At 48.4% G+C, this 567,009-nt stretch overlaps 9 protein-coding genes and 2 long non-coding RNA genes across 19 annotated transcripts; 3 read left to right on the top strand and 8 right to left on the bottom strand.

The window, feature by feature from the left end:
* Positions 1-12,518: 12,518 nt before the first annotated feature.
* Tnnt2 (troponin T2, cardiac type) lies at positions 12,519-28,241 on the bottom strand. Of its 2 annotated transcripts, XM_085841397.1 has the most exons (16): positions 28,116-28,241; positions 23,674-23,721; positions 22,788-22,798; positions 22,677-22,688; positions 20,972-21,001; positions 19,113-19,202; positions 18,812-18,847; positions 18,007-18,040; positions 16,994-17,057; positions 16,668-16,784; positions 15,882-15,959; positions 15,318-15,428; positions 13,958-14,067; positions 13,339-13,429; positions 13,045-13,085; positions 12,519-12,753 (listed from the first exon to the last, which is right to left on the bottom strand). In XM_085841397.1, exons 1-16 carry the CDS (start codon positions 28,187-28,189, stop codon positions 12,708-12,710), a joined length of 993 nt encoding a protein of 330 aa, XP_085697523.1. In that variant the 5' UTR covers positions 28,190-28,241; the 3' UTR covers positions 12,519-12,707. The 2 variants fall into 2 exon arrangements, with proteins under 2 accessions (XP_085697523.1, XP_029334061.2); XM_029478201.2 differs by lacking the exons at positions 20,972-21,001; positions 22,677-22,688; positions 22,788-22,798; positions 23,674-23,721; positions 28,116-28,241 and having other exon boundaries at positions 16,994-17,054.
* Positions 28,242-31,559: 3,318 nt separating this feature from the next.
* Lad1 (ladinin 1) lies at positions 31,560-45,985 on the bottom strand. The gene is made up of 10 exons (XM_021162673.2): positions 45,596-45,985; positions 38,774-38,911; positions 36,585-37,467; positions 35,849-35,953; positions 34,770-34,813; positions 33,544-33,616; positions 33,296-33,433; positions 32,905-32,991; positions 32,568-32,642; positions 31,560-32,197 (listed from the first exon to the last, which is right to left on the bottom strand). Exons 1-10 carry the CDS (start codon positions 45,631-45,633, stop codon positions 32,192-32,194), a joined length of 1,587 nt encoding a protein of 528 aa, XP_021018332.1. The 5' UTR covers positions 45,634-45,985; the 3' UTR covers positions 31,560-32,191.
* Positions 45,986-53,793: 7,808 nt separating this feature from the next.
* Tnni1 (troponin I1, slow skeletal type) lies at positions 53,794-59,698 on the bottom strand. The gene is made up of 6 exons (XM_029479692.2): positions 59,636-59,698; positions 59,096-59,227; positions 57,154-57,243; positions 55,930-56,106; positions 55,006-55,115; positions 53,794-54,129 (listed from the first exon to the last, which is right to left on the bottom strand). Exons 1-5 carry the CDS (start codon positions 59,642-59,644, stop codon positions 55,008-55,010), a joined length of 516 nt encoding a protein of 171 aa, XP_029335552.2. The 5' UTR covers positions 59,645-59,698; the 3' UTR covers positions 53,794-54,129; positions 55,006-55,007.
* A 2,414-nt stretch (positions 59,699-62,112) lies between these two features.
* LOC147006125 (uncharacterized) lies at positions 62,113-65,456 on the bottom strand. The gene is made up of 3 exons (XR_015045204.1): positions 65,409-65,456; positions 64,867-64,914; positions 62,113-62,142 (listed from the first exon to the last, which is right to left on the bottom strand). It is a non-coding gene; the product is annotated as an uncharacterized LOC147006125 (long non-coding RNA).
* Positions 65,457-97,274: 31,818 nt separating this feature from the next.
* Positions 97,275-100,289, bottom strand: Phlda3 (pleckstrin homology like domain family A member 3). Its single transcript, XM_021168365.3, has 2 exons — positions 99,503-100,289; positions 97,275-97,924 (listed from the first exon to the last, which is right to left on the bottom strand). Exon 1 carries the CDS (start codon positions 99,946-99,948, stop codon positions 99,571-99,573), a length of 378 nt encoding a protein of 125 aa, XP_021024024.1. The 5' UTR covers positions 99,949-100,289; the 3' UTR covers positions 97,275-97,924; positions 99,503-99,570.
* Positions 100,290-114,444: 14,155 nt separating this feature from the next.
* Csrp1 (cysteine and glycine rich protein 1) lies at positions 114,445-147,411 on the bottom strand. 2 transcript variants are annotated; one of them, XM_029480667.2, is made up of 6 exons: positions 147,048-147,411; positions 126,961-127,073; positions 121,410-121,578; positions 119,958-120,087; positions 116,026-116,119; positions 114,445-115,595 (listed from the first exon to the last, which is right to left on the bottom strand). In XM_029480667.2, the coding sequence occupies exons 2-6, from the start codon at positions 127,070-127,072 to the stop codon at positions 115,519-115,521; spliced, it is 582 nt and encodes a 193-aa protein (XP_029336527.1). In that variant the 5' UTR covers position 127,073; positions 147,048-147,411; the 3' UTR covers positions 114,445-115,518. The 2 variants fall into 2 exon arrangements, with proteins under 2 accessions (XP_029336527.1, XP_021025032.1); XM_021169373.3 differs by lacking the exon at positions 147,048-147,411 and adding an exon at positions 137,891-138,020.
* A 44,793-nt stretch (positions 147,412-192,204) lies between these two features.
* On the top strand, positions 192,205-444,234 carry Nav1 (neuron navigator 1). 3 transcript variants are annotated; one of them, XM_029480839.2, is made up of 32 exons: positions 192,205-192,404; positions 272,125-272,870; positions 277,404-277,507; positions 294,344-295,144; positions 342,461-342,563; positions 346,977-347,342; positions 406,525-406,663; positions 406,971-407,268; positions 408,251-408,944; positions 409,360-409,794; positions 410,344-410,385; positions 411,501-411,649; positions 413,275-413,445; positions 414,525-414,577; positions 415,345-415,368; positions 415,482-415,559; positions 419,017-419,100; positions 419,336-419,447; positions 423,030-423,151; positions 426,472-426,668; positions 426,919-427,111; positions 427,200-427,368; positions 427,668-427,765; positions 428,564-428,659; positions 428,887-429,046; positions 429,580-429,815; positions 431,057-431,211; positions 431,358-431,429; positions 431,908-432,104; positions 432,931-433,049; positions 438,288-438,485; positions 440,475-444,234. In XM_029480839.2, the coding sequence occupies exons 2-32, from the start codon at positions 272,158-272,160 to the stop codon at positions 440,568-440,570; spliced, it is 6,474 nt and encodes a 2,157-aa protein (XP_029336699.1). In that variant the 5' UTR covers positions 192,205-192,404; positions 272,125-272,157; the 3' UTR covers positions 440,571-444,234. The 3 variants fall into 3 exon arrangements, with proteins under 3 accessions (XP_029336699.1, XP_029336899.1, XP_021025813.1); XM_029481039.2 differs by lacking the exon at positions 415,345-415,368; XM_021170154.3 differs by lacking the exons at positions 192,205-192,404; positions 272,125-272,870; positions 277,404-277,507; ... (1 more) ...; positions 342,461-342,563; positions 346,977-347,342 and adding an exon at positions 369,097-369,290.
* Positions 348,892-369,068, bottom strand: LOC110300105 (uncharacterized). Its single transcript, XR_015047821.1, has 5 exons — positions 368,952-369,068; positions 364,302-364,423; positions 358,616-358,771; positions 351,856-352,250; positions 348,892-349,351 (listed from the first exon to the last, which is right to left on the bottom strand). It is a non-coding gene; the product is annotated as an uncharacterized LOC110300105 (long non-coding RNA).
* A 7,582-nt stretch (positions 444,235-451,816) lies between the features above and the next one.
* On the top strand, positions 451,817-502,256 carry Ipo9 (importin 9). 4 transcript variants are annotated; one of them, XM_085841367.1, is made up of 25 exons: positions 451,841-452,014; positions 456,231-456,341; positions 463,020-463,081; positions 463,293-463,379; positions 463,935-464,136; positions 474,356-474,444; positions 475,737-475,823; positions 476,698-476,817; positions 476,910-477,010; positions 477,194-477,252; positions 477,955-478,106; positions 479,823-479,921; positions 480,719-480,825; positions 481,741-481,880; positions 484,161-484,320; positions 489,602-489,828; positions 492,718-492,866; positions 493,689-493,817; positions 494,734-495,009; positions 495,648-495,814; positions 497,150-497,283; positions 497,823-497,945; positions 498,308-498,412; positions 498,629-498,705; positions 499,155-502,256. In XM_085841367.1, the coding sequence occupies exons 5-25, from the start codon at positions 464,076-464,078 to the stop codon at positions 499,263-499,265; spliced, it is 2,673 nt and encodes an 890-aa protein (XP_085697493.1). In that variant the 5' UTR covers positions 451,841-452,014; positions 456,231-456,341; positions 463,020-463,081; positions 463,293-463,379; positions 463,935-464,075; the 3' UTR covers positions 499,266-502,256. The 4 variants fall into 4 exon arrangements, with proteins under 4 accessions (XP_085697489.1, XP_085697492.1, XP_085697493.1 ...); XM_085841365.1 differs by having other exon boundaries at positions 451,862-452,014; positions 456,231-456,348; XM_085841363.1 differs by lacking the exon at positions 456,231-456,341 and having other exon boundaries at positions 451,817-452,014.
* Positions 502,257-509,547: 7,291 nt separating this feature from the next.
* Shisa4 (shisa family member 4) lies at positions 509,548-513,280 on the top strand. 2 transcript variants are annotated; one of them, XM_021172544.3, is made up of 6 exons: positions 509,548-509,621; positions 509,830-509,934; positions 510,282-510,453; positions 511,482-511,615; positions 512,378-512,545; positions 512,746-513,280. In XM_021172544.3, the coding sequence occupies exons 2-6, from the start codon at positions 509,862-509,864 to the stop codon at positions 512,790-512,792; spliced, it is 594 nt and encodes a 197-aa protein (XP_021028203.1). In that variant the 5' UTR covers positions 509,548-509,621; positions 509,830-509,861; the 3' UTR covers positions 512,793-513,280. The 2 variants fall into 2 exon arrangements, with proteins under 2 accessions (XP_021028203.1, XP_085697487.1); XM_085841361.1 differs by lacking the exon at positions 509,548-509,621 and having other exon boundaries at positions 509,637-509,934.
* A 4,107-nt stretch (positions 513,281-517,387) lies between these two features.
* On the bottom strand, positions 517,388-563,778 carry Lmod1 (leiomodin 1). The gene is made up of 3 exons (XM_021169492.2): positions 563,328-563,778; positions 523,747-525,249; positions 517,388-518,795 (listed from the first exon to the last, which is right to left on the bottom strand). The coding sequence occupies exons 1-3, from the start codon at positions 563,586-563,588 to the stop codon at positions 518,769-518,771; spliced, it is 1,791 nt and encodes a 596-aa protein (XP_021025151.1). The 5' UTR covers positions 563,589-563,778; the 3' UTR covers positions 517,388-518,768.
* Between the last annotated feature and the right edge of the window lie 3,231 nt (positions 563,779-567,009).

The raw sequence follows: 567,009 nt of genomic DNA, 5'->3' as shown, positions 1-567,009 counted from the left end.
AATAACTTCCTTGCTACCAAAATAAGGGGAGTTCCCAAGGTCCCTCAGTGCTGCCAGATTATGTCAATGCCTTATGATCTCAGAGTGTCAGTCCTGGGTCTCCTGTCGCCACAGATCCCAGGATCCCCAGAATGTCTGCAGACCCCAGACTTTGGCCCCATCTCACTGGCTAGGGAGAGAAATGCTCTCAGTGTTGCGTTCCTGCAGGTTCCCAGAACCTCCCTGGCCCAGCCTCCTCAACCAAGCTGCTAGTGGCGGGAGGTGGTGGTTCCAGAAGCCATGAGTCAGGCTACCAGAACCAACCCTGCCAGTTCCACCTCACATCCAACCACAAAGTCAGCAAAAGCCAGTCCAGGGGTTGGCTAGAAATCCCTGTCACTACATACTTTCCAGGTGGGCAAGGCAAATGGAATTTCCCCCGTGTGAACCGCACTCCTTCGGGATGGACCACACCTTCCTTCCCAATGGCCATCAGTCCATAGAAGCAGTCTTATCTCCTGCAGCAAAGACTCCAATGTCAACACAGGCTGGAGTACTCCTCGGAATGCAGAACAGTTGAGATTCAAAATAAAAGTAGAACCATCCAGAGCAAGAGAAATGGAGATGTGTGTGTGTGTGTGTGTGTGTGTGTGTGTGTGTGTGTGTGTGTGTGTGTGTGCTTGACCTCCCTCAGATACTATCAACCCTCCTGGGAGATGAGTGCAAGTGCAAGGGTCTGTCAGAGTTCAAAACACCTCCAACAAGAACCTTAGCCATTGGTGTGTGGGCGTGGGAGTAAAGGAATTAAAGTGTCCTGATGTCATTGGCACAGGCTCAGGGATGCTCAGTGACCAGGTCAACATTTTGGAAGCTCTGAACAATGAGGGAAGTCATTTTCTTCACTTGAGATTTTCAGAAACTTTAATGTCCTGAGATATTGTCAGGGCAGATAATGTCAAAAGAGAGACAACACACAGCCTTCCCATGAGCCTCTGCAGAACACTTTTTAACAGAACACTGGCCAAAGAGCCAGTTTGGGCTACAACCTCGGGCTGTTTAAGCTTGCATGTGGAGAGAGGTTTCATATCCTAAACCAAAGCCTCTGGAACATACCATGGCAAATCAGGACACAACAAGGGACCTGCCTCTGCTAAGACTGTGTCAGAGGGAGGCCCTGTAAGAGGGCTCTCGGCATGTCCAGCCCTTTGCCGGCCACGTACACAAGCTCATATAGGAGTAGGCTTTGAATGTCAGGCACACAGCCTTCTCTGTTATGTATGGAATTTGAAATGCTGTCTCCTCTATCACCGGTCCTTCGGTACCATCTAACACATGTCCCCAGACTCTGTGTTTTCAGGGATTAAAACTCTCACCAAACCATCATCAGAGGACCACCCTTTGAATAGCAAGCTCCTAGTCAATCCCCGAGGGCTTCCTGGAGTGGCAGGCTGATTTGAGGGAGTGATGTGGGTAGGAAAGGCAGAAGTAGTTAGAGTTAGGGCTACAGGGTGATGTGAAAGGGACCTGGGTTCAGGTAGCTGAGATGTCAAGAAAGCCAGGGTCTTGTGGAGACCTAGACTTTACAGTCAGGGCTAGAGTGTGAGACACATGGAATGGCTGGAAAATGGACACCAACATTCGGTAATTGGTAAGGTCTCTCATGGGCCCACCCTGGGACAGACAGTGCTGAAACAGGGACTGGAGTCTATTGCCAGGGGCAGCGCTGACTCCTTTGACTGGACTCTCGGTTCCTCTCCTCCGAAGAAACCAACACCCTCCTGTTGGGAGACGGGAGTGTCATCAACGCCTAACTTTTACCTCCTGTAGCTGGTTGGCCACACACAGCAGGAGGCGAGGCAGAGCAGCTGACTCACCCCTGCAGAACTATCTTCCCATGACCTGTAAGTCCCAGCCTGGGTAAGGGGGAGGAGGGGAGGAGCAGTCTAGCCACAGACACCCTAGGGCTCCAGCAGGGTGGGAGGGGATGGGGACCTAAACTGTGGGAAGCTACAGGAAGTGTGTGGGACGAGGGAGCACTACCCCGTAGGAAGACCAGAGGAGGCCAGAGGACACACTCCGTCCCACGGGATCCCAAAGATCCCGGCGAATGTTCACATGCTTCCACCGTGTGCTGTTGTGAGCACTGATATTTACACAAGCTCATTTAATCCCCACAAGAGCCTGGTGAGGTCATTCCTACTATCATTGCCATTGTGTGGAGGAAGAAACCCAGACATAGTAACGCTGCCAAAGCCACTCAACAGATATGTGGGGGAGGAGGCACTGAACCCAGGAAGCCTGGTGCCATGGCTGTGCCTTTAATGACTCTCCAGAAGAAGCTGGTTCTGTGCTACACGTGATTTCTCCTCTCCTGCTCCCCTCCCCTTGGTCAAGTGAGCAGAATGCAGGGCAGGTTGTTGCTGGCCAGGCCAGAGCATCCTAGCTTCAGGAATGACAGTCACCCCAACCTCTCCCTTATGATAACCTCTGCGCTAAGCTCCCTTCCTGATGAAGTTGACCTGGCTTCATTCTCCTAGATGGACTTCCTCAGACATCCAGCTGCTCCCACCTGGGGGCCCCAAATCTGTTCCCCTTTCAGAGTTACAAGGCTCTCTGTCTTTTCTAGAACACTGGGTGTATGCAACCTGTTCAACAGGAGGCCCGGACTCTGAAAGAAAGTTATTCAGCATTCCTCACACCCAGCAAGTCGTCCCTGAGTGTCACCAAGTGAAACCTTGTGCTTACGGAACAAATCCAAGCTCTGGTTGTGCTTGCAGTCGAGAGGAAAGATGCTGTGGATACAAGATGAGCTAGGAGAAACTACAGCATGCAAGATGGGAGAAAAATGGCTCTGAGAAGAGCGCGAAAGGAACAGACTGACTGACGGAGAAACACCTGCAGAGCGAGCTTAGATGGCCAGGCATCACCTCCCTGTGACGCTGGGAAGACCCGAAGAAGGTGGAGCTGGCCATGCTGTGTCTCATCTGCCTTCCCTGTAGTGTTCACTCTCTGGGGGACCTCGCCCTGCTGGCCTGTGGGGTCTGTCACAGCTTCCAATCCCCAACTGTCAGCTGTAGGTCCTACATAGGTCACACTTGGGTTGTTAAGGCTCCCTGATCCATCTGAAACTTGTTCTGAAGTTGCAATTCAGTGTTTCTCTTCCTCCTCTGACTAGCGTGGACTAGATTGGGGGAGGGGGGTGTCAGGTTGAGCAGAGAGGAGGCTAGGCACTTCCATGTCTGCTGCCAGGATGGGGAAGGGCAGAAGCCTTGGGTTTGTGGCTGTCTTACTGCTACCCCAGTGTAGTGTACTCCAGGTTTCTTTGACTTCGTGCTAGATTCAGAGGGAGCTGGGGTGGATGGGTGGAGGGGCACATAATGTTGTCCAGAGGTCGATACTAAGTGCCAGTCTCATACAGTAGCTTCAGAGACTGGAGAGTCTCCCACCAGCTCCCCAGATCTCAGCCGTGGGCCAATACTGTGTTGTACCCATCGTCTTCCAGAGAGGTACCATGTCACACTGCCTGGTCTCTTTCAGCTCTCCAAAGTCAACCCCTCCTAATTGCTTTCTCCCGCCCTGAGAGCAAGGGTGGGTTCTTGGGGCCTCTGGAGGTAAGAGAGACTCAGCAAGTTGTCCCAGGGCCCCGACCCCACTATGGCCTCCACAAGTCTATAGGGCATCAGGAAAGGTTTCACTGCTGGGCCATGAGAGAGGCACATCTCCCCTAACAGGACAGGTCCATTCTGTTTCTGTCCAACTCCATCATCTGGCTCTACAGGGGACCCAGAGCCTATCCTAGTCCCAGGTCCAAGCCACACACTGTGGTTGTAGTTTGCTTGCCCAGACCATGAGCAATAGTCACACTCTAGAACTATTTGACAGGAAATTGGAACTTCTGGATACCTCAAGAGTGGCCTAGGACAGTATTATTAGGAGGGAAACCTGCTATCCCTAAGTACACTGCTATCCCTAAGTACACTGCTATCCCTAAGTACACTGCTATCCCTAAGTACACTGCTATCCCTAAGTACACTGCTATCCCTAAGTACACTGCTATCCAGATGGTTTTGGGTTGTTGTTGTTGTTGTTGTTTTGGTGTGAAAGGAAGGAAGAAGGAAGGAAGGAAGGAAGGAAGGAAGGAAGGAAGGAAGGAAGGAGAAAGAAAGAAAGAAAGAAAGAAAGGAAGGAAGGAAGGAAGGAAGGAAGGAAGGAAGGAAGGAAGGAAGGAAGAAAGAAAGAAAGAAAGAAAGAAAGAAAGAAAGAAAGAAAGAAAGAAAGAAGAAAGAGAGAAAGAAAGAAAGAAAGAAAGAAAGAAAGAAAGAAAGAAAGAAAGAAAGAAAGAAAGAAAGAAAGAAAGGAAGGAAGGAAGGAAGGAAGGAAGGAAGGAAGGAAGAAAGAAAGAAAGAAAGAAAGAAAGAAAGAAAGAAAGAAAGAAAGAAAGAAAGAAAGAAAGAAAGAAGAAAGAAAGAAAGAAAGAAAGAAAGAAAGAAAGAAAGAAGAAAGAAAGAAAGAAAGAAAGAAAGAAAGAAAGAAAGAAAGAAAGAAAGAAAGAAAGAAAGAAGAAAGAAAGAAAGAGAAAAGAAAGAAGTCAAGCAGGCAAGGCAATCAGGAAGGAAGGAAGGAAGGAAGGAAGGAAGGAAGGAAGGAAGGAAGGAAGGAAGGAAGGAAAAACTTAATTGTATGTTTTTTTCTCCTAAGTAGAGAAACTTAGGGCTCACTAGCAGCCACTCTAGCCCACTTGGTTGGTGAGTTCTAGGCCAGTGAGAGGCTGTGTCTCAGAAAGCAAGGTGAACAGCACTGCTGGACAATTTCTGAGGCCCCAGCTGCCCAGCAGAAGGGTGGTGTTATAAGGAACAGCATGAAGGAGGGAAGAGGAGGGGAGGGGAGGGGTGAAACACACTTCTTCCTTGATTCTGTGGGCTTTATTTTAACTCTCTCCAACCCATCTCCTCTCTCACTCCACTCCCTGCCCACATCACTGACTTGTTCAGTCTCCCTGTGTCCCTTCTGGCCCTTCTCTAACCAAGGTGATTTTTTTTAAGCATAAGTCAGGCTAACCTCGCTGCACACATCTGTAATTCCAGTACTCAGGAGGCTAAGGCAGGAGGATTGTGGGGTGTTGGAGACCACCATGAACTACTGGTGAGGCTAATTTCTAGATAGATAGAAGATAATAGATAGACAGACAGAGACAGACATATAAACCAGTATGTTTCATTCTAGCTAAAAAACTCTCAATAACTATCCATGATGTCCTTCCCCAGGATTTACAAAGACTGACATGATCCTGGCCTGGCCTGGCCTGGCCTGGTCTCTTCTCCCATGCTTTCTGGACTCTTCTCAGTAGCTTGACCACATACATTCCCTGCCATTCTTTCTGCTGAAAATGTCCTCTCCACTCTCTTCCTATGGCTAGCTGCTGACAATCCTGAGAACCAAACCCAATGAAGGGCTCTGCAAGGAAGCTTGTCTGTCAAACCTTCAGCTAAATCACATCCACACTGAGTATTCTCCCTTTCTCTGGGTTCTTCTTCACATTTTGAAACAGAGGCACACACAGGTATAACTACATATAAATTGTTTATAGCATCTCCTTCTAGCTTTCACTGGTGTAGTGTCTGCTCATTAGCTCTCTCCCCTGGTTTATGAAGGTAGAGTTCAGTCTTGGTCTGCTCCCATGGTAATCTCATCACCAGACAGTAGCTGGCATAGGGATGTGCTCAATAAATGTGTGTGTGGGAACCTAACTCAGGTCCTCTACAAGGGCAGCAAGTGCTCTTAATCACTGAGCCACCTCTCCAGGGCTGCTCTGCACCCATTCTGCTCTTTTTTTTTTTTTTTTTGCTTGTTTGTTTTGAGACAACATCTCTCTATGTATTCCTAGTTATCATAGAACTTGCTCTGTAGACCAAGCCTGCCTCTGCCTCCTGAGTGCTGATATTAAAGGTGCATGTCATCATGCCTGGCCACGTGACCTTTTAAGAGAAACATTCTTCTAAAGCAAGAACACCTTTAGACAGAGTGAGAGGCTGTTGTTGTCTACAAATGCAGTGGATCATGCCTATCGCTTTCCTGGGACACACGCAGTCTGTGAGCTACAAGATGGAAATGTTTGTTATATAAAAAAGCTACCACTTTGATTTATTACAGGACCTGACAACTGCAAAAGATAATGTCTGTTTTACCATACATTCCAATCATGTTAATATTTGATGTCCACCAATCAAGTTCTATACCAGCTGCCTACTGTGAGAATAACTTCCATAGTCACTCTATCTGTTTGGTGAGGCCTGGGGATCTATGAATGAGCTAGGGCTCTGGTGGCAAGAAAGGTCGAGTCTATGTAAGAAGAAGAGGGACTTACCAGCCACAACTAAGTGAGAAAAGGACTTTAATTCATAAGCCGTAGCCTGACTGACAACAGTGTTAACATCTGACTGGCCAGAGAGTGACCAAGGTTTCCAACTGAGAGATTTGTACCACCATTTCACACAAAATTTTCCTATTACAAGGATTGATGTGCATGTATTTTGCTTTGCACAATCAGAAATCATTCAAATAGCTGTTGGCTAGAATACAAAGTATCCTCTTGAAAATATATGTTTCTTTGTCCCCATCAGATATATAGAAAATGTGTCGTGCAAATAATTAAAATCATAATAAAAATGATCCTATCTGCAATCATTATAAAACTAATCCCTGCCCTATGTGACACAGGATGAGTCAGTCACCCAGCCTCTCTGGGGCTCAATTCCCCTGTGTGTAAAATGGGTTTATTTATGTAGGACCTAACTTTGTGTGCTATTGTAATTAGAGTTTACATAACACACAGTGCCTGGCACACTACAGACACCCAATCCATGGGGAATAACATTATTTATTAGGATTATCCATAGCTCATAGCTATCCCCTGTGCCTCAGGGGAATTCAACAGTCACTCCCTCATTCCTTATGTGGGCCAAAGTCACCAGACTAAAGGGTCCCTTGAGTCAAATTCTCAAGGAAAAACACTTTTGTTCATTCCCCAAAAATGTTCATCCCAGTTGCCGGCCTCTTTGGGGAGTTGGCAGGGCATGGTGGGTGGGAAGTGGATGAGGTGAGAGGATTCATCCTGCACAGACCTTCACACCTGCCACTCTGTTCTGCTGGCCCAGCACAAACTCAGCAGGTCTCAGTCTGGGAACCTCCCCACCCCTCCGCCTGCCCACTGCTTTCCTTAAGAGCAGCCCTGCCTGGCCCAGGTTCTACGTTGCCCAGGCCTGACTTTTCAGAGGAAACTACTTTGAGATTGGCATGAGTTTAAGGTGTGGCTGCTGCGGTCCTGGCCAGGGCTGAATGTGGAGCCACAGGGTGGAGTAGGGGCGGGGCGGGGTGGGACGACAAATACACACCCACTCCCCAGGGCCTGGGTGCTTTGCACAAGTGTGGAAACATTTTTCTCCTGAGTCTTCAATTGAGAGCAATTTAAATTCCTGTCACTGTTGGGGTGGAGGCTGAGAACCTGGGGTGAGCTGGTGGGTGGAGCTAGGGAGGGAGGCTTGAGCAGGGCACCCGAAGCTGACTTCAGGGAATCACAGCGTGGAAAAGTCCTCGGTGGGAAGAATCTGAGGTCTCTCCAGGGGAACCATAAAGGAAGCACTAAAGATATGGCCAGAGAAACAGGGACTGACCACAGCCTAGAGAGATGGGCAGAGTGAGCTTGGGAAGGAGAAACAGTGGGGTTAAGAAGAGCATTGCAGAGGCAAGAGAGAGTAAAAAGGGGTAAAGAGAGCTACAAGGTGACTCGGCAAGGAAAGGTTCTTGAGCCAAGTTTGAAGACCAGAGATGAATCCCTGGAACCCTCACAGTAGAAGAGAATTGACTTCTGCAAGCTGTTCTCTGATATCCACACATCTTCACACACTTGCACGCGCGCACACACACATATACACACACACACACTGTAATTTTTTAAAAATGTTTTAAAAGAATGGGGGAGGGGGAGGCTGACCCCTTCTTACTAGAAAGTAAGATGACAGGCCTAAACAGTGACTCCGTGATCCACAAACCCTTCAGTAAGCCAAGACGTAGGAATGAGCTATAATGGGCCCTGCCCCACCCACCCACCTACTACCTGGCTGAGTCTGTGCATTCTGTGACTCCTGAGCTCCCTCTTCAGTCTGGCCTCCCTCGCTGAACCACACCACCACCACCACCACCACCACCACCACCACCACCCAACCCCCCCTCCTCCCCCGGCTGCCATCAGGTCCAGGGTAGGGAATTCAGGAGAGAGGCAATGGAAGCTTAGTCCCTTGACTGAGCTCTGCATCCTGACCCAGGTCTACCCCCAAGCTAGTTCACAGGAGTATACAACTCTGGCCCAGGCGCTACATTTAGGGAGGCTTGGGTGCTCCTCAACCTGCAAGGCCCATGTGCAGAGAGGGCGTGAACTGACCTGGATGGGTGGCAGCATCCCCTCTCCTCCCCCCTACCCCATCTCCCTCCTGGTAGGATTACCAGGCAGGCTGAACTTTCCCAGAGAGGTCACATTCTGCAGGGCAAGTGCCAGTGGCTGTTCTGTAGATACCTGGAGTCCAGCTTGCTTTCCCCTCCAATCTCAGCTATCCCCAACTCCAAGTGAAACCTTTCAGAGGGCTTGACTCTGAACCCCAACCTGAGCACCATCCCCCACCAGGATGGACCCAAGAAAGCTGAGATTTTTGTCTCATCCTTCCCAGAAACTGCTCCACACTCAGATGTAGAACCCTACCTAAAAGCAAGCTCAGCTGGGGACAAGCTTGACCTTGTACCTGAGCAGCAAGGACTGCCCAGTTCCGCTTCCACAGTCTGGCCAGGGAGGAAACTCCCAGGTGCGACAAAACAGTCGTAAGCTGATTTCTCCAAACCTTGAGCCCCCCAGAGAGACTGACCGCGTTTGATAACCAGAACAGCAGCAGCAGTGGCTAAGGCTGACTGTGCCGCAATCACCCCTAACTACTCCACAGATGATTGCAGTCAACCCTCATAGCCACCCCCGCCCCCCCGTAGATAGGGAAACTCTGGAACAGAAACAGCAAGAACTCGCCCAAAGTTCCCTTCCCAGAGTCAGGACTTGGCAAAACCAGGATTTGACAAGTTCTAGGTCCAGAGCATGGGTCTGCAGCTTCAAGAGTTGACCTCAAGGTAAGTGGAGCCCAGGAGACACCAGTTCTTAGTTGTCTCGCCTCTAAAGTGAGCACAGTAGGCAGGGGCTCTGCCCAAGACATAAGGTTGTCTGGGAGCAAATCTGTTCGCAAGATGGAGCAAGGGACCTACTACCCCAACCCAGGACCACGCGGGCCATGTGAGCAGACACAGGGCACTGAACTCCTTGAAGTAAGAGGTCAGGAGTCCATAGTAGATTGAGATGGGAACTTAGGGAGGTAGAGAGGTTTGTTCCCAGGGATGTACAAGAAAGATATGCATGCAAAATTCGGGGTGTCAAGTGTACATCCCCCCATCCCCATCTTCCTGGCTTCCCCCCGCCCCAACCCTTAAGGAGACCCAGTCCAGTCTTGGCCATCCTTGCACCTCTGGTGTTAGACCCAGTTCCATGATGAACACAAGAGCAACATATGGAATGGATAAAACAAGGGTGTATGCTTGTGCTTGGAGATCTGAGTGTTTCGGAGTACACATCCATGGTCCCCCTGTTCCTTAGGGATAGCAGGGGTAATGTGAAAGGCCACCTGGCCTCAATGCATACCCTTGTCTCTTGAACTTAGAAGGGCTTCCTTCACTGGCTCTGACACTCTCTTGCGCTATCTCCTCCATGAGTGAGATGGAACAGGGCTATCTCCTTTAGAGCTACATATTAGTGAATGCTTCATGATTCATAAAGACCATGGACATCAGGTCTCTAGATTAGAGCCAGAATTCAGTTTAGTCTGTTACGTTCCACTTGATGACTGTTCAGGCCTCCATGGGGGCCAGGAACTGGGCACATGTGAGATCCTGCCTGTAAGATAAACCTAGAGGACGTTATGCCAGCTAAATAAGCCAGGCACAGGCACACATGCTGTTAAGGTCTCACTTAGATATAGAGCCAAGAAGACTGGAGCTAACAGAAGCAGAGGATAGGGAAACTGGGAGACTGGGGCAGAGGGCAGAGGGCAGATAAGTTCTTAGGCCCTGCCAGTTAATAATAATGTATAATAATAATTATATCAGTCCTCCGTTTGTTTGGTTGGTTAGTTGGTTGGTTGGTTGGTTGGTTGGTTGGTTGGTTGGTTGGTTGGTTGGTTGGTTTGGTTTATCGAGACAGGGTTTCTCTGTGTAACCCTGGCTGTCCTGGAACTCACTCTGTAGACCAGACTGACCTTGAACTCAGAAATCCACCTGCCTCTGCCTCCCAAGTGCTGGGATTAAAGGCGAGTGCCACCACTGCCCAGCCAGTCCTCCATTTTTTGTTTGTTTGTTTGTTTTTTGTTTTTTTTTTTTTTGAGGGAAGACCTTTCCTACCTAAAACCAAGGCCCTACCTATATATGTGATGGTTTTCCTACACGTGCTGAAGTTTCAGTTATAAATTTGGCACAGCAAAAGGCTAGCAAAGTAAGTAATAATAAAATAGGACCATAATACTAATATGTAGGAATAAAAAGTTATTTGGATGTCCCCCATTCTCTTTTGCCCCTCCCTCCACCTTTTTGAACTACTTGTGTTTACACTTCCTGGTGACTGATGATAATAACGGAAAGAAAACTGTGGACTGGAGTTGGGGTGTGGGAACTACTACAGATAAAAGCCCACGACAAATATCCTCACTACAAAGAAATGGTGAGCATTTAAGGAAAAACAAACAAACAAACAAACAAAACAAACAAAAAACTTCCCAACACCCAGATAACCTTAAGAGAAAAGATATGGTTTTGGGGATGGGGAAAGTTCAGAGCAAGGGAACAGGCTGCCTCCTGCTTCTAAGACTTGTAAACCCTCCCGCCCTCCATACATACACAGATCTCTCAGTGATTTCCCCTTCTTCCCACTCGGGCTCACTAGATACACCTTCCTCCAAAAGCACTCCTGCCTGCCATGGCCACGGGAGGCCCTATCTGCTCCTCTGATACCCATCGCAGCCTCTTTGTGACCCACAGAGTCCAGCATATAGTCAGAGCTCAGGACATAGCTACTGAGGGATAGATGCGATATGGTTTGGATGTGAAATACAGCCCCACCCTCACCCCCATGGCTCCACCCCACTTGCACACCAGCCTGTGTGTTTGAACACTTCATCCTCCAATGACGAGGTTGTGGAACCTTCTGGATGTGGGGCCTAACTGGCAGTCATGAGGCCCTGGAGGTGGGACTTGAGGATTATAGGGTCCACTCCACCACTGGTCCAGGCTGTCTGCACTTCCTGATCCACAAAGACATGAAAGAGCTAGCAGCCTCACGCTCTTCTCTGTGGTGGACTATGCCCTCTGTTGTTTAAACTGTGAGCCAGAATGAACCCTTTCTTTCTTAAGTTGCTTCTGCCTGGTATTTTGTTACAGCAAACAAGAATAGTAACTAATAGAGACGGATGAACAAGCAAAGCCATGACCACAGGCTGAGCCCCTAGGGCCCTATAGTTTCCATGCCTGTGTCGTTAATGTCTGTTATGGGCTCCTAGCTCAAGATAAATAGCTCAGTACAGTGGCCAGGGAGCAGGGCAAGTGATTCCTGTAGGTGATTCCTGTAGGAATAGATCCATCTAACAGTGTGCACTAGAAGGCCTAAGTTGGGCTTAAGTTGGGCTCAGTGCAATTAGAGGTGAGTCTACTTTGCCTCAGAGATCACGGGCAAAGTTCTGAGGCAAAACTCACAGGCTGATGGATAGCAAAGAAAAAAACGGGAGAAGGGATTCCAGCAGGGAGGCCTGAGGAAGGCCGGGTGGTACAGGAGAACCTTCCCGCTCGGAGGATTGTCCTAGGGAGCTGATGAACCAGGTGCTTTGCCACCCCTGGTGGGTCCTCTTTCCTGCTCAGAAACTATGCCACCATGCTATCCTTTCCACTCTGAGATCTTTAAGACATGCAGATCATGGGAAAGGGGAAACTGAGGCACTCAAGCTAGGCCAAGTCCCTTGGCAGCTCTAGCCTGAACAGCTGCCCAATGAAACCAGCCTTCCTTCCTCCCTCAAGGGCTCCCTGCCCCCTCAGACAGTGGGCTCTTAGTGCCCAGGCCAGGAGGAAAAAGAAAACAGCAACCATTCAAAGAGGCTCCATTGTTCACCAGCAAATGACTCACGCGGGAACGCTCCCTCCCTGTGTGACAGCCCTCTTCCCCAGCATGCTATTCCTGGTGACTCTCACAGGCTAAAACATAAACCCTACCCACTGCCCGCTGCCCGCACCTCCCTCCTGTTCTCAGAATGTATGCACGATACTCGGCCATCGGCTTCTCTCCAGCTGGGGGGAGTGGGGAAGAAGACCAGACTGGCATAAGTTCCTCCGAGCTGGACAGATACAAGGGTCTTGATTCCCTGTGACACTGGGGGGGCGGGGGGGGGGGCGGGTGAGAAACACTATTCCATACGTGCAGTGCGCTGGCTTTTTATTCCTGGCATAGTGTGGGCATAGGGGTCAGGCAGAGTACTGGCTTCTAGCTAAGCCAGCTCCCACTTTCCAAATAGGAGTCTGCATTGGGTGCCCAGGAGGACCCAGAGCTGGGATGCATGGGGCAAGGACACAGGCAGGGGGCACAGCTTTGACGAGAACAGTTTCATCTATTTCCAACGCCCGGTGACTTTGGCCTTCCCACGAGTTTTGGAGCTGCAGGAGAAACAGGAACCCATCAGATGGGAGGATGGGGTAGCAGTTCTCAATGGGACAGCGGGCAGGGGAGGGGAGATAAGGGTTGAGATGAGCATTCCTGAGCAGGGGTGGAATATGACAACCACCTTGGACCCCCTAACCCACCCTGCACTGGGTGCTGTGCTCAAGGCTGAAAGAAGGAAGCTGTGACTCAAAGAGAGGAGAAAGCTGGGGTCAGAACCCTGACAACAGGATGGGGAGAGGGGAGGTGGGATGCATTGTGCTAAGAGAAGGGCCAGAGACACTCACACTTTCTGGTTGTCGTTGATCCGGTTTCGCAGAACGTTGATCTGGGGGCGGGAGAGGGGAAGCAGGAAAGATAAATGATAAAGTTGGGGCTCATTCAAGGAGGCCTGGGAGGAGGAAGGGGGTTCAGTGTCGAAGCAAGGGTACAAACAGGGTGGAGGGAAGTACCAGAACACTGTTGGAGACGGACCAGTGCATGGATTGCATGGGGACAGGGAAAAGGGGCCTGAGAGTCAGCGGTAGCAGGGACTAGGTCAAACCAGGAGCACGGCAGGACAGGCCCAGTGAACAGCTCACTTCATATTTCTGCTGCTTGAACTTTTCCTGCAGGTCGAACTTCTCAGCCTCCAGGTTGTGAATACTCTGCCACAGCTCCTTGGCCTTCTCTCTGCAGGAGCCACAATGGAAGCGAGGTGAGGAACAATGAAGACAGGTCTGGAGTGGCCTTGGCTGGCTTTCACCCTGGCCCTAACTCAGCCTTCACGGGCCCCAGCCTGTCCTTGCACAGTTAGGTCTGCAAAGGGTGCCCACCTCCAGCCTGTGCTCTGGACCTGACCATTCTGGAATTCTGGCTCCTAGCTTCTGTGCCCAGGGTTCAGGGACAGACACCAAGGGCTGCCACAACAGAGAGCTGGGAGTTGAGGAGAAGCCCTCAGAGCATCTAGATCTGCTTTTCCACCTCCCGTGTGGATGTGGCCAAGCAGGAGCTCAGGTAAGAAAAGGGCCTGCTCAGTTCTCTTTTCCCTGTCGCCAAAGTTCACAGGGAGGCCTGACCTGCTGAGGCCTGGTGCCAGCACTAGTTACTGAGCCTTGGCAAATGTGTGAGGGAGTGCCTCCCTCTGGCGGTTTACAGTGAGAAGTGCCTTCCATCTCACTCAGGAAGAGTGCCAGGGGCCACCCAACCAACTGTCCCCACCTCAGTTGGTCTTCATTCAGGTGGTCGATAGCCAGTGCCTTCCTCCTCTCTGCCAGAACCTTCTTCTTCTTCTCTCTCTCTGTCTGTCTCTTCCCACTCTTCCGCTCTGTCTGAAGGGGATGGTGAGCAGGGACACTTGGTTAGAGATGATTCCTCCCTGTCCCCTGACCCTCCCAAGACCCTGGGGAGTAGGGCCAGATCTGCAGAAAACTGGGTTCCTCTCCTATTGCTTTAGCAGCATGACACACCATTAGCTTCTGGATCCCTGGCCCCCGAGAAAATGAGGCAGGGGCAAGGAAGGGGCCTAGGTGCCTTACCAGACCCTTCCAGACTCCCTCCTCCCACAACTCCTCCTCGAACAAGGTGTGCTCCCCTCCCAGGGGGCTCTCTAAAGCTACAGTGAGGAGGAAGAGGACTGGAGGTTTGTACCCACCTGAGCTTGCTAAACCAGGAAACCATGAGAGAAAGACCCAGAGAGAAAGACCAAGACCGCCACAGAGATACGGAGAGAAGCAGGGTGAGAGACAGGAAGACAGTAAGGAGAAAGTGATTCACTGCTCAGCAGAGACTACCTGCTATGCCAAGCATAGGTCTGGGGCTTAGGACAGTGTGGTTTGGATTGCGTTTGCCTGGCATGGTCACTGCTAGCACAGAGACACACCAGCAGAAGTAGGGACTTAGGATATCTAAAACAAAATATTCTGATGCCTCCATGCATACAAAAAAAAAATTAGGCTTGGCTGGGCATGGCAGCCCATGCCTTTATCCCAGCACTCAGGAGACAGAGGTTAAATGGATCTCTGTGAGTTTGAGGCAAGTCTCATCTACATAGTGAGTTCCAGGACAGCCAGGGCTATACAGTGAGACCCTGTCTCAAAAAAAAAAAAAAAAAAGTAGAAAGAAATCAATCAGAGCTCAGCCTTGAAAAGGAGATATCTAGTAGGCGTGAGGAACTGACTGGCCACAAGCAAAACACCCAACATCTGTGCAGCACACTCTTTTTATGTTTTTCGTGTTAGCTCATCTGTCTCTTGGAAGCTACAGGGCAAGCAGTGAAAAAAAGGGCCACGTGAAAAAAAGGAGGTTATTGCAGGCCAGAGCATGGACTCCAGGACCCAAGATTCTCCCAGTTGTCCCTTCGGGGAGCCAGAATTTGGAGACATATTAGTGTTCTAACCGTCACACACAGCAGAGCCCTCCTACTGAAGCCATGGTCAGGCTGATAGACAGCTCAGGGGCTAGGCATGAGCAGACCTTAGACTTCAGCCACAGCGGTTGGGAATTTCTTCATGGATCCAAGCAAAGGTGGCCTTGAGGATACACTGGGGTGTCCTGGTGCCTGATGCTGCTTTGCACCTACCTTCTGGATGTACCCTCCAAAGTGCATCATGTTGGACAGAGCCTTCTTCTTCCGGGCCTCATCCTCAGCCTTCCTCCTGTTCTCCTCCTCCTCACGCCGGGCCCTCTCTTCCTGTTGTCATGGAGATGGAATGAATAGATCAATGGCAAGGGTGGGGGATGGAGAGGGTATTCCTTACAAATGAGATCAGCTCTCTTCCCACCGGACAAGGAGCTCTTTGAGGTACCTTCTGGCACAAGATGGGCATGCTGAAGTCTATTGAATGGATAGATGAATTGTTGTATGAATGAGTTAATGAAGCCTTGATTCATGTCTATAAAATCCCACCATGCCCTCAGGCTGAGAGGCCCTCAGTCTCCATGTAGCCTACACTAGGGAAGGGATGGGGGCTAGAGGGTCTTAAAATCATGGACACGAGACCCTGGCCTGTCTGTCCTGTTCATTGGTATGATGTCAACACTGGGTCAATGACCTAGATTTATGTGATGTGATAAATGCTGCCACTTGAACCAATGTCTGTGAAGAGAGATGGGAGGGCTCAGTGGCCGGGCTAGGGTCACTCACAGCCAGGCGGTTCTGCCTTTCCTTCTCCCGCTCATTGCGAATACGCTGCTGCTCGGCCCGCTCTGCCCGACGCTTTTCCTAGGGAGAAAGGTAGACACTCCTATGTGTGCCCATGAGCAATGGTAGGAATCCAGTACAGGAATCCAGAGGTAGTCCCTCCTCCAAATGCTGTGCTCAGCCTGCCCCATGGGTGCAGATGGAAGTGGCCCATCGCAGATGGGACCTCCAGAAGAGTATCCTGTCTAGGTAAGGACAGCCACCTGAAAGCCCACTAGAGGCTGTCTCAACTTTGTGGGAAATGGCAAGTGATTTCTCTTGTCTCCCTCAAAGGCTATATTCATATTCTGGCCCCAGCCCCAGCCCCAGCCCTGGCAGCTCCTCTGCACTCAGAGATTTATGACTGGCATGCACAGTTGAGAAAAATAGGTGGCTAGGTGCAGAAAAACAAGGAATCAAATAATCTCTTCTCAGAATGGAATTCTGAGTATCATCTAGGATTCCACAAGCTGATCCCATGCTCCCTACGTTAGTGAGGCAGCTCTGACTGATGGGGTCAGGAACAGGGAGAGCACAGACATTTGACTCATCTGTGGTCCATAGCCAGTAGTGCCTGGTTAGGCTCCGCGAGAGCCAGAACTTATCAGGTTCAGTTCCTGTTGGCAAGGAGCACCCACAGTGACAGGCAGGTGGCAGGGGCCCAAGCAGAGCAGTGTCCAACAGGTTGGCAGCTTGAGGCGGGCTGCAGGGGAAGGAGGACAGGGCAAACTGTGACAGAGTGGCACATACGATCCTGTCTTTGAGAGAAATCAGCTCCTCTTCCTCCTTCTTCCTGTTCTCGAAGTGAGCCTCGATCAAAGTCTGTAGCTCATTCAGGTCCTTCTCCACGCGCTTCCTGTGGATGTCCTGAGGGGAGAGCCTGCCTGAGAGCCCACCACGCCCATGAAATGGGTGGGCTCAATGCAAAAGGTACTGGCTTGGCTTAGCGCCTGAACCTGAACCATCCTGCCAACAACGGCCTGCTTGCAGCCCACAAGATCAGGAACTCTGTCACTTGTATGAAAGCTCTGGTCACCACCCCAGCCTGGCTCGCTCCACCCAGAGCCACCACTCACATCAAAGTCCACTCTCTCTCCATCGGGGATCTTGGGTGGCACCAAGTTGGGCATGAAGAGCCTGCTGCAGAGAGGAATGGAGAGTCAGGGGTCACCAGAGCAACTGGGGACATGAGGGACTATGCGTTCCTGGAGCCTCTGGGGACTTTATCCAGCAGGAATGTTCACCTCTGTCATAATGTCCACACCAATGTCTACCTCACTTGCTCAGACATTCACCGAGGTAATTTCATATCTGTCCTCTCACTAGATCCCTGAAGGGGGCAGTGCTGACCTCCATTAGAAAAACCAAGGCTTAAAACTACACAGATAGAAAACATAAGGGCGGAGCTAAGATGGCGTCCCTAGGTGGATCTCTGATCCTTGATTTCCTCATATGCTCGTGGGCCTTTAGCTAAAAGAAGATGCTCCAGGATACACAAAGCAGCCAGCACAGGGGACTAACAGAGCTATGATCGGCATGGGCCACTGAAGGCCAGTAGGGTCCTAAAGCGCCATCTGCTGGCAGGATAAACACTGCCAAGAAGGAAATGCTCCCTGTCCCGATGGCCCCACTCACAGCCACCAGATGTGGTTCCAGGTATGAGATAAAGCTGCCCTGCTCTGTCCTTTTGCAGTTCCCTGAAGCTGTCGTGCCTAGGACATAACATAATTTCACTGCTTGGCTCCCTGAAGTTTACATCGCTTCTCTCCTCGGTCCCACCCCAACAAAGAGGAAAGTCATCCTGTGGAATAGATAATGTGTCTGTCCAAGGCCATGACTAGCCCTTCCCCACTCTGTAGATGAATGTACCTCTCTGTCCATATTAGTATAAATAATTGGTAGTGATGTCAAGGCGACGTTCAGCTCCCATTCCTCCCTTGGTGTAATTCAACCTGTTCAACTTCCGGTGGAAGTCTGAGCCAACCACAGCGCCTGCGCATGCGCACATGCACTCCTGTCGCTTCCTGGTCACCCTCCCTCACCGGCCTCTGCCTTCAGGGCCTTACCATAATAGGTGCATTCCACTCACCTGGGTTTGGGTTTGGTGTCCTCTACTGGACCTTCTGGAGGAGAGAGACGGAGGTATGGGGTCAGAAAGCCTGAGTACTGCCAGCTCCACCCTGAGCTGGGCACCTATGGGCCTCTGTCTCCCCATCTGCTCAGGGAGTCTCTCCCAGGTCTAGTAAATCTGGACTTCCATAATCACCAACAAGCATGAAGGTGACCTGGATGTGAGGTCGCAGAGAATGACTGGCTGTGTTTATAGGCCCAGGACACTCGCCTGTTCTGGGTTAGGAAGATTGCTTCTCAGATTTTGTAGTAATGCACAGTCCTATGGGAAGGTCACCTAGAACCCCTCTCAGGCCTGCCCAATGTTTTGTACCTTGGACTTTCTGGTGGCCACAGAGCCAAGGGAGTTAGTGGGCATAATTCCAAGGCCTGGTTGGCTGTCCCTCTGCCTTAGGTGTGACTGGAAACAACTGACAGAGGCTGCAGACTAACAGGGACCATGATGCCACAGTATGGACCATGCATGTCTTGGAAGTCGTTCCTCCAAACATCAATCCTCACTGGCATTGCCTGGGTACCAGGAGTGTCAGGTGTGACTGTTACTTCTGAGAGCAGGGGCTAGACACCGGGTCTCTCTCCTATTGGACACTAAGGCTACTTCTCTGAGATGAAGACAAAGGTTTTGAGTCCCCCCAAGCCCTGCAAGTACCACCAAATTCTACCTTCCAACCCTTTCCTGTACAACCTCTGGTTGCACAGGAATCCCTGGGCACAGTTTCACCCAAGGCTACTATGAGGAGTTCTCGTGTGCCAGCATCACTTACCTTCAGCATCTTTGGCTTCTTCATCAGGACCAACCTCTAAACAAAACATGATCAATCAACAGAGGTCCTGTTCCAACTCAGATTCCCCCAAGAGCATTCCCCATGGTCAGGCAGGCTATCCTGCTGGCTCGTAGGGTCAACCACAAAAGAAGCTCTGGATTGACCATCATCACCCAGAAAGCAGACTGCTGCATCCCCCGAGCCCAGACAGGGATCTCAGGCACACAAGCTAGCAAGCACCTGTTGGACGACTTCTTAAGACACTACCCCTAGCCCCTCATCCCCTCACCCTGGGCTGTACCTTCTGCGTTGGCCTCCTCTGTCTCAGCCTCACCCTCAGGCTCAGGTTCAGCCCCACCAGCCTCCTCCTCCTCCACTGCCTCCTCTTGCTCTGGAGAAGTAAAAAAGACACCATGAACAACCGAGCCTCTCTCTCAACGTGCAGATAGCACCCCCAGAACAGAGATCACATCGGGCAGGGTGGAACAGAGCCAGTAACATCCAGGTTCACATGATATGGGAGCCACAGACCCAAATGACAGAAGGAATGCTGTTTGGCTCCTGGTTCAAACTGGAGCACAAAGCCACGCCCAGCCCAGGACTAGTTCTGCAAGCAAAGATTCCTATAACCTCTCACCCACTCATCTACACTCTCGTCCATGCCTCAACACCCCCCCCCAAGTAAGTCAGTGCCCCAGAGTTCCCTGTCTGCTCCTTTGCAGGAAAAGCGAAACCCAACAGAAGGGTCCCATCTGACTGGTAAGTACCCGTCAATTTGCCTCCCTGAGAGTTTGGAAATCTGAGCTGGGTCTTCCCTAGTGTAGAAACACTTTATATACATAGATAATATATAATGGTGTGGCGGTGGGAAACACCAGTGACGGAGGACATCAAGATTCACAGCTGGGGACTAGTTGGGGTGAAGTTCTGTCTAGCCTCTTTCTGTCCAGTTTAGCACTAGCTTCCCCCATGTCCTTCCTGGTGACAGAAATCCATCGTCTTCCCCAACTGTTCACCCCAGAGGTGCTGGCATCACAGGACAGGTCCTGACTAAACTGAGGTGCTAGGGAAAGTCCATTGTGAATCCGGTGTCTCTTCAAGTCCTTCTTCCAAACCCAGCAGAGGTTGTGCGGGCGGATGAAATGTCCAATAGTTAGAGAGATGTGCTACCCAGAAGGTTGCCAGCAGTTTCTATTTTCATCATTTGCTTGACAGGATGTGGATGGACCCCGCCTCTCCCAACATTCTGAAGGGACAGACAGATTAGGGAGACAGGATGCCATCCAGACCATGACTCAGCTTGGCGGAAGTGCTTGTAACATTCAGTGATTGATAGACTGACAAGTGGTGGCCCCTTGGCAGAGGGAGAAGAAAACACCTCAGGACAGAAAGAACCATCAGAGGAGAGAGGGCCTCCACCCCCAACTGCCTCATCGTCTCTGCCCTCCTTTCTTAGGACTGGGTCCCCACTGAAGTCCTGGGGTACCTCTTCTTTCATCCCTCCAGGAGGTTTGTCAGGTAGCATAAGAGTAGAGGAAGGTGGCCAGCTATGGGGTCCACCCTTAGGCCACCACTTCTCCCATTAACCTTAAGTTTCATCTTTCTGTGCCACGTGCCATGTGCCCAGTGGTCATTTAGAAGCCCAAGGAACAGGTCACACTTAGGGCCTCCCTGGACATCACTGTAGGAAAACCAGTCCTAAAATTAAGCCCCATTCTGTCTCTCCTCGCCTCCTGTTAGCCCCAGAAGCAAGCCCAGCCTCACCCCACCTCTCAGCAGAACACATCTGAAAGCTGACATCATGTCCTTTCTGCTCTGGCTATTTCTAGACTTTTCTGATACTCTTCAATGACTCTGTCCCCAGAGCCCTACCTTGCCTTAGGCAAAACAGGGAAGGTCCCCACATGAACACTGACATGAGCAGTGGAGCAGCTGGGGTTTGTTCCTGCCACAGGAATCCTTCTGTGACCATATGTGGAGCAGGTGGGAAGACAGGATAGCCCAGATCCTTCCCACTTCCCTCCCAGAAGGAAAAGAGGGAATGGGTGAGGGGTCCTAGGGTCCTGGCCCTCTGAAGTTGTTGGTCTCCCTAGCCTAAGCCCAGAGCCCAGGAGGAGCAGGAAAGCAGGGACAAGCACGGGACAGGGAAAGCTGTACTACCGTCCTCCTCTTCTTCGCTCCAGTCTTCCTCTTCCGGGTGCAGGAGGTGGCGGTGGCGACAGCAAAGGGAGCAAGCAGAACAGGTTAGTGTGCGGTGCAAAGCCTGGCAGCAGCGCAGACCACAACCAGCTCAGAGTTAGGCCTGAACTCTGATTCACAAGTCAACATTCAAGCAATAGGGCAGCCTCACTCCTCGTGACATTGCCTGAGCCTCAAGGACCATCGCCTGCCAACCACTACTGAGGATGGAGCATCTTAGCATGCCTGGCAACTGAAAGCATTGAGAGAGAAGCGCCCCAGCTACAGGCCCTGGCTTCTCTCTCACTGAAATGGCAGACCCCAGTATCAGGGAGAATAGGAAAAGATTTGACTCCCCCTCCAAGTTCCCCCACATTCCTGCTCTGAGTTTTTGGACTGTCCCACAGAACATCTACCGATTCCCAGAATCAGGGGTAGGAAAGTCCCACTGGGGGCCATACTAAGGGAGCTGGCATGGGCTGTTGGAAGGCCTGGGCTCATAATCTGAGGAGCCTGACCACTTCCCCGTTGTTCGTGATGCAAATCTCTGGTTAAGGAATTGCTTAACAGCGATGGGAAGACCCTTTCCCCTAGAAACAAGACTCGTAGGATTATCTGTCCTATCAGTTTCGGCCACTCATCTGGACCTTTCCCTTCTGAGCCAGAGGGGCTGCCTCAGGCCATTCAGGGCAAGCAAGGTAACTTGCAAAAGCTGTAAGGGCTTCAATGAGATGTTCTTTAGCTCCCAGAAAGATCCAACTGTGTGTAGTAGCCAGGCTGGAGGTTACAAATCTGACTCAAGTCTGTTTGTCAAACCCTACCACCCAGACCCTCCTGCCATTTGCAGGGAAAACCTCCAAGGTAAAAGAACCCCAGCAGGCAGGGTCCCTGCTACAGAGGAGGATACAGGCAGCTGAGCTCTTGATCCAAAATACATTTCTGAAGCTGGACATGGTGGCTCATGGCTCATGCCTAATAGCCCAGCACTGAAACTGAGGCAGGAGGATTGAAAAGCCATGGTTTGGAGATTTAGCTCAGTGGTATGAATGCTAGATGGACCAGGGTGAGCGATCTTTCTAATGGCTCCTGAAAACCAGACATGGCATTTGTGGGCATTTTCTGCTCCTGCCTCTTGTGTGGCCACATAACTCAGGACAGGCTTAAAGAAGCAAGAGGCTCCCCATTTTAACCAGAAGGCGTGAAAAATGGGGAGGTACAGTGCCTGGATCTTCAAAGACCCATTTCCTTCTGTCCATATATGATATGCTTTTGCCAAACCACTGAAAGCCAGGCTCCAGCTTGCCAGTGGTGAAGAAGCCAGGAGTCACAGGGACATTGTGGATTGTGGCCTGGAAGAACAGGTGGAAGGGGAGAGAGAGAGAGAGAGAGAGAGAAGAGCCCACGCCAAGGAGGGTGGCATGTCATCATATCCTAGAGCAGGGGACAGCAAGATGGAACTTAGCCAGGTTGCAATAAAGCTTCATGTCCTGATTAACGTAGCACTTTCAGATTCAGAATCACATTTGAGAAAACAGTAAATGGGATGTTCTTGGACCAGTTCATGCATTGTGGTTATATGTTTGTTTAATGGTGCTTATCTTTTCTAATTTTTAAGACAAACTGTTTTCCCAGAAACACTGGCCTCCTGATACTCCTCTCTGGCTCCCCACCTGCCCAAGGAACATACCTTCCACAGCTTCTGCTCATAAGAGAAGGCCAGGGCAAAAGAGAAGAGAGAGTGAGTCAGATTCCAGCCAGACTGTCCTGCATCTGTGTGGATATCCCCTTGAGCTCTTACCTTCCTGTTCCCTAGATATGAAAGAAGATGCTGTCAGTACCAAAGCACTACACACACACACACACACACACACACACACACACACCTCCACACAATGACCTTTCCCTGAAGCCAGCCAGCCCCCTTTTCTTGTTCAAAAGGCATCTGTTTTCTGCCCCTGCCCTGCAAAGGCAGCCTGGCTCACCCTTCTCAGCCAGCACTATCTGCCACTGTCCCCAGCAAACTTCTATGTCAACAACCTTGGGGTCCAGCATTCCTGCCAGTTCTCCCTCTCACCTCACCTCTAAGCTCTCCCAGGCAGTTCTCCTTTCTAGGAAGCTCTTCTTTGCCAAGTCTCTCTCCAAATGCTGTCAAGTGAGGCCTACCTTCTCCACACTTCTGCCTCCCCAAGTTCCTGTGCCACATCTGCATGTTCCATGCCTTTGCTAAGTCCTTCGTGGTTCCTATCTCAGCAGCTCCAAGGGAAAGAAGGCTCTGTGGGAATCTGTGTGACCTCCCTGAGGACACCTCTCTATGGAATACTTGTTGTGTCACCTTTGGCTTCTCCAGAACAGGCCCATAGACAGGCACTGTGGGGTGACCTGAGACCTCCAGGGAGCTGTTGAACTGTTGGCAGTTTCAACAGCCCCAGAGTCTCAGTTTGCCTCCTGGCGGCCAGCGCAGCAGTAAAGTAAGACCCTGTTGGCCCTGGAACTGAGTCGTGTATTCCCAAAGTCCCCAGCCTGAGGTCTGCTAATCAGAGCTACAGAGATAGGAAGGAAGGGAAGAAATCCCATCCCCCATCCTGCAAACAGGCACGGCCACTCCTTCCAGCATGAGAGCTGCGGATGGCTCACGGGTGGGTGTGAGGGGACAACACAGGAGACAGGATGCTCTCAATACTTACTCCTCGTACTCCTCCACCACTTCCTCGGTGTCAGACATCCTCTCGGCTCTCCCTCCAGAAAGAGAAAAACGTCACTGCAGGTGAGAAGATATAGCTGCCTCCCACAGGAGCCCTCTCCACCTAGCTAGACTCCACTGTGTGACTAGTGGGAAGCTAGTTTCTTCCTCTGCAAGGAAGCAATCGTGACACCTGAACCACACAGCAAGGCAGCCAACTGGTGTTCCCCAGTTCCCTGCCCCCGAGCAGGCATGCCACCCTGGATTTCATATGTTTCTGTTTGTAATCCTCAAAGAAATGTTAGTCATTGTTTCTGCACTTCCCAGGGGAGCAGAGTGTCCTAGTGAACAGCACCCCATTTCTGCCCTCACTGGACATTTTCATCCTGGCACAGAGCTCCCCTGGGAAACTGGTGGCAGGAACTGGAGCCCTGCACAGCATTGGAAATCAACCATTAAAAGAGATAAATGACTGTTAGATTTTCTCAAGCTACTGCCCTCATGAGAAAAGCCAACTGTACCGGTCATACGCAGGATGCCTCCAGCTGTGCGACTGGTTCCTTTGATAGCTTTCTTGAAATGGGGAGATTATAAAGATGGAGAGCAAGTCATTGGGACTCTCACAAGAGAAGTGGAAATGGTAATAAAAATATACACAAGGGGTCCTTATTGGCCTTTTAAAAACGTATTTGTGCAGCGACAGTGTACTTATGTGTAATAAATAAATAAATCTTTTTAAAATGTGTGTGTGTGTGTGTGTGTGTGTGTGTGTGTGTTCACACACATGAATGTTATAGAACATGTGTGGAGGTCGGAGGACAGCTGATTTTCGCCTTCCAGCTTGTAGGTCCCAGAGATCGAACTCGGGTTGTCAGGTTTGGTGGCAAGTGTTCTTACCACTGAGCCATCTCACAGGTTCCCTTGTGGGTCTTGGCTATAGGGATGATCACATGAATATATTTGGGTTAAAACTGTATAGAATTCAACCCAAACACCACACAAGTGATGCAGGGGGTGGGGTGGTCTGGGAGTGCATATAAACTGAATCAGTCACTATACACTGTGTGTATTACATTATATAATTTTGATGTTGCACTATGTAATGTTGTATTATTATTGTCTAGGGAATGCAAGACAACAGGGCACAAGAAACATTTTCTGTAATCTTTTTTTTTTTAGATTATTTTTTTAAATTTGTATTATGTGTGTCTGTGTGAGTATGTGTGCACATGAGTTCAGGTGCATTCAGAAGAGGACTTCAGAGCCCCTAAAGCTGGAGTTACAGGTGACTGTGAGCCACCTGACCTGGATGCTGGGACCCTACTTTGGATCCTTAAGTATGTGTTCTTAGTTGCTGAGCCACCTCTCCGGCCCTTTTGTATTAGAACTGCATAATAGTCCACAGAATCTCAATAAAGATTCCAACTTTAGGGTTTCCCTGGGAAACCGGTGGAGATGTTCCTTTAACTGTGGCAGGAACAGCAGTGGCTTCAGGCTCCCTTCTGTTAGCTGCTGAGGTGCTGGTGTGTTTGCCGCACAGAGGAACCTCCTCGGTTCGGTTCTCTCTAATGATGGAGTGCAGACATGCCCGCTAAGGGACCCTGTGAGGATCCAGCAGATATGAATGAGCGGATGCTTAGACATGGCCAAGTGTAGTTGTATGAACTCTGTAGTCACAAGAAGCCATGGGGAGAGGTGGAAAGAGTAAGGTCTCGGTATGAGATTCATCTGTCTTTGAATGCTGCCTCCCTAGTGTCCTTGACTATGACATTGGAAAGGTCATGTTTTCCCAGAACATAATTCCCTTTGGGAAATATCTCCTCCCCTGTGGTGTATGCAACAGAATGTCAAGATTAGAGATAGTGCTGTAGCCAGACCTGGTGTACAAACTCACCCCGTTTTATTATAACCCAAGTCCTGAAGGCATCTCAGTGCCTAGCCCAAAGACACTAGCACATTGACTGAAATGTTGACAACGCCCCTTGTTCTTTGCAATATAATCTTCCTGACAAAAAAAGGGGGCAGGGGGTGGGGTATAAGCCCACAGTGTGACAAACTCAAGATCGGTAGAAGCAACGTGATTGACAGGACCACCCTTGTGTCTTTCTCTTGTGTCCTGCTTCCTGCCCACACTGAAGCCATCCCCTGTAGTCTGACCCACATTTCCAGTACAGAAGGCTGGGATATGGATGGTCCTGCCCTTGCCTTCTCCAGCTTCCCACATATATCCCAATGCAGAGAAGAGGGTTGAGACCCCAGGTACACATCTACAGACATCCATGAGATGCAACGCACTGCTAGTTACACTGATGGGCAGCAGGAGGCCGCCCTTGACTCGGACAGGTGTCCAGGAAGCCGGGAGTTCCCAGATGCTCTAAGTAGAGACTGCCTCAGACTCAGAACTCACTGCGGCTTGGGGCTGGTCCAGGCCTGCTCAGCTGGAAACAAGCAAAGCAAGTCCTCACATTGCTCCCTCCGCTGGAGTAGGACAGAGACTGTGGGGAGGGGCCCTGCTCAAGTGGAACTCCGGACAGCAGCCCCACGCAACATGTCACCCTGACCTGCCCCCATCCTCCATATTTAGATAGTGAAAAGGGGGGTGCCAAATGTGTGAGGTGTCTTAACAGTGGGTGGAGCTGTGTTCTAGTGAGAAGATTTGGATACCAAATGACCTCCACGTAGACCTCGGGATGAGCACGGCCACTCCTGAGTCCAGGAGTCTGGTAGTGTAGACTCACCTTGTCCAGATCCCAGGGGGAGCTCTCAGAACCTGTGAGGAGGAGCCCATTGCCTGGGATGGGGATGAGGGGAATGTTCTGGAAGGGGGAGGTGTGTGGCTGCCCCCGGGCTTCTCTCCTGCCCTCCCACAAGCTTAGAATCACTGGGGCAGATGAGAAGAAGTGGGAACACCAGGAAATGCATCCCAAAAGAGCACTGAGAGCACTAAGAAGTGCTCCCACAGAGGACTACACCTAAGCCAGGTGAATTAAGGGGATGCTGAACCTGAGGGCTACCAAATAGGAGGAGATGGGGGAGCTGGAGGGGTAACTAGGAGCATGTCCCCAGGGCCTTGCACTTTCACCACCTTCTTACCACCCGACCACCCTCACAACAAGCCACAGGGGTCACCTTTCGTGGGCAATAAAGAAAAACAGCAGAAGCCAGAAGACGACTCTTTGGGGGATCAAAAGGTCTGAGTTTTAAGCCCAGCTTTTACTGTGTGGTCTTAAGCTGGTCACTTAAGCTCTCTGAAGCTTTAATCATTTTACCTATAAAAGAGCTTAGCTTCAGATTCTGGCCTTGCCATGTCTGAGGACCACAGGCTCTGTCCCTCAGCCCGTGTCCACAGCATTAAGCTGGGATCTTCCTAAAACTCCAGCTGTTAGCCCATGAGCTGAGGTAGAAGGGAAAAGGGAGGGGCAAAGGCAACTTGATCCCCTCAGATTCTTCTGCTCAGAGAAAAGGACTTGTCCTGTGAGAAGAGGGGCAGAGGAGCAATCCTAGAGGTCAGGTGGCTTCCCAGCCAGACTCCCTGTGGAATGTGCTGGAAATGTCTTACACTCGAAGCAATTACGTCCTGAACAATCCCTCACTATCCCAGAAGTCAGAAAAGCAACCTACAATGTGAAGGCTCTGAACAAGAGCCATCCCTAAGGGCAGGTTGGAGTGAAGCAAGGGCCACACTGGCAGGGACATAGTGGGTCCCAGGGAAACCTTTCCAATGTTGACAAGCTTAGCCCGCCTCTCCTGGGAACGGATATGGACTCCTCTGCACCCCCCACCTCTGGCCCCCCAGTACTAGCCACCCTAGACCTCCTCCAGGAGTGGAATCCCACCCGCTCCCAGAAGCCCAGTGGAGATGGGACATCTCCTTGGAAGAGCGTCACCAGGTCCACCTGCCTCTGGACATTTCTCCTTTCTCAGTGCTTCTAGGATAGCATCTTTGTTCCTGGACATGAGAGCTAGACTCCTACAGCTAATATAGCTACGGTCTTACCCTGCTCTCTGGGCCTCTAGAAAAAAAAGGATTGGGTAGTCCTTAACCTAAATCTGAGAAATCCAACTGGTTACAGTTCTGTTGTATTTAATGGCCCAGCAATGCTCTAGGCTACTCTACTCATAAATAAAATAAGGTCTTGGGAGGGAAAGCAATCTAGTCAAGACTTTGAAACCACAGAGTATCTTCAGGGTCAGATCGGGACCTCCATCTCACTTCCCGTCGAGAATGCAAGCACTCCCCCTCCCCAGCACTCAGGTTAGAGTCCGTCCTGGAAACAGCCACTCAGAACGTGGAGCTAGGTGTCATCCTCTCTAGAAAGGGCCATGGATTTCCTGGTAACCACTCAGGGTGGACACAAGCAAAAGACTAAGGAGAGATATCAGGACCAAATCCCTCATGTTCTCCCACTGACCTCTGTCCCTTCCTAAAGCTTCCCCTTGTCTTACCTCTGAACAGGGACTGCACACAGGTCTTGAGGTATCTGTTCAGCCTCAGCAGGGACTGGCTGAGGGCAGGGCATGGGGAGAGCTTTAAGCAGGCATGTGGGCTGGGGCCTTGTGAGCCAAGCCCCGAGGAGGGAGGAATGTGCAGCAGGAGATGGGGGGGGGGACGACACAATGGGGGGTGTTGGCTGCTATTTTGGCAGGTGCCCGGCACAGGGCTAAAAGAACAAGTACCCCACACCATATAAGCTCATGTGGTCCTCCAGCTGCTCAGATAAAGCTATTTAAAACCAGAGCAGATATGCAGGGAACAGGCTTGTAACATAAACCAGCTGTCCCTCTTGAGAATCCCGATAAAGCAGATGCCAGGAGCCCAGGCCCAGAAGGGCAAGCTGGGAGCAGAGTTGAGGGCAGAAGTCAACCTCAGAGACACTTCATGAGCCTCTGAGCCAGGCCCTAGAGAACAAAGGACAAGAACTCTGTTGGAAATGAGGCTGGGGGTAAAGATGTCCTCTGGGCTGCTGGCTGCTTCTCATGAGCTAAATGGCCTCTGCAGGCCTTGGTGAGGGTATCTAGTCTTCTCCATGAGCCCCAAGGCCACACACTATGTCATCCTCACAGAAGTAGCCTCCAGTGGCTGGAGGAAGTTACCCAAGAATGACCACTTGCCTTAGTCTGGCGGTAAGAGTGTGGTAGACAGGATTACTGGAATTCTCCCCAGGCTTAGAAACTGTGGTCATGGCGAGCTGCTGTGTCTGGCTTGCCCACTCGATCAAAAGATCCATAAGATCAGGGCCAAGTTTGTACTGCAGCTTGAACATTTATGTCCACCAGCCCACACAGAGTGACTGGCATAAGGTGGGGCTCAGGGAGTGATGAAAACTAAAAGGAAACTAAGTTAGGGGGCAGCTGGCTCTCTCCATTCCAGTCTTCTCAGCAGGTCCCAGCAGAATCTGAAGGACCTGTACTACCACCAACCAGGCCCAACTTTCCAGGCGCCCCAAGCCCTGAGATCCCTTGACCCTTCCAGACACTGTTAGATTCTGTCTCTCGTTCACACCGAGTAAACCAGACTCGTCCAGACCCTGCCATCTCTTCTTTCCTGGTCTCCTTTAGTTCCATCACTTCAGAGGGACAGGGCACACTCTATTCCTAAGTCCTTGTAAGGATCCTCTGCCCACAAGATGTCCACACTACCAGCCACTCACCCACCATTCCGCTGACCCGGTTCCCTTCCCATGGTCCCTAGCAGCCTCTGAGCCCAGTGACTTTGATCCCTAGCCCCAGGCTTATCCTGAGACATCTGTGTCTCCATGCTGCCAGGAGGTCGGCAGCAGGACAGGCAGAGCCACAGGCAGAGGGTGGGGATGGGGGGGGATGGGGGTAATAACATCCCATGAAAGGGAGGGCTCAGGAAATCTGGGGGGGGGGGGCTTGGGAAAGGGAGGGAGAAGATTCAGAGGGATGATGGGTGCAGAAGCCAGACTGACCTCATAAAGAGCCAGACAGAATGCTTCCCCTTCCCACCCTAGCCCACCAAAGCCCCACCCAGCTTTTGCATTGTATCTCAGTCTAGAATCTCCGGGAATGTACAAGTTATTTTCCCTAAATCCTCCCGGAACTTAAACTACTTTCCAAGAGAGCTGATAACCTTTCAAACAGGCCATAGCCAGATTCATGGATGCCTGAAAGAGGAATCTGGATATCTATCCACACAGAGCACCCTCCTCCTAGAAAACCAATGGGTTCTGAGCATCTTAGGTGTGGGACTTCATCCAGACAGCCACTTCTTGGCAGCCACACTGGTGCATAGCAAGATGACTCCAGAAGCAATTAGAGGTCTGGTCGTTACAAAGAACCAGGCCTAGGCAGATAGGCAGACAATCAGAAGTGTGGTGATCTGAAGAAGCACACGGGCTGGTGCACACTGGATACCCACACGATGACAGGCAGGATGTCCCCAGGCCACGGCAGCAGCAGAGTAGGGAGGTAGAGCAGAGTGCCTCCAGGGGGCACTCAAATGTCACCTCCTACACACACACACACACACACACACACACACACACACACACACATACACATACTTGTTCATCAGCTGTCTCCAGAGCGAAGCAGGAGGCAGAAGCAGCTGTGGAATGCAGCTGCCCCAGCACTCCCACCACCAACTGTCTGCCCATAGTGGGCACCCCATAGAGGGGATGCAAACAGAGCTCACACCACTTCAAGCCTGCACCTGATGAGCAGCCCCTCTGCTCTCTTGGGGAACATCATGAGCCTCTCCTAAAAGTCTGTAGGACAGCTTCACTTGCCAAGGAGCCTCCCAAAATTGGCATCATGAACCCCCAAAGCCCTTTGAGGTCACCTGCCTGAACTTTTGGAAATCAGAGAAGGGAAGGACCTGGGGTCCCAATCAAGGTTCTCAGCCCAACCAGAGTAGTTACGCCCTCCACTGCCTGGGTGGCACATAGCTACCTTCCCTGCCCCGCCCAGGTTTACATCAACACTCAATTGCAGATAAAGTCCTTCTCAGGACACACAGGATGTTCCAGGCAGGTCTTCAGGGCCCATTCCCTCCACCTCGGCCCAGCAAAAAGATGAGATCAGCTGCAGGAGGCTCTCAGAGGTAAGCCAGGCCTGGATGCTGAAGTGTGAGCACCCGCAGAGTCTGAGGACCTCTGTCCCCTGGACTATAGGGCCTAAGACAAAGGGCCTTCACCCAGGACAAAAAGACAGGAGGGACTGGCTGCTTCTGCTCCATAAACTAGGGGAGCAGGCACCCAGGGTTACACTTACTAGCCACGACTGAGAGACTGGGATGCCCCAGGCAAGTGGGTCTGAGCAGCCTTCACCCATTCTCTCTCAAGGCTGTTCTAGGCGAATCAGAGCAATCGATTGGGAATAAGAGCTGGAATGGCTTAAGACTGTAACCTCCTTCAGACTCTGGCCATAACAGAGTTGCAGGGTTTGTTGTGCATTTTTGAGTGGCTCAGCGTTCTACAAGCACACATGGGACCATGGTACTGAGGACTGGGAGGAGGAAGACTGGGGAGAATAGTATGGAAGGGAGGTTATGTGAAATTCTGCGCTCTTAAATGATTTTTATTTCATGTGTGCCTTGCTTGCATGTATAACTACACACCATGTGTATATGCAGTGCCTACAAATTCCCTAAAAGTGGGGTTTCAGACATTTATAAGCCAATGTATAGGTGCTGGGAATTGAGCCTACGTCCCCTGAAGAGCAGCCAGCGTTCTTATCTGCTGAGCCATCTCTCCCAACACCAGGTATGCACAATTAAGTCACAAAGCTAGGATCTTAAAATGAGAAGAGATGGGAATGAGGGAAGGGTTTCTTCTTCCAGCGAAGCCAACGCTCCCTCACTCCCTGCAGCTGACTCGGAAGGAACGCAAAACCTGTGAGAACAAAGCCATCGACATTACCAGACACTTACACCTGAGACTGAATGAGTTTATCAGATCCTTCCTGGGAAAGGTTTTTCTGGCTGAGAGTAAGGCATGTGGTAGACGAAAAGGCACCGCGTTCCCGATCAGGGCAGCAGGAGGGTGGGGAACACAGTGCAAGCAGTGGGGTGTAGCACATGGGCAGCCTGGCGACTCCTTTCCAGTCTGGCTTGAACAAGCCTCCGGGAGCGGTAAATAGGTCTAGCACTCAGTGTGGAGATATCACAGGCACGCCAAGTGCCTGCTGGGAGCAGGCTAGACATGTAACTCTGCAGTTGGCAAAAGAACCCAGCTTGATGGTGGGGGTGAGCAGGAGAAAGGGACACGGACACTCCATGGCTGACGGGCCAGGGCTGTGCTCTGGCACTTTCTGGGTTCAGGATACATTGTACCTTCAGCGGGACAAGAAAGTTCCAGAGAACACCTGCCCACAGTCTGGGCTGGAGAGGGGCTGAAGGAGTGGCAGTCATGTTCCTGGCCCCTGAAGACCCTGACCAGACTGATCCAGAGGCAGGAAGGGAATGGGGTCTGCAAGAGTCAGGGGTTCTGCAGGAGAGGGGCCAGCATGATGAAGGGCCCTTGGGATGCAGGTTTTCAGGTCGGTCCTGACAGGACTTGTCACACCTGTGGGACAAAGGCCAATTAGAACAAGGAAAGGGAGTTGCTAGCGCTAAGGGAGGTGGGGGCACCTCTGGATAAGAAGGCACACCTTTGGACAACCAAGCCTTTGCCCACACTGGGTAAGGTACCCGAAACCTAATGTTTAGATGGGGGACCCAAGCTACCGCTCAGCCAAGACAGTGCAGGGGCTCTCATCATTCTCAGGGGTTGGTCATCCAAGAACACAGGGACAGACAGAACCCGGACACTCAGACCACACAACTCCAAACTGCAACCCACTTAAGAGTAATCACTTGGACAGGTTTGGGGGCCTTCCACTGTATCTCAGGGCCAGTCTCCACCCCCTCTCCCCCCCCCGCCCCACCCCACTCACCTCCACATCCAGGGATGTGGACGGCTTGCTTCCCCATTGAGCCCTCTTGGTGACTGATGCCTCTTTCCGTACCTCCTGATTAGGGCATCAGAGTAAAAAGCAGGAACTCAGACAGGAGTAAAGAGGAACTTGAGTCCCCCACGTGTCCCCTACTCCAGATGCCTCTGTTTTTCCTGAAAGGAAGGGGACCCAGACTCTCTCCTCTGTGCAGCTGTCACCCACAGATTATGTCCTTACCCCACAGCCCCTGCTACCAGCTCCACTTTTGAAATGACCCATCGCCGCTGAGCCTATCCCTCCTCTGACCTTCTTGTAAGAAACATGTGGGCGAGGATACCTGAGAACCGTGGTCTCCCGAATCCTGGGTCTTGCTGATCCACAGGTTAAGTCTTGATGTCACGACCCCTGACAGACGCAGATTCTCCTAGAATGAAAATGTCTACCTTTAGGGTTCAGAGTCCCTGACCACAGTAAGGCTCTTCCAAAGACCCTAGAATGGGGACAAGATTCTGTCCACCACAGTGTCACTTGGTACAAGTTATGTGTGCCTAGGATAGGCCCCACCCTAGGGAGTTCTGCACCCAGTTAAGGAGACACAATCTCAGAAAACGCAAATGCCAAATCAAGGGCCTACCAGCATTGACAGACAACACTGTTTCTAACCTTGCCAAGGGTTAGGCCCAGGCTTCAAAGATGTCAGAGCCCGGCAGCTGGGATCCGGCCCTCACCTTTCGGATGGAGGTTGGTTCTGTGCGGTTCTGGCCTGACAGCTCCTTCTCAAAGAGGTGGCGCTTGCTGGCTACACCGGCAGGTGTGACAAGGACTTCAGTACGGGAGGAGCCTGGAGACCTGACGGATTCTGACCTCTGCCAAATCAGAGATGCAAGGGCTGAGCTGGGACCATGAGGTTCGTAAACAATGCCCTCTACCCTGGCGGGGGCTCCCACCCTCCCTCACAGATAGCCTCTGCTCCTACCTGGATGGCTGTGTGGTATCTCTCCAGTTTCTCCCCTAGCTTGACGGTGCTAGCTGGCAGCCTCACGCTGGCACTGTAGGAAGGGAAGACAGTAAAACAAACCAAGGAGGCCAGAGTGAAATTCTGCAGGGTGGCCAGGCCTGTCTCTGGGGCTTGAAGAACCCACCCCTGGCACCCCACCATGCTGGCGCCCCATCACGCTCGCTGGCAAAGAGGGAGGACAGAAAGCAACGAGGATGCCTTCGCTGCTGCAGGGTGGAATGCACTGACTCGGGCAGGGAGGAAGTCCACAGACTCCAGGAACCTTCTCACCTCTGAGGAACAGCCTTCCTGCCTGATCCAGCATCCCAGGATCAGAAGTGCTTCCCACTGTTTCCTTCCTTCCTCCCTTCCCCTCTCACACCCTGTCACCTCCACTAAAAACACCTCAGCTCTCACAGGCTGGCTGGTCATAACTGCTCCTATGATCCCACTCTTGGTTCACACCGCTCGCTGTCCCTGCATCTGCCTGCTAGGGTGGCTATGTGTTCAATGGTCTCAAATGAGTGTCTTGTCATTGTTCTCCTCTTGTTCCACTCCCAACCCCAGCCCCAGCCCTGGGAACACGAGCTCTTACTAAAGGTTTAGTAGGCAGGGGATACAGCCGAGGTGGACGGAACGTGTAACGCCCGCACTACATTTTAGAACTTTTTTTGTGTTTGTCTGTGTTCCCCTACTCCCACACCCTCACACAGTGTACCATCCTCCCTCTGCTTGCCTCAGAGTGACAAAGCAAGGGTACTTACTAAACATGCAGGTTCCTGGGCCCCACTCTAGGCCTGCCACAGCTGAGTCATTTTTGTCTTTGTCTTAATCATAGCTTCCCTTCTGGAACGTTCTCTCACCCTTCCCCACTCCAACGTCAAGAGCAAAGCTTCCTCCTCCCTCTTCAGAGCCCCATCAAAACTATGTCTCCTCCAAGCATGGGAAGGGTCATGGGACAGATACTTGACTCCCTGACATAGCACACAAAGCTGTGGTGACAAATCCCTCCCAGTGCCATTTCACCCAACCCCAGGGCCTCTTGTCAATCCTGTCCCCCTGACAGATTTAGAGCCACGAGCAAAACCTTCATCTTCCTTCATGTGTCTTATGGCCCAGCCTGACACAATGATGACAGGTGGAAAAAATATATATATATACACACGTGACCAGACAAAAGCAAGCAAGGCCTCCAGGCAGCTCACCTGCGGGTTAAGGGTGTTTCTGAGTTGTCTTTCCTGGGGCTCATCTGAAATAAGAAGGTAAGGTTAGTAAGTGAGGGTCTCAGGAAGTCGATGTCCCCTCTCCCGTGAGGCATCTAGCTCTCAGGATGCATCTAATTTCTGAGAATCAGCCCCCACCTCAAAGTACCCAGCCTTCATTAAAAATCTTATCTGAAAGCACCTGCCTTCACCCTCCAGGGGGGTCCAAAGCCCCGTTTCAGCCTCCAAGGTACCAGCCTTGCCAAGGTACCTACTACAACCTGTATTCCTATCTACCTCATCAGGGACCTTGAGCCTTGGGAGTACTGGTTAACCTCAGTCCTACCAGCTCTTTCCCAGAGCCTAGCACGCATCAAGGGCACAAGGCACATTCAATCAATGGAGGAACAGATGACCCAGAAAACAAAAGCATTGAGACAGACCAGATGAAACTCTCCAATTTCATCACACCACAGCAAGGCAGGGGCAGAGAACACTGGAGAGAAACCTGCTGCTCTCTGCCCTGCCCCTACCTCCCAAGGAAGGACAGTGACTGATGAAGACACAAGAGGGTTGTGACAGGCCAATCTGGTCTGGCAAGTGCATCTTCCTGCAGTCCTGATCTTATCCACTAGGTGGGGCTGCTCACATTCATTTACACACACACACACACACACACACACACACACACACACACACACACACCAGTTTTCTACATCTTCAACCTGCTCTCTTTATTTAAAATGACTTCTCGCCGGGCGTGGTGGCGCACGCCTTTAATCCCAGCACTCGGGAGGCAGAGGCAGGCGGATTTCTGAGTTCGAGGCCAGCCTGGTCTACAAAGTGAGTTCCAGGACAGCCAGAGCTATAAAGAGAAACCCTGTCTCGAAAAACAAAAAACAAAAAAAAAAAAAAAAAAAAAAAGACTTCTCTTGTTTGGGCATCCATAACTCAAAGCTCCTCTCCATCCAGTCTCTAAAGAGACCCTTCCTATTGTCTAACATAGAGCTCTTGCTTTATGGGTACTGGTTTCCTTTGCGTGTTCTGCAGCTGATTGGTGACTAGGGTCCCCTGGCTCTTACCCGGAAGGAGATGGTCCTGGGGCTGGAGCGTTTGAGGGAACTGCTGTAGGTGAGCAGGGTGGGTGAAGGTGTGTCTGCATCTTCATCCTTGCTGGGAATTTTCACCTGAGTGGAGCAAAGGTGTCAGACGAGAGCTCATCTTCCTCAATTGTAGGGTGCTCCCAGGCCCAAGAAGCCCCCAAACCCAAACTTCCAGGGGGGACCTCAGGTGGTCTGGCTCATCCCAGAAGCTACACATGGAAGAAGAGAGTCAATCAGACTGCCTATACCCCCCCCCCTCTCTCTCTGCCATGCAATGCTATATAGTCTCACGTAGCCTGGCCACCAGGCAGAGCTTTAGTTTTGGAAGGATCCGAGGCAGCCTAAGAGTTTGCTCTGTAGCCTAAAGCGCCTATACTTAATGGGTGCTGGTTTCCCTGGAAGGCTCTTTAGAAAACAGGAGACTAGGCTACCCTGACTCTGAGCAGAAGCAAATGGCTTGGGAGCTGGAGTCTAGGACCTGGTTTGAGAACCCAGGTGTTCCCAGCACATGGCCCCTTGCAGGTCCAATAATCTGCCCCTGACTCAGTGTCCTATTCTGACAGGAGTGAGGAATAATAAAGAGTGAAGAAACCACCAAGACCAGCTCAAAAATGGGAGGAGAGGAGGACACGAGGGAGCCAGAGGCCACAAGGGCTGGACTGCAGTAAGGTCTGCTAGGGAGGGCAAGAGAGAGACAGAACGGAACAATGCCAACCTGGAGTGTGATGGGTGGGAAGCGAGAGGCTTTGGTCGGCGGGGCTGGTGTGCTCTGCTCTGCAGAAGAAGGTGGGCTCTTCTCAGGGAGGGCCCTTCCCCTGGGCTCCCTCGTGTTGGCCTGGCTTCCCCCAGTGGTCTGGGGCTGCTCTGACACTGCTGCCTTCTTTGGCATCAGCTTTGCCTCTGAGACTAGTGACTTCTCAAAGATGGATGCTTTCTCCGACACCAGCTTCCTCTCCTGCATCTTCTCTGAGACGATGGCTTTTTCTAGAACTGGAGGGGACCTTCTCTCTGGTGCTGCCGTCTTCAGAGACATAAGCGTCTTCTCAGGGACCGGTGACTTCTCTGTCACACTTGTTTTTTCTGGAACCAACTTCTCTGGGCTATGTCTTTTCTCAGTCAGAGACGCTTTCTCTGTGGCTGTCCCCTTCTCTGAGGGGCAGGCTTTCTCCGAAACCAGTCTTTTGGCAGGCACTGGGGTCTTCTCTGAGACAGGCGTTTTCTCAGAGACCAAGGTCTTCTGCTGAGCCACCGTCTCCTCTGGAAGCCTCTTTTCTCCTTCCGAAAGCTCTCTGCTCTTTAGGCGTTCTTCGTCCTGGGCCCAAGGGCCTCTCTGCTCCCGACTCAGTCTCCGGCGAGGCAGGGCCTCCACTTTCTTCTTAGGCACAAGGGGCTGTGACGAGGTCTGCTCAGGGCCCAGGCTGTCTCTTTCCTCCTCTGCCTCTAGCCTCTCCTGTACAGGTGCCTGGACAACCTCTACCACCTGCCGCCTCTGTCTCCGCTCCTTTCTGGTCCTAAGGATGGCCTGGAAGTCTTCATCTTCATCTTTGGAGGCTGGGGGCGACGGCTTAGAGACCTCTGCTTCCTCCACACTGGGCAGCCTGAATCAAAAGACACGGGGAAAGAAGGTAGATAGAATCAGGTGACATCAGGAGCGAGGGTGACCCTGAGTACAGCTGACTCAGTGAGACCTCCAGGCCTCCCAACTGCTCCCTCTCCCTCCCCATCAATATTTTTAAAATAATCATTTCTATGTAGTCTACGTGCACAGTGTCACTTAAACAAAGCACCCTGGGCTCTTAAAACAAACAAAAACAAAAAATAAAATCACAGAGAACAGTGAACTGTTCAACCACAGTCGCCAACACTGATCAAGCAACTGAATAATAGGTTCTAGGCCTGGGGCAACACTGGCCGGGAGGGCTCAAAGGAGTTAGCATAGTTCCTGTCCATCAGAGCCTAGAGGTTGCCGTGGGAGCTAACTGGTGGGGAGCTAAAGGAAAACCCAAGGCTTCCGAGATACCATTCCATCACCCTGCCTGTCACACGGGGATGTCTGGAACACAGTGAGGGCAGTGGGTTTGGGTTAGCCCAGGAGACACAGCCTGATCTTTCTTCGTTGGGGGGTTGGGGGGGGGAAGAGCAATATAAACAAAACAAACAAACAAAAACCCCTTTGTAAAACTCTGAGGCAATGCTCTCCATGTAGAGGAGTCTGTCTGTCTGTCTGTGCCTCCTGTCCCAGCTTCTCATGCGATCTCAGGTGCATCTGCTCACTGTCTGAGCCTTTCAATTCTGTAAACTGAGCTTGTTGGGCAGCTCCTGGGATGAGCAAAGTCCTAACATGTGGGCAGCATTCAGTAACTCCCCAGCCCGGCTCTTCCTTCCCCTCATCATCCCCAAACCTAGCTGTCACGACCTGCCGACCTGCCCCGTTTTGCTCCCCTCAGAGTCGGGAGGATTAGAGTATAGGGAGGTAGCCTGTATAAGGGAAGTTTGACAAACATGGATGAGCACTGTGGCCACACTCACTAGATCCAGGACCTCAATGCATTAGCGTGCTTCCCTGAGTCTCCCCTAATGTAAAGCATGATTAACAGTGGCCTCTCAGACATCGTGAGGACTTAAGGGAGCTGCATCGTAAAATGTCAGCAGAGTAGGGCTCACGGAGAGGTTCACCAAACAGCATCCGGGAGTGTGTCAAGGGTAGGGACTGTGCTTGGGCTGAGAACGGGTCTGGAGATGATGAGGAATTTGAAGTTCATCTTCCCACCATCAGCCTTATCCCAGGACCAAATCCTTAGCAGGTCAAACTGTTTTCACAGAGTCTTCCTGGGACAGCTAAGACCCCATCCACTTCCACTCAGAACAATGAAGTGATGTTCAGAACCCAACCCAACCAAGTACCTCTCCACAGATCTCTGAGCTCCATTCTGGGTGAGTTTTGTAGATTCATCATCTGTGGTTGAACTCAGGTTGCGGTGCCTCCGCCTGCGTTCCCGCTCCTGTTCCTCTTCATCCTCCAAAGTCCGCTGTCGGGCAAGGCTAGGAGAAGGAGGAAGGGTCAACACAACCCAGAGCCAGGTGAACACCTTCTCCAGCCAGACTTGGAGAAGACTTCTTGCCTGGAGGCAGCCCTGCTGCCAGTGGCCCTGGGGCATTCCAGTGCAGGTAACTGGGACAGAGATGGGTTATACTTGTGAATGCACACCAGATTTCAGAGACCCAGGATGAAGAAGAGAAATGCAAAGTTTCTCATTGAAACAGTGTAACTGTCTGTGAGGGTCTGTGCCTGTACTAACAGGCAGCTAGAAGGCTGGAGCCTAGGAACAGAAGGCTACCCTGTGCTACATAGTGAGAGTCTAGGAAGGAAAGAAGGAAGGAAGGAAGGAAGGAAGGAAGGAAGGAAGGAAGGAAGGAAGGGAGGGAGGGAGGGAGGGAGGGAGGGAGGGAGGGAGGGGGGAGGGAGGGAGGGAGGGAGGGAGGGAGGGAGGGAGGGAGGGAGGGAGGGGGGAGGGAGGGAGGAAGGAAGGAGGGAGGGAGGGAAGGAAGAAGGAAGGAAAGAAAGAAAGAAAGAAAGAAAGAAAGAAAGAAAGAAAGAAAGAAAGAAAAGAAAAGAAAAGAAAGATTGTACATTGATTCCATGTTTAAAAGATCACTTTTGAATCTATTAAAGCAAATGAGACATATTATATAATTTTTCCCTTTTATTTCTTTAATGTGGCTACTGGACAATTCAACTTTTCCATGCAGCTCCTGTCTACACAGGAGGGATCTTGTTAGCTCAGAGTTTCTCCCAGTGGGCTGCACTGACATTTTAGCCAGCTAATTCCTTGTGAATAGCTGCCCTGAACTATAAATACTGAATGGCCCCCCTTAGGTGCCATAGCAGCAGCCCCCTCCCTGTTGTGACAAGCAAACACACTACCCAGAATTATCAAATAGTGCCTTGGAGTCACAGTACCCTTGGCTGAGAACCCCGTGTGTGCTGAGTTTGACTGTGGCAAGAGAACAACTCTGGATGACGGGGGGGTGGGGGTTGGGGGGTGGGGGGTGAGGCAGGAGGAAAGTGGCCGTGACAATGCCCTTTCTCTTCTTACTCCCCCACAGACAATAACTGAGGAGTTCCCTCACAGTTGCTCATCCCACACAAAAATCCTTAGCCTCTGATGGTTGGGTAAGGGTAGACTCCCAGATCCAATGGAGAGAGATCCACAGTAGACTTTTCCTTCTCAGGGCCTCTCTCAACTTTTAAAGCTGTCTCCTACTTGCCTGGAGCAGCAAGGAGGATTCCACATACTATACGCATGCTTTCTTCTCCTGTGACCTTGAATTTGTGGGACTGACTAGACACTTTCAGGCAGTCACACAACTTCCCACTAATCCAGTCACCCAGTCACCCAGCCACCCAGCCACCCAGCCACCCAGCAATCCAATCAGCACCGGCCCTTCTCACCATCTTTATCCCCCTTGCCTTCCAAGACCCAGCTTCCCTCCACCCATCAAAACACATAACCACTCAACAGCTCTAAGAAAGGCAGCCCTAGTCTGTAACCAAGTTTGGGTATTAAGGGAAGTAGGTGTGGGCATATTCCTTTCTCTTGGAATTCTGTCCTTGAAGAGGCAATTCGTTAAAGGCACGCTGTGTTGGCTTGCGGCTGAAGAAGGAAATAGAGACAAAACGTTCCTCAAAGGGAACCTTACCTATACATCTGTTACAATAAGGCTGGACTTAAGGTATAGTTCACTAGCCATACTTAACTATTACACTTATGAGGTTTCTCCGAAAGGGGATAACAGGCTTTTTAAAGTGGCTTAGTCAGTTATGTTTTTTAAAAATTGCTTCTGAGTGTCCACCAGAGATGGAAATCAAAACCCTAGGAGGAAGATGGCCACCACTGTCATTGTAATTAATTCCTACACACTATCACAAAACTCACAATTTGTATGCAACTGAATTGCATCTAAAATGCATGGGTGGGACTCTGGTGTCTGCAAGGCAGCTCGGGGACCTGGTTCCTAGTCACCTTGCTTTTGGGCAAGTCACTTCCTGCACCTCTTCACTGCTGAAGAAGAGGATTGCTTTCCCAGGCTAAGCCTCACGTCTGTACAGCCAACATTCTCTAAACAAAGGCTTTCTGAGGCCCTACAGGCTGGGCATGATTTTGGAGCTAAAATACAGCAGGAAGAAACTAACATATCTCTCTTCATGGAGGCTAGGGGGCTCACACAATAAACAAGGAAACAAACCCAGGGCCCAGTCCATAGGAGAGAAAAGCTTGGGTGTATAGACTTTGTTCAAGAGGTGGAGCCAATGGTGTCATATCTGGTGGCACAGGGTCCCAGGAGGGAGTTATGAGTGCAAAGCCCTGGTGTAAGAGCTAGATGCTCAAAGGAAGATGGTAGGCTAGAGGCAGCCTGCAGAGGAACTACTCAGGGTAGTAAGGACAGAGCAGCGGGGACCTCTGGTATATCACATGGTGACCAAAAGAGCCAGTCAGAGCCCCTGAAGGCAATCTACCCCTTTCTATGTAGGAAAGAGTGTGTCTGCTCATCACCCCCAAGGGAAGGAGCTACCTTAGAAGAGAACCTTCTGGAATATCCCAATTCAACCAGTTATGATGGCCACATCAATTCCCCTGGACATCTCAGTCACAATTGTATTCCACCTCAATGCAAATGAAAGGGGACCAGGGATCTTAAACAGGACTCCCCTGGGCCTTCACATGAGCCCTGTGATCCCTGGATATTTTACAGACCGCTCCTTTATTCACCTCCCACACCGTGAACCTACAGTCTCTTAGCCAGGTCTGATGCCCCACCTCCTCTGCCAACTTCTGCTGGCTTGCAAATGAGGACGCAGCTCCTTCTCCCACTCTGCCTGCTCCCTGCCCCCGTCCTAGACTGGGAATAACGTCTACCCTCCCGAGGGGGCCCATGTCCAGAAGAGACTGAACACTGCCCAGCCCACACCCAGCAGGGCTAGGCCGGAGCTTCCAGGATCCCTTGACCATGAGCAACGCTGTTCTCAGCTGCTGCTCACTGCCCTTGGGGAAGCAAGGATTTTGTTTGCCCTCCACTGGGGCCCTAAGTGCAGTGCCATCAGCCTGACCAGGACTCCTCAAACATGACTTATGACCAGGCTGGGTGAGAGCTGGCAACAGAAGTCAGGGCCAGCAGTCAGTGTGTCCAAGACCCCAACAGTCAAGAAAGGCACTGTGATCACCAACCACTACTGCTCAGAAATTAATGCCTGACACCCAGCAAAACGTGTGTCCTCTCATCATCGCACCCTGGGGGGAGAATGTTATCTCTCATAATCAAAGATTATTGGCCTCTAAAGGGAGAAATGCACCGACGTGGAGGAGGAGGAAGGACAAAGGTCGGTTCCTTAGCAGGTGCAATTGCTGAAATCCCAGTAATAAATCAATTATTGGCGGCCTAGAACGGGGCTGGGAATTCAAATATGGTGAAAAACAAATCAAAAAGTAAAAAAACGAAGGTGAATGGTATGGGTGAGCACTAACGCGTCGGTACTTACTACAGCACCAGAGGCTGCTCTAAATGCTTCACAAATACCGCTGATGTTCATCCGTTCAAGGCTCTGAGCAAGGTGGTGCTACCCAACCGGAGGCTTTGAGGAGTTCACGAAGCACAGCTACAGAAAAGAAGGAGCCAAGACCTCTCATCTGTGTCCTCCTCTCTAGCCCAGACACCAAGGGCCAGAAAAGAAATGCCTCCGTGTCCTGGTTAGGGCCTGAGTGCTGGCCCTAAACCAGAGGATGACAGCTGAGCATTCAGAAGGAAGCAGGGAGCTCCCCTCAGCAGGAACAAAGGGGCAGCCAAGCTCAGGGTACAGCTGGGAGGACAGAGATTTAGGGAAAGCCGGTGACCATGGAGCCCTAGCGCCAAGACCTATGTGGATCCCGCAGGCCCTAACACAGCCTGGGGACTTGGCAGGTGACACTGCAGCCCAGCCAAGCAGCTCAGGACTCACACCCCTCCACACCCTTTTCCCCATCTCCCAGCCTTCACTGGGGGACACACTTCCCTCTGCCTCCAGGTGAGGCTGCTGTTCCTCCCCATTCCTGATTCACCAACTCCACCCTTTCTCTTGGATGACTAAAGACATAACTGCCCTGTTACACTTAAGAATAGAACCCATTTCCCCTAGTGGTCACAAAGAAGCCTGTGACAGGGCAGATGAGAGCCCAGCTGCTCTGATTTAAGCAGCTAGAGGGACCTTAAGATGCCCCAGCAGCATTTAGTGGGTCCTGGGGTTCAAAGAGCCGGGCATGGGGAAGGGGGGAACAGCGGGAGGACCCTGGGTGTGGCTGTGACTTTGGGCCAGTCTAGTTTGCGAGCAGGCAGGCCTCCGGCTTCCCTTCCACACACTGAGGAACTTTGGTGAGTGGTCTGAAGTCCCTTCTGCACCAGACTGTCTAGAGAAAGGTATCGGGAGAATGCAGAGAAGCATGGGGCGTGCGGGAGCTGTTTAAGGGCCAGGCAAGGAAATTATTAACCAGTGGCCACTTAGTCCCATGGCTCTGAGATCCTCCCCTCACCCCCCACAGACAGGCTGGCATATCCTCGCTGGTCACCAGGTCAGCACATGGACAAAAGGACAAGGCCAAGCAAGGCAAGCAGCTCACCGCTGCCCCAACCCAGGCCTGCAGCTTCTGAACCTCATGGCCGAGGACAGAGAGTGCAGGCTCACCCTACCTCTGCCTTGGCTGTAGTTGAGGCCACCTTTGTCACGCCCTCAGCACAGGCCTCCCTCCGTAAGCCTGGAAGGCCTGGTTGATGGTGACTCACAGTCCTTTCCTATGGCCCGCTGAGGTTTGTTGCTCACTGAGAGAACGGAGCAGGAGCCGTCCTACGTTCCAGGTGCCTCATCAGGGAGTCTGTTGGCAGCAGCTGCAGCTGCCCACGGGCTTCCATGAAGGCTGGGACTGGGCAGGGAGGCCAGACTGGGTCCTACGGTAGCAGGACTGGTTCTGCAGGGCTTCACTACCACTTAGCCTGGACATCCCATGGGAACTTGGCCCCACCCCTGCAGCCATGCGAATCTATGCCCAATGGAGCAGGGGGCAAACTACCATCAGATCTGGTTCCCATTAAAAGTCCTAGTCCTCCCAGACGATCCCCTACACACACACACACACACACAGACACACACACACCTACAGAAAGTAGGATCTGTTTTGTATTTTTAACAGTACACAGAGCTAACGTCTTCAGCAACCATTTAGAAGGAGCATCCTTGAAGCAGACTCAGCTGCCCGGGGACATCTCATTTCTACACAGGCCACAAACATGCTGCCCCACACAGAGGTCACACACACAACACGTATCTGAGCATGCATTCGTAGGCATGGCTGTGTTCACACCCAGAGACAAAGGCGCTCCCGCACCAACCCCGTGCACACTGACCCACAGAGTCCAAGGCCTTGCCCCCGCACCAGCTCCACCCTCGGCGCATACCTTCCCTAGGGTGTGTCTGACCTCTGAGGCAGCGTGGGCTCCCTTTCCAGAGCATTGGTTCTCACCCTCCTTGGAGCCTATCCTTCCCCTTCTCTGGATACTATGGCCCTCTCTGCACTGAGGCTGAGGTGAGGGACAGCCATACTTCAGAGCAGTGTCCTAAGGCTCTGAGGAGGAAGTCTTCAAACCAAAGGATGAACTGTGACAGACTGTGACTGAAAGACTCTGATGCCCTCAGGGAGGTGCTGAGGGGCAGCAGCTCTCAGTGTGAGAGATGCCTTGATAGGAGGTGGTACCCATACTGGGCTGCACCTGCAGTCGTAGCTCCGACCCCACAAAAGACCTGAAGACCGAAAGCCCACTTGAGAGAAGCCAAGAGGCCAATTTTACCCTGACTGGAACCTGAGGAATAGAAAGGACAGGGCTCTGGCCGGAGCCTCTGTTACCTTTAGGACAAAGGATGCCTTCCCAGTTAGGGACTCTGTGAGGAATTGGAAGAACGGATGCTCATTCCAACACTTCTGGAGAGGGAGGGGCAGCTCCAAAAGAACCACAAAGAGAGGGGCGGCCTCCTAGATACTGACCCCTCCTAGGCTTCTCTGACCCTGATAGGCTGTCCAGCAGGCAGAAATGGCAAAGATATTCTCTGACCCATTGAGATTCACAAACACAGATTGTAGCGCAGACAAGGATAACATCTTACCTCCAAGTGGCATAGATACCACTCCAAATGTTGTGCTCAGAATTTGAGCCTCTCTTTGGGATGGGGTGGGGGTGCTACTTTCTCTGATTCTATTCACACACTCGGGTTCTGTTGACTCCATAAGGTGGGGCTAAAGGATACTTCCCAGATCCACTCTAAAACTCTTAACAGAGGCGCAGAGGCTGAGGGTCCGCTCAAGAATAAGTGTTGGGATAACTCCTGAACTTTCCCAGCCCCCTAAAACGTTCCCTTGCCCTCACAGACAGTAGCACCCGGGGCTGTCCAGGCTGCGGAAAAGCCTTACCCTAAACGTACTGGTTAAGACCTAAGGGGGACAGGAAGCTGAGAAGGAGCAAGGAGACCACTCGCTCTGTCACCTAGGGCGACCAGAGTTTGGTCTCAATTCTATCCCCACCGAAAAGCAACAAGACCAGTGTCTCACTTCGTCCGGAGAGCAGGCCTGTGTCCAGGAGAGGAGATCCGAAGGGGCGCAACTGCCACCCCCCAGCCTCGGGCCACCTGGCCCCGGTGGCTGCACTCACCTGGACAGCGCAGACCAGTCCTTTCTGCTGACCGACATGCTGCCGAGCCCCACGGCCGCCGCGTGCCGAGCTCCCTGCTCTGCCGCTCACCTGCGGCCCCTCCCCGCGCCAGGTAGGGTCACATGGCCGCTTATCTCAGCCCCGCTCGGCCCCGCGCCGCCGCGCTCCCATTCGCCGGCCCCGGGAGCGGCCTCTGAGGTGTGGGCGTCCCAGACAAAGCCGCGCAGATCGCCGCTGGGGCGGGTCTCCCGCGCGGCCGCACTGCGGGACGGTCGCACCGAGCTGCGGGCTGCACCCAAGCCGGGGCTAGCGCGGGGCTGCTCTGCTGCCCCGGGCGAGGGCGGGAGACTTCCTGCTCAGAACCAGTTGGACCAGCTCGGCGCCGGCCCGCGTCTTCCCTAGGAGTCGCGGTCCAGAGTGCCAGGGAGTCGGGAAGGGGGGCGGAACCCAAAGATCGGGGTCAGGCTGAGCTCGCTGCCTGGAAATCGACTTAGCCGGCAGAAACCCAAGAGCTGGAAGGCAGGGAGAAAAGTTAGATCAGGTACCGTAGTCTTGGGTGTAGAGTGCCTGCAACGGTGAAGAAGTAAGGGGCTCCTAGAAAACACCCCGGGGGTCAGAAACTACCTGAAAGACTCGGCTTAGATAAGCAGACACTGCGTAAGAAAACCAGCCCCTCCTCAAAGGAGCTGAGACTCAAGCCCGCCAAAATAGAGTGGACACCGCTATGAAAAACCATATGCGCCAAAAGCACGGTCCTTGTTCCTTGATACCCCACAGGTGTATAACTGTGCCGTGGGAAGAGGGCCCATACGTAACTGAGATTAATACTGCAATAACCTGAGGCAACTCGGACACCACCCATGGGAACCCGTGGGAACCCGTGGGCGAGCGCAGCACCAACTGTTTTCCACTCGGGAACCTACCTCCTTACTGAATGTGTAAGGTCAGGTACCTAGATGGGGAATTTTATTTTCCTTGAAAGATCAGAAATGGAATCAATAGCTGCTGCTGGCACTGTTCAGAGAAGGCTGGGGTGCTGCCCAGCACACAGGATGGGATGTCAGAGTCTGACATGATTGCCTCTCGAGATCTACCTGCCTCTGCCTCCTGAAGGCTGAGGATGCTGGAATTAAAGGCAGGAGCCACCACTTCCGCGCTGGACGGGCTATTTTTGAAATCTACAAAGGAAACGAAGAAGGGGATGGGGGAGGAGTGCGTAATCAAAGGTGACACTGAACAGGAGGTGGGGTTAGCAAGAGCTTTGGAAAGCTGAACTGTGGGCCCAGAAGTGATTCACATACCTCTGCCTGATGTGAGAGGGACTGGGATTCAGAACAAGGATTCCAGAGTCAGGGATTCAGGCCAAGGGACAAGGATTCCAGAGGTCTTAGGGAGGAAGTTGACCAGAGACCAACAGAGGGTTTCTTGACATTTGGACCTTATGATTCTCCATTTGGGGAGCTGTCTCCATATGGTCAAGCCATCAACTGCATTCAACACCCATTTGAATTAAAGGTCTTAGAAAAAGCTGTCCAATAGTTCATTGGATGTTGGTGTGGGAGCTCAGGGAGACTTGGCACCGTGCGCCCCGTAGCCCAAGGACAGGGGTTGAGTGGGAAAGAGGAGGGAGGGAGTTTCAATAACATGGGGTTGGAATCTGTATCCATGTCCTGGCTTCCAAGCATTGAAAGCGAATCTCGCCTCAGAGTCGCCTCAACACTTTGCTGGGCACAGGTGTGCTCAGTAGCAGTTTGGATCAGTAGCAGTTTGAAGGATCACACAATTTTGGGAAGGACATCCATCCTGTTGAAGGTGACATTGGGAGTCTGGGTCATGGAAAGCTGATATCCAGGGGGTTCTAGGCATCCAGGACCCCTGGTATCCAGGTCTCTGGTATCAGGAAAACAAAAACAAAAACACAGACAAACAAACAAACCAATGAGGGATGGGGCCTCCACACTTCTCAGAGTGGCAGGTGGCATGTGAAGGGTACGGCTGTCAGCGCTGACAACGTTCTTGTTCTTGTTCTCCAGCAATTGTATTCCTGAATAGCAAACCTAGTAGATGTGGACATCAGAAGCGGGGCCCACGAACCTGCTAGGAAGGAGAAGCCTGGGGAGGAAGGGAGGGAGGGAAGATGGCACCCTCACCCTTTCACCACTTCTTGGCAGTGAAAATGGACACGCTGCAGATCTTTGAGCCAGTGTTGGAAGAGAAAAGGCAAAAACGCATGCATTTATATAAAGCTGGGAGGAAGGTGTGAGTCTCAGCAACAACATACAGATAAGGAATTCAAAACCATGTAGAAATGTACACAGAGAGCCAGAGAATTCTACAGCAGTCTCCTCCTTATCCTCACAGGATAAGGCTTCTAGGAAATGCCTGAAATCACAGATAATACCAGCCCTGCATGGGATGGTTTTCCTATGCATGCTTAAGATAAAGCTTAATTTATAACGTAGACCCAGTACCCATAGCTAAGAATACAGGGATGACTGTGGCAATCAATGATAGCATGCATGTTCAACACTCATAAATCCCTGCATTCAATCACTTGCACAGAAAGCAAACAAGCAAACAAAGCCTCATGAATAGAGCAAGTGAGGAGGTCTATGCCTATGCTCCCTGGACTTGGGAGACTGAGGCAGAAGGGTTGCCAAGGACTAGAGGCCAGCCTAAACTACATAGTGAGTTCCAGGCTAACCCAAAATACAGGGGGAAAGGGGAGGTGGAGACATAACCATACACTGTGATACAATTGCCAGCTACAGGACATTTGTGCTTTGGGGCCATTGAGAAAATGGGAACAACTTAAAGACAAGAACTGTGATACCAGACAGCCTATCTGGGGACAGAGATGGCCAAGTGGCTATTACACAGAAGCAGACATGGATACACAGGACAAAAGATGATTTGGGTCCTCAGTAGGATGGCACAGGAGTTAGTTACATTACTCAAAAGAGCATGTGCCTTTAAATGGATGAGTTACTTGTTCTGGGATTTTTTTTCCCATTTAGCATCTTTGGGTCAGAGTTGACTACAGATAACTGAGATTGCAGAAAGCCAAATCTTGGAGAAGGGAGACTCTCATGAACACAATATTGAAGACCATGTTTATTCACCTTTATGGAGGAGAGTGCAGCATGATGGTGGGTTTCAAAGTATTTCACGATATCCTAGTTCTGAAAATAAATGATTGGGAGCCGAGGGTGTAGTTCAGTGACTGAGAGCTTGCATGCATACCCAAGGGTTTAAGCTACAGCACCATAAAGATATAAACTCTCCATACATGGGTGCTTACTTTATAATTCTTTATTTACATCTATGTTTAAATGTGATAGTCATACTTCCTTCAAGGAAAACCCACCGAGGCAAAGCCTGTTGTGACTGGGAAGTTCCTGGCCAAGGGGAAAGGCCTTTTGTCATTTCCCAGGCAAAGGTCACCCCTCTTCTTCCCTCTCTTGAGGTTCTAAGGCAACCCACAACAGACAGGTAGGCTCTGGAATCCCCCCAAACACAAGACTCATATGGCATCTTTTCCACGGAGGCTAGAATGGAAATCTGGGGGATCCCCAGTCCTAACCAGCTATCCTGGACACCCTGACATTTCAGTTCTGGCCCCACTTTCTATCTCCACTGATCAGCTGCTGACCTTTGGCACTGTTGGAGAAAAGGGCAGGGGAGGAGAAAAAAAAAACAACAGAAGCAATAATGCCCACATCCTGAGGACCCCAGGCCAGTGGTCCCCTGGCTTTTTGTTTTTACAATTAGCAATATTTCTTAAATATCCTTAAAATCTGAATATTGAGGTGGTGTTGCCACTGTCTTAATTTGTGACATAAGAACATTGGAAGCCAGTATGCCTACAACCATTGCATCAGCTCAGACTATGTGGAGACCTTGTCTTAAAAGACATTAGCAGGCCTGGTGGTGGTAGCACATGTGTTCCTTTAATCCCAGCGCTCAGGAGGCAGAGGCGGGTGGCTCTCTGTTGAGTTTGAGGTCAGCCTGGTCTATAGAGTGAGTTCCATGCACGCTTCGGGATGAAGGAGAGCCTTTCCCCTTTTATTCTCTCTCTTTTAGCTATGGGATCCCCAGACATCTGTGGTATTGGCTCTTCAGCAGAACACAGCAGCAAGGCTAGGTTCACAAATAGCCATTTGGGAGAACGTCCTTTGGGAACATTGGCACCAAGCCACAGTGTGTGTGTACCCCACTGCGCAGTGATCAGCCAGCTCCCCGCCCCCGCGGTGTGCCACATAACCCTACTCACCCTTTCTCTAAGCAACCATGGCATTCACACTGTTTCCCCTCTGGGCCTCCAAGTTGAAACACCTGCATGTCACCCAAGGCAGGCATACCTTCCCTGAACCTAAAGCAAAGGGCCAGGCTCGCCCAACCTGTACTGGCCCCAGCAGTGAGGGACACTAGCACTGGAGCCAGGTGGGGTCCTGAGATGGACAGGCTCCCTTGAGCCCCAGCCTCACAGTGTTCTCCTCCATTCAGTTTGCCAAGTAGACTGGAGTCAGGGGACCTGTGCCTTAGCAACCTTGAGAAAAATCACTCTTCCTGAATGCTTCCAAACACTGACCGCAGCACTCAGTGCCAGAGACACACGGGCTGGGGCCACAGACCAGCTTGGACATACCCCCTGTCTCTCCCTGCAGTCCAGGCCCCATGAGCTGGCAAACATTTTGAGGAAAGAGAACCCTGAAGGGGTCAGGAGAGGAAGCTGCCATCTGCACTGGTCCCAGAGACCTGTCCCAGACTCCAGCAGCTTGGTCACCCACCTGGAACAAAACTGCCCCCATGGCTGCCCAGCCCAGAGCCCTGTGGGGGGTGTGACTCACTTCGCGGGGGGCCATTGTGGCTAACGTTTAACTTGGCCCCTCCTTCAGAATAACACTTTATCCCCAAAAGCTCTTGAGCACAGTTTCACCCTGAGCGTACCGGTCACTAAGATTCAGACACAACACTGGGCTTGGGGCCTTGGGGCCAGTGAGGACAGGATACCTCACAAGAGATAGGGAAGACACCAGCTGGCCTCCTGAGAACTCTAAGACAGGCAGGGCGGTAGCAAGTGGTATCCTGCCCTGGTTGTTCCTAACCAGGAGGGAGGGACCTCCTGCCATCTCCAGCTGCAGAGAGAGGCATGCCCACACAGCTGTTGTGGGTTTGTTCACAGCAGACAGTTCCCCAAAAAGTCCTGGGCCTCCACCCTCAGCTAGACCCGACTACTGAAGAATAACTTCACCTTTGCCTGTGTGGCTCCATCTTGCCTCTCACACAATGGCTCCCCCTTTGGTGGGGATATGGGAACTCCCTGGTGTACAAGCAGGACCCAGGTGGGGTCCCTCTTGGACAGTAGCTAGTTGGGCTCTGTTGAAGCAAGGCTGTTTCTAGAAAAAAAGTAGCCCCTGCAGCAGATGGAAGTGGGGTCCCCTGCGAAGTTCTCAGCTGTCAATCTCTGTCTGATGTCCTGAACTCTCCAGGGTTCCGTTCCTATAGATCTACTTCCAAACTTTTCTGAGAATGTGTAACAAATTCTGATAAAACATTTGGCACGTACATTTGCCATTGTTGTTACTGCCACTAATGAACGGGAGCCTGGGCACTGGCAAACTTCCTCAGCTAAATGCCGCCTCCCTCCTTGCTTTGTGACTATGGGAAGTCTTTAGAATTTTCTGCTTCAGTTCTTCCCAATAGCATGGGGATGGGGAGATTGCTGTCTCACAGGGCAGATGTGAAGGTTAAACGGCTACAGTATCTAAAGCAGTGCCTGGCACATGGTCACATGCTATGTGTGGGAGCTGCCAATCAATGGGAGGCCCCAAGGCTTGCTCCTGTTTTATAGCTAGATCCAGGCTTGTGGACTGTGGACCTCCATGCGGAATCAGGACTCCACAGATACCACGCTTTCCACCCAGGCCCAGCTCTGGGCCACAACCAAGAGCCCTTCTTAGAGTCCTCCCGCTGCTGAAGCCTCCCTGCTTCTTGCCCTGCAAGGGCACAGTCTTCCTCAGATGAGTGTGGGTATCTGTCTGGGCTCTAGTCTATCCTCAAGGAGATGGCTCAGGGCGCCGAAACAGAAGAATGGGGCTGGTGACCTCCTGGAGTTCTCTGCACAGGTCCTCTGCCCTTTCCCAGAAGGCTTGGGTGTGCTGAGGGCCCCACCCCCATCTCCCAGCAACCCTCTGTATACCATGTTTACTTTGAGTCAGGATTGGGGCTGGTCTTCCAACTCTGTAAGAGCAGGGTGGAGACCCCAATTCCTAGGTTAACAGTCTACTGGCAGACCAAGATTTTCTTCAGGAACTTAAGGCTAGGTTCTATCAAAGGGCTGGGAAGAGACAAAACACTGAGACATGCTTTGGAGCCAGGCCAGCTACGAGGAAGGAGCCCGTAAGGCAGGGAAGGGTGGGTTTCTTGGCTGCCCAGGCACGAAGCCTCACCCTATGTTCTGTGGCATGAACCAGCCCTGTCAGGTTCCCCAGTTCTCTCTCTCTCTCTCTGTCTCTCTCTCTCTGTCTCTCTCTCTCTCTCTGTCTCTCTCTCTCTGTCTCTCTCTCTGTCTCTCTCTCTCTCTGTCTCTCTCTCTCTCTGTCTCTCTGTCTCTCTCTCTCGTGTGTGTGTGTGTGTGTGTGTGTGTGTGTGTACGTGTGTGTACGTGTGTGTACGTGTGTACACGCATGCATGTGTGTCTGGGTGTATCTATGACTGCAGGCATGTGTATATGGTAGGCATGCTCTATGCACACCCCTGACTCTACTGATGTGTTTGTAGTAAAATCCCTGTGCTAGGTGTTGCCTTTCCTAATGCACCCCAAGTGGCTTGTCCCCACTGCCACAGTCAGGCTGAGCATGCCTGCCTCAGACTGGACCAATGCTGCACTTCGCACCAGCCTTTGGAATGACAGATAATACGTGGAGATCAGAGGGTAGAGAGGGGTAATTCCAGACTCCAAGAGTCTGCTCAGGAAGCCCAGCCTCTGCTGGGACGATTCCTGGGAACCAGTCACTTCCCAGGTGGCCTTGACACCACCCTAAAAAGCCAAGTTCCACTCTGGCCCTGAATTTTGCTCTCTGCTTCTTTATTTTCTTATTGTTGTTGTTGTTGTGTTGTTTTGTTTTTTGTTTTGTTTTTCGAGACAGGGTTTCTCTGTATATCCCTGGCTGTCCTGGAACCAGGCTGGCCTCAAACTCAGAAATCTGCTTGCCTCTGCCTCCCAAGTGCTGGGATTACCACCACCCGGCTTTTTTGGGGGGGGGGTTGTTTTGTTTTTGCTTTTTTCTCTGCTCCTTTAAGGGAGAAGAGGGGGTGTGTGCAACTCAAGGACACAAGACTGCCCCCACCCCATCTCCTGGTTTAAACCCCTCTCGGGTTTTGGGCCCAAGCATTAATGAGATAGAAAAAGGAATTGGCCCACAGGGCAGACCACTGGGTGGACCGGGCACCTTTCAGAAAGAATGAGCCTTGAGGGTGTTTGACTTTGACAGGAGTGTGAGAGGAAACTGGGGTCTCTGACACATTATTGCCCTTGGGGAAAGGACAGAAGGTCCATGCAGAGGTCTCAGAAATGTTCCTCCTTCTGCCTCTGACTCTCCAGTAAGAGAGGAAGTAATTTGAAGGTGCAGAGAGCAAGGACTTAGGACCTGAGCAGCCATGGCCAGAGATGAGAGTCGAAGCCTCCTGGTGGCCAGATGTGGAACTGCAGTATGCCCCTCCTGAGAGACAGGCGGGTAAAGAAACTCAGGCCCTGAGCCCTGCAGACCAGATGAGAACATGTAAGCACCTTGACCTCCTGGCCCACAGCAGTTAGGTACATGTGAAAGCAACAGATGGTCCATGTTTGTGGAGGCTGGGGAGATCAGGTGGGGTGTGACTCCAAACGGGACACCACTCTAACGCTAGATCTTAGGGTAGGACTCAGGGGTCCTCTGAGATCAGGGCTTTGGGTGATGAGAGTGTGTGAAATCATTGTGACTTGGAAGGAAGATTCATTCGGGTCACATTAGTAAGCAGCCACCAAAGCCTTAGCCTTCTATTGTGATCTTAAACTCCTCTGGCTGGAGGCTGAAGTCCCCAGGTCGCGTTCCACAGACCCCTTGTGGTCATTACTTTCTTCTGAGTGCTAACAACAGGGCTACAGAAACCATTGGGAACCTGAATCTTTTTTTTTTTTTAATGGAGAACTTGGGAACACTGCAGGTAGCAACAGAGATGGAGGGAAGCAACATGGGGCTGCTGAGAGGGTGTTCTCTCTGCCTCCCTCCTCAGCCTAGGGCCCCTTGGGGTGACTGGATAATCCCAGCATGCCCAGGGGGTACCATAAGCCCACACTGTTGGGATGAGGTCTCAGGCACTGGCACCTCTCTTCCCCTTTGTGTGCCATTTCATCCTGGCTCCAAAGGTGGACGCATAGGCTGGAGGAAGGGAGCGCATATTAGGGACGCTCCAGGCACAGGCAGAAAGATAGGTGAGTATGGCTGGAAAGGGACCAAAGCATGACCCAGAGTGTCATACAGCAAGCCGACCTGTCAGGACAAAAGAGGAGATGCCATTAGATAGATCCCAGTGATGCGTGCTGTTTTGGTAACCCTGATTGACACACAGCACACACAGCCCCCATAGTCCCTGGGGCTTCTCCCTTGTACCACCCATGGGACTTAGCTGCTCTGTCCAGATCCCAAGCTGCCTCCCTCTCTAGCTCCTTCCCTCCAACCTGTCCTGGCCATCTTCCAGACCAGTTCCCTCCCATAGCTGACCTTTGCACCCTCAGCCCTTCCCCTTCATGTGTGAACCCTCACCTATCACTAGCTAACATCTGCTCTGTGAAGAAGTTGGCTCTGTGCGGCCTGTAGACCTGGCTATTACACCTCCCCTCCTAGGGCCCACAGCAGGGCTTTTATGGCCCACTTCCACTGCTTCAGCAGTTCCTGCAGCTATTTCTCTGGAGGGGGCGGGTGTTGAACATCTCTTAACTGCTGTTTCTCTGGGAGTAGTGACTAGGGAAGCTTCTTTGAGGGTATGGAAGCCAAGTATGACACCAAGTGACAAGTGAAAGAAAAGCCTGAGATTCTTGGAGCGTTAGAGCTGGAGGGACCTTGTGGATCACCTAACCTTGTACTCTCAGACTCTTGCCTGTCTTAGGGTTCTCTAGGGTCCCCCCAGTTTCCAGTTCAGTCATTTGCAACTAGGAACACATAAATGCTGCCAGTCCCAGGACCACTGATCACATACAAGCCCAAGTTTTATTGATAAGGGGACAAAAACCATCTGGCATAGACATGCTATCCCCAGTGTCTGAAGGTACTGGAGCAGGCTGGAGTTCTGTACATTGGATCTGCCTCCCATCCCTTCTCCTGAGTACCCTGGGGTACTCTGAGGAACCCCAAGAACATTCTAAGCACCTCTACTGGGAGGTCGGGGACTTAGCAGCGTCGAACATCTTCTTGCGGCCTTCCATGCCAGACATAGCCTCCACATTCTTCCTCCAGTCTCCTACCTCGACTGGCCGCTCCTGTGGGCAGTCCACAAACATGTCAGAACTGCAGGGGCCTCACCAGGCCGCAGGGGGAACAAAGGACCCACAAGTTCAAGAGAAAGTAGATGGGAGAAAATTTACCTCCTCAGAGAGCTAAGAAATCCTGATGGCCCTGCCCAGCACATGATACAAGATGAATAGGCCAGACAGGAGCACAGAATGAGGCGGTGTGGATGGGAGGGTCTAGGTAACTGTCACAGGGTCACAAAGCTGGTTCCCAGTATATGACAGGCCAACCTCTCCTCCAGGCTCCACAACACCCTCCTGTGGGACACCCTGCAGTTGGTTCAAGGTCACCTCCTCCAAGAAGCCTCTCCTGATTCATTTAACTTGTTTTCAATTTTGTCAGCATCCTGCTTGGCCTGTTTGTCTTTATTAAGCTCTCTGGGCCAGAGAAATTGCTCTCTCACCATGCTCCTCACAGCCTGTCAGCTCTAAACACGTTCTGTGAGACCAACAAATTTGAAGTAGTTGTTTGCTAGTCAAGTAATTGAACTCGGTTCTCCAACTTCTATGCACTCATGTTCCTATAGCCACAACGGGAAGCTGAAGTGACAGGGGTAATGGTTACCCCTTAACTGATATGGGAAGCAAGTTTTAATTTCCCAGTCAGCCTTTCTCTCATCCCATTGTCCCCTCAGACTGGAAGCAGCCAGTAGTCTCTCTTCTGACACTGGCCTCCTAGGGGATCCTAGAATATCCTGATTCACACACTGACTAGAGCGCCTCAGGCAGTGTGAGAAGTGGCAGGTAGAGGCCAGTAGGTGGGTCTGAGGAGAGGGACCCTCACCTTTTCTGTGTCTTCTTTCTTCACAGACTTGAGGTTGGCCCGCAGATCCATGGACACCTTGTGCTTAGAGCCCAGGAGGGCTCGGAGCATGGCATCAGCTGAGACACGGACCCGGCGCAGGGGAGGACGCTTGAACTTCCCACGGAGGTCCAGCACCTTCAGCTTCAGGTCCTTGATCTGGGGGAGCAAAGGAGCCAGGCTCTGAGCCAGGAATGTTAAACCTAGAGCTCTCACCCTTAGGATCCAACCACTGGGCTTCCAGCTAGAACCATCCTACAAGTCCTCCGGGCTCCAGGCTAGACCATCTGGGGTGCTCAGAATCTCCTACACTTTTCCAAGCAATCACTACACACGCTAAATGTTCTAAATGAACTTTTACAGATTAAACCCACTAGTTAACCTCACCTCTTCCCCAAAACCAAGTCACAAATAAATGATAAGCCAATAAACCTTTACTCCCATTTGGAAGCCTTGTGTGGGGTGTAAACTGCTTTCTCCTTCCCTCCATCTTGTTCTTAGTACTCAACCCTGCCCAGGGGCCTGCACAGCAGCTGAGCCTTGACTGACAAAGCAGGTAGAGGAGCCCTAAATCCTACACCCTGATAATCCCAGGGTGCGGTCTGCAAGGGAGTTTTCTGGAGCTTAATGGCATCACACAGCACCCTCGCAAGCAGGGTAGGGTACAGAAGTGCCTGCCCACCTTGGGCCAATGCTCAGAAGCAGCCCACGGTTGGTCCTAATGCCCACACACTCTACAATGAAGGGCTGAATCCCAGAGTGGGAACTGGAGCACAGAGCACAGCGTGCATACTGGGATCCCCCATTTTGTAACCCAAGCCCAAGCAAGTGCTTAGCCTTTGTGAGTCTGCATGTCCTCATTTGTCAGGGTCAGGTAATAGCCCCCATGTCACCCGCAGGCATGTAGGGAGGATCAAAGGATTCAACTGCACTTGAAAGCCCTTCACAAACATAAGATGTCATTAACAGACATCTGATTGCTTGTGTGGGTGAGGGAAGCCGGCAGCTTCTGAAGAGCTCACGTGGCAGGTGGGGAGGAAGTTTTGTTCTTTTCATGTGTGGCTATCCTTCCTGCCCATCTCCAGACCTATGGTGTTGGGGTGGATGCTGAGAGCCTGCCTCCCAAGCTCCGTAGACACAGGAGAGCCACACAAGTGCCCACCCCAGCCAGCCCAGGCGGTCCCATCCCCCACCTCCAGGGCCTACCTCTCTGGTGTTGTGGAGGCATTTGGCTTCAATATCATAGCGCTCCTCGTCCACCACCTCCACCTTGGCATGGAGCTCTCGGCACAAGTCCTGAGGAGTAGATCCATAGCATGAGAGTGGAGAAGAGGGAGAAGGGCCACCGGGGCCAGCCTCCTTTTCCTGTGTGCACACTGAGCACGCTTAGCCCTATGGTCCATCGCTTTGCCTGCACTGTAATCCCAACAGGAGCGGCCTCTGCATCGGGCTTAAAGCTGTCACCATCAAGGGTACAACTCAAAGCATAAGCCTTTGCTCTCCTTTCTGCTCTATGCTTGGTTTCTTTTTCTAGCTTTTGGTAAATGCTAACTTAATTTTTTTTTAAGATAGTATCACGATGTAGCCCAGGCTGGCCTGAAAGCTTTGTCATTGAGGGTGTCATAATCCTTACATATATGAATTCATAGACATAGAACATACAAGACCCACACTGAATCAAACCAGGAAAAATCCCAGCACAGAGAAGAGAAGTGGGCACAAAGCCCCACCCCTAACCAAACAGTTATTTACAACTGATACTTGCTGGGAAAGGGGCAAACAGCTTTCTCCAATGGCATCGCTGCGTTTATTGAGTTCCATGTCCATGAGCAGACAGCCAACAAAAAATAAACTCCATGTCTCCATGTTTCCTCTGTTTTGTTTGACTTTTTTGTTTCTGTTTTTTTTTTTTTTTCTATTATTGTTCTCCCCCACCCCACGTGCCTCGATCTCTCCAGGGTCTCACTATGTAGTACTGTCCTTGCTCACTCTGTAGACCAGGCTGGTCTCGAACTCACAGAGTTCCACCCGCTTCTGCTTCCAGGATACTGAGATTAATGGTGAGCACTCCCACACCCAACCTGATCTTCTGACTTGCTTGTTTCTGTTTTAATTTTCACGGGTTTTGTTTTTTGTTGTTTTTCTTTTTTGGTTGGTTTTGGTTTTGGGTTTTTGGTGTTTTGTTTGTTTGTTTGTTTGTTTGTTTTTAAGAGAGAAAGAACACAAAGTTAGGTGGGCAGGGAGTTGAGAAGAATCTGAGAAGAGTTGGAAGAGGGAAAATATGATCAAAGTATATTGTATGAAACTGTTTTAATTAATAAGTGTTTTTAATTCACAGCCCTCCAACCTCTGTCCCCTGAGTATTGGGATTGTAGGCACATGCCTCAGCAGCAAGCTCATAGTTATTGTCTATAAGGAGAGAGAGAGATAGAGAGAGAGAGAGAGAGAGAGAGAGATAGTTTTGTGGTATAAAAGTGATGTAAGTTAATAGTGGAAATTTTGAAAACTCTATATTAACCAAAAATAATAAAATTAAAATAGCCACTGCCGCGGGAGACACATGGACATATTTTCATCTGGTCTTTTCTCTGCAGCCACTGGCATTAAAGCAATTACTAACAGTTCAAAAACAGCAAGGACTTGGGACTGGAGAGATGGCTCAGCGGTTGAGGGTACTGGTAGCTCTTCCAGAGGACCAGGGTTCAAATCCCAGTACCCACATGGCAGCTCACAACTATCTGTAACTCCGAGATCTGACATCTTCACACAGAAACACATGCAGGCAAAACACCAATGCACAGAAAGTGGAAATAAATAAATCATTTTTTTAAATTCCAAAAAAAAAAAAAGTCATCCTGAAAAAGACAAATCTTTGGAGAAACGGGCCTTCCGAAATCCTGTCCATCCTCCAGGCCATACCATTGTACCAACTGATGGAAAGCCAGTCACTCGTTTTACCCAACCAAATCTGTTCTGGAACTCCCCTCTCAAGTCTGTAAAATGGGTATCATGTCATCACTTCCTGTGCAGTTGTGAGACTGGTGTGGGCGCACTTTGTAAGTTACAGAGCTCTGTTGTTCTGTAGTGTAAGATCTACCGAGGGTCCCTTACACAAAGTGCCGAGCTCAGCCCAGCCGGCCAGGCTTACCTGAAGGGCACTGAGGGAGAGGCCGCGGGTCTGCAGTGTGGGGATGCGCTCTGAGAGGTAACGCACCTTCTCAGCCTCTCGCTCCTCGTGTTCCTGCTCCCAACACTCCTTGGCCTTGGCTAGCATCAGGCTCTGAAAAGGACAAAGCCTCTGAGCCAGGGTGGGTTCCGCATGTTCCACACCCATCTCAGAGTGAGGGAGGGCAAAGAGGCTCAAGACGAGGCCTGGTCTGCGGCCATTGCTCAGTGTGGTAGTAGCTGCCACCAAAGCTTGTTTATCTACACAGTCTTCCTTTTTCCTCCCTTTTGTCCCACAGAGCTCCAGAGCTCCAAAATGAACTACACCCCTTCCTCTCCCCCGACCAAGAGTCCTGCCCCAGGTTAATTCCTGTTGCCTCTTAGGCACCCAGGAGGGGCGGGATATAACACAAGTCGCCCATCAGTCTTCTTTACTCTCGGTCTCCCTCCTTGCTGGCCCTGCCCTCTGCATCCCTTAGAGTCTGCACGGCTGTCCCTCAGTCTCCTTCGGGACCGGGCTCACCTTTAGCATGAGTTTACGGGAGGCAGTGATCTTGGATTTCCTCTAGGGATGAGAAAGAGAGACCAGTGGTAAGGCAGAGGCTATGAAGCTGGATTCTTCATCACTACCCAGAATCCCCTGCTCACTTTGGGGGGCTTTAAAAGCTTATCTTTGGGACTGAACCAGTCAAGTTCAGAGAACACTGTAGTGGAGCTATCTTGAACTAGGGACTGAAGCCCCACCTTCCCGTCCTTACTCTACTGCTGGTAGGATCCTGCAGGAGGCTGCAGATGTACTGCCTCCCACGGGTACTTCCTCATCTGCGGAGGGGCTTGCTGGCAGCTGTACTTAGGCCATAGCTCCAGCAAGAACAAATGAGGGCACAGCTCTGCAACCTTCATGAAAAGCCTAGAACAGGCATGTGTTTAGCACTCAGGGTGATATTGTGGTTGTGTCTGGATGTCCTTTCCTGCGAGATACAGGCTGCCTGCGTGCCAGAGACCAGTATGTCTGTATGAATGTCAAAACTACTTTACGAGTTATCTTCACCCACATAAATCTCTATGATACAAAAACACTGCTGTGTATTCTAGTGAAAACAAGCAGGCAAATTCTGGATGACCGAATAGTTGTTTTGACAACTCCTAGTAAGTCGCCTCCAAGGCCAGGCATGGTGGATCATATGTGTAATGTCAGCCTTCTGGAAGCTAAGACAGGAGGCTCACATGTTGAGGGCCATCAGGGAAGATCGTAGGCTACATGGAAGAACCTAAGAGAATTTTCCAAGGCCCAGCCCTGTGACAGTGTCCACCAGCATGGTGGAGGTGACAGAGACACCTCACTGCAGACTACTGGGCTTGTGGGGCCCGGGAGCCCTCGTATCTCTCCTGGGTTTCTCTTTGCTGCTTCCACTGAGCAGCCTGCCTGTTTCCGGTGTGATCTGCCCAGGGAGAGCACGGCATGGGTCTGCTCCTGCAGTCTGTCAGGTAGACATGATGAGGCTTCGTGGGAATGACAGGGAAAGGCAAGGAGTGAACTTTAGCACATTGAGTGTATGACTCCTGATCTATTCACGGTGGCTTATCTTTTTATCTTTGAAAGCCTGTTGCTGTGGCCATGACAGCGCCTGGCTCACCCTCCCAGATACTCTGTGGGGAATGGCCTTTTGCAGGCCCTTTCTCCCACCACTCACTGAGTACATGGTCTTCTCATCTAAACAGTGGTGCCCAGAGATTCACTTGAATAGGGACCTCACCAAAACCGAAGGGCTCACAAGTCACTGGAAAATGCTATATTTGCTTCTTGCTCCGACTATCCAGGCCAAGAGTCCCCTCTATCAGTGACATCACCTTTCCACTTGAGTCAGCACACCAACTTACTTTCAGCCCTCCCCCCCTGGACTACATGCAGGCTGAGTTCTCTGAGGCATAAAGAAATCTGGATAGCAGAGTGTCCAGAGTCAGGGTGATCACAGTTCTGAGGGGGGGGGGGGGACCCAAAGACACACCTGCATTCCTTCCTCAGTGTTCAGCCGTAGCCTTCACCTTTCAGATAGGTTTTTGCATGGCATCAGCTTTGCAAGAGGCAGAATGAAGCCCCCAGGGATGCAGGAGCTTTGAGGAAGGCCGAGGGGAGAGCTTTCGATTGTGGTCCCAGCCACCGAGTACCTGTGAGCCCTGCATCTGGGCACATGGCATCTCTATTCTTTGCTTCTCTTCTCCTGGGAGTTTTCTCAGTCATCCCCATTCCTATCTTGGCTTTGACCCAGTCTCCTCAGGTCCACCCTATCTTCATCAGTTAGAAATAACCAGCACAGAGGAAACCCCAAACAACACTCACCTCACTTTAGGTGTCCATCATGGGAGGAACAGGAAAGAAGAGCAGAAAGAACAGAGAGTGAATGGGAACACAATATAAGACGTGGGCAGTAACAGAACTAACAGACCTGCTTCAGGGGAGGGGACAGGTGACAACAATGTGTCTGAGAGGGGGACCACTTCAGTGTCTCAGCAAACAAGGAGAAAAATTCAACCACCTTCTGGGCTACTACTTGTTGCTTTGGGGACATGTTGATCATCAAAGTCATAGGGAAGTCTAGTCGGAGCTCGTGTAAGCTTTGACAGAGGGCCACGATTAATGCCAAAGCTTCCACCACTGGGGGTGCAGTCCCAAAGCTCCACTCATCCGTCACACCCATGCGATGCCGTAGCCCAGTGTGTCCGGTTCATTGGTCAGTATTGACAAGCTAGCTATGAAGCATGGGCGAAGCATGTCCCTCAAATGCATTCCCTCCTGGGAATGAGCTCTGCTGAGCAGAGAGCTCCTGGACACCTTAGGGAAACAGAGCTGGCCAGGCACGAAGGCTCAACCATCTCAGGGGCTTCTGCTGGGAGTAGCTTAGGGCAGGGGTGAGCCAGGCTGCCCTCAGCTGGGAGGCTGAAGTCTGTGATGAGGGGACTAGCCTCCCAGGAGCCATGCATGGGAGGGAAAGAACTTACACTTCCGGCATGGTGGTGGCAAGGCTGCACCTAGAGGGGACAGAGGAATCATTAATGGAGAAGCTGTCCCTCCTGCTGTGAACCCCCAGTAGGTGTGGGGAATTGGACAGCAGGAAGACTTCAACACCACAGGTTAACCAATGCGATTACGAAGACAACAACCCCCTATGAAGACAACATCCCCCTACCACCTTGGAAAGCCTAAAACATTTACAACTAACTGGCTATTTCCAGAGAAATCCTGCTGACTCTGGTGCAGACCAGAGTGGAATCTGTAGACATCGTGTTTGGAAAGTTAGGATGGAACTGGATCGGGAGAGCCTTGAACACGCAGCTGAATCGCAGCTGAATTCAGACTTCACCTGTGAGTTAAGACTTGGAGAAGGGGCAAGAGGAGCAGAACAGAATGGAAGCTGATGTGTAGCTGGGTGCCTGGTGGCACAGCTCCAGAGGTGCCATTCAATAGTGCCTAGCAGCCCTGGGTAGGTGGCAGGAAGCCTGAGTAGAGATTAAGCCAAGAGGGGGAAAAAAATCTAGTGTGTCTTCACTCTCTCCTGGCTGTTTTTTCTCTCTCTGCAAAATTGGGGCCTAGATAGGTAGTGTGTTCCCTCTTCCTCCTCCTCCTCCTCCTCCTCCTCCTCCTCTTCCTCCTCCTCCTCTTCCTCTGTCTCCTCCTCCTCTGTCTCCTCCTCCTCCTCCTCTGTCTCCTCCTCCTCTTTCTCCTCCTCCTCCTCCTCCTCCTCTTTCTCCTCCTCCTCCTCTTTCTCCTCCTCCTCCTCCTTCTCCTCCTCCTCCTCCTCCTCCTCCTCCTCCTTCTTCTTCTTCTTCTTCTTCTTGGTTTTTTGGGGGGTGGGGTGGGGTTTTTTTGTTCATTTTTTTTTGAGACAGGGTTTCTCTGTGTAGCTCTGAGTGTCCTGGAACTCACTCTGCAGACCAGGCTGGCCTTGAACTCCTACCTCAGAGATCCTCCTACCTCTGCCTCTCAAGATCAAATCTCAAGATTAAAGGTGTGAGTCACCACCACTAGTAGTGTGCTTAATAGTTAGCCCTTGAACCTTTTATTCAAACCAGGTCTCACTTGGAAGCAAAGCAGGTTCAACCACTAAGTAACAATGACTGGTTTTAAAAGCTGGCACAGCAGTCCTCTGAGAGAGCAGAACTGTGGAGCAGTGAGAAGCCCCTGACAGGCTGTCTCTGGGCGAGGCCATCTTCAGGAGGCCTGAAGGCTGCAGAGGCTACAGACCTGACAGGGTGGATAGGTGGGGGATAGAGGAAATGACTGAGCTGAAGCTCAGGGAAGCAGGAGCAGTCAGGCTGGGGACAGATGTGTGATGTTGGTCAGGAGGCCTGAGACGGGTGATAAAGCGAAGAGTCCGGTGGAGCAGCATATAGAGAGAGGGCAGGCATGGAGCTCAGAGTCCATGTTTAGATTTGGTTCTTAAACTTAGTTTGGAGCACTATGGAACCCTTGCAAAGTGCCCACCAATAATGTCATTCCATAGTCACCCTTCCTGTGCCCATGAAGAACCCTCCTGAGCCCAGTGACCAGGCTTGGATCTCCTGTCCTGTTAGGGAGCCTTGCACCTAAGCCTCTGTTCATTCAGAGAGTGGGGCTAGGTGGGAGGTGACCCTGGAGTCTCAGATGTCCCCAGGGGGTGCAGGGGAAGAGATGTGGGAACCATCTATGCATTCCCAAGATGCTTAGCTGAAATTAGGTTTTATACACAGCTGCTGATCCCAAGAGCTCTGCTCTTCTGAAGACACGGGGGGTGGGGTGGGGGAGTCCAAAAAGAGACACTAGCTGACAAAGATCCACCCCCACCCACGTCTGTCTGACCTCTGGGAATGTGAGTCTCAGCCGAGTAGGTCTTGCATCTGTCTCCCTAGAGTGCTTCACCCTGGTGAGCATTTAGCTATGGCTGTCCTTCCTCTATCCCTTAGAAAGCCCACTGTCATCAGTGTGGGGCCCACTGCTGGGGCCAGCCTGGGCCTCCTGCCAAGCTCCAGGCAGTCCCCAACTGCCACTCTGACAAATGCCAGGCCCAGGGGTCCCACATCAAGCATGAGGCCCTGACCTGGGCTCTGACAACACCTCCCCCACCCCTCCCAGGCAGGACCCCTTGACAGGCTCTACAGAAGAGAAGCAGGGCCTGATTAGAAGCCGGGATGTAGATAGCAGTGAGGCAGGAGGGCTGAATTCCATCTGTACCACAAGTGGACGGCAAGCAGATAACAGAAAACACAGAGCTGGAAGGAAGGGATCAGACTCAGACCTGACTCAAGGCTTGCCTTCCTGGCCCTGAGGCCCTTGGTGTGGAAAAGCTGCCAGCTTTCCACGCCATGCCTGCACGATTAAGTGTGAGTATGTAAGTCCTGTATGAAACACAGCAGAAAGAAAGGAACTGACCTCCCTCATAAGAACACCATGCTCTACCCTTGTTCCCCACCTATGGCCTTGGACCTTAGTTCAAGGGCACCCCCATCCTCCCAAACAGGGTGTTAACAAGCTGGACTTCCAAGCTTGTGACCAGGAAGTCCAACATTAGAACCGCTTAGAGTCCATGACTTGGGGTAGGGGCTGCCTTTAACCTAATCCTCCTCCCAACACCACGCTGTCTAGATATCTTACTAGCTTATGTCCTCACAGGCTCTTGTGTTCCCACCCCAGACACTGCTGGCATCCACCTCCTGCCAACAGCTCCTTCTACAACTCAGAGCCAGAAACAGTGGGAAGGCATGACGGTCTGTCTTTACCTGTTCGTGTCCTGTGCCGGTGAGATAGGTGAAGAGGGCTCAAAGTGCCTGTCAGAGAGAAAGGACAAAGAAACAAGATGGTCTCTTTGGTCAGCAGGGCCTCTGGACTGTCTCCTCAGAGTCCTGCATGCCAGCCATCTTCTTTTCCTGTTGCTGCAGGCCCTAACCACTGTCCCGTCTCCCCAGGCTTCTCCTAAATGTGATGCCTTGGCTCACTTGGTCCCCAGTGCCACCCCTCCCACCAGGAGCCCTGTCCTTCCTGCCACTGGCTGCAGTCCCTCATGAGAGCATACTCCACTCTGCTCTGCTTTGGGCCCCTGAGGAACATGTTGGACAATTGTTTCCCTCAAGACCCAATGCCCACAGCATCTTACAGGAGTGATGCCGTTGGATGGGACAAAAGGCAAGGTTTGTACAGTAGTCTGTCACCAAACCTACTTATCCAAATGAGAAACATCTCTGTCTCCCAAACTTCATTTCCTCTTTAAACAAAACCTCACCTCTCTACTCAACCCTGCCCAGGTCCATGGTCAGACACTTACCTAGTTTAGTCCTCGTGGAGCTAGGCTGGCCTGAGCCTCACCACAGACTGCAGAGTGTGGGGGCAGAGCTGAAGGCAGGCTATGAAAACCGTGGCCTCCGGCAACTGGCCAGTAAAAATAGAACAGCCGCTGCCCCTCCAGCTGCCCCTCCTTCCCACCCCCTCCCACCCTGCACACCTCGCAGGGCAGATACGTGCTGCCGTGTAGACCACGGGCTTAGAGACCAGTGTGTGTGCATCAGGAGCACACGCCAACCCTGCACACATGAGCCTTTGACTTGGGGGAAACAGCACTCACCTGGGGGAAGGCAGAGAGGGGAAGACTACACTGACTGTGGAGCTGACCAGAGACATGAACAGGAAGGGGTATGAAGGAGATCAGGGCATTGGGAGGCCTGAGGAACCATTAAAGGGACTAGGGAGGGAGCTGGCAGGCTGACACTTCCTCTGCAGCCAGGACATTGTAGACATGCTCCAAAACCCTCAAAAAGCCAAAGACCTAAGTGTTTGTGTCTCTGGTGACAGTGAGACAGGAGGGTGCCTGCAGAGTTCTGGCAGCCCCAGGGCATGTTTCTGAGGTCCAGCTGAGTCCCAATAACAGAAGCACAACCTTTGTGTTCATGGAAGCCTGCAGATGGAGTAGACTTCCATCCACATCTTCAGATGGCCTTGAAGGAATCCCCATTGCCCAGGGTCTAAGTAGCATTCCACATTCCGTTTCTTGAACCCAGGGAGACTAAAAGTCTTTTCCCTGCTTAATCTTCATGTCAGCCAGAGCCTGCCTGACTGCAGGGCCACACCTGTTTCCTGGGTATTTTTAGGGCTGTTGATGAACACATAATACCCACCCTATAGTCAGAGAAAGACAATGCCTGCTATGTTAATCCAGTGGCTATTATAGTCGGTCATCTTGTGGGCCAAGATCCCAGGTTAGGCAGGACAGGCAGAGCACTGACCCCCCTGGGAGGTCAGAAGCAGGCTCTCAGAGGGAAGGTGTAGGTGGGCAAGGGTGAGCTAAGGAGGTGTATTTCCAGGGCCCATAAAGAAGAAATATCCTGCCGTGGGGACACTAATATTCTGCTGCCTGGCAGAGATGGCTCCAAGTCTGTTCTTCACAGGTCACATTCTCAAAGCCTCTTGCTGTTGGCTGCCAGGGAAGAAGGACAGGGTCTGAAAAGCTGTGGGGTGAAGACATAGGATTCCAAGCAGAGAGGCTGGAGTAGAAAACAGACAGCCATCAATCCATGTGGGGCAGCTACGGAGGAGGAGGAATTTAGGAACTTTGGGGAAGGGTCCACTGTGGCTTATTGCCTTGGCTTTTCCACTGTGGCTTATTGCCTTGGGTTTTCGTGGATCTCTCTCTCTCTCTCTCTCTCTCTCTCTCTCTCTCTCTCTCTCTCTCTCTCTCTCTCTCTCTCTCTCTCTCTCTCTCTTTGAGGTGGGGCTGGTGAGATGGCTCAGCATGTAAGACTGTTCTTCTGAAGGTCCTAGGTTCAAATCCCAGAAACCACATGGTGGCTCACAGCCACGCATAATGAGATCTGATGCCCTCTTCTGGTGCATCTGAAGACAGCTACAGTGTGCTTACTTATAATAAATAAATAAATAAATAAATAAATAAATAAATAAATAATTTTAAAGAAAAAATTTGAGGTGTATGTGTACATGTGTGTGTGTGTGTTATCATGTGTGCAGTGTATATATAAGTGTGTGTGCAGAGGCGTATTGATAATTGTGGAGGCTCAAGTCGACCTGGGGTACTATTCAATGGGAACACCTGCCGTATTTTTAGTGACAGAGTCTCTCACTAGGACCTGTGGTTCACTGATTCAGCTAAGCTACCTTCCCAGAGAGCCCCAGAGCCCAGCCTGCCTCCCAGTGCTGAGGTGATGTTCCAATATGGGTGCTAAGGATCAAACTCAGAAGACAGCAAACATTCTAACAATGGACCGTTTAGACCTCACACCAAAAATGAGTTGTCAGCATGAATTACCTTGCTTTTTGAAAAGGAAAATAAAGAAAATGTGGCAAAGCACAAGAAAGGACCAAAACAAACCAAAAATTAGGTAACCATAGGCTTACAACAAGTCACTGTGAATGCAGACCACCCAAGAGGGTTCTTCTCTGCTGAAACTACAAGACAATGCGAAGAGGGTCTTGGGAAAAGCAGGACCTGGATTCTCTTGTTCTAGGTTCCAGTGTCCTGCCTCAATTTTCTTTCCCTTCACACCTTGTGGCTCTAAGCACTCATCTCTCTCTCTCTCCCTCTCTGTCTCCCTCTCTGTCTCCCTCTCCCTCTCCCTCTCCCTCTCCCTCTCCCTCTCCCTCTCCCTCTCCCTCTCCCTCTCCCTCTCCCTCTCCCTCTCCCTCTCCCTCTCCCTCTCCCTCTCCCTCTCCCTCTCCCTCTCCCTCTCCCTCTCCCTCTCCCTCTCCCTCTCCCTCTCCCTCTCCCTCTCTTTCTCCCTCTCTCTCTTACTCTTGTCCACCCCAGCTCATGACTCCAATGTTGGCTTTGCACTCTGGCCCCAATTCTGGTTTTGTACACTGGCCCACAGACCTCTCTGGGGTCTGCCTCTTGATATCACTCAAAAATGACCCTCAAAACTAGGTCTGTCATGGCCTGATGTGCTTGTACAAGCTCCAGTTTCCCCAAGCATGGAAGTGGGTACAGAGACCTCCAGAGCCACCCACTGGTAGGCCCTGCAATCTCTAGCAGGAGTCCTCAGCCTAGCTAAGGGTTCAATGCGGATGTCTCTGCCCTGCTACCCCGATCACTGCCTCTGTTGCTTCTTTCCTGACCTCCTTGCTTACAGTAAAGGGCGCCTCCTTTTCAGTTCACATCTGTCCAGGAATAGGTCACCCACTTCCTATTCTACCTCTACAGGGGCAGCTATGGAAGAGCCTCCAGGCTATGTCTAGCTTCTCCTCAGACATGGAGCCAGAAACAGCCAGCACTCACAAGCTCTCCAGAGTCCCCAGGCAGAACTTCCTGTGGCCATGTGGATAATGGTTCCGCAAACACAACAATGTGAATAGAATATTTTATATAGACAAATCACAGACATGATTAAATTAAAGATGGGGAATTCTCCTGAGTTATCACAAGTGCCCTTTTAAAACTGGGGTACATGGCTCAGGGTTGGTAGGAGATGTGACAAATGAAATAGAGGTCAAAGGAGAGAGATGCAAAACACTGTCCTCCGAGTTGGAGGATGTAAGAGCCAGCCAAGGGACACAGGTGGCTTCCAGGCCCTAGAAGAGAAAAGGAAATAGCCTCCCCTGGCTTCCAGAAGGAAGCAGGCTTGCAAATATCTCATGTCCCAGCCTTGTGAGACTGGTTTTAGACATTGGCCTTTCAGGTCTGTAGGATAACTTGTATTGCTTTGGGTAGTTAAGCTTGTGGTGGCTTATTATAGCAGCAATAAGAACTTAATGGGCTCTCTCTTGTAAGTTGAAGGGCCCCAGGCTTCATGGTTAGGTCTGCTTGGAACCATCCAGAAAGCGGTGAACTTGGCAAGGTCAGTGAGAAGAACTAGGGTAGGTGAAGTGAACCCAGAGCAGGGCAAGGTCTTGGGGAAGATCCTGACACTTCCCTGGCAAAACCCAGCCCCCTAGGCTTCGCCTTCCTGAAAGCAGCTTTCTCTCTTGCTGGGAGGACCATGAAGGTCAGAGGAGGAAGACTCCACAGTCGAGGAGAACATGGAGATAACATAGACATGTGATAAGCAGTTCTGATCGACGAGCAGCCCCTCTGCACAGACTCTTCCTTAAGGTTAGCATTCGTCTTGTTCTAACTCTGCTTCTGGTCCTCCTTCTACTCCAAACACACCCTGTCTCTGTCTTTAATGCTGCTAAGGCCCATAGGTGTCCATTGAGTGAATGAGAAGACAAGCCCTTCTTAATGAAAGAAGCCCAGCAGGCACTGAGGCTCCTCCAGCTCAGGGTAGGACTTCGGGAGCACAAGGGTATACTCAGTTGCACTGTATGTCCCAGTGCTAACCCAGGGCTCTAGGAACCCACCTTTGCTTTCCTGGGATGACCACTTGCTACATACAACTCCTCATGTTCCAGGGCCTCCCAGATTCATCTACAATTTCTACTCTCTGCAGTTCACCCCACTTCCACCCCCATCTCGGCATCGCCCCCAATCTCACCTAAATAAAGGCTCAAGGCTAGATAAGCCAGCTCCCCAGGGCCCTTAGAACCTTTCTCCTTGGTAAGCTGGCTTAAGAGTATGCCATGACCGTAAGGGAGTCTGCCTTCCAAGGGACTCCCCCTTGCCTCCTGGGGAACTTCTGCACTGGACAGGCTGATAAGCTTCCTTCAGCTTCTTTAAAAGTCCAGGGGACGGGAGGCAGAGGCAGGCGGATTTCTGAGTTCGAGGCCAGCCTGGTCTACAAAGTGAGCTCCAGGACAGCCAGAGCTATAAAGAGAAACCCTGTCTCGAAAAACCAAAAAAAAAAAAAAAAAAAAAGTCCAGGGGACTCTAAGGCAGGCAGTGGTGACAGAAGTTGGGACTCAAGGGAATGACCCCAGGGTCACAACTTCTATGTCCCTCAATCCAATGAGGAATTAACAGAACAAAAGTGGGGCGCAGTGGCGCGTGCCCATCATTCCAACACTTGGGACACTGAGACAGGAGGGTGGCTATGAGTTTGAGGACAGTTTGAGTTGGAAGGAGAAAAGGAAGAAGACTGCAGGAGTCCCCGGGGCTTTCTAGGTTGGGGGGAAGGGAGGGCAGGAGAGAGACCCAGAGTGGGTTAGTGAAAGAGGGAAGCCTAGGTAGAGTATTCCCCCCTTTGGTCACACTGGTTTCCAAAGTCATATTGCCTCTCCTGGGGCGAGAGAGACTATAGGGTATGGGAGGAAGAAAGTATCTAACCAGAAGAGCTGAGGCCTACAAGGCCATGGGTAGTAGAGTCGGGGTCAGCCATCTCAGTGGAAGACACCTGTCAGCCAGCCCCAGCTGCCCCGACATTGTTTGGAAAGCTGAAGAACCTAAATTAGCAAGTGACAAAGTCAGCCCATTTGTCCTGCCAGCAGGCCCTCCCCTCCCACACTGCTCAGGGACCATGCCCCAGTGACAGCCAAGACGGAGCCCCCTCTCCACACCCACTCCACTCCATCTGCCCTTGCCCTGGGATTAGTTATCTACATTGGACCCTGGGAGGGGGAGGGCAGGGGATGGAGGAAGAGAGATTAGCCAGAACAAAGAAAGGCTGTCACTCCTCAGTTTTCCGCCACAGATCAACCTGTGTCACTGGAGAGAGAGCCTAGCAGAGTGAGTCAACCCTCAAGCTTGGAGACAGACGGCCTCACTCTCAGCAAATCTGATCTGGTGTAACTTGAGCGGTTTGACCCTTGTGAGATTCCGTTTCCTCATCTATAAAATGGAGATAATAATAGTGTCTACCTCAGAGGATTGCTGTGGGGCTGCGGTGAGGTAATGTGTACAAAGGGCTTTGCAAAGGTCTGGCATGAGGCAAGCGCTTAGCCGATATTAAGTTCTTCGTGTATTCTTGTTTCGGCGCTGGGGATTGAATCCAGGGCGGCTAGGCAAGCCCTCAGCCACTGTGTTTCCTCCCCAGCCAGCTGAAACCTCAGAATTACTCTGAGGTGGGCATTATTATCAATCCCATCGAGCCGATGGGGAAACGCAGCTCACAGTGGACAAGCAGCTCACTCAGTGACCCATAGCAAGAGGAGGCCAAGTCAAAAACTATATATATATACCCCGGTGCCTGGTGACAGCCTGGCCGACAGGAACTGTTCCGTAAACACTCGAATGTTTATTTCCTCAATGTTCTCAACTTCAGATTTTTTTTTCTACTGCAAATTTGAATGGACCAGTCTTGAGACCCAAAGCTCCCTAAAACCTTATGTGCTACTTTGTATATTGATGCTTATCGGAGGTCTGTGTCTGTCGAGCCAGAAATAGTTCCCAGCCTCTGTTCTCAGCCCTAAGACTCCAAGAGGAGGAAGCTTCTCTTTGTGCTACAGGGATGCGGGGGCTGGGCAGAGAGGGAGTAGGGGGGTGCGAATGAGTAAACCCACCGGGAGAGGTGGTGGGAACCTTCAAGCTCCCGCAGGCTCCAGCAGCAGCTGGGTGGGCCCTGCCACCTTCAGCCCGGCTGCTTTCTCACACTGCACTCTCTGCTACCTCCCACGCCTCGGACTTCCTCCCACACCCTCTGCCCGAACCTGTTGTCTCACTTCTCCCGGCTCCTTGAGCTTACTCCATCCTGCACTAAATCTGCCTAGGCCCCTCTGCCTACTTCCTGCCTCCAGCCATGCGCTGTGATGGACAGACCCAGGGCGCCCAAGGCAGACCCCACTCTTTACCCCAGGCTGCCTCCAAGTTGTCATTGTGCTTTGAGCCTAGGGCAGGGCATTGCCTTGGCAGGTCCCTGCAGAAAAGGCTGCCTGGCCAGAAATCCCCATAATAAGTAGGTAAGGTTCAGGGCTGCCCCTGTGGGGCACGGCAAAGGGGTGTGGGGCATGGAAACGGAGAGAGAGCTTGCAAACCAGGTGTGGGTGCCACCCTTCATAAACAAATCCTTTTTAGACTGGCGAATGAACAGTCAGTGAACCTGGGAACTGGGACACCAGATCAGCACGAAGCTCTCCCAATGCCGCCTTGCCCCGCCCACTGTCCATGCCCAGTACCCCTCACCCCCTTACCCCCTCCCCCGACCCCAGCCTGATGACCACAACTCCCACGCCTCTCCTATGATGTTCCAGCCTGCCCTGCACATTGTCCTGGCCACTTTACTCTTTATTCTGAAGAAACCCAAACTCTGTGAGCTTCCAGAGCCAGGGTGTTTCTCTCCTCTTGATACTGCCCCCACCACACACACACACGCACACGGGCACACACACGCACACGCGCACACACAATCTAGAGACAGCTCTCCTTCTAGACCTGCCTGCCTTAGCTCTCCTAGGTCTCCTGCACAGCTCACCTGATTCTAGGTATTATGTGCCTTAGCTTTCAGGCGTACCCAGTCTACCATTCCTCTGGGAAAGTTGCCTCAAGGGGCCGATGACAGGGTCTTTACTCTCTCTCTGCCTGCCCCTGCAGGATTCAGCATGGTGTGTAGCAGAGCGAGCCCATGCTAGCCCAGTGATTTTTCTAAACCACGATGCCTCAGAATGTGCCAGAAGGCTTGTTAAAGCATAAGTACTGGTCCTCAGCCTCAAGTTTCTGCTCCAGCGGGGCTGAGGCAGGTCCAGAAATGTGTGTCTTTTACAAGGTCAGGCCCATATCGAAGGTCTGAGACACAGTTAAGAATCACTCAAAAGGTCCCCTTCTGGGCAAAGACAACAGGAGGTAAAAACGCCCAAATGTGGCCCAAGTTTGCCCCAAAGCAGACGGTTGGTGTGGGTACAGGGTATCAGTTTTGCTGACCCATCCACCCTTCCCACCCTCCAGTTCCCAGAGAATGATGTAGGCCCCCAGGTGCCCCATTTCTCAGCTCCGCGTGTGTTCATTCAGCTCACCCTGTTAGAATTCTGTAAGTACCAGGTACTGAGCAGCCCAGAAAAGCCACGCCCAGACCTCCAGAGGGGCCCAGCCCTGGGGCTTCTGACCTCCTTCCCAACTGTTTTCACATTCCTCCTCCCCCACGGAGCGGTCCTGGAGGAGCAGGAAGGGTTGTCCCTTTTGTCACCAGGTGGGGCTTTGTCCTGGGGCTAGGAAACTGAGAGCAAGGTACTGTGGATAGAGTCCCTGACTGGGCCACTCCACCTGGCCAGTGTTTAGAAGCAAAGAGGAGGAGGCCGTAGAAGGGAATCTCCTGACTTAAAGAATACAATGCAGAGCCTGGTGTAGTGGCACAATATCTTTGATCCCAGAACTAGGGAGACAGAGGCAGGCAGATCCCTGAGTTCAAGGTCAGCCTGCTCTATAGAGTGAGCTCCAGGACTACACAGAGGAACCACTATCTTGACAAACGAACATATATCGAAATGAACAGTGTGTGTGTGTGTGTGTGTGTGTGTGTGTGTGTGAATTAAAAATAGATACAATTCTTTGAAAAGAAAGAAAACCCAAATAAATGAAGAACTTAATGTTAGAATCCAGCTGCTGCTCAGGCTGCCATTACCTGCAGCAGCCCCTCCACTGTCCACATCCTCTTTGATATGGTAGACACTGGGGGGCAGCCTGTGAATATGTGGCTGGCAGACTTCCTGGTGCCAGGATTTCTTACCCAGGGAAGTGAGTTTATACCAAAGCGAGTATTGGTGGCCACACATCCTGCTGCCCTTCCCTGCCTCCGGCCTGGCAGTCAGAGAGCCGGGCAGCCAACCTGTACCACAACACCCTGAGCCATCACTTCATCTTAGTATAGTATAAGAAGAGACACCCACTTTCACTGCAAGGGCTCTGATCTCCTCTCTTCTGAGATTCAACCAGGCTATCTATCCCCAGTGCTGGGGTCTGGACTCTTAAGGGCCCTGCCATACTGTTGTCTGTCTGTCTGTCCAAGGCATTAATAAACTCCATGCTGCCAACAGTCTGTCTCAGTGTGCCGCCTGAATTCCTGTCAGAGGCCTGCAACTGGCCAATACTCTCACTCGAGCCTTCGAATGCATTCTTCACCTGCTAGTTTCCACCTGAGTCCTGTGTCTGTCCCTAACATGTTCCCTCTGTCCTTGGGGTCACAAGAAGGTACAGCCGCCACCACCATGAGCCACTCTTGAAAGTCAGTTGAGCCCTAGTGTCTGCCTTGCCCCACCTTGAGTTCTCTGGTCTGCATAGACCATGGCACCAGTTCTGCTTTGGCCGTAGCCAGCATCATCGCCACAGCCTCCTCATTGCTCTCCTAGCTGCAGCCAGAGCCTCTCCAGCTCCTGAAAGGATCTGATGGTGCTATGGAGTTGGTTCACACTCCTCATGGCTTTCCTGGCTTCCTGCTCCCTCAACACCCGTCATGGGCTTTGACACTACTGTCAGGACGTCCTTCCCTCCAGACTTCCTCCAAGCCTCACTGCCCACCACCCCTGATTATGTTAGGTGCCCCTGCTCCTGGCCCTACCACCCCCTTCATGCCTCTCTTTCCCACACTTCACCCCAATGCTGGCATCATTCACGTCCTTCTCGAGGAGGAACTAGAGTGCAGACTCCAGTCTCCATCTTTTTGTTTCCTCTCCCCTCAGGGACACACACAGTAGGTGCTCAACAAAGGCTCACTCCTTGAGTAAATGGACATGCAGCCAGTGCTGACAGGTTGCCCTCTTGAGCAAACACAGAGCAGGGAGTCCCTTCCCAGCTCAGAAGGGGTCTGTGCTTTTCCTGGGGAGTCCTGAAGGCAGGTCAGGGGCTCAAAGCTCAGAGAGAAGGCTGGCTAGGAATCTATCTTGTCCAAGCCTTTTGGTACCAGCTGTCCCCTTCCAGAGGGAGGAGCATCCCCAATCCTGCTCGACCTTGGCATAGGAGATGACATCCAACAATGTGCTCACACAGACAAAGAAACAAAAGCTGGGGACCTGGGCCTTTGTTATTATCAGGCTTAGATCCTAAACAATGACCACTCCCTCTCTGCCCCATGCCAGGCTAGATCCAGGTGCCAGGGAAGCAGGCACTAATACAATCTAAGGGCTTGTGAATATGCTGGCCACTCAGCCCCCTGCCTGCACCAACTCCCTCTCCATTCCCCTTCAAACTCAGTGCCTTTCCTCTCTGCCCAGCCACACATTCCTGTTTTAAGCAAATGACTTAAGTGGCAGGTGACTGACCAGGGAGGTACTCGTTTGGTCAGCAGGCCTAATGAGGTTCCTTCAGGACTCCAGTCAGGAAGAATAATGTCTTCCAGACTCCTTTTGAAGGTGGCTTTCCCTGGGCTCCCACTCTTTCCATGCAGAGATGGCTGCTACACTTCTTGCTGTAGAAGAGAGAGGAGCACCCGCCTTCATCTCCTTCTCAACACAGACCCTCTCTCCCCAGCTGCGTCTTTACCACCTCCTCTATCTTTGTCTGAGACTCAGCTACAGAACTGGTAACCCAAAGCCCTAATCACAAATGCTGTGGGCCGTCCACCAGGGGGCGCAGTTCTGCAGGCCGAAGGGTAGCCAGAGAGATCCCAGTAGGACCGGGATAAAGCTGGAGAGCATAATTAATTCTCCTAGCATAAATGCTAACCATGGAGCTGGTGTTGGCCTTTTTGAGACAATTTCTTCCTCCTCAAGGTCATCCTGTGGAAGAATATAAGGTAGTGTTTCTCACAGTGTAGACTGTTAGGACCTGGTCTATATGGTTGACCATTTAGACTATGCTGACATTTGCGTAGAAGGTACCGGTGAAGCCATAGAAAACCACCAGTGCCTTAGCTTGAATCAAGGCTGTGGAACCAAAGCGAGCTAGGAGCTACCCCTACCTGTGGTTGGGAACCTTTCCCCACCAACACTCACTGAGGAAAACACTGGTTTTTCTTAATTAGGAATCAGGAACGTGTAGATAGACAGATAAATAGATAAATACACGATAATCAAAAATTTTAGTCCTGAAAAGTGTCAGTCATTAATAAAATTCAACCAAGTCATTTCAGAACTTTACTGATTTATTTAGTGTGTATTCATGTGTGTGTGTGTGTGTGTGTGTGTGTGTGTGTGTGTGTGGTGGTGGTGGTGGTGGTGATAATGGTGGTGGTGGTGTGTGTGTGTGTAGGTCAGAGGACAGCTTATAAGAGTTGATTGTCTCCCTCCACCATGTGGGTCCTAGAGATTGAACTCAGGTAGCCAGGTTGTCTACAAGCATTTTTACCTGCTGAGTCCCAAGGAATTGTCTTCAATACAAGTTACTTCAGAATAGGCTTGCCCATTGCTAGTGAACTCTGAGGATCTTGTGGTTTAATGAAAAACCCCAAAGTACCAAATGAAGTGTCTGTGGGAACATGCTGTTGTTGTTGTTGTTGCTGTTGTTGTTTTGACTTTGTTTTGGTTCTTCTCTGAGTGCATCTAGGAGCTGAGGTTCCTGGAGAAAGATGAAGCTCTGCTTGCCGCCAGAGGGAGCAATGAAGGACTCTTGTGTGTCTGTCTGTGAGTGATTTATATATGGAAATGCCCAAGTAACTGGCCACGTTCTGACTGTTCCATCTTCCACGCCACTCCCTCCTCCTCCCTCTGCCCCACCCAGGTGATAAGCAGGCAGACGTTCTCAGCCCTGACCCAAAAAATTAAGTCCCTCTCTTCACGTTCCACACGCATTCCTTGTTCCCAATTAGGTCCTCTGGATCAATACCAGGGAAGGATGGGAGAGCTGCAAATGCAGCCCCTGGATGGATCCACTGTAACCCCAGTGCAGCTACGAGAGTGTCTGTCTTTCCGAATGTCTGTCTGTCTTTCTTAAACTGAGGGTTTCCTTGGCTTCCCCAGAGTTCTCTGCAGGCTCTAACTGGCTGTGCTGCTCGTAACTTCTCAGAGAGAAGGTAGAGATTTCTTTGGAAACTTCTGAAACCCATAACCATTCATGCACCACATTATTATTATTATTTTTTTTAATTTAGCTTTCAAGACAGGGTTTCTCTGTGTTTAAGCCCTGGCTGTCCTGGAACTTGCTCCATAGACAAGTTGGCCTTGAACTCACAGAGATCTGCTTGCCTCTGCCTCTTGAGTGCTGGGATTAGAGGAGTGCACCACCGTTGCCACTGCCGCCACCACCGCCCAGCCATGCACCACATTTTTTGAGAGCCATAATCTCTTACACCAATTCCAGAAGGCTCAGAGGCATCAAGGCTGCATGAAGAAGAGAACACAGTATTGTGTGCACAGGTGTCTCCAAAAACTTAGAGAGACTGTGTTTGGAGCATACTGGAACACACACACACACACACACACACACACACACACACACACACACTGTTCTCCTCTGGACACAGCCAAGAGACTTCTGGGAAAACACGAAGGACCCCTAGACCTCTAGTTGCCACTAGAGGGCAGTGTGGAGCAGGAAGAAGGTGGACCTGTTCTTAATTGTTCAGGAGAGCCAAGGTTGGCTGAGGAAAATTTATGCAGCTGTTCACACTATTGAAATATATATACTTCAATGTTATATTACAATATTATATTACTTTCGATATATTATAGAGGTTTCAAGGTGACTAGCGGGAAGCCGGGTGTAGTGGCGCACGCCTTTAATCCCAGCACTCGGGAGGCAGAGGCAGGCGGATTTCTGAGTTCGAGGCCAGCCTGGTCTACAAAGTGAGTGCCAGGACAGCCAGGGCTACACAGAGAAACCCTGTCTCAAAAACCAAAAAAAAAAAAAAAAAAAAAAAAAAAAAAAAAAAAAAAAGGTGACTAGCGGAGTCCAAGAAGCCCAGAGTTTCATACCCTGTGACAAAATGACATTTCTCTCCCCCCAACACTTCCACTTCCTGATATGATCACCTCAGAATCATTCAGGGGTGCAGCCCGCACTGAAACACATCTCCTACCCCCTTCCAGAGCTTGACTCGCGTGATTTCTCTGAGATTCATACCAAAATCTAAACTTACTTTTGTTGCCACACAAATCTAAAAGTTTCCTTCCGGACATTTGTGATATGTGTAATAACAGCTGTGCCTTCCTGTTCAGGGAGGAAGGAAAACAAGGCCAGACACAGTAGAACAGTTCTGTAATCCCAGAACTCAGGAAGCAGGGGGAATCTCAAGCTCCAGGCTAGCCTGGGCTACGCAAGGAAACTTTGTTTCAAGAGAAGTTTCTTGAGTTAGCGCTCAGTGAATCACACTGGCCTAGCATGTGCAAGGCCCTAGATTTGATTTACAGCAGAGTGGGGGTGTGGGGGTAGGGCAGGCAATTAATTGTCTCGGAGAGGGAACCCCCCAAGCTGCGTTGCATAGGAAGTACAAGAGCTTGTCAGGCAACCAGAAAGAAGGCTCTGAAGACCGAAGAGCAGAGAGAAGAGCAAAGTGGAATGACAAAGGGCAGAGTGAGGAGACTCCAAGTCCTCTGTTCTTGCTGGGATGTGAAAGGCTAGTCTGGGTACCAGACGATGCAGCTGAGAGGGGACATACAGGTGACAACAGGTGCTAGGGAGTCCAACCTTCATGCATTTATATGGCACCCATCAAAGGGTTATGAGCCAGGGTGACATGGTGTGATATCTCACATAAAACAAAAGGGGGGGAGTTGGATGGTGAAAGAATTAGAGGCCAAAGTGAGACACCACCATTGCCATCACCATCATCATCATCATCATCTAGTCCGTCATGAATGGCTCAAACAGAATGCCCAGGATGGGGGATCTATAATCTATAAAGACCTATTGGTTCCCTGTTCTAGAGTCAGAGAACTCCAAGATCAGGTGCTGCTATTTGACAAGGGGCTTCATGTCACCTTCTCACACAGCAGAAATAAACAGGCAAGAAAGAGACCCCATGACACATTGCTGAAAGCTGTTTGTTTGTTTGTTTGTTTGTTTGTTTGTTTGTTTGTTTTAGCATTCTTGGGAAAGGGGAAGATCCTGTTTGTAGTACAGGCTGGCCTCAAACACACCGAATAGCCCAAGCTGGTCTCAAACTCATTATGTAGCCCAGGCTGGTTTCTAACTCCAGCCTAAGCAGTTCTCCTGCCTCAGTTTCTGAAGGGTTTAGATTCCAAGATGTACAACTCTAGCTAAAATCTACTGAAAGCCCTTTTTAAAAGCCTTTAAACACCACCCTCAAAACCTCAAAGCAGCATCTTCAAGCCTAAGTCTTTAAAGGGCTCTCTCTCTCTCTCTCTCTCTCTCCCCCAAACAGGGTTTTGTGTGTGTGTGTGTGTGTGTGTGTGTGTGTGTGTGTGTGTGTGTGTGTGTGTGGCCTTGGCTTTCCTGGAACTAGATCAACCTGCCTCTGCCTCCTGAGTGCTGGGATTAAAGGTGTCACCACTGCCCAGGCAGGGCCTACCTTCTAATGACATTATATTGGCAACTAGATTTCAGCATAAGTTAGGAGGGACATGCAAACCTTAGGAGTAATCACTATCAAATATTATATAAACTAAAGTGAGCATGGTGCTATGTGCCTATAATTCCAAGAGGCTGAGGCAGGAGAATTAAAATTACAAATTTGATGTCATCCTGGGCCACATAGCAAGTTTCAGGTCAGCCTGAGCATTCTCTCTCCCTTGCTCTCATATATAAACATATATATGAGATCTGTGTATATAATATTCACATATAAATATTCATCTATATATGAGCAATATAGAATGAGTAATACAGTAACATTAAACATATGAAATGGTAATTAAAAATTTAAATAAGACTGGAGATGTAGATCAGTAGCAGAGCCCTTGTTTGTAATGCATAAGGCCCTAGATGTGATCCATAACATCACAAAATAAATAAAAGCAAACGGTGGCTTTGGAAAAGCTCGTACCTCAGTGTGAAATGGAGCAGACAACTTCATGGCCACCTGGCACAGATTAAAGCATTTGAACAGACTGATACATTTCTCCAGAGAAGCTATGTAGATGGCCAATAAACACATAAAAAATGTCTAACTTCACCATCCATTTTGGAAATGCAAATCAAAACTGTATGGCAGCCTGGTGTGGCAACACATACCTGTGACCTCAGCACCCTGGAGACAGAGTCAGCAAACTGGTTACAAGTTCAAGCCCAGCCTGACCCATATAGAGATAACGTCTCAGACAAAAACTGAGGACCACTCATTAGATGGCTCAGAGGAAAGGATGTGGAGGAACTGGAACCTGTTCATTGTTGGTGGAAGGACAATGGGGTAGCCATGCAGAAAACAGCGTAGCAGAGCCTCACATCTGAAAAACAAAGTTACCAAACAAAGTTACCAGGGCTGGGGAGAGATTCTCCCACTGAAACCTGGCTGCTTGAAGGGAACCTGGTCTCGGTTCTCAGCACTCATGTGGTGGGATCTAGATGTAACTGTAACTCCAGTTCCAGGGCATCTGACACTCTCATCTGACCTCATCAGGTGCCAGGCACACGTGTGACACACATACATACCTGTAAGCAGACACTCGGACACATAAAATTTTAAAATTTTATTTAAAAAATCAAATGTATTGTGTGATACAGGAATTCCACTTTGGGACATATATACCCAAAACATTCAAAAGTAGAGTCAGCCACGGCGGTACACACCTGTAATCCCTCAGTTCTGGGAGGGAGAGGCAGGAGGATGGAGGCCAGGCTGGGCTATTATTGAGCGAGTGAGGCACTGTCTCAAAACCTCAACACAAAGATTTGAAAGTAGGATATCCGCACACCCCTTCCCATTACCGCAGGATTCACAGCAGCTGGAGGTCCGGTGATAGAGAAACGGGCCAGCACAATATGGCATGTGTACACAATGGAATCAGGTTCCACCCTCAAAAAGGAGGAGAGTCTGACAGCAGCGACAACATGGGTGAACATTGACGATACTATTGGGGACTAAAAAAGTCACACAAAGACAAATGCTACGTGGGTCCCCTTCTGTGGGGTTCCCAGAGTAGTCAAATTCAGCAGGCAGAACATGGAAGGGAGGCTTCCAGGGCTAATAGGGGTGGGGTGGATGCTCTAGCAGAGCTTCTGTTTTGCCAGACAATTAGTGCTGTGGACTAATACTGCTGACCGTCACACCCCAGGGTGAATGTTCTTAATGTCCCTGAAAGTGACATTACCCTTAGATATGATCAACATGGCAATGTTCATTCATTTATTCATGCATTTGTTCTGAGTATTGAGACAGGGCCTCTTATGGCCCAGGCTGACCCTGCCACATCACTGAGGCTGGCCTTGAACTCATAATCCTCCTCCTGCCTTTCTTTACCCAAGTGCCAGGATTACAAGTGCAGGCCACCATGATCATAGGTAAATTTTACTATGTTTATTTGGTCATCGTGATTTCTTGTAAAAGAACGAGCTGGAAAGAAAAAAAGCACACTGGGAATAAAGTCCCTAGGTGAGGAAGGAGGGAAGCTGGGAGCACGCAGGGCATCAGGAAATGAAGGGCATTTGCATCCCAGAGGCCGTGGCTTTCTCAGGAAGGAAGTTAGAGTAGCTGACTGAAACAGAAGACAATGGAAGCCAGTGACAGAGAGTGTGAGCAGTGAAGTGTGTTCCGCCCATGCCTGGCCAGGGCTTCTCTGGCTCAGGAGCATGAAGGGCCTGCTAAGAATGAAAGTTCTGGGTTGGAGAGATGACTCAGCGGTTAAGAGCCCTGACTGCCCTTCTGGAGGTCCTGAGTTCAAATCCCAGCAACCACATGGTGGCTCACAACCATCTGTAATGGAATCCAATGCCTTCTTCTGGTATGTCTGAAGACAGCTACAGTGTACTCATATACATAAAATAAATAAATAAATAAATAAATATTAAAAAAAAAAGAAGAATGTAAGTTCTGTGTATTGAGATCCTAACCCTTACCGGGAGACCGAGTTCTGGGAGAAGATGGGGTTGGGGATGGCTCGTGGGAAGGATTGGTACCCTTATAGAACAGACTTGAGAAAGACAAGGATTTTTTTTCTTAACTGTGTAGCTATAACAAAAAGGCGGCTGGCTGGCTGTCAACCAGAAAGGGCGCCTGCCCTCAGACAAAGCATCGGCTCTCTTCTGACAGTGGATTTCCATGCCTCCATGAATGTTGGCAAGTGCATCCTGTGTGCTTTCAGGATGCCGGAGCATGAGAGCTGGATCTTAGGACGGTGGCTAAGACGGTGACGTAGGTAACTCAGAGCTTCCCATGGGGATTGCAGGTCCAGGACGGTGGGAGGAGTGAGGGAGCTGCAAGCAGAGGCAGAGGCTGGAGAGTGGGCGCTGAGATGTTTATCACTCCTGCTCCGGGCCACTGTTCACAGTGAAGCATCAATAACAAGGTCTGGCTCCTACCTCCTCCAGAGCGTCTATGCTTCATGGTGGAAAGACAATGAAGTTTGACTCGCTGCCAACAAACTGGATGACCTTGGGCTGCTTACATAGCCTTGGTGAACTCCAGGCTCATCCATAGATCGGGAGCCGGGATGCCACCACCCTGCTATTGTTGAGAGGATCTGATGAGGTCACTTCAGTAAAAAGAGTCTTTGTGAGTCACCGAGAGCCGTGCTGGCCTTTGACTGGAACCCTATGAACTAAGCATTCATGAAGGAAGTCCCAGGCAGGAGCAGAGGAGCGGGGCTGAGTGTCCCTGAGTAGGCTTACTTGAGACTCTCATTCCTAGGCACATGGGGATTCTAAGGCCCACATGAGAGTCGGAGGCTTCAGGAGGTAGACAGTCACGGGGCACGGGGCAGCGACAACTGCACAGTTGACATGTTGGGAAATAACTATAACTGTTTCCTATTTGCAGTAGTTATGGTACCCTGCACACTCAGTTGGCAAACAGAGACCCTTTGCTCTTAGGAGAAACATAGGGTTCGGTACCCAGGAGCCCCTGGACACAATCTGATATCAACAAATGAATTCATAGCATGTACCGAGGGCATTTCTGTTTAAAGACACCATATTGAATACACACTGCCTATTAACATTGAATTCATAGGCAACAGCAAATAGTGCACCCCTCCATGAAAATGATCTATCTTATATTCTTTGTCCATGAGGCATATTGCAGTCTGTTAGTACTTAGGAATCCAGAGTACTATACTTGATAATGATTTGTAAGATCACTAACAAAAAGCATAAATATACCCCCCCCATGGCACTACATAAACTTTGAGAGAACACTTGTTGGGGCTGGAGAGCTGGCTCAGCCATTAGGAGTGCTTGTTGCTCTTAAAGAAGACCCAGGTTCAATTCCCAGCACCCAGTTCTGAGGGACACTTTCTTTTAACTTCTGTAGATAGCAGGTACGCACTAGGCATACATATATATCCTCAGGCAAAAGGCTCATACATATAAAAGTGAACAAAAAAGTCTCACAGGCTGTGAGGCCGAAGAGTCACCTTGTACTCCGTAGGAAATGTGTGTGTGCTTCCAACAATTAGAACTGTCCAACACTCTGCCTGTTACAGATGACTCCAAGTCCCACAACTGATTTATATAATTACAAAGAAATATTAGCAAAGAACAGTAACTCCCAAACATAAAATCCACACGTAACAGGGACTAAAGGTTGCTCTCCTCATTTCACAAGATGGAGACACGAAAGCTCATGGGGTGACTAGCTGACGACTAGCTGGTAACTAGTAGATCTAGAATTCGAACCCAGAAGAATCTTCTTCTTTTTTTTTTTTTTTCGAGACAGGGTTTCTCTGTGTAGCCCTGGCTGTCCTGGAACCCACTCTGTAGACCAGGCTGGCCTCGAACTCAGAAATCCGCCTGCCTCTGCCTCCCGAGTGCTGGGATTAAAGGCGTGCGCCACCAACGCCCGGCTCAAGAATCTTCTATGGTTGGGGTTTTAGCAGTATTAGAAATTGTCTTCCTGTCCTCACTCGTTCCTTTTATAAATAAAGCTCTAGGCCCAGAGAGGATGGCCAGCCACAGATACTGGAGGCAATCCCGGCATGCATTGCGGGGCCTGGGCAGTTGTACAGCCTCACCACCCCCCCCCCCCTCAATAACAGCGCCCTCTGTTTCATCAGGTGCCTGGCTTACCTGCGATATTTATACCTTCGAAGCTCCCAAAGTATTTCTCTCTCATTGTTTCCAGGAGTCAGGGAAAATCCTCACTGGGAAACGCTCAGCCAGGGAACTTGTGTGTTTACAGGTCGGACCACCAGGGGTCGCTCCTCCCCATATGCGTGCACTCGGTGTCTCCTAACCGGTCCACCCACAAGCACAGGAAGGCCACAGCTAGCTAGAGTGGTCCAGGCAAAGGCATAGAACAATGGGCTGATTGATGAAAATGGACCATGAAAGACAAATTGTTCCGATGAAGTACATTCCAGGCTCCTGCCAAACGCCCAGGGTGTGTGGAATTTCAAGGAAAAGCTGAGTGGATTTGGGCTGTCCCTGTGGCCCTTGGGCTTCCCTGGTGCAGCTTTCTGCACCTCTTTTTCCCTAGAATGTTGATGACTTGGCCCAGGTTCCCAGGAGACTGCCCTCGATGGATGGATGGATGGGTGGATGGATGGATGGATGGATGGATGAAGGTGAGGAAGGAGAGGGATCAAATACACATGAAACATCCTGACCATCACAGTAGATAGAGTCCTGGCTCCCACCCCAGGTGACTCTGGGCTCCTGAACATAAAAGGCTTTAGCAAACTGCTCTCTGCTCAACTCCCAAGCCCACACCCAGTGCTTTATAACCCCGGAGCATCCTTTTCTTCTCTCTAGATAGCCCCTGGGGAACTTTCCTCTCTTTGGATCTGTTTTCCCACCTGTCAGTGTGGTTAATCATCCTGTACTCATCTCCAGGGGGGATTGTGGGGATCAAAGGAAAAATATCTAGAAACGTTAACATTTCCGTCCAAGGAAAGCTACAAACGCACGCCCACCTCCCCCAGGCTCCAGGGACCAGAGCTTGTTCCCAGATCCATCCTGGCTCCCTGGAGACCTCCAGGTGACCCCAGTCCCAGCACAAGTCACACAGGATGAGCTCACAGCCTCTTCAGGATCTGAACCTCCAACCACTGCCATCCCCCAAGTCCCCCTAGGGCCAGGGAGGGTGGAGCAGGATCTAAAGGCTGAAGCCTGCACAAAGATTCCTTGTCCTGCTGGGCAGCCTGGCACCCGCTGTCCCATCTTGAGAGGGTTCTCTTGAACTATTGTGTTTCTGTTGTGGCCTGAGGGACAGGCAGCTCAGAGCCCACCAGGGCCAGGCCTGGCTCACCATGCTTATGCCCATTCCACCGTGTGGTGTCTGGATCACCGCAACTCAGACTTCTTATGGCTCTTAGTGTCTTCTTCCTCCCAGATATTGACCAGGATCTGTTCTGCAGTCTCCACCCAACATGTCTACTGTTACGCATGGCCCTTGCCCGCTTATCTCCACAATCCAGCCCCTCCTTATTAGTTTGCTATCTTTTTCTAATTAACCAGTTAGTAATTCATATCAGATGCCCAGCAGTGCTAACCCACATGCAACATTCAATAGCATACTATTATTACTCAGCTTCATGGGGTTGGAGAACCACCCTGGGTGAAGGCTTTAAGCTGTGGAAGGCACCCTGGAAGATACAAAGCCAACAGCAGGGGAAAAGGAACAGAAGTCAGAATGTGGTGCCCAGGTGACATCCTGCAAGGTTTTCATTCCTACCCTAGGTATCTGAGGATGGCAGGTGACCAATAATATAACATCATATAAATATGATGTCAGCGGAGGCCAAATGGGGCTGACAAGATGGCTCAGCAGATAAAGGAGCTTGCTGCCAAGCGGGACAACCTGAGCTTGAGTCCAGGGACCCATGTGGCAGAAAAGAAAACCAACCCGTGCAAGTTGTCTTTTAATCTACAGAGAGAGAGAGAGAGAGAGAGAGAGAGAGAGAGAGAGAGAGAGAGATGAATTTGCCCATATACATGCAAAGAAAAATGAGTTAATTAACTTTTTAAAAATTAAAGAAGATGCAGAAAAAGGGGCTAATCATGTAGCACAGTTGCAAAGCACATTCCTAGCAAGTGTAAGACTCTGGGTTTGATCCCCAGGACCAGGTGGGGAAAACACTTCATGTTAAAGCAGTCTTGGTAGTGCACAGCTGTAGTCTCAGCACTCAGCAGGCAGAGGCAGGAGAATTCAGCATCTGGAGCTAGCCTGGGCTACATAGGGAGACAGGAAGGGAAGGAGGGAGGGAGAAAAAAAAAGAGGAGAAATTGCTTGAAGGAGCTGGAAACTGTGAGTATCCATTGAATCATTGAATCATAGAGAATTTATAATCTGCCAAAGACAAAGAACCACAGCCCCTGCTCCCGGGACAGCTTCCATCCTGCACGGAGAGGGTTAGGCAAGCAGCTTGCTGTCAGCAGCCCTGCCCTGGGGCAGGTGCGTGTGCTCGCGCGCGAGCGCGCGCGCGCACACACACACACACACACACACACACACACACACACACGGCATGGCCAGCCGGTACAGTGTTTAACCCAGAACCCCCATACTCTAGCTCAGAACAACTGGCCACCCGGGGGGTTAGCAATAGTTGCAAAGGAGGCTCCTGTGCCCCAGGCCACGCCCATATTGCTGTGGCCCATACCAAGAGTTAACTAGCCCATTCTTTCCTGACTTTGGGCAGGAGGGTCAGTTTCAAATTCCCTCAATAAACAGTACCAGGGCCAACTGCCAGCATTGCATACAGCTGCAGAAACCCAGCTTGGCCCTGAAGAGGCCTCTTCTCAGCTCAGCCCAAAGGGAGGGTTCACAGGCCTGGAAGGAGTTAAGTCCACAGGATGCACCCAGGACCCAGCTGTTTCCGTGGGCGGGCGGGCAGGGGATTTACAGTCTCGCAGCCTCCCACAGTTTGGGGCTGAGCAGCCTGTGCAGGGGAGAGACGCTTCTCTCTCACACAGTGACAAGAAAGCAGAGTTCTCGCTGCGAGGTCAGACTCCTCTGTCTCAAAGCCAGGGCCTCCCACGCGGCGCCAGGGAGAAGGTGGGGGCAGGAAGGAGAAGCCTGGGGTCCACAAGAACCTGGCTCTGAATATCGAGAAGGATAAAGACAGAGCTGACCGTGCCTGTCCTGGGCCTCTATTCATGTGGAGACAGTAGTCAGAGACAGGGAGTTCAAACTCTGGGATTCTAGAGTTTCCAGAAGGGAATCTAATACTATGCTGCCCATCAGTGTGTGCCTCAGTGTGTCTCTTCTTGATGCGCCCTTTGGGGGTAGTGACTAATGGAGCCCCAAACGTCCATATTCTAATCCCTCAGACCTGTGGCCACATTAAGCATCCTGAGTTGGATGGATAACTTTGATGACCCTGTGGAGGGTGAACACCACCACGAATGTCCTCACATGAGGAAGGCACACGGACACAGCTGACAGACAGACCAGAAGACACTGTGCTCACAGAGGCAGGGACCTCTAGCTCTGCATAAACTATGCCATACCTGGAGTCACTTGAGGCAAAAGAGACCAGACTCTCCTCACCTCCAACCCACAGAAGGAGTGCAGCCCACCCATATCTTGATTTTGGCCTGTAGATGGCTATAGTTTTTGCACCCCCCCCCCAGCCCCACCCCCGGAGACGTGAGAAAATTAACTTCTGTGGGTAAGTAGAAAGTAGGAGAATGCGTTCTGTAAGGATCTACAGAAAGCCAGTTCTGCCAGCCACCTAACTGGATAGATGGAGCAGAGCGTCCTCTACCTAGCTACTCTTTCCCACTCTGATTGTCCTTTCCTTTTCAAGGAGTCTGCCAACACCAGCTCAAGCCTGTCCTGGAACTATACTTTTCCCTGGCCAAGAACAACATTCTGGCCTAAGGGCATTGTCCTGAAGAAGGAAAGCAAGAGGCCTATGCTTAGCAAACCTTAAGTAGGAGATAAGCCAGCTAGGCTCTGTCAGTATTAGATCTCGATTTCTTGGTGGCTGATGTGGCCTCCAGGCCTACTGGGCCAGCTTGGTGTGGTGGCACAGGTCTGTAATTGGGAATCTAGTACTAAGGAGGCTGAAGCAGGAGAACCTTGAGTGTCCCCCTCCCCAGTCAGCCTGGCCTACATAGAGAAACCCTGACTCAAAACACAAACGACCCCTGGGGTGAGCCATGAGTATCTAGACTCTGGGCTAGCCTGTCTGTCTCCCAATCTACTACCCAAGAAGAGTTTAGTTTTCCAGGAATCAGTAATTACAGGGAGGTCAGCAGACTTTTGGGAAAGCAAGATTCGGTAATGGTGGAGAGAGAGAGAGAACCCAGAGTCTCAAACCCTTAGCAATCACTTGTTCGACTCATACTGCACCAGGTACAGAGGTTCGAGGCAATGCAGCCCCTCTTACCTAAAAAGAAAGATTTGTGGTGCCTGGGGCCACTCTTAGTTCCTTGGCAACAAGATGTATCATCAAAACCGAGGAAAGGGCAAACATCGTATCCAGTAGGTTGTACGCTTTTACCAAGCGCCCAGTTCTGCTCATTGGCTGGATTGGTAACTAGTGATCAGCTTCTATTTCATAAGAAGGGCAAGTCAGGCCAGTAATAGAGATGTGCTTAAGGTCAGGGTGTTGGGTAATGACCGGCCAGTCTAAATAAGAACCCAGAAGGTCCCTTCTGACTCCTGACCTGACTTTCTCCAGACTTCATGTGTCTGAAATGTGCCAATGGCATCAGGAGACCAACTCATGACCACTCAGACTCAAAAGGCACCTGCCCTGCCAGTTAATAATAGCCCCCTAATATTCTCTCTCTCTCTCTCTCTCTCTCTCTCTCTCTCTCTCTCTCTCTCTCTCTCTCTCTCTCTCTCTCCTCTCTCTCTTTCTATGCATAGCTTTGATGCATCCAGCCACTGGCCTGGGAATCCAACAGAGAGTACAGCCTGAGGTCAGAAATCCTGGCTTCCTACATTTTTCCAGCCCAAAGCAGTGAATAATTGAGGGCTTTGAGTCCATTCCAGTGCCCAGGCTCTGTCCAGGCCTGGAGCAGCTAAGCACAGGAACAGGGCTGTGGTTGCTGCAGCCAGAGGACCTCTCTCTGTTTTATGTAGGCAGGAAACCAGAAAGTCTCTCAGGACAGCATGGATACAGGCACACGTACAGTGGAAGGAGGCAGGCCATGCAGACTAGCTGCCACAGAGGCCAGGAGGAAGTGCTGTCAGCCATCCTTTCCCTGACCTTGCAGCTGACCCAGATGCATGCAAGCTACCAGCCGCAGCAACCGCCACCCTGAGTGAGGACACTTAGCTTTTTATTCCAGACTGGATATCGATTTGGAAGTCCTTTCCTAAACACAGGAAAGACACACGGCTCCACAGAACCTTTATCAGGAAACAAGGCAGGGGTAGTTGGGCAGCACTATAAGGTCACATGACAGCGCTGTGTGAGAATGCAGTCAGGTCAGATCTGATGGCTCTTTGAGTCAGAGCCTTAGCTAGGAACACAGACACGATGACAAAGATGACATGTTTGAAGGCTGTAGTAGAAGGGGGCGTGGGGGTTAGGCCTTCTTCTAGAGACTTTGCAAAAAGGGGATCTATATTTGACCCACTGGGGAGATCACCCTATTGAGCATGTGGGGGAGCACCGGAATTATTGAACCGCTAGCTGCTGGCACGTGATTTACAATTGGATAAGTACAGAGTAACTTCTAAACTCAGACAAGCCATGCTGCTTGCAGTCTCTTCTGCGGTGGTGGTAGAGAGCCAGGAAGAAGGATGTCAGATGGGTGTGAAGGGCTCTGAGCTATTCTTGACTAGAGTCTGGTGAGAGATGCTGGCAATAGCAAGAGTGTTGCCCTGCATTCAGTTGGGGATGGAGACTGGAGAGAGCCATGCCTTCCCACCATCTACAAAACTAGAAACTCGAAGGCTGGGAAGGAAGGTCTCCCTGGCTCATCTTATGTCAACTTGGCTCAAGCCTCAGATGATAAAATGCTTTCATACGATCCAGCCGTAGACATTTTTTAAATTAGTGATTGATGGGGGAAGGGCCCAGCCTACTGTAGGTGGTGCCATCCCTGGGCTGGTTGGTGGTCCTGGGTTCTATAAGAAAGCAGGCTGAGCAAGTCATGAGGAGCAAGCCAGTAAGCAGCATCCCTCCATGGCCTCTGCATCAGCTCCTGGCTCCAGGTTCCAGTCCTGTTTGAGTTCCTGTCCTGACTTCCTTTGATGGTGGACTACTGTGTGGAAGTGTGAGCAAAATAGTTCCTTTTCTCCCCAAGCTGCTTTCGGTCTTGGAGTTTCATTACAGCAATAGGAACCTTAACTAAGACAAGGGTGAAAGGTTGCAGAGGGCATAGGAGACCATAGCGGAGAGACCCAAGGCCATGCTGAGCCACCATCTGCGGCCAGGGAGTCTCACATCCCGGCTTCAACTTCTCTGAGCAGTAGCCTCATTGTCCCTAGAGCATAGGCTTTACCTCCCCTTGAAGGAAGATAAGGCTTCAAGGAAACCTAGCACACACTCCATGAAGGCTAGGCACCAGGATTAGGTAAAAGCTCTCTGTAAGTGGTACTAATTGACAGTGTTAATTACACGCAGTTTTCTAAATGGGGATTAGGTGGAGCGAGGCTGCTGGGAGGATTGTTATGCTACTAGAAAAACAAACACTTAATGTGTGCTATCTGTGTGCTTTATCTACATTACAGGCATTTTCTCAATTTACATCTCACAGTGATCCTAGAAAGCAGGGCTATTAACACCCCCATCTTCATGAGGTTCCAGATAACCTGTCCAAGTCTCAGGGCTGATATGAAGCACAGTGAAGATTCACACTCAGGCCTGTGATGAGAACCCACGGTTCTCACTGCCCCTGGGCCACCTCCACGGGTGATGGGAATGCCTAAGACCCTGCCTTGACTGAGTGGAGGTCACAAACCATCTTACACTCATTCTTGCTCCCCAGTTCCCCTTCCCTTCCTGTTCCCACCACCAGCTTTGAGCCTGATGCTTCAGCTCCGGGCTTCCCTGCACAACAGGGCCTCTTCTCTCCATTCTGGTGAACCCACCGCCCTCCATCCTAAACTTCAACATTTAGTACAATGCCCCTTACCTTCCCATGTGAACAGAACCATGAGGAAACAGCAGAAATGGTCACCGAGGCCTTCCACACCACAGAGGGGGGAAAAGGGAGCGGCACAGGGGAAGGACTGGCTCTCCAGAGATGTGACTCAGTGGTTAAGAGCCTGGCTGCTCTTCCAGGACACCCAGGGTCGATTCCCAGCACCCACGTGGTGGCTCACAGCTGTCTGTTACTCCAGTTCCAGGGAATCCCGTACCTTCTTCTGGCTTCAATGGAAACCAGACATCCATGTGGAGCACATGCATGCAGAAAGACAAAACACCCAGACACATGAACAAACAAATACATGCATGCACACATGCATGAATGAATGAATGGATGGATGAATGAATGAATGAATGAATGAAATTTAAATGGAGGATAAAACTCAGTGGTAGAGTATTTGTTTGCTGTGCACAATGCCCAGATTTGATCCCTAACATCACAGGCAGGGATGAGGGGAGAGGGGACAATGACCAGCACGCCAGCATGCAACAGAAGACGCACAGCAAAACCCTGTACATAAAGCACGAGGGCAAATTATTCAACAGTTGCATGTTAGATGTCAGCCATCTGCATAGAAATAAGTGTGGATGGAAGGCCAAGGGCAGCACTCAGGCTGAAAGCATGAAGGTGACGTTTGTTTTCCTCCTTGGCACCTTCTGCCCTTCCACATTTTTCTTCAGTGAACCTGTCCTGTTCTGGTGTGTTGGGACTTGTTTTGTTTTTGTTTTTCAGTACTGGAAATTGAACCTAGAGCTTTGCACAGGCTAAGAGAATACTCTACCCCCCAAACCATGCCACCAGCCCTCTTTACTTTTAAGACAAGTCCCCAGGTTGTCCTTGTATTTGTCATCCCCCTGTCTCAACTTCCTGGAGTAGCTGGGATTATAGGCCTTCACCATTAGGCTTGGTTGAAACATGGTGGTTTTTTGTTTGTTTGTTTGTTTGTTTTTTTAAATATCAAGCTCTCCTTGCTTCTTTTTTTATTGGATATTTTCTTTATTTACATTTTTTTAAAGATTTATTTATTTATTATATGTAAATACACTGTAGCTGTCTTCAGACACACCAGAAGAGGGCATCAGATTTCGTTACGGATGGTTGTGAGCCACCATGTGGTTGCTGGGATTTGAACTCCAGACCTTCGGAAGAGCAGTCAGCGCTCTTAACCACTGAGCCATCTCACCAGCCCGAAACATGGTTTTATAACAAACTAAAGGGGTGTAGGTGTGTGTGTGTGTGTGTGTGTGTGTGTGTGTGTGTGTGTGTGTTGGGTACATGTGTATATGTGGGGATGTATGTGCATGTGTGTGTGTATGTGTTGGGCACATGTGTGTATATGGGAGTGTACGTGTGTGTGTGCATATGTGTGTGTGTGTTGGGCTCATGTGTGTATATGGGAGTGTACGTGTGTGTGTGTGTGTGTGTGTGAGTGTGCGTGTGTGTGTGTGTGTGTTGGGTGCGTGTGTGTTTATCTGTGTGGCAGAGTTCTGCATGGTCTCCAACACCTATAAAAAGCATAATTCCTGGAAGTGATTCAGGTGTCCCAGTCCCTTCTGGCCTGCACTCAGCTGTCACTCCCAGGATCTGTGCAAACCTGCTTGTGTCTCTTGTCTCACCTCACCTTCTCTGGTACTAGCATCTTTACACAATCAATGTCCTCCACCTGGAATGTTCCCTGTGGTCAGAATTCTATCCCAGCTGGGCGTGGTGGCGCACGCCTTTAATCCCAACACTCGGGAGGCAGAGGCAGGCGGATTTCTGAGTTCGAGGCCAGCCTGGTCTACAAAGTGAGTTCCAGGACAGCCAGGTCTATACAGAGAAACCCTGTCTCGAAAAACCAAAAAAAAAAAAAAAAAAAAAAAAAGAATTCTATCCCGCCTTCAAAGACTCCTCCATGAACACCCCCTATCCAGCCTGCTTTTCCCTTGCCATAGTCTTGGTCTCAAAACCCTTGAGGCTTCCTGGAAACCAACATCTGGCCAGAACAGCATCTCCTCATGCAGCGAATATCAAGTGCTAACATTTCACAGAGGCTGAGTTAAACTGATAAACTTAGCAGAGGGGCCCTGCAGAGAGCTGCAGGAGAACCCCACAGAGACTCCTCCTGGCTCTTCTCCCTGCGGCTAGAGGTTTGCTACCCTTTCTCCAAGAAGGTAGGAAATGTTGCCAGCCTGAGCCAAAGGAGGTGATGCTTCCAAGGAAAGCATTGCTGCCTGCAGGTTTGGGTTCCTTGGAGCTGCTGGGTAACATCAGGAGGAAGGTTAATGGAGGCTTCTGTCTCCAGCAACGGATCAGTGAACAACTTGTCCAGGTTTGAGGAGTCTCTCAGAATGTGGACTGGTCAAGGCTACATTCATAGTAATAATAATAATAATAATAATAATAATAATAATAATAATAATAATGGAGAAAACAGGAAAGTTTTGCGTGTAGTTGTGAGGCCCCTGGGGATGGTGCCACATGAGAGACAGAGCTGCTGAATCTTGGCCTTTGTGGCTGGGGTAACCCTGAGTTTAGGTCCTGAGACAAACAGTATCTTAGACCAGCCTAAGAATAACATTTGGACCTGGGTCTCCTTAGGTCCCTCAAAGTCCTTGCTGTCTCTTCCTATCCAAAGGCCCCTCCACTCTTTTTTTTTTTTTTTTTTTTTTTTTTTTTGGTTTTTCGAGACAGGGTTTCTCTGTATAGCCCTGGCTGTCCTGGAACTCACTTTGTAGACCAGGCTGGCCTCGAACTCAGAAATCTGCCTGCCTCTGCCTCCCGAGTGCTGGGATCAAAGGCGTGCGCCACCACGCCCGGCTGCCCCTCCACTCTTAAGAATACTCCTGCTCTGGCCTTGTACTTTTCGATGGCCCAAATAACTGGATCTTTCCCTGCTTTCAGAGCCCATCCTTGCTGGTTTTTGTCTGGTTTGGGTTTAGGGTAGAATCGGGAGCTTGAGAAGGGGCCTCTGTGCAGCCCTGGCTGACCTCAAACTCTTGATCGTCATGCCTTAGCCTCCCAAGTTCTAGTGCTATAGGTACTACCAACACAGCCTGGTGCCGCCCTGGTCCCTGGAGCTGACTCTAGTCACTTTCTCCATGAACACCCAGCACACAGCAGCTCACAGGCAGCTCTTTGAAGTTGCTTACTCCTCAGAGCTCACACAGGAGAGCTCCTTCTCCTCTGAGCTCCCTCCTCTCAGCAAAACTGACTTAAATCATTGATTTGAGCAATCACTCATGCAGTAAGAATTAATCTGTTTGGCATTGGGTTAATAGCACCTGCTTTGATTTCCACCATGACTAAGTCGACTCCTGACGGCACCACTTATTAACTGCTGTGACTCTGAATAGTCACTTTGCCTCCCCGAGTCCTGGTTTCTTAATATAAGACAAGTACCTCTCTCATCGAGTACTAACTACAGTTTTAGATGCCTTAGCACTATAGGTAACTGCAGCTTTTGGACCAATACACGGGAAACATATGTACTGCTTGCCATTGCTATGATTAAGGTTGTACTGGATGACGGGTAATCTGGAACACCAGGGATACACAATTGACACATCCAAGAACGAACCAGTCTACTGGCACAGGCAGACATACAAACCAGCAATCGCATTCAGTGTGACTAATAAAGAAGAAATGGCCACACGGCAGGAAGAGCGGTTACTCAGGCTAGCCTGCAGGCAGGGCTGTCAGGGGAGGCTCTCTCAGAGCAAGAGAGCTCCGAGCCATGATACCAAAATGTGGGAGGAGTTGGAGGAAATGGTTTGTTGTGTGAGGTGACCTTCACTAGTACTGGGATGGGAACAGTTACCTGTGGAGTCCTGGATGTGCAAACATAAGCACGGTAGAGAGAGACAGAGAGAGAACGAACAATTAGGACAGGAACTCCCCCACTGCAAGGGACAAGCAGCTGCTGGTGCCAGCAGAAGAAATCAATTGCATTTTATAGCAGTCACTCTGGTGGACTGTGGTGGGCAAATGGGAACCGTCGATTGGAGGCACCCAAGCCAGAGCTTTCCATACAGCCTCAGGGCAGTCTGGCATCCAGCCTGGCATTCTTGCTAGGGTCCCTGGATGCTGGCCCTGGTGACACAGCTGCCCATGGTGCCTTATCACTGGCTCCAGATTTCCGGCTGACAATCTTATCGAGCCTTGGAGATCCACCCTTTCTTTTCTTCTGCAGTTCCAGCTCTGGACTCTCTGGCTTTTCCCACCTTCTCTCCATTCTTTCCCTGCAACAGGCTCACTCTTGCCAAAACCTCAACTCCCAACCCGGCTCTCCCAGAGCAGAACGAGCCCATCCCTTCTCCCCTCAGCCTCCCCACCCCACCTCCTCGGACTCCAGTTGTTCAGCTGAGACATGCCCTGTCTCATTTTCCCATTGATGACTCATGGATCAGGCCGGGCGAGGCCCTGGCTGCCAGAGCAGGGGGGAAGTTGGTGGCAGCAGCCCCTCCCTGGCCTCACAGTGTCCTCTGGCCCAGCTAGGCAGTTTTCTCTCTTCCTGAGAGTCTGCTGGCACCCTGACCCTGTCACCAAAGGGGCTTTTATCCTATCAGCAGTACAACAGGCATTCCAAGGGTGAAGGCCTCTGCTCCTTCTTGGAAATTCACAGCAAAAAAGCCAACCTTGCGATGTGACCCCTTCCCTGCTAAAAAGCCCAAAGCTCCCCTAAAGGTCTTTTGAAATAATATGTCCTGGGAGCACCAGACCTCTCTCTACAATGAGAGCTGAGAACCCAGGGTTCTCAGAACTGTGGTAAATATTCATTCTGTTCTAACAGTCCCCACCAACACATGTGTGCCAGAGGCCTGCTGTGTGCTAGGTTCACAAGAGGGTCTCTAATGGTGAACTTTAGATAGCTTGGGACTCACCTAGCAAAAAGGACACACCAAAGCTGGCTTTGGGCAAGAACTGAAGCACACTTAGAACCAAGGCTCAGTCTCTAAAAAAGTAGGGCGCTTCAGTCAGAAACCAGAGCCTGCTTCCATCACCCAAGCAAGTACCTGCCCCCTGCCCTGGATGCTCTGCCCTGCCCGTGTCTGCTGCCCTTTGCGGCACAATGACCCCTCTCAGCTCTGCCGAGGTCAACACTGAACAGCAAGGAAATACTGCCCAGTGCTTCCTGTGGTCGGTTCCACTGGCACCGGCTGCTATTGGTTTGTCTGCCACTAAACTCTGGGTTCCTAGGGCGGAAATCGGGTCTGTCTTTTTTGTTGTTGTTGTTGCTTCTCCACATCCATTGGAAATCAGAGTACCCAAGAAGAGACACTATTTCTGCTCGTCTTCCTTCCCCATTTCTGAGTGCCCGATGCCTCACTTCTTTAAGCCTGAATCTCTACCACCAGGATCAATTCTTGGGCTTTGCTGGAATCGTCGGCTGTTTCACAAGGACAGGAAGAGTAACCCCTCCCCACTAACAGCTATGCCAAGGCAGGAATGGCAACTTTCTCTCCATTCCTGAAGCATGAAAGTGCTGACTCTCCCCACCCGAAGAAGACATCAATGGATCACAGTGCGCACACTGGCTCAGCCCTAACCTTTATAGCATTGATCTAGGTTAGCATGGAAGATGATGTGTTTTTTTTTTTTTTTTTTTTTGACCTAGTGGGATTAAGCTATCCACAGGGTGGTAGTAGACTAATGAGATAATAAGTGAGATAATGGTTAACTGTCAACCATACACCCATCCATATACCCATATTCGACTGTAAGATACAGTTCCCATCCCACATGAGAGAAACTTCTGAGGCCCGAGGGACACGGACAGGAGAAAGGAAAAGTTTGATTAAAAAACAAGAGACACCAGAAGGGGTGAAACATGAGAAGCCAAAGGTTATTAAAGAGACTTCAAATGATTAAGAAGTACGTTCCCTCGGCCTCGTTCCTTCTGGAGAGACTCTGAAGCAGGTCACTGCTCCGCATCAGGGAGGGGAGGGAGACTTGCTGGTTATACTGGGAAAGGTCACAGGGGACACTCCACAGCCGGTTCTGTCTAACTCAAGGCCTTGATTCCTCTGCTGATTCCCATGTAGAAACGGCTAAGGAAGTCTTAAGTATGTATTAATGTGTGCATCTGCATGTGTAAACCACACGGAGAGAAGCCTACCTGGAAACTAGAGTCACTTCCCAGGTTAGTAGGGACAAAGTCACCCTCTACAGAAGAGGCAGCTGCAGGACTTGACATTCTTCAGTCACACTGGGGCCCTTCCTTCCTTAGGCCAATGAGGCCATGTCTACTGGGGGTACAGTGCTTATACCCCTCAAGTTACATCTTTCAGAGAGCCTGTGGACTAGAGAAGAGATACTCCAAAGCTCTAGGTGTCCTGTACTTAAAAGAATTTCACTCAGTAGACAGCGTGGTTACTGCCCACGAACTGGGCCTCTTCATTCTGGAATAAGCATGAAATGGTAAAGGGCCAACCCTTATCCTACCCCCACCCCCTCCAGGCCCAACACTGAAGTGAGGAGAGGGCAACAGGGGTGAGGGAAGAAGTGTGCAAAGAAAGGGTACAGATGGGCGGGGGGGTCCCAAAAGGACCTAAGCAGCAGGAGACCCCCCCAGGCATAGGACTCCAGCCCAACAGACCCCCCTCCACAAGCTGAGTCCAGTGGCTGTCCTAAGGTAGGGTGTTCATCTTCTGGACCCCAGGCTGGCCTCCTGAGTTCTGAGGCACTGGCACGCCATGAAGAACAGCCCTTCTTTGGGCATGTCTCAAAGCCAGAGGTCAAACAGCAGTCTGCAGAACCCAGAACCAAGGGCTGGACCAGGTAAGGCCCAAGTACTCCATCATGATACTGGAGGCCAGGCCTGTGGCTTGCAGGTCTGAGCTGGATATAACAACAGTCTTAGTGTCCAGGAACTGAATCTTCATGCTCAGCCCCTACTGGCTTCTGCTCTCCGTCTCTGGCTGGTTGGCTCCTTCCATGATGGTATATCTTCCTCATGTTGATAGCTTCTGGCTCATCACATGTAATCAGGCCCCAACCAACCAAAGTGGACAGAGAAGCTGGAAAGCAAGAACAGTGGTTAGGATGGTTGGTTTACTGTGTGCCTCATACCGGGTCTTCTCAACCTTTTCTACACCAGAACAGAAGGAAATAATGTGGCCACTCCTGTTATCCACAGGAAACAGGTTCCATCCAGGTCATACCACAGACACTAAAATCCGGGGGCTTCTTTCTCTAACAGGGTGTAGTTTTGCATATAACCTATGCAAACCTCCCATATGCTTGAAGTCATCCCTGTATTATTGTTAATACCTAACACAATGTAATGTTATATAAATTGTCATTAAACTATACTGTTTGGGAAATGATTGACAAGGAAAAAAAAGGTCTGTGAGTGTTAGGGCAACATTTTTCCCCCAAGTATTTTTTGACCAGAGATTGACTGGAGAAATGGACAGAAGGCTGATGACATGATAACATGCTGCGGTCAGTGGAAACTGCTTCCTCCAGCCCCTCTCTGCGTCCTAAGGGATCAAGGTGGACCCATTCTTAGCGCAGAGGGTTTGCTTTACAGCATCTCTATAGTAAGGGCAGCAAACCAGAGTCTCAACCTGACCTCTGTTTGCTGGAGATGGAAGAGGGGATGGATGAGATACTTTGGGTGGTGTAACTGGGTTCAGAGGGACCAAAGCTTCCGTTGGAGAAGTTAAGGGCAGAGTTATATAAACCCCTCCTTGACCCAGCTCTGGTTCCCATGAGGAGGGAGTAGTATCTGGGGAAGAGGGCACACGGCTAAGTGCCATGGCTTCTAGGTTCTATTCTTGGTCCCTCCCTTGAGCCATTCTAACCACAAACCAACCCCCCCCCCACCCCAACCTTCTGCCTTCTGCCTTCTGCCCTTAGGAGGATTAAGACATCATGAATAGAGATGCATGGCCCCATCCTGTTCTCAGCCACCCATCCCTCTTCTAGCTTCTCCTCCTCTGGCCCAGCATGCCTTTGGCCAGCACTCATGGATAGGCCAGGCCTATCATTCCTGCAATGATGTCCTGGCCACATCTCACATTCCACATCTCACACTCCTTTATGCTCCCACACCTCAGCCCTGGAGCCCCAGATCCATTATCAAGAATGAGTTTTTGAAGCCATTGGCTCAGCCCAGCCTTCCACTGAAGCCCCAGGTAGGGAGCTAAGACAGCATGGTTTTGTTCACAAGCCCTTATAACTCCTTCGATAACTACACCGTAGTGAGTTGTCATCGCAGTTCAACGCTTACATTCTCCAACATGCATTCATTCTGGAAGAGAGTCATACAACGCAGGAGTCCTATGTTGAGTGAACCAATCTCTAAGGAGACCTATCCCACCCGTGCTCTCTCTCCTAGGACCCATCTTCCTCTCCGACACTTGGGTTACATTTAGGACCCTCCTGCCTGGCGCCCTCGGGAAAGGGCCTGCTCTGCTCACTTGGCAAAGGGCCTGGGCTTCCAAAAACACATTCTCTTCGGATCCTGCTCTCTGTTGGTCCCAACAACCTTCTCTGGGATCGTCCAGCTTTGGGATAGAAACCAAAGCCCCTGGTTTTCTATAGAGAGCAGAGGAGGAAGAAGAGAGAGGGTTCAGTGCTCTGGAACTCACCTGACATGTCTTCTGGGCACGGAGATGGGAGAGGGGGGGCATGTCGATAAAATGATACGCCTCATGGTTTAGGACACAAGGGTCCCAGTCCCAAGACTCTGCCGGGCCCGCACAGTCTGGATGGCCTGTTGATTCTTGAACTTGACCAGGCCCAGGGTGATCTGAGCGTTCCAGCCAGGGTCTTCGAGGGGGCAGCGGAAGTCGATCTCGCCCCCGCCTTCTGTCACTAGCGTGAAGTAGATGTGGCGCCCAGTGCTCTCTACGCACTCCACGGCTTTGATGCGGGCGAAGCTGAGCTCCTTGGGCCGGCCGCCCGTGCCCTTGGCCTCGAAGAGCTGCAGCCCGCGCTCGGTGAGCACGCAGCGCTTCCGCTTCCACAGCTGCAGCAGCCCGCCGCTGCGCTTCTCCAGCACGCCCTCCTTCAGCACGGTCGCCGCCGCCGTCATGGGCACCCCGAGGTTCCCACAGCGCTGGAGGCTGCGGCGATCCCGGCTGTCCCGGCTCTACAGCGCCGGCTTCTCGCGCCCTGGGGCTGGTTGGCCTTGCTCCCTGTGCAGTCGAGCCTGCAGCCGGGGCCGCCTCGCAGACAGCGGGGACCGGGAGGCTCGTGCGATGCTACTCTCTCGCCGCCGGCTTGGAACCCTGCGCGCCACTCCGACCTCCCCGAGCCTCTACCCGGTGCCCTGCGCCTCGCCGCCCGCACGCCCGCTCCCCTGCGCTCCGTCTGCGAGCTGGGCGGCTGCTGGCGGGATGTGCCCTTACATGTTCCACCGCTCGCCTCCTGCGCCGCCCGCCCGCCCGCCCGCCGCGCATTCCTGCCCCGCTGGCCCTCCCCTCTGCGCAGCGCACCCGCCCGGACAGGGCCCCGGGGGGCGGGGCTGCAGCGGGGCTCCAACACCCATCAGCAGCGCGGGCCCGGGAGGGGGCTGCTTACTCAATAGCCTGCGGGCTGCCCCTTTTTAAAACACCGCTCCGAACCCCTCACCCGACCCCCAGCCTCAACCGTTCACCCCGGCCTCACACCCGGGACCTAGCAGAAGTGGGAGGGGGCAAAAGAGGAGAAGTGGGGGAGGGCCGAGGATCGTCTCCTAGAGGAGCCAGGTCATTGCTGGCCTGGGGTGGGGCCGGCTTGGCGATAACGCAGTGGCACCATGGCAGGGTGGGTGTCAAATACCCGCTGCTTCTCAGAGCTCGAGAGTTCTGGTCCCCCAGCCTCTGCCAAAAGCTAGTGTTGGCTCCCTCCACCATCATCAGCAGATGTCTCTCTGCTGGGCTCAAGGGAGGCTGGCCACAGATCTGACAACCTACTCTCCCACCTTTCCCTGCGTCTACTTAGGTAGGCAGGCGTTAGAAAATAGTGTGTATAAAGTGGGGAGAGAGAAATTCTGATGGATCAATGGGAAGTGGACACACGTGCTGTGGGTGTGGGGTTGTCTCGCAGAGCATTGACTCGGAGCCCAACCATGCCTACTGCAGTTAGCCCTCAGCCTTGTGGCTTCTCAGCAGAGAATGGGCTTCTCCTGGGACACTATGCTGAAGGGAGACAGGCTTTTCTCAGTTGGCTTCAAACCTCTCTTCCCTGGTTCTGTTTCCTCTCCTACCTGGCCAATAGCTCTAACCTTCTTCCATACTTTCCTGTATCAAATGGGATAACTAATCTATTCTGATCTGGTAGGATTGCTGTGAAGAGCAACTTAGTGACCATTCGTGAGGACCCGGGACAGATCTGCCAACTCAGTTATTCCTCTCTTCCTACTGTGTCTTCCATCATATAAGGTCAGAAGCCCGAGAAAGATGTCTCTCCTAGGGCCTCCCTCATCTGGCCCTCTTGGTCAACCCCTCCAGGCCAAACTTTCTTAAACACCTACTCATGGACATGTTAATCGTAAAGGTTCTGGGACTCATGATAAATAATTAGTCAGAAAGAAGACCTCTTTGTACTCACACCTCCTGTTTGGGTCCTCAATGTCGAAAAACTAACGGGCATAGGGAGGATTCTGTGGTGAGCCGGGGGTACCCTCCCCTGCAGAACCAAGCCAGCTGTGGAGAGAGTTATCAGTTTCCCACCCAGAGCCCTGTATGTGGAGTACATATACCCAGTGTCTGTCTGTCCCTCCCTCTGACCTTCTCCCTGTCCCTCAGCTCCTAACTCCCACAATGCCACTCGAAGAGAGAGGTTAGACAGTGCCCTTAGGGACCCTTGTCAGCCAGCCACTATGGTGTGGCTTTCCCCTCAGGCTTCTTCTAGGGACTGCTGAGTTGACCAACCTGACAGAATCCTGCCTTGACCAACCCTCTCTCCTTTAGGGAATGGGAGTGGGGAGTGGGGCCGGGAGGAGTGTCTCCATTGAGCCCATCTCTACTGCTTCCTTCTCGCTCAGTGATGCTTTCTATAACTACTGGATCATTCTCAAGACAAAATTTACAGAGCCTTCCTCCATGCTTTAAATTCTCATGAGAGATAGGGCATAGTGTTTTGCTCACATTTCTCATGAGGAAAAAAAAAAAACCAAGGCAGAGAACTCAAACAACTTAAACGGGACCCTGCAGCTTTGTAATCAGAGTATAGGGCATGAATGTATGGTGGCTTACAGGACCTGGAATCTGCTGGTGACATCACCCTGCCTCTCCATAAACACTGAGCCCTTGTAACGCATGACATGGCCACCCACACTCTTTCCTTACTGGCTGGAGGGTTAGAGGCTTCTAGACGGTGGAGAAAGGAAGGGAAAGGGTGGTGACATCAGGTAACAAGAGAGTGAGTGAAGGGGCCTAGGAGGAAACTCCGTGGAGCATCATGCTCTGGGCCCCTCTACTGCTGTCCCAATGGCCAGAGTCAGTCTTTGGAATCCAGGAATCATCTTGGAGACCCTGCAGTCACGTGACCTCCTGGGGTTAGGAAAGAGAATTCAGTTCCCCCCAGGACTGGCATCTTTCCTGGAAGCCCTATCTGAGGGGCACTCAGGTCCGAGTTGTATTAATTAAATATTGAGATCAAGTTTCTAAGAGCAGAGGGTGCAGGGCATGCCTCCCCATCAGGGTTACTACACCAGTAGCAGGAACCAGACCCCTGACCCGGGGAAGAAAGGTTGAGTCCTGGGACTCTGATTGGACTCTTACTGACTTGTTGACCCCACATGGGACAGATGGACAGCATGTCCCCTGTAGCAACCCAGAGCTGCCGCCTCCCCTTCCCCCTACCAAATAGAAAGCTGATCTGCCCCGTCAGGCAAGCTGAGTCCAGCTGTTTGGGGCTGACTCAAAATGCCCTGAGGAGGGGCCGGGGAGTGAGCCAAGAATGTCTCTAGCTATGAATGTCCCATTCTACATTCTACTTACTGTAAGGATGGAAGGGACCTTGTGGAGGGACATGCACAGCTGGGTGAAGAGCCACAGCCAACCAACCAACAAACAAAGTAACTGGGTTTATTTTTTTAATCATTTATTTTTATTTTATGTGCTTTGGTGCTTTGCCTGCATGTATGTCTGTGTTTGTGAGCTACCACGTGGGTGCTGGGAATTGAACCCAGGTCCTGTGGAAGAACAGTCAGTACTCAGCTGAGCCAGCTCTCCAGTTGAGTATTCGCTCCAGCCCCAGAGCTATTGTTTTAAACATTTACTTGAAGAGATTAAGCCAGGGAGTAATACATTGCTAGACAAAGGAACAGCAGTAAAGATAATTTTATCGACAGTGTAGAATGTGGCAGAGGGATGCAGAGCTGTAATAACTACAAATAAAAACAAAAGGATAAAACAGGCAAAGCTAGCCGGGCGGTGGTGGCGCACGCCTTTAATCCCAGCACTCGGGAGGCAGAGGCAGGCGGATTTCTGAGTTCGAGGCCAGCCTGGTCTACAAAGTGAGTTCCAGGACAGCCAGGGCTAAATAGAGAAACCCTGTCTCGAAAAAACAAAACAAAAAACAAAACAAAACAAAACAAAACAAAACAAAAAAATAGGCAAGGCTGAAGCAGTGGTGGTGCACGCCTTCATTCCAGCACCCAGAAGGTAGAGGCAGGCAAATCTCTGAGTTTCGGGCCAGTCTGGTCTACAAAGCAAGTTTCAGGACAGCCAGGGCTACACAGAGAAACTTTGTCTAGGGGGAAGGAGGGAAAAAAAAAAATCAAGGTTTTTCATGTCCAAAATAAATGTAAACAATCTTTCAAAAATAAAATATATTAATATTAAAAATTTAAAGTAATCCACCATAATAATACACACCTATAATCCCAGCACTCCAGAGGCAGGAGGACTGCCACAAGTTTGAGGCTAACCTGGTCTACATCTAGGCTGGGTTGAGCTACATAGTAAGATCCTGTCTCAAAAAGAAAAAAAAAAAGTCAACTATGTAAAATGATGATACACTTTGCCCAGGATCCACAAGAGTGATGAGTAAGATGAACGCAGCGACATGCCGGCAAGGCCCTCTGGACTGCTGGTCTGGGACCTGCTCTAGATTTCTAACCTCAACCCCCTTCCTCATGATATTTGTTTGCACTTTGCATTCTGACTGAAGGGAGCATCCCTGCATTACCACCTCCCACAGTTCTTTGTTCTTTATCCTCTTACCTTTTTCATGAGATTTTCCCCAATACCCTGCTTCAACCTTCTACCCGCTCCCCACAGACCCACCATGTCCCCCTCTCTGCTCCACTTGTATCACCCTCTCAGCTCTATGTTTCCTATTTGACTACTGTTTGTCCTGTCCTAGAATATAGGCTTTATGCCAGCAAGAGTTCACAATCTTCTTCATCCTCATAGCTCCAGCATCAGAGGCTGTTTGGCTCACAGTAAACACTTTTTGTTTGTTTGTTTGTTTTGTTTGTCAAGACAGGGTTTCTCTGTAGCCCTGGCTATCCTGGAACTTGCTCTGTAGGCCAGGCTGGCCTCGAACTCTGCCTTCCTCTGCCTCCTAAGTGCTGGAAGTGTGCACCACCACCCCAGGCTGGCCTCAGTAAACATTTACTTATGAGTGGGCAAAACAGAAAAATACAGCTAAAAAAAATGGGAGATGGAACAGGGTGATGCTGCTGAAAGCTAAGGAACCAATTAAAAGAGGTCTAAGTATATCACCTAAAATATTATGGAAGCTGGCTAGACCTAGCAGTTGACATCTGTAGTCCCAGCACACAGGCGGCTGAGGCAGGAGAGTCAAGATCTTCAACCAGGTTGGGCTATACAGTGAGTTCTGTACTGGCCAGGATTACATAGTGACAGCGTGTCTCAATGTGTCTCATAAAGGTGACCCACCAGGTAAGGGCATTTGCTACCAGACTGGAGCCCCACCATCCACACGCTGGAAGAAGAGAACAGACTCTTGCAAGTTGTCCTCTGATCTCTAATCACACACACACCACGCCATCCACGAGTCTCCCTCATTCCCTCGCAAAATAAATAAATACATAAATGCAACAATTAAAGGCCAAGACTCAACCATTAATAGTCCCTCTGAGAAAGGGTGACAAGGGACAGAATTATTTTTCTTTTAAATATTATCACTCTATAGTACTCAAAGTTTTCAATCCTGACCTATCTTGCTTCCTTTACAAACCTAGTTAAGTGCCCAACACATCAACACGTATGCAATGAAGAATAATAAGTTTGAGGGGCTGGAGAGACTGCTCAGTAGTTAAGAGCCCTTACGGTTCTTGCAGAGGACCCAGCTTCAGTTCCCAACATCCACATGGTGCTCACAACCCCTGTAACTTCAGTTCCAGGATCCCAACCCTTCTTTTGATCTCTACAGGCTCTGCACACATGAGCTACAGACATACACATAGGCACACACACATACACATAAAATTAAATAAATATGTTTAGATAAAACAAATGAGAGAGCTGGCTAAAATTTGTGGTTGAATGGGGACTGTTTTAGTATCAGAATCATAACATGGTGGGAAACATAACCCCACATGAACTGAAGCCCACTTCTGCTGTGTAGGCTAAATCTGGAAAGCGTCATAATGATGTGTGACCAATACAACCGTGGGGTGTGGGTGGGCTAACCTGAAGATGTTTGCCCTTTGGTTTTCTTATTTTGGTTTTTGGAGATGCAGTCTCCGTATGTAGCCCAAGCTGGCCTGGCACTTGAGATCTTCTGCTTCAGCTGCCCTAGTTCCGGGATTGCAAGCATGCGCCACCAACATCCAGTTTACATTAGGAACTCTCTATGAAATTGAAAATCCATGACTGACTTGAAAGCAGGGTTGATTTCAAACGCATTCTTGGAGATTGTTGTCTTCAGGGCATCTGTGGGGTTTTCCTGGGTAGGCACAACAGACTCTCCTGTTGGGGAATGTCAGCATCACACCAAATAGACAGACGCTCTCCTCACCCCCTCTGCCAACCTCTGCAAACATAGAGGCGGTTTCCCCTGTGCACCTTGGGTACCTGGCCCTTGAAACAGAAAGGTTTACTTATGCTGCTAGGGACCAATGTTGATGGTTCAGGAGGTCTGGGACCAGAAAATATGAATTTCTAGGAGCCTCCTTCTTATACATTATTGATACTACTCCAAATACTCTAGGTAGATAGCCAAAGTTTAGAGCAATGGTTTTTAAAACACCCAGGTCCAGCAACACCAAAAAAGCAAATTCCAGGCTCCACCCTAGACCTACTGAGTCAGAGTCCTGGTTTTGATGCTGAGCAATCACTATGGACCCCTGACTGACTGGAAGGCGCGCTCGGCTACAGAGTGGACACTCGAGGAATTACACCAGCTCAACAGAGCTTTGGACAGTCACATCCTTGATCACACCTCCATTTCTCACTGTAAATTGAAGGTTGTCAAGCTCCGGTTTGTGAAGCTAATAACGATTTCCAAGAAAGCCTGGTTGGTTCCCAGGGCCCCGGGAACTCCCCAGAGAGGTGAAAAAAAAAAAAAAAGAAAAGAAAAGAAAAAGGAAAAGAAAAAGAAAAAGAAAAAGAATCCCCAGATAGGTGAAAAAAAGAAAAAAGAAAAAGAAAAAGAAAAGAGGATGGTTGTTGATCCCTCCTCAGTTGGTTCCTTGTTCCTAGCTCATCAGAACTAGGTAGCTCACCTACATGGCGCAGGAGTCCACCCATAGCTCTGCCCCACCCTGCCCCCTCTCTGTATTTAACCTCCAGTTCCCTGGTTCCTCCCTGCTTTCCTCTCTCACCCCAGCAGATCTTTTCCCCACACTTCTGATCCTCTCCTTCTCCTTTGATGTACAGCTCTTTTTGTCCAGGGCTTTGGGGTTTCCTCCAGTCTCTGCTTTTTTGAAAACCGGCCCAAGTTTCAAGTCTCTAATGACTTGGATTTTATGGGCACTATTGCAACAGACCTCAAGTGGGCAGCAACCGTGGAGCTGACCAGCCCGGGCATGCTCCTGGGCCTGTCTCTCTGACTGGAAATCCCCTCCCACGCTCAGCCCTTTAATCACTTTCCATCCCAATAACTTTCCTGATTCACCAGGGATCCCTTTCGTCTTGAGAGCGCCCACTGCCCCTCTCTGATGGGGCTGAGTCTGGACTTGAAGGCATTTGATCCCAGCTTGGGTCTGACAGAGATTGGATTTGTGGGCTCAGGATTCAGGCTGAGGCCTGCAGAATTTTCCCCTTTCCCATGCCATCTTGGCATCTGGATGCCCATGTTGCAGAAGCAAAAGGGTTGCCCCAGAATGGCCCTCCAGGTCACTGGACCACAGAGCAGAGATGTAACCAGAACAGGCTAGGGGCCCAAAGCAACTAGTAGCTTTCCTAACCTGCCTGCTGGGCAACTCTCCCCATTTCAAGCATTTTCAGTTTCTTACCGTTCTCTCTCTCTCTTTTTTTTTTTTTAAGATTTATTATTATAAATAGGTACACTGTAGCTGTCTTCAGACACACCAGAAGAGGGTGTCAGATCTCATTACAGTCATTACAGGTAGTTGGGAGCCACCAAGTGGTTGCTGGGATTTGAACTCAGGACCTTCGGAAGAGCAGTCAGTGCTCTTACCCGCTGAGCCATCTCGCCAGCCCCTACCATTCTCTTTTAATAACAACAACGTGCTTTGAACCACAGGGCCTTCAACCTGAGCCCCAACCCTGTATGCGATTTGTATAACTGAGTATGGGGGCTGTGGATATCTTGGTGAGATTAAAAGGTTTCTGAGCATGAAGTGGCCAAAAGTTAACACAAAATCAAGCACAATAGGAATCTGTGGTGTGTCTGGCAGCACGCATCCGTATAGTATCTAATAACTTCATTACAGCCATGATCCTTAGCAGACAGCTGAGCTTCTCACTGCGCATGCGCTGGAGGCCGTTTACCCTGCTGGAACACCTTGACTCAGACTCGAGAATATTATATGCTATGAATTGCAGTTTAGTTTGTTTTTTTTTTTTTTTTTTTTTTTTTTTTTTTTTTTTTTGGTTTTTCGAGACAGAGTTTCTCTGTGTAGCCCTGGCTGTCCTGGAACTCACTTTGTAGACCAGGCTGGCCTTGAATTCAGAAATCCGCCTGCCTCTGCCTCCCAAGTGCTGGGATTAAAGGTGTGCGCCACTACGTCCGGCTGAACTGCAGTATTTTTAATGCATAAAGTGTTTTCAGCTCGCCAGGCAGTGGTGGCACACGTCTTTAATCCCATTGCTTAGGAGGTGGAGGGAGGCAGAGCTCTGTGAGTTCGAGGCCACCCTGGTCTACAGCGTGAGTTCCAAAACAGCAGAGCAATACAGAGAAACCCAGTCTGGAGGGGGAAAAAAAAGAGATTTCGGCTCTTATACAAAGGTGTTGGCTTAATCACAGCTAACAGTTCTGAGCATGTAGGTTTTTTAGCTAGTATTATCAGTGGATTGTATTGTTAGAATGTTTGAATTTAATTATTGAGTGGAGAAAGCACAATGACATGTGTGCTACCTCATACTTGTGGAGTCAAAGAACAAATATTTTTACCCTTTGAGCCATCTCACTAACCAGGAATGTTTGAATTTTAAAATTACTGTTTGAGTTGCTGGCTTAATTTTTTTTTAATTCTCTCTTAAAAAACAAAACAAAAAAAACCTTTATTGCATTTTGGTTTGTAATTAGAATTTCCAACCATTTCTAAAGTGGCCCTAAATGTCCAGCTATCATTTTGGATGGTGTGTTTGTGTGAAGTGGTGTGAGTAGCTTGGATGATTATAATAGCCAAATGCCAGGCCATTCTGAAATGTTGACCCTGCTCTATGCCCGGCAGTACCAAATATTCAGCCACGACTTAGTTCCTTATGCAAAAATAAACAAGTGCTCCCCTCTCAAGGGAATGCAAATTTGTTCTATTTAATGAATAGTATATACCAAAGAATAGTTTTAAATCAGTTACTGATTTGTTATCAGTGAATATTTGATTTGTACACATTTTTACATATCTATATACCTATGATTGCATAAAAATGTTTCAGGCGTGAAGGGGTCTCTCGTGGGAATGGGGTGAGAAACCCTCTTTTAGATGCACGCAACACTTCGTTCACTGCTCAGTGACAGAGACCTTCTGAAGCTTGTCGTTAGGTGAGCTTGTCGTCTGTGAGCAGGTTTAACGTGTAGCATACCATAACATGGCAAACACACAAGCCAGGAGCACCGCTGTTCATTGCCACTATCAAGACGATGTCCTGTGCATAAACGTATCTGTAATATTCCTGTGAGGATGGTAGGTTTGTTTCCACCAGCTGGGCCACAAACGTGATGACAGCAAAACCAGGTGACAGGGAAGTTTCAGCTTTATTCCAGTCTTAATGCGGTCCCCTTCTGTGCTCTAACACTGAGGAACAAACTGTCTTGTGGCACGTGCCTTAAATACATTTTTTTTAATTGAAAACATTCAAAACAGGACGATATCTTTTCACTACCTTCCTGGTCCCCAGGTCTGCCCCAGACAAGCAATTGAGCTGGTCCTGGCTCCTACCAAGCCTTTGCTTTTGCTTTTCATAAGTTAGCACTCAGAATAGTAACAAGTAGCACATCACTGGTACTGCGGGACTGACGGGGGAGGGGGAGGGGGGTGTGATCTGCATGTATCCTTCCAGCTCTGCTAGTCTCTGTACTTGATGGTGACTTCCTCTCTTTCTGGAGAGCTGACCTTCACAGAAGGTTCCTAAAATAGGCATGGGGGACAGGGCAAGGAGAGGGGAAATGGCAGGGAAGGAGTCTGCACCAAGTCTTTCTAGGTGAGACGTTCCTCACAGCTTCTTCCTGCCTCTGACTTCCAGATGCTTCACGACCAGAATTCTGAACGTTCCTGTCACTTTCGAGATGGGCAAGTTCCCAGGTTCCATGATCAGGTAGAGAAGGTGGCTGTGAGGTGTCCGGTCTGAGTACAAGGTCAAGAAGAGATGAACATGTGGCTGGAGGGGCTCAGGAGAGGAAGTTAGAGCTGATCTTGCAGCATCACGGAGGGTCCCTTGAGTCAGGTTCAGGCTAAGCTCCAGGGGGACGAAATCTGAGTTCTCTTCATGGGATTGACAAAGCAGGAGAGGTGGAGTTCATAGGTTCAGGGACACACCCCCTCCACCTCAGCCAGGTAACCCTCTTACCTGTTCCCTTCCTCGTTGGGAGGCATAAGGGGACATAAAGATTCACAGAACAGCTCTTAAAGAGTTGTGTGTGTGCACATGTGCAAGTGTATACCCATGGTTGTGTGAGGTGTGTGAACAGGCATGCATGTCGGTGCCAAAAGTCCACCCGGGTACGGATCCTCAGGAGTTTTGAGACAGAGTCTTTCACTGAACCTAAGACTCACTGCTTAGGCTAGGCTGACTCCCTAGTGAACACCAGGTATCTGCCTATCTCTGGCTCCCTAGTACTGAAATTGTTAGTAAACCCCACATGCCTGTACCTGAGCCGTATGAGCTATCTCTCCAGCCCCACTTTCTAAAGAGCTCTAAACAATCTGTAATCCCAACTCTTGGGAGGCTAAGGACCATGAGTTTAAGGGTGGCCATGACTACACAGCAAAGCTGTGTCTTAGAAACAAGCCACAAACATTCTGTATATAGTGATGCATGCCTACAGTCTCAGCAACCCCGGAGGCTGAGGCAGGAGGATTGCAAGCCCCAGATCAGATTGGGCAATGTAGCAAAACTCTGCCTCAAGCAACCAAGCAAACAAAAAAAAGTTCTGTACAGAAATTTCTATGAGTCACTTTGATCTGTTTAAACACATGAGTAAGGCGCATGGCCACAACGAAGTTAAAAGAGGAGAGGAAAAATATAGCCTTACCATGCACTCAGAAGACTGGTAGGTATTTATGAAGAATCCTAAAAAGACTATGGGATGGTGGGTGGCCCCAAGATCTTGGGTATTCCTCTTTATACCTATTATAGGGGACAGTAAGTGTCCGGGCACTAACCTAAGCCCTTGAACACTCTGCAGATGTCAGTCCAAGGTCAACAGATGGCAGTATAGAAGGGTCAGGAATAGACACTTCAGACTAGGCACAAGGGCTTGTCCAGACATGGAAAGTGCCCACTAAGATCTTCAGTCAGGATAATCTACTTCCTGAATTTTCAAGGCCTTTGGGGTGAGTCTTCCTAAGCTCATAAACAAAGAACATCAGAGCTGGGTGGGTCCCCTGGAGCCTGGCTGCTCCGGTGTGGTCTCTGGATCCGCAACATCAGCACCACCTTCCCCTGGGAGCTTGTGAGAGACATCCGGTCTCAGGCCCCACCCAAAACTACTGAACTCGAATCTGTGTTTTACAAGATTCCCCAGGAGATGTGTATGCACATCAGAGCCTGGGAAGTACTTCCCCGGCACTAATTTAGGCCAACGTTTTCATTTCACAAACGAGGCGCTGACACCCAGAGGGGAGGAGGCTGGCCCAAAGTTACACAGCTGGTTCCAATCCTGGCTTCACCACTTGCCAGAGACTTTGAGTAAGTCATTTAAAAATGCACTGACTCTCACTTTCCTCTTCTATAAGGCAGGGTATCACACTCGACTCCAAGTGCTCGCACATGCACCAGATAAGACAACATCCAAATTAGGCTTCATAAACACTAACAGTCACTATAGTTCTAGCTCTCTGCTCTAAGGCCACCCTTCCACCTCCCAACACAAGCCAGCTTCTCTATAGACAGTCCTACAGTATAGGGATAAGTCCTGGGTCAGGGGGTTCTATGCAGATCCTGTTCTGCCATTTGACCTTGAACTGGTTCCCAAATTGTACCCTGGTTCCTGGTTTTAGTTTGGTCAATCATAAATGAGTTGACTCCATCTCAAAAGGTCATTGAAGGTCTTTGATCTTTGAATAGTCTGTGATACAGAATCAAGTTTGTTTCCAAACTACCCAAAAGAAGGAGACACCAAGAAGGAAGTCTAGCTCAAGAGAGTCTATAGGCCTTTTCCAGAATGGCTCTGCCTTGACACATCCAAGTACTTCAAGTGCCAAGGTGTGCCCCCAGCCCAGTTCTTCTGGGGAGTGAATCCAAGGTCTCACACATGCTAGCTAAGTGCTTTACCACAGAGCTATACTGAAAACTCCTCTTTCTTCTTCAACTAATTAAAAGGACCCTCAAGGCATCTGGTACCTCTCTGGGGATGGGGTTAAAGAGGAGCCCAGTCAGACTGGAGGGCAGCTGTTTTCAAAGCTTTGAGGGCTGTCAGGTGGGAGAAGTCTAGACCTGGTCTCATGGACTGTGGAGAACAGAAACAAAAAGTTCAGGTAAAGTCCTCTCCCGGCATAACAACGGGTGGGAGACAGCTCCAGACCTTCCTGTAATCATGAATCCTAAGGCAAGTGAGCTACAGGGGAGAGGGCTCCCCTGCTGCAAGGCTGGCAAGGCTGGCAAGGCTGGCGTAACCTCCACGTGCCCCAGCCTGGGCTGACTATGAGTGTCATCTCAGGCAAACACAGTTTTCAAATACAGTTTCCCATGCCCCATCCCAACCTGATCAGAATCTATAGGGTGGATCTGGGATCTATTTTAAAAGCACCCCTCCACACCTCCGCAGTGGTTCTCATAACAGGTGTGTGTGTTTGAAGGCAGGACCAGGGACTGGAGGAAGGAGAACCACCCAATGATTGGTTCCCAAGGGTCTTTGCTCAGTTTCTCAAATTACCCTCACCCTCACCAGGGTCTAAGGATGCTGGGGACTGTTCCTTCATTGGGTTTCTGTTTTTCACAAAGCATGTACTCTTGACTTGGGGATTACTCAAACACCTGATAGCAAATCACATAAATCTCTCTCTCTCTCTCTCTCTCTCTCTCTCTCTCTCTCTCTCTCTCTCTCTCACACACACACACACACACACACACACACTTTTGTAACAAAATTATTCTGTAGCAAAATTGGCTTTGAACTCAACTTTCTTCCTGCCTCCATCTCCAAATGCATTCGCCTTCATCGCTGCAGTCTGACCCCCCATGGAAGCCACCCTTTTAGATGACCCAGACTGTGGTCTTGAAGGAAGACTGATGGAGCTAACCCCTCCTTCCATCAGAACACGCAGCTTTCTTCCACCACACCCTAAAGGTCCAGGGCACTCGCGCAACTGGGCGTCCTTCATGCCATTCTTTCCCCTAAGGGCATCTTGGACCATTTGGAGGTCTCCCTTAAGTGGAAATAGGGAGATTCTGTCTGCTTCTCTCCTTTGGTCATTCTCGTGGTTTGGAATGCCACAGGTCAGTATTAGAGCACACCTCCTTCCGGGAAGATTAGATGCCCTCGCAGAAGCACAGGGTCGTCAACACCCACAGCAGAAAGGGAGTAGCTAACGAAAATAAAATGAAATTTAAAAAAAAAAAGAACGCCGGGCGTGGTGGCGCACGCCTTTAATCCCAGCACTCGGGAGGCAGAGGCAGGCGGATTTCTGAGTTCGAGGCCAGCCTGGTCTACAAAGTGAGTTCCAGGACAGCCAGGGCTATACAGAGAAACCCTGTCTCGAAAAACCAAAAAAAAAAAAAAAAAAAAAAAAAAAAAGAGAAAGAAAGAAAAGAAAAAGAAAAAAAAAATGGAGTGGCTGTCTTTGGCCTTGACCCCACAGCGCCACCTGGTGTCTAAAGGTACAGAGCAAGCTCGGCGCCTGCAGATAGATCCCTGCGACTTCCCACCGTCCACGCAGTACCAGGGCCTGCCTGATAGCACTGTGCTGGGCGGAGTCCTGCCTGCGCGGCCAGCAGAGGGCAGCCTGTCTCCACCTCTGGACGCCAAAGGCACGCATCCTGGTGCTCTGTGGGTCCCGCCCAGGGTAGGAGGATCCATTTGTGTCCCTGAGAACTTCCTGTGGGTCTTGAGACCTGTTTGGGAGCTGTCCGCGCCACTTAGGACTGGCACTCTTAGATCTCCAGCTGTTGGGCAGGTGTTGCCTTGTGCTGTGGTGTAGGTAGGTCCGATGAGGAGCACTGCTGGCCTGATCCTTTAGCTAATACAAGCATAAGACCTGTTGTTTAAACTCTACTCACTGCTTTGAAAAACTCAGTGTGGGCACATTTTCATGGACTGGCACAGCCTAGCTCTGGGTACAAGGGGTGTGCCTATGATGAACAACACTACAACCCTTCAGACAAGCCTATTTCCCAAGCCTGGTCTTCCGTGTACCTGGTTGTGGGGCCCTAAGAGAAAAACAGACAGCTTTCTGCCTCCCCCCAATGTCACACACACACACACATTTTCCAAGAAGTGAGACTTCTGGAGTTGATACAGGACGTTCCTCTGGCTGAGTTTCTCTGTACAGGGGGCTTTCCAAAAGCTAAAGTGTTGAACATATTGTTGGGACCAAATTGAGCCTTTCAAAAGCCAAGTCCACAAAATTCCCACATCCTGTGGTGGGCAAACAGGGTGAGGCCATGGCCTTTGGTCATTTGGTTCCCTTAGAATCGATACTAAAAAGTAAACATTCCATAGAAAGTTCCAGAGTGGTTCTTTTTGGTTCATTTCTACTAGGCCTTGCTGAGATTGTTCTGGTCTGATCCAGAACTGGCTCCAGGGTGTGGCAGGGCCCCCATAGACAGACAGGAAAGCAGAGTTCAGTTCTAAATTGCTTTATTGATCAGATGATAAATCAGCTTCAACAGCCCATGCCTACAGCCCTTGCAGCAAACAGCTGTACAGCCTTGTCCCCTCAGTTCCGGGGAGCATCAAGACCCGTCCCCCCCACCCCCCGACCTTGGGGCCTGGATGGGGTGGGCAAGGTAGTAAAGGTTACTAGAGAAAGGTGGGGTAAAGAAAGAAGGGTCTGAGTCTGGGTTGGAGGGGAGTGAGGACTTGGGGTTCAGAGGAACCCTCAGGAGTGGCTAGAACACAGCTCTACCCTGCTGCAACAGAAACTGTCCATTTCAGCCACCTGGCCCAAGGTTAGAACTAGAATTGGCCACTCCAAGATCTGGACCACTGATAAATGTAAATACTTGCTCAAGGTATTCAATAGGATCTCCCTTGCCCATCAAACTGGGAACTTGATGCCTAAGGAGGTCAGGCAATCTCTAGACTTTGGGGTCCTCTGAACTGGCTTGTTCTCCATTCCTAAGTAAAAGATACTATTTGTACATTCAAAGGCAAGGGCCAGAGAAGGAGCTCCTTCCGATGGCCCACAATCCTATCGGCACCTCCCTGCAGACTCCCCAGACTGAGATACACCAAGAACTCAGCCGCCTACCCAGAGGAGACTCTCTGGGACCCCAAAACCACAACCCTCCCTAGCCCAATTCTGGTTCTGCCTCCCTGCCTCAGGTCTCCTGCTTTGCTCTATTGGTCTCCAAAGATGTGGGCTCAGGTGTCCTGGCCAGTAGAGGATGGACATTCAGCCTAGAAACAGAGGTCTGTGGGGGGTGAGGTGTGGGGAAAGGGACCTGGAAAGGGGGTGACTAGACAGATGTCTCCTAAAGGTAATGGCATCAAATGCCAGGCAGGAGGAAACCCTTCGTGGGGAAGGAGCTCAGGCAGATCCCTGAGCCACAAAAAGCCAGATACCCAAGTCCAAGGCATTAGTGATGTGCAGCGGGGCTGAGTGAGGGAGAGGAGCTCGGAGGTGTCCAAGGCTTGGGAATGGACCGCTGATGAAAAGCTTAGGAGTAAGCAGGGTGCGCAGGCGGTGGCAGCATCACTCTGAGTGAACCAAGGCTCCAGCTCCCTGTCCAAAGCCAAAACCTTTGGGCCCAAAGTTTTTGGCATAGCATCCTGCAGAGAGGAAAGAAGGGTAAGGATGTACTCCTGTCCCCAGAGTAGCTCTACCCACCACTCCTTGTGCCTGGTCTCTGGAGGAAAGCCCATCAGTGCCCACCTCCCCGTCTCCATCGTGCTCCTAGCCTCAATAGTGAGGAGAACCATGTCCCCTTTATTTCAATGAGGGAGTAAATCGTTTGCTGTCTTTCGGTCACTAGACGGGTATTAAGATCCTAGGCTCCACCCTCATCCCTGGCACGTGTTCCATCTGATTCTGGCCAAGTCTCATTCTCCTTCTCTCTGGTTTCCCTGTTGTGCCATGAAGAGGCCACCCCAACCCTTGGATTGGAAGGCAAGAGGGCTGGTTCATTTAGCGACAGCATAGTCGCTTGGTCTCCAGCCTCCTCCAGCCTTCAGATCTTCAGAGAGAAGTGGAGCTACCCACCTTTACAGTAGATCTCACCATCCTTGTCTGCCAGGGTGGTCGACTCAAGGCCTTTGCCACACTTGGCACATCGGAAGCAGGACTTATGCCAGGACTAGGTAAGAAAGGAAATGGGGAAATGGTTAACATCACTGCCAGCGACTAGGGGACCAGCCCACCATTAGATGTCATCATGGACAGGCATTTTGCAAGTCAGGTTGGGGTAGCAGGGATGCTAGGGGAATATGGCCCAGACGCAGAGGGAGCAGGCCAGGCACCAAGTGCACACTAGTAATGTGCCGCCATGGATGTGACGTGTTACCATGGCTCCCTGCTCACTGGTTCCAGCTGCACCACAGAAGGGGGTTACATCCCATTTGGGTAGCTGCAACCCCCACAGGTGGGCAGGCAAGCCTTCACCACACCATTCTGCCTGTGAAACTGGTATGGTTCTGGATTTATCTTGGCTCTGCCACATGCTACTTGAATGGCTGCCCCCCCACCCCCACCCCCAATGTCCTCGAAGGAGACATTTATCTGTCTCTGTTTATCTTGCAGAGTGGATGTGAGGATTTCATACTAAGATGACTGGTACACAACCACAGAGCAGGCAACCATCACTGTTATTTTCCTGGACTAGCCCAGCCTCTAAGGTTCTAGCACTTGGTGCCTAGGCAGCCGTCAGAATTAAATGGCTTCCGCAGAGTCAAGTGCTTGCATGGGGCCAGGCATGGAGGAAGCCCTGAGTCAAATCTGTATGGTTTCCGAAAGGAGAAAAGGTCTGTCTACAGTGTACTGAACTCAATTGAAAGCCACAGAAGGCCCTTTGTGATTCCAAAAGGTGCCCTAAGGCAGCACAGAGCAAAGAGTTTCTCAAGAGAGGCAGGACTCAAGTCTGTATGGCATTCACATACACCCGCATGCATGCGTGCATGCTACACACACACACAGCTACACATCAACAACACAACTCAACAACCAACTCCCATCAGCAACATCTGGACATGCCGGGTGGTGTGTAGGTGGAAGAGGCTGGCCACATGCAGCTGGGACAACAAAACAACCCCATGTAAGGCCAGTGAGTTCCTCAGTGTACCCCATGTAAGGCCACTGAGGTCCCCGGTGTACCCCACGTAAGGCCAGTGAGTTCCCCAGTGTAACCACCAATGCCCAGGCTGGAGGGTAGGAAAAGCCGCTGGGGCCTTCAGATTTCCGGGCCACTGGATCTCACCCCTAAGCTCTTCCTGTGCCCAAAAGACAGCAGCAGGGGCCCGAGATGGGATGGACAGATCATCTTCACTCTCCTTCAGTGTTCTGTGCAAGCAAACCTCTTTGTAAAGCAGAAGCCGCTCCCCCAGCCCTCCAGACTGCAAGAAGACTGAATTATACACAGGCTACCCAGAGTAGCATCTTGGACTTTCCAGCCACTCCTGAAATAAGCTTAGTGTCTTTGCCCATTCAGCCCACAGTGAAAGGCACACTGTCCCTAATGCCTCCTGGGGCGGGGGGGGGGGGGGGGCGGGGGGGCAGGGGGCTGCTTCTCATTTCCTGTTGAATTCAAAATTATTCTACTCCCCAGGACAATTATTTTATTTCATTGTTTTTCAACACAGGGTTTCTCTCAGAAGCCTTGGCTGCCCTGGAACTCACTCTATAGACCAGGCTGGCCTCAAACTCACAGAGACCCACCTCCCAAGTGCTGGGATTAAAGGCATTTACTGCCGGACCTCAGTGCAGTCTCTACCCTATGCCATGGAAATAGAGATTCCTGGGTATTTCTTTAATAATTTCCTACTTTCATAAGCAAAGGGAAAAGATGACTTCTGATGTTATTATGTCTTTATTTTTCCTCCTTTTTGGGGGTTCAGTCTGAGATTACAGGCATGTGTGGCCATGACAGACTCCTGTTCTCACGATACTTAAGGCTCAACAGTGCCCACTACACATGTATTTCCTCATATAATCTTAAAAACATTTTGTATGTGTGAGGCAGTCATGGTCTCACTTCATCATGGCTCCACTCCCTTGGCCCTCATTACGCATAACTGATGCTCAGGGAGGCTGCTCATGAATAAATGGCAAAAACCAAGATTCAAGCAGATTACAGAAGGCCTAGACAGTTCATCACCACAGTAGGCTTAACAACCCTTTCCTGTCTTCGAAAGTATAGAAATGTTTTCAAAGAGGTTAAGTAGCCCATAGTAAAGTCAACAGTAGTAAGAGGCAGGGCTTCCGAATCAGGCAAGCCTAGCTGGGCTCCTGGCTTGCTTCCTAGCTAGAAGATACAGGCATAGAAAATACTCATTCCTATGGACTCCCGTTTCCTTGGTCTGTGTGATGGGGATAATCTCAGCAGCAATGCAGAGGTCCCGTGGTCCAGACTTGGCCCAAACACTCATTCCCGTTCCACACTCCTGAGCCATTCCTCAAGATCAAAAGGCCTTCAAAGCCATGGGCCAAACCAAAAGAGCTGGCCACGGGCTCCACGCACCATGGGTCCGTTGACTTGCTGTCTGAGCATGGCAGATCCAGATGTCCTCTCTGACCACACTCCTTGAGGGTACGTGTTCTGTGGTCTGCTGACTCTTAGTCTAAGACTGCAACCCCCCAGGGCTCTCCTGCTCTTTCCTGAATATCAAGGAAATGACTGCCAGGCTGTTTGGACAGTTGGTTGTCTAGAGTGATTCTCCTTGAGCACTGCAGAATGGAAGCCGGAAGCTACTTCCAGAATAGCACAGGGACAGGGTAGGCAAAGGAATGAAAAATAATATGGAAACCCCTTCCAGCAGGCTGACAGAACCTTAACCCAGAAAACCTCTGTCCTCAGGGTTATATGAGTGCATCTGACAGAATACATTCCATCAAACAAAATATGTATTTCGTGATGGTTTATAATTGTATTTTATAATTGTAATATGTATTTCTGGAACCAAAACTCCTAAAATCTAGTTAAAGCTGTAAATCTTCATCCTAGAAAGAGAAACCCTCTTAGTTATATTTATTTATTTATCTTTTATGTATATGAGTATACCATAGCTGTCTTCAGACACACCAGAAGAGGGCATGTGACCCCATCACATGGTTGTGAACTATCATGTGGTTGATGGGAATTGAACTCAGGGACCTCTAGAAGAACAGTCAGTGTTCTTAACCACTGAGCCATCACTCCAGCCTGAGAGGCCCTCTCAGAAAACGTAGCCATGTTGCATTGGTGACACACACCTTTAATACCAGCACTTGGAGAGGCAGAGGTAGGTAGATCTCTCTGAGTTTAAGGCCAACCTGGTTCTAGGACAGCCAGGGCCTCACACAGAAAGCCTGTCTCAAAGAGAGAACAAGAACGAGAACAAGAGCAAGAGCAAGAAGAAGAAAGAAGGAGGAGGAGGAGGAAGAGGAGGAGGAGGAGGAGGAGAAAAGGAGGAAGAGGAGGAAATGGAAGGAAAAAAGGGAAAGAAGAAAAGGAAAGAAAGAAGGAAGGAAGGAAGGAAGGAAGGAAAGGAGGGGAGGGGAGGGGAGGGGAGGGGAGGGGAGAAGAGAAGAGAAGAGAAGAGAAGAGAAGAGAAGAGAAGAGAAGAGAAGAGAAGAGAAGAGAAGAGAAGAGAAGAGAAGAGAAGAGAAGAGAAGAGAAGAGAAGAGAAGAGAGAAGAAAGTCCAGTAATGAAATCTTAGGGGATGGGCCCTTCAATATCCACCTACATCCTTAGCCTTAGCAATGTCCTACAAAGTGACCACAGACAATCTGTGGCACTGGAGATGGTTGTTTGTGGTTTGGGTGAGTTCTCTAGGATCCAGGACAAGCAGCCCACAGGGCCAGGTCACTCAATCTCTGGAAGGAGACTAAGTGCAGGTCTCAGGCCCGGAGCAGATCTAGAGTCATCCATCACACAGCTCTGTAATTCACATTTGGGAAGCACACATCCCTCTTCCCTCCCTCGTGCCCTGCAGCGCCTTACCTTCCCAGCACCGATCACCTTCTCGGCAGCATAGACCGCCTGGCTACATCGGGGACAGCGCTCAGAGCCGCCAATCTTCTGGGCAAACTTGGATGCATTGGGGTTGGTGGTGGGCCTGTGTCCAGGGGCTCTACACACAGAAGTACATGTGGCAAGATGACTAACAGTGCAGTGGTAAAACCCTTCCCTCTCTTGCCAGGGACAGGGCCATCAGAGCTAAGGCCACCATGGCCTCTGAGATCCCAAAGCTCAAAGAATTGGCAACACCACACACTTTCCTCATTGCAGAGTTAAAGCCCCCAGTCATTTAGCACATCATTTACTAAGACTCCCCCCACCCCACCCTGCCCCTCACTTCTATAAATCATCTATCATTAATTCTTTCCAGGAGAAATCTGCTGACAGAGCCTTCCCATTAGGGCAATGACCTTGGCTGAAGTCTGGCGAGTCTTCATCATTGCATCCACTTCCCCACGGCAGAGCCGACGGCCAGGCTGACAGCCACCCTTTCCCAGCAGCTCAGAGGCCAGAGATGACCGAGGGTGAGAGTGGGGAGATCCAGTGACACGCTGGGCCATGGCCCAGCAAAGGAACCTACTTCCCCTGAGCAAGGGTGAAGGGTAGCGGGGCTGACACGCCTCTAATTTTCAATTATAAAATGAAGAAGTTGGACTGTAACTCTTAGGGTCCCTTCCAGCTCTGGCACTTGTAAAACTATAGGTACTTAGCTGTCCCAGCAGCCCCTCAGAGAGACCTACTCTGTGGCCTCCTTTCATGTAGTCTTATTTTATTTCTTCTTTTTTTATTTCCTTTTATTTGATCTCTCTCTCTCTCTCTCTCTCTCTCTCTCTCTCTCTCTCTCTCTCTCTCTCTCTGTGTGTGTGTGTGTGTGTGTGCATGTGTATGTGCATGTGTGTGTGCAATTAAGGTGAACATGTATGTGTGCGTTCATACATATGAAGACCAGAGGTCAACATTAGGCGTCTTCTTAACTCCTCTCCTTCTTATTTTTGGGGACAGGTCTCTCCCTGAATCTGGAACCTGCCAATTTGGCTAGACAAGCTGACTACCAAGTCTCAGGTATCCTCCTGTCTCCTCAACGCTGGGACTGTAAGTACATAGTGCCAGTACCCAACTTTTACACTGGGTGCTTGGGATTAAACTCGGGTCCTCATGTTCATGCGGTAAGGACTTTACCAAGTGACCCCTCTCCCTGCCCGGTTTGGGATTTTATTTAGACACAGTCTCTATTTGTAGCTCAGGTTGACCTTGAACTCAAGATCTTCCAGGTTCAGCCTCCTGAGGATGACAGGCACGGGCCACCATGTATATCTATCTCTCCCTTTTAAATCAGTGCCCTCCACTGTTGAAGCAAAGGTGTGTCATTGGTGTCCATTTTAGGAACAGGGCGAGAACTCAAGCAAAGGTAGAGAGAAGGGAACTGGTACTCACTCCTCATGCTTGATGCCCAGAGACTCCCCCTTGTCCGTGCTCAGCGTGCCTGCGCCCTGCCCGTAGCCATAGCCTTTCGGGCCATACTTCTTGCCGTAACATGACTTGCAATAGATCTCTTCTCCATGCACTGCCACGGTGGTGCTGTCCAGATTCTTCTTGCAGACCACTGCGGAGGAGACAGGGGGATGGTGAGATGCATCTGGGGGCCTCCCAGGACTGGACTGACTCATGCAGAAAAGGAGACCAGCAGGGTGGCCAGTGGGCTGGCCTCCAGGAATCTGGGGGTGTTTCCCTCAAAGCTCTGTACCCTGGTAGCTCTCCAAGTCTCAGTGCGCCCCAAGGTTCAGAAGCCACAGCCTAGGCAGACCTGAGCCACAGAATTTTCTGTGGCTCCATCAAAGCCAGATGGAGTTTTTCATTCTGCCTTTGATAGAGAGACCATGTGTCCCAATAGGAGAGGAAACAGAAGGGCAGAAAGGAGTTCAGGGTTTTCCTGTCTCTGGCAGTGGCACAGAAAGAACACATCTGGGGGTGTTATTACAGCAGGAACAGGAATGCAGGTGAAGTAGTACACCCCCAAAAGAAATGGAACGTGGAGAAGATGCCGAACACGGTGGGTTTTGAAGTGAGATACAAGTCACTGAACCACAGGGAGAAGAGGGGCTGGACACAATGGAAAGCTGTTCTGAGTCACAGCGTAGGAGAGGCAGGGATGGAGTGAGCTAGAAAACCTTTAAGCTGTGAACACTTTCCTGTTACTCTCACAATGCGCTGTGCCAGATATCCAACATACAAGGTCCGTGGAGAGTCTGGAACCAGACCCTGGCTCTCCGTTCCATCTAGGTGGCTGGGACAAACTAGTTTGCCTTTCTAGGCTCTGTGTCCTCATTTATGAGTGTGGCTAATCTTATCGGCCCTAAAAGGCAGTCAGGAAAATCAAGTGAGATCTCAGATGTGACATGCCTGACTCAATATCCTACGCAAAATAGGTTCACAATAAATGCCAGCTATCCACACTAGCATTGTGTACAGGTGGTACCATGGAACAGAGCATCTGCCTCCATCCTGCCTCCTACTTCTCCCAGGGGACTCAATTTAATATCCCCTAAATACTGGAGTTGAGTCTGCCCAACTGAACAGCATCGGAGAATGCCTCCTTTGAAGCTGGACAGACGTCTACAGACACCAAGGGAGAGGCCAAACTTCCTTACCAGTTGCCATTCTTGGCCTTTAAAGGACCAGCCCTCCCCCAGGGAGGGGGTCCCAGGTTGGGGACTTCAGGCTAAATAAGGACTCTCTTATCCAGGACTTGAGATCTCTACCTCATTCCAGTACTCTCGGCCACCCAAATATGGAACCTCCCACCACCTCCCCTGAGGCTTGGCTCCCGGGAACATTAAGGCAAGGCGGAGAACAACTGGGCCAAGGCTCCAACATTCCCTTCTAGGGAGGGAAGTCAGGAACTAGCCCAGCCGGGACCTGTTTCCCTTAGACCTACTTTGAATCAGGAATTCCAAAATCGTAGGGAAGGCAGAAAACAGAGAGAGCAATGGTTAAAGAGGAAAAGACCTTTTTTGGCTGGTGTTTCAAACCAAGGCACAGTGTCTTGACACTGGAGACACCAGCCAGGACCTAAAAGCCCATGCCTGTAAATGCCCCCCTGCCCCCATACTGGTCAAGACCGCCTGCTCCTTTCTGCGTTACCTTGGTTTTCTCAGAGGTACAGCCCCACCCACTATAGCCCCACCATAGCCTCCTCCCCTTCCACCCAAGTAATGCTAGGAGGGGTTTACTTGTGGGGTCGCCCAAAAAACTTGGCCAGGGAAATTTTGAATATTATCCTTCATTCAAGGAAGACCTGAGTAAATGTCTACCAAATCAGGTTAAGCAAAAACAGAAACAAACAAAACAACAACCCTAGGTCACTGAAGCCCATTGCCTGGAAACTGTTTCCAGAGGCTACCTGGCTCCATGCTCTGTGCGAATATGGAAAAGAGGCACCCACTCACCACACCCAAAGATGGCGAGTAACCGTCTCTGGAAGGAAAACCAAAACCCACAAAACTGTTCAGGGTCACGGAGTCTTCCAGAAGCAAGACCAGGCCTGATCCCAGCTCTGATTTCCAGTCCTGGTTTTCTGCCAGGCTGTCACTCTTCCAAGAAGTAGAAAGTGAAAACTGACCTTAAGCCTTAGCCTGGGGGTCAGAGTGGCTCTGGGCTTCTCCTGTGCTCAGAGAGACTGGGGGACAGCTTAGGGTCCACCACAGACCTCCATTGGCCTCCAGCACAAGGCTGACTGAGACAGACAGGCTTTTCCTGTCCACAGAAATGGCTGCTCAGGCTTGGACACACTACCTCAGGGAAGACTCCTAGAGGCCTGGACTCAAGCTGCACCTATTATCTACTTGCTGTCTAGGGGGAAGAGGCATCTTTTTCTACTGAACTGATGGGAGAAAGAGTGGAGGTGAAGGCAGGCTTACAGTAAGCTTCTCGCCTCAGGCCAAACCGAGGAAGACTTAGTCCTCTTATCCTTCCTATTGCACCATCCTGGCTTCCTCATACCTATCCTAAGCCTCCAGGAAAGTATATCGAGGGTGACAAACTGAATTGAATCTATGACCAAGGTTTGGAACTAACAGACCTTCTTTTAAGGATCTATCCTAGGCTAACAAAACAGCTCCAACTGCCATGCAGGCCAGAACCTGCTGGCCTCTCCCTTCTTGAGGAGGAGAAACCCTTTGACTCCGTGGTTACCATGGATTCAAGGCAGACATATCAACCAGCTGACTGGAAGGGAGAGTGATGCTCCTCCCAGTCCTGACCAAGTCTCAGGTGAGATCCCATCATGCACTGGTGCTGTCTGGGGTACTAGGGATAAGACCATGGGGATATAATCCCAGCATGCCTAGAGCTCAGGACTCCTGGTCAGCCCAGAGCTCTGACCCCTGGGAACTACACAGGCCCAAGTCAACACACACACACAAACTATCCCCTAGAGCAGTGGTCCTCAGCCTTCCTAATGCTGCGACCCTTTAATACAGCTCATGTTGTGGTGATCCCCAACCATAAAATTATTTTTGTTGCTACTTCATAACTGTAATTTTACTACTGTTATGAATCATCATGTAAATATATATATATATATATATATGTGTGTGTGTGTGTGTGTGTGTGTGTGTGTGTGTGTGTGTGTGTATGTGTGTGTGTGTTCTCCAAAGGTCTGTGAAAGGGTTGTTAGACACCCCCACCCTCCCCACTCCCTCTCATACCCCCATCTCCCACCCCTCCACCCCCACTCCCCCCACCAAAGGTCTGCAGCCCTAAAGTAACAGCTGTATAGCAGCTTCTCCTCAACCTGGTTTTCTGCAGTGGCTTCTAATCCCTGACACCTCCTCACACCCTGCCCCAGGCCCTGTTCCTTCCTTTCCAGGACACCCCCTGAATTCCTGACCTCCATCCACGCCTGACGAGAAGCTAGCTAGACCTTCACATTAGGACTTTAGCAGGCGCTCTGGACACAGCTGGTCCCTTTTAGTCCATGATTAAGAAACAGAGAGGAGCCTTTCAGGCCCAGAAGTCCAGACCCCCTTCCCAAGTGGCACCAAGCTGTCTCTTACCCCCTCTGGGGGAGGGGGCGGGGTGGGGATAAAGGCTTGAAAAGCCCCCACATGATGAGCTGCTGAGGACCAGCTGCTGCTGTCTGCGGCCTCCTTGGCAGGCTGGAAGCCAGCAGAGCTCTACAAAAGCCTGTCATCTCCTCATTTATCACACGAACCCTGGGACTGGCCCGCCAGGCCTGCTGGGCAGAGTGAGCACCAGTGCTGGGTGGTGCCAGGCTGGCCTGCTCAGCAGCAGGTAGAGATGTGACTGTCAGGTGAATACACATTCGAGATCAAACCAGATGGGCTGAGCTCCTGGCTACTGATCCTGGGTCTCAGATGGGCTGGGACTTCAGCTCCCAGGAGCTCTCCAGAGCTCCTTTTTGCCGTGGCGCCCTTATCAATGAGCCTGTGTGAGTTTCTATATTTACTGAACACTCACACGGCTTTGTGCTTCTTTAGTTTTACAAACTCCTTTCCCTTCAGTTCTCACAGTAACTTGTCCATCACCACGCAAACAATAGTAAATTATAATCCCAGCCCTGATCAGACCAGACTGGCTCTGAAGACTGAGGCTTAACCAAGGCTTCCTACTGCCTCCTGTCGGGCCTACAAAAAACAAACAAAAAAACAAACAAACAAACAAAACGGCTGCTACACCAGACTTCTGCTGCTCTGGCCACACAAAAAAAAAAAAAAAAAATTAAGAATTGAGGAGAGGGGCTGGAGAGACAGCTCAGCAGTTAAGAGCACTGCTGTTCTTCCAGAGGTCCTGAGTTCAGTTCCCAGCAACCATATGGTGGCTCACAACCATCTGTAATGAGATCTGATGCCCTCTTCTGGTGTGTCTGAAGTCAGCTACAATGCATCATACATTAAGTGAATAAATAAATCTTTTTGTTTTGGTTTTGTTTTTGTTTCTTCGGGACAGGGTTTCTCTTTCTAGCCCTGGCTGTCCCAGAACTCACTCTGTAGACCAGGCTGGCCTTGAACTGAGAGAGCCGCCTGCCTCTGGGTGCCACCACTGCCCATCAAATAAATAAATCTTTTTGTCGTTGTTGGTTTTGGTTTTTCGAGACAGGATTTCTCTGTATAACCCTGGCTGCCCTGGAACTCACTTTGTAGACCAGGCTGGCCTAGAAATCAGAAATCCACCTGCCTCTGCCTCCCAAGTGCTGGGATTAAAGGCGTGCGCCAACACGCTCGGTAAATAAATCTTAAAAAAAAAAAAAAAAAAAAAAAGACTTGAGGAGAAACTTCTCCAAGTCTCCACTTTCAGGACACATCACCTGGCCAGGTACCAGACCCATGGCGGTGTCAGAGGGGCACGGCTCCTGGGTTAAGCCGACCTCCCTCAGTTGCTCTGTGCCCTGCGCATGGTTTTCTATGCCATCGAGGTGCTAGAGCGGCTCACACTGGATCACTGGGAGCAGAGAGCAATGGACTGGGAGCTCTTCCTCCCCTCCATGATGGATGGGTGGGATGAGAACCCTGCTGCCCCTGTGCCCCAGTGAGAGATTTCATCTTCCTCCTCTCTGACCTGCACCACAGGGTGGAGGCCTCTTTTACCTAACGAAGGTAACTGGAAAGCTAGTGAGACTCTGGGTGGAAAAGCGGCTCTCTCAGAAAAATGATAGGAGAGTGGCCGGAACAAAGGGAGAGTGGAAAGTTTTCCTGAGTGAGCCTTTCCAGCTTGGCTCTCAGCCCTGCCCCCTACCCCCACCCCAACACACACCCTGGCCACCCCCACCAGCTCTGGCCAGTTCACCCCTCAGAAAACAGCTTCTGAAGGGAACAAAGAGGCCCTTAAGTGTTTCCCTCCCCGGCTGTGCTTCGGCCAAATGTCAAGCTGTTTACATCCCCAGGGACCAGTTCCCTGGGGTGTCGACAGGCCGAGCTTGTGGGGGCAGGCCTGTCCAGGTCCCCTGGCAGGTCTGGGCGGTACTCACTACACAGGAAGCAGGATTTATGGAAGCTGTTGCCCTCGCACTGGACCTCCTCGGCAAAGTAGACGGTCTTCTGGCACACCCCACATTTCTTGCCTCCTCCCCAGTTTGGCATTCTGGAAAAAAATACACACAAAAATGAGAATGGAGTTCATACACAGGGAGATGAAAATACACACTACACACGGCCCCTTGCAGGGGATGGCCAGTCTGGGAGATTATTTCTGACTTGTTCTTAAGACCATTCTCCAGCTACTACTGGCAAGTGTGTGTGTGTGTGTGTGTGTATGTGTGTATGTGTGTGTGTGCAAGTGTGTGTATATATATGCATGTGTGTGCATGTGTGTGCATGTGTATGTGCATGTATGTGTGTGTGCATGTGTGTGTATATATGTATATGTGTGTATGTGTATGTGTGTGTTCATGTGTATGTGTGTGTGCATGTGTGTATATATGTATGTGTGTATGTGTGTGTATGTATGTGTATGTGTGTGTGCATGTGTATGTGTGTGTGCATGTTTATGTGTGTGTGTATGTATGTGTATGCGTGTGTGTGCATGTGTGTGTGTATGTGTGTATTGTGCGGGCATGTGTGTGTATGTATGTGGGTACATGTAGGGGAGGGAGCTGTCCTCCCTCTCCTACTTCATCCTATTTGCTGGGGAGCTGCTGTGGATTGGCCCTATACTCCACACCCTATATGAAAAGATCATAAGTAAGATACAAGGTTTACAAACAGTATCCAGGCGCAGTGTAAGTGAGCTAGCTGGGCCAGGCGTCAGTCAACACGATACATCACAGAAAATGGCTCCGAAGGGGCAGACCAACCAGGGTCTGTCAATCTTAAAGCAGTGTCAAGTTCACAATTAGGCAAAACTCAGATTGCCAATGGATGGACATACAGGTGGAAGGAAAAGAGCCCAGAAGACACGCGGGAAGGACCATCATCACAATCCATTGGCTGAGTCACTGGCTCTAACAGAGAAAGGAACAGGGTAAGGTAGGACCTGCTGGGAGAGTGCCAAAGCGCGAACGTGGAATGAATTTATAGTCCCAGCTAGCACACACAATCTAGGTATGTTATTTACAAACCATAAGCCTAGACTGGGCAGGTTTGGAGCTATACTAACTTATTCCCCAGCTATAAAGTCCCTTGTCACTTGCTGTTTCTCCTGGCCACGTGCTCATGGTCCATCTCCTCTCATGGGGGCCTCTTCTCTTCCGCCTCTGCCCTTTACTGCTAGAGCCTCCTCTATGATAGCTATTCTTTGACCTACACACACATACAGGTACCATGCCTTCTCTGGTATATAAGATAGGTGGTCGGGGAAGGGTTAAGTCCTACCTGTAATGTTAACACTTAAAAGGCTGAGACACATCTGAGACTAGTCTGAGCTACATAATGAAAAGAACTTGTCTTAAAAATCAAAAGCAAGCCAGATATGGTAGAAGGGCCTATACCATCTCCCCCACCCCTACCCCTCCACTTCCCACCCCACAACCCTCTACTCCTCTATCTCTCCCACCCCCACTCTTCCACCCTCCACCCCCACCACACTCTGAAGATCAGACAGTGTCTCAACAAAAGATAATAAAAGCAAACAAAAAGGTCTAAAATAGCACAGGAGGTGGCCCCACAGGACATTGTCCTCGAGCACTACAGAGCAAGATTTGGGAGCACCCCCTGCCTCTCTAGACCTGCCTGCCCAGGGCCAGGATTAAAGAAAGGCATTGGTGGAGCCTAGGATTCTTCCTTTAATAGGCACTCCAGGGAATACCAAGCAGGTAGGTTGGGCTACCTTGGAAATGTTCCAGGTGTTGGTTCAGAGCTGTGGCCCTGATGTCTGACAGTTCAGTCTAGGTTTGATCCTGCCTCTCACGCGCAGGGTGACCCTGGACAAGGGACTTGGACTTTCCAGACCTTCATTTCTGCATCTTGAAAAATGGGGCTGAGCCGGGCATGGTGGCACATGCCTTTAATCTCAGCACTTGGGAGGCAGAAGCAGGCAGATTTCTGAGTTCAAGGCCAGCCTGGTCTACAGAGTGAGTTCCAGGACAACCAGGACTATACAGAGAAACCCTGTCTTGAAAAACAAAGAAAGAAAGAAAGAAAGAAAGAAAGAAAGAAAGAAAGAGAGAGAGAGAGAGAGAGAGAGAGAGAGAGAGAGAGAGAGAGAGAGAGAGAGAGAGAAAGAAAGAGAGAGAGAGAGAAAGAAAATGGGGCTGAAAATAAGAGTTCTTCATAGATTATTCCCAGGGACTAGAGGAAGTACGGGATGTCAAAGGCCTGGCACACAGTTAAGTGTTCCACAATTTTAAAACACAGGCCAGCAACCGTAGGACAGGCAGCTGATCTCATATGCCAGTGACACAGGGACTTGGAGGATGTCAGATGTCCTTAAGTGGCTGACCCACTTCTTTCCTGTCCCCCAGCAAATAAAGCACTGAAGGAGCAGGTGACTCTTCGAGCTCTTCCCACAGAGCCTATGAAAGGAAGATGTGCTCCTGAAGGCTCAGTGAATGGAGGACATAAGCTGGGTGTGAAGGAGGACATGGGGTGCTAGGGAAGGAGAATGGGAGACGCAAGAATTTGCTGTTCAAGAGCCAAAGGAGTCTAATGAGACAGCGCCCCAAATCTGCATCATGGAGTCCCCATGCCTGGCATAACATCAGACACACAGATATATGAATGGGTGGTTCAAAGGGCAGTGGAGGAATGGGTGGCTTTAAAAGCTCAGATGTATTTCTGCAGCACCTGGGACCTAGAAGTGGGACCCAGTAAACCGTGTGCACGCTGAGAAACCAGCCTAAGTGCCGGTGATCCTGGCTCCCTGGTTAAAGAAACCAAACATCATGTCGAAAGGCACAAAGTATCGTTGGGGCAGGAGAGATATGTGTTCATTCCCTCATCCTGAAAGTTGGGGTTCTTCTAGTCCTGGTCTCCTGCATTCTTAACCATCTATTGCCATCTCCATGCAGACTCCCATACATCTTCAGCCCTGCTTTCCTTTTTAGTCTAACCCCAACTCATTTCCGTGAGCTTCTCTCTCAGGGAGCACCCACAGGGAGCTTCTCTCTCTGGGAGCACCCACAGTGAGCTTCTCTCTCTGGGAGCACCCACAGGGAGCTTCTCTCTCTGGGAGCACCCACAGGGAGCTTCTCTCTCTGGGAGCACCCACAGGGAGCTTCTCTCTCTGGGAGCACCCACAGGGAGCTTCTCTCTCTGGGAGCACCCACAGGGAGCTTCTCTCTCTGGGAGCACCCACAGGGAGCTTCTCTCTCTGGGAGCACCCACAGGGAGCTTCTCTCTCTGGGAGCACCCACAGGGAGCTTCTCTCTCTGGGAGCACCCACAGGGAGCTTCTCTCTCTGGGAGCACCCACAGGGAGCTTCTCTCTCTGGGAGCACCCACAGGGAGCTTCTCTCTCTGGGAGCACCCACAGGGAGCTTCTCTCTCTGGGAGCACCCACAGGGAGCTTCTCTCTCTGGGAGCACCCACAGGGAGCTTCTCTCTCTGGGAGCACCCACAGGGAGCTTCTCTCTCTGGGAGCACCCACAGGGAGCTTCTCTCTCTGGGAGCACCCACAGGGAGCTTCTCTCTCTGGGAGCACCCACAGGGAGCTTCTCTCTCTGGGAGCACCCACAGGGAGCTTCTCTCTCTGGGAGCACCCACAGGGAGCTTCCCTCTCTGGGAGCACCCACTGGTGCTCCATTTGCAGATGAGCCACCTGAGCTCACACCGATCCTTCCCGATTTCTCCATTTTGCTTGTGGTGACATCACCACCCTCTCTCCATGTTTGTAAAAAAAACAAAGATGGGGCTCTTCACTCTTCCTTAGATGTGTCCTGCTCTTCTTCCCTTTCCTTACCCACTCACCCCAAGGCTGTATACCATACCCTTTATGTTCTATGGCCCTATGGCACTGTACCTCATTCCTCTCCCCAGCCTCTCCACTTGCCTCGTCTTTACCCAGCAAGTGTGGCCACCCCTGGAGGAATATGTCTGCTACATACATTAGTCTCATTTTTAGCCTAACCTAGTTATGTGTGGTTGGTTATATGTGAGATCATAGGATAGGAATTCCTGGGAGCTCTGGAGGAGAAAAGTTATCCTGTCTTCTGAGAGACCTTCCTTGGAGCAAGTGCCCTCCACCCCTACCCTAATCAAGGAGACAGGAGCAAGGGGCAGTCAGCCCAAAATAGAACTGAAAGGGTTCTATTAAGTAAACCAAGGCTTAGTTGATGTCATTGAACAAGCTTAAGCCAAATCTATAGCTCAATGCGCTTCTGAATGCTAGTTACACAAACAACAACCTCTCTTTATTTACTGTTATGTCACTTACTTGACGGTCACATGAGTGGTGCACAGAGTGACCTGACACATCCTAATCCATCCCCATACAGCCACTTGCAGTTTTCTCACACAGCATTTTTCCCCGTAGCCCCCAGAAACCAAGGATGCCCTGCCACCATGTGTCAGAACTCTGCCCTGGGTCTTGCAAACCTCAGCTTGCTTGACCTCAGCTGGTTTGTCTGACCCCACAGACCCGAACCTGTCAATTCAGTCTTTGTTCAATCCTGAGTGCCCAGCTCAGTCCAACACGAAGAAAGCCTCAGACCAGGACTTCCTAAAGAGCTAGGAGGATGCAGATGAGGCTGGGTGCACCACCTCCTACAGAAGAACTGCAGAGACCATCACTGGCTGCTCACATCCACTTCTCTTCAGTCTAGAACTGACCTCAGCCCCATGGGCTCACGCACCCTGCAGGCAGCTTCCTCTACCTGATGGTGACCTCTCTGCCTCCTCAGATAACCTTGGGGCCAGTCCCCACTCCAGCCTCTCACGACCCCTTCAGCCTCTTTCTGTCCTGAGGACTCCAGGGCTTAACTATACTTGCTGAATAAAGACTCGGCTGCAAGCCCATGTCAGGGGAAGTGCAATTCAGCAAGAAAGGCACCATCTATTTGCCAGCCATCCCTGCTCCTTCCTTGTTCTGGGAACCCAGGTTCTGTAGCAGAGGATAGTTTAGGCAGCTGTCCTCTAAGGGTGGGGAATAGATGCCCAGTTTACAGATAAAGAAAACCAAGCCCAGAGAGGTTGGACAACCAGTTCATAGCACCACAGCTGCAGGAGGCAGAACTGGATTCTAAGAAAGGTCCAAACATTTCTGTCTTCTGTGACCCCAGTCATCAGGCTGTGGACAGAGCATGCTCAAGGGTTGCTGCGTGGGGTATGCAGTTCATCAAATGGGTTCTCCTCTTGGACTTTCTCCTTCCTGTGCAACCCCCTAAAGCAATAGGGGACATGCTCAAGTCCTTAGGGACACCCACTAAGGGAGGAACAGTCCCTTAGCCACGTGGTAGGAAGCTGGTCCAAGCAGTGTTTTGTTCAGACACAAAGCCCTTCTCCCTCTGGGGGAGACCCACAGCTCCATACAGGCTTCTCCTTGTTCTCCCTGGCCCTGTGTCAGGGGCTCATATCCAACAGGGCTCCAGGGAATCAGGAACATGGGCAGGGGGAGAGGGGGGGGAATGGGTGAAACCCAAGGACCCGCCAGTGCAGGGATCCGCTCAGGATGTCCCTTGGCTGGGCCATTCCTTGAGCTGGGAATCTGGTTGGAACTCCAGAGGCTCCAAGAGAGAAAGCATTAACAATGCCACAGTCAGGAAGCAGGCTCTGTCCTCTCTGCCCAGGTGATGACCCTTCAGGAGTCAGTGTGCAGACAATCCCAGCCGGAGGGGTCTGTGGCCACCTCCTTCCAGAGGGAGGTGATGTTTGTTCCTCACCCCACCTCCTCCTTTCTGCCTCTTCTTGCCAACAGCCAAACTCCGCCTGTGAGGAAGCTGGATTGCCTTAAAAGGAAGACTGTTCTTAGTCAGCCAAAAGCTTAGAGAGGTGGTGGTTCATCTCAATTGCCTCCCTAGTTCTGAGGGACAGAAGACCTCCTGGAGGCTGTGCCCAGCGCTTAGGAGATTGGAGCTGGGGTTAAATGGAGCAGTGCACCTCTTCCTAGACTGTGCACTTCTCAACTTCATCTGCTTATCCCTAAAACGGAGCACTCCCCTATTCTGATGCCTAAATGAGAATGGATAGTGGGACGGCACTGTGGAAGCCATGCCGCTGGTTGGCATCCACAGCCTAGCCCTGTCAGATGTGGGGACAGCTGCCTGACACTTTCCTTCCCTACTGATCTATGTTTGGAAGAAGCAAGACTTAAGATGCAACATGCCCAGAAGGGACAAGGATCCCCTGACCTGTCTGCCAACCAAGCTGGATGAGTCTATGACAAGCTATTTCCTTAGAGTCTAGTTCTCCAGTACCCTCTGGCCACCTGCAACTCCCAGCAAGGACCTAGATCTTTCTTCAGACTTTCTGGTATATGGTCCTAGGTGAACAAATCATTGCTGTTGGGCAAAGGAGCACATGTGTATAACCTCAGCACTTGGGGAAGAGAGGCAGGAGGATTACCATCGAGTCTAGGACATCTAAGGGCTTCACATAACTGAAAATAACAAGGACTCACTACTGTCTTCTGTGATTGCATTTTCCACAGAGGGTTCATTCAGAGAGTCCTGTTCCCTTTGGGACTCGATGACTTTGTTCTGTTCGTCCTAGTTAACTGTCTTGATAATCCCAAAAGAGAATAAAATCTGAATTTTCTATCGAATGGCTGGGTATGTCCCATCAGCTGTTTACTTGAAATGTCAAGCTCCTCAGGGCTAGGTAGAGGCTGGAAGGCAATGGCCGCCCTCCTTAGACAGACGAACTCAAGCCTGCTGTTCAGCCAATTGGCTCATGCCCAGCTATACAGAGGCTCAGTCTTAAAAGGATGTAAGATGGTGACCTTTATAGCAGTAGAGGATCGGGTGGGCCTGGTGTGGGTAAGAGGCATAGACTCTCACACACATTCTAAACCTGACAGAGGTGATGGATGGATTCAGTCGGTCAAAAGAACCTCCTGGGTTCTAAGCCTGCCAGCCGCCTATGCCCAAGAAGAGCCTGCCCCGTCAAACACTTGACAAGCCACCTCACATCTTTCTCCAGTGGAAAAACCCCATCTCTCACACTCCATAATCCCTGTTCCCTCCGGTGAAAGAGGGCTTGACAGGCTCAGGGCTCAAGTCCCCACCTTCTTGGTCTGGTAGAAACCTGTTAGGTATTTATCTGGGTAGAACTGAGCTGCTAGAAGTTCTCTGAGCTCTCTGGAACCTGCCAGGTAGACAAAAGTGTCGTCAACCTTTCCAGCCCTGTGGCTGTCTCTGCCTCCACGCCCCTATGCCCAGAGAGCAGCCAGGACAGAGTCAGAGGGAAGGTGGCGCAAGTTCAGAGCCCATGAAGCCTGAATCTTCGGTGTGACGCCTGAGTACCCAAGGAGCAGACCTACCCTGAAGATAAAGGTCCCTGGTAGAAGAGAGGCACCCCAAAAATGAGCTCAGTCTCAGCTTTACAGGACTCCCCCAAAGTGACTTCATTAGCCCTTTGCATGTGGTTCCCCTCTGAGAAGTCAGTCAGACCTCCCTGAGCTGTCACTACTCCAGGTCCCATGTCCCCCAGAACTTGACTTTAACTAAGATCTTGCTCTCCCACCCCCATCTCCCATACCCCACCCCCAGAAACCCCCACTCCCCATCCCCAGCTCTCTACCTTTGGAGTTCAGAAATCTGATTACCATGTGTGCAGATGGAAACAGGGACCCATGACTAGATGCAGACTCTACAGCTGGGCCACATTCAGCCCTAGACTTCCTTAAGTATTTCTAAATGAGTACAAGAAACCTTATAATTAAGTTATGATCAAATTGAATCCGCTCTTTGTCTGGAATGACGTTGAGAGCAGAGCCAGCTGTTTGTGGCCTGTGTTGAACAGAAAGGTCTGAATGATTCTGATTAATTTTTAAAAGAGAGAAAACAACAGAGAGCCTTCGCCTTGTAAATGCATTGCTCGCAGCTGATATCTCAAAGAGACCCAGCTCATGTACGTGTGTCCCCCCCCACCCCCCCACCCCCATCCCCCACCCCCGTCACATGAAGAAGACCCAGACCCCCTGGGGTGGGGACCAGCTTGCCGGCTAGGCTGCACTGCAGCTGTGAGCCTTTCTATTTCTTCCTCAGGCACAGCTTTGGACAGCTCTGGAAATACCAGAGTCTGGAAACACTAGCTGCCTCGTATTTACACACTTTACCATACATGGGAATTACTCCACACTGACGTCAGACAAATTCCTGGGGAGCGACGTAGTTCAAGCCATGTCATTACCATATACAAATCCTAACAACTGGAAACAGTAGGTGAGCTCCTGGCAGGACTCAGGCTACCTCTGGTTCCTCAAGCAACAGCTCTTACAGAGGGCCCCCACGCTGGCTGCCTCTTTTCCAGGATTCTTTTTTTCTTTCCTGAAAACATGACTCCAAAACACAGACACATATCAGGGGGCACGAAAGTAAGCCTGGGAAGTGACTCGTGGGACTCCCTGGACCCTCAGCCACCTAGGAGATTGGAAACCTGGAAGTCAGGCAATCTAAAGATGACCCCTTCCACGTTAAACCCACTGAAGCCCTATCTGCTTTTACATATCAGTCACCACGGAGTGGTCTTCAGTAATGACTCCATTTCCTTAGGTGACCTGGAATGCGGAAGTGTGAAGGAGCAAAGAAAAACCCACAGGCGGGTTGTGGGAGCAGAAGGCTTGTGTTGGAACAGCTCCTTGGGACCAGTTGCAGTCTTATTCCTTATCCCTGCTGAGTGGCTTCATCTATACCAACAGCCCCTTCCTCAGAATAGACAACACAGGTGGAGGATTGAGCCCCAGCTGGCGCGCAGCAAGCACGGACACTTGCTTCCTATATATAATCGTTTGGAAAGGCCATCGAAATCAGTCTGGTGCCTCTAAGTATTTGCCAATGTGCCTGCTTAATGCCAAACAACTGAATGGGTCTCTTTGGACTTAATCCACGCCTCCTTCAGGCTTCTAGCAAGTCAACCTTGCCCAGTGAGCCCTGCTTGCATAAATGAACCTTAGGGGCTCACCAGAAGGCTTCTTCCCCAACTTGCTTTCTCCACCAGGAGACCCACAGTGAATAAAAACTTGTAAACACTGAAGTCATGGAAAAACAGGTTGGTGATTATTTACGACTCCACTCATCCACTCAGTGTTTGATTCTTGACTGGTTGTCTTTTTTTTTTTTTTTTTTTTTTTTTTAAAATATTAGGTCAGGCTAGCCTCCAACTTGTGATCCTCCCACCACCATCTCCCAAGTGCCAGGATTACGGTCACGTGCCACCATAGCCAACTTCAATCACCCAGTGTTGATTTACCATGGATCGAGCACAAACATTACCCTCTCAGCCTGCAACTCTGACCCAGGAAGGACTAGACTGGTTCTGGAGTCTGTGAATTACAAAAGAAAACACCTGGACCGGTGCTAGGGCAGGCCAGAGGCAGCTTTTTCACATTTTCTCAGCAGGTAATCACAGAGCAGGAGACCTGCCCTTCAGATTCTCTCCCACAATCACACAAATCCCTCAGCAGGCATTTGAGCCTTGGGCATGGCTCTCCTCTCTACCTCCTCAGGCCAACACCACACCCTCTGCAGGATAAACTTCCTTCCCTGATAGACGGTCCCGCCCCGGATATCCTTGCCAAGGCAAAGGGTCTCTCTGTGCAGTGCCAAGCTGGATTCTCCAATGAGGCTTACGCAGTGCCCAGATCAGCCTCTCTCCAACACAGAGGCCTGGCTTCCTAAGCAGAGGCCTGGGGAGAGGATCAGAAGGCAGGGAGGAAGCCCTACGGTCCAGTCCTGAAGGAAACCCCCCACCTAGCTCAGAGATAACTATGCTAACAGCTCCAGTCCTCTGAGCTCCTACAGGATGCCAGGGTGTGTGTGTGTGTGTGTGTGTGTGTGTGTGTGTGTGTGTGTGTAATACGTGCTCCAAAAAGTACTGGCCCAGAAGAAAACTGAGCTGTCACTTGTTCGAGGTCATCTGTGTATTGTCAAATCTAAGTCAAAACTCAGTCTGCTTGCCTTTCAGAAACCCTGTCACCAAGATTCCAGAGTCTCACGATAAATGTCCCACCAAAGGCAAGTGAACCGCTTGCATGCAGTGATGGTGTCCTATTACAGTGTCCTGTCAAGGTGGGGAGGCCTGTCCATTCATGCACCACAGGAGGCAAGAAGTGGGTGGGACGGTCCTGACATCAAGCACTTGCTCCCAGTCTAGACCCTTGCTCTGACGGATCACAACAGCACAGGAGCAGAAACATGCAGAATAGACCCAGACCTGTGCCACTTGGATGAAACACCTGTCAGATAGATAGATAACAGCTTGTTGGCTGACACTGCGACTTGCTTTAATGTGCTCGCTCTCAGGCCCTTTCTACTCCCCTGCTGACTCTTTGAGATCTCAGTAGTCCTCACCTGCCACCAAGACTTTCTTTTCCATCTGGTTCTTTCAGGAAAAAAGAAAACTCATACCTGCGCTCTGGGGCTACCAAGCCAGATGCACACACACACACACACACACACACACTCGAGGGCACTTTCTCTCAGGAAAAGAGAGAGGGGGAAGGGGTGGCACGGATGTCCTCATCCCTCAGCCTTACAATGAGTGTCAGTGGCCCACAGAATCGCTGATTGTTCTGTAGGACCTGCAGGCGGTGGGGGGCAGGGTCACCCTGGGTCTAGAGCACGCGAAAGTCAGCTGCCCTGGAAGCTCCGGGATGGGGAGGGACCCAGAGTTTTCAGGAAAGGGAAACACTGCCGAGCTAACTCTAGCCACTTCCCACCACCTCCCTCCTGGGATCATTCTTCCTACAAACTTTTCTTGCAAGCGACAGGGCTGCGACAGAACCGGAAAAACCAATAGGCGCAGGATGCGTCCCAGGCGCTCCGGCAGTTGCGGGGACCCGAGGCGGATGACCCGGGGTAACACTCACCTGGCAGCTGCTGGGAGGTGCACAGGCGACAGCTCTCAGGGAAGCGGTGACTGGCTGCGCCGGAGTGCGCGCCGTTTTGTTTCCCCCTCCGGAAGGCGTTTCCCGCGCCACGCCAACCAGTAGGCTTTGCACACTGCACCACAACAGGGCTGATGTCACGGAGAAGCTGTCCCCTCCCCCATCCAAAACCCAGGGTCGGGAGCCCGGGCGTGGCTGCCGCCCCAGCTGTGACTTCTCTTTGCACCCTATGGCGATCTCTGGGGGAAATCTTTACACAGAGGTGAGGGATGGGGTTAAGAGGTTCCTGGCTGCCATGTGGGAAAGCGGAGACCTAACTGTGAGATCAGACTAGAGATAAACTTGGGCCCCCTAGGGAAGAGAGCGAAGGTCCTTAAATTTTCGGGTTCCGATGGCACAATGTTAAGGGGACTAACTTGCACTCCAGAATAAGACAAGCAAGGCCCTACTTCCTGTGACTTCTGCCAGACAGCTGGCTTTAGGTTCATCAGTAAAAGGGCTATGTGCCACCGAGATGTGATGGAGGATGAGATCCTATAAGACCCGGGAGTACTTAGCCTAGCTGCCCTCCTCCAGAGGCTCTTGTCCCTCTGCTTTCCCCATCTCCCTGCCACCCACAAGAGATCATTCTACCGCTCCTGAGTGGATCTTCCTCTGGGCTAACCTACAGAATGACAAACACAGTCTCAGGCCACTGAAAACTGCCTCTGGGCTGATTACCAATATGTGTTACTGGGCCCACCTGCCCCCAGTCCACAGAGCTGCCTGTCCAGAAATCCAATCCTAGAGGTGAACTGACGCCCCTGGGACTTAAAAGGGAAGGCCCACTTTCTTTCTTTCCTTCCTTCTTTCTTTTTAATTTATTCCATGTATGTGGATACATTGTCGCTGTCTTTTTTTTTTTTTCTTTTTTTTTTTTTTGGTTTTTCGAGACAGGGTTTCTCTGTGTAGTCCTGGCTGTCCTGGAACTCACTCTGTAGACCAGGCTGGCCTCGAACTCAGAAATCCGCCTGCCTCTGCCTCCCAAGTGCTGGGATTAAAGGCGTGCGCCACCACGCCCGGCCTGTCGCTGTCTTTAGACATACCAGAAGAGGGCATCTACTAGCCACCATGTGGTTGCTGGGAATTGAACTCAGGACCTCTGAAAGAGCAGTCTGTGCTCTTAACCACTGAGCCATCTCTTCAGCCCAGTCCATTTTCACTATGGGTACAAACAGCTCCAAACAGGAAGCACAACACTTTCCTTGGGACCTAACTAAGTGAAGAATCTGCAAGGAAAACTATGTCCCCAGTAACAGGAGCTATGGGTGGCGGTGTTAGAGCCTCAAAGGAGGCCCTCTTCTATTTTATAGGATAATTACTGTTATTTGTTGTGTTCTGTAAAGTTGTTTTTGTTTTTATTTTGTTTGAGACTGAGGCTCACTGTGTGGCCCTGGCTGGCCTGGAACTCACTATGTAGACCAGAATGACCTTGAACTCAGAGATTTCCCTGCGATTAAGATTAAGATTAAAATTAAAAGAGCTAGTTCCCACCATCATTATTCTTTACTATTACTAAGATCAAAGGAACTTGAGGACTGCCGTCATCACTGCAGGTTGGATCATTATTATCATTGCTGGTTGAATTACATTATTCTCACCAAGCACAGGCAGTGTCAGGAACTAAGCCACACTCAAATTGGAGCATGATGTCACATGCTGTGTGGATTTGCCTGTTTGGACCTCTCCTGCCCGCCACACTTTTCGCAGAGGAAATGTGTGCTGTGTTCATTGGGGAACAGTCACATGTGTTAGGCGGCCATCTCAAAAGTATCTCTAGGTACAGCTTGCTATATCCTTCAGTCTTCCAGGACTCAGACCCTCAGCCCTGAGGTTTGATTCTGTGGCACTAGACTTGCAATCCCAGCTCTTCTGGAAGCTGAGACAAGAACACAAGCTCAAGACCTGCCTGAGCTACAGAGCTATTGAAAGGCCAGTCTGTGGAGTTAGTGAAGCCTTGACTCAAACAAAAAGGGCCAGTGAATTGGCTCAGCAAGTAAGGGAGCTTGCTGTGCAAAACCCACAGGAGAAGGAATGAGCCAACTCCCAAAAGTGACCTCCGCTCACACAGCTGGCTTGTGAATGCCTACCTACCCAACTGCTAACACCACGCACACAAGCACACACACACACACACAGAGAATGAATGAATGAATAAAATTCAAATATAAAATCAAAAGTAAGACGTGGACATAGTTCAGTGGTAGAACACATGCTAGTATGTATACAGCTTCATTCCCCAGTTCTGGCTTCATTCCCCAGTTTTATAAATAGAGACAAGTCAGGGACGGAGCTGGGTTGTTGAATTTACTCTCTTCCAGGAATAAAGCTAAGCATCTCATGATTCAGAAGATGAGACATTTATCTGGCCTGGTTTTTGTTTTTGTTTTTGTTTTTCTTTCTCCCATAAGTCACGTCTACCCATTTAGCTCAACTCACCATTCAAGAGAGCCCTACTGTCCTGGTAAATTTTGGTTGTCAACAACCCAGAGTTACCTGGGGTGCGGGAACCCAAGTCAAGAATCCCTTCCATCTGACTGGTCTGTGAGTCTGTCTGTGGACTTTTCTTCCCTGCTAGTTGTTGATTGGTTAGCCCATCCAGGGCAGTCCAGCTGTATTTTAAAAGATAGCTGAGCCAGGCGTGGTGGTACACACCTTTAATTCCAGCAGAAGCAGATAGGTCTCTGAGTTGGAGGCCAGCCTAGTCTACAGAGTGAGTTCCAGGATAGCCAAGGCTACCCGGAGAAACCCTGCCTTGAAAAACATTAATTAATTGATTAATTAATTAATTAATTAAGTTAGCTGGGCATGAACCCAACATCAGTCCGCACTTTTCCGTGGTTTTCAACCAAGTTCCTGCCCGCCTTCCCTCTATGATAGAATGCTCCCCGGGAGTAGAAGCTAAATGAACCTTTTCCTGCTCAAGTTGCTTTTGATCATGATGTTTATCATAGCAACAACAACAACAATAAAAACCCAAACTAGGACACTCTCCAAACCCGGGATGTCTGTAAGCCTCCACCCAGCATTTGAAGAGGACATAGCTATCCCTGTCTGATGTATTCAAGACTAAGAGAAGAAACCAGGAGGGCTCTTGGTCTTTTTTATACTTGGACAGGTATGTTAAATGGAGGAACTACAGTTAGCTTTAGAGACCATGGGCTCAAGGCCCAGAGATGTCACTCCTACGGCTGGGGTTCCCCTGAAGCATCAGTACTCAATATCCGGAAGAGACAATCCTTGGATTTCTGCCCAAGACTACAAGAGAGCAAACGCCTGCATTTCCTTCTTTGGTCTGGGTTTGTCCCCAGTGGCTCTGCTGATAGATCTCCCTGTGGGGGCATACCGATCTGTTCTGTGAAAAGATCTTAGGATGAGCCAGGGAAAGAAAAACAGAAACGGCTGCCGAACTTATATTTCTCTCCGTGGTTCTTTGTTTATTTGGTTTGGGTTTTGGTTTTTGGTTTTTTGAGACAGGGTTTCTCTGTATAACAGTCCTGGCTGTCCTGGAACTTGATTTGTAGACTGGTCTCAAACTCACAGAGATCTGCCTGCCTCTGCTTCCCGAGTGCTGGGATTAAAGGTGTCTTTACACACCTGGTTCTCAGTGCATCTGAAAGCACCTTGGCAATAGATTGATGTCCAGTGTGTCATCTAAACTCGCAGGTATGGTCACCATATTATCCATGCAAAGGCTGTGTCTATATACATAGCCTAGGAAGACAACTATGCAGATAGTTGGATGGAGGTAAGGGACGTTAAACAGGCCCTTTTTCTTCTCCTGTTTTTCTCACACATGTGGTTATATTGATCTCCTTGCATACTGCCATCTGTGTAGGCTTAGACCTAGAGAGAGCTCACTAACAGATAAGAAACACCTTGAGAAGCCGGGTGTGGTGGCGCATGCCTTTAATTCCAGCACTCGGGAGGCAGAGGCAGGTGGACTTCTGGGTTCAAGGCCAGCCTGGTCTACAAAGTGAGTTCCAGGACAGCCAGGGCTATACAGAGAAACCCTGTCTTGAAAAAAAAAACAAACAAACAAACAAACAAAAAGAAAGCCTTGAGAATGAGTTGAGTCAAAGATAACATTGTTGTATAAGCCCTGCAAACAAGTGTGAGCTTCACGTGGAAATCACAGTCCAGAAAGCATCATCAAGACTTGGGGTGATACCTATGTCTACATTTCCTTAGGGTGGAGGGACTGGTCCTTGGCAATACTGGTCCTATTTAACTGTGCCCAGTCTGGCTCCATCCAGGCAGCCGTATCCACACCTACAGATGACGTGACCAGACATGGTAGCCAGATGGTCTCTACTGGGTGCTACAGAGGAGGCTCGCCACACACAGGTGAAGGGAGAGAAGGTGACCTCAGTTTCATTGGATTGAAGTGCCTGGGGACATCTAGTGGGCATCTCTACACAGAGCCAAAGACGGACCGGGGCTGAAGGTAAAGATGTGAGGTTGTCAGTCTGGAGAGAATTTGGGAAGAAGAGCAGGTCCAGAAGCCCAAGGGACACTGCCATTTGAGAGTGGCTAAGAGCCTGCAAAGGAAACTGAGGAGTCATCAAAGATCTGGGATAACAGCCATGATGTAGAGGTCAGAAGAAGGTTGGGGGCAGGGCAGATCATGACACATACCAGGTTCTCATCTTCATGATGCCTTAGAAGAGACTTGGGAAACACGGAGCCTCCAGGAGAAGAAAATGAGTGGAAAGATCAAGAAAGGTAAGGTCTGGTCCAGTCTTTTGTTTCAGCACCCAGGAGGCAGGGGCAGGCAGATCTCTGTGAGCTCAGGGCTAGCCTGATCTACATAGCCTGTTCCAGCCTCGCCCCTCCCCCCAAAAAGGTAAGATCACCAGGATGTGACATCTCATAAACAAGGGTATTCGTCCCTTCACTACCGAGCCATTTAAGGTTCCTCCAATGTTCCCAGAGACACCCAAATGTGTGACTCATCCAGTCTGAGGGTATTGTAGTGTTAAGGACACAAATCTGGGGGGCACAATGGTTCTGGAGGCGAGGCCCTGCTGCTAGGTTTGAACTGTACCTCACCAGACAAGTGGCAATTTTCATGCTTCTCAGGGGACAACAGAGTCACTTTAGAACTGAAAGGAACCCCAAGGAATAAAAAAAAAAAAAAGCCTGTGAGAACACCCAATTCACCTTGACTTCAAAGCCCCCCTGCCTTGTCCCCTGCCTCAGCGCTAAGGATATAGCTCTGTTAGTAAAGTGCTGGCTTAACACACAGGAAGCCCCAGGTTCAATCCCCAGCATTGCATAAAACCAGGCATGCTATCACATGCCTCCGACCTGAGCATTCAGGAGGTGGAAGCAAGGAGTGTTTGTTGTATTTCTGAGGCGGCTTAAAGAGAGAGGGAGCAGGAAAGAGACCAGCCTGACCTCAGCACACAGGGCTGTTTACTTCAAACAGCAAGGGGCAGATACAGTGGGGAAGTGTCTGCCAACAGGGAAGGGATACCTCGAGTTCATATAGGGTCTTCTATAGGGTGTTCAGAGAATGGGAAGTTAGTGCAGCTTCCGAAAGCTACGCACCAGTCCCTAGGTTCTCCCTCCTGGGGTTGTCTCCAAACAAGGCTATTTTATCTTTAGAAGCTGCCTCGATCTGGCTACCAGGATGTGGGTGATGGTGGGTGGTTGAGTTAAGCCATGACAGCGAGGGGGAAGGGCTGGAGTTTCAACAGAGTGTCTTGGTCAGGGTCTGGAGGGATTTGTCCAATACTTACTCTAACATGGAGTATCAGAAGTTCAAGGCTATTCTCGGCTATACAAGGCTAGTCTGGGCTGCATGAAAGCCCAACAACAATGAACAAACAACCAAAAGAAAAAATAATAAATGAAGGAAAAGAAGGGAGGGAGGGAGGGAGGGAGGGAGGGAGGGAGGGAGGGAGGGAGGAAGGAAGGAAGGAAGGAAGGAAGGAAGGAAGGAAGGAAGGAAGGAAGGAAGGAAGGAAGGGAAGGAAGGAAGGGAGGGAAACAGCCAAAACAAAAACCAAACCTCCAACTTCAAACTGGAAGTTTGCATCTCAGCTCTGTCAATCATTAACAGCCCTGATAAGGACAGTGCTTACTGTGGAGCACCCACTGAGTGACAGTTCTCTACACACCTGTCTTCCTTGTTCTCACAGGCAGTGAGTGACTGAGGGAAGACTCACATCTGCATCTGGAGGGGGAATTGTCTCAGTGGCTGTGAGACCATGCACTAGCTACCAGCCCTCCTCCTGCATAAAACAAGAGGCCAAACCACCACAACATTCTCAAAGTCACCAGCAAGGCAGGCCTGGCAGTAGAGAGGGGACCCCAGCACCTTCCCATGGCCTTAAAACTTTATATTTTATTATAAAAAGTTTGCTTGACTTCTCCATCCTCCTTTACTTTGTATGAATAAAAATATAAATTTTAAATTATGTTTTTGAGCCAACAAAACAGTTCAAAAGATAGAGGAACTTGCCACCAGGGCTTGTGGACCTGAATTTAAACCCTGGAATCCATATGGCAGAAACAGAGGAGCCATTTCTGGAAGGTGTCCCCCTACAGCCCCTACACCCCCCACACACACACACACACATGAGCTGTAATACATACATGAGCTGTGACACACACATGAGCTGTGACACACATGGCTAAGGTTGGTCCTGAACTCCTGATTCTCCCGCCTTCACCTCCAAAGTGTCGGGATTACTCATGAGAAGAAGCAGATGTTCTTGGGCACATGTACTGTTTATTGTGTCGCATCCATGGTGAGCCACCACGGACAGGCCTCTGGGAACATGAGTAGGTCACCTGACACAGGTAGGTGATGTTTAAGGTTCTCGTGACTGGGGACGTGACACGGGGGATAGATAGAGTGCTTGTCCCTGAAAGACAAGGACCTGGGTTTGGATCTCTAGAGCCTATGTGAAAGTGGAATGTGTTGGTGTGCACTGGAAACCCCAGCACTGGGGAGGGGAAATCAGAGACAGTGCTTCCTCAGAGCTTACTGCAGTCTGTCTAGCTGCAGGAACCTGAAGCTGGATGAGCTTCAGGTTCATTGAGAGGCTACTTCCCAAAAAATAATGCAGAAACTGATAGAGAAAAACACCTAACACTGACCTCTGGCCTCCACACAAGTGCCCACATACGTGCACATGTACATGCATGTACACTGTATACACACACATATTCACACATGTCCCACACACAGATAATATACTCACACACTCATGCAAACACACACACACTGTTCTTGGCTCTGGCACTATTCTACCATAATAATCTATTTTATGCTGGGATAAATCAAGGCAGCGGGGAGGTATGGGCTGGGGCCCAACATTGCTGGCCTGTATTCATCAGCCTCTGTGTTTGTGTTTCCCAAGGAAGATTCCTAGAATCTCTCAGGATTTACAAGCTTTGCTGAGTCTGTTAGCTATCTTTATCCATATTCTGTTGCTATAACAAAATATCTGAGTCTGGATGCTTTCTAAGGAAAAGAGGTTTATCTAGCTCTTAGCTCTGGGTATCCAAAAACGTGGAACTATCAGTAGCAATACAAGAGATAAAGCCCAGAACTTCCAGCAGCAGGCTGAGGCAGTCCCTCCTCTTTTAGGGACTCCTATTCAGGTAATTCTGGATCATCGGTTTTGCCACAGAAAAGAATCCCAGGACGAGCCAGGATGAAGCAGAACTGAAGTCTGTCAAGAAGATATTTTTTTTAAACCGATTTCAAAACAGGCCAAAATAGAAGGAAGGATGCCAAAGATGACAGAAGACACACGTGGTAAACTACACTTTCTCAAAGAGAGTCGCACTGAGATGTCTTTACGGTAGCCACATGTACTGTTTCTGGCAGCTTCTGAAGTTGCTAAGGAACTAGGATGAGATCATAGGGTTCTTCCTATGCACAGGTCACAGGGTCACAGGGTCACTGGGCAGGTAAAGACGCTTTTACTGTAACTAAGATTTAGTCTGATTTGTGACTCCCTGCAAGTGGAAAGGGTAAGGCCATAGGCACCGGAGGGATGCACGGTCTCTGGCCTTAAGGATGACTTGCTGCGGGTTTGACGAAGCTTCTCTGTATGAGATGATTTTTGTCTCTGTGCCAGACCCTGCCACAGCAATGTTCTCTGCTCAGGCTCTTAGCTGACCAGAGCTTCAGCCTAGATTCCAAGGTAAGGGGCTCCTCCATCGCTCAGATTACCAGCCTTCTTATGCTGTGTCAGCACCAGGGTGGCTTCTGGTAAAAGCCTCACAGTAACCAGTATCTCATGGTAGGAGTCGCTGTACCTGAGAGAGAGGCCACTCCGCAAGAGAGGAACAGAGAGGCAGAGGCTATGATAGGGCGTTTGTTTGTTTGTTTGGTTGGTTGGTTTTTTAAGCTAAATGTGTAGGGTCCATATCTACTTGCTATGTAGACCAGGCTAGCCTCAAACTCAAAGCTTGTTCTTTTATAACAACTTAAGCCACCTAACCCACCCATGGCCTGCATGAATCCCTTCCAGAGGGCAATTATAACTCAATGACTCCCACTAGCTTTCACTTGGTAAAAGTCCCAGCCCCTTTCAAACTTCCAGCACACAGATTTTCCAGCGGTACCAAGACCACAGCAATATTGAACAGAAAGGCCAGAAAAGGGCACATGTAGTCAATGGAAAGTTATACTTGGTGGTTAGAGACAAGAAAGGGGGAATCCAGGTGGAAAAAAATAAAATAAAATGCTGACCCAGAGGAACACGACCAAAGACCCAGGTCTGAAGGAAAAGCCGGAGTTCACACTATAAAGAGCAAAGACTGTTCCAGGGGAGAGGTGATGCTGAAGTCCACAGATATGGCTCCGGGTTGGGTTCTCAAGGACACTGGGAAACAGTCTGGATAGCTTTTTAAGTGACCACTTCCTCTCCTCTTCGACCTCCACTTCCTGGGCCCAAGGGATCTGATAGCCAGGCACAGCACGGCCCTGTCACTCCCTGGACAGCCTCTGTCCAAAATAGGGCAAGGCTGAGGCTTGGCTCTCTAAGTAGGTGTGGGAGGGGAGACAGGAGGGCCTGGGAGGGAGGGCAAAGCAGGGGACAGGGAGTCTGTGAACTTACTTAGTGTTGAGACTGACCTGCTCTGTCCAGGGAGACCTAGACCACAGGGTGAGTCACAGGCTCAGCAGGATAACACCTTCCCTTGAGGCCTTTTCTCTCCTCCTTCTTGTCCCTTCTGGGCAGGCCAGTCCCAATCACCGGCCCTCTCCTTCTTTCCTTCTGGCTTTGTAATCTTGATTCTTTGGTCGAGGGTGCCCCTCCTCACACTGCTCCAGGGTCACCTGGCTTATGTACTTAGGTACAGTGCTGAAATGGACTTTAAAACAAGACTCAGATTTCTGCTCTATAGGAGCAGAAAGTTGACTTGGTGGTACTTGTTCAGCTCTGGAGTAAAAAGAACCGGATGACTCTTGCAGAACCCATTCACCGGGAAGGCAAACTTAAGAAGCATGGCGATTGCTAGCCCGGAAGCTTCTGGAAAGCAGAAATTTAACTCTCCTTGGTCGCTGGGGGGGGGGGGGGGGGTTGGAGGGATTGGGGCGGGGCTTCATCTGGTGCAGGTGTTTCCCTTGAGTTTCCGGACTGTGGCCACGGAAGTGAAGCCAGAGTTTGCAAGGACCTGGAGTAAGATCGCCACCTGCTGGTGAATTAAAAAGGACATGTAGCCTCACCATTCCCTGTCCAACTGGACACACACACAAGAAACCCCAAATTTATATCTTATATATCTTTATTGAGCCTACCCCCTTGGCTGGGCATGGTGGCATATTTTGGAGAGTTTGAAGCCAACCAATCTGGTCTACATAGTGAGTTTCAGGACAGTCAGAACTATGCAAAAAAGACCTGCCCCCCCCCCAAGAAAAGAAAAGAAAAAAGAAAAAAAGGCTCCCCCTTCCCAAAATCTTTTTACAATTCTGTCATATAGTATCTGTCTTCCTTCTAATGTCCCGCGCTAATTTTCCCGCCAGCAAGAAACAACGCGGCACACAAACAGGATCCTTCTGTGGCAAGCTTTAATGCGTCTTGAGAGGGAGAGCATCAGCTTCTCAAGGCGGAGACCCCAAGCCCGAAAACCGCCTCCCTTAAATAGGAGATTTCTCTCGCCTCGGACGTGGCGATTCCCTATAGGCCAAATTCTTGTCACCCGAGGTGACGTTGTCAGGCGGGCACCTGGCACCATGAACGGTTAATGCCAGCACATGCGCGGATCACTTGTTCGTCTCCAGAGGCAGGCGATGTCGGCGCCATCTTATAATGGCGACGATGTGGGGTGGCGCCCCACATCTCCCCCTTTTCTATACAAAGGCAAGCCAGCCACCCATTCAAGGAGGGCGGAAGTAGAGGCCGAATCCCCAAAGATAATTTAAAAACAAAAGATATGTGCAGGGGTCTTGTCTAGGCTCTAGGTGGGACCCGACATACTCCTGACCGATCTCTCTGTCGTTTTTCTTGAGGAAGGGACACTAGGACAGGCAACCCTTTTCAAGACGGCATGCTTCCCAGAGAGAGCGGGGGTATCTCTCTGTGCGATGCTTAGCTCAACAACCCTCATGGGCTGCTCAAACCGGGCACTCATCCTCGTGCGACGCATAGAGATGCTGAGGGTGCAAGAGCTGCCTGGCCGGCGACCGGCTGCTAACATCTACTGCCGTTTTAGTGCCGCAAGCCAGACTTCCGCTGACCTTCCATGCTCTAAGGCCATGAGTGCCTGAGTTATCATAATTTTTTCTCTCTTGTTTTTACTATAAATTTTGCAAATTAGCCAAAACATAAAGCCCAGTCCGAGGCAGAAAAATGCTCCAAACATTCCCACCCCCACCCACTCTTTAAAATAAGAAAATGCTGAAGAAATCCAGGAGGCGAGGCCTTTGGTGAGGGACAGGTCTAGGCGGGTGGAGTTGATTTGTAATATCGCTGTTCGGAGTTCCCGCAGGGTCTGGTCAAATTCAACTGTCCAATTCTGTAACAAATGCTGGGATAAAGCTTTAGAAAGATTAGCAGCCCGTGTGAAATTGTCATACTGTACAGAGGTCACACAAAGACCTGGCAATCTTCTTTCGCACCCTAATTGGGCAACTTGCCACAAAACATCTAATTGCTCTTGGACTAAATCTATGCGTTGATTCACTAGCAATAACCTGCCTTGAATCTGGGTATAAGCTAGATGTCCAGCCTCCATGGCCGTGGTCACCGTAGAGGACAATTTATTTATGGTGGCAGCCGACTGCACCGTGCCCGAAAGGGTCAGGGCCGAAGCAGTAACCGATGCTGTTACAGCGGTGGCTGCGATGATGCCCACAATTACGGCAGAAATTCCAAAATCTCTCCTTTCTCTGAATAATGCCATTGAACTTGGGGCCTCCACAGGAACAGGCACAAATCGGGGCAGGCGTGCTACCAGGGCCAAGGGGAACTCAGAAGCATTCCAGCACAGAACATAATAACATGGCTGCATCATACAATCAAGCTTATCTGAATTACTTGGCAAGGAAGCATTACTAACAATCTAAAGAAAAGGGGGCCATACGCATATTGGTGCGGGGGAATAGGATATAATAGGTTTGCGGATTATTGTGCTCTGAATGCCATGCTTATTGGATTTATTTAAGGGGAAGCTCAGACTTCCCTTCTCTACCTTCCCTCCCAGAAGCATGGATACAGGAGACAAGTCTGTGCAACTACCATTAATGCCACACAAGATCCAAAGGTCAAAAGGGCTCCCCGAAGAACCCAAGTTTTCTTCTTCATTGATGCTTACAACATTTCCTGTGTTATCTAATAAGGGTGGGGAAATGGAAAAATAATCTCTAATTTTTCCCACCATACGAGATTGGCATCCTGACCAAGGCAAAGGGGAATGCGAGTCCTCCTTTGCATGGCAGAACGGGGCCAACTTTGGTTGTCTGAGACCTTCAGAATAATTAGCCCGGGGCCAGGTTCCAAATAATTCTGTAAAATTCCCGCCCCAATGTGTAGCATTTGTCCATCCATTAATAATATTTGACATAGATTGAGTATGTAACCCAATATAACTGGGCACCGTCCCATTGATGCTAAAGCATAGGCTACCCAGAAGGTAGTGAGTTCTATTATCCACTACTCGTTCTATTTGAGAATCCCAGGGCAAAAACGGAAGGCCTAATTCTTTATCAGTAGTAAACAAGCGAGGGAAAACTTGGGCGTTATACATCACCGGCATTGGAAGTGGGAAGGTTGACATGATTCCCCATCGAAACTCATGTGTCCTTATCGTTGGCGCTAGGGTTATCCACAGAAAGGTCAGGAGAATGATCATCTTCTTGGTTTATACTTCGTGTTAGCCGCTCCGGGATCCAAAAAGGATTTTGTTCACTCTGTGGAAAGACACAAACAGCTCCCCTGGATCTTATTAGGATAGGATCCGGGCCTTTCCATTGATTTGTTAACACATCCTTCCATTTTACCAATTCTTTTGGTCTCTTTGGTTCCGAGCAGTGGCGCTCTGCAGCGCTCCTTCCTGCATCGTCCAGGTTTAAGAAATTTAGAGTAAAGAGTGCCATGGATAGTGCCACTCTTGGGCCAGGGGGCAACTCTGTTATCGCTCCCCCTTTCTGTTTAAATAAATAGGATTTGAGCGTTCGATGAGCTCTTTCAATGATGCCTTGTCCTTGAGGGTTATAAGGAAGTCCAGTGATATGGGTCACCTGCATTTGTGCACAGAATTGTTTGAATTTATTTGAGGTATAAGCAGGTCCATTGTCTGTCTTAAGACATTTTGGTCTACCCCAGGCACTCCAGGCCTCGAGGCAATGTTGAATTACATGAGATGTCCTTTCTCCTGAAAGTGGAGTTGCAAATAACACACCAGAACAAGTGTCAATAGACACATGAACGTATTGCGTCTTACCAAAAGATGCGATATGAGTGACATCCATCTGCCAAACTTGTAGGGGGGAGAGTCCCCTCGGATTGACACCATAATGAGGTGTGGGCAGAAACTGACAACAGTTTTGGCACTGTGTGACTATCTCGCAGGCTTCTTTCCTTGTTAAAGAGAAGCGCCGGCGAAGTGTTTCAGAGGTAACATGAAACTTACTATGAAAATTTTTGGCGGCCTCTAGTGGTGAGGATAGTGCTGTGGCCACAAGTCGCGTAGCCTGATCTGCCAGCTCATTACCCTCTGTCATGGGGCCAGGGAGTCCAGAATGGGCTCTCATATGTACGATATAAAAGGGATGTTTTCTTTGTAATAGAAGGTTTCTAATCTGTTCAAAGGTTTGTGCTACCCTACTAGAAGGTTTTATTAGGCCCGCAGTTTCTAGCAGGCGAACTGCATTAACCACATACAAGGAATCAGAAATAATATTGAGCGGGCAATCAAATTGCTGTAAAACTTCTAATACTATCAAACACTCAACAATTTGAGGGGAAACCTCCGAATATTGTCTGATATGGGTAATGTTATTAACTACATAGGCCCCTTGCCCGGTTTTGGAGCCATCTGTATAAATTACAAGACCATTTTTAAGTGGGGAATGACTTGTTACTTTGGGAAAAACTAATGGATGGGTCAGGGCAAAGTGTAACAATGGGTGCTTTGGATAATGATTATCAAATTTTCCACTAAATGTGACACATAGAATGGACCAATCATTAGAAGCAGCAGCTAACACCTGTATTTGATTAGGGGTATAGGGAATGACAATGATATTAGGTTCAAGGCCGAAGTATTTGATTGTCATTTTTAATCCCTTTAATGCTAATTGTGCTACTGCGGCCGGATACCAATCGATAATCTTTGCAGGGGAGGCTTGTGGATGAACCCAGCATAGGGGCCCCTCTTGCCAAATGACAGCAGTTGGTAAGCCTCGAGTGTCCAAGATACATAACAAAACCGGCTTGGAATAATCTATTCTAACAAGCTGCGCTTGACTTATTGCTTTTTCTACTTTATTAAGTGCCTCCACTGCCAAAGGATTCAATTTTCTAGGAGAGGTGATATGAGAATCCCCTTCCAAGATATCAAACAGGGGTTTCAATTCTGTTGAAGGGATTTTTAAAAAAGGTCTAAGCCAATTGATATCTCCCAACAATTTTTGAAAGTCATTTAAAGTATGTAAATTATCCATCCTGATTTCTATTTTTTGTGGCTTAATAATGTTGGGCTGTATAAAAGAACCTAGAAACTGTCCAGAGTCTGCCAATTGCACCTTTTCAGTGGCTATATGTAGCCCCCATTGCTCTAATGTTTTCTGTAACACAGGAAAAACCTGTTGCAGTACAGATGGATTCTTATGGCAAAGCAGGACGTCATCCATGTAATGGATAGACACTATTTGTGGAAATTGTCTCTTTATCGGGGCGAGTGCTTGGTCTACATACAGTTGGCAGATAGTAGGGCTATTGGCCATCCCTTGGGGCAAGACTCTCCATTGATACCTCTTATCTGGCTCTGTATGATTGATAGAGGGGACACTAAAGGCAAAGCGAGGTCTATCCGCAGGGTGTAACGGTATGGAAAAAAAGCAATCTCTGATGTCTATAATGAGGATGTTCCAGCCCTTAGGAAGGGCGGACAGCATAGGTAATCCTCTCTGTACAGGCCCTAACAGGGACATCTGTCCATTTATAGCTCTTAAATCATGTAACAGACGCCATTTGCCAGACTTTTTCTTTATTACAAATATGGGGGTGTTCCAGGGGGAAGTAGAGGGTTCAATATGGCCGAGTTTTAGTTGTTCTGCAATAATTTGTGTTACAACGCTCAATTTCTCGGAGGTTAGCGGCCACTGAGGAACCCACACAGGATCCTCCGTTTTCCATGGTATAGGTCGTACTGCCTCAGTGGCGCCTAGGAAAAACCCAGGCCTGCTCTGTCCTTATTGGCCTTGTGTGAGATTGGGCGCGGTTCGCCTTGTTCATGGCGTCCCAAACCCTGGCCTTCTTGATAACCCATTTTCTCCATCATTTCTCTAAGACGTAATGAATAATCATTGGTCAGAGTCAGTCCTAAATCTGTCATGACATCTCTCCCCCAGAGATTTACAGGTAGGGGTAGAACGTAGGGGGAAAAGCATCCTTTTAAACCCTCTGGTGACGTCCAGACCAGCCGGTTGGTACTAATGTCTGGACTGGATTGATACCCCAGGCCTTGTAAAGAATGAGAAGATTTTGTCACTGGCCAAGCTTTAGGCCACCAATGTGTGGAAATAATACTCTTATCAGCTCCGGTGTCAAGAATGCCCTCAAAATTTTTACCATTTATGTTAAGGATTAATTTCGGGCGCGAATCAAGTGACAATGTCAAATAGGCCGAATCCATTTCTGAAGATCCCATAAGTTTTTTATCTTGATTGGGTAATTCTCCCAGCAGCGGGAGGAGGAGGAGCTGAGCAATCCTGTCCCCTTTTTTAATAGAAAATACACCATGAGGGCTGGAGCATAGAATCTGCATATTTGGGATGTGTTGATTATCTGTTATGCCTGGATGGACTATTAGTCCGCATGCGGTAAGGGCACCACGGCCAATGATAAGTCCCACCGCGTTGTCCGGTATGGGAGGCCCTAAGGGCATGGCAGGGACAGGTTGAACCCCCATCTGAGGTGTTAATAAGATTGAGGTGGTGGCGCACAAGTCCATTCTTGTGCCTTGGCTTGATCTGCCTCCTCGCTCAGGGAACTGGTCCCAGCGAATTGGGTCCCGTATTTCTGAGGGCCCCGGGGCCGGGGGCCCGCAGGCCCGTTTTTTGGCTCCTGTCTAACAGGGATAGCAGGCGGGAGGAGGTTGCCTTTAATGTCTCTAGTTGATCTGCATTGACTGACTGGATGGTAACCCTTTCCACATCGGGAACATAGGGTAAGAGTTCTCTGGTTTTGCTTAGGTGCCCGGCAATCTTTTACGAGATGCCCTGATTTCCCACAGTTGAAGCAGGTGCGACTGCTGCCCCCCGTAGGGGGAGGTCGCCTTTGTGCCTGTAAAATGGCTGCGGCGAGCCCAGAGTTACTCAACGGTCCACCAATCTCTCTACATATTCTAAGCCATTCTGACAATCCCTTGTTTTTCCTCGGCGCTATTGCACTTCTGCACTCCTGAGTGGCTTGTTCAAAGATTAATTGCTCTATAAAGGGACCGGCACAATCAGGATCCCCGAAAATCTTTCCTGCTACCTCCATCATCCTGGCCACATAGTCTGAGAATGGTTCCTGAGGTCCCTGTATAATCTTGGTGAGCTGATTACTAGTTTCTCCTTTACGGTTGAGTGATTTCCATGCTCGTATAGCAGTACTGGATATTTGGGCATAAGCTCCCCAATGATAATTGACCTGATCTGCTGCATAAGGACCCTGTCCTGTAAGGAGTTCAAAGGTCCAGTCTCTTTGCTCTGGGGTCAGGGCTGCGGCATTAGTCCTAGCCTGGGCCTGTGCCGCCTCATGCCATAGGGCCTTCCATTCCATGTATTGTCCCATGCTTGGTAGCACAGCTTTCGCCACTGTTTGCCAGTCACTGGGCGTCAGGGCGGTTAATGCCAGTCGATCTAACTGCATTAGAGTAAAACTGGCATTTGCTCCAAACTTTCTAACTGATTCTGCAAGCTCCTTTATTTGGTTATAATCAACAGGAGCATATACTCTCCCACCATCTTGCTCATAGACAGGGTAAGCGAGCCTGAGCTTGCGATGCACCTTTTCAGGTAACAATGAGAAAGCTTTAGGGCGTATCTCATAAGGTGGTGGGGCAGAGGGAACTGTCTGTACGGGATTCCTGGGTAAAGCATTAGGTTTTGTTGAAATGGCAGGTTTAGAGGTCCGTTTATTTAACGGCCTCTCATCAGGATAATACCTCTCTCTCTCATATCTGGTTGCTTCCTCATCAAGTTCTTCCTCTTCCTCTGTATCTAGTCTCCCACTCTCTGCTCCGGATGACTCTTCAGAGCTTTGAATATTGAGTGCTTCAAGCTCTTGGGTTGGGTACAACCCAGGCTTAGATATAGGTTGAAAAATCGGTACTCCCTCGGAGTCCGATTCCTCATGTGGGGAGGCAGGTATACTGCTTGTTCCCCTCTCTCCCGCCCTCTTAGGCTTCCTGGGAGGTCCTTTTTCACTTTTATTCTTTGGGATCCTCTTCCTAGTTTGTGCACGTGCACCCATCCTCTCACTACGCTCAGATTCTGACATGCCATCCTGAACGGTCTCCAACGCTATTTGTCCCTTTTTTCTGACTTCCTCACATGTTTCATCCTCAAGGCAGTTTTTGATCATCTTCCAAACTGCTTTGGTGCCCATACGTAAGTCGGGGCACAAATCAAGATCCTTCCCCAATTTTTTCCATGAGGCCAAGGTCAAGGAGCCAGAAACGGCATACCAAGGGGCAACTCTATCTACCTCCTCAACAAAGTGCTTAAGAACCTTGTCCCCTAGCTTTAGGTCTCTTTTCTTAAGGAGATTTTCAAGTGATGTTTGGATTGACTGTGACGACCCCATAACGGGTCAAAAGTAACCGCAGCTTATCTACGTCCGCCTTAAGTCACTTTTAGAATCAAAAAGATGTCTTGGCACGGCCCACGGCTTATCTACGTCCGACTTACGGCAACAGCGAGAAACCGAAAGTACGGCTCGCCTTTCTGCTCTTTTATTTACCAGAGACTAATTTGGCGCCGCGATGGAGTGCAACGCCGCTTATCTACAACGGACTGATATGCTGTTGGAAACTTGTTAACACCACCGCCTATGTTCACAGATATAACTGGCCAGGAGGAAGAGTAGAAGAGCTAAAATAACGATGATAATGGCCTCTGGAAATCCAAACCACAATCCGGACAAACCCAATGCCTGGGAAAGAGTTAAAGAAAAGAGTTCATGTTCAGGCATACCTTTCCGATGCGTAGTCTAGCCACAGTTCTGAACCCTCCCCGTCGCCGAGGGGTCTCCGAAGGTGCTGACGATGGTCTGGTCACAATTCCCGGGTTTTTCGGCACCAAATGTCCCGCGCTAATTTTCCCGCCAGCAAGAAACAACGCGGCACACAAACAGGATCCTTCTGTGGCAAGCTTTAATGCGTCTTGAGAGGGAGAGCATCAGCTTCTCAAGGCGGAGACCCCAAGCCCGAAAACCGCCTCCCTTAAATAGGAGATTTCTCTCGCCTCGGACGTGGCGATTCCCTATAGGCCAAATTCTTGTCACCCGAGGTGACGTTGTCAGGCGGGCACCTGGCACCATGAACGGTTAATGCCAGCACATGCGCGGATCACTTGTTCATCTCCAGAGGCAGGCGATGTCGGCGCCATCTTATAATGGCGACGATGTGGGGTGGCGCCCCACACTTCTCATCCTCCACACTTTTTTTTTTCTGAGACAGGATCTCTCTACATAGCCCTGGCTGTCCTGGAGTCCTGGGATCAAAGGCATGTGCCACCATGTCTGGCCTTTCCTTTCCACTCAAATATTGGGTATCTGATTATCTTCAAAATGATGAATCTTATGCAAGATTGTTTTATGTGCACAAATAAGCATTCTAGTGTGCTAAAAGAGGCCCTTTTTTGGTTTTTTGTTTGTTTTGTTTTTTCAAGATAGGGTTTCTTTGTGTAGCCCTGGCTGTCCTGGAGCTCACTCTGTAGACCAGGCTGGCCTTGAACTCAGAAATCTACCTGCCTCTACCTCCCAAGTGCTAGGATTAAAGGCGTGCACCACCACTGCCCATCGAGGCTTTTAAACATATTGATAATTCGTCTTATTTTTAAAGAATGGGCTACTATCTGCTTAGTTCTTACTGTGCAGTTGGACACTCGCCTCGACAGAATGACTGGGAAGATGTATTTATTTTCTCACCTGTGAGGAGGAGGAGAACACGAGGAATCCCAATGTGGGTATCTGGGGGCTCTAAGGAGGGGAGACAGGCCTAGGAGCTGGTCTAGAAAGGATAGTTTGATGGCCTGTGTGTGTGTCAATGGTAGAACATTTCCCTAGCACGCAGAGTCCTAGGCTTCCTTTCCAAAGACGGAGGAGGATGAAAGATGTATGGCTAGGCTCGTGGCATGTGGAGATGGCATGTTTTGATTATCTGTTGCTAGGTCACAAGCCATACGAAGCTTAATAGTTTAAAACAATAACATCAGGGCTAGAGGGATGGCTCAGTGGTTAAGAGCACTGGCTGCTCTTTCAAAGGTTCTGAGTTCAATTCCCAGCATCCATACAGCAGCTCATAACCATATCTGGAGTTCCAGGACATCCAATGACACCTTCTAGCCTCTTCAGATGGGCGCCTGGTACACAGATATACACACAGCTGATTTAAACATAAAATAACATATGTTTTTTTTTTAAGTAACAGCTTTTTATTGCTGTCTACCGTGTTTCTGAGGCTTTTTATTGCTGTCTACCGTGTTTCTGAGGCTTTTTATTGCTGTCTACCGTGTTTCTGAGGCTTTCTTGAAATCTGCTCCATACTTCTTCTCAGTGTCTCATAGAATGTAACTAGTTGTAAACAGTTATAAAAATCAGGTGATAGGTGGTTGGAACTGTCATGAGGTCATGAGGACTTCCTTGTTCCCATGGCTGGGACCTCAGCTAGTGCTATTACCCAGAACCCCTGTGTTGACACAACCTGGAATCATCTAGAAGAGTCTCAGTGAGGGATTTTCTACCTTGTGTTGGCCTGTGGGTGTCCCGAGCTTTGAGACCTTCAGAAACCGCCCCAGCATTCCAAGCGAATGAGACAGAAAGTTGACTTCTTGGAAGAGTTGGCAGAGCTCAAGTTTGGCAACCATTTTGTAAAACACAATTTGCAGGTGGGACGATGTTACTTTGTAGCTGTTGCCTCTGGAAATTCATGAGCGAGGGCCCAGCTTCTTAACTCGGTCCCTGACCCTGTACAGGTGGTAAAAGCAATTGGCAACAGTAACAGTTTTCTGAATGCCTCGCCACAATCTAACTGTGCCTTCACTGCAGCCCAGGTCCTGAACACAGCAATCTCTCATGCTGTCTGAGACAGGTTGGCTCAGATTCCACACCCATGTTATGAATTTCTACGTGTTTACTGTACACACTACTGAAATGTCAAGACTCAGCGTGTACGTTTCAGGTAGTGTATTTTTGCATTGTACTGTGTTGAACTTTTTCTTTTCTGGTTTTTCAAGACAGGATTTCTCTGTGCAGTCCTGGCTGTCCTGGAACTCAACTCTGTAGACCAGGCTGACCTCAAACTCAGAAATCTGCCTGCCTCTGCCTCCCAAGTGCTGAGATTAAAGGCATGCACCACCACTGCCCGGCTTGTGTCGGACTTTTTTTTTGGTTGTGAGCCTAGCCTTTAACGGCTGAGCCATCTCTCCAGCCCGTCGGACTTTTAAAACTGCTGGTTAGATTGCTGGTTTGAGTTTTGCTAAAAGGTGCTCAATGGATTTTGACTGGGAGTTAGAACAGAATTTCCAACCATCTTTAAAATGCATTCGTCTGCCGCCTTGTACTGTGTATTTCTGAGAAGTGGAGTTCTCAGCATTGTGAGCTAAAAAATATAAACATTGACCAACTCTGAAAAAGTATCCACGAGTATTTGAGTATTCTTTACATCAAATATTCAGCCAAGATTTACTTGGTGGTTTTTACTTTTGTTTTGTTGTTGTTTTGTTTTGGTTTGGTTTGGTTGGTTGGTTTTGGTTTTTGAGACAGGGTTTCTCAGTGTAGCCATGGCTGTCCTGGAACTCACTCTGTAGACCAGGCTGGCCTTGTGGGACCCCGACTAAGAGCATTTCTCCCTAGAAGGTAAAGCTCCTGGATGTTCCCCAAGCTTGTTTTCCCTGATCTCTAAAAATACAGCCAGAAAGAAGCTCTTTGTTCTCTATAGCCAGCAAAAAGCCTTTTTGTTTCTATACTTTACAACCAGAGATGCCTGCCTTCCTGTGCTGAGGACACAGAGATAAAAATTCAGAAAGAACTCACTCCCCACTCCTGCCTTGTAAATTTCACCAAGGACACCTGGAAGAGAAGAACTCTTCCCAACTCCTCCCAACTCCTCCCAACTCCTCAGCTAGCTGTTAAAAGCCCCCTACTGTCACCGCTCGAACTCCCCTGCCCTGCACAGAGGGACTTCATCCTCAGCTAGCTGATAATAAAACCTCTTGCAGTTTGCATCAGGTGTGGTTTTCTCTCAGGTCACTGGGGTGCTGGCCAGCTCATCCCAGGACTTGAGCAGAGGCCCAGCTTCGGGGGTCTTACAGCCTCAAACTCAGAAATCCACCTGCCTCCGCCTCCTAAGTGCTGGGATTAAAGGCATGCGCCACCACTGCCCGGCAAGATTTACTTGTTTTGGTGAAGACCTATCTCATCTATATGCACATTGGATTTCATCTTTAATAAATAGCAAAAATGTTACATGTGCCAAAGTATTACTTTAAATTTAATTTCTTTATGATTTATTATTAGAAAACATTTGATTTGTATAACTCATTTATACACCTCTATATCTAAGGTCTATTAAGCATTTCTAGACAATGGGCCTGCAGATGATGTGATAAATGGTATCTTAGGGTTTCTATTGCTGCACTGAAACCCCATGACCAGAAAGCACGTTCAAGAGAAAAGGGTTTATGTGGTTTACACTTCCATATTGCTATTCATTATTGAAGGACGTCAGGACAGGAACTCAAACAGGGAGCTGATGCAGAGGCCATGGAGGGCTCCTGCTTACTGGATTGCTCCCGTGGCTTGCTCAGCCTGCCTTCTTATAGAACCCGGGACTACCGACCCAGAGATGACACCACCCATGATGGGCTGGTCCTTCCCCCATTGATCACTAATTGAGAAAATGCCCTAGAGCTGAATTTCATGTAGGCATTTCCTCAAGAGAGGCACCTGACTCTAGCTTGTGTCAACTTGACACACAAAACCAACCAGTACAGATTAGAGAACTGACTCCCAAAATTTGTCCCCTGAGCCCCACATGAGTGCTGTAGCATACACACACACACACACACACACACAAATACATAAACACACACACCCCACAAACACAAATGTTCAAAAAGTTTTCTCAGGCAAGAAAGGGGTCATGGATGAAAAAGTTTAAGAGGCCCTGTTTTAAGAGAGAAAGTAGTTTTCATAGACTGGCTGCTGCCAAGAGAAAACCATGAGATTTTAGAAGAAATTGCTCTATCATCTTCACTAAGATTCATAAAACACATACGCTGAAGTGGGGCAGCCAGAGGCTGAGATGAATGGCCTAGACCAGTAGGCTGAGACAGTGGAGTAACAGCCACCACAGAGGCCATCTCATGAGTCCTGTCAAAGTCCCTCCTGGGAGCTGTATCTTGAAGCACAGCAGGGGGTGCGGGGGTGGGGGCGGGTGAAAAGGGCTAAACTGGGAAGCCACTATTAATTAGAAGCTACACTGTCTCAAGAGAGATAAGGTGTGCCCACAAATAGCCACCGTACCTGATAGCTGGAGGTAGCTGTCAGTTTGTGGTAAAACAGAAACTGGGATCTGTCATTAAGCAAAAGCAAGGCCTGGCGTAAGGGTGAGACCCAGTGTTGTGGTTAGAAGGCTTCAGTGCAGTGCTAAAAAGCTTAAGGATTGTGCTCACAGACCACAGTCAACCAATCATGGCTTTGATGCAGGATCCTGCAGGTCAACGCAAGCCTTATAGGGAAGGACTCAAGAGTCTGAGTAAAGCACTGGCAGGTGAGGAATCCTGGGACTGTGTCCCTGGCTGTCTGTGAAGGGAGGTGTTTGCTGACTCCCTGCTGAGTGTGTTCCCTGTGAGCTTCAGCCAGTTAAGGTCTCCACCCACCCGGGACACAAGCTAACTAGATAACACCTCCCTTCTCCCTGAAGATTCTGCGGCACAGCCTGGACAGGAGGGGGACTTGCTATGGATTGGACTGGATTGGGTGTGAGGCTCTGAGAGTTGAAATTTGATCCTCCATGTGGAGAGGGAATAGAGTAGAAATTTCATTCAACTTTGGTACTTGGGGCCTTTGGAATAGGATGTGGATCAGATAAGGTCATTAGGATGGGGTACCCATGGTTAAATCTGGTGGCTTTATAAAAAGAAGAATCCAAAAGAAACAACCATACACAACTGTTGCCTTCCTCCTGCCAATGCTCTGTACTGCCTCAGGGCCCAGCAGGAAGCCGCTGCCAGATGGGCTCCAGACCCAGACCTCTAGAACCACATTGCAAAATGTCTTATCTTTCTGACTTGCCCACCCTGTGCCCTTAGAAGAGACAGGAAATGGATCAACACAGGAACTAAGGGATCTTAGTCTGTCTGGGTGTTCTTCAGTAGCTCGTGAGCACGGAGGCACATTCTTGTGAGTGACAGACTTTTGTGCCTTTAGATTAGGTCTCTTCTTTGTGGGTTGGGACACATACAAGTGGTCCCAGCAAAGGCCTCTTTGCTACAAGCCACCAAGAAGAATCAAGAGGTTGGCTGCTTTCAGGACAGGACTGTCTTGGTCAGTGGATACACAGAGCCTAGAACAGTGTTTGGCCCAGAGGCAGTGTCTGAGGGAGGGGCAGACGTGGAGGACAGAAGAGAAGAGTCCGGTGATTTAAAACACTGCACCATGTGTCAAATCAGACCCAATCACCTCACTTCAGGAGAACTTCAGATGCTGCATCGTTATCCACACAGACGCATGGTATACAATAGCCCTAAAAACAGATGCAAAACAACAAAACCCCACAACTCTACAGACTTATAATCCACACACTTTCCCATTTAAAGAGCACACTGTAATGACTTTTAGTAGGCATTTGTATACTCACAGTTTTATAACCACAGTCTTTTCTTCTTCTTCTTCTTCTTCTTCTTCTTCTTCTTCTTCTTCTTCTTCTTCTTCTTCTTCTTCTTCTTCTTCTTCTTCTTCTTCTGTTTTTTGAGACAGGGTTTCTCAGTATAGATCTGGCTGTCCTAGAACTCACTCTGCAGACCAGGCTGGCCTTGAACTCAGAGATCTGCCTGCCGCTGCCTCCCAAGTACTGGAATAGGCCACCACTGCCCGGCTACCCATAGTCTATTTTAGAACATTTCATCAAGCTGATCAGACCCCGTGCCCTCTGGCTATCACTCCCAGTCTGTCTCCGCAGCCCCGGTTACCACTAAGCTATCTGTTTCTATTCATTTGGGTGTTTTGAAAATCCTCTTCCCCTCGGCCGGGACTGTACAGGGTGGCCTTGGGGACTTCTGTTCATCATGTTTCCGTTGATCCACGCTATAGAATGCATCAGTATTCTGTGCTTTGTTCTATTTTTTTAAGATTTATTTTATGTATGAGTGTTTTCCTTTTATATTTGTATGTACATCATGTCCATAGTCAGTGCCCATGGAAGTCAGAGGGAGTGATGGATCCCCTGGACCTGGAGTTACAGATGGTTGAGAGCCAGCATGTGTGTGCTGGGAATCAAACTCAGGTTCCCTGCAAGAGCAACAACTGCTCTTAACCACTGAGGTGCCTCTCTGGCCTCCCCCACCCTTTATATATATATATGTGTGTGTGTATGTATATATTTATGTGTATGTATATATATATATGTATTTATGTGTATGTATATATATGTGTGTGTATATATGTGTGTATATGTGTATGTATATATTTTTATATACATATGTGTGTGTGTGTGTGTGTGTGTCTTGTCGACATATGTGTCATGTGTCTGTGTGAGGTGCCTACAGAGACAGAGAGGACATCAGCTCCCCTAAGCCCTAAGACAGGAGTTAGACATGGTTGTGAGCTGCCATGTGGGCGCTGGGAATTGAACCTGGGTCTTCTGGAAAAGCAGCCAGTGCTCTTAACTGCTGAGCCATCTCTCCAGTCCCACTGTATTCTTTTTGTATTTTCGAATAACCTTGTTGCATGATAGGCAACATATTATTTATTCACTTATCAGTCCTAAACATTCAGTTTGGCTTTGGGCTTTAGCTATTTTGAACAGGATGTTCAGGTACAGGGTTTGTTTGTTTTGGTTGTTGTTGTTGGTTTTTGTTTTTGTTTATGTTTTTGTTTTTGAGGGTTTTGTGCCCATGTATGTGAGCATTAAATACTTACATTTCTCTTAGGTATTTAGTGAGTGGACTAGCTAAGTCATATAGTAACTCTTAATGTTTAGCCCTTAAGGAACTGGCAAACTGCATTCCAAAGCAACAGCAGCATTTGCATCCCCCATAGCACAGTCTAAAGGCTTTTGTTCCCCATCCTTGGCCACAGCTGTTGTTACCTGTGGCCCTTACAGCCATCCTAGTGGGCTTGACACAGTATCTCGCTGAGGTGTTGGTTTGTATTTCCCTGGTGCTTATTACCATCTTTGTCTTCTTCAAAGGAACGTGTTGAAACTCTTTACATTTGTTAGTTTATTTATTTATTGAGACAAGATCTCCCTATGTAGCCCTGGTTGGTCTGAAAGTCACCATACAGACCAGGTTGACTGAGCTCACAGAGATTCGCCTGCCTGCACAGCAGGGAAGAATGTTTCCTAAGTTGAAAAGAAGCCAAGAGTCTCAGAAGACAGACCTCATAGGGCACAAGAATGAGATGCTGTCTGGAGTTCACATCAGATCTCCAGGGGCACTGCTTACAAAGTTAAGGGTGTGACCCTGCATGCTCGCAGGAAGAGCCCTCTCAGAGGCTGGAGAAGAAAACACGGGACCACGTGTGCCAAAGCAGAGCTGGGGCAGAGTCTGTCTGTACTCAGCAGCAGGAACGGAAATCTGTGAGTCACTCATGAGCAGGGAAGGAGGAGGTACCTCAGCAGGATGACCCTAACTCCAGACTGAGCGAACTCATCTTCAGTTCAGAAAAGCTATTCCCTGATGCAGCCATATCCCAGCACAAAGTTCAAGCATTTATACAAGAGTTCCAAAACAGCGGTTACACAATAAGGTAGGACGTACAATATCTAGCATCCACACAAAAAAACCACCACACGTGCAAAGAAATGAGAAGACATTACAAAGGAGCTTAGAAATTAGTTAAGAACAACAGAAAACAGGCACATATCAGATGAAAGGTGCTGGAGATCTGAAGAGCGCTTTGACATCAGACATGGAGATGCAGAGTTTGGAGTTTGCCCAGCTGGGTTTTGGTCTTGCTTTGGTCCAGGATTTCCTCACTAGGATGTTTGGGAATGGTAATGTATATCTTGCAATGCTGGAGGTATGTGATCTGCTTTTTGATTTTGATTTTTATAAGGGATTTCAGTTAAGTGATTGGATGAATCTCAGAAGAGACTTCTAACTTCGGACTTTTAAGGTTGTTGAGACTGCCTATAGACTATAAGACATTTGAAAGTGGGCTGTGCTATGGCTAGCTATGGCCCCCATAGACTCATGTGTTTGAACAGAATGTGGTGATACAAATACGCTTGGCCCAGGGAGTGGTATTGCTAGGAGGTGTGGCCTTGTTGGGGTAGATTTGAAGGTCTCCTCCTATGCTCAGGCTCCACCCGTTGAGGAAGAGAGCTTTCTCTTAGCTGCCTGAGGATGCCAGTCTTCTCCTGGTTGCCTTTGGAACAAGATGTAGAACTCTTAGCTTCTCCAACACCACGTCTGCCTAGATGCTGCCGTGCTTCCCACCACCACGGTGATAAAGGACTGAATCCATTGCAAGCCAGTCCCAATTAAATGCTGTCCTTTGTAGGAGTGGTTTCTGATGCCATCCTGTTTTCTGATTGGTTCTTGATCTGTCAGTAAAGAAGCCATGAGCCAATTGCTGGGCAGAAGGAATAGGCAGGACTTCCCGGTCCCTGGAGGAAAAGAGACAGATGCAAGCAAGAGAGGAGGGCAGAATTTTGCCATGCTTCTGATGGAGAAGGGTCGAAGAATCATGTGAGATCTCAAAACAGAGTGGCCACACTGGCTGCTCCTACAGGCAGGTGGTTAGGGGTCTTTAGCAGGGGTTAGATGTGACTAAGCCGCTAAAATTTAGGGCAGGTGGGAGGAGCAGAGATAAGAATAACTATAAGAGTACCCTTTACAAGGCGGGAGATAGTAGCACCCAGAAACTGTGTCAAAAGGCAAGTTGAAAATGAGCAACCTGTGTGTGTGTCTTTTGACCGTTGATTTAAGGGAAGCTGGGTGGGAGCTGGTAGTGTAGCCCATTCGCAGAGCTTAAGCTACTCACGACAGCCATTTATAAGAGTTTCCTGGGTAATGCTGTCTCTCCACAGCAATGCAGACTCTAACTAAGACAGTTAATGTAGGTTTAGGTTTGTTTAAAACCTACTTTAATAAGGGTTCTTAAATGCTTTAACCTCCCTTCTAGTCCACAACCCACAGAGGTAGTAGAAAGGAAAGGTTAATAGGGCAAAGGGGGGTGAGGACCTGTTTAGAAATAGTTTTTTGCTGGGCAGTGGTGGCGCACGCCTTTAATCCCAGCACTTGGGAGGCAGAGGCAGGCGGATTTCTGAGTTTGAGGCCTGCCTGGTCTACAGAGTGAGTTCCACGACAACCAGGGCTACACGGAAAAACCCTGTCTCTCAAAAACCAAAAGAAAAAAGAAAAAAGAAAAGAAGGAAGGAAGGAAGGAAGGAAGGAAGAAAGAAAGAAAGAAAGAAAGAAAGAAAGAAAGAAAGAAAGAAAGAAAGGAAGGAAGGAAGGAGATAGGAGAGGAAAAAGGAAAGGAAAAGAAAGAAAAAAAGAAAAGAAAAGAAATAGTTCTTTGGGGCAATTCCAATCTTCATTGTTGTATCAGAGGTTCAGTTCACACCAATCACAATCAGTTCACAAACACCATTCACGAATCAGCAATGGCAGCTCAATACAGAAGAAACTGCAAGGCTCCACCAATCAGCCCAAGTTCATGGAAGTGGCCATAAGCCGCCAGAATATCACAAGTTTTTTGGTGCATTTCTCTCTACGAAAGTCACAACAAATGATGATTAACAAGGAAGGTAAGGCGAACCAATGTCACAGCATCATCGCTGCCAGCAAAGCACAATGAAGAGCAGCAGAGAGTGGCAAGGTGGACCAATGTCATTGTCTGTTGGGTTGTACTTATACCCTTTTCAAACATCGCGTGTCCGTCCTCTCAAGCATCCTCCTAGCAAAACATCACATGTCCTTTTTCCAGGCAGCTTCCAGAAAAACATCACATGACACAACTGAATCTCCAAAGAAACCAGAAATTTCCACTTCAAGTTAGATCAAGACTAACTTGAGTAACTTAATGTGAGTCCATTTCTCAAAAGGGGGGAGGGGGCAAGAGGGGCATGAATCTGTCACCAAACCTGATGACCTGAGTTCCATCTCCCATCTCCAGAGCCCACACTGTAGAAGGGGAGAACTGACTGCCACAAGTTTTCCTCTGACCTCCACGGACATGCTGTGATTCATGCACACATGCACAGGTACACACAAACACACAGAGAGAGAGAGAGAGAGCAAATAAATAAATGCAATTAATTTTCTAATTAGAAAGGATTGAAAATATGGCTTATTTGTAGATCAGTTGTCCAACATATGTGATAGACCCTGGGTTCAAGTGTCAAGTATCACAAAAAAAGCCAGGCAACATGATTTATGAATAAAGGGGGGATAATGAGCTGGAGAGATGGCTCAGCAGTTAAGAGCACTGACTGCTCTTCCACAGGTCCTGAGTTCAATTCCCAGAAACCACGTGGTGGTTTACCACCATCTGTAATTCGATCTGGTGCCCTCTTCTGGTGTGTCTGAAGATAGCGACAATGTACTCATATACATAAAATAAATAGTTCTTTTTAAAAAAATAAATAAAGGTGGGATAAATACTATTTTTTAAACCAGAAAAAGGATGAACCTTGAAGATGTTCATAGTAAAGAATCCAGGCACAAGAGACTATGCAGTGTGCAATGCTACTTACATACACAAAATCCCTCAAATAGGCAAATCTACAAAGGTAAAGAGAAGATTAGCAGTGGTAGGGCTGGACTGAGCAAGGAGGGATGAAAACTCACCTGTAATGGATACCAATAAAAATGTTATAAAATTGGGTCAGCAGATGGCTCTGTGGGTAAAGGCAGTTGCTGACAAGCCTGATGACTGGAACTTGACCCATGGGACCCATACAAAGCAGGAGAAAACAGACTCCTGCCTGTTGTCTTCTGACCCCTACACATGCCGGCATACACCAGGCTGGTCTTGAACCCAGAGACCTGCCTGCCTCCACCTCCCGATTGCTGGGATTGAAGGTATGTGCCACCACCGCTCTGCTTACACCACCCTGCTTAAATTTAAATAAAATAAAATAGAATGGTACCTTTTGTGAGTAAGTTGTGTGGTACGGAAATTACGTCTCAATAAGGTTGATTAAATTTTAAAGTGAAATAAGGACATTTCCAGAGATGAAAAGTAAAATAATTCACACTCCGCAGCTATTATAGGAAGTCCCAAGACAGAAGAGACGAGACAGGGAAGGATGACGTCCTACTTTTCAATGGAAACAACATGGACAGAAGAGAGGGGAACAAGGCTTTACAGGCGCTAAACCTGTCAAAGCTGGATTCTGGGTCCAGCTCCAGGAAGAGAGCTCAGAGGTTAAAGGCACCTGCTGACAAGTCTGGCGACCTGTGCTTAACCATTGGGGCCCACGTGGTAGAAAGGGAGAACCCACTTCTGCGGTGGGTATCCTGTGACTCTCTCTCTCTCTCTCTCTCTCTCTCTCTCTCTCTCTAATACACACACCCCTACACAGAAAGAAATATGAATCTACAAGGAAACTAAGAACACCAGAGGGCTGGTGAGATGGCTCAGTGGGTAAGAGCACCTGTCTTAGTCAGGGTTTCTATTCCTGCACAAACATCATGACCAAGAAGCAAGTTGGGGAGGAAAGGGTTTATTCGGCTTACATTTCCATACTGCTGTTGATCTCCAAAAGATGCAGGACTGGAACTCAAGCAGGTCAGAAAGCAGGAGCTGATGCAGAGGCCATGGAGGGATGTTCTTTACTGGCTTGCTTCACCTGGCTTGCTCAGCCTGCTCTCTTATAGAACCCAAGACTACCAGCCCAGAGATGGTCCCACCCACAAGGGGCCTTTCCCCCTTGAACACTAATTGAGAAAATGCCTTACAGTTGGATCTCATGGAGGCATTTCCTCAACTGAAGCTCTTTTCTCTGTGATAACTCCAGCTGTGTCAAGTTGACACAAAACTAGCCAGTACAATTGACCCCTTGTCAACTTGACACACAAAACATCCCTAATAAGCCTCAATCCTTACAATCTTATTAATCCCCAAGATCTAAATAACTTTAAAAGTCCCACAGTCTTTACATATTCTTAAATTTTCAATCTCTTTAAAATATCCATCTCTTTTAAAATCCAAAGTCTTTTTACAATTAAAAGTCTCTTAACTGAGGGGTCCACTAAAACAGTTTCTTCCTTCAAGAGGGAAAATATCAGGGCACAGTCACAATCAAAAGCAAAAGTCAATCTCCAACCGTCCAATGTCTGGGATCCAACTCACGATCTTCTGGGCTCCTCCAAGGGCTTGGGTCACTTCTCCAGCCATGCCCTTTGTAGCACACGCATCGTCCTCTAGGCTCCAGATGCCTGTACTCCACTGCTGCTGCTGCTCTTGGTGGTCATCTCATGGTACTGGCATCTCCAAAACACTGCATGACCCCTTCAGTCCTGGGCCTTCAATTGCAACTGAGGCTGCACCTTCACCAATGGCCTTCCATGGCCTCTCACAGTGCCGAGCCTCAGCTGCTTTGCATGACTCCTTCATGCCTTCAAAACCAGTACCACCTGGGTGACCCTTACATATTACCAAGTCCCGCTGCAGCAGGAGTACAACCTTGGCCATCTCTGGAACACAGCCTCTTTGTGCTTTCAGAAAACACTTCCCAGAAGATGTCACCTCAATGATGCTGGTCTCTTCTTAATCACCACTAATTTCTTAGCTCCAGTTAACCAGCATCAATAGTCCCAGTAATGCAAAGTTTTTGCTTTGGTAGTTCTGGTATCTTGTTAATCACAGCTGATTCTTCAGCCCCAGCTAACCAGAACTACAGAATCTTCACAATCAAAACAGCAATGGCCCTGAAAAGAGTCTTTAACTTTCCCTCTGAAATTTCACAAACCAGACCTCCATCTTCTGCACTGTTCTCAACATTATCTTCCAAGCTCCTACACAATATCCGACAGAGCTCTTAACAACAGATGGATCTTCAAGCCCAAAGTTCCAAAGTCCTTCCACAGTCCTCCCCAAAACATGGTCATGTTGTCACAGGAATACCCCACTCTGCTGGTACCAATTTGTCTTAGTCAGGGTTTCTATTCCTGCACAAACATCATGACCAAGAAGCAAGTTGGGGAGGAAAGGGTTTATTCGGCTTACATTTCCATACTGCTGTTGATCTCCAAAAGATGCAGGACTGGAACTCAAGCAGGTCAGAAAGCAGGAGCTGATGCAGAGGCCATGGAGGGATGTTCTTTACTGGCTTGCTTCACCTGGCTTGCTCAGCCTGCTCTCTTATAGAACCCAAGACTACCAGCCCAGAGATGGTCCCACCCACAAGGGGCCTTTCCCCCTTGAACACTAATTGAGAAAATGCCTTACAGTTGGATCTCATGGAGGCATTTCCTCAACTGAAGCTCTTTTCTCTGTGATAACTCCAGCTGTGTCAAGTTGACACAAAACTAGCCAGTACAGCACCCGACTGCTCTTCCAAAGGTCCAGAGTTCAAATCCCAGGAACCACATGGTGGCTAACTGTTGCGGCCCGCCCGCGGTCCACAACACGAACGGTTCAACTGAAAATGGCAGTTCAGGCTGAAAGAGAGGTAACTAGACGGGGTGGAAGAAACAATGGAGTCTAGACAACATTCTGATCAAGACTCAATTTTATTAATTCCAGACACTCAGTTAATAAAGGAAGGGGGAGGGAACCCAATTTCCCGCCAAGTAACTCGGGGTCCAGTAGCAGGACGAACACGTGTGTGCCTCCAGACGGCAAAGGCAGGTTCCAGCAGTAGGTAGGCGTGGCAGGACGAATGAGCCAGTAGCTCCACCCTTGAGCAGGCAGGTTCCAGGCTGGGGGAAGGGAGGCCACATTTCCCCCCATTAGATAACAAAACAAAAATAAAAAGGGGGTGGCCTGTGGCAGAAAAATTATCTATGTTCAATAGTTCTGCCTGAGTTCCTAGGGCTAAAGAAAAAACTTGTTTCCGTGGGGTTCCCTAACTTTTCTAATGGTAAACTGTATCTGGCTAAGACTGTCTTTAAGGCACTGACTGAATAGCAGCGCTGGGCTGTAGGCTCTGACTTTATAATGCTAATTAGTGCTGAATAGGTAGCTACCTGTTTGCATTGAGTAGGGCGTTGGAACCCTGGCTGAGTTTAACTAAACGATTTTTGGAATAACACTGAGCTGATAATTATCCGCAATTTTGGGTGACAGGCAGGGGTCAGGGAGAAGGGGTTAAGACTGGCTGGCTCCTAGTACAAGGCCAATTGGCTTTTTTATTTTTTGTGTGGGAGGCAGTGAAGGGCCTGCTCTTACAACAGCAAGGTCTCCAATCTCTCTCCCCCCTATTAATTAAGTTTAAATAGGCAATGCTTAACAGAGGTGATCAAATGATTTTCTCATCCGTAGATGAGTGGGCCTTTAACCTTGACTTGGGTGGACATTGGCCTGATTCCTCCCGTGAGCATTGTAACAACTCACATCTGTGGCTCTTGGTATCTTTTGGGGAGGGGAGGCAGAGCCTTAAGTATTTTTGGTTTTTAGCTGGAATCGGATATCAACCTCCTTCAAATCAGGTGTGTCGCACAGGGAACTCAGAAACGGTCAAACTGGACCTTCCCTCCGTAGTAATCTCTTGCGCCAAGCGGTACCCATACCGTATTCATATGATTATGAATCAGTAGCGCAATTCTGAGTTATTGCGAGGTCTCTATATGAGACTTGTTAACCTCAGATTTAGCAAGGCCAAGATAAGAATTATGTCAGTATTAACACCATTAATTTTGGTTAAAATAGGAGCTGAAAGTCTTTCCTCTTCATCCCTGTTATTCCCAGTAGCCTGAGGAACTAAGGACACCTTGCAGTAACAGCAAGGGTGAAAAGCCAGAGGCCAGCTAAGGGACTAAGCCTATATCTATCAAAATAAGAACTAATCTTTGTAAATATATATGAAATTTCTACTTCCCTAGCTCTCCTGTTAAATCTAAATCTTCTTTAGACTGAAAAGCCACATGCTGGGATGTCCCTGGAAGGGAGATTAGCAATACCACCTGTTTGCTCATAGGGGCGGAGAACCGGAGAATGTAGATTGACCTGCTTGAGAGAAGGAAGAATTCTAAACAATGAGAGTGTAGCAATGTAAATTTTCTGTTCGGAGAAGTCAAGGTACTTTATTTAGATGCAAATTGTAAAGCTAAAGCTAGTCTCCGGCCTCCTGTAGGGGATTTGGCTCAGAGGAAAACAATTTTTTCTGAGAGCTTCCACTCCCAGCACAAGAGGAATTTTAGTCTTTAGAATGATACTTACGAGGAGAGACAGAATCTGTGTTTACCTGACGAATTAATCTCTCTGGTAGCCACCGTGCTTTATCTTCATCTCGTGAAAAAACACAAACCGAGCCTCTTCCCCAGATTAGAACTGGATCTGGACCCTTCCATTTATTAGTCAGGGCGTCCTTCCATTTTACCAATGCATAAGAATTAGAAGTAACTGGGTGCCAGTGGCGTTCTGCTGCAGACTGACCTTTAATGTCAGTTTGCAAAAAGTTTAGGACAAATAAGGTAAAGGCAAGATGAGCCTTTGGTGACCTTGGGGGATATGCTCTGAATTAACTTTGCTAGGTAATTTAGAATATAGGAATCTCTAATAATTGAACTGAATATTAGACCAGTCTAAGATTGAGTTAGAATGGCTGGTCACACTGAAGAAGAGTGAAAAATCATTATGACTCTATTAAATGACTAATTTTACTAAGTCTGAATATACAGTCTCTGATGTACTATTGCCATAAAGTTAAAAGGCTAGAAGCTAGTCTAAACTGGAAAAATGACAAGCAAGGATGGATCTAAAACATGAATTTAATCTCTTAGTCCTTTTAATCAGGACACTGAGTTAACTTACCTGTCAGCTCAGCACACGAATTACCAATATGTTTCTGTAGAGTTTGTGGAGAGAACCTGTTTTTCTCTTTCTTAATAAGGTAGCTGTTTTAGGATCAATTTATAAGCCAATAAGTAGATCCTTTTAAGATACTAAAAAGCATTTATTAAATTTGACATTTTAATCTCAAATTTTGAAAATAAAGGTATGTTTTAAATAGTGTGCATGGAAATGCACTAAATAGTATATATGGGGATACAATTTCTCTCTTTTGTCTTTTAAGAGGTTAAAGTTTAAAATTTTACAATATCTAACCTTTTGAATTAATAACTTTTTGGACAAAACATTTTAAATATTTGGCTGTAAAGGGGCAGTGACTAATTGCACTTTCAATTATTTTTCTTAAGGAACGGTTGTAACTAGAAGGCTAGAAAAGTTATTAAGAGTCACACGTGCATAATTTATTTATTTATTAACTAAAAATATGTATAAGCAATTGTAAATTTGAGAATTAATAGTATTTGAGGGACGAACAATTTTAAGTAATTATGAGCTCAGAGATATAGCATTGACTATCAATATATAAATTAAGGTTTGATTGTTCAGCATTTTAAAACACCATCTACAGCACACAACCAGATTATTTGTGCTGGAATAGGGGCAACTGTGTGTCTTAAGACTCCGCCCCACAGCAGCTAGTTGGGCCCACGTGGCCAACGATCGGCTGGGAGGATGAGAAAAATGACTTTACAATAATGTTTTTTTTGGCCAAAGAATTGTCTTGGGCACAACTAAATTTTAATTACCAATTAACAACAATTATAAAAGCTTTCTTTATTTTTTTGTAAAACCTGTTGTAGTAAACTAAAACACTAAATAATAAAAGGATACTGTCTCTGAATCTTTTGGGTGAGAGCAAGGATTTAAGGTAAACTTCCCTTGAGAAGCATTAGTTAATAAAATACTTTCCACTTAGGAAACAATATATACTGAAAGATTAAAACTTTTGGCTTCTTGTAAAGAAGCAGAAACAATAAACATTTTTCTTACATAATGTAAAGCTATATTAGCCATACATAGAGGCAAAATTTTCTAGTGATTACCAGTTTACTAGAAGCAAAAATCTTTGAATTTAAGCATTATTTTAAACATCTGAATAGATCTGTAACACTGTTAAAAAGAAATTTTCTTGAATACAGGGAAAAACTTTTTTAGGCATTGTTTGCAAAACAAAAGAAAAGGCCACAAGCCGCTCTGGGACTGCCCAGAGCCTTGTATTGACTCAAAGGTAAAATACTTTTTAATCTGAGCATTAATCTTAAATTTGCAATCAAACTGCAAGCTGTAGTCAATGGAACAATGGCAGTTTTAACCATAATTTTTAAGTTTTTGTGCAAGGTTAGGATAATATCTACAACTTTGGGAAAGCAAAACCTATGTTTAAAACAATTTATCACTGTTAAAATCAATATTAGAAGCATTACTATCATATTACGAAGTTTGGATATCAATTAATACCTATGAATACCTATTAAAGCAAGCTTTAACGCTTTAATAAAGAGGCATTGCTTTATATCTTATCTTAAATTTTACTATTTAGGATAGGAACCACATTAATCATTATCTAAACTAGAAATATCTTAAGAGACTCAGCCTCTGAAGCTTAATCTCAAACTTTAACTCGCTTTAGGGCCTCACCAACTTTTTCCCAGGTTCCACAATCTATCGTTTCTTCTTCTTTGAGCCATGGACAACAGCTATCTATCTTATCTAAAAGATTTCTGACTTTGAACCCTTCCTTCTTCCACCTAAGCAGTTTTCTAAAAAACTGCGGCACACCGCCTGTCTCCGTATCTAGTTCCGATTAACGAACTGCTGACCCCAAGCAGAAGCAGTGTTGGGTCAGCACTGCTTCAAACTTGATTCGTATCCTACCGCATCCCCAGCAACACTTTACAAAACTGAAATTTTTTAGGCTAGCGCTAGCATGTGTACCTGTCCGTTGCTCCGATGCTCCTCCGATACGAAGATTCTTTCCTTTCTTGTGGAGCTCCACACAGCAGTCGTTTCTCTTAACATCCCTCTGCCATTCTTCAGGTCCCTGTTCGGGCGCCAACTGTTGCGGCCCGCCCGCGGTCCACAACACGAACGGTTCAACTGAAAATGGCAGTTCAGGCTGAAAGAGAGGTAACTAGACGGGGCGGAAGAAACAATGGAGTCTAGACAACATTCTGATCAAGACTCAATTTTATTAATTCCAGACACTCAGTTAATAAAGGAAGGGGGAGGGAACCCAATTTCCCGCCAAGTAACTCGGGGTCCAGTAGCAGTGTTCACGTGTGTGCCTCCAGACGGCAAAGGCAGGTTCCAGCAGTAGGTAGGCGTGGCAGGACGAATGAGCCGGTAGCTCCACCCTTGAGCAGGCAGGTTCCAGGCTGGGGGAAGGGAGGCCACAGCTAACAACCATCCGTAATGAGATCTGGCGCCCTCTTCTGGAGTGTCTGAAGACAGCTACAGTGTACTTACATATAATAAATAAATAAATCTTAAAAAAAAAAAAAGAACACCAGAAATGTTAACTGCATAAGTGAAGATGCATTTTTTTAAAGTTACTTCAAACTTTCAAAAAGATCATTTTTTTACCCAGAAATGATAACGATATCTTGGGAGTTTACGACTTTTGTTAAAATAAATGCACATCTGTAAGAGCATCCTGGCCAAGCAGAGGGAAGTAGGCATGTGCAGTTGTGAAGCTATGCAGGAAATGATACAGCATCCCTTGGAAGACTTGGGCAAGCCAAAGACATGCAGGATGTAAAGCAGTCACCAAGGTTAAAAAACAAGCATTGCAAGAGATTTCCGCTAACAAGTCAGTAAAAGATATATAAAAGTACAATATGAACTAACCAGTACCCCCAGAGCTCGTGTCTCTAGCTGCATATGTAGCAGAAGATGGCCTAGTCAGCCATCACTGGGAAGAGAGGCCCCTTGGTCTTGCAAACTTTATATGCCCCAGTAAGGGGGAACGCCAGGGCCAAGAAGTGGGAGTGGGTGGGTAGGGGAGTGGGTGGGGAAGGTATGGAGGACTTTTGGGTTAGCATTTGAAATGTAAATAAAGAAAATACCCGGGGCTGGTGAGATGGCTCAGTGGATAAGAGCACCCGACTGCTCTTCCAAAGGTCCAAAGTTCAAATCCCAGCAACCACATGGTGGCTCACATCCACCCGTAATGAGATCTGATGCCCTCTTCTGGTGTGTCTGAAGACAGCTACAGTGTACTTACATATAATAAATAAATAAATGTAAAAAAAAAAAATTTAAAGAAAAAAAAGAAAATACCCAATTAAAAAATTGTTTAATCCAATATATATCTATACTCAGTGTAAAAAGCAGACAACAGAGAACATGTAAAGGGAACAGAGGAGACACACAGAAAACAGAGAGCAGGGAGACAGGCTCAACCCTAACCCTATTAATCGTCCGTAGTAAATGCAAACATTATAGACTTCATTGAAACTTGTCTTATGTTTTTAAGATGTATATTTTGTGGGCTAGAGAGATGACTCAGCGGTTAAGAGTGCTGTCTGATCTTCCAGAGGTACTGAGTTCAATTCCCACCAACCACATGGTGGCTCATAACCATCTGTAATGAGATCCAGCGCCCTCTTCTGGCCTATAGGAATACATGCAGGCAGAATGCTGTATACATAACAAGTAAATAAATTCACTTTTAAAATATTTATATTTTGTATGTATGTATGTGTGCCACATGCGTGCCTGGTGCCCATAGTGACCAGAAAAAAACACCATCAGATCCTCTAGAAGTGGAGTTACAGGCAGTTTTAGTGGAGTTACAGGCAGTTTTAGTGGAGTTACAGGCAGTTTTAGTGGAGTTACAGGCAGTTTTGAGTTGCCTTTGGCTGCTAGGAGCCAAACCCAGGTCCTTTGCGAGAACAGCAAGTGCTCTTGACCGCTAAGCTATCTCTCCATCCTCCAAACACTTCCTCTTAAAGACAGGTTGTTTAATGCAGACTGCCGTTTTTGAAGCCTGGCTTGGAATCCTGAGTACTAGTGCTGTACTGAGTGCAGTACTATGTGTACCTGACTGGAGTTTTAAGTAATACTCAATTGTTTGCTACTATCTGTAATAAGTGAACTTTATATCTAAAGCCATGAAAAATATGGAAAGGGGAAGATTGTGCTAACGCTAATTAGAAGGAAGTCATTGTGTCAGTTCTGGGAATGGGGGTGTATCCCTGTAAGCTCTTACCAAGCTGAGGAACTATATAACAAGAACCTGCTTCAAAATTTAAGCAAGAGAAAGCCAGCCAACCAGCCAGCCAGCCAGCCCCGCCAGCCCGCCAGCCCGCCAGCCCGCCAGCCCCGCCAGCCCGCCAGCCCCGCCAGCCCGCCAGCCCGCCAGCCCGCCAGCCCGCCAGCCCGCCAGCCCCGCCAGCCCGCCAGCCCGCCAGCCCGCCAGCCCCGCCAGCCCGCCAGCCCGCCAGCCCTCATTTTCAGTTCCCATTTGGTCTCCTGTATGTAATGTGCTTTTATTTTATTTTATTTTTTTTCTGATAGCTCTTTGTAAGACTTTTCTTTGTCTTTGGTTTCCAGCAATTGTACTATAATATGTTGTGTGATTTTCTTTTATTTATCCAGCTGGGGGTTGAATGAAGTTTTGGTGATTGTAAAATAAGAGAAATCTTTTTTAAAATGAAATGTTTATACCACATACATCTTATGTGATTATTTGTAGCCTCTCGTGTCCCCCCCCCCCATCTCTCTCTCTTTCTCTCTTGTATTTTTTCTTTATTATTTTATGTTTGTTTTGTTTTGAAGACAGGATCTTGCTATGCAGCCCAGGCTGACCTCAAACTTATGGCAATCCTCTCGCATATGCTTCTTGAGTCCTGGGTTGCAAGTGTGTGCCACCACATCTAGCTTGAGATTCGTTCCTTGAGAGATATACCATCAGCCAGATACTCCCTGACTGGCAAACAAATGGGATGTTCCCTGTTCCCGTGAGGGAGCACTACTGAGGGAGCACTACTCTCCAGTAAAGAAAAGCAAGCAGCTCAACTTCAGCCAGAACAAACCTTAAAAAACATTTTTCAAACTGAAAAGAGACAGATGCAAAAGGCCTCATATCATGTCATTTCATTTATATAAAATGTCTAGAAAAGCAAAATTATGAGACAGAAAGCACATCTGTGGCTGTCTGTGGCTAGGGGTGGGAACTGCAGTTGGTTGCGTGTGGGTGGGAGGAATTGCTTTGTGGTGTTGGAAATGTTCTAAAACTGGACTGTGGCAACAGTTACACAACTCTGTAAACTGATTTCTAAAAATCATTAAATTATATACTTAAAACGGGTGAATTATATATATTATACCTCACTAAAAACCATTATGGTGGTAAGAGACAGAAGCCACTAATTTGGAAAAAACTGAGCAGAAAGTGTCTACTTGAAAGAAGGGTAACTGGTCACAATATGTAATTCGTCAAATCAAAGGGAAAGGAGTCAAGGGCAGAACTGGGAAAAGATTAAGAGAGGTAGAAGGCGATCCTGTTGAAGAATGACCTTACAAGCGATTGTCGACTGTGCTAATATAGTTAAGAAACCTGATGCTATGTGGTCCCATAACAACGTGGATATGAAAAGGGGGTGGTAACCAAGCAAGTGTTGGCAACGATGCGGTGGTGTGAAAAGTGTCCAGACTCAAGGCTATTAATTTCACTTCCCAGTAAACTAGTCAAGAATGTGAATGTGCACCACACGAAGCAAGCAAGAATTGCCAAGGACTGGGCTGTAGGTTGATGGTAGAGTGCATGCCGAGCGTGGGCAAGGTCCCAGGTTTAAACTCTGGGTCACTCTTGTGGTGGTTTGAATATGCCTGGCTCAGGGAGTGGCACTAATTGGAGGTGTGTCCTTGTTAGAGGAAGTATGTCCCTGTGGGCTTTAAGACCCTCATCCTAGCTGCCTGGAAGTCAGTCTTCTAGTTGCCTTCAGATGAAGATGTAGAACTCTCAGCTCCTCCTGTACTGTGCCTGCCTGGATGCTGCCATGCTCCCACCTTCATAAAAAGGGACTGAACCTCTCAACCTGTAAGCCAGCCCCAATTAAATGTTGTCCTTTATAAGAGTTGCCTTGGTCATGGTGTCTGTTCACAGCAGTAAAACCCTAACTAAGACAAATCTCTAGAAACAAAAATCAAAATTTCCATAGAAAACATTTAAAATAACAAAAAAAAACCCTATACAATAAAACAGGTGAATTATAGAACAATGCAATATTAAAAACAGTAGAAATTAATAAGCTAAACTTACATGCATCAATGCAGATGAACCTTACAGTATATTGATCCAGGAAGGAAAGCTGTGGAATTTATCATTTAAAATGTGCAGCATAGGGTGGGGTAAAATTATGAATGTGTGTGGCAAAGATGAACAGCAAACTCAAAATGGTGTTTACTCGTGGATAGAGAAAGAAAGGCAATGGAAGAGGGGTATAAACTATATCTGTAATGTTTTATTTCCTAAACTCCACAATACAATTATAATGGTTAAATGTATAAAGTGCCAGCTTGTCTAAGTCTTAGGGTGTCCAGATAATTGGTCAAACGTTATCTTAGAGCTTTCTGCTGTGGTGTTTTGAGATAAGATTAACATTGAAATCAGAAGAATGAAGAAAGCGCAGTCTTCCCTAACAGGAGAGAGCCTGTCCAATCAGATACTCAAGGCTGAGCTGAAGGTGGGGTTCCTCCTCACTCAGGAAGAACTCCCCTTGCCTGCTTGCCTTCTAAATGGAACACCAGCATTCCTAGCCTTTGCACCTAAACTGAGTCTGCTGGCGTTTTAATGCCGGCTTTCTCTGACCTCAGCTTGCTGGCCCATCCTGGAGAACATGATATTGGCCAGCAACTAGCACATTCTATGTCTGACTACCTGTCTGTTTACACACACACACACACACACATATCTGCTGTCCAATTCTCTAAAGGATACTACCGGAACAATTTCTTGTTGTATTATTTTCTATACCTCTTATATATCTAAAATGTTTCATAACAATTTTATACAAGTAAGCGTAAGTGCGTACCAAACATCAAATGCTGCAGATGTCAAATTGAGAACTGGAGGCTAGTGATATAGTTTGATGGTAGAATGTGCACTTATGTTCGAGGCCTTGGGTTCCATTCCCCAGCATAACACAAAAGAGAAAACGATAAGGAGGTGAGAAGTGAACAAGCAGGTTAGAGGCTGTTGTGAGAAGCCCCAGTTCCTTGATAGGAGCGAATTCAGTGCAATACCCAGAGGAGGCCACACGGTGGCAGCGTAGAGGACTGTGTATACACCCTCAATGGTGTTTAGTGTTCAGTAGGGGTGAACGTAGGTTCTTGTTAACCCAGTTCTGGGTAGAGAAAGAGATTTAGCAATGGGTGGCTTTTGCGTCTGCCTGGGGCCTCTGGACTGCGATTGTTGGAACTGGCAGGGCCCTGATTGCCCCTTGGGTCCCTGTGATTATTTCAGTACAGATCCTGGGATGTTTGGGTTCTGTGTTTTTCCTGTTAGTAAAATGAGTTTGAAAAAAAAGTTCAGACCTGATGCAAACACTCTAGATGCCAGGTTTCTTAGCAGGAGGCGCCCAGACACCATGATAGCAACATCTCTCACAGGAAGGAAGGTATTAAACGCAGCCTCCAGTTGAAGGCGAATGTCACCGCACCAGAAATCAAGCTGAAATACAAAGTCTCTGTGCTGAAATAAGGAACTACTCTGAAAAGAGGCGGGGAGGGAAAAGGATAATGATCCTGATTGAAACCTATTGAGCTACTTGAGAATGCTGTCTTTCTTTCCCTTCTCCCGCCTCCGGCCCCTTTTATTTTTGTCTCCCTGATGATTGCATTTGGCAGTGGGTGTTGCTAAGTTTCCCAAGTTAGTTTCTGTTTTTCTTTTTCTTTCTTCCTCTCTTTTTTCTTTTCTTTCTTTCTTTCTTTCTTTCTTTCTTTCTTTCTTTCTTTCTTTCTTTCTTTCTTTCTTTCTTTCTTTCTTTCTTTCTTTCTTCTCGAGATAGGGCTAGGGCTTCTTCTCTGTCCTGGAACTCACGCTGTAAACCAGGCTGGCCTCGAACTCAGAAATCCCCCTGCCTCTGTCTCCCAAAGGCAGGCGTGTGCCACCACCAACCGGCTCCTAATTTAGCTTCAAGAGGACTGGCCCCAGGGTTTTCCAGGCCACGGAAGCTGGAGGGAGAACACGCTCGCTAGTTTGTCGCACTCCCCTCAGAAAATCCCGTCTGGGTTTTAGTCTAATGTCTGCTTTGTCTCTTCAAAGGATCTCCAGATGGGGAGATTCTGAGCTGGGGTATTTCTTCCTACCCCTCCCAGACAGATTGCGAGTTTTTTCCAGTCCTGAATTCTCCCTAGGGCTCTCCTCTGCAGACGCGCCCACACCAGCAGGGGTCAGCAGTGTCCTACATCTGGCGGGGCGCTGCCTGCCACATGCGCCATCTCTTCCGGGCGCTGCCAGGGCTGCTGGGGGATTAGAGGGTGCTGTCCTGCTGAGGCCTTGGCACCATTCTAATATGCCGGCCGAGATTCCTCCCCTGAACGTGAAGTGACGTGTGGTCATTAAAAGCGCTGATGTGGATGTGAGCGTACACCGCAGACATCAGCAATGCCAACTTACCATCTGCTTTTCACCGCCAGGTTTTTAATGTGTATTGGCACGTGCGACTTACTGTGTGGGTCTAGGTGACAGAGTGTGTAACCTGGGTTTATCTTGCTGAGATTTTCTCAAAGACCTGGGGGTTCTGGATTCTACCCAGTACCCAGGATGTCAGCGAGGGACTCATGCCTCCCCAGGCTCTGGGAATGACTGGTGTTCCGGTCTCACGAACGTCAGCTCCGTCACACCCAACGCTGCTCAGTGGAACAAATTCTCTCGTAGTAGTGTCAGATCTCTATGGCCAGCGTCTCCGTGACTGATGCCGGGGTGGGGGGGTGGGGGTGGGGGGTGGGGTGAAACAAGCTCTACTCAGCTTCCCGACTCATCCGTAGGTAGCCCTGGCGTCTTTCCCCCTCCCCCCCCCCCCACGTCCCCAGTCCATTTTGCAGTTCGCTAATTTGTGCCGCCTCCTTCCAGCTCAGGCCACCTTGTTAAATATGAAGGTCCCCAGGGAAATCAGAGATCCTAGAAACATCTGGTTCCTTGGAAGCAGCAGGACTCCCCTGCCATCTTCCTGCTTCTTAGTTTTCCCCACTCCGACATGATGGGGGAGCGAAGAAGGGGCTCTGGCTCGCGTACAGTTGGGATAAGGCTGAATTGGAAGACTCCAGTTAGTGGCTGAGATTCCCAGGGCCCCACGACCTTCCAAGCAGGCTCCCCTGCTGCTGTGACGGGCAGATGCCTGCTTTTCCACATGCCTTTGAAAAGGGGGACTTGGAAGAGGCCTCTCCACTAGCCTGCTTTCCTAGGAGTAGAGTTACAGCAGCTGATCTAGACAACAGGTGTGGCTTTCCGTCACAGCTGCTGCAAAGCACATCTGTACTAACAAGAAGGCGGCAGTCACAGCTTGGCCCATCAGTCACCAAGGCACTCCTCGGATTTCGGGGGAGTGCCTGAAAAGGCACGAGTGAGGGTTGGAGAGACTCAGATCAGCTTTGACAGAGCACTTTTACCCTGAAAATGCCACAGCGGCCACCTCAGTCCTTTCAGTTTCATTGGTCTACGGCATGGGAATGGGGGGGGGGGGAGAGATCTTCTCCTTCTTTAGGTAGCACCCCAGCCTCTGGACTGCAGCCAATTTCTCTTCCTGGCCAATGGAGCCCAGAACTTTTCAGGGTGGAGCTCAGAATCCAGGCTCTTCCAGGAAGCCAGAAGTGTGGAGGGTTTTTACAGTGGTTCTTAACCTTCCTAAGGCTGTGACCCTTTAACAGTTCCTCATGTTGTGGTGACCCCAAAAACATAAAATTATTTTTGTTACTACTTCATAACTGTAATTCTGTGATCGTTATGAACCCTAATGTAAATATTTTTTCTTGAGATGGAGGGTTGGCATGGGGGTCGCGACTCACAGGTTGAGAAACACTGCTTTAGCAGCCTGGCTCTTTGGGGCTGGTGAGGTGGTTTGATTAGTGAATAAAACATATGCTGCAGAAGCATGGGGGTGTGAGCTCATCCCCCAGGACACACATAAAACTCCAGGTGCAGGCTGGTGAGATGGTTCACTGGAGAGAGGCACTAACCACCAAGCCTGACAACCCAAGTTCAATGCCTCAAACACCACTGTGGAAGGAAAGACTCCATTCTGTAAAGCTGTCCTCTGCCCTCCACATGTGTGACATGTCACACACAGGTGGCCTGATCTTGTAATACCAGTGCTAGAGAGGCAGTGACAGACACATCCCTGGAACTTACTGGCCAGCCACCTAGTGGTGAGCCCTAAGTCCCAATGAATGCCCGTGTCTCAGAAGACAAGGCTGGTGTCCCCCGAGGAGCAGCGCTCAAGGTTGACCTCTGACTTCTATGTGCACACGCACTACCATCACATGAACATACACCCTCATGCCCACACGTACACCTCCCACTCACACATACAGTGAATGGAGGCTTAATGTTGGGGAGCCTTGGACATTCTCAGTCAAAGCCAGGCACTGGCTTCACCAATATCACCTCAAGCCATCCTCCTTAGAAACCTGCCACAGGGGTGCTGTCAGGGTCATTTCTGCTCAGTAGTCAACAACTGAGGATGTGGTGACCGTGACCGTGGCGACAGTGAGGCTTTATTGCCCCCTTAATTGACTTCAAAGCTTGTATCACCCATTGGGCCACACTGTATCTGGCAAATTCAAACGCCTGTTTCTCTGTCCTGTCTAACCCCATCTTGTTTTGTTCACTGCCACCACAGTCACCTTGACGGCCTATCTCCATCTCAGCTAACTGTCCTCAGCTCCTTTCTCTCTCTCCCCAGGACCACACCTGCTCCCCAGCCCTGTCATGGCCAAAAGCTTTCTTTGCCTCTGTCTATCACTCCAGCCCCCACGTTCCACATTTCCCTTGCTTTCTCCTCTGCTATGATTTGAATGTGACATGTCCCTGTCTTAGTCACTGTTCTAGTCTGTGGAGAGACACCATGACCAAGGCAACTCTTATGAGAGAAAGCATTTAAGAGGGCTTGCTTACCGTTTCAGAATTTTAGTCTTATCATCATGGTGGGGAGCATGGTGGCAGGCACTGGAGCAGTAGATAGAGCTACATCCCGATCTGTAGGCGGGGTGGGGATGGGGCAGGGACTGGGCCTGGTGTGGGTTTTGAAACCTTAAAGCCCATCTCCAGTGACATACTTCCTCCAACAAGGCCACACCCACTCCAACATGGCCATGCCTCCTAATCCTTCTAATCCATTCAAACAGTTCCACTCTCTGGTGATTAAGCATTGACATATATGAGCCCATGGGCGCCATTCTCATTCAAACCACCACAGTCCCCGACAGGCTTAATTGATTATTTTGGGGAGGTATGGAACCTTTTGTAAAAGGAGGCAATGCACAGGAGCCAGGTCACTGGGAGGCAGAGGAAGCCTTGAGAGCTAGAGCCCACCCACTTCCTCTGGATCGCTCTGCTTCCTGTTCATCATTCCATGTAGCCTATAGCAACCGGCTCTCCCAGCCATGTTTTCACCATGGCAAGAAAGTGTACATTCTAAACTGTAGCATCAATAAACCTCCTCCCTTAAGTTGCTCCTGTTGGGTGTTCTGTCTTAGTAACGAGAGAAGTGACTCACGCATCCTCTCAAAAACTCCTCTCAGTATTTCAAGATTATATATCAATATATGAAAATGTTTGCAGAACACGGTAGGAGTACACCATATTTTTATTTATGTAAGTAATGCATGGATACATTTTCCCTATACAAAACAAACAATTCAGGCCGGTGAGATGGCTCAGTGGGTAAAGATACCTGTAACTAAGCCCGATGAACTGAGTTCAGTCCTTGAGACCCACGGGTAGAAGGAGAGAACTGACTCCTACCATGGTAGATATACTTGTATGCTTGTGTCCACATGCAAATACATACATGTATACAAGATGCTAAAAAGAGACCCAAGGCAATCCTCTGCTACGTATTGAATGGGGCCAGCCTGGGTTACATGAGACTTTTCAAAACACCGAAAGACTTTTTAAAATGAAATTAAAAACTAAGCAAATAAGTAAATAAAAACAATTCAATCAGAAGAGTGGACTCCCTTGATAACTCTGCCAGAAGTAACAACTGCTGTTAGCTTGAAGTATCTTTACAGGCTTTAAAAACTATATATGGAGCCAGGCATAGTGGGGGCATGAAATGCACTTGGGAGGAGGGAGGCAAGAAGGATCTCTGTGAGTTCAAGCCCAGTCTGATCTACATAGTAAGTTTCAGACCAGCCAGAACTGCTATTTAGTGAGAACAAAACAAAACAAAACAAAAAAAACCCTATATATGTATATGCAGAAGTATAATTTTGTGAGCCACCTTTGACATATAACCTTGGCTCATAGAATGCAAGTTGCCTTACAACTTTGTTTGCTTGTATATGTGTGTTATGTATGTATGTATGTATGTATGTATGTATGTATTTAAGATGGGATTTTGCTATGTAGCTCTGGTTGGCCTGCTGCTTGCTATGTAGCCCATGCTGGCTTTGAGTTTCTTGTGATATTGCCTCACCCTACCTCACCCCAGTGCTAGCCTAACAGGTGCACACCACACATCCACCTCTGCTTCTTCCTCGGCCTCCCTGTCCTCTCCTGATGCTCCTTCATTCCTCTCTTTCCTTCCATTGTAAGATGGGTCTGGTTGTGTTGCCCTGGCTAGCCCCAAACTCCAGAACCCAAGTGATCCCTTTGCTTTATCCTCTCTGGAGCAGGTAGGACTAGAGACAGACAACAGAACGCCCAGTCCTTCATCCTCTCAATATTCAGAATGAAGTCTCTCCAATAATGGGATATGTGTAGAGTACACGTGAATAAATTCTATGTGGACACATGATTCCCTGGTGGAGCCTTAAGACACCATGCTCTGCTCTGCCCCGTGGACAAAGGTGGTTATATGATTTAAAATTTTTAGCATTGAACAAAGCTGTGTGACTCTTTGCTTTAAAGTACCAAGAATTTCAGAATAGCAGGCATTAAGCCAAGTAGAAGCCCTTTCAAACACGAGGCACTGTGCCACTGTGCACGTTCACAAGCCCACGGAGCTGGCCTTGCCTGTATGTGCCACGGAGAGCTGCCGACTTGGCCCGTCAGAGCCCTCCATTCTTTGAGTTAATGCATGCCCTTTTCTGACAATAGACATTCCTGTCTCAGCCTCCACACTGGCTATTGTCTGCACACAGCCTGCTCCAGCTGCGTTCTCTGCTTCAAGGCCAGACTGCTAAGCAAGCTCCCAGAGTCCTTGACTGCCTGTCAGCATTGCTCTAGAGGCGCCCACAATGAACGATGGCAGTGGTGTGGAACAATGCTTTCCCTGTGCCACAGAAGGAAAATGTCTCCAGAGAAAAGAGTGCACGGAACCACCAACCAAGAAACGTGGATTCCAGCTCTAGCTCTGCTGTGGACAATGTAGACAACTCTGAAAAGTTGCCAGGCATCTTGGCACCTTAGTGTCTTTCCGTTAAAGGATGTGGGTGCAATTCAACAGCCCTTATGGAACTTCTAGTCTAAAAGTCTGTGTTCCGCCGACTAAGAGACTATAGAGTAATACTGGTGACAAGAGCTGATGTTCTGTAAGCCACACACCAGTCAGACATCCCACTTCACGCTCCTAACCATCCTGCGAGACTGGCAATACTATTACCCTTACAGATGAGGATGCTGAGGCTCAGCCCAAAGTCTGTGCCCTGTGAGAAAACTTGAAGGAAATGTTCTCTCCACCCCTGCTGTCCCCCTCCCTCCTGTCTCTCTCCCTCCCCCTCCCCCAAGACAGAGTTTCTCTGTGTGTATAGCCCTGGCTATCCTGGAACTCATACTGTAGACCAGGCCAGACTTGAACTCAGAGATCCATCTTCCTCTGCCTCCTGAGTGCTGGGATGTGCTACCACTGCCTGGCTTGGGAAAGGTTCTAAATGTTGGATATGGTGATGATTGGGCAACTCTGTGGGTTTGCTCCAGATCAGTTTGACACTTATGTTGGGTAAGTTTTACACCAGTAAAGCTGTCAAAAGGAAATAAATAAAGGTGTGCACTGACGCTAGTTTATGGCAGGGCCCCTCCCCACCACCTATGCTGCCACAGTCTGCGTTCCTCCTTACTTGCAGAGTCCTCTGCAGGAATGGACTAGAGGAGCCAGATGGCATGCGGTTACATTTTGGCCCTAGCACTTAAAAACCACGAGACAGCCCCACCTCAGCCCCACCACACACACCTCAATTTCTTCACTTACAAAATAGAAATAAAAATGATAGTCATGGGGCCTGATATCTATGGTATCAGCCTGTAAAAGCACTTGCCTGCAAACCTGACCACCTGGATTCAATCCTCGGGATCCGCGTGATAGAGAGAGAGAATCAATTCCTACATGTTGTCCTCTGACTTCCATATATACATTGTGCACGTGCATACACCAATGGATGAGATCATACACAGTAAATAAATAAATAAATATCCTTTAAAAAGGACACTTGGGGGCTGGTGAGATGGCTCAGTGGGTAAGAGCACTGACTGCTCTTCCGAAGGTCCTGAGTTCAAATCCCAGCAACCACATGGTGGCCTACAACCACCATGAGATCTGATGCCCTCTTCTGGTTTGTCAGAAGACAGCTATAGTGTACTTAGATATAATAACAAATCTTTGAGCTGGAGCAAGCAGGGACTGCATATGTCTGTACACCACTTCTTAGTGCCTGCAGAGGCTAAAAGAAGGTGCCAGATGCCTGAAACTGAGTTAGAGGCTTTTGTGAGCTTCTGTGTGGGTGCTGGGAATCAAATCTGTACCCTTCAGAAAAGCAGCCAATTCTCTTAACTGCTGAGCCACCTCTCCAGCATCCCACCTTTTTTATATATATACATTTATTTTTACACACTTTTATACATTATATATACATTTATTTTTATATATACATTTATTTATTTATTATCTGTAAGTACGCTGTAGCTGTCTTCAGACACACCAGAAGAGGGCATCAGATCTCATTACGGATGGTTGTGAGCCACCATGTGGGTGCTGGGATTTGAACTCAGGACCTCCGAAAGAGCAGTTGGTGCTCTTAACCGCTGAGCCATCTCTCCAGCCCCCCAGATCCCCATCCTGATCCTGCCTTTTAAAAAGAAACTTTAGAAGCCGGGCAGTGGTGTCTCACACCTTTAATCCCAGCACTTGGGAGGCAGAGGCAGGCGGATTTCTGAGTTCGAGGCCAGCCTGGTCTACAGAGTGAGTTCCTGGACAGCCAGGGCTACACAGAGAAACCCTGTCTTGAAAAACAAAACAACAACAACAACAACAAAAAAACCCAAAAACAACAACAAAAAAGTTTTTTGTTTTGTTTTGTTTTGTTTTGTTTTTTTAAAGAAACTTTAGGGTGTGGGGGAGGGGCAGTGGAGGGGCACAGGGGATGACTCTGCCAGCAAAGGGACCTGAGGCCAATCTCCTGAATCAAATACAAGGGCATGTGATCCCAGGGCTGGGGAGGCGAAGACAGGCAAAGCCTTGGGACTCTCTGGCCAGACAATATGGCCCCATTAGTGATCTCCAGCCCAGTGAGAGATTCTGTCTGGAAGGAAGTGGACAGCATTCCTGAGAATGATGCCTAGGGCTGTTCTCTGGCACTCATGCCTCCTACACACACACACTTGCACACACGCCTCCTACATACACTGAACACACACACACTTGCACACACAAACACATTTTTAAAAAAATGAAACTTCAAGACTTTTTGATAAAAGGCAAAAAAAAAAACAAACCCCACTGATGTTTATTATATAGGCTTGTTATGATATGGCTTGGTATAGATTGAGTGCTTAAAGCAGCTATAGACACCCAGCAAGTGCATATAGGTGGCCAGACTCTTATTACCTCCAAGACTGCAAAGCCTGCCAGAGCCAGGCGTCTTAAAGGGGCCCAGTTTCTCTCCACCAGCCTCACTCCTGCTTTCCCGGCCCTTAAAGGAACACTCCTCTTCAAAGGCCATCTTTGGAAAAACACTGGCTCTCCGCACATCGTACTTCCTGGTAAGAGGGAGCAGCTCATCTTCCCGATAAGGCAGTGACTTGCTGGCTCTTGTAAAACGTTCATCCGCTATGCCAGCTTTCCCCACAGACTGTTCCTCCCGGGCCCTCGTTCACTCCAGCAATCAGCGTTAAAAGCAGGACCCAGGGCCAGCAGCATGAGGTCAGAGTGGCCAAGGACAGGGCAGGGGCAAAGCATTCTGGCTGGAGCAGAAGCCCCTTGCTGGCTGATGAACCAAGTAGAGAGGACAGGGTTATACCTGGACAGACTTCTATTTCTCAAAAAATATACTGTGCAGCACTGAGGTCAGAAACAGTGAAGTGAGGGGTTGGGAGGGTTGGGGGGACCCAGTGCAGGGCCGGGAGCTGGGCATGACCTGGTGTGGGTGGGGCAGGGCTGGGTATGACTGGGTACTTTCTGTGTGATTACTGTGCTTCTGCTTATGTTTGAGTGGCACTGTCTAAGCCACACCCCCTTCCATGAGCTCACTGATACCACAGCCTTGGTAGTGTGTCCTGATGTCCCCTGGGTGGGATACCCACTTTCACTGACGAGCAAACTGAGGTGCTGTACTTCTGTAAGTGGCACCAGCCGGGCGTGGAGGGAATCGTGTCCTCTGCAGCCAGGCACAGTGTTTTTCCACTGGCTTCGGAGGAGGAAGTCAGAAGGTCCCTGGACTCCACCTCAAGAGCACTAACAATGTTTCTTGCTGAGGAAAATGAAGCCACATACTGTCTTCATATCCCTGCCCAGTTCCCTGCAAATGGCTCTACGAACCCTGAAAGAGGCAAGGAGGGTCAAGACTGCCCTGTTATGGGCCACAGGGAGTGCATTCTATTCAAATGTCCAAAGTCCCACATCAGGTGACCCCAGTGGCAGGACAATTGAACACTGGCCTACAGAGCTCAGCATAGGAAGAAAAGATCTACCCCACCCTACAAAGCAATCAGGCTGTGGCAGAAAAAAATTTTTTTCCTATGTTTTCTGGGGTTCCCAGTGCTCTCATCTCAGGCCAGGTCTGAGACTCAATGGGCTGAGCACAAACTCCTTGGGCTGATTTTGAAAACCCTGTTTGTCACACTGACATTAATCCTCTTGTTAACAAACAGCCCTGAGGCAGAACTGGTGCACAGCAACAGAGGACAGAGAAGGGACCTGCCTTAGTGGGGTCAGCAGTCCTGCAAGCCACCTTCTCTATTATGGAGATTATGGTGGCCATGAGTAGGTCCCCACCCCCACCCCCCCAGAGCCGAGGACCTGATTCACTCTCCTACCCTTCACCAACCAATCTGCTCCCTCCCCCACCCCCTCCCCCATCCCCACCCCCACCCCCACCCCCAGCCTCCTTCTGGCTCCTTCCATCTGACCCCATCTGCAGCCCTGGTCTTTACCTCTCATTGATTTTCATATTTAAGGAAAATCAATTTGTTTGATTCAGAGCAACTGAATCATCACTGTGATCAGACAAAAACCACTCACAAGGTAGGCACTTGACAGAGGCCACTTATGGGTAGGACCCTGCCTCTTCTCCAAAGAGAACTCTGCCCATACTGGCTCCTGCCTGTTTCTCTCTGACGCTCTCACCTATGGCCTGTCTCAGTAGCCTTCACACACTCTGCCTGTCACCCCAACAAGACTGGGTCCTTTATTTCTCTTTCACACCCATGGACACCCTCCTGTGTTTACCCACGAACTGTTGGAGATGTGTGCTTGAGGCAGGCATTCAGAATAGAGTGGTGTTGGGGGAGGGGTCACAGGAGAGAAATGTTGATCTAAATATAAGACTGAAATCTCACAAAAGTGTCATGTTGGCCTTCCTTTCCACTCTTGGAAGTACTCAAGGGGTGATGTCATGTTGGCATTACCAGTGTGGCTACAAGGGTCCCACACATGTCCATTTTCTCTGTGGCAGTGGGCAGTTCAGCTTCTGGTGTTCATTTGCATGACTTCCACAGTTTTTTGTCCTTGGGACTTCAGGGCCAAGAAACCTAGGCAGCCCTATTTGGTGAGCACCGGGGAAAGACAGTCTATGTAACCCAAGTTGGCTTCAAACTCACGATCCCTTTGCCTTAGCCTCCTGAGTGCTGAGATTACAGGTGTGTGTCACCCATATGCAATGATGTCTTCTTAAGACAAGGCAACTGTACCGGCTAATTTTGTGTCAACTTGACACAGCTGGCGTTATCACAGAGAAAGGAGCTTCAGTTAAGAAAATGCCTCCATAAGCTCCAACTGTAAGGCATTTTCTCAATTAGTGATCAAGGGGGAAAGGCCCCTTGTGGGTGGTGCCATCTCTGGGCTGGTAGTCTTGGGTTCTATAAGAGAGCAGGCTAGCAAGCCAGGGGAGGCAAGCCAGTAAAGAACATCCCTCCATGGCCTCTGCATCAGCTTCTGCTTTCTGACCTGCTTGAGTTCCAGTCCTGACTTCCTTTGGTGATGAACAGCAGTATGGAAGTGTAAGCCGAATAAACCCTTTCCTCCCCAACTTGCTTCTTGGTCCTGATGTTTGTGCAGGAATAGAAACCCTGACTAAGACAGCTACTCTATGCAGGCTGTGGGGACTCTGAAAAGTAAGAGGATTCCAACCGGTGCATGTTAAGTTAAATGCAGTCTCTTAAAACTGTTGATTGAGGAAGTACTATAGCCAGGCACAGCATGTCACCTACATTACCCCCTTTAATCCTTTCGGCAACATTACAGGACAAATCCTACCATTGCAGAAAACTGAGGTAGCCAGAAGTAAAAGAACTCCTTAGATCCAGTGGCAGCACAGACTTGGAGTGTGTGCCCACACCTTTAGAGCAAGGGGCTCATCGCAGGCATTAATCTGCAGCCTTCTCATCCCTCCAAAGGACAATGTGCATTCTCGGACAAATACTATAATTAAAGCCATTTCCCTGACTATCTGGGAAGGCCCCTGTCTACTGTCCACTTCCCCTTATCCTATGACTCCGAGGGACTAGGTGGACAAGGGTTCTAATCCTGACTATTCCCAGACATTGGCATTTTGCTTTCTTTCCCAGTCACCAACCCCGGCACCTTGAAAATAAATCAGTCTTCCTGATGGTTGGCTGAAACTGGGAGAAGGTAAGTCCTCACGTGCTGAGTCCTTAGTGGCAGGTGTTCCCTCTCATACAGAGCTTTGGGGCCTGAGCTAGGAGCACAGTCCACCTGGTTTCTATCTGTGTGCTTGCTTGCTGCAGCCTGAAAGCCCCCAGGTCAGGAGGCAGGCGCCTTAAGCTCACTCCAGTCTCAGCACTAGTTGCACAAGGATGTGGGTAGGGTCATTTCCCCTCTCTTCCTCCTCCTCCCACTTCTCTGGAAGAAGGGTGGGCCACGTGGGGATCAGAAAGGTGGGCAAAATTGGCTAACCAAACCTCTACTATTTGCTAGATAACTTCCGGGACTCCCCATTACCTCTCACCCAAGGGTCCCAGATCAGATAGCATGACCCTTGCCGGGTTCCAAAGTGGACGGAAATGGATGGGCGGCTCCAGAAGCAGGTTAGGACTCTCATCGATCCATCTGCACCTTTCTCTAGAACAGCTGAGATAGTTAGAGGACTTGGGCCGGAGGACCCCTCCTGGAAATGATGGTGGCGGGTCCTTCGGTAAAGGAAAGGCTCAATTGTGCTAAGGCTTCCTGTCCTGACAACTCCCGGCGTAGCCCCCGCCACGCAGCAGCCGCCTTTCTGCGGCTGGCCGGCTGGGGAGGCGGGGCAGGAAGGCTAACGCAGGAAAGGGTTACGGGAATAGCTTTCCAATGACAAAGTCTGGAAGGGACCCATGCCTCCGCCCCTCTGCGGGTTAAGCTGGCACAGTGCAGGGAGGAAAGCGAGGGCGATCCGTAGCCGGGCCTCCCCTCCCGCCCACCCCCAGCCGCGGGCGCTCCCGGCTCGGCCCTCCGCCGAGGCAGCCGGCGTGTGCCTAGGGCAGCGGGTCACCAGGCTCCGCCCCCGGCCGCCCGGTCCGGGGGACGGCACTTTGTTCAGGATGCCGCCTCCTTCTCGTAGTGGAGCGGGAGCCCGCGGCCGCCCTAGTGAGAGGCTGGAGGCCGGAGCGCGCAGCGCCGGCTGAAACTCGCGCGGGGAGCCGGCTGGGCCCCGGGAACCCCGGGAAACTTTCTGATCGCGAGGACTGGACGCCGGCCACTGCGCTGCTCGGGCGATGCGCGACTCTGCGCGGCGGCGGCGCAGACCCACAACCCGGGATCTGAAGCGCTCCGGTGAGTGACCCGCACGGGGCGGGCACGGCGGCGGCGCTGAGCTCTGCACTTGGAGGGGATGGAGTCAGCCGAGGGAGGAGAGTCTGATGCCCGAGGGAGGCTGCGGGCTGGCGCAGGAGAAGCGCGGGATAATAACCGGGATGCTAGTGGCTTCGCTGGAGTGCCTACGCCGCGGCTGGACCTTGCGGCTGTTCTAGGGTTGACAATGTGACCACCTAACTCCAACCCTCTGAGCTTCAGTTTCCCTTCCTAAGAAATACCTGCCATTTAAAGTGCTCTAAGTTCCTGCAATCAAAGGCACTAAATACTGTGCTATCACACACACACACACACACACACACACACACACACACACACACACACACAGAGAGAGAGAGAGAGAGAGAGAGAGAGAGAGAGAGAGAGAGAGAGATCCTGACATACATAGTCAAGTCAAACCACCACCACACCACACCCTCTGGAGCAGCTACTTAACTCTTCGAACATCCCAGGAGGAGCTAAAAGAACAGCTGGGGCAGGTGACCAGGCTAGGCTTTTCCAGAAAATGTGCGCTGCCCCGCCACCACTACCATCCCCCTGCACGAGGGATACGCTGAGAAGCGCCCTCTTCAAGGCTGTTTCTTCTGGCGCTTGCCCAGGTCGTCTGGGAGCAGAAAGAGCATCGCGGAGGGAGAGAGGAGGGAGGAGAAAAGAGAAGCTGTGAAAATGTGTGAGAGAGGCTCACCTGAGGGTGCGGGTGCGGTGCCTGGGTTTTTTGCGGTCCCTTTTAATCTTCAGACTCTACCCAAACTGGCCATAGGACAGAGAGCTGGCCAAATCTGCTGATGGCATAAAGGGCAGGAAGGAACTGGGGCGGACCTGAGTGGTGAGTGGCTCGGTCAGTGCACTAGAGTGATGCCCATCCAGCAAAGAGAGTCCCTTGTCCCCCAGAGCTGAACACAGGAAAATCAGCTGGTGACTCAATGGGACTTTGTTAGGTCGGTCGGAGAGTGCAGCTGGCGCCGGCTTAAGGGAAGTGCTGGATCCCCCCCTTGATAACAAACTGTTTATCTGGCTTCCTGTTTCAGCCATTGGGATACCATTGGCTGGTTCAAATTCAATGCTAAGAAGCCTGTGGCCAGTTCTCCCCGCAAAGGCTGTGGGCTCATACAGACTTTTGCACTGTCTCCTATTTAAATCCTTGGACTTTTGGCACCGCTCTCACGGTAGGGGGACTTCCGCAGACGGTCACTCCAGAGACCTTGGTTTCTTCCCTCAGGACAAAGATACCCATTCCTCCGTCTTACTGTTTCCATCGTGCTTTGGTTGGTGCATCTTTTTACCCCGGGAAGGGAACGGCAGCAATAGGGATGTCTCCAGAGATGCGCTTTACACGGGGGAGGGTTCTAGATAAATTCTCTGTCAGCCTGTAGTTTCTCCTTCCTGCTGTGCTGTGGACTTTGGATGCGAGAACAGATAGTTCTCTGCCTTCCTTGCCTCATGTTCATAAAGTTGATCCAGAAAGAGAGAAACTGCTGGAAGAATAGACACTTTTTTTTTTCCAGCTCCTTGGGAGCCTCCAGGGGCCTTTACCTAAGGTTGCCAGGTAAGGGGGCTGTTGCTTATCTGAGGTCCCCAGAGGGCTGGTCTTAACTCCCGGGGGGTGGGGGGAGGCACAGGCCTTTGATTCTGCTTTGGATTTTAGTCAAGGGAGAATCCTCACACAAGCCTTCCTTTCCCTGTCACTCAATCTGACCAACAGATAGTAAGCACTTTATAAATATTTGCCAACTTAATGAAGCTGGGAGGAAAATCTCCGTGGCAGCCAGAGCCCACCCTCCATTTCATGCAAATGGCAGGCTATGCATTCTTTGAGAGTCTAGGTTTGGTATCTGGTGGCCCTGGTGCATCTTGGCCTGAGGAAATGCCATTTGTCCTGACCTTGCCTAGTCTGTCTCCTACCTCAACTTCATGTGAACAACTTCCAAACTCCAAGGCCTCGGGCATGCTAAGCAGTGTGCACCCGACCAAGATACAGCCGGGTCGGTCCTGAGCGCCATCTTGGCCCAGTAAGAAAGAGGCCCAGGAAACATGGACGCATCTTTTCAAGCCTGCTCATCTTTCATCCTTCTGTTTTTTAGTTGATGTGACTTCTCTCTCTTTTAAAGTACTTTTGACTCTTTACAGGGTTTATCGTAGGCTAGCATTTTAAAAGAACCTCTGTGTCTCAGCCCAACCCCTCTCCCTTCCCTTCAGCCCAGAATTCAGGCCTCCTGAAGGAAGGGCTGGGCTTCTGGCCACACAGCTGTGGTGCTGCAGAGCCCACCCAGGGCTCAAGCCTCCTCTCTCTAGAGAAGTTGGGTCTCTTTATAAAATCGCCACTTTGTAGGTAGAGCTCTTTGTCTGCAGTATTTGCATGCACAGATCTCAGCAGACAGTCCTGAGCTGTTAGCAGGGAAAGAGAGAAGCAGAAACCCAGGAAGAGGGGAGAAAGACTGTCTCCAGCCACCCGCTCTTCTGTGGAACACTGGGATCTAAAAAGTGTGGCAATACTTGGCAAACACTTCATCTTGCTGGCCCCTAGTCCCTTACTCACACACACACACACATACACACATACACACTCACACACACACACTCATCTACACACTCACAGAGAAATAATTTAAAATATTTTTAGTTCCCTTTTCTTTCTATTTTTAAAGTTCCTTCTTAATAAACACACACACAGCATTACCAACTTTTTAAGTGGAAACACCCTTTTCAGTTGCTTGGGCCTAATCTCCTAGGGAGGCTGCCGCTGACTCAGGCTTAGTGAGTTTCCTCCAAGGAGTCTGGGAGTTTGCTTCCCAGCTTCCTGTGACTCCTGAGACAAGAAGGGAGGCTGAATGGATATGACCCAGACCAATCTGAAAGGCTCATGGATCTGATTTGGCTTCTGATGCATGGCCTGTGGAGCCCCCTCTACCACCCTCATCAAATCTATTTGCTCTATTTAATTTTAATATGAGATGTACTAATATGCATGAAAAATCAGGGGCACTGATGCATGTGCCTCACCGAGGACTGTTAATAACAAGATGTTTCCACTTCAAAGGACTATTATTCTGATGGCCGGTCCTGTGATGTTCTGAAAGCTTTCCTAAATGGATTTGTTTCTTAATTTCCTTTCTGGATTGTCCGCTGCCAGTATGTTTGTATGCCGATCTTATAACCTGCTGAATTTACCCGGGAGTGTTTTTTGTGTGTGAATTTGGAATCTTCTGTATCTAAGTCCACAGCAGCTATGAATAAAGGTAGTTTTACGTCTTCCACTTTGGTTTAGGTAGGTGCTTTCCTTCCTAGCCCGATTGCTTGGGCTGTAACTTTCAGTACACTGAGTAGCCGCAGCGACGGCAGGCATCCATCCCCCTCTTGTTCTGTCTTAGAGAAGAGCTTTATGTCTTTCACTATCTAACATAATTCGAGCCATGGGCGTCTCATATTTGCCTTTTATCATCTGGTAAGGATTCACTTTTATTTATAATTTCTAATTTTTTTTTAAATTGTGAAAGGATGCTGTATTGTACCAAATGCTCCTTTCTTCATGAACCGTGTGACGTCTTTCCTCCCTTCATGTTGCTCATGCGCTGTGCTTCATTGCTCTCCTTCACTAAAGCCACCTTTGCATTCTGGGATAAATGATGCTAGAAGTCTTCTTTTTCCTTTTCAATAATCTGCAATACCTGAACCCAGATGGGATGGTGCCAATTATATTTTCCTTTATCATTGTGCTTGAAACGCTAAAAGAAAATTTTTATCATGGGAAAATATATATAACAAAAAATTTACCCATTTACCAACGTTTTTTTTTTTTCTTTTGGGACATGGTCTCTCTCTGTAACCCTGACTTTCCTGGAACTCCATAGAGAGATCTGCCTGCCTCTGCCTCCTGAGTGCTTCAACTTTTTTAAAGACAAAGAATAGAAAGACAGTATAATGGGCCTGGAGAGATGACTCAGTGCTTAAGAGCACTAACATCTCTTCCAGAGGTCCTGAGTTCAAATCCTATCAACCACATGGTGGCTCCCAACCATCTGTAATGGGATCTGATGCTCTTTTCTAGTGTGTCTGAAGACAGCTATAGCGTACTTATATATATAAAATAAATCAATAAATCTTATTTTAAAAAGACAGTATAATACAAACTGGCCACAAGATCTGATTCCCCTGCCCTAACCTCCCAAGTGCTAGCAATTACAAACTTGTGCCACCATACGCAGCATTTTTAGCCACTTGTCAATGTACGGTTTAGTGGGATTAGATGCTGCATATCGTTTGGTCATCACCACCACTAGCTATCTCTAAAGCTTCTTAATCCTCCTAACCTAAAAGCTACCTATTAAAGATTAACTCCCAGCTGGGTGTGTCGGCCCAGGCTGTGATCCCAGTACACAGAAGGTGATTCAGGAGGAGATGGAGGTTGAGTCCTGTCAGGGTTGTATAGCAAGCCCCTATCTCAAAAATCCCACAAGAAGGGGGCTGGAGAGATGGCTCAGTGGTTGAGAGCACTGACTGCTCTTCCAGAGGTCCTGAGTTCAATTTCCAGCAACCACATGGTGGCTCACAACCATCTGTAATGGGGATCTGATGCCCTCTTCTGGTGTGTCTGAAGAGAGCTACAGTGTTCTTACATACATTAAATACGAAATAAATAAATCTTTTTTTTAAAAATCCCACAAATAAAAATAAATGATGAATAAAACCTCCATTCCCCTCTTCCCATCTTTTGGCAATCTAAATTACATGTTTTCATATCTATAAATTCGTGAACACTTCTTTAAGAACAACAGGGTTAAAACATTCTTTTTTTCTTGTCTTTTAGTCTCCCAAAATGTGTCTGTCTGGACACGACTGCTCAGATTAGACACGAGCTGATGATGTGTGGCCAATCCGAAGCCCAGTGTGACCTTCCTGTCCTCTGGTTTTGATTCTTCATATTGCTTTTCTCTTTACTTCATCCGGGGACCTTTTAAACATTACTGATCTTCAGACCATCCCCGGAGACTTAGCTTCAGTTAGTTTGGACTATGGCTTCAGTACCTGTCATTTAGAATAAATCTCCCTTGGTAATTCTAATGCTGTGTGAAGGTTGGGTCTACCACTGGCTGGGCTGATTTACTGGCTGGACCCTTGACCGCTCACTACTGCAAGGGAAGCTGTTCCCTCCCATCTGCTCTATAGGACTGACCCACTTTACATCCCGTTACTAATTTTAAAATCTATTTACAAACACGGTAAATGACAACTCCCATAGAATGAATGCTTTCAAAGTTGAAAAGAGCATTAATTATGTAGTCTCACCCCCTCATAAAGTCTCCCTTCTAGTGCTCATCCAGAGACATCTCTGTTACCAGGGAACTCCTAACAACACTGCCGAAATCAACTTAACTTCTATTCAGCAGTTCTGCTTTCGGAGTTCCCCTTGTATTAAAAATATTGTGGTTGTGGCCTTTACCTCTTGGAAAACACCACAATGTTAGCGAGTATCATCAAAATGCACCCCCAAATCAAGCCCCGCAGGCCGAGCGGAATTGCTGCCTTTCCACTGTTTGAAAATAGCTACCCTGGCCCCCTCTCTTCCCTGGTCTCAGCCCTTCAGACCATCACTTGGTGTGTTGGCAGGGATGTTCAGAGAACACGTATATGATATTCTGAGCCAGCCTCGGAGTTACACTTTATATCTTGACTTAGTGTGTAAAGAGTAACACGCATGAGTGTCCAGCAAATATTGAATTTGAAATTACAGCCTCCACATTTGTGCCATTACTTTCATATCATCTTAGGCAGGCTACAGGACCCGTAAGAGCCTCGATTTCTTCTCCATAAAAAGTGGGATGAGACAGTCCCAGATCTCCTGCGCTCAGCTGCCGCCCTTACCCTAAATGTGGTTGCACACATAACACGGAGATGCTCTCAAAAGGGCCAAGTTTGTGGGAAGAGCTAGGGAGTGACTGCGTGACTCGAGTCTATGGCAAAGGTGTGTGTCCAATAATTGCGGATTCTTCTTCCTCCTCCCCCTCCTCAGTCTACTTGGCCCCCTTGGAACAAGCTACTGTTCACCCCAGCTTGTGTCCAGAAAAGCAGCAATTCATTTACAAGTTTCCTGGTATGTGCCTACTGATCTGTAGGCAGTTTACCTAGTATAATCTAGTCGGCAAAGTAGGGTTTTTACCCCCGCCCCTCCCCAATTTCAGATTGGAAACCTGAGATTTAGGCTCCCCAAGAAAAGGTAAAAGAGCCTAAAGCAACAAAAAGTCTTACTGTATCTTCTGCTCATTTTATTTTGGCGTTATGTAAGGTGAGGGAGTAGACTTCAAGGCTAGCATAGACTGGATATTCAATAAATTATTGCTGGAGTCAATTCTCAGTGCCTGTTTTCCCAGCTCATTGGTGCAGATAATTAAGTTGACTGGAAAGGAGAAACAGGGTTCCTGGTGGTGCCAAGACGCCAACTGTTCTCTTCTTGCTCGCCTTGAACAAAGGAGAGGCAGCTGAGGAGACACACAGTGGAGGGTGCCCAGCCAGGACCGTAGCATGCCAGCTGCGTCCCTGTCTCTCCTTGGGTGGTTCGGAGAAGTCGCCTGGCTTTTCTTGCCCAAAGCATTGGCGGGGCTTGATCATGTTGGGGACCTAGACGCTTCCACCAGATGTCTGTCAGCCCCCAGACCACTGAGCCCTGTGAGCTCTGGGCACTGTGAGCTCTACTCGGGAGCTTTAAGAGGGCAGCCATGATGCTCACCCCTGTTCTGAGTGGAGGCTGTGTCCTCAGGGTGCCAGGGAAGGGCACTAGGAAAAGATCAGCATGTTCTTCCATACACTTTCCCCGGCAAGGTTTGGTTAGAAAACTTTCAAACCAGCAGAGAAGGAGAGTGCAGCAAGCATCTAATTGCTGTTCTTACATTTGACCATCTGTACCTTCTTCCTCTTCCTTACGAGAGGAAGGAGGAGGAACCTCTTAGAGACGTGTGTGTGTGTGTGTGTGTGTGTGTGTGTGTAGAGCGATATAACAAAATATCATTGCCAAGTAAATTTAAACATCCACTGTTTAAGAATATATACAGAGCCATTTGAGAATAATTGTTGGCATCATGACACTCAAACCCTTACTTAGCTGTGTTCCCTAAGAGCAGAGACATTCTCTTACATACCTACTGTGCCTTAATCATACCCAGTAAAACTGGATCTAACAGAATTAGTTAAAATATGGGCCATATCAAATTCCCAGGTTGTTCTCCAACCACATAGAGGGCTGCTCATTTTTTTTTTTTTTAAATCTTAATAGCACTGGCTGCTATGTGGAGGCCTGAATTGATGATTTATCTCCTGGAAGGACGGTCAGGGTCTTTTCAATTGGGATCATGATATCCTGGATGAAGAGCCCTTGATTGGTTGGCTGATTGATTGATTGTGATAGTTTCTTACTATATAGATGAGTAAGCTTTGAACTCGTGGGCTCAAGTGATTCACCACACACACTCCCCACCCCCAGCCTCTTCAGTAGCTGGTACTATAGTCATGGTCAGCTGAGAAATGCTTTAATTTTATATCACTCAATCCAATCTTTATAATAACTAAGGCCTCCATTTTACTGGTAAAGAAATCACAGTCAGAGAGTCATCCAAGGAGCCTGTGTGTGAGCCATTATTACCTTTCCTGCTGCATGCCAGGCCATAAGTACAGGAGAAAATGATAGTGTATTCATGAAAGGGCCAGGTGACAGTCACTAGCCTCTCCTCTAGGTCTGGTGGAATGCTCGGTCATGAGTGTTAGTGTAAACATCTGTTTTCATTCTTTTGGACTGGGAATGAGAGGCACCGACTAACGTTGACACGACGTGAATTAGAATGATTTGTATATCATCAAAAGTTCAGGTAGGTAAGTAGCCAAAGAGCTAATGACTGAAACTGCTTTAGGTAATGGGACAGGGTTAGGAGGAGTTGGGCCAGGAAACTATGAAAAGGATGTTCTGATGGGACTCTCCCATCATGGTCATGGCAACAGCCCTCTTTAGGTTTGTTTCTGATTTCAAAATGCAGAAAGGAGAGGGGGGACACAGGCCTGGTCTAGAGACTTCCCTGCCATACTGAGCTGGGCCAGACAGGGCATTCTTAAGCTCTGGGTACCCACAGGCAACTTCTCAGAAGTGCCCATAACATATTCAACAGGACACTCTCAGTGCCACACAGACCACCAGGCATGATGATTTTGACGTAAAATACTTGAAGGATTTTTCGCTTTTAAAAATATTTGAACATGAGCATTTCATTTATTGTTTGCTTAAACGTGTCTGTTTTTTAGTAACCCTGAACATAAGCAAACATTATTGGGAAATGAGACTTTTTTTTTTACTTAAAGGTTCTTTTCAACCATGATGAAATTTTATAAAAACTAAAATTGAATGCGGATGTCGTTGACGCATGACATTTTATAGATGTTTAATGAATTCTTTTTTTTTTTAAAGATTTATTTATTTATTACATGTAAGTACACTGTAGCTGTCTTCAGACACTCCAGAAGAGGGCGCCAGATCTCGTTACAGATGGTTGTGAGCCACCATGTGGTTGCTGGGATTAGAACTCTGGACCTTCGGAAGAGCAGTCGGGTGCTCTTACCCACTGAGCCATCTCACCAGCCCCCATGAATTCTTGATTAATGCCAAGTTTACAAATTTATTTTTGTAATGTAGAACATGTAACATATTTTTCTACTACTCACATCTGCAAAGTTCCTGGGCTCTGGGCGTCTTTCCTGCGAGCAGAGGGTAGGGTTGGGGGTACGGGTGTGGGCCCTGGGGGATTGTTGAGACACACCACTCCAGCACTGTCCTAGGCTGGGTAGACCTCAGCTGCATGTATGTCATTCTCCTGATACAGTCCTTTCTCCGGCCGTGTCTGTGTCTTTTCTCTGTCTTTTACTAACACTGCCCTTCCTTAGGTGTGCACTGTTCTCCCTAGTGCTTGCTCTGAGGCAGGTAACTCCCTCCCCCTCCCCCGCAGCTCATGCATTCATTCATGGCAGCCCTGTGAACTGGGTAGGACAAACACCCCCTTTCTATAGATGGTGAAAACAGGCCAACCTGAACTGCATAGTAAGTGTCAAACCTGCCTCAAAGCACACACACACACACACACACACACACACACACACACACACACAATCATATTGCTGATTTTATTCTTCCTGCTCCCTTGTAACCGAGGTACTCAAAGCAACAGCATAAACGGGTTGTGTTTTGAAATTTGTTTCTTATTTTCTCATCAGAATTGAGAATAACATAAAGTTAAGCCTATGTCAGATTGACAACTCATTAAAATCTCTTTGCTAAAATGCTTAGCTAGTTTAGGGCAAATAAATGGACCACTCCCATTTTACAGATCTATGCTGTCCAGCCTTGTGGTTACTCCCAGTCCCCTTTTAAATGCCATCACAAACACACCACACCACACCACACCACACCACACCACACCCCACCACACCAGAGGCAGTTCCCCTCCCTCTTGCCTTTAGAGAAATCAGAGGCTGCTAGAGACATCTAGACAGTGAGCACGTGGCTGGGTGGCCTTGGGACATGGATGAGAAGGAGCTGGCTGCAGACACTGTGGCCTCTCTGCACCCACACCCAAGCCTACACAAAGGCCTCCGCTTTGGGGGGTGATGGGCAGGGGATGGCCTGAGGTCTGTGAAGCCAGAGCAGGGCTGAGAACATGGACAGCACACAGTAGGGGCTCGGAAAACATTTACAGATTGGTTACTCAGGGATCAAAGTTACCTTTAAACTCAACTGAGGCTGGGGGCAGGAGCAGGAATGCCTATCCATCCCCCTTCTCAGCCCCCAGGAGTACCTTGGATCCAGACTTTCCTGGCTGTCTTGGTGGCCACCTCCTCTGCCTCTCTTTGATGTTGGGCCTCTGAAGTGTGATTTTAGGGAAAACTCACAGGCCTGACTTGGGATCCTGTAATTTCCCCAACCTTCAGTTTTCTTATCCAGAAGACAATGGTGGCATTAGCTGATTTTTAGAATTGTGGTGCTCCAGGGAGGAGCTGGTGCTCTGGTGTGGTGCTCTAGGGAGGAGCTGGTGCTCTGGTACAAAGTGAATGTTGCTTATGACCATTGGCCCTGACCCAAGTTCAGGGACCCATGTTTCTATACTTACTAACAATTGGCCCACAGAGGGTCTGTGTCAGACAGGAAAGTGACTGGATGAAGTCACTGTTGCATCAAAGATGCAGCCCCAGCACTGCAGATTACTCTTTTGGGAGGATTTATTCCCAATAGGGTATTTATACACCAGACATGTGGTAGGACAATGTTACCTTGTCATGGGACCAGAGAGGTATGTCCCGTGCCAGCTCTGAGATATATAATCCCACTGAGCCCACTGGGCCCCAGACTGCAGTGTGTGTGTGTGTGTGTGTGTGTGTGTGTGTGTGTGTGTAATGAGTGTGACTGGAGGTTTTGTTTGGCAAGGCTGACCCATTATCTGGTCTAGTCTGTGTCTCAGAGCATTACAAATAGCACTGGCTTCAGAAGGAGGGATCACAGATGTAACTGAGGCAAAGAATATGGAAAGGTGGGAGATTTGATTTGGTGAACTCCAGGCTTGTGGGTTAAAAGGCAGATGGGTCCATCTCCATGACAATGGGACATCCCAGAGTTCTCTAGCTGGTTGCCTCTGAGGCAGAGCTCTGCCTTACAAAGCTGGAAAGAGCCAGGTTCCGTGGTCCTAGGGCCGAGGTTGCTGCTCTGTTTTCTTCCACCGGCATCTTTGTGCTAAGCCAGGACAGGGTCCTAAACAGGCCTGGCAGGATTCAGAGAAGGAAATAGGATCCCGCAGTTCCCTGCAGTCTTCGGAAAATCTAGACTTCCTTACAAATAAAAAGGAAATGCCCTCTCTCTTTTTTGTTGTATATGATTTTCATTTAAATCAAAATAAAATTTCCCAACAGTCATGTGAACAGATCTTAAGTGTCTGGTTTAATGTGATTTTGACGACACAGAACTGTTCCAAGAGCCTATTCCCCCCCCGCCCCCCCCCCGTCCTTTTCATCAGTTGTGTCACAGCATTGATGTGTATCGCCATAAATTAGTTTTGTCTATTAATGAATTCTATAAGAACAAATAGTGGAATCTGTTCTAGTTTGAGTCTGATGTTTTAGCTGAGCATAAATTACTTACAGGTAAAAGATTTTTTCGGTTCTGCCAAGTTTGATAGACGCATCCTCCTTGAGCTGTAGGGTTTGGTTTGTGTTGTGTTGTTTGTGTTGTTTCTGCGTAGTCACACAGTGTGATCCAACCGCGGCTCAGACTCGTAGCAATCCTCCTGCTTATCTCCGGGCATTCTGGGATTGCTGACGTGAGTGAACACACTCAGCCCTTTGCAGTCTTTTCGTTTCTGATATGAAAGGACGACAGCTTATATAAATAATCACACCACGGGGCAACTGTGATACCCATCAGGGTTCCACGGGCTCGGATACACCAGTAGGGAGATGGGCATGGCCTTTGTACTTGGGAGGCTAAAGTCGGGGAATCACAACTTCAGGCCAGCCTGGGCTCCACTGTCAGTCTGAGGCCAGCCTGGGCAACCCAGTGCAACCCGACCCAGGGAGGGTGAAAGGAGAGAAGAGTAAAAGCGATTGTGGCAATCCTTAGAGGAGTCCTAGACGCGTCCTTGTTGACTTTGCTTCTAGACCATCTTTCCTTCCTGTGGTGACCTTCCATTCTGTTCTAGGTTGCAGCCACCTTCACCCTGGGACGTGCAGTGCAGATTCTTTCTCTGGTAGAGGGGTAGTGTTTTCTCTCCAAGTTCACTGGTCTGTGTTGAACTGGCTTGTGTCAACAGGCAGGTGTGTCTGTCCCTGCCTGTGAAAGACAAAGGGGCCTGAGCAGAACAGGGTCCTGTTGGTGATGGAAAGGGTGGAGACCCCGAGGGGGGCAGCTGGCTAATAGGGGTATTGTTCCAGGCAGGGTTGGGATTGGGGTGGGGTTGGGGTGGGGGTTGTGTGTGACTGTGCACGGTTGGGAACCCAGCACTCAGCATGAGTCTGATACACAGGGAGCCGTTGATAAAGCAATGTTGATGACTAATGGTCTGGAAAAGGGGAGCTGGGGCAACAAACCCACTGCCACACTCCTGCTATGGAAGGTCTGGGCTTGGGTAGCCCCGCTGGGAGAGGAAGGACAGATAAGGTTTCACAAAGGAACACCCAGCAGGGTGGAGCGATTGCGGCCTGTGGGAGATACCCAATGGCTGGAGAGCCAAGAGCAGGAGCAATAATTTTAGAGGATCACTGGCCTAGGAGTGGAACCCTCTCGTACCCCTTGGTGCAGCTCATGTAAGCTTCTTTCCTCTTAGAGACCTCCTCTCTCAGGCCGGTGTCATATCAGGTGTCCTGTGGCCGCTGGAACAAACTGGTGGCAGAAGCTCATCAGTATATGGTGATGCCTGTAATCCCAACATGCAGAGGCTGAGGCAGGAGGATAGAGTTGGAGGCCAGCCTGGACGACACAGAAAAGCCCCGTCTCATCGGGGCTAGAAAGAGGGATGGCTCAGTGGCTAAGAACTTTGGCTTTGCTTGCTAAGGACCTGAGTTTGGTTCCCAGCACCCACTTGTAACTCTAGTCTCAGGGAATCCAATGTGTTTCTCTGGCCCCCGGGCAGGCAGATGGTATACATACATACATACATACTACATACATACATACATGCAGAAAAACAGTCATACACATAAAATAACTGAATAGTTTTGATTTTTTTTAAACTCCTTATTTACATGTATGTCTCTCCAATCCCAACAAGTAAATCTAAAAAGAAAAAGCTAGTTTCGGTAGTGCATTCTTTAATTCCAGCAGAGGCAGGTCTACATAGAGAGTTCCAAACCAGCCAGAGTCACGTGGTGAGACACTGCCTCAAACACAGACAAACAAGCCATTTTGTATAGCGTCTCAGAAAACTGAACAAACAACAAGGTTCCCCAAATCCAAGAAGTTCATTTGTTTACGGTTTTAGCAACTGAAAGTCTAAAATCAAGATACCAGTAGGGCAAGGGCTGGAGGGCTGGCTCTGCGTTGAGACCACTGGCTGTTCTTTCAGAGAACCCATATTCCATTTTCAGAACCTACATGATGGCTCACAACTGTCTGTACCTCCTGTTCCAGGGGATTCAACATCCTCCTCCCGCCTTTGTGGGCACTGGGCATCAACATGGTACACAGACATGCATGCAGGCAAAACACCCATACACAAACAATGACAATAAATAGGTCCTTAGAAAACATTAGTAGTGTCACATTCATTCCATGAAACCTACAGTGAAGAGTCCCTCTTGCCTCTTCTCACTGCCAGTGTTTGCCAGCCCTTGGCCTCCCTTGGTCTGCAGATCCATCAATCCAGACTTCCTCTCCATCACTATGGTCCATCACTATGGAGACCACATGGTTTTCCTGTGGCCCTCTCATATTGTCTGATTGCTGTGTGTGTCTGTGTCCAAATGGCCCTCTTGTTAGTACAGAGGTCATATCGGATGAGAGACCCACTTCCTACCTCGACAAGACGTCATTTTAACCAATTATATCTGCCATGACCCTACTCCAAATAAAACCATCTTCTGAGAAAATTGGAATTCAATTGTCTTTACTGGTGACACCTTCAGTCTACCCGAAGATGCCACCACAGCTGGAGTACTCCTTTGTAGGTGTGATGTGTTAGGCAAGTGTCAAGGGATTTTTAGCCTGGGATATGACTGATCTGTCCCTTGAAAGAATTCATATAAATCTCTCTGAGTCTCTTTCTTACAAAATGGACCTCAGTTTCTCCCCATAAGTAGAGCCTGTGACTCTGCCTCTGAAGTTAGGGGTCCAGGGCACTGGGAGAGTTGTGGGGCCCTTGCACATACAGACATCATCAAGGAAACCCAGGTTGGAACCCAAGAGACACTTCAACTCCAATACTCATCTGCGATCTCAGGTTTCTGGTCCTGATGTCAAGGATCATGGAAAGCCAGTGTCCTCCACCGCTGTGCAGTGGCCCCTTCCTCAGTGAGGTCTACAAGGAGGGAGCCACACTATAAATAGCACCCCACATCCAAAGTCTTTCTTCCTGTGCAGGAAGCACCGTGGTCTAAAGGGAAGGAAAAACGTGTTTCCGGAAGAGAGGCCAGGAAAAAGAAAAGCCAAGCGGGGGCGGACCCAGCTGAGTTCCCGGGTGCTGGATGAGAGGTGCAATGAGGCCGGTTCAGCAGGTGTATGCTAGGGTTTGATGCCAGCTTCTGGTGTTGGCATGTGACCCTGCCTGGGGCCTGCCGTTCAAGGACCTCCTGAGAATGGAAAGAGACCCCTGTGAAAACTTTAGGCTGGAGACTTAGGAGGTCAGGGCCAAGAGAGATTTGTTAATGCTGGGTCCATTCGTCTGCTCACTGAATATTTCTCATTTTGCGATGAGGTAGATGTTCATAGAGAGCAAGGTGAGGTACTTTTTGTAAGAACGGTTGGGAAGAAGCCAATGATCACGCGTGTTAAGCACAGCAGAGGCAGCTCAGGGTCCTGGGAGACGGGAAAAGGCAACAGCTGGAGAGGCAGGAAAGATCCTAGGAGATAAAGATGGCTCCTCCTGGCCTCTTAGGAATTCAGTCAAGCCCAGGGAAGGAGGCTGGAGGCTTCCAGGTGAGGAGGGAGGTGTGGGAACGAGAAGGTGGGGCGGCTGAGCAATATCTACCCACTCTCCTTTCTCCTGACACTCAGGTGCCCACCCCGAACTGTAACTGGGTCTACAGAGCAGTCCTTATCCCTCCAGAGACCCCTGATGGACTTCAGGGACCTTTGCCCCTCCCTAGCTAGAGGAGAGGACACCTCCATTGCCTGTGTAGACAACATGGGAATGGGGTGACCACACTCCAAGGCCAGGTCAAGCATCAAGAAGCCCCGGAAAAGCATCTATCTTCTCGGAAGAGCCAGAGGCCTGGTGGACGGTTCTGTGGAGGCAATTATCACCATGAGAGCTCAGGGCTGGGGGCTCCTTTCTAGTGCAGAGGGCATCAGAGTCACCCAGTGACTCTCAGCTCCGACTCCTGGCTCTCCAGCCCTCTGTGACGCTGCCAGACCGCAGGCCCCCTTAGTGGCCGACACGCAGATGGGTTGCTGTTTCTGTAAGAAAGCCCTAGAAAGTCCTGGTATCAAGTTCAGATTCCTCTGCATTCCCACAGCACCAACAGTGATGTTGAAATGCAATATTTCCACCCCCATCCTTCCAACCAGGGTGGTTTCTGATTAGAATCCAGGCAGGATCCCAGGGCCTCTGAGGAGCCTGGGCAAATTTCACCCCAGTTTCCTGTTTTATAAAATAGTGCACAGTGGTTCAGGAAGAAAAACAAAAGCTTGGCATGTGTGCTCATCCAGCGTCCCTTAGCGTAGCCCCTGAACATATCCTATAGCCCCCGTCCTAGTGACCATGTGCCCAAACACAGAGGCAACCCTGGGAGATGGTTAAGGCTTGCTTTTAGGTTGTCCGCCCTCCATGGGGAGACCACACTGACTGCATCTTCTCCCCGAGCACCGTCCTCTGCTGGCGGTGACTTGCCAGCAGATATCTCTTCATCGTCCCAGTTTCTACATGAGTTCACCGTGGCCCACTTGCTCATACCCCTCACACTGGGAAGAACAGGCCATTGCCCAGGAAACCGCTGGCTGCAATCCAGTCCCTTTACTGTAATCGTGTTGAGAAAAAGGCAGGCATGACTTTGCTTCGGCAGGAATTAAAAGATGAAGGGAAGAAGGAAGGAGACACCAAGGTCATTTCTATGGCTCCTGTAAAAAGACAAAGGATGCCTCGGAAGCTGAAGAAGAGATGCTGTCTCTGTGCTGTGCTGTGTGGCACCTGAGATGTGGTCGCTGTGTTATGCTGTGCTCTATATGATACCCAAAATGCTGTCTCTGTGCTATACCGTGTGGTTCCTGAGATACTGTCTTTGTGCTGTGCTGTGGTGGGAATGGAGCCTTATGTGAGGCATTCAAAGGGGCAGAAAGGAGGCAACCTAGGGTTCCAAAAAAAAAGCAAATGAAAAACAAAGCAAACAGCACCAGTAAAGAGGCCTGGATGGATGGATGGCTCAGTGGTTAGGAGTCCCTGCTACTCCTCCCAAAGTTCTTGTTTGCCTTCCAGTACCCACCTTAGGTGGCTCACAACTGCCTGTAACTCCAGCTCTAGGGGATCCAGTGCCCTCTTCTAGCCATGCACAGGGCTTATACTCATATATCATATGCATACACATACATAAAAATAAAATGTAATAATAACAACATAAAGCCAATATCAGAGTAAGGGGGAAATAGAATTGTGTTTCTATGCTTCTGACACTTCCTAGGTGAGTGTTTTTGTGTCTGACTTTGTTTGTGACTTAGCATATACCATGTGCCCGTTCCTGTCTCTGAACTTTCATCTGTAACAGGGAGCTGACTCTAACCTAGCTCACCGGACAGCCTAGCTCATGGGGACATCTATATAAACAGAGTCTGTATAACAACACACTTATCTTAGCACCTGGCTTGCAGAAACCAGAGGTTATTGACAAATGGTCGCTCACGGACAAGACACTTGACCTTCTGAGACCCGACGCGCCACTCTGTAAACTGGGGTTTGACTCTGGTTCCCTTTGGGCCTGCTGAGAGACTGTGGCTGCAGATGTCGTGGCATAGGATGGGTTCTCAGTGAATGAGTGCTTCCTGCCTTAGGGAATGCTTGCAGTTCCCCTTTGGGGTGACCAGAAGCAGATCCCCGATCCCCGTCCCCTGAGAAGCCCACACTGTGGCTTTCAAGTCTCTGCATGGGGAGGAGGCTTAGGATTTTCCTCTGGCAGGGGTAGCATCTCAGACAGGAGAGGCTGAAAGAGTTTTGAGAGACATGAGAGTATGCTGTAGCCAGATGAGGGCTTTCACAGAAGGTGTGGCCGGAGTGCAGAAGCTCTGGCCTCCTCTCTCCTCCAAGGGTTTGGTTTAGAAGTTGTCAAGGACCACAAGCTGTTCTTCCACTTCCTTTTGAGCGGGGCCTAAGTCATCTGGCACCGGCTGTATCATAGAGGCCTTGGGAAGAGATGGTGGAAAAGGAGATAGGAAATCTGGTTCACCCTTTGTCTGTGTGTCTGTGCATCGTTCTGTGGCTACCACTAGAGGGCGCAGTTGCCCAGCACAACCCACAGGATTCCCACGCCCTCCTCTGCAGCAGCCAGCTGGCCCCTGCGTCATTTGGGCTGGGAAAAGCAGCCAGGCTTACCCACTCAACTCTACACTAGATGAAAGACGGGGGTGGGTGAGAGCCTCGGGTGGGGCAGCCCTGCAGTGTATGGGAAAACTAGGCGAGCGGAGGACTTTAACGGCCTAGAGAGCAGAGCTGGGTCTGTTCCCCTCAATGATGTTTAAGACTTTGATTCTTGGCATGGGCTCTATCTACAGAAGTACCCCTGTCCCACAAAAACAAACAAACAAACAACCTCAGCTTTTCTCTTTATTCTCCTGGACTATCAAGTATGTTGGGTGATTTCAAACAGGCTTAGATGGTGTTGGTTGGTAAAAACAAACCGTCAATGTTGTCTAGTCTGGCTGTCTCTGGAGTCTTCTTGCGGTTACTGGGACCCACAGCCAGAGCCAACTTTCCCTCCCCTATCAGCACAACCCTCCTGTGTGGCTCTGCTAACTTGCCCACTGTAGATGGACATAACACGCCCCAAACTACCATTTACCTTAGCCTTGGACTGCTTTGGCTGATGACCAACAGAACTTGTGCATCTGCAGTAACTGGAGGACGTACAGGAGGAACCGGGATAAGCCTAGGACCCTGGTTCCCTGCCAGAGCCCTTGGCCGTAGCGTGCCTGGAGAGGCAATGATTTAGTGAGACCCTGTCACCTAGCTCTTCAAGTCGCAAGCTGCTGATGCCATAGGAGGATGCCGCTGTGTCTATAAACCCATATCTGGGGCTGTGTAGCTGCCTTTTTCTTTCCCTCTCTGCAGACCCTCTCTTTGGGAGTGGAGGTACTGCTAAGCACTCACAGTGGTCTTCATAGGGTCCACAGGGGTCTTTGGCTCTGTGCCATAAGCTGGGTCTCCCAGGGCTCTGAACAATGATGAACAGACCAAGTTGCTTCCTATCCTAGGAGCCCCAGAGTAGGCAGTGGGCTGGGGGCAGGGAAGGCAGGGCATAGGAATCCAGCATTCCATAGGCTTCCAAATTGTGTGCCTCTGTACTTGCTTTTTCCAAGAATCCTACACAACTTTACCTAGAGTCTGGTCTGGGGCCAAGCTGGAGTCCTTTCATCCTGAGCCTTCTCTCCCCGAGACCACCGAACAGCACTGCCTGGACCACAGCTTGCCTCTGCACTGTGAGGGCTCCTCTAGCAGAAAGACGAGAGTCCTTCTGAGATCCTTCTCCTGACTTTACCCAGACAGGGTTAGCAGACCATCTGGTTCCAGTGTAATATGGTCAGGGAGGCTGTCCTAGATGCAGCGATATTTAATATTAGAGGATATGAACAGGAAGATGAGCTGGCTCCTGGTCTGGATGATAACACAGGAAGAGATGAATCTGCTGCAATCATACACGGGGCCACCCAAAGGCAGGGTGTGGTCCCATCTGACTTTGCATCCAGGGTCTGCCGCTTACTAGCCGGGACTGTGAACGAGACCTTCCAGTGCTTGCCAAGACTGGACGTGTCTGACACTGGCATTAGAGTGGGCATTATATACGAACTGACTTATTTCTCTCTCTTCTGTTTTCATTTCTGGGCTTTTCTTCTGGGTCCTTTATTTCTAGACTCTGGAAGCTCCCCAGGGAAAGAGATGGTCCTCCCTACCCACCTCAGGCAAAGCCCTGCCTCTTCCACAGTGGGTTGACTTAAGGTCTAGGGCGGTGTCCCTGGCTTGTCTCAGGATCTCCATATCTTGATGCCCAGATTGGGAGTTCTCTGCAGCTAGGGGCTCTGCTTCCCCCAACAGCCTCTTATGCCTTAGTCAGTAAGCACAGCTCAGGCATAAGTTGTTCAATGTGGAAAAAAAGGGTCCGCACTAAGTCTAACCAATGAAATCTGAGACTCTTCGAGCGGCCCCTTGCTTATGAAGGTACCTGGTAGCTCTCAAGGTGTTTTGCTAAGTGTGTTCCAGAACTTGGGTCCTTGTAGACAGAGGGTGTTTCTCAAGTGCAGACATCTGGAGGGCAGATGTAGAGCGGGCTGGGGAGGAGTGAAGTCCTGGAAGACTTGGGATTCCAGGCCCCGTGACTCACTCCCCGTTCAAGGCCACTCCTCGGCAGCTGGGCTGCCTAAGGCCTGGGGCCTGGGCTGTCTGGAGTTAGCCAGCCAGGTGTGGCTGCACAGTGGTCCCTGGCCTGGGGCACAGCTGTCTCTCAGCTGGATAGGACTAGGGAGCTCCTGACTGGGCACTCTCTCTATGCCATGTTCTCAGAGGTCCCCGGGTTCTGCTGAGCACAGCTGAGGGCGTGGTCTTACAAACAGGCCATTTGGGGGGTATGTGGAAGCAGATGGTGACTTTCTCCTTCTGTTTCAGTTGGGATGGGGTTCCCAGGGTTTGTGTGGTGTGTGTGTGTGTGTGTGTGTGTGTGTGTTTCCTAGCCTGGGAGCAATGGAAGTGAGCAGATTCAGGGCAAAAGTGTGTGTGAGAGGGATCTATGTCTACTGTTTGTCATATCATCAAAGCACTGGAAAGGGGGTGGGTTCTGAGGTCAGCACCTTGGTCCAGGTCCCAGATGATGGCAAAGGTGGCTCAAAATTTTGTCTGAAGCCGGGCGTGGTGATGCACGCTTTTAATCCCAGCACTCAGAAGGCAGAGGCAGGCGGATTTCTGAGTTCGAGGCCAGCCTGGTCTACAGAGTGAGTTCCAGGACAGCCAGGGCTATACAGAGAAACCCTGTCTCGAAAAAACAAAAAACAAAACAAACAAAAAAAAATTGTCTGAGTATCATTTTCCTCTTTAGAAAAGTGAGACCCAGGGCCAGCGAGGTCCTGTGAGGGAGCTTGGCAAACAAGTCTTACAAGGATAGATGATGGTTAGATTTCGGGGTGACCAGGGCCCTGATTAAGCTGTCCTGGTCTTGTTAGTGAAGTCCTCAGGGAGGAGTGAGGTGGGGAGCGACAGACTAATTAAGAACAGACAGGAGAGATTGAGGGTACATCCATGCTTCGCAAGCCTACAGTGTGACATTTATGGCACTGAAAACAATCAGGTCCCCCGAGACTTGTCTGTCAGCAAAGCTCTGCTCTTCACGGTCACAGTGTCTGCCTTCCGCAGCTCTCCAAATCCGACCTCCTCCCACCCTCACCACCGTCCGCTGAGACAGGAGCTGGTGTTCTTGATTTGTAGATAGAGGATCCGAGGGTATCCAATACAGAGTCCCTAGGTGGCCACGTCAGATGGCGACAGATCTCCTACATCCGATTCTAGACTCTGGGTTCCTCATTACCTCAGGTGTAGAGGGGTCCTGCAGGACTTGCAGCAGAGACTTAGGGTACCACCACCCCATCTATGTTAGAGTAGGAGTCTCAGGGGATGGTCCTCTGGCTCAGTTTCAGCAACTTTTCCCAGGCTGGGCTATACTACAGAAAAGCTCGTTGGGGTCTGTTGGGGTCTGTCCTCGTTGTGAGAGGGCTGGCTCAAGGTGAGCCCCTCCCCCTTAGCATTTCTGCTTGGACCTTTCTCATCCTCCTCGCAGCCCTTACTTATAAGAAGGGGAGGCGAGTGCTTTCCCTTCTGCTATAGAAGAGGACCACAAGGTGTGGCTTAAAGGGCAGGAATTGTTCTCTTACAGCCCAGTGCATCAGAAGTCCAAAGGATGTCACTGAATAAAGCCAAGAGATAGCTCAATGGTGTATATAACACTTGCCTAGTGTGCATAAAGACTTGGGCTCCAGCCCCAGTAGTGAAAAAGGAAATAAGACAAGATTGAAGATATCTGTAGAATCAGGAGAATCTATCTGTTCAATGCCCCTGTTGGCTTCCACAGGCCATAGTTCCATCCATCCATGTCCTTCAGAGTCAGTAAGAACCAGACAGCCCCTGAGCTGCCATCCCTCTGGCTGCAGCAGACAGAGGCTCTGGTTTGTCAGGATGTGTGTGATGTGTTGGGGTTCACCTGGACAGTCTAAGATCTGCTCCCCATCGTCGGAGGGCTTCTCACAGCTGTAAAGGCCCTTTTGTCATTTTTGGTGACACCCATGGGTTTGAACAATAAAGAATGAAGGTCTTGCCGGGCAGTGGTGGTGCATGCCTTTAATCCCAGCAATTGGGAGGCAGAGGCAGGCAGATTTCTGAGTTCCAGGCCAGCCTGGTCTATAGAGTGAGTTCCAGGACCACCAGGAACACAGAGGCTACACAGAGAAACCCTGTCTCAAAAAAACAAAAAATAAAAAAAAATTTAAAAATGAATGAACATCTTTGGGATTTATCATTCTACCAAACAGGAAAACTGACGGTCCCTATTCTAGTGTCAGGAATAAACATACATATTAAAAGAAAAATGCCATGTAAAATGACTCACATACTAAGCTCTTGGTAAGCACATGGGCATTGCTATTTGTGTAGGTTATTTTTCCTTGTTGCTAGGACCAAAGACCTAACAAAAAGTAACTTAATGGGTTGGATTGGGGGGGTGTTTATCACAGTTTGAGAACATACAGACCATCATGGTGGGGGAAGACGCTGGTGGGAATGGCGTATGCCTGTGGCAATGGCAATGTGAGGTGACTGCCTGCTAAGCCTGGAGTAGGGACATTCAAATCAAACCCTAACACTATCCATTACTATGTAAGGCACTCAGGACTTTTTAAATGCTAGCTCTTAGTAACATGTTCCAAGCTAGGGAGCTAGAGCCCTCATTTCTGTTGGCTCTCTCCCCATGCCTCAGTTTCCACCACTGTCAAAGGAGAACCCCCACCCCCACTACCCCCCTGCACTTGGCAGTTCACACGCTAGGCTCCGGAGGCACACAACGTTTCCCTTGTGCTGTGTGCAGGCGGCTGCCAGCGGCGGGCACAGGGCCCGGCCCACTGCTCTCCCAAGGACACAGCATTCACCCAGATCACAAGGGAACAGAAGAGCCCCTCTTTTGAAGGGCAGAGAGGTTCCAAGCAGATCACTGCAGGAACTGAACCCTCTCTGTGGGAAAGAATCGCCTCCCTTGTGAAGAGGGAGCACTATTTGAAATGAGTTTTACAATCATTTTTATTAGCAGAGCCACTGATAATAGCAGGGTTGTTGCCCTGCCCCCTGCCTCTCTAGGGGAAACTGAGGCCCAGAGAGTAGGAGGCAGGACCATTGCCCACAGGGTGAGCTAGATTTGCCCTCCAGGGGTCTTGTGGCTTCAGATCAACATTTTACCCGCCCCTCCCCCCACCCCCGTGCCAGAAGTACCCTTTCCCCAATCCTCAGTCACTGAGCTGGACCAGAAATTAATACCCAAAGGCCCCTAGGCACACATTCAGTCTTTTCTTTAGATCATTTGAAATGCAGCCACTCTCTTGTGTGCCCAGTCTGGCTGGTATTTTCTTTACAATCTTGGCTGTCCCTCCATCTTCTGAAGCTTGATCCCTCCCCGAACCACCCCATCCACACTCCTATGGGCTCCAGAGCCTCCCTCCCCAACCCCCTACCCCCACACTGTCCTTGCCTCCAAAGCCCCCCTCCCCCCACCCCCCCACTCCCGTTAACAAGTTGCTCTGCTGTTAAACTGGGAAGCTGGCTGGCTCCTTATAGCCAAGGGTAGACCACCTATCTCAGACAGTCATGTGGCCCACTCTTCTATGAGAAGCCTCCCTCTGCCTCTGTGGATGCCTAGCTGGACCTCCACCCCGCCCCAGCTTCACTCTAAGGCCTCCAGAGATGACTCTCTCAAAGCCTACTCCTGTCATTTACTTCCTCTGCCTACTCTGGGCTCCACCAGGGTTCAGGATGCTGGTTAGGGGCACAGCTTCAGGTCACACATGCTTGATATCATCTTTCAGCCTAGGTTATTGTCTTGTCATTAGGGCTGCTCCTTCCAGGGAGGGAGTCCCCTTTGCAAATGCTCCGGCAACCCTTCCCCTAGCTCTTCGCCATCTCCCCAGCCAGTCTCAAGGCCACCCCAGGACTCACAGACAGCATTCTTCCCCTGCCCACCCACAAACACACACAGACCCCTTTGTCCCTTAGTAAGCTAAGGGCATAAGTCCTCTCTGCCTGTTACACCAGTTTTCCTCCCCCATCTTCAGTTTTATGTAGCATTTAGATTTTTTTTTTTATTAGTAAAGCTCAAAGAAAAATAGAAACTCTTTAAGCAGCCAGAATCCCCCACTCAGGAAGAAACGTTCTCATCGTCATCTCTGCATTTAAAGTTGGCTCTACACTGTTGAGATCATGCCCCGCATATAATTTTATATTTTTATGTTATGTCAGGTGGTTTTCCCCTATCATCCGGAGCTCCGTGCACATCCTTTCACTTTGTTTCCGGCGCACGCACCCTCATCTGCTCATCTATCTATGATCTCTCTTTGTGAATAATCTCCGGAAGACAGGGTGGCAGTTTCATTAGTGTTTTGGGATAGTTTGCCCGCTCCCACCCCTGCCCCCTCAGCCACCGGAAGACCAAAGCTATAATCAGCTGCTTCTCATGGGACTCTGATTAGGATCTTGAACTGGGTGGCACTGGAAACCAGTTTCACACCCTCCCCACACCCTATTGCTTCAGGCCTGACAAGAGGAGAAAAACATCAGCTGCAGGGGAGCACCCCCAAACATCTCCACCCTGTTCCTGGAGAGCTAAGCTCTGCAGGTTCAGAGGTTATCTTTGCAGGGGTTTTGTTCTGTTTATTTTGCTTTGTTTTGTTTTGTGTTTTTCCCTTGGACAGAACTGCCCACAGGCTAAAGGCATAGGCTGGCCAGAGGAGCCTGCAGAGACTAACTGGGGCTGGTGTCTACCTAGGAACTAAGTCACCAGGTGAAGGGTGAGCCATGCAGCTGGACGCAGCTGGAGTGTCTGCTAACTCTCAACTGGAAGGCTGAGGCTCAGCTTGCTCTGTCACTGTTAGTGGTCCTGATGTATTGCCAGGAGGGGTGAAACCCACCTATACCACACAGCATCACTGAATCAGGAATGAGGCTATCCAGTGTGTATAGCCAGTACTGAGCCTAAGGCTGTCAGAGGTTTGAGAAGATGGAACTTGTAGCTCCTCGAACCTGTGTTCAAATCCACCTTGGCAACAGTTTATGCCCTGATGCTTGTGTAGGAACTGACTCATGGTGAGCAAGGAGATCTCCTGTCATGAAAGACATGGCCTCCTCCCAGCTCCCAGGCACCAGCTTGGCCAGACATTTGAGTTTCTAAGGCCTTGCATGCCCCATGATTATGAGCCCGAGATATACATTCAGAACGCCCTTTCTCCATCAAGATCTTGTGATAAAAGTTGGGAATGGTGATGCATGCCTGAAATCCCGGTACCCAGGGGGCATTGTTGTGAGTCCTGGGCTAGCCAGATCTACACAGGAGGACCCTGTCTCAAAACAACAACCACAAAATACTGTATGGTACAATTTGAGTATGCAATCATCCCCTGAAGTCACACACTGTAGGCTACCCAGACCATTCACCAGAGAAGTCGTTGGCAAGGGTATCCAACCGAATAGAGGCAAAGGAGCCTGGGAGGTCTGGTGAAGAGATAGTGGTTGTCTGCACAGAGCTCTTCCCACTGCTCCTGCAGCTGGATGCTGGGCCGGTACCACCCCAGAGTAAGGAGCAAGGCCTTTACCCCATCAGTTGTAGTCTTGGGTGAGTTCTTCTCAGCCTTTATTGGCAGTCTGCTGTGGGAAGATCTGAGCTGTCAGTGCCAAAACCCTGGAACCCTGGCTTGTCTTTTTCCAAGACTACTTGCCAACACAACACCAGTATCCCTTTTTTTTTTTTTTTTTTTTTTTTTGGTTTTTCGAGACAGGGTTTTTCTGTGTAGCCCTGGCTGTCCTGGAACTCACTCTGTAGACCAGGCTGGCCTCGAACTCAGAAATCCGCCTGCCTCTGCCTCCCAAGTGCTGGGATTAAAGACGTGCGCCACCACGCCCGGCTACAACACCAGTATCCCACCACTTCTTTTAAAGGCTGCATCCTAAGCCTTAAAGTTCCCTGGTTGTGCTATTCCTTCTGAGTTTGGGTAGCGGCACATCTGGTTATCAGGAGGTCCAGGTACTTTTTCTGTCAGGTCTCGGTAGCTCCATCCACACATGACTACAAACACACTAGACGTACAGTTGGCTCAATGGAGGTAGGTTTGGCACTGACAATGGCAATTAGGAATTGTGTTGTCTATCTCTGGCCTCAGTTTCCTCATCTATAAAATGGGAACGTTTGCCATACATACTTTACCAATTCACTAGGATAATGTAAGCCATGCTTGTTTGCCAGTCCCCAGTAGAATATATGTTCAGGAAAGCTGGCTTCTTTGCTATGGTCTCTGGGTCCCCAGGATGCCCACTGCCCTCCTTCTTCTCCAAGGTGTCTATCTGGTCTGAAAGTCCAGATGTGCACACATAGAAGTTTCTGGTGGTCCCTTTAGGCCAGAGAACTTGAATGGCAGGTCCTAGGGAAGAAGATCAAACTAAAAGATCAGGACAGCTGTATGGGTTAAGGTCCCTATGGCTCCCTGCTCGTCCCAGCTGCTTCCTGTTAGTAGGTTACATGGAAAAAGCACGTCTCCTCTCTGCTCAGAGCCAACCCAGGCAGCCACTCCAACCCCAGAACCTTGGTGATGGATGGTTGATAACCATCAAGTATTCAAGGAGATCCAGAGCAGTGCAGACTTGATCACAGGAGAGGCAAGCAGACCTAGTCAGAGGGTGCTTAAGTCGCTGAGGCTGTGGCTGACTGTCATCGACTCACACGGAGATTTAGCCTGGTCACTGCCTGGTACCGAGGCAGCTAGCAGCTGTAGCAGTTCATGGTTCTGACATGACTTCCGGTGATGCCAGGTTTGCATGGAGCTGGGGCTGCTATATGAAGGATATAGGGCCCGTAAGTTTTGTGATGGTTGTCATATTTTTGTTTAGTTTCTTGTTTAGGTTTTTGGGTTTTTTGGTTATTGTTGTTTTGAGACAGGGTCTAACAATGTAGCCTGACTAGTTTGGAACTCACTATATAGACTGGTCTTGAACTTGCAGTGATCCTCCTGCCTCGGTTTCTAAGTGCTGAGATTATGAGTTTGCACCACCACACCTAACTCTTCTTAACTCTTCAGTTCCTGAAACAAATGACTGCCAGCATCTCCAAGCACGACACTTTCCACATTGCATGAACACACAAAGGTGACATCACTCCTGAAGCTAATAACCCAAACTCCCTTCACATGAGAGGGGAACAAATATGTTCTGTTGTCTCTTGGCACTGAGACTTGAACCCAAGTCTGTGTGCTAGGCAAGCACTCTTGAGCTCTGTTCCCTGTCCCCCAAAGAGGTCCATCTGCCATTGTTCAAGCTGAAACTGTATAAGATACTCTAGATTGTCATGTGTATGTGTGCATGTGTTCATGTATATGTGTGTATGTATGTATATGTGTGTGTATTCTGTGTACGTTTGCATGTGTGTATGTATGTGTGTATGTGTGCATGTTTATGTATATGTGTGTATGTATATATGTGTGTATATATATATGTGTGTATATGTGTGTATGTATATATGTGTATATGTATGTGTGTGTATATGTATGTGTATGTGCTCATGTCTGTGTGTATGTGTGTATGTATGTGTCTGTGTGTATGTATGTTTGTGTGTAGGTATATGTATATATATGTGTGTGTACACATGTATGTGTGTGCATATATGTGTACATGTATGTATGTATGTGTATGTGTGTTTGTATGTAGGTATGTGTATATACATGTGTGTATGTGTTCATGTATGTGTCTGTATGCCGGAGTATGTGTGTGTGTGTGTGTGTGTGTGTGTGTGAAGCACAATAGGGGAAGTTCAGTGTTGCTAGCCACTAGCTGTCTCCACACCGCCTTGCTGGGGCAACATTGCGAGAGGAGCATTGTACCATGGGATCATCCAGGACATCTAAGACCATAGTCACAGCCATCCCTGGGAAAGGTTCCCCGGCCCTCCTGTGTGACCTCATTAAAGTGACCTGAAAAACTCCACCAGGAAAATCAGAGCAGGTGGAAAGAAGTAGGCTCTCTCCTTTCATGGGAGGAGACCGTGGCCCCGATGCAGGCTGTGCCCACGGCTACCCCTCCTTCCTATCCACTGCAGGCCAAGATCTAGCAACTGCCTGGGTCAGGCCCCTTCCTGCAGTCACTGGGGGAACGCTTGGCAAAACATCCCTGAATTCTGTTCTTCTCTCACTTTAGAGCCGTTACTCATAAGCCTCCATCATGCCTGTCCTCTCTACAGCCTGTGAGGAGGAAGGGAGAGGCTTCCACAGCTAGCTAGCAGTTGAGATGAGTTCTCTCAGAGAAGTCTTTAGGCCAGACGTGGCAGTAGTAGAGGAGAGGTTATAGGAGAATTAACATGGTGCCTGGGGTGGCAGTGGGGGCCAGGGGCGAGCAACTGCAAAGCTCCTTCCTCTGCTACAGCCTAGCCTAAGCTGGAAGGTCCCCAGCTGGGTGGCTGAAATCTGGACTGGGGCTAGGGCTAGGCTGTGGGTGAGACTTTGCAGGCAGCTGTCACCCCTCCCCCATCTCCCCCCCCCCCCCAGGCACTGAAGAGCTATTCTCTCCCTCACTTGGGATCTGTCTTACGAAGCACATGCTCACAGGAGCCCAGGCATAGGAGCAGGGTTGCCTCTGTGGGTTCTCCCTCTCTAGAACCTTAGACCTGTCAACATGGCCTGTTTTCTGCCACTAGCCACATGATTGCTGTACTCTGCTGCTGACCCTGGCTGCCCGTTGCCAAGACAACAAAGCCCTCTCATTTCCTGTGCTCTGCTGAATCTCAGCACCCATTTCCGCAGCGTCTACATCCACCCAGAGGTACCTTGTGATTGTGACTGTTTCTGCCAAGGGCTATATCCGTCCTGCCGGGACTGGCAGCCAGTGGTTTCAAAAGAGTGAGCAGCACACACCATGTGCATCCAGGGGTAACTGGTTCCTGGATCTCTGGAGAAGCCAGCAAGTCTGAGCAGTTGCAGTGCAGTCAAGAGGGCGTCAGACTCTTTTGCCCTGGGAGGAAAGCAGAGGCAGTAGAAGGGGCAGCCACTGGCGTTTAGTGAGATAATAGATGTGCTAACAGGCAGTATTCCCAGTCAACCGGTGCCCGACAGAGGAATGACTGTCTTTCTCTTCCCCTTCATTTCATGGTTTAATATGCCTTTGGGCCAACTACAGGCTTCTGCGAAGCATCCTCTGAGTTCTAGGTACCGCCAGGCTCCAGACACTGGAGGAGGAAGCAGGGCCAGCAGACAGGGAGTTTGTTACCCGCCTAGGGACCCAGGCTTTGTACTACAATGACATCACAGACAGAGCAGATCCCAGGGTAAGCTCCCCAGCCCTGTCCTCTTGAGTCTCTAGTTGTAGAAGCCCAGAAGCATGCTCACAGTTATCCACCATCAAGAGCTGGGAGCCTAAGCGGGCTTTCTGTTTTCCTGGAGTTTTTATTCATATATATTTTTTTTCTTTTTTCAATTTCCCTTCCTAATTTGGCTTTGTTTATTCTCTTCTTAAAGTGGGATTGCTCAGGAGTTTATTCAAATAAATGATCATCAGTGTATACAGAGAGATAGAAAAAAGAATGTGCTCTTCAGAATTGCGTAGCACAGAGGAAGGACACAAGCGTTAGGGTCAGTCACAAAATACCAGATGTGTGATCACAGGGCTGGGTGGCAGTGGTGCCTGCCTTTACTCCCAGCACTTGGGAAGCCGAAAGAGGCAGTTCTCTATGAGTTCGAGGTCAAACTGGTCTACAGAATGAGTTCCAGGATAGCCAAGGCTATATAGAAAAACAAACCAACAAAAAGAGATTGAGAGAGAAAAGAACAGACTCATGGTGGAGAGTGAGGGACTGGGGGAGCTGGGATGTTTGGACTGAGGCACACACACGTGCTCCATTCTGGGTTTCTGCTGCAGTGTGCAGAACAGCCCCAGCCTGCAGAGCCACTGAGCCAAGCTGGCTCCTGCAGCTCCCTGACAGCAGTGACATGTTCAGCAAGGTGAAGATTTGGACTTAGCTGGCCTGGATTCTGATCTCTTTCAGCCTTTGAGGTTGTCAGGGAAATGGACAGTTATACTTGGCTGTCCTTCAACCAAGATACCATCGCAAGACCCACAGAAGCAGCCAATAGCAGTCTCTGAGCTATGCGGGGGCAGATACAGGTTTGTCTTAGTATCTTTGATTCTGGGGCCTGTGGAGAGGAATGACTGTATCCATTGGTTCTTGAACTATTTTCTTTTTTTGTAGCATGCTATCAGTATTCCTGAACCCATCTTTGTCCCTCTCTTTTGGAAGCCTGAGCCAGGTGCTGTCAGCCCCATAGTCGCAAGTTCATCTGAAACCAATGTCACTGGACAGTCTGTGGAAGAAGAACTCGTCCCTTGGAAGCAAACAGTTAACTTCATTTTCAACCCCATGTAGGGTTTATCTGTGTTAGTCAGGCTCAGATTGAATCATGGGGGCGAGTGGGTGTCACTGTGGAGTTTATCATTCAGGCCAGACCCTCTGTTGTAAAGGACACCACATGACAGGTCATCAAGTCAAGGCTGGAGTACTGATGTCCCAAATATGACTGTAACCCCAAAGAGGTTTATGTATGTGTGTGTGTGTGTGTGTGAGAGAGAGAGAGAGAGAGAGAGAGAGAGAGAGACAGAGACAGAGACAGAGAGAGAGAGACAGAGACAGACAGACAGAGAGACAGAGAGACAGAGACAGAGAGAGACAAAGACAGGGAGACAGACACAGAGAGACATACAGAATAGGAGAAAAGAAGGAAAAGGAGGGAGAAGAAAGAGGAGAGATGAGGGAAAGAGAAGGAGGAAGGAAGGAAGGAAGGAAGGAAGGAAGGAAGGAAGGAAGGAAGGAAGGAAGGAAGGAAGGGAAATGAAAAAAATCTTTGAGAGAGACTGTGTGGTCCCAGGTGCGTGCATACACTATGCTTGTCCCTGGGTCACCTCCTCCTAGCATGGCCCCTGAGTAGGAGCTTCCTTTTCTCCTTCTGTCTCTGTCCCATCACCCCTGACTCCCTGTCTTCAGATCAGAACTTTCCACAATGACAGAGGCCTAAGGTCTTCTGTACCTGCCCAGTCTGCCCTTTGCTTGTGGTTTGCTGCAGATGTGGTTGCCTGGGGCATGGACACAAAAACCCCAGGTCTCTCAGCTCAGCAGTGGGCTTTGGGCTGCTATCTTGTAGCCTCTGTTGACTCTGAGAACACACATTTCCCAGAAGGCAGCTGGTGAAGAATGATGTCAGACTCACCGCCAGGCTGGGTGAAGGGAAAACTTGTAGGAGACTCCAGCCAGGGACCACACAGTCTCAAGACTCCCAGTCTATCCCAGTCCAGGGTAGTCCTCGTCTACAAGATTCTAGTGATAGTAGCATGGTTCAGAGAGTCTGGACTCTGGCCAAGTTCAAGGTGTTTCTACCTAGTCAATGCATAACTCTGAACAAGTTAGTTTATCTCTCTGAGCCACTATAAAATGAGGACAGTGCTCGTATCTTCCTTTAGAAGGGTGATGACGAAAAGCTTTAATCCCAGCACTTGGGAGGCAGAGGCAGGTGGATTTCTGAGTTCGAGGCCAGCCTGGTCTACAGAGTGAGTTCCAAGACAGCTAGGGCTACACAGAGAGACCCTGTCTCAAGAAGCGTGGCTCTTATGCCAATTAAAAGAACTTGGTGTCCAAAACCACACATGCAGTTTGCAAGGCGAGGGAAGTAATTTATCCATTCTGGACAAACAGTTAGGCTCGGTGCTTGCATGTTTACTGAGCACTCTCCAGTGCAGAGACAGGGCTGGGCACAGGAGAGGAGGCAGAAGGTGACCCTAGCTTTAGGGGCTCACCACCTGTCAAAGAGACATTTGCACTCTAAAGTATAAGACAGGACAGTTGGAGCAGAAAGCCAGTGAAAGGCTGGAGGGCTTCAAGGGGACTGCGGCTCCGTGGAGGATGTGCCTTGAAAGCTGGCCTTGCTGGATGCCGGGCTTGGGCATGGTAATCATCAATAGAAGGTAGACACCCAGGAAGCAAGGGCACCTTAAGCCCAGTGCTCCTGGTAGAGTGGACTCAGAGAGTTCTCAGAGGCTAACCACACCCAGGACCCTCAGGCTTCCCTTATAAACAAAGGAGCCTGCTCAGCTGAACTTCAGAGCAAAAGGGCATGTCAGAGATCCCTAACTCCTAGAGCTCGTGGGAGGCTGGCAAACCTGAGCTTCTGTCCACATCAAGCCACGAGGAGCCTGGCGTGACCAACCGTGTTCCTGTTGCCAGAACTCTCAGCCACTCATCAAGGAGCTTCTGTCCCACCTGCCCATTTATCACTGAGCCCATCAGTGTGGTGGACAGAAGGAGCAGGAGGTGAGGGGGCTTGTGGCCAGCCCCACCCTGTCCTGTCTCTGCTGAGCAGACCACCACCTGCACTTGGCAGGAAGCACAGAAAGCTGGGGAGATGGAGCCACACCCTTCTCCAGCAAAAAACCAGAGAGCTGTGGTGTGTGCAGGTCTTTATCTCATTTCTGCTGGGGACAGCAGGGTCTCCCAAAGAGTACTCGACACCAGACACCATCCTGGCTGGAGTTTACCTTCCATGTCCTACTTCAAAATGAGATGAATGGCTGAACAACCCTTTATGGCCTTGGATGTGTTTCTAAATCCCAGGATTTCTTGTTCTCCTGTGTTTCCCTAGAATTTGAGGATCAAATAGTGGAAAGAACTGAAAACAGAGAGACAGACAGACAGACAGACAGACAAAAAGAGGCAGAGAGACACACACAGGGAAAGAGACACAGAGACAGACAGAGAGACATAAGTGCTTGTTGGCAGGGGGGTTTCCAGCATTTCTGTGGGACTCCTGAGCCCATCTCATTTGTCCTTACTATTTCCTTCCTCACTACCCTCTGTCTCCTAGACTCATTGTCTCTTGGCCATTTGCCTATGAATTGCTAAGCTACGTCTTCTATTCCTGCCCTTTACAGACTTTATAGATGGCTAAGTCAACAACTCAGCCAGTGTTTATTGACATCTACCTTTGGAAACACCAAAATGCACTGGGCTCAGCAGACCTTGTATTGGATTCTGTTGCAGTAGGTAGGAGTGGGGTGGGGCTGCGGGTTAGTGAAGGGTGCTGGCTGGATGATGATGTCTGCCCTTGAACTGCCCCTAGACTGATGGAGGAAGTAACAGAACTCCCCAGAAGGAGAGGCTAACCCTAAACAAAGACAAACAGATGCCTGATGTTAGAGGTGATTTTGAATGCTTGGAGAAGCAGATTGGTGGCAGACCCAAAGCTGAGGTCGAGCTGGGACTATTTCTTTGATAAACTGTTTTTGAGTTTATTACAAAGGATTGAAGGGTGGGGACAGGTGTGGAAGGGAGAGGACCCCTAGGTTAGAAAGCATCTATGTGTATCTTGGTCCTTCATTACCAGACTTGGGGTACTTCATTGTCCATGACCTCAAGACCCCTGGAATTCCCTTTTGTGGATTCATTCATGGCCTCTTTTCTTCTTCTTCTTCTTCTTCTTCTTCTTCTTCTTCTTCTTCTTCTTATTATTATTATTATTATTATTATTATTATTATTATTATTATTGTTATTATTATTTTAAAAGATTTGTTTTTATTTTATATGAATGCATGAGTGCGTGGCACATGTGTGCAGGTACCTGCAGAGGCCAGATGAGGGCGCCAGCAGGTCCTGTGGGAGCTGGAGTTACAGGCTTGCCAGACATGGGTTCTCCGGAAGAGCTCTTAATGGCTGAGCTGAGAGCTCTTTAGCACTGTCTCTCAGGGTTAAATGTAGCAGTAGGCTGTTCCTTCCTGGAATTACTAAATAGGATCCTCTAGTATGTACAGTTGTAGCATAATTTGTTTATCACTGAAGGATATAGGAGTTGCCTCCAGTTTTGTCTCATTAATAATTTTAGAAAAATCATTTTCATAGAGGTTTTCTAAATATAAGTCTTCATTTCCCTGGGATACACAGTTGTTGGATTGTATGTTTAGTTTTGGGTTTTGTTTTTTTTTTGTTTGCTTTCTTGTTTGTTTTTTTTAAGACAGGGTTTCTCTTGGCGTGTGTTTAGTTTTTAAGGAAACTGCTAAGTCATTTTCCAAAGCAAGTAGAACTTTTAACATATCCACGAGTGTTGGGGTGACCCAGTGTCTCTTCTTCCTTGGCAGCTTCTGGCATTAGCAATACTGTGAAATCTGGGCCGTTGTAACACGTGAGAAGACATAGCTCACTGTGGCTTTAATTTCCATGTCTCTACTGGGCAGTGAGTCTGAATTTCTTTTCATGTGTTTATTTAGCCATCTGTATGTTCTCTTTCATGAAACAAATCCTCGTTTGCCCGTTTTCTAATTAAATTGCTTGTTAACTGACTGACGAGTTTCGAGAGTTCTTTGTGAATTTGATCAGCTAGCTTCTTGTTGGCTCAGTGGTTGGCAAATATTTTTTCCTACTCTCTAGCCTTTCTCCCCCCAACCAGGCCCCCTTACCAAGACCTAATATAGAACCAAGGTCCTTAAGAAACAAAAACCAAAGCAACAACAACAAAAAACGCCACCCAGTCTCTCCCTCTACGAAGTTCTGATTGGCCTCAACCCCAGTCTTCCTGGCATGGTTTCTTAGCCTCTAGAATGCTGGGATTAGGTATATGACATCACACGGGGCCAAACTGATAAAGTCTAACTCATTGTTCTTTTTTTAATTTTATAGTTTTTTTTTTTTCCAAAGTGTGGAACTCTTCACCTAGGTTCAGACCTCAAAGATGGTTTTGTATACCTTTCCTCCCCAATTTACCCCCCCCCCCCGCCCCCATAGCTTCATATGTGACATTTAAGTCCACAATCTGTTCTGAGTTGTAAACGCTGTAACTTTTTTTTTTTTTTTTTGGTTTTTCGAGACAGGGTTTCTCTGTATAGCCCTGGCTGTCCTGGAACTCACTTTGTAGACCAGGCTGGCCTCGAACTCAGAAATCCGCCTGCCTCTGCCTCCCAAATGCTGGGATTAAAGGCGTGTGCCACCACCGCCCGGCCAACGCTGTAACTTTTATTTGCCAACTGTAATTGCCATCTTGGAGGCTTACTGCTGAACAAGCTCACCCTTTCTCGTTCTTTCTGAACTCTGGCTGGCTGGTCCAACTCAGCTGTTCTGGCTCAGACTCCTCTCCAAACTGACTGATTCAATCTGGCTTCTCTCAGCTTCTCACTGAATTGCTGTGCTTGGCCTCAAATTAACTCAGGCAATACGTTCTAATCTTCTGGCTCCTTGTTATTCTCTGGCATCAACTGCCTCTGCTGACCTGCACTGACCTGCACTGACCTACATGAACTCATGAATGAACTTAACCCCACTGCACTGTACTCCCAAGTCACTGAACTGAGTGCAAACTGCACTGACTGAATGGAAATCAACTGTGCCCACTCTGAGCTGACACAACTCTACTGTACTGAACTCGACTGACTGACTCGGAGTTGCTCTTAAGTAGCTTCTCTTTCCTGTCCTCATGAGAGTTAGACATAACCTACCTCTGACTCATTCTGTCATATCTTTCTCCATTTCGTCACTTTGTCTGCCCCTCAATTAGACATCACTTTCTTTTTTAAAAAAAGATATTTATTTATTATATGTAAGCACACTGTAGCTGTCTTCAGACATCCCCAGAAGAGGGTGTCAGATCTCATTACAGATGGTTGTGAGCCACCATGTGGTTGCTGGGATTTGAACTCAGGATCTTTGGAAGAGCAGTCAGTGCTCTTTAACCACTGAGCCATCTCTCCAGCCCATCACTTTCTTTAAAAAAAAAAAAAAAGATTTATTTTTTGTATATGAGTAGCTGTCTTCAGATACACCAAAAGATCCCATTACAGATGGTTGTGAGCTACCATGTGGTTGCTAAGAATTGAACTTGTAGAATCCAAAATAAATTCAAGACCACTCAGCCCCTTCCCACCCACCCCAAAGGGACTTTCAGAAACATAGTGGTCAAAATGACCAGACTAAGCCTGCAGCTGCCAAAACAAGATTAGCAGTTCCCAGAAAAATTCCCCTACCCTGCCCCACATTGAATTCTGAAAAACAAAACAAAACAAAACAACCCACAAACTGCCTTGACCTTGTCGCTAGAATCCCCCATGACATTAATAGCTGTGTCATTAATAGCTGCGACCTTAATAGCTGACCCATAAGTTCAAAATGTACTGCTGCTTTGCTGATAACCCACCATAAGGGCAGGCAGAGTAAGTCACTAGGCCAAAGGTAGTCACCCTATGCAAACCAACAAATGCCTGAAAAGGTTACTTGCTACACCAAAGAAAATGAGCCAGCTAGCCCTGTTGCTCCCCTTACAAGGTATAAAAAGTGTGTTCTTGGGCTGGTGAGATGGCTCAGTGTGTAAGAGCACCCGACTGCTCTTCCAAAGGTTCGGAGTTCAAATCCCAGCAACCACATGGTGGCTCACAACCATCCGTAACGAGATCTGACTCCCTCTTCTGGAGTGTCTGAAGACAGCTACAGTGTACTATATAATCAATAAATAAATATTTAAAAAAAAAAAGTGTGTTCTTTCTTTCTGTGGGGTCTTTCCTCTTGCCTGCATGCTGTGGGGGAAGGGGGGGGTCCCCAACACGTTAGATCAATAAAAAAAAAACCTCTTGCGGTTTGCAGCGATGGCGGTCTCTGTGGTCTTTGTGAGTGAGCGTCTTTTGGCAGACTCCAACAGAACTCAGGACCTCTGAAGGAGCAGTCAGTGTTCTTATCCTCTGAGCCACCTCTCTAGCCCCTAGAAATCACTTTCAAACATGGCTGCTTCCTTCTACAAACTAACCTTACCTACATTGTTTGGGATTAAAGGTGTGTAGTAAGGGTGTATCTGTATTCTAGCCAGAGGGATTCAAGGTGTGCAGTGAGTCTGCATTCCAGCTGGATCACACAGACCTAGAAGGTTTGGCAGAGCAGCCATGTTGCTGGATTAAACTTCCTCTACCCTGGGTTATTATCATAGGACTGAGTTCTTTTTTTTTTTTTTTTTTAAACCCACATCTCTATTCAGTTGCTTTAGCACTACTCATTGTAAAGGCTCTTTGCTCCACTGAGTTACTTTGATAGCTTTGTCAAAAAAAAAAAAAAAAAAAAAAAAAAGTCAGTTGGGCTTGGGGTGTAGCTCAGTGGAGATTTCTGCCTAGCATGCATGAGGCTGCAAGTTTGAACCTCAGCATAGCTTTCATAGATTGAATCCATAAAAGTCAGTTGGGCATATTTGCTACTTCTGGGTGTCAGCCTGTTCCTTCCTGCTCGGGAAGCTTCCTTTAGTAACTTTTTTTCTGGTTTATTTGCTGGTGACAAATTATCCTAATTGTTCTTTATTTGAGAATTTCTTGATTGTTCTTTTTTACTTCCAAAGGGGTAGTTATTGGATCCTAAGTGAGTCATTTATTTCTTCTAGAACTGGAAAAACATGGCCCCACTTCCTTCTGGCCCCCAGGGTTCTCAACAAGAAACTGAGTTCCCTGAGAGAAAAGGGAAACCATGTGTCTTTTAGGAATTTCAAGACTTGCAAAACATATTTATACCTATTTATTTATTTATCTATTCATTTATTTATTGGATATGTCACACACACACACACACACACACACAGAGGAGTACACCTTCAGTGGGTGAACTAGAGGTCAGAAGACAACTTGCTGAAGTTGGTTCTCTCCATCCATCATGTAGGTCCTGGAATTGTCCCTGGGTTGTGGTTGTCAAACTGGTGAGCCATCTACCTTCCTTTTTTTGCGTTGATGTAGCCCATCTGCCATCACCCCCCCCCCCCTCAGCCTCACGAGGGCTGGTATTACCTATCTAGCTTTCAAGATTTGTTTTCTTCATCATTTGGTTGTAAGTGTTTAACTGTGGCTTGTCATATCATAGATTTATCTGTGTTTCTCCTTTTGGCATCTGCTGTTCCCTCGCACCTGTAAATCTGTGCTTCTTGCTTGGTTAACAGTAGTTCCTTTAAAAAGCATCCCTTTCCACCTCCTCCCTGAGACTCCCATGACATAAAATCTAGATCTTTTACTATGTTCCCAGAGGCCTCTAAGGCTTCTTTAGTGTTTTCTCTCTGCCGCAGTCTAGTATTTCTTGTGGTGCCTTCAGTTCGCTGGCTCTTTGCTCTCTCTCCCTGATTCAGCTCTTGATCTCATTGTCTATGGGCCTCTGCTTTTCAGTTACCACAGTTGTAGTTTAAAATGTTCCATCTGCCTCTCCTCCATGGCTCCCCGTTTTCTTGGCCATCAGTGCTGCCCCGGGGGGAGGGAGGGGGAGGATTCCACCTACTACTCAGCCTCTCCTGATGTCACCTGGTGGGCCAGGGACCTCCTTCCTGCTGGGTGGGGTTAGAAGTCTACCTGCCTGTGGTCTTCTCCACCAAGGCCGAGAAGCCTGGTCTCAAGCCAGCAGGAGGGCATGGAAGTTGGGCTATTCCACTTCCTCTCATTTCAGGGTTGTTGGTGATGGCATCACTGCTTGGCAAGGGTGGGTTCTAGCTCCCCACATGGCCTTTTCTGGCATAGTGAAGGTGGGGCCATGATTTTCCCACAGGGGTTGAAAAGACTAAACAGTTCCTAACAGTTTTCTTCCTGGTCTTCAGCTAGAGGGGGCAGACTCTTGTTGAGGTTTTTCTTGTTCATACTCTGTGGAGTTTCTAAGCAACTGGTCATTTTGTTCCAAGTCTGAGGTATATGAAGCAACCAGAACAAAACAAAACAAAACATAAAAACAAAATCAAAGCCAGGAAGCTCATCACCATGTTGTCCCTCCAACCCCGGGGTCCCCGCTCCACCTGCCATCTCCTTGGTACCCTTCAGAGCCTCCTTATGTTTGCTTTATATGTGAAGTCCAGAGTTTTGGGTTTTACTTAGTGGAAGAAATCAGGGGAAGTGCTTGTTTTTAGTTACAGTTCTTTAGAAAATCAGAACCAACAGAAGACACAAATAGACATGGATAAAAATATCCATGCAAGAGGCATTTACAAGGAGTCTTGGCCAGCACAATTCCAGAGGCTGAGAAGTCCCACAACATGCTGCCTGCAAGCTGGAGACCTGAGTGTGGCTGAGTCTAAAGGCTTTGGAACTAAAGAACTTGGTGGTATAAGGCTCAATCCAATGCCAAAGGTCTTGGGACACCAGGAGGATACAGATATAAACCTCAGAGCCCACAGACCAGAAGACCTGGGGTCCTGATGGTAAGGGACTGGATCAGAGGAGTGTTCTCCAACTTTGGAAGGCAGAGAGAGAATACACATTCATTTATTCTCTGCCTTTTTGTTTACTTGAACCTTCAGTTAACTGAATGGTGTTCTCTCTCTCTCTCTCTCTCTCTCTCTCACACACACACACACACACACACACAACCTGGTAATGCCTTCTCTTTTTATCCACGTGTCCAGATACCAGTTTCCTCTAGAGAAAATCCTTGAAATTGTGTTTTACCAACTCCTCCTCATCCAGTCAGGTTAACCATCACACCGCTTCATCCTCCTCAAATGATTCCTTGAACAATCCATTCTGGCAACACTTAAAGACAAATTAAACTATTTGTTGTTGTTATTATCATCATCATTATCATCATCATCATGCTTGTTTGTGTCCAGAGACCTCAAAGTCTAGCAGATGAAAGACCATGAGAACAAAAAGACCTCCTACCATGTTTAATCCACAAGTAATTCCGTTGGAAAAGTTGAGTTGCTACCAGAGCTTAAAGGGATGTTGTTACCATCTGTCTTAGTTAGGGTTTTATTGCTGTGAACAGACACCATGACCAAGACAAGTCTTATAAAGGACAACATTTAATTGTGGCTGGCTTACAGGTTCAGCTATTCAGTCCGTTATCATCAAGGTGGGAGCATGGCAGCATCCAGGCAGACATGGTACAGAAGATGCTGAGAGTTCTACATCTTCATCTGAAGGCTGCTAGCAGAATACTGACTTCCAGGCAGTTAGGATAAGGGTCTTAAAGCCCATTCCCACAGTGACACACCCACTCCAACAAGGCCACGCCTCCAAATAGTGCCACTCCCTTGGCCAAGCATATTCAAACCATGACACCATCCTACCTGGGATGGATAGAATAGGGTCAAAAATGGCTTCTTAGAGGAGATAGATTATGTTTGAGCCAAATAAACAGATTTCTGGGTAGACTTGATAACATTGGGCATTCTATCAGAGAAGACAGCAGGTACAAAGGCTTAGGGTGTCAAACAGCAGGGGTCTCTTGAAGTTCCCCACAAACCCAGTTAGGGATGACCCAAGAAGGTGTCTGTATGATGTAACCTACCTGAAGATAGCAGAGGTAGGAGTGCGGCACAGAGGTATTGTTTACTTTGCCAATCCTTAAAGGGATTTATATATAAACCGATCGGCCAGATCTGCCTATCTTAGTGGTTCCAAGAGTAGTCAATGCAAGAAGTCAATGTAAGGAATCAGCTAGTGGGCTTTCCTTCCGGTTTAAGGGCTAGTTCAACACATAGTGGTGGAAGCAGATGGCAAGGATGAATCCAATTACTTAGGAGACAAGGGTCACAGGATGCGATGGCTAAGAGAGAAGGGAAGAGCTTGGCTCCTGACACATGGCTCCAACTAAGAGAAGGGATGTCAGGTTTGGAGAAGGGAAGAAAGAAAATGAGTTCAGCTTTAGAGGTTTTGAGTTTGGATGTCAGATGGACAAGTCTCTAACATCAGAGGTTAGAGGTGAAGGACAGAGGCACCCTGCAGGATGTGGTGGCTTACACCTTTAGGGAGTCTCTGTGAGTCTGAGCTCTGCCCGCTCTACATATCAAACTCCAGGCCAACCAAGGCTATGTGGTGAGATCCTGTCGGAAAAGGGAAAAAAGAAAAAAAGGAAGGAAGGAAGGAAGAACGGAAGGAAGGAAGGAAAAGAAAAGTCAGGAGTAGCCGGGCGTGGTGGTTCACACCTTTAATCCCAGAATTTGGGAGGCAGAGGCAGGCAGATTTCTGAGTTCGAGGCCAAGCCTGGTCTACAGAGTGAGTTCCAGGACAGCCAGGGCTACAGAGAAACCCTGTCTTGAAAAAAAAAAAGAAAAGAAAAGAAAAGAAAAGCCAGGAGTGATAGCCTGCACCTGTAAACCTAGCGTAGTGATGAGGGACAGAGACAGAAAGACCTTGGGGGCAGTCAGTCTAGTCAAAACAGGGTCAAGCTCAGTGACAGTCACCATCTCAATCAATCAGTCATCTATCTATCTATCTATCTATCTATCTATCTATCTATCGGACACTTTAGAGTCAGAGGCAGGTGTATATCTATGAGTTTGAGACTGGTCCACACAGCAAGTTTTAGACCAGTGAGCTATACGGTGAGCTTCAATTTTTTTTTAATAATAATAAAAAATATAAGGTGGTAAGAAAGACACTCCCGTGTCAACCTCCTGCCTCCATGTGTGTACTCATGGGCAAGTGCACCTGTGCACACGTGCACATATGAAATGTATTGAGAGGGCTGCGAGGGCTGACACAGAGGAACAAGAACAGAGTTGTCACATGTGCACAGTCAGGGAGGAACCATGGAAGATGGCAAGAGAGCGTGAGGAAGGCTGGGCATAGCCTGGCGTGCTTCTCTATCAGTTGTATCATTTTGTTGTTGTTATTGTTTGGTTTTGGGAGACAGGGTTTCTCTGTGTGGCCCTGGCTGTCCTGGAACTCACTCTGTAGACTAGGCTGGCCTTGAACTCACAGAGATCCGCCTGCCTCTGCCTTCTGAGGGCTGGGGTTAAAGGTGTGAATGTCCACCACCCTCGAGAAACTACTTACTTATGACAAGAGGACTTTTGGCACAGGTCTCTGGTTACCTGAGTTATAGAAGAGCCGAGGAGCTGAGTTTGGAGGAGGAAGTAGTCAGCAGGCCTAGACAGACTGGAACTGGGCCCTATAGGATCTGGAGCCATCTTGGAGGCACTGGGCAAGCAAGATGTCTTGGAGCTTGCTAGATGCTTTCTGAGGCAGAGGAGAGGATTGTTCCTTCTTTCCATGTCTTGAAGGTGCCTTCTGCTAGCAGAAGTCTGCGGACTTGGAGCTGACATTGTTAGGCCAGGGCCAGCCAGCCTCGCCCTGAAGGATAGAGCCAGGGCATAGTGAGAGAGTAGATGTGTGGGCAATTTGCAGACTCCCACCCCCAGCCCCCAGAGAGAACACGCAGCACAGTGGCCATTGGTCCAGCCAGGCTGGCTGACCCAAGAAGAATGGTCCCTAGGACTGGGACTGTGGAAGAGCATGAAAGAGTTGTGCTCAGGAAAGTGCTGAGCTTTGGTCCCATGACAGGCAACAGCTCTGGCTATTTAACTGGAGAGCTATTAGCCTTCTCTCCTCTCTCTCTCTCTCTCTCTCTCTGATCCTCCCGCCTCCAATTCCAAATTTCTGGCACTGTAGAAGCGTGCCACCAAGCCCATGCACCTAAATTCCAAACTCATAAGCCCAGTCTAGTCTCAGGCTCTTCTCTTCTCAGTGCTGGTCCTTGCCCCTCAGCATCCCCAGCCTCCATCCTGAGTGCTAGGCCTAAGGCCTGGCACGGTGGGTCTTAGCCATCCTCTGGCAGTCCAACTGTCTAGATGAGGCCAAACATGGTGGCTCTGCACGCCTGGGGCTTAGTCCATTTGGTGGCTCTCAGCCTCCTCTCTGCCTGGCTGATTTCTTTGTGTGCCCTGGCCGGGCTCATGCTGCGCCAGGCCCGCTATGTGGGTATAATAGCCCTGATCTCTGTGCTTGTCAGAGAGGAGCCAGCAGGGGCAAGGCCCCATCCAGGGCTCATCAGCCCTGTGCCCCAGCTGTGTTAATTACCCAAGCCCTCCAACAAGCCCACCCTGTCTCCCCTCTGCAATTAAAACAGAAAGCTCGTTATCTTTGCTGCTTGCATTATCTGCAGACTCTGCTAGGAAGCTTTCCCTCAAGAGCAGCACCTGCAGAGGCCAACAGAGGTCGGCATTAACTCCTTCCCTGCTGGAGTGAGGTGCCTGGAAGCCAAAGGAAGTGGGTGACTGGCAGTTGGGGCTGGTAGGAGGGTCCTGGCATGACCTTCAGCCAACTGGGTGACCTTGGGCAAATAGTTTGCCTTTCCTGAGTCCTATAAACCCTCTCTTCCCTCCCCTTCTGCCCATGAAAGTTAACGGGGATGAGAAAGATGTCGTTTAGGTTGTCAGCTCTTTACGGTAGCTGTCGCCAGTCTTCTATTACCATGGCTGATGATATTTTCAGGAATCATAAGCCACACCTGGAGATGAAGCATGTGAGTGAGTAAACTAACAGCCAGGGTTAAGAAGCCTGGGAAAGAACAGCAGCTAGGGGCTTGAACCGTCCAAGGCACTTGGATCTAGCAACCCATTTCACAATGTGTCCTGTAGCAAGCACTTTGCTCTAGATCTCTCCTCCTCTGCAGCTCTAGAGAATTCCACTTGATATTCCCCCAAATGCTTTCTAACTGAGAGATCTCACCGCCAATGACCTTACAGAGTGAGAAGTAAGGAGGATGACACTTATTGGACCACGTTGCCGGCTCTTTCAGGGGTGCTGTTACCTTTGTTTAAGGGAGGAAAACACTTGTTTCAGAGAGGTTAAACAAGCTGGCCAAGGTCACCAAGTTCCTGGAGGACTCACTCAGACCCGTGCCTGGGAGGCCGTTAAATTATTGCCCTGTTACGACAAGCTTATGTTTCCTTACAAGATAGAACTGCACAAAGAAAAGAGCCAGTCGGGCAGTGGTGGTGCACTCCTTAATCCCAGCGCTTGCGAGGCAGAGCCAGGTGGATCTCTCTCTATAAAGTATGGGATGAGGCCAGCCTGGTCTACAGAGTGAGCTCCAGGACACCTAGGGCTGTGACACAGAGAAGCCTGGTTTCGAAGAAAAAAAAAAAAACAAAAACAAAAAACCAAAACCAAACAAACAAAAAACAAAAAAAGAAAGAAAAGAAAAGTAGCCTAGTAAAACATGAAGGTGTTGAATATTAATCCTTTCATTTCTCTGGAGTTCTATTGCAATTGGGAAGGAATTGATAATAAGAAAGAGCCTTATTTCCTCTGGTCTCACTGTGACTCTGAAAGATTGCCTAAGATATGCATGAAGACTTTTAAAGAAGTGTGGGTAGTCTTTATGCATTGGACTCTTGTTGCCTCCTGGGTAAACTGAGGCCTGGAGATGGCTCTAGTGCTAACTTGGCAATTGGCTTAGCCTGGAATGTGCTTGTGTGCAGCAGACTTGACTGGGAGTTGCCAAGAGTCCTTCTGAGCCTGTTTCTAGAATGTCCTCTGAGTCCACGCACGGCAGCTGTCTGGGGCTTAGCTTGTCTATGCAGCTGACAGGATGGAGCAGTCCAGATGCCTTTCCATGGGCTGGGTTCTGGACCTGCTCCTGAGCCATCCAAACACAGGATCTGGGGAGAGTCTGCAGCAGACAGGGATAGAGGGGATCAGGGGAAATCTGGACATGCTGGCAGGGAGCCCAGACCCTGGCAATCTACCAGACAGGAGAAGTGGCTGGCCTATATTCTTCAACCAAGACCTCAAGAGCAAGCAAAAGGCTGCAAGCCTTAAACTTGTAAGAAAAAAGGCTTCCTGACTTGGGCACCATGTGTGAGTAGCTGTTCTGGGAATCTGATCTCGGTCTCTCCAGCTTTGGGCAGACCCTTTGGACCTCAACCCTGACATCAGGTCTTAGGCTGGCTCTCTCCTGGCTTTAGAGTCCTCTATCTGTGATGCCTCGTTTCCTCTGGAGGGCTTCCTATGGAGTCCTGAAACACCCTTAGAGCAGAAGATCTCACAGTGTTCTGTGGCTTCTTACCAGGGATTCTGTGAGGAGGAGGAATATGTTGGTGAGGGGAGATAGAGAGAGGTGATTGACAGCTAAGTTTTGGAAATGTAGCACAACCCATCTGTCTTCTAGAATCATGGCTCAGAGAGGCTTTTTCTTGTTTTGTTTTTGGTGCTGGAGTTGGGTCAAGTATGTCATATTTGGTAAGCAAGCTGGCCACCACTGAACTACATCCCTAACCCTCTGAGAAATTCCTTATTCACAAACCCCAAGGAAAATTTGTGTTTCCACAATATATGTATGCATATGTGTGTATGTGTATATATGTGTGTGTGTGTGTATATGTGTGTATATATATGTGTGTGTGTGTGTGTGTGTGTATATGCATACATATTTTAAAAGGGGTGCCAGGCATCATGACATATGCCTATAGATCCCAGCACATGGGAGGCAGAGATATGAAGATTGATGCAAGAGCAAGAGTAAGTTCAGGCGAGCCTGAGCTACACAGTGAGATTCTGTCTCAAACTCTTCCTCCTCATAACACACACAAAGGGGAACTCTGACACATGCTACATCACAGAAACATGGTACGTGAATTGATCCAGTTTCAAATGGACTAACACTGTATGAGTCTACCCTAAGGAAAGGAAATAAAGACCATTTTGTGTAGGCATGGTAGTAGCCCTCTGAGAAGTTAAGGGAGGGGCCTTAGCAAGATCCTACTGGCCAACATGGTCTATGTGGTGAAGATGAAGCTCCCAGAACGGATAGGGACTGCCGGGTTCAATGGGCTCACCATTTCAAAATGGCGTCTGTTTTCTTTCTTACTACTTGAGTAACTTGTAGTTCATTTATTTCCCTCCACCCCCATACCCTGAAAGAGCAGCCTTATTAATCTTACAAAAGTGCTGAATGAAATAAATGTTGAAAATCTGTGTCTTCCTAACCAGCCTGTCTTGGTTAGGGTTTTACTGCTGTGAACAGACACCATGACCAAGGCAACTCTTATAAGGACAACATTGAAGTGGGGCTGGCTTACAGGTTCAGAGGTTCAGTCCGTTATCATCAAGGCAGGAGCATGGCAGCGTCCAGGCAGGCATGGAACAGGAGGAACTGAGAGTTCTTCATCTTCATCTGAAGGCTGCTAGCAGAAGACTGACTTCCAGGCAGTTAGGATGGTTAGGTCTTAAAGCCCACACCCACAGTGACACACCTTCCTCCAACAAAACCACACCTACTCTAACAGGGCCACACCTTCTAATAGTGCCACCCCTGGGCCAAGCATAAACAAACCATCACACAGCCCACTGTGCTTGTTGACATTCTCAGGTGTTTCCTGCCTGCAGTATTCTCACAGTTGACATCACTGACTGACAGTAACGTGGGGCCATTCACACTGCCGAAAGAAATGACTTGGGATTGATTCAACAATGTGCTGTTAATTTTACAATATTTTCTCATTCTTTGTACATAGGACATCACTGAAATGCTGGTCTTAAATATTACTACTGATTTAATAATTTTTTCTGCGGATTTATTTTCTTGTTAAACTACTGCTTCAATTTGATACCTTGTGTATCCAAAGAATCATTTATGTATAAACTAAATTTTTATGCCTAAAAAAAAAAAAAAAAGATAGTTTCAAGAGGCTTGGAGGAAGGGGATGAAGAGTTGGGGTTTTATTTGCTTGCTTGTTTGTTTGTTTTACATGTATGAATATTTTGACTGCAATGTGTGTGCGCCTGGTCCCAGAGAGGACAGAAGAAGATGTCAGATGCCCCTGGGTTTGGAGTTACAAATGTTTGTGGCTGCCATGTGGATGCCAGGAAGAACTTAGGTCCTTGGAAAGAGCAGACTCTCCAGCCCCAAAGAATTGTTTTTTGCTTTTTGTTTTTAATGGATGCACAGTTTGTGTTGCAAGTTGAAAGAGTTCTGAAGACAGATGGTATTAGTGGCTGCATACAATCTGAACGCATATGACGCTGTTTATGTTAGTCTCCTTAAGCTGCCATATCAAAGTGCCAAAATCTTTTTGTCTCGAGATTCTGGGGTCTGGATATCCAAGAACAAAATGCCAGGGTTGGTGAGGTCTTTCTTCGTGGCTTGTATTTACAAATGAGGGATGTTGCCTGCTACTAAAGCACTTGCTTGGTATCTTAGGTTCTGGGTTCCATCTCTACTATCCCAAAAATAATTTAAAAAAGAAAATGAGCAAGATATTTGAAGAGGCATGTCTCTAAAGAAGACACACAGATGGCAGATAAGCACAGGGAAGATGCTAAATGCAGGAGTCATTGGGGAGATATAAATCAAAACATGGCAGAACACCCATCCCCCATGGCAATGGCTATTGTCAAAAAGATAGACAATAAACACTGGGCAGGGACCTGGAGACAGGGCTTGGTTGCTAAGAGTGTGTCCTGCTCTTGCAGGGGGTGAGAGTTTGTTCCTTGCATTTATGTTGGGAGTCACCAGCTCCAGGGAGTCCAGGGGGATCCTTTGACCTCAGAGGGCACCTACGCTCACATGCACGAAAGATTTCATACACAAATTGAAAATAAATATATCTTAAAAAAAAAAAAGAACAGTTGGCAAAATGTAGAGGAATCAGAGCCCCTGTGCATTACTGATGGGAGTGCATAGCAAGATAGTAGCTTTGGGAAATATTTTGTCACATCTTAAAACAGAAATACCATTTGACTTGACAATTTTTCAAATATTTGTTTTTATTTATGTGTTATTTGTCTGGGTGAATGTATGCCATGTGGGTGTCCATGGAGACAAAAGGAGGGCATCAGATCCCCTGAAGCTGGGTTATAGGTGGTTGTGAGCAGCCTGGTGTGGGTGCTGGGAACTGAACCTAGGTTCCTCGCAAGAGCAGCAAGTGCTCTGAACTGCTGAGCCATCTCCCCAACCCCTGACTCCGCATTCGATTTCTGACACATACTCAAGACTGTTGAAAACCCATGTCTAAACACCCCCACTGTGCCTTCTCCATCATGATATAGTGAGATGCTTTGAAACTATGAACCAAAAGAAATCCTCTCTTCCCTTAGGTTGCTTCTGTCTTGGGCCCCTGTGGCCACAATAATGCAAAAAGCAAGCAGTGTACAACACAGTGGCACAGTCTTCATTCATAAAAGTAAACATAGTATCAACATGTGCTACAACAGAACCTTGAAACCATCACCCACATGGCATAAGCCAGACCCTCAAGGCCACGTGCTGTGGGAGCCTGCTTATTTTCAGAATGGACAGATCCATTGAGACAGAAAATAAATGAGTGTCTCCTACGAGAGGAGAGGATGATGCCTGCTGGGTGTGGGCTTCTTAGGGGAACACGTGGCTGTTTTGGAATTAGGCAAGCAGTATGATTGCACAATTTTGTGATCCCACTAGAAACTGACAAATTGTGTATTTAAAGGAAAAAGTATATTACAATTAAGAGAGAGAGAGGAGAGAGAGAGAGAGACCTATTTAACCTCAGCATTTCTTTTTTGTTTGTTTGTTTGTTTGTTGAGTCAGGGTTTCTCTGTATAGCCCTGGCTGTCCTGAAACTCACTTTTTAGACCAGGCTGGCCTCGAACTCAAAAGTCTGCCTGCCTCTGCCTCCCGAGTGCTGGGATTAAAGGCGTGCACCACCATGCCCGGCTTTTTTTTCTTTTTTCTTTTTTTCAGCATTTCTTTAGTTTATTTACCTGTGGATTCTTTGTAGTTCAGATGATGATAGTAATGGCCCATTTATGTTCAGTGGGATCACAGCAAAACACAGAAAAAGACTGAAGTTTTCTATTTTATCCAAAAGGAAAGGGGAAGAAAATTTGGCATCTGTGCCTCAATTTTCTCATCCATGAAATGGGGATAATGATACCTAGTATAGCACTTACAACAATGCCTACCTAGCAACAGGTGAGCAAAATGGTCATTGCTGTTGTCTGAGCAGGCATGATGGAGTGGACCCCAAATAGAGGCTGTGTGGCTTGACCCTCCCAAGCACCTTGGAGGGAGACAATGTTATTTCCATTTCACAGGTTCAGAGAGTGAAGTGGAGGAGGTGTGGTTAGGAAGCACCTGGCGCCATGCTGGTTACAAGGGCAGTATGAAAATGCATCCAGGCTCCTCTGATCACCCACATCCACCCCTCTCTCCATCCCACTCTCGCCTGACTTCCATTTTTTAATTTTTTTTTTAGAAATTTTGGCAGCCTTTTTGAGGTATAATGAAATTCAACGTGCTCTTGACAAAATTATTCAGTTGTTTAATTTTAATCATGATATAAAACATTTCCATCTTCCCCAAAGATCCAAGCAGTCAGTCTCCCTTTTCCTGGTCCCTGGCACCCTCTAAAGGAAGGAGGAATCAGTATTTGCTTGGATGAAGCTTATGTCCATGGTATAGCAAGGGTCAGACTATGTAGTCACAAGTCATTGAGCTGGGCCAGCCACACCTAACGCTGAACCATCCAGGCCTCCCTCCTTTTCCAGCACCAGAAGAGTGAAGCAGGGTGGGCTTGTGATGGCCTTTAGGTGAGCCTGCTGCAGCTCTGATTCAATGTCTGGACCACCGATGACCATAGTGGCTTGTCTTCATGCCCATCCCCCATCCCCGCTTCTCCTTCTGTCCTTCTCTGGCTTTATTGTCCTGGACCAGTGGCACCATCTACCCAGCTACCTATCTTTTTCCTTCACGCCTCTCTGCGTGTTAGCTGCAGTCAGTTTTATGAGATGGACGATGGGGAGACCACTCTGTTCCCTGCAGAATTCCCAGCTAGCCCTGACAATGGTGTCCATCACAAAGCTGACCCTACTATCTGGATGAATGACTGCTCCAGCCCCGTGCTTTTGCCATTCTGTATAACAAGTGTGTAAGAGTCAAAACCCAGCTGGGCAGTGGTGGCGCATGCCTTTAATTCCAACACTTGGGAGGCGGAGGCGGAGGCGGAGGCGGAGGCGGAGGCGGAGGCGGAGGCGGAGGCGGAGGCGGAGGCGGAGGCGGAGGCGGAGGCGGAGGCGGAGGCGGAGGCGGAGGCGGAGGCAGGTAGATCTCTCGGTTCAAGGCCAGACTGGTCTACAGAGTGAGTTCCAGGACAGCCAGGGCTACACAGAGAAACCCTGTCTCGAAAACCAAAAAGGAAAGAAAAAAAAAAAAAAAAGGTAAAAACCTCTGTAAGGCTTTTCTAGTTTGCTGCTTCTTCTTAGACAATGTTGGCACCTGGAAAAAAATAAAAGACAGAAAAGGAAGGTAGTTTTTGTCATTCTTTAGCCTCAAGTGACAGGGTGATCCAACAAGAACCTCTTAGTCCAGGACCCAGGAGGAAACATGCTCTATGCATATATGCACAAGGTGTCTGTCTACATCAGGCCCACCTTAGCTCCGTTGCAGTGGAGTGGCCTCTTGGGGCTCCTGGTGAGGTACTGGTCCTGCCTGGCTGAACAGGCCTGATGTAAAAGAGGGAATGGGAAACCATAGGGAGCTAGGAAGGCACTCAGAGAAAATAAGCATATACAAATGTATGCAGATGTATGCAAATCTCTGCAGCTTTGCTCGGAGCCTAGCTGGCTGTCTGAGTGGGAGCCTGGACCCCACCCTAGGTTCAACATCTCTTTTTGGCCCATTAATCTCTTCCTCCTACTTCTCTCTCCCAGGAGCATCTGCCTCTTCGCGGTGGCATTTTCCCTGGACCCCATGAGGGGTCTGGGAAGATAAGAAAGCTGAGTCACCAGGCAGGGGAAGGAAGAGACACAGTTCCAAGCTGGGAATGACAGCATGGGAAAGTGGCAAGAGAGCTAACTCACTTCCTGCTCACAAGTCTCTGTTTAGCCCTAGATGTCAAAATCACCAGCTTTTAGATGGGGCATTACTGCTCAGCCTCTAGGACAATCTAAGCAGAGGTCTGGGTTCTCGGGCAAACCAAGCAGCGAGGAAATGGTTGTGTGGGCCTCCTCTACCTCTCCTCTCGGCACCCATTGTCCTCTCACAAGGCAGGTCTCCTGAGGCACCTAATGGGTGATGCTAACTCTCCTGTGGCGCGGGCCCCCAGTGCTCTACTGAGCAATCCCCGTTTCACTGCCATCCTCTCATTTACTGTTGGCCAATCTAAGGGGCAGCTACGGCAGATGTGATTCTCAACCAAGTTTGAGGGAAAAGCCTGTGGGCCCCACTCTGAAAAAGCCCAGGGCCGACTGGGAAGTGGTGGGACAAAAGACCAAAGAGCAAATTCTGTCACCCAGAGAAGTCTGGACAGCTTTCAGCTTTACTGCTCCTCTTGGTAGTGGGATGGACCCAAAGGGTGCGAGTCATTTCCCTAGTGCCCCACAGCCAACACCTGCATGTCTCCTGCTCCTCCTATGAGACAGTGGAAAGAGGAGTGGTTAGCGAGCCCATCAGCTGTGAATGAAAGACCTGGGAGGCTGTGCTCAAAGTCAGATAGCTAAGAGCGATTAGAAAGGAGGCTGGAGGAGGAGGATGGAGATGGAGGATGGAGGAGGGTGGAGGGTGGAGGATGGAGGAGGAGATAACCAGATGTATCTTGCAGGGAAGCTGAGGAAAACACAGGTCTCATGGCTCAGTCAGCAAAATGGGGACACGTTGCTGAAGGGCCACCTGGATGAGGAGTCAGCCCTTGTCCCCGTGGTTCAGGCTCCACTGTCAGACGAGGGACGATTGGAATACATTTAGTGTCCCTCTCCTGTGACTCAGACGCTGTCATTCTCAGTTACATCTTTTTTTTCTCTCTCCCTGATCTCTAGGAGCCTCAGGGGAGGTTGTCCTTATCATCAGAGATGCCCCCTAACCTTGCCATCAATGTCCCTGGACCTTGGGTCGTAACCAAGACTCTGGTGGGAAAAGCAGCCTTCAGTCGCAGCCCCCTGTCCTTTGGCTTTATGAGGCCCTCCATGATGAATGCCCTCCCCAAGCCCAACCTGACTCCAGCTGTAGGCCCATCCATCCGTCAGTCTCACGGCCCTTTAGTAAGAGAGGGGACACTTTAGCCCTCAGACTCCAATCCACTCCAGGCCTGCGTCTTCCTCTCCCCTGGGGTAGACTAATGCAGGCTCATAAATTAAGACATCTGCTCTCTCTCCCCTGTAAGCCCCAGAAACCTGGGGCTCTGTAATATCTCCCTTGTTTTCTTTGGCTCTATTTAACTTTCCTCCAATTAGTTAGGCCTCGGGGCAGTGGCTAGACGACAGATGAGTCAGAGGCACCAGATCCAGAACCCAGAGTTTATCCAAATGTCGGGGACCTGGTTCTGTTTTCCTATTCTTTTGCCCAGTTCTTCCAGCTTCTATGCCCTGGACCTGCACCAGATTCGTGGTCACTGGTGCATCTCCTTGCTATTAACTCTACTGATAGAATGAGGAGGGAGCTGTGAAACATATGTTTAAGTACACATTTTGCACCCCTCAAGATTGAGGCTCCCCAGTGGTCTTAGTGCCGGCTCCTCCCTCAACCCCGAGCTACACCTCCTCCCAGAACTATCCCTGCTGCTTCTGTCCGGCTGCAGCTGCAGAGATGATGATGATGATGATGGGCTGGGGCCGTGGGAGGCTCGCCAGGATGCTGATGAATTAAGAGCAGGTGTTGAGAGTCTGACTTCAGGTCCTGGGGAGTCAGGGATGGGGAAAACACATCAGTACAGATGGAAAGAGGGGAGAGGTCTTTGGTGCGCTGCTATACAGAGAACAGCCTGACAAGAGCAAAGAGCTAAGAAGTCTGACTATTGGAAGGAATTGGTTCTCCACCACATGTGTGCCTCAGAGCCATTTTGGGTCCTGGCTGTGCTCAGCCCCACACCATGGCCACAGCAGTGTCTCGAGCTTGCAGAGGCTCACTTCTGCCTGCCTTGTTCGTATCATAGGCTCCTGGTCCAGGCAGGCTTGGAGTTTCAGAATGACTGTAGAAAAAGAGAGAGGAAGAGGTGGCTGCTAGAAAGATATGGCAGAAAGTACCTGCTCAGGGACTGCAGGAAGCTGCAGGAAGGGTGCCTCAGAGCCACCCATTGGTCTGTGCTGACAGGGACTTTTTTAGGGTACCCTGAGACCAGTGAATGGCTACTGGCAGAGACCGGGTAATTCCGGTGGTTCTGTAGCAAGGCCAACTGTGCAGTCATCATGATGCAAGCTTTCCAGCCCATTATCAGGTAATGGCAGAGACAAGGTCCAACTAGGTTGCCTGACTCTAGTAGAAGGGAGAGGAGGAAAGAGATAGGGAGGTAGGTGTTATCTCCTGAAGGTGTATCAAAAGTCGATCCTCTGGCACGAGGGTAACGGGGAAAGTAAGGAGAGTGATGGTTTGCAGGAAAGGCAGTTGGACCCTCCCCCCACTCCTCCCACCCCCACCCAGTCTTGTAAAGGAAGGAGCAGAACAGCAGGAAATGGTTAAGGAGGGAGGAAGGCTGCCACAGGTTTCCAGGCTGGAACTGGGAGGTATGGGAGCTGTCCAGCACGGGAACCTGCTGAAACCAGCAAGGACCTGCGTCCTGAAGGCAATGTCTCTCCCAGGGTTGCTGTTCTCCTCTTGCTGCCTCCTCTGTGTTTCAGGGAGGTATGTTGGAGGGACCAGCCAGTTGGTTCCGGAAAAGGAAACACTGAGAAAAGAATATCTGAATCTTCTCCATGGGGAAAGGCATGAAAAAGTAACAAAGCTAAGCACTGGTCCAAGACAAGGGCTCTAGCACATTCCCGAAGGCAAAACGTGGCAATATGGAGCATTGCTTGCACCTCTAGTACTCACAGGGTGACTCACTATGTGTCCGAGTACTGGTGTGTCCAAGCCAGGGTGACTTGGTCCTCAGACAGTCATATTGGGAGAGCCCTCGTCTCTGCAGTCTAAGGCTCAGCTTGAGTGTCTGTCTCTGCTCCAAAACTTGCTCATTTGAGCTCTATTTTCTCAGGTGCTTCTGTGAGCTCCTGTGCTGTGCTAGGCTCAAGGACGTATGAGAACCACAAAGGTACCTTATTCAGATACACAGCCGTTAGAATCAAACACAGTTCCGCTTCTCTTCCTCCAGTCAGTGAGCCCTTTCTATTTGGCTGACATTCAGAAATGCTGTCTTCGGTGAGCTTCCCTTCTCTGGCTCAACTGACACTTATTCCTCAAGTGACTCCTCAAAGCCCCCTCCCCACCCCAGATGCCAAGGCATCACCTTTACCTACAGATCCTTGCTTTTCAGACGTAGCAGGCATGGTGGTATGAACAGGAATGGCTCCCGTAGACTCAAGTGTTTGAATGCTTGGCTCAAGGAGAGGCACTATGAGGAGGTGTGGCCTTGCTGGAGTGGGTGTGGCTTTGTTGGGGGAAGTGCGTCACTAGGGGGCAGGCTTTGAGGTCTCAGATGTTCAAGTCAGGCTCAGTGAGTCAATCTTTTCCTGCTGCCTCCTGATCAGGATGCAGAACTCTCAGTTCCTTCTCCAGCACCATGTCTGCCTGCATGGTGCCTTGCTTCCTGCCATGATGATAATGGACTAAACCTCTGAAACTGTAAGCCGGCCCTAATTAAATGTTTTCCATTATAAGAGTTGCCATGGTCCTGGTGTCTCTTCCCAGCAATAAAACCCTAAGACACCTGGCTTTTAGTTAATCTAGGGGCAGGCTTTGAATTGGGGGAAGGACAGGCTGGAACAGCTAGGTACAGTGAAAGGTCAGGATTAGAGTCTGGCTCTCCAGCATGACCACTGTCTTACAGCCCAGAGAAAAAGAGGAAGTCCCTTCCCACTGCTTTGGGGTAACTTGAAAGCAGTATTCTTGTGCTGTTTCTGCTATGACATGTGCGTCTTCTGTCACCAGGATATCCTTTACCTCCTGCTTCAGTCCTTCCCAGCATGCCCCTCTTCTGGTATGCTCATTAACTGTGGTTAGCTCACTTTGTGACTAGCTCCCCAGAAGTTGTCTAGGTCGTTTTAGCCAGAGATGTCATGGGAAGCCAAGAAGGCTCTGAGGCCTGCAGCTTGGACTTAAATATTGGCCAATCTAATCTGTGTCTTAGTGGATTAAGATGAGTGCCTCGACCAGAGTCGGCCTCCTTTCTCTTACCTGTAAAATGGAAACAGTAACATTTTCCACATCACAGGGTTTTCTGAAGTGAAATTAGCTGACACATATGAAAGGCTAGGGGCAGTGGCTGGTACACAGTGAATGTCACATATACTCTTGTCTCTTGTCACTGCATTTCTCTCAAGCGTCTGTCTGCCTTGTGGACCTCATCTCTCCCATAAGGCTGGAAAGCCCCAGAAGCACCTTCATATGTCCTCCAACCTGGGTGCTTCCTGACAGCAGATATTCTTCTCTCCTTGGGGGTAATCCAACACTGACGCTGATGCTAGCCCTAAGTTAGCCAGGGCTTCGGACACACCGAGGGAATATGATCAACCTCACATCGTTACCACCTGGGCCTGAGAGGTACCCTCATGGGTTAGACTGCCAAAGAATTCCTGAATTCCTGTTTTGTTTTGTTTTCTAGATCACTCAAGGACTAACACTGTCATTCTTTCACACACACACACACACACACACACACACTTCCTGCAGGCTCTCCCTCCTTTATTTAAAAGATTTATTTATTTTATAAATGTGAGTACACCGTCACTGCTTTCAGACACAGCAGAAGAGGGCATCAGATCCCATTACAGATGGTTGTGAGCCTCTGTGTGGTTGCTGGGAATTGAACTCAGGACCTCTGGAAGAGCAGTCAGTGCCCTTAACTGCAGAGCCATCTCTTCAGCCCCAAGCTTCCCTTTTTGGTCATTCCCAAAGTACTTTGTGTAGTTATCTATTTAACCGCATTTATTGACCACACAACAGGGTTGTGGGAGGCAGTGGTGGGCAGAATGCCCCATTGAACTTCAGCCCTGTGGGAAGAGACTGAACAGGCAGGATGAGTTTTAACAACACACAGAAGGAACTCTGGTTTAGCCCACAGGCTGCAGAAGTGACTTGTAATCAGAGCCAAGAACTATGAAGCACGCCTATGGGCAGGTGGGGTAGTTTGCATGAAAATGGCTCCATAGGCTCATAGGGAGTGGCACTATTGGGAGGTGTGGCCTTGTCGTCAGAGAAAGTGTGTCACTGGGAGTGGGCTCTAGGGTCTCTGATGCTCAAGCCTGGCCAGTGTGTCATTGTCTCTCCTGATGCCTGAGGATCCAAATGTAGAACTCCTGTAATTTTTGCATGCATGTCGCCTGTATGCCACCATGCTTCCCACCATGATGATAATGGACTAAACCTCTGGAATGTAAGCCAGCCCCAGTTAAATGTTTCCTTTTATAACAGTTGTGGTAGCCGTGGTGTCTCTTCACAGCAATAGAAACCCTAGGACAGCAGTTTAGAAAGTGTGTTCTGGGTTTTCTGCAGCCTCCCCTTGCTTCCCAGCCTCTGCCTTCTCAAAGCACCCAGCTTTTCCTGGGATTCACACATACCTGTCTTTACCGCATATCTCCCACTTCCAACCTTACCATCTTTCTGGGGGCTCTGTGCTGATTGGAGTTGAGACTTTCTGAGTGAGCAGCGCTCATTGTGCAAACCACAGATGATCAGATAACATCCTAACATGCCCCGGGGGGCTTCCAGCTAATGTTTGAAGACTGGATCTACAGACACCTTCCTGCAGGCTGCAGCCTCTGCTCTGCTGGGCTGAGTGCCAAGTTAGGATAACCTGAAAACACATTGAGCACGTGGGCCAGATTTCCTCCATCCTACTCCTCAGGAAGCTCTGCCCCTGCCCTCCACCCTACTTCCTGTTTAGCCCGGAAGAAGTCCAGATCAGCTTCCTTAACAGCTGTTGCTCATGTTCTTCATTTAGACTGGTGAGCTAGCAGCTCAGTGAGATGAAGCGAGGCCAATCCTTCCCAGGACCCTTTATTCTGGGGCCTCCGGAGAACAAGAGTTGTGGGGAGGTTGACCATCCTGCCTCTGTAAGGGACAGAGGAGAGGAGCCCAGCTGCAGGGACCAAGAAGCGGACCAACATATTGATTGTCTAGTATGATCCAGACACAGTACTTGGCAGCAGACTAACTTCCTCAAGAAGGCATTGCTAGAGATGTCCAGGATAGATCAGGAATGAAGAGCATTGTTGTGTGCATGGCACAGAGACGGAGCTCAGGGCCTCTCTTCTCCTCAGAGAAGGTCAGGGAGATCTTCTCAGATGGGAATTTTTTTGGATGGGAAATCCTAGTGGTACCCAGGCAGCAGAGTCTTCAGTTCAGGGACTGGGGGGTGGCGAGAGGAGGCTGCTCTTCCTTCTGTGATCAGTCTTGGAGCTGAATGGGTTCTACAAGGGTCATCCTATCCTTGCCCTTGCCTTGGACAGGTGGCTAATATCAGGGAGGTATTAGGATTAGGGGACTCTGCCCTTCTCTCAGAAACCATTTATAGCCCTGCGTGGTGTACATGCTTGTAATCCCAGGGGACCCCAAGTTAAAGGCCATCCTGGAGGACATACTGAGAGCCTGTCTCAAGAAACGGAAAACAGGGGCTGGTGATATGGCTCAGTGGGTAAGAGCACCTGACTGCTCTTCCAAAGGTCCAGAGTTCGAATCCCAGCAACCACATGGTGGATCACAACCATCTTGTAACGAGATCTGACTCCCTCTTCTGGAGTGTCTGAAGACAGCTACAGTGTACTTACATATAATAAATAAATAAATCTTAAAAAAAAAAAAAGAAACGGAAAACAACACAAACATTTCTGGACCTTTTCCCGGGGCCTGGACTGGATTGGTCCCACTTAACATAAGGAGGAGTCAAACCAGGTATCTGTGTTGGGGGTCACTGACTTTCCCAGTCTGATCTCCTAGGAAAGAGAAATCATATCAGAGAGCTCTCTGAGAAGGTAATGCCACACGCTTCGTGGGTCACATGTTCAGGATCTCCCAGCTGCCACCCTGGCCATTTTCTTCTCTGGTTCTAATTTTTATGGTTGGAAAGGGACTTCAAGACCCTATCTTAGTGAAAAATGGAAGACAAAGGTTTTATATCTGCAGAGCCCATTAGCCAGCATCCCTCCATTCATCGCGGATATGCCACCCCAGTCCATTAACCTCTCCCGGGCCAGCCTTCCTGCTCTGGATACAATTCAGTTCTCTGTGACCCTCGTAAACTACAGAGCACAAAACTAATGTGTTGAGAGTTTCATGAGGTCCTGACCCTAGTACAGAGGTCTGGGATCTCAGACACGGGATCCCCACCCCCATCCCCTGATGTTGATGTTCTGCAAGTATCTTTCTATGAATCTTACCTCTCTAGAAAGATAAGCCTTTACCATGGGTCTTTTTATGAGGGGAGCTGCAGGAAGGCTTCCTGAGAACACTCAGATTCCTGTTAGCACCATTCTTATCCTTGCTATAAAAGAGGCCATGCTGGGGATGGGGCCCGAGGGTGTGGAGCGGGGAGGGGAGAGTGTCTGTGTCATAAGCAAGAAAAGATCCACAGTGCTTAAGCGCTGGGTGCATCACCAGGGCTAGTCTGAGGAGAGAGAGAAACAACACTTTATTTGGAAACAATTCTGCTGAGATGCAGAGTGTCTCAACTTCTCTTTCCAGCTGTTTGTTATGAGGTGCTTGCTGTGCGCTCAAAACAGGGGCTGAGTCTTAAAGTTACAGGCCACGTTCTGGGCTTCGATCCAAAGGAGCAGCCCAGAGCAAATGAGCAGCCCTTAGGGGAAGGGTCCTAAGGAGTCAGCTCTTCTGGGTTCCCCTTATTTATTAGGGTTCTGGGGCAGTCCTTTCTCAAAGCTTTTGTACTTGGAATGACCCTTGGACAGGAAGGCACCCAGGCTGGGGTAGAGGAAGGTTTCCATAGAAAGAGTCTCCAGGTGGAGGCAGCCAGTGAATCTCTTGCAGGGCTCACCTTCTCTGAGACTTAATTTCTCCTTCCTGGCATCAGCCCTTGGGTTCCAAACCTAGAATGGACAGTAAAACAAATGACTTCTGCCTTTTCTCTGAAACATGGCAAGGTGGACTACAGTTTTTATTTTATTTTATTTTATTTTATTTTATTTTATTTTATTTTATTTTATTTTATTTTTTCCAGAGCTGAGGACCAAACCCAGGGCCTTGCGCTTGCTAGGCAAGTGCTCTACCACTGAGCTAAATCCCCAACCCCTTATTTTTATTGGAGTTTTGAGACAGAGTTTCTCTGTGTAGTCCTGGCTGTCCTGGAACTCACTCTGTAGACCAGGCTGGCCTCGAACTCAGAAATCTGCCTGCCTCTGCCTCCTGAGTGCTGGGATTAATGGCGTGTGCCACCACTGCCCGACCTGTCTTTTTATTTTTGAATTAACATTTTATTTTGCATGTGGGCGCATGTGCACCGTGGCATGTTTGTGGGGGTCAGGATGACATTGTGCAGGGATTGCTTCTCTCCATCCACGGTGTGAGCCCTGAGAATGCAACTCAAATGGATGACAAATGCCTTTACCCACTGAGCCATCTCACTGGTTCAGGATCCAGTCTTCAAAAGGCATTGTGGGTCTTAGAAGGTGGAGGTGAGCCAAATGCAACAGGAGAAGAAGGGACCACTGAAGCAAAACAAAACAAAACAAAATGAAACTGGTGAACTCCAAAGAGAGCTTGCAGTTTAGTCAATGGTACTATGCTGGTGTTAGTCTCCAGGTTTTGACAATGACGTGTGGTTGTGTGAAGCGTGAACATTAAGGGAAACCAGGCAGAGGGCAGATGGGAGTGCTGCTCCTTTTCCTAGAAAATAAATAATAGCAAGTGCTGGTGAGAATTCAGGGAACAGCAAGCACTTACACACTGTTAAGCCATTATAACCAGTACAGAAATCAGTATTGAGATTCTTTAAAACAAAGCAGCAGCAACAACGTAAAAACTGTATTCCATGATCCAGCTACACCGCTCCAAGGGCAGAGACCCCACATGCTGTGGTTTACTGTTGTATTATTTACAATAGAAATTACAAAGCAACCTAGGTGTACATCAACAGAGGAGTGGATAAGAAAAAGATGGTTTATATTCACAATGGAATTTTATTCAGCCATAAAGAATAAAGTTGTGTCACTTTTCAGGAAAATGGATACAATTGGAGATTGTCACATTGAGCAAATTAAACCAAGCTCAAAAAGACCAGTATCACATTTGAGAGTCTAGGACTATATATAGACCTATAGGATCTATACATGTATATATACATATGTGACTTGAAAATGAAAGCAAACCTGTCTGGGAGAAGCAAAGAGACTAGGAGGAAGTAGGAGGGGCAGGGAAGAAAAGAGGATATGCTGGAATACATGGCTGGAATACAGTATATACTCCATACTGTCCTTATGGAACCGGAAATATGTACAATTAATATATGCAAATCCAAAATAGTAATGCTTTAAGATAAAAACTTTACAGCTGGATGGTGGTGATGCACACTTATCCCAGCACATGGCAAGTAGAGGTAAGGTGGATTTTTGGAAATTCCAGGCCAGCCTGGTCTACAGAGTGAGTTCCAGGACAGCCAGGGCTACACAGGGAAACCCTGCCAACTCCAAAAACAAAACAAAACAAAACGGCAAAAAAGCAAAACAACAACGAAAACATTACAAAGAAAATGTGGAGGAAGGAGAGAGAATGGACGGAGAGAAGCGGGAAAACTCCAGAGCCGTGAGGAGGCTTAGATGCTTAGCTGTCAATCAATCCCTTATCTAGGATGAACTCCCCTAAGCTGAAGTGCTTAAGATCAAGTTCACCCTGGGCAGCCACCCTCCAGCGCTATATCTGTATCTGAGATGCTGTATCTGAGGTCTGACTCCTGGGACTTTCATTTCTCCCAGTGACTCTGCAGAGGCTGGCCATTAAGCCTGCTTGCTTCTTTCCTTCCCATGCTCTCAGCTTGTGGTCAGAGAAGACTGATTTAAGCAGCAGCAGTGCCCACCGAGGCCCAGCCCAGGGGAGTATACTGTTTAATAAAATCCAGTGTGGAAAGCGAATGCTCTAACTCTGGCTTTCACGCACTGAATCCTTACCTCAGCACGGTGATTGAGAGCTGAGCCCTTTGGGAGAATGACTAGGTCATGGGGAAGAGACCCTCAACTTCCCAGTGTGTGAGGACACAGCAAAGGTCCTCTGAACCAGGAAGTGACCCCTTAGCAGACAGCGAACCTTCTATTGCCTGAACCTTGAGCTTCCAGCCTTCCAGAGTATGAAAGATCTGTACATGTTGGTCACAAAACTACCTGGGCTGTAGGATTTTATGACAGTCAAAATGGATTAGATGAAGAACAGATGAAGAGCCAGTATTTAGGACAGGTAAATCTGAAGTATGGGCAGGTAGGACTGCTTAGCCAGTAAAAAGAACTCACCACGCAAGCCTGACCAACTGAGTCAACCCCTAGAACCCAAAGTGGAAAGAAAGAACTGACTCCTAGAAGTTGTCTTCTGGTCTCTGTACCATGGGATGGACGCTCATGTATGAGCACGCGCATGCGCGCACGCGACACACACACACACACACACACACACACACACACACACACACACACCACATTATAAATACAATAAAAAGCTTAACTGTGAAGGCAGTTAGAACACAGGCATCCTCAGCGCCCAATCCCACACTCTGTGAGCCCTTGAGAAAACTAACTCTACCCAGCTCAGGCTCCCCCACCCCCTCCTCTCTGGGGCCCTCACCCTAGGCCTCTCGTGAATGCTTCCCTTGCCCTTTCCTCTCCTTACCCACCTGAGTGAATGGCTGTGTGGAAGATGAATACCAGGCCAGGTGGTTCTGAAGCACACTCGCCATCAAGGCTGTCTCTTACTGTGGTCCCGAGTCTCTTTTGTTGCTGTAATTGCAAGAGCTTTTCTTCAAGTTACCTCATGAAGGGTACCAGCCTGCCTAGAGTAACCCCCTGTTCCTAAGACTGGCAAGCCTTTTTTTTTTTTACCATGAAATTGGTCCTAGTCCTTTAGCCTTGCTGTAGATCCAGCCCTTGTGAGGCCCCTGAGAACCACTGTAGGCTCCGGATGCTGCAGTGGGCCCAGCTTGGAGCCAGTAGCCTTCCAGCTCTTGCTGGCATTCATCTTGGCTTCCTTGGTCCTACCAGTCTCCACTCTCAGCCATCCTACTCCTGGCAAGCTGGCCTCTAGCCAAACCGAAATGGCAGCAGCGCCCCTCTGGTGTCTTGTTGGCATTATTGGGAAAGTTGGCTTTGAAACTACAGAGGTGTTTCAAGTACCGGGGGAGAGAACTCAGGAAGCCGTGGAGACAGCAAGACAGCTGAATTAAACAGCATCTGTCTGAATGAGTCATTGCTCGCCTGCCTGCCACCATAGTCCTTGCATGAACCTTGAGCTAGTGAGACACCTTCTCAGCCCACGAAGTCTCTCTTCCGAGGCAGAACCAGCAGAACTCAGGTGAAAATTACTGCAAGAAAGACTCAGAACCTGTCAGAAAGGATTCCCTGAACTTTATGGGCCCCAAGATGCTACAGTTTCCTGAGTAGTAGTAGCCAATCCAGTAGTTGGCCAGTTTGTCCTGCCCAAAATAACTCAGGACAGTTCCACTCTTCTTAAACAGCTTTTCCTGAGGCTTGTGGCCCTCTGCTCATGACAGACCTACTGTGATTCCAACATGGCATGGTGTATTCAGAAGTCACATAGCTGCCATTGTCACAGCCTTTTTTGCCTCTGGTGACAGAAGTCACTGGTTTGACAAAATTAGTTGGCTTGAAAACTACAATGGAGGCTCTGTCTTTGCCAACCACATGCCTGGGTTCTGCCTCTTGTGGTTTTCTCCATGGTCACATACAATTCAGGAAGCTTGAAAATCCCTATCTGGAGCTGTAAGTTTATTCTGAAGGCTGGCCAGGAGGAGGGGCAAATGGGGGCGTGTTTATAGATTGTGGCCTTCAATAGTCTGTCCAGGCTACCCAGCAGACACTGGGACAGAGTCACGCCAACCTGCTCCTCTCCCCACTGCTGTGAGAGATTGTCACAACAGATGAACCACTGGCTTTTGTTCGTAGCTTGCTTGGGTCATACACAGAGGGTTAATTAATTTGAATGGAAGTCTGTCCATTTCATCCATATGTAATGATAAAGAGATAACAACACAGGCTGGTTGTAATTACACAAGGCCTGAAATGACTTGAACTCCCACATCCTCTTAGCCCTATGGTACACATTGCTATTCCCCTTTGGTTTTGTTAATTTATCAACATGGTCACTCTAGATAGCCCAAGCTGGCTTTGAACTTATGACTGTTCCTGTCTCAGTCACAGGGGTGCTGAGATTACAGGTGTGTGTCACCACAGCTGCTATCCCTGTTTTTCAGAGGAGAAATGTGATTTCAAGCTGGCTAACCCTCTCGATTGGGTCACACACCAGGGAAGAAGGAGAACGTAGACTCCACCCCAGGTTTGTGTGGATGGCCCTTGCTCTTTCTGTTGGTGCATGATGTCATTGCATAGGGTTTCTAAGCCCTTACATTTGAGGACTTTTAATATTTTTGTGGGTTTTTTTTCTTCTGTCATCCTGCTACAACAGCAACACAGCTATGAAAATATACTAATGCTTGTTTGTTTTGTGGTTGTTTCTCCAAGGGCATTTTAGCAAATACACAAATGGTGACCCAGCCTTAGGGAGGTCACATGCTCTCTCTTCTTGCTTCTGTATTTATGTTCTCTTCGTCTGGTCCTGCCCTCAGGCCTCTCTCCTATGCCTTTGTGTCCCCCAAGGGTGTTTCTCGATTTCCCACCTTTCCACTTCATCTTTTCTGCTCCTTTAGACCTTGGGAGCCAATCCTGTACCTTTAGCATCTGGTTGCCAAGCAACAGGCTTTCTACCTGCCCCGTTGTGTTAGAATCTCCATGGCAACAAACATTGCCAAAAAGGAAGGACGGGAAGAATTAGGTAGTAGCAAGAGGACCCTGTACTTCGGGACAGGACATTAGTACTGTTTTGACAGCAGCAAGATACTCACTCTTGTGGTTCCCTGAGGATGTCATAGTTTGTTTAAACCTAAACGTTCTGAGGTGGCTTGTAGTGAGTTGGGGAAGATAGACTTCAGCTTAGGGCTGTTCATGTGAAGTGCAGGGCATGGTGCCATGGACACTTTTTGCATGGACAGATGGAACAGGGCCATGTGTGCTCCTCTCTGTGAGATAGTTCTGAAACTCAGACGAGGCAGGGCTTCTCAGTTAGGTTGGTGAGACAGGCAATGAAGAGTTTCTCCTTGCTGGTCAGTGGTGGCACACGCCTTTAGTCCCAGCACTTGGGAGGCAGAGGCAGCGGATTTCTGAGTTCAAGGCCAGCCTGGTCTACAGAGTGAATTCCAGGACAGCCAGGGCTATACAGAGAAACCTTGTCTCGAAAAAAATAAAAACAAAACAACAACAAAAAATGTTTCTCTACAGGCCACATGTAGGGGTGTATGTGAACAAGGTCTTGCCTGGCTTACAGCAATTGAAGGTCATAGGTAAAGGAGGGAGGATATCATAAAAGCTTATGTCCACCCGCCCTGTCCCACTCCCTTGTGGATAGTGACCAGCAGGACTCTCTGGAAGGCAAGTAGCCTCATACAATAAGACCTCCTCTCCTGTGGATAGAGCAAGCTGCACTAGCTGTGCTTTCTACTCAAGACAGATCATGTGGACAACTGTCCATCTTAGTACCCAGCACTCACAGAGGCTCCGAGGTTACAGGTAACCCTGCCTCACTGGCGTTTTCCTGTGCTATATGGACTCAAGGCTTTCCCAAGGCCACAGGTAACCACACCCCTAGTACTGAGATTCCAGGTAGAAGAACAGCCCTGTCTCTTTAAACACCAAGAGGGCAATGAGGAAGACACAGTCCCATTATTTAATGCTCTCTATGGACAGAAAGTTGTCAGCCCCAATTCAGAGCATTTCAGGTTTGATTGATTGATTGATTGGTTGATGATTGATTGATTGGTTGATTGATTGGCTAATTGACTTTGAGACAGGCTCTCACTGAGTGGTACTGTCTTGGTACTCACTTTATAAATCAGGCTGGCCTTGAACTCACAGCGATCTATCTGCTTCTGCCTCTCAAATGCTAGAAGTAAAGGCATGTGCCTCCATACTCAGCCAGCCCAGGTTCTTAGTTTAGTGGAAGGGAGAACAGATGGGCTTTGCTCACTAGTGAGGGTAGAGGGGAACCCCCATACCTTCTCCAGCTGGGTTCCCCTATCTATTTGGCCTGTTCATGCTCTGGTATGTGTGGCCAGGCTCCCAGTGGGTGACAGGCCCACTGCAGAACACAGCAGCAGTGATGGAGGATGCTTGCTGATAAAAATGCGTCAGATGCTCCAGACACTGATGCAGAAGGAGTCGGCTGAGGTTTTGGAGCACCAATCTGCAATTGGTAGCTGAGCAGCTTTTCAGGACTCTCCTCTTGGACACAATCGTTCTCCCTCTAAGAATGAAGCCTAAGGAAATGACTCGAATCACAAACGAAACGTATTTGGGTTTATCACACTCTTATGCACCACGGTGGGAAGTCTCCAGACTGTGGTGGTACACACTTTAATCCCAGTGCTCAGAGGCAGAGGCAGGCAAATCTCTGAGGCTACCCTGGTCCACAGAGCGAGTTCCAGGACAGTCAGGGCTATACAGAGAGACCCTGTTTCTGAAAAACAAAAACAACAAACCAAATCAAACCAAAAAAACAACAAAAACCCCCAAAACAAATAAAACAAAACAAAAAACCACAACAGTGGAAAACTGGAAGCATCATTCATGGGCAGCAATGGTAGACAGATTAGCTAGGGTTCAGGCAATACATTCACATACGATTCATGGTCCAATAAGTGTATTTTGAATGACTTTTGGAGACTAAAAAGTAAAAAGTTCAGGTGCTTAGTTTATAGTAAAGAGATATATACTTATAGCAATAGTACAGTCAGAATTTTATAGTATATGTGTGGTTTGGGGTTTTTTCTAATATATATGTTTTATTTTTTAAGATTTATTTATATGTATGCATATGTGTCAGGTGTGTGCTGGTGTCTACAGAGGCTGGAAGAGGGCTTTGGATCCCTTGGAGCAGACATTGTGAGGGGCTTACCTGGGTGCTTGGGAATAGAACTCGGATCCTTAGGAAAGCAGCAAACGTTCTTAAGCTCTGAGCTATCTCTCCAGCTATAATAATAATATTAACAATAATAAATAATGATAAATAAAGTACTATAATTGATGGTGATACTACTAATAATTTTAAAGTACTTTCCATGTGTTCCTATGCTGAGTGTTTGCTTCACTTGTTTTGTTTTGTTTTTTAAGATTTATTTATTTTATATATGTGGGTGCTCTGTGTACAGCTGCATGCCAGAAGAGGATTACTGGATCTCATTACAGATGGTTGTGAGCCACCATGTGGTTGCTGGGAATTGAACTCAGGATCTCTGGAAGAGCAGTCAGTGCTCTTAACCACTGAGCCATCTCTCCAGCCCCCGTTTGTTTCATCTTAACGGTTCAGTGATATTTGTCACCCTTGTTTTCTAGAAGCAGCTAAGGCTTAAAAGAGGCTAAGCAACTTTCCAGAAGCCACACACCTTATAGATAGATTCTCCACACACCCTAAAAATACCCACGAAGAGTTAACACTGTAACTTAGTTGGGGTGAGGGTAGGTGAGAGGTACTGATTTGCCTGACCTTCGGTTTCAGAGCCAAGCAGGCAAATTCCAGCCCTGAAGACTTTCTGCTCTGCTCCTCAGGTAGCCCTGCTCAAACCCTCTCGTGGAGAGCACGCTATGCTGTTATGCTGTTCTGAGACCTTAGACCTACACTTACAGGGTGCTGATGATGCCCAGCAGTGGCCTGCTGGCAAAAATCCAGCTCCCCACACCCCCTCCCCCCTCCCCCAATCCCCTCCCCCACTGCACACACGGGAGAGTAGCTTGGAGGCTTGGAAGGTATTCCAGAATCCTGGAGAGCTCTCCTCTGCCCTGCTGTCAAAGAACCTCCCTTCCCGTGGCCCAGCCCCGTGGCCCAGCCTTTGCTGAATGAGACAGTCCATCAGCCCAGCTGGAAAACTCATCTATGAAGAAATGCTGGAAGCCTTGGGTTGGGAGAGAAAAATCATAAAGCGAACGTGAGAAAGATGGAGACTGTCACCTGGCTCCCTGCCTGGGGCTCACTTCAACTGATGGAGGTCCCCACCCTCAAGGCTCCAAGCACAGTGGCTCCTCCCCCACCCAGCAGCTGCTGTGTCATTCCACCCTGTACCTAAGCTGTCACTTAAGAAACAAAACCTCCTATAGGGTTGCAGACCCCTTCAGCTCCTTGGGTGCTTTCTTTAGCTCCTCCATTGAGGGCCCTGTGTTCCATACAATAGATGACTGTGAGCATCCACTTCTGTATTTGCCAGGCACTGGCATAGCCTCACACGAGACAGCTATATCAGCTCTATCAGGGTCCTTTCGGCAAAATCTTGCTGGCATGTGCAATAGTGTCTGCATTTGGTGACTGATTATGGGATGGGTCCCTGGGTGGGGCAGTCTCTAGATGGTCCATCCTTTCATCTTAGCTCCAAACTTTGTCTCTGTAACTTCTTCCATGGGTATTTTGTTCCCTATTCTAAGGAGGAATGAATATCCACACATTGGTCTTCCTTCTTCTTGATTTTCTTGTATTTTGCAAATTGTATCTTGGGTATTCTAAGTTTCTGGGCTAGGTGGAACAACATTATGAACTAACCAGTACCCCCAGAGCTCGTGTCTCTAGCTGCATATGTAGCAGAAGATGGCCTAGTCAGCCATCATTGGGAAGAGAGGCCCCTTGGTCTTGCAAACTTTATATGCCCCAGTACAGGGGAATGCCAGGGCCAAGAAATGGGAGTGGGTGGGTAAGGGAGCAGGGCAGGGGGAGGGTATAGGGACTTTCAGGATAGCATTTGAAATGCAAATGAAGAAAATATCTAATAAAAAAATTGGAGAAAGAAAGAAAGAAAGAAAGAAAGAAAGAAAGAAAGAAAGAAAGAAAGAAAGAAAGAAAGAAAGAAAACCTCCAGCAGGTTTCTTAAGTTCTTAAGTCCTGGTCCTCAGGACCCAGACATCTGTGTCCTGTAGCTTCAACCCCCAAAGTTTATGATCTTCATTATCTTCATTACAGGAGCTGAACACAGTGCTAGCATGTTTGGAGTCAAGGCTGTGAAGCAGGAACATTCTGGATTCCAGGAGAGTGCCTGGGAGGAGCAGGGAAGAGAGGGGGTGGGGAGGACGGGGATCAGGGGAAGGAGAGTGGCTTTTCTGCCCCACTACTGTATAGTTAGCTGTAGGAAACTGTGGGCGGGCTGCATGCTTCCCAGGCCCGGCCCAGCCTCCCCAGGAGGCATTTACAACAGGCCTCCAGCCCCCTGTGATTTGTGGGACAGTTTTAAACCACCGATTTTCATTAGCATTAAATCATTCCTCTTGGCTAATTGAAAAGGAATCAAGGATACTGCTTTGAGTAGAACCCATTGGATGGAGCAATTCAGCAAGACAGGCAGATATGCTGACTGCCTGAGTCTGTAGCCAGGAAGTTCCGAGGCCCCTCCCTCAAGTTCAGACTTCACTTCTGCTTCTGAGGCCAGGACTGAGATAAGCGAGCCCCAGAATGAAGAACTAGAAAATGTATTTGATTTTTTTTCTTTTTTCTTTTTCTTTTTAGCTAGGGGGTAGAGGTTAGATACTTGGAAGAACTTCTAGCCCAGGAAAAAGAAATGACTGGTTCTGAGATCAAGGAGAGGAAGGCAGTGTCCGTCCCTCTGTGTGGTGTTTGAAATCTCGGGGTGCCCTGCCTTTGGCAGCCTGGGTGTAGGTTCCTTCATGGTCAGGGAATAGCCAGGGAACACTGAGAAGTAGGTGGTGGGCAAGCCGGAATCTGAGCTTTTCAGCTTTCAGAAGCCTCTGTTGGGAGCAGCAGGGCCTGGCTGGAGGCTATGCGGGGCTCTCGCCTGATGATTTACACAGAGTCACGTTTGAGTGCCTAAGATTATCTCAGGAGCTGCGTCTTCTTCTGTAAGCACATGCCACTCTTAGGTCAGAAAAGAAGCCATGCCAGTCTGAAGGATCAGGGACTTCTTAAGAACTGCCAGAAGCCTGGGGCTAGGAGGGGATACGGGAGGGAAATAGGGAGGGAAATAGTGGATTCCATTGCCTCTGAACAACCTTAATCCCTGTTGTGAGCCAGGAGCCAGCCAGGCGGGCTCAGGGTACTGAGCCCACGCTGCTCCTTTGCCAAGTCGTAGCCATTTCCTCTGCCTTCTGCCAATCCTCTACCCACTCAATGGGTACACTAGCCGCCTGCCCTGTCTTCTCTCTATGCTGCCTAGGGTGATTCCCCTCTCTGTCAAGGGCTTGGCAGCCAAATTGGTGGGGGATGTCACAGACACCTCTTAGATTGTCCTTTGTCTGTTCTCAGAGGTTGGAGGCTAGACCAGACTAACACTAGTAAATGTCTCTGGTGGCTTCGCCCTCAACCCTGAGAGTCTCTTTACAATTTCAGATCTGAGAAAGATTGAGGTTTAACATTGATGGGAGGCTGAGTGATCGCCTCAGGTTCTGCTGCCACTTCACACAGTGACTCAGGACAAGCTCCTTCCTGGCAGGCAGAGCATGCCTGTCTTTGCCTGTACATCCTGCCCCAGGTATCACACATGTATTGTATCAGGTCCATAACTCTGTTCTCCAAGGAAAGCCGGATGCTACTACAGGCCACCGGACTGAATTGGAAACAGACCCAAGGGAAGGACAGCAAGGGGCAGTGTAGTTGGTAAAGTGCTTGCCATGCACACATAATGGCCCAAGTTAGTTCCCAGTGTATTTATTTACTTAAAAGCTGGGGACATGGTGGCATGTGCTTATAGGTCCATTGCTGGAGAGATAGGGACAGGATGATCCGTGAGGCTTCCTGGCCAGTCAGCTAAATTAGCAAGTACCTGATCATAATGAGAGACCCTGTTTCAAAACCAAAAAAAGGCAAGGTTAGCAAAGTGGTGGTGGCACATGTCTTTAATCCCAGCATTCAGGAGGTAGATACGGGTCAATCTCTGAGTTTGAGGCCAGTCTGGTCTACAGAGTGAGTTCCAGAACAGCTAGGGATACACAGAGAAACCCTGTCTCAAAAAAGAAAAGGAAAAAAAAAAAGAAAAGAAAAAAGAAAGAAGAAAGAAAAAAAGAAAAGAAAAGAAAAAGCCAAAACAGGCTCATTTTTAAACAAATTAAAAAATAAATTTGAAAAATAATATATGCGTTTAAGAACATATGAGGGTGAACATGTGTGTTTTGTATGTGAGTACATGTGTATGGGAGCATGTGTATGTATGAGAGTGTGTGACTATGTGTATTCATGAGTGAGTGTGTGTGTATGTGTGGTTTACCTGTGCCTGTATGCAAGTGTGTGCCCCTGTATGTCTGGTCTGGGTGTGAGTGTTGTGTATCTCAAGGGATCGGTGCATATCTCATAGCATGTATGTCTATGGAACATATAAGCATCAGAAATATGTTGATCATGGTTCTGGAAGCTGAGATCTTGAGATCAAGTTATTAGCAGATTCATTGTCTGATAAAGGCCACCTCTTGTCCCGGCTCTTCTGTGTCTTCACGTCACAGAAGGACAACAGCATCTCTTAAGCCACGTGGAAGAGGGCACTAATCCTGTTTATAGGATCTCTGCCCTGACTTAGTCATTTCCCAAGATCCTGGCCTTTGAATGCTACACCTTGGAGGTTAGTTTCAGCATGTGAAACAAATCATTGAGACCATAGAAGTCTGTGTGTGTGTGTGTGTGTGTGTGTTTGTGTGTGTGTGGTGTTTTCCCAAAGGGTAAAGCAGCCCAAGCCACCACTTTGCTGTGGCACCAAAGGACTCAGCTGTCTGTTCTCTGTGATGGTTCAGCCCCCAGACATAGCTATCTGTTCTCGGTGCCTCTCGGGAACCACACAGGGGTTCCAGCCAGAAGAAAAGCCTGGATGGAGGCTAGGCTATAATAGGAAGGAAGTGCTGTCAAGGATGGAGGCTAGGCTATAGGGAGAAAGTGCTGTCAGGATTACAACAGCAAAGAGACCCATGGCAGATGGAGTAAGACAGCGTGCAGTAGCTTCCTATGGCCCAAGCCTGCCTCCCTCTGTGTCATCCTACCCACCCTCCTTTCCCAGATGTTGTGCCTAGACTATCTTCCTTTGGAGAGGGCCTCACTTTCAGGAGGATTCCATAACAATGTGCTCTCTTTTAACACATGACATGTTTATTTTATGTGGGTTTTTTTATTTTCTGAGTGTTTGCATATATGTATGTTTGTGTATTATGTGCATACCTAATACCCCCCGAGTCCAGAAAAGAGCTTGAAATCCCACAGGACTGGTTCTATAGACATTTGTGAACCACCATGCGAGTGCTGGGATTAGAACCCAAGTCCTTTGGAAGAGGAGCCAGTGCTTTCAGCCACTCAGCCATCTCTCCAGCCTGTTTGAAAGCTATGTGTATGTCTATGTGTGGGTGTGTGCACTTGAATGCATATGCCCACTGAGTACAGGGGGTGGCATCAGATCCCCTGGAGCTAGGGTTACAGGCAGCTGTGAACTGCATGGTGTAGATGTTGGAGGCAGAACTTGGGTCTTCTGAAAGAGCAGTATGTTTTGTCTTTGTTTTAATGATTATCCATTATGTGTAGGTGTCTGAGGGGGCTGGAGGGGTATCAGATCTCCTGAAATTAGGGTTACAGGTTGTCGGGAGCTGTCTGCTGTGGAAGCTGGGGATCAAACTCAGGCTGTCTTCAAGAACACGTACATGCTCTTAACCACTGGCCCACCTCTCTTGCCTACTCAGTATACTCTTAACTGCTGAGTCTTCTCACCAGCCCCCTGCCATAGTTTTAAACATAGGAAAATTTGCTGCCTAGCTTTGATATATCCACCCCACTCCAGTCCTGCATAAATCAAGTGACCTAATGAGACTCAAATGAAAATGAAGTTTAGGCCAGAAGCGAAACCTTCTGTGCAGGGTTTGTACTGTTTTGAAATGGCTGACTGCAGAGAGAGCTCCGAGCTGTGATGAGGACTTGCCTTACTAAGAGACAGCACTGTGTAAGAATGAGACTCTTGTACCCTTTCTCACAAATCCCCCTGTCTGTATATCTAGTGGTCCGGGCTGCTTCTATACTGTGGGCACAAAGCATCAGTGCCCATATTTGCATAGCAGTGTGTGGGGGCGTGGCAAATTCAGTTGGACTCAGGATCTGCATTTAGCTACCACTCTGTACTATGTGGAACGCTCCAGGGCTCTTCTCTCCCCTCTTTCTCTTTCTTCCTTTCTTCTCCTCCACCCTTTCTTTTTTATTTCAAAGTAAAATACCCATACTCTTCATAGTGTGGTTAAGATGTTCTGACCTTGTGAAATGGGCATCTTAACTCTTTCCTCCAAAGAGCTGTGGCTCCTTTAACCGGCAGTTGCGGGAGGAGCTGTCCTATCAGCACCACGGCCGGTCCCACCCTGCAGAGACTGCGGGCTGCCGCTCAAGGGCAAGTAGGGCGGAGGAAAGACTGTCTAGAACTAGCCATCTGGATAGTTCCCAGCCTCACAGGGGACTGCCTTCCTCCCCAATGCCTGTCCCAGGCCTTGCAGAATGGAGGGAGCTAGAGTTTAGTTTCTTACCACCTTCTAAGCTAGACTGAAATATTTATAGGCCCAAAATACTTCTTGGCTCTGGGATTTGCAGAGCATTAAGCCAGTTAGCTGGCATTTGTCCTGATGCGGCCTGGGCCCGAGTGAACAGTCTGAAGAGCTTGAGTGGAGGCAGGAAAGGAGGCAGGTTCCAGCTGCTGGGTGAGCAGATGCAGGGGGCTAGCTGCAAATATAGGTGCAGGAGCTAGCTGGATTGTCTAGGTGTCTCTCATCTCTGCCCTCTGTAAGCTGTGTGATCCTGAGGGAGACCCTTAACCTCCCCATAGTCTGTGCCTCTGAAGTAGGGACGGTGGTGACACCAATTGGTAGGACATTGCAAGTCATTGCAGGTGGAATGTTTAGAATGGTGTCAGACATGCAGCCTGGAAAAGCAACTTTAAAAAGAGTTTAGTTTAAAAATAACATATAAGGGACTAGAGAGATGACTCGTGGGTTAAAAGCACTTCCGGCTCTCAGAGAGGACTCGCACCAGGCAGCTCACAACTGCTTGTAACTACAGCTCCTGTGGATCCTCTGTCCTCCACAGGCACCTGCACTTACACACACCCACACCCACACATAATATTTAAAAATAAATAAGCTTTAAATATGTGTTTGTCGCACCAGGATAAGTGTATGAGAGTAGACAGTTGGAGTATAGACAAAAAGGGGGTAGGGTGGAGTGATCAAGCTGAACTTTTTGGTGAGGGGGCCATACACCATGCTGGGGTCCTGGCACTGCTCTACCTGAGGCCACCACCCCCTTGGCTTACTCACAGGACATCAGGCATCTGAATTTGGAGGAGGGACAGATGTTCTCTCTGACATTATTTCTGTCACCACCACAGGCCTGCCACCACGCTGAGTGTATTATTTTTATTCCTTCACTTAATCTTCCTTGAAAGCCCATGGCCAGGCTTTGCAGGTAAAGACTCCAATCTTAAGAGAACATGACCTGTCTAAAGCCACAGAGCAGGAACTGGTGAGCCTTCTGGAGAACTGGAGCACTTAGTGTGACATGGAATGGTTTTCAACCTGTTCAGTCTCCTCCCCCTTTTCTGGCAGACAGTTGGGTGACATCTTACCCAGTGTGGGCCGTGCGTGTCCCGATGAAGAGAGTTCTAACCGGAGAATCAGGCAGCTCAGTCTCCATCCTGGGGACACAGGATGAGGGATACTAGATAAGGAATGTTATTTAAGGATGTAGGTTAGCAGAGTCTAGCATGCAAGAAGCCCTGGGTTGGATCTCTAGCACTGAATAAACCAGACAGGGAGGCTGATATCTGTGATCCTAGTGAGTGGGAAGTGGAGGCAGGAGGATGGCAAATTCAAGGTCATCCTTGGTTATGCAGTGAGTTTCAGCGTAGAATTTATGAATTTCTGTCTCAAACAGATAAACAGATACTAGTGGTAAAATATTAGAGACAGAGAGATGGACAGAGAGAATTGTTGTCTTTGAGGGCCTAGCAACAGTATGTGTTGAATGCTAGACGAGGCATGGTTCTAACTTACTTATTTTGCATCTAACTAACTTACTTATTGAAACTGTGTTAGTAGGGTAGGTGCTGGTCTTGGCTGGTCTTGGTTTCATTTTGTAGAATGGAAAATCCAAGTTCTAAAACTTCCCAGGGGTCATACACACCAAAAGCAAAAGCCAGAGCCAGACTTTGGGTCCAGAAGCTTTGGTGGCTCCCAACTTTGTTCTTCATCATTGTGGTAGTGAATCTCTTTGAAGAGCAGGGTCTGAATGGTGGAGCTGATGGACAAACCCATGGGTGTGTGGAACCCTATCCCAAGCCACCATTTCCAAGACTGTCAACTGCCAGCCTTGTTGCTGCCTCTTCACTGAGGCATCACTAGATACCACATCCTTTTCTGGCCATGATGTCTCTGTGATGCTTCGTTTTGCCTCTTACAGAGCTCACTGTACAGGGTTCTTGGTGTATCTCTCAGCCCTTTAAGAGCAGATCCTGGGTGTCTGCCATCTTGATTGACATAGTACCTGGCAAACCACATGGCAAATGGAAGGTACCCAGCTAGGGTGTGTGAATGTTAAACAAAGAGATCAGGCCAAGAACCTTTTTGAAAGTGGGATGCTATTTGAAACAGGGAATACCAACTCCCTCATGTAACTGGTTGAGGATGGGGATTCTCAGAAGGAGGAAACTAAGGGACTCCTGGGACCTTGTTGGTTCTGTCTGTCTGTCTGTCTGTCTGTCTGTCTCTCTCCCTTGCTTCCCCTTCCAGCTCCATCCCTAGCTTTCTTCTGCCCTTGACCTTCCTCCTGAGATGCACTGTGAAGGTATCGTGAAGGATGATGGTACTAGTAGTCACCTTGAATAAAGCCAAGCATCTCCCCAGCCTTGCCTTACTCTGCCTGTTCAGGATTCAAAACAATGAGAAGTGCGGACAGAACAGGAGCCAGAGTGAGCCCCAGAGCAAGCACAGAATCCCCAAAATCATTTGGCTCGCTAAGGATACAGTAGGTGCCACAGCTAGCAGGCAATAGGATGTGCTCCAAGAGAAAATATCTGGGCCTATTGATGACTTCAGGAGGCACCATTGCCCAGAGCACCCCCCCATGTGCCTTTCTCCATGCGGCCCCCCATTTCTACAATCTTTCTCCTAAGTTGTATTAGTCAGAGGTCTCTAAAGAAACAGAACTGACAGAATGAGTATATACTTATTTTCATTAATTTATAGTCATTCATTAATATATTCATATTATTCATTCAACAAATCCCACTTGTATTTATGGGATTTATCAGAGTGGCTTATAGACTGTGGTCCAGATGACCCAGCAATGTCTATCTATCTCCTGACAGAAAGACCAAGAATCATATAGTTTTTCAGTCCCTGACTGCATGTCTGATGTTGGAGATCTAGAGGATCTTGAGAGAGGTGCTGGGCTTCTGTGTACATTGGAATCCCTTAGAAGTAGTGTCTTAGTTAGGGTTTCTATTCCTGCACAAACATCATGACCAAGAAGCAAGTTGGGGAGGAAAGGGTTTATTCAGCTTACACGTCCATACTGCTGTTCATCACCAAAGGAAGTCAGGACTGGAACTCAAGCAGGTCAGAAAGCAGGAGCTGATACAGAGGCCATGGAGGGATGTTCTTTACTGGCTTGCTCAGCCTGCTCTCTTATAGAACCAAGACTACCAGTCCAGGGATGGTCCCACTCACACTGGGCCCTCCCCCCTTGATCACTAATTGAGAAAATGCCCCACAGTTGGATCTCATGGAGGCATTCCCCAGCTAAAGCTCCTTTCTCAGTGATAACTCCAGCCTGTGTCAAGTTGACACATAAAACCAACCAGTACAAGTAGGTTCTGATACCAGCAAAGGAATGCCTTAGCAGTAGGATAGATGAACTTGCCAGCAAGAGTGAAGCCAAGCAGGCAAAAAGCAAAAGCATCCTTCCTCTACTTCCTCTTATGTGTCCATACTTAGGGTGGGCTCTTCCTATCTTTTTTTTTTTTTTAATTTACTTATTATTATATCTAAGTACACTGTAGCTGTCTTCAGATGCACCAGAAGAGGGCATCAGATCTCATTATGGATGGTTGTGGGCCACCATGTGGTTGCTGGGATTTGAACTCCGAACCTTCGGAAGAGCAGTAGGTGCTCTTAACCACTGAGCCATCTCTCCAGCCCGGCTCTTCCTATCTTAAATTGTCCAATCAACAAAGCCCCTGACAGCGATGCCCAGCTGCTTGGGTTTAAGTTGATTCTAGAAACAGTCACGTTGACAACCAAGATTAGCCATCATATAATCTTCTACCCTAGCTCACATGTATCACGGGCCACCAACTGGTCATATTAGACCTATGGCTAGGCTGGGTTACATCCATCATCTCTCCCCCCGCCCCCGCTTCATGCCCCATCCACTCTCACCTCAACCAACCCATAGCAAACAGTGAAGGGGCAGGGAATGTGTAAGACATGAGGAATGCTGAGGGAAGAAAAGAAGGAATCACCCCCCCCATACTACCCATGAGTGATTCTCTTCTGCTCTAGTTTCGAACCTATCGACTAAGTCTGCCTCTCCAGCTCTATCTCTGAGAGACTCAGCACAGCCATCAGAGCAAGGAGAGAGTCCATCATGGAACAAGGGGTGTGGAGACTGAGATGAGGCACTGCTGATGGTGAATGTGGTCTAACTCAGTTATCCACAGCATCATCTTCCTGTCTGGTGAAAGGGGAATAGTAGAACTTCCCTTCTCAGGTTGTTGTAAGGATTAGAAATGATGTTTCACTAAGAGACTGTTCCCCGACACATAGGGAATAGCTTGGTGAGGGCAGGTGTGTGTGCTGGGCATCCTTTGTGTTCCCCTTACAGATGCTCGGTACCTGGAGATGCACACTCAAAGGCAAACAAGGGAAGCCCTTGGTGACCCTCCTGCCATAGGCTACAATAATTTGCTGCCTGGAGAGTGATTCTCCATTACTCTGAGGCTAATGTGGTTCTCTCATTGTCACCTAGGACAATGACTGTCACCTGCTTCCAGTCTCTTAAAAGACTACCATCTGAGGAGGAGGGTCAAGCAAGGTCCCAACTGCAGTGGAGAGGCAGGGCAGGGCCCCAGTGACCTACCAAGGTGCTGTTTTAAAAGTCCTCTTCCATCATGCTTTTTAAAAAATGATGATCTAGTGAAAGGGGGGGTGGGGGTGTACTCCATTAGCAAGGGAGCTAGAAGCAGCCTGGCCTTCAGACCGTGAGAGCTAGAAATCGGGCCAGCCCTAGCCAGAGGGTGTAGAGACATCTGAGGCAAGAAAGTCTACACTGGGCCCTGCAGAGCTAGGAGCTGGAGGTCCCTGGCAGATAAGGTCGGTAAGCTGGGCTCCTACTGGGGGTTGGGATGGCCTTTGAATCAAGAGGCAACACCATGGAGACACTCTGAACCAAGAAACAACTTCTAGATTCTCTTAAAGATGTAGTTTCCAGAGGGATGATGGTCTGAGGAGCCTAACTGGATTTGGTCCTCACATTGTATTTGGATTGGGATCAACAATGGAAGCAGAAATTGGCCATGCAGGAGCTAACCACGGGGGCTAGACCATAGACGTGTCACGTCTTGAGTTTGGTTACAATAGTCTAAAGCTTTTGCTGTGAGTGGACAGCTGGTTAGCTCAACATCTCAGAGCCTGGCACAGCTCAGTGTTCTAGGCAGGGTCAGCATGTAGCTGACCACTAAAGGATGGGTAGGACTGGGTAAAGGAGGATGACAGACTAAATCCACTCTCAGCCCCACTAGGGCCATGGACTAAAGCTGGGGGCTCTCTCCTTGTGGAAGGACTTAGGGTCTGTACCTCAGTATTTGTCAATATTATCCTGCCTTCATTTTTTTCAGGCTTAGCCTGGGCAGGTTGAATACTTTTCCATGTTCTAGCAGGTACAGGCAGTACTTGCCTGAGCTCCTCCTAGATTTCTTTGGGAGTAACTTAAAGTTTCCATTGCTGTGAAGAGACACTATGACCAAGGCAACTCTTTTTTTGGGGGGTGGGGGTTCGAGACAGGGTTTCTCTGTATAGTCCTGGCTGTCCTGGAACTCACTTTGTAGACTAGGCTGGCCTCGAACTCAGAAATCTGCCTGTCTCTGCCTCCCAAGTGCTGGGATTAAAGGCGTGTGCCACCACTGCCCAGTACCAAGGCAACTCTTATAAGGACAATATTTAATTGTGGCTGGCTTACAGGTTCAGGGGGTTTGTCCATTAACATCAAGGCAGGAACATGGCAGCGTCTGGGCAGACATGGCGCTGGAAGAGCTGAGAGTTCTACATCTTGTTCTGAAGGCAGCCAGGGAAAGACTACTAACTTCCAGGCAGCTAGGAGGAGGGTCTCTAAACCCATCCCCACAGTGTGACACACTTCCTCCAACAAGGCCACACCTCCTAACATCAGTGCCCCTGGACCAAGCATATTCAAACCACCACAGGACTGAGGACAAGGCAGGGCAAGCAAAGGGTCTCTCTCTCTCTCTCTCTCTCTCTCTCTCTCTCTCTCTCTCTCTCTCTCTCTCTCTCTCTCTGCTCTTCCAGGTGGGCAGGTTCTGAGTGCAGAAGTATAGGAGCCAGGTGAGCCTTGGCTGTGGTCCTGGAGGTAATGACACTGGAGGGACAGCAGAAAACTTGTCATAGTTCCTGAATACACATGGCTTTGCTAACCACCTCTAATGGAGCAGGTGGAAGGTCCTTTAGCTCATTCAGTAATGGCATCATGCCACCAAAGTATGAATAAGAGGAAAGGAGAGAGGGCATGGCTTCTCTTTCTTGTCATCTGCCAGGAAATCGAGCCTGATTACGCTCTGATTCAGAACCTTCAAGCTGCTTCTACAAATTCACCTCTGCTCAACACTCCAAGCTGACTTCTTATGGACTGGTCCCCAGTCACAGCTCAGAGGAGTAAACAACCCCAGTCTGCTGCCGACTGCTTCTGTCAGCATGAAAGCGGCTGGCTGGCTGGCTGGCCTCAGGTGGACACAGTTCACAAAGCCCCTTGTCACCACGGTCACAGTGACAACAGTTTATCCCGCAAAAAGGCAACAATGCATGGTACATAAATCTTTCCTCACATCTTTAATCATGTTCCTAGGACAATTTTCTAGATGGGCCATTGTTCCCACAGTGGGATAAAGGGCCTGGTGCTCTTATCAACAGTCCATGGTATAATCTTCAATAAGATAGTAAACTCGATACCAACAGATGAGAGCCTGTTTAATTTGCATCTTTAAATTTTTGAATGGAAGCGCAGTCTGGCGATGCCTGTCTTTAATCCCAAGCACGTGGGAATCAGACGCCCCGACCTCTGTGAAGTTTAGTCTTGTCTACTTACCAGGTCCCAGGTCAGGCCAGGATGCAAAGATGCAAATGAAGCCCTTGTCTTTGTTTTGGATGACTGCATGATGCTTCTGTGAGATTTTCTGTGCATTGTTTACCCTCCTTTCTACTGCATGGTGAAGGTCCTGCCTTTACCCTCCATTCTATTGCTTGGTGAGGGTCCTGTCTTTACCCTCCGTTCTATTACACGCCCAAGGTCCCATCTTTTGAGGCAATAACTCTTGGCTTCTCACACTTGTAGCAGGTATCTCTGTAGTTTTTTTTTTTTTTTTTGAATGTCTGTAAAGGTTCTTTTTTTAAAAGTCCATATAGAGATTTTAACTTTTATGTATTCAAAATCTATTGGCATTTCCTTGATTATATCTGCCTTTGATGTGGCGCTTAAAAAGTTCTTTCCTATAACAGACTTATGGACGTGTTCATGTCTGTAGTCTGTAAATTCTTATATTTTGATTTTTTTTTAAGGCTTAACTCTAATTGATCTGAATTTTATTGCATGTGTCTTTGTAAAGTGCTACAAATTCTCTTTGAATTGAGAGTAATTACTTCACGGATTAGCATGGCAGAACTGGTGAGCCAGGGGAGGGAGAAAGGGAGGGAGAGAGAGATCTGGAAGAGAAGTGGGGGGATCCTTAATGGATCAAGGTTGAGGAGAAGGATGAAGGGCTGTCGACAGGAGGTTACCAGCCGAGCAGTGGTGGTGCACACCTTTAATCCTAGCACTAGGGAGGCAGAGGCAAGCAGATTTCTGAGTTCGAGGGCAGCCTGGTCTACAGAGTGAGTTCCAGGACAGCCAGGGCTACACAGAGAAACCCTGTCTCAGAAAGAAAGAAAGAAAGAAAGAAAGAAAGAAAGAAAGAAAGAAAGAAAGAAAGAAAGAAAGAAAGAAAGAAAGAAAGAAAGAAGAAGGAAGGTAAGAGAGTGGGAAGAACGTAGTCTCATGGAGACAGGCTCACTAGTGACAAGTTTCTGAGCTGAGGGAGGAACTGTGGTCCACATGTCATTGGGTCCAATGGCATGTAGAAGAATATTGCGTTTCCCTCTGGAAGTGTCTTGAGAACTCAGGATACCATGGATCCTGTGAGGTGAGTCTGTCTCCACTGCCGGAGGGGAAGAGAGTCAAGGAACGCTAAGCAAAGCCCCCATGTAGAGCATGGTCTCAGAGCCTTTTCACACACAGGCATGCTTGTCTAGAGTCAGGCAGGAAACTTCTCTCTTTCAATGCCAGCATCGTTCTTACGCACTAGAGACTGGGACTTGGGACTTGACCTGACGTTCTCCTTTTGTCCCCTCTCTGCAGGATCCTAGTGCCGCCCTACCTCTGCTGCTGACCATGAGTGGGATGGCCAACGTGAATTCTGCCAGCCGCCCACACTATGTCTCCTCTATCCCCGTGCCTCGAGCCTCCTCTCAGACCAGGATTCACACCCCAGGCGCGTCTCCCCAGCTGCGGCCTCGCCAACAGGCTGACCTGGCCCTGAGTCCCCAGCGAGGAGCCTCCCCAAGACGGGGCAAGGCTGCAGTCTCTTCTAGAAACTCATCTCCCAAGGCTTACAGGGGGAGAGGAACCCCCCGGGCTGCAGGACCAGCCAGAGAACTGGCTGGGAGTGTAGAAAGCCTTCCCAGCTCCCCCTGGAACAGCCCCAGGGTAACCCCCAAAACAGCCCTCTCCAGCAGTCAGGCAGGATCCAGAAGAGCTGGGGAGACACAAAGCACCCAGAGGAAGAAGACCCAGGAAGGAATTCCAGTTCGCCACACCAGAGGAAGGAGCCCGCCCCAGACAAGCTGTTATGGAGAAACACAAATTCCAGGGCCTCCTGAAGGTCGGATGCCTCCTGGCTGCCAGGGAAAAGATCAAAGAAACATCAACTCCAAACCCCCTAGGTGTCTGGAGCTGGATGAAGGGGAAGCTTCGGGGACTTCCTCTCCAGTGTGCAGCCCCATGCAGAGCATGCGGTCCTCAGCTACTCCTGGAGTCATTAGCTTTTCCTCAGCCCATCCGCAGAGCCAGCCAATCACAGCCACAGTAGCCCCCTTCCAGTACAGGTGAGCAGGGGGGCAGGCAGGGAGAGAAAGGGGGAACTGTGCCGAGATCAAGGGCCAAACTCAGAGATCAGAGGCTTTACTGACAAACAGTGAGTGGAGAACACAGGAATTTAGGAAAGGAGATGGCTGGAGACATGGGAGTGTGGTAAACTGAGATAGGACTATAATCTAAAGTCTGTTTTTTCTCCCCTCTGGGGCCTTGACAAGAACCAGGGACTCGTGAGAGTATCCTAAAGCGGCCATTTCACACTCTCTTGGAAATGATGAGTCTATATTAGGTATTAAAGATGTTTAAGCAGCCAGATACACAGGCAGGTGCATCAGCAGGTGCTTTAGACCGGCCAAATTTGTGTAGGCTGTTTGCCACCACCGTGTGTTAGACAAACGGTGTTTCTTGAGCGCTGAGTCTTCAGTTGCTTGAGCAAAGACCTAAATGTGCTACTCTCCTAGCGCTCTTGTGTCTGTCTGTCTGTCTGTCTGTCCAACTCTCCTCCTCTCACCTGCTTGTTTACAGTGCTTGTCACGTGGCCTTATGCCTGTTTAAATGCGTGGCGGATTGTCGGTCAGTACTACTTCTTAAGTTGCAAGGCAGGTACTGTTGTCATTGGTGGTGGCAACACATTCACAGCAGCGTGGTCAATGTGCCAACCTCCCCAGCTTGCACACATGGCAAGCTAAGTGCATAGAATAACACTTAGCCAACTAGGCTTTTTAAGTAAAAAATAAATAAATAAATAAATAACTCTTTACTAACATGACCACATTAAGTAAACTAACTTTAATTACTAATCACAATGTATGTTAGAAATGCCCAGATGCAAATTAAACCCCTTCCTGACTACACTCACTTTCTGTGTACCACCCCTTCACCCCCCACAACTCATATGCTAATACAGGAAGCAGCTGTCCATTTGTATTTTATATCAGCCCCAGTGTACTGGGGACTCTGAGACATCACAGCAATTGAAGGGCGGGGGCCTTAGAAGCATCATCACTAGAGGTCAACTCATGCATGTTTAGATCTCTAGACAAGACTGTGCAACCTTATATCACAGTAATAGGTGTTGGGACCTAGGACAAGGAAATTAATATCCACTCTATTCTGTGTGTGGTCAGGCCTCATTTTCAATACTACATTCGGTTATGCACACCACGGGTTTTTGGTTTTTTTTTTAACAAGGACATCGACACACTGAAACGTGTTCAGAAAAAGGCTGACAGCTTAGCGAGGAGTCCCGCAGAGGTGTTTTAAGAACGATTACAGGATGTGAGGAAGTTCACTTGCTTTGGAAAGAGAAGGTGCAGGATGGCATGAGAGCTGTTCTCAAATATGGGAAAGGCTGTCACGTTGTAAGATGAATTGGGTTGCTTGGGGCAGCTCCAGAGAGCTGACTCAGTGTCAGAGTGGCTCAAGATAGATTTGAGGCTGGATAGGAAGAACTTTCCAACAGCAAGAAAGGCTTACAAACTTCCCGTAAGGCAGGGAGTTATATTACTACAGGGTCCCAGCTGATTCAACAGCCCAGAAGAGTTCTCAGCGAGGCAAGCCACATGCCTGACTTTACCTACGGACTCAGTGCACAGATGTCCCTTTCTCTAAGGGACAGGTCATGCCTGTCCCCTTTCTTTCTCTACCTGAGATTCTGAAGCTAAAATTAAATCAAGAAGCACAGACACAGGGAAGGGCTTCCTTTTGTTTCTCTCTTGTTGGGCATCAAACCCACAGCCACTAGTGTTCTAGGCAAGGGCTCCACTACCAAACCCCCACCTTCCTTTGAATGGCTTTTTCCCTAACAGCTAAATGTCTCCCTGGTGACTATGACTCTCTTCTCCTACCTGATTCCCTTCATTTTGAATTCATTCTTTGGGAAAAAGTGTCTAAGTATTAAATAGTCTAAGATTTTATATCATCCACCCTACAAGTCCCCTGGTATATTTACAGTCTGGCATTTCTCAAAGAGGTCAGACTGTTTCCCTTTGAACATTTTAATGCAACTTAAACAGAACCATGCTTCCACCGGTCCGCAAACACGGGCTGCGTGTTTGCATTTTTTTTAAAACAGAAATGGGATTGTTAACACCTCTCCTGGAAGAGCTGTCCTTACCTACCATCCTTACCCCGCGCACTTCTCAAGCCCTCAGTTGTGGTTGGAGGATGGGTCACAGCTCGAGTAAGAGTTGGATGGAGGCTACCCCGGCATGCTGGAGGCAGATGGGCTGGATCTCCGCACACCCTGCTCGACAGAGAGCTGCTGCCATGGACCCGATCTGCCAAGAGCTTGGCTGGGCCACCCATCTAAGCTCTAGAGCCAAGGAGATGCCATCTGTTCCCTAGAATCCATAGACATCCTGTTTTCCTGGAAATCTAGCTCCACCCCCCAACACCTTGGGCTTCTGTAAAACCTCAGGTGAATGCAGAAGCAAAGATTAATGGGGGCCCTCTCCCTCTCCAGCATGGTCTAGGAAACAAGTCTGTTACCCATGGTTCACTTTGCCTCTCAGCCTTATGTTTTCAAAATTCTGGGCGTGGCCATTCCAGATACTCAACTGCCTTCCACCTCCCACTTCTCACCTCCTCTTGATACCCTTCCTCCTGGAGCCCCAGAAGGCAGAATGTCCCTCTGGCCATCTTCCAGGTTTTGGTCTCACATCCAATTCCACCACAGCTTCCTTCTTAACTCCCTGTCTGTTCCTGTGAAAGTCACAGCATCTGTATCAGAACCCTATGTCCGTTCCCCCCACCCCGTCCCCCTCCCCCCCACTTACCAAGGGCATCCTTTCTCTGATAGTGCATGCCTTCTGTCCTCAGGCACATCTTGGGTCAGACTGTAGTTAAGGAGTTGGTTATGGGTGTCAGGAGTGTAGGGTCATTGAAGTCACCAATGTGGTTTTTCCTCTTCTTTGGTTTAACCTCCTCCCCCTGACTCTGTTGTCCTGTCCTTTCGGGCTGAAAAGTATGACAAGCCCCTGAATATATAGGGAAATAGCAGCAGGTATAGACACATGTGCAGAGTCAACTAAAAGCAAAGAGGCAAAGACTACCTCCCTCCATGCTCCTAGGTTTGGGGTTCCTGGTTCCTACAGATGATCCAGTCTCATCTGCCCTTGTAACACAATGGTGGCAGTAGACTGATGACAGTCAAAGCCAGGCAGCACCTATATGCTCCAAGACAGACACTGCCTATCTCTTTATTTATGATGCTATCAAATGAAACCTTTAATAGGTTTATATAGGGTTCCCTTGCCTCCACAAAATGTTCTGTCATTTTCACAACAATTTGTTGCATGCCCATGCTAGGTTTTTTTCCCAAGAAAACAACAGTCTCATTTCCCCCTGTCCCCTTGACTGCTGTATATGTGGGTAGATTGAGTGTGCCCACCGTATCAAGCATCTCCCAGAGGCCAGCATGAGACCTCCTGCTTTCTCAGTTCACTCCACTTGGCCTCATTTGGTGCTGGGCACCCATCTTAGGGCTGGCAGGCACACACAACACCCCAAAACTGCCCAGATGGCTTAGAGCAAGGCAGCTATAGTCACAGACCTCTCCTGCAAACCCAGCCAGTCAGACTGTAACTCTAGCCGGCCTTCAGAGGTCATCTCTCCCTCCTGATGAAAACCAGGCCCAGAGAGGGGAAGATGGTCGCTTGGGTTATACAGTGAGCTCACAGGAGAGCTGGATTCAGAGTCCCAGACAGAGAGGTATTGGAAAAAGTGAAAACCTGAAAGACAAATAGCAGCAGCACTAGAGACTCCCAGGGTCCCCTGGCCCAGCCTGTCAATTTCCCCTCTTGTCTGCACAAACCTCCCTTCCCCCTCCTGCCAAGCTGCCAAAGGGTCCATTTAGCTGGTGACATTGGGGCGGGGATGTGGGGGTAGGCGGGACTGTTCTGAGCCCAGTGTAATTGCATGTAAGGAGAGCGCCCACAGTCTTTGTTCCTGGAGCGGTTGTGTGGTTGGGGCTGTGTTCTGAGGTCTGTGCACTGGGTAGCCGGTGCCCAGAGACCTCACCCTCCCTTCCTGTTGGCACCATGGGCCGAGTTTGAACTTGTCCTCCCAGGAGTCACTGTGGCTCAGGCTGAGCTCACTCCTCCATTCCTGACCTCGTGTGCTTGAGGTTAGCGATTCCATAGAGGCCAAATGCCCTCTGAGTACCAGGAGTCTGGCTTCAACTTCAGACAGCTCTTCCCTGCTGTCATGTTCTCTGTTGAGCAGACATGACCATCTTAAGAACGAGAATCACAGCAAGACAGAAGACTCCCAGCCTGGAGCTACTGGGGCATCTCCCTGCTCTGTGAATAGTGTAGACTGCTGGGCTGCAAAGGGCAACAGATGTTGAACATTCCTGTGCCCTTGGAGACTCCTTCCTGGTCCAGCTCTGCTGCTTGCTACGATGTCTGCATGTACACACATCCCCAGGAGGCTCAGAAAGCTCAGGGCATTGTAGAAGAGAGGACCCAAGCTCAAAAAGGGCTTGCCAAGCTCCACAGAGGGGCTTTGAGGCCATGAGTAACCTGTCCTTTTCTTGTCCACAGATTACAGACAGACCAGGAACCTGGTCCTGTGCCTCAGGAAAGCTGGGTCCTTGATGGATACACCAGCCCCCCTAGCAGGACTGAGGACAGCTTTTCAGGCGTGGGTAAGTAACCTGGGAAAGATTTCCTATATAAGAGCTGCTGTCTGGGCTCTCCTTATCTCTGAGGGATAGAAGTGGCCTGGGCCTAGGACTGGCTTCTTTTCTATTATTTTGTGATAGGACCAAATTAAGGAGCCCAGGCTAGCCTCAAACCTGTCATTTGTCAGCCTCGGCACTGGGATTATAGATGGTGCTACCATACCCAGCCTAAATTTATCTCTTTAAAAATAGGTTTTGTTTTTGTTTTTGTTTTTTGGGGGGAAGGGTGTGTGTGTGTGTGTGTGTGTGTGTGTGTGTGAGTGAATGTCTTATTATGTAACCTCTGGCTGGACTAGAACTTGCTATGAAGACCAGGCTAGGCACCAAGCCAGCCCTAAATTTTCAAAAAAATTAAATGTGTGTGTGTGTGTGTGTGTGTGTACATACACAGGTGTCATGACACATGGAGGTCAGAGGACAACTTGTAAGAATTGGTTCTTTGCAGGATTGAACTTGAATTTAGGTCATGAGCCTTGCTAACAGGTGCCTTTACCTGCTGAGCCACCTCCTCTGCCCTCAGAAAGGGTTTCTCTGTGTAGCCCTGGCTGTCCTGGAACTCACTCTGTAGACCAGGCTGGCCTCAAACTCAGAAATTCGCCTGCCTCTGCCTCCCAAGTGCTGGGATTAAAGGCGTGCGCCACCAAGCCCAGCAGGTCTATCTCTTGACGTAAGATACTAACCTGTAAACTACCAGAACGATTTCCCCCTTGCTTGACTGAACTCAGAGTAAAGCTGTCAAGTCTAACAACACTTCAGGTTAGGAAGGTGGCCACAGGGGTGGGGCTGAGGGGGTGGGGGGGGGGGGGTGGGGAGGGGAGGGCAAGGTCCTGTTTGTCAAGTGCTGGGATAGTGAGAATCTCTGTGTATGTCACAAGGAGATCACAGTAGACAGGCAACAAACTGGGAGAGAGAAAGACAGGTTGTAGTAAAGCCCAAGTTCAACATGAAGGTGCTAGAGCCAGGGTGGCAGTCCAGAGCTGCCTGTAATAACAAGTTACTCCCACACACTTACCCTTCCCCGGGTCCCTGTAATCACAGTGTCACTCGGTGACACTGTGTGCCTGCCACCCACACAGTTTGTTAACAAACCGAAAGACCTAAGACTGACTAAGGAGACCCTTGATTTCAAACTCAGCCATAGGCTTGTTCCAAGTACATCCCTGAATGAGTGCATGCTGAATGAATAACCAAGTGCCTTATGACCCATTGGCTGGGACCTCAGAGAGTCACATTCTAAACACCCTACGGCATTTACGTCGGTGTGTTGATTGGTTTCCTTGCAAACATTAAAGCAGAAAAATATACCTTAGAACTCAACAATGCCCAATACCAAAATACATGTAACAGCACCCCGCAGGAAGCATGCTCTATCCGTCAGTGTCCCAAGCCAAGGAAATTTGCTCCATGCAAAACAATAAACTTGATTTTGCTTGTGATGCTGAGGCTTGAACCCAGGGACCTGTGCGTGGCAGACAGATGCGGTACCACCGACACTGCCGGTCCATCATGAACTTGCTCTTACAGACCCAAGGCTGTCCAGAAGATCGGTCTTACAGCTTCGTTTCTGTGCCCTGCTCCAGTGGGCAAAATACGGTTTAACTCACAGCTTGGCCTTGACATCCTTTGGCATGGGTAGCATGCCGCTGTGTCTTCTCTTCCCTACTGGGCAGGTGGGAAGGTGAACTGGCTCTTTGGAGCCATTTCTAGAGAGAGTTCAACAGCAGTGATCTTGGAGCGACTGCAGAGCTACCACTTTTACTTTGTACAGCAGGGTTAGCAGAGGAGGGGTCTGGGGCCAGGCCTGGGCATTTAAAGGGCAACCTCTTCCTCCCACAATAAGTACACAGGCATCGAGAGCAGGGCATGGCAGGGACACAAGTAAACCGAATTTCACAGGCACTGTCGGAGCGTCAGAATAGAATGTGGTAACCAGGAAACTATGTGCGGCTCTATTTTTACATTTGCAGTTTTGTTAACGTAATGGCTTCCTTATGTGTGTACCACATTGTTAGGCTAATGAGCTCCATCCACCTAGCCAGGCCCTCCTTACTCATCCTGACCCTGTGAGCTGGGACCGGGACTTTTGCTTTTCTGGTCCGCTGCTGGCTGACACTAGGAAGCCCTTTGACTTGCTAGCTTGAAGATCACCCTCTCCAGTCACATCTCAAAATGTCCAGTCACATCTCAAAATGTCCGCTCCATCCCAGGTTAGGTGATCCCTGTGGGGAAGGCAGAAAGAACTCTAGGGATGAGATTCACAAGAACAATGGGAAGCGCTAGCCTCCCCAGGGACACCTAGGGAAGGGATCAAGGTTCATGGTGCTGCCTCCGCTGTGGTCCTTGCTGGTTGTCATGGTGACAGACACATCTTCACAGAGGATCCACTGAGCTCTTTGATGGGTTAGGTGGGGAGAGATTTAAGATATGCCTTCTTTGTAGGGGACCCCACACTTTCCAGAGCTTGACGAAGAAGGGGGGAGAGAGGAAGAAAGGAAAGAACAGATTTTCCACTTTGTTTTGCTCTTTTACTTCAGAACTCAAGCGGGACATGTCCTGAGTCACTCTCTGTGTCAGCAAGTGTCCAGTGAGCATTTTCTTTGTCAGACACTTGCTGACGCTGTAGAAAGCAAGTGAGACTTTAACCTGCTTTCAAGGAGTTTACAGTTTAGGGGTTCAATCTGCAAACTCTTTTGGAGTATCTGTGTCCCCAGTGTCTCACCCAGTGTCCTGCCGGTGTACCGATTGACAAAGGCTGCACTGGGCATACATAAACCATGCTGCAGCAGGGTCCACATCGTTGACACTTTTTGTGGAAGGAAAATAGGGTACCTTGGAGCACATCCCACATAGCTACCTCCTAGTTGTTGTCTATATTTTAATACCAGCCTGTGGGAGATGGGGGCCTTTAAGCCACTGCCTGTTGGTGAATTCGCTGTGTTTGATGAGCAAGGAACTCAGACTGAGCAGTCTGTAGCATGCAAACCAGGTTTGCTCTTCCAGCTCAGGTTTTGCTCTTCCAGCTCGTAAGCATGGGGAGGTACAGGGTCCTAAAAGGGAGAGAGAAGGAGAATGTCAGTGAGTTCTCTCTGACGTATACCACACTTCAAATCAAAACAAAACATAACCCTACTCGGCCTGAAATAGAGTCCAAACAAGCACTTTATGATCTTTATATAGCAGGAAGAAATTTTCCCATGATGCCTTGCTGCCATGCTGGAGTGTTGGGGATAATGGCCTTCAGATGCACCAAAGGCTAGCCACAGCCAGCTGTTCCTTCTGCTTTGCCCTGGGGGCAAGAGTGTAAGACTCCAGGCCACAGGTGCTTACTCTTGTTCCCTGACTATCCCAGGGTCCCTTTGGTTCTCCCAGGGACTGCTCGGCACTGGGCCCAGCTGCTCACCCTCGGCCCCGGCTCTCTCTGCACGCAGCCGTCCTCAGACCTTAATTTGAACAGGCAAGGAAACCAGGGCTGACTCTGCCACAGGCCCACATGTGCGAGGCTGTGTGCAGGACTAGAAAGGGTCGCCTCGAGGTTTACACGGATTCCCTAATTACTTCCACTTTGTGGCATGTTTGAACGAGTGTTAAGTGGACACACACTGAAGAGATCTTCTCTCATAGAAACATGTGTCACTGGGGAACCAGCCAGAGACTCCTCGATCTGCCTCTTTCCCATAGGAGGGTTGATACACACATAGACCAGGAGGGGCCTGCACAGTTGGCCTCCGGCTGGGAGATTTTACTTGGTGGTGGTGACTTTTCCATTGGTGAGCTGACTGTCTTCTTTCACGAAGTCCTTTGTGAATTCAGTGTTGCTCTCTTCGACCCTGGTTGCTCAGGTTAGAAATTTAAAAGAATTTTAAAAACTCTGAACCCTGTCTGAAGATGGGACACTCCAGGCTGTGTCGGGATTTGAGCCCTGCTTGCCCTAAAGGTCTCGCCCTTCTCCTTGAATCCTCTGGCCTTGCCATCTGCCACGAGGGCTCACCGTGGTAACTGCACATGGTCTAAGCTCAGCTCAGTTGCAGTAGGCGCCCCCTGCCAAGCGGCAGGGAAGAAAATGGGGTCAGCGGGCCACACACTTTACCACCATTTTCCTCCACCCCAGTGGGTCAGGATGTTGCTGGCACCTCTGTCATTCTGGGTCCATGTCATTTCATGCTGAGTTCACACGGCTGTGTTCCCTGTCCTCTGGGGACTTCTGGGCCAAGATAAGCTTGATGCCCCAGCCATCCGTGGAGTGAGACATGCACACAATTGACCAGAAAACAGAGTGAGTTTGGAGTGGATGCTATGTGCTGTGACTCTAGTGGGGCAGAGGAGGAAACCACTGTGTGACAGAGCTCAGAAGACCCGTCTTATGTAAACACTACAGCCATCTGGGACCAAGGAGGCCTCTAGGAGTTGGGGTGGAGGGCAATAACACTTGTAGCAGCAGCTGACACTGTGGCTTTCTGTAGGGCAAGCGTTGTTAAAGCACATTTAGTCGGCCCAATCCAGCATGAGGGCTGGAGCCTAACTCCGAGGCTTTCCTTTGAGCTCACCACTGGCCAGTGGCACAGCATTGGAGAAGAAAATCTCTCTGTGCCTCCTTTACTTTGGTTGTTTCTGGGGTGCAATAAAGATAGCTTTTGCAGCTGGACATGGTGGCTCACACCTGTAATCCTAGTACATAGGGGGTGGAGGCAGGAAGATTTGGGAGTTCAAGGTCATCCTTGCCTAAAGAGTGAGTTCAAGGCCAGCCTGGGCTATAGGAGACTGTGTTTCTAAAAAACAGTATTAAAGAAATGAGTGAGTAAATAAATAAACCTTCCCCTACAGGTTAGTGGAAATTAAGCACTTCCATGTAGGTAAAGTGCTTAGAAGAGAACCCGGTACATAGTAATTATTCAATGTATGCCCAATATTATTTATTATAAAGCAAAGTGTTATCCTTTTCATCCCCACCTTACAGATGGGAAAACTGTAGTACAAAGTACTTAAATGATTTCACCCGACTTGGTCCATTCAGGATTTGAACCCAGGCCGCCCATCTTTGGGTGCCCTATGCTCAGCCGTAGATGCTATGACCTTGTCGAAGAAGATACGTTGAGTCCCATGAAGGGTCGGTGCCTGAGGGAGAAGTGTTGGGAGGGCCAACGTGGCAGAGCCTGCCTCCGTGAGGGGTCCAGAGGAAGAGGCTAGAGGAGGGAGGTCATCTGAGGTATCCTGCCAGAGGGGATTGAAATAGAAAGAGAGGGATCTGGGTTCTGCCGGCTTGGAGGAGGGAGAGGGAGCGAGAAGACTGAGCGACTCCTCCTGACAGCATTTGGCTGGCAATGAGATTTATCTCCAGAGCAAATTGAACCCAGTAGGAACAATTTTAGCAAATATCAAGAACTGCAGAAGCTAGGCAGCCTGGAGTCCCCTTGCCCAGTGTTGCCCAGGGCCAGGCCCTCCTCCTATCAACCCTACTGCAGGTGTGAGTGGCTCCACACAGCATTTGCCACTTTGAGTTTTCAAAGCACAATACATAGAGTAGGCAAGACCCAGTTGGTCTCCCTGTTTTCTGCTACACTAAGAACCCTGCCTGCCCAACCCCAGAAGGAATTAATATTCAACAGCAACCTTTTAGTTAAGCACTTACTATGTGCCAGGTATGAGTCTAGAAATTTGAACACAATCAGCAAAGAGCTTCTGTCCTCGAGGAGTTTGGGATACAGTTGGGAGCTGTGCAGCCGTGCAGGATCCACAGAGCACCCCAGCGATGCTTCTGCTCTGACCTGTGTCCTGTCTCAGAAGTCAGCATAGAGCTCTAGCCTCACGACACCCTGGAAACTAGAAGCATCAGTAGTGGCACAGTTCCAGTCCCTCATGACGGAAAGGCTGAGCCGTCAGGAGCTTGAAACAGTTATTGGGGAGCAGCGAATGCATGCACCCCGGTGCTCAGTCCTCCCCTCTAGCTGCCTATACAGTCCAGAATCCCCTGCCCAAGGAATGATCCTGCCCACCATTGAGGTAGGTCTTCCCAGACTCTGTGAGAATGTCCAGAGGCCTGGGAATGATCCTGCCCGCCATTGAGGTAGGTCTTCCCAGACTCTGTGAGAATGTCCAGAGGCCTGTCAAGTTTTACAACTCCATCACAAGTAGCCTGGGGCCACTCCCCTTCAGCTGGGTCCTTGCTACTAGAAGAGTAGATGAGTTAGGGATAAACCTTCCTTTGTGCTTTTCCTGGGAATGACACCCCTGCCCTCATCCCCAGATCCTGTATATCTTGCACTTGGCCGCTGTAGAGAGAGCCACTCTTTAACTGTAGGCAACTGCTTGAGTTGTTTTTTATTTGGTGGTGTTTTGTTTTGTTTTGTTTTGCCTTTCTCAGAAATCCCTTGCTTAGCTCGTGTGCACCCTTAGTCCTTGGGGGAAGTCCTGAGCATATAAGATTGGCCTGATCTTAGGGACTGCCCCAGACTGGCTCTGTCCCACCCAGTGAAGGCTGGCCAGCCTCCTTAGCACCTCTGTACTGTGGTCTTCTCAGAAATCCCAGGGTAGGTAAGGACCTACAGGGGCTTTGTCTCAAGGGGTCAAAGCTGTCCTCGTCCTGGTGCCTCGCAGAAACTGGACTATATCCTCTTATATCCCACATGGCCCCCTTGGCAAGAGGATTAGAGCCCCTGGCTCTGCCCATCCAGGATGCTCAGCAGACTTACAGAGAAGGAGCTTGGGACAAGTAGCTGAAGAGTAAGGTAACAGACACAGGAGCCATGAATGTCTTCTATTCACACTGGGTGTGGCCTTGAGGGGACCGGAGGCCCAGAGGAAGCTAAGGAAGGGACACCCCAGAGCAGCCAGAGCCCTGGGAACAAGAGAAAGTCAAGAAATACCTGGATATAACTTACTTTGTTTTGTTTTCTTGAGACAGGACCTCACTGTGTAGCACTTGCTAGTCAGGAACTTGCTGTGGCGATAGACCAGACTGTTCTGGAACCCACAGGACCTGCCTGCCTCTGCCTCCCAAGTGTTGGAGTTAAAGACATGCACCACCACACAAGCCTTACCTACTTTTAAGGATTCCACTGCCACTGAGGGCAGAAATACAAACTGAGGGTATTCAGCAGTGCAAATGGGGGTCAGATAGCTAAGAGAACTTCCAAACTGAAGGGGGATTCAACCTCAGTGGAAGCAGAAGCTGCGTATACAGAGCCTGGGATTCCAAACTAAACAGGTCCAGCCAGGAGCAGGGTTCTGTGAGCTCACTGCATCCTTCCTGCCTTAGAAGCCAGGTAGGTCCATGCGGACGCAGGAGGAAGTGCTGAAGTGGCAAGCTCCCTTTGCTAAGACTGGACTCTGAGAAGGTGAAGTGCTCTTCTCTGAAGTCCCCGCCCACAGCTGTAAAAGCCCCGCCCACTGCGCTAAGAACTATTTCTAGGATTTGCAGAGCTATTTTTCTACACCAATTGCCAGTGATAGCGGTTAAAAATAATTGAAATGCAAATCCATGGCAGCCCTCTATGGAATACTATGCCTTACTGAGAAATCTAACAAAAACGCTAATAAAAGCCCAGAGGTGTCAGTGGACCAGTGAGAGCTGCCACAGCATGGGAGTGTCTTCTCTGGGCAGTATTTGGCTAGGTGTCTCCAAGCAGTGTCTTGGCCACATCCTGTTAAGGTTTTTTATTCATACAGTGATCTTTAACTGTTTGGCGCTTCCAAACCTCCTTAAGAAACTGATGGACATTGTGTCTCAGAGACACATGTCTGTCATCTATCTGGACATGTGGCTGACATTTGGTGACTCAGTCTACTGACTGCCTAAATCTGGTCTGTGGATACAGATCATCAAGTTATTTTCTGTGCTAGGATGTCATCAATGGGTTGGCAAGACAACCTCAACTGTGGACCTTGTGTTTCCCTTCTGTTTGGGGTTTACTTGGCCCACAGTGAGGCAATAGGGTTTGTTACAAATAGGTCAATTATTCCCTGGAGGGAAATGTTGCATAAGATTATCTCCACAGCTCCATGTAACCTTGTGATTCAGCAGCCTGAGACAAGCAACACTGCATGGAAGATCTGCTTTGACTCTGGGTTAGATCATAAAAAAGGACATATACTCACCCAAGTAGTTTGCCTGCCTGCTTCTACTGAATATATGGGGTCCTCTCTCTCTCTCTCTCTCTCTCTCTCTCTCTCTCTCTCTCTCTCTCTCACACACACACACACACACACACAACACATACACACACACACACACACACACACACACACACACACACACACACATTTTACTCTTCTCTCCCTTTGCTTGCCTCACGCCCATAGTTGCCGTGACAACCAATCTAGGCCAGTCTTGGTCTATGGACCATGTTATCTAGGTGGTACAGAGCTCGTCCGAGGCCCAGTGTGCAAGGGCCATTGAAGCTGTGTGTATGGGACAGTTGCCATGGCAATATATAGGACACATCCAGGTGGAAACATCTGGACTTCTTGTTGGCCAGAGAAATGAGGGGAAGTAGTCTTAAATGAGTACAATTTCAGACAGAGTGCCCTAGATTAGGTGTTTCTCTCAGCATCTCCTGGAAGTCCTAAGAGCAGAGGAAGTAGAGATTTCAGATCTTCCCACCCTACCTAATTTACAAGACCAGTGGCAGTGCAGAGAACACAGGCATCTAATGCCATATAGCAAGGATTAATCTGAAGCTTGCAGGGAGTGTTAGGGTCACTGGGATTGGGAAGGACAGAGTTTGAGAAGCTGAGACAAGTGGAGACTGGTGGTATTATATGCCACATCCTCTGTCCATGGGATGGGTCCCCTCTCGTTCGCCATTCCCTGGATTCAGTGGGCCAGGTTTACTGTGACTGTGGTCGAGGCGCTACTCTACCCTCCGGAATAGTATAGGGGTTAGAGGGTCTCATCAGTGGGACCTTGGGCTTTCTTGTATTAGGGGCTCCATGCTTCTTGGAATAGTATGCAGTACGAAGCAAGTCTCCAGACTCAGCTGCATATTGATGAAGGAGAGTAGGCTGGAGGCCTCTCAAAGGCCTGTACTTGAAGTCTGATTTTTCTAAGGTACCTCCAGTGTGATCTTGGGCAAGTTTCTTTCTCCATAAAATAAAGATAATGATACTCTCTGACATATAGGGTTTATAAGGTACACACCGTATATAAGGGGGCCCCGGGTATGTGGTGCCCGCAGGGTCTCCTGCCCTCAGTTCAGCAAGCCTCAGTGCACTATCACCTATCTTACCGAGGAGGATTTCACCTCGGTGGTGGGAGAGGGTCTGGCTTGGAATGCAACTAAGCAGAATGTGGTCTCGCGGCTCTTAACTACATCAACAGGGAGGAGGGGCACAGAGTTGGGTGGGGCAGTCAACAAGGGATCCCTGGGCAATGGGGCCTTGCAAGATATATTGGACTTGAATATATATATATATAAAAAGTTCAGGCAAAGCAAAGGTACAGGGGTGAGATTAGACCTAGGCAGAGACAAGTAGAAGAGCATTAGGGGCCGTGGTTGCCAGGAGATGAAGCCAGAGCTGTAGAGGGCTTGTGTACTGGTCAGCACAGGCCCATGTGGCAGCTAGGCCACTGAGGTGGAGTGGTCCTTACCTTGAAAGGTCATCCAGACCACCACATTAAAGATCCTCCTCCTGCAATTCACAGAGCTGTGGTTATGGGGGGAAGGAGGGCCTCCAAGCCTTCAGACCCTGGCCCACAACCCTACCTCCATGAAAACCAGCCACCAGGAAGTAAGACCTCATGTATAAGAATAGGATTGGACTGGAGAGATGGCTCAGCAGTTAGGAGCACTGATTGCTCTTCTAGGGGTCCTGAGTTCAATTCCCAGCAACCACATGGTGGCTCACAACCATCTGTAATGGGATCTGGTGCCCCCTTCTGGTGTGTCTGAAGACAGCTACAGTGTACTCATAAGCATGGGGTCCAGAACACTTGTCATAAGTGAGGAGCAGCATACTATAGCCCAGAGCTAGATTCCGCTGGCCCCAGACATTCTAGCCATGGGGTTCCTGAGGAACCCATGACTAGAGGAAGGGCCTGTCCGATGCCCTTACATTGCTAGGTCTAGAGCAGGCTTTTTTAAAACCCTGTTTCCTCAGGTTCTGCAGACCTCTGGAAGAGGGCCAATGCTTCTCCAGCCTTAAAGAGACATCCTCTAGTGTTTTCAGGACCTGTCTCTTTGTGTAAGGGGTAGTAACTTGGTTTCCTTCTCCAGGCCCCCTCTCTCATCCCTGCGTTATTGTTATCCCTATCCTGCCCATATTGGGGCATAGAGGAGCAGGAGGCCAGGCAGCTGGGAGTTCAGGGAATATGTTTGGGTTGATCCACATTTCTGTCCTTTTGTGATTGGGGCAGGATCAGGGTAGGGGCAGACTATGGTCCAGGGTTGGGAGCAAGGTGGGGGCAAATCTCCTGAACCCTGGTTCTGTTACTGTTCTTTCATCTCAAGCCACGTTTTCCCCGACAGGCAGGCAGATCATAATCTCTCCCCTAAGCTCATACATCTGACCTTTGAGCCTAGAATGAAAACCTGTAATCCCTGAGCTCAGGGAGTCTGTCGGACTAGAGAGGGTGTGCCAGGGACTTGGAGAGAGCACAGTAATGTCTTCTCTACCAATTCTATTGCAAAGCAAAGCTAGCAGCTGGGCTGTTGGCAAGCAAGTAGACCAATCTAAGAGGGTTCCTGGAGGTATAAGTGTGCTGGGGTGTTTGTGTGACAGCACTGTGTCCGTCATTAACTGTTTCTTATGCACATAGGAGTAGATGGCAGACCCTAGTCCTAGTTTAGTACTTATACCTGTAGCAGACAGTCTGGGCTGTGAGGATACAGTGGCCTTGCTTACCCCTTTCTCTCAGATGTGTAGCAAAACTCCCCCATACCTCTGAATACAGTAGAAGTTTGGGGGCTTAAGTGGACCTCCTAGCTAGATTTCCCAAGGTCATTCCCTGAAGATATGGAATTTCCTTTGAAGGGGACAAGGACAGAATCAGTGGCCTCCCCCTGTCCCAGGGCTGCTGAGGAAAGATGTTCCTGGGACTGCATCCCAGAGGCCTGGCTCCCACTCCACGCGCCAGCTGTGCTGTCTCTCACCACAGGGTACTGAGAGGTCACCCCTGTTTACAGGCCCCACACATCTGTTGTGAGTCACGCATTCATTCACTGAATCAGTCGTCATTCAGCAAATATTCCTGAGAGCCCACTATGCGCGCGCACGGGACTCTGATAGCCTTTGAAGACAAGTTCAACCAAAAATGGATTCTGGAGAAACACAAACAGGTGATGAATGACGGCTACAGATGTTAGGGGATCATCAAAGTGGCTGCAGTGGGGCGGGGCAGGTGGGGCAGGGGGGTGGCATCCTTAAAGAAAGGGCATTAGCCTTCACAAAGGGTTGAGGGACATTGGGTTTGTTAGCACACTGCAATTTCAGCATTCAGAAAAGACTGAGGCAGGAGGATATTATGTTCAAGGCTAGCTTGGTGAGACCTTGTCTCAAGGGGAAAAAAAAAATCCATTCAAGAGTTGTACAGGCCCAAAACCTTAGGGGTAATATTCTTCTTTTTTTTTATTTTAATTTTGACAGAGGGTCTACTGACAATTAGCCTTATGACACTTTTTAAAAAAAGATTTATTTATTTATTTATTTATTTATTTATTTATTTATTATATGTAAGTACACTGTAGCTGTTTTCAGACACCCCAGAAGATGGCATCAGATCTCATTACAGATGGTTGTGAGCCACCATGTGGTTGCTGGGATTTGAATTCAGGACCTTTGTAAGAGGAGTCAGTGCTCTTAACCGCTGAGCCATCTCTCCAGCCCAGGGATAATATTCTTGACCCCCCTCTCTCCTGCACACCCACATTTAGCCCATGAGCAGGTTCTAATGGCTCTACTGAACGCCACTGCTGATTTCTTCTCATGACCACTGTCTCCATAGCCGTCTCCACTACTATCTATCTTCACCACCATCTTTCAGCCAAGAACTTGTACAATTTGTGTCCACAAAAGACTCAGAAGGAAGCCAGGTCTCTCTCTCTCTGCCTGTGTGATTCCAAATGACATCTATATATAAAGACCTAAAAGGCCCTCTGTGCCCTGCCCACCCCCAATCTCTCACCACTTTCTCACATCCTCTCACCCCTCTTCTTTCTCTCCAACATCTTCCTTGTCTTTCAAAAATGCACCATGAATTTCTTATTTTCATCCAGACTCTTTCTCCCTAGCATTTTTTTTTAATTTATTTTGCGTGTGTCCGTGGGACCCTAGAGGACAACTCTACGGAGTCGGTTCCACGCTTTGGTTTCTGGGAATGGAGCTGAATTTGCCAAGCTCAGGGGCAAGCGTGCTTACCCACTGAGCTATCTTGTCGGCCCTTCCTTAGCGCTTTTAAGTAGCTGGTATCTCTAAGCCAATTCGTTGTCTGTCTTGTCCCACTGAGGAAAAGGGTTTCCGTTTTGTGTTTTGTTCAATCCCCAACATCTATCCCAGCTGGCCATGAACCAGCATGAGCAACTGGGAGCTGTCTTTCTAGAGTCTCTGTGCTCAAACATCAGTTATTTCCACAGCCTCTGGCCGGTCTTGCCCACATTCTGAGGTCCCTGCTGAGGGGTGGAGTGACTTAGGGAAATGACCTGGTAGAAGAACAGGGGTGTATCAGAATCTTCTTGGAAAGTTACAAAGAAGGTTATTATGGGGGGGGGGGGTGAACACAGAAAGCCTTAAAGTGCTGTCACTCTTTGGGGTTGATGGTGCCAGGCCCTAGCCGGGGATAACAGGCTAGGCTTGCACATACAACACACATGATCGGGTTTCTAGTCCTTGTTCTCCAGATCCTAACTCTGGGCACCGAAACAAGAATGATGCCTGTCCCCAAACTCTGTGCTGAGCTCTGTAGGGAGCAGGGTGTGGACTCCCCACCCCACCCCTGCCACCATGCCCTCTCCCTCACATTCCTTCTTTCCAAGGTCACCTTTCGAGGTCACTGGGTCAGGAACAGCTCAGCTCTCATTTCTACCTTCTTCTCCCTTCCAGTGCCTTCTCTCCAGCTCTGCTAACACTATCCCAACAAGCGGAGCCCCAGACCACCCACCACCCCACGTTGTGTTACATCCTTTTCAGTCACAGGAGTGTGACAATGTAAAGTCCCCACAGCATGCCTTTCCTTGGCCCTGTTCCTACATCTTCCTTCCTTACACTGCTTCAAAGCTATCAGTCAATAGACATGGTTGAATCGTACATCCTAATTCTAGTACCAAAATGGGCAGACACAGGGTGTCAAGCTATAAGAGTGCTAGGGACTGAAGATATAAATGATTCCAAACCAGCCTCTTTCCCCACCTTCCCAGTAGGAACTGGCAGGAGCCAACTCTCAGATCACTGACATCATCAGCACCCTCTGTCTGCCCAGCCCACTGCCTCCCCCCCCCCCCCAATCTTGCAGTCCCTTGAGGATCATTGGTCTCTGAGCAACAAACCATTTGAGACCTGGCATTTTCTCAGGGTGGCAAAGGGGGAAATGGCTGAGGCTGAGGGGCTCAGGGCTGATCTTGAGACAATATGACATGGCAGAACCCTCTCTTTTTAGGAATCACTGGAGGAAATGCTCTGTACATCTCGGCTTTATCGACAGATGCCAGAATGGCTGTTGCCACGGCAGCAGAGCATCCTCCCTCCAGAAGAGGACGGTTGGGAAACACTGAGGATGTGAAAAGAATAGGAAAGAGTGAGACAGAGGTGTGCTAGGGAGCCTTGGAGTATTCCAAGATGCCAGGCTGGTGTGTAAGGGACTGCTACCTGGCCCCAGGAAGATCCTATAAAGACAGGAGGAAGACGGCTCTCAAGGATCCTGGCAGTGAGGCAATTTGTGACATTGTGCATAGACAGTATTTTACATCTCAGAAACTGACAGGTGACGTGCTGTGGGGGAGGGAAAGGGACCCCAGGCTTAGAAGGTAGAAAGGGGTGGGACCTCTATTCTGGTGAGAACAGCTACCAACCTGATTTCAGCCCAAAGTCTTTCATCTGGTCTGTCCTCTTCTGAAGAGAAGCAGAATTTCAGGGGCTATTTACTGGACGGAGGGAAGGAACTTGAGATTTGGGGAATACGAAATCCCGTGAGAGACAGGCTAGAGGAACAAAGAGGATACAGAGAAGAGGAAGAACTGAGCTGACACACAGGATCAAGTAAGGGAGTGAGACAACCGTGGCGGAAGGAAGGTCAGGTCCCGGGGGCAGTGGGCATCCGGAGCAAAGGAAATGCAGATGGACAGAAGGACTCATGGAATAGGGCCTCACAAAGTGCTGAAGGCCTCCCTACAGATATGGCCATCAGAGGGGAAGGATCAGGTTCAGCCAGGGGTATTGGCTGCAGCAGTAGGCATGAGTGAATGGACATGGGGTTGTTTAGTCAGATTGTTAACTAGAGGAGAAGAATTTATATGCTGGGGGCGGGGTGGGGGTGGGGGACTATCAATAACAACCAAGTACTTGATCAATCCGCCCACCTGCCGCCTTTGATTTTCAAATTGCAATTTTTAGAGACAGCAACATCCCCGTGTGATGAAGTCAGGGAAATATTATATAAATTACAGAATGGCAGATAGATAAGAATGAGAACTTTTAAAATGATTTTTCCCCTACAATCCTAGCACTCAGGGGGCTGAAGCAGGAGGATTCCCAAGGTCCAGTGGTTTGTGACACTATTACAAGTCATCTGTGGGATCAGAGACACTCCAGCTCTTACTTGAACTAGGAGCTTATGTTCAGGCACAAGCATGAGTGTTTGTGTGTCCTGTGACAGCTCAGAGTCTAGCTGGAACGTCCCCAACAGTCCTCTGACCAGCTTCAAATCTCTGTGTCCTACATGGACTTGCAGGCTTGGCTCCACCTCTGAGTTTCCCAAGATCTGGACTTAGGGCCTTTGAGCGTACTCTGCCTGGTGAATCTCAACACCCAGACCTCTGCCTGCACTGTGAGGCAGCACCTCTTGCCACTTCTGTAACTAGAACACAAAATATCCATGCCTGTCTTCCTGAGATAAGTGTGTGACATTGCATTTTTCACAGGGACAAAGTTATCTCCCTGAGTCTTGGGTTGTCTGCCTTGTATCCCTGTCAGGCATTAAGTTCCTTAAGGGTAGACTCTCTCCATCTTTCTCTGGATCTCCAAGGTCAGCTAAAAGTTCACAGTTCATCTCTCTGCCCAATAACCCCATTTCTAGCACTGTGCTAGATACAGCCTCTCTGCTACAGTCCCTGTCCTAGAAAGGTTCATAGAATCTCAATCCAGCCCTGGGGTCATCATGGAAGTTAAAGTACCCAGGGCTCTGGTCAGTACCCTGGGCTCTGGCCAGCACCCAGTGTCCAGCCATCTGGCCTCAGAGCCTGAGTCATTAATACCTACTCTGGGCTAGCATGGTACTTAGAGAGCTCCTATGCTGATAGAACAAACATATCCAGGATCTCTTTAGTTGGTTCTGCAGCTGGGCAGAGGTGGCACACGCTTTTAATCCCAGCACTCAGGAGGCAGAGGCAGGCGGATTTCTGAGTTTGAGGCCAGCCTGGTCTACAGAGTGAGTTCCAGGACAGCCAGGGCTACTCAGAGAAAGCCTGCCTCCAAAAACCAATAAATAAATAAATAAATAAATAAATAAATAAATAAATATAAAAAAAAATGCTTTTGCAGCTCTGCCAAGGGACCTATGCTAACTCTCCTCTGTGTCCTTAGTGTCCCAAAGCCCTTTTTCTTAGGAGGCTAGGATTAAAACCATTGTAAGAGCAACAGAGGTTCAATGACTTTGACAAGGTCATGTGATCAAGTGGAATGGTGACTCAGACCCCTGCTCCCAAGGGTTAGCTGCTTCAACTCCTCAGTTCCCTGTCCCTGTCAACCCTAGGCACTGTCTAAAGCAGCCTGTTCTGTCCTGTGTCCCTTACCTTCTGGGTTTAGGAGGGCAAAATACCACAGAGACTAAAGGTAACTAAAGATAAAGAATTTCTGAGGGAAACCAAAGGTAATGGTTTGTGAGAGCTTCCCTCAGGCTCTGCCAGTTTCTACCCATGACCTACAGGGCCACTCTTTCTCCTGGGTCAAAGACACCCTTTCCCAGTACCTTTACCTGTACCCCTAAGTCTCCCCTCCTCCACTCGTGCTTTTTTCCAGATGCAGCAGGGAACCTTCTACCCCATCTCTCTGTAGAAAGCAAGGAGAAAAGCTGGTGGGATCCTCTCTGTGCCCCCGGGGCTCAGCTCACAGACACCTCCCCCTCCCGAGCCAGAAATAGACACACTCTCTCCCCTCCCTCCCTCCCCTTGCGCACACTCCACCCCTCCTCCTGTTTGCTCCCCGCCTTCCCCCTCCCCTCTTTCTCGCTGGGAGCTGCAGCCCGCAGCCTCTCCACGAGCTGGAGGGAGGAGTAGAGAGAGGGCGCTGCCCCGGAGTGTGCAGCCCGGAGCACGGATCGGCTAGCCGGGGGACAGAGACGAGATCCCAGCATCACAGCACGACCTGGCTTCGATGGAGCCGCTGGTTTTCTATCGTTCCTTTGACTGATACAAATTTTTTAATTTATATTCTCCCCGCCCCGCCCCTTTTCCTTCGACCCCGCCCCATCAACCCGCTATTTCCTTGCCTTTTCCTCTTCCCCGGCTTCCTTCTCCGCATTTCTTTCCCTTTCGCCCTCCGCTCGCCCCCTTGCTCCCTCCCCTTCCTCTCCCCTTCCTCCGCGGTTTCTTCCGTCCTCCCCCCCATTCCGCCCCCTCCTCTCCCGGCGCTCCCGCCCCCTCCCCCGCCCCGTGCCTGCAGACGCGCGGATCGTCCATGCGCTCCTCGCAGGCAGAATGCTGGGCAGCAGCGTCAAGAGCGTGCAGCCCGAGGTGGAGCTGAGCGGCGGCAGCGGCAGCGGCGGCGACGAGGGCGCGGACGAGCCTCGGGGAGCCAGCAGAAAGGCAGCCGCGGTGGACAGCAGAGGCATGCTGCCCAAGCGCGCCAAGGCGGCAGGAGGCGGTGGCAGTATGGCCAAGGCCAGTGCAGCGGAGCTGAAGGTCTTCAAGTCCGGCAGCGTGGACAGTCGTGTCCCCGGCGGGCTGCCTACCTCCAACCTGCGCAAACAGAAGTCGCTCACCAACCTCTCGTTTCTCACGGACTCCGAGAAAAAGCTGCAGCTGTATGAGCCTGAGTGGAGTGATGATATGGCCAAAGCACCCAAGGGTTTGGGCAAACTGGGGCCCAAGGGCCGCGAGACTCCTCTGATGTCCAAGACGCTGTCCAAGTCTGAGCATTCGCTCTTCCAACCCAAAGGTGGTTCTACCGGCGGCGCCAAGACCCCACTGGCTCCGCTAGCGCCCAGCCTAGGCAAACCTAGCCGGATTCCTCGGGGACCCTATGCGGAGGTCAAGCCTCTCAGCAAGGCGCCTGAGGCAGCGGTAAGCGATGATGGCAAATCGGATGACGAACTGCTTTCCAGCAAGGCTAAAGCGCAAAAGGGCTCAGGGACTGTGCCCTCTGCCAAGGGCCAGGAGGAGCGGGCCTTCCTCAAGGTGGACCCCGAGCTTGTGGTTACCGTGCTGGGCGACCTGGAACAGCTACTCTTCAGCCAGATGCTAGGTAAGACTTGCTGCCCCGCCCCACCCCGCCCCTGGTTTTCTCCTGGCCAGCTGCAGGGAGAGGTTTGCTTTTCCCCCTTTCTCCCTTCTATACCGATCACTGGCCAGGTTAGGAGGGGTATTACTGCCCAGATGTGCAGAGCTGGCCTACCTCCAGCTGTGTCTGGCTAACGTGTGCCTTAAAGATGTCGCTGATGGGAGCCTGGGCTCTGCTGTGGCTTGTTGGAAGTGAGGGTGGACAATGGAGACGGGGGGACTTGGGGGCTCCGAAATCATTAGCTCCCTTGAATTTTAAGGTCCAGAGTCCTAATATGGAAAACCACAGTGAGGTTGGTAGAAACACCAGCTGAGGAGTGGTCTGCACTGAATAACACAGCATCCAGCATTGCTAGGGAAGCCTAGGGTAGGAGCCCAAATCTAGAGCAGAGATGTGGGGAAAGCAGATGTGAGGGCTAGTTGGTCCTTGGAGCAGGGCTGAGGCTCCACTTCCTCTGTGAATCCCGGGTGGGAGCTTGAGTCGGATTTCCCCGGGTGTGGGGGAGCTGGCAGCAAGAAGTGTCTGGGGCCAAGGAGGCGGGCGGGCAGCCAGCTGTGCGCATCTGGATACACGTCCGTTCCCCCAGCCCCAAGCAGTCACCCCATCCCCCTAAATGTTTTAGGGAAAGGTCTGGGATTTTGCAAGGAGACTCCCGAGAAGCCTTTGCCCTTTGGCTAATGAAAGCCAAGCTGGCGGGAAGAGAGAAACAAAGCTTGCTCGGCGGAGGAAGCCAGAGAGCTGCTCCATTGTTCTCCAAGCCTGAACAGTCCGAGGAAAAAATCCCGAGCCAGCCCGGGAACCGTGTTTTCTTTCTGTAGAGTCCCTGTCCTCAGACAAGGATGCATGGAAGATGTGCCTAAGGAGGCGGCTGTGCCTTGGTAGCCCGCACCAGCAGTACAAGAGCTGCGGGAGATCGGCTGCTAGCCACCTTAAGTGCACAGACTTGTTGCAGTGAATGTGGGTCCTCAGGCGTCAGAGCCCAGGGACCCCATCTTCCTGGGTACCTTGTAGTCTGGTACCGGCTCTGCTGGGGGCTGGGAAGGGGCGTGTCGTGAGCGTGTGAAAGGGCGGGGCCAAGAGGAAGGTGGCGGTCCAAGTGACCAGATTGATGGAGAGAGAAGCTAGGGCTGGCCCAAGGCCCCTGGAGAATGCTGAAGGAAACCTGTTCAGCCTGCTGCAGTCTTCCTGAGACCTCCCCGCCTGTGGGGTGGTGAGGGTCTGGTGAACAAGGATTCTGCCTCTGACACAGATGGCTCGCGCAGAGGCAGTCGGTAGACTGGACAAGGGCAAAGGGAGGAAAACAGCCTTGTGCCTTTCGGCTCCCCCCCCCCCCAAATTCGATTTGAGAGTGGAAAGGAGAGATGGGGTGGAGTGTGTAGAAGTGACAGGCAGAAGTGCCACCCTATTGCCTGTTGAGCCTCTCAGAGATCCTGCCCTCAAGGAGCTCTCCATTCAGTGGGCTTAGACAGACAACAAGGAAAACTAGGCACCAGGCACCCCTGGAGCTATGTGGAGAATGAAAACTGGACTGGGGTCTAGAGAGGGACTGAGAAGGGAGGCCTGTCTTAGGCCTCACCAAAGGAGGCCATGGAATTGGGCCTTGAGACATGGGGCTATCTCGGAATGAATGTACATAGTCTAAAAGGGCTGAGGGGACAGGGCCTTCATATGCTTTGGGCAGGGGAAGAGGGGTGTTGGAGTAGAGGGCAGAGCTCCATGTTTAAGGTCAGAACTTCCTCTGTTTGGGGTGTGGTTAGTTAATCTAGCCCTCCTTCTTCAAGGCATTTCCCACACTGCCCATCAAAGGCCTCTTAGCTGCTTCTCAAGAAAGGTCACCACAGAAACTCTGAAAGATGGTCGTAGAGTTGGCTAGGGACAGGAGAGGAAGAGAAGTTGAGCCGTGGTCCCTTATTCCTGCTGAGCTGTTGTTTCCCCATCACTTAACAAATTATCGGGCGACCAGGGACCTCCTCCCTTTTTAACTGGTCAGATGCTGGGCCAAAGGCAAGAACCTGCTGCCTGAGCCAAAGAATCCATTCGTTCCTGAGTCCTCAGTTACAGCTCTTTTGTGGGAGACCTAAGAGGAGGAAGGGCCCACAGGTGTGGAGGGGTCTGATGAAGGTGTGTGTGCACTGGTCCTGGGCCAGCAGAGCCATTCTCATGGCCTCGTGGAGAGCTGTGGAGCTTCGCCCTCGGGTGGAGGGGAGAGGTGTGAAGTCTGCAGAGGTTTCCGTGTTGCCTCTAGATGAGAAGACCAAGATACGGTGGTGGCATCAGGCCCCAGAATACACTGCCTAGTCAGATGATAGGAGGTGGCTGATGACTTTAGGCCAAGCCTTCTTCCTGTGTGCAGATGAGGTAGAGAGGACCAGGAGGCGTGAGGGAGAAGGTAGAGCCAGTTGGCATCCCAGGGCCTATACAGGTATGCCCAGGTGTGCAGCAGGGCAGCATCTGGGGACAAGGCTGCGATGATGTCTCCCCATGGCCAAAGTCAAGGAGTTTTTGTTCCCACCCTTGAAGCCCAGTATCAGCTTATGCACATTCCCCAGTACCATCTCAGACCCGACTCTGCAGGCCAAGGGCAGGGAGCTGGGACAAATAGGAGCCTTTGTGGAATAAAGGGGAAGAACTGCAAGCTGGTCATGCCTTCCCCGTTTCAGCTGGGGCCCAGATGATCTAACCAGGCTCTTGGTCCCTTCCCTAACCTGAAAGCTGCCAAGTAACTACGGTCCCCCCGGAGACAGTGGAAAGCCATAGAAGGCTAAGGGCCAGCCCCAGGGGAAATAGGCCAGTTCTAGTACCCTAGCTTGATAGTCCGTGAGATCGTTTGATTCTGGAGGAAGGACAGTAGGCCAGCTCTGGGGCAAAGCAGAAAGTGATAGTCCCCGAATCTTTGTCCAGAAGTCCTAAGTTCTGGTTCCTCCTCCAGGGCTCAGTTTCCCCATCTATGAGTGGAAGAGACCCTCTCATGGCTCATCCTGTAAGGGCAGAGGCAGGGATTGATTAGACCGTGGTAAACATCCTGGGTGGATCAAAGAGCACTTATATTAACATAGAGAAGTTAAAATTACAGTTGCACCCCCAAGTCATACTTCCTTCAGCTCATCAGCTCTTTATCGGAAGATTAAAGCAGTCAGTTTGTTGACTCCCCAAGCGTTCAGCCTTCCAGGAAAGACTGGAACAGAGTAAAACAGTTAAGATGGCCCGAGGTCAGGGTGAGAAAGAACCCAGGTCTTGGCATTCCTAGTCCCATTTCTTCACAGAAGGTGTCTGGCATCCATGGATGGGTTTCCATGGCAACAGTTCTCTACCCTCAAAAGCACCGACCAAATACAATTAAGGAGAAAAGGCAGGAAGCTATCCATTTCTAAGGCACTGGGGCGTTGGGGAGGAGGGTTGGAAAGGATTGCTTCGGAGAATGCACTCTGGACTTGTATCAAGTGCTGTGGGGATGACCTCTTTTCCCAAGCACTTCTCGCCATCCTTCCTCCTGTGCCTTAGTCGGGGGGAGTGGACACGTGACTCTAGATAACTTGCCCTGACACAGCTGTGTGTGTGTGTGTGTGTGTGTGTGTGTGTGTGTGTGTGTGCAAGCTCACCTAGTACCAGAAGCTCCACCCACAAGCGTGGTTGGTGATCCCAGGAACTCTCTGAGGCCTTGAAAGAGTGTCGGCAACCCTTCCTGCTGACCTTCAAATGAGTAGTGGCATTTGGCTAGAGGGGAGTTTTGGAATTACAGGTTGATGGTTTGCGACAGCATGCTGGACCAGCCGGTGAATGTGCTCGGGTGGAATAGGAGATGACACAGGACCTTAGGGCTCCTGCCTTCCACCAAGCAGACCATTTCTTTCCCTGCCACTTTCAGGATGGCTTCATCCAAGGCCAGGCTTGGGTCTCCACCAAAGGGTCGATGGGGAGTCCTGTTCCGCTGCTCCTGATGGCAGGACTGAAGCTGGTCTCTTCACAAGACAACCTGGGTTCTGTGTCTCAGAGGGCAAGAGCTGAGTAGGTCTTAGGGGTAGGCCCTTTTTCTTTCTATCTTGTGGAGAAGGTTTGAGGAGCAAGGGTGCCCAGAGCTGCTGTGGCTCCCCCGAAAACATACTCAGGATGATGCTCTTCCCACGATTGACTGACTCCAAGCCGGGAGACCTTAAACGGGACTGAGCCTTCTGGGACCCTGGTGGGTGTTTCCTGATACTTTCTTGGTTTATTTCTTCTGTCCTGTGCCCAATCTGCTTCTGGGGCTGTAATCAGCCACTCCCTGCCCCTCATCCCAAACTGCCCAACCAGTTTCTCCTCCTCTGCTACCCTCAGTCTTGCCCCTCTCCAATAAGTTCATTCCCAGTTCTTCAGCCTCTAGCCCTAGGACTCATAATGATGCAGGGTGCTTCCTGCAGCTTGAGTCTCCAAGGTGCACAGCTGCAGTTCAGCACCCGCCTGCTGCGGCTGCGGCTGCGGCTGCGGCTGCGGCTGCTGCTGCTCATCTCACTGCAGCGAGATGCCCTCCTCTCTACAACCTGCTCAGCCTTCCCTGGGATTTCTTAGAACCAAAGAGTGGGAATTGTCTAAGTGAGCCGCCCACTAAATGCTGAAATTAATCCCTCTGTGGCATCAGAGGCAGGTGGGTGTTCTGTTTACACACTCCTGGTAACAGAGGGCTCACTACCTTATTTTCCTGGAAAGCGTTCACTGTCGGAAGGTCCTCCCCCCACCCCCACCCCTTCTTTCCATTGAACAAAGATTCTGTCTTCTGAGAATTTCTTCCGTGGTGCACATTTGCTCTTTGGATCCTTTCAGATGAAGGGAGCCTGCATCTCACATAAGTTAGATCCCTGTCTGAGTTTCATCTCATCTTTTCTCCCTTCACACTGTCTTTTCATGTTTCTTGCCTGTATCTTTTTCTCTTTATTATTATTATTATTATTTTTAAATACAACGTCGTGGAGAGGGAGTCTGACCTATATGTACCTGGTTCCCAGGCCTGATATTGCCTATCTTCCACCTGGACCATATTCCTGACTCCGCATACTATTTACATCTTAAAATGAGTCCCTGCTGAGGATCTGGAGGACTCAGAGCACCTGGCTATAGGTCCCCCCACCCCTTGTCCCAGGGAAGCTGTTCCTGACAAGCCTTTCTTTCCCTTTGCCGGGAGTTCCTCTGCTAGCCAGCCAGCAGAAGGAAATGGACGTCACCTGTTTCTCATTTGCTCTGGCTGACCTCCCCCCACCCCCTGTTGGATTACCCACAAGTGTTTGATGTCCAGGGAGCCTACAGCCTTCCCTCTCTTACACATAAAAGAGCCAGGGCACCAGACCCAGCTGACTACCCTATATGGGGAGGTGACCTCCAACAGAAGCCCATAGAATCCCTGCCATCAAGTCAGACACCTCCGCATGCTGCTGATTCTGCAGCTGGGGAGGCTGGACACCCAAACCTCCCTGGTTCCGTTCCACTTGGTTCAATAAAGTCAAGCCCCTGCTTCCTTCTGGCCAGCAAACATCAGTGTGCAGACTGGGATTTCAGTAGAGGTGGAGACAGGAACGCAGTTGGGCCCATCCCAGATCTTATACCTCTGGTATGTGAGATGTTAAAAACAACAACAACAACAACAAGGTAGGGGTCCAGGACCTGTTAGGCTTCTGTACTCCTCTGCCTAGCTTGGTGCAACAGCTGGGTAAGGGAGGCAGGGATCATGGATGTTCTGCAGGCTTCCCGCTCTTGCTGTCAACACCACTGTACATCTTGTGTTTATACATAGTTCTTCATTCCATTCCATCCAGACCTCAGTAAGGCAACCGGGGACTCTCGGCAGGAGCCATGCCTTGGCCTGGGCCATCCTGGAACCTATTTTAGATAGCTCAATGATACATTTCAGGGCCACAGGAGTGGGTGGTTTCACTGCAGAGCCTTCTAATTTCTGGGTTGCAGTCTCGCCCAGTGTGTCTGATGGTGCTGCTGTTACTTGGGATGTGGGCACCAAGAACTAGCACTTTGGTCAGTATGGTCAGCCACTCCCACTGCCTGTCCCCTGCACAGTTGTCTGAGAATTATCCCATTGGCGTCCTGCTGTTGGGTAGAGCTGGGTGCAGGAGATTTGAGTCAAGAGTTCCAGATGTTTTCATAGAGAGCCGGTGGCGTTATAAACTGTGACCTCGGGATGACTAGTAAGAACAAATGCACCCAGCGCTTTGCATGTATAGGCATGATGGGTCGTGTGGCACATGGAGCAGATGCCTGGGACTTGGGTGAGGTTGAATGTTGGAGTGTGTAGCGGGTAGCATGCGTTCCCATGGATCAGTGCACATCGGTACCAGCACACTCTGGTTCCCAGCACACAATGCATTTACATGTGCATCTATGTATGTACACAAGAGCTGGACCAGTTTAAGAGTGTGAAACATGACCACGAAGGAGCAACTTCCCCCAAACAGACCCCCAGGCAAAGACTGCAGGCTTCAGATGCCTGGCTTCTTTCCCAGACAAGCATTTTAAGTACTGGTTACCCTTCAGACTCTGAAGACACAGACTTTCTTTGCCCTTGGTGACCCACTAAACAGGCCCTTTCCTTTGGGGAGAACTGGCAGCCATCCAGACAGGAGGCTCCGCCTTCTCTCTACAGAGTCTCCAAGGTGCCATGGAGCCTAGAATACCAAGGTCCCTATGCTGCGGAGGCACTTTGTAGGAGCCCTGCTACTGGATTCTTCCAGGGAGAAGGAAAAGGACAGCTCGAGAATGCAATACCTATGTGTAATATTTACTGATTGTGTGATGGCGTGGCTTCTATGGCATATGGGTCATTATTTCTTGGGACTTACAAATGAAGAAATGGAGACCTAAAAAAAAAAAAAATAGGAAAGCCACCGGAAGTCAGGCAAGCAAATGAGTATCAGAGCCAGAATTGCCAGAATTTGAATTTAATCTCTAGGATGTAGTGCTTCCTAGATCCCCAGTTCTTCCTCTGGGTTTCTTTCTTTCTTTCTTTCTTTCTTTCTTTCTTTCTTTCTTTCTTTCTTTCTTCTAATTCTGCTTAATTCATGAGAAGCTTGTCAAGCAGCTGGCAAGGGCAAACCAGTGTGCACCTGAGACTGAGGCAGGCTTGCAGATGGAGAGGTAGATGGGCAGCAAGAGCTCCTTCCTGGCTAGCTGCAGGAGAGCTGGGCAAGGAGAAGCAGCAGCTGTGGGGTTGTGTTTGATGGGGAAGAGTAGGCTGGGCCCGTAGGCTCTGGGGAAACATCGGAAGGAAGGAATGAACACAGGTGGCTTCCAAAGGACCTCCCCCCAGTGTCCTGTGTATCCTCACCCTCTTAGGTGAGGTTGCCAGTGAGATTAACTCCCCAGGGCCTTCAGGTTGTAGCTGTTGTAGCTCTTACTGAAAGGGAGGAGGCAGCTAAGGATCCCTCTGTTCAGATCTCCTGCCTTAGGTACTGTTCTGATGATGTCCACTGCCTAAGGTGCAGTGTTCTGTCTTCATCAGGGGTTAGTCTTCCTCAGCCTTAGCTGGAGCATGTGTGTCCTGCTAAACGCCGACCACCACCCCACAAAGCATGAACCAGACCACCCACAGCACAGCCCCAGAACTAGACTCTAGAACCCCTCCCCTCCCCTCCCCTCTCTCCTCTCTCCTCTCTCCTCTCTCCTCTCCTCTCCTCTTCTCTCTTTCCTCTCCTCTGCCCTTCCACTCTCCTTTCCCCTTCCCCTCTCTTCTCCCTCACCACCTGCCCTCATTTTTCAAGACCTGGGTCTCATGTAGCTGACACTGGCTTCTAATTTGATAGTTGGCTGAGGGTGAACATTGAACTTGCTCTGCCTGGGTTTATAAGCACGCACCCACTACATCCATGGAAATGTTCACTTATGTCTCACTTTGAAGTAGGGCACACAGAATGGAGGCTGCATTTCAGCCTCTAAATTATCCGTTTGATTCCAGAATCTAGACCAAAGGAGTTAGAAATCTATTCAAAGGAACCAGAGCTGGGTATGGTGGTATATATTCTGTAATCTCAGATGTTCAGGAAGCTTAGGCAGGGGGATGGCAAGTTTAAGGTTAGCTGTGGTGTCTTAGGGTTTCTATTGAAACACCATGACCAAAGTAACTTGGGGATGGAAGGGTTTATCTGGCCTATACTTCCACATTGCTGTCATCACTGAAGGAAGTCAGGACAGGAACTCACACAGGACAGGAACCTGGAGGCAGGAGCTGATACAGAGGCCATGGTTTCCCTCCGTCCTTTCCAACAAGGAACCGTTAGGTTGTGCCTCAAGCACTTAGCTCCACAGCCACAATGCCACATGACGCATGGAGAAAGCTGGCCTTGTAATGTCCCATGGACATGACAGATCTTCCTGGGCATCTGCCTAGAGCCTGTAACTTTTAAAGGGATGCATCTACCTGGGGGGTTCTGTAAGATTTTGGTGGTTCAGGGAGCCTGGCTGGCCCCCTTACTTGCTTGAGTACCCGTTGCCAGATTTGGGACATTTAGTGAGGTCTGTTGCCATTACATTCACACTATCTGGATGTCCTTCTCCACCCTGGATCCTGATGGACCATGCTTGCTATTACAGGTGTGCACCAAGACTCTGGGTCAACCCTTGCCCTGGACAATTTGTGTCTCTGGGACCCTGACTCCTTGGGTTAATAGAAACTATACCAGCTTTAAAGGCCTGACTGTAAGATTTCAGATCAACCCCTTCCTGTCCATGGCCTTTTTTGAACCTGTTCCTCACCTACAGGCCGAGACTTAATAGTCAGCATTTGGGGGCCACTGTGAGGATTAAATTGAAGGAAAAGTACAGAGTACCTGGTACACCTTCAGAAGTCACTAAATAATTCTGTTCCCACCTCTCCTACAGGCTTGCAATCGTACTGTTCTTCCTCATTCTAACCACTGTAGCTCTTCAGACCCCAGTTGTGACCAGTTGTCCCAAGGGACTCCATTCACAGTTTGGCTCAGTCATTGAGCCTATTTCAAGTCAGCTCAGGCTCTGAGATGTGTGTTAGGAAGCCTTCTGGAGCCTGAACAAAACAGGGGAGTTTCTTATAGGATGCAGCATCCCCAGGATGGGGAGGACACCAAAAATTAGCCAGGTTTCCAGGAGAAGTGGAGATAACAGCACCTTTGCCTGCTCAGCATGTTGGCTCTGCCCTGGTCTGCTCTACACGTTGAATTCGTTTCCTATCACACCACTGGCTGGCTTCTTCTGTCCTGGGTCCATGTGGCAGAATGTAGAAGCCCATGCTCTGTCCAAGAGAGCCGCTGATTTACCCAGGGGAGGAGGTGGTGGCTCTGGCTGACCTATCACAAGGAGAGAAAATTTGGCTTTTTTTAAAATATATTTATTTATTTATTTAGCTGTCCTCAGATACTCCAGAAGAGGGCATCAGATTTCGTTACAGATGGTTGTGAGCCACCATGTGGTTGCTGGGATTTGAACTCGGGACCTTTGGAAGAGCAGTCGGCGCTCTTAACCACTGAGCCATCTCACCAGCCCCAAATTTGGCTTTTTTACGGTGGTTATAGGCCAGCCTGATGGTTGTTTAAACTATTATGGAAATGAAGTCTCCAAAACAGTATGAAAAAAAAATTGACAGACTGTAAGGCATGGAAGAAGATTGTCCAAGGGTAGCCCTCTTGGTTCAAGGTCAGCATTCGTTGTAACCCTTAGCCCAGGATCGAGCTCAGGGTGAGCTTACCCTATCTGGATCAGGGTGAAAATGAGCAATGTCCTTATTTTCTGGGCAGGTTGGGGACTCTGACTTGACCTGTTGGTTTACCCTGGGTTCGTCTGTCTTTCTATTGGTCAGTAATGACTCTGGTGCTTTCTGGTTCTCCTAGAGTGGAGGCCTGAGGCCTACCCTTGTAATTTGTTATCACACAGCTGGGAACACATCTGTGGAGGAGTGAAGCCAGGACATCTTGGCTCCTTCCCTTTTCTCTTGGGAACAGGTGGATGGGGCTGAGATAGACCTGTGATTTCCCATAAGCCTGGGGTGGGAGCCAAGGTGTTGGGCTAGTACAAGTGGAGCTGGCCTTGCATTACTGGACGGTATGTCAAATAGCAGACAGGAAGAAATTATTCCCCCAAGGAGCTGGCCCTGCTTCTGAGCTCGGAGAGTCTAGCTTGAGCCAGGACAGGGAGTGGATTCCAGCCATTTTCTCACACTCTGCAAGGATTGGATTTCCCCTGCATCTGTGAATTGCAATGATAATGTTTTCAGTGTTTCAACTCCACCACTCAACAATAGCCTAAGTCATTGCCTTATTCCCTTGGGACCATCAGGGAGAGGACACAGAACGTAGTAGCCAAATCCATAAGCACTGGGGTCAGGCAGATCTGCATTTAAATCCTTTCTCTATATGAACTAGCGTTGTTAGTGTTTAGTCCACGGGCATGCTATCCTCCCTGAGCTCTGACTTCTTCCAGAACTTGGTCCACTCCAGCCCTCCCTTCTCTCCTGTATCCAGGCTGCCGTCTCCTTATGCCTGTGTCCACTGGGTGGCTTATTCCTCAGATTTTGCATGGACAGGAGTCCCCCAGGATGCTAGCTCTCTCCCAGCCGTGCCCCCAGACTTCCAGACACACATAAGTGAGATACACCATTGCGGCCTGCAAGGTATGCATTAGCCTGAGCAGCACTAGCATCCACACCCATCCGGCAGTTTTTCCTTCTCAACTTTCTCCTCTCCTTACCAAAGTGATTCCTCATGCTCCCTGACCCTCTCCCTTTGCTATGCTCAGAGAAGCACTGACTTCTCTTGGTGGCCTCCACTCTTTGAGTCCACTGTCCAGGTTCAGCCTTGTCAGTTTCTAGCACCCTTAAGAGTCTAGCTGCTTGTCAGAAGATGGTGAAGTTGCTTCCTTACCTCTGGCAAACTGTCTATCAGGCCTTGATCCTCATCCAAACAAGCCCCACCCACCTGCTCACCCAGGGTTCCCTGCTCCTTCATGTCCTCTGCATATGAGTTCAAGGAATCAAGGTAGATCCTTGTAATCAAAAGTGACTGGAAATCAGAAAAGCCGTGTCCTCAAATCTCGAGAAGACTGATGCGCTGAGCTGGAGGCTCTCAGAAGTAGGGTAGGATGGTCCTTTGTCTCTGCTGTGCATCACTACAGGCACCGGCATGCAAAGGAAGCCACCAGGTGCACAGCAGTCTCATGAAAGAAAGCATCCTTCCCCCTCTGTTTCTGTTTCTCTGCAGGGCCTAAGGCAAGAGCGCAGGTACTAGTCGGAGGATGCCAGTCGGAGCCTCCTCTGAAAGGATCTGGTCATCACTGTGCTCCCCTTGGCAGAAAGACAGGAGATGAGGAGAGCCCAGGGTGCTCAGAACCCCTGGCTTCTGACCCCAGGTCGGAGACTCTCCAGTCTCCATTAAGAGTATTGCCTCTGCCTCTTGCCTGCCCCAGGCTGACCCCAAATCTACCACTCCCTAGACTTTTTCACTGCCTGCATCACAAATACACCCATTTCTCCATTATGTGGGCTAGTATATAAACGTTTTGTTTGTTTTGTTTGTTTGTTTAAATCCATCCCATCTTGAACTACTCTTCTTGAGGTTTAGAATTTAATTTTCCTTTTCTGATTTCCAGATTCTTCTTTGGCTTTGTTTGTTTGTTTGTTTGTTTGTTTGTTTTTGAGACAGTTTCACCAAGTAAATCTGACTGACCTGGGATTCATCATGAAGATCTCAAGCAGAGATGCTAGGATCTCTGCTTCCCAAATCCTAGGATTAAATGTTTGCACCACCACGCCCAACTCTAGACACTTTTGCCTACACTATCTGTTTTGGTTCCCTGAGCTCACATGCAGAGGAGGTGAAGAAGCGGAGACGCTGGGTGAGTGGGTGGGTGGGGGGGTAAGGATTGTTTGGATGGGGTCTGAGGCTGGATGAGCAGGTGGCCAGAGCTGAGGGAGCCAAGCTCCCCGGCATCTAGGTAGAGCATCTTTCTGATACGCCTGTTCTCAGTCACGCTGGGTGCTGATCACTGCTATGGTTGGAATTAGGGAGACCCGCTCCCCCTTTGTCAATCTCATACCTCCTCTGCTCCTTGGCTCCCTGGTTCCCATATGTTCAGGGAATGCAAACTGACACTAGCATCAGCTTGGGCCAGACATCACTGGAAAGGGAATCTGTCTCCACCACCCCCCTTGTCCTGCCTCCCTCCTTAAAAAAAAAAAAAAGAAAAGAAAAAAGAAAAAAAACAAAACAAAAACCCTGCATTATCTCAGGCGGCTCTGTATGTAGGAAAAATATGTCTGGAAGAAAAACAGATGGTGTGGGGGATGGTTGATGAGGTGACAAGTGTCCCTTCTATCCCTCTGTGGAGGGAGGGGACCTCAGGGGAAATGGTAGCAGCAGAAAGAATGGAGGTGAGACTTTGAAGGCTTGCCTGGATGGTAACTGACACCTGGGAGTGATGTGGGTGGAGCCTAAGGACATCTGCTGAAGCCCATCTGGGTACCTGGCTTCCTGCTGGCCTGGAGTCAGGGGAAGGGCAAGGGAATGAGGCAGGGCAGCTGGATCCTTGGGCAGGGCGGGCCTTTCCTTACTCTTCTTACCCTGAGATTTCATGGGCTTTCATATAAGGCTTTGTGCCTCTAGGAGGCAGCTGATTGTGGGGATCTATCTGAGCTCCACTACGCAGCCAGGAGGCTGCTGCCCTTCAGAATGTTCCAAGTCAAGATTTCTCCGACTGGAATTCAAATATGAACAGAGCCATGAACAGAGGTGAGGGCACCCGGTGATGCTCCCTGGTGGGGTCAAGACACTTTTCCACTGGAGCTAGTTAGAGCCACTCGAGGTCAGGGACTCTTACTTCAACCCAACGGCAAGCCACAGAATCATTATATTATAGCCCGAGTGAGCTGAGCTCAGGGTGATGTGCAAACCCTTCATTTTGCAGATGAGGATACTGAGGCCTGAAGAGCCCCATCTTCCCTATCCAGTTTAGTTCTCTAACCCCCTCCCTCTGATTAGGATGTTCTCCCTTGGTGCACTCAGCAGATCCTTCAGATGAAGGTGTGAGGTGAGTTGCCCCGACCCCACTCTGGAAGATGACCCAAGAATGTCATAGCAGTGTGAGACCTCAGTGGCCATCGCTGAGTCCCCTGTTCAACAGGAGAGGAGACCGGATGCTAAAGGGACAGTTAGCCCCAAGTCATCCAACCCATGGTTGGCAGATGCAAGCTCTCGATCCAGGTCTCTGACCTCGGTACCTGACCCATGATATGTATTTTAGGCAGTCATCCTGAGGAAGACAGACATGCTGCCTGACACTTCAGCAAATGGCTGCTGTTGGCCTAAGTGTACATTTCTAAAATGTACCTGCTGAGGTTTGGGGATTGAGCGATAAGCTCACTCTCCCTCCCCATGGCTGCTGAATCTCATAAGTACACGTGTAAAAAAGAAATCACTGTACAGTTTTCATCACCTACAGAAGCTCATAAAACACTCACCAAGACCTAAGATGTAGCCAGGGGATGGTGGTGCATTCCTTTGATCCCAGCACTTGGGAGGCAGAGAGAGGCAGGTGGATCTCTGAGTTTGAGGCTAGCCTGGTCTACAGAGCTAGTTCCAGGACAGCCAAGGCTACACAAAGAAATCTTGTCTCGAAAACCTCAGCATGATGAAGGATTCTCTGCCGGCAACAGTTCCAAGTGTAAGGAGATGCTCTCACCTCGAGGAGCAGGACAGAGACCCCCAACAGTCTTGGATGGGGCAATGTGAGCCCTGTTAGGGACTATGGCCTCAAACCCAAGAAACTGGGTTTCCTATCTTCCCTCTACAGAGGAGGATTAGAAAACTGCCTCAGTTTCCCTCTGCAGCCAAGCAAGGGTAGTGACAGTGGGGTTAGGTATATGAGATCATGTCTTCAGAATCCCAAGCCCCTCTCTCAGAGTAGGCCAGGGTGATTCTGTATTTCAGCCCAGTAGCCAGGGTCTACAGGCCCCTAGCCTTACCTACCACAGTGGCCAACATCTCAGCTCCGCTGTTCTATCTTTACAAGCTCTGTGCTCAGGTGCAGATGGGCCAGGCTATCTTTCTTGAACATTTTTAGTGCTGAAATGTGTTTGCTAGCAGGCATCCTGGAACCTTTAGGCTAGAGAACGGTGTGCTGAGGCAGTGACCCATTGGGCTTCCTGACTGCTTGGTCTTTACTCACTGCCTAGCCTGGCCCTCCTCCTGGTCTCCCTGTCGGTAAGAATCATAATTCCTCAATACTCGTTCAGGGATGTGGAGAGAAATAGAAGGCACACTGACTCAGGTTACAGGGGCTGGTCAGAGGGCAGAGGGCTTCTCCGAGCAGGATGCAGGTCAGCCAGGGCCCTGTGACTGGGCAGAGATTTTCCAGGTAAAGTAACGAGTGGTATTGGTGTCTGAGCGAGCCAAAGTATTTCTGAGGAGCAGCAGATTGCCAAGGCAGTAGGGACGCACCACCATGATGCTGGGGCAGATAGAGGCAGATAGGGGCAGGGTCTGGGATGAGTTAAGCCTGAAAGGTAGGATCAAGATTCTGAATTTTCCCTTAAACTTGGTGAAAAGTCAGGAAAAGTTTGGTGTGTTTGTTTGCTTTGGTTTGATTTTTTGTTTGTTTGTTTGTTTGTTTGTTCTTGGGGGGGGGTAGTCCTGACTGGAACTCGCTCTGTAGACCCAGCTGGCCTTAAACTCCTAGACCCAAGGCAGGCGTCACTGCCTCTACCACAGGGCCCCAGGAAAGGTTGTAAGAGGAGGAGTAATTCGAGGCTTGTGTTTTGGTGAAAGCCACTCAGGCAGCTGTTGAAGAGCGTAAGTGGGGGAGGCAAGTGGTCCCACCTAGACGACCCCAAGGCTATGGGAACCATCTGGGTGACGTCATGGTGCTCAGAGAAGGGCATTAGCAGTGCAGACTTGAGCCTCGGAGGGCGGAGGGGGTGAACAGGCTCCAGGGAGAGAATGCAAGCAGAGAGGAGGAGCCCCCAGCCAGCCCCTCTGGGGAAGGTCAGGACCTGTGCTCCTGACCCACTGCAAGGTCTTCAGGGACAAGATGTGATCATCTCTGCCCTGCCCTCGTGAGTTAAAGTTTTCATATCTAGATAGTTTTCATTTCCATTAAAAAAAAAAGTTAAACCGACAAAACTTTATTTTGCCTGCATGTAAAAGTTTCTTACGTGTAAAGCGTGCACGTTTGACTAAAAGCTACAAAAATTCTATTTTTTTTCTAGTAATGCCACCTGTCAAAAAGCCAGATAATTTTAGCTGAACTTAGGGCCCACAGGATTCATACAAAATGAACTCAGGGAAGAGGGAGGGGCAGTCACACTGACCTCAGTGGGAAGGTGTCAGGGAGACCAGGGTAGTGGCAGAGGCAGTGAGTATGGCAGAGATGGTGATGGCAGTAGAGGTGGTGGTGGTGATGGTGATGTTGAGGTTTTTGGTGCCCTGGGGACCAGTGATGATAGTAGAAAAGTAGTCAGGGATATAGGGAAGGTAAGATGGTGACAGTGATTGCAATGGCATTTGGTGGTGGTGAAGATAGTCATGCTATCTGCAGTCTCAGGGAACACTAATGTGATGTTCTTGGAGCTAACTGTTGTAATGTGTGTCATGGCCATCCTATGTGTGCCCAAATAAAAGAGTTAAAGGCAGCACACACACACACACACACACACACACATGCCCTAAGGGCCTTAAATCACTTACTTAGGCATCAAGTTTGACTACAATAGAGGTCACAGAAGAAGTGTAGAATTGGTCCCTGAGGGGCTGGGGAGATGGGTCAGTGGGTAAAGTGCTTGCTGAGCAAACCCCTGCAGAACCTATGGACAAGCCCCATACAGTAATGCAGGTGAGTGTGATCTCAAGGCCTCTATGAGGATTTGAGGTAGAGAGAGGAAAACCCCTGGAAGCTGGTGGGCCACCCAGCCTGGCATTTGTAATGGTCGCCAATGCACACACTGTCTGATGGCACACTGTTGCCCGCCACATGACTCATGTTAAGTGTTGGTGTTCCGAGTTGCTATGCCGACATTTAGACCACGCCCACAGTTTTTCTTGAGAGCCCCCAGGTGTTAAAGCACCCCTTTACACACCTAGACAACCCCTACACCTGCCTCCCACCCCGCCTCTGCTGCCATGACAGGTAAGACAAGTAGATGGCGCTTTGCCAATAGTGAGGACTGTGTGCTTGGCCTCGCGTTTCTCTGTGACCCTGAACAACTCATTTTACCTCCGGGGTCCTCAGTTGAGGCATCTCTTGCAAGGAGAGGAGGATATTTGCTCGACCCTTCCTAGCTGCTGCCAGCGTGAGGGCTTTTGTCATCACCAGCAGACGCAGGTGTATGGGCATTGGAGGGAGGGGGACCTCTGCGGGCACTGTGCATTCCTCGAAGAGTCTACCAGCTGTCTGGTCAGCAGACTTGGCCACAAAGGGGTCCTTGTCCAGGAGTTCCCATGGGGAAGCTTGTGTCCATCCTGGTCTTTGTCACTGGTGAGTCATGTCAGGCTTGACGTGGGACTGTTGGAAGCCTCTCCGATCCGCAGAAGGCTTAGGCCCAGTTTAGGACAGAGAGGTGGGTGATGTAAGACCAGCTTTGCCATGCAGACCTCCACCTCCTTTCTTACCCCTACCCTGAGCCATGGCTCCTCTCCTTCTCAGCCCCTCCTTTCCTTAGGACACGAGCTCATTCTCACTGACACTACTATCTTACAGCAGCCTAGGCAGTCAGTGCCTTCTTGTTATTGTTTTGGTTTTTGTTTTCAACCTTAAGCCCCCCCCCCCCAATCAGTATTATACTTTCTACCAAACCTAGCATGTACATATTGAATCTGAAAATTTCTGAAACTGTTATGTAGAATGTACTTGTTTTACTGAATGTTTGGTTTTTTTCCTTGAGCTGGTGGCAGTCCACTGTATTGATTACCATATCTACAAATGAGTTACTACTGCCTGAGCTTTGAAAAGCCCTGGTTTAAAAGGACCTTCTCTCTGAGCACAGAGATCCCTGGGACCTGTCTGGGAGGCCAGTTCACCAAGACGTTGGATACTAGAACATTTTCTCTGTGCCAGGCACTGTCTGAGGAACCTTACAGAGTAGAGCCATGAATCCCCACAGCACTGCCAAGTAGGGTTTACTGTCTGCACAGTAAACTCAACCGTTGAACAGCCAGGAAGTGAGGTCACATGGGGTTTAGGTCATTCGTCTGAACCTGCCCCATGAGCCAAGAGGCCACAGAGACAACGTGGGCTTTTCAATGGGATAGCCATGGCACTTTAAGAAAGCAGCTCAGCTCTTAGGAAACAGAGGCAGACAAAATCTCTGTGAATTTGAGACCAGCCTGTTCTACAGAGTGAGTTTCAGGATAGCCAGGGCTACAAAGAGAAACCCTGTCTAAAAAAAAAAAAAAAAAAAAGCAAGCCTGTGTGTCTATAGTCAGAGCTGGATTCTGTTGCCCTGGAAAGCCGGCCTGGTTTGTATGCTCACTCAAAGTAGGCATGCTATGTGAGCTCCTAGCCCCATGAGATGCCTGGGCACCTCTGCTCTATGGATTCCAGAGCCTGATGGACTAATGCTGAGATTCCAATTCTACCCACTGCCCAATGGGCATTAGAGTCAAGAAAAGCCTGGCCCTTGGCTTTTTAAAAAGTACTGCTGTTAGTTTTAAAAATAACACTTTTCACGGGCTTTAAAAAAAAAAAACCCGAGTGAGCTTAATCATCCACTCTCACTGTTTTTTAATGAATGCATTGTTTTAGGCTCTGTGAGAATTCAATAAAAGTTAAAAAAAAAAAACAACACTTTTTTTTTTCCAGAGTGTGTCCCCATATTTTATAGGTTGCTCTTAAGACGAAGACAAGGATTCCTGCACGTGGGCAGGCAAGACTCACAGATGGGCCATGGCGCGCACGAGTAGAACAAGCGTGCATTTGTAAGGGATCGTCGTGGGAGGCACACACTTCCCAGATTCCACTTCTGTTCCTTCTCTTGGCATAGTAGCTGGAGATGATCAGATGGATGCAGAGAAGGAAGGAAGGAAGGAAGGAAGGAAGGAAGGAAGGAAGGAAGGAAGGAAGGCAGGCAGGCATAGGGAAGACTGGGAGACCATGAAACAGCTGAAGCAGGACTCTCTTTTTTTTTCCTTTCTTTAAAAAACATTTATCTCTTTGTATATATTATGAGTATTTTGCCTGCCTGTGTGTTTGTGGTACCATGTGTCCAAGGAGGTCAGAAAAGGAGATTGGATCCCCTGAAACTGAACTTAGGTATGGCTTCCAGCCATCATGCGGATGTTGGGAATCGAACGTGGATCCTCTGCAAGAGCAACAAGTGCTCTAAACTTGAGCCATCTTTCCAGCCCCTGAAGTAGAGTTCTTAATTATTCTTAGCCTCTCCTAAAGTGAGACTCAGTCACACCCTTCTCTCCTCTCTTTCACAGCTGGAAGTGTTAAGCCCATTGCTCTCAGCCACCCCCCAGGGTGTTCACTCTCTCAGCTCCCGCATGCTCTGCATCCTTGGCCAACCTCAATACAGAAATTCAAAGCAAAGCAACAGACCCTCCCCATGGAGAGCCCCTCAGCTGGCAGGGAAGAGAGGACACCAGTGGCCAGGAGCTCCGGGCTCTGGCAGGAAACGGGCCAGGCACGGGGCGGTGGGTACAGCTGTGGCACATAGGAAGGGACACAGCAGTTGAATGCCAACCCTACTCAAAGCATAGACATGGAAATTTGCCCAAGATCTGTCTGGACCTGGTTAACTGAGACTAGAAATGCCAGGGGGATGCTGAGGATTGGAGCTGAGGAGGACAGACAGAATTAGAGATGGATTCTTAAGAGAATCCCAGAACAAGGAAAGCATCAGCTGAAAGAAGCAGCTGCAGAGGTGTGCCATCTGGGGGTAGAGTGTGGTCAGTGCCTAGGAGGGAGGACTGAGGACCTGGGTCAGTGGCTGGGAGGGAGGACTGAGGACCTGGGATAGCTTGCAGCAGCGTTTCTCAGGCTGGTTGGAAACCAGGCCAATTCCTGCTCTGAGACATCTCTGCTTGGCCCAGGCAGCTGTTAACAGACCCCCTGAGTGCCCTTGGCCAGCCCCAGCTCCAGTCTTCTCCTCACCTGACTCCCTGTGAGCCCAGCTTGCCAGCTAAGGAACAGAGCCTGCCTCAGCTGTGGACAGAGCCAAGAAAAGTCACCATGGTAACCCTCTGGCTGATGGGGACTCGGGTTGCCATGGAAACATGTATAAAATCAAAAATTATTTTTGGGGATGGGTTGCAGCTGAGAAGAAGGGCAGTGGGGACCATTTGCAGCAGTGCACACTTCCCAGGGTTCTGTTCCATGGCTCCTCAAGTTCCTCCCCGGGAATGGTGGGAGAGCCCAGCCCAGCACTTCTGAGAAATGACACTGATACTCCCAGGAACACTCCCAGAGGTTGTCCAATGCAAAATATGTCTCCCATTGCCCTGGTGAGTGCTTTGCCCAACCGTATCTTTCAGTGCCAGATCCGCTCCTCGGCAACACCATGAAATCTGCAAAATTCATATGCCTGGCTCCTGCCAGAGACTCCAGGCCCAGCCGTCTCTCACAGTCAGTCTCTTTTCTGACAGGGCCTGACTTGAAGGTCCCTTTGTCATGAGCACTGGGCGAGCCATACAGGCACTGGGCATGCTCAGAAGAGGAGCCTGCTCTTCAGTGTGGCCTCACAGTAAACACCAAAGGAGACGAATGGTGTTTGGATTTCACAGAGACAGGAGAAGTGTGCATGCTAAATCCTACCTCTTGCCTTCCTCCCCGCAGCACTGCCTACAGTAGGATGGTGCTGGAACAGTCTGTGGAATGGGCCATTGCTCGGTGGAACCACTGGGCCATTTTCTGAAGTGAAAGGGCAGGAGAGGAATCTCACAAGAAAGAAACATTTTTTTTTGTCCCTGCAGTGTGGCCTGGTCCAGCAGTTGTCATTCATACTTAGACTATATTCTTTACTATGTTAGGCCTCAATTTCTCCCAAAGAGGTGATGCCAGGCCCCGTGTCAGAGATGGAGCTGTTAATGAACCCTGGACAGACCTGGGAGCCTCCTCTAGACCTGTTAGAAGGCTAGGGAGGGAGGGCACAGGGTGTGACCTGGGGACCTGGACCCCTCTGAGGCATTTAGCCCTGTGCTCAGTGCTCAGTGCTCAATGCTCAGTGCTCAGTGGAGGCTGTAGCCTGAGAAAACTTTCTCCTGAAAGCTGCCCTTAACTTGAGCCAGGCTCAGCTCAGGTTTCAGGATTCCGCTTTCCCCCCCTCCCCCCACCCCCATGACTAGACCAGAGCTCTATGAGAGCTGAGGAGACCACATATTACCTCTTAAGAGACAGGACCAGCTGTTTCTCCCATGTGCCACGTGTCTCCTGGAACCTCCAGGACAGAAGAATCAGCAAGACTTGGGGGACAAAGCTGGCTGTGCTGGAGACGCTCTAGGGAGAACCGCACGGAGCTGGTTTGGCCTGACTGAGCAAGGCCAGGGCCTAGGTGCTTTGTTGTTCTGCCCCCAGTGCTCCGCCAGCTCTGCCAAGAGGAGACACAGTTTCTGAAGGGCTGCAGTCCAAATTCTTCCTGGCTCTTCTGAACATCCCCTATTCCTCCCCTGTCGAGTATTTTTTATGCCAAAATAATTAGGTAATTAATGATCGTGTCGTAGACCTTGTTTCTGGCACTCTATACTTCTTAAGAACTTTGGAGTCTGTTTGTAATACACATGAATACCAGCCCACAAACTTGGACACTCAGCAGATACCCTGTCAGTTGCCAAGTCCACATAATTCATATTCTGAGCCGTTACCTACCTGAACTCCAAGAGGTTTCATTCCAGAGTTTCTGTGGTCCTTTCCCCCAAGCCAACACTTGCACCGAAGCCAGGAAAGTTCAGGATGGGCTCTGAGAGAGCACACTGTGGCCTCTGCAGGCTTCCTCTGCTCTCAGATTGACAATAGCTCCCCAGTGGGTAGGTTAGGGTTAAAGCTGTTGAGTTTCCTGTTGCTGTCATGCTATGGGCATGGAAGTCTTGGCCAGGCCGGGAGCCTGTGTACACTGCCTCTCACCCCCACTTTGTACTGCTTCTACAGTGTGGGAATGCATTGGCCCACTCACGCCTGGGTCCCCATTCCTCCTGAACCAAGAGAATCCTGCCCTCTCACGGCAAGTCTCTTTTTGGCCCCCAATCTCCCTTAATAGCCTGAAACTTTCACCAATACCAGCTGGCTCTGCTTCCTGCCCCTGCTCAGTGTCCTGGAAGATGGGCTCTGGAACCTGATGGCCTGCAAGGGATGGGGGAGTGAATTACACAGAGTCTCAACCTTGAAAAGCTCCAGTGTCTCCTGCCATATGTGTGTGTGTGTTTAAGGTTTATTTATTTATCTTATGTATATGAGTACACTGTCACTGTCATCAGATCCCCATTACAGATGGTTATGAGCCACCATGTGGTTGCTGGGAATTGAACTCAGGACCTCTGGAAGAGCAGTCAGTGCTCTTAACCACTGAGCCATCTCTCCAGCCCACCATATGTGGTCTTATCGTCTCATAGTTTCATATAAATATACTCCCTATAGAGCAGACCCTGAATTATTATCCCAGGTACACAGACAAGGGAGCTGCATTCCCAGCTTAAACGACTGAGCTCATGCCTCCTCCTAGGGCTCAAACCTAGGCCTCCCACTTCTCAGCTAAATCTTCCTACTGCCAGCAGGACTTCTGAACACACTCCTGAATGGTCCATGAAAGCAGCCAGTGGAGCCAGCAGTGTCTGATGATGTAACACACTGATAGGCTTCTGGGTACCCCACACTGTACCAAACCAGGCAATGGTGTGCTCGGTATAATTCTGACACAGGCGCTACTACCTCTGTTTTATAGATGACACCGGAGGACATTGCCCTATTTAGCTTCTCAAAAAACATTGAGGGTAAGAAAGGGTTAATAATCTAGAGGCAACAACTGAAGCAGGGACCATGGAGGAATGCTGCTTACTGGATTACACCCTTGCTTGCTCAGTCGACTTTCTCAAATAACCCAGGACTACCTACCCAGAGGTAGCACTGCCCACGGGAGGGAGAAGTGTGTGTGTGCTGGCTGGGCCCTCCCACATCAATTAATCAAGAAATCATCCCACAGGCCAAGCTGGTGGAGGCATTCCTTGACTGAGGTTCCTGCCTCTTCCCTGGATGATTCTAATTTGTGTTAGCTTGGCAGACACTAACCAGCAGAGGGTTGGGACACAGAGAAGGATCATGTCTGCTAGGGGTCAGGAGCTGATAGCCAGCACAGTCACATTTGAACCCTGCAGCCTTGTTTTTTTTTTTTTTTTCGAGACAGGGTTTCTCTGTGTAGCCCTGGCTGTCCTGGAACTCACTTTGTAGACCAGGCTGGCCTCAAACTCAGAAATCCGCCTGCCTCTGCCTCCCAAGTGCTGGGATTAAAGGCATGCGCCACCAAGCCGGCTTCAGCCTTGTTTTTTGATGGAGGTGCGCACATTGTGTACGTGTGTGTGTGTGCAAGCATATATTCATAGGTGTGCGTGTTCATCTGCACATGGAGGCTGGATGTCAACCTCAGCTGATATTCCTTAGATGTTCATTCACCTTGTTTTCTGAGATAGGGTCTCTCTCACTCGCTGGCACTGAATGGACTCTAATGGGCTAGGCTGGCTGGACAGCCCCTAAGAATCCGTCTGTCTTCACTTCCCTGGCCCTAGGATTACAAAATCTCACCAGCAGCCTCAACTTTTCAAAAATGTAGCGTCTCGGGGGTGGGGGTGGGGGTGGGCATGGAACTCGGGTCCTCATGCTTGCAAAGCAAGCTCTTCGTCAACGGAAACACCTGAACCTTCATTCTTAACTCCCTGGCGATAATGGCAGAGGCTTCAGTCCCTTTAAGGAAGAAAGAATGGAGTATGGAAGGAGTAATTTTCCCCACAATTTTGTTTAGCTTTCTGACTTCATCCAGCCTCCAGAAGAGGCTGCTTCCTGCAGTGTTGCACTCCCATTCAATCCCATTAATGCATTGCTTCCTACCACCCACTCAATCGCTGCCTGTTCAGCCTCAAGGCGGTGCCTCCCCAGCTGAGGCTTTGCATACTTATCTCAGACTGAAAAGCCTCACGGAAGGACCTGTCAGAGGTGGGAAGAGAGGCCGGAGGGTGTGGGCCTGAGTTTGGCAGCCCCTCCCCACCGTCTGCTTTCAGCTAGGATGCCAGGGATGGGGTTGGGAGGGGGGGGGCGGTGAGGAGATGGAGGGGGCAGGGCGTGGGGGTTCTGTTGGAGACTGAGATGGGGTAGCCCAGATGAGAGATGGTATTGCCTAGCTGAGGGCTGCTGGTGGGGGTTAGTCACGGGGGAGGAGGGGGGGACACAGTGTATCTTACCTCTGCCTGCCTGCATGAAGCCCCTCCTACACTGCCCTCCAGCATCTTGGCAGAGGGTGGCCAGGTGGCCTTCTCCACACCTTTTCCTTCGCCAAGCTGGGTAGTGGTCTCATTCACAACTTGTCTCCCAAGGCGAGGTAGAAGTGTTTGAAGAACAAGGGCCTGGGGGCTTCCAATTAGCAGAGCGCATCTGGGAAAGTGAGGCAACTGGATGCAGGCGGCAGCCTGAGGCCCATTCCACCTGTGAGGGGTAGGAGAGCCAGTGCCAGGATGTCTCTCAATGCTATCCCCAGGGCCTCCTCTACCAAGTGCCATGTTGTTTCATCTTGTTCCCTCTCTCTTCCCCTTCCTCTCCCAGGTGTCACACCTGCCACCCTCTCTGCTAGGGTTGGAACTGTGGGGCCTTGCACACTGAGTCACATGCCCAGCCTGTTCTTCCATTTGATCATCTCTGGGGTTCCCATTGACCCCTTCATTCGTGGCACAGGCATCCTGGTCGCCTCTCAGCCTGACGAATTACTGTCATTGCACACTCACAATGCCCCTGCATATTCTGAGCATTGTACATTATTGGCTCCATGTGGGAAGCCTACAAGGTTGGAATTATTTTTGCTCTCCTGCTGACAAGGAAACGGAGACAGAGAGATTAAGTAATTTGCTTAGAGACATTGCACTGGAAAGTGATGGGAAGGGAGTTTGGACTCCGCCTGCTCTGGTCTGTGCCTCCCAGAGAGGCTGTGCTTGTTTCTGGTACAGAGAGGGAGACAGGATGCTGGCTGTCATCATGCAAATCAGATGCATAAATTATTGTGATTCTTCTGCAGGGGGACTTATTTTCCCTATTTATTTATTTACTCAGTGATTGCAGTATCTCAGAATGGACTTGTGGGTATTCCTCTCATCCTCTGAGATACAGCCCCAGACTGTATTTTTCATTTTGTAGATGAGGTTGAATTTATTGTGCTGTTCCTTTTGCTGTGTTGGGAGAATTCTGCAACAGTCTTGATACTTAGGGATACATGATGGAAACAGAGCAGGGATCCAGTCCAGGCTGGCCAGGCTGGCTTGTCCTGCTTCCCAGCTCTTTAACCATTTCCTCTCCATCTCTCTGCCTCCTGGGTTTGCTCAGGCACTCACCAAATCTGAGCTATTTCTGCTTGCTGCTTCTACCTCTCAAATTTTAATTTTCTTTATTGTTTGACCCTGTAAAATTCTCTAGACCCCGTTGGCATTTTCTTTGCCTCAGTGTTCCAAGCATCAGCCATTTTTCTAAGGGACCCTTGTTGCTTTGATTGGAGGAGGAATTAGGAACTGAGACCTGTGTTCTGGATTTGTTCGTTGCTGCTAAAATGTTGCTGTTTCTAGGTCCTTCCAGATAGCGACACTAGAAGTATGTGTGCCTGTGTTAACCTGTGTAGGACCATGTCTCTATAGATGGTATATAGTAATATATGAATAATCATTAGCTTGGTATGTAAATAAACATTAGTTAATAGAGATTTTTTTCCAACTCTAACCTAGAATCACGTGGTTCATTCTACTCTTTATGCTGCTTTTAAAAACATCAGGTTTTTAAATATTAACATTCTGTCACTATATAAATTGGGAGTTTCAAACACCATTTGTTTGCAGTCACAGTGTTTTAAGATTAGGCGAAAGACTGTTCCAGAGGCCGAGAGACACTTAGCATGCACTTCAGTGTTTGTTGAATTGAAATATATTATCCCTATCCCATATCTGCCCCTTCAGGTGTGTTCAGGGTTTTCAGACCTGTGCCTGTGTCTCTCAACCCTGAGGCTTCCAGGCAAATTAGCTCTCACCTCCCGAGCCAGGTGATTCTGGAAGGAAACAGCTTATAGTTCTGCCAAGGTGTCTGTTAACCCCTGTTTGGGTGTTTCTGTTCATTTCCGTCCCTATCTGTCTCCCTCAACACCTGATACTTCCTGGGGTGAAGCCAGAGTGTCTAGGATCCATAGCCTGAAGTAGAATCTTCAAGGACAATTCCCTGGCCATCCCCTTGGCCCAGCCGCCAGTACTTCCTTTCCACAAGGTGATAATCAAGGCATGTGTAGATCTCCCAATAGAATCCACAAAGCTTGTAATGGCTTACCAGCCATCATACTCCTTGATGCAGAGGTCTGTTCCAAAATTCAGTGTCCCACCAGAATTTTCTCTGTGTCCCCACCAATACACCAACTTATGTAGTTAAGGTATTTCATAAGCCTTGTAGTTAAATGTCAGGAAACAGAGTTTCCTAGGTACTTTTTGTTGTCGTTGTTTTGTTTTGTTTCAAGACAGGGTTTCTCTATGTAGCACCAGATGTCCTGGAACTTGTTCTATAGACCAGGCTGGCCTCGAACTCATAGAGATTCATCTGTGTCTGCCTTCCTAGCGCTGGGATCAAAGGCATGTGCCACCATTACCCTGCTACTAGATACTTAGAAACGATTATTTATTTAGAAATGATTTATTATTTTTAATTATGCTGGCGGTATGTGAATATATGCGCAGGTGCCTTTGGAGACTAAAAAGGGGACTCATATCCCTGGAGCTGGGGTTGTGAGCCTCAAGATTTGGGTCCTGGGAACCAAAGTCGGGTCTTCTACAAAAACAACACCTGCTCTTAACCATTGAGCCATCTCTCCAGCCCCTGGACACTTTGTCCTTAGTGCCTCCAGCATTTTCTAACTTAATTTCCTCTTACTTAAAACTCCGCAACTTTGTTACAAGGTTGTATTTATCTCCATGTGCCTCATGTTGCCACCCTGTACCAACTGCCCATTGTCACAGCCTCTGTGGGTGCTTTCTCTTGGCTACTTATCTGGCTGCCTTTGCTTCCTAGAAAGCTCTTAAGTTGGCTTCCGGGCAGCACACATCTTTTTCTTCCTGGAGAATTGCCCAACCCCTGCAGCCTACCTCTCTTGCCAGCCTCAGATTGCACTCCCGGTGCCCTTGTCCACAGCAGGAATTGCTGATGACAGGAGGTGGCTCACTTGCTGCCACAGCCCAAAGCCCCAGCGCCAGCCAGCTGCTTTACCACTCAATCCCTAAGCCCCTTCCTGGCTCAAAAGGTGTTTTGCGATTATGCATAGTTACCCATTAACAGAAACCTTTCAGCTCCTTGCGGGCTTGCAAATGCTCACCCCATCGTTCTTCAGAACTCTAAGTAGGCATATCCAGGAAGGTTTCCTTTGCCAGCATATCTGCAAATATTTGAATTGTTACATGGAATGACATGTGGTCTTCCATCAAAGGATTTACCATGGATAAATATATTTCCATGACTGAGTCTTGGTAGCCATCTTGGAAAGGTTTTAGAGATTGCCCATCTCCAGTCACCAGGGGGAAATTCTCTGCCTTGTATGCATCTGCCGAGTGTCATCCCCCAGCTCCTTGGAGGACTAACAAGAGCTCAAGGCTGAGGGCCCTTGGGAGACAGCAGGGTTTAAAACCGAAGGGAACCAGGTGTTGCTGGGATACCTGGGATACATGGGATAGTTACAGTAACAGATGACAACATTTGAGTCCCTTTAAGATATGGGGTCCTATACTAGCACTTAACATGTGCTAGCTAATTTAATCTTTCTAGAAACTCTGAAAAGTAAATATAATTACTTCATTTACCACGGGGAAAAAAACAATTGAGGGCTGGAGAGATGGGTAAGAGCACTGACTGCTCTTCCGAAGGTCCTGAGTTCAAATCCCAGCAACCACATGGTGGCTCACAACCACTCACAATGATATCTGATGCCCTCCTCCGGTGTGTCTAAAGACAGCTACAGTGTACTTACATATAATAATAAATAAATCTTAAAAACAAAACAAAACAATTGAGACTTTTGAACATGAAGACCCTTACCTAAGCTTACATAGAGTCTCCGTGTAGCTGGGAATCTAGCTATAGCTATCTACCCTAAGCGATACTACTCTATTTGGCCCTGGATCTTGGTTCAAGTTTGTTTTTTTTTTTTTGAAGCTGAGCTTCATTTGTGGACAGGGAAGAGAAAGTGGTAAGTCCATTTCTCCAAAGCCAGCCCTCAAATGTGGACAGATGAGGAAGAAGCCAGGGGTTCTCATGTACCCCTACTCCCCTAACACGATTCCAAACATTCTAAAGTCACCTGTGCACCACTGAAGAAGAAAAGAGAGACTACCTGGCCATGTTGTGTCTAATTGCCCCAGAACGTGGGGTGTGGCAATGCAGATTATGACGGGTCAGAGTAACTCGGATTGTGTGCTTTATTCAAGCTTTGTGTTCATAGATAGATCTTGGTGGAAGATTACTAACTGAAATAAGATGTTGTGGCTAGTCAGAGCGGAGTAGGACTCACCTTGCTGCTGGGCCTTGGGCTCTCAGCTCCTTGGTGTGGTGATAGGGATGGTGGGTGAAGGTCAACATTAAGGAGACAAAGCACATTAGGTGTGCCTAGAGCAGGCCAACCTCTTCCTAGGAGTGATGTCAACCCGAAAGGACTGGGAGATCTAGAGTAATGCGCTCACTGAAGGAGTGTGGAGCGTGATCTGGGGTTTAGCAGATGATCATATTACCCCGAATAAAGCATAAGCATCCAAAACACAGGCATTGCATAACCAGAGCAGAGCAGAAACATGGCTGTCCGTGTCATTGACACCTGCCCACTGGTCAAACCCAGGCATCCTGTTCTGAGGGCTGTTCCCATAGGAGAAGAGGTTCCTATATCACAGGATTATCACTGACATTGGCCCAATACAAAATAATTATACAGGGGATTCTGAGAGCCAACATAATTAGTCCAATTAATCTCTGGCGATGAATTATTCTGTTCGATAATCGTCTTCGGAAGCAAAGGATTCATTAGCATCCCTGGCTGACAGCAGGGAGTCAAATGTCCTTTTATCTCCTTCCCCTGTCCCTGACAAGATAGAGTGAAATTGCTCTCACATTGATAAATTCTATCTCCATTAAGAAGAAGGCTGGTACGGGGAGCAACAGAGGCTGGGACCTGTGTATGAGGTTATGTGTCTGGCTCTCCACACACTTCTAACCTTGAATTTAAGGCCTCAGTTTATCCAGGGAGTCAGGAGGGGAATGGAGGGCAAGGCCTTCATTAGGGATTAACCAGCTCGAGGAAGGGTTTCCAGAGACGGATAATCCCAGTGTTCCCACCAAAATCCCTGCAAGTGTCTTATGGAAGCCCCGTGGTCTTCCTTTTTGTAGAAGCCTTTTATAGAAGCTACTGGTTGGAAAGGCAAAGAGTAGACTCGGAGGAGGGCGCTTTGTCTGTGGTGCTCAGTCTGCCCACGTTCTGAGAGAGGTGTGAGTGCTCATGGGAGTGTTGGTGGATGCTCAGATAAGGATCTCAGAGCATCTGGGCTGTGGGTTTGCCTGCTAAGTGTCTGTATACTGTATACTGTATACTCCATGGTTTCCTTACTGGGCTGCCCAAGGCTCAGAGCTTGCCTCCACTGCAGGGCCTCTTAACTAGCTTCTTCACTAGTCTTTCTTTCCAGAGAATGAACATTATACGCAGGTATAAGATTTGCATTTAATTTCGGAGTTTCTAGACCCTCTGCAGCTCCTTCGGTTCATGGATTCTTTCCTCAAGGGATTTGAGCTCTACAGAGAGGAGCAGGTGTGATGACAGAGTCAAACTCGGCATTGCCGACACTGGTGCCAGATAGCCCTCCGTTGAGGGTGCTGCCCGGAACATTGGAAGATGTTTGGTAGCACCCACAGCCACCGCATACTGGATGCCAGTAACACGTCCGTCTAGTCAAAAGAGTCTCCAGAAGTATTTCTGTTCACAGTTGAGAGCCACTGTAACAGAGTCACAACTGAACCGTCAGCTCCGGGGCCCAGGACAGTGGGTTTGTGAGAGAAGGCTCTCGGAGAGGTGTGAGAGGCTTGGTTTGCTCTCTCGTTTCCCCAAGAGTCTGGCACAGTGAGAGTGCTCTCTGACAGGGAGCTGCATCCAGGGAGGCCAGGCCTGCCAGGCTGAAGGCATAGCATACGCAAAGGAACAAAGGTGTTGGTGGTGCGGGTGTCTCCGGGGAATGCAGACAAGCCACCTTGTTGTCCCTGGTCTCTGGCTGAGGAACAGGACTGTGGGACCTCCTTTCCTGCCAGGTGGGTGGATGGTAAATAAGAGGGAAGGGAACAAGTCTCTGAATCTTCCATTAACTGGTCACAGCACAGCCCCAGTGAACCTAGGATTCTAAGAACAGCCCAGCTTAAGGTTCTAACTTAGCACCTGCTCATGGGGCAGACTCGTAGCTTCCCCAGCTGTGGACCAGGAGCCGTGTCAGCAATGGGGAATGTTCAGCTTAAAGCCGACACAGACAGGAAGCCTGAGTCGCTCGTGGTCATTGGTCACAATTTATGTGCTGTGGCTTTTCCAGGACTGTGTGTCCTCTCCCTCTTCCCAAACCCACCCTCCTCTGTTCCTTCTTGGCTGTGGAGCTGATCTGCTTCTGGAATCTCTTCTCCCTGTTGTCTCCTTTCATTCATTTGTGTGTGCGTTCACTCGTTCACTCGTTTGCAAACGTTTAATGAGCCTCTGTTGTCTCGCTGAGGATCTCACTAGAGTGGCTTGTATGGGCAGGAGACTACGTGACCACACGCTGAGCTCTGAGGATGTGGCTGGAGCCAAGCGCTGCCTAACAGCTGGCTGAGTGAGGCCCTTTAGAAGCCTTTTAAGGGAAAGGGCCATTGAAAGAGGGGAATTAGGGTGAGTGACAGATAGCTCAGTTTAAAAGTCTGGGTAGTGAGTTTTATTGTAGGGTTTTTTTTTTTTTTTTTTTTTCTGAGTGTTTAAAAAGTTGTATGTCCAGTAAAATATGTCTGCCTGCCTGGGGACAATTGCTCTGACTCCCAGGTAACAGGAATTTGTAATGGCTCAGAAAATGGAGGAAAATCTTTAAAATGAGTTCCTGGTCTCCATTAAAAGCGTTTATGGTGTCTGGGGAGGCATTTCCCACTGATTTGTACCTGAAGAGAGCATGGAGGCTGGGATGATGGAGAGGAAGACAAAGACGCACGCTCAGGAGAATGTGTGTGTGTGTATGTAGTGTGTGTGTGTGTGTGTGTGTGTGTGTGTGTGTGTAGTGTGTGGTGTGCATGTGGTGTGCACGTTTTGGTGTGTATGTTTGCTCTTGTGCAGTGTGTGTGTGTGTTCATGTGCGTGTTCAGTGTGTGTGGTGTATTTTGTGTGTGTGTGTGTGTGTAGTGTGTTGTATGTGTGTAGTGTGTGTGTGGTGTATTGTGTGTGTGTGTGTGGTGTGTGTGTGTGTGGTGTATGTATACATTTTTGTGATATGTGTGCACATGTGCATGAGTGTGTGTGTGTGTGTGTGTGTGTGTACATTTAAGACAGAGACTATAAAAATCAGGTGTTCACTGGGACAATGGGGCAGAACTCATAGAGTCTACCTGCAGGAAGGATCTAAGACAGAGTCCTGGGTTGGGCCCCCTCAGAAAGAGAATCAAGGACAAGGTGATCTCCACCTGTGGGGAATAAAGCCTGTCACAGCTGGAGACGCTGACAGAGTCAGGCTGCTGCATTTGGAAAGAAAGGGCAAGGGCTGGAGGTCCAGCAGCTGGCCTTGGACACGGTATGTAAAGGAAATGAGCTGGAGAGATGGGGCGGAATGGTGGCAGTTCAGGAGAGAGAAGGCTGTAGGTGACAAGTGTGTGTGTGTGTGTGTGTGTGTGTGTGTGTGTGTCTGTGAGGTGTTGTCCTTGCTCATTTGTTAATTGGTGAGCAGGAAGAGCCCAGCAGGAAGGGGAGTGGGGAGAGTCAGGGATCAGAGACAGCTTCCTGCTAAAACCCACACATCCAGAAGGAAGGGTTCTTCTCAGAGCCTCCACTCAGCTGAAGCAATGCTGCTCAGCAGAAAAGGAGTTCAGGATGAATGGGTGTAAAGTGGAGCTGGAGTTCATTAAGCACGTTCAGCATGGCTTCAGCACGGACACTGCCAGGAGGAGAAACTCTTTAGTGAAAAGAGGACGTACCCAGGCGTGGGTGTGAGCGCCTCCAGGGACAGTTGCACCCTGTGTCTTAACAATCACCACAGTACAATTTGGGTGGCTTCTGAAGATAGCGATTTTCTAAGGGACTTGAAGGACTTTTGAGTTTGTTTTTAGTAAATAGGTCAAAGGGTGGATTCTGAGGTCAGAATTTGTGCCGAGTCATGAGGATTGCATGAAGGAGGAAAGATGCATAGTTTTTATTTTATTTTTTTTACTGTAAAAACCTCGAGTAAGCCAGCTGGTAGTGGTGCACGCCTTTGACTCAATAGGCAAAAGCAGATCTCTGTGATTCAGGGCTAGCCTGGTCTACAAAGGACAGCCAGGACAACACAGAGAAACCCTGTCTCGAAACAACAACTCTAGTAGTCTTGTTTGTGAAATGTCCAGGTTGGTAGCTAGAGAAGGATTAGCTGAAGTTTATGCGAGCTCATGGCTTACCCATGGCTCTCTTTGCTACTTTAATATTCCTATTTGACATAGCTCTGTGTCGTCTGTAGGTAAGCAGTTTTCACAGCAGATTTTGTTAGTTGTGCGGGAATACTTGCTGCTCAGCTAGCAAGATGCTGCTAGCAGACCCAAGGCAAAGGCTCACTTTCCCTCCCATGTCCCCTTAATTCCTCTGTTTTTCTGCCCTGGGTCAGGAAGGTAAGAAAGGGTCTGACCAGAGGCCTGGGGGTGTGTTCATTTAGCAAGTCTGCAGGGAAGATCAACTGTGGTGGTTTGAATGACCCATAGGCCCATAGGGAGTGGCTTTCTTGGAGTAGGTGTGGCCTTGTTGGAGGAAGTATGTCACAGGGGGTGTGGGCTTTGAGGTTTCAGATGCTCAAGCCAGGCCCAATGTCACTCTCTCTTCCTGCTACCTGCTGATCTAGGTGTAGAACTCTCAGCTACCTCTCCAGCACCCTGTCTCCCTGCATGCCACCATGGGTCACACCATGATAATAGACTAAACCTCTGAACTGTCAGCCAGCATCAGTTAAATATTTTCTTTTATAAGAGTTGCCACGGGGGAGGGGGGGTGCTGGTGAGATGGCTCAGCGGTTAAGAGCGCCGACTGCTCTTCCAAAGGTCCTGATTCAAATCCCAGCAACCACATGGTGGCTCACAACCATCTGTAATGAAATCTGATGCTCTCTTCTGGAGTGTCTGAAGACAGCTACAGTGTACTTACATATAATAAATAAATATATATTAAAAAAAAAAAAGAGTTGCCACGGTCATGGTGTCTCTTCACAGCAATAGACACCCTGACTAAGACATCAGCTGTAGCCTAAGTACCATGTCAGGTACAGGCATTCAAAGATAGATGGCATATGGCTTCTGCCTTCAAAGCCAGCAGCTGTGTAAAGAGGCATGGGTCAGAAAGGATACACAGGCTGTGGTCGAGTTTGCTATGGAATCTCTGAGAGAGGAATAATGTTATATAGCAAGGGGAGGTCCGGATGAGGGACAATCTGCATTCTCCAGGGGCCATTCAAGCTTCGTTTCCTGGGCACCTGCTGCTTGATCACCACTGATGCTAGCATTAGATAGAGGTGGGGGTGGGGTGGGGGGTAGTGTCACAGTAGGCAAAACCAGTGGGCATTACTAGGGATTGCCACTGCAGAGGTGACATGCGCTCCTCTGTTTGTTTGTTTGTTCCTCAAGAAAGGCTCTCACTGTGTATGTAGCCCCGGCTGACCTAGAACTTACTAGGTAGACCAGGCTAGCATCAAATTCAGAGATCTGCCTGCCTCACCCCCCACGTGCAGGGACTGAGGGCTGTACCACTGTGTCTGGTACAACATGTGTTCCGTGATCAACGACTCAGTGATAGAAAGCTCTAAAACAGGAAGAAGTTGTATCTGATGTGGGTCAGGAAGATTTCTGGGAAGAGATGTGACCTGAACCAGGCCTTTGCTTAAGCAGTGAAGAATAGAGCAGGGGGAAGCACAGGCGGGCAAGGGTGCAGTGGGGAGCCAGACTGGCCGGATGGGTGAAAGGATAGAGTGGGCGTGAGGGTGGTAGAAATACCACGTCAAAAAATTATAGCAGAGAGCCTCAGACTCTAGACCAAGGACCCTAGGGTCATCTGGGATGCTGAAGTGTCAAAATACAAAGACCTCAGATTCAGTGGATGGACCCGTTCTAAGACTCCTTAGGTGTTAGGTGGCTGAAGTGTTTGAAGCCACCCAAGTCATCCCCCAGCCTCTAGCCTGAGCTTAGCGCTTCTGCATGAATATCTTACTCCTAAGTGTATTCTCCAATTTGTCTTCCCAGAGGGAGAAGGAACACACACAGGCTAGGCTCAGTGGTCCCCAGGAGTGAAGCCTGAGCCAGCTGTTCCCATGGCAACCACCTACAGGTGCCTGGTCTAAGATTGGAACACAAGGAACTCGAAGGGATGAGCAGCTCTGCAGTCATTGCCCCAAGCTGCCCCAGTCGGAGCAGAGCAGAAGTGAGAGCAAAGCCTAGCAGACATCAGGACCAGGGACTCCCCTTGTTCTTTGGAGGAGGGAAATTCAACCAGGCCCAAGCAGCTGATTCCTCGCTCTTCTATAGTCCCTTTACATCCTGCTCATTAAACATAGATGACCCTAGGGAGGGGGTCCAGGGGTCACCAGCTGCTGGGGCTTCTGGCCAGAGATGGGCTGAAGATCATTTTCAGAGAGAATGTGGCCATGACTCCCTGCTCTGGCTGCAGAAGCAGAAGGGGTAGGGGGCTGGGAAGCTGGTATAACACAGTTAGAGGTGGCATATCTCCCCAAAGCAGGTAGAAGTGAGCCAGGAGAGCTGAGACTAGTCAGGCTCTGGGCTCTAGGCTCTGGGCTCTGTTCTCTGTTGTGTTTCTTTTTCATTGGAAACAACAGATGGGTGTAGTACAGACTTCACAGAAATCCGGTGAGCCCTGGGGTTGGAGATGGTGAATTTAGGTTCAAATCCCAGCCCTGCACCTCACAGCTGAAAGGAAATGCCAACTGCTAATCAGGCTCTCTGTGGCAGGATAAACTCCCTGCCACAGAACATGTTTCACAGAATATTGTGGGAGCTTTAGAGGCTTGAAGAGTGTGAAACACTTGGCACACAGTAGGCACCAAATAGGTGTTGGTTGCCTCCAAAGGTAGAGAGACAGACGGCATAAGTTCTGCCAAAGGGTTGCTGTATTTCCAAGAATTGAGGTCACAGTCAGGCCCTGAGTCCTACTCAGATAAACACACACATACACAGGCATGCGCATGCATGTGCACACACACAGACACATACTCACACACACCCTGACTTCTACACATACACAGAGAGAGACATAAACACACACACACAGAAATACATATATGTCCATATACACATGTGTGCATGCAGACACACACATACCCTGATTCCTACACAGAGAGAGACATACCCAGACGCATACAGAAATACACTTACATGTACACATACATACACATGTGTTTGCACAGGCACACACACACACACACCTCCATTTTCCTCCTGATCACTTTCTTTAAGAGCTGCCTTCTCTCATCTTTATAATCTCGGGGGACAGCCGGCCATGTTCAAGGGCTCTTGGGCAACCTGAATGAGTTCAAAGGGTAGAGATACACAACAAATGACATCTGGTGACTTCTGTTAGTCCCTCTGGGGCAAGGTCTCCCTCTTTCTGTGCTGTGGATAGGCACTCCTGGCTTTAACTCTCCAGGGCCCTGGACATAGAGTTGTCAGTGTGCTCTGCCCTGTGTGGGTGCCTGGCTATTCCAAGTGGTATTCTGCCCACAGAGCGTGACCTTCCCCTTGTACTTGTGTCTCCTGAGAGGACTTCCGCAGCAAGAACCTAGGTTAGACTTTTCCACAGCCTGGACACATCTGGGCAGCTACTCTGCCTAAAGTGCTCTGTCAGCCGCTTCAGTAGGTACATGGCTGCTGAGCTGGGTGCAGGCTCTGGGGGGCTGGGCCTGGGCTACTGGAAGGCCTGGGCATCCCCCCATTGCTTCTTCCTGATCTTGCCCAAGCCCCACTCTGATGCAGTTCCCCATGAGGCCCCATCTGTCCTGGGAGGCCGGCAGCAACTCCTGGCCCGCTGGCTCTGCAGATACCCACCTCACATGTCCTTCTCGTTCTCTCCCCTCTGAGCTCCTCTCCCCCACTCTCAACAATCTTTCCCAGGAGAAACCGAGGCCCAGAGAGACTAATCAACTTGCTCACAGGCCCCAGAAGATCTCATAACGTGGACACAGAGCTCCTGCTCCCAGACTGGAGTTCATGCTGAAGATGCTGTCCGTGTAGCTGTAGGAGGACCCAGGTTCCTCGGGGCAGAGAGCAACTAGTGAGGGCAGGAGTGGGCAGGAAAGCCTTAGTGCCCTCGCCACTCGTCCCACCTGAGGGATCCCCTGTGAGGAAGCAGCAGGTGAAGACACGGCTGCTTTTGCTGTACCAGGCTGCTCTGTCGCCCAGGTTCCCAGGCTGCCTCCGGAGTCGGACAGAGAGAATTCTGAATGTTCTGTGCAGGCAGTTGTGACTGGCCTTGGCTTGGCAAGCAGGCCGTACAGCCCCGCCTGCCAGGCGTTCTAGGAAGCTCCTTCCAAGGCCAGAAGCTTTGCAGGTTGCTGAGCTGGGACAGAGCCCAGCTGGGGAGAAAGGACTCCCTCGAGGAAGTGTTGGACAGGAGCAGTGGCTGCCAATAAGGCCTGCAAGACTGGCAGGCGGCCCCACATCGTGGAGGTAGAAAATTCTTGGCCTGGCCAGTGGCCCATGACTCCCCTGTCTCCTGGCAATGATTTATCTCATCCATCCCAGAGTGGAGGACAGGCCTTATCCTGTGGTCTGTGAAGCTCTGACTCCAACACGCCGGTCAGGAAGAGCCTCGCCGCGTGGCCAGCCAGGTTGTCTTTGTTGGCACTGGCACTTTATTAAGGAAGGAGGCAAGAGAGACTGGAACCCAGATCCCTACTGTGCTATTTCCTTAAACTGTGTGGCCTGAGAGAGTTAACTGCCTCTTAGGACCAAACACCTGTAAATGGGGGTCACTATTGTCCTCTCAGGATTGATGTCTTCCAAGGACAGATTGTCTGTCCATGTTTAGGGCCAACTGCAGCACGTAGAACACGCTCAGGAAATGTCCCTTTCCATCCTTTACTGTCCCCAAGAACACCCTCTCTTCCGCAAACCTTATTCTTCCTCACTGTGGGGTTCTCTGTCTCACAATTGAAAGTCTTTCTTAAAGCCAACAGCTTGGTAACTCTGCCTTGTGCCTAAGCCCTGGGAGGGGGTAGGTGGGCGCTCCTAAGCCTTTATCTAAGGCATTGAGGGTCACCCTGGAGGTGGTGACAGATGGCTGAATCCAAAGGTCCTCTCCCCGGTGATGGTGGCTGAGGATCCACAACACAGAAGGTGGTCCCAGGAACTACAGTCCTCTGGGAGGCAGCCCTGCACCAATGTCAGTCAGCGTCAAGGCTGAGGTCACATCAGATGCTGTGTGGGTGGTATTGGGTTCGGGGAGCTGGAGGGGTGAATAGCTTCCATGGCTGGGGGCACCCCCTTTTTCTGGGGCAACCCTACAAAGCCCAAACTTTGCCCTCAGCTTTCTCCCTCAGAATCTTGAAAATCAATCCTACACCCTCCATTGTCAGGCCTGGTCTGAGGGCCACAGCTGCGCCATCTTGACAGAGTCATTGCCACTGACAGTTCTGGGAGGAAGGGTGGCATCTTATAGGAACAGGTCTGAGGGAGAAAGGCCCCGTCCTGGGGGTGGAGCTACGTGAAAGGCAGTCACATATTTAGCTAGGTTTTACCTTCTGCTCCTGGTTGCCACTAAATCTAGTCATGCTCTTGGCAAGTTTATGACTGACCCACTTTGGCTCCCAATGTGAGAACCCTCAGAACCTGAAGATGAGCGAACCTGTATAATGGACTGGATTGTGTGCAAAAACCGGGACACACGATGTAATCCCACCCAGGGGGCTGATTCTGGAGGAATGAAGGGAGGCTCAGGGCAGGGGGTGTGTGAGACTTCTGGAGAAAGAGCTGGTGGCATTACACAGCCCCACCCCAACGGACTCTGACATGCCACACAGTGCCGAGCACTTCCAGGAATGCTTTGTGGCTGGGCTGCAGTGGTTATGTAGCCCACATGGCAAGGTCACTGTCAAGAACTTGAAAGTGTGGCTAATGCCATTGAGGGAATTATACCTTAGCTAGTTCAAATATAAAAGGTGTTCAACATTCTTAAATCAGAAAAAAACAAAACAAAACAAAAAACACATTTTGGATCTATGGTGAGATAGCCTGGCACACTGGGCTGGCCAAGGTGTGATAGACAGTAGCAAGTGTTGCTGAGGCTGGGCAGAAGCCAGAAACAGACAGCGTACAGACACCTTAGATGACAGTGTAGCCGTTCCTCAAAGTGTTAAACACACAACTACCACATGATCCTAAGCACATTAGGAGTATAACACGTATACGCCTAAGCATACACTCAAGAGAAAGAGAAGCAGACGTCAACACATATGTGACTTTCATGGCAGCATTATTCATACTGGGCAAAAAGTAGAGATGAAGCCAATGTCCATCAAATGATGGCTAGATAAGCAAATATTATCCACACCGTAGAATATTATTCAGCCATGAAAAGAACAGAGGGGTGGAACATACTACAGCGTAGACCAACTTGGAAGGCAGTGCAGAGTGACAGAAGCCACAAAGGTGTGTGACTCTGTTTGTGTGAAGGATCCTGAATAGGTGGACCTGCAGAGTCAGAAGGTAGACTAGCATTTGCCAGAGTTAGAGGAAGGAGAGGATGGCAGGTGTGTGCTTAGTGTACAGGCCATACACTGGGGGTGATAAAATTACATGAGTGATGATGTACAAACATGCTGAAAGCCATGGAATCACATATTTTAAAAAGTGGATTTTATAGTGTGTGATTGAGCCTCGTCTGCATTTCTCACCCTCTCTAGCTCGTGGCGCCAGGATTAGACTAGGCTAGACCATCTGCTTTCACATTTTGGCTTTGCCATGTGCTGCTGGGTCATCCTGGGCAGCAGTCTCAGCTGCCATGAACTCTGGTTTTCTCAGCTATGAAATTGGGGTAATAAATAGACCGGCCCAGGCGTGTCCTGCAACCAAAAAGGGTTCATATCCATAAAGCCTCTAGGACAGTACCTGGTATCAGAGACAGAAGAGTTAGCCACCGCCTAGGATTACTGGGGTCACAGCCAGAAATCCCCCAGGCCTCTTCCAGTGCTCTGCATACCTGATCCCAGCCCCTCTCCTCTTCTCCTGACTCCCTGCAGGTGGCTCTCTGCTGTGTAAACTGTTGCTATAACAACCATTCCCGGTTCCCAGAAGCAGCTGCACAAGAGACCTCATCATCTTCAGCGCAGGGTGTCACAGGAAGGCTCGGGGCATTGTTAAAATAGGAAGCATTTCCAGTATAGGTAAACCTTGAGGTTCACCGGGCAGGAGATCCCATGCTTGCCCTTAGCAGCGACCTGCCTGGGTGTCTGAGACAGGCAAACTGTCTCCTCTGCCGGAGACCTGCTCACAAGCCCAGCCTAGTGTCAAATCTTCAGAATCCTCTCTTACCCTGTTACCTGGTGTTCAAAGGAAAAGGGGTGGGAGGAATTTTTTTTAGAAGTGTAATAGAAAAAAATAGACCTAGCCAGGTGGTGGTGGCAGCAGCCGCAGCACAGGCCTTTAATCCTAGCACTCAGAAGGTAGAGGCAGGTGGATCTCTGAGTTGGAGGCCAGCCTGGTCTGCCCAGTAGGTTCTAGGACAGCCTGGGCTGCATAGAGAAATCCAGTCTCAAAAACAAACAAACAAAACAAAGAGAGAGGGAGGGAAGGAAGGGCAGACGGACAGGCAAACTGACCTTACAACAGTTATTCCAAACAGGGTCCTCTTCTGGTCTAATTGTCCTGGATCTAGCAAAGTCTTCCCCAAGTGTGAGCCATGGAGAAGTAGCTGTCCCCTGGTCCTGTAAGCTTACTCCCCAAGTTCTTTGCCAAAGGCTGCATAGTGAAGCTGAGCTGCACACCATCGCAGCAAGCTTTCTGCCTTCAGCTTACTGCAGAGACCTCCTCTCCTCCCAAAAGGATCCTGATGGGTCATAATGGAAGGAGTCTGTCCTCCTACCTCTTCCAGAGAGCCACCCGCCCAAGCACACTGCAAAAGAGCAGAAATGAGACCTCCAGAGAACAGACTCGGACCCCACACACATCTCCAGGTTGCTCATTGTTTTGAAAGGCAAGCTGGATTCTCTCTCAAACTTTGGCTCTGAATATGAGCTTGCCAGGGGAGTCTGTGGGTCTCCAGAGCCTACTGGGTAAGCCAGGCCCTGCTCTTAAAGTGGTCCACTAGGAACAGGGCAGGCACTGCCTGGTTAGATGGTGTAGCAAAATCAATGCTGCAAACTCCGGGCTCTTCTCCAAATGTGCTAACCTAGCCAGGGTGGGGACTGAGGGTTAGGAAGAATGTCTGCCCCAGGAGTGCAGCACCTGGGAAGAAGCAATCCTAAGCAGAATTCAGAGGGAGAGAGGCCTTTGGGCAATTTCTCCCAAGCCCTGAGAGCTAGACAGCTGCCCTTCTTACAGCATTGCGGCATCAATGCAAAGCGAGGCTGCAGGCGACTGAGGACCCATAGCGCCCCCGTGTGGTTGTTCTCTGCAACAAGTCCCAGAGACCTGGCAAGATTTTGGTGGCTGTCTTTACGGAAAGATAGAGCAGAGAGCTGACTTGTGCCAGCAGTATTTCTCCATCACTTTGAGTGGGGATGTGGGGATGTTGAGCCCTGGTGCTTTGTCGGGTCTCCTGTTCTCGAAATGTTTACACAAATGCAAAGTAGGACGACCCTCTGGTCACAGCACCTGATTTTGGAGCTGGCAATGCAGCAGATTTTTCAGGAGCCACCTCCAACTGGCTGAACCAAAAACTCTTGGGTCGAGCATTATACAGACCTCAGCCTAGCACAAAGTCACAGGACCACACTGGCAGAGCTTAGTCAACTACACCGTTCCCTTACTTACAGATCAGGAAACTGAGGCCCGGGGAGAAGTCATTTACCCAAGTTCCACAGCTGGTTGATGTTGTTCCCTTGGGACTTTTACCTCAATGAAAATCAAAACTGGAGGTGGGGGGTGGGGCTGGAGAGATGGCTCAGAGGTTAAGAGCACTGACTGCTCTTCCAAAGGTCCTGAGTTCAAATCCCAGCAACCACATGGTGGATCACAACCACCTGTAATGAGATCTGATGCCCTCTTCTGGCGCATCTGAAGACAGCTACAGTGTACTTACATATAATAAATAAATAAATCTTTAAAAGAAAAAAGAAAAAAAATGAAAAAGAAAAGAAAATCAAAACTGCACATGAACTGGGGAGACCCCTGCCTGGAAAATTCTAGGCTGTAGTTGCCTATATGCATCCTTCTCTTATTTAGGCCCAAGTTTGTAGCTCTAGTTTTTGTCTAATGGCCCCATTTAGCCAGTGTGTTTGCTTTTTTTTTTGACCTGGCTCTGTCTGGTGCCTCGTGATGGAATACCCATCAGGAGGACTCCAGGCAGCCCCTTGACTGATTAGGTTCAGGGTTCTCCAGGGTAAAGAGGAAAAGCCTAGGAGCTCCTTTGGGGAGCAGGGGTGCACAGGGTTTGCTGCACTGAGGGGTTCCGTGTCAGCTGCCTCCAACGACAGTATTGTGACTTATGTGGGGGGAAGAGAGAAATGACGGGATTAGGAACAGAATAAATAGTTGCCTGCCTGCCTGCCTTCTCCGAGACATGTCTCTGGCATGGAGGCCCACCCACCCTGCCCCCCTTCTAGGACCTCTGAGGTCAGCAGATGGTTTGGGAAGGGGTGAGGAAAGAGGGTGGAGTTGCCCCTCAGACAAGGTGCTGGGCTCTATCCTCGAGCAGGGGAGATCCATGTCACAGGTCACTTGTCAATTGTTAGCTTTCCCGGCTACTATGCCCAAGTCAGCGTTTGCAGGGGTGGGAATGAATGCAGTCCAAGGTGACTGGTGCAGATCCCACAGAACTGCCTAGCTTAACCCTGAGCCTCTGGGCACCCCAGGATGGACCTGGGGGTGGCCAGCCTGGCCTGCTCTTGCTGGAGTGGGTAGATTTATGTCCTTGAGTGGAGGAGAGGGGAGAAAAAGATTGCGATTCCCAGAGACATCTGACCCACTGAAACACAAAGTACTGCTCAACAGGTCCTGGCAGCTGTGTGTGCAACTCCCCAGTGTCTTTCCATTGTTGCAGTGAGTCCTGGGACAAAGTGGCCTTCTGGCTAGGGCTGGAATCTTGGTGTTTTTTTTTTTTTTTTTCAGCCAAAATTGTGATAGATTTCCAGAATTTAAAGATCAGACTCCTGTACTGGGGATCAAGTAGGGTTGGGGAATTTTCTTCCTCTGAAGAGTTGTTGAGATGTGTGAGAGAGAAACAGACATGGAGAGGCCCGGTGCTTCCTGTTTCCAGGTCGTTTAGGCTGGCCTGGATTTCTACATGGATCGAGGCCCAGACCATCCCCTGTGGTTAATTCTGGCTGTGACTTACCTCTTCTGCAGATACAGCTGAGCTGCCGTCTCAGCCCACAGCACTGGACAGTGAGAAAAAGAGCCCAAGCCAGGAATCACGGCAGCCCTGAGTCCCCTCTGTGGGCTCAGAGGAGAGGTCATTTCCCGTCCTTAATGTGAGAGGGTGGCAAATGCTTTCAAGCCCTCTCTTGGCTCACTTCTGTCCCTCCCGGGGGCCTGTGCCTCACCCAGCCATTCACAGTAAAAGCCTTTGTAGAGGGAAGGTGCAGCGCCAAGCTAGTTCTCAGTTACCCGTGCCCCTGAGCTACATGGCTTGTGGGTTCTGAAACATTGGTGAAGGTAATTAAAGCTTCAATAGTCAAAAGTTATTGCAGTTTACTTAATTGCTGGCTAATAATTAAAACCTCACAGATCGTGGGGAAACCTGACTACTGGGTGATGGATCCCCCTGAGCCTCCTCCTTCTGGAACTTGCCTGAATCTGTTGGGGCTTTTACCCTGAACTGGAGGCTCCCTGTCCAGGATGATCTTACAGCTTAGCCTTCTGGTTCAAGCAAGTCCCTATAGCTAAGTGCATCCCACAGGCAGGACTAGCCCTGAGAAAAGCAGCTAGTCAGGCTTGCTGGTGCAACAGTGAGGTTTGCCGAGTATACCTCAGCTGCCCCTAGGTCTGGGTGTGAAGGCCTCGGCAAGTGAAAACAGGCTCCCACCTATTGGTGGGTGGCTGAGCGTGGGGCGCTTCAGCCTCGCTGTCTGCCCACTTCTGCCTTCTGCCAGGTCGATCCCAGCTGTATGTCCAGGCAGTTTGCTGTGTGCCAGGCACTACACTAAGTGTGATAGTGAGCTAGGCCCTTAAGCCTCGCTGCAGTGAGGTCATCACACTCTCTATTTAGCAGAAAGCAAACCGGTAGCAAGATGAAGTAACCTGTTCAGGGCCAGCCCGGCTGCGGAGAGGCAGTGGGTGGACCTGGATGGTGGGTTTCTTCTTGACACTAAAAACTGTGGTTTTTTGTTTGTTTGTTTGTTTGTTTTTGTTGTTTGCTTGTCTGTTTGAGACAGGGTTTCTCTATATAGACATGGCTGTCCTGGAACTCACTCTATAGACCAGACAGACCCCAAACTCAGAGTTCCGCTGTCCTCTGCCTCTCAAATGCTCAGATTAAATTAGTGAGCCACAGCTACCGGCCTAAGAACTATGTTCTTGACACCAGAGTGAAAGTCCGTTTCTCCCCAGTGTCCAGCTCTTTAGCTGAGGAGGAAACCCTGTCTTAGCATCCTTGGGAGGCCTGTTCCCCTTGTCTGGTGCCAGGCAGGTAGAAGGAATCTGTTCACATCACACACACACACACACACACGCACACCCTGGACCTTTCCTTCTCAGATGCAGACTACCTCTTTTCCTCATGAATGTCTTAGTCACCTTCCTGTCTCACAATGGGAGGCAGAACTGCCCAAACCTCTCCATGTGTGTATCTGCAGGATTGCAGAAGACTGTATGGGCACACCTTGGTGAGATGTGCATATTCTGAGGCAAGGCATTATAATGGAAAGAATAGGAGAGTTGGAATCCAGACAAATATAACGGAATCAAATGAAATACCACAAAGTCATATGCTTAGTGTCCTGCCTCACATGGGGCAAACATGGGGCTCCGGCATTACTGTGTGCATGCACCTGTGTGTCAAGTGTATTTGACTGATGATCTGTAGTGAGACTCCTCAGACACACATGATACACACACACACACACATCCTGGGAGCCATGATGTGTTCTGCAAAAGCTTAGCTGTAACGTGTCACATAGGTTGGAAACATCCTGAACAGTAGGAAGAGACTCCTCCATCTTTGACAGACCTCAGCTTTTTTCTCCCAGACCACATCCTGAGACCACAGGGTTGACCAAGACACGGAGAGGCAACCTCCAAGACATCGGGACATAACCAGTAGAATAATGTTTTAGGTAATGTTAATGTCATCACAAATCGCTAGTGCTTTGAATACCTCCATCCCTTCCCAGATCTTCATTCTCACTGCAGACAGTGAGAAAGAGACAACGCTTAGTAAAAACAGGCTGGATGCTGGGGAGAACAGGGTACAGATGTGGAGGGGTGAGGGTAAGGGGTAGGGTGAGTTCTTTTGAAAATATAACTTAATAAAGGCTAATCACGGAAAATTTACTTGGAGATCAGAAGTATAACTATCACACACACACACACACACACACACACACACACACCACACAAACACACACACACACACACAGAGCAGACCCAGCTGTGGAAATGTAAGGTGTCATGTCGTAGCTGGCCACTAGGGGCCACTGCTGAGGCACCCGTGGAGCTTTAGGGTGTAGCCACTTCAGGAGAGTCCCAGCCAGGGCTCTGAACAGATCCGGCCATTCCCATTAAATCAAGCCTTCTTGCCTCTCTAAGCCTACCCTGGGATCTGCAGATCACTCTTAGCCTCTCTGCCATCCCTAGATGCCTGTGCTCCTGCACCTTGGCCTCCCACCTCTGTGACACGCAGGACTGGGCCAAGCCATTTCTAGAACCTTGGTATCTTTGGTTTTTGAAGAATCGTCCTGGTGGGTGTGTGTGTGTGTGTGTGTGTGTGTGTGCGTGTGCGCGCGCGCATGCGCGCGCACGTGTGTACTACTCTACTCTGTTGATATGGAAAAATGTAGACAGGGTTTCTCTGTATAGCCCTGGCTGTCCTGGAACTCACTTTGTAGACCAGGCTGGCCTCGAACTCAGAAATCCACCTGCCTCTGCCTCCCAAGTGCTGGGATTAAAGGCGTGCGCCACCACCGCCCGGCTGCACCATGATTGTTATATCTGAAGTTGGTATATTGTTCTCTGTCACTACCAAGATTCTGGGTTCTAGTTCCCATCATTCCCTGCTGTGCCCCCAAAGCCTAGAGAATTAGGAGTGAAGCTGGCCAACTGTATGGCTTAAACATTTTTTCTTAAAGAGACGGGGACATTTTTAATGTCACAGTATCCAACACACAGACACATACAACATGTATGCACACATACATACATATACACACACATACACAAATATACCCATACGCACACATACATGAAAAATTTTAAATGGTGGTAGCTCTCACTAAATCTTGGAATATCATTAAGCACTTACTGTATGCAGTCACTGTGCATGTCACTGCTGACACATGAATGCCCGATGTTACATCAAAAGAGGTTGAGTTTCTTTCAGACTCTAGCTGTATCCTGTGCTTATGCTAGCTGTGTGGCCTTGAGGGATTTGTTTGATCTCGAAGTGTCAGTGTTCTCATCTGTAAAATGGAACAATAGCACAAATCTCCCATTGGGATTCGACTGGATGATGTGTGCAGAGGACTGGGCACACCCAGAAGTCTCTGAATAATAACACTTTCCTCTTTGGAAACATCCTTGGAGATATGTGCACCTTGGCTCATTTCCGTCCAAACCATAGAAGGCGTCACCCTTCTGTGAATCCCATGCCTTGTTCTTGATCCCACATAGGGTCTTGTGAACTAAACCTTAAAATATATAGGTGCACACTGTCTGACCCTGACTGTGTCCCATGCCAAGCCATCACTTAAAGGCAGGGAGCAGCTCACCAGGCGACACTTGCCAGGATAAACAGGCATTGGCAGCCATCGAGATGACGCCAGGGCTGTGGACAGAGCTCAGACCACGGGCATGGAGGCCTGCCATTTCTCCTTGTTCCTTGACACCAACAGAGAGCCCTGAGTACATGAGACTGGCTTGAGAAGCTTGGGGACAGAGCCTCAAGGGAGGAAGACAGAGATGGCTGGGCCCAGGATTGGAGCTGGCCCGAGAAGAAGGTGCCCCAGAGACTCTAGGGAGAGCCATACAGCATGGCCCTTCCACCCCACCCAGCCGCTCTTGGCCAGCCAGCCGGTGACAGTCAGACAGCCTGAGCTCAGTCTTGAGAAAAAAAAAAAACAAAAATACCTCTTAGGGGATTCGGAAATGTTCTCTTTGGCGGCCAGAAGGAGCTTGCTCCCCTGCTGAGTCTGTGGGTGGAGAGAGGCTGGGCCTGGGAGTAGGGTAAGGTTGGCTTGCACAGAGGGCTGGAAGGGTTGAGGAAGGGAGGAGAGGGCTGGTCTCACTCTTATCTCTGTCACTTACTACTGAAGCCAACTCCTCAGGAGGATTGGGAAAGCTGGGTTCTTCAGTGACAGTGACTTTGGATCCCTATGTAAAAGGTTATCCATGGGACACGGTCCAAGAGCCTCGTTAGTGTCCTCAGAGCCTAGCACAGTCCTGGTACCAAGTTGAGTTGGAGTCTTTGGATTATTTTTGGTTTGGTTTGGGTTTTTGTTGTTGTTTGTTTGTTTTTTTAAAAAGGTTTTTCTGTTTTCTTTCTTTCATTTTCTTTTTTTTTTTTTTTTTCGTTTTCTCTTTCTCTTTTGAAACAGGGCCTCACTATGTAACCTCAGCTGGCCTAGAACTTGATATGTATCCTCAAACTCATATTCACCAGCCTCTGCCTTCTGAGTGCCAGGATGAAAGTTGTGCCCTACCACGCCCAGCCCCAAGTGGGATTTGATAAAGATTTCTTTGGTGGGTCAGTAGAAGGGAGAAGGTCTTGTGGTTGTTCTGTCATTTGGATGCTATTTCCATCCCTAGATGGGAGAAAGTGTGAGGCTTCGCTTACGGTTAGAGGCTCTCTCGTCTGTCCAGGCTGATATGATCCTGCCTGGAAACCAAGGCTAAGCACAGCGATCCTGACTGGGTCAGACTCCGGCCCCGCCCATGTTTCTTCCTCTTTTGGGATTCTAACTCTTGGATAGGGTCTGAACTACCCCAGAAGATGGCTGTTCATCTCCCGCTCCCACCAGCCACCTCACCTTTAGGAGGCTGTCAGAGGCCTCTTAGACCCCTCAGAGCAACCCCATATGTCCCAACCATTTGAACGATATGTTCTGTGATATGTTGACAAATTGAAACTCACCGTGTAGGGATACTTATATGGTGGAACTAGGCAAGCTCTGCTCATCAGACTGTCCCCTCCTCCAAGAGCCCTAAGCACACACCAACACACTGCTCCAGAGGAGGTTTGGGGGCGGGGGCAGGCAAGGATGTCTAATTTCATTCTACCACAGGAAACCAAAGCCAGAGGCAACAGTGGTCATTCAGGGAGAGGCTCTGAGGGGTCCTGTCTGTAGCCCTTGTTGGGTATGGGGCTTCAGCCAGCCCAGGACACACATGGAGGTCTTTAGCTGCACCTGTACTGTCGGTCATCTTTGAGGAACAGAAGAAGCAGGTGGCTGGCCCCAGGGTCTGGCTTCTGGGAGATAATGGTGTCTGCCTCCCATTCCCTGACTCCCAGGTCCCTTCAGGGAGTCCTCTCCACTCACCGCCTCTTTCTTTTCTCCTCGCCAGATCCAGAGTCGCAGAGAAAGAGAACAGTACAGAATGTTCTGGATCTCCGACAGAACCTGGAAGAAACCATGTCCAGCCTGCGAGGCTCCCAGGTGACTCACAGGTGAGCTTGGGCTGCTCTTGGTGGTGTGTTCTTCCTGGGTCTGGAGGGCAAGGGCTGGTGTCTCCTCACACCTCCACCTGGGCATCCCAGGTTGACCAGAGGACCTTGGCCTCTGTGAACACAGGCATTTGGGGCCCCGTATTGCCAGCGCTACAAAGAAAGGGGAACTCGGCACCACAGCAGAAACCCTGCTCAGTCTTGCCTTTGCTTATGGTTGAACACAGGCTATCACCCGTGACGGTGGCTGGGTATGGGTGGGAAAGCCAGGTGTGCAGTCTGTGGTACCTGTTCTCTCTGTGGGCTACAGTCTCCTCCTCTTTCAAGAGGCCTTTGTTTACTGAACACCCCTCCACCCCTCCTCCTTTTCATCCCATCCCTCTGGGATGCTAGTACCCTACACCCCAACACCTGGGTTCATCAGCCCTCTATCAGCCAGGTGTCCTAGAGTCTCTTCTATCGCTCCTAAAGGAGGGCTGAGTACCCAACAGGGCCTACATACTGGTACCCAGAAAATCAACCCAGTGGTATCCCCTCTTGTCCCCCAGCCCTTACAGAAAGCACCAAACCTCCAGCTATAGGGTATACAGCCCTCCCTCAGCCCTTTTCCCCAAGAGCAGCATTCTGGCACCAACCCCTCTGTGAGTCAGAATTTCCCATTCAGTTCCTCTGGGCTTCCCTGGGCTGTTCAGATGAGCTCATACTGTCAGCTCTAAAGGGGACAGAGGGCCCAGCTGAGTTCTGAGGGGGGAGGTGAGCAGGCAGCCAAGACTGGGAAATCGTGGAGCATGGACATAGAGGGCCTGTTTATTAAGAACCAGAAGCCGCCTCAGTTGAACTAGAGGTAGGTTCCTCTCTGTCTCCTGGTGCTAGAAAACTGAATGCAAAGCTGGGACATGGGGAAAGGGAGTTTTATTAGCTCAGGGCACAGCCAGTCAGAGGAGTATCCAGACACACCTTCATGCCTTCAATGTCAGAGGACCTGTTTGTTACCTTTAGGGCATCATCGCAGTCTCTGTGGGAGCACATGAGTATTGCTGAACCTCGGCTTTGGGAGCCTTCATCCGTTGGCCCTAGGGCTTCTTGTTGAGACTCTTCTCCTCCCCTTACGCCCTACAGGCCCACTCATATCCCTGACTTGAAAAAAACCGGGCTCTTAGCTGGGTGGTGGTGACACACACCTTTAATCCCAGCACTTGGGAGGCAGAGGCAAGTGGATTTCTGAGTTTGAAGCCAGCCTGGTCTACAGAGTGAGTTCCAGGACAGCCAGGGCTACATAGAGAAACCCTGTCTTGAAAAACCAAAAAAAAAAAAAGAGTTGGCTCTTAGTCCCAGTTGCCTAAGCATCTTCCTGAGGACTAGGAAGAGGCAGTCAGGGGAGTCAGGGGAAAGTGATCTGTGTTGCTCCAGGAGCCCTGGTACAGCCCCTGCCCATCCCGCAAGCCCTAACCAGGAATCCAGATAGAGATAGAGTGGAGGCTCTAACTCAGCTGTTACCCAGCAGTCGGCCCCCTATAGACGAATCTTTCCCCTATCCAAGGACGTTTCTGGGACATCTCTCCATGCCAAGTCACCGGCCAAGATCGTGCCAAAGGAGCTGAGACTTGCTGAGCTGCTGTAAGAGTCACACCCCAAATGACTCACCCCCAGAAGCAGGGCAGAGGCAGCCACTCCAGCCTCCTGGTGTCTTCATGCCTGCCCTGAGGCCCCAGGGAAGTCGGGAAGCCTAAAGCTGACTGGTTGAGACAAGAGCCTTGGGGCCTCTGGCTCCAGCCTCCCTTTAAGGAAAAGAAAGGACCAACAGGCGTCTGGGTCTTCTGTTTACTGTATACTCTGTCCGGTCGCTTCCTCTCTTAGCCTTTAGTTTACATTAGCTCCAGTCCACACTTGGATAACCCAAACACCAGTGTCCTGACTTTTACAACTCTTTTGCTTTTTAAAGTGCTTTTTATCAATCAATCTCTCCCTGTACCTTGGAGCAATATTCCCCTAAGCTAGAGAAAAAGACTGGGGGGGGGAAAGACACACACGCTGGACCCCACAGGTTGATGTGGGCAGCTCTGCGTCTACACAGCATGAGGCACCAGCCTTCAGAGCCAACACAGTCTCACCCCGAAGGCCTTGGGGGCTTAAGGGTGCATCTGCCAAGGTCACCCTCCCCCTGGGACTCACAGGGTGACTTAGACTCAGTTCCTTTTTGGAAACTTGACTTTCAGGCTACATCCTCTATTTCTGCAGCTATGTTTCCCTCAGTGAGGAAAGTCTGAGGTAGGGACGGTGAGGGAGGAAACAAAACTAACCTCCCCCCTCCCCTACCCCAGAGGCCAGCTGGGGTCAGGCTCGGGCTGCAGGTCAGAAGATCAGCTGTGAGCTAGAAACCGTTACAAACCTCTGAGAGCTAGAGATGGGGTTTAGTGCAAAAAACTAGATGGTTGTATTGCATCCCTTGACTCCCAGCACTGAGGAGGCTGAGTTCGAGGCCAGCCTGGTCTACAGAGTGAATGCCAGGACAGCCAAGGCTACACAGAGAGCCCTGTCTCAAGAAACAACAAACAAAACAAAATTATCAACAACAAAATAGAGCCTCAAAATAGGGGAGAGGCATTTTCTGTTCAGAGAGTAACACAGAGGGTAGGCCAGGGGCAGAAGTGAGTAGGGAACCCCCACTTCCTTATGTGCTTGCTACTGTGTTGGAAGCCAAGTACCCAAGCCAGTTCCCCTGTGTACCCCCATGTTCTCCTGCTGCTCCTGCTCCTCTGTCATCATCATCACCACCACCACCACCATCTCACGGTTAGCCTCTTTTTGCTAAGTACTTACTGCATGAGGCCCTGACCTTCATCTGTGGTGAGAGCCCCTACCACATTCAGCACAGCCATCCTGGGTCTGCCTCCTCCCTCATGAGGTGCTAGAATATGGAGGTGAGCATCCAGACTGACATCAGGGAACTTCCATTGTCCTCCAGGAGATGGAGATGGTGTTGAGGTCCAACAGTAACTAGTAGCTGATGCAGAACTGCAAAGGATGCTGGGACTGTTGAGCCGACAGGGAAAGGTGGGTGTAGGCCAGTGGAGAGCACGCAGGACATCACTCATTCCCTTGGGTCAGCTGCAAGAACCCCAATGCTGATTTCCAGGACTGCTGACTCCTCCAATTCTGCTAAGGAGAAGGAAGACCATTTTTCTCCAGCTCAATAGAAACCATTTGGGAGAGCTTTTCTTTTTTTTCAAGCAACTTCATAAAAACAAACAAACAAACAAAGCCAATGGCCTGTGACTAATGTCCCCGCGAAAGAGAAGTGATCACAGATCAAAGACTCTTTAGCTTTGTGTACGCCATGTCCAGCCATAGGTTGCCTCAGTTTACCCAGCTGTGGTGGCCCACATACCTCACGTGTGTCATTGATTCAACCCTGTCTGACTTCGTTCAGGTCCTGTGATAGAGAGAAGCCACAGAATTTGGAGCCTCGCCATTGCTAGGCTTGGTGGTGGTGCTACACTGAACCAAAGCCCTGACCATCATTCTTGCCAGATGTCAGCCATACTTCCTCTCTGGCCCTGTGGGAGAAGGACCCAGGGACCCTAGCCTCAAGCCCTCTGATATTAGCCTGCCTGTGGCTTTCTTGGCCTGGCCTAGTGGCTTTAAGGCTTGTGACCCTGAATCTTGCTGTACCTCTTTCATCTGCTTTCCTGGGTCCTCTACCCGGTGAAGGCCATGTCTGTTCCCTAGGGGGCTGAGGGTGGGGTGGGAGGTCTGCTGCTTCCTCTGATGCCCAGGCTCATGGCTGACCACTCCTCCTGGGGCCTGCTGTAATAGCCAAGGTTCCTAAAAACTTGTACCTTCCACATTCAATTTTACGTTTACGTAGATCTGGTATCTGGGGATCAGCTAGTTCTTTGCTCATTGACAGATGAGGTGATGGCTACTTTGTCTATTCACCCTGAACAAAGTGGAGAGTCGAGGTCTTCTGAGCTCTGGACCAGCAGCCTCCACTCTCCACCCCACCCCCACCCCCAGCCCTCACTAGCTCATTCTGGTTCAGCGAGCATCTACATGTCAGGCCCAGTCAGATCTATATGGCTACAGTCCTCCCAACTCTACACAGGGTAGGTAGGCATTATCCCGTCTCACTGATAGGAAACAGTGGGCCAGCAAGATTAATTTCTTCCTTTGAGCTATTTACCAAAAAAAATGACCAAAAAGGGTATTAAACACTGGCCACACTCACAGGATAGGCTCAGTATGGGATCTGTGCCTTTGGTCCTTAGTAGGATCATTGTCCCTTGACAGCCTCAGATACCCTGTAACAAAGGAACACACACTTAGCAGGCCCCACAGTGGGGCATCCCAGTGAGTTAACAGGGCACAGGGTGGCTGGGCTGAGGTCTAAGTCTGTGCTGTCTGCTCTCTCTGCAGCTCCCTGGAGATGCCTTGTTATGACAGTGATGACGCCAACCCCCGAAGCGTGTCCAGCCTCTCTAACCGCTCCTCTCCGCTCTCTTGGCGCTACGGCCAGTCCAGTCCCCGGCTGCAGGCTGGCGATGCACCCTCTGTTGGGGGAAGCTGCCGTTCTGAGGGGCCACCGGCCTGGTACATGCATGGCGAGCGGGCACACTACTCCCACACCATGCCGATGCGGAGCCCCAGCAAACTCAGCCACATCTCTCGCCTGGAGTTGGTGGAGTCCCTGGACTCTGATGAGGTGGACCTCAAATCCGGCTACATGAGTGACAGTGACCTCATGGGCAAGACCATGACAGAAGACGATGACATCACGACGGGGTAAGCACAAGAGGCCGGCTGGTGCAAGAGGTGTGGGAGAACAGGACGGTGGCAGGGGATAGAGTTACTGTGCTGTGATAAAAGGCATCTTCAGAGTGCTGCTGTGCCCAGCTGTAGCTTATTCTAGATGTGTATGGTGGGTGGGGCTGGAAACAGAGGAGCTGATTGGTCCATTAATCTTAGCCCTTCTCCCTGAGCCTGTCCTCCAAAGAGGCTTGGGGACATATCTGAGGGCCAGCTCTTCTACAAACTGGGTAGACTGTGGATGACTTAATTTGCTTCTACCTTTGCAAAAAAAAAACAAAACAGGTGAATAATGTCATCTCCTTCTACCTGCTAAGAGAAAGTGACATTTAGATGAAAGGGCCAGTCAGACAAGAGTCGGGGTAGTGACTCCACTTCCCCTGCCAGGGGTTACCACTCTGGCCCTTGGTTTATATCCTTGGTGGACTTCTGATTCTGCAATCCTTCTACCCATAATGCTACACCCTATTCCCTACCCTACCCTATTAAGCCTTCTTTCCTGTCCTTGGACCCCCAGGGATGCCCAGTTTATCTTTTTCTGACAGGGTAGACTTGGGGAGACAGCTGGAGCAGACATGGCAGTCTTGGAAGTGAAAAGAGGACAGGAAGCGTTTGAATTGTTGGGGTTTGGGGTGTCCTGGCCAACTTTTTCAAGCCCTGAGTCCAGAGTGCTGCAAGGTTCTGGAAACTTCTTTGGTGTATCTCTCAGCAGACCTGTCACTTCTGTTCTTCACTTACGGTTTTCTGGGGTCTCCTGTAAAGCCTAAGATCCCCTGAAAAGCCACTGCAGCCCTTTCCCTATCCCTCAGGTATCTAAAACCAGCCTGCCAGAGATCACTGCTCCCAATAAAGCCCTTGAGCTTCAAGGGCACGGAAAGACTGCGCTGAGTTCCAGGCCATCCGCCACTCCCAGCCCACAGCCCACCCAGGGGGATAAACTTGGCAGGTCTGGTCAGGGTCTGTCCAGCTGATGAGGCTGCTCTGGAGCAAAACAACTGACGCATCCATGACTTGTTTACTGCCTGTAGGGTCCCAGGGGCAGCCCGACCTCACGCTCAGATCCGCCAGCCTGGAGCTGGGATAGAGAGGTCTGCTGTAGTCAGAGCCCAGCTGCTGCTGTGGTCAGATGCCTGGGATGGGGAAAAGGGAGAGCCAAGGTGGTGGAGAAGCTGTTCCAAACAGACCATACGCCCTGGCAAGTGCCAGTGCCGAAGCATCAAGTCCCTGTCCCTTGATGTGCCAGCCGGATAGTGTAGAGCCTTTGGGGCTGAGGGCTCAGGACTGTGGCATCTGTGCTAGGGAATTCTAGGACCCTCACCCTCCAGGTACATCAGCATTCTTACAACCCCACTAATGTTCCCAAAGTACCAAGTACCAAGGCACAGGAGCCCTGCATGGAGAGACCTGCTCTGACTAAAGTAGCAGGATTTCTATAATTAACTAGCTGTCTGAGCTTGAGCTAGTTAGTTAACCTCCAGACTTTAATCTGCCTATCTGCTGAATGCAGATAACTACAGGACGATCTGTGGTCCATTTTGAAGATTAAAAAGGGTTGTATATGTATAATTCCTTATATGTTTCTTAGTATAATTCCTGGCTCAGCATAGTTGCTCACTGGTTTAGCTGTTCAGACTGTTAGAGTCCTGGACTAACCAATGGACACAGCCTTCCCCTCAGAGACTGTACAGGAGTATACGGCCTGTATAGGTCCCCATTCCTCCAGAATCAGCAGTGAGGACAGATCTAGTGGCCCCTGACTAACGCTGGGAACATGATGAGGTGTGGGGCATAGAAGGCTACGAGGACAAAAGGAAAGGAGAGCTCTTGCCTTTGCCCGCCTCACGCACAGCCTCCACCATTTATTCTTTCCTCCTAATAGTGTGTGTGTGCCCTTGATTAAGTCAAAACAAAGTCCTCAGGAGCGACAGGAATGAGAAACGGCCGTCTCTGCTCACCCTGCAGCTGGGCCAGGGAAGCCTGGAGTCCTACAGAGAACATAGGATAAACATCACGATGATATTTACAAAGTAAATGAGGCTACAAATTGTGATACTGTTTGCAATGCCATTCCGTATGTGTCTTTTATGGTCAGTTTTCAGTTACTGATAACTTTGCACCCTAGTTTTAAGTATTCTGTCTCTGAGTACTTGTCTAGGACCATAAACAGAAGGCATAGCTAGAGCTTCTATTGCTGTGAAGAGACACAGTGACCACAGCAATTCTTATAAAGGACATTTAATTGGGGCTTGCTCACAGTTCCGATAGGTATTGGCATTGTCATGGCAGGAAGCATGGGGGCATGCAGGCAGACATGGTGCTGGAGAAGGAAGAAGCTAAGAGTTCTACATCTTGATCTGCTGGCCTCAGGAAGCTGTGTGCCACACTGGGCCTGTCTTGAGCATAGGAGACTTTAAAGCCCACCTCCATGGTAACATACTTCCTCTAACAAGGCCACACCCCTTAATTGTGCCACTCCTTATGGGCCAAGCATTCAAACATAGGAGTCTATGGGGCCATTCCTATCCAAACCACCACACCATCCTAAATGTGCTTAGGAAGCCAGCATTGAAAGAAATCAGCTCACTATGTGCAGTGACTTCAATGCAGCTCATTGCTCCTCAGTTTATGTTTTCAGACTACACGTTTACATTAAAGCAGGAAATGCTCTCTCGATTCCAGAAAATCCTTAGGTGTCCCTGCAAACCTGAGCTGCCCTCCTTGGTTTCTATTCATATTCTCATCCCCACTGTGGTTCTCAGCCAGATTTTATCATTTATAAAAATGAACAAGAGAGATGGCTCTGTTGCTAAGGGCACTAGCTGCTCTTCCCGAGGACCTGAGTTCAAGTCTCAGCACCTACGTGGCACCCCATTCCCACCTGCAACTCCATTCCCAAGGGATCTGATGCCCTCTTCTGGTCTCCAGCAGCAGATGTGCATATGATGCATAGAAATACATGCAGGCAAAGCATGCATACAAGTTTTCTTTTTTAAAAGTCACTTTCCTGGGCTGGTAAGATAGCTCAGTGGGTAAGAGCACTGACTGCTCTTCCAAAGGTCCTGAGTTCAAATCCCAGCAACCACATGGTGGATCACAACCACCGATATTGAGATCTGACACCCTCTTCTGGTGCGTCTGAAGTCAGCTACAGTATACTTATGTATAATAATAAATAAATCTTCGGGCCACAGCAAGCAGGGACTAAATGAGTGGAGTTGACCAAAGCAAGCAGAGGTCCTAAAAATCGAATTCCCAACAACCACATGAACGCTCACAACCCTCTGTACAGTTATAGTGTACTCACATACATAAAGTAAATAAATAAATCTTTTATTTTAAAGTCACTTTCCTAAGAAAATTGTTTTTCCAGTTCATAAGATGGATTGGGCCCTTCCTACCCACATGGTGACACTCCCCATCCACCTATCAGTTGGGACCTACAGCCATTTAAATGTCCACTTCCCAGGGACCTCCAGGGCTGGCCCACCTGAGCAGTGTAGCTGGTTTCTGAGCCTCTGTCCCTCCCTCCCACCCCCTCGTGGGTGACACAATTTGCCTCGGACTGTCCACGTGAGCCACAGTGGGCAGCAGTGACTCTCACCCTTTCTCAGTTGTCACATGGGGACTGTTCTCTGACAAGTGCCCCCCAGCTGTGTTCAGCTTCCACAAGGCAACTGTCCTGGCCCTATCTATCAGCAGGTGACTTCCTGGCTTGTCACTCAGCAAACCGGACATGCACATTCTTCAAACAAGTGAGCACAGTAAATTGGAGAGAGACTTGGACCCTGGCACCAAAGGAGTCACATGCTTAAAAATAAGTTTGGGGCCGGGCGTTGGTGGCGCACGCCTTTAATCCCAGCACTCGGGAGGCAGAGGCAGGCGGATTTCTGAGTTCGAGGCCAGCCTGGTCTACAAAGTGAGTTCCAGGACAGCCAGGGCTACACAGAGAAACCCTGTCTCAAAAAAACAAAACAAAACAAAAAAGTTTGGAAATTAGTGACGTGTGCAAAGAGCCACTGTTCTAGAAGAGATAGATTTAAATGAAGTTCGGTGGCACTAAATACATTCACATTGTGGTCCCTGGTCACCACCACCCACCTCCACTGCATTTCAGGTGACCAAGCTGAAACTCCATACTCCATTCAACAGTGGCTTTCCTTCCTGCTACACTCTTGCCCCTGGCACCTACCATGTACAAGTTTAACTCTGTGGTTTGGACTAGTCTAGGAAACTTATGCAAGTGTCTTTTTATGATCTATGTAACCTAGCATAACATTATCAAAGCTCATTCATATTGTAGGATGTGTCCGAATTTCCTTTTTCATGACTGAATAACATTCCCTGGAGTGTGATGTTCTGGTTTTGTTTTGTTTTTGGTTTTGGTTTTAGTTTTGGGTTTGTTTGTTTGTTTTTAAGCCACATTTTAGATTCAGGAAGCCTAGGTTAAGGAACCTACATTGGGTTACTATGGACCGTGTTGTATACATACCTGTTTGAGTCCTTGCTTTTAGTTCTTTCTGGCGTGCACATAGAGAGGAATTGCTGGTCACATGGAATTGCTGTTGTATGTGTCCTCTCTTGGGGAACCACTATGCTGTTTTCTGTTGAGTTGGGACCATTTTCCATTGCCACCAGTTCTTCGTACTCTGAAGTCTCACTGCTTATCCATTTCTGGTTTAAGAAAAAGTCGCCATCCCCATTGTGTTAGGCAGCTTTCTGTTACTGTAGCAGAATGCTTGAGTTAGGTGGTTTGAAAATAGGAAAGTTTGGGGTCAGAGTCTTGAGGGTTTCAGTGCATGGACAGTAGTCTCTGTTGCTTTGAGGTCCATGACAATGTAGTAAGTACATCATGGGGGGCGGGGGAGCTTGGTGAAGCCAGTGGCCCTGTGAATAAGAACAAGGTCTCCTAGCCTTTAAGGGCACACTCCTAATGATCTAAGGCATTAAACTAGGTTCTGCTTCCTAAACGATCTACCACCTCCCCAAGCTTCCAGCACACGACCTCTATGAAACACTTAAAATCCATCAGTGGGGTTGCATTGTGGTTTTTTTTTTCAAATATAGTTTTTGTTTTGGTTGTTGGGGGGGGGTTAGTTGGCGTTTTATGTTGTTTAGTTCTGGTTTTTGAAGCAGAATGAGGCCATACAACATGGGGTGGGATTGAACACACGATGTAGCTGAAAATGACTTTGAATTCCTGATTCTCCTGCCTCTACCTCCTAAGTGCTAGATCACAGTCATGCATTGCCACACCTGGTGTTTGTTGTTTTGAAGAAAATAATTATACATATTTCAATAAAAGTATACGAAGTGGTCAGATCAAGTAATAGACAAGTCCATCAACGAAGACATCATTTTTCTGTGTCGGAAACATGAAAAATCCTCTCTACCAGCTATTTTGAAGTATACAATTAATTGCCGTCCGCCACAGAGTATTAGAAGGCATTTCTCATACTTGAGTAATACCATAGAATAGTAAAAGTTACTTGGGACTGGCGTGATGGCTCCGTGGTTAATAGTGCTTGCTGCTCTTACAGAGGACCCCAGTTGGCTTCCTAGTACCCGTGTTAGGTGGCTCACAACCACTATAACTCAGCTTCAGAGGGATCCCATGCCCTGGCTTCCTTGGGCACCTGCACTCATGTGCATGTATGATAGACAGACAGACAGACACACACACACACACACACACACACACTATTAAGAATAAGATAATCTTGTTTAAAAAGTTACTCTTCAGTCCCAACTGTACTTCTTTGCTCGTCAACCTCCCTGACCCCATAGTTCCAGTAGCTTCCGCCCTCCTTCCTGCCACCCTCCTCCCTCTTCCTAAGAAGACCAGCTTCCACATATGAGTGGCACCTGACTTAATCACCTTCTATGCCTTACTGACTGCAGCCAACACAGAGTTCTCCATATTCATCCCCGTGACGGAAGGGGCACAATTGCGTTCTCTTTATGGTCGAATAACATTCCTTCACGATGTGTATCGCGTTTTCTTTCTCATCCGTCCATCAGTGGACACACAGGTTGATTCGGGGCCCTGGCTGTCCTTAATTGTGACCATAAAGGTGTGACTACAGGAGTGTATGCAGTCTACCCAGTAGGACGGGTCTATACTCTCTATAATTGTTTGAGGATCCAGCATGCTGTTCTCTGGGATGCCTGCCCTAGTTTTCGTCTCCTTCATCATCATGTGAGAATTGCCTTCTCTCCACATTCTCCAACAGTATATTTTTTTAAATAATAGCCTGTCTAATAAAGGAGAGAAGATATCCCATGATGGTTTTGGTTTGCACTTCCCTAAGGAGCAGTGATGTCTTTAAGCGATTATTTACCCTTTAGAGCTTTTCTCTCTAGAAATATCTACTCAAACCCTTTGCCCTTTAAAAAGTTCGATTATTTGGATTTTGCTCTTAGAAGTTTTTTTAAAATATATTTTGGGTACTAATCTTTGATTGTGTATATGATTTGCAAATATTTTCTACCCTTCTGTGGGTTACCCTTCTTTTTTCTTGGTAATGTGGTTTGATGTGCACACACAGGAATTGTTTTGGCTTCAGGTGGTTTTGTTCTTGTTTTGATTTGTGCCAAGGTCTTATTAAATAACCCAGACTGGCCTCAAACTCAAGCTCCTCATATCTCAGCTACTCAGGTGCTGGAACTGCAGCTTCACAGCGCCATGCCTGGTTCTGAGTGCGCGTGCGTGCGTGTGTGCATGTGTGCGTGCGTGTGTGCATGGTGTAGCAGACTGGGTGGGGTCTCACTGTTTTCTAGGATGTTTTAGAAGTCCTGGCCTTAAGCAATCCTCTTTCCTTGGCCTCCTTAGCAGCTGGAACGCTAGGTACACACCATTACACCCGCTGAAGGTTTTGCTTTGAAGAACTCTAGCGTATCTGATTTTCTTTTTTTCCTCTCCATTGCCTGTGCTTTGGGGATCACATCCAAGAAACCACTGATAAATGCAAGGGCCTATAGTTATTCTCCTGTGTTTTCTTCTAAGAGTTTTAGAGCTAATTTTAAGAAAGAAAATGAAATCCCAAGCCTCTAGGTCTACCCCAGAGTAGACTGCCACCCCGGGAAACCACATTTTCCAAAACGTTCTCCCAAAGTTTTGAAGCGGTTGCCTTTTCCATGGTATTAGCGCTTAAGACAAAGTTCTTAATATTTAGCTGGACTCAGCTTTATAATCACTCCAGCTGATTAATTCAAATAGTATTGTCTGGGGAAAATGAGATGAGTGTTAAAATCTCATATTTAGATGAGAACATCTAAATATGTCAGCAAGTTGTTAATGAGTGATTGGTCAGCTACTCTATAGACAAAAAAAAGATAAAGAAAGAAAAGAGAAAAGAAAGAGAACATACGTCCCCACCTAATGTCAGTGCCTTCTAAAGTGAGCCAGTCTTCCCAACCGCTCCTGTTTTGGTGGCCCCTTCCCCTCCCATGGAAGTTCTCAAGCTGTCAGCAAGCCTCTTAAAGCTGGCACCTATACTGATTGCTGACTTGACAGCAGAAGCAGTCCTGCGGGGCAGATATTCAACCCACAGCCCTGCAGACTGTCAGAGAGGACAGCTTGGGACATTTTTACCCTTTGAAAAGACAAAAGGAATTTGTTTTTCTAAAAATAGTGGGGACTGGAATTTAATCTAAGTATGAAGTTAAAAGTCTCGGGGCCATCTGTCCTCCCCATCCTTAGCATCCAGAGACAGACTGGAGGGAGTCCAGGCCAGAGGCAGACTCAGGTGCTGGGACAGGAAGTCAGAGTCTCCTTACCCCACCCCACCCACCCCACCCCACCCCACCCCCACCCCTTCTCCGCTCCCCCGGGGTGTGGTTGTGACTTATGTCTCCATGTCTGTCTGTGTCAGGGCTGGTCTGGGTGGGCTGTGTGTGAACTCTGTGGTATTAACTCATGGGAGGTAGCAGGCCAAAGCATCCACAAGCCTGCCAACCCCCACAACTCCAGGGTGTGCTGTTTATATCACAGAGGTGTGTCATCTGCATCCTTAGCTGGACAGCCATAGTACAACCTACACCAAGGGCCAGAGAGCAGTAGGCAGCATCAGCAGTCTCCATCTTGAGGGAGCTGTGGGTAAACACAGAGGGAGTGTGGGGGCTCTTCCAGGTGGTGTCCGTGCACCGTGTGTGGCTAAATGTTCCAGCTTTTTGCTTTCTCCCCCTTCCCCTCCTTTCTCTCCCTAGCCTGTCCTCTTGAACTTCTCTTGGGGGCTCAGCAACAGATGGGATTCGTTTCCTCTTTGGCTCTAAAGTGTCCTGGCGTTGAAAAATGTCAAATAAAATAAACTGTGGGCCCCTGCCTTCTCCCAGACTGGCTCTTTATCCCAGAGGCACTGAGCTCAAGTCTTAAAGAGACACCTCTAATCTCAGAGCACAGTGCCCCGCCTCTGCTCCCTGAGAACCCCATCACTGCTCTCTAACTTAGCTCACACCTGACTGTCAGGCCCCAAGATGCCCATCCAGCTCTGCCAGGGAGAACCATGCATGGGCACTGGGTTTGCAGTTTTCCCAAAGAGAGCTTGCTGAGTGCGGTTGGACAGGGAAGAGCTGCCCACGATCTTGTGGTGCCTTTGCCTTCTATTCTCCCCACCCCCACCCCCTGCTAGTCTCTAGGCCTCCCTCTGGTAGGCAGCAGGGCCAGCTCTGTCATTGGCCAATGAATATGCAGGGTGTGTGCGTGGGGGAGGAGCTAAAAGGGAAGCAGGGCTAGGGATGTAGCTCAGAGGTGGAGCACCTGTGGGGACCTTGGGTTCTATCCCCATACACATTTCTCTTCACTGTGGTCAAACATCTAAGGAGAAGTCACTTAAAGGAGGAGGCATTTACTTTCGCTCACAGTTTGAAGAGGTACTGTTCATCACAGCAGGGAGGCAGGGTGACAGGGCCATGAGGTGACAGATCAAACCACATCCACTGTCAGGAAGCAGAGAGCAGACAGGAAGTGAGCCAAGCTATAAAACCTCAAGGTCCACCTCCAGTGACCTTGAGGACCTCCAAGGTCCTTCCTCCAGCAAGACTTCTCCTCCTAAAGGTTCCACACCCTCCCAAATGATGTTGGGGGATCAAATGTTCAAACACGTGAGCCTATGGGAACATTTCATATTGAAACCATAAAAGTGTAGTAAAAATGAGCCGGGCGTGGTGGCGCACGCCTTTAATCCCAGCACTCGGGAGGCAGAGGCAGGCGGATTTCTGAGTTCGAGGCCAGCCTGGTCTACAAAGTGAGTTCCAGGACAGCCAGGGCTATACAGAGAAACCCTGTCTCGAAAAACCAAAAAAAAAAAAAAAAAAGTGTAGTAAAAATGAGTAAATAACTAAATAAAAGGTAAGGTAGATACTTTCTGTGTCTACAAAAAAAAAAAAAAAAAAAAAAAAAAAAGAAAGAAAGAAAGAAAGAAAGGAAGAAAGGATGTGCAGCTGAAGTAGATAATGGTTGTCACCTCTTTGGGACAGCACCAAACAATTTCAGTGCTGGTCTGCAGATCCATATGCACTTGGCATATGGTATATTCCCATTCTCTGCATGGGAAGGAGCAGTGGGCTACTCTAAGATCTGGAGTTCAATACTAAACATCTCTAGTTTGCTGTGTGGTACTAAGCAAGTCACTTAACCTCTCTGAGTCTTAGTTTGTGTGTTTATAAAAATGAAATTAAATCGCCTGGGAGGCATAGGCAGGTGGATCTCTCTGAGTTCAAGGCCAACCTGATCTACATAGTGAGTTCCAGGTGATCCAGGGCTGTACAGTGAGACCCTGACTCAAAATAAACAGCAACTCTAAAAGAGTTTTAGCCAGGCTAATGTGCACACCTTTAATCCGATCATTTAGGAGGCAGAAGCAGCAAATCTTTTGAGTTTGAGGCTATTCTAGTCTACAAAGCAAGTTCCAGGAATAGCCAGGGCTACACACACACACACACACAAAAAAAACCCTGTGGGGCGGGGGGGACCCAAATTATTTTTTAAAGTTACTTCTTTTCCTTTCTCTCTCCCTCCTTCCCTTCTTTCCCCTTCCTTCCTCTTATTTTTGAAAAATTTTAAAGATGTATTCATTTTACTTTATGAATATTTTGCCTGCATGTATGTATGCATTAGTGATGTATGTAATATACCCCAAGCATGCCTGATGCCCACAGAGGCCAGAGGGTGTTAGATCCTCTAGAACTGGAGGTACAAATGGTTTCTGTGTTGGTTACCTTTTGATTGCTGTGATCAAATGCAATGACCATGACAACTTACAAAAGAAAGCATTTAATTTGGGGATCCTGGTGCCAGGGGGTTAGAGTCCATGACCATCATGAGAGGGAGCATGGTGGAAGGTGGGCGGGCAGGCAGGCAGGCAGGCAGGCAGGGCACTGGAACAGTAGCTGAGAGCTCACATTTTGATCCACAAGCACATGGCCAAGAGAGCTAACTGGGAAATGGCATGGACTTTTGAAGCCTCAAAGCTTGCCCCAGTGCCACGCCTCCTTCAACCAGGCCACACCTCTCTCCTAATCCTTCCCAAACAGTTCCACCAACTGGGAACTAAGGGGTCATTCTCACTCAGACCACCACAGTTGTGAATCACCCTGTGGGTGCTGGGAATCGAAACTGGGCTCTCTGCAAGAGCCGCAAGTGCTCTAAACTTTCAACCCACCTCCCTAGACTCCCCTCCCCACTTTTTTTGACATTATGCTGTCCAGCCTGGCCCAGTCTGCATTAGAACTCTTTGTACATATTCGGTGTGTGTGTGTGTGTGTGTCTGTGTGTGTGTGTGTCTGTGTGTGTGTGTGTGTGTGTGTGTGTGTGTGTGTGAGAGAGAGAGAGAGAGAGAGAGAGAGAGAGAGAGAGAGTATGTACAAGGTCTCTCTCTCACTGACCCTGGAGCTCACAGATTGAGCTAGACCTGCATCATTGAGACCCAGTGCTGGCGTTATAGGTGCATACTGCCATGCCTGGCTTTTATATGGATGCTTGGAATTCAAACCCAGGTCCTCACACTCATGCAGTGGGAACTTTACCAAATAAGCCACGTGTCCTTAAACTCATAATCATCCCTTCTCCCTCTCCAAGTTCTGAGGTTACAGAGTATCCCACAAAACCCAAGCCAAAGTGAAGTTACTTTAACTTGGTGACTGACACACTGGAATTAGGCCTTGGGTTCTCTTTGGAAGACTGCTCTCACTGCATTTCAGCGCTGTCCCCCAGGCATGCAGTTAGTTAGATGGGCTTTTAAGATCAGGCTTACCAACATGGGGACATCAGAGCTGTCAGAGCAGTGGCGTGGCTGAAAGCACACAGCCATACTGCTGGGTCTTCTTCCCAGCTAGGTGTGGTCGCTGCATTCTCTGCCTCCTCTTTTGCTATCCCAGCTGAAGACTGTGGACCACCGTGCCTCTGTCTCCTAAGACGTGAGAATGAAATTCATTTGTTACTATGTTTACTTTAGGTATCATAGGGATTCTGTGTATGCAAGCCATCACCAGTCATGTGGTGACAGACATCAACGCAGTGACAGGCCTAAGATGTCACACACATGTCCTAAATAATGGGAACACTGTATTTCCAAGTGTGTGTTTGCCTTCATGCTGAAAATGATGTTTGTGGGCTTCACTGGGAGTGAGAACTTATTCTGACCCTTTTCACTTACGCCTGCGATGTTCTCCGTTGGCAAATGGGACCCACATGTGGCTTGGGATCTGGGTCATGAGCGCAGCGTCATGAGTACAGCATGTAGCTATGCACAGAACTAAGTTAATTGTAGGAAAGGAGAGATGGCTCAGGGGCTGGGTGTCTGCCACTCTTCCAGAGGATCTGAGTTCAATTCCTAGCACCTGCATCAGGGTGGCTCACACCTACTTTTAAGTCCAGCTCCAGGGATTCTGACATCTTCTTCTGGTCTCAGAGGGCCCTTGCACCTCATGTACATAAACATATACACACATGCACAATTAAAAATAGAATAAATTTACAAAGAACAATCTAAGGACTAAGCTCATCATGCTCAGGTTATGGGGTGACTCTGGCCTTTTCCCCATCGTGACCTGGCTCACTCAAACATTGCTTACACGGGAAGGGTGGTTTGGGCTGGTATCTTAGTTCCCTGTGTGCTACTTTAACACCATACCACAAAGAGGTCATTTATGAAGAACAGAGATTGATTTATTATATTTCTGGGAGATGGGAGTCCAAGACTGAAGGGCTAGTGTGCTAAGGACCTTCTGTGGGGGAAGTAGAGGGTCAAGAGAACATAAGTGAGAGAGAGGACATAAGTGAGAGAGAGGGCTTAACTCCTGCTTTATCAGGAACCCACCCCCATTGGAACTAACCATGGAGAGATGGCTCAGCGATTAAGAGCACTGACCATTCTTCCAGAGGTCCTGAGTTCAATTCCCAGCAACCACATGGTAGCTCACAACCATCTGTAATGGGATCTGATGCCCTCTTCTAGTCTGTCCTGGTGTGTCTGAAGGCAGCAACAGTGTACTCACATATATAAAATAAATAAAATCTTTTTTAAAAATGTCCTACATTTTAACGCCGGCACACTGAAGATTTTCCAGCATGGCCCTGTATCTTAGGTGACACACCAAGGCATACAGGTAAGCACCTGTGGAGTGAGCAGATCTAAGGCACAGATTGCATGGGGATGCATAGGGTGTGCACAGGTTGTTGCCATGGGCACCTGAGGCGTAGAGATTTCTAAGCGGTTAGTGACCCTACATGGGTCAAAGAAGTGTGGCTGTTTCTCCTTCAGCTCCCACTCATTATTGAATGTAGCAGCTCCTGGAGATACCAGCTGCAGCTCTTTGAACCTGTTCTGGCTGGGTCCCAGACATAGGTGCCTGCAACTGTGTCAGGTGCATGTATGAGGTCAGTGGGGAGAGGAGAGCAGTGAGACACAGACACCACTAAAGAAAAGTAAGAAGGGATGGACGGAGGGAGTGTGTAGAATCAGCGGAGGGAGTGTGTAGAATCAGAATAGAAGGGGCTAATTTCAGAGAGCCCTTGGCTCTCAAAATTCCACTTAATTCTCAAAACACAAAAGTGGGCCATTCTCTGTCTGCAGAGTTATGTGTGTCTTACGCAGTGTTTCTCAAAACCTGGAGTAAGCCAGGTATTCCAGAGGGGCTGCTGGATGCATGCTTGTGTTTCCATAGCAACAGATGCTGACTTGGGAGTCCCCCCCCCCCCCCCCCCCGCCCGGGTGTCCTAGTAACCTACAATTGAGCTGCTGAGTTTTCACTGGGTGTGATGACGTGCAATTTGGCTGACAATCAGGGAGGATAGGCATCGAAGAAAGCTGTTGAGATGGGTATGGCTCTGCTCTACCAGCCCCGCCCACCTGTCTCCCGGTCCATTTGTCTCTCCTCTTTAACTGCCAGCCTCCTCCTTTATTCCCCAACCCATATGTTTGGTGGTAAGCCAGCTGGGCTTCCCTGTGCCTGAAAGCTGAGATCGCCAAAAGAGCACACATTTGGAAGTTTGATAGGTTGGGTCAGATCTCACCTCTGAGGCTTCAAGGAGAGTTGTTTGTTCTAAGGATAAACGACAATATGGGACTAGGATTATTGTTGGAAGGCAAAGAGCACAATGTATATAAGGTACCTGGTATGCAGTAGGTGTTCAGTATATGTAAGGTACGTGGTATACACTAGACGCTCGGTAAATGTTTATCCCCCTTCTCATGTTTGACTTTCTAGAACTCCAAAGCAACACAAGCCATCTTTGAAATAGAATTTTCCTGCTGAGGTGGCAGTGCTTGTTTGCCACACTTATCATTTCAAAACCCCCTCTCCTCGGGGAGCCTTCCTTAATTTCCCTTCGTTACAGTGGGATTGCTATCTGACTCTGGGCTGTTCCAACCCTCGAGTGCATACTTTATACTACGGTAATTTGTGCTTTTATGATTCCTTGACAATTGTAAAGGAACAGCTTATGAAACATTAACATGGAATTATCTCATTTAATCTTAACAACAGTATGAATTCGATATTCTTTACCTTGATTTACAAGCTAAGAAACGGGAACTTGGCCTAACTGGATGGTGGGATTCCCTAGCTTCACAGTGGCAGAACCAGCGCAAAGCCCAGACCCCCCCCCCCCAGCTCCCATTCCAGTCTACCACTGCCTTGCTATGTGTATCTTGTTTTCCTAAAACCTGGGAACATGTCACAGGAGGGGTCACAGGCCTTCCACTGAGGCAGCTGCTTTCCCAAGACAGAGACCATGGCTTCTCCTGTCAGCAGCTTGGGTTCTCAGGCCCTGCTGCCGAACACCCAGAGACCCTTCTGGCATGCCCCTAAACAACCTCTCCATCTTCCTCACTTTGGGGAGCCACAAAGTGGCCACAGCTGGGAGCTCTGGGCCAGGCAAAATGAGCAACCCAAGCTTCTGAATGTCTGTCCTTGTTTGACTCCCCACTCAAAGACTTAGCTGTCCCAGGGTATTCCCGAGGGGCCAGCTCAGGCCCCTGGGCTATCAGATGTCTCTGGCCAGGCAGCAAAGGACCATTCACTGCAGCTGAAGAAAGACCAGCAGACCAACTAGGAGGTTTACCCACCAACCTCTCTCTTCAGGAGGGTGCACCAAAGAGGCCAAAGACCGTTATTCTTGCTTCGAGTTCCTGTTGACAGAGGTGCAGGCACCAAGAGATGCATAGAAGTCTGGATTTGAAAAGCAAAGCAGAAAAGAGAGCTCCAATGCATGTGGCTATGTCAGGAATGGATAGACACTCACTGAATATAGGTGGCAGGCTCATGGAGAGAGGGTCTGAGAGGACGCCATCAGAGCATGTGCCACAGATAGAGCAGAAGCTCAGTGCATACCCAGGTGTGGGAGGGGGCATCTAAGCGCTAGCGAGAGGTGGCTGGACATAGAAGCAATGTGTGTGCAAGGTCGCCTGAGGATGCACAGCCACCTATTCACAAGTCTTTACAGGGCAACCACATAAGCAGTGTCAGAGAGGAAGAGGGACTTCCAGGAGGAAGTGAATGATTTTGCACTTGATCTAAAACAGGAAGAACAAGTGGAATGTGGCAGCCCTTGCTTCTCCCCTGTCGGGTTTGTATTCAAGGGCTCTGAGTTCTTCCCCTTCCTGTGTGGTACCAGCAGCCTGGAGACAGAGACCCAGCTCCCACCCATCCTGGCTCTTCACACTCCTTCAGCTCCTCTTCTCACTGCTCCTATGCTTCCTGCCTCAGGCTTTCTCCACTGCCCCACCTGACTCCATTCTCAGACACTGTAGGTCTGAAGGCAAGGGGCAGTTCAGGACTAACACTACATACACATGGCCACACGTGTGGCCATACATGGGGCCAGAGGGCTGCTAGCAGCAGGGGTCCCCAGGGTCACTGATGTTCCACTGAAGGTTATTAGGCGAGGGACAGGATTTAGCTGGCTGTCATTTCCCTTTCCAACCCATAATGAGCTTTGGAAGAAGGGCCCTGGGGAGAGCTAGTGGTTCCATGAAGTGAACTTTCTCCAGATGTCCCTGCTTTCTGGAGTCAGCCCGGGGCAAAGCACTCCCATGTGTGCTCTCCACCCAAAGTCCCCACTGCCCTCTGGGAGGCTATTCAGCTCACCAGCACACCTTCACCAGCACCTACCATAAGCTCCCTTTTCTTGGGAAGCAGAGTGACAAGTCTAGGGAACATTCATTTTCAGTTCATTTTCATTTTCAGTTCAATTTCATTTTCAGTTTGCTATTTCCTACTGCCCTGGGATGTTACCTCGTCTGTTTTTGCTTCACTCTAAAGAGCGGGATGGGGATGGTGCCAATGCCAACTTCATGATATTTGTTTATGCAGTCAGTGTATACCTGATAGGGTATCTGCTGCATGGGAGCCACGGTGGGGTGGGTACAGGAGAGGAAAACATTGGCTCATACAGAATGAAATGGCAAGCAAATACACAAACATTAAAATATAACCTGAAATAATGCTGCGCTATAAGGAAGAGCAAGGTCGAGCGGTGAGCAGTGGGTGTAGGCCAGATGATGTTGTAGGGCGATCAGGAAAGCTTTCTTTGCTCCAACAAACAGAAGAGCAGAGCGATGTGCAAAGGCCCCAAGGCAAGAGTAAATATATGGCCAGGGAGCCAGAAGGAGGTCAGTGCGGCTGACGCAAAGTAAACAGAGGGCAGCGTGGTCAGAAATGAGGTCAGGCGTTAGCTAGGGGCCGGGTGGTGGGCCATGATGAGGGAAAGCCACTGGAGGACTTCAGGGAAGGGGTGATGCACAGGGACCTCAGGGACCCCAGAGACACCAGAAAGTGTGACAGGAGACCTCTGCAGTAATACAGTAGAGGCAGAGCATGAGGGGGTTTAGGACCAAGTTAAATGATACATGTCCAGTACACACGCATGGTCATACACACACTGGAATTTACCCAGTGACGCCCTCCTGCACATCTCTCACCCCCCACCCCAGCTCATCAGGCACTTGCTAGAGCAGCAACCTCTCCCACTGTCCTTCCTCCTCCCTCCCCAGCATCCTCTGCCTCTCTGCAGGGATGGCAAGTGAGGCCTTACCATGCTAGCTTACCATGAAAAAGCTGTTGAGGCTCACTTCTCTCCTGTTCCCAACTGCTGGGGTGGTGGGAAAGGCGGGGCTTGGCAAAGGTTATATAAATATTTGCTGAGCAGTAACACAGCTGGGTGCAGGGCCCCTTCCTTCAGCTGGCTCCTTTGCCAGCCTAGGGAAATCTCAGCTGGGACTAGAGACTGGCTTTGGAACTCTCCGTGCGTGTGCATCTGCTGACTCTCAATGCCCCCATTCAAACCAGTCCACAGCCTGATCTTCCATACCTTTCAATATGAGTCCCATGCTGGCCCTATGGAGGGAGCTGGCCAGAGTTGATAACCACTGTCTGCAGAAACCCTAGTCTAGGAACCAAGAGACTTGTGTGCATAGGAATTCCCCACACATCATGTACCTGTTATGGGCCGCATCTGTAGGAGGGCCTGTGGCTGGCCATGATGACCTTTCAAGTCTTTTCAGCTCTGATTTCTGAGTTGGATCTGGTCCAGGCACCCTGGCACCGCCTCCCAGAAGGGCCTGGAGGCAGGGTGGGACATTGAGAGAGAAGAAAAACTCATTCTAAGAACTACAATAGACCTCAGACATTGCCAATAGGTCAAGCAATTCACTGGTGATTCCTGACCTAGGAGTGATATCATCGTGGCAACACCTGTGGGTAGATTTTAGATTACCTTAGGCCCCTCTCAACCCTCCTGACCATGAATGATCTGAAGAAAGTATAATGTTAGCTACCGGGTCTTAGATCACTAGGTTCTTTGAGAAAAGAAGCTGGAAACCATTTTTCTAAACATTTCTCTCAAGGTCGAACAAAACCAAATGAATTCATCAAGATTTAGAAGTCACTGAGCAGTCTGAGGTAGGTCTTTGAAGCAGGATTAGGGATGTAGCCAGAAAATTTCCTAACAGTGTGGGAGAAAGGGTTCACTTATTGCGTTCCCTCGCCCAAATCCTTTCTCTCTCCTTTCCCTGTCCAGCCATTTTGTTATTGTTGTTGTTGTTTAATTCTTTCTCTCTTTTTAAAAATCACTTCACTTTATGCCTGTCACTGCCAAGATACTCCCAGTGGCTGTACATACTTAGGAGGCCGAGACGGGAGACTTGAAAGTTCTGAGCCAGTCAGAGCTATATGCACAGTGAAAACTCTGTCTCAAACAAATGAAAGGGTGGGGGAGAAAGCTGTTACCAGCTTAGCTCAAGTGTATGGAGTAGTCTCTGTGCCTGGCCACCCACAGGACTGGAGGGTGTTATCTGAGGACCTGTGGAGGAGCAGGGGGGTTTCCATTTGAGAAGTTCCGTAGCCTCAGAGTTGGTGAGAAAGAAGCAACCAGGCAGCTCAAGGGACAAAGCAGAAGTGTCTACTCAGCGACTCAGTATGCTCACAGGACTCACCAAGGCAAGCAGGTATGAGGTCAGGCCCCAGATAGGTGACACTGGCCCGCCAGGAATTCGAAGCCAAGTGACCTTAGAATGCAAAGCATGCCAAACTACCTGGCCAGTGGTTTTGGTTTTTTGTTTTTTGGGGGTTTTTTTTTGCTTGCCCCATTCTAACCAATCATACCAATCTTTAAAGTTGTTGTCAGGGATGCAACTCAAAACCTCTATTAGGCACCTTTGCTGAAAAGGAGCCGTTGTCCAAAAGGGCCTAGACATGCACTGGAGGACCTTCAGGATCGTGAGGCAGGGACGGAGAACATAAACCATCCTCAGTAGTCCGCTAAAGGACTCATGCACATGGGGACGTATGCTCTGCTTTGAACGTTTTCCAGTCTTTCCAAACCTCAGTTTCCCCTTGTAAAGAGGCAGTCTGATGGCGCTGGCATGGGAGATAAATGAGGTCATAGCTCCTGAGGGATCTCCGAGGAGAAGTGCCAAGGGAGCACAGAGGGTGTCTATCTGACACACACAGGCCTTTTTCCTCTTACCCTTGTTGGCTGGCAGTTCTTTCTGGAAAAGTGCCTGGTACACCCCCCCCCCCCCCCCTGTGCTCCCTCTCAGCAGGTGTCTTCCCTTCTCTCAGAAAGCAGCCTGCAGAGTCACCCCTACATGTCTCTCTCCTCTGTAGCCAGGACTACAGTATCACCCCCATTCTGTCACACCTCCACGATGGGCAAGGCCAGGGCCTCTTTAAGCACCTGAGTAGGCCCATTGACAGGGAGGCTGTTTTTCTGACTTGACAAAGCCCCAGACAGCATTCCTCTTTCAGCTGCAGTCCAATTACCAAAGTGCCCTGACCTGTGGGCTGAAAATAGCAAGTGCTAATTTGCATGCTATTTATTTAAGTAGTGACTGCCTCTTGGGCCCTGCTTCTTGCCCTGTAAAAGCCAACTCAAGCCTACACAAAAAAACTAGGAACTCCACAAGGTGCAGCTTCCCCTTCAGGGAGGGAGTCTCCTGGTCTGCTGAAATCTGGCAGCTCAGAAAACCATTTTGGGGAGGAGATCCTCAAACCTGGAACCCTCTTAACAAGGACCAGGAAGCTGAGAGCCTTTCCTTGTGGCTAAGCTGCTGGCCAAGACTCGTTCACATTATGGCCTGGTCCCCTAGTCCCTTTGGTGGGGCAAGATGTAACTGGAGTCAGAGGTTGGGTAGACAAGCTGCCGGTATAAGGGAGACTATAAGGCCCTGTGGTCTCTGCACACACAGACTGCACACACACACAGACACACACACACACACACACACCATGCCTCTGAGTAAACTCCCATCCCTTACCCTTCCTCAGATCCTCCCTCCAGCTCTGACCAGAAAGCCACAAAGGAAAGAAAAAAACCTTTATGGAAAGCCTACAGCTAGATTTGGAGAACAATATCCCCTGAGGATGGCATTCTTCTGGCTGACACAGCCATTTTATTCAGGATCCATGCTGGCTGGGGTTAAAGAGAGTCCCTCATGGTGCTGTAATTTGTTCTCCAGATGACCCAGGCCAGCTCCAACACAGCGGTGGGGACAGACCCTTCTGGGATTCTCTCCCTGAGGTTATGAGGAAGGGGAACCCAGGACAGAACAAGGATAGGGAGCCAGGACCAGGGATAGGTCCAGCAATACTAGTTCTGCACTGTGGCAGAAGATCATATTAGAGAGACCAGTTGCCTTGCGTTTACTTCCTGCAAAGCTGGCTAGTGCATCTTTCCCAAGTCTTACCCACCAGACACCTTGGAATATGTAATACAATCTTCTTGTCTCACCGTGCTAGGGGGTAGTCTGAAAGATAGGTGCCAGGATTACTGCAGCCTCCCCCTCTCTTCAGATCTCTAAGTGTTTTTGTAGAACTCAACAATGGTATACCTTTGGTATAAGCCCCCTTCCTCCTCCAGAACTGGGACTCATTCCTTAGAGCTGTAGCCCCAGGTCAGTGCCCTGGGGCAGTCACAGGTATGTGTGTGTGTGTGTGGGGGGGGGAGGAAGGCTTTAAGGGGAAAACCCAAAGCCCATCAGACCTTAGCCAAGGTCAAAAGGAGGCAGGCTCTAGAAATGTCAGTCTCTGTTGCTCCCTAACACTTGTGAAAGCTAAATCTAAAGCAAATGCTATGAGGTCCAAGAGGACAGAGAAGGCTCAGTCCCATGGTGCTGTCCAGACTCCAGATGACACTACTTTGTGGTCCACGGCCATCTTAGTTCAGTACATGAGAAGTGTTCTAAGTTTGTAAAATCTGTATTGATTTATTTTGTGTGTGTATGTGTGCTCATGTGTGCACATGTGTTTGTGCGGGTGTGTGCGCGTCATGGCCTTTATGTGTGGATGCCAGAGCACCATTTTCAGGAGTGTGTTCTCTCCTTCTGCTTTGGCCACCCAGGGAATTGAGCGTGTTCTGAGCTTGGCAATACCACTTGAGCCATTTTGTTGGCCTCCTCGTGGCGCTTTTACAGGAAAAACTGCAGATTCAATTCATCCACTTCTCAAATGCAGTCTTCCTAGCTTGCTAGGTTCACCTCTGGCTGGAGACACAACCATAGAGCCTCTTCCTTTCAAGCTCGAGGACTGGAGGGAGCAGGGGTCCTCTAGCACAGTCAGCCTTCCCAAGGATGGGACCCTTTAGCATGACCCTTTAGGTCATATTGTGGTGACCTCCAACCATACAATTATTTTCATTGCTCTTTCATAAATATACTTTTGCTACTGTTTTGAATCGCAATGTAAATATCCGTGCTTTCTGATGGTCTTGGGCAATCCTTGTGAAAGAAAGGGTCGTTGGACCACAGAGGGGTCGAGAAACCCACAGGTTGGGAGCAGTCGCCTGCCCTATGTAGCACTCTTTTTTTCTTTGACTTAAAAGTAAGGTGTCACTGCTGGGACCTGAGGGCAGAAGAGTCCCAAAGTTTGAGCCCTGCCACCCACCCCACTGTTTTTCATGCCTTCGGTTAAAGGGTTAAAGACAGGTGTCTTTAACCTTAGTAGTCTGCCCTCTGAAAATGCTTCCTGGATAAAGGCGCAGACCCTAGCTTGGGAACTGTGAACTGCACGCGCCACCCCCAACCTGCCCGCATAGCCACTAACGCAGCCAGCACACCTCCTACCTCTTCTGTAGTAGTCCGCAGAATACCAGAAATCTGTTTTCTCCCCACCCCTTACGGGTATTGGAGAGAGGTCACATTATCTTATCCCACCCCTGGTATAACGGTCCAGAGCCAACCTCAAGCAATATGGAGCCTCCTCTGACCTTCACCTTGTTTCAAGGATGAATGTATGCATTCAGTACGCCAATTTTGAGTAATTTGTAAAATCCTAGTAAGTGATGGGGAGTGGGCTAGGAAGGATCACTCTATGGGGAGGCTCTGCCCAGGCCTCTTCAACCCTAACCACGGGTTCACCTCCTTGGCTTCCTGCCCCGGAGACCTGGAAATGCTCAGCAGCTCACGCCCCCTTCGACCTTAGTAGCGCGAGGCAAGCCGCCCACCAGACCCCTGCTGGCATTCAAGGGGTTAACTCAGGAGCAGCCCAGGTGGAGGTCGAGGACCTCAACCCCCTACTACCTCCACACCTTCCGGCTACAGAGGCCGCAGAGGCCACTGAAAATCGTAAAGGCTGCGGTAGCTCTTTGTCTACCTGCTCTGGGCGTTAAAGAGCCCGCTGGCAGCCTGCTTCGCTGGGGCTCCGGACCGAAGTCAGCGACAGAGAAATTGGGCTCTGTCGCTTTAAGTACAGCTGGAGCCGTAAGTACTAGGCCGGCTGTGCAGAAAAAAGGGAGCAGAGAGCCGAGGACCGGTGCGGCGTCCGCCCCTCCGCGTGGTCGCCGGCTCTTACGATTTGGGGTGCCCGCCGCGTGCCAGGTGAAGGCTGTTTCGTGTGCATTTGGTGCTCATCCATTGACTGGCTGACTGAGCCAGGGAAGATGCTTCATCTGCCCCTGCCCAGGTCGGGAAGAACAGCGAATTTTCCCCGCAGGTAAGCCTAGAGTCTGTTTAGGGCATTTCCACTAGCACGGCTCCCAGCTCCTCCTAATCTGCACCCTAGGGACAGAGTGTGGGGTCCGAAATGAGGAGGATCTTGGCCCGGCTCCTCTGCCAGAGCGAGGAGTTCCAGAACCCCAGAGCCTCTGGCTCCCCCCTCCCCCTCCACCCTGTTTGGCTTGCTGCTGTTTGGGGTTGGGGGTCTGGAGAGGTATAGAAAGAGGATCCCAGAGGGAGAGTCGGGGAGTCCTGGACGAATTCAGACAATAGCACAAGTTGATTGAGCTCAGAGGTCTGCGATTTGTAGCTTCGGAGGCTGCTGAGCCAGGTCAGGGTCCTCAGGGACCAGGGTGGGTGTCTGGAGAGGAACCTATAGCTCTGGCCCACTCAGCCAAGGTTATCCCTGACTCTGGGCATTAAATCCAGGAAGAAGGTGGTGGAAGATCTAAAGATAAGATCTATGGGAAAGGGAGAGGCATTGATATTTGTGACTCTACGGCTGCCTGGATCCCTTGCAGTGGGGCTGTGCCCTGGGGACGGGTAAGAAATGAGAGTCCTGTGATTTAAGGAAGCGCGCTGTGAGGTACAGTCCTCTGCTGGAAGGTGAGGACGAGGGAGGAGGATGGAACCTAGAAGTGAGTGTGACCACGGCTCCACTACCCTAAGTCCCCAGAGCTAGCTTGGAGAATGCACCGAACTGAGGGAAATGGCTCATTACTGCGGCCAGTGCTGGGACTATCACGGTTTCCCGAGAGCTTATCTTAGGCTATCATCCCCAGATCTACACTGGTTTCCCTCAGACCTGTGTGACTGGGAATGTTGGGGGGGGGGGGGTAGAGGAGTTGACTGGGAGAATCACGTGCTAGGTGCAGTGGCCACACCTACCACGCCTGCTTCCCTAAGCTCCCCTGGGGAGCCCAGCCTTGTCCCCTAGAGACAAGCTCCTGCCTTCTGGTGTTTCCTTGGAGGAATCCCCAAGTCTTAGTAGCTCTGCTTCCCGCAGAGGGTAGGGGAAGAGCAAAGAACTGGCCAGTGCTTGGGAAGGGAGCCCTGTTTCTTTCTGCAGAAGTGTGGACACAGGTCCCAAAACTTTTTTGGCCCCTAACCACAGTCCACAGGCGGCCGCCTTGCAAAGCTGGTAGGATTGTTCCCTGCTCCTACCACTGGCGAGGCTGTTCATGGATCCATTTAGGGTCCTCCGGGGAGGCTTTGGGTGAGACTTTTGGCTAAGGGAGTGCACGGTTCAGTGATCTGGGAGAAGGTGGAAGGAAGGGTGGGTCACAAGCTCTTAACACCACCACCACCATTCTAACTGGATTCTACTTGGGTTCCACATGGGGTGTGCCCTGGAAAAACTGTAGCTTTGCCACCTCACTGAGATGTAGTCTTTGCTTCCCGGAAACCCCAGAGGGCCCGAAGCTCCTCCAAGTGACTCCCAACATCCATCACTGCGTCTTCCTACATCCACCCTCTCTTGGTACAAGATTTCTTCTCCGTTGATAGTTTTTCCTGTCCCCTTCATGGGGCCCATGCCATCCCAGAAAAGTCACTCTGTCCTCCGGCAACCTGGTCTTTGTTGAGCTGAGTTGCCTTATCCTGGGGCCACAGCTGCTGAGTACCTGGCTCAGTTTCTGGGCAGGTGTGCTGGGGGGGGGGGGGGTTGGGGGGTGGGGGCGGGACCTGTCTGCCAAAACCCAGAGAACAGAGGTCTCCTTATACCTCCCCAGGGATGGGGCTGTGGTTTCCTCTCCATCCAAGCCCAAGATCTGCAGGCTGAATGTGGATTAGCATCCACTCGCTCTGAGAGAGGGGATGTTGTAAAGTGTGGGTTGGTCCTGGAATTGCTACACTTGAGTTATAAAGCTTAAGTAGCCTGGCTCTAGTCCACGGAGGGGGCGCTTAACCCATCCATGCCTTTCTTTGCTCTGCGGACAGCTAGAAACTTCCTGGAAAGGATGTTTCCCTGGAGCCGGTGGGGGATCAAAGAGATGTTTTCCCTGAGTGCTCTAGCTCCCCTCAAGCCCACAGCGAAGGGAGGCCGTGAGGATGCAGGGAGAATGACTTAATTGGCCCTCACACGATTCACGACCAGCTTTTGATCCGCCCTCAGCCCCATGCCTCCTTGCCCCAAGAGCAGATACCCAGGATTACAGCCTTTGCTCTGGAAGGATCTGTCTAGAGACAGCGTCCTGCACCCCCCTCCCCAAACAATAGGCTCCCCTGGAGAGAACTATTTCCCCCTCCTCTGTCATTCAAATAGGAAATCTGAAGTCCAAGCTTGTAGCCCCTTCAGCCGCCTACATTCCTTCCTAAGAAGGGCCTGCAGGTAGAGCCCGGGAATAGGTGTGAATAATACCTGTTTACTGCCTGCGCCTCACACAACCCACAGAGCCTCGGGGCAAGTCCCTGGGACTTGACTTGGCACACATGCAGTCTCTGTGAGAGGACGGATGCCTGCGAGGGACCGCAAAGCCAACCTCTCCAACTTCTCGTTAAGGGGTTTTATGAGGCTAGACATGCACACCCCAGGCAAACCTCAGTCACCGGCTTAACCTCCTCCTGCAAGACCTCTGCCCTGGCTTAGAAGGGAGGGCCGAGTGCAGTAGCAGGCTGGGGAGTCTCCTTTTCTCAGTATCCCCTTGTGCTCTGAAGCCCTGCCAAGGCTAGGGGCATTATGGACACCCATTTCATCTTCTTGGTCGTGTGGGGTGTTTTTCTTCTTCTTTTTTATCATCTCCTCTCACAAATGAAAAAAAGAGATTGAAAGTAAGTAAGATATGTCCGAGACCACAATGCAGGGACTGACTGACTAGTCTTGTCACCTAGGTCTGTCTTGACTTGAAGCGACTCTAATGACCATGGTTACTGGAGACTGTTCTCACCAGCACTAGGCCAGGCCCCTGGAGATGCTAAATGCTGAAGGTTCTGAGGCTAATTGGAGGCCTCAGCCAAGGCCTTGGGTTAGCCTCAGACTCTGGCAGGAATGTGGAAGGGGCATTTGTATGCTTGAAGTCAACTGACCTGGTGTGTAAGTCGCTCAACTGCTGACTAGCTTTGTGACAGGTCACAGGCTGCTTAGGCTCTGCCTCAGTTTCTCTCTTACTTACCTCCCGGGGTGCAGAGAGGACAGGGAGGTAGCGTGGGAAGCAGAGTGCTTTAAACAAAAGGGTGCACAGGGCAGGTATGGACCAGGTGAGGCCCTCCCACCCACGAGAGACTCTCCGCTCTTTAGATTGTGTTTCTTCCTTTTCTTTCTTTTTCGTTTTCTTTGGTTGTTGCTGTTTTTGTGTTTTTGAGACAGGGTTTCTCTGTGTAGTTCTGGCTGTGCTAGAACTCACTCTGTAGACCAGGCTGGCCTCTAACTCACAGAGATCCATCTGCCTCTGCCTCCTGAGAGCTGCGATTAAAGGCGTGTAACACCATGCCCAGCCTGTTTTTTCCATTTTACCCAGCCCTTTCCAGGTTCTAAGGATGGAGCCTAACAGTATAATAGTCCAAACAGCTCCCTGGTTTAGAGTCTCGGATTTTTCCCTTAAATTCTTAATTGTCTACCTGTAGGTTTTTACTAGTCTAAGTTCTGTGTTACTGACAGTATACTTACATTTTAATGGCAACTCCTATAAATATAGATCTTTTCTTAAAACTTGATCTGTTTTTCAAGCAGAAGTATTCATTCAGCATCTACTATGTGTGATAACTCTGAGCCAACTACTGTGCTGCTGCCAGAGAAACAGCTGAATCCCAGAGGCCTGAGATTACGTTCTCCAGCCATTCACTTACTCTGCAGACCCAAGTGAGCCCTTCAGATGTCAGGCATGATAGTGGGACTCTAACACGGTGCAGCAAGGCAGGCATAGACCCCACATTTCAGAAGCTTGTAGTTGTGCAGTGAAAACAGACAGATGCAGGCCAGAAAGATGGCTCAGTGGGTAAAACCGCTTGTAATGCAGGTCCCATTCCTGGATCCAAGTGGAAGGAAAGAATCAGCTTCCAGAAGTTGTCCTGACCTGCTCTTGCACTTCAGGGTATGCATTCACCTGACGTGTGCATATCAGCACTCCCATGTATCATACATACATATACATGCAGTAATAATAAACATGTAAAAGTCAATGCATCCACATTTCAAACTGTGAGGAATGCAAGAGAGACTGGCAGAAGGATGCAGGGTGGTGTGGAAGGCACACAGGAAGCCGCCATCTTTGGAGGCACCATCCTTGGAATGGCTATGAATGGCTTCACAGGGGAGGTGGCATTATAACTGTACCTGGAAGAGAAAAATAAGACTTTTCTAGAGAGACATAACATGAATTTATTTTGAAAGAGAAAAAGGGTTATGAGGGGGTGTCATCTTCCACGCTGCCTGCTTGGGTCATCAGTCAGTGTAGCTTCGTTAGTCGGACATATTCAACCCCTGAGGCAGAGTCCTTTGAGACTGGTGTCTAATTTTTTTTTCCCTATCCAATCTGAAGAGCATGATGTGACACAAGACATCTGGAAGCCTTGCGTAATGCCTCTGGCTTGTTCTTTTGGGGGCCTAGAGACCAGTGTCATCTCTAGTTAAGTTCAGGGAATAATAAACTGCCCTTGCCCCTGACATTAAAGCACAGTCAGATAATTCTAACTTCAGGGATTTCCTGGAAATGCTCGGCTTGTGTGTGACGCTTTAAACCATAAAAGGCTCCTGATGACTTGGTTCATCTCTGAGAAAGGAAGAGGAGAATTTGAGATATAATCTCACTCTATAGCCCAGGCTGGCCTCAAACTTAAAATCTCCCTGTGTCAGCTGGGATTACTGGCGAGTCCAAGCCACCATACCTGGCTAGGGAAGAAATACTGAAAAGGAAAGAACATCAATTCGTTGTCTCCCCTTCCCTCCCTGCGTGCCTATGCACACGGATATACAATAGCCTGCTCGCTGGGGTCTTTATTAAATGTTGAGCTCAGTTGAGAAATGATCAGTGCAATCCATGGGCAGACAGAGGTATTACAAACTACATTTATAACTTAATTACTACATATGTATGACTTACAAACTACGTTTCCTACTAGTGTGTTTCTGCAGGTGCCATCCGCATGGCAGTGGTTGGTGATCAAAGCAAAGGCAACAGGGGGAGGAAGCCATTTACCTGCAGTTGCTGGCGACTGAGCCGGGTGCTTCATGAGCGTTATCTTGTTGACTGAGAGGCGATGGTGGCCGTTACTGTTCTCCAAGTTTGTGTTCAGGAAGGGAAGGCATTTGTCTCCTGTCACGCCTTGTATATAAGTAGTGGAGCGACTGGTCCCACGTGCGTGCCTCTCTGTGATATGTAAGAGTGAGGGCTTGCAGCATAAGTCAGTTCCTCTTGGGGATGGTCACTTTCTATTAAAAAAAGAGCTGCTAATGAGATTCCCCAATCTCCTGAGAAATCGCACTCCAACAAGTCTGTTTATATCTGATTTCCCATATTGCCTCTAGACATGGAGTTTGTCCGGTCACACAGCTCATAGCGTCTGAGGACCTTTCTTCACGTGACATAAGGGCGTTATTTAATAGTGGTCTTTCAGTGACAACTAAACAGCACTGATAGGATACACTGTAAGAGCTTATGTGCCATGCCAGCTTTCAATGTCTGTTTAACCTGCTTTGGATCACATTTGGATCCTGTAATAGTCGCTCTCCATGGCTGTGATAAAAACACCATGACTAACGCAACATAGAAAAGAAAGAGTTAATTTGTGTTTACGGTTCCAGAGGGCTGAGAGTCTGTCATCATGACAGATGAGTGTTCAGTTGTAGAGGAATAAAGTCCGTCATGACGGGAAGGCATGGCAGCAGGATCAGGACCCTGAGAGCTCACATCCTTAAACACAAGCAGATGCAGAGAAGAAACTGGAAGCGGCCGGCACTAGGCTTTTAATTCCAAAGTCCCTCTCCAGCAAGGCCGCACCATCTGAACCTCCCCAAGTACTCAAATGCGTGAGACTATCCGAGTACCAGAGACGTGTCTCTGTCAAACTACCACAGGTCTCTTCAGGTTGAGCCAAATCCTGTCTGCCGAAGGGTGACAGGTCCACAAGATGGGAGAAAACTCACCAGCAAGCGGTTATTAATTAATGACCTACCCTATGTCAAGAATTGTCTAATTTTTACAAAGGAAATGAAAGTCTACCTATTTATTCAGATCCTCAGTAGAACAAAGTTAACCAGTAAGGGATTTAAGTGCTGATTGCTGACATCAGAAATAATAGTAGCTGGAAATTAGAGGCAAGCAGGTCAGAAATATGAAGGGACTTTAAGCCCAGGCTAAGGAGCATTAAGGGAGCAGTGAGTGTTCAAAGACTGTGGAGAAGTCTGTAGAGAATGTTCTGGAAGAGAGAAGTTTCCAGCATAAAAGAAGAAGGAGGGAGAGCCCTGAGTCCCAGACACACCTTAAAGAGGGTTTATGGCACATTGGGACCAATAGGCAATTTGTAGAGAACTGGTATCATACAGTCCTTGCCACTGTTGAATTCTCAGTGTCTTCGCATTCTTCACACTCCGTGACAGTGCGCCCAGAGCTCTGTGCTCCTATAAACACAGGCTTCCTGTGGAAGAAAGTGACTTTTCAGGCTTGGAACCTTTCCCCCATGTTATTTTAAGTTCTTTTCTTTTCTTTTCTTTTTTAAATTTTTTGAGACAGGGTTTCTCTGTGTAGCCCTGGCTGTCCTGGAACTCACTTTATAGACCAGGCTGGCCTCGAACTCAGAAATCCGCCTGCCTCTGCCTCCCAAGTGCTGGGATTAAAGGCGCGCGCCACCACCGCCCAGCTTAAGTTCTTTTCTGATACTGTACTAGATGGCCAGGTTTTGATCCTGGCGATCTGCCCACTGTATGCCTACTTTTTTAAAGTAGGGTTTTAACGGCTTTAAAACTGAAGGTTTGGAGTTATCACTCAGAGGTCAGCCCTTACCTAACATGAAGGGCCCTGGGCTCAATCCCTAGCGTACAATCAATGAGAGTATTTTACCAGTGGGTCCTTAAGGCAAACACATATTTGGGATTTACTCTCGGGCATCCTGGGTTTCTAAACTCTTTTGCCAGGCTCAGTGACCTAGATGGCAGCAGTGTTCCCCGGATACACATCCTAGACCTTGCTCCCTCGCCCCTTGCTCCTGTATGGAAAAGATTCCCTGTCTCGCAGATACCGCCCATGAATTCTAGGTTGTTATCCTTGCAGTTCCGGTGGTGAGTGTAGCCCACAATGGCCCAGCTCTCAGCAATCAGGATGCATTGTAAAACTTTGAGCTAGCATGAGTGGCATGTTAATTCATTAATTTTCCTCGTGTCATCATTAAGAACCCTCCTCTTCCACTCTTAGAAATTAAATATGGAGGAGGTACAGTAATTATACCTGCTCCCCCCCCCGAATTATTTATAGAAATTGCTTTTAATCTATATACCTGATCTTTGTGTTTGCCATTATAGCCCAGGTGGGTTTTTTATTCTGAGGTCCTTTTAGGAAAACCCAGGCAAAACATCAGCTTGCCTGTGGCTTGATGGCTTCTGTTCCTACCTTCAGTTGTCACACCAGAGAACCTAGAAGCTTCCATCAGACTCCACCCCTGACCTCGAAACCCCAGGGCAGAAAAGAGACCAAGTCTTCTGCTTGAGAAACTTCCCATGAGCCTCTGCAGGAGGGAGGGGAATCATTGCTTAGTCATGCACATGGGAGCTCTCAGGTTCTGAGGCACTAATTCTGGGAACCGGCACAGAGCTAATCATTATAGAAGTAGCTCGGATTCCCCCGAGGGTCCAGTCTCCTCTCCGGGGAAAGTGTTGCTGGTCTAGAGAAGCGGTGAGCCCGTAGGAGCATCCCAAAAGAAGTCCTTGACTTGGTGTCTGGGTTTCAAATACCAATCCGCTCTGGCAAGCCTTGGCTTCGCTCCGTCTTTGTTTTATAAATGCAGGCTAGCTCATTCTAACTCTAAACACTTCCGCCAGTAAAACAGTCCATCCAAATACAGTAACACTGGCCACGATCTCAGTCCAGAGACTCAAGGATAATCAGGATATTTATTTCTGTTAGCCTCACTTCCTTACCCACACCTCTGTCTGACCTTTACATTTAGCCGGGAAATTCAGAGGCAAGGGGGGGGGGAATATATTGAATAGAGGGTGGAATTTGAAGCCATGGATGTCACTCTTGTCTTCCTGAAATGGTTTTCTGCATGTCCAGGCAGATAGCATACCCCTGTAATCCTAGCACATAGGAGGTGGGGGCAGAAGGATCAGGAGTTCAAACCCAGCCTAAGCTATATAAGACCATCTCAAAAAAAAAAAAAAGTTAAAAGTAAAGTTTTGGGTCTTTTGATTTTTGGTTTTGTTTTTTTGTTTTGTTTTGTTTTTTTTTTGTTTTTTTGTTTTTGGTTTTGGTTTGGTTTTTTAATAAAGAGGAGGAAACGAAGAAATGGCTTGAGCGTCGGATGCAGCAGAGTCCCCTGCACGCACCCACTTGCTCCTCTGTCTACTCTAGCTGAGAGCATCTGCACCGGAATCAGGAGCTGCCAAGCGGCTGCTCTGGTGTGCCCGCACCTCTGCTCCTACCATCACGATGACTCCTTCCCAAGATGTGGGTGCATTTCCAAGTCTATTTATGCCCCCATGTATAATTTAATTATTAAATACAAAGACAGTCACTCCTTACCAGAACTATTATGGGATCCACAGAAATGCTGAAAGAGGCAGATTACTGAGAAAACTTGACGGGGGCAGGGAGCGATAAAAAAAAAAACCTTAAAGTTTAGAGGAGATTTAAAAAGTTCTAGAAAGCTATTGTTTTCATATTGTCGTGTATCATTAAAACCCTGTCCCATTTTTAAAGCTGAGGGTGGTGGATACAGCGCACTGTGGATCTGGGCCTGAGCAGCTGAGTTGGGAAGGTGGGAGAAACCCCTGTGGGTTCTAGGATGCTGAGCTGCAGGCACTGAGGTTCGCTGGCACCTTTCTGTGTAATTTGCTGTACAAGGACTTGCGGCTGTGAGGATTTTACACATAATGAGTGCCCGGGGCTCTTCCCTGGGAAGAAAGGACCTTTCTATACTTAATGTAGACGAGGGGCGGTCTGTACCAGAGGAGTTGCAGTGTTTTCATACGGAGGGAAACCCTCCAACTCAGAATGCTCCAGAAGGAGTGGCAGCTGGACCCTGCCAACCAAAGCAGGGTTTGACACACTGTGGTTTTCTGCTCAACACACAAGGTAAAGGAGTTGTTCCTCCTTAACGTGAGATTGGAAAGTGCAGGGTTAGGTCTTCGATACAGCTTATTTCTCATCTTGGCAAGTGGGACCACGGATGTATTTTTAGTGTGTTCATTTTCAAATTCTTTGGAGTGATAATTGTACAGTTTGATATTTACACACCCCTGACACTTGACTGACGTCCAGAGCTACCTCCAAGGAGAGCTATACTGGGACTTTGCTCTCCCAAATCTCAGAAAGGCAGGTGTCAATGTTTGGAGTGCCCAAGGGATGGCAAGGTGGAAATGAATGGAGCCAGTCTCCACCCTGCACCAGAACCTCAGAGACAGACGAACAGGATGGGTTTTGTTGTTGTTGTTGTTGTTGTTGCTGCTGCCAATGGCAAGAAGAAGTGTTCTCCAGAAACAAAACCAGTTTGATTAACTTTCTCTTCTTTTAATTTCAATCTTCCTTCCGCAGACTTCTTTAAAGATTCTGCCAAAAGCTCAGCCTGATCTCAGAACAGATTTCATTCAGAGTTGCCCAGGGTGGCCTTGAATTTGTGATCCTCCTGCTTCAGGCTCCAGAGTGCTAGGATTACAGGCTTGTGCACTAGCTCTGGCTTTCAGGAGACACATTGCAAAGAAGCATCATACACTGACCTTTCAGAGAAGCAGGGAAGGAGCAGATAGATGTCTCACTGAGTATCTACCCAGCCCCAGTCTTCTATCCAGCCTTTACTGGAGGACATTTTTGGTGCTGAAGTGAAGGCATTAAAACACCCAGAGATCTAATACTAACCTTACCCACTGATTGGTTCCATGAGTCAAAGCTTCCAGCCTTAAGCTCCCACCCCCTGGTGTGAGGGCCACCCTGCCAGGAGGTAAGAGTTTGGAGAGACTGCATTTCATTTGACTAGAAAGTACATCAACAAGGACTTTCTACAAACACGCAAAATTGCTATTGTGGAGTATTAGAAGCCAACACCACTTCAAAAAAATGCTTAGGTAGTCATATTTGTGGGGCACTTCAGGACTTCAAAAGTGACTCTGTGAACTGACTCTGTGTACAGGACGTCTGCCTCTCGTTTGGTGAATCTGGCTTGTGTAGGTGGGAGTTTAAGAAGTTTAAATCTTTTCAATTTGCTATTCTTTTCTTCCCCATTCATTCTTTGAGTGTATGGCATGTTATGCCTGAGGCATAAACATGCCTTTTCCCTCCCCTGAACACCTGGTTTCTTTGTACGTTCCTTACATCGCTCACTTATTGCTTAAGCATTAAGGGACCCCCCCCCCCCTTGTCTCCACTCCTCTCATTGAAAGCTTTGTCATAGGTGAGAGGTGGGCTTACTTTCGCATGCATGGAAAGCTCGCTGGTGAAAACGAACGTCTTTCACAATGCATTCGTGGGGCTTTTGCTCCAACACCGACCTTTGACCCCTGTACACAATGTAGCATTCAGCTGTCCTGTTCTCTCAAGTGAAAACCTTCAGAGCCCTCAACAAAGATATTTCACCCAGAGTAAGCCGGGCATGAACTAACTGACTTAAGATAAGAAGGCGGTTGGTTTTGAAATAAAGATGAAGGGCAGAGGTCTATAAAAATTACAATGCCCTCCAGGGCCGGATCACTGATTGCCCCTCCCCCCCAAGGCCCGGTTGAAGACTCAGCTTCCTTGGATTACAGAGACAAGGGAACTTTCTCTTCCATGGAATTTCTTAATGGAGTCCTTTGGACAAACCTGCCCAGTGTTCCTTGGTGGGCTTGATAACTGAAAAGGAGGGATCTTAGTGGGAGGAGGGAGCCGTTGAGAATGCAGGAGTCTAGAGGGCTTCTTGAGGTGCAGGTATTCAAAATCCTTAGTGAGCTTTCTGGACTGTGGCACAAAGGAACAAAGGCTTCCCTTACCTTAGGTAAGGTGCTAGGGAGATGGTAACTGGTGCTAGGGAGATAACGGCTTCCTCTTCGCTGTGTTCCCCTCACCGCTGTCTAGAAACATTAAGAGCTTATGAACAAGCTTTGGGTACTTCACCGGAAGGTTGGATGAGGACAGGGAGGCAGAGAGGCGAGGTAGGGCAAAGGCACAGTTTGGGTTACACACACTTTTAAAAACCCATCGCTGAGGATTGCGTTCTGGGGATTTGCGTCTGCCAGTTTCGCAGAGCCATCCAGATTTCCGTGGTGTGAGGACTCTGTTCTTTCACTGTGTCTACCTCACAGTGGTAACTTGCAAATTTTTCCCCCATGAAGCTTTATTTTTGGAGACCACTGTAATTTACATGCTGGGACCTGTTATTAACTGCTAGTTTTATGCTGTTATTGGAAATCTTTACATTAGGAAAGAATGTATGGGCTGTGCTTTGGGGGAAGGGAGGCTCAAATTAAAGGTTACCTTGTACAGTCGCGAGGATCTGTCTAGGATGTGAGAATGGATTAGAAACCATTTGCTCCCCCCACCCCCCTCCCCAAGAAAATCCTGCTGGTCCCTCATGACTGTCTGTCTTCCCAGAGGAGAAGTGCCATGTGTCTAAGGAAAAGTACCTATTTCATGGGGGGGGGGGGATGATCATGTAATAGTTTTTAAATAGCCTGTTTCTGAGCTAGTGGAGCATAAATGCTGCCCCCTGTAAGGGCCACATTGCGTATTTTATAAATGTAAAAAGCAGAAACAGTTGTGCTATATTAAATTTCAGCCCATAATTGAGTAACTAGAGAAGCCTCTATTTAATTAAATCCCACTATCCAGTGTATGACAGGAAAATTTAGTGACCTTCTGTATGACTACTGTCTGGGGCTGACGAGTGGTCACAGTATGTCTTTCAGACACCCTTCTCAGAGACAAGGCCTGGGTGATGGGTGTGCTAACTCAACAGTGCATCTGTAGTGAGTCCTTAAAAATGGCTATGCTTACTTCACACAGGGTTCTGTGGGCAGTAGAAGTGTTTCCCCCAGAAATGGTGAGGCTTCGGGGTCTTAAGAGGTTCTTCTAGTAGGTCAAGTAATTTTACACAGTTAGAGCAGACGCTCCTTCCACCGTGCCGTTTTTAACCTGTTCTGAGCCACTGTATAAGAAAACCTTCCAGAAATATACTGGGGGTTCTATTTAGCAAGTAAATATACAGGGTTATTTATTTACTGATTATTTATTACTTGATTCATTGGTTTTTCAAGACAGGGTTCTCTGTGTAGCCCTGACTATCCTGGAACTCACTCTATAGACCAGGCTGACCTTAAATGCAGAGATCCTCCTGCCTCTGCCTCAGGAGTGCTGGGATTGAAGGCAAGGCAAACACCTCTACTCTCACCTTAGATGGCACTGTTGTTGTTAGTCTAAAGAGGACTGTAAGAAGGAGCTGGGCTGACTTTCCAAGTATAGAAGCTACTGAGTTAAAACATTAGGCAGAAATTAGGTCAGGTGAATGTCCAAAGCTAGAATTTATGATAAGATGAAGAAAACAACTAGCAAATATTGATTTCTGAACTGCCTTCTTTTCTGATACGTACACTGTAGTTGCCATGTCTGTTTGGGAGAAAATAAATTCATATGGACACCGTGATTTGTTTGGAATCAGTAACTGGCATATATTGACCAAACCCTTATCTCATACTCTGTAAGAAGATACTCAGCTATCATAGCTGCCATGATGAGACTCTTGGTACAACAGACGGCAGAAAGTTGAGCTGGGTGTGATAGTGCATATCTGTATCCTAGGACTTGGGAAACAGAGGCAGGAGGATTCTGAGTTCAAGTTCTGTATATGGGATACATCCATAGTGAGTAAAAAGTAAAAGGCGATTTTTTTACTATACAGCAAGTTCTTATCTCAAAAGTGGAGGAGGGGCATGCTGGAGGTGTAGCACATCAGTAGAACACTTGCCTGGGTTCAGTCCCCAGCACTGCCAAATAAATAAGTGAGGTCAAGAGGCACATCACAGTCCAGTGCATGGTCAGAGAGGAGAGAGTCGGGATAAGGAGAACAGGAGAATAGCCCTATCCCTATGGTGAGCAGACCGAAGAATTTTAAGGCTGGTTCAGATGCAGCCCAGAAATCAGAAAGGTGTACCTAAAATGCCCTAATTGGATTAGTGTATAGATTAGCATATATTAGTATATAGGTCTTTGCTAGCCCACTAAGTTCCAGTGTGTGGAGGGAAGATGGTGCAGTACCGAGCAAAGGTAGTTGAAAGATCTGAGGGTGGCTAACAAGTGCAGCTGCAAACTTCTTGCTGTGGCTTACGTGTTCTACAACTCAGGACCCAGCAAAGCCCAGGCATGGCTTTCTTTGCCTGCTCTGACTTCTCTAAGCCCGTGCTCTGTTACGATGCTACAGTTTGTTGTGTTATTTCTACTGCATGGGCAACTTGTTTTATCCTGCTGTTTTAACCGGTTTCCTCAGCCCTTGTTCTTATTTGTTTTGAGACAGGGTCTTGTTATATAGTTCAGGTGGCCTCACTCTGGTGACCGCCCCCCGGATCAGCTCAGGAGGGGGGCATCATTACAAGCATGTACCCCAAATCAGCTTTAATTTGATTTTCATATAGAGGCTATAGTGCAAGAATCGAGGTGGTGTGGCTTGTAAAATTTGACAACTTAGGTACTCCTTATAGCCGTTCTTACACGTGGTAAAAGACCCATAAGGCAGAGATCTTAAAGAGAATTCTTTTTTTTTTTTTCTACCTACTTGCCTCAGAACTGTTTAAACTGCTGGTTGGGGGTAGGGGGGTGTTTCTAGGAAGCAGAGGGGAAAACAGACAAATGAGAACACAGAGCAGGTTTATATGGAAGTATGTGACACTTCAGTCCTCATGTGACTCCCCCTCCCCCGCCCGCCCAGGTTTACCCAGTCTTCAGCATTATAATCGTGTTTCAAACACATGACAAGCATGGCTCCCGAATCCTTCATACTGCCTTATTCATTCTCCAACAAGCTACCTTACCACCCCTTTGTGTTATTTTACGTATCACTACATGTGAGGCCTGAGAAGTGTGCCTCGAGAAATGTCCATGGCCTTGCACATCTCACCACTAAAGCTTTGGCCTTTCCGTGCACACAGGCTGATGATATCCTGGGTTGTGGCCAGAGAAGCCGGCTCCTTGATAATCCCTCAAAATCCCCACTTCCTTGCTGTTCGCTTTTAAGTTAGCTTTTTTTTTTTTTGCCTTCACTTGACTCCTTATGTTGAAATTCTCTGCATTTCCACCCTGAAGAAAAATTCCTCCCCCAGACCACATCCAGCAGTTTTTAAGACTTCTCCAGGGGTTTGAAAATGGGACAAAGCTAAGCAACCCCGCCCCACTCCCACCCCACCCCAGCCAACACCTTTCTTTGTCATTGACCAGAAAAGGCTTCTCTCCTGCCCCAAGGTTTCCTTCTGTGATGACAGGCATGGGAAGCAGGTGTGGTGTTCAGTCTGTTAAAACATGCTTGCTATAAAAACAGCAGCACTTCCATTCGCTTCTGGTTCTTAGGAGCCCACAGTGTCAGCATTCTGACAAGGAGGCTCTCCCTGGAAGCTCTCCCTGTTCAGCAGCCTGCACCTGGGGCTTTACTCTTGGGCCAAGATTTTGACTCCTCAAGATCGCTGAAGGGAAGGCGTTCCACATTGGATATTGTCTTGATATACAAAGTCCACACATATTGTAGTTCATTTCTTTTTATTGTTTATCTGGTTTATTTGGTTTAATTTGGTTTCATTCATTTATTTATTCACTTTACATTCCAATTGCTTCCCCACCCCCATCTTGTTTTGTTTTTGAAACAGGGTTTCACTGTATAGCTCTGGCTGTCCTGGAGCTATGTAGATCAGGCTAGCCTCAACTGCACAGAGATCTGCCTGTCTCTGCCTCCTGAGTGATGGGACTTAAGGGTGTGTGCCATCATACCTGGCTCTGTAGTTCATCTCGTAAGCCAAATCTTCAATGGATTTATCAAATGATGTTCTCTAAAACCAGTTGATAGGTACATCTGCCACTAACCTGGGAAAATATTTTGGGCTAATTTTCATCTAGTGAGGCACAAGGATTTTATATTTCCTCTTGAACTGTGGCTCTTGGCAGACTTTCTTCTACACTGGGGAAGGGGTTTCTTGTCTACCTCATACGCTAGGAGGTAGACATGGATAGATCTATCCCACACCCGGTTCATGGATCTCTATTTCCTGATACAGAACCATCTCACACAATCTGAATAAAACTCCTGATTTTGCATCACTGTAAAGTAAATATTATCTTGGACTCAAGAAGACCAATGAGCAATCGCCAGGGCAGGACTTCCTATAATAGGGACACATTGGCTGCCAAGTTGACCCCAAAGCCTAAACCTTGGGGAGCCAGCTGGTTGACAACTTCAACTCTGAGTCCTAACTGAGCTGCTAAAACACCAGGCCGTGGAAACAAAGCACCGCTTGTGTTTCTGGCTGGCCTAATCTTAGTGGATAGAGATGCAGATGATCCAGCCAGTTGGTGGTAGACATGGAAGGTCTCGCTTGCATCCATGTGTGGAATGACCCTTGCTGGTTCGCCCTGTACCTTCCTCCTCCCCCTGGGAGACAGAACATCGACCTCAGCCAGATAGCTCCATATTGTGATCCCACGCGTGGAAAGATACATCCAGCCCTTCCTGCTCCCCTGACACAAGAGAGTAGGGTGTGGAGTCTTGTGCAAAGCTTTCCTTTCCAGAAGGTTGCCTCTAGGATTATGGAATCTGGTAATTTCTCTGTATGTTTTCCTAGGAGGAAGATGCTGGACTAGAGAGGTACAGAAAGAATGACCTGCCTGCCAGATACAGGAGTGGTGACTGTGTCGGCTGACACCTGAGCACAGTTGGTTTTCTCTCCACTGCAGGCATGGGGCTTTGAGATTTTATGTGGTGTCTGAGAATACACACTGATCTCTCCTTGGAAGTTGTGGAAGGGTTCTGTCAAGTTACATGGCATACCCTACAATCCCATTTGTTAAAGCCCTGTTGTTGTTACTAGGAACATGCCCCTGCTTCAAGCGCATTGTGTTTTGGTGTGCAGGCTTTTTGAAGTCTGGGAACTAACCTCCTTGCCTTTTCACAATTCTGAATGCCACAAATCTGGCAGTGAGTGACTGTTGAGGTTCGGTGGAGAAGTAACAGAGGAGATACAAATAAAGTTTGACCCAGAGACCACGTTTCTATGCAGGTAGCCCCTAGAGCTGCATAGGTGGAGTGGCAACGGAACGCTGCCTGTTCATGCTCTCAGAAGTGATGCTGAATGTCCCCCAGTGACCACCCCTGACTTCAGACTCCCTGTCTTATGTTGGGAGTATTTAAAGTGCTGTTATGAACCAGACAATTTTTATATTAAGCTTGTATTTTTTTTCCTTACTAGTCATGCAGCCTTAAACACGAAATCTTACATTTCAATCCCTTATGGATAAAATATTTATCTCAAGATCTATATGAAAGTTAAACAAAATTTTAATGTCCTGTATGTATGTATGTCTGCACGTATATTTAAGTACCCAGCAGAGTGCTTCACAGACGAACTTAAGTGCCAAGCATACCGTAATTATCGTTTAAATAATGATACCTGGTGATAATCACAGAAAATACATTTGCATCAATTAGCATACATCTTGCCATCCCACTAAAAATATAATGTAAAAATGCATGCTCTTTTAACAGAAATAAGTACCATGTGTGGTTATAAAAAGGCAGCATATTAAGGATAGGCTTCACAGTGAGTCCTTCACAATCACTGGGTTTCCAAGGTGCATTAATGAGTAGAGAAGTAGAAAATTGATTTGATACAAGCTAGTAGAAAGATAAACAAGTGGGTACTTAAACAGCTTCGTGGACTCCAGGATTTAGAGCAACCGTCACCTAGGCTTTAGCATGCTGGGTGCTGGGTAGTGCAATACACAGATCTTTTAAGGCTTCTTCATACCCTCTTCTCAGTTCTGTATCATTTAAGTTGGTTTCCCACCAAGCCATCTTACATTTGGTAAAACCATAGACTCGCTGCAGTCTTTCTCCAGAAACACAGAGGTTCTGTTGGTGAAGCCCAACTGGCTGGGTATAAGTAATGGCTAATGTTGAGTCACACCCCAGCCTGCCCGATGATTAAGTGAACAGTATAGCAGCTTCCCACAAAGCAAACTCAGACTTACGTGGATTGTTCTGCTACAATGGAAATCTTGACGGTCGAATCTAGATGAAAAAGCAATTCAACAACAAAGGGAAGCCTGTCCTTAAGTCTCCTACCTCCCTCTGTCATTTCTCTTGGATTAATCCTATCAGGGTGCCTGCCAGCTGAGGGATCCATAAACTACCCTGTAACAAAGTACCGAAAGCATCCCATGAGGCTGCTGGGGCTATAGTCCCCTGTGAGAGGACAGAACGGGAGGAAAATCATCATTATCCTGTCCCCCCACCCCCATCTCTGTGGTCACTGCCAGCTTATATCCTTGATAAGTTTAATGGAATTTAAATGAGATTGCAGAAGTTTTGGAGATGAAGAACTCTAGCCCAGGTCACTGGGGTCAGAACTTCCAAGTCAGCCTCGTGGGGATTACACAGGCTGAGTTGTGCAGTGTCCTCATCTTTTATCTCATTTATGACTCTTCCAATAGCCTGGGATATTTTTTTTCTCCTTCTGTGTTTAGAGAAAGGGCACCAAGTATTTTTGTGTGATCCCTGTATCTGACTTGTATTATAATGGCATTCTTCATCCAAGGTTGTTCTCTGAATGTCTCCTGAGACATCTCAAGAGAATGGATTCCTGAGAGAAGCAGTTGTACTTTGTAGTGGGTTGGTTTCTCCCTGTTGTTTTTGAAATGGAAAACACATAGTTTAACTTGCAATAAACACTTCAGTAATTGTGGTTATGGTGAGCCCCAGGGTTTGGATGGCCTTGTTTTAGGTATACATCAGACTGGCACATTGCTTGCCCCTGACTTGAATCAAGACCCTACCTTCCCAAGCCTCCTCTCTCCCAGGAGTTGTCCTGGCCTTTAGTACGGTGACGTCAGCACAGACAGGCTTGAGGGGTTTTCTGTGAAGGGTTTTGAATTTGGAATTTGTTTCTATTTTGCTGATTTTTTTTAAAAAAATGTTCCTTATTTTGTTTTTCTTTGGTAAATTAAATGTGGACAGCATTAGGGTAATTATTAGCAGAAAAGCTTGGATGAGTCACAAGCTCTGTATTTGGAATCAACATACAAAAATTTTTGGTTAAACAAGGAAGCTTGGTAATGATGTCCATGCATGCGTGTGGAAGCACTGTGAGAGAGGATGGGAGGGAGACTTCTTGACAGAAAGGAGACAGGAGAAAACGGACATGGGATGGGGAGAGAGAGGGAAAGAGAGAGAGAGAGAGAGAGAGAGAGAGAGAGAGAGAGAAAGACGCAAAGGGAGCACCCAGCAGCTGCCTTGTTTTGTGGTGGGAAGCTTCACTCCTCAGAGTGCAGCTTACAGGGTCTAGGTGTTTATTGCCAGATCAGCAGTTCACACCAGTAGCCTGGCCTCAAACTCTTGGAAGGGGCTGCCAGAGCCGCTTAGTGAGGGATTCCTGAGCCAGGGGTATGAATGGAGGGCCCACATCCTGTCCCGCTGGCTCCTCCTACCACTCACTCAGCTAACTGAGGCAGGCTATGATGAATGACAGCCATTTAATATCCAGGACTTTTTTATCTGATGCCATACGTGTATCTAGAACATGTGCAGAACATGGGCACTCTACATGACTTCTTCCAACCTGTCTATGTGGCAGGATTTGCGTTTCTGACTAAAAAGGGCTTTTGTCCCTGTCAATCTTACATGATTCATTCCATGAGGTACAAGTAGGCTTGAATTCCATCCCACTTCAAGCTGTCACCTGCTTCTAGACTGGAGGACCGGCCGTGAGGTGCAGGCAACACTAAGGCCTCTTCGATTCTTTTCTTGCCTGTCACCTCCCCCACCCCATGGTCCCTGAGTCAAATGGAACTAGTAACACTCTTGGCAGTCTTGTTGGGACTTGTGGACAGCTTAGGTCAGAAGGGCTCCAGACTGGTAAAAAGTCGAAAGCTAAGAAGTCATTGCTTTTCTGTCAGGGTTTGTCTGGTTTACAGAGCTTTTTGTTTGATTCTTGGATTGTTTCTTGAAACAAGGTTTTGCTATGAAGCCCAGGCTGGTCTCACACTTGACAAATCTTCCTGACGCTGCCCCCAAGCGCTGAGATTACAGGTGTGTGCCATTATACCCCTTTCAGGGTCTTTTCAGATCTGTCTCAGGTCCACTGGGCCAGGCCAGCTCTGCCTTATTGCTTGGTTTTATATGGCCCACAAGCTAAAGAATGATTATATATATATATTACTGGAAATAAATCAAAAGCAGACTCATGACATATGAAAAAAATTTTTAATCATTTTATTCATTTACATTTCAAATGATATTTCCCTTCCCGGTCACCCCTCCATAACAAAAAATTGAAATTCACATTCTAATATCCATAAATAAAGTTATATGGGAGCATAGCGATTTGTCTCCAAGTTCCTCTTGATTGCCTTCCTGCTGCTTCTGACAGTGGGACAGAAACCGTATGTCCTGCAGAGGCCAACTGGAAACAGCTACTTTCCAGCCCTCACAGGAAACCAGGCCCTTCCCTGAGATTTCTGTACATTTCAAATGATTGTCACGTTCCTCTTACTTCTTGTTGGTTTGTGAGAGATGTGGAAATACAAACATTGTGTGACCCACTCCTTTCCACCTTACCAGAGACCTTGGAATTTCGAGGTGAACTTCCGAGGAAGGCTGTCAGGGAGCGTGAGCGGGGAGGGTCAGCAGGAAGGAAGTACCTTATGAACCCAGATGAAATATGTTCATCCTTCCAGATGTCTACAGCATAGAGTGGCTTCATCAGAAAAAAAGGGGGCGTCCCAGCTTCCAACTTCTAGAATGAAGATGTTTTCTTGACCAAGAGTTAAAGCAGAGGGCCAGCCTTTAATCCCAGCACTTGGGAGGGAGGCAGAGGCAGGCGGATTTCTGAGTTCGAGGCCAGCCTGGTCTACAAAGTGAGTTCCAGGACAGCCAGGGCTACACAGAGAAACCCTGTCTCGGGGAAAAAAAAAAAAGAGTCAAAGCAGTATTGTCTGTGTCAGGGCCTGATGGCGTGCATCTATCTACCTTAATCCTAGCACTCTGGAGGGAGAGACAGGCAGATCTCTGTGAATTTCATACATAGTATGACCTTGCCCTGCCCCAAACCCTACACTTTTCTTGATGTTTAACTTTCTGAGCATTTTGGTTAGTAGGAGTTAAATGATGTGTCCATACTTGGGGAAACTGAGGGTAGGACAAACACTAATTTAATGTTCGTAGCAAAGCCAAGTGGAGATAGAAACATACGTCCCATGTTCCACAGCAGGCTCCTTTAAGGGTGAACTTGATGGCATTCCTGTGAGTTTCCCCCGTTTTGTTTTGGAGCTGGAATTCCAGCTACATCACAGCCTCTTGAAGACTTTCAATTTCCTGGCTTGGGAGCATCTGAACAGGAAAATGCCTTGATTTTTTTTTTTTTTTCATCACCCCTGCCCCTTTGAAAGAAGTCAAAGAAGGAGAACAGGAAAGGCTTGAGGCAGGCGAAAAGGAAATCTCTGAAACCCGAGGCAAGTCGAGGCCAGCGGAATCAGCATTCTTCAGCCACAGTTGGTCCTAATTAAGGAGACTCCCGTTGAACAGCTCAGCTTTCTGCTGTGTGCTCTCCTGCCAGCTGACATGGCAATGCCTTAACCTCCATCTCGGAAACTGTCTCTCATGTCTCCCCTTATATCCTCGCTTCTTTCTCTGTCCCCTGCTACCCTACAATTACCCTCCGCCACATGAAACTCCCAATAAAACATATCGATACCTCTAATCCAATTACCTCCATTTTGTCCCACAAAGCGCCATCCACGCTGTTTGCCCGGGTGAATGAGTGCATGGAGCCTTTCGGGGAGCACTCACAGAACATGATTTTGTCGCAGAGAGACAATATCCTTGCAGTCAAAGCAGCCACGATAGATAATTCCTTCCACTTCAACCTGACTCTTTGGCTTTCCCATACTGCAGCTTCTACCCATCTGTAACTGATGGAGTTGCTTTAGAATGTTTTGTCTTTTGTTTTTGTTTTCCAGATGTAGAGACGTGATTAAAGATCTAGTGTTGGGGGCTGGAGAGATGACTCAGGGGTTAAGAGCACTGACTGTTCTTCCAAAGGTCCTGAGTTCAATTCCCAGCAACCACATGGTGGCTCACAATCTATAATGGGATCCGATGCCCTCTTCTGGTGTGTCTGAGGACCACTGTAGTGTCCTCATATACATAAAATAAATAAATCATAAAAGAAAAGAAATTTAAAAAGAGAATCTAAATTAAAAAGATCTAGTGTTGGGCCCTGGAGATGGTGAGAAGGGCTCCTCAGAATATAGTCTGAGAACTTTAGTTCCATCCCTGGTACAGACATGGCAAAAGAGAACCCTCTCCTGGAAGTTGTCCTCTGACCTTCTCCATACACCATGGTATGCGCACATCCATCCACACATAGACACACATAGACTTACAGATAGATAGATAGATAGATAGATAGATAAGATCAATCACACAGATACACACACACACAAAACCTAACAAACAAATGAATGTAAGCCTTTTATTTTTAAAAAGCCCTAAAAGTAGCTAAGCATGATGGCACAGCATTTGGGAGCCTGATGCAGGAGGACTCCTATCAGTTCCAGGTCAGGCTTAGCTACATAGTGAATTCCAGACCAGCCTGGACTACAGAGTAACATCTTATTCCAATAAATAAATAAATGCCAGGGGTAGAAAAAGTTCTGGGTTGAAAAGTAGCCTGAATTGGAGAAGCAGTCCTGTCCACCGTAAGACAATGGGGATAGTAATGTGTCCATGAAACTGGTAATATCCATCCTTAATGCTTGCCGGAGTCTGCGTAGACTGCCATGATAAGATAATACAGGCCAAGAGGCTTAAACAACATATATTTCTTTTTTCAGAGTTCTGGAAGTTCCAGGTCAGGGTGCGATTGGAGTTGGTTTCTGGTGGAGCTGCTCTTCCTGACTTGTAGACTGCTGCCTCCCCACTGTGACCACACACTGAAAGAAGGCTCTGGGCTTTCCATCCTCAATAGGATATCGCCCCTATGGGATTAGAGCCCTACCCTGTGACCTCATCCCCATCTCTAAATACTAGTCACTAGATGAATGGGGGGGGCGAAGGCGTAATTCAGTCCGGAACAACATTTGGCTGGAGATGAAGCTCTGTGCTTAGCAGGTTCGGGTCTCTGTTTTCAATCACCAGCACCAAAGCAAAAGGCTCTGAATGTTCAAGTTTTTCCTTGAGCGGGGGTGGGGGGTGGGATGTGTGTCGCAGTGGGGGGCATAAACACCAGTCGGTGTCTAGAAGGAAGAAAGTGTGATGGCAGACATCTTTAATCCCAGCACTCAGGAGGCAGAAACCAAGGAGGCAGATCTCTGTGAGTTTGAGGCCAGCCAAGGGTACATAGTGAATCCCTGACTCTAAACACACACACAAATAAAACAAAATAGCCGGGCGTGGTGGCGCACTCCTTTAATCCCAGCACTCGGGAGGCAGAGGTAGGTGGATATCTGAGTTCAAGGCCAGCCTGGTTTACAAAGTGAGTTCCAGGACAGCCAGGGCTATACAGAGAAACCCTGTCTTGAAAAAAAAAAAAAAAAAAAGAAGAAGAAGAAAAAAAATACCAAATAAATAAAACAAAATAAAATTTAAAAGATGCAATGAGTAAGGCAGTGTTATGGAGTGAAGATGAGAAATTTAAAGGAAACTTTCTGGATCCCACATATGCTTAGAATCTTGAAAGTATCATCAGATACCAGAACCTTGACCTTGGGCACAGAATTCTGTAGATAACTATAAGAGCCCCTGGCTCTCCAGACTGTAAGTGTCACTGTCCTAACAGACTGACCATAAAGCATTGTCTGGACACTGTGCCTTATTTGTTTCAAGTGCCATTCTACCTAGGACTGGATCTCTAGTGACCCTAAGCCACCAGTTATGCATATCAGACGTTTAGGAGAGAGGGTGAGCGAGGGCATGTGGGGACCGGAGTAAGAGTTGACGAAGTTGACGAGAGTTGGGACCAGGCAGGCAGATGTTTTCTCGATTTTCTGTTACATCATCAAAAATAGCAGCAGAAGTGCCCTGGTATGCGTCAGAGTGGCGTTGTACTCCGGTGGTGTGCTAGTTCTGTGTTTATTTACACTAACTCCCTTTCTAAATGCCTTAGGGGACCCTGGCAGACTTTTAGAAATTATGGCTGAGTGACTCGAGAAAAGGGTAGTGATGGAAACCTGTGATTCCAGAGCTGAAAAGAATGACCAAGGGAGGGTAGGACATGGGGGATGGGAGAAGGAGGATATGGGGGAGAGGGCGATACTTGTCTTGATTTTCCCTTCAGCTAGGTTTGCTCTCAGAAATATTTCCCAATTCTGCAAAACTAACCTTTGGATTTTCCCAAGTTGAGTCTAGGTCAGAATTTGTGGCAACAGATAACCCTCAAGTGGTGGGTTCTCTAGCTACGGTAACTTCTTTCTTTGCTTCTTTATTTAATGACCGATCAATAGGACCTAATTCTGACTTCAGGGACCCCTAATTCACTGTTGTGAATCAAGGCTCAGCATCTGGGAGCTGGGATGATTAATCAAACAGTTCTGTTACTCAGACTGAACTTCAGGACGTGTTATGGTTTGAAGGGGAAATATCCCAGCTGTGGAGCTGTTTGCGAGGGTGGCAGAACCTTTTAAGAGGGAGCCTCACTGGAAGAAGGGGATCACTAAAGATGGTTGGTGAGGTAGTATGGCCTGGCCCCACTCTGTTCTTTCTCTGCTTCCTGAATGAGAAGGATACAGTGTGGCTGGATGCAGCCAGCTAGGCGGTTCCCTCATGATGGACCGTGTCCCACCCCTTCCCGGAACTCTGAAGCAAAATAAACCTTTCTCCCTTACATTGCTTTGGTCAAAGTATTTTGTCTCAGCAGCGAGAAAGTCATTAAATCAGAAAGTGCTTTTAATTACTAGCACTATTAGTTTCCTAGATTGGAGTAGTGTGCACTTTCTGCTAATCTATCTTGAAGTCGAGTTCTCCTGTGTAATCCTCTAAGTTTGTATACCCGTTCTTCAGAGTTTCTTCCTGGTCATCTTTACCTTTGTTAAAAACTGGACTCCCAGTTTAAAACAACCTGGTACTGGCACCCTTCTGTTCCAGCTGCCTTCTCTTACTCAGGGGCCGAACCCATCCTTCCCTCCCATTGTCTGGCCTTGTTGGCCAGATTCTCCTGGCTTGCCACAGGCCCTGCCAAACCACAGACATGTAACGGAGCAGACATTCTACTCCCCCTCGCTCTGGGAGTCGTCCGAGTCCACACCGGGGTGAGAAGCAAGGGAGATAACTGACTTTAAGGAGAGCAAAAGATGGTCTTGGTACACTTTCAAAAAAAGCTAAGCACCGCACAGTTGCCCAATTTTGTTCTCATTCTTCCACCACCGCTATGTCTCTCACCAGCTTGTCCCTGCCTGCCTCCCTTTTTCTTTTAGACCGAGCCTCACTCACTAACATGCCTTGCCATCCTCCTGCCTAAACCGTCAGAGCGCTGGGATAACCAGCAGGTGCTGACACTTAACAGCCCTGTTGTCTTTTTTGGAAAACACTTTTACCTTTTTTACCTCCTAAACATTCCTTGAACACCATGGCTACAAACCCAGCGTGTGCCCTAACAGTTCTTCCACGTTCGGTGTCAGTGAGAAGGACGGTTGCAGTTCAGCCGCACACTGTAGCCTTCTCAGGTCATGACTGCTACAGCTGTTAATGAATTTCAGTTCCTCTAAGCTGACACCTAGAGCAGTGACCTACAGCTTTTTATGTAGGACAGAGCTTTCCAGTACAAATGAAATGCAAGCCCCGTGTGTAACTTTAAACTTTCTAGTAAAAAACTGTTTTTTAAAAGTAAAGCAGAAGTTAGCTATGTTCTTTTAAATGGAACACATAAAAAATATTGTTTTAAAATAGAATTTATATAAAATTATTAATAAAGATTTTTTCCCATTTTTTTTCTTCCTACTAATAAGTCTTTGAAACCCTACTCAAGCTCAGCTTGAGCTTGCCACATTCCAGGTACTCTGTGGTAACAGGGTCAGCACAGATCTAGATCACCACGCTGCTTTAAAAAAGAGGAAAATTTAAAACAATTCAACAAGCTGTGCAGCCAACTCCCATCACCATGGACAGGACCCAGGATCCATGATGGATTGTGCACTCTTAAACCTGGAGCCAAAATAAACCAAAATGGGAGGGAAGCTGAGGGGCAGTGAACAAGGGAGTCTGTTTGCTGGAGCCACCCATATCTCCGTGACTCTGAGTCACCCCAGAGAAAGCATGGAATCTCACCTCCCTGAAGAACGAACAGAAGACAAATGAATAGTGTGATCGCTTTGCAATCCTAGGTTGGTTGAATTAAGAGTCCCAAACATGTTCTCTTGTTCAGATGCATGGACTTAGGCTTAGCCTGAGACAAATAGTTCTTTGTGTCATTTGCTTGAGATTTCATAACTTTGTCTCTTCCTAACAAGAGTTTATTACACAGTGCTAGACTTTTAAAGTAAATGAGTGCTAATGTAAAGTCCAGACAGAAACATAAACACTTAATGTTGAATTATTTTTACCTACAAGAAGTTTTCTTATGAGTGGACCTATTCCATCCGTCGGTTCATGGAGATATCTTTTTCATTCGCCTAATTGTCTACAGATTTATTTCTATGTATGTTTATTTCATGTGTATGAGTGTTATCCCTGCATGTATGCAGTGCACACAGAGGCCAGAAGAGGGCATCATATCCCCTAGAACTGGAGTTATAGGTGGTTGTGAGCTGCCATGTGGGTGCTGGGAATTGAACTTGGGTCCTTGGAAGACCAGCCAGTGCTTTTAACCACTGAGCCATCTCTAATTTTTTGAGACAGGACTTCCCTTACAGCCCACATAGAGCTCACCACAGTCCTCCTGTCTTTGCTTGCTAAACGCTAGGATTATGTACTAGTCGATGGTCTTGTTGCTGTGACAAAACAGCTGCCGAAAGCAGCACACGGGAGAGGGTTTATTTTAGCTCAAGGTCCTGTGGCTCACAGTCCAAGGGTGCAGTCCATCAAGATGGGGAAGCTAAGCAGCAGAACTGTGAGGTAACTGGGCAGGTCCTGGCTGCAGTCAGAAAGCTGCACACTTGTAGAAGACTCATGCTCAGCTCTTATTTATGTAGTCCACATTGATTAAACTAATCTAGATAATTTCTCACAGGCATGCCTACAAGCTACTTTAATCTAGACATGCTCACAGAGAACAGCCTCATTTCTAGCTAGAAGGAAGGTTAGCTTCCTTGGGAGGATAAGTCAATTTTTAGTCTAAGCATTTAATTTTACCCCAGACTACACAGGGCTTTGCAAGCTTCTGTTGCCCCTTAAAAGTTTTGAGAATAATTGGACTCTTAGGGGCAGATCTCATGGGATAATCACCACCCTCACACACAGTACAACCATCCAATGACAGCCATCTACAAAACATGTGCACTATGAAAGTACTGCTTCTTGGGCGATGGCTCAGAGGTTAAGGACACTGGCTGTTCTTCCAAAGGTCCTGAGTTCAATTCCCAGCAACCTCATAGTGGATCACAGCCATCTAAAATAAGATCTGGTGCCTACTTCTAGCTTGCAGTTATATATGCAAGCAGAACACTGTATACATAATAAATATATATTTTTTTAAAAGTCCTGCTTCTTTGTGGATCCATGGACTTTCTAGTTATTAGGCAATCTAGAGCCAGGCTCATGATATTTGCCACCTGCTCAGGATGATCTAAATTCTTTTGTCACCGTTGCCTATTTAACTGTAACTCAGGCGACAGCCACCCATCCCATCTGATGTGTGTATGCTTGATAGAACACAATGCTCCTTTGTTGGTAAAGGGATGGAGATTCAGAAGCCTTCTGACTCTAGTTCTGGTTTTTTGGGATTGTTGGGTGATTTGCTTGTCTGAAGTTGGGTGCATTTAGAGGTCAAATGACTCCCAGCTATCTTCAGCCTATTTAGAGTTTAGAAGGCAATGTCAGCTTCTCTGTCCTAGTTGGGAAAGCAGGATGCTGGAAGTTTCTCCTGGATACTTCTATCATAGACGTCCAAGTCCAAAACTCTTCCTGAGGATAATTCCAAAAAAGAAAGCGAAGTGGGCCCAGGGTTGTTTAAAACAACTTACTGTAGCTTAGATATTTCTCTACCATCAGAGAAGAAAGGGAGATTTCTGTGTTCATGATCCTCGCCGGTTAAGCGCTAGTTTGAGCAGCTTGGTCAGTGATCCTCCAGGCATATATATTCTGGACAGAAGAACCAGCTCAGTATTCAAGGGTGGCCTTTGAGAACTTCACTGTGACACCGCAGCAATCATTTTTTTCCTCTGCAGTCATACGCCAGTCCACCCTTCAGTTAGTGAGGCCACACCCTTGGCCCTCTGGCTGCCCAAAGGCCTCCTTGGCCATTCTAGTTTCATGAGCCCAAAATGTAAGGGGCAGACACTGTGAGAGAAGTCTGGGAAGGGTGGCCAATCCTAGCCAAGAGCCATGTGAACACTGGTGTTTTTCCCAGAGGGGAGGAGAGTCCCCTGCCCCGTGGATCACCACGTGCCTGCACAGACACAAACAGTGCAGTGTTCAGTGGAGCTGGCCCCCTCTCAGGCCTTCTTTTCATCCTGCAGCAGAGATGGGACGCACCAGAGTGTTCCTTAGGCTGGGGTATCAGCTCGAGGAAGTGGGCAAGAAAACAAGAAGGGTAATCAGTTTCCATTATTAGAGCCTAGATGAAGGGCTTTATTTATTCTAAGGGCGCTCAGGGGGAGAATTTAGTATCATAGTATATGGCATTCTCACCTAACAGGGATACACTGGATAAGCATTGTAAACAGTGTAGTATAGATAGTTTTTTTTTTTTAAAAACTTATTTATTTTGTGTGAGTGTATATATGAGAGAGATGGGGGAGCTTGAGGGTGGGGGTGGGGTGGGAGCACGTCACATCCCATAGGTAGAGGAGAGGTCAAAGGGCAACTTGGAAGGAGTTAGTTCTCATCTTCCTCCTTGGTCCAGCAGGGTCTCTTGTTGTTTCTGCTAAGAAAACTACCCCAGGCTCTGGTCCACACACCTGAGTCTCTTGTGTTTTACTCCATCTTACCTTAGGTGTGCTGAGATTACAGATGGACACTACTGCACCCAGTGTTTTACATGGGTTCTGGGAATTGAACTCAGGACCTCTGGAAGAACATCCCTTGCTCTTAACCACTGAGCCATCTCTCCAGCCCTAGGCAGCACTTTTACCCACTGAGCCATTTTTCTGGCCAAGTGTTCTAATTGAACTAAGTTCCAGAGGAAGTGAGCTGTTCCTAGGAGAGAGGAGTGCACGCCAGTCTTAGCCTCCCTCGTGTGGGAGACAGGAACACAAATCCATGGATAAGGAGAAGAGAATAGCTGAATTTCATACAAAATTAAGAGTTACCTATGGGTGGGCTACAGACGTCCTAATCACAGGTCATGGGTACCTATTCCTAATTGTTTCTTGGAAGGTTCTCCCTACATTCACTGTTGCCTTGAACTAAAGACTGAAGGCAGGGCAGAAAGCTCAGAAACACCCAGCACACAGCCATTAGCACAGGGCTTTCGTGGAGCTCAGAGCATACATAGCACAGTATAGTGAACTCTGAGAGCAGGAAAGGAGAGAAGAGAAAGACTCCAAAGAACCAGAGCCTTTCACTGAGTGTATAGAAGGGCCCACCAGGAGCGAATGTCACCCTAGGACAGAAAGCTGGTGGCTGGTGCCCAGTGGCTGGGCACAGAGAGACGACTCTGGAGTCTCTTGTGCTCAGAGCGAAGTCCTGCTGAAAGGACCATCTTGCTCCTGCGTTGGTGAACTGACTGAGCAAATCTACAACACAGCCCAGACCCAAGTGTCCTATGAAGTATATGGTGCCTGTTCTACACCAATCGACTGTGGTCCTTTTTAGATATTTAATATCACCATATAATTAAAAACAGAAAGCAAAAAACAAAACCACAAGACTCAAAAAAAAAAAAAAAAAGCAGAAACATATGACGAGGGAGGAAAATAGTCAATAGAAGCAGACCCGCAGATGACCAGGGTATCAGAGCTAGCCAGTGAGAGGAATACGTACTCTTTATAAATATGCTTAAGGACCTAGAAAAGGTTAATTATGTTCTTGAAAAGATAATGAATTTTAACAGTTGGTTGGAACATCTAAGACACATTTATGGCCTGTGCATCACCACCCCCCAGTAAGGATTATTTGGAAACAAAATGCTAGTCATGTCTGTACCAGTCCCAAAGTCACCACCCTGCCTTGAGGTTTTGCATTCCTACTTTTGGATAAGCCAGGAATTCAAGTCCACAAGTGAGCTAAGTGCCTGCTATTTCAAGATACCATATAAGCAAGATAGACGAGATTCAGTCCCAGCCCTCAGAGAAGTTTAGTTCACTGAGGAGATGTGCTAACTTCTCTCCAAGGAGAGACACAGCAGGAGAAAGCGGGGGAGGCTTCTTCAGCATCGTGGGACAACTGTGGAAGACATGGCATTTGGTCTTAACCTTGAAGAAAGGCCAGATGTCCATGGGAGACGGACAGAGCTTGTATCCACTGATGGGAAAACCCTGGGTCAATGCCTGGACTCCAGAATCTTTGTTAGTACCCAAGTCGTTGCACTGTGAGAGCAGAACCAGATTCCCCTGCAGCGACTGTGTTCCCTGTGATCTAGTGAGATAATTGGTCATCTAATAGGAGTCTAGGGGAAGGAGAGGGAAATAGAATTGGGGGGCAGGGGGGGTACATATTAAGTCAGTATTTTTTGTTGTTGTTGTTTTTTGTTTGGTTGGTTTTTGAGACAGGGTTTCTCTGTGTAGCCCTGGCTGTCCTGGAACTTACTCTGTAGACCAGGCTGGCCTTGAACTAAGAAATCCACCTGCCTCTGCCTCCCGAGTGCTGGGATTAAAGGCGTGCGCCACCAATGTCTTTGTTTGTTTTGATGACAGGGTAAAACAGGAATCATTTGAAGATGTATTGATAAAGCAATAGAGAGAGAGGAAGGTGTTCATGGGAAGGAGGATGGGGAGGCAGGAGAACAGCAAACGGGAACATAAGTATCCTGCAGAGCAAAGGATTTACCCGAGTCTGCACTCACTGGCAAGCTCGGCATATTTCATTGTCCTGTCTGTGTCTGACCTAACCCTTGCGGTTATTCACAGTCGTTTCCTTTTCTAGTCTGAGAGCAGATGAAAGTGACGTGGGATGTTCCGTAGGAGCTCCTCGAGGCTTCTCGTCTGCCTCAGTTGCCTGGTGGGGGTGCTTGGTTGGACTTGTGAAAAGATTAGATTGTAAAGGAATATTAAAATCTCTCTGCTGTTTTATGACCTGGTGGGTTTAGGTCTAGCTTGTTGCCGCCCAGGTCTCTTGTCCCCTGAGATCTGTTGCTGCCCAGGTCTCTTGTCCCCTGAGATCTGTTGCTGCCCAGGTCTCTTGTCCCCACCTGAGATCTGTTGCCGCCCAGGTCTCTTGTCCCCACCTGAGATCTGCTTGAGGAAGTCGGAGGACCGAACAGTGCTCGGTACTGTCCAAGAAGAGAGGTGGAAAGTTTCTCTTTTGGCTGAAAAATAGAAAGGAGGCAGCAGAGAGCATTTGAGTGAGCACAGAGATTCTGCACGCCAAACAACAGATGCGGTTGCTCTCCGGTGTCGGAGTTCTGTGTTCCTCTGTATTCTTTGGGAGCCAGGTGTGCATTGTCTTTCTTTCTCCCTGCCCTCTTGAATGGCTGCTGTGTTCTGTGTGGTACTTGCTCTGAGTCATACTGTGCTGATAAACTGTTCAAACGCCCCTGAAGATTTCCTGTCCTTGAACAGTAAGCAGTCTTAGGTCTCAGGATGGACCTTGTCCATCCAGCCACTTTTCTCCTATAGCTCTTAATTGAACAACAACAATAACAAATCTTCTAAATGGTTCTTTTAGCCTCCTCTGATCAGATTCTAAAACTTAAATCTGCTGTTTCTTCAGTGACTCAAAAGCTGCCCACTGGGGTATCTCATCTCCCAACCCCCAAAAGCAAACTCTGTTAAAAGACATTTGGGACATTTTGTTGCTGATCAATTGATATATATATTACAACTACCACAAAAGTAAAATGAAAATGAGAATTTTCTCTTAACTCAAAAAAATACCATTTCTATAAAGAATAAGAGAAACTGGGTTGTAATGATGCATGTCTTTGATCCCAACATTCTGGGGGTTGGGGGAGGGGGCAGAGGCAGGCAGATCCCTGCCAACCTGATCTACAGAGTGAGTTCCAGGCCAGCCAGAGATTTTGCAAAGAGAAACCCTGTCTCGTGGTGGTGGTGTTGGGGGTGGGGGGTGGGGGGGAGAGTGTGGTTCAGAGGAGGGAAACAGATACCTATCACCTATCATAACCCCAGCACTCAGGAAGCTAAAAGAACATCACGAAGTCAAAGGCCACTGTGGACTCTATCTAGGGCTGGCTAGATGGCTCAGCAGATAAAGGAGCTTGCGGCCAAGCCTGACAACCTGAGTTCAATCCCCGGAACCCACATGGAAAAGGAAAACCACCCCACAAGATGTCCTCTGACTTCTACATGATCTGTGGCATGTAACATATGCTCCCCTCACCCACACATACATACACAAATACATAAATATGGGAAAAACCCCATGTAAAGAAGGGAAGAGCTAACAGTGGAGAGAATATGCATCTGAATGAGATGGCACGTGGGGACTGATCTGTGAGCCCTGAAGCCAGACCGGGAGCCAGCACTGAGGCCTGGCAGTGACGTTGTATTTTTTTTTTTTTTTTTTTTTTATTATTATATGTAAGTACACTATAGCTGTCCTCAGATACTCCAGAAGAGGGCATCAGATTTTGTTACAGATGGTTGTGAGGCCACCATGTGGTTGCTGGGATTTGAACTCAGGACCTTCGGAAGAGCAGTCAGTGCTCTTAACCACTGAGCCATCTCGCCAGCCCATGGTGTTGTATTCTTATTCTTGAAAGTCTGCGAGGTGATAGGATTAGCCACTGTAATGGTGTCAGCAGGGAGGGAGGACTAGTTAGCCTACATGCAAAACCTACGTGGACTCTCCTCTACTCCAGAGGCCCTTTCCCTTCAGCATCAGAAGGCCGGCCATCTCTGGGTAGAGAAAGATGGGGTGAGGGTGTTCTGGAGTATAGACTTTTAGATTCTAACACAAGTCAGCACAGCATTTGAACAAGAGCCGGTAGAGAATCAGTGAGGCTTTGCCTGTCGAATGTTGAAGCTCCTTCTTCAACTCGGTGTGCAGAACACCAGACTTTTACCCTGCAGGTCAGGGTTTGGAAGATTCATCTCTAGAAAATCTGGCCAACCCAAGAGAAAAGTACTTGAGTGACTCAGTCCAGTCAGACCTCCTGTCCTGACGCCATGGGTGGCAAGTCCTACCCTGTGTGCACAGAGTTTCCAAACAACAATGTTCCTGTCTGACGCAGGAACAGTCACACATCATCAGACACATGAGAATATATAAAGGAATCCCAGCAGCCATAGCTTATCACTGTCACCCACACAGTGGTGTAGCCCAGGCTAACTCGAGATAACCAATGCCAATAGAACAAAGTACCGTGGCGTAAGAATCCGAGGAAAGAGTGTAACCCTCCCTTCCAAGAAGTCTTAGAAAGTCTGGGAGAGCTGAGAGAAGATATCAAAGAAAGATGGATTGTTTTCAAAAGAACACTTAGAAGTTTAAAATATTGTAGTAGAAATTAAAAGTCTGAGAGAAGATAAGCTTCTGTTTAAAAAGTAGCACTAAGAAAAACTTAAGACGCCGGGCAGTGGTGGAACACACCTTTAATCCCAGCACTCAGGAGGCAGAGGCAGGTGGATCTCTGTAAATTCAAGGTCAGCTTGATCTATGGAGCTAGTTCCAGGACAGCCAGGGTTACTCAAGAGAAACCCTGTTTCAAAAGCCCCCACCAAAAGAAAAGCTTAAGAAACTCAGGAGTATCATCCTAAAAACCCATTATTTCTATAAAAGACATTCTAGAAGAGAACGGAAAAATGAAGAGAAAATTATCAAAAGCAAAACTTTGGGTGGTGAAGGCAAGACCATCAGGAATTTAAGGCTGTCCTCAGCTACACCGTGAGTTAAAGGCCAGTTTTGATAACATGAGGCTATCTCAAGAAGAAAAAGAAAAGAGCCAGTGAGATGGCTTAGACAGTTAAAAACGCCACAAAAGCCTGAAGATGAGAGTTGGAACCCAGAACTGACCAAGAAACAAATGCAGTGGTGGCTCCTATCTGTAATCCAAACGCTCCTTAGGCAGATGCATGGCAGAGGCAGGAGACCCTCCCTCCCAGGGCCATCCAGCCTGCAGAATGCAGGGCAGTGGAAACTCGTGGAAGAGGTGCTTCATGAAGACAAGACGGCCAAACCCCATGAGAATGTCTAGCTTAGGTAGCCAGACATCTGTTGTGTGCAGGTGTATCCCTACAGAGTGAGCTCCCAGGCAGACGGAGAGCAAACAGCCAAAGGACAGAATTGGGCCGAGAATCTAAGAAAACACAAACTATTACCAGGTTAACTTGAAAGAGAGAAGAGAAAAGAGAAGAAAGGAACAATGTTTCTTTTTTCATTTCTTTTCTTCTAGGATCTTCCCCTCACCATAGCATATGTTACTTTTCTAAATTTTTTTTTTTTTGCTTTTTGAGACAGGGTTTCTCTGTATAGTCCTGGCTGTCCTGGAACTCACTTTGTAGACCAGGCTGGCCTCGAACTCAGAAACCCGCCTACCTCTGCCTCTCGAGTGCTGGGATTAAAGGCGTGCGCCATCACACCCGGCTCTAAATTTTTTTTTAAGACAAGAAATATGCTTCCTCCAGTTGAGTATCCCCAATAGAGATACTTAAGCCTTAGGTGACAACAGCAGAATTTTCCCTTGCACAACCTGCAAATTTGCTGGGAAAATTTTAACTTCTATATAGCCTTCTCTGGTAATTTTAGTTGTCTGTTTTGTTTCGATGTAGGAAAGAGCTTTGGAGGCTGGAGAGATGGCTCAGAGTTTAAGAGCACTGGCAGCTCTTCCAGGGAGCCTGGGTTCAATCCCCAGCACCCCATGGCAGCTCACAGTCTGTAACTCCAGTCCCACGGGATCTGACACCTTCTTCAGGATTCCTTGGGCATCATGTGTGCATATACTGCGTAGCACAGACACGCATGCTGACAAAGCACCCATACACATAAAATAAGCAAGCAAATGAAAGAAAAAAAGAAAACTCCCCGCTGCCACCCGGCTCTGGTCTTGTCACAGCAAACGAAGGTCCTTTCTGGATCCCTGAGCCGCTGCATGTCGGCTTCCATTTATGCGGAGCTCTTCCACAGAGAGCTGTCCCTGCTGAGGGCTCTTGATTACCAATAATTAATCTCAGATGAAAGATTCAGTACTGCAGGCTTCCTCTGTCTCTGACCTAAGAGAACACGCTGTGAACGGTTCCTTTGTTTGCCTGCCAGAGATCTTATCTGAGCCTGTAAGAGTTGATAGGACCATTGAGTCAGCATTGATCTTTCCTCAGTACCCTCTTCTGAAAAAAAAAAAAAGTGCTTTGTGGCGTCTCAACCCCGGATAAAAGGGAGACTTAATATACGACACAGGGGTCATTCAGTATTCGGCTGTTTTTAATGGTAGTAAAATCGAAATAACTTTGCAGTTTCCTAATCCTCATGTTTTCTCTGCTGTTTCTCAATGTATTTGGCTAAATCACTACAGAGCAACCAAGCCAAATGGCTAAACCACCCACTCTCTTATTCCCAGCACATGAATTAGAGGGAAGCCAGCTGAAATCCAGGCCAGGCTCATAAATGACTTGTATGTCTGATTTTCCTTCCATGATTTGAAACTCAAAATAAATCAGAAGAGAAACCTATCCCGATTACCAGCAAATTCGCACGCACAGTCTCCAGCTTTGGACGTGCCTGAAGCTGATAAACACGCCCTTTCTGAACAGATATAAAACTTAGAGAGACACTCACATGTAGCAAGCTTATGGAGTTTAGGAAACCCTTGTGTTCGGTTCAAGACCCTCCAGCCAAAGTGAAAACTAAAGGTCCTTTTAGGAAGAGCTTGGAACAGAAGACCTTTGAAGAAAGGTCCTAAGAGACAAGCTTGGGGCTTCCAAAACAGTGATCACTGCCGAGCCTTGTAGCACAGGCCTGTAATCCCAGCTACTAAAGAGACTGAGGCAGGAAGGTGCGTATCTATCTGTCTGGGCTATAGAGTGAGTTCAAAGCTAACCAAGGCAACTTAACACCATGTTTTGAAAATTTAAAAAATAGAAAGAGGAGCGGGGCATGGTGGTTGTATGCCTTTAATCCCAGCACTCGGGAGGCAGAGGCAGGCAGATTTCTGAGTTCGAGACCAGCCTGGTCTACAAAGTGAGTTCCAGGACAGCCAGGGCTATACAGAGAAACCCTGTCTCAAAAAAAAAAAAAAAAAAAAAAAAAAAAAGAAAGAAAGAAAGAGGAATGAAGGAACAAAGTTACTTAGTTGGGGCTATAGTTCAGTGGTAGATAACATGCCTAGTCTATGTAAGTCTTTGAGCTCCATCCTTGGTAACACGCATGCACACTAAGTGAGCATGGTCTAACAGAAGCCTCAGCCTAGTATCCAAAGATAGATCAAGAAGATGGTGGACTGCAAAGCTTGCTGTTTGGTGTAGCTATCTAGAAGAAACTTGCTGTAAAAAATTAAAGTCCTCACTACAACTTGTTAACTTAAAAATTGAACTAAGGAAGGGTACAAGGACCAAGCTACGAAGATATCAAGGTCTAATTAAGTTCATTTTGTACATAGACCCAGGGCTCCAGATACTGTTTAAGAATAGGTGTTATCTCTCTTCAGTATCTTCCACCTGATATATATTTTTAAAATTAGCCATGCGCTGGCTGTTACTCAGCAGGAATATGGCCCTTCTACCAGAAAAGCAGCATGCTTTGGAGCAGAACCCAATTCCAGGGGACAAAGAGATGGACCAAGTCTGAAAGTTCTAGAAAAGAGACATGTGAGTTGGAGAGCGAAGTCAGCAGTAGAGAACTTACCTTGAATGCAGAAATCCCTGCTGGGTTCAACCTCCAGCGTGCACAAACAAACAACGATAAAACCAGAGAAGTCTTTGCCTGACCTCTGTTACTAGGTATAGAAAGTCTTAGAGGCCAGCACTTGGGATTAAAAGCAGAGGCCGGTGTATCTCTGAGTTTGAGGCCAGCCTGGTCTGCGGAGTGAGTTTCCAGGATAGCCAGGGCTACACAGAGAGGTCCTGTCTTGAGAAACTAGAAAACTTTTAGTACAGGGATGCCTGGAAAATATATCTAAAAGTGAACAGAAACATAAGATTGTATGTTGAGGGCTGTTTACATTGGAATTGGCTTTATATAATTGGTTTTTAGATGGATCTAAAACTGCCTTATCCCTTCTTGTTGTTGTTTATTGCTGTTGTGTGTTAGGTGTCTTCACGCCACACTGCACATGTGCAGGTCAGAAGGCAGCTTTATGGAGTCGGCTCTCTCCTCTCACCTATAGGCCGGTTCTGAGGATTGAATTCTGGTTGTCAGGCTTACAGAGAACACGATTTACCCACGGTGCCCTCTCAACAGCCTCTCCTCGTCTTTGTAACATAGCTTCCTGCTAAAGAATCTAACACTGTCTCTTGCATTTAGCATTAGAAGCATTTTGCTTCTTCCTTTTACAAAAGAAGATCAAATTACAAGAACATTTAAGTCACACTTTGAATTATTAGCCAACCCAGGACTAACCCCAGACTTTCTTTTGGAAGAATAGTGTAAACCCATTTATCACGCGTATAAGACGCTGTTTTGAGCACTGGCTTCAGTGTTAACTGCTCACCGTTCTCCCTCTTGTCCTGCAGCTGGGATGAAAGCAGCTCCATTAGCAGTGGGCTCAGCGATGCCTCAGACAACCTCAGCTCAGAAGAGTTCAATGCCAGCTCCTCACTCAACTCCCTCCCAACCACTCCCACTGCCTCCCGCAGGAGCTCCACTATAGTGGTAAGTGACTTTGCAAACCTCTAGACCCCAAGGTCAAGGTGAAACACTGTATCAACCTGGAGGGACCTGTAGAGATATAAATGTTGTCTTTGAGACACTATTTTCCCACCCCACCTATCTAGAATGATAGATTAGAGAAAGAAAAGTATCCTAGAGATTAGATAAAGTATCTTCCCTCCACTCCTGAACTCTAGTTGATTTAACATAATGGGATAATCAAGGCCCTTTAGCTCTCGTGTCCACCCCCGCCCCACCCCACCCTAACCCCCCCAAAGCGGCTTACTCTGCCTTTCTCTCTCCTCACTAGTTACGCACAGACTCGGAGAAGCGCTCCCTGGCGGAGAGTGGGCTCAACTGGTTCAGTGAGTCAGAGGAGAAGACCCCTAAAAAACTGGAGTACGACAGTGGTAGCCTGAAGATGGAACCTGGGACTTCAAAGTGGCGGAGAGAGCGACCAGAGAGCTGCGATGACGCATCCAAGGGCGGAGAACTGAAAAAGCCCATCAGCCTGGGACACCCGGGGTCCTTGAAAAAGGGCAAGACCCCTCCAGTGGCTGTCACCTCTCCCATCACTCACACCGCCCAGAGTGCCCTCAAAGTCGCAGGTGAGGCAGGATACAGGAGGGACAAGGGGGAAGACCTTTCTTGGATGATTTTCCTTAATAAACACAAACCTGTAGCATGATAGGAAAGGTTTGCATTAGTGCTTAGTACAGTGTCCTTTCTGGCCTCTAGGATAGTCCGGTGAGTTAGGAAAGACGGATGTTACTATTTTACAGATGTGGAAAATGACTCGGGGATCAGCTGACTGAGCTGCAACCACACAGCTGATAGACTGAACAGGAGGCAGACAGTGTATCCAGGGATAGGTTTGACCTCTCTTCAAATGGCTCCCACTAGCTTCTTTCTTTCCTTCCCCGAGGCGTACTTCTTAGCATCTCAAGGAGGTCCTCCTGAAGTACTGTGTTCTGTGGCTACACAGGAGGGAGCACAGCCAGCTTGGTGGCACACGTTTTTTTTTTAACACCAGTGCTCGAGAGGCAGAGGCAGGAGGAGTTCGAGGCCATCTTGGTCTGCAGAGCGAGTTTAAGGACATTCAGGGCTACACAGAGAATCCGTGCCGCAAAAACCTAAACCGTCAAAGCCACAGCAGCAACAGAACAGAACAGAAGCACATTGTTTGCAGGCTTGCCCTGTGGGTCTCTTAGAGTTTTAATGGACATTTCTCTCTGGTGTCTTACACATTGCCTTGTCTGATTCATTGTGTCCCCTCCTTGTCCCTCCTTAACCAGTTAGTTATTAAACACACTTCCTTCTTGATCATTTTTGTCGTCGCCTCTGCCATTTTAACCAAAATAAACTGCCCTACAGAAAACAATAAAAACAAACGAAATGAAAAGCCTACTTCCTCCCATAGGCCCTCTAGCAAGAAGCTGTATCCACTTTTATCCAATACCTGTTTGCCCATATTTAGGCCTCTAGATCTTTATAATATATAGACAATTGTTCCTTTTCCCCTAGAGAGAAGAAAAAGTGTTTTTAGGATATCATGATAGCAACCGTCCTCTCTTTCCTGCCCTCTTTCAGGCAAACCCGAAGGCAAAGCTACAGACAAGGGTAAACTCGCAGTGAAGAACACCGGGCTACAACGCTCCTCTTCTGATGCTGGCCGGGACCGCCTGAGTGATGCAAAGAAGCCCCCCTCGGGCATTGCTCGGCCCTCTACTTCAGGATCCTTTGGTTATAAGAAGCCTCCCCCTGCTACCGGCACAGCCACTGTCATGCAGACCGGTAGCTCAGCCACCCTCAGCAAGATCCAGAAGTCCTCAGGGATCCCTGTGAAGCCAGTGAACGGGCGCAAGACGAGTTTAGACGTGTCCAACAGTGTAGAGCCCGGATTTCTCGCCCCTGGAGCACGGTCCAACATCCAGTATCGCAGCCTACCCAGGCCAGCCAAGTCCAGTTCTATGAGTGTGACTGGGCGTGGTGGACCTCGGCCTGTTAGCAGCAGCATTGACCCCAGCCTCCTCAGCACCAAGCAGGGTGGCCTTACCCCCTCCAGACTGAAGGAACCTTCCGGCAAGGTCGCCAGTGGTCGGAGCACTCCAGCCCCAGTCAATCAGACAGATCGGGAAAAGGAGAAGGCCAAAGCCAAGGCTGTGGCCCTGGACTCAGACAACATCTCCTTGAAGAGTATAGGCTCCCCAGAAAGCACTCCCAAGAACCAAGCAAGCCACCCTCCAGCCACCAAGTTGGCAGAGCTGCCACCAACCCCTCTCAGGTACCCACACTGGGCAATGACTTCCTCTCCTGTGTCTCCAGCCTTAAACTAGATGTGGCATGGCCTATCCATTGCGTCTCTAGACCTTTGTACGGATCCTTCCTCCCTCTTCCGTACCATTTCTTCTCTCTGTTTGAAAACTCACCTTGTTTCTACTGTTCCGTGTGTCTTCAGTACCCGTGCATGTGATTTTGCTATGTTTAGCTGCACATTCCCCAAATGCACGTGTTGTCTCCCTTACGACTGAAGATGCTATAAGTCAGGGGTTGAATCTCCTTCCAGTTGGTTTATCAGCAGCATCAGCATAATCCTTTAGCTGCATAGGCAGCCAGAAAAGAAGGGAACTAGAAAAAGATTGCCTGTTGCCCTGTAATTTGTTATTCTAAATATTGTATTTCATCTTCACTCCTCTCAGGGCCACAGCTAAAAGCTTTGTCAAGCCACCCTCGCTAGCCAATCTAGACAAAGTCAACTCCAACAGTTTGGATCTACCATCTTCCAGCGACACCCATGCTTCCAAGGTCCCAGATCTGCATGCTCCAAGCTCATCAACTGGGGGCCCTCTCCCTTCTTGCTTCACTCCCAGCCCAGCACCCATCCTCAATATTAACTCAGCCAGCTTCTCCCAGGGCCTGGAGCTAATGAGTGGTTTCAGTGTCCCAAAGGAGACCCGCATGTACCCCAAACTCTCAGGCCTGCACAGGAGCATGGAGTCCCTCCAGATGCCAATGAGCCTGCCCAGTGCCTTCCCCAGCAGCACCCCCATCCCTACCCCACCTACTGCCCCATCAGAGGAAGACACAGAAGAGCTGCCCTGGAGTGGAAGCCCCAGGGCTGGACAATTGGACAGGTATGTGGTAGAGCCGGAGCTGAGCCTGCCTCAGACTCACGTGGCCATTAGCAGTTCCCTTCATTGCGAGGCTTGATTTTTTTTTTTGTTTGTTTTTTTTTTTCCACATTTTCAATAATTTAATTCCTTTGTAACTCCCTGAGAAACGTACTTTTGGTGTCTTACTTTTGGTCTCATCTTGTACACCAGGAAAGCTTTGCAGAAAGTTAGAACGACATCTCCGAAGTCTCATAATTAGTTTTGTTCATCTTCTGACTTTTGCTTTTAAGAGCAAAATTCGTTCTGTTACATCATACCCTGGTTCTCACCTTCCACAGTTGGACATTTTAAACAGCTAACTACACCTTAACGCCTAACAGGAGGAAAGAAAGCATGTACCATTTCAAATACTTCCCAAGTTCTGAATCAAGAATTTGATTGTGACTGCCTTATTATTTGTTCATACAGACTTTCATAGTTTGCTGTCCTGTCCTCAGAGGATAGACCCTTCAAACTTATGCCCCCCAAACTCCAAAATGGGCTCACCTGCCTTCCTCTTTCTCTCCACAGCAATCAGCGGGATCGAAATACCCTCCCCAAGAAAGGGCTCAGGTAACCCTCAAATGTGTGGGGTTTTGTTTTGTTTTCCCTAATATATATATATATATATATATATATATATATATATATATATATCTGAGACTCCTGCCCTGTTTAAAACAATTCCAGCTGGGTGGGACACAGCTTTAATCCCAGAATATGGGAGGCAGTGGCAATTGTGGTAGGTTCCAAAAATAAATAAAATAAAATCCCAACCCAACCTAACCCATGGTCCCATGCATGAATTTAGTGGCCTTTTTAAACAGTCATTTGTATGCGGTCCTAAAAAATGCCACCCAAGCCCACTGCGAACTCACCATCAACTGTGTTAGCTGTTATAGCAAGTGACTCTCTTTGGTGTCAGGGAACAAGTATTTGCATACAGGCTTTTATTGCTGTGAAGAGACACTGTGACCTCAGCAACTCTTATAGAAGAAAACATTTAACTGGGGCTGGCTTACAGTTCAGAGGTTTAGTGCATTATCATCAAGGCAGAAAACATGTCGACATGCAGGCAGACATGGTGCTGGAGGAGGAGCAGAGAGTTCAGCAGGCCTCAGAAACCAAGTGAGCCACAGTGGGCCTAGCTGGAGCATCTGGGACCTCAAAGCCCACCCCTAGTAACACACTTCCTCCAACATCACACCCACTCCAATAAGGCCACTCCTAATAGTGCCACTCCCTGTGAGCCTCTGGGGGCCACTTACTACATTCAAACCACCACAGTTGTCCAATCTTACCACAGCCCTATGAACTGCCTCGGTGCAGTTCATCCCCTCACAGGGGACTTCTGAGACCATGCACATAGGCAAGGGACAGGGAGTGTGGATCCTCCACTGTCAGATACCACTGACTTGGATACATGGGGACATGTGTCACCTGCCTCCATGTGGCACCATAGAGCCCTGCTCTGAGTTCGGAGGAATTTCTAAAACCTCCATCCATCCTGTTCCCTTCAGGAGCTCTCAGGGTACAATCCTGGGTTGCCTCCAACCGATCTTCCTTTTCCTTGTTCCTCTTCCAAAGTCCCCTCCTACCCATAGCCTAGCTTAGCTATCCCTCACACAGCCAAGCCGCTGATGTCACTTTGTAGCAGCTCTGACTGTGTCTCTTTGCTACTTCTTCAGGTACCAGCTTCAGTCCCAGGAGGAGACCAAGGAGAGGCGGCACTCCCACACTGCCGGTGGGCTTCCAGAATCCGACGACCAGGCAGAGCTGCCATCTCCCCCTGCTCTCTCCATGTCCTTGAGTGCAAAGGGCCAGCTTACCAACATAGGTCAGTATCTGCGGTCATTCACTGTGGCAAGAGATAAGGCGGGGCTCACCCTGCAGAGTGAGTGAGGCAGCAAAACAGCTAGGCATGTTTGGCTCCTGTTGTAGTGGGGTTGCTTCATGGTGCCTCAGTTTACCAACCCAAACTAAAGATGAAGGCAAAGTGTTCCAAGGTCTTAGACTGAAAGGTTGCCCCTGGGCACGGCTATAGGGTCCTGATGGCATCAGAGGGTCTGAATGACAAGCAGGGCAATCCATACACTAAGACCGTGAGCTTAAAGTCCATGACAGTACTGCCATGGGCAGCTGCTGGGAGGGCAATACCAACCTATGGGTTTGGTGAGCTGAAGACAGACAAGGGTTGTTGATTGTAGAGTAAAGTCTGTCAACAGAAAAGTCCAGGACTACCAACTGCTCCCGGCTGAGCCTGGGCTATCTCAGCCCTAAAGGCAGGCTGACTAAGACACGCCCTAGACACACCACACCCTCTTTAAAGCCTTTGGAGAGAAGGAAGTGGCTCTGTGACTCAGAGACGGGATGGGAAAACAGGCTACAGGAGGAGGGGCTGGCTCCAGCTCAGGCACACACCAGCCTTGGTTCTGGGAGGCACTGTGCCACGACTGGCTTAATAGGAATCTCTTTAGAACAGGTCTGGAATAGACCTGCCATTTGCTTGCTGTATCTCTTACGTCCATCTCTCCTCTCAACTGAGAGTGGGTGAGGAGGGGGGGAAGCAGGTTTTGGGTTTGTTTTTTGTTTTTTTCCCCAACGAGGACTTGTAACATCTTTCTATGCAGGGACTATGGGGAATTTGAAGAAAACTAGGAATGGGGGTCCTTTATGCCTAAGGAAGAGTCATTTGGCTTCTGTGGGCTTATCAGCCTGTTTTCTGTCTCCATTAAAGGCCAAACAAGAATAAAAGCCATTCATGCTGTCGAATGAGGGACTGGGCTAAACCGTAACGATCTTAGGAGTTCCCGAGGGCCAAGACAGAGGGGTGACTTCTCCCCAGGTCTTTGTAGGCAGGGAGGGTGAACACCCACATACCTGCATGGAGGCAAGAGGTCAGACGGGGAGCACCACAGGCTCTGAACCCTGAAAGGCATCCATCTAGCAAGGGAAAGTGGGGCTGGCCTCTGTGGGTGACAGATTTCACAGCTGTGGATTCCGTAGCCTCTCTGAAGCCGGGTCTGTTTCCTCACTTGGATCTGAGTGTTGGTCTGAGTTCTCAGTCCACCCCTAAGACAGCTTGTGTTTTTGAGAACTGCACATCCCATTTTCATCAGCACATCCTGGTGATGTGAAGGTTTCGGGAAAGTGGCCAGGCCCCCAGCCTAACCTTCAAAAGCAACCACTTCAAGGCAGGCAAGCATTCAAGGAAGATCCTTAGTACAGACCATGGAGTCCTTCTCCATCAGGGCCCAACCTTCCCAGGAGGGGCCGCTCCTAACCTCCAGCTGCTTGCACACCTCCACGGCCCCACCTACTGCTCCTTCCTTTCCTCCCCTCTTCCCGTTTGCCTTTCAATGACTCCTGCTCCGTCCCCACAAGGGACAAGAGAGCTGATGACCCTGCCTCTTTTCCTGCCTCCCCCTCCCACACCCCTCCCCCTCCCCTCTGTCCTTCCAGTGAGTCCCACTGCGGCCACCACGCCAAGAATCACCCGATCCAACAGCATCCCCACCCACGAGGCGGCCTTCGAGCTGTACAGCGGCTCCCAAATGGGGAGCACCCTGTCCCTGGCCGAGAGACCCAAGGGAATGATTCGGTCAGGATCCTTCCGAGACCCCACGGATGATGGTGAGACTTCGTGCTAGCGCGGTTCACGCTCATTCCAGCTCTGCTGGGTCCCCTCACCCACCGCCACCTCCACTGCCACCACTGCCACCACCACACACATACATAGATTTCACAGGACATCAACTTGGGCCATTTCAATACTGTCTTCCCATAACTTTGAAGGGTCTGGGGGCCCAGAAACCTTGGGTGGCACCACCTAGCACTGGGGTCTGGGAATGGAGCATCTACCAGTGGGGCCCAGGGAAGGGAAATCGAGATTTGGAAGGGTTGGATGTGACTCCTCAGGTGCTCTGAGACTAGAGCTGTCCTCCCTGTTCTAGGAGTGGTCTTTCTTCCCCACAGTCTCTCAGAAGAGATAACGGGGACAAAAAACGGTAGCTCTTAAATCCATACAAACAACTAGGTATCTCAGCCTTCTTTCTAGAATGCTCCAAAGACTAGCTCCCAGGCTGGCCCTGGGATTGTTGGTGTTAATCTGGGTGTTAATGGGAGACCTGGTCATGGGGTTCAGGAGACCTCCATTATTCTTCTCAGGATGCATCCCCAATATGTGTGGGTTCTGATAGTGCTTGCAGTGGATTCTGCTGTGTTCACCACTTAATTTTTCCCCCGACCTGAGTGGTCCTCAGGCTCTTAGACTAGCACTACAAGGCTGAGGAGAGGAGGCTCGGGCGGGATTGTGGTACTGGTTCTGAGCAGCTCTGACAAGGAACTCATCCCTTTCTACAGCTTAAAGTGTTTTCTTGGCTGAGCAGACCAGATACTGACTACCCATGAAAATCTCCTTTCTCTCTCTCTGGACCCCCATGCTCCTCAGGGAGGTTGAGTGAGGGACCATCAAGGCCCAGGCTGTCAGGGAAAATAGACGAAAAGGGGAGGCTGTCTGTATTCAGGACCATGTCCTCGGATTCTTGCCTGCTGTGGGCTGTTGGGATATGAACTGGTGCCCTGTGTTATTCTCTCTGTTTGCTCCAGATGCCCTCCGGAGTCTGAGTCCAGACTCCTGCTTTAGGCTCCTCCCAGGAACTTCTGGGCCCTGGAGCCCCCTGCTAACCTTCTGTGCTCTCCTTCTCTTTCAGTTCATGGCTCGGTGCTGTCTCTGGCCTCCAGTGCTTCTTCCACCTACTCCTCAGTAAGACCATTAATGCCCCTTCCCCGTGAGCCTTGCCCCTCAGTGAGACCATTAATGCCCCTTCCCCGTACCCGCCCTCCCCCCCATTCCACCTTCCCTCGGACCTCCTTTGGTTGGGTAACTGGATGGGGATGGGGACCTATCATTGCTACCCTTGCTGGCCATGGGAGTGGGCGTAGGGGGTGGCACCTAGAGCTTGGAACTCTCCAATGAGTACCTTGGAGCCTCTATTCTTTCTGGCCTTGCCACCAACTCCCAAGCAACTGGTGTTTTTTCCCCTTCTTTGAAAAGTAAAGATCTCCTTGTTACAGCCTCCTTTCCCTGCCGTGGGATTTGGGCAGTGTTTCTAGCACCCAAGATGAGTAGGTTCCCAAGACTCTAGAGAACCCAGTAATGCACAGAATTGACCAAATGTCTACAGCCTTTGGCTTTCGGATCTCTTGACTCGTAGGTTTGTTTTAACCTTCATTCTTTCCTCCTTCATGGTGCTAACAGTCACGGTTTGCTTTCAGACCAACCAGCTTCATTCTCTAGCCTTCTTGGCAAGGACCAGGTTGGCTAAAGATAAGCACCCGAGAGGAGCCTAGTACTTAAACCTGAATGTAGCTCTGAGGAGCCAGGGCCAAGAGGCAAGGGACTCTCCTCTCTGCATCTGTCAATCACGCATCTTCCAGTCTCTGCCCTGACATTTGGGCCCCGGCTTCTGCACCTCCATAGTAACCACCTGCTTTTTCTGTCTCTCTCTCCTTCTGTGCCCACTTCTCCAGGCTGAGGAGAGGATGCAATCTGAGGTAGGATACAAAGCCTTTGTCTCTGCTTCGTTAACACTGCCACGCACTCCGATTTCAGTCTTAGTAATCTACCTCTGCCATCAGCAGCTTGTCTCTCTCTCTTCCTTTCGCAGCAAATTCGGAAGCTTCGTAGGGAGCTGGAGTCGTCCCAGGAAAAGGTGGCCACCCTGACATCTCAGCTGTCTGCCAACGTGAGTACCCAAGCAGGATGAGACCTGGCTCCTGTTAAACCAGGCAGTGCGGGAAAGCGGTCTGACCGAGTCTGCCCTGGCCTGAGATCTCTGGGGAGCAGGTTGTATTCACAGCTCTACAGCAGAAGATTTGGGGACTGTCCTTCAATTTTTCTGAGCCTTCATTCAGAACCATTTTTCCCCCACCTTAATTCATTGGTACGGATGAGTTGGTGTCTGGTAACCTTTGACCTTCCTAAAGAAAGCAGAGGCCGGTGGTTCTGCAGGGAAGCAGAAACAACCTTGCCATTGGCCATGGACAAAAATAACGATTCATTTTAATTACGGAGCCCTCCACCCTTTCCATTGCCCTAGGGTGTGTTTTTCTCTTTATTGATGCCACTCAACTGAACAGGCTCAGAGCCAGTTATTAGAATTCTGTCTGGGGACCACGAGGCCGGCCGGCTCAAGTCCGACTCCATCCTACTAACCTGTGGAGTTCACCGTTGGCTCTGCCTCTGTTCTGCCATTGATCCGAGCTGAGCTTCCTTCATCTTTGGAGCCAACTTCCTTCATTTCTGCATCTAACCCACCTCCTTATGGCCACTTAGAGTGACCACCTTCCTCCCGACCTTAGTTTTTCTGTTCTGAGAGATGAGGAGGAACAGAGCTACCTCATCTAACTCCACTGTGGGCAGTTCCTCTCCTGTGACCAAATTGCAAACAGAGAAAGTAAGAGCCATTTTCTCCCGTCGTTGTAAACACCAGCTGAGCTGGGTCTCCAGGAGCTCTCCAAGTGTTTGTACAAAAAATAACCGCGTCTGCAGTTTCCGCAGCGCTTTCTCCTCTTCTCTCTTCCCTTCCTCTCTGGGGAGCTCAGCTGCCAGGCCTGAGCCTAGCCTTGGACTCAGGTAGAGTGGTCACCAAGATTTTGCGTGTTTCCAGTGACTTTCAGCGACAGCTCTCTTACCACATTGGCTGTCGTCTTTATTCTTTCTCCCAAGTCCTCAGTTCATAAGTCCTGTATCGACTGGTTTGCTTGAAGCTCCTATCAAACTTCAAACTCTCTGGGACCAAAAGAATTATAACAGAAACAAGAATGGTCCTGTACCCCACCCGTCAAGGCCAGTGGCCTAGGAAATTCATGTCTGGGAGATGTGGAAGGGGAGAGGCGCCAGGGAGGTGGAGAACAGCCAGGGAAGCAGAGGACACTATTATGCCTGATTCACTTACATTGCAATCTGTCAGCCATCGTGGCTGTCAGGGCTGAACTAGTTCCAGAAAATGAATTTAGAGGGTGAATTTTCTTAGGACAGGAAGTTCCATTTGGCCAAGAGAAAACAAACTAAACACCCAGTTCTGGTGAGTTCTGAATCTGGCATCAGGTTTTGGACAAGGGTCCAGGCCCTTCCCTTCAGTGGGAGATGTGATGCCAGGCCCCAGAGCTCGCTCGCCTTGGGATCCCTGATATTGAACCAAACTTACACCATGTTGGATGGTGCAGCCAAGCAGCTGACGATGACACACTTGGCCAGGAAGAGACCCTCATCGCTGTATTGCCTCTACAAAAGGACCACTTGGCCTAGAGTCCTACAGGCACCCTAACCTGAGGTTGGCCTCAGAGCAAGGTGCCATGGAGGAGAAGAGACGTAGGAAAGAAGAGAGAGGCAAGGCCAGTCCCTCAGAGGGAGAGATGTGCATGTAGAAATGCGTGAAGAGGCCAGGGCCACTCCAGGCTCTGAGTAGATTTTCAGGGACTATAAACTGTCTGCTGACAGCATATGATGGTATAGTTAGAAGGAAACAAGATTGAAATTAAGAAGGTAGGAGGTGGAGGCTGGAGAGATGGCCCATGCTTCAGAGCACTGGCTGCTCTTGCAGGGAACCTAGGTTCAGTTCCCAGCATCCATGTACTGGCTCACAACTGTCTGTAACTTCAGTTCTCGAGGATCCAACACCCTCTTCTGGCCCCCATCAGGCATGTACATGGTGCACAGATATACATGCAGGTAAAATATCCACGCAAAAATAGCATTTACAATTAAAACAGAGAGATAGAGACAGAGGGGCGGGGGGAGAATGAGAATGAATATGAATGGGGGTGAGGGAGGTGGTGGTGATCAGAATTCGGCATGAGGGAGCAAGCTTGAAATCCCAAGTACTTAAGAGGTTGCAGCAGCAGGAGGGTCACAAGTTCAAGGCCAGCCTGAGTAACTTAGTGAAATCTCTCAAATTTTGAAAAAAGACAGAAGGTCAAAGAAAGATGCTCAGAGTTTGCCATGTATTTGCCTGGGAGCCCAGGACTCGGCAGATTTACAGGAAACATGGAAGATACTGCCTCTGGACTTGCAGGCTCTAAGGCGCTGGTGAAGTTTGACTTGTTCAAAGAGGACACGTAGGAGGAGGCAGGGAGGGTGTTGCAGACACCACAGGGACTGGGCATGAATGACCTACCCAAAGCCTTCCTCCTCTTGTTACAAGAGGAGTGCTGCAGTGCTCTCATGGGGGCTGTTTATCCATCCTTGAGTGGTCCCCTGTCTGCTCCTGTACCCCATTCCCTTTACCTTTTCCTATACCCCCTGCTTCCAGGAGCTAGCTGGAGATCCAACCACTGGGAACCTTTCCCCAGCCTACCCCTCCCCACCCCCATCCAGAGTTCCCACAGGATCCAGCACCCTTTCCAATGTAGCCCTGCCCCCTAGTGGCCAAAGTGGGGAATGCCCTGAAGTGGTTTGCATGGCTACTGGCATCCCTCACCCCCATGCCCCCACCCCCAGCCCTGCCAGAGAGAAGGCATTAGTTCCAAACCCAGGGTGAGATAAGAATAGGGTTAGGGCCGGGCGTGGTGGCGCACGCCTTTAATCCCAGCACTCGGGAGGCAGAGGCAGGCGGATTTCTGAGTTCGAGGCCAGCCTGGTCTACAGAGTGAGTTCCAGGACAGCCAGGACTACACAGAGAAACCCTGTCTCGAAAAACAAAAAACAAAACAACAACAAAAAAAAAAAAAAAAAAAAAAAACAAAAGAATAGGGTTAGGGTGCAGAGGCAGAAGAGATAAACCAAACGGATCCTACTGGAAGGTCATTTTGTGCCACAAGAGCTGGCCCTAGGTAGTGGCGTTAAACCAAAAGCCGTAAGACTGATCCCAGAGGCTGTTGTCCTCCCATTAAGCCGTCCACCCACCTACCACACAAAACAGGGAGGGACTTTAACCCCGCTGATGTCCCTAGCAGCTCCTAAGGCCTGCCTCACCATCGGCGCTCTGTTATTCAAGAAGCTCGGTCTCTCCAGAAAGCCTATCTGATTCCACCGCGTCTGCCCATGGAAATCAGTATGCTAAAACCACCCGGAGTTTTGTTTGCGTTGGTCGGTCAGCTCAGAGATGGGGAAAATCTGTTAAACCACTCCTGTACCAGCCACTTACTTCCCTCTTCTGCAGCCGCAAGCGCCTTAAGTTCTTCTTTGTATGTTTGTGTCAGGCTAACCTAGTGGCTGCTTTCGAGCAGAGCCTGGTGAATATGACATCCCGCCTGCGACACCTGGCAGAGACGGCTGAGGAGAAGGTAAGAGGCCCAGGGTGGTGAATTCTAAGCCCACCATTCCACTCCATCGTCACCGGCCATTCGCTCACCGGTGGTGAGACCAGGGCTGGTTCTCAGCCTGCCTGTCAGTACAGTGTCCGGAGCTCCACACTCCCCATTCCTCTGCCTTTCCTGTTGAGAGCAGTAGAATCCCATTCCCAGTTTCCTGTAAGCATTTCTGCTGAGCCTCTAACACCACCACCATCATTTCCTGTAGGACACCGAGCTGTTGGACTTGCGAGAAACTATAGACTTCCTGAAGAAAAAGAATTCCGAGGCCCAGGCAGTCATCCAGGGAGCGTTGAATGCCTCAGAAGCCACGCCCAAAGGTAGGATAGCAGTCAGAGAGTGAATGGAACTGAAAAAGGACAGAAGTGGAGGGAAGGAAGGTCGTTGTCGGGCCCACAACACACCAACTTTCATATCTACTTTCTAGAAGGCAAGGATGCTTAGGTACTCTTCAGTATGATGTCTGGGTACCCAGTGAGGGGTGTCCTGAACATGGCCTCATAACCCCTGAGGATGAGGGCAAGGGGAGGAAATTTGTAATCGCCACAGGCCTGCTACACTCTCCTCAGCCTTTAGACCAAAGCCAAAGACCAGTCAGATGTCTCAACAGGGCCTCTTCATGTAACCCCGATTAGCCTGACACCCAACCACCCTGCTGTCATCAGTGCTGGGGTCATGGGTGCATGCCACCAGGCCCAGCTCAAGACCGTTCCTTTTTGCTTGTTTTTAAATTTTTACTTGTTTTTTTTTTTCCTTAAGGTTTTGAACAAGTACATATCCTATGTTGACTATTTTAGCCCTCTGCCTCTCCTTTTCCCTTCTCAGCCCTCTCCCTTCCTGTCACCCTTCCCCCTCCCCTAGAGAGGCTTAGTTCTGCCTTCCTGACACATACAAGCCACATACTTCTGTATATTCATGTACAAATCTAGGCACAATTGAGAGAAAGTGTGATACTTCCTTTCCGAGGTTGGCCCAAAAGAAGTTAAATCTTAAGTAAAGGCAGTTTCAGAATAGCACAGGTACAGTGCGTCTGGAGCAGCCAGCCTGCAGTTCAGATGAGATGTCAGAAATGATAGAGGTCCACGGGGCTTGGCGGGGAAAGCCTTGCTGTCCAGCAGCCAGTCATGCTTTGCTATAGACGGTGAGGCTTGTGAGCCAGAGGTGCAGCAATGAAAAAGCCCTGAGTTCCATCCCCAACACAACACAGCACTTTCAGTCTTCCAGTCCTTTATCACAAGCCAGGCCCATTGGGACAACTTATCCAGCCAGTTTTCTTCTCTTCTCTTCTCTTCTCTTCTCTTCTCTTCTCTTCTCTTCTCTTCTCTTCTCTTCTCTTCTCTTCTCTTCTCTTCTCTTCTCTTCTCTTCTCTTCTCTTCCTTCCTTTCTCTCTCTCTCTTTCTTTCTTTCTTTCTTTCTTTCTTTTTGTTGTTGTTGTTGTTGTTGTTGTTGCTGCTGCTGTTTGACTCTGTAGACCAGGCTGGTCTCTGCCTCCTGAATGCTTGGATTAGAGGCCTGTGCTACCACTGCCCAGCCCATACCTACGTTTGTTTTCTTCTCATCCTTCTGCTGACCTCTGTGACTTACAGTGGACAAAGCCCTCAGCGCCATACTTGAGAAAACAAATATCTCAAGTGAGATTCCATTATTAGTCCCCATTCCTCCAGTCCAGTCCATGTGTATTTCCCCCATTTTGTTGGAAGGGAGCTATTTCCCTCTCACCAGAACCTCTTACCCACAGCTTGAGATGTACCCTCTAGGGCAAGCATGAGTGCACGTACACACACACACACACACACACACACACACACACACACACACCACACCACACCACACCATATATCCACACATCCATACATATTCCATACACATCACACACACACCACATACATCACACACACACACACACACCACACCACACCACACCACACCACACCACACCATATATCTACACATCCATACATATTCCATACACATCACACATACACCATATCAATCACACACACACACACTCACACTCACACACACATTTTAAATCTATAGTCTATATATAAAAGTAAACATTGTATTTGTTTTCTGAGTTTGGCTCATTTAGCTTCCCATTATTTCTGGTTGCATCCATTTTTCTGTAAATACCAAATTTTCATTTTTTCTTTATGCCTGCATAAGGTTCCATTGTATACATGTACCACATGCCTTTTATCCATTTCTGTCGAGGGACATCTAGACTGGTTCCATTGCCTGGCTGTGGTGAATAGGCCCGCAGGCAGCAGGATGCACACATATCTCTGTTTGATTTTTAACCAGGTCTTGCTAGTTGGCCTCAAACTCACTAGGTAGACCATACTCGCCTCAAACTTGCAACAACCCTTATGCTCCTGCCTCACCCAAGGGGTGTGACACCATGTCTGCTCTTGATTTTTGTGTTTTGGTCTTTCAGTGTTTCAAGAGGGATTTCTCTGTATAGTCTAGGCTGCCCTGGAGCACGTGTTGATCTTACAAACGTGCTTAGCTCAATTATCTCAGTGGTCTTTGTTTTGTCTTCAGATTTTTATTATTTTATGTATATGGATATTTTCTGCCTGCGTGTATGTCTGGGTGAGGGTATCATACCCCTGGAATTGGAGTTACAATCAGGTATGATCTGCCAGACAGGTGTGTGTTGGGAATTGAACTCAGGTCCTCTGGAAGAACAGTCAGTGCTCTTAACACTGAGCCATCTCTCCAGCCCCTTGTTACTGTTTCGGGGGGCAGGGGGGGTCGTTGTTTGGTTGTTTGGTTGGTTTTTTTTACCCACTCCTTCATCTGCTTCTGTGTAGACTAAACTTCTGAACTCCAGACGTCTGTTCCTAATCATTTGGACATTTCTGCTTAACTGACCTCCTAGGCATCTATAGTCAGGTTAAATGCAAGGTACAAGAAAGCTTATACTTGACCTTGAGCCAAAAGACAGCCAATTCTTACTGGAGTGTCATCAAAATATATTAGGTCATGGACTAAGAGCACAAGTTCAGAGCCAGCCTGGGCCACAGAGGCAGTTATAGATCAACCTGTGCTAAGGAATGAGACCCTGTTTCAAGAAAAGGAAAAAAGAAAAGATGAACAACAAAAACTGATATGGTGCCTCATACATACAATCCCAGCAGCACTTGGGAGGCAAGGCAGGAGCACTGTCACAAGTTCAAGACCAGCCTGGTGTACATAGTGGCACTCTGCTAAAACACTGTCAGGCAGGCAGGCAGGCAGTCAGACAGACACAGGTGGAGGATGTCTGCATAAAAATGTTCAGGACCAACTTTTTTACAACTAGCCAATCTGAGTTTATTACTAAATCCTTCTATTTCTTATCTACACTGGTGCTTCTTTTTGTTGTGGTTTTGTTTTTGTTTTATTTTTGCTTTGGAAAGGGTCTTGCTATATGACCCGGGCTAGCCCAGAACTCAAAATCCTGTGGCCTTCCAGTGTTGGGCATTATTATGCCCAACTTGGACTGGGAGCTTTTTTTTTTTTTTTTTTTTTTGGTTTTTCAAGACAGGGTTTCTCTGTGTAGCCCTGGCTGCCCTGGAGCTCACTTTGTAGACCAGGCTGGCCTCGAACTCAGAAATCTGCGTGCCTCTGCCTCCTGAGTGTTGGGATTAAAGGCGTGCGCCACCGCGCCCGGCTCAGGACTGGGAGCTTCTTGAGAATAGGAATTGTTCTTTTTTCACGGTTGCATCCTCTTCCGTGTTGAAGCATAACTGTGACTCTATAAATGTCCACTGGATGAATAATCCACCAAATTAGTGTGTACCTAGGAGTTGGTGGGTCTCCCCCTCCCTCTTATCTGCTGTAGCTAGCCTCTCCTTAAGCCTCGCATCTTCTCTAAATCTATCTCTGTGTTCTTCCCACTTGTTCTGGCCAATAGAACTCCGGATCAAGAGGCAGAATTCCTCAGATAGCATCTCCAGCCTCAACAGCATCACCAGCCATTCCAGCATCGGCAGCAGCAAGGATGCTGATGCCAAGAAGAAAAAGAAGAAGAGTTGGGTAGGTGAAGGCTTGGGGATCGGCCCGTGCTAGGAGTCACTCACCCCGTTGCAGGGAACTGACCCCTTTCGGGATCAACAAAGAGGGTCCCTTCTAATAGGGTGCCAGTGTTGTGACATCTGCTGGGGACAAAAATTCACTAAGTTCCCATTCCTCTATCCATTGTCTACTCTCCTTACCACCGCCCTGCACATACACCCCAGCCCCCCACCGTCCCCGCGTCCTTTATACATGTCCGCTATCCCGGGGCTCTACCTACTGATGAGGTCAAATGTATTTGGCCGTAGAAGGAGCTGAGAAAATATTCATGGGTGGGGGAGTGGGGCATGTGGAGAGAATTTATAAGCCAAGAGGGGTGCTCTAGACGCTCCTGGGGCTGTTGCTTTAGTTTGGGTGAGGAGGCTGTGGAACGTCCCCATCGCTCCAAAGCCTGCCTTTGTCTGGTCCAGAGGTGGGTTTGTTCTGTGTGGTGTCCCCCCCCCCCCGACCCCTGTAGCTCTAAACTGGCTTTGGGTGAGCTTTCTACAATCTGTACGCAGGTGTAGGGCACTGCCTGACTGACTGAAAGGGAGAGTGACCCAGAGTGAGCGTCTTGTCCCTGTCCCTGCTGAGGAGGGCTGGCTACAGACTTTGACCTAGTGCAGACAGGAGCCAGCTGTGTGGAGAAGCAGCTGTGTGAATTGCATGCTTAGTGTCGCTGCTGCTGCTGCTTTCTTTTCATTTTTTTTCTTTCCTTTTATTTCCTTCCAAATGCTGACCTCAAATCCCTATTTTTTTTCCAGGTTTATGAGGTAAGAAACTCGGTTCCTCTCCTCATGCTTTTTCTTTCCCTTTGCACACCTTCATGTTTCCAGAGCAAGCGCCTCTCTTAAAAAAAAAAAAGAAGAAAAGCCACCCATAACCCCCAGCTGCATGGTCCATCCACGCTGCCCCTCATGAGGACAGAGGAGTGGTCTGCTTAGGGGTCAAATTGGAAATCCTGACAAAATCCAAATCTATTGCCCGCCATCTTCCCGTGTTCCAAGATAGACCTGTTAGACAAGCAGACACGTGAGCCCCTGTTATGTAGAAAATGAGCCGTTTTACTTTTGCCCCACTCACATTGGAGCCTGAGATGGAAGAGGACCAGTGGACGGAGATTATCTGGATCACGATCTCGAGGGGCCTGGTCATTTGGGGCCTAGTCCAGATTTTAGCTTCAAAATAGTGTGACCTAGAGACAGGTCAGGGGATTATTTCATCCAGGAGAGGAGATATTTGTCACCCCAAAGACTGTGGAGCTTCTAAAAACCATCTCAGAGACTAGAGGATTGTCCAAGGCAAAGAGAATGTGGCCCAGAAGTCCTCTTCCAAAATAGACCTACGAGCCCTACTCTAACCTCCTGCATGGGATTAGGATTGTAAAGGATGGGAAAAGCTGAACCCATTGCCCTAGTCAGTGTGAGGTCTACCAGCCTAGTGGTGCATGCCTAAATCCCAACACTAGGGAGACTGAGACAGGAGGAATACCATGAGTTCAGTGCTAGCCTGGGCTACATAGTGAATTCCAGGCCTGGGTTGGACCCTTATAAAGATGGAAAGAGAGAGTGGACGCCACAAAGTTGCCCTCTGACCTCTACACACACGTTGTATGTAGCCGGTGCACACACACATGGTGAGGCCAGTTGATCATCTAAATCTGGATTCTTAGAGTAGCGTTTCCCAAAGTGTGCTGTGCAGATCCCCAATCCACTGGGATGTGTCTTAGAAGGTGGTCATCTCATCAGCTGCCTCTGAGGAGCCCCACATTTTTACTAAACATATCTGTACTGGGCAAGTTCTAAGGCACCCCCTCCTTAGCAAAGAGTCCTGGTTCTCTGCTTAAGTACACCACTTGAGGCATTCGGGACAGAGCAAGACGGCTCCCTGCAGCCCTGACTGTCAGAATACTGAAGTTCACATAGCAGACTACTGTCTGAAGTATAATGCATACAGAGAGCTCGTGCTATGGGCTGGCTGTGGTCACGGGACTTCTCTCTAGAGAGGGAAGGAGACAAGACTGACTCCTGTGAGACTGGTGTGGAGAAAACTGCACCAGGTTGGAAATCAGGAAGCCTGGGTGTCTTCCTTAAGCTAGAGCGTCGAGTCAGTCAGCTCTCAGCTCTTTTGTCTCTACAGACAGCTGATCTTTATGGTATTTTGAAGGCCTGTACTGTGTTCCATGATAATACATCCTAGCCCAACTGAACAACGTACTCTCGCCTATTCGGCCCAATCAGCTTGGTCCACATGGATTACCTAGAAGTTCCACACACACCATGAACTAGCTCAAGCTCCCAGAGACATCAGACATGTTCTAAGAAAGACACCTTGAAAGAAGAGAACCCAGATTCCTCTTCTCACCTTCCAAAGATCTGGCTGACCTTTGTCCCCTATAGCCTTTGACCTCTCCTTTACTCTCTGTCTCTTGCTGCCATCCCATGTCTATGTCCGTGTGTGTGAGTGTGTGTATGTAGGTGTGTGTGTATGCATGCTGTATGGAGGCATGTGAATGGGTGTGGGTCAGGTCCTTGGCTTGCATATCTAGCTCACATCCCTGACACCCAAAGCTCATCGACACCAGAATCAAACAAGCTGTGGTCAAGTTTCAATGCCCAATGTAGCCAAAGACTGGCTGCAAAATAGCTCTTGTCCTAGGACATTTGGCATAGTAGACAATGATGAATGGTAGGCATGGGGATAAACGCCTGTCATCCCAGCACCTGGGAGGTAGAGGCAGGAGGATTCAGAGTTCAAGACCACCCACTGCTACATATTGAGTTCAAGGCTAGCCTGGTCTATGTGTCACCCAGTCTTTCAAACAAAGGGAGAAAGAGATCTTTGATTTGGTTGTTTTAACCACTATGCTATCTATGTGCTGAGAATAAGAAACGCTACATGAAACTTGCTATCACTTCCTTCTCTGGATCTTCACAGAACAATATTGTCAATTTCTGATTGATTTGTGAAGAGATGGATAGATTCTTGGATAATGAGCCCAAGTTAGAAGGTGAAATTGGACTATTGAGAGGTGTGTCATGTGACACCTGGGGAGGGGGTTGGGTTGTTTTCTTTTCTGGCACGAGGGACACAACAGGTTTCTCAGCCCTGTCATTTTCTCTCAGTCTTGATTTCTAGATAAATTCCTCTGTCCATATCAAGCCATACTTCACACAGTGGGTGTCATAAAAGTAAATCCTCTGCCTCCACGTCCCTGTCCCAGCCCAGCCCTAAAGCTGTTCTCCCCAGCCCAGCACATAGCCTTGACATCTCTCTCCTCCCTGGAATCTGCTCTCTTCTAGCTTCGGAGTTCCTTCAACAAAGCCTTCAGTATTAAAAAGGGCCCCAAGTCAGCCTCCTCCTACTCTGACATTGAGGAGATTGCCACGCCTGACTCCTCAGCCCCGTCATCCCCCAAACTCCAACACGGCTCCACTGAGACTGCCTCCCCCTCCATCAAGTCCTCCACCGCATCCTCTGTGGGCACCGAGGTCACCGAGTAAGTGCTCTCTCCACCAGCCACCCTGGTAAACTGCTGGCTGGAGCTAGCTGGAAGCCCACAGACCCTGACACATGCCACCATACTTATGGCCTTTCCCTGGGTGTGTGAGACCCAGGAAGGGACCCTTTCTGATAGACCAATTAAGAGTCTATACACAGAAGGAAATGGGACTATGGGCCAGACATGTCAGTATCCTCTACGACCCAGTGCATCTGTGGGATCCAGGCTGACTCTTGCTTTCTTACAGGACCCCTGCTCATTCAGTCCCCCACACTAGACTGTTCCAAGCCAATGAAGAGGAGGAGCCAGAGAAGAAGGAGGTATCGGAACTGCGCTCTGAGCTATGGGAGAAAGAGATGAAGCTCACGGATATCCGGTTGGAGGCCCTCAACTCTGCCCACCAGCTGGACCAGCTTCGGGAGACCATGCACAATATGCAGGTCAGTGTCTGGGCAGAGCTGCAGGAGAGGAGGGCAGGGCCGGACATCTCTGCCACCCTGCCACCTGCCCTGTCTGTTCTGCCCACAGTTGGAGGTGGACCTGCTGAAAGCAGAGAATGACCGACTGAAGGTTGCCCCCGGCCCCTCCTCAGGCTGCACTCCAGGGCAGGTCCCTGGGTCATCGGCTCTGTCGTCCCCTCGACGTTCCCTGGGCCTTGCACTCAGCCATCCTTTCAGTCCCAGTCTCACAGACACAGGTACCTGCTTGGGGAGAACTTGTATGGGCAGAGGGCTGTGGGGGTGGGGGGGTGGGGGGGCGTGGCTCACTGATATCCTTCCTCCTGTGGCATCCTTAAACCGGGAGGTAGTGGTGTTGAGCTCAATGCTGTCAGTAAGCAGGAGCAGTTGTTAGGATTTTAGCTCTATGCCTTTTGAACTGGGGCTCCCGGCTCCTCTTGGCCATACATAAGGAATCATTGTTTGGAAAGGAAAATAGCTGCAAACGTGAAGTAAGCCTGAGGCCTTAAAACCTATTGGTCCTTTTCAATCTCCACAGACCTCTCACCCATGGATGGCATCAGCACCTGTGGTTCAAAGGAAGAGGTGACCCTGCGGGTGGTGGTCCGGATGCCGCCCCAGCACATCATCAAAGGGGTAAGGGGCTTTAGGGAGGGCCAGCGTAGGAACCAGCCTGATGTAGACGGCCCCAGGTTATACTGGTTTAAAATCAATGTGTGTGTAGTAGAGAGTGTACTCACATTTTGAGTTTCAGTCTGTTCATGGTATGTAGTATGAAACATTCAAGATCCTGGATGAGGACAGTGAGCCACAGCTCCCAGCCAGTCACACAACCATGAGAGTAAACAGCAAGTGCTCCCGTGGCTTAAGTGTACAGAGTGCACTTTGAACTCATAAGATCTTAATGGTTTGGGGTTTTTGTTGTTGTTGTTTTGTTTTGTTTTAATTTTTAAAAAAGATTTATTTATTTATTTATTATATGTAAGTACACTGTAGCTGTCTTCAGACACCCCAGAAGGGGGGCATCAGATCTCATTACAGGTGGTTGTGAACCACCATGTAGTTGCTGGGATTTGATCTCAGGACTTCAGAAGAGCAGTCAGTGCTCTTAACTGCTGAGCCATCTGTCCAGCCCAACTCATAGTGGTTTTATTGTGGAGCTGGGGAAAGAAGGACAGGGTCTCATGTAGCTCAAGCTGAGCTCGAACGCGCTTGGTAGCAGAGGCTAACCTCGCCTTCTGATCCTCCTGCCTCCTCTTTTGGGGGTTGCTGTCACAAAGAGCAGAGGAGCACCTGTACCATCACACTTGGGCGAGGAAACGAGAGCTCCGAATATTTGCCTGACGAGAGCACTCAGCTCCTGAGGTGGTCTATGATCTCCCCTTCTCAGGTCATCTTTGCCGAGGTTCACATGTTTCAACCTTAACCTTACAGGACTTAAAGCAGCAGGAGTTCTTCCTGGGTTGCAGCAAGGTCAGTGGCAAAGTTGACTGGAAGATGCTGGATGAAGCCGTTTTCCAAGTGTTCAAGGTAAGATGGTCCTCACACTCACAGAGGTTACTCATCTTCTCAAGGGCCTTTCAGCCATCCAGGCCTTGAGATCCTAGGAACCTTTGGTGCTTTCTTGAGGAGGGCAGACTAGGAGGATGCACATTGCCTGGTCTTCCTACACCTCCCTATTGCCTCTGATAGTTGATCTTTCTCCCGGCTTTTCCATCCATAGCTGTGCCTTTTCAGCGCTCTTGTTCTCCCATCAGGACTACATTTCTAAAATGGACCCAGCCTCCACCCTGGGACTGAGCACTGAGTCCATACACGGCTATAGCCTCAGCCACGTGAAACGAGTGCTGGATGCTGAGCCCCCAGAGATGCCTCCTTGCCGCCGAGGTGTCAATAACATATCGGTCGCTCTCAAAGGTTAGTCTTTGTCCCTTGGTGTGACGTAGTGTACCATGGCAGCGGGGAGAGGATCATCAGATAATGTATCATACATTCATGTAATAAGAAATTGTTGAAGCCGGGCGTGGTGGCGCACGCCTTTAATCCCAGCACTCGGGAGGCAGAGGCAGGCGGATTTCTGAGTTCGAGGCCAGCCTGGTCTACAAAGTGAGTGCCAGGACAGCCAGGGCTACACAGAGAAACCCTGTCTCGAAAAAAAAAACAAAAAAAAAAAAGAAATTGTTGAGAAATTCTGAACGCGAAGGAGCTTGGGGGATATAGAAAATAACAAAGATTAGTAAGATCCAGTCTAATGTTTTTGCCAAATTCAGGCTTCTTTCTCCTCCTATTCTCTATAACTCATAGTGTGTCCCTAAAAATGAGGTCCAGGCTTTCAGAGCTGGGAGGAGGGGGTTCCTCAGTGGACCCCTAGATGGCGATGGGGAAGCTCGTTGGGTGTCTTGCCACACCGCGAGCTGGTGAAGACTCATGCTCTCTGGGGTGGGGTGCAGGTCTGAAAGAGAAGTGTGTCGACAGCCTGGTGTTTGAGACGCTTATCCCCAAGCCCATGATGCAGCACTACATCAGCCTCCTGCTCAAGCACCGGCGCCTGGTGCTCTCCGGCCCCAGTGGCACCGGCAAGACCTACTTGACCAATCGGCTAGCCGAGTACCTGGTGGAGCGCTCCGGCCGCGAGGTCACGGATGGCATCGTCAGCACTTTCAACATGCACCAGCAGTCTTGCAAGGTGGCTTCCTCCTGAGACCTCCTGCCCGTGTGTGCGGGCCTCAGCCTTCCACAAGCCTATCCCTGGCCCCTTCCTGCCCCTCGTCCTTTTTCCTTCCCACAGATCTGCCTTACTTCCTTCTCTATCTCCAGTGTTCTTTCCCACTCTTGTCTTCCTCTGATACCCCTTTCTTGTCATCTCTTTTCTCCTCCCCACCCTTCCTCTCCTTTCTTTCCAGTCAGGGTCTTGTGTAGCCCAGGCTGGCCTGGAACTAGCAGTCCTCCCACCATCCTCTCCCCTGCCCCAGTTGCGTATGTATGGTGTTGAGTATTTAGCACAAGGTCTCGTGCATGCTGGGTAAGCACTTTGTAAACTGAGCTACATCCCCGAGCTCTCTCTTACTTCTTACTTTGAGCCAGGCTCCCCATAAGTTTCCCAGGTTATCTGACCATGCAGTCCTCCTGACTTAGCCTCCCAAGTAACTAGAATTATAGGCTGTTCCAACAGCCCCAGCACGCTCTTAGCTTCTTTTGCCCATACCTTCCTCCTTCATAATTTCTTTCACCACTACCTCAGTTCCTTTAGTTGATCAACAGTGAACTGTAGCCTCTTTTCCTCTGCACTCTGCCAGTGCTGTCAATCATAGCCATTCAGCTTTATCTTCTTCCCGCCAGGTGGCTTTTCCGTATTACCATCAGACCGTGGGCTATAGTGAGAAGGGGTTCAGAATTAAATCTTACATGTCATCTCCCCTGGAGATGTACCTTGAGTGTACCCTAAAACTGGACTGGTACAAACCTTGGCTCTCCCAAGCAGAGAAGGTTGTGGCATCAAGTCCGTGAAAAGCCAGTTCAGAATAGATACTCCATACTTGGTGGGGGGTTGAAGATTACTGCTCAAAGGATTTGTTTTTTAGCTTAGTGGTAGAGTGCCTGCCTAGCATGTGCAAGGCCCTAGGTTCAATCCCCAGCACTTCAGTAGATAGATAGATAGTCCCCAGCACTTCAGTAGATAGATAGATAGATAGATAGATAGATAGATACATACATACATACATACATACATACATAAATACATAGAAAGTAGGTGGGTGGATGGATGGATGGATGGATGGATGGATGGATGGTCAGTTCTGAAATCCAATGTACAAGTATATCCAACAGGGGCTGAGGGCCCCGGAGCAATATGGAATGAACAAAGTTTCTCTAGGTTCTTGAGTTGCTGACTCTTGAGTGCTCACCCACTGTCTTCATTTATTCTAGGATCTGCAACTGTACCTCTCCAACCTAGCCAACCAGATAGACCGGGAAACAGGGATAGGGGATGTACCCTTGGTGATCCTCCTGGATGATCTGAGTGAGGCAGGCTCCATCAGTGAGCTGGTCAATGGGGCCCTCACCTGCAAGTATCACAAATGGTAAGATCAGGGAGGACCACTTAGCACCGTGGGAAGAGGGAGGAGAATGCAGCCCAGCCCAGCCCCTGTGAGCTGCCCACTGTGTGCACATGGCGGACAGCAATCGTTAAGGCGGATCTAAGTGAATCCTCCCTTTCTTCCCACAGTCCCTATATTATAGGTACCACCAATCAGCCTGTAAAAATGACACCCAACCATGGCTTGCACTTGAGCTTCAGGTAAGAACTATGTCCCTGCGTGAACCTCTTGGCCTTCCCCAGGGGTCTGTAAATAATAAGTAAATCCTGAACTTGTGGGCAGAGGAGCCGTAAGTGGCAAGAGTGAATGGTCAGACCTGTCAGGCTGTAGGGCATCAGGAAGTAGATGGTCTTGTACATCAGTCATAGTGTGGAAGAGGAAGATTTTAAGGGAAGGGAAAGAACAAGAGCCTAGAAGAGACCCTAGCTGGCTGCTGTGCTGAGGACTTTCCTGTTGGTCACTCTGTGAGGCTAGGTAGTTAAATGAGGACAACAGAGTTGGAAGTCAGCCCTGCCTTCCAGAGCTGCTACCTAACTGCCATCATCACCTCCTGTCACTTGAAAAGAAGTCAAGGGGGCGTTAGTGAGAGACAGGCAGGCAGATGGCCAGATCCCAGGATGGATCCTGGCAGTGTCCCCACTGACACCCTGACCCTGTTCTTCCTATCCCTGGTGGCAGGATGCTGACCTTCTCGAACAATGTGGAGCCAGCCAATGGCTTTCTGGTCCGTTACCTGCGGAGGAAGTTGGTAGAGTCAGACAGTGATGTCAATGCTAACAAGGAAGAGCTACTTCGGGTGCTGGACTGGGTGCCCAAGCTGTGGTATCACCTCCACACCTTCCTGGAGAAGCACAGCACCTCGGACTTCCTCATTGGTACAGGGTCCAGCATCCCCTTGGGGGGTGGAGGGGCTGGAAGCAGTATCTTATATCTTTTTTTTTTTTTTTTTTTTTTTTTTTTTTTTTGGTTTTTCCGAGACAGGGTTTCTCTGTGTAGCCCTGGCTGTCCTGGCACTCACTTTGTAGACCAGGCTGGCCTCGAACTCAGAAATCCGCCTGCCTCTGCCTCCCAAGTGCTGGGATTAAAGGCGTGCGCCACCACGCCCGGCTAGTATCTTATATCTTGTATCTTATCCCCTGGAGGGAGGAACTCTAGAATAGGCCCTTCCTACACAGCTTTATGGATTGGATAAAATTCTTCAGACAACAGAAAGCCAGGCAGTGTGGTGTACACCTGCGGTTCTAGGTATTGAGTAGGCCAAGACAGAATTGCTTGAACCTACCTCAAGTTCAAGGTCAGCCTGAGCAACATATGGAAACCTCCCCTGATCTTAAAAATAGATAGATAGGTCAATTAAACAAAATAAATGTGCCGTAAGCATAGTTCAGTGGTAGGGCACATACTTATCATGTGCAAGGCCCTAGGTTAAAAATGTAAAGTTGCCACTCCCCCCACTTCTCAAGGTTAATGGCAAAAGGGAGAGAGGGCATGCGGGAGGGAACTGAGACACTTCCCTTCCTACTGTCTCATTCCCACCTTGTAAATATCATTGGTTTGCTGGACAGTGGGCACCCACTGCTCTCGAACAATTTCTAATTTCCTCCGATGTTCTGGATGTCACACCTCTGGGCTTTGTAGCAAGGAGTAAAGCAGGGCAGGCAAGGGTCTCAGGCTTCTTCACGGCTGCGTCATTGTCTCTAGGCCCTTGCTTCTTTCTGTCCTGTCCCATTGGCATTGAGGACTTCCGGACCTGGTTCATTGACCTGTGGAACAATTCCATCATTCCCTATCTACAGGAAGGAGCCAAGGATGGGATCAAGGTGAGCCTCACCTTCTGACACTACTCAGGCTTCAGATTGCTCTCTAACTGTGACTTGTTAGCCACTGATCAGCCTGGGCTCCCCAGCCTCTGATAACCACTATTCTTAAGTATCTGTAAGATCAATTTTTATATACCACATAGGACTGGGATCATATGATGCTTATCCTTCTCTGTGTGGCTTATTTCCATACTTGCAACCATGCCTGCTGTGAACTACAAGGTTTCAGTTCTTTTATGACTGAACCATATTCCACTACGTTTGTAGACAGATTTTCTTTATCCCATTCATCGGTTGATAGACACTTGGGTAATTTCTGTCACTTGGTTATTTCGTTGCTAACCAATACAGGAGTGAAAATGTATGTCTCCTCCAACATACCAAGCTCCTTTCTTCTGAATATATACTTAGCAGAAAGATTGCTGGATCATATAGTAGTTCTATGTGATGGTTTGTATATTCTTGGACCAGGGAGTGGCACCATTTGGAGGTATGGCCTTGTTGGAATAGGTGTGACCTGGTTGGAGTAGGTGTGTCACTGTGGGTGTGGGCTTAAGACTCTCACCCCAGTTGCCTGGAAGTCAGTCTTCCACTAGCAGCCTTTGGATGAAGACGTAGAACTCTCAGCTCTGCCTGAGCCATGCCTGCCTAGATACTGCCATTCTCCCACCTTGAAGATAATGGACTGAACCTCTGAACCTGTAAGCCAACCCCAATTAAATGTTGTTTTTATAAGACTTGCCTTGGTCATGGTATCTGTTCACAGCAGTAAAACTCTTAACTAAGACAAGTTGGTACTGGGAGTGGGGTATTGCTGTGATAGGCCTGACCATGCTTTTATTTGAAAGAACGTGGATTTTGGAACTTTGGATTTGGAAAGCAGTGGAATGCTTTAAATGGTGCTTAATGGGTCATCCTAGTAGGAATATGGAAGACTTTGTTGCTGGGAGTAATTTGAACTGTGTTGACCTGGCCCAAGAGATTTCAAAGGAGGAGAATTTCAGAACATGGCATAAAGACTGTTTTTGTGGTATTTTGGGGAAGAATGTGGCTACTTTTTGCCCTTTTCTGAAAAGTCTGCCTGAGGCTAAGGTGAAGAGACTCGAATTAAACGAATTGACAAAGGAAGTTTCAAAACAGCCCAGCAGAGACTTTGTTCTTTGGTTAAGTCTTATGAAGAGAAGTTTGATCAAGCATAGCAAGCTTAGAAAGGAAAAATATAAAATATATGGTTCAAGTATTAAAGGGGTACCAGGAAGTGAAATGGAGCAAAATCCTGTGTTCTAGGAGATAACAGATTAAGGGAGTGGGACCTTGGGTCAAGATCCTACCCAGCTAAATTTAGATCCAGGCATGATGGTACACACCTTTAATTCCAGGAGACAGGCATGCTGATCTCTGCGTTCAAGGTCAATCTACAAAGCAAGATCCAGGATAGCCAAGCTTAGGCAGTGACAAGGGGGTCATGTTCTAGTTTCTGTAAGCAGCAGAACTCGGCAGCTTCAGCCTTGTGGCTCTGGCTCTAGAGTTAAGAATGGAAGGAACTACTAGGACAATTGATGCTGGTTAGCTGGAGCTAAGACATTAGCAATGATTAAGAAGAGACCAGCATCACTGAGTTGAAATCTGGGAGTTGTTTTCTGGGAGCACAAAGAAGCTGTGTTCCAGAGATAGCCAAGGTTGTACCTTGTGCTGCAGCTGGACTTGGTAATGTGTAAGAGTCACCTAGGTGGTTCTGGTTTTGAAGGCATGAAGGGGTCATGAAGAATAGCTGAGGCTTGGCACTGTGAGAGGTCATGGAAGGCCATTGGAGAAGGTGTAGCCCCAACTGTAGTTGAGGGCCCAGGACTGAAGGGGTCAGGCAAAGGATTTGATGCTTGGCACCATGAAGAGAGCCTATGAGAGGCTATTGGTGAAGCCTTGTTGGAGTGGAACACCCCAGTGTATTGGAGATGTCAGTACCATGGGATGATCACCAAGAACAGCAGTCATAGTGGAGTGGATCAACCTGAGCTTAGAGTGCTACAGAGGGCAGAGCTGGAGAAGTGATGCCAGCCCTTAGGAGGAGCCCAAAAGATCAAGTGGAACCCAGACACTGAAACAAGACACTGTAACATTGAAATTGCCTCGGAGACTCAAAGATGTTAAAGATGCCAGAGCCATGGGATACATGCTGAGGAAAGCTGCAGGGAGTGGAACTAGCCCAGGAGAAAGCAGTTTGTTGCAGTCAACAAAAATGAAAAAGGAATGGAGATCTGAAGACTGCTTTGACATCAGCCATGGAGATGCAGAGTTTGGAGTTTGCCCAGCTGGTTTCCTGCCTTGCTTTGGGGATTACAGTTAATTAGTTGGATGAATCTCAGAAGAGCCCTTGAACTTTGGACTTTTAACATTGTTGAGACTGCTATAGACTATGAGGACTTTGAAAGTTGGACTAAATGCATTTGCATGTATGCTATGTTTAAGTATGACCCCCTCATGTTTTTGAACAACTCATGTTTTTGAACAAGTCTATGAGGGCCAGGGAGTGGAATGTGATGGTTTGTATATTCTTGGACCAGGGAGTGGCACCATTTGGAGGTGTGGCCTTGTTGGAATAGGTGTGACCTGGTTGGAGTAGGTGTGTCAATGTGGGTGTGGGCTTAAGACTCTCACCCCAGTTGCCTGGAAGTCAGTCTTCCACTAGCAGCCTTTGGATGAAGACGTAGAACTCTCAGCTCTGCCTGAGCCATGCCTGCCTAGATACTGCCATTCTCCCACCTTGAAGATAATGGACTGAACCTCTGAACCTGTAAGCCAACCCCAATTAAATGTTGTTTTTATAAGACTTGCCTTGGTCATGGTGTCCGTTCACAGCAGTAAAACTCTAACTAAGACATTCTATTTTAAATTTTTTGAGGGGTTATCATACTGTTTTCCATCGTGGAGATACTAATTTATGTTCCCACCAGTAGTGTACAAGGCTTCTATTTGCCCCACATGGGTGGTCTGCAGTCTTTGAGGCAGCACCCACCATTCTTACTGGGTTGAGCTCTTAACTAACCTTGGTTTTGATTGGTAGTGATTAGTGATCTTGAGTATACTGAAGTGACTTTTTTTTTCATGTCTTGTCTGAGAAATAGCTATTTAGAGCCTATTGTGAAATTAGGTAAATTTGATCTCATGATGACTACTGACATCCATTCTAACACTAACATCCTGTGATTCAATGACTGGTAGTTCTCAGCGATGTATCACACATAAAATAAATTTTATTGAGATAGATCTTTATGATGATATATTAAATTTCTAAAGGTGTTTTCTAGCAAATACTATGAGTCATTATTTTATTTATAAATTTTGTAGTATTGTTAAGAAAATTTTGCAGTATAATTAGTAGATTTCCAATTTAAAAGATAATATCTAGCCGGGCAGCAGTGGTGCATGCCTTTAAACCCAGCACTTGGGAGGCAGAGGCAGTTGGATCTCTGAGTTTGAGACCAGCCTGGTCTACAGAGTGAGTCCAGGAAAGCCAGGGCTCTAGTGCACAGAGAAACCCTGTCTTGAAATAACCCCCCCCCCAAATAGATATTATATATGACTAAATTGAAATATTACTCTCCCTGGAAAGTATAATTACAGGGTCATAAAATTTGTACATAGTTGTAGTGTAAGGCACCCATCATGGGTGAATGGACAATGAAGATGTATGCATGTATATACAACGCAGTGTGGACAGATGAACGTACGGAGCATTATGTTACATGAAATAAGCCAGGGATAAAAACATAAACTAATGCATGTTTGATGCACGTTCTCACTTACATATGGAGCTTACCAAAGCCAAACCCACAGAGGCAGAGAAGAGTAGAGAAGTAGGTGGGGTCCATGTCAGCCAGAGGATACAGAGGCTCATCCAGACAGAGGGAATAAGTTCAAGAGACTCGGCCACTAAGATCAATTACCATATACTTTAAAAGAAAATATATAAAGTGTTCTCCCAAAAAATAGGAGGTCATTAGACTGATTTGACCATTCTACAACTGATACGTGTTTTAAATGTGCTGTGCTTTATAAATATATATGATTCTATATTATTTTAATTGCTTTTTTTCCAGAGACTCACAAATATAACATTGCATAGCTAGATTAAGGAGCCACTTGAACACTTGCCCAGTCTCGCAGTCTGCACATCCCAGTAAGCCTCTGTACGGTCAGGATGGCTGTGCCGAAGCCATGCAGCATCACCCAGGGCTTTCCACTTTTACCATGGACTAAAGTCTTTACTCATTTATCCACCACATGGACAAAAACCACCAGCAGCAGCAGCTATGGCAGAGTTGAAATTGGGAAAAAGCATAGCTTTATACTCTCTCTCAAAATCCATGTTTCCTTTGCCTGTATCCTATCCTTTTGTATCACCTGTCATTGGTGCAATTTTTATTTTAAAATAAAATAAGAGCCGGGCGTGGTGGCGCACGCCTTTAATCCCAGCACTTGGGAGGCAGAGGCAGGCGGATTTCTGAGTTCGAGGCCAGCCTGGTCTACAAAGTGAGCTCCAGGACAGCCAGGGCTATACAGAGAAACCCTGTCTCAAAAAACCAAAAAAATAAAAAATAAAAATAAAATAAAATAAAATAAAATAAGTAAATATAGGACTGGAGATACAGCTCAGTGGCAGATCACTTGTCTACTAGACTTAAGTCCCTAGTCTCAATTCCCAGATCCTAACTAACTAACTAAATACTTTGTTAGTTAATTTAGGCCATGGTGTGTCACATGCCTTTAATTCTAGCATGTGAATAAATGGACAAGGTGTGATCATCACAGATTTGAGGCCAGCCTGCACTATCTAGTGCAAAAAAATTATCAATTTTTAAGGTTTAAGTAGGTATGTAGCACATGTCTATACTCTCCGGAAGCTATGAGTTTGAGGCCAGCCTGGACTACATTACATAGCAAGCACCACAACAGCCAGGACCACATAGTGATAATGTTGTTTGTTTGTTTGTTTTTAGAAACCCTACCTCTAAACAAACTTTTAAGACAATATGAGATTTTATTCTTAATTTTTCTGGAAGTTTATACCAACTTGTTTTCTTTTGTGGGAAGTTCAACTACATAGATGCAAACCTCAAGTCTTTCTGTTTAAGGAAGGATGTATTTCCAGGGACCATATTTTTTATGAAACACAGCGAGACTACATAGTAAGCTTCCATTCTGTTGCCCCTCTCATAGTTCAAGTTTTTTCCTCTCCAGGTTCATGGACAGAAAGCAGCTTGGGAAGACCCGGTGGAATGGGTCCGAGACACTCTTCCCTGGCCGTCGGCCCAACAAGACCAATCAAAGCTCTACCACCTGCCCCCGCCTTCTGTGGGCCCCCACAGCACTGCCTCACCCCCGGAGGACAGGACAGTCAAAGACAGCACTCCAAACTCCCTCGACTCAGATCCCCTGGTGAGTCCTCTAAAAAAGAGTCACAGAGGATTACAGAACTGAGTTCATCTACTCTTGGAATGTGCTGATGGGGCTCAGGCATTGAAGGGTTTCAGCAAAGCCAGGACCAGAATGAGGCCAGCGAGGAACTCTGAGCATCAGGATTCTTGGGTTGACCTCATGCCTGCATCCTAGCTGAAGCCAAATAACACATTTGGGAAAATATATTCTAGCCAAGACCCAAGTTTCAGGCAGTCTGTATAAGAAAATAGACCAAAGAAGGCCTGGAGAGGTGGCTCGGCTCTTACAAGCAAGCATTTGCTGCTCTTGCAGAGAACACAGATTCAGTTTTCATCACACATCTAAGCTTAGGACTCCAGCTCCTCGGGGATCTGACACAGCTGACCTGTGCGGGCACTGTGTTCACATGGTCATACCTACATGCAGACACACACAATTAAAAATAATAAAAATTAAAAACGTAGAAACTCTCATCAACCAAGGAAATAGCACAGTAAGGGCTGTAGCACTTTCCCTTCTGCCGCCCCTGATATTCAGCTGAGAGTTCATCAGCTGCATGGAGTCTGTTAAATGTAAGCTAGGGGGAGGTACTTCAATGGATCTAGCCAAAAGAATTAGCATCTTCAATATGTAAAGTGAAAAGACGCCCTCAGGGCTAGCAAAATGGCTCAACAGGTAAAAGAATTTGTCACACAAAGCTGACATCCTGTTTCAGGAGAGAAATGACTCCCAAAAGTTGTCCATTGACCTCCACTTGTATGACATGGCTCGTGCACAGCCACATTCACCTGCATCTCACACACACACACACACACACACACACACACACACTAAAAAATAAATGTAAATTACACGAAGAAAAAAACAGCTTATAAACCAAAGACCGAGTGAGAGCTACAAGAGACATTTGATTAGAGGAGATACAGGTGACATAAGGACATAAGATCCCCAACCTGTCTAACAATGAGGAAATGCAAATTAAGTCAAGGAACTGCCCCTTTACATTGGTAATAGAGTGTCTGAAGCACAGACTTTCCTTCTTCACTGTGGGAATGTTCGTTACTAAAACCACGTTAAAGGGTAAGTTAGCAGAATGCAATGAAACTTAACATACACAAATCAGTTGATCTTAAGCTGGGCGTGATGGCGCACGCCTTTAATCCCAGCACTTGGGAGGCAGAGGCAGGCGGATTTCTGAGTTCGAGGCCAGCCTGGTCTACAGAGTGAGTTCCAGGACAGCCAGGGCTATACAGAGAAACCCTGTCTCGAAAAATCAAAAACAAAACAAAACAAAACAAATCAGTTGATCTTGCCATTGCACCTTTCCAGTAGGGAATAATTCCAATGGAGTCATCATATAGTTTTACTTAAATGTTGACTTTGTTGAAAACGGCTGTTCTCTATGTCAAGACACTTTTTGGTTGGAAGACTGATGAATAACATAAACAGAAGAGCCCGCCCGTTGTGTGAGTAGCACCAACCAGGCTCACTTAGCCGAAGCTTGAACTATAAAAGGGAGGGACAGAGGAGTACGCTGAGGTGGTGGTAGACTTGACACAGTGTCTGGGGATAGCACAGAACCTAGCTGTTGGGGTATAATCTACTGCAAGGGAATTCCAAGAGTCCAGGGCCAATTACAGCACTTCTCTCAGTACTCCCGGTATAAGCTGGTAGGTATCGACCTCTACCACTCCCTGGACTGCATCTTGAAACATGGGAAGTATTGTTCTTTGGTATCCTCTGCACCCATGACAGCTCTTATAACAAAGGTATCCCAGGGGATGGTTCGTGTGCATGGGTTACAATCAGGATTGAAGCAGTTGTCACTTCTTTATGAACCATCTCTAAACTCCATGTTCTTAGACACACCAAGGATCAGACCTATGATACAGGATTATAGGGTTTGGCTGGTTGGGTTGGGTTGGGTTTCCCTATAGGCAGGACCTAGCACTCCCCCTCTTGCATTCACCCATGTCTGCCTCTTTTTAGATGGCCATGCTGCTGAAACTTCAAGAAGCTGCCAACTACATTGAGTCACCAGATCGAGAGACTATCCTGGACCCCAACCTCCAGGCGACACTCTGAGGGCCCAGCAGTCACTGTCACCCTGGAGGGCAGAAGGCTGGCTTCAGCATCATTAGCTCTCCTCTGCCCTCTTCCTTCATAGCTCTGGCTCACCAGCCTCGCCAAGAGAACAGGAGGGAAGAAGAGGGCAGGAGGAGGGATGGGTTCTCGGTGCTGAACCTTTGAGAACTTCCTACTAGGAATTGGAGGGGGTGGAGTTTGAGAACTCCGTGCCCCTTAAATACATTTGCTGGCCTCCTCTTACGACTTAGGAGAAAAGATGATTCTGGTCTTTTCTTCGAGTTTTGTTTCACCTACAAACTCTTGGGCTTTCTGGGGAGGGATTCGGAAGATATAAACAAACAAACCAACTGCAGCAGTTCCAAGCTCATTCTCGCAAACACCTCTGAGACAGTCACATGTGGGCAAATCTAAGGGAGGCAGGAAGCTCTACAGACTTCCTTGCAAACCCTTCCCAGTTCTGTCGACACTGCCAACAACCTCCCCCCCCCCCCCCCGAGATCTGGCCAGAGCCCAGAAAAAAGAAGCATGTGGTTTAACAAAAAAACAAAACAAAACAAAAAATATATGTGTAAATCAACCTGTAGAAGGTAAAAACGGCAATGGAAAAGATGAAGCTGGAAGGAGGGGCCCAGTTGCCAAGATGGAAAGAGAGCTGCCAGATCTTGCCTTCTGGATGACAAGAGGGGACATTGCAAGATGGCTGCCAGTCTAAAATGTCACCAGACCACAAGAGTAACATCACAGCCTTCAGAGAAAGACCACAAGCTGTCTTTCTGCCCTCTAACTGAACGTGCATGAAAAGTCAATAAACCCTACTTTTTAATTTTTAAATTTTTCTATTTTTTCCTTCCATTTGCCTATTTATTTACCCCCACCTCCAGTTTCCTCACATCAATAAGATACTTGGGTTTCCTTCCAGGGGATAGTTTTGCTTTCCAAGTGGGTTTTCTTTGGAGAATTTAATTCTATAATATTGGTACAAGTTAGACACCTCCCATGCCACTGTCCCTGGCATCCTTGGGGCTTACATGGGACAAGAAACATTGGCTCATAAATAGTAAGAGAAGAAGAACTCAGTCTCTTTGATTCCTTTTGAGAAAGCACATGGTCTACCTGGAAGCTCAACTGCCGTCCTCCAGCATGTTAGTCCTACCCTGAGCTTCATCACGGACTGGGAGGAAACCAAAATACTGGAAACGCCCGCCTGTCTTATGGCCTGTTAGGGCCCTCACTGCACTATTTGGATGGTAGCCACTTTGCCTGACTGAATCAAGCAAGATTCCCTAGCTCGCCCTTATTATTTGTTTTTGACAGGTGAATAGTCACTTATAAGAGATGGAGCAACCGTGTGACCTGCTTCAGATCAGAATAAAAGGCTCAAAGAGTTTGACTTGGTGGCCAATATCTGCCTTCCAAAGAGATATACGACTTGCAGAAGTTGCCCTTTTCCTAACCCACACTCCTTCATTTGACAAGTACTTACTGAGTATTTAACCGAGTACCAGTCACTACGTTTTTAAAAAGACAAGACTTGGTCCTTAAGTTCAAGGTCTAGGAGGCAATGTTAATCTCCTTTAAGTAAGCATCCCTTTATTATCTGGACCTTGAAAATCATCTGAGAGAGATGCAGGTGAAGCCCAAGGAGTCAACTAAAAGAAGCCTTTGATTAGATCTCCAATATGTTGTAGGCAGAAGATTGGGGATCAGTTTAAATGAAGCCTGAAGAACTGTGGAATCTTGCTTGTCTTGAGTGGAAAAATCTACTTCTGTCATTTCTGGAAACCAGTGGAACCAGATTCCAGGTTGAGCTGCCTCGTGGGCTAATGTGTCAGCGCTCTGCAGTTCAGGGATATATACTATAAAGCCTGGACCTCAGAATATGCTCTTCAGATTCCTTAGTAGCACACGACTTACCAGAATCTATACCAAGATTCTTTAGGCAAACTAACCTGGGTCACTGTTCCAACCAACCAAGGAATTACGTGCCCCTGACTCTTAATAGTCTATTTTCATTTAGATCCTCAAGAAGGTCTAGCTTGTCCCTCTTGTGCCCATCCACCCCCCGGCAAAAGCTTCTATATTCACCTGGTAGCCCCAGGGATGACAGGGTCCTCTATTCTGGAGACTGTTACTGCTACTGCTGCTAATTCCACGAGCTGTGAAGATCCCCAACTCAGCTGCAAAATATGCAATTCTGTGGTGGGAAGAGGCTGGCTGTCCGAGGATGGTGCTGAAATCACTGCCTTAAGGTCTCTGCTGTGCAGAATGAGAAGGCCTCCAGAGCTGGGTGTTCCAACTTAGAAGGAAGGGAAGACTGGATAGGCCTACTTTGGACATAGGTCTCTTCTGAACCCTATCCAAAGCTCCAGTACATGGCAAGGCTCAGACTTTTGCTAACATCCTAACACTTGAGCCTTTCACCCTCTTTTTCTGGTGCTGCCCAGCCAGTGCCTTCTGACACGGATGTTACTGGCTACTTAAGAAGAAGGGAAGTAGGAAATGCCTTCTTCCATTCCAACTGCCTCAGACTACAGAGAAGGTGTCTCTGTGGTGACTATGGATACCATCGAGAATTTTATTTGGGTCTGCAGCAAGTTGATTCTGGAGGCCTCGCATACTTTGACTTCATTTCTATTCCTGGGATCCACCACCCTCTTCTCTCAGTTGACTGCTGCATTTAGTTCAGGCCTCAAATAGCTGTCCTCCAGGAAGTGCGTTCCCATCCAGTGAAGTGCTCTCGAAGCCTACACTTTCCTTCTGGAGCCTGGGACCCTGTTTACAGTTGCACATCTGGGCCCCTCACAGTAGGATCAACCATCTCAAAAAAAACAAAAAAGGGATCATGGTTCAGTGGCAATTTCGGAAGGTTGAGCCTCCTTATGGTGCTATAACCCCTCGGGATGCTCATCCAGACTTCTAAGAAGCAAAAAGCCCGAGCTCCCCCCCACTGCCTAAAAATCCATGGCAAAGAGCAAAGCCGCAGCATTCCTCCCAACCTACACACTTCTTGGTTGAGACTACTAGGACTCCTCAGAAAGAAAAAACTGGGTCCCACAACCTCCAGGCACCTTCAGAAGAATGCAACCTATCTTAATTCTGCAACTTTTGCTATTCCCTTTCCTTCCAACTCCTGATTCTAACCCTCACCAAAGTTGGCTGGTGAAGAACAACAACCTTTGGAGGGCCTCGGCTCCAGGAGAGGCTCGCCAGAGTCCCTTGCACTTGGGGATGAAGACCAATAAGTTGTGTTCAATGTGTTTGTTTCTCAGTCCCTGCCTAAGCACTAAAATAAAATACTAGGTATTGGAGGCTGCTACGGGACCTGATGTCTGTGCATTTTTCTGTCTCTGTCCTTCTCTCTCACACACGAGCAGTTTGTTGTTATCTTCTGGGGCTCTGTGGAACATTATTTTTGATACCTGCTTTCTGGTAACTCGTTGGTGCTTGTTTATGTCTCTGTAAATCCTTATTCCGGTGTCTTTCATGTAGTCTAATCATTTGGAAGGTAGAGGCTGGCAAGGAAGGAGAAGGGGGTAAAAGACCATGGAGAGAGCCCACAAGAAAACTTTCTTGGTTGGTAAACATTTGGGTCTTGAATTACCAACCTTCTAATCTGTCCATACTGATGGGCATAAGACACAATAATGATTTTTTTCCCTCCCCTTTTCATTTTGTGCCGTGTGGTTTTTCTAGTTTACAAGAGTCGATGTGGACTTCATGGACCCATCTCCTTCCTGATGGCTCTCAAAGATGAGTCATACTATTCACAGGAGTGCCACCGCTTCCAGGACTCTGAGGATGAACTCTTGTTTCCTGTCCTATTCTAGAAAAGTAGTAGGCTCTCACAGCACCTTCCATCACCCCAGATGGAACCCATTCCCAGCAGCCAGCATGGGCACAGAAGACACATGCCTGATGAGGTGATCCAAATGACATTAATGATCTTTTTTATGGCATAGGGGTTTGGGAGAGGAAGTTGTGCTGATCCCAAATCTAATCCAGGGTTCGAGAGTTAAAGTGACTCAGATGGTTAATCAAAGCTCCTTCTCATTCTGTATCCTTCCTTCCCATAGTCCTGTGCATTAGCTAAATCGAAGCTGGTAAACTGGCTCCATGAGCCAACAGCCCCCGCGGTAAGAAGTGAAATGACTGTAACAACAGGTTGGCTAATAGAGATGCATAAGATGGATGCACCAACAGCTGTTGGTGCCTTGTTTTTCCTTCTACTGTTGGGTATTGACTCTAGGGTTTCTCATCTACTCAGCAAGTACCCACCACCAAGCTTTCTCTCTAGCCTTTACTAAGTTGTCCATAATGGCTCTGAATTCAGTAAATATGCCAAGCAAGCTTTGAATTTGATTATTACACACACACACACACACACGCCTCTCAAGTAATTGGCATTTCAGCCTGCATCACTGGGCTCAGCTATAATACACTCTGTAGTAAGAACTATACATGACAGTTCCCAACAAGGAGACCCAAAAATGTGTTCCAAATGGCCAAAGCCTGAAGATGTTGTTCTTCATCACTGAATCAGCCTTATCAATCTTCAACCTGCTCAGGGATAACTGGGCCACCAGCTTGGCTCTCCCTACTGCCCAGGATACACTGGTATACGTACACTCTAGCCCTGGAAGCACATGCTGTTCTAGGGAAGATAGAGTGAACTGGAAAGCAGCAGAGTTCGGAAGGAAAAGGAGCAGTTGAACTTTGGAAACCGCAGGGAGAAAACGACATTTAAAAGGGTTTACCTACAGCCTGGCGTGGTGGCGCATGCCTTTAATCCCAGCATTTGGGAGGCAGAGGCAGGCGGATTTCTGAGTTTGAGGCCAGCCTGGTCTACAGAGTGAGTTCCAGGACAGCCAGGGCTATACAGAGAAACGCTGTCTCGAAAAACCAAAAAAAAAAAAAAAAAAGGTTCACCTATTTATGCTAGTTCATTCCAGTTTAACGTTCTGGCCATTCTCCTTAATGATTATGTCACAGGGAACATTCTCTGATGTGATCCTAGAAGGGGAATCCCTGGTTCTTGATTCAACTTTTCAATCCGTACAGTGGTGGCACTAGATGGATGTTTTCAGACAAGCAACAGCAGAATGTAGGAATGTGTTAGGAATAAATTTCCCAGGCTCTAATCCAGATTTACCAAGTCAAACCTTTGTGGAGGTGCCCGGCAATGCTTTTAACAGTTCTATAGTGAATCCAGTGCACAAGAGCCCTTGCTCCAAGATGGCTGATGTTTGGAGACCCCAAAAAGAAGCATCTACAGTCTGATTCAAATGTTAACATCTCAAAGTCATTTTTCTCATACTTAGGTTTCTGGGAGCTAACAGTGAAAGCATGTGCTTTGGGGTGGAAGTCAAGGAAGCTCGAAGCCTCTAGTAGGCAACTTCCTGCCTCTGAAATTTCTACCTGGCAAACTATGGGGCTTCAATGGAGGAATTGTGTTGGAGGTCTCATTTGAATTGCTGTTTTGACGCTTCTTTTTCTGATAATAGTGTTAAAAAAAAAAAAAGGAAAATAAAATCTAATTTGCATTTCTATGATAAATTGTCCTCCTGGTAACCACCCTCTCCCTTAAGTGGTTAAGAGTTTGAGAGCCCAGCCAGACCCTCCTTCCCCAGAGCAGCTGACAGCTGACAGAAAGGCCATGTCTCTGCTCCGCCCACAGGAGAGAGTTCTACAGAGTGAAAATAACGTTATCCACGTCCTTAAGTTCAACCTTGCCTTTTCCCACACCAGGACCTAAGTACAATACTCAGCAAATAGAACAAAATAAAATCCTCTTTAAAAAAAGTAATTTTTTTTTTCCAGAAAGAGATTCATAGATTTCCAAACTCACAAACTAGTTGCTATGGCCATGGAAGAGTTGAGACTTTTAGAAGTGGTTTTGTTTCAAATTTGTCAGTTTCCCTTCTATAAAAGCACTTCTGTGTAGAGTATTAAAAATCACTAGTACTGAGCTCAGGGACTAAGCACTGGAAGGAGGGACTAAAGTCCAAGGCAGGCAGGAGTAAAACATTTACACCAAAATAACCCTCCTTACCATCCATCCAGCTCTTGTGGCCTCATCCTGCCTCCCAGCTCCTGTGGCCTCATCCTGCCTCCCTGCCTCCCAGCTCCTGTGGCCTCATCCTGCCTCCCTGCCTCCCAGCTCCTGTGGCCTCATCCTGCCTCCCTGCCTCCCAGCTCCTGTGGCCTCATCCTGCCTCCCTGCATCCCAGCTCCTGTGGCCTCATCCTGCCTCCCTGCATCCCAGCTCCTGTGGCCTCATCCTGCCTCCCTGCATCCCAGCTCCTGTGACACCATCCTGCCTCCCTGCATCCCAGCTCCTGTGACACCATCCTGCCTCCCTGCATCCCAGCTCCTGTGGCCTCATGCTGCCTCCCTGCATCCCAGCTCCTGTGGCCTCATCCTGCCTCCCTGCATCCCAGCTCCTGTGGCCTCATCCTGCCTCCCTGCATCCCAGCTCCTGTGACATCATCCTGCTTCCATGGCATTTCTCTAAGAAGGAAGATAAAAAGAGCAAACTCCCACCCGGCAGCCAGTTTCCGATACAGCTCTGCTGAACCCCACCCCACTTCCTAATGCTGTTCGGTTTATTGCTTTTAACAAAACAAATTTATAGTGAGTTCCAGGCCCTGGTGGCTTCCTTTCCTCCCCCTCCCTATCCTGTTTTACACAGCACTGCTCATGTAAGAGTCTGTTTCTCAAATGCACGGCATTCCTCAGGTGGAGGATGGGCAAGAATGTTCACTTTTTAAAACTTACTGGGTAGAAAAATCCCAAACCAGGATATGTGTGTGTCTGTGTGTTTGTCTTATTTTCTTCTCATTTGACCCTCACCATTCCAATCTGTCCCCTTTTATACCTGATGTAGAAAAGGCAGAACTGAATCTGGAAAGCAAATTGTTGTATATAGTTGCGGTAACAATCATGAAGAGAGCTGGGCTGTCCCCTCAGTAATTCATTTTAAATGAAAAAAAAAATTGGTTGAAAATGAAATCCATGCCTTGGCCAGCTGAAACGGCCTTCCTCCATCGCCACTGAGGCTACCCTTCCCTGGGTCCTCTGCCGACCAGGCATGTCTCCATCCAGCAGAATTCATCTGTTCGCTGCCATTTGCGTTTCAATAAAGTTATCTCCTGTATTGTCCTCTGGTTTCCTAGCCCACTCTCTGCTTGGTTTCTGTGTCCATCTATCTTAATGCTTGGTATGCTATGACAGATAGCTCGTGGTCCTTTGCCTAACTCAGAAGCAAACCCCACCTGCTTTTAAACTACCCTGACCAAATGCTAATAAGCAGGAGTCTTTTTACTTCTGATTTGTGGGCAGGAGAGAACCCTACTTTGTACACTGTGGACAGTTCTCTTCTGCTTTATTTCAGCTGCAGATTATATGAGCAAAAGCAACGTGGGGAGGGTTTTTCTTTCATCTTACAGGTTATAGTCCATTATACAGGGAAGCCAAGGCCAGGAACTCTAGGAAGAGGCTTGGACCCACAGCCACTTAAGAGTGCTGCTTACTGGATTGCTCCCTTTGGTCTTAGCCTAGGCCCACCTGCCTGGGGATGGAACTAACTACAGTGGGCTGGCTTCCACTATGTCAATTAGCAATTAAGAAATGGTTCCCAAACTTGGCTACAGGCCAGTCTGATGCAGTTAATTCTTCAGTTGAGGTCCTTTCTTCACAGGTAATTCTAGTTTGTGTCAAGTTAATAGCTGAAGCTAACTATGACAGCTTCCCTTACCAGAAAGCAAGGCTTCCAGGCTTGAGGGTCGGGGGAAAGGTCTTGAGTTCTCCATCTAGCCTCTAGACCAACAGCTCTTAATCTGTGGGCCGAGACCCCTTTGGGGGTTGAATGACTCTTTCACAAGGGCCTGATATCCTGCATATCAGATATTTCCATTACAATTCATAACAGTAACGAAATTACAGTTATGAAGGAGCAACATAAATATAGTTTGGGGATCACAAAGTAACTATTAAAGGGTCACAGCATTAGGAAGGTTGAGGAACACGTTTTCTTTTGGAGGCAAAACGGAACTTGCCTCCAAGGACAGCTATTTTAATGGAGTTCAGTTCCTCCTGGCCACTGTGACACGGGAGGAAATAAGCCTTGCTGTTCCCCACTATGGAGCTGCAGAATCAAGAGGCACTCTCTTTCCTCTGAAAGCACCATGGTGACACAGGCCACCTTGGCCCTCTTTTGACAACCAGGAGGTGACAGATGGGTTTAGAGCACTCCTCAAGAATGTTATTTTCAAAGAATTTTCAGATTAGGCCGTTTAAGCTGCAGTCATTATCAGTTTAGCAACCAGTCTTGAGCTGTCTTTTGAAACTGCTAGCTGGTTTCCTTCACCACTTGTGAATAAGAGAAATGTTCCTAGAAAGTACTCGCATCTAAGGCACTAAATCATAGCAGCTTACCAAGAAACACCTGCTCCAAGTGCCAACAGCATAAGTCACTCCATCCCTCCTGCCACCGAGTGTGGCCTGCAGTTTAATCCCTTGCTCCAATCTCCTCCACTTGCTCTGTTGGGTGGAGGCTTTAGGTTGTGGCCATTTCCTTGGCCACCCTGGATAGCCATATTAAAGTACTCTTTTTCCCTTAGCCCTTCCATCGTGATTTCCCAGGATGTTGGGCTAACTAGATGGCTCAGGGGGCAGTGAAGTACTTGTCACACCTGACAACCTGAGTTCACTCTTACATAAAGGGGGCGGAAGATAAACTCCACACTAAGTTATCCTCTGACCTCTACAGGTATCCCAAGGTGCGCGTGCACATACACACACACACACAAACACACACTTTTAAAAAATGTTTTATTGATTTCTTTGTGAATTTCACATCATGTACCCCAATTCCACTTATCTTCCCATCCCTTCATATCTGCTCTCCACCCTTGCAAATCCCTCCCCCCAGTAAAATAGAATAAAAAACAAAACAAGAAAACCTCAAACATCTAGTTGTGGGAACTGTAGTATGTCACAGTGTGTCACTCAGTACACCCCTTTGTCCACACATCTTTACTTGCAAATGTTCTTTGCAGAGAGTCCTTGGTCTGTTGCGAGGGCTCTAGCTTCTGCTACACTACCACTCCTGGATCCTCATGGGGACTCCTCTCAGATCTCCTGTTGTTGGTCTGTGTCGTGGAGACCCTGCAGCTCTGGATCTGCAGGACCAGCCCCTTTACATACTCTAGCAGATCATAGATGGGGTAGATGTTGGATTAGGCAAACTCAAAGCCCTGGATCTGGGCCTGGGAAGTAGCTGAGTTGGACAGCCTGCCCCTGCACCACCAGGGTAAGCTCTCCAGTAGCTCAGCGGCACAGCCAGTAAGAGGCAGTCTCAACTCTTCTCTCAGATCCTCATGGATGTCTCATCGGTGCCTTCGACACTGGGGCCAGCTCTACTGTGCTGCCCAGGCAATGTGCAGGGCCCACTCTCCTAAGGAGAGGGGCAGGGCCAGCTCTCCCACCTACTGCAGGTAGAGAGGGGTCGGGTGGGGTAAGGGCATCTCTCCCTTGCCGTTACAATCCACAGCAGACAGGTGCAGGGCCTTCTGTGTTCATGTCCTCAGGGCTAGCTTACCGGTCCCTTGCCCTCAGGGTCAGCTCTACTATGTTGCCCAGGCGAGGGGCAGGGCCAGCTCAGAACAGTGCCTCAGGCAGCAGTCCTGACCAGGGACATCTGCATGGCCTTTGGTGGTAAAACAGCCCGGGATATCAACACAGACCTGGTTGCCATAGGACCTCGAACCCAGACATGTGGACCCCCGCAGCAGTATGGGTCCAGATGTCCCACGGTATCAAGTGCAGCCATTCAGATTTGCATGTCTCTGCTCCCTCTGGTAGCATGCCTCTCAGATATCCACACGGTCTCTGGTAGCAGCCCAGACCACTGACATCCACTTTGCCTTTGATGCTAATTCAGGTGCCAGACATTGACACAGACTGCAACTCCAGCTGCAGCAGGACCAAGAACCCAGACATGGCCCTTGGGGGCAGCTGGGGCCAGGACCTCAGCATGGCCTCCTCATATCCCCCTATTCTTCACCACCTTCAAGTCCCCAGTTCCACCTTTCTCCACAGTGTATGAACCCTTCAGCTTGGTTTTCTCTTCCATCTCCACCACACTCCCCATCTCCCCATCACACATTCATCCATCGTAGTGGTAGCCACGGTAGGTGCTTGGGTGTCTTTCATCTGGCTTCTCCCAGCACTTTTTAAAAATTAAGTAATGTTATATATTTGCAGGATTCACTCATAGTAGTCACATGAAGAATCACTCTAGAGCCGTGTGTGGTGGCACATACCTGCAATCTCTGCAATGGGGGAGGTGAAAACAGAAAGATCAAGATCAGGGAGTTCAAGGCCAGTGTGGGCTACAGAGCAAGTTTGAGGCTAGTCTGGGCCACATACGACCTTGTCTCAAAACAAGATAACGACAAATAGGTAGATAATATTTTTTTTTTAAAAAAAATCATTCTAGAAAAATGCTCCTTCGCCTGTAGGTATTCTCCCCTGGACAGCCCTTTTTGACATTGGGTTCATCTAAGCTAAAAAGCTAGAAGACTGGATTTTTCTAAAGTGACCACTCCCCACTGCCAATTTCACTTCAGTTCTTCTGCATGTCTCCTTTTCCCTGTCCGCTCCCCAGCATCTTAGGATCTCTAAAGCTAAACTGTAAACGGAGCCAACTGAATAACTGCGGTTTTTAGTTGAGGGGAGGGGTGTTAGTTTTTAAAAGATGTTATTCTGACCCCCTTCCTTAAAGACCGACCTCTGTCCTAACTCATCTTAAATCTGGGCCTAGAATCATGCAGGTAGAGAGCGGTGATGGGCGAGGGCGAGGGCGAGGGAGGGCATCTTTTCTGTGCCCACTACAATCCACAGCAGACAAGTGCAGGGCCTTCTGTGCTCACGCCCTCGGGATTAGCTTTCTTGCTCCCTTGCCATCAGGGCCTTGCTATCAAAGGTTACGCGCCTTTATTCCAAGCGCGTTTTCTAACAGCGCGTGCGACTTCAGGACTACAAACCGTTATGAGAATTCTGTGTGTGCATAGACGTCCCAAGCTTTCCTGGCCGGCGAATCGCGGTTCGGTTCCGGCAGCAGAAGGCGCTGTCTCCGGAGGCTGCGCTCTATCCCCGCCCCCCGCCCGCTCCCGCGTACTTAGGTGCGCAGGCGCGGCTTCGCGGATTGGCCGTACGCGGGAGCCGTCATTCGGTGGCGGGTCCCGGCCGCGGGGCTGGCGGGCTGAGGGGAGGAAAGATGGCGGCAGCGGCGGCAGCTGGTGCTGCTTCTGGGCTGCCGGGTCCAGTGGCACAGGGATTGAAGGAGGCGTTGGTGGATACCCTCACCGGAATCCTGTCCCCCGTGCAGGAGGTGCGGGCGGCTGCAGAGGAGCAGATTAAGGTGCTGGAGGTGACAGAGGGTGAGTGAGGCGGGACCGTCACGAGGATGGTTCGGACCGGGGCCGACCGCACAGTCCGCTGACCGCAGGGATTTGGGGATCTTGAGCCAGCTGAGAGGTGGGCGTCAGGAGTGGATTAGGAAACGTGGGGGTGGGGGTGCCGCTGGTGGCTGGGAAAGTCCTAGAAGAAGGGTGGCGCGTCTGAAAGGAAAGGGTCGGGGGAGGTGGAGCCTTAGCGTGGATGGGGTGGGGGAAGACTTGAAAAGATAGATAGTGGCGGGGTTCTGCCGAGGACAGAAATGGAGTTCGACGAGGTGCTGGCGGTGTCGCGCAATCTAGATGATCTCTGAGCCCGAGACAAGGTCTTTTTGCCGTTTTCTTCACCAGCTCGGTTGTAGTGGGATCAGGGAAGGGAGCTAGAGAAGAGCCAGAGGTAAGGCCCTTAAGGAGGCGGCCACCATCGAACAAGTTTCTGCATCAGAGTTTTAAATCTGGCTGGTTGTTCAGACACATCACGTTTTCCTAGAAATCAACTCAATCCGATGCATACGACGCTTCACTTTCCGACCATGCTTCCCGGTTTTTGTTTTGTTTTGTTTTTTAAAGACTTAATGGCAATTATTAAATACTGTGCATTTCTATGTACAGAAACCGATCTTCCTTTGTTTTAGATTCTTTGTTCTCATCCTCCCGTTATGTTCTTTAACGTGTTAGAGAAGAAACTATTAGCTTGACGTTTTCTCTTAATTTCCTGTTTAGTGGGCTTTCAGCGGGCCTGTTTTTACAAAGAACAGAAAAAAGGGTCAAGTCTCCTTGGTCTTTATGTAAGAAACATACTTGATTCGGAATTCCAGATCCTCGGAATCCCCAAGCTCAAGGGAATATTTCCACTGCTCCTTAAACTTAGGCTTCTTCAGAAATACGGGAGATTGTTTCCATATTTGACCAACCACCCTCAAAGCCTTGAGTTAATACTCCTGTAGGACTTATTTTTATTGAAAAGAAGTGGATGTGGTGGGGGAACCTCCCTTGAATTTAGTTTTTATATCCTCTTATATGACCAACTATTGAAGGCAAGTTTCCTTCTGTTGGGACTATTGGGATTTGGGATCTAATAGGTTAGAGACAATTTTGAAAGGCCAGGTGTAGTTTTATAACATACCAGGCTCTTGAGAGAGGGAACCGTGGATGGAAGAAAGCTATTGGAACGAAGCACATAACTTGTCCTGAGGTTTCTAGGTCAAATTCCTTGACTTTACAGTTCATGCCTCTGCCTCCCTCGGTATAAAGAAAGAACGCTGATGGGCAGAAACCTTACTTGTTACGTGCATTTAGTTGCTGGTCTGATGCAAACCGATCCTTAATTAAACCTCCCATGAATGATACCCAGTGTTTGAGCTAATCCCAAATGTATGGCTGACACCCTAACTGTGAAAGGCCGGCTTATGTTTAGACTGTACAGTAGTTCTAGTCTTACTCTGATTTCTTCTTCAACTCATAGCCAGATGCTATGGCCTCATCTAGGGCACAGCCACCTATACAGTCCTTGAGATCGTTTTGAAGTTCTTGTCACCTACTCTTGTTTCCTTTTGGAATCTTGAAATCAAAAGTACAGAATTTCGATCTGATCACTGATGAGTAAATTGATAAAGGCCACCTCAGTTCTCCCTCCTGTCCCCATAACCTACTGATAATGTGTGAGTGGCCTGCTGAGAGGCAGGGGCAAGCTCTGATACAGTAAGAGGAATGGCGGCTGGTAGTGAGGTATATGACTCAAGCTCAGAATGTGGTTACAGAGGTGGATCAAGTCTGGAGTTGAATATAGTAATATTGGACTCTTCAGCGGCTTTAAAATAGTCTTGTCCCCTTCTATACCTGTTTTTATTTAGAGGATAGTGGTTCATTCCTTAAGAGTCTTTTCTGGGAGGGGTCTTTAACAGTAATCTCTCCCACTGGGTCCTGAGCATCTCCAATTTTACATACTGGCTAACTCTGAGGTACTTTCTAAAGGTTCGCTTCTAACAGCTTCTTTGGCTGTGGCCCTTCTTTACATGAAATGTGACAGCACCTGGTCTCCTAGGGGGAGTTCACGAGCTTCTTAGTCCTGGATGGTGAGGAAATTGTTTCTGTAATGAAAAGGCCTCATGGGCCAAAATCAGAAGCCTTTCTTGCAGATGAGTGAATAAGTGATTTGCACCCTTGGAATTGCTTTTCAGTTCTAGTTCTGTTCCAAAAGGATGAGCCTTGCTTTCTGGTCATTGAAAACATCCTTCCTTAAAACCTGAAGTTAATGAGAGTTGGTATCTTATTTTTGTGTTTTGATAATTTTCTTTTCTGTGTCAGTAGAGCACAGGGTCAAGTAACATATCAGATCCAGTCCCTCTCCCTTCCAAGAGCCACGCTGTGGGCCATTTGCTATGCCTCACCGAGGCATAGGGCACTAGATCCACGTGGATTCTAAGATTTTAGGGTTGTCTTTTCTTTTCTTTTCTTTTCTTTTCTTTTCTTTTCTTTTCTTTTCTTTTCTTGAGACAGGTTTAGCCCTGGCTATCCTTGAACTCACTCTGTAGGCCAGGCTGGCTTTGATCTCAGAGATCCACCCACCTCTGTGTCTGTCTCCCGAATGCTTGGACTAAAGCCGTGCACCACCACCACCACCGCCAGTTGTATGACCTGTTATATTTGCGGGAAAGGTGTGTGCCTTTCTTGGTTGCCAGCTGATGAGCTCCACTCGAACATTACTTCAAGGGTCTCTAACTGGTGGGGAAAAGGCACATCAATTGTTACCTCCTAGGCGGGTAGGGCAGGAAAGGATGAAGTTCTGGCCAAATTATGTCAGAAATAGAATTTTCCCTCTAGTGTTGAGGGTTGAATTTGGGGCCTTGTGTGTGCTAGGCAAGTATTCTGCTCCCTAGCTACATCCCCAATCCGATAGATGAGATTCAAAAAAGTACTTTCCTTAAGAAATAGAGCGGAAGTTGCATTCCGATCATTCCTGTTGTCTTGCAGCTGGTATCTTCACTATCAGCTTTTACATTATCCAGAATGAACACATAGTCTTAGAAGCTCAAGAGCTCTGTGTGTGTGTGCGTGTGTGTGTCAGATCCACCCACTTGCTGCTGTGTTGGCCAGATGTCCTCAGCAGGTTTCTTGAGCTCCTGCTCTTGCCCTGTCCCTAAGCACTGGGATCTAGGGGAGCCTGCAGACTTTGCATAGTTAGAGCCTCCTTGTCACTTGGAGTCTTGTGGTAGCCAGCAGACAAGTGTCCCCTTTTTCCTAAGAGGATTAGAGTTTGAGTTCGATTAGCAGAGTTTGTAAAAATTTAGTTCTGCCCACATAGGGTAAAAGTAAAAGTGTTTTTATTTATTAGCATGTTCTTGTAATTGTTTCATTTGTAGACAGACATATGTCAAGCATTCATTAACATGAGCATCAGACAAGAGATGTGTAGATTCCCAAAGGTCTATTGACTCTGAATCTTAGTGTTCTGTCAACAACTGCTGCTGCTGCTGCTTCTGCTGCTTCTTCTTCTCCTTCATCTTTCCTTTCCTTCTCCTTCTTCTCTTCCTCCTCCTCCTCTTCCTCCCTCTCCCTCTTCTTCCTCTTCCTCTTCCACTGTTCTAATTCCGCGTATGGTGAGACTGCTTTCTGATGTCACCTCTTTGTTTCTGGCATGTTGATGCTTTACCTCTTTCCTCCTTCAGTTCCCTACTTTGCTTCAAGAAGAACACCCTAAGTGCTAGAATGAGTACCTTCCACGTACAGTCCTGTGTTCTCTAGCTAGCAGAGCTGAGATTTTTGTAAAAATAACTAGGTTTAGACCTGTCTTTTTTTCCTCTTGCTACTTATTTTTGTTAGAAATGAATACATGCACACCTCCACTCACACACATCATTTGCCCTTAAATACATTTTTTGTCTTTTTTCTTTTTCTTTTCTTCCTTTTTTCTTCTATGCTTAGGGTTGAACCCAGGGCCTTATGCATTCTAGCCAGGCACGCATTCTACCACTGAGCTGTAGTCCCAGCCCAGTCTTTTCTGCCCTTGCTTCACAGAGAATCCATGCTTCCTTTTCATCTCCCGCCATTGCATTGACCAGAGGATGTGGATAATTCCCTGGCATTCAGATGCTACTCAGTTATATATGATGGTTTTCCCATCTTAGATGCCTAGAGAGATGATCCTGCTGGCTGGAAATGCTTTCTGGTTCTCATGGGCACTTTTCTGGCTTTCTTACAGTATAGCATAAGCACTGTCCACCTGCGAAGGGCACCCTGCAAGGATCCAGACGCACTCCTGGGCATGTGGCAGGCACTGAACCGAGCGGAAGGCGGCCACGCTCGGAAAAAGGCCAGTGGTAGAGTTTTCTTTTCCCTTTAAGCTATGGTTTTGTGGTGGTTACCTATCCCCATGAGCGAGAGGGGGCTTCTCCAGAGTGCTGCGTAAAACTTTCCTACAGATGGTCTCTGTTCAGTTCTCCCTGAGGTTGGCTATCGAGACACTGTCAGATCTTCAATCTCTCTCCTAGATCCTTGAGAGCAGTGGTGTGCATTTCTTAAATTCTCCTTTGTCCTCCCTGCCCTCTTTTACATTTTTCCTTCTAAGCCAAAGTCTTTGTTGCCACAGATATTTGTTGCCAAATAGGGTAAGAGAAAGTAGGGCCAAGATCACCAGAAAGGAAGAACAAACATCCAAAAGACTAGAAAATAAGTCTAACATTGAAAATGAGACTAGAAGGTAAAGAGAAGGCAAAGGGTTCCTTAGAAAGCTCAGAGGATGTCTGTCTGAAGTGGAGGCACCCGGTAAAGTCAGGTGAAAAAAATTTCAATTAACCAAAGAAGGCTCTTCCTGTTTCATCTTGGCAATGGGAGCTAAGGGGAAATGTGGTCCCTGACAGAATGGCTCTAGTAATTCCTATAGCTCTCACAGCAATGCTCTTTGGTTCAGTGTCTTAGATTGAATCTTCATTTAACCTGAATTAGTCTCTTCCAGGCAGAAGTCCAGTGTACATGTCTCTTGTGCTTTCTCTGCTTTCATTAAAATGTTTCTTTTTTGAACAGATAGTTGGCTTTTTCCCCCAAAAGTTACTGTATAGATTCTGTCAGTACAAGTCTTCAAATGAGGTTCCATGCTATCTTAGATGGGGTTCTCTGCCCTCAGACAGAAGTCAGCTTTGTGAAGAAACAACCTGTGTTGATCGTGGTTCTGCCAAACAGTGAACTCAACAGCTGTTTGTTTGTTTGTTTGTTTGCTCTTTTGATCACACTGTCAACCTCAAAGTCTTTCATTCTCTGCATTAATCTTAGAGCAGACCTCATTATCAGTACCATACCATCATTGTCATTGGAAACAGTCCTTCATCAACTTTTGTGGAAGTTACAGTTTTTAGTATGATACTTTTCTCAGAGCTATACAAGTTAGGCAGAAATGCCCTTTTTCATACCCTACCGTTGCCTCCTGCAAATTAGGGTTGTTTTTTTTGTTGGTGGTTTTTTTTTTTTTTTTGTCTATAAAATGTGAAGCTTACTGGTTTAGAAATTCTGGGAACTTAGAGAAGAGAATGTGTTCTGACCATTCTGCTTTAAATCTTGTCTTAATTTGCCAAGTTAGTCTGCAAGTCATCTTGCCCAGGAGACTCTTAAACAGGCATTTGTACTAGTTGAACTTTCAACCTCCTCCCTTAGGTGAAAGAAATAAACTTTTGTAGAAAACTCATCTTAAGATATGTGTAGTGGAAACTCTTGGCTGACTTGCTCTTAGGCCCTCCATATAGATCTTAACCTTAGGCTAATCTCTGTTCTCGGCATCCTCTACTGTCTAGCTGCTGAGTGGAGTGTGAGGTGTGTCTTTCCTGGGTTACCAGACACAGTTTCCCTAGGACAGTGGCAGAGAAGCTCCCAGCGATGTGACCCTCACTAGAAGGCTGCTTCCTCCTGGCTCAGACACGGAAAAACCTTTCGTGGAAGCAAGCTTCTTGGAAAATAGCCTTCACAGTCTCCAGTCAGTGACACGGGACCTCAGCTGCCCCGGACCTGTGTGCAGTGTTCTGGAGTACGCTGCTGGGTCTTCTGCTTGGCACCTGGGTGGACTGGTGATGAGAGACATTTCCTTCCTTAGTCCTCTGTCACCCTAGAGCCACAAGCAGCAGTGTCCTCATTGCAAAGATGGTCATTCAAATTTATTCACACTTTAGAGTTTAAACTCAAATTTCAAAACCTTCTCAAAAACTCCTCTTCCTCAGGATCTTTTCATGCTGTATGATTGACTGTTTTGCTTATTTTTTGCCTCATTTTAGTTTGTCCCTACGGGACCTATGGGAATGATACAAAAATTAAGCTTATGCCAGGAACTTTTAAAACACACATAAATGTTATGTAAATAGCACCATAAAAGAAAGTTCTATGTGTTCCAAGTAGTTTATGAATATGTTTGTAGGTCACTCTGATGAAGGAAGTCGCATGAGGCACACTAGAACCGATTACCATGTCCAGGGAGACCAAGACAGTTTAAATTCAAGGCATGAGGTTAATGTCTGCTACCACACTAACTATCTGGATTGCAAGTGTGGGTGCCTTTACTAGAAGTATTCCTTCTATTTGACTGATTGATAGATTTATGTACTTATGGAGATGGGGTTGTGCCGCGGCTTGTATATGGAGATCAGAAGAGAACTTGTTAGGGTTGGCTCTCCTTTAACCATGTGGGTTCCAGGGATCACGTTCAGGCATCAGATTTAATGCCAGTGCTTTAGCTGGCTGGACTATCTTATTGGGCTACCTGTTCTTTTAAAAATGGATTTTTACCTTGGTCTGGTGAGATGGTTTGCATTAAATTAAACCTAAACATTAGCGTTTAAGAGGTCTTAATACATCTGGGTGTAGTGGTGCACACCCTCAATCCTAGCACTACTGGAGGCAAAGATTTCTTGAGTTGGAGGCCAGCCTGGTCTACAGAGTGAGAAATAGTGAGGTCCCCATCTCAAAACCAAACTAAAACAAGGGTCTTCTTGGTGGTAAATAGGCCAGGTGTGTTTGCTAGAGTCCATGCTAAGAGCTGACTCAGACATGGTTGGGTTTACACACCTGTTTCTTCTATGACAAGAAGAGGGCTTTTTATATTTACCTAGAATCTGAACTAACTAAAATAATCATAGGAATCAGATTGAATTTCAGTATCTATAGAGATGATTCTAAAGGTTTTAAGTGTTTGTGATTTAAGCATTTAATTCATGTATTAAAAGGAAAGCCCGTTTTATCATGGTTTTATAGACAGCCTCATTCTTCATGAGTGACAGAATGGGAGCGATAGAAAAGGACCAAGAACTTCAGCTTAGAGAGGCTGGAGGCTAACTCAGCAGCAGAATACTTGCCGAGCAAGAAGCCCCAGCTTCCATCCCTCCTGTTGCAAGAAATAAATTAATTTGAGTACAGGACAGCCAGGGTTTGTTACACAGAGAAAAAAGATGTTGTAATTTGGAGTAAAACAAACACGAACCAAAGAATCTGTTACAGGATAATGTGAGAGAGTCACTGTTCTAGATGATACTGTGGGTTTTCTCTGTGTGTCTTGGGTGTTTTGCCGGCGTGTATGGCTGTACACTGTGTGCATACAGTGCCCTCAGAAGCCAGAAAAGGGCACTGGATCCCTAAGACTAGAGTTAAAGCAGGTTGTGAGCTGCCATGTGGGTGCTGGGAACCAAAGCTGGGTCCTCTGGCAGAGCAAGCAGTAAGTGCTCTTAACTGCTGAGCCATCTCTCCAGTCTGCATTACATGTGAACAAACTGGAAAGACACCGTAATTAGCTCAAATAGGACATCTCAGATAAACTAGACAGGTCGATTGTAAGGGTTGTATAGAACACCAGGGAGTGAAGAGTAACTAACAACATTGAAAGGAAAGCCTCCCAGAAGGGACAGGCTCCACAGACACGTAACCATTGCATAAAGTTTCTATATTACACTGTAGCACAGGAAATAGTTATAGGACAAAAAGTCTAAAAATCCTATACAAGTACCTATGGAAACTGAGTAAAACAAGAGCGCCCCTGCTCTGCAAGTCTGATATATTTCAAAATCTGGTGCAGTTTGTGTATATCGGCATGAGTTTGCAAGTGGAAGATTGCATCTGGCATTATGTGATAGGTCAGAGTCAAAATGCAAGAACACTGCCGGCTCGATGCTCCATGCTTGTAGTCTTAGCTGGTAAGAAACTGGTAAGAAGCTGGCTGGCAAGAGAATCTTGAGTTCAAGGCTACTGTGAACTACACAGTTAGATACTGTCCAAAAGAAAAAGAAACAAATGGTCTGGGCTTGGTAGCTTGTGATCCCAGCTCTTAAGAGACCAAGGCAGGAGAATTGTTGCCAATTGGAGGCCAGCCTTGGCTACATACAGTAGGACTCTGTCTCACTAAAGACAGTATGTGAAAAGGAGAGGACATAAAGATAGTCTCTCTGTGTAGCCTGGCTATCCTGGAACTCCCTCTGTAGACCAGGTTTGCCTTGAACTCAGAGACCCACTTGCCTCTGCCTCCATGCTGGGGTTAAAGGTGTGAGCCACCACACACCTGGCTAGATGGGACTTTTAAAATGGAGCTGGGACAGCTGCATAACCATTTGTACCATACAGAAAAACAATCCCCAGTGACTAAAAGCCTAAATGTTAGAAACCAAAGCCCTAGAACTACTAGAAGAAACATGATGAGTTCCCTTTAGCCCTACACAATGGTGGGCAATAAAAATAAGTAACAAAATTGTGTCTTTACCGTGTGAGAGACTTGGGCCAACCACATGCATGTGTTAAATCAATTCCCATAGGATCATTTGTTATACTGACACCACCATTCCTTCTTTGAGGATTTAAAGGATAAATAGCTTACCTAAGGACAGGTGTGGTGGCTTCAAGATTTGAACTGAAACTTGCCTAAATCTAGAGACCTAGCTGGGTTGTTTGCTTTGTTTAGAGGGGCAGAGGCAGTAGTGTGTGTAGATATGTGGTTTGGGTGACATAGAATTTTAAATTTCCTACCAGCCATAGGTTTTAAAAAAAGAAATAGGTAGAGATAATTTTAATGCTAAAAGGCTAGAGATAGCACAGTGGTTAAGAGCACCTGCTGCCCTTCCAGAACCACGTCTAAGTTTGTTTCCAGCACTCATGTTGGGAGACACAATTGCCTGTAACTCTAGCTTCAGGAATCTTACGATCCGATGCCTTCTTCCTTCTCCTACTGGCACTTGTATAGATGTGGTGGCATACATTCATTCAGATGAATACACCTAGAGATAAATCTAAGTAGTAGCTTTAATACTGACTGGTCATGGTGGTGCACATCTTTAGTCCCAGCACTAAACACTGGAGCCAGAGGTTAGCCTGATTTACTCCATGAGTTCCAGGCCAGCCAGAGCTACATGCTGAGACCTAGACTAGAAAATTAATTAATAAAAAAATGATTTAATTAATTAAAAATTAGCTAATGAGTTAAATACTATACTTATTTAAACTGTCATATGTCAAATATTCCCATGTATAATCAATTTTGGTTTTGTTTTATTTTGTTCAGGCTGTAGAGTTGTACATGCCTTTGATCCTGGCGTTCAGGAAGCAGGCTAGGAGCTTTTTATGAGTTTTAGGCTAGCCAGGGCTATGTAGTGAAATTCTTGTCGCAAAGAAAAACATTATTATTTGTTTTTCATGCTAAATTTGAATTGTAGGGTGGTGTTTACATTTACAACCATCTCAGTGTTTGTGACTGATGGCGGCTATATTGATCTGCACAGTCCTAGATTGAAAGATATAAAATTATGATCTTACATTCTTTTTTTTTAAAAGAATTATTTATTTTATGTATATGAGTGCACTGTAGCTGTTTTCAGACACACTAGAAGAGGGCATCAGATCCCACTACAGATGGTTGTGAGCCACCATGTGGTTGCTGGGAATTGAACTCAGGATCTTTGGAAGAGCAGTCAGTGGTTTTACCCGCTGAGCCATCTCTCCAGCCCTGACCTTACATTCTTTTTTTTTTTCCTAAGATTTATTTATTTATTTTATGTATATGGGTACACTCTAGTTGTACAAATAGTTTGAGCCTTCATGTTGTTGGGAATTGAATTTAGGATCTCTGCTCGCTCTGGTCAGCCCCAGTCCCTGCTCACTCTGTCCCAAAGATTTATTTATTATTATACAAAGTACACTATAGCTGTCTTCAGACACCCCAGAAGAGAGCATCAGGTCTCATTACGGGTGGTTGTGAGCCACCATGTGGTTGCTGGGATTTGAATTCAGGACCTTCGGAAGAGCAGTCAGTGCTCTTACCCTCTGAGGCATCTCTCCAGCCCCTGACCTTACATTCTTAATAAACAATGATTACTTTGCAAATGTAAATGGGTCTATTTTTATTTGGTAGTGAGCATATATAACATACTTTTAATAAGCAGTTCAAGACTGTTAATAAGGTGTTTGACTCATACCAATGATCCCAGCACTTGGAAAGCTGGGGCAGGAAGATCTTATTCAAGACTGTTCTGGCAAAATCCTGTTTTGTTGTGTTTTGTTTTTCTAAAATTTATATTGCACATTGAAAACTGTTCTCTGCAACCCTTGTTTTGTTTTGTTTTTTAGGGTAAGTGTGTTGAGCCAGGTTTTCTCAAATCTAATGTCACAGTTCCTGACACTGCTGCACTATAGGAGCAGTGGGTCAGGTTTCCTCTTGCACTATAGGAGCTTGGGTTCCGGTTTCCTCTTGCACTATAGGAGCAGTGGGTCAGGTTTCCTCTTGCACTATAGGAGCTTGGGTCGGGTTTCCTCTTGCACTATAGGAGCAGTGGGTCAGGTTTCCTCTTGCACTATAGGAGCTTGGGTTCCGGTTTCCTCTTGCACTATAGGAGCAGTGGGTCAGGTTTCCTCTTGCACTATAGGAGCTTGGGTCCGGTTTCCTCTTGAACTCTTCCCTTGTGGCTTCAGAGTCAGAGCTCAGTGGTTTGCTGTGGCTTTGTGAATGTCCTTAACCTCACAAGAAATTTTTCTTTTTCAGAATTTGGTGTTCACCTGGCAGAGCTGACTGTAGATCCTCAGGGGGCACTGGCAATCCGTCAGGTAAGTCCAGGGTGACCTAATGATAAGTACTTTCCCTTCACTTATAACTTAGAAACTTTCTTAGGGGAAGGAGCAGGAATAAGGACAATGTATAAAATATGACTTTTGTACAGCCTTAGATGATTCAAATGTATCAAACCCTAACTGTAGGTTTTATGTGTGGAAATAAGTCCCGCCTCTTGTTGCACATGACGGCTTATTGTCTTCACAGCTGGCGTCAGTCATCTTGAAACAGTATGTGGAAACTCACTGGTGTGCCCAATCAGAGAAGTTCAGACCTCCGGAAACTACAGAAAGGGTAAAGGCTAATGGTTACACATGGTTAATCTGCCTACAAAGATGGGAGAGATAGTCCTAAGGCACTCAGCACTAATATAACACTCCTGATACCAGAAAACAAGACTAGGAAGAAAGTAGATTGGTGGGCAGCATTATGAATGAGTGCTGTGCTACCAGTGAGCATCAGGAGGGACTGTGTTCAAATCCCGTTCTGCCCTTCTGCAGGCCATGAGAGCATTGGACATGTTTAACTGTGAATACTCAATTACTTAAGTTTCCAAAATTAGAATTAAAATTACTAACTTTGAAGGGCTTGAGAATTAAATAAAATACTTCTTAGTACAATTGCTAAGCAACCAATCCGAGTACCCAAAAAAGGATGAGTTTCAAGGTCTAGAACTGTGGGTTAGAACCTGGTACAACTGTGGGAATGTTTTGTATGTGTGATGTCCAATGTGAACAGCACTGTAGCTGGTGAATTCGTAAATGTGACTACTGTAACTGAGCAGTGAAGATCGTCCCAAGGCCTACTGCTCACCTCTGATTAATGACAAGTGCCCTTCCTCCTCTGCAGGCAAAAATTGTCATCCGGGAGCTGTTACCCAATGGGTTAAGAGAATCAATAAGCAAAGTGCGCTCCAGTGTGGCCTATGCTGTGTCCGCCATTGCCCACTGGGATTGGCCTGAAGCCTGGCCCCAGCTCTTCAACCTGCTTATGGAAATGTTGGTGAGCGGAGACTTAAATGCCGTCCATGGAGCCATGCGTGTGTTGACAGGTACCGGAAGCCTTTCCCTTGGTGTTGTACTTGGACCTTAAGTGAGTGGGGAACAATTAGAAGCTATGTGGTAATATGGTCTAGACCAAGGATCTATTAAGTGTTTCTCCTCTCTGCCAGGTTTTTGTAAATGTTTCTCTTCTAGTTTCTATCTCTCTAGCCACCAGAAGTGCTCTAGATTCTTTCCCGAGAGTTGAGTTAGCATGTACTACTTATACTTCCAAACTTTTTTCTTTTTCTTTTTTTTATATATAAGTACACTGTAGTTGTCTTCAGACACACCAGAAGAGGGCATCAGGTCTCATTATAGATGGTTGTGAGCCACCATATGGCTTCTGGGATTTGAACTCAGGACCTCTGGAAGAGCAATCAGTGCTCTTAACCACTGAGCTATCTCTCCAGCCCCATACTTCCAAATTTTTATAGAGCAATACTGTAGGCTAAGTGTATGATTCAGTGGTAGAGCATGCACAAGTCCCAGAGTTCAAGCCTACAAACCACACACATACAAAGATACAGGAATGCCATGGCAAATCAATACTTAGATTTTTGGGTTGAATTCTGATTGCACCTTGGCACTCTGCTTTGTCTCTTTGAGCCTTAGTTTCTAAGATGCTATCTTTTTTTTTTTTTTTTTCTAAGATGCTATCTTAAGATGTTATCTTATTTCTGTTATGTTACTCTGAAGAGACACCATGACCAGTACAACTCTGATCAGATTGAGGCTTGCTACAGTAGGGGGCGAGCTCAGGATCGTCGTGGCGGGAAGCAGACAGCTATGCGCTAGATCAGTAGCTGAGAGACACACTAGACCTGGCATAGGCCTTTGAACCTCAAAGCCCATCCCCAGTGACACACTCCCTTCAACAAGGCCACACCTACTCCAGCGAGGCCGTACCTCCTCAAACAGTTTCATTCTCTGGTGACTAGACATCTAGATATATGAGTCTAAGAAGGCCATTCTCATTCAAACCACCACAGAGGAGTTTTTGGTAGTTGACCTATGCTAATCTATGTAAAGTATTGAGCATAATAGCTGACGTGTAGTAGTAGACTGGGTAACCTTTAGTTATTAGGCTTAACATGACTCTTGCGTATTCTTTCCTATTTAGCTGACTCTGTATCCTCTTGAGAATGTCTTGGTAGTTCCATCTTTAGATGATAATATATAAACACATAAAGTGTAAAGTGATTAAATTCAAAGACTTGTACTCCACTGCATAGTTCAACCAGGAAAAATTAAGAATAGTCAGTGTTCAGTTGAGTGTCGTAGTACTCACCTTTAAACCCAGCACTCAGAAGGCAGCAATCTCTGTGAGCTCTAGGCCAACCAGAGCTATACAGTAAAACCCTGTCTTAAAGATAGAACAAAAAAATTAGTCAGGGCTAAAAAGATCACTGGTTAAGAATGCTTGCTGCTCTTCCAGAGGACTCAGGTCAGGTTCCCAGCCCTTGTGTGCTGTTAGCTGCCTCTACTCCAGCAGTTTGCTGTACCTCCAGCTCCTTCACACAAACATGTGCCCCCTGACCTCACACACATGCCAAAAAATCAAACATTTGATTTTTCAATTAAGGGACTGGAGAGAGAGCTTTGTTTAAGAACACTGGCTGCACGCCGGGCGTGGTGGCGCACGCCTTTAATCCCAGCACTCGGGAGGCAGAGGCAGGCGGATTTCTGAGTTCGAGGCCAGCCTGGTCTACAGAGTGAGTTCCAGGACAGCCAGGGCTACACAGAGAAACCCTGTCTCGAAAAACCAAAAAAAAAAAAAAAAAAAAAAGAACACTGGCTGTTCTTCCAAAGGACCTGAGCTCAAATCAGGTGGCTCACAGTCGTCAGTGACTCCAGCTCCTGGGGATCTTATGCCATCTTCCACCCTCTGAGGAACCAGCACACATGTGGCATACAAATACACATACTTCAAAAGTCTTTAATGTCACAATGTTTGCGCCTAGTGAGGTAGGGCTAGGGATGTGTCTGAGTTATAGAAGCACTTGTCTGGCATGCATGAACCCTGTGTACAGTCCTCTGCACTGAAAACAACCCAAACAAAGAGTCATAGGCAGGTAAAAGGTTTTGTAGAAATAAGAATTAAAAGAATCTATGCAATCCTGACCATAAAACGATCAGCTCAGAGATGGGCATATTCTTTGCTACCTTCTTCCATTCTCTCTTCTGAGAAGATGTCAACTGTCAGTTAACGGGGTTTTGGTAGATATCTCTTATAAGGCTGATTGACTCACCAGTCCTTCCAGAATTTACTCTCATATCTCCCTAGGTCTGGCCGGAGTTTCTGGTCCTTTACAAGTTCTGTGCTATAGTCGTTCCCTAGATAAAGTCAGTAGGAAATTCTTCCACAGATACTGACCTGGAGCTGCTGGGAAGACGCCTCAGTGGCTAGGAGCACTTGCTGGTCTTGCAGAACCTGGGTTCAGTTCCCAGCACTCACAGTCTAGCTCACAGTTGTAATTCCAGTTCCAAGGAGTCTGACTCCCTCTTCTGCAGACAAGCACTCAAACATATATAATAAAAATAAGTCTTTAAAAATACTGATCTGAGGCTGAAGAAATGGCTCAGCAATTATGAACACATTCTGCTCTTATATAAGACACAGGTTCAGTTCCCAGCACCAATATTGGGCAACTCACAGTCACATGTAAGTCCAGCTGCAGGAGATCTGACACTTCTGGCTTCCATGGCCTTGTGTCACATATACATATGGTATGTGACAAAACCTCTTCTTGGGGAATACAACACACACCAGATTGGGAGCCCACATCAGACCAAAGAATGGACACCACCATCCAAGTCCAACGTGGTAAACCACAGAGTTTTATAGGGGCTACTTACAGGAATATGGGTGAGGGGATACTTACAGGAACAGAAATGACTCAAAAACAGCTGCATTACCAAAGCCCACCCCAGCATAGGTGACAGCTCCCAAAGCTGGGAACCTGGAGCACACTGCACAGGCCGCTCAGCAGGTTGGAGCCTGTCCTTTCCAGGTGCCTCACTTGCTCTAAATCTCTTTGAAGAAGCTTGGCTTGTTTCTGCTTCTTCCAGGCAGCCGATCTGGTCTGCAGCTCTGCAGCTTGGCTGTGCTGCATGGGAGGGGGATTCCTGGCTTATATAGCTTACTCTGGCAGGGAGGGGCCTAGTGAATCCGGGAAGTTTCAGAGACTGTTTGGAGTTGTTTCTTACCTTCCTGCTTAAGGAGCTTCCTTGCAGGATGGAATGCTTTAATCTCAGAGAGAATGGTTACATGACAGCATACCCCCATGCACATACATATGTGTAATTAAAATAATAAAAATAATTTAAAGTAGATATCAAACAAAGAATGTTAAATTAAAATAATACTACTAATAATAGTAATGATAATCCTGCTGGACAAGCCATCTTGTGCTGATCTTTTCAAAAATCATCCTTCCCCTCTGTTTTGTAGGTTTATGAAAACCACACACAGATATCTTATGAGGCCTGCCAGTTTACATGAAATCTTTTTTTTTTTTTTTTTTTTTTTTTTTGGTTTTTTCGAGATAGGGTTTCTCTGTATAGTCCTGGCTGTCCTGGAACTCACTTTGTAGACCAGGCTGGCCTCGAACTCAGAAATCCGCCTGCCTCTGCCTCCCGAGTGCTGGGATTAAAGGCGTGCGCCACCACGCCCGGCTACATGAAATCTTGAAGTGTACTTCTCTCTCCCTCTCTGTCCTGGAACTCACTATGTAGGCCAGCCTGGCCTTGAGCTCAGAGATCCCTTGCCTCGCTGGGATTGAAAGTGTGTGCCTGGCTTCCTCTTTTCCAACAGAATAACTCCTATGTAACTTCTGACAGTCTCAAACATGTAAAAACATATCTTAGTCATGACGACCCCCAAGTCCCCACTCCACTCTTTCCAGACCCCAACATGTCCTCACTCCCTGTCCCCATGCCTCCTGCCGCCCACCTTTTTGTGTAATCCACTGAGTCTAATCATTGCTCGCTGCAGGATTGTTGGCTTAGTTCTGTGCAGGTAATCACAGCGCTGTGAGGTTGTGAGTGCTGTGACCTGTCATGACCAGAAGACAGCACTGCACACACAGCACACCTCTCTACCCTCCTGCTCTTACAGTCTTTCTGCCCCATCTTCTGTGGATTTAGTGGGGGCTCGATACAGATGTTCCTTTTAGCGCTTATTCTTAGCACTTTGACAGCAGTGAGCATCTGCTGGCCTGCAAAGAAAGGCTTCTCTAGCCAAGTTGGAGGGAGTACTAATCCATGGGTTTGAATATAAGTATTTAGAAGGCAGTTTGAGAATAAGTTGCTTAACAAAACAGAAGTGATGTTTCCCTAAGACTTAAGACCTCCCAAACCATGGTCTTTGACAGGACAGGAAAACATGAATTCCCTCTTTAGAGGAGACCTAAAATCTGGGAACTGAACCATGGTTCTCCTCAAGAGCAGTAAGCTCTCTTCACTGCTGAGCTATCTTTCCAGCTCCTGGCCAGTTACATTTGAATGAGGTTTTTGTTTTTTGGTTTTTTCAAGACAAGGTTTCTCTGTGTAGCCCTGGCTATCCTGGAACTCACTCTGTAGACCAGGCTGGCCTCGAACTCAGAAATCCGCCTGCCTCTGCCTCCTGAGTGCTGGGATTAAAGGTGTGCGCCACCACGCCCGGCTGCTTGAATAAGTTTTTAATGCTGTGGTTTCCATAAGGGGTTTTCATGTATCTTTAGAATCTGGTTGCCCTTGCTCCCTCTTCTCCCCTGTCTCTCACCTTTAACTTCCAGTATTCTCTATGTTCATATCAGGTGGGTTCTGGTCCCTCACTCCTTACGACCTCTTCTGTCCTCAGATACTCCAAATTAAGCACACAAATCTAAGATTTGAAAGCTAGTCTTCACATACGAGACAGAATATGTCCTTGTCCTTCAGAGCCTGAATTACCTCACTTAATATAATATATTCCAGTTTCCGTCCATTTTCCTGTCATGTCTTTTGACTGTGGGCTTGATACTATATTAGTATTTGGTTATTATTGAAAGGCGTGCACTGATTGCTTACACTTTGTTGATTTTTTTGTTTGTTTGTTTTCTTTTTCCTCTTCCTCTCTTGCCTAGTATTTTTCTAGCATGGTTTATTTTCTGCGGCTCATTGGTGGATTTGTCTTTCTCGTCACTGTGAGGGATTCCTTTAGTCTATTTTTATCATGAGAAGCTTTTATCGTCCCTTCAGGTGTGACGAGTAGCTTTGCTGGCACAGTGCTCTGGACTGGCTGTAGTAGTTGTTTTCCTTCAGAACGTGAAATACATCACTCCAAGCCCTGCTGGCTTCTAAAGCTTCAGTTGAATGATCTGGAGTTATGCCAGTGGGCTTGCCTGTTGTGTGACTCAGTGTTTCTCTCTTGCCTCTTTCACTGTGCTTTTTTTCTTCTGTGTATTTTAGTGTTGTCAGCATTCCAGGGAAGAGACCCTCACCTGAGGAATTTCTTCTATGAGATTGGCCTGTGGGCAGGTCTTTGAGGCATTTTCTTAATTGCTAATTGATCACTGTGGGTAGTGCTGTCCCTAGGCTGGTGGACCTGGGCTATATAAGAAAGTTAGCTGAGCAAACCAGGGAAGGGAGCCATGCCTTCCTCTGTGGTCCCAGTTTTATTTCCTGCTTCAGCTTCCCTTGATAATTGACTATAACCTTTAAGCCAAAATAAGCAATTTCTTGTCCAAGTTGTTTTTGGTCAGTGTTTTATCACAGTATCAGAAAGCAAACTAGAAAAAGGGTTTTAGTTAAATTCTAACAAAAGACAGTTCTTTTCTGGTGTTATCTTTGTGTTATCTCCTGTATCTGGGTTGATATCTCTTTTTCCTAACTTTGGAAATTTTTCTGTTATGATTCTTTTGAAAATATTTTCTAGCCAGGCAGTGATGGTGCACACCTTCAATCCCAGCGGTCTGGAGGCAGAGGCAAACGGATCTCTGTTGAATTGAGGCCAGCCTGGTCTACAGGTGGCGTTCTAGGACAGCCAGGGCTATACATAGTAACTGTCTTGAAAACCCAACAACAAAATAAAAGGAAGTCTTCTCTGTGCCTTTACAATGAGATTTTCTTATGCCTGTTCCCTGTCAGAGTGTCTTGTCTATTTTGGAATTCCCTTCCATACTCTTAAATGCCTTATCTTTGTCCTTGTTGCACTGTTCCTCCATCTTGTCTTCAGGGACAGACACTCTGTCTTCTCCTTTATTAATTCTGTGCTGACTGTCCACAGAATTTATTTCACTGTGTCTTTTAATTCCAGCATTTCTGCTTGGCTTTTCTTCAGTATTTGAGTTTCTTCTTAATTCTTTCATAATTCATATCTAGCCTTATTTCATTCAGGTGTTTATTTGTGTCTTGAAATGTGCTTGTTTTTTTTGTTTTGTTTTGTTTTTTTTAAGATTTATTATATGTAAGTACACTGTAGCTGTCTTCAGACACTCCAGAAGAGGGCGCCAGATCTCGTTGCGGATGGTTGTGAGCCACCATGTGGTTGCTGGGATTTGAACTCTGGACCTTTGGAAGAGCAGTCGGGTGCTCTTACCCACTGAGCCATCTCACCAGCCCCGAAATGTGCTTGTTACACTGGGATCTCTCTCAGGGACTTCATCCGATTCTCACTAGAGATCATTGCTATAGTTTCACTAATTTTGAAGGAGCTAGTTTGCTTTGATATTTCCTATTTTTTATGTTACTGCATTGGGTTTACATATCTGGTATTTTTTTCTTTGCTTGGTTTATTTTTTGTCAGTATATTTTTCAGATGACATATTTGAAATTGTCAAATGGGACTTGAATGTGTAGTTCAGAAAAAAAATTCCTTAGACCAGGAGTAGCTCTGGGGACCTGGTGTACAGTCTGTCTTATTCCCTGAGTTCCATATTAGCTGTGAAAGCAACCACAGCTGCTTGATATCAGCACTAAACAATTGTCAAGAACTGTTGGAGGACAACCAACCAGGTCTAAATAGTGTAGAGTAGACTCAAATTTTTTTGTTGGTAAGATAAAAATAGGGAGGAATTAGGATTTGTAAGAGGGAGGAGTTAGCATAGATAACCTTGGAGAAGAAAAACGTTGAGGTTAGTAAAATGTAGCCAGAAGGGGAAAGTTGACCCTTTGGGGTCTGCAGATTTTAGAGATTGTTAAAGCTGATGGGAAGTTTTCATTAAGTAGAAAGAGTAAGGGATGAGACTAAGAAGAACAGTATAGGAAGAAGAGGGGAGGTTATGGGGCTGGAGAGACAGCTCAGTGGTTAAGAGCACTGGCTGCTCTCCAGGGGACCTTGGTTTAATTCCCAGCACCCACATGATGGCTCCCAACCATCCGTAACCCCAACCCCAGGGGTATAACTCCCTTTCCTGGTCCCTCCTCAGGCACTCGGTGCACAGACAAACATGCAGACAAAAGCCCCCTCCCTCCCCTCAGAAGGAGGCTAGGGCATGCAGTTAGCATGCATGCTGCTTTTGCAGATGACCTGAGTTCTATTCTGTGTAGCCACATCAAGCAGCTCATGCCTGCCTTTATTTAACTCTAGCTTCAGGGGATCCAGTGCCTCTGGCCTCTGAGGATCTACGCTCATACACACATTTGTAATTAAAAAATAAGATAGATATATGTATGCATATTTTAAAGACTGGTTATGGGGTAAATTGTTAGCTCAGCTGCACTTAGCTACAAATTAATTCTCAATTCTTCTGGCTCTAGCAGGTTCTGCATGGTGTTGTGTGATAGAGGAGGAGATGGGAGCCTTTGATCTCTGAAGCCTCTATGTTCCTGGGGCTCTGGCATATGAAAGGAGGGGAGGTTGAAAGTCCTTTTCTGCTGGGCATGGTGGTGCATGCTTTTAATCTCAGCGCTCAAGAGAGAGGCAGATAGATCTCTACTTCGAGGCCAGCCTAGTCTAGAAAGTGAGTTCCTGAATAGCCAAGGCTTCACAAACAAGAAGTCTTTCCTGATAATTCCCTGGCTCCTGCACACTGTGTGGCATGTCGAGTTCCTACGCTCAGGTGTGTAAGGAGCAGCACTCGAGGTCTAGCCATTCAATCTATTTACTTGGCATCTATGCTGCATTTTACATGCCCACTCAGCATTAATAGCAGGTTATGTCAAAGTCAGACCTTTCATTTGTCCTATTCTTACCCCCAGATACCCTTTTAGAGTTCCGACTGTGTTCCTACTGGTGAGCTTTTAGTTCAGAAACACCAGAAAGGCCAAGGTGCTCCTTGATTGGCCTTTCGCCTTCCTGCTTCTGTATGAGTGAGGTGACTGCTCTGTGAAATTGAACTTCTAAGAGCCTTTGCTTAGCTCTCCTAATGCCAGGGTATCCAGCAAAGGGCAATTGTTTTAGCCAAGGAGAGGAAAGCCTAGTCTTCCTGTACGGAGTTCAGCTTCTTTCCGGCAGACCTGGAGAGAAAGGATGGCTGTATAGTTACTCTCATTGGAATGCAGAAGAGGCTTTGTACTTGACTAAGGAAATGACTATACAGTGAGGTCACTTTCTCTCAGCCAGGAGAAGGAACTGGTGAAGAAATGTGTATCCTTTGTAATGAGTCAGCAGGCACGAAGTGGACGGCAGCCAACCTCCATTCACAAATAGCTACTCCAGTTGATTTCAACTTCACACCACAGGAACTGGAACATCCATGAGGACAGAAAAGTATTGGTGTGTGAGAAACGTGGGACCAGTTCTCTTTAGGGTTTTCCTTTTTTTTTATTTTGAGATGGAGGTCACTCTGTATTGCCCAGGCTAACTTTTAACTCCTGACTCCTGTAATCCTGCCTCAGCTTCCAGAATAGCTTAGGAAAATAGGCATGTCCAGCTGTGCCTAGTGTCTTTGAGACTTTTTGGAGGAAAATACTGTTCTTGACTTCTGAGTTATTTTACTGTTTATAAAAGAGAACTTGGTCTCAAGATATAAAAGGACTATATGCTAAGAATTTAAATATTTGATCTAATAGATAAATCTTTTACTTCTATCTTATAGTTTTGTAAATTTAGTTGTTAATACCCCAGATTTTTGACTTGATAATAATGACCTCAGAAAACTTACTTTGAATTTAAACCTACAAAGAATGAACAAATTGAGGCTACTCACAATGATTATAGAAAAGTTAAACAGTACAGTTAGTCACTTCAGTACTAAGACTCCTTTCTTTGTAGTGGTGATGATGGTGGCGATGACACTGGGGATTGGACCAGACCCTTGAACGTGCTAAGCTGCACCCAAGCTCTATGCTATATTTATTCATAAATGCAGGCTATGCTTGATCTTAGGCCCAGAGGTGGTAATATGCTATCTAGTGTATTTATTTGGGCTGACTTCAGTCTAAATGGAATTTAACATTTTATTAAGATATTAATTTTATTAAGATAAAGCTTGGAATTTATCTTTCAGAAGGAAGCCACATTCCTTCAGAACAGCTGGTCTCCAGTATTTGATCTGTATTTGACCTGTGGGGATTGATACAGAGTCTTTATGCATAGCATTTTCTTATTTAATTTTTTCCAGGCACAAGACGACATGGCCTGTCTTTCCTCACCTCTTTCAAATCTGCACATGGGTTAAACACCTTCACTCAGCAATCCTCTTCCTATCTAGTTGACAGCAACCCCAGAATTACACATTGATAAATGGAGTCGATGCTTAGTACATTTTCCGATGGGTGGGAGGGTTGGTAGTTGGTTGGTTGGTTGATTGGTTGGTTTTTTTCAAGACTAGGCTCTCACCATGTAGCCCTAGCTATCCTGGAACTCGATCTGTAGACCAGGCTGGCCTCGGACTCAGAGATCTGCCTGCCTCTGCCTTCCAAGTGCTGGAATTAAAGGCATGCGCCACTATGCCCTGTTTATTTTGTTGTTTACATTGAAGTAACTTGTCAGGAGACAGAACTGACAGAAACCAGATGGCACTTGTGCTCAATGCTGCCATGGCACAAGCTCAGAAGGATCCCTGTTTGCCTTACTTGTATGCAGTTGTGTTGCACATGGCTTTAATCTGTGTGCTTTTCTTTTTAATCTCTTGTATCTTCTTTTGTGTTCCTAGTCTCTCTCCCCTTCTGACAAATAATGCTTCTGGCTTCTTGTCCTTCCTCAGAGTGAGTTTGCTAGACCAGTGGCCATTCCTAGGTGCCGACCTGGAACTGCTACCTAGATGGCTTGCAAGCTTTCACACTTCGTCTTCATGAAGCATCTTTTACTTTTTGTCTTTGCAGAGTTTACTCGAGAAGTGACAGACACACAGATGCCACTTGTTGCTCCTGTCATCCTGCCAGAGATGTATAAGATATTCACCATGGCCGAGGTATGGAATCTCAGCGCCACCTCTCAGGTGTATGGTGATGGTTGATTGTCACTGGTGCCCATGCCAAGAACTGGAACTGACATTGATTTAGATCAGAAATTGAATTGACCGTAGTCTTTGAACTCATGACTACAAGGAAAAGCACTTGATGAAGTAACTGAAATGTCTCAACACCACTCAGCTTTGTACCCTATCACCCTTGAGTGCACAGTGCCATTCTTGACCTAACCTACTTGGCCAATGATTTAAAAATCATCTGTTACTTCATTGCAAGACTAGAATCTTTTTTTCTTTTTTTGGCTTTTGTCAAGGCAGGGGGTTGTTTCTCTGTGTAGCCCTGGCTGTCCTGGAACTCACTTTGTAGACCAGGTTGGCCTCAAACTCAGAAATCGGCCTGCCTCTGCCTCCCAAGTGCTGGGATTAAAGGCGTGCACCACCACCGCCCAACACAAGACTAGAATCTTAATGTATTATGTATATACGTGTTAGTACGTACGTAATAGTGATCTATACACAGTAATGTATGAATCTTAATAGGTATCCAACCTCTGTAACCCCTTGCCCCACTGAATACTCCACATTGTAAAGGAAATACGTTGAGAAGTGGGGATTCAGCTCAGTAGAGAGCATCTGCTTTCAAGGCTCTGGGCTCATCTTCTATCATCACTCTGTAGAGACAAAGCAGCAGCTGGGCACCTCATAACCCCATCTCCAAAAAAGGAAAAATATCTACTAGCCAAGGTGGATGCGGTGGAGGGCATTTCTAAACCCAGCACTCAGCAGGCAGAGGAAAGCTAATTTCTGTGAGCTGTAGGCCAATGGGAGCTACAGCGTAAGATTGTCTTTAAAAAAAAAAAGCTATGTGTCTTAAAGGCTGATTCCAGTAAGTTTAGCATTCTGATGCCTTTCTCTCTCCCTCCTTCTCTCTCTCTCTCTCTCTCTCTCTCTCTCTCTCTCTCTCTCTCTCTCTGTTTGTATTTCGAGTACACAGATAATGGTCTTTCTGAGTAGCCCTGGCTGTCCTAGATCTCACTTTGTAGACCAGGCTGGCTTCGAACTCACAGAAATCTCCCTGCCTCTACTTCTCCAGTGGTTGGATTAAAGTATACACCACCAGCCATCTTATGCTTTCTTAATTACAGAAACCCATTGTTTTACATAAGTGGATTGCATCTGTGTCTCTTTAGGGAATTAACTGTAAGGATTGGTTGGTTAGTCCTAGTTTTACTTCTAGTCACATCTACACACATATATGCTCCAATCTCATGATTATGCCATGGTCTTTTTCTCAGGTGTATGGTATTCGAACTCGTTCCCGAGCAGTGGAGATTTTTACTACTTGTGCGCATATGATCTGTAACATGGAGGAACTGGAAAAGGTAAGTGAACCTTTGGTTGATGAATAACAAAATTTGTGTTCCAAAGTCTTTATTAATACTTTACACTGCCAAAGATTTATTTTATAACTATCAGAAAGCACACTAGCCAGTCTTATAGATTTAGCATTTTCATTAAAATTTTAACATATACATATTATTTCTATATTTTAGTTTTTTGTTTCTTCAGATACCTTTCCTATATTTTTTTACTTCTTTCTGTTTTGATTTTTTTGTTTTGTTTATTTTGTTTTGTGGTTGAATGTTGTTGTTGTTTGGGAGACAGGCAGTTGGGAGGGGTGCTTTGGTTTAGTGTTTTTCCAGTTAAACCCCAGACCTCACATGTTCCAAGCAAGCACTCTGCCAGTGAGCTATATTCCAAGTGTTCCTGCCTCTTTTTTTTTTTTTTTTGGTTTTTCGAGACAGGGTTTCTCTGTGTAGCCCTGGCTGTCCTGGCACTCACTTTGTAGATCAGGCTGGCCTCGAATTCAGAAATCCGCCTGCCTCTGCCTCCCGAGTGCTGGGATTAAAGGCGTGCACCACCACGCCCGGCACCTGCCTCTTTCATATTTGACATTTCAAGCCTTTCTATTATCTTACGGCCCTTTCATGTGAAGAAAAGCAAGCTAGAAATGTTGATTCCTGCGACCCAGGCGCTGTCTGAGAGTGGTCTGATGGGCTAGGTTTCAGGAGACTGAGGTGTAGGATTGCAGGTGGGAGTTGAGGTCAGAGGCTTGAGAGACTCCTGCAGTGACGATAGCTGTGCCCTTTCATTAAGAGCTGGCCCTAAAAGATGCTTCAAAACTGAGAATTTAGCTGTGTGCTGAAGCTCTGGGTTGAGGGTTTGTCCAGCATTGACTTTGGTTTCTGTTGTCAGGGTGCAGCCAAAGTCCTGATCTTCCCCGTGGTGCAGCAGTTCACAGAGGCCTTTGTTCAGGCACTCCAGATGCCGGATGGCCCCACATCTGACAGTGGCTTTAAGATGGAGGTCCTGAAGGTAAAGAGAGACTATCAGTAAGCTTAGAGCTGAGAAAGAGTCAGAAATCATTGATTGCTCCTGTGTTGCTTAGCAGTGTTTTCTCTTCTCAGGCAGTGACAGCCTTGGTGAAAAACTTCCCAAAGCACATGGTGTCCTCCATGCAACAGATCCTGCCCATTGTTTGGAACACTCTAACTGAAAGTGCTGCCTTATATCCTTTCCTGGGAACCCAGAGGACCCGCCACTGCCTAACACTGCGGACCTAGCCTTGGGTCTCAGTCTTGTGCTCCTACGTCTAAGTGTTATGTCTGTTCTTGGTGTTGGGGTATATAGCACTCCCTTGTAGACTATACTTAAAGCAGGCTCCAGTCTCTTTCTTGACTCTGCATCATACTTATGTGAGGACGGAAGTGAATTACACAGAGGAAGTGGAAGACCCTGTGGATTCGGATGGTACGTAGTTCCTCTGACCCTCACGCAAAGACCAATTGTTAGGGAAAGGGATCTTGTCTCAGACAAGTCAGAGGCGGAAAACAGAGAAGCAGTAAAAGTGTCTTCAGTGTACTAGATGTGAGCCACTGAGAACTCATCATCTTCCGTGTCAGCCTTAGGACATTTGCAAAGCCAGCTGAAAACTGTAGCATTTGCGTGTCACAGATGTCTGACACAGCTAGCTACCCTCGTCATTTGTCTCATTTAATTTCGAAGTCCCACATGATGGTAGCCTTCATGTCTGTCAATATCTTTAAGTACTTCAGATGAGAAATAGACATGCTGGGAAATGTGTTCGGTGTCTGTGACTCTTTTTTTTTGCTTTATCGAGACAGGGTTCCTCTGTGTAGTCCTGGCTGTCCTGGAACTCACTCTGTAGACCAGGCTGGCCTCGAACTCAGAAATCCGCCTGCCTCTGCCTCCCAAGTGCTGGGATTAAAGGCGTGCGCCACCACGCCCTGCTAACTCTTTTACTCCTAAAGTATTTAATATCCTCAGACTTCCTTTCTTTGACTCTTCAGCCTCTTCTACCAGCTCTTCAGGAAAAAATTAGCAAGTACTTTACATGTTCATTAATTTACAAAGCTAATGTAGTTTGTTTTGGGATGAACGCTTTCCTTTTGTTTTCATGGCACTGATTTCTACTCTCCCTGGCCCCTGTAGGAGAAGTCCTGGGCTTTGAGAACCTCGTCTTTAGCATTTTTGAGTTTGTCCATGCCCTACTGGAGAACAGCAAGTTCAAAAGCACCGTTAAGAAGGCTCTGCCCGAGCTCATTTACTACATCATCCTGTACATGCAGATCACCGAGGAGCAGGTAAGCAGCGCGCGCAGACAGGCCTCACTTCTACATAACAGACACCGAGAGACTTACCATGTGAAATCCTAGTTCTAATGTTAGACTTTCAGAACATTTTTTTCATTAGGAAAATCTCTGTGAAACCACTGAACGGGGCTGGTGAGATGGCTCAGTGGGTAAGAGCACCCGACTGCTCTTCTGAAGGTCCAGAGTTCAAATCCCAGCAACCACATGGTGGCTCACAACCATCTGTAACGAGATCTGGCGCTCTCTTCTGGAGTGTCTGAAGACAGCTACAGTGTACTTACATATAATAAATAAATAAATCTTTAAAAAAAAAAAAAAAGAAAAAAGAAACCACTGAACAAAGATCACAGGATGTAGGAGAACCTAGTCAGCACTTCCTGTAAGCAGTGAGGTTAGTCCTTATCACCTGCCAGCCAGCAAGAACGCAGCAGCTCTGACCTGGGGTCCCTGAGAGCTTAGTGAGAGCATGTAAGAGCCCTGGGAGTTCCTGTGATGTAGCCACGTCTACAAGGCCCCATAGGAAGTAAACCATATCAGCAGGATTTAGAGCTTGAATCTGAGTCACATTGTCTTAGCCTTACTGGAATGCAGACAGTATATTGCTAGACTTTTATTTCAGCTTGCTCCTGTTCCTGCCTCCTCGCTCGTTAGTATTGTTTGATCAGCATCTGTTCTTAGCCATGTTGACACCTCCACGGCTTCTCTGATCCTCACTTAGAAGAGCAATAGCTAGGTTTTTAAAACTTCTTTTCCCAGCCAGGCATGGTGGCACATACCTTTAATTCCAGCACTCAAAAAGCAGAGACAGGCTGATTTCTGAGGGAAGCCAGGACAGTCAAGGCTACAGAGGGAAACCTTGTTTCCAAAAAAAAAATTTTTTTTTAATGAAAATAAATTGATTTCCTCAGATCTGGGAACAGTTGCAGAAAGAGCCAAGTGCTCAGAGCCAATGTGCTCAGAACACATTGTAGGAAGTTCCCAAAGAATTCATAAAAATACTGTATCTTTAAAGTACTAAGAAAAATGAGTGCTTCAGCTTAGAGCATTGAGATGGCTCAGCAGTTGAAGACATTGCTACCAAGCCTAATGACCTGGGTTCCATCCTCTGATGAAGGTGGTGGGAGAGAACTGACTCCTGATAATTACTCTCTGACCTTCTCATAAGCATACATATAATTTTTTAGAAAATTAATACAATAATGCCAGGTAGTAGAGCACACCTTTAACTGCAGCCCTCAGAAGGCAGAAACAGGCAGATCTAATTTCAAGGCTATCCTGTCTACAGAGTGAGTTCCTGGACAGCCAGAGCTACACAGAGAAACCCTGTCTCAAAAGAAAAGAAAAGGAAAGGAAAGAATATGACAACGTCTTTCACATATACCAGCACAAAAATTGGTGTAATTTTATAGTAAAAACTCCGTATATTCAGGAAATCTGTTTATCAGAGTAGCAAGCTGATGGCAGCATCAGAGAACTAAGTAATTTGTCATGTTCTAAAAAGGATACTGCTGCAGGTACAGAGTCAGCCCTACACACTTGGATAATGATTTGTTTCTCAACAACAAAACTTTAATTGGGAGGTAGGTGGGTCTCTCTTAGTTCAAGACCAGCCAGAGCTACATAGTGAGACTCTGCCTCAAAAAGAAAAAGACCGTAGAGTTTTGATCAGGAGGTTGACCAGAATGAGCCAAGCTCCTCCCTTCGCAGATTAAAGTGTGGACAGCTAACCCACAGCAGTTTGTAGAAGACGAGGATGATGACACGTTCTCCTACACTGTTAGGATTGCCGCTCAAGACTTGTTGCTGGTAAGCTACCTTGCTACTTCAACCAGATAGCCCTCCAGTAACTGCAAGTTTCTTCTTCCTAGACATCTAACCCAAGGTAAGCGGTGCTGTTGGACAGCGTCACCTCAGATCTTTTTAAGGATATAAGAAAGTTGCTCATGAAATTTGAGACTGAGAAATTCCAAAGTTTTTGCACCTGGCTCATTGAGTCCAGAACATTTGCATTTAATCTACCTTCAACAGGCCTCCATGGCCTAAATCAGAAGCTAACAAACTTAAAAGGATTGTTGGGAAGTGAGCATGGAACATCGACTCATGAGTTCTCTCATGGGAGAGGCATAGGGTGGTCTCTAGGTTGCATGCTATGAAGGAACTGACAGTTCCTGTTGGGTTTGTTGGTATTTAGTGCTTCTCCCAGGTCACAGGAGGAGCTGGGCATGTGGCTCATCAGGACAGCATTTCACTAGAAGGTGCCAAGTGAGCTTGGTTGAATTGCCAGCACCAAAAAACAAAAGTAGAACAGAAAAAAATGATACAGCATTAAAGCAGCCTTATATTCTCAGTCAGTCAGCTTCAAAGAGAATAGATATCTGGTCCATTGTTTTCCAAAACTATCATTTTTTTCATTTATGCTAATAGAGCCAGAGAGATCAGCTATTTAGAGCTATTCAGCCTTACAATGTGTGAGTTACCTTAATCTCATCAGAGCCCTGAACTAGTGGGGTCACTTTTAATACACCTGATGAGGCTTTAGTATGAGTGTGTCAGAGTTTGAACCACACACACACATAAGTTTATTTTTCAATCTTCTTTCCTAGGCTGTGGCCACAGATTTCCAGAATGAGAGTGCAGTGGCCCTGGCTACTGCAGCCACGCGGCATTTACAAGAAGCAGAGCAGACAAAAGCCAGTGGCACTGAGCACTGGTAAGGGTGAGCAGAAGCTCTGCTTACAGCCTTGTTTGAAGCATGACATCTAAGGGGAAATGAGCTCATTCTGTCCCTTTTTAAACAGCTTTGAAAGGGGGGGCTTTCGTTTTTAATTAGAAGACTCTATTATTATACTTCAGTGTGTTCTGTGGCTTTTAATAGTGTTTAAATGGAAAGGATGAGACTAGATGTGGTACATGACTTCTTTCCTAGCACTTGGGAGATAAAAGTAAAACATTTAGAAGTCCAAGGCCATCCTTATCAATACATAGCAAGTTTGAGGCGAGCCTGGCCTATGTGAGACCCTATCTCAAAAAAATAAAGGCTGGGGCTGGATAAATGGCTCAGCAGTTAAGAGCAATTAAGAGGTAGTGAGTTCAATTCCTAGCAACTATATGGTGGCTCACAACCATCTATAATGGGATCAGATGTCCTCTTCTGGTGTGGCTGAAGACATATAAATAAATAAATCTTTTTTAAAAATCAAGGGCAGATGAGATGGCTCAGCAGGCAAGGATACTTGAATGTCAAGCTTGGCAAACTGAGTTCAATCCCTAGAACCCATAGCATTAAAGTGAGGAGCTTTAGAAAGGTGTCCTCGGACTACACCATGCTATTGCTGGTGCTCCTACATAATAGACGATAGACAGACAGACCGGCAAGCAGACAGACAGACAGGTGGATGAATGGATGGGTGATGGATGGATGGATGATGGGTGGATGGTTGGATGGATGGGTGGGTAGTGCTCCCACATGATAGATGATTGATAAGTATAGAAATATACTTTTAAATAAATTAATTAGAAATACTGACAAATGATTTGGGATCAAATTACCTTGGAATACTCTGAGGGGGTCTTACTTATTTTGAAAGTGTTGTTTGCTTTACCAACTGCAGTATCCCTGTTACAGGTGGAAGATCCACGAGGCCTGCATGCTTGCTCTAGGCTCTGTGAAGTCTATCATCACTGACAGTGTGAAAAATGGCAGAATCCATTTTGATATGCATGGTTTCCTGACCAATGTCATCCTTGCAGACCTCAACCTGTCAGGTATGTTTGAATACATGCCAGGATTCTAGAAGATCTTGGGACCTGATGTTAACTCACTTAGGTATTTTTTAATATTTGTTTCTTTGTGTGTCTGTGTGTGATTTATGCACATCATAAGCCAGAAGAGGTTGTCAAGTATCCTATATTACCTCTGCCCAATCCTTTGAGTTGGAGTCTCTCCTTGGACTTAGCTAGACAGAATCCAGCAAACCCCATCAGACCTACTGCCTCCACCACTGTCAGAGCTGGGATCACAGGCCTTTGCTGGGCCTCCACCACTGTCAGAGCTGGGATCACAGGCCTTTGCTGGGCCTCCACCACTGTCAGAGCTGGGATCACAGGCCTTTGCTGGGCCTTCTGGCTTAGTTGCATGGGTGCTGTGATCCAAACTCCTAGCCTTGTGATTACAGAGAAGGCATTCTTATCCCCTGAGTCATCTCTTCTCTTAGCCCTCCTCTCTCTCTCTCTCTCTCTCTCTCTCTCTCTCTCTCTCTCTCTCTCTCTCCTTTCTCTCCTCTCTCCTCTCTCTCTCTCTCTCTCTCTCTCTCTCTCTCTCTCTCTCTCTCTCTCTCTCTCTCCTCTCTCTCCTCTCTCTCTCTCCCTCCCTCCCTCCCTCCCTCCCTCCCTCCCTCCCTCCCTCCCTCCTCTCTCTCCTCTCTCTCTTCCCCCCTCTCTGCTCTCTCTCCTCTCTCTCTTCCCCCCTCTCTCTGTGTCTGTTTCTATCTCTGTCTTTCTCAGTTTTGTGTGTATGTTTGTGTATAAAGATCTGAGTTTAGTCCTTAATGCCCCAAGAGATGTAACTCAAGTTCCAAGGGATCTGATGCCCTCTTATGGCAACTTCTGGCACTGTATGTATGTGCACACAATCACATACATATATATTCATAAATGAGATTAAAATCTTTAATCAAGAATTGCAGCTTGTATCTATTCTGTTAGTTATAATAGCCATGATGTCATATATGTATCATAAAATCTCTGGAAAGAGCTGTTGATCATTTGGGAAGGAATGAGAGTAAAAAAGTTAAAAGGTGATGGTTTTAGCTTTAAGGACTTTCAGAAATACCTAAGCCATACTTTGGCAGTTACTACCTCTATATCTAAAGTGATAGTAATTATCTCCTAGTTTGTTAAGAGCTATTCAATAATTCCTCAATTTGATATTTTAGTGTGATTGACTAAGCTTTTTGACAAGCTGAATGCATTCAGTATTCTCTTTTTTTTTTTGTTTTTTTTTTTTTTTTTTTTTTTGTTTGTTTGTTTGTTTTTTGAGACAGGGTTTCTCTGTGTAGCCCTGGCTGTCCTGGAACTCACTCTGTAGAACAGGCTGGCCTCGAACTCAGAAATCTGCCTGCCTCTGCCTTCCAGAGTGCTGGGATTAAAGGCGTGTGCCACCACACCCGGCTCATTCAGTATTCTTTTTTTTTTTTTTTTTTTTAAAGATTTATTTATTATATGTGTGTACACTGTAGCTGTCTTCAGGCACTCCAGAAGAGGGCATAAGATTTTTGTTACGGATGGTTGTGAGCCACCATGTTGTTGTTGGGATTTGAACTCAGGACCTTTGGAAGAGCAGTCGGTGCTCTTAACCGCTGAGACATCTCACCAGCCCCCGAATTCAGTATTCTTAAACAGTTCATGCTTAGCAGGAAGTAGTAATTCTTACACCAGTAGATTAGAATATCAAACAAAGTACAGCATATGAGAAAGCTGAACACACAGAATTACAGTGGCTCAGAGATAATTTGAGATTGCTGCAGACTGAGAGATCATAGAGAGTATGAAGGGAACATGTTGACTTGTGATAAACAAAGCTCAGAGTTGACAAAGCAAGATGTGAGCTCTGAGTCCGGATGTGTGCTTGAGCTTAATAGCCATCAAAGTTGTCTTGAATGTCAGCACTAGTTTCATGTGGATTTGGTGGACTGTGGACTTGTTTGTCAGGTTATTAATAGAGGGATAGCAGCTATAATTGATGTTCTAGTGTTGAGACAGTAATGGGAAGGAAGAGGCAGTGGGAAGGAAGAGGACTCGTGCAGGTAAGCAGCAGTGAGGGCTTCGGTCTCAGAATAGAACTGAGGTCCGAGGTAGAACTGAGAACTGGCTTCTCTATCATTTATTGCACATATGTCTTTAATATGTGAAATTGCTCTTTCTTTCAAATAAGTCATCTATGTTGTATAGCATCCAATATTTGTTAACGTTTGAGAAATGGAGTTGGGGAGGAGCAGGGGGAGAGGAACTTTTCATCATGCAGCCTGTAATTGCTCTTCCTCCTAGCGTCTCCTTTCCTCTTGGGCCGGGCACTGTGGGCTGCCAGTCGCTTCACTGTCGCTATGTCCCCTGAACTGATTCAGCAGTTCCTACAGGCAACAGTCAGTGGTCTTCATGAGACACAGCCCCCATCAGTTCGCATCTCTGCTGTGAGAGCCATCTGGGGGTAAGTACACTACTCTAGAATGCTAAGAACTGCTTGAGGAGAAATGGCTCAGCTAGAGAACATCACCGCTGTCCCATGCATTGTGTTGCCTAGAAATTTCTCCTAGAGACCTCTTGAGGAAGAATACTGGAGGAAAAGGAAAAGAAGCTCTACTGGTGACTCCAGAAGGCGGTCCCTTTGTTCCTTATTCCCTTTCAATTCAAAGAGCAGCTGCCTCTCTTCAGTGAAGGCACTTAACCCAAGGCTCTGAATAATTTGCATAATGTTGCATAATTGTGAAGGACATAAATCTAATTAGCAGCCACATCACTGTGTTGGTAGTCTATGCATTAGAATCCAAATTTGGGGAGAATGTGGCATAGAAACAAGCTCATATTTCCCAGTTTCACTTCTCTTTTTCACAGGCAAAGACTAGAGGTTTCATAGTCGTTACTTAAGTTCATACTCAGACTAGGGGACACGTTGGTATTTGAAATTTTCAGTTCATAGTTTTATTTTATGTATATGAGTGTTTTTTTTTTTTTAAGATTTATTAGTATAAGTTCACTGTAGCTGTCTTCAAATGCACCAGAAGAGGGTATCAGATATCATTATGGGTGGTTGTGAGCCACCATGTGGTTGCTGGGATTTGAACTCAGTACCTTTGGAAGAGCAGTCGGTGCTCTTACCCACTGAACCATCTCACCAGCCCTCTGAGTGTTTTTTTGCGCATGTCTGTGTTCCATGTGCATGTTTGGTGCTTATAGAGGTCAGAAGAGAACATTGCATCCCCTGAAACTGGAGTTAATAGACAGTTGTAAGCCACCTCGTGAGTATAAGGAATTGAACCCAGGTCTCAATAGGAACGAGTGCTTTTAACTGCTGAGCCCTCTCTCTAGGCCTGGACATTTCTAGTTTGAAGGCTATTTTAAGATCCAAATTTAAGCATCTCCATTGAATTCTATGCATGAGAATTACAAAATTTGTGCTCCTATCCTGACATTTGAGACAGTGAGAATCTGTGCATTGAGGGGGGAGAGGGAAGGAGGGAGATCCTTTGGGAGCATTGAGGAATCACCTAGTCTGCCTGTGTGTATTGAATTAGTGCTACAACCATGAACAGATCAATCTTCCTGTGCAATCGTGGTAGAGCCGATCTTTGGCTCTGAATAAATTTAAAACCTCATTGTGCTAAGAGAAACCAAGTACAGCTTTTCAGAGAGCTCTGAACCCATTCTTAAATGGCTGAGGAGGGAGGCATAACCTGCTTAACCACTTGCCTATATTACTTCTGACCTTTGTAAAACCTGATTTTTTTATCTACATGCATTCATTAGTCCCTGAGGCATTAAACATCCCTTACATCAAATGTCAGTATAAGATTAAAAGCAGGAGCTGGAGAGGTGGCTCAGCAGATAAGAGAACATACAGTTCTTGAAGAGGAGCCAAGTTTGATTCCTAGAACCCACAGCAGGCAGTTCACAGCTACCTGTAACTCCAACTCCCGGAGACCTGAAACACCCAGATGTTTTCATACATGGACATGAAGACAGACAGACAGACAGAGAAAATAGCAACAACAACGTTTTAAAGAAAAAAGTTTAAAGCCTTTGTCAACTAAATAAGAACAAAACCATTAAAACCTATGTATATATCTTAATTAAAACTTTTTTTAAAAACATAGGCCATGAGAAAAATCATAATAAATTTAAAAACAGATTACTGGTAAAAGAACTATTCTACTTAGTGCTGTGATTTTACAGAAATGTTCAGAGTTGCAAACTGAGAGTTTGATAGAAGTGTGTAAATACTCATGTTAAATGCCTCTTGTCTTCTGGGATGGCTTAGAAAACAGTGCCCGTCAAACATAACTCACTTATGTTGGTTCTCACAGGGAAAAATTAGGATTTTAAAAAACAAACAAGCTGGGTGGTGGTGGTGCATGCCTTTAATCCCAGCATTCGGGAGGCAGAGGCAGGCAGATTTCTGAGTTCAAGGCCAGCCAGGTCTACAAAGTGAGTTCCAGGACAGCCAGGGCTATACAACGAAACCCTGTCTCGAAAAAAACCAAAAAAAATAAAACCAACAAAAAAACCCTTTCATTTATTGTTATAACTGTGGTTATTTACAATAAGCTTCAGTTTTATAGTCAGAAAAGTACATTGAGAGGCTGGAGAGCTGGCTCAGCAGTTGAGAGCATTGGTGTAAGTCATGAGGACCTGCATTAAGATCCTAGCTCCTGTGTGAAAGGCTGGCAGCCCTGACACTTCTGTAACCCCAGCTCCAAGGGAGTTGGAGAAAGACAGGGGACTCACTGGGGCTTGCTACAAGCTTATAACTTCTATTGCCACAGCTCCAGGGGATCCAGTACCCTCTTCTGGCCTCCATAGGCATCTGAACACATGTGCAAATATGTATATCGCATATGCATGCACACACGCACACAAAATTAAAATAACAAATGTTTAGGAGCTACCCTATGAAGAATTCTTAGCCATCTTTTCTTCTCGGCCAAAAATTTCAATTTAGTCATTTCCTATTTGGTTTTCTAACGACTATGTCCTTGTCATATTGGTAAAACTATGTTTTTGGTTTCCAAGTTTAATTTTATTTAATTAATGTGTATGTGGGTATGTGCAAGGGAGTGTGGGTACCTCTGGAGGCCCTGGACTTACAAACAGTTGTGAGCTGCCCAACACTGATGCCAGGGAAGTCCTCTGGAAGAGCAGTCTGCACTCTTAGCCCCTGAGACCTCTCCAGCCCGGGAAATGGCTAATGCTGTAACATTTTAGTTCATCAGAGCAGCTTGGCTCTTTTCTTTTGTGCCAGCTTTAGTTTATTCCTCCATGCTGTGGCTTATATTTCAGTGTAAACTGCTTTAAATGATTTCTGAAACAATATAAGATATTTATTGATGAATAATTATACTTGTGTCAGATTTCTCTAGTCATATTTATGACTGACTTATTTTTTATTGTTTGTGTATTTGTTTCCTATGTATGGGTGTTTTGTCTGTGCTGGGGAGTCCAGCATAAGACATCAGATCCCGTGAAACTGAATGTGCTGTGAGTGCTGGGAATTGAGCCTGGGTCCTCTGCAAGAGCAACCCTTGAGCTCTAAAACCCTGAGCCATCGCTCCAGCCCTCCAGCCGCAAGCCCAGGCCTCACTTCTGAGCACTGAGGTGGCACCTGGCTCTGATCATCTCTGAACTCTTTTCTGTTGTTGTTTTATTACCTTGTTTTAATTACAAGGACAACAGATCTGCTTCTCGGCTCAAATGGTGAGAAGTTGAGACATCAAGTACCAGTGGCTGTAGTGATGGAGGGGGAGGGGGAGGAGGAGGGTTACTGCAGTCAGGCGGAGTAGCCAGTAGAAGGAGAGGAGGAAGCAATAAGGAAAGAGCCAAGGCCCAAAACTAGGAAGTGCAAGATCTAAGAGTACAAAACTTTTACCATTACTAAAGCAAGGAGTCTTATAGACTTGGCAATAAATAGTAAGCATAGTGGTCAATGCTGTGACTTTCAGTTACTTGTAAGATTTTACACACACACACACACACACACACACACACACACACACTGGTAGAGGCAGTAAGCAGTGACTGTGTGGTGGCTTGCAGCTACCCATAACTCCATTTCCAGGATACCTCACCCTCTGGCCTCTTCAGGCACCAGGCACATGTGTGCTCTACGTACATAGAAACTTAAATAAATCCAGCAAGGCAGGTGGTGGCACACCTTTAATCCCGGGGCAGAGACAGGTTTTTTGAGAAACCCTGTCTCAAAAAACAAACAAACAAAATAATCCAAAAATAAATTTAAAAAGAAAAAGAAATAGGTTAGTTCTGAGCCAAAAGCACGTCTATGGCAAAGCCAAGCCCATAAACCATGGTCTCACGGTCACTGGAGCTTTACAGCTAGGACCATTATTTGGCTATTTTAAACAAACAAGAGTGGAGTGAGGTGACACACCCTTACGCCTGCCACTGAACTGTGGAAGCAGAGGCAGGAGGATCTCTGTAAGTTCAAGTTCAGCCCCTCATTGCCTATTTCTAACTACAGTGCTGAAGGAGAGACTCATGGGACTGCAGGTGTCTTCAGTGCTGGAACATTCGCCCAGTACAGGCAAAGCCGGGGATTCCGTACCTATCGGGAAAGAAGGAAGGTGCAGGTTTAAACAGTGTGTTTGTAGCATTTGTATCCTGTGAGAGACAGTAAGCAACATCCAGCCAAATACTTGTCGATTAAGAGGTGGTTAGACGGGGCTGAAGAGATGGCTCAGCAGTTAAGAACACTGATTGATCTTCCAGGGTCCCGAGTTCAATTCCCAGCAAGCACATAGTGGCTCACAGCCATCTGTAATGGGTTCTACCCTCTTCTGGTGTGACTAAAGACAGTGATACTGTACTCATATATACAAAAAAATAAATAAATCTTAAAAAAAAAAAGAGGTGGTTAGGACTGCATAGAGAAGTTTAAATCCCATATGTAAAGTATTAATTTTGTGAGTATACCTTAGATTGTTTATATAGATTAAACTCATTTTGACACTTAAAACACAAAATTTGTAACATGGAAATCAAAAAATAGTCTCCCATTATACAATTGTAATGAGAAGATGTTTTAAGACTACATTTGTTTATTTGCTTGCTTGCTTGCTTGCTTGCTTGCTTGCTTGCTTGCTTGCTTGCTTGCTTGCTTGCTTTTGGTGGGTTGTTGTGTTTTGGTTTTGAGACAGGGTTTCACTGTGGAACCCCTGCAGCCTGGACTTGCTTTGTAGACCAGGTTGGTCACGTGCTACAGCGTGTGAAGTTGGAGGGTAACTTCCACCGTGTGGTCTCTGGGGATCCAGCTCAGTTCATCGGTTTAGGAGCAAGTACCTTTACTGGCTGGGCCATCTTGCCAGCTTTTTATGTCAAAATCTTGGTAATGTGATTTAACACTGTAGTCTGAGAACTCATAAGACATTTAACCTAGTATCTTAATAATTTGGATGTGATGATGTGGCTGTATAAAATTTTAAAGAAAATAACAAATAGGCTAGCAGGGTGGCTTAGTAGTAAAGCACCTGCTTGAACATGTAGGAAAGAGCCTGGGTTCCAGCCCCAGCAAAGAGGAAATTTTGAAGAAAGTAGAGGCACTGATATGTATGTAATATGCTACAGAAAGATATGAAGACATAGCTGACTCCAGAAGTAGCTTTATAAAGCTATGTATGCATACATATGTCATATAAGATTGGAAAGGCTAAAAATTGAAGGGTCTACTTAAGAATAATTCTGAATTATGTATCTCTCTCTAGTTATTGTGATCAACTGAAAGTCTCAGAGAGTACGCATGTGCTTCAGCCCTTCCTCCCCAGCATCCTGGATGGCCTGATTCACCTAGCAGCCCAGTTCAGCTCAGAGGTCCTCAACCTGGTGATGGAGACGCTGTGCATCGTTTGTACTGTTGACCCAGAATTCACAGCAAGCGTGGAAAACAAGATCTGCCCCTTCACCATCGCTATTTTCCTCAAGTACAGTAATGGTATGCCTTCCAGAAAGATGTGTTGATGAGAAGCACCCGAAGAAGTGGTAACTGGTGGGTTAGGAACCACCCCTAGCTAACAAAGGAACTGGCTCTCCATAGACATGGCAGCATTGCAAAGTCAAATGCCAGTTCCTGGGATTTTCACATAAGGACTAGGAGAGATAGTACATAAAAGACTACTGCGCCGGGCGTGGTGGCGCACGCCTTTCATCCCAGCACTTGGGAGGCAGAGGCAGGCAGATTTCTGAGTTCGAGGCCAGCCTGGTCTACAAAGTGAGCTCCAGGACAGCCAGGACTACACAGAGAAACCCTGTCTCAAAAAACCAAAAAAAAAAAAAAAAAAAAAGACTACTGCAAAGCAGCCTCACTTGAGCTCTTCCGATGGGTGCAGCTCAGGGATAGACGCTTGCTTAGTGTGTACGAGGCCCTGGGTTTGATCCCTAATTCTGGGGAAGAAAATCCTGAAGACAGAAACATGCCAAGAAACCTTTCACACAAGGGTCAAGTGCTCTGCTGCCAAGTGACAACCCAGCCTTTGAGCCTCTGTGTAGCTAAGCCTGGGCTGGACCCTTCCATCCCTGCTCCCGCCTGCTCCTCCCAAGTGCTGGGTTGTAGACACGGGCTTTCAAACCCAGCGCAGATGTTTTTATAATACTAAAAATTAAGCAAAAAGACAGATTTCCTCAGGATATACATAAAAATGTATCTGAAGTTTTAGTTGTAGTTTTAAAAGAGGATATGCATGTAGCTGTGTGTACTGGAAAGAAAAATGCCAGAATAAAATAATGGAAAATACCAAAGGTATTATCTCTAGGTAGAAGAATTACAGGCTTTTCTTTCCTTTAATACTTTTCAGCATTTTAAGTTTTTATAGTAAACATATTCATGCTGAGTACCAGGAAAAATACTAAGGATATTTGTTTTAAAAATTGAAACTAGAAGACATAGAAGTGGTAGAGTGATATCATACTGAACAGGTTATTTAATTTGTGTTTTGGAAGGTTGTTTTTTTATCTGATAAATGTGTTCTGCAGAGCATGCCCGTTGCTCTCTTGTTCTTCTCAGGCTTCATTAATTGTCCTACATGGCTATCTGTATCTCTTTTACCCATTCTGCTAATGGAGAGCTAGAGTGTTCTTTCTTTTCTATTACAAACAATGCTATAGTTACTTTTAACATACACCTTAGTGTCCACTGCGTGTATCTTGTCATGCTACATGACAGAGGTACTTTTATTACGTGAGTAAAGCTGATTAACATGAAGTTCCATCTCTCAGCCAGGTATACATACCTATGATCCTAGTCCTTGGGGCTAAGGCTGGAGGATTACAGAGTCAAGGCTGTATAGTGAGACCCTTTCTCAGAACAAACACCAGAAAGAAGCTCCATCTCTTTGTAAAGCTCTGCTTTCTGAGGGCTGTACCTTTTTACAGGTAGGGCCCTGGGAGTCCCTCCTCTCCATCCTCACTACTCCCTAAGAAATATGTGGGACTTCGTGAAAAGGTGGAAGAGGGGCAGGAGAGGGGCAAGTATTGGCTGCTCTTTCAGGGACTCTATACCTACATGGTGGCCCACTCTCTTCTGGAACTCCAATTCTGAAGGACACTCCTCTTCTGGTTTCCTTGGGCACTGCACACATGGGTACACAGACATGTATGCAGGTAGAACACCCACATACAAAATAAAAATGAATAAACTAATTTTTTAAAAAATTATATGAGAGGCTGGGGTCAGCAGTGTTTTAAATTTTATATCTTACTATTTTGTTTGTTTGTTTGTTTTGAAACAGGGTCTTTTTATGTAGCCCTGGCTGTTCTAAAATTCACTCCATAGACCAGGCTGGCCTCAAACTCATATAGATCCTTCTGCTTCTGCCTCCCAAGCGCTGGAATTAAAGGCATGGACCACCACCTCCTCTCTCTCTCTTTCTTTCTTGGCCACCACCTCCTCTCTCTCTCTCTCTCTCTCTCTCTCTCTCTCTCTCTCTTTCTCTCTCTCTCTCTCTCTCTTTCTTTCTTTTTCTTCCTTCCTTCCTTTTTCTTCCTCTTTCTTTCTTTCTTTCTTTCTTTCTTTCTTTCTTTCTTTCTTTCTTTCTTTCTCTTTCTTTCTTTCTTTCTTTCTTCCTTCCTTCCTTCCTTCCTTCCCTCCTTCTTCTTCTCTTCTTCTTCTTCTTCTTCTTCTTCTTCTTCTTCTTCTTCTTCTTCTTCTTCTTCTTCTTCTCCTTCTCCTTCTCCTCCTCCTCCTCCTCTTCCTCCTCCTCCTTCTTCTCCTCTCCCTCCTCCCCTTCCTCTTCTTCCTCCTCCTTAGATTATACATTCTTTTTTCCTCTTTTTTTATTTTTTTAAAGATTTATTTATGTGTGTATGTGAGTACACTGTAACTGCCTTCAGACACACCAGAAAAGGGCATCAGATTCCATTACAGATGGTTGTGAGCCGCTATGTGGTTGCTGGGAATTGAACTCAGGACCTCTGGAGAAATAGTCAGTGCTCTTAACTGCTGAGCCTCTCTTCCTTTCTTATCTTCTTAAAGTATCGGGATGTTGTTGCTTTTTCGTTCGGTGGCTTTTATCACTGGGTTTTATTATCACTCTAGGTTTCAGGAAAGCAAAGGCCTTAAACTTTGCCCCAGAAGAAAAGCCTCCTTTAACTTTAGGAGTAGCTATTAGAAAGTCCAAGCCCCGGAGAACACCTCTATTGTATGTTTGAAGACTTAGCATCCCTTGTTCTTCAGGGGATTCTTGTGGCTGGCTGCTCCACTTCCATTTCCCAACTGTGTGAGATTTAACCTCTACAGAATTACTTAACCCACGTTAGACTTAGAACGAGAAACAAGCATTATTAGACCAGAAGTAGCGAGGGTTCCATGTTGCCTTACCCACCTCAGATCCTGTTGTGGCCTCGCTGGCTCAGGACATCTTCAAGGAGCTGTCGCAGATTGAAGCCTGTCAAGGTCCCATGCAGATGAGGCTGATTCCCACGCTGGTCAGCATAATGCAGGCCCCAGCAGACAAGATCCCTGCAGGGCTCTGTGCGGTAAGTGATAGAAGGGCTGGGAGGGAGGGAGGGAGGGAGAGAAGGGAAGCAGGTACCACCCACAGGTCCCACCTGTGCACAGGACATCTGTCAGGGCTTGGAGACTCAGGATGCTATGATATACTGAGCTACTCTGTCCATGAAGACAGTGCTTGACTGCCTTAGGTTTTTTAAAAGGGGTGGGGAGTTTTACCCCTTTAATCCCAGCACTTGGGAGGCAGAAGCAGGTAGATCTCTAAGTTTGAGGTTAGCCTGGTCTATAGAATGAGTTCCATGACAGCCAGGGCTCCGCAGAGAAACCAGTCTTGGAAAAAAGCAGGGAATTTGGGGTTGGGTAGTAAGAGTGAATGTGTCTGGGGTATGAGGTATGGTCTCACTGTGTAGACTAGCTATATGGGTTGACCTTAGACTCAGGAAATCTGCCTGCCTCTGTCTCCCCAATGCTGGAATTATAGGCATGCACCACCATTCCTGGTGGCATTTTCCCCAACTGCTACGATACATGTTGGGAACAAGAGGACAACCTCTGGTGTCATCCTCAAGAATACAGTCTACCTCCTTTGAAGCAAGGCCTTTCTTTGGCTTGAGTCTTGCTGTACGGTATGCCAACCAGCCAGTAAGCCCCGGAAACCTCCTTTCTCTGCCTCCCCGGCACCAGGGTTATAAACACACATGCCCTCCTGCCTGTACCACCTGCGCCCACAGCTAATGGAATTATAAGCGCTCTAGTGAGGCTGAGAGCTGTGTGTACCTGACAGGCGTTCTTGTTGTTGGATATCTCCCTCCCAAGAAGTAATTCTGACTTCTCTGTTCTTTTTTCAGACAGCCATTGACATCTTGACTACAGTAGTTCGAAATACCAAGCCTCCCCTTTCCCAGCTCCTCATTTGCCAGGCTTTCCCTGCTGTGGCACAGTGCACCCTTCACACAGATGACAATGCCACCATGCAGGTATCTGAGACTTGGAGACTGGAAGGTCATAGCCATATAGTAGGATAGAAAATCTGACCTGTGATTATGCTTTTGAAATGTAAGTCTGTCAGCTCCAAATTTACCAGAGAGACCTGGTGGGGTTGTGCTTTAATGGTCTTAGGAAGTGTGACTGCCAGACATCTGGCTATCTGTATTTGATTATTGATGCTATAGAGGAGCCTATAGATGACCTCTGTAGAGGTCTGGATTTGAGACCTTTCTGAATATTTTGTTGATAGACGTGGAGAAGTGAAAGATGTTGGGTGCTCTCAGGTCTTTATTACTGGGACCGTTTGTGAAGGCTGTAGGAATGATAGGAGATCCTGGTAAGAGTAGAGCTCCCTAGGCAGACAGTGATTTGTGTGAGGTCCATCTTCATAACATGAAGACCTTTCATACTCCTAATTATGGCTACATCTAAGAGGGCTTTTCAGTACCAAAGGTAAATCTTTACTGGTAAACCTCAGTGTTCTTGGTCATTGGTCATTGTAATGAGAAGTAGGCAGGGGTTTTTTGTTTTTGGGGGTTTTTTTGGGGTTTTTTTTTTTTTTTTTTTTTTTTGGTTTTTCGAGACAGGGTTTCTCTGTGTAGCCCTGGCTGTCCTGGAACTCACTCTGTAGACCAGGCTGGCCTCGAACTCAGGAATCCGCCTGCCTCTGCTTCCCAAGTGCTGGGATTAAAGACGTGCGAAGATAGATACTTGGGTAAAAGAAGGATCATGTTGGTGCCTATCTTTAGCTCTAAACAATAAATTCCTTGTGTCTAGTGTATGAGCCACAGAGCCCTAGAGGTTTGTTGTTCCCATGAGGTATAGGCCTCTGTCAGTAACAGCTTGAGGGTCTCCTTGCATCTGTTCTCCAATGGCTAATCTTGCTTGTCATTTCTGTCCCCATAGAATGGTGGTGAGTGTTTACGGGCCTATGTGTCAGTGACACTGGAACAGGTAGCCCAGTGGCATGATGAACAAGGCCACAATGGACTATGGTACGTGATGCAAGTAGTGAGCCAGCTCCTTGACCCACGAACCTCAGAGTTTACTGCAGCCTTTGTGGGCCGCCTGGTCTCCACCCTCATCTCCAAGGCAGGGCGGGAGCTGGGGGAGAATCTGGACCAGATTCTTCGTGCCATCCTCAGTAAGATGCAGCAGGCAGAGACACTCAGCGTCATGCAGGTAAGGACAGTGGGGTACAGTAGGCTTTGCTGCGTGAGAATCAAGTGAGTGTGTGGGTCCTGAGTTGTTTTATTCTCTCACTATCCTTGTAGAACAGCTCAGTAGAGTGGATCTCTCCTGGTGGGAGAGACGTGAACAAGGAAAACCCCCATGTTCTGTCCTATGAGTGGACTCTGCTGTATATAGACAAATTCATTTTACGTGTATGAGTGTTTTGCTTGCATGCATGTATGTGCACCACATACATCGAGTCCAGTCTCTTGGAACTACAGTAGAAATGGTTGGGAGCCACCGATTTGGGTGCTAGGAACCACACCCAGCTCCTCAGCGAGAATAGCAGTGCCCTGACCACTGAGCCATCTCTCCAGCCCAGACTCTATTTCTAGTTTGACTTTGGTTTTGGTTTTATCTGAGATGGTCTCAGTATGTAGCTCTGGCTAGTCTGGAACTCTCTGTATAGACCCAGGCTAGCCTCAAACTCAGTGATCTGCCTGCCTCTACTTCCTATGTATTGGAATTAAAGGTATGTGCCACCATGCCCAGTCTCAGAGTCTGCTTCCTGACTGACCAGCACATTCCCTCTTTTCCTGTGTCTATGCAATCTTTTCTTGAAAAAGATACCTCTTGTTCTCTTCTAGTCTCTCATCATGGTGTTTGCTCATCTGGTGCACACTCAGCTGGAACCTCTATTGGAGTTCCTATGTAGTCTCCCAGGACCAACTGGGAAGCCTGCCCTGGAGTTTGTGATGGCTGAGTGGACGAGTCGGCAGCACCTGTTCTATGGACAGTATGAAGGCAAAGTTAGGTAAGGCCCGGTACATTTGCTCTGAGCTTTCTACTTCTACTCACATTTAAATCTTTTGTCCCTGACTTACACCATTGAATTTTGTTCAACCAAGCTGTCCCTTTAGTCTCTATTGTGTCTTTCTTGATAACCATATAATTTAATATCTCCATGTTGAAATTCCCAATAAAACAGCAGAGGAAAAGGTGTATTTCTGATTTCTGCTAAGAACCTCCTCTTGAGCAGACTTTGCCTGGCTAAGTACAGATGGTGGCTTATCCTCCTTTGTAAATCTAAGCCTACGCCTGGTGAATCCCAGTACTCAGGAAGCAGAAGCAGGTCTTTGTGAGTTCAGGGCCAGCCTGATCTACAGAGCTACCTCCAAGACAGCAATAGATAGATAGATAGATAGATAGATAGATAGATAGATAGATAGATAGATAGATACCTCCAAGACAGCAATAGATAGATAGATAGATAGATAGATAGATAGATAGATAGATAGATAGATAGATAGATAGACAGACAGACAGACCCGACCTTTGTTTTGCAACTCCATAGCCTAGACTTCTATCTTTTATTTTTCTGGTGCTGGGAACCAAACCCAGAGCCTTGAGTTTGGTAGGCCAGCCTTCGACCGTTGGGCTAAGTCCCCAGTCTCTAGCCTGCGCTTATTCCACTAGGTCTCATTACCCAGACACACTAACCAGTGTGGGTAACCATTGTGCAGCACTAGGTCTCATCACCCAGACACACTAACCAGTGTGGATAACCATTGTGCACCACTAGGTCTCATCACCCAGACACACTAACCAGTGTGGGTAACCATTGTGCACCACTAGGTCTCATCACCCAGACACACTAACCAGTGTGGATAATCATTGTGCAGCTTGCCCACCCCTAACATTTTTCAAGATGAGCAGATATCAGTGGACCACCTTGTGTACACCAAATCCCATTCTTCTTTCTTTCTTCCTTTCTTTCTTTCTTTCTTTCTTTCTTTCTTTCTTTCTTTCTTTCTTTCTTTCTTTCTTTCTTCCTTTCTTTCTTATTTTGGTTTTTCGAGACAGGGTTTCTCTGTATAGCCCTGGCTGTCCTGGAGCTCACTTTGTAGACCAGGCTGGCCTCAAAGTCAGAAATCCGCCTGCCTCTGCCTCCCAAGTGCTGGGCTTAAAGGCGTGCGCCACCATTGCCGGACACCAAATCCCTTTCTTAGCTGGGCTCTGCTACCTCTTCTAATTAGTAGTAAAAAGAAGTTACACCATCAAAGAGAGGGTCTTCATTTCTGAGGGCGAGCTAATCTACTTGGCAAAAGCTCTAGATGGGAGCTGACTGACATTTCCTGGCTCTTGCCAGCTCTGTGGCACTGTGTAAACTGCTTCAGCATGGCATCAATGCAGACGACAAGCGGCTACAAGATATTCGTGTGAAGGGAGAAGAGATCTACAGCATGGACGAGGGCATCCGCACCCGCTCTAAGTCAGCCAAAAGTGAGTCATGCTTCCAGTCTGGAGGGGCTTCAGAGACCTGGGATAGGGGAAGGGCTACACTGTGTTCTGTGTTTTTATTGGTCGGTTCATAAAGAAGAATCAGAAAACTGAACAGTGAATCAGAACGTGTGGATCCTTCTTGTTGAAAATTGACAAAAATAATCTTGGGACAATGCTCCCAGCTTCCAGCTTCAGTCTGGGGCTCCGATGGACTGTATGTAGAGTTGCTGCCTTTAGCTGTAAGTCTCTGATTGTCTGCCCTGTCTCAGAAGTTAAAGTTCTGGCCAGGGACTGGCATCCTGTGCTGGCTTCACAGCTTGGTTGCTAGTAGGAACTGATCTCTAATCCCGGAACTCTTACTTCTCCTATCTCTGAGCTGCTATGTATAAGACCCAGGAGAATTAAATTGAAGTCATTCTTTGCTGGACTTAGTGAGGGTGGCAGAAAGCACCTGAGAAAGGAGCTCTGCTGAGGAGAGCTGTCAGTCAGGAGGATGAGAGGCTGCCAGTCTAACCTGAGGCTTTTCACTTGCTTCCTAGACCCAGAGCGCTGGACAAACATTCCTCTGTTGGTCAAGATCCTAAAGCTGATTATCAACGAGCTTTCCAATGTCATGGAGGCCAATGCTGCTCGCCAGGCCACTCCTGCTGAGTGGAACCAAGGTGCACCAGACCCTTACTCCCAGGAGACTTTGAACTTCCATATTGTCGGTTAGGTTTATTCAGGCACAGGTTTAAAGGGTGTGGTGCGGAGTGTTACTGGAAAGCTGTGCCGTGACTGACAGTCAGGTCTCCTCAGATCTCACGGTTAGAGGTGAGGGCAGCTAGGAGGCAGGCTGGCTTATCCTTCTGAAAAGCTGAAGTTTTTCCATTCACACCGGGAGGGCTAGCGCATCCTTGGTGCTGTCACGTTTGGGGACTGTAGGCCACATCACAGAAATCCTCAAGGCCCTTCTGTTCTGCCCTAGTAAGATTTGGGGAGGGAAAATGCATGACTGTTTCAGCTGCTTTTCATCTTCAAATAGATGATTCCAATGACATGTGGGAGGACCAGGAGGAAGAAGAAGAGGAGGAGGAGGATGGTTTAGCTGGCCAGCTTTTATCTGACATTCTTGCTACAAGTAAATACGGTAAGCCACTTGAGAAAAGACAGGACAGCATGGTAAATACCTTTTCTTTGCACACTGGTGCCCAAAATGGAGTACCTAAGAAAGAGGAGATGTGGGCTTATAGGGATGGTCCTTGGGCTTTTGGCCCTTCCGCCTGCCTCAGCCATGCAGCAAACGCATCTTTGGCCTGATGTTGGGCCTCTGTCCTGACTCGCCTGTGTTGGCTGTGTCTAACAGAGGAGGATTACTATGAAGACGATGAGGAAGATGACCCCGATGCCCTGAAGGATCCTCTCTATCAGATTGATCTGCAGGTGAGGGTGTCCATAGAAGATTCTTACAAGTAATATCGTTCAAGCCATGGAAACAATATAATGGGTTCAAATCCATTCATGGTTCATCATTAGAATTGCAAGAAAGTAGGGGTGGATGGCTGTCTGTTTGGGTGCTCAGAGCCCTGGGGCAGAGAGGGGTGCTGGGATTTTTATCCAGTCATCTGTACCAGCAATAATCACTCAAAGTGAGTCTACTTTGTGAAAGTTCTCTGGGTGGAATAGGAGATGGAGCCTTGGAAATATTTTTGGGTTCCCTATAGCATTCTGTCATGTATGTATATCAGTTCCACGGATGTGAAAACTGCCCCTTAGGAAGCAGGCATTGTCTGAAAGCCAGCATTCCTGTACCGCTTGCTGGTGGTCCTTGACTTGCTGCATGCTGTTGGCCTTGGGGATGCTTGCTGATGCCTCTCTCCTTCTTCCTGCAGGCGTATCTCACAGACTTCCTTTGCCAGTTTGCTCAGCAGCCCTGTTACATAATGTTTTCATGCCACCTTAACGACAACGAGAGGCGGGTCCTACAGACTATCGGCATCTAAAAAGGAGAGTCTTCAGCCTGTGCTTCCTCTCCTGGCCCAGCCACAGGACATTCTACCGCCCTCTCTGGCCTGGAGATGCGCTTTTTCTCAGCCTGGAGTGGCTTCGGGCCCTCGGCCTGGACAGTGATACTGACACTCAGCCCTTGCTTACCAGGGCTGGCATTTTAAAAGCTAAAGCAAAGAACATTTATCAAACCCCAAATCTGGAACTGTCTTTCTCCCCAGCTCTGCCCCCCTTCATTCCTAGCATCCTCTGTTGGCCAGACCAGAAACATTGATACCGGGGATGTAGGTTCCTGATTATTTTGCCCCACTTCAGGAGCACAGGAATTCATTTCCATTAATATTCAGAAACATATCTGTTTGCTTTCATAGGACATCTGATGTGTTCAGTTAGGAGCCCCGTGAGAGATCATTATGCCTATGCCTTCTGCCCTCAGCCAGTGATGCTCTAGGTTTTCAGTAAGGAGAAGCTGGAGCAGCCACGTACTAAGCCATTTCCAGTAATCTCATCTTTATGCTTTCCTCATGCAACACTAAGGGTCCTCTGTCAAAGGCTCCATATTCCCATCTTTGCTTCATTGCATGACACAGCCCCTCCCCCAGGCTGTTCCTATATATACATGCATACACAAAGCAAGCCAGACAGATGGCAACTTGTCTTTTTTTTTTTTTTTTAAGAAAAAAAATCAGGAAAGAGATTTTTATTTCTAAATCTGCTTGACCCATCTATATTTAATATGCCTCTTCTGCACATAACCCCAGAGTCTGATATTCAGAGGTATCCCTGTCCCTCAGGAATCCTCTGAAGTGGTTGAGTTGTAGCCCTCGAATTTGCAACATGTATTTTTCTAGGACAGTAAAGCGATCTTTACAAATGAATTTAGTCTGCATACTCTAAGGTGTCTCAACACCTCCACCTTCTGTTTCTTCCCTCCAGAAGCAAAGTAAAAAACAGAAGAAAGCATAGCATATTTTAGCGTCCTACTGTGATTTGGCAAGCAGCTCAGAAATCTTAGAGAACTGGTATTTTTCATCCAAATATGTTTAAAGAGTCAGTGGTACAGCGTGCGGAGGATGGCCCAGGGTTCAGTCCCCAGTACTACAAAAATAAGGGCATCCTGCAGTGGGGTTCCCTTGCATTATGAGTTGAGAATGGGTGAAGATTAAGAGCAGAGCAGTTGCCCCATGCTCCCTTTGTTTGGTAGTGCCCAGGTCTGCCGCTCCATTTTTAATAGCTGGGGCTTTTTCTTTGGGATGATACTCTAACAAAAAGGAAAGGGGATGTAGTGGTCTTGAGCTCCACTTAAGCAGAAGGCGTATAAGGCCTTTCCTGGGACCAAAGGACTTGGCAGCTTGTTACTGACTGCGCCACCAGATGTCCTTAGTGCTCAACCTTGAGTTCAGAAGCACTAACTAAAGTTTCCACTTTTATTTTTAAGAGCCTAAGAAAGTGTGTATAGTTGTCTTCTGGCTGGCGGTGTGGAGACCAGCATTGCCTCTGCCTTTGCTGCTTTTCCTCCTGAAGTTGAAGTTCCTGATAGAGAGAAATGATAACATACCTGTCCAGTGGCACCCAAAAACACCACAGTAGGAGCTTTGGAACCTCGTTCTATAGTTGACCTCAAAGTCAACTGGATTTGGTGCTAAAAACAGTAGACCATTCCACAAGATTAAGTTGTCTAGTGGTTTTGTCACATTAGAGTGGTACCAGGTTAGCAGCACTGGCCTGCTGAATTTGAGGAAGCTTGGAGACCCCAGTTCATATGCCGACAGTGATATGGGTTCATTCTAAGCCTGCACATTAGAACAGTTCCCAGTGTATGGTGCCAAAATTAGTCCAAAGGGTCTGTCCCGTTCTCATGGTTCACTTTTGGTAGGAGGGCTAAGCTCCTGGCTTAAGAAAACTTGAAAAGCAGGTTTGTAGGAAGCCATCCTGGCCAGCATACATAACTGATTGGAAGTGGAGGGGCTTCTGCACCCTGGTGGACAGATGCTTGTACTTTCAGAACACTTAACTCCTGCAACAGTGAAATCTCCTATCCTGCCAAGAGACTGTACCCGAGAGCAAGGAGAACGTTCTGGTGGTGACTGTTGGTGTGACGAAGTTGAACTCTGGCTTGTATTTTATCTCCTATGAAAGCCAACTTCATTTGGGAAAGGGGCCGAGGCGGACTGTTGAAGACTAAGAAAAGACCAGTGAACTCATGAGAGGTGTGGGCTCCCTATGATCAAAGGTTTCCAGGTTGTGGGTGAAACACTGGAGAGCTAGAAAGCAGATGAGATTCCAAGAAAGAGTTGTTCCGCTAATCCCTGACTAAGACGCATGAACCTACAACAGATGGTTGGAAAGCAGATGACTTTCAGCGGGGAAAGCAGTGGCTGGGGCTGAGAGGGGTGGTCATTGTGAGCTAATGAAAACAAGCCTCAGCTCTTGTTAGCTGTCCTAAGTACCCTAGAGAAGTAAAGTGTGGGTCTTTACTGTGGAGATGAGTGGGTTGTTTATGCCAGGACATTTGAAGCCATTTGCAAAAGAAACTGACCTACACAAGGAAAGAATGCTCATCAAATCTTAGATGACAGGAAACCCCTAGGAAAGGTGACATTTAGAATCCAAGTAGGTCAAGTATAAGAAAAGGAGTTTGGCAACAGTATTTATCAGGAAGATTGAAGATTTGGAGTACTGTGTACCTCATTAAAAGTACTGAGTGTTAGTCCAGAAAACTCCAGTGTGGGCCCAGGTTATGGTCTAGAATACTGCAGACTTTCCTCCACCTCTGTCCCTCTCAGGGATCCTGACCAATGACTACTCTGTAAAAGGACATCCGAGACCTAGACTGTTTAGAGGAAGTGGTGACATGGCTGAGAAGGCTGGGCTCGGGACAGCCTCAGCACTCATGGGTTTGTTCAGACAAGTGCTGCACTGCACCAGCCCAGCAGGCAGGCCAGCTGCGCCTGAGAACGGAATAAAAAGTGCATTTCTGGCTCTTCTGTCTCCTGTCAGTTTCAGTGACTATTAAGCTTCTGTCAGATACAGTAGGCCAGTGCCTTAGGTTTTTTTCAAGAAGCTGGCCCAGGCTCCATGGTGGTGCCCACCTTAAATTCCAGCACTAAAGAGACAGGCAAATCTCTTGAGTCCAAGGTCAACTTGGCCTACAAAGCAAGTTACTGGCCCATAAGACCTTGTCTTGGAGTGGGGCAGGAGAAGCTGATTATTGATATCAGAAATCAATAACAAATGAGGCAAGTGTTTTTTTTTTGTTTTTTTTTAATATTTATTTATTTATTATATGTAAGTACACTGTAGCTGTCTTCAGACACTCTAGAAGAGGGAGTCAGATCTCGTTACGGATGGTTGTGAGCCACCATGTGGTTGCTGGGATTTGAACTCTGGACCTTCGGAAGAGTAGTCGGGTGCTCTTACCCACTGAGCCATCTCACCAGCCCATGAGGCAAGTGTTATCAGAAAAATGGGTACTGTGTATTGTCCCCTCCACCCCCAAAGAAAGACTAGGCTAGCAGTAATGACAGTGAGTCACTGGTATGAAGAAGGTGACCCTTCAGTGAAGCATCTTGCTAAAATGTGAGCTCTGAGATGCTAAGCTGGTGGACGTGTCTATGTGGATGACCTCACACCTGCCAACCCTGCAGAAGTCCTTTTTTTTTTTTAAGATGTATTTATTATTGTACATAAGTGCACTGTAGCTGTCTTCAGATGTGCCAGAAGAGGGCGTCAGATCTCCTTACTGGTGGTTGTGAGCCAGTTGCTGGGATTTGAACTCAAGACCTTTGAGAGAGCAGTCAGTGCTCCTACCCGCTGAGCCATCTCACCAGCCTGCAGGTGCTTTTCCTTAACCCTTTTATGAATAAAGGAGAGCAGATACGGAATGTTACCTGCTAGTGTGAGATTACTATCCAAGAAGCCTGTACTTAACGATAGTTACTCTTACCTCTCCAGTCAGACAAAGGGAGGGCAGGATATTCTAGAGGGGCCTGTGGTGACTAAGATAAGATTGTCATGAAACAATTGAAGAGCTCTTTGAAGAGCTCTTTTATAAGCACAGTAGAAATGTTAGAATGAACTGGGCTTGGTAAAACAACTGTAGCTGGACGTGGTGGCACTTGCCTTTGATCCCAGCACTCAGGAGGCAGAGACAGGCAGATTTCTGAGTTCGAGGCCAGCCTAGTCTACAAAGTGAGTTCCAGGACAGCCAGGGCTATACAGAGAAACCCTGTCTCAAAAAACCAAAACCAACCAACCAACCAAAAACCCACACAACTGTAATGTCAGTCCAGTGGAGGGAGAAGTAGGCAGAACTCTAGTTTCCAGTCAAGCAGGGCTACATAGTGAACCCCTGTCTCAAAAAAAACAAAAAACAAAAATGGAGCCTGATGTATAGTGCACTGGTAGAGCACTCAATTAGCATTCATGAGACCCAGGATTCTACACCAGCTAGAAAAAAAAAAAACATTGTGATTCCTGGAGTCTAGGCCAAAAATAAAAGCTATAAAGATAAGCTGAGCCAAATGGTGAGAAGGCTCCAACAAGGCCTGCTTCCTCCAGAGAAAGACTCTCCATCTAAGAGAAACTAAAAGGGGTTTGGAGCCTGAGCTACAGTTGGAGGCGATGGAAGGTAGGAACACCATCTGGCAGCAGAGCTGAGTGGAAGAGCGGCAGCGTGTGCTGAGACCGGAACCAGATGAGAAGAGATGAGTTGGTGAAGCCTTGCAAAGGCTGATGACCCCTGGGGGAGAGGTTCCCCAAAGGAACTCAGTGTTACCAGGTCCTCTGCATCAGGGGTCAAGCGTTCTGTTGGTAGTCATATGGCCAAAGCCCCACTCCCACAGACTGACACTGGATCTCAGTGCTTTATGAAGATTCCAGCAACAAGCAGCCAAACGTACATGTTAATAAAATTACGAACTCAGTGACCCATTTGCCTTTCTGTGAGGATAATGCAGGTTGGCACCAGCCAGCTAATGATCTCATTTTTTTGTTTTTAGATGATAACAAAAGGTCTCTCATGCCCGTGTGGCAAGCATGCAATGAGAAGGAAAACAGTGAGCCCCGGGCCTGACTAGAAGGCCCAGAGAGCCCTTCAAGTCTTGGCAGAACAATATAACTAGAAAGGGGGTTGGAATAGGAACCTTGCTTTCCTTGCCTGTAAAATGGGGGACTGATGCCCAGCTCACCGGATCGTAAGAAGAGTCCCATCCTAGCCCCCGCCACAGAGCGGGAGCTAGCTGTATCTGGGTTGACTTGCCTGGTTGGATTTGACTGTGACTCAATTCAGCCTCACAGATGCCAGTGCTGCTGCTAAATCAAGGCTTGGTGAGCCTTTGGGAGGACAGCTCTGTAGAGCTGCCCCAGCTCCCACCTGCCACCCACTATGCAATTTTCCCGTGGTTATCTGTGACAAATTATTGGTGTAATGGTTTGCTCTCGCTTCCCCTCACCCCCCCCCCCCACCTCTCATTCTCAGAACGTAATTAAAGTCTTTGTAATTCATCACCTTAGTGGGGTTTGAAAGGTGGAAAACCACTCTCGAGGATAGCTACACTTCTAGATCCAACAGGGGAAGCTCAGCTGAAATCAAACCCGGAGCCTGGAGGGAGGAGGAGGGTAAAAGGAGGGGCCTAGACTCCCACAGCAGGAAGACCCCGGAGCTTGAGTCAGGACCTGAGAATGGACTTTGGAAGAAGGCCACAGGGGATACCTGAAGAGCACTATATCTAGGACGTGTACATGGGCCAGAACTCACTGCATATTGTGAGCATGTGTTAAAACCAGAGGAAACAGGCCTGGAGTGCTTACCCCAGAGTTTGGCACTAAATTCCCCCACTAGGTGGTAGGATAGACTCAGTCTGATCCATTTCAATTAAAAAAAAAAAAGTTGTTTTTTTTTTTTCAACCAGGTGGTGGTGTGCATACCTTTAATCCCAGCACTTAGGAGACAGAAGCAGGCTGGCAGGCTAACTTCTGACTTCAAGGCCAGCCTGGTCTATATATAGTGAGTTCCAGGACAGCTAAGAGTACACAGAAAACTCTGTCCCAAAAAGAAGAAATCATTTTTACATCTGACTTTGTAGTTGAGCAGATTCTTAATTCTCATTTCCCTCGACAGCTTCTCTCCTCATCCCTGACCAGAAGGTTAGCTAGCAATGGCAGAGAAGCCAGGCCAGTGACACCTTAGCTTCACCTTAAGCCCTCTCCAGCCAGAAAGACAGGGTGGAGTTTCTACAAGAGAGCAGCAAGACCAGAGGGGTCAGGTGGCTTTGAGCTAGCAGTCAGGAAGTGGCAGAGCAGGACACTAGTAGTTTGTGGTTCACAGCGTGGGCTCTGGAGCCAGGCTGGATTTTGAGTCTGTGCAGGACCACATGCCAGCTTTAGTAATTTTGGGCAAGATGTATTTAAAATTTCTATCTACCTTTCCAAATCCACAGAATAGGTATGTTGGTATCTGTACCACAGGGGACTGTAAGAATTAAATAAAGCCAGTACAATACAAAGCACTTTGAAGTGAGGCTTAGGTTTAGTTTGCTAGTATGACCTTGAATCTAATGGAATTATCATCACCTAAACGTGTTAAGAAAGTTCCTGTGCGTCCGAATTCAACAGTTCCCATCTGTGCTAGGATGGCTGCACACAAACCCCAGCTGGAGTGCTGAGTTTTGAGACAAGGCTCTGGCCCCAAGCTCTTCCCAGGAGAGGGGACAGACAGGAGAGCTGTAAACAGCCTTCGCACTCACTCTCAGATCTCAAAATAACTTGTCTGCCCCCACCCTGCCCAGCTGGCAGAGCTGCAGGCTGAGTAAAGTGCCATTTAAAGATAACCTGGCACTCTCCATACACCTCACTGCCTGGGCGGCTCCTAGGGCCAGACAGGCTGCCTAAGACGGTGGCTGCTCCTTCCACTCGCACCAATTCATCTACCCGCTTCATCCTCCATGCTGGAGTCCACACTGCGGTAGCTTCACTCAGCTTGCAGAGAACACTGCAGACCAGCAGGAGCCTGGCATTCTGAGAGGTAGTCCTTGAAGACATTATAAACCCTCTGGAGGAAGAGTACCCCTTTCTATCAGTAGCTGGGTGGCAGGGTGACACCCCACACTGGCCAGTACCGTTGACCTCCCCTCAAAGATGCCTACTACTACAAGAACAAATATAAAGAACACTATCTTTTGCAAGTCTTCACTCCCGTTCCTCAGTCTTTGCTCCATGGCCCTCTCAGGACTTGGGTCCACTGTGGAAATACAGCGCATGCTTCAGCATCCCCTGTCAAGAAGGACCAGTTGGGAAGTAGTGGGTCACGTGCTTCTGCCAGCACTCAGAGTTTTGAGGCAAGGCCACCACCCTTTGTCCATGACTTTGTGCATGTTTGTACATGAGAATCCCAACCTGCGTGGGCACCCTAGCACTGAATCCTAATCCTTTATCCTAGAATTTTCCAAACAGAAAACCACTGACTTAACTGGGTATGGTAGTTCATGCCTTTAATCCCAGCACTTGGGAGGCAGAGGCAGCTGGATCTCTGAGTTAGAGGCCAGCCTTCAAACTCCAGGCCAGCCAGGGCTACACATGAGAATCTGTTTGTTTGTTTGTTTGTTTGTTTGTTTGTTTGTTTGTTTTTAAAGGGGGGAAGGGTCAGGGGATTGTGGGCCAGTGAGATGGATCAGCTGAAAAATGCAATCATTGCCAAGCCTAAAGACCTGAGTTAAGGTCCCTGGAACCTACATGTTGAGAGGAGAAAACCAATTCTTACAATTTATCCTTTTACCTAATGTCACACAAATAAAAGTAACAAAGTTTTTTGTTTTTTATAAACAAGATACTGGTGCTGGAGAGATGGCTTAGAGGTTAAGAGCACTGACTGCTGTTCCAGAGATCCTGAATTCAATTCCCAGCAACCACATGGTGGCTCACAACCATCTGTAATGGGATCTGATGCCCTCTTCTGATGTGTCTGAAGACAATGACAGTGGACTCATATGTATAAAATACATATATAAATCTTAAAAAAAAAAACAAACAAGATACCGGAATGATACAGACAGGCAAGGTGGATCTAAAGCACTCATGTAGAAGAGAGCAGAGCAGAGTCAACTTGGAACAGGAGGGACAGTCCTTTGCTGGGCACCTACTTGCCCAGCTTGGTGACAGTAGCCTTCCTTTCATGGGACTCATGATAGAGGAAGAAGAAGGACAGCAATGGGTGGGCAGACATAGGTGGTACTGAGTCAAGACATGTCCTTGGCAGTGGTATTTATGACTGTCCAACACACTCCTGCCAGCCTCTTCTGGTGGCCGGAGCATGCTTCTCTTGTTCCCTCTCTCTGGAAGGATGTGCCACCACCTACAAGAATGAGTTTAGGGCCATCCTTCCATGATTTCCTTTCCCTAACTCATTGGCATTCTGCTTTGCTGCCCGTGACCTCTGGTTCCCTCACCCTGAACACCAGAAGCATTTGCCGTCCGTGTACCCTTTAGCTGAAAGTCAAGATCCGCCTGTGTAGAGATAATGGGTCCTACTGTTTGTTTGCTTCACCATTTGCTATTGTACCTTAAACCTTTAACATTTGAGTCTGTGATGGCAATGATAGAAATATTTACCAGTGTGGCTTAGCTAGGGGAGTTGTGCACAGAGTCCGATGAGGTAGATGCCCAAATATTAGAGGGCCTTGTGGCGTGGGCTTCAAAGGCGACTCGGCAGTTCAGAGCACTTGGTGCTCTTGCTGAAGGAAGACCCACGTTTGGTTCCCAGTGCCCATGGGATGGTTCACAACTACCCATAAGTTTAGCTCCAGAGCATCAGACACCCTCAAGGGCACCAGGCATGCATGTAGTACACATGCACACATGTAGGCAAATACTCAGACACATAAAAAATATTTTCTTAAGTGTCCATGGCAGGAGACTAAAGTAGCCATTACTCTGCCTCGGCTGATCGGTAGTCCTGGTCAGGGAACTGCATGCAGGTGGAGCATGACCACTGACATTCTGTAACTGCCTGGCTGGCTGGCTGGCAGCAGTGAACGAATGCTTAGAGACTTTTACTTCCTCTTTAACTGTCAGTGCATTGAAAGAATGGACTCCAAAAAATGGACCCCAGGAACTTTCAGCTGGGTGAGGAATTGGTGAAGGCCCAGGGGCATGCAGAAAAGGCACATGTCTCCTGGTGAAAGACTTTACAGTTTGTCAGTGACCTTGCAGGAGCGACTAGGAACCAAGGCAGTGATGGGCAGGGGAATCACATCTTGCCTGGACTACTATGTCAAATATCTTACTCTCTATTTAAACTTTGCCCTTACTTGAGATGGACTAGGATCTGTGTGCCGAGACCCCTCTTGGGGTTAGAAGCACCCTTTCCCACAAGGGTTGCCGAAGACCATCGGAAAACAGATATTTACATTACATTCATAACAGTAGCAAAATTACAATTATGAGGTAGCAATGAAAATAATATTATGGTTGGGAGTCACCACAGTTTGAGGAATGGTGTCAAAGGGTTGCCACAGTAGGAAGGCTGAGACCCACAGGACTAGGGCATGGAAAGGAATCACTAGATCTCCGTGACCCTCTTTCCAGTGTGGCCATATTGAATACATTTCCTCCTTCTGTCTTTCACTATTCATTTGGTTATTTTAAATATTTATTGAGGGCAATTGTCTAAACCTGGCTTGTTGGAGCCCCAGGCTCTGACGCTAAGTCCTGCATCAACTCCACATGAGTTGGTAAAGGTACATTGACTTTCTTCCTTGAGACTTTCCACCTGTAACTAACTGTTGACTCTGGTAGCTTATGTAGTATTTTTTGCAGGCTTGCTCCATGAAGAAAAATAGTTTCCACTCTAAAGTGTTTAACTGGCTGTGTTTCGGCCACCCCTACCGGTGAGGAGTGAGGCTATAGTTGGAGCTGTCCATTCAGAGGGAGAAGGGGCCATCTCAGGAGCCAGTGCAGCTGCCAGGGCCCAGGCCTGTGGGCACCGATGGGGACAAAGCTTCTCTGAACTTCCTCTCAATGGATGCCTGTTTCTAGGAATGGGGGCAGGGTGACGCTGCCCCATCCTCCCCCTGCAGGACGTCCAAGACTGGACACCAGAGCAGAGGAGGTCCCACACAAGGGAAGGTGCGGCCCTGCCCCTCCAGAGTTGGCCCATGAGCTGTTCATTAGGAGGTGGCACCAGGATCAGTGTTTCTGGGGTCTGGGATAATGATTGGTCTCAGGAGAGAGGCGGGCACAGGGTACTGCCAGGCCTCCCTGACCGCAGTGCCCAGCTGTTGGCTGTGCCCTTAAGGGCTCAGACTAAAGGAGTCACCGCACTGTTGTGGACAGAGAGAGCAGGGCTGTGCCTTGGGGTGAGGGGTACCAGGCCGGTGCTGAGGCTGGGTGGGCGTCGCTGGTGGGCAGACCCCTGGGCGGGGCCCTGGCAGGGTTACTGCAGGCGGGGCGTTAGTCCCGCCCCAAGAAGGCGGGAGAGGAGCTAGAGCCTGGCCGCGGGCTGGGCGGTGCTGCAGCTCCCGCCGGCCGGCTTCGTCCAGCTTTGTCCTGCGGCCCCTTTTCCAGGCCGTCCTGGCCGCGCCCAGCCCCCTCTCGCCATGCCGCCCGCGGGGCCCCGCGGGACCGCGCCGCTCGCAGCCGTCGTCCTGCTGGTGCTTGGGGCTCCTCTGGGTAAGGGATGGAGAGCGACACGAGATGGGTGGGGTGGGGCGAGATCAGGGAGAGGTGAAAGGGACCAGCCTTGTCCTCAGAGGCTATCTTCCGGGTGTCCATGTGCCCCAGATGCTTGCGGTTGTTCCCGGAGCAGGCAAGAAAGGGCGCTGAGAGGTCAGGCAGCGGGAACCTGGCCCCCAGGCGCGGGGTTCAGGTTCAGGGAGAAAGGGGCTTCTAGGACTTCTGGCTGAGCCCCTTAGGGCAGAAACAAAAGTGAGCTTTCAGCTTGTCAAGGCAGTGAGATTGAGGGTGGCCAGAACTGAATTGGACTGGTGTCCACTGGGCACCCCCACCCCTGCCCGCAGCGCTGGCGAGTGAGGACTGCTTGTGGTATCTGGACCGGAATGGCTCCTGGCATCCGGGATTTGACTGCGAGTTCTTCACCTTCTGCTGCGGGACCTGCTACCAGCGGTACTGCTGCAGGGACCTGACCTTACTCATCACCGAGAGACAGCAGAAACACTGCCTGGCCTTCAGGTGGGCTGCGGACTCCCACTCCACCCCCTCTCCGGAGGCCTCCTGCTGGCTCCAGTGCCCACCTCCACATTCTTAACTGCAGGAGTCACCAGGACTCCAAATGGTGACAGAGCTGGGTGGTTGGTGTTAGTTACCATGGGCTCGCCTGGGCTGTTTCCAGGGGCTTTCTGGATCCTGACAGGTCCTGGGAGGGAGTGTGCTGAGTTAACACTAACATTCAAACTGCAGAGTGCCTTGGTAGACGCTCTGGTGAGAGGGCAGGAAGACTTGGGTTTTGTTTCCAGGCTGGTGCACTGTGATCCAGCTAAGGCGCTTGCCCTCTATAGAGTACTGTTACCTTTTAAAATACTATGGAAGTTGCTAGCCAGGCCTGGTGGCTCGCACCTGTAATCCCAGCACTCAGAAGGCTGAGGCGGGAAGATCATCACTAAAGAGTTCCAGACCAGCCTGGGCTACAAAGTGAGACTATCTCAAAAAACGATAACACCACCAAATAAATAAATAAATAAATAAGAAAAGAAACAGTTGCCAAAATTAAAAGTTTTGCTAATCCTTCCCCCATCCAGCCCAGGGCTGAGGGTGGGTCCTCAAACAGGCCAACATGCTACTATTAAGCTACACTCCCAGCCCCCAAATTAGTGGTTTCAAACTTTTTAACGGGAGCTGTAAACACATAAAAATGGTATAAGGGGATTGCAAGCTCTTGTCAGATTTGATGATAATGGCCCTACATTATTTCAAAGGCTCCATTGAGGCCAACATACTTTAAACCTAACCAATATTAAAGCAGGGGTAGGTGGGCACACTACAAATCCCAGCATGCCTCATGCCAGCTACCCAGACAGCATAGCCTCCTGGGAAGTAGAGGTCTCTTAGAGCTACTTAACAAGGTGGGCAGAATTAATCCCACAGGGAACCCCAAGACATAGTGTGCTGTGGCTCCCTGCTGGCCAAGAGTTGGAGTCAGCACCCTGAGGAGTTCCTCTTATGAATGTTGGAAGGTGAGAGGACCTGTTTTTTGTCTAAAGTCCCAAGACCATAGCAGGCATCGCCTCTGCTGTAATCCTCTTTGTTGCTGTGGTTGCCACCACCATCTGCTGCTTCCTCTGTTCCTGTTGTTACCTATACCGAAGGCGCCAGCAGCTCCAGAGCACGTTTGAAGGTACGCACAGAGTCAGAAAAGATAAGTCTGAAACGGGCTGGATTGACTGCTGTGATGGGCACCAAAGGGACGAAGGACTGGTGAATTCTGTAGTAGTGAGGGTTTCTGTGTGCCTGGGCATCGCCAGTGGGAAATGTGTGCAAGTGAACCCTTGAGCGTTAGACTGTGTCCAGGAATGTATGGGAGCGAGTTAGTGTGCCCTTGTATGTGCATGCACATGAACATTCAGTCGTGCCCAGGAATGCATCGTCGGTGGTAAGTGTGCAGTAGGTATAAGCATGCCTGGGGCTGAAGTGGGGTCTGTAGTAGTGAACACTAACTGGGCGTGTTCGAGTACTTCGGATGTGTGTTTGAGTGTTGCATGTAACTGCCCATGGGGATGATGACACCATACAGGAGATCAGCGTGAGGGGAGGACCCCCCTAGAGACAGCTATGTTGGATTACAAGATGCCAGCATCTGGAGCTGCCCATCTTCTACCCAAGTGGGACTCTCCCAGGCTAGCCTGCCTTCTGAGGGCTCTCTAGCCTGCTTGCGGGGAGGGGGCAGGGAACAGACTTGCTCAACACAGACTGACCTGCTTAGCTTCATACAGAGCTTCCTGCTCAACTCTGGGCAAGCAGACTTTGAGAGGCAAAGGCTACAAGTGGCCACCCAGCAGCCTGCCAGGCAGTTGTCAGAGCGCTTACCTTGGTCTCCTGGATGGGAGGAGGTTTCTATGGGAGCTGAGTATTTAAATGCTGATCCTTGTCCCTCTTCTAGGCCAGGAGATTCCTATGACAGGCATCCCAATGCAGCCAGTATACCAGTACCCCCCGGATCCCAAAGCTGGCCCTGCACCTCCACAGCCTGGTTTCATGTACCCACCTAGCGGCCCTGCTCCTCAGTATCCTCTCTACCCAGCTGGGCCCCCAATCTACAACCCTGCAGGTAAATGCACAACCTGGAGTCCTTGTCCCTTCTTGTCCCCACCCCTTTCGCTGGTGGATTACCTTTCCCGGGGTCCCTCCATGTCTCCTTGGAAACTTCTAGGCATTTCTTCCCATGGAACCTGCGCATCATGAAGGGGGGAGAGTACTTCCTGTCTTCCTGTGTCCCACTGACCCTTATCCTGTCTCCTTGGTTTTCAGCTCCTCCGCCTTATATGCCACCACAGCCCTCTTATCCAGGAGCCTGAAGAGACAGCTGTGGCTCTGCTGTCTTCCGTGATGTCGTTTTTTGTTTTGGGGGTTTTTTGGGGGGGGGAGAGTCCCCGTCCTGTCCCTGCATTTAGCCCTGAGGGTGGGCAAGGGTCTCCTAGTCACCAGGCCCTCAGTCAAGCCAAGCCTTGGGCCCTGCTGAGGACAGAGCCCCAGAGAAGTGGAACGTGAGCTGAGCTGGAACCAGGCCGTGGATGAGGGGTGGGTAGGGAGGACTTGGGATTCATGAGCTATTTTTACTGGGAGACTGGGAGTAAGATGAGAGCCTAGGCCACAGTCTCTGTTTTCAAGTCGTCCCTCTGCGCCCAGGACCCCAATCAGAAAGGTGGGGCCCCTCCTATATACCCAGTTAGGGCTGAGGCGGAGACAAGTGAGGGGCTCTATCAACAGCTGGCCACAGCCCTTCCCTCTAGCTGCCCAATTGGCTGGAGCGCAGGCCTCCTGGATTAAAGCTGTAATGATGTAACTCATCAGTGGAATCACTGGCCCCTTCTCTTAACCCTGCCTTCTGCTGAACCCGGACTGCTGCCTGCTCCACATTCCACAGCAGGGGAGGGCAGCACTGGTGGGAGGAGAGCGCCACCATCAGCCCCATCCTGGGCAGAACCCCTGAGCATCTCTGGACTGTTTTCCAATGCTGTTGAGCAGATTTGTGGCAGCTAGAGAGAGGGTGTTCACATGCTTTTCAGGGCCAGGCCTCTGAGACGTCCAAGGCATTACCAGCTATATAAAGACACCTCTCCATCCAAGAACACTTACCTTCCAATCTGGGTCTCTGCACTGTCTGACCTTGAGCTTGCCTCTGAGTGTCTTCATGTATAGAATGGGGATAATAGCTGTCAAGAGGATGATATATAATGGAATCGAAACTATGAGTCCGTCCTTCCTTCCTGATCAGAGGCCCAGGACCTGGAGCCAACATACAGAGGTGTGGTGTAAGGTACTTGACAGCTTGATCATCACAGGATGCTAAGGTGTCAGATTCTACAGGGCAGTGTCCCGGTCCACGCAAGCTAGGTATAGACTGTGAAGGCTACCTAGAAGAGGTGACCTGGGAGTATCACAGAGCTGTCTGCCCATCTTCCCTTGCTGTGATCCTTGAAGTCATAGTCTTTGTGCTCTCAAGACATCTGGTGACAATTGCAAGAAGTTTTGAGGTTTGGGGGTGCTGGGATGGTCTGTGGGAGCCCCAGGCATGATAGCTAAGTGCCCTGTACTAAAAGTCACCCTGAGACCATTCTTAATAGTTTTAATTCAAGTAGGGAAATGCCAACTTATCCAATGCCCCTACCCCCAGTTCTCTAAGGTCAGCCTTTTTTTTTTTTTTTTTTTTTTCCATCCATCCTCAGGAAATCTACCCCACTGCAGCCTCAAGTTTCTGGCTTCCAGCAGCCTCCTAGGTTCTAGGCAGGGCCATTATCCTCACAAGGTCCCCAGGGCCCTCTGTAGCCATACATCCAGGGGGCATTACCTCAGATCACATAGTCCAGAAGTCAGAACCTGGGGGTCTGAGTCATAGACTCCCTAGAGCAGGGGTCTGCCCCTGAGTGAACTCACAGGTTCCCTCTCCTCAGTGAAATCAAGGGGTACATGAATTTACCCCCTGAACCTTGTCACAGAAGAGCATGATGTTGATGTATGTGACAGAATGCATTGCCCTTGAGTCAGCAATCTGGGAACCTATGACAAGTGGCTTTGTAGTATAGGATGGGAGGTTTACCCCAGCCAGAGCTTCAGGGGGAGAAGGGCTATTTCCATTTAACACAGCAAAGCATCAGAAATAAGAATTCTAAGCCGGGCGTGGTGGTGCACGCCTTTAATCCCAGCACTCGGGAGGCAGAGGCAGGCGGATTACTGAGTTTGAGGCCAGCCTGGTCTACAGAGTGAGTTCCAGGACAGCCAGGGCTACACAGAGAAACCCTGTCTCGAAAAACAAACAAACCAAAAAAAAAAAAGAAAGAAAGAAAGAAGAATTCTACGAAGAAAGAGGAAGCATTCCAGTGCTGGGGGGAAGGGGGAGGGGCTGCAGAGTCCCAGCGAGGATAACACTCCATCTCCCTCAGATACTCTTCATTTCCAGCCCACTGTGTGTGTCTGTGTGTCTCATTGAAGAGTAAACAGAGCCCAGCAAGGCCTGGGGGAGCCTAATGCACTATGTTTGCCCCTTCCCATCACTTAGCAATCCTGAAAAACCACACATGTCAGAAAGAGAAAGAGAGCAGATGCAGGAGGGGACCCCAGTGATGTAACTGTGGCCTTGCTAGGAGTAGACCCTGAACAGCCTCAAGGGTGGTATGGGAATCTAGTTGAAGAGGAGGGGGTGGCTTTATGTAATCAATCAATCAATAGACCTATACACTGTATGAGACCCTGGGCTTGCTTCTCAACTGAAGCACGCACAACCCTAGACAAACATGGACCTGTTCAGGTGTGAGTGTTTGTCAGGGGTAGGGTTGGCAGAGCTCCAAGGGGTTTGGGTTCTGGGAGGGGAGAGGGCTAGAGCAAAAGACAATGTGGGAATACAGCGGGGCCAAGGGAAAGCTAAGGAAGAGGAGGACGCAGGGTGTTTGACTAGAAGGGAGGCACCTGGACAAAAAAAAAGTCTTTCTGGCTACAAGGGAAGGAGGGGAAGGAAAGGAAGAGGGGAGGAGGAGGGAGTTCCAGAAGGGGAGAAGGGTTTGGGGACCTCCCAATGAATGCAGCACCCTTGGCGCCTGACTCGCAGGTTGATTTCAGCTGCATAGCATCTGCTCTCACGGGTGAAGGTTGTGCTCGCTCCTCCAGATGGCGACAAGAGAACTTGGTTTTCCAGAAAAGCTTGGTCTCTGAGTAGCCCGTGTCCAGATCCTACTCCTCAACAGTGGTCAAGTAAGCATGGAGTTCCCGGCTCGGCCCTGAGACCGGAGCCCTTTGATTGTCATAGCTCATACGTTGAGCTCCAGGGACAAAGTAAGATATAAAAGCCTAGCTAACCGCCCGTGTCCACGTGCCAGACAGACACTGGTCCTAGGCCCGCTCTAGGCCCCCCTCTCTGGCCAGGGAAAGTGGAGCGAAACGAGAGCAGGAGGAGGAAGTTCTCGGTTTGGGGGCAGTAGACTTGCAATGGAACCTCGGAAAGAACAGAGGAGGCAGATGCTGAAGAGGATGCTGGAAAAGGCTGAGGTCAGGTGTTGCTTCTCCTGGATCTAGATGACCTGCTCTCACTGGGGATGGGGGCGGGGGGGGGGGAGGGCACGGGACGACTTGGCGTTGAGTCTGGATTCATTAACTTGAATGAATCATTTGCTTTCTTTGAACCTCTCCGCTCCGCCCCTCCCCCGCCCTCTATTAAAACGTAGGTGGTAGATGGGGATAGATCTTTTCTATTGCTAGTTCTGACCTTCCTTGGTTTTAGGAAGGAAAAATCCACTAGGCGCGTGACTCCGGGTTCAGGAGCCAGAGGCGGACAGCAGAACTTGCGGAGCGGACAGAAACACATCTGTGAATCCCGCAGGTCCTGAGCTCAAGCACCCGCTCCGCAACTCGGGTGGGTCTTGCACGACACCGACAGTCGCGTAGGGTGGGGCTGGCGTCCCTTCCCCCTCTCTGCTCTTCTCTGACCTCCCGCCGCCAGAGCCAGGCTGCTCTGAGGAGTAGAAGAGCCTGGGTTGCAGTTTTCCTCGAGGTGGCGCTGCGCTCCCACATCAAGTTTAAACGCACTTAGAAATGATTACGTCATCCCAGGCCTAATGGGCTCTGGGAAGCGGAGAGCTGGGAAGTGTGTGTGCTCCCAGCCCCCAGCCCCGTCTAAATCGTGTTTCCAGTTAAGTAAACAAAACAAACAAACAAACAAACAAAAGCAAAAACATGCAAAGGTGAAAGGTTCTAAAGGAGACTTTAAGTCTGGATTGGCCCGGTGTGGTAGCACACACCTTTAATACCCGCAGAGAAAAACAGATCTTCATGAGTTCGAAGTTAGCCTGCTCTACATTAGGAGTTCTATGTTAGCCAGGACTACATAGAAAAGAGGAGATTATATATTTATATATCTAAAACTAGTTCCGTTTGGCTTCCAATGTCATTGTGAAAAACTATCACTGGTCCGTTTTTCAGCAGCAGAGAGGAGTTAAGACCTCAGTCCTACCTCTTATTCGTCATGTACCCATGTGCAGCTGATTAATTCTATCTGCAAAACATCGAGGCGATTGACTTCCACATCACAGAGTTGGAAGATAAGCAGAAGCACCGTTAAGCATCTAGCTAGTGCCCTGCACCATCAGATGAAAGCTTGTGGGCTTGACTCCAAAGCACACTCTTTTCGATCTGGGAACCAGCGCTGGTATCTCTCCTCCCCTGGGCCAGCCCATTACTTAAGCAGTAGATAGAAGGGTTGGGAAGGAATGGAATCAGAGTGTACCCTGGGATACGAGTTAGCCCTCTCTGATTTGAGCCAGACCTACAATAGCTACCCTACTTCCTTAGGGAGGTGGGACCCCACCCATATTCCAATGGCTTTGCTCTCTGCTACTGAAGAAAAAGAAAAAAAGAAACAAAAAAGAAAAAAAAAGGCAGAACACCTGTCTGTGACCCAGAACCAAGGTGGCAGTTTCATGGTGGCACAGTTATCGTCAGGGCAGTAAGTCAGAAAGAGATTGTGTCGGGGATGGAAAACAGGGCCTCTGTGCTGGGCATGGAACCTGACACTGAGTTTCATCCCTAGTTGGAACAGTATTCCATGAACCCCCAGTGATGGCTGTGGTGGCTCTGCCTCCAGCAGGGGATGCTGGGGGTGAAGAGGTACCTCTGGCCCTAAGTCACACTGGGTGCAGGAGCTGTCTTTCCCTGAGTCACTCTGACTCACTCTGCCTTCCTTCGCCTGTAACTGCTGTGAAGAGCTGGCCCTGAGCCTACAGTAGGAAGAGTCACGGAATGATCATCCCTGAACGTGCCTAATATAGCCATCCCGGGGCCCTGTGTGACTCTCTGCCCCTGAGAACAGTTCTGGGCACAGATACGAGGCAGAGAGACTGGCTGAGGAACAGACCTGGAACACCAGGTCACAAGGTTGTCTCAAGAATTCAAGCTTCCCCCCAGACTGCCCTTTCTGTAGTGGTACACGGACTCTAGGGATGATGTCTACAGTCACCTTGAATGGCTTGGCAGGGACCCTGAGCTTTGGGAGGCCTTTTAGGGAACCTGGGACCATTGTGAACATTAGGACCATTAACATGAAAAAAGGTGAGGTATAGCCACTCGAAGCTAAAGGTTTGTATATATTATCAAAATCTTATGGAAAAACAGATATATAGCTATTTATACAGCAGCAGGTGATGTGAAGAAAATGTCTGCTTTGGCATCAACCCTTCAGGTCCAGCTGCTGTCTGTCTGTCTTTCTACTCCCATCTGGAGCCTACCCTCTCTCAGGCACTGTCCAACCATGCCTGCTGCCCAGGCATATCAGGTGGAGGGTTTGTAGCATCCTTTGCCCTCTTACTTTGCCTTTGGACTTTCATCCCCTCCAGCCTTCTACCACTGTCCCATAGAGTACCACTGGCCCAGCAACTTTGCCCAAGGGCTCCTCAGAGACCTGAATCCTAGCCCTGGGGACAGTGAGGCTGGGGTCCAAATGTGGTCCCTGGGAGACATCTTTTCTGCATCATAAGCCTTTGGCAGCATGCCTGCTACATGGGCTCTGGGCAGTGCCATCTTCTCTGTGACGTGCTTAAAGGACTCCTCTTGTCCGGACACTTCAGCTCCAGGTTTCAAAGCAATTTTTGAAGGGCCTCAGAGACAAGAAAAGGAAAGGGAGAAGAGATGAGGTGTCCTCCCTCGAGCGTGGTCCAGGTTTCGAGCTCTCCCATGGTGGACAGGGACAGCTGCAACAGCTCAGCCAGGGTGGGGTGGCGGGGTCTGTGTAGCCCTGGGACAAGAGTCTGGGCAGTCATGGCATTGGTACCAATGCCCGGCTGCCTGTCCTATTGAAGCAGCTTGGGCACCTCAACCTGTAAGGCAAAGCAAAGATGGATTAGCTCAGGAAGTCCAACACGGCTTCCTGGAGTCTAACTTACTTTCCTTCCCTGCAAAAGGACACCACGCAAACACTTCAGTATGTATCTGTGAGGGGAGTGTATGTGTCTGTGGGGGGAGTGTATGTGTCTGTGGAGAGTGTATGTGTCTGTGGGGGGAGTGTATGTGTCTGTGGGAGGAGTGTATGTGTCTGTGGGGGGAGTGTATGTGTCTGTGGGGGGAGTGTATGTGTCTGTGGGGGGAGTGTATGTGTCTGTGGGGCAAATGTATGTGTCTGTGGGGCGAGTGTATGTGTCTGTGGGGGGAGTGTATGTGTTTGTGGGGGGAGTGTATGTGTCTGTGGGGGGAGTGTATGTGTCTGTGGGAGGAGTGTATGTGTCTGTGGGGGGAGTGTATGTGTCTGTGGGAGGAGTGTATGTGTCTGTGGAGAGTGTATGTGTCTGTGGGAGGAGTGTATGTGTCTGTGGGGGGAGTGTATGTGTCTGTGGAGAGTGTATGTGTCTGTGGGGGGAGTGTATGTGTCTGTGGGAGGAGTGTATGTGTTTGTGGGGTAAGTGTATGTGTCTGTAGGGGGAGTGTATGTGTTTGTGGGGTAAGTGTATGTGTCTGTGGGAGGAGTGTATGTGTTTGTGGGGTAAGTGTATGTGTCTGTAGGGGGAGTGTATGTGTTTGTGGGGTAAGTGTATGTGTCTGTAGGGGGAGTGTATGTGTCTGTGGGGGGAGTGTATGTGTCTGTGGAGAGTGTATGTGTCTGTGGGGGGAGTGTATGTGTCTGTGGGGGGAGTGTATGTGTTTGTGGGGGGAGTGTATGTGTCTGTGGGGGGAGTGTATGTGTCTGTGGGAGGAGTGTATGTGTCTGTGGGGGGAGTGTATGTGTCTGTGGGAGGAGTGTATGTGTCTGTGGGGGGAGTGTATGTGTCTGTGGGAGGAGTGTATGTGTCTGTGGGGGGAGTGTATGTGTCTGTGGGAGGAGTGTATGTGTCTGTAGGGGGAGTGTATGTGTCTGTGGAGAGTGTATGTGTCTGTGGGGGGAGTGTATGTGTTTGTGGGGGGAGTGTATGTGTCTGTGGGGGGAGTGTATGTGTCTGTGGGAGGAGTGTATGTGTCTGTGGGGGGAGTGTATGTGTTTGTGGGGGGAGTGTATGTGTCTGTGGGGGGAGTGTATGTGTCTGTGGGGGGAGTGTATGTGTCTGTGGGGGGAGTGTATGTGTCTGTGGGGGGAGTGTATGTGTCTGTGGGGGGAGTGTATGTGTCTGTGGGGGGAGTGTATGTGTCTGTGGGGGGAGTGTATGTGTCTGTGGGGGGAGTGTATGTGTTTGTGGGGGGAGTGTATGTGTCTGTGGGGGGAGTGTATGTGTCTGTGGGGGGAGTGTATGTGTCTGTGGGGGGAGTGTATGTGTCTGTGGGGGGAGTGTATGTGTCTGTGGGGGGAGTGTATGTGTCTGTGGGGGGAGTGTATGTGTTTTTGGGGTAAGTGTATGTGTCTGTAGGGGGAGTGTATGTGTTTGTGGGGTAAGTGTATGTGTCTGTAGGGGGAGTGTATGTGTCTGTGGGGGGAGTGTATGTGTTTGTGGGGTAAGTGTATGTGTCTGTGGGGGGAGTGTATGTGTCTGTGGGGGGAGTGTATGTGTCTGTGGGAGGAGTGTATGTGTCTGTGGGGGGAGTGTATGTGTCTGTGGGGGGAGTGTATGTGTCTGTGGGAGGAGTGTATGTGTCTGTGGGGGGAGTGTATGTGTCTGTGGGAGGAGTGTATGTGTCTGTGGGGGGAGTGTATGTGTTTGTGGGGGGAGTGTATGTGTCTGTGGGGGGAGTGTATGTGTCTGTGGGGGGAGTGTATGTGTCTGTGGGGGGAGTGTATGTGTCTGTGGGGGGAGTGTATGTGTCTGTGGGAGGAGTGTATGTGTCTGTGGGGGGAGTGTATGTGTTTGTGGGGTAAGTGTATGTGTCTGTAGGGGGAGTGTATGTGTTTGTGGGGTAAGTGTATGTGTCTGTAGGGGGAGTGTATGTGTCTGTGGGGGGAGTGTATGTGTTTGTGGGGTAAGTGTATGTGTCTGTGGGGGGAGTGTATGTGTCTGTGGGGGGAGTGTATGTGTCTGTGGGAGGAGTGTATGTGTCTGTGGGGGGAGTGTATGTGTCTGTGGGAGGAGTGTATGTGTCTGTGGGGGGAGTGTATGTGTTTGTGGGGGAAGTGTATGTGTCTGTGGGGCAAATGTATGTGTCTGTGGGGCGAGTGTATGTGTCTGTGGGGGGAGTGTATGTGTCTGTGGGGGGAGTGTATGTGTCTGTGGGGGGAGTGTATGTGTTTGTGGGGTAAGTGTATGTGTCTGTAGGGGGAGTGTATGTGTTTGTGGGGTAAGTGTATGTGTCTGTAGGGGGAGTGTATGTGTCTGTGGGGGGAGTGTATGTGTTTGTGGGAGGAATGTATGTGTCTGTGGGGGGAGTGTATGTGTCTGTGGGGGGAGTGTATGTGTCTGTGGGAGGAGTGTATGTGTCTGTGGGGGGAGTGTATATGTCTGTGGGGGGAGTGTATGTGTCTGTGGGGGGAGTGTATGTGTCTGTGGGGGGAGTGTATGTGTCTGTGGGGGGAGTGTATGTGTCTGTGGGGGGAGTGTATGTGTCTGTGGGGGGAGTGTATGTGTTTGTGGGGTAAGTGTATGTGTCTGTAGGGGGAGTGTATGTGTTTGTGGGGTAAGTGTATGTGTCTGTAGGGGGAGTGTATGTGTCTGTGGGGGGAGTGTATGTGTTTGTGGGGTAAGTGTATGTGTCTGTGGGGGGAGTGTATGTGTCTGTGGGGGGAGTGTATGTGTCTGTGGGAGGAGTGTATGTGTCTGTGGGGGGAGTGTATGTGTCTGTGGGGGGAGTGTATGTGTCTGTGGGGGGAGTGTATGTGTCTGTGGGGGGAGTGTATGTGTCTGTGGGGGGAGTGTATGTGTCTGTGGGAGGAGTGTATGTGTCTGTGGGGGGAGTGTATGTGTCTGTGGGAGGAGTGTATGTGTCTGTCGGGGGAGTGTATGTGTTTGTGGGGGGAGTGTATGTGTCTGTGGGGGGAGTGTATGTGTCTGTGGGGGGAGTGTATGTGTCTGTGGGGGGAGTGTATGTGTCTGTGGGGGGAGTGTATGTGTCTGTGGGGGGAGTGTATGTGTCTGTGGGGGGAGTGTATGTGTTTGTGGGGTAAGTGTATGTGTCTGTAGGGGGAGTGTATGTGTTTGTGGGGTAAGTGTATGTGTCTGTAGGGGGAGTGTATGTGTCTGTGGGGGGAGTGTATGTGTTTGTGGGGTAAGTGTATGTGTCTGTGGGGGGAGTGTATGTGTCTGTGGGGGGAGTGTATGTGTCTGTGGGAGGAGTGTATGTGTCTGTGGGGGGAGTGTATGTGTCTGTGGGAGGAGTGTATGTGTCTGTGGGGGGAGTGTATGTGTTTGTGGGGGGAGTGTATGTGTCTGTGGGGCAAATGTATGTGTCTGTGGGGCGAGTGTATGTGTCTGTGGGGGAGTGTATGTGTCTGTGGGGGGAGTGTATGTGTCTGTGGGGGGAGTGTATGTGTCTGTGGGGGGAGTGTATGTGTTTGTGGGGTAAGTGTATGTGTCTGTAGGGGGAGTGTATGTGTTTGTGGGGTAAGTGTATGTGTCTGTAGGGGGAGTGTATGTGTCTGTGGGGGGAGTGTATGTGTTTTTGGGGTAAGTGTATGTGTCTGTGGGTGGAGTGTATGTGTCTGTGGGGGGAGTGTATGTGTCTGTGGGAGGAGTGTATGTGTCTGTGGGGGGAGTGTATGTGTCTGTGGGAGGAGTGTATGTGTCTGTGGGGGGAGTGTATGTGTCTGTGGGAGGAGTGTATGTGTCTGTGGGGGGAGTGTATGTGTTTGTGGGGTAAGTGTATGTGTCTGTCGGGGGAGTGTATGTGTCTGTGGGGGGAGTGTATGTGTCTGTGGGGGGAGTGTATGTGTCTGTGGGGGGAGTGTATGTGTCTGTGGGGGGAGTGTATGTGTCTGTGGGGGGAGTGTATGTGTCTGTGGAGGCGAGTGTATGTGACATTGGCACCAAGAGCGCATTTTTCCTTTCTGTGAAAACCAGATGCCAGCAAGCAGCCTCTGGATGCCAGCAGGCCTCTCCTTTATGTTTTGGTCTTTAGTCAAAAATGCTGGTGAGGTACGCCGAGTGTCCAGTCAGGAAGGCAAATGATTCTACGCTCTGTCACTCACGTGGGACTTGCAGAAGGCCAGGATGTGAAAATCAAGAGATACTGAGACAGTCCTGTGTCCAAGGCACTGGTAATTAAAAGTACACACTCCCAAGGGGTGACCTTTAGGAGAGACTGGCCCATGGACTTGGACTGATCCTAAGAGTGGACAGAGTAGAACAAAGATGATTTTTGTTTGAAAAGCTGGAGAAAAGAAAGGCCGTATGCGGGGGCTGGAGAGATGGCTCAGTGGGTAAGAGCACCCGACTGCTCTTCCGAAGGTTCGGAGTTCAAATCCCAGCAACCACATGGTGGCTCACAATCATCCGTAATGAGATCTGACGCCCTCTTCTGGAGTGTCTGAAAACAGCTACAGTGTACTTACATATAATAAATAAATAAATAAATCTTAAAAAAAAAAAAAAAAGAAAGGCCGTATGCCAGGACCTCTGGCATCCTTGTGTATATAGAGGCCACTTCTCCATTCCTGGCAGCTGTCACTACAGCTGGAGAAGGGGGATGACTGGGAGTCCAGAGGAAGAGCTTTAAAGGAAGAGCTTTAAAGAAAGCAAAAGGCCTTCCCTCTAAGAGAAAGGATGTGGCTTGGTGGAGGTTGAATGACTGACAAGTCCTGGGAGTCTGAGGCCCTGTGGCCTGACGTGGGCTCCTCAGTGTGCAATCCCCTCTGTACCCTGCCTTCTCCTACAAGCCTAGGACTGTCCCAGCCCCCTGGCCCTGCCTGCCACCTCTTACCTTCTTCAGCTGCTTAAGGTTGCTAGAACGGATGGCAGCCAGGAGCTGGTCACGCGAGTTCTTCTCCTGGGCAGGGAGCACTTTGTCTCCCATCTTCCTCTGGGTAGCTGGTGAGAGTGAGTTCTTTAGGTTCTCCATGATAAGGGGTGGAGCCAGTGGAGGGGGAGGGGGAGGCGGGGCTGCTGGAACACCTGCTTTCTTGGGTGAGTTCTTTGGAGCAGGCTTTGGAGACGGCTGGGGTGAAGGTTTGGGGGAGCCCTTGGCCAGGGCCCCGCACTTGGGTACCTCCAGCCGGTCCTTCTTCTCTCCGCTGGCTTCCTGGGCCTGCTTTTGCTCTTGCAGCCGTTTCTGTCTCTGCTTGTCCATGTTTCTGCTGAGCAGATTGGTGACAGTCATCCGGGGTCCTGCCAGCTCAAAATGGTAGCCTAGCTTGAGCAGGGTGGTGTTCTCCTTGAGCAGCTTGGCGATCTCCATCTCAGTCTTGCCCCCACAGATGTGCCTCTGGTTGTGAAAGCGCAGCTCTGTCAGCGTGTTGTTCTGGAGGAGGGCCCGGAAGATGGCCAGGATGCCTTTGCCAGTGATGTGATTGGAGTCCAGGTTGAGGCTGGTGATGGTCTTATTGGCCTTTAACATGATAGCAATTGCAAAGGCCACGTGGTCGTCAGCCCGAGTATTGGCCAAGGCAAACACCTTCACCACAGTGTTGAACTCCAGGGCCTCCGTAAAGCGGACCAGGATCTCGTTGGTGATGCAGTCTGAGTTGTTGACATTCACCTCCGTCATCTCTGGGTCGTTGTTCTTCACTTTCTCCAGAGGTTCATCAAATATGCTGGGAGCTGCTTCCTCTTCTGCTCTGGCTTGCCCATCAGAGGGCTTGCTGGGGCCACTGGGCACCTGTTTCTCCGGGGCTTTGGTTTTGCTCTCTTCCCTGACTTCTTTGTCAGGTTGGTCTTCTTCCTTCTTAACTTTTTCATCCTCTTTTCTCCAGTCTCTGCGCCCAGAGCCTATGCCCTCGTCCTCTGGTTTCTTGTTCTCCTCGCTTGACTCTTTCAGCTTCCCGTCCTCCTGTCTCCCGACTGTGTTTCTGCTCTCTGCTGTCAGCTTCACCTCCTCTTTCTTGCTGGGCTCCTTCACCTCTTCTTTCTTCTTGTCTTTGTCTCTGCTCAGGCCTGAGTTCCTGACACTTCCTGTCTTCTCTTCCTCCTTTCTCGAGGTGGCGGCTGCCCTTTCTTCTTTGCCATCCTTCCCGGACTCCTTCCTGTCCACGGCAGCCCTGACCCTGCCTTTGTCAATGCCCCTGATGACTTTCTCCTCCTTGGGCTTCTCACCCCCTCTGCCATCGGCCTCCTCTCGATCCCTGGAGAAGCTTTTCTTTAAAACGCCCTTCTTCGGCTCCTTGCCCAGGTCTGAGTCCTGTCTGGGGCCTGGGGCCTTTCTGCTGGCATTGCTGTCCTTCTCCTCTCCATTCTTGGCATCTGTCTTCCTCCCCACTTGCTTGCTTTCCTAAGAATTCAGAAAAGAAAAATAAACATGTAGAGCTGGCCACAGAGGGAGGGAGCGCATGTGCAGACCAGCCAGGGAGGGGCTTGTCTAAGTGACCTTTTGAAGGACATTTAACTAGGGGAAGGTTGACAGCCTTCTTCGGTTGAGTTCTGTAGAGGTAGGACTGGGTTCTGGACTCAAGAGAGTGGATTAACATCAGCCTCATGGCCTCAGGTTTGGGCCACATGCACCTGGAATCCTGCAGACATCGGCTCCTCCACAGAGCATCTTAGACCTTTTCAGTCACGGGTGAAAACTTAGTTTCCTGATACACACATAGTAGACTGAAGGAAACCATTCTTGCCAGAAAACCACTGTCCTGTTTATAGTGTTGAGTGTTCATTACCATAGATTTGTTTGCATTTATCTTTTTTTTTTTTTTTAAAGACGTACTTGTTGGACTGGAAAGATGGCTCAGGGGTTAAGAAGGACTCAGGTTCAATTCCCAACACCCATAGGGGCTGGCAAGATGACTCAGCGGGTAAGAGACTGCTCTTCCGAAGGTCCTGAGTTCAAATCCTAGCAACCACATGGTGGCCCACAACCATCCGTAATGAGATCTGATGCCCTCTTCTGGTGCATCTGAAGTCAGCTACAGTGTACTTATAATAATAAATAAATCTTTGGGCCAGAGCAAGCTGGGTCGACGGGAGCGAGAGGGTTTGACTGGAGAGAGCAGAGGTCCTAAATTTCAATTCTCAAAAATCATATGAAGGCTTGCAACCATTTGTACAGCTACAGTGTACTCATATACATAAAATAAATAAATCTTTAAAAAAAAATTCCCAGTACCCACATGGAGTCTAACAACCACATGTTACTTCAGATGCCCTCCTTCAGCTCCTTGGATACCAGGCATCCAAGTGGTACCCAGACATAAATGCAGGGGAAATGCCTATACACATAAGATACCATTATATGTGTGTGTGTGTGTGTGTGTGTGTGTGTGTGTATGACTGTTCTGCAATTCACTCTGTAGATTTCAAACTCAGAAATCCACCTGCCTCTGCCTCCCAAGTTCTGGGATTAAAGGCATGTGCCACTACTGCCCCGCTAAAAATATTTTTTTAAAGGCTTATTTATGCTGGGCAATGGTGGCTTACACCTTTAATCCCAGCACTTGGAAGGTAGAGGCAGGTGGCTATGAGGCCAACAAAACCAAATGAAAAGAAAACAATTAAAAAAAAACCAGAAAAACAAAATGAAAAGAAAAGAAAACAACAAACTTATTTTTATTTTTTATGTGTGTTTGCCTGCATGCTTGTATGTACACCACATGCCTGCAGTTCCCACAGAGGGCAGAAGAGGGCACTGAATCCCCTGGAATTGGAGTCACACAAGCTTGTGAGTACCCATGTGGGTGCTGGAAACCCAACCTGGGTACTTTGCAAGAGCAGCCAGTGCCCTGTGTTTTTTGTTTGTTTGTTTGTTTGTTTGTTGTTTTGGAAAGGGGTAAGGGTTGGATGTTGAGACAACTCACTATGTAGCCCTGGCTGTCCTGGAACTTGCTATGTAGGACAGACTAGCCTTAAACTCACAGAGATCCACCTGCCTCTACCTCCCAAATGTTAGGATTAAAGGCCACCACCATGCTTGCCTAGCCAAAGCACCAAGAGCTCTTACCTACTAACCCATTTCTCCTGCTCCACATTTATGTTGTAATATAACTTAAAGAGGGTGGTTAGTTGGCTCAGAGGCAAAGGCACTCATCACGCAAGCCTGGTGATCTTTTGATCCCTAGGTCCTATGGTGAAGAAAACCAGTTCCTAAAAGTTGTCCTCTGAGCATATGTGTGCATACTTGTGTGTGCACTCACAAGCACACACATACTAATTATAACACATGAGATACATTAAAATGTCAGTTGGCTGACTCCTTGAGTGTCTGGCTCCCCTTGCATTCATTCTGCATTCATAATTAATGTTTCCTATCCTTCTGTATAATCCAGCCTGCTCCCTGGGAAGTCAAGGGCTTCAGATAATGAATTTTGTAAGTGTGTGTGTGTGTGTGTTGCTAAGGATCAAAACATGCTAGGCAAATGTATCTACCACCGAGCTAAAGTCAATACATTTGTAAAAGGGAAAAATGTTGGAATGATCAAGATAGTGTTGCTAATATTTTATTTTACCAACTAAGGATATTTCTAAATTCTATTCTCTGTACCACTGAATGAATATATGTGCATATACATACATATGTACACCCTTGAAGTAAAAAGGAACTAATTAATTAGGTAGACATAATAGAGCTGAATAGTTCCATCAAATGTGTGTCCTTCTTTAACAGTCCACAGTTTTGTCGTCTTTATTGTTTAGTAAGGACTTTGATAGGGCCAAGCATGGTGGTACATGCCTCTAGTTTTAGTACTAGGGAGACAGAGGATATCAAATCTCTGTGAGTTTGAGACCGGCTTGGTCTAGGTAGTGAGTTCCAGGCTAGCAAGGGCTACGTAGTAAAATCTTATCCAAAGAAGGAGAAGAAGGAGAAGGAGAAAGAGAAAGAGGAGGAGAAGGAGGAGGAGAAGGAAGAAAAGGAGGAGGAGGAGAAGGAGGAGAAAGAAGAAGAGGAGGAGAAGGAAGAGGAGGAAGAGGGACAACTTTGTGAGGGACAAGTCCTTCTCCTTCAGAGCCCCGGAAACCACTGAAGGCATCCTACTGCAGTTAGGATCTAGGACTCTATGACTCTTTATTTTGATTACAGATGCTGTGATGTTGTCTGGAGAGACCCTGAGATGGAATCAGCTTCAGTTGGTAGAGGCTTGAGTGTTCAGGCAGCACGGGCCTCCAGCATCTCCACGGGTCACCAGCACCTCCATGGGCCACTCAGCACCTCCATGGGCCACCCAGCACCTCCATGGGTCACCCAGCACCTCCATGGGCCACCCAACACCTCCATGGGCCACCCAGCACCTCCATGGGCCACCCAGCACCTCCATGGGCCACCCAGCACCTCCATGGGCCACTCAGCACCTCCATGGGTCACCCAGCACCTCCATGGGCCACCCAGCACCTCCATGGGTCACCCAGCACCTCCATGGGCCACCCAGCACCTCCACAAAGCCCTCTTGCTTCCTCTGCAGAGTTGCAAGCCTTTGCCCATTCCACAGTGCTTGCTTCTCTTCCCTACAGAAGATGCAGAGGGAGCAGTAGATGACACAGGCCGTTTGACTAGCCATAAGATGGAGAGTCAGGAGCAAGGGATGTGTCCCTAAGGGATGCCCCTGAGATCTTTTCCTGCACTGTTTTTCTTTTTTTACAGTGAAGAGAGACCAGGAAGGGCTTCTTTCTTTCAGGTGTGCCCGACAGAGTGTAGGACAAGGGAGAGGCAGGGTTTGGAAGAGCAACAGTCCATGGTACCCTCTGGCCATACAGTCCTTCCTTACCCCCTCCCTTCCCAGAGGGGAGAGAGAAGAGGTTGTGCCTGCATTGCAAACACCCTAGTAGGGACCAGCCCTGGGTTTTTTTGGTTGGTTGGTTTTTTTGACTTCTTTCCCACAATCACACCAGACAGGCAAGGGCTGGAGGCCTGGGAGTCAGGGCCTTGGACTGTGCCCCTTTCAACCTTAAGCCCAGAGAGTATACAGCTGTACTGCGTGTCACTGGAGCTGTGTGGTGAACAGAGCCCCTTCACTCTTACTCTGGATCCCTGGGAGCTGTGGCCCATCAGATTACCTGGAGCAGCTTTCCATTTAGGGCTCCTTTATAAGACCTCCTTAGGTTAGCCTGGGAATCACTTCTCCCATCCCATCTCACTGGGCCCTTAACACCCTCCTTTTGTTGCATGAACGTGATGGAGAGCACTAGCTCAGACAGCGTCTTGAGCAAAGTTCTGGAGGGACAGAGCCTGCTACCTTCTTTCTCTCTCTGCTCCCCAGACGTGCCCATCTACTTACTGTTTACCGCTCAAACACCTCCCCAGAACGCCCGAACTGCTCAGCTTGCAGGCTTGCCCTTCAAGGGAGGCTGAGATCCACAGAGATGACAACCAACTGGACTGGGCAGGTTTAGGCAATCTGGAACTCAGGCCCAACTGTCTCAATAGCAGCCATCAAGTTAATACAAGAGTATCTGATCTTTCCCATTCGGAGGTTAAGGCTCCGTGCCCCACCTGCTCCACACTCCTCTTGCCTGAGTGTCACGCCACCCACAGAGCCTCACAGATCAACCCCCACTCCCACCCCTAACTCAGAACCCCTCAAGTAAGACTTGATCTTTACAGTTTAACCCTTTCTCTTCCCAGACCTCTCACACCCTGACCTTTGACCTTATCAGACACCAGCTGCCACTCCTCCAGTCATACCCTGGACCTGGGGTCTAGGTTGACTGAGCTCTACCAAGAGGTGTGCCAACGCTTTAAAAAGAACCAAATGTAAACGGGGCTGAGTGGGGGTGGGGAAAGGTTGATTAATCACTGCTTTCCTCCAAATAGCAGGAATGAATGGGGCTGGGGCATGTTGGAGCAAGCTCAGCTCTGGGAGCTCAGACCTTGCCTTAAAAGGAGAAGGAGCACAGACTGCTCCCAGGCCTGGGATTTTGCAAAGTCCAGCTCCTTGCACATAGCCAAGCCTCCTCCTTATACTTATCTGAGAGGGAGTCTGGGCTGGTGGCTTGGTTTTGTTTGTAGGATTAATACTGTGCATCCTGATGGCTTCCACGGGTTATTTTTTTGCCGGTGCTGGCTATCTCTAGACCTTACCTGACCTTTCATCATCTATAGAAAAAAAGGAGTTTAGGTTAAATGTAACAAAGAACTCAAGAGGACGAAGGTCTATCAGCCTTCAGATGAGGGATCTAGGCAGTATGATTGTTCCTTCTGGGAACAGATTAAAGGTTACAGGAAGCCCTGAGGGGTAGGTCTGGAGTCTAGCTAGAGTCATGCACAGAGACTAGACTATGGAAAGGATGACCGTAGAGAACCTCCGGTGGCCTGTGACACATGAAGGGACCTCTCCTGGGGTCAGAGGTGAGAAACAACTCCTCACCTGTTTCCTCCAGGCCTGTGGCCATGTGATGGTGTCTTGTTTGCTAAAAGCAGCCCCCGAGGACTTCAGTGAACAAAACAGCATTGTCCCCATCACCAGATACTCTGGAAGCCACTTCCTGTAAAGTCATATCTGATTACAGAGAAGCCACCATGCCAACATTTCCAGGGCCAACAGAGGAGGAGAGGAGAGGTTTGTCTATTTGAAAGTGAGAGCTCATTGAAGGCAAGAACAAAGGGCTCTGTACTGTGGAGCCCTGTTAGCTCAGGCTAACTCTATCCTAGCTATCTCTTTCTTTGCCTGATGATGAGGCGTCTCCTTGGCCCCACACAGCTGTGAAGAGCAAGTTTGTAGATGGTCCCTGGAAAGCTGCCCATAGAAAGGCTGGAAGGGAATTGTCTTTGCTTATGAACCCCCTCTCCAGCACCTTGCCTAGGAGGCAGGGATGCCTGCAGTGAACCTCCCCCCCTCCAGCTGGGATGCCACTGCCTCCAATTCAGACACATTTGTTTCTTCCCCCAGCAAGTCTGAGGTGACCCTGCTTCAGAGGTTCAAAGCCACTCTTCCTGCATTTCCAGGATCTGGGCGGCCTTGGAAGACTCTCCAACTGGAAGCAACCAGATCGCCCCAGCCTGAGCTCTAGATTGGAGTGGTGGCTCTGAGTCTCCCATTCTGTCTTTGTTGGACATTGCTTCCAGGTCTTAGCAATGTTGCTGTTGACCTTGGTGGTCTGTGGAGTGTCACAGCACGGGCAGCCTCAGTGTGGAGAGCTAGGGCTTGCCAGGTCTCCTCTTGCCTTTGGCCCTGGTCAGCTGTTTCCTCCAGGATCGAGGCTGTTCTTTCACCAGCAGAGCAAGAGAAACATGTGGTAGTGTCTCCTAGTCCTGCTTGCAGAATGCAAACCCCTCGCCACCTCTCCATCCTGGTTCTATACATTCTCTCAGAACCCCAAATCTTGGCCCTTTGCTCCTCCGACCCCAGCTGCCCCATGACTTCCTAGTCCAAGTCCCCAAAGCTACCAGTGCCATCTGTTTGCAGAAGGGAGGGCAGAGAGGAGCTGGCCATAAATCCCCTGAGAAAACAGCTCCCTTTCAAGCTGGTGTGAAGGGCAAAACAGACACCCCAGCCAGGGCTACTGGGGACAGAGGGAGTGAACTCCTTCCAGGCTCCTGCTTCATTCTACCTGGAGTGACAATGAAGATTCCAGATTCTCCTGGAGGGTCCCCTGCCATATGGGGACTGTAGCATTCCAGGCACACAGTCGTGCCATGTGCATTGGTGGCCTGTGGGTGCCCTGCTCTGAGGCAGCTCGTTACACAGCTCTGAGAAGTACAACTACTGTCCTAGAAAGCCTCTGCTTCCCCTCAGAACTGTCAGGAAAATTCCAGATTGCTCTAGAAATATTCTGTCTTCAGGGTATGGAAGCCTGTTGGTTCTGCATACAGTTGGCCTGTGTGCAAACTCCCCATGTGTCTTTACATAGTTGTGTGGCCCTCCAACCTCTTGTGGCATGCACAACAGAGCTGGTCCCCTGGGATTCCTCACCTAGTTTCTCAACTGGCTGTGTGCTGGGGCCAGAACTCAGATCAAGCTCCCCTGCCAAGAAGGGCTGGAAAGGAGACATGATGTGACTGTTCTGAGAGCCTTAGGAAAACTGCCAGGAGCCAGGTGTGGTGGAGCTGGCCTTTAATCCCAGCACTCTGGAGGCAGAGGTAGGCAGATCTCTTGAGTTTAAGGCCAGCCTAGTCTACAGAGTGAGTTCCAGGATAGCCAGGGCTACACAGAGAAACCCTGTCTCAAATTAAGAAAGAGAGGAGAGAGGAGAGAGGAGAGAGGAGAGAGGAGAAAGACTCACTGAAGCCACCATTAGGGTCCGATCCCCTTGTCCTTGTCCTACTTGAGATCTTTTGTTCCCAAAAGTGTTTTTAGAATTTTATAGTGGGTAAAATTGAACGCTTACTCGCTGGCCAAGGGAACTACAATTTGAACTTTTCCATAGAAAAAGAAATGACTATGTCTCAGATGCCAGGAGCCTACCTGGAGGATAGGAAGCTGGGATGAGACCAGGTTGCTTTGGGAAGGGTTTCACACACACACACACACACACACACACACACACACACACACACACACACACACCATGCACACACACCATCACACCCCAACTGCACAGCAAACTATGTGAAATTAGAGCCTAAAGCAGAACTCCTCTCATTGATCTGTGTGCTTTGGGGCTGCAGAGCTGCCTCTCACTGGCTTTTTCTCATGGAGTTTCATGTAGGTTCCAGTTGATCTCAACTCACAGAGTAGCTGAGGACAACCCTGAACTTCTGATCCCCCTGCCTCCACCTCCTGAGTGCTTAGCCACGTCAGGCTCAGGGTGTGCTGTAGATCAAAGGGTCTTGTGCACATGAGGCAAACACTCTACCAACTGAGCTACCCTGACAGCCCCTTCCAGGACTTTCTGAGCATGCAGAGGACTTTTTGCCTAGGGAGCTTACAGCCCCTAGGGTGAAAGAACGGGAGAGGAAGGGGTATGAGATACTTGGCAAGGTCCTTCCATGGCCTAAGAGCTCCCTAGGTACTTACTGCTGATAAGAGCCTAGTGCACCATCCTCAAAGAGTCCTCAGTAGACTGTCATAAATGGGGGTGTCGGGCTCAGGCAGACCCTCCACACATGACCCTTCCACAGCAGAGATTAGCTATGCCTTAGCCAGCTTGTTCCCACCCTGGGCACCTAGTTGGAAGACACATATAATTTGTGGGGGACAGGATTGTGGCTTCCTTATCTCCAAAGGCTTCAGGCCATTGAACACAGCTTCCCAAAAGCTCAGGGTTTCAGAAGGGTCATACTGGGCACTCAGGTAAGCCTGCCTACCTGGGAAATGCTGAGTTGAGAGACAGGCATGGGTTGGGTATATGAGGAATAAGTGGTAAGAAGACCATCTTCTTCAAGGTTCTGGGGACGGAACCCAGGTACTTACAAAAACTAGAGAAAAGCTCTATTACTGAGCTAGCTCACCAGTCCAGATCAAACCACCAGTGGCCCACCGGGTTGAGAAAAGCAGTGACGCTTCTGGCATCCTAGTGTCCTGTTGTGGCCAGCCAACTTGAGCAACAGCAGTCTCCACTCTGTGGGTGGAGTTTGATGAGGCCCAGATCTCTGTAGAGACTTGGGTGCTGCATGAATGTCAGCCTTGGGTGCTCTAGCAGGGACACCCATCTTTCCTTTGGATTTCATATCTAGGTAAGAGGAGAGGCCTTCCAGGAGGAAAGGGGAGGAAGCAGCCATCATCAGAGATGGAAACCTGGATTTGATGTCCATGAGTTCCTAATTCCCCAACATCAGGAATGGAACCACAGCCCAAGGTCCTCACTGTAGGCTGCCTTAATCTGTCAAGTTCCTGTGTTTGTTCCCCACTGTTTCTCTATGAGACACTGAGCTTTGAGGCTAAAAATTCAATGAGTAGTAATGAGAAAACCAGACTTGCAAGAGGAGACCCAAAGGAAATGCGGATGGTTCCACAAGTGATCTGAGAAGCAGGCTGGCAGGACAGCACGGCCCCTGGTGGAAATGAACAGGACAAAGTCCTTCGAGGTCGTGGCATGCATGGAGGAGAGCGAGAGAGGAGAAACAGGATGAGGAGGCTCTGGGACTGACTCCTGGAGGAGAAAGAGGCCTGGTAGATAGATCCCACGGTGGAACGGGGTCCCTCTTGGGCCTCACTTTTTTGTTTCTTCTCAGCACCCCCTCCAACTTTGCTTCTTGGCACAGGCATTTCCCAGTGCACCTTCACTGGGTCTGAGCCTTCCTATCACCCAGAGTCAGTGGAGCCTAAACCAAGGTCTGTTTTGGAGAAGTCACCCCTGACAGGCTCTTTTCCTTGTACCTCTGCCCCGCGGATGCCTTTCCTCCCTCCCTTGTATTAGCCCCTTTCTCGGCCTCTCTGTCTCTTCCAGTGGATTGGGGCCACCAGGCACACATTACTAGTTACTGTCTGCCTAGCACACAGCATGGACACACAGAATCTACTCTGGCATTGAGAGAATAATGTCCATTAACTGAAGCCAGATATTAGTGTAGGGGATGAAGGCCAGACAGTCTATAGGCCAGACACAGTGGCCCACACCAAAAACCCCAGCACTTGGGAAGTAGAGACAGGAGGACCAGGCATCCAAGGCCAGCCTCAGCTCCATATCAAATTCTAAGTTAGCTATCTGGGCTATTTAAGACGGTTTTAAGGGGATGGGAAGAGAGAGCACAGAGAAAAGAAAGAATGTACAATAAAAAACTAAAGCCAGTGCTGGCTGGGCTATGGGGTGCAGCCTTTACTCCCAGCACTAGGGAGGCAGAGGCAGGAGGATCTCTGTGAGTTTGAGGCCAGCCTGGTCTACAGAGTGAGTTCCAGGACAGCCAGGGCTATACAGAGAAACCCTGTCTCCAAAACAAAATAAAAGAAACAAACAAATAAAAACCCTGAAGCCATTTAGATGATGGCCCAGTAGATAAAGGTGCTCGCCCCCAACCCTGGTGACCTGAGTTAAATTTTCAGGATGTAGAAGAAGGTGAGAACCGAACTCCTGAAAGTTGTCTGTATGAGTTCCTATGTGATCTCCATATGTGTGCCATACATAGCACACTTGTTCACACAGAAAACACAAATACATAAAATGTAATGTGCTCGCTTCGGCAATGCACACCCTGAACTTGGAACAATACAGAGAAGATTAGTGCACCCCCCAATCCCCGCTCAAGGATGGCATGCAAATTTGTTCCGTATTTTAAAAAAATACAATAAAATAAAATGTAATAAGAGAGATTTCCTTTTAAGGTTTTAGGGTAGAGAGATGGCTCAGTAGTTCAGTGGTTAGATGACTGCTTTTGCAAAGGACCCCGGTTCAGTTCCCAGCGCCCACGTGGAGGCTCTCAACCATCTGTAACCCCAGCTCCAGAGGACCCCACACTCTCTTCTGACTTCCTTAGACATGGTGCACCCACGCACGTGCAGCAACTCACTCATACACCTAAAATAAAGTCAGCTAAACCTTCAGCACAAATCAGACCTGAAGGGTGGAGAAAATCAAAAGAGGGCAGGAAGCTGGGTAGGAAGAAGGGATGGACAGAAGTTGTGGGAGGCATGAAATATGGTCAAAACTCACTGAATGAAATTCTTAAAGAACTGACGCAGATAAATAAATAAAATTTGAAATTCAGAACCAGAATACAAGTCAATGACTACCAGAAGCTACGGAATGCTAATGCCTCTGTGCCTAGGGAGGCCGCAGATCTGAAAAACATGTTCATTAGCTCTCTCTCAGGCTGACCCAGGGTCTTGAAATGTAGCCCCAGCTAACCTCAAATTCAAAATCCTCCTTCTTTAGCCTTCCAAATGCTGGGAACACAGTCCTGGCTCAGAGCCACAACCCCCAAACCTTACTCTGGTGCTGGTTAGGCCCGGTAGAGGTGACCTGCTTGTATGGTAGATGTGCCCAGGGCAAGCCAAGCCAGGGGTAAGATAGAAGGACATCCTGCAGAGGGGCCAGGGGAGAACAAAACTTCACTCCATCCTGAGAGATACTCAGGGCTCTGCCCAGCCACTAGCTCTCCCATAAGCTTAGGTCCATAGGACAGACATTCAAGGCCCAGGGTATAAGGACCCTGATCAGTCTGTACCTCTGCTGAATGGTTGGATCTAGGTTTGGACTAGGCTAGCCCAATGCCAGGTGGGAGGGTAGAACAAGGTTTCTGTGTTAAGACTTTCTAGAGTCCACAAAGAGAAGCCTTCTTGCTTCTGTGGCTTCTTTTCTTCCCTCTCCTGTAACCTTGAAGACGGCTGAAGCAGAGGAAGGATGTAGAAGCCAAGAGGCAGCTAAGCCAGCTAGGCTAGTCCCCAGAGACTGCCCAGCACTGTTGTTCCTTAAAGGAATGCAATAAACAAGGAAGCCTGTCCCACTGGGCCAGAAGTGGGAGACAGAAGGGGGAGGAGCTGACGGCCATTTTATTCTCCATTTTTACCACTTTATCCCAAAGGACTGCACAGCTGGAAAGAGACCAAATTTGTTTTCCAAACCACAGGTTTTTCAGCTTCAGGCTAAGATCTTTGTCTGTCTTAGTTAGGGTTTTACTGCTGTGAGCAGACACCAAGACCAAGGCAACTCATATAAGGACAACATTTAATTGGGGCTGGCTTACAGGTTCAGAGGTTCCATCCATTATCATCAAGGTGAGAACATGGCAGCATCCAGGCAGGCATGGTTCAAGGAGAGCTGAGAGTTCTACATCTTCATCTGGAGGCTGCTAGTGGAAGACTGACTTCCAGGCAGCTAGGATGAGGGTCTTAAAGCCCAGGCCCATAGTGACACACCTACTTCAACAAGGCCACACCTTCTAATAGTGCCACTCCCGAGGGCCAAGCATATACAAACCATCACATTGTCCCAGCTCTGTCCTCCATTAATGACTTTTTCTAGTGCTTTCCTCTGGAACACTACTCTATAAATGTCATCTTTCCAAAACATGCTTACTTTTCTCAGTCTTAAATTCTCACCCAGTTTATCACCAATACTCTAGTTGTTGAGGAATCTGTAGACTGGAACACTTAAAAGCTGTAATCCCAACACTGGGGAAGGAGGAGGATCTACGTAAGTTCATGGCCAGCCTGGTCTACGTAGCAAGTTGTGGGTTAGCAGGGCTACACAGCAAGACCCTGTCTCTAAGACGCAAGCATTAAGAAAGACACATACGTTCTGCTAAATGGAGGAGATCACCCAGGAAATGGGGACATCTCATGAATGTCGACTCATCATTCCCTTTTTCTTTCAAGACAGAATAACATCCTATCGGATGTATTAAACCATCCTGTTGGCTGGACCATATGGGGTCTCCCGCAGCTCTGCACAGTTGCTGGGACTCTCTCTCTCTCTCTCTCTCTCTCTCTCTCTCTCTCATTGCCTCTTTACTCTCATTCTCCTCTATCCCCTGCAGAGAATCTTCTCTGAGGTCCAGAAAGGATCAAGAAGCCAGCTGTAGGACTTTCTACTGTCCTGTGTCACACCTGCAAACTCTCCTCCTTGATCTTCTCCTCCCCCTTCTCCCCCTCCCTTACCCTCCCCCTCCTCCTCCCTGCCCTGAGACCCAGGCTAAGCTTACCATCTCTCCTCCCTCTGAATCCTTCCCTCCTGGTTCCTCCTCGCACTCTCTACATGCTCACATCCCCCTGTAAATCGGGTTTCTATTTCCAACCTACATTTCTATCCAAGATCCACCCTGCCTCTAACTTCTTCAGAGAGTCTCACATTTTCCGCCGAAGACCAACACAGTCCTGCCTCCCCCTCAGCACCCAGGCAGGGGCAGAAGGACCGAACTACAGAAGTTAGTTTTGCCAGATTGCTCTTGTTGCCAAAGCAGGTTTCCATCTTTGAGATTTTATTTTACTTAAATACTATTAATAGTGTGCGCACATCTGAATGATGCGTGTGGGCTCCTGTGCCAAGGCACACATGGAGGGTGGACCCACCTTTCAGGAGCAGCTTTTCTCCTTCCACCTTTACATCCTAGGATGGGATTCAGTCACGAGTGTCACTTGGCAAGTGCCTGCTGAGCCCTCTCCCTGGCCCAGCATCTCTGTCTTTTATTCCTTGTCTTAATTGCACAGGGAACATTTGGCAGGGACCAGATCTTCTTTGTAGCATGCATCCTTCCCTCAATCTCCATCCATGGTTTTCTTTTGCTTTAGCATCCTCTTCAGCCTCCCTCAAAGGAGTCTCTTCCTCTAGTGGATATGTAAGACCCCCGAAACTGGGGAGACCTCCCCTCAAGTCCCGGGATGAGCTGGCTGGCACCCCAGGAACTCGAGAGAAAACCACACCTGATGCAAACTGCAAGGGGCTTTATTGTCAGTTAGCTGAGGACAAACTCCTTTCGCCACGCAGGGTAGGGGAGTTCGACCCCAATCTCACAGATACACTAACAATAGTGTTACCTGATCAAATTTCACATTCCCACTTTCTTCCCTGGTAACTTAGCCACCCTCAGGTCACATGTGTGATTATATCTATATCATCTATATCTATATCTATATCTATATCTATATCTATATCTATATCTATATCTATATCTATATCTATATCTATATATCTCACATATATAATAAATCATATGTATATGATTTATTTCATTTTTTATTTATGAGTGTTTAGCCTGCATCCCTCATCTCTGCCAAACACTTCTCTTGGTTCAGGCTATCCTTCCTCTCACAGGGTTAGGGTGACAGCCTTGTCCCCAGGAACAGGGTACTGTAGCCATTAGGCCTTTCTGAGGTCACACCTCTCAGGCCACCTCTTTTGCTTAAGTATGTCAGTGGCTGCCGAGCTGCCCTCAGGGTCAGATGTAGACAGCTGGCCTCTTCCCCGTAGGGCCTGCCTGTCCTTCCTCCTCAGCTCAGCTCTGCTCTGCCTCAGATTGGAGGCGCTAGGCCTTTGCAGGGCTCTTCCCACTCTTTTCCAAGCTCCTCCCCTTTCTCCCTGGTGAGCTCTGGCTGGCAGGAGAAGGGGTCAGTCTAGGCTTGTCATCCAGGGCAGTACTTTGAAATATGACACAAGGTAACAACGTCACTGTTTCTTTTCCAGTAGATGTTTAATATCTGAAGTACTTTTATGATGGGGGAATTTCATCAACAAAAAGTTGAGTTATTCACTAAGACAGAAAATTATCATTGGATAGCTTAATCCATAGAAAAAAAAATAAAATTCAGGAGTTGGAGGGATGGCTTAGCTGGTTAAAAGTTCAGTTCCAGCCAGGTGTGGTGGTGCACGCCTTTAATCCCAGCACTTGGGAGGCAGAGGCAGGCTGATTTCTGAGTTCGAGGCCAGCCTGGTCTACAAAGTGAGTTCCAGGACAGCCAGGGCTATACAGAGAAACCCTGCCTCAAAACAAACAAACAAACAAACAAAAAAAAACCAAAAAAAAAAACAAAAACAAAACCAACCAAAAAACAAAACAAAACAAAACAAAAAAAAGTTCAGTTCCCAGAACTCACATTAGGCTGCTAGTTCACACCTGTCTACATTTAAAGGCACCTGAACTCATGTGGGCAGGCCTACACACATATACATAATTAAAAATAATAAACATAAATCTAAAAACTAAAGTCTGCTAGGTATGGTAGTATGTACCTGAAATCTTGGTACTTAAGAGGCAGGAGGATCACAAATCTGGGACTAGCCATACGGTGACCCTGTCTCAAAAAAACAAGACTTGGAGTTGATGTAAACATAAATTCAACTTGTTTTCACCTTCCAGGTAATCTCCTGGTATATGATGCTGTGGGATCCTGAGGAAAATGGTCTTCGTTGACCACATGGGCAAGAGACCATGTGCATCTGTGCCTGCCTTGCCTCTGGAAGTGATGGGAGGAACCAGGAGTGATGTGATGTACAAGCTTGGGTGGCTGAGCTCTTAAAACATGTCATCTGTTGGCACCTTCAGCTAAAGGGGTTGGGGACCTTTGACTGCTTGAAGTTTGAGGAGTCAGGATTTCCAGTCACTGAGTTTTGAATGAGGGAGGTGTCCTGGCTTGGAGGGGCAAATCTGCCAGAGGCACCAAAAGAGAAAGTGCTCTCCCTCTGGCCTCCCTCCTTCCACAGAGCCTCTGCTTCTAGGGCTGGTGAGAGCTCACCTTGCACCTCTCACCAGCCCTAGAACGCAGGTTCTACACCCTTTCAAGCCAGTTGTTCTGGTTTCCATTTGAGATGCCTGAAAGGGTTGCAGCCTGGGCTTGCAGTCCATGTGGCAGACTTTCTACGTCCTTGGAGGGGCAGCTCCATTGTTTTGCCAACTGGTCTGGTGACTCACCCTGGGTAGCTCGTTGCAAGCCCCATTTTTGGAGAAACCAGGAAATCTCTTTGGAGAGACAAACAAGCCACTTGAGCACTCTGGGAAAAGCTTGCTTGCTACTTTCTGCCTTATCATTCAGCGGAGACCGAAAGCTGAGCAAGCCTGGAAACATTGTAAAGATTTACTTAAAAGTAAGCTATTTGTCTCAGAGTGCCGGGTCCCTCTTGAGTCCCGGGGGATCTTGGGGGGAGGGTGGCAGGAGGAACATGCAGTCCTCTTGCTGCCTGGAGCTGTTTGAGCAGAGCTCTGGCTCCCACCCAGCCACCCTCCTGCCTTTTCTAAACAAAGCAGCTACAATGGCCTAATTGGGACCAGCACTTGGCCTCTGTAGCACTGCTGGGTCCCCAACTCAGAAGGGACTGCCTTCTTTTGATGCTATCCTTTCACTGTCTTGCAAGTCTTCCTTCTTGGCCCTATTTGTTTTTCCATTGTAGCCCAAGCCAACCTCAACCTTGACCTCCTTCCTGCCTTCACTTGAAAGTCTTAATTCTGAACAAGTCTCATTTTGCACTGGGTCCTGCAAATACTGTGACCAGCCTTAAGCCTGAGGGAGAGGGGTGGAATTAAAAGGAGACCAGTGAATGTCAGGAGAGAGATCACCACCTTCCTGGCTGGGCCATCTTAGGGAATGAATGCCATGCCCAGGCCCATATATGGGACTCAGCCTTGACTCTCCCTTTCTCGCCATGTTCTCTTCATATATACCCATTTGCTCCCTCACTATCCAATGCCACTCTGCTGTTTGATCCCTCGCTATCTCCTGCTGTTGGGACGACTGTCATGTCTCACCTGCCAACTGGCCTCCCTGCCTCCTGTCTGCCTCCCTTCTGAGCCATCTGAACACAGTCAGAGGCACAGCTGCAAAGTTAAATATACTGCTGAGCACCCATGTTCTCGGGTCCAAGTCCTGACTTCCTGCTGGGCACACAGGTCCTTTGTGACCTGGTCTGTGACTGCTTTGCATCTGCTCTGCCTCCTCCCCATGCAAGTCACTCAGGTCACAGCATGGTGTAGGTGTGTATGGGTGTGTGTGGGTGGGAAACAACATGGACAGGAGCAGCAGGGGCTCTCAAGCCTTGTAGTCTTAAGCCTTGCTGTCTTCTTACTGTCTTCTTGTTTGTTTTTGAAGGCAGGATCTCACAACAAAGCCTTCACTGGCCTAGACCAGTCAATCAGACCATTATATAGACTAGGCTGCCTTTGCATTAGTAGTGATCCTCCTGCCTCTGCCTTTAGAGCACCAGGATTACAAACAAGCACCACCTTACCCAATATAAGATAAAAACATTTAAAAATAAGTGTGCAGAATCCTTATCACACTTAAACAAGTAATGACAGCAATTCCCTGCACACTGCTGTTCTACCCACACTGAACCAATGGGCTCCTGCCTCCAGCCTTTGACACCCTTGCTATGGAGTCAAGATTGAGGGGTGAAAGAACAGGCCAAGGGGCATTATAATCTCTGATGCTAAGTGGCCTCAACATGATGTGAATGCTGGGGATTGGAGGGAAGGGCGATAACTAGAGCCAAGAGTCAGAGGTCACCTCCTTAGGGGAAGCCATTTAGAAGTAGTCAAGAGAGAGGCGCTGGGATTATAGACAGGCTACCATGCCCATCGTGCATTCTCCCTTCTGTTCTACAGGTATTCGTCACACCCATTAGATGTGTCAGAAAATAGCAACCATCAATAAGGATGTGGACAAACTGAAATGCTCACACACTACAGACAAGAATATATGGTGCTGCTTGTATTAGAAAGCAGTGTGGAGCTCAGATAGCTACACACAAAGCTACCACAGAGCCAGTAGTTCCGTGCCAAGAGAACTAGAAGAGCCCACAGAAAATGCCCAGAACAGCATCATTCACAACAGTCTCAAAGTGGTTACCACTCAACTGATGAATGGGCAAACAAATGGAAATGTTAGCCACACAATGGAAAACTATTCAGCCGTGAAAAAGAACAAAGTGCTATTCCAAATTATGGAAGCTTGAAATCACATAATTTAAAGAAATCAGAACCCAAGGACTATAGGAGGGTCCAGAATAGTAGTAGTAGTGGTGGTGATGGTGGTGGTGGTGGTGGTGGTGGTGGTGGTGGTGGTAGTGGTGGTGATGGTGGTGGTGGTGGTGGTGGTGGTGGTGGTGGTGGTGGTTATAGTAGTAGTAGTATACGTGATTGGTGATTGACACAGGGCATATGTGTCAGGGTGCACATACGGAGGTCAGAGGAAAACTTGTGAGAGTCAGGGATCAAATTCAGGTCACCAGGCTTGGAGGTCTGTGCGTTTATGAGCTGAGCCATCTTGTCATCTTGCTAAAGGGTTTGGAGGTTATCAAAGAATAGTTTGGAATTTGGTAGTAAACGTTGTGATTGCACAACTTTTTTAGTATGGTTAAAAAAAAACAAACCAGTCCATCTAACTGCACCCCTTTGGGGCAGTACTGGAGACTGAACCTAGGACTTCACACAAGCGAGGCGAATGCTGTACCACTGGGCTACAGCCCAGCCCTGAACTGCATACTTCAGAAGGGTGAATCTTATAGTATATGAATTATATCTCAATGGAAAGAAAAGCCAATTGAAAGCAATCTTGGCCTTAAATATAAACAAATAATAGAGAAATTACAGCAGGTAAAACCACAACCTTTCTTTTTACCATTCCTTCTTTCCTTCCCTCTGCCCCACTCTTCCTGCCTTCTGCTGCCTTTCCCTCCTTCGTTTCTTTCTATTTAGTTTTTTAAGTATCACTAATGGTGATGCTCCTGCCTCAGTGTCCTAGGTGCTGGGATTACAGGCACAAAGCCACCACACTGAATTCATTTCTTATATTGCTTAAACATTTATTTATTTATCTATCTATCTATCTATCTATCTATCTATCTATCTATCTAGGGTTTTTCAAGATAGGGTTTCTCTGTGTAGCCCTGCCTGTCTTGGAACTCACTCTGTAGACCAGGCTGGCTTTGAACTTAGAGATCCATCTGCCTCTGCCTCCCAAGTGATGGATATGACTAAATTTTTTTATTGTTATTTTTTGAATTTTTCAAGACAGGGCTTTTGTGTAGCCATGTCTGTCTTGGAACTTCCTTTGTAGATCAGGCTGGCCTCAAACTCACAGAGATCCATCCATTTGCCTCAATCTCCTGGGTCCTGGGACTAAAAGCATGTACCACTATTTGTTTTAACAAATCCTATTTAAGCAAAGGACACACTCAGTTTTTCAATTCCATTTGAGACTACAAAAGAGATAATAATTTCTAATTATCTCTGACTTGTAAAGATGTTTTTAAAATACCATCTTATAGCTGGGCGTGGTGGTGCACGCCTTTAATCCCAGCACTCGGGAGGCAGAGGCAGGCGGATTTCTGAGTTCGAGGCCAGCGTGGTCTACAGAGTGAGTTCCAGGACAGCCAAGGCTATACAGAGAAACCCTGTCTCAAAAAAAACAAAAACAAAAACAAAAATACCATCTTATATTGTACATTCCAAAGGAAATACAATGTGAAATTATACACACATACATATACATATACATATACATATACATATACATATACATATACATATACATATACATATACATATACATATACATATACATATACATATACAGCTATATTGTAAAATTGAATGAGACATGTGTTCTCAGGCTCAGGCATGTGAACATTCAGTCCTCAGCTGGTGTCAGTATCTGGTGCACTCTTTAGGAAGTGTCACCATTACTAGAGGAGTCCATTACTGGGTGACCTTGGAAAGCTTAAACTCTGACCCTACAGTTCCAGCCCTTGCTTCCTGCTTTCAGTTAAAGATATGATCTCCCAGCTTCCTGTTTCTGCATACGTGCACACACACACACATACACACACACACACACACACACACACACACACACACGGCCCATGCTGGACCCCTGTCTCTCCAGAACTGGAAGCCAGATTCTGGAGGGCCACAAACAAGCTCCAGGAGCACACCTGGCTCTGCCTCCTCAGACCAAGGATTGTAAGCCATGCAAGCACTGTGCCTGGGTTTTTATGTGGGTCCTGAGGCCTGAACTCAAGTCCTCTCCCTTGTACAGCAAGCCATTACTGAGCTTGTGGCCAATGGTAGCTGTAGGGGACAATTTAAGCCTAGGATGTCTGTCACTTCCCCTGGAACCCATTTTTTGTTTTGTTTTGTTTTGTTTTGTTTTGTTTTGTTTTGTTTTGTTTTGTTTTGTTTTGTTTCTGATGAACTATAAAACTCTAGGTGTGTATGGTGGCTCCAGTGTCCTTAGCAAGAGGCAAGCTGGGAGATCACCGCCTCTTCCAAAGAAAGTTTGGGGACAAAAAGCTTCAAGAAAGACAAAGCAGTTTTGAAGAGAGGACAGGAGTTTCATGAGTTAAATCAAATCTATAGTGAGGGAGAAGGGTGGGAAGGGAAGTCAGGACCCCAGGCTCTCCTGGGCCAGCGGAAGAAGGACTCACAACAGAAAGGCCAAAAGTGCTTTCAGCAGCCGTTCTTCTCAACCTGACAAAGCTGATGCAGACCCGGTCAGACCCCGTCTCAGAGTGGGGTTTTCAGGGTGTGCACTGGGTCAGGACTCTGAGGCAGCCACCAGGACTCAACAGCACTTTGCCTTAACAGATAAAAAATGTTCAAGTGTACTCACTCTCTGCTCTAGCAGAGGAAAGAGGTTGGTTGTGTCTGTTTGTTTTCTGTTGAGTTACACACAATCTGAGCCAGCAATACGGCTCAGTGGGTAAAGGGGCTTGTCACGGAAGCCTAATGACCTGGGTTAAAGCATCAGAACCCATATAAAAGTGGACAGAGAGGGCTGGAGAGACGGCTCAGGGGTTAAGAGCACTGTCTGCTCTTCCAAAGGTCCTGAGTTCAAATCCCAGCAATCACATGGTAGTTCACAACCATCTGTGATGAGATCTGAAGACAGCTTTTTCTGGGGTGTCTGAAGACAGCTACAGTGTACTTACATATAATAAATAAATAAATCTTTAAAAAAAGTGGACAGAGAGAAACGACTCCACAAAACTGTCTTCTGCACACCCACACCACACCCACACCATATGCATACACATATACAGTAAAGTGTTTGTTTTCTTTTAACTTATACATGATTTGTTTCAAGTTAAGGACAAAAGAGAGAATTTAGACCCTTCTTGGACACCAGCTGTATGACCTCAGGAAGGTTCAGTTTCCTTATCTGTCATCTGGTTAAAGGTCATCTTGCCATACCAGGCACACAGGAGGCTCACATGTGACACATATGTACCCACAAGGGTTGACAGAGACAGGGGGTATTAGACTCATCATCACTGTGGCTGAATGAGTCTGGCCATATATGCGATTCTTAAGATGCCTGCCAGGGGGCTGGTGAGATGGCTCAGTGGGTAAGAGCACCCTACTGCTCTTCCGAAGGTCCAGAGTTCAAATCCCAGCAACCACATGGTGGCTCACAACCATCCGTAATGAGACCTGACTCCCTCTTCTGGTGTGTCTGAAGACAGCTACAGTGTACTTACATATAATAATAAATAAATAAATCTTTAAAAAAAAAAAGATGCCAGCCAGGTATTCCATCTGTGTCCGCGGTTATGCAGTGCTTCTCTATGGTTTTCATAAGAGGAATTACCTTGCTTCCCTTGGTGTTGTGTGCATCTGGCATAGCACTTCAGCGTGTGTTTAGGGTGTGGTCTCCTATGGAAGTAGGAGGACTGACTAGTTAGTTTCCCTTCCTGATATCCTCTCTAGACTCAACATTGCCCAAGGCTGGACCCTTGACTACTTTCTGGTTTTGTTGTTTGTGCTGGTAGGTTTGTTTTGTTTTTGTTTTGTTTTGTAGCACTTGGGATCAAACCCAGGGCTTCAGGTACCAGAGGGAAGTCCTACATCAACTGTGCCACATCCCCAGCCTCTGGTTATTTTTAAGTAGCAATAAGTCTTCTTTCCAAGACAGAGGGAACCTTGGTGCATCTGCTCTATCTGTGGTACATACACCCTGGCGTATCCCAGGGAGCTGAGGAAGAGGAAAAGCGCTCTGCTGGCAGATGATCCAACTTCGGGAACTTGATCCCCTGAAAAATAACATTTGTGGCCTCATGTTTCCCCACACTATGGGATGTCTGCCCTGCAAGCTGCCCTGCGTTTCCAGCACCCAGGGAGCCTCTGCTCTCCTCTGGGAGTTGCGTTTCATCGGAGACTCAGCTGGGAGATGAGTGCATTAATGGGTCTATTTATCATCTGCTTTGGCTGGCTTCATCTCTGGGGATGGGTGCCAGAGGCCAAGGGAAGGAACTTGTGTGGAGGCTCTGGAGATCTGTTTGGGGCCTTGGAAAGTATATTTATTGAGAACCATGTAAATGTCCAAATATAGGCAAACGGTTCAATACTGCCATATAGTGGGCCATGGTGACATCCACTGAAAATGATGTTTAGGAAGAATTTTTAATGAAATGAGAAAATGACTAATAGGATAAGCAGGAGAGAAAACTTAGTGGAATGTCTATGTGCACAGAATGATCTCAGGCACAACAGGAAAACAGAGAGAGAAGTCTCTGCTCAAAGGAGGCAGAGAACCTTAATCAGGGAGGAAGACAGCATGGGGTGCATTAACTGGAAAGCAGGGGAGAGATGTCGGGGGTGGGGGGGGTCAGAGTCATCCTCTCCACAAGAGGGACGTGGAGAGCCATGGTGGGGAAGAAGGAATAAGAACAAAGGAAAAAGATGAACTGCTCCCAAAAATACCATAATGAAATGCATTATAATTTTGCTAACTTTTAAAAGACAGAGAGAAATTCATATATATATATATATATATATATATATATATATATATATATATTCCTTTTCTTTATCAAGACAGGACCTCTCTGGTGTAGCCCTGGCTGTCCTGAAAGGATCTCTGTAAACCAGGCTGGTCTCAAAGTCAGAGATCCACCTGCCTCTGCCTCCCAAGTGCTGACTCTAAAGCCACGTACCACCACTGCCTGTTCTAAGTTATATTTTAAAGAAAGCCAGCCAGAAGTAGCACGCTCTTCTTTTTTGTTGTTTGTTTTGTTGAGACTGGGCCTCACTATGCTGCCTTAGCTAGCCTGGAATTCTTTATGCAGACCAGGCCAGCCTCTAACTCACAGAGATTAGCCTGCCTCTGCTGAGATTAAAGACGTGTGCCACATAAACCAGGCATGGCGAGACACACCTTTAGTACCACACTGGGGAGGCAGAGGCGGGGGGGGGGTCTCTAAGCTCTAGGACACCCAGGGATGCAGAGTGAAACACTGTTGTGAAAACACAAACAAACAAACAAACAAAGGAGACATGTGCCACCATGCCTGGCTCACACTGCTCAAAGCAGGACTGTAGGACTGGAGATGCATCTGAAGACTTCAGCCTGACCCCCTTGACCACGGAAACAGCTGCATCTCCAGTACTTTATGGTCACTGCCAACATCCTTCCTCGATTCTGAGATTAAGTTAAGCTTAGCTGTGGCAGAGGACAGGGGACAGGTGTGTCATCCATCGCTCAGTAGCAGACATGCTCCCATTGGGATAGGTGAGATTTTCAGAAAATGTGGTAGAAGCAAAATGACCTAATGCCAGCCTTTGGTAGATGGAATTCTAGCAGGAAATACCAATCATTAATTCCTCAAAGCATCCATTATAAATAATGAATCAATTTCCGTCTTATGGACTGAGAACAGGGTTGGCTGCCCTGCATCTTTGTGAGAGATATGTTGAAATGGGCTTCCTAAATTCATGTGTTAGAGACTCAGTCCCCACCGGGCGTGGTGGCACACGCCTTTAATCCCAGCAGGCGGATTTCTGAGTTCGAGGCCAGCCTGGTCTACAAAGTGAGTTCCAGGACAGCCAGGGCTACACAGAGAAACCCTGTCTCGAAAAACCAAAAAAAAAAAGAAAGAAAGAAAGAAAGAGAAAGAAAGAAAGAAAGAAAGAAAGAAAGAAAGAAAGAAAGAAAGAAAGAAAGAAAGAAAGAGAAAGAAAAAAAAGAAAGAAAGAAACTCGGTCCCCAGTCTGCTGGTGTTGGAGGGTGGAGTCACACGAGCCATATTGGGTCTTGGAGGCACTTGAATGGATTAGTGCTACTGTGGCCGCTGTGGCAGCACAGCTGTGGCGGCAGTGCCTTTCTGGAGTAAAGTTCGTGCCTTTTTGCATGACTGCTAACTCCTCTCCATTCATGCCTCCCCTCCCACTTTCTGCCATGCTTGATGAAAGTCCTCTATCATGGAATCGTAGCTCTCACAGCCTCCAGAACTATGAACCAAATACAGTTCTGATCAGATGGTGTGGTGCGCGCCTCTGATCCCAGCAATTAGCAGGAGGCAGGAGAATGTGGTGTTCAAGGTTATCAAGGTTCACTGTATGAACAAGTTTAAAGCCAGCCCAAGCTACACGAAAGCCTGCCTCAAAAAAGTAAAAGGAGTAAGTAGTGATTTCCCAGTCTTCTGCTCCAGTAACACAGAGGGAGCTGAGAAAATAGTCTTTTCATTTCATTTTTGGTTTGTTTTGGTTTTTGTAGGGTTTAATTCTCTGTGGAAGTCTGGCTAAGAAAGACAGAGGATTGTCAATATTGTAGACTCTATAAGGACCTAATCTTAGCTCTGCCCTTCTTTGCTACTCCAGTAGACATGTTTCCATAGCAGCAGCAGCAGCAGCAGCAGCAGCAGCAGCAGCAGCAGCAGCAGCAGGTTGCCTAGACCTCTCTGGGTCCCACATCTACATATCCAGGCCTTAGGCTCCCTGAAAAGAGATTCTGAGCGCTGTGGACAGCTCCCCTCTGACTCTCTGCAGGGAAATGGGGGGAGGGTCCAGAGGGACACAGGCTTGTAGCAAATTCTCTAGGGAAGCAGTGCTGTTTGTTCCAGGTCTAAGACAAAGCTCCTGGACGCTTAAGGAGGGACCTAGATGATGGGAGCAGAGGGTTCCGCTCACTCGCTCTTCAGTGGCCCTAAGCAGATCAAGGGCCATGGGTGGATTTGACCATGTTTGCTTGGAAGTGTCAGTTTGTGATTTCACATGCCTACAGAGCTCAGAAAGAGACAAGAGAAGGAAGAGAATGGGACATCTCTTCCCAGACATCTGCCTATGCCAGAACATGACGTTTGGACTGATTTCATTGACTGTTCACAGAAACTGGGATAGGGTGGCATGTCACTGCCAAATGCCCCTTCATTTGACAATTTGCACACAAAATTGTATTTTCAAAGAGTCTCAGAGGAAAGCTGGGTGGTGTTGGTGCATGCCTATAATCCCAGCATTCAGGAAGCAGAGGCAGGCAAGTCTCTGAGTTCGAGGCCAGCCTGGTCTTACAGAGCGAGTTCCAGGGCAACAAAGGTACAAAGAAAAACCTGGTCGTGAAAAGGAAAAAAAAAAAAAGTCTCAGAAGAGGGAAGCTCAATCACAACTTTTGTAGACTAAGTGATATTTTTATAAAACCAGTACTTGGGGCCAGCAAGATGGATCAGTGGTTAAGAGGGCCTGCTACCAAGACGAGTTCAATCCCTAAGTCTACATGGTAGAAGGAGAGAACCAACTTCTGACCTCTACAAGTATGCTGTACCATGTGTAACCCCACCCTGATAATAAATAAAATAAAATAAAAATGGCATTTACAATCTTTCCTTGTCCTCTTCCTCTTCAGGATTGCACGGTGAACATGCTTAGCCGTGGAGCCTGGTGACCCCCTCCAACCACAAGCCGTGGTGGAAGAGAAAAGACTCCCCAAAAGTGTCTTCTGACGTGCACACAGGTGATGTGACTCACATATACAAACACATCATACACCTACAATAATAAATCTTCTGGAATTAAAGAGGAGGAAGTAGGAACGAGGGAAGAGGAAGAAGAGGAGGAAAAGGAAGGAGGAGGAACTTGGGGAGGAGCAGAGGGGAGCACTGACATGATGTGTCATGTGTACCTGCTGTGCCAAGTGCCAGACAGTGCAGATGTTGCTGTGAACACAGGATCTGAGCATACAGTTTCAGACTGGAGGTCTGGAAAGTTTTGTTGGTTTATGTGGTTGGTTGGTTGGTTGGTTTTGTTTTTCAGTTTTTAAAATTTGTTTTCAGACAGGGTTTCCCTGTAGCCCTGGCTGTCCTCAAACTCACTCTGTAGACCAGGCTAGCCTCGAACTCAGAGATCCACTTTGTCTCTGCCCGCTATGTGCTTAAGTTAAAGGCACACCACCACTCGGCCAGGGAATCCTTCTAAAGAGGATGTCAGTGAAGTAAAGGCTATAGAGACCTAGCATCCCACTTAAGTGATGGAACTTTCAAAGGCACTGAGAGAGCAGGAGAAGGCTTGGCAGCTATGAAGAACCAACGGTCTCCAGCTCCTGCAAAGGGTAGAGGTGAAGGAGAAGGGTATTCGTGGCTTGAGAGTGACAGGCGCTGGCTCACCAAGGCCCTCCTAAGCCATGCTAAGGAGGGTAAATTTGATCATAGAAGCTCTGTTGAGCAACTGAAGGTTTTTCTGCAGGGAGGGGCGAGATCATGATTTCATCTTATAATAAGACTCTGGCAGCTGAGGCCAGGATGGCTAGGTTGCAATGTCGAGAGCAGAGACACCAGGAGAGAGTGAGTCTGGTTGGTGAATGGAAGCAATGGATGTGTAGGAGAAAGAAGAGCTAAGAGATCACAGGGGCAAAACAGGCAGGATTCTATCACTCATCAAGTCTGGAAACTGGGAGAGAGAAGAGGGCTGCCTAACCTCCAGGGCTGTGTCCTCGGTTCTGGGTTAGACGGTCCTTCTATTGCCAAAGTGCAGACTATAGAGGAAAAGCAGGTTTACGAAGAAGGTGGGGTGTCGATGACTAATTTATTTTTAGACGGGTTAAATTTGAGACACTTGAGGTATCCAAGAGGCAACTGAATGATCTAGAACCCAAAATAGAGATCTAGGCCATAGATAGAGGCTGAGCATGGGGTTGTAGCTGTGGCTGTAGGGCAGAAGGCATCTGGGGAGACTGCAGAGGAGACAGTGATGTGCAGCCGTTACAGGGAGCATCGCTTCCCTCGGCAGCCAGGAAGGAACAATTAGAAAAAAAAAGGGGAGCCAGGTGGATGTGGTGTCTTGGTGCCACAGAAGTGTTTTAAGAACAAGAGAAAGGCTGGAGAGATGGCTCGGAGATTAAGAGCATTGGCTGTTCTTCCAGAGGACCTGGGTTCAATTCCTAGCACCCACATGGCAGCTCACAATTCTCTAGAACTCCTGTTCCAGGAGACCCAATACCTTCACAAAGACATGCATGAAGGCAAATCAACAATGTACATAAAATAATTTTTTAACAAGTAAAAATAAAACAAAAAAACCCCAAGAGAATGGCCAGACAGACAGTGGTGGCTCAAGCCTTAAATCCCAGAACTCAGGAAGCAGAGGCAGGTGGATCTCTGTGAGTTCAAGGTCAGCCTGGTCTACAGAGTGAGTTCCAGGATAGCCAAGGCTTCACAGAGAAACCCTGTCTCAAAAAACCAAAGCATATGGCTTAGACTTAGTAATGGAGGTCCTAGGCTGTGTCATCGACACTGATAGCATTGTGGTGAGGTAGATGCTCAGTGGGGATGCTTTTTTCTGTAGCCTGGCTAGGAGGCAAAAGAGCTGAGCTGAGCCCTGAGGACAGCAGTCTGGGATGCTGCAGCCCAAAGAAGGGGCGCAAAGCACCCTTGTGGAGGCAGGAGTGAGTGAAACCTAAAGTGGGCGGAGCCAGGAGAAAAGAAGCCCTTTCAAAGGGAGAACAGAGAAGAGGGTTTGCATTCAGGGTGCTGATGGGTTTTCAAGCATCTTCTGTTGGCTTCATGTCTCTCTGTGAAACGTGGGCTAGGCCATCTTTTTAGGGTGAAAAGAGATGATTCATAGAGCACGGCTGCCTTTTGAAATAACGTCTTCGGGAGTGAAAGGGTCATGGCGAGAAGTCCTAGACAGCTCTGAGGCACAGCTGAGGACCTGGGCTTTTAATTCACCGAGGCGCTGGTAAGGATCGCCGTGACTAGAGGTTCGGGTGTGGCTTTAGAGATACTGACAGTCGCACCACACCGAGGAAGAAACAGATTGGAGAAGATCAAACCTGAGAGCTGAGAACAATGTTTAGAATGACTCAAAACGCAGACATAAGCTAAGGAGGAAACTAAACCAAGAGACTCCTGAAAACTGAGCTGAGGAGACAATGGGCTGTCACACTGGAGCAAGAGAAGAGAAGGGGGAGGAGGCGTGAAGTGGAAAACCTCTTCTTTTTCTTCCTTTTATTTATCCACTTTTTAAAGAAAATGCAAAATAAATAAATAAATCTTTTGAAAGAAAGAAAGAAAAGAAAAGGAAAGGAAAGGAAAGGAAAGGAAAGGAAAGGAAAGGAAAGGAAAGGAAAGGAAAGAAAAGAAAAGAAAAGGCTGGTGAGATGGATCAGCCAGTAAGAGCACTGACTGCTCTTCCGAAGGTCTGGAGTTCAAATCCCAGCAACCACATGGTGGCTCACAACCACCTGTAATGAGACCTGACGCCCTCTTCTGCTGCATCTGAAGTCAGCTGCAGTGTACTTATGTATACTAATAAATAAATCTTTGGGCCGGAGTGAGTGGGGTAGACCGGAGCAAGCAGAAGTCCTAAATTCAATTCCGAACAACCATGTGAAGGCTCACAACCATCTGTACAGCTACAGTGTACTCAACCACATAAAATAAATAAATAAATAAACAAATCTTTTAAAAATATGCATTGGTGTTTTGTCTGCATGTCTTATGTCTGTGTGAGGGTGTTAGATCTTGGCGTAACAGACAGCTATGAGCTGCCATGTGGGTGCTGGGATTTGAACCCAGGTTCTCTAGAAGAGTAGTCAGTGCTCTTAAATCCTGAGCCATCTCTCCAGCCCCTACTTGTGTTTTGTTTTTGTTTTTTGAGACATGGTTTCCCTACTATATAGCTCTGGTTTTCAAAGAACTTGATTTGTGGACCAGGTTGGCCTTGAACTCACAGAGATCCACCTGCTTCTGCCACCATGCCCAGCTAGAAGATGCTGTTCAGATCTTCATGGTTGGAAAGCTGAAGAGTCCAGAGTAAAAGAACCTAGCCTGAGCTTTAGGAAAGTGGCTGACTCTTAGAAGACTGGGTTAGGAGAAGGATGCAGAATATAGCCAAAGAACATGGCTGTACCCTGACTGCTCTCAAAGATGGGCTCGCCTGAAAATGACCACAATGGCTATCTGCCCAGTACCCGTTGTTGCAAAGCATGGTGTTAGATCACCTCCATCTTTTTAAATCTCATCTTCATTAAAACTCCTCAAATCAGTAGCATCATCCTTTGAAGTAAGTCGAGTGTTCCTGAAATGTAAACTCCACACGTAGACACATACCAAACAGAAAAGAAGTCACGAGTGGGAAAAACGTGTTCTTAGTATCCTGGTTTACAATAGCCCCAGACTGGAAACGTCCCACGTTGCCATTAACAGGGAGATGGAGTAAATACATTGTCGCATACTCATGCTGTGGAATATTGCACAGGGTGGATGTATAAAAATGTGGTGATACGTCTTCAATTCCAGCACTCTGAAGGCAGAGCAGACACATCTCTGAGTTCGAGGCCAGCCTGGTCTACAGAGCAAGATCCAGGACAGTGAGGGCTACACTGAGAAACCCTGTCTCAGAAAACAGCAAAACAAAACAAAACAAAACAAAATGCTATGGATGACACCACTGTTGATTTTACCGACAGCGGAGTAAAAGAGTCCAGAGAACTCTTCCCTTAGGAGTCCATAAAAACAGACAAAACCAACCTATGGGGCTGGAAGTTGAGGTAGGTGTTAGCCTTGGGGAGAAAGCTTGGGTGGGTGCTGTGGTACTGTTAAGCTGATATTCAATGTCCTGATCACTCTGGTCTGTCACCCAACTCTGTCTACACTTCTGCACTGTGCACACTTCTGCACGGCTTTTATGTTGTTGTAAAGCCTGTGTGGGGGAAGGCCCACTTTGCAAAGTACAAATGCAATACGGAAAAGAATAAAAAGCAAAAGAAGTTAACGCTTATATGTATGCTAAGCGCTTGTCTGAGGCCACACAGTGTCTGAAGTCAGCAGAGAAGTCACCATGTTCCCTGACTTGACTTGGAAATCTGTTCAGGTCCCATCTCTCAGGTGTCAGTTGGGTACTGGGAAGGAACTGTGTGCTCCCTCATGCCTGAGCATGGGTGGCCTTGAGGACAGACAGATGCACATGAAATAGAAAGTCTACGGGGCTTTTAAGCCTTTCTGGCACAGGTTGTAGTCTGGTGACAGCTTGCAGGCCAGATTTCTTGTCTAAAAGTGTTTTCCTGTTTTCTCTACCTCTCCCAGGGAGCACTGAGCATTCTTCTGGTGGCCTAGGCCTTGATCTCTGACAACTGTGCAACCTCCTAAAATTCTCCCTGCTTCAATCCAGCCTATATATGGCTGCTCCTGCTGCCTCCCCAGCTCACGCAGTGCACATGTCAACACATCAGAGAACAGCTTCACCACCTCCTCCCCACACCTGTCAATCAAGCTGCATCACTGCTATCTCCTTCACTTTCCCTCCATGCAGTGGTGAGACTCTGCCTGGCATGCAGACCTGCCAGCTGCTGTGAGCTCCATCTCTTCCTTACTCCTTCCCCAGTGCCATCAAAGTGTTTCCTTCTGCTGACTTATTCCTAACAGCAGACAGGCAACAATGTTCCCTGTCTCTAAAAAGTCCTCCCTGTTGCCACATTTACCTTGGCTTTCTCTCTCTCTTTTTTTCTTTTATTATTTTATTTATTTATTTATTTATTTAGGTTTTTTGAGACAGGGTTTCTCTGTGTAGCCCTGGCTGTCCTGGAGCTCACTTTGTAGACCAGGCTGGCTTCAAACTCAGAAATCCGCCTGCCTCTGCCTCCCAAATGCTAGGATTAAAGGTGTGAGCCACCATGCCCGGCCCTTACCTGGCTCTCTTGATTGTGTTAGAGTCTCTCTCTCTCTCTCTCTCTCTCTCTCTCTCACACACACACACACACACACACACACACACACACACAGAGAGAGGCACACATTTCTTTTTTTTTTTTTTTTTTTTTGGTTTTTTCGAGACAGGGTTTCTCTGTGTAGCCCTGGCTGTCCTGGAACTCACTTTGTAGACCAGGCTGGCCTCGAACTCAGAAATCCGCCTGCCTCTGCCTCCCGAGTGCTGGGATTAAAGGTGTGCGCCACCACGCCCGGCGAGGCACACATTTCTTTCTCGAATCTGTATACACTGTTGAGTCTACTCTTCACTACAGTGCAGTAACTCCATTATTCGAGTGGCATCCATGATCTAGGCAGGGTGGCTGATCCCCTGCCTTCTTTTTCTTCTTAACCCTCTTAGCAATAAGGACAAGGTGGAGAGCAGAGAGCTCTCTTCCCTGACTCCTTTTTCCTACTTGCTTCTATGAGACCACCAGTCACCCCCAACCCCCCGTCTATTAGATCCCTCTCCTCTACCAATGCCCAAATATCTGCTCTCTACCTACACCCACTCCCTAAGTGATCCCTTCTAGGCTCATGGTTTTAAATATTATTCGAGGGGTGGAAAGATGTCTCAGCAGTTAAGGGCACTTGCTGCTCTTGCAGAGAGCAGCTCGCAGCACCCAGCTCCCAGTCATTCATTACTTCAGTTCCAGGGAATCTAATGCCTTCTTCTGGCCTCTGTGGACACCAGGCACACACACGGTGCACAAACATAAAACAAATAAATAGAAATAATGCTTTTGTTTTAGGCTTGTTTTTCAAGACTTGGTTTCTCTGTGTATCCCTGGCTGTCCTGGAACTAGCTTTGGAGACCAGGTTGACCTTGAACTCACAGAGATCTGCCTGACTCTGTCTCTCAAGTGCTGGGATTATGTACGCTCTGTGTGTGTGTGTGTGTGTGTGTGTTTACAGTCTACCATGCTGGTTAGCTTATGTTAACTTGACACACAAGCTAGGGTTATCTGGGATCAGGGAACCTCAGTTGAAAAAATATCTTCATCAGATTGGTCTGTGGGGTGATTTTCTTGACCAGTGATGGATGTGGAAGGGCCCAGCACACTGTAGGTAGTGCCACCCCTGGGCAGGTGGTCCAGGGTTGTATACATGGGTAAACAGGGGAACAGGTCTTGGAAAGCAAGCCCGTGAGTGGCATCCCTCCACAGTGTCTGCTTCAGTTCCTGCTACCAGGTTCCCACCCTGCTTGAGTTTTCACCGTGGCTTCCGTTAAGGATGGACCGTGAATGGACTGTGACCCAGATGTGCGAACCAGATAAACCCTTTCCTCCCCAGGTTGCTTTTGGTCATGGCCCAAAGACCATTGTCTCCAACAATAGAAAGCAAAGTACACTATCTATCCTGACTGTGAGAATGAATGTAATCTGTGGTGACAAGGACAATCTGTATGCTCTTCACCCTGTCTTAGCATTTAGAAAATGCCCAATATAATAGAATAGATATTTGACACATTAGTGATTTAGTAGACTCCTCCTTGTCCTTATGAGCATAAAATGTGATTTGTGAATTCTGTGTATAAAGGCAGTAAAGAGCCTGGAGTATGGATCAGACAGAGCCTAGGTTTAAAATGTGTGAGGCTCTGGGTGCTATCCATCCTTAGCACTGACAGAGCAGTGGTGGAGAGAGGGAAGCATATGTGGTGAGCAGGGGAATGAGTGGGCTGAGGAGGACCAAAGGAAGGCAAGAAACAAACATCCATGAGCCTTCAGTACCAGGTTTCCAACCCAGCACACGCCTTGGAGCCTTTGCAGGTTATTGAGCCTTACCACTCCCCAGGACCAGGCACTTCAGCTTCCATTTGACAGATACTCTGGTGGGTACAGTGATTTGTCCAAACCACACAATCAGCACAGTAGGCTGAGAGTCCAGGTCTGCTTGGATTCTGACAATTCCAACCTGTCGATTCTATACATGCAGCACCCATAGTACCTCCTGGAGCCCTGCTCCAAGACCAGTGCACCTCAGTGCAGGAGACAGGCATTTTGCATTCTGCTGTCCCTGCCCCCTGCTCTGGAGTCAGGGCTGATGAGATAGCAGAGCCTAGGGATCCTGAACAGGGAAGAAGTGAGGGCAGGAGAGGGTGGAGCATGGAGCAGGAGGCCTTTCTATTCCTAGCTGTTTGTAAACAGTGTCCTGACGACCTGGCCTGGCCTGTGCAGTGGACCCCAGAGATAGCTGAAGCCAAAATTCCCAAAGCAGCCCTGGCTTTTCTGAGATCATGCTAGGTTGGAGCATGGCTGACAAGGAGAGCTCTCCATACCTAAACAGCCCCTCGGCTTTCTCTTTCCCGCTAGCTCTCAGAACCAGTAAACTAGCATGGGTCCCTGGGCCTGGGATGAGAAGGAGGTGAAATAAAGGTAGTTCTATGACATCAGGTGACTGGAACCAGGCAGTAATCGAAGACAAACAACCCTTGACTCCTTCCCTAAATTACTTCCTTGCTTTTCTCCTTTCCCCTCACCCTCTTGTCATTACCTCATTCCTGAAGACAGAATGTTTTCAGCCTTGTGAGTTTTTTTTTTTTTAAATGTCGTTTTGGCATCTGCATAGGTACAAAGCCTGAAGAATTTAGAGTGAAGAAAGTCTCTCTCCTGGTGAACTAAACTCTCAATACTTGATCCTGTTTAATCCTCCAATAACCCTTCGAGGCTGATTTTTATCATTCCTACTTGACAAGTAACAGAGCTGAAGAAGCTAAGCCGATGAGATGGGGTTGGTAATGCCCTTGGCATCCGCACATGATAAATAAGTCAATGTTCTCTCTCTCACCTAAGGCACTCAGCTTCACTGGCACTGTGAGGGGCAGAAGCAGAACCCAAATCTGCACCTAGCCGAGTCTAGGTACCTATGGTTTTTTAGCTCCTGCCTGGCCCGGCTGCAGAGAAGCCCTGAACAGGGACATATACCCTGGCTGTCAACCACCTCTTTCTGTTGCTTATGCCTAGTGTGGTTCAATAAGCACAATACAGCCAATGTGGACCTTACCCTAGGAATAAGGACATTCCTGCTTATCCAACTTGGCAAGCACATAAATATCAGCTTCTTGCTCCCTCTACCTCTATGCCTTGTGACCCTTGTTTTGAGTACACACACACACTCGCACGCGAGCGTGTTCTTGTGCCCTGCAAATCTTTCTCAGTACCTGCCACTCAGGGCTTGCCTAGTCTGAGTCAGCTGTGGAAATGCTGGCATGAGCTGACACCATCATTCCACAGTCTCCTGGAGGAGGGAGAGAGACTGGGTGTGCAGATAGGCTAGATGAAAGCTTTGTCTTCCTCATTTGATCCATGTCTGGGGACCATGAAGTCCCTGAAGCCCTGGTGCTTCCAACTCTCCGTGTTGCTAGCCGCTGCCTTTCTTGATCGGTAGCACTCAGACCGCATTGAAAACCCCCCACCCCCTCACCCCCCACGTTCCTCTCCTTGTAAATCTTCCTCACTCCTGTCCATCATTCCTCTGGCTTGCCCACCTCTCATGTTTCCTATCCTGCCAAGCTCTCAAGTTCGCAGACTTGTTGTTCCAAGAAGGGGCAAGCATCAGAAGCCATGCTACCAATGAGATCCAGTTCCAAGAAGGGGCAAGCATCAGAAGCCATGCTACCAATGAGATCCAGGTTTTTTGTTTGTCTTGTTTTTTGGTTTTTGTTTGTTTGTTCGAGATAGGGGTTCTCTGTGCATCTTTTTCTGTCCTGGAACCTCTCTGTAGACCAGGCTAGCCTTGGACTTACAGAGATCTGCCTGCCTCTTCCTCCCAAGTGCTGGTATTAAAGGTGTGTGCCTCCATAGCCTCGCCACAAATTCTTTATATAGTATGTACACAACCAACAAAAGATTTTTAAAAAAACAGCACGTTGAGACAAACATCTGTAGCTCCCACCACCCATCTGAAGATAAAGTCAGCTGCTTTTCCCAACTACAGATAGAGGTGGGTTTTTTTGTTTTTTTGTTTGTTTGTTTGTTTTTCGAGACAGGGTTTCTCTGTATAGCCTTGACTGTCCTGGAACTCACTCTGTAGACCAGGCTGGCCTCGAACTCAGAAGTCTGTCTGCCTATGCCCACATGCTGGGATTAAAGGCGTGTGCCACCATTGCCCAACTTAAAAAACAAAAACAAAAAAAATCATGGCTAGCTTTTTCTAGGTATGTGCTTGTGTCTACCTGGGTCACCAAGCGCCCATCACCCTCTTCTGCCCTCTCTACCCTAGCCTCCAGGGCTATTTTGAGTGTGTACCAGTTGGGGTTAATCTCCTTAATCAGTGAGCTGTGCTCCCAACTAACCCAGCTATCTGCAAAGGGCACTCTGGGGGTTGGTGCTGCGGCCTCAGGGATTCCCATTCATGAAGGGAGCCCGAGGGGCCTGGAGTTGAATGAAGACCTGGAGGAAGGGACTGTAGAGGCAAATGGGCAGAGGGAGACTGGGGACAGCAGTGGATTGCCACAGAGTCTCAAGTTAACCTCTAGGGAAAAGCTAAAAGAGCTTCCTCCACCCCCTAGCCCAGCTGCCCTGGCCCCTGACCCCAGTTTCGTACAGGTGCTAATCCTGGGTCCCTGTCACCCTAGGGAGAAGGACAAGAGAGGCAGGCTGAGGGCATCACCCCCCCCACCACCACCACCACTTGGGAAGGGAAGAGAATAAGAGTTGACCTGTGGTGATCAGGTCCCTGAAACATGAGACAAGGGCCGCCTCACTCCACAGCTGGCTCAGGCTCTGGTGAGGGCTCTGTCTTCCACCTGGGCTAAGGAAGAACTCCCAGAGGACCAGCGAGGAACCTGGCTGCCAGATCCACCCCATTTACAGACAGGGACGAAGCCTGCCTCCAGCCTTCCCTGAATCTCCTGCTAATAAAATTCATTTCATAAGCAGCTGGGAATCTTTCGTATGGAGGTCTTATGTAAGTATTTGCCTCCTGAATAATATATGCTGGTGAGAGAAACAGCCAGGAAAGCAGACTGCAAGAAAAAGAGGGGCAGGGGCTGTGTGGCTCCACAGGAGGGCAGATGTTTGCTGTGCTCAAGGCCCTGGGTTCAGCCTCCATCACCCTGACCCACACTGTGGCTCAGCGGGAGGAAAACTGCTTGCTGTGCAAACCTGACAACATGAGTTACGTCTTTGGAACCTACCGTGGAAGTAGAGAGCTGACTCTTGAAAACTGTCCTGTGACTTCCACATGCACGCCATGACCCACGTGCACCCCCTTCCTTAATGATAAATGTCCTGAAGGGTAGAATGTCACAATACAAGAATGTTCAATCAAGGTGCCCGCCCGGCTTTGCCTAAGAATCTGGGATGACCATCTGGAGGTGGTGACCTGGAAGAGGTATGGGAGGAATATGCATGAAAACTACCCTAAAGAATCCAGACGATCCCTGGAAAATTCCAGCCCAGTGAGGGCTACGTAGCCCAATCTCTTTCATGGTCTAGACCCTAGCACTCCAGCCACAGTCTAAGTTTTCCTCCCAGGAGAAGGTGAACGGGCCTGCTTACCACTCTCAGTTCCTAATCAATTCTTTCCTAGTATGGCTAGTTTCAAACAAATGTAGAGCTCACTGTGATGAGCATATGAACCCACACTCCCATCCCTGTCATTCTAAAGCAAGTCTCCCAATTCAAGCCATTGTCCCAAGAATATTTTATTACTTATGTCTAAAACATAAACATAGTCTTTCAAAAGAATGTTCATAATGCCGCCATCCCACCTCCAGGAATCAGCTATAGTTCCTATAACTTTCCGTAGCCAACAGTTGGTTTAGCAGTTAATGGTATTCCTCAGAAAGTAGGGAGACCAGCCAAACGGCCACAGCCACTGTTCCTCTGACAGCACACACGCACACTGGGTCGTACCTCTCTGGGGCTCTCACATGTAGCTGCTGTGTGACCCTAATGGAACAGAGCTGGTCTAGCATGCACCAAGACCTCGCTGTGTTCAACTGTGTAAGTGGGGCACAGTGGCTCCTGGGGGCAATCCCATTGCTTCGGAGGTAGAAGCAGGTGGATCGGGAGTTCAAGGTCATCTTCACTAAGCTGTCCAGTTTGATCCAAGCCTGTGCTATGTGAGAACTTGTCTGAAACATAGAGAAGCAAGGGCTGACATTGCCTCCCTTCCTTTACTCTGGTATTCTGGGTGACAGGAGGAAGGACAAACTCCAGCATCAGGCAGATCAGTCGTCACCTCAGCTGTGTCGCTCTGGGACAAGTATGTAGCCTCTTCTCCGAAGACTGTTAAGGCTTATGAAAGAGAAGGTTCTTGTGGTGGGTGCAGAAGGTTCTCTGCAGCCCATCTTCCTTCCACAAGCCGGGCTGATTGGTCGGCTCACTATCAAATCAATTGGATTACTACCTGCAGGTCTTGAGAAGAGTGAAGGCCCAGGTAGTGAGAGCTGGAGCTAGTTCCCCAGCCTGGAGCTGACACTCTACTTGAGCACCCAAGCTTTGCCTTGTCTCTGGACACTAATTAAAGGGACAAGTGTCTAGACTAGGGGGTGGGCAGGGCGGGACAAGGGCAGAGATTCGCTTTGGGCTAATTGCACCAATTTTTGAATCCCTTTACTAAGATGAATTAGTGATTGCGCTGCTGCCACTGACAGAGTGCTTGTGTGCCAGGCTCTGTGCCAGGCACTCTCCATCACCCTCTCAGTTGCCTCAACAGCCCTCAAGGCAGGTGCTATTATCCTTGAGATCTAGGTAGCTTGGGAGTGACTTAGTCGCACAGACAGGGCCGCCAGAGTGGCTGGCACTCATACAGGGTTTTCTGATACTTAACCACTAGGCCCTAACTTCCCCATCATTCCTTAATAATAATGCTGAGGAGGCTACTTATTAGGAAACTCACACTCCCCCAGGCTGACAGACACTTCTGCCCACTACTCAGTATACATTCCACAGTCCAGCAGGCCACTGTACTAACACACACCCTTTACCTGCATGAGGGGCAATGGGAGAATTGTAACAGACTATCTCTAAAAGGCAAGGATGGTCCTGAAGGCAACACCTCTGACCAAAGACGCCTTCTCCCCCACCCTCTATTGCTTGACTTGGCTCCATTTGGAGAAATAAGTACATCCCTGGGCAAAGCCAGGAAACTGGGGGAGAGAGAGGAGAGAGTCTGGGCACAGTATTTACTAAGAGCAGAAACACTGGGGAATGAAAGTCCCAGGAGCACAAGAGTCCCTCTGTGCTCTTTGACCTAAACATCTTGCTTTATAATTAAGTAAGGGCTTGAGTTTTAGGACTGCATAGCTCAAAGGTGGCACCCTCACATGGCATGTGAGAGGCCCTGAGTTTGGTTCCCAGGGCTGAAAACAGTTCTGTTTGACCTCAGCCTCCAGAAGTCACAGATGCAAGTCAGCCACTGGGCCCAGAGCCTGGGGGACGGAAGAGAAGAACAATACCAAGCTTCAGAGAGAATGTTTGGGGGGGGGTGTTGCCCCAGAGAGAGCGCAAGAGGGGGGATGCTGTTACAAAAGCATCAAGACCTTGACTGAATTTCATTTCTCTGGTTCCTGTCCTGGGTCCCCAGCCCTTCAAAGACAGGCCCCCATACCTGGATTGATTATTTATTCACCATTATCAAAGCTTTAAAAGAAATAACCACCCTGCCCATGGGGTAAGAATTCCTGAGCCCCTTGGTAAAGTCCTGAACGTGGGCCCCGGAGAATGGATGGCGGGGACAGAGACACTGTGTCTCTATGTTCCACTGTGTCTCCCTACATTCCTGTCCAGGCTCTTAGGAGTTGGGCCATTCTGACCCATCAGCTCAGCTTTCTCTTCTTGAGTGCTAAGAGACACAATTATCACCCCAGTCTTTCTCCCTCCTCCCCAGCACAGGACGGAGGTAGAGGGAGAAGAATACTGAGACCGGGATGCTATCAGCTCAACAATGAACTCTTCAAGGACACCTCTCAGCCTCAGCTCCCTTTTTCCCCCCCGATTGGAATTTTGAGAGGCCATGTCTCTCCAACATATCCAACTTCTGCTTACAAGGCAAACTAAGGGCAGAGGTTCACACTGTCGGTTTAACACACAATAACCTCTTCTGAAGCATCTGGTCTCCTGTCAGTAAGAACAGCTCTTCTGAAAAAGGAAGGGTTTCTAGTCCTGGAGTCAGGGGCCCCGCCCTCCCTCCCCACCCTGCTTCCCTCCAGGGTGTGTCACTCACATCCACAGACATCTCTCTCTGGATGAGTTTCTTGCTCTCCTTTTCACAGAAGTTGAGCATGGCTTCCCGGTTGAATGAGCCCGAGGGCTGTTTGTCCGTTTGATTCCTCTGCCGCAGCCCCACCGGGATGCTCCCGTCTGGGTCCACCACATCTAGTTCCTTCTCCAGCTCCTCCATCTCTTCAGGGGAGAGGGTGGACAGCAGGCTATCGATGTCGGGGTCTTCACTCACCTGCCGCCGATACTTAGCTACTTTGGACATCTTGGCAAAGTGAGCAGCTGCTCCTACCGAGTGTGGTGGGCTTGCTGGTGGTAGTAGGCAGGGAAGGGACGGGAGCCCGAGTTCCTGTTGGAATTGAGTGGGTTTGAGTGCAAAGCTCCAGCTAGGTGAGCACTGCAGCTCCTTGGGCCCTGCTGTACTACAGGTGCTCCGGGGGACACAGCAGCCTCCCTGCTAGTGGACCCTGCTTGGTCTAACCAGCAACCAATAAAACCTGACAGCTGCCCAGCCACAGAGGAGAAGCCAATCCCCAAGCCAGGGGGCGGGCCTGCCTCACGGTCAGAGCTGTTTGAAACTTGAGGACATTCCAGGGAATCTTGGAGCGCTGTGTGACCAAATTTAGTACAGAGCAGTTTAGCCTTTTAAAGACAAGGGGGCCACGCAATGAGAAAAAGAGAGAAAAATGCAAAGGCTGGCAGAAGCCGCGGGACACTGGAAGCCAGGGTAGCAGGGACCGGGAGGTGAGGTTCACTAACTTGCCAGCCTGACAACAAGCTCTGTTTAAGAATGTATTTTCTGTCACTGGGTGGTCACAGCCACCTTTCTACTGTATTTGGTAATTTTTAGGGGTGGGTGGGGGACTCCCCGGAGTTTACAATCCCAGAAAAACAGAAATTCACGATGAGGGGCAGCTCTCAAAACCGACCCACCGGTACCCTTGAGAACCTGAAAGCGGAGCATCAGTTGTCCTAATGCATGCTCACCACCTCTCAGGAGAATAAGAGGATGGGCGACAGGGTGCAGGTGGGAGTGGGGGGAGGGGGAGGGCTGAGTGGCATCCTTGCTATGCGCACAAAAATGAAAATGTGAAGGTGTGTGAGGAAGAGGTGGGATCTGCAGGGAGGAGGAAACTGAAAGGGCTCTCAGTTTCCAAGGCCCAGAGGCTCTTGGGAAGAGGATTGTAACCTTCCCGGATTCCCTCCTCTGCAGGGACATCTGTAGCCAACCTTCTCTGGGTGCACAGAGGAGGAGCCAGCAGGCACCAGCCACATACAAATCTAGAGCACAATTTAGCAGTGTCTTAAGGGAAATGCAGTTCTGGGCCCCTGGGAGATACTGTTGCAACAGGTCTGGCTTCTTTCATAGAAGAGCTTTCCGCTACTCATCCATCATGCTGCCTGTGCAAGACTCAGAGACATTCAATCCCCTGCCCCCCTCCTTCTTGCCACAAAATCCCTTCTAGAAGCTCTGGTGTAACCCATCAGGGTAGGTGCTTCGATCTTTCCTGGCATCTGTCCATCCTAAGCCAGAGAGAGCAAGTCACTTGATCAGCATTTGCTGAGTCCAAAGATCATCTAGGACTAAGACTTAGCCACAGCATTTAGTGCCCGCTAGCTCAGCTTTAGTTTAAGGCTGAGCAAGAGAGAGGCTGGTGCTGCCTGGTGAGGTACTGCCTGGAAGGTAGAAAGGAGGCAGGCAAACCCCAAAGGGTGAGTGGAGGAGGGGCTGGAGAACCCTGGCAGCTGGATTCCGGTCACATGCCCATCAGCTAATAGCACTTGTGTTGCTCTGCCGAGAGAGTAGGTGATGGAACTAAAGATACCATCTAGTGGGAACCTGTCATTGTGGAGCCCACAGTCGGTAACAATAACTGCTGTGTCTGACGAGGAAATGTCCCTCACAGCCACGCATATCCATGCTTGGTCCCTAGCTAGTGGCTCTATTTGGGATGTTTTAGAAACTTCAGGACGTGGGGCCTAGCTGGAGGAAGTGGATCACCAGGGGTAAGCTTTTAAAAGTTCGACCTGATTACAGGTCCCTTGCCCTCTCTCTGCTTCCTGGCAGTCATGAAGGGAGCAGCTCCCGCTGCCACCGCCTCACCGCAAGCTCCACAGCAAAGAAGCCAGGAACTACTGTCTGGAATCCCTGGAACTGTGAGATAAATACTTCCTCACTTTGAGTCTGTATGTCACATGATGCAAAAGCAGGAATAGCAGGACTGCTACTAAACAGATGGCTTCAAATAATACGTTTGCAAAATATTTCAAAAGAAATGTGTAGAAGCTGGGTGTGGCAGCACAGGCCTTTAATCCCAGCACTCAGAGGGCAGAGGCAGGTAGATCTCTCAGATGGAGGCCAGCCTGGTCTATAGAGAGTTCCAAGGCAGCACAACGACAGGGTCTACAGTGGTAGCCAGAGCTACACAGAGAAACCCTGTTTCAGAGTGCACAGGGCTATGAGGAAATACAACAGAAGAGCACAGAACAACACAGACAAGACCTTATGCTCTTTGGGCTAAAAGACCCGCATTGGGTCCTGTTTCTGTGACCCACTGACCATGTGACCCTGAGTAACTCCCTTCTCTACCTGTAAAATAAGAACAGCAGCAGTACCTGCCTGTGTTGCTGACTCTCCCATCATGGTTATAAACCCCTGAGAGTACAGCTGTGGGGAGAAAGAGTTCTTCTGACTCATAGCTTCAGGAGGGGCTTAACCCAGCACAGCAGGGGTCATTGTGGTGGCATGTGACAGGCTCTCCTCCTCCTCTTTCTGAGGTATGTTTGTGCACCTCCACCATAATAAATAAATGCGATTTTGAAAACTTTAGATGCATCAATTAATGGAGTTTGTACAAATTCTATTAGAAGGCAAAGTAAGGTGACCATTACAAGAAGACTTGAAACTGGATGAATGAGCACAGTATTCATTAGTAATTGCTACAGCTACTTATATTTGCCTTCCTTTTAAAAACATAGTTTTTATTTTAGGTGCATGAGTAGTTTGTCTGGATAATGTATGTGCACACCTGCGCTGGTGCCCTGGGACTGGAGTTGCAGAGTCTCGAGCTGCCTTGTAGGTGCTGGGAACTGAACTGACCTGCCTCCTCTGGAAGGTAGCCGGTGCTTTTAACCTCCCAACCACTGCCCGAGCTCCACATTTGCACCTTTCTTTCAAATGGTGAGGCTAAAACCAAGCCTGAACTCAGGCCTTTGCATTTACTAGGTAAGCTTTCTAGCACTAAGACACACTCCCAGAGCAATCTTAACAGTTTCGGGAGTAGGGAGGGGAGGGTGGTTTGTTTGTTTGTTTGTTTGTTTGTTTTTCTCCTTGTTTGCCTGATTGCTTTTGAGACAAAGTATCACTACATAGCCTTGGCAGGCTGGGAACTCCCTCTGTAGACCAGGCTGGCCTAAAAAGTCATAGAGATCCACCTGCCTCTGCCTCCTGAGCGCTGGGATCAAAGGTGTGCACCATCATATTTGGTGACTGTTATTTATCTTCCTCTTCATCTTTCTTCCTCTTCTTCTTCCTCTTCCTTCTTCCTCCTCCTCTTCCTCCTCCTCCTCCTCCTCCTCTTCTTCTTCTTCTTCTTCTTCTTCTTATTATTATTATTATTATTATTGTTATTATTATTTGAGAGGGTTTAACTCTGTAGCTCTAGCTAGCCTGGAACTATGCAGAC

Source organism: Mus caroli, unplaced genomic scaffold (assembly GCF_978045245.1).
Source record: "Mus caroli unplaced genomic scaffold, Mus_caroli_1 scaffold_1, whole genome shotgun sequence".
Lineage (NCBI taxonomy): Eukaryota > Metazoa > Chordata > Mammalia > Rodentia > Muridae > Mus > Mus caroli.
This window is presented reverse-complemented; position numbering and strand designations above follow the sequence as displayed.

Coding starts and splice junctions, on each gene's coding strand:
- Tnnt2 (XM_085841397.1), bottom strand. CDS start 28,189: ATGCCCTGCCCTCAGCCAGTCCCTGCTGAGGCTGAACAGATACCTCAA. Junction 23,722..28,115: donor TGTGCAGTCCCTGTTCAGAG/GTAAGACAAGGG, acceptor TTCTGGAGGGAG/AGCCGAGAGGATGTCTGACA. Junction 13,430..13,957: donor CTGAATGAAGACCAACTGAG/GTGGGGACAGTT, acceptor TGGCTCCTGCAG/AGAGAAGGCCAAGGAGCTGT.
- Lad1 (XM_021162673.2), bottom strand. CDS start 45,633: ATGTCGGTCAGCAGAAAGGACTGGTCTGCGCTGTCCAG. Junction 35,954..36,584: donor TCCCACCCATCACACTCCAG/GTTGGCATTGTT, acceptor TGCTCCACTCAG/GTGAAAATTCCCAGCAAGGA. Junction 32,643..32,904: donor CGGGAGACCACGGTTCTCAG/GTATCCTCGCCC, acceptor TGCCCTAATCAG/GAGGTACGGAAAGAGGCATC.
- Tnni1 (XM_029479692.2), bottom strand. Junction 56,107..57,153: donor GCCTCCACAACACCAGAGAG/GTAGGCCCTGGA, acceptor TTGCTCCCCCAG/ATCAAGGACCTGAAGCTGAA. Junction 55,116..55,929: donor AGAAAGAAGACACAGAAAAG/GTGAGGGTCCCT, acceptor GACTGCCCACAG/GAGCGGCCAGTCGAGGTAGG.
- Phlda3 (XM_021168365.3), bottom strand. CDS start 99,948: ATGACGGCGGCGGCGACCGTGCTGAAGGAGGGCGTGCTGGAGAAGCGC.
- Csrp1 (XM_029480667.2), bottom strand. CDS start 127,072: ATGCCAAACTGGGGAGGAGGCAAGAAATGTGGGGTGTGCCAGAAGACC. Junction 116,120..119,957: donor AGGTGATCGGTGCTGGGAAG/GTAAGGCGCTGC, acceptor TTTCTTACCTAG/TCCTGGCATAAGTCCTGCTT. Junction 115,596..116,025: donor TGGTGAGATCTACTGTAAAG/GTGGGTAGCTCC, acceptor TCCTCTCTGCAG/GATGCTATGCCAAAAACTTT.
- Nav1 (XM_029480839.2), top strand. CDS start 272,158: ATGAGTGGGATGGCCAACGTGAATTCTGCCAGCCGCCCACACTATGTC. Junction 429,047..429,579: donor CATATCGGTCGCTCTCAAAG/GTTAGTCTTTGT, acceptor GGTGGGGTGCAG/GTCTGAAAGAGAAGTGTGTC. Junction 431,212..431,357: donor ACCTGCAAGTATCACAAATG/GTAAGATCAGGG, acceptor TTCTTCCCACAG/TCCCTATATTATAGGTACCA.
- Ipo9 (XM_085841363.1), top strand. CDS start 451,852: ATGGCGGCAGCGGCGGCAGCTGGTGCTGCTTCTGGGCTGCCGGGTCCA. Junction 477,253..477,954: donor AGACCCTGTGGATTCGGATG/GTACGTAGTTCC, acceptor TGGCCCCTGTAG/GAGAAGTCCTGGGCTTTGAG. Junction 489,829..492,717: donor TTTCCTCAAGTACAGTAATG/GTATGCCTTCCA, acceptor TACCCACCTCAG/ATCCTGTTGTGGCCTCGCTG.
- Shisa4 (XM_021172544.3), top strand. CDS start 509,862: ATGCCGCCCGCGGGGCCCCGCGGGACCGCGCCGCTCGCAGCCGTCGTC. Junction 510,454..511,481: donor AAACACTGCCTGGCCTTCAG/GTGGGCTGCGGA, acceptor TTTTGTCTAAAG/TCCCAAGACCATAGCAGGCA. Junction 512,546..512,745: donor CCCAATCTACAACCCTGCAG/GTAAATGCACAA, acceptor CTTGGTTTTCAG/CTCCTCCGCCTTATATGCCA.
- Lmod1 (XM_021169492.2), bottom strand. CDS start 563,588: ATGTCCAAAGTAGCTAAGTATCGGCGGCAGGTGAGTGAAGACCCCGAC. Junction 525,250..563,327: donor AGAGAGAGATGTCTGTGGAT/GTGAGTGACACA, acceptor CTGAATTCTTAG/GAAAGCAAGCAAGTGGGGAG. Junction 518,796..523,746: donor ACCTTAAGCAGCTGAAGAAG/GTAAGAGGTGGC, acceptor TTTGCCTTACAG/GTTGAGGTGCCCAAGCTGCT.